This window comes from Oenanthe melanoleuca, chromosome 28 (genome assembly GCF_029582105.1).
Source record: "Oenanthe melanoleuca isolate GR-GAL-2019-014 chromosome 28, OMel1.0, whole genome shotgun sequence".
NCBI lineage: Eukaryota > Metazoa > Chordata > Aves > Passeriformes > Muscicapidae > Oenanthe > Oenanthe melanoleuca.
Window position 1 is genome coordinate 2,895,242 of NC_079361.1, and position 533,211 is coordinate 3,428,452.

At 58.5% G+C, this 533,211-nt stretch overlaps 42 protein-coding genes and 2 non-coding genes across 78 annotated transcripts in view; 26 read left to right on the plus strand and 18 right to left on the minus strand.

Annotated features, from left to right (window-relative positions):
• TLE5 (TLE family member 5, transcriptional modulator) overlaps nt 1–2,627 on the plus strand; it is an 8,768-nt gene extending 6,141 nt beyond the window's left edge. Inside the window, exons 6-7 of one of the 2 annotated variants that reach the window (XM_056512575.1) lie at nt 758–832; nt 1,420–2,627. In XM_056512575.1, the coding sequence (XP_056368550.1) occupies nt 758–832; nt 1,420–1,638 (294 nt within the window). In that variant the 3' untranslated portion in view covers nt 1,639–2,627. Of the gene's footprint in view, nt 1–757; nt 833–1,416 lie in introns of both variants that reach the window. The other variant, XM_056512574.1, reaches the window with a different exon arrangement.
• Nucleotides 2,628–8,049: 5,422 nt separating this feature from the next.
• TLE2 (TLE family member 2, transcriptional corepressor) lies at nt 8,050–21,928 on the plus strand. 5 transcript variants are annotated; one of them, XR_008842461.1, is made up of 20 exons: nt 8,050–8,242; nt 8,327–8,424; nt 8,837–8,900; nt 10,077–10,121; nt 11,920–11,982; nt 12,209–12,283; nt 12,742–12,928; nt 14,952–14,968; nt 15,955–16,047; nt 16,319–16,363; nt 17,458–17,577; nt 18,631–18,772; nt 19,165–19,325; nt 19,462–19,538; nt 19,950–20,199; nt 20,355–20,602; nt 20,717–20,860; nt 20,942–21,092; nt 21,224–21,300; nt 21,382–21,403. XR_008842461.1 is itself a non-coding variant. In XM_056512571.1 (20 exons), the coding sequence occupies exons 1-20, from the start codon at nt 8,219–8,221 to the stop codon at nt 21,384–21,386; spliced, it is 2,094 nt and encodes a 697-aa protein (XP_056368546.1). In that variant the 5' UTR covers nt 8,050–8,218; the 3' UTR covers nt 21,387–21,928. The 5 variants fall into 5 exon arrangements, 4 of the variants coding, with proteins under 4 accessions (XP_056368546.1, XP_056368544.1, XP_056368548.1 ...); XM_056512571.1 differs by having other exon boundaries at nt 20,713–20,860; nt 20,942–21,096; nt 21,382–21,928; XM_056512569.1 differs by having other exon boundaries at nt 20,942–21,096; nt 21,382–21,928.
• Nucleotides 21,929–22,547: 619 nt separating this feature from the next.
• LOC130264411 (transducin-like enhancer protein 1) lies at nt 22,548–34,085 on the minus strand. Its single transcript, XM_056512568.1, is given in 22 exon segments — nt 22,548–23,096; nt 23,271–23,347; nt 23,669–23,819; nt 23,901–24,048; nt 24,267–24,454; nt 24,456–24,515; nt 24,704–24,953; nt 25,200–25,276; nt 25,348–25,523; nt 25,610–25,736; nt 26,007–26,162; nt 26,469–26,513; nt 26,657–26,761; nt 26,919–26,941; nt 27,380–27,575; nt 28,078–28,152; nt 28,250–28,312; nt 31,598–31,642; nt 32,105–32,168; nt 32,826–32,974; nt 33,488–33,608; nt 33,935–34,085. Coding segments are annotated over 21 exon segments (2,307 nt in total). The 5' UTR covers nt 33,512–33,608; nt 33,935–34,085; the 3' UTR covers nt 22,548–22,988.
• A 5,964-nt stretch (nt 34,086–40,049) lies between these two features.
• On the minus strand, nt 40,050–44,550 carry PLPP2 (phospholipid phosphatase 2). Of its 2 annotated transcripts, none has more exons than XM_056512824.1 (6): nt 44,201–44,550; nt 42,264–42,415; nt 41,662–41,939; nt 41,442–41,499; nt 41,155–41,331; nt 40,050–41,060 (listed from the first exon to the last, which is right to left on the minus strand). In XM_056512824.1, exons 1-6 carry the CDS (start codon nt 44,349–44,351, stop codon nt 40,923–40,925), a joined length of 954 nt encoding a protein of 317 aa, XP_056368799.1. In that variant the 5' UTR covers nt 44,352–44,550; the 3' UTR covers nt 40,050–40,922. The 2 variants fall into 2 exon arrangements, with proteins under 2 accessions (XP_056368799.1, XP_056368800.1); XM_056512825.1 differs by having other exon boundaries at nt 44,300–44,532.
• Nucleotides 44,551–46,880: 2,330 nt separating this feature from the next.
• Nucleotides 46,881–61,589, minus strand: MIER2 (MIER family member 2). 8 transcript variants are annotated; one of them, XM_056512860.1, is made up of 13 exons: nt 61,557–61,589; nt 57,464–57,551; nt 56,811–56,959; nt 56,217–56,342; nt 55,449–55,572; nt 54,661–54,770; nt 53,971–54,040; nt 53,025–53,191; nt 52,502–52,583; nt 52,317–52,411; nt 51,406–51,533; nt 50,254–50,390; nt 46,881–49,608 (listed from the first exon to the last, which is right to left on the minus strand). In XM_056512860.1, exons 1-13 carry the CDS (start codon nt 61,563–61,565, stop codon nt 49,133–49,135), a joined length of 1,761 nt encoding a protein of 586 aa, XP_056368835.1. In that variant the 5' UTR covers nt 61,566–61,589; the 3' UTR covers nt 46,881–49,132. The 8 variants fall into 8 exon arrangements, with proteins under 8 accessions (XP_056368835.1, XP_056368832.1, XP_056368838.1 ...); XM_056512857.1 differs by having other exon boundaries at nt 51,301–51,533; XM_056512863.1 differs by having other exon boundaries at nt 51,430–51,533; nt 53,025–53,176; nt 61,557–61,585.
• A 14,339-nt stretch (nt 61,590–75,928) lies between these two features.
• Nucleotides 75,929–80,008, minus strand: C2CD4C (C2 calcium dependent domain containing 4C). Its single transcript, XM_056512947.1, has 2 exons — nt 79,900–80,008; nt 75,929–79,556 (listed from the first exon to the last, which is right to left on the minus strand). Exon 2 carries the CDS (start codon nt 79,535–79,537, stop codon nt 78,281–78,283), a length of 1,257 nt encoding a protein of 418 aa, XP_056368922.1. The 5' UTR covers nt 79,538–79,556; nt 79,900–80,008; the 3' UTR covers nt 75,929–78,280.
• A 1,881-nt stretch (nt 80,009–81,889) lies between these two features.
• SHC2 (SHC adaptor protein 2) lies at nt 81,890–87,269 on the minus strand. 2 transcript variants are annotated; one of them, XM_056512640.1, is made up of 13 exons: nt 86,752–87,269; nt 86,232–86,302; nt 85,797–85,857; nt 85,486–85,605; nt 85,338–85,391; nt 85,094–85,145; nt 84,830–84,956; nt 84,517–84,697; nt 84,367–84,433; nt 84,115–84,279; nt 83,592–83,893; nt 83,282–83,420; nt 81,890–83,122 (listed from the first exon to the last, which is right to left on the minus strand). In XM_056512640.1, exons 1-12 carry the CDS (start codon nt 87,223–87,225, stop codon nt 83,292–83,294), a joined length of 1,803 nt encoding a protein of 600 aa, XP_056368615.1. In that variant the 5' UTR covers nt 87,226–87,269; the 3' UTR covers nt 81,890–83,122; nt 83,282–83,291. The 2 variants fall into 2 exon arrangements, with proteins under 2 accessions (XP_056368615.1, XP_056368614.1); XM_056512639.1 differs by having other exon boundaries at nt 81,890–83,147.
• A 2,349-nt stretch (nt 87,270–89,618) lies between these two features.
• Nucleotides 89,619–99,503, plus strand: LOC130264471 (hippocampus abundant transcript 1 protein-like). Its single transcript, XM_056512677.1, has 12 exons — nt 89,619–89,939; nt 90,406–90,501; nt 90,991–91,053; nt 92,050–92,177; nt 92,579–92,693; nt 93,186–93,404; nt 93,612–93,725; nt 94,600–94,671; nt 94,909–95,021; nt 95,123–95,220; nt 95,746–95,912; nt 95,996–99,503. Exons 1-12 carry the CDS (start codon nt 89,856–89,858, stop codon nt 96,203–96,205), a joined length of 1,479 nt encoding a protein of 492 aa, XP_056368652.1. The 5' UTR covers nt 89,619–89,855; the 3' UTR covers nt 96,206–99,503.
• Nucleotides 99,504–99,605: 102 nt separating this feature from the next.
• MADCAM1 (mucosal vascular addressin cell adhesion molecule 1) lies at nt 99,606–104,633 on the plus strand. Its single transcript, XM_056512678.1, has 5 exons — nt 99,606–102,203; nt 102,437–102,703; nt 102,803–103,114; nt 103,412–103,975; nt 104,124–104,633. The coding sequence occupies exons 1-5, from the start codon at nt 102,152–102,154 to the stop codon at nt 104,234–104,236; spliced, it is 1,308 nt and encodes a 435-aa protein (XP_056368653.1). The 5' UTR covers nt 99,606–102,151; the 3' UTR covers nt 104,237–104,633.
• A 296-nt stretch (nt 104,634–104,929) lies between these two features.
• On the plus strand, nt 104,930–105,873 carry TPGS1 (tubulin polyglutamylase complex subunit 1). Of its 2 annotated transcripts, none has more exons than XM_056512867.1 (2): nt 104,930–105,260; nt 105,338–105,873. In XM_056512867.1, exons 1-2 carry the CDS (start codon nt 104,935–104,937, stop codon nt 105,864–105,866), a joined length of 855 nt encoding a protein of 284 aa, XP_056368842.1. In that variant the 5' UTR covers nt 104,930–104,934; the 3' UTR covers nt 105,867–105,873. The 2 variants fall into 2 exon arrangements, with proteins under 2 accessions (XP_056368842.1, XP_056368843.1); XM_056512868.1 differs by having other exon boundaries at nt 104,930–105,230.
• Nucleotides 105,874–106,138: 265 nt separating this feature from the next.
• Nucleotides 106,139–111,584, plus strand: CDC34 (cell division cycle 34, ubiqiutin conjugating enzyme). The gene is made up of 6 exons (XM_056512866.1): nt 106,139–106,229; nt 106,396–107,271; nt 109,485–109,571; nt 110,047–110,144; nt 110,469–110,603; nt 110,716–111,584. The coding sequence occupies exons 2-6, from the start codon at nt 106,693–106,695 to the stop codon at nt 110,924–110,926; spliced, it is 1,110 nt and encodes a 369-aa protein (XP_056368841.1). The 5' UTR covers nt 106,139–106,229; nt 106,396–106,692; the 3' UTR covers nt 110,927–111,584.
• Nucleotides 111,585–113,745: 2,161 nt separating this feature from the next.
• Nucleotides 113,746–125,180, plus strand: BSG (basigin (Ok blood group)). Its single transcript, XM_056512638.1, has 9 exons — nt 113,746–113,879; nt 117,669–118,016; nt 119,503–119,659; nt 120,870–120,958; nt 121,393–121,520; nt 121,663–121,936; nt 123,775–123,799; nt 124,125–124,194; nt 124,372–125,180. Exons 1-8 carry the CDS (start codon nt 113,798–113,800, stop codon nt 124,180–124,182), a joined length of 1,161 nt encoding a protein of 386 aa, XP_056368613.1. The 5' UTR covers nt 113,746–113,797; the 3' UTR covers nt 124,183–124,194; nt 124,372–125,180.
• Nucleotides 125,181–127,355: 2,175 nt separating this feature from the next.
• Nucleotides 127,356–138,295, plus strand: HCN2 (hyperpolarization activated cyclic nucleotide gated potassium and sodium channel 2). Its single transcript, XM_056512417.1, has 8 exons — nt 127,356–127,844; nt 133,053–133,476; nt 134,112–134,273; nt 134,911–135,129; nt 135,288–135,434; nt 135,710–135,950; nt 136,118–136,282; nt 136,417–138,295. The coding sequence occupies exons 1-8, from the start codon at nt 127,396–127,398 to the stop codon at nt 137,367–137,369; spliced, it is 2,760 nt and encodes a 919-aa protein (XP_056368392.1). The 5' UTR covers nt 127,356–127,395; the 3' UTR covers nt 137,370–138,295.
• A 634-nt stretch (nt 138,296–138,929) lies between these two features.
• On the minus strand, nt 138,930–153,138 carry POLRMT (RNA polymerase mitochondrial). The gene is made up of 21 exons (XM_056512418.1): nt 153,027–153,138; nt 152,391–152,486; nt 151,447–152,051; nt 150,777–150,907; nt 149,618–149,804; nt 149,053–149,202; nt 148,769–148,936; nt 148,274–148,444; nt 147,613–147,852; nt 146,599–147,378; nt 146,196–146,318; nt 144,397–144,519; nt 143,103–143,282; nt 142,927–143,013; nt 142,544–142,657; nt 141,969–142,018; nt 141,599–141,697; nt 141,202–141,274; nt 140,647–140,729; nt 140,209–140,288; nt 138,930–139,635 (listed from the first exon to the last, which is right to left on the minus strand). Exons 1-21 carry the CDS (start codon nt 153,082–153,084, stop codon nt 139,586–139,588), a joined length of 3,648 nt encoding a protein of 1,215 aa, XP_056368393.1. The 5' UTR covers nt 153,085–153,138; the 3' UTR covers nt 138,930–139,585.
• A 529-nt stretch (nt 153,139–153,667) lies between these two features.
• On the plus strand, nt 153,668–157,333 carry FGF22 (fibroblast growth factor 22). 2 transcript variants are annotated; one of them, XM_056512420.1, is made up of 3 exons: nt 153,668–153,974; nt 156,778–156,881; nt 157,089–157,333. In XM_056512420.1, exons 1-3 carry the CDS (start codon nt 153,698–153,700, stop codon nt 157,281–157,283), a joined length of 576 nt encoding a protein of 191 aa, XP_056368395.1. In that variant the 5' UTR covers nt 153,668–153,697; the 3' UTR covers nt 157,284–157,333. The 2 variants fall into 2 exon arrangements, with proteins under 2 accessions (XP_056368395.1, XP_056368396.1); XM_056512421.1 differs by having other exon boundaries at nt 157,092–157,333.
• Nucleotides 157,334–159,604: 2,271 nt separating this feature from the next.
• On the minus strand, nt 159,605–167,177 carry RNF126 (ring finger protein 126). Its single transcript, XM_056512419.1, has 9 exons — nt 167,021–167,177; nt 164,288–164,346; nt 162,971–163,034; nt 162,260–162,501; nt 161,663–161,731; nt 161,510–161,579; nt 161,201–161,294; nt 160,647–160,762; nt 159,605–160,422 (listed from the first exon to the last, which is right to left on the minus strand). The coding sequence occupies exons 1-9, from the start codon at nt 167,093–167,095 to the stop codon at nt 160,270–160,272; spliced, it is 942 nt and encodes a 313-aa protein (XP_056368394.1). The 5' UTR covers nt 167,096–167,177; the 3' UTR covers nt 159,605–160,269.
• A 7,619-nt stretch (nt 167,178–174,796) lies between these two features.
• FSTL3 (follistatin like 3) lies at nt 174,797–182,443 on the plus strand. Its single transcript, XM_056512944.1, has 5 exons — nt 174,797–174,939; nt 176,811–176,996; nt 179,758–179,973; nt 180,975–181,202; nt 181,293–182,443. The coding sequence occupies exons 1-5, from the start codon at nt 174,882–174,884 to the stop codon at nt 181,343–181,345; spliced, it is 741 nt and encodes a 246-aa protein (XP_056368919.1). The 5' UTR covers nt 174,797–174,881; the 3' UTR covers nt 181,346–182,443.
• A 1,635-nt stretch (nt 182,444–184,078) lies between these two features.
• Nucleotides 184,079–186,812, minus strand: PRSS57 (serine protease 57). The gene is made up of 5 exons (XM_056512778.1): nt 186,346–186,812; nt 186,087–186,240; nt 185,758–185,902; nt 184,598–184,858; nt 184,079–184,517 (listed from the first exon to the last, which is right to left on the minus strand). Exons 1-5 carry the CDS (start codon nt 186,413–186,415, stop codon nt 184,338–184,340), a joined length of 810 nt encoding a protein of 269 aa, XP_056368753.1. The 5' UTR covers nt 186,416–186,812; the 3' UTR covers nt 184,079–184,337.
• A 327-nt stretch (nt 186,813–187,139) lies between these two features.
• On the plus strand, nt 187,140–202,458 carry PALM (paralemmin). Its single transcript, XM_056512865.1, has 9 exons — nt 187,140–187,582; nt 194,282–194,330; nt 195,277–195,357; nt 195,449–195,579; nt 196,709–196,826; nt 196,951–196,972; nt 197,225–197,287; nt 198,286–198,417; nt 199,676–202,458. The coding sequence occupies exons 1-9, from the start codon at nt 187,578–187,580 to the stop codon at nt 200,242–200,244; spliced, it is 1,170 nt and encodes a 389-aa protein (XP_056368840.1). The 5' UTR covers nt 187,140–187,577; the 3' UTR covers nt 200,245–202,458.
• Nucleotides 202,459–202,894: 436 nt separating this feature from the next.
• On the plus strand, nt 202,895–209,924 carry MISP (mitotic spindle positioning). 2 transcript variants are annotated; one of them, XM_056512893.1, is made up of 5 exons: nt 202,895–202,988; nt 205,931–208,023; nt 208,416–208,627; nt 209,017–209,055; nt 209,284–209,924. In XM_056512893.1, exons 2-5 carry the CDS (start codon nt 206,049–206,051, stop codon nt 209,368–209,370), a joined length of 2,313 nt encoding a protein of 770 aa, XP_056368868.1. In that variant the 5' UTR covers nt 202,895–202,988; nt 205,931–206,048; the 3' UTR covers nt 209,371–209,924. The 2 variants fall into 2 exon arrangements, with proteins under 2 accessions (XP_056368868.1, XP_056368869.1); XM_056512894.1 differs by lacking the exon at nt 202,895–202,988 and adding an exon at nt 203,852–203,937.
• A 1,083-nt stretch (nt 209,925–211,007) lies between these two features.
• Nucleotides 211,008–230,240, minus strand: LOC130264331 (uncharacterized protein KIAA1958 homolog). 2 transcript variants are annotated; one of them, XM_056512413.1, is made up of 6 exons: nt 230,022–230,240; nt 221,950–222,030; nt 215,482–215,566; nt 214,403–215,290; nt 214,129–214,297; nt 211,008–212,558 (listed from the first exon to the last, which is right to left on the minus strand). In XM_056512413.1, the coding sequence occupies exons 3-6, from the start codon at nt 215,482–215,484 to the stop codon at nt 211,711–211,713; spliced, it is 1,908 nt and encodes a 635-aa protein (XP_056368388.1). In that variant the 5' UTR covers nt 215,485–215,566; nt 221,950–222,030; nt 230,022–230,240; the 3' UTR covers nt 211,008–211,710. The 2 variants fall into 2 exon arrangements, with proteins under 2 accessions (XP_056368388.1, XP_056368387.1); XM_056512412.1 differs by having other exon boundaries at nt 214,129–215,290.
• A 270-nt stretch (nt 230,241–230,510) lies between these two features.
• On the plus strand, nt 230,511–258,121 carry PTBP1 (polypyrimidine tract binding protein 1). 2 transcript variants are annotated; one of them, XM_056512415.1, is made up of 15 exons: nt 230,511–230,688; nt 234,492–234,522; nt 244,153–244,231; nt 244,726–244,898; nt 245,840–245,986; nt 246,893–247,063; nt 247,761–247,871; nt 248,162–248,336; nt 249,527–249,601; nt 250,882–251,027; nt 253,561–253,594; nt 254,121–254,213; nt 254,519–254,735; nt 254,972–255,049; nt 255,357–258,121. In XM_056512415.1, exons 1-15 carry the CDS (start codon nt 230,681–230,683, stop codon nt 255,487–255,489), a joined length of 1,671 nt encoding a protein of 556 aa, XP_056368390.1. In that variant the 5' UTR covers nt 230,511–230,680; the 3' UTR covers nt 255,490–258,121. The 2 variants fall into 2 exon arrangements, with proteins under 2 accessions (XP_056368390.1, XP_056368391.1); XM_056512416.1 differs by lacking the exon at nt 234,492–234,522 and having other exon boundaries at nt 230,566–230,688.
• A 2,663-nt stretch (nt 258,122–260,784) lies between these two features.
• PLPPR3 (phospholipid phosphatase related 3) lies at nt 260,785–264,993 on the minus strand. 2 transcript variants are annotated; one of them, XM_056512949.1, is made up of 8 exons: nt 264,844–264,993; nt 264,126–264,244; nt 263,768–263,953; nt 263,493–263,622; nt 263,094–263,289; nt 262,961–263,018; nt 262,580–262,753; nt 260,785–262,325 (listed from the first exon to the last, which is right to left on the minus strand). In XM_056512949.1, the coding sequence occupies exons 2-8, from the start codon at nt 264,198–264,200 to the stop codon at nt 261,063–261,065; spliced, it is 2,082 nt and encodes a 693-aa protein (XP_056368924.1). In that variant the 5' UTR covers nt 264,201–264,244; nt 264,844–264,993; the 3' UTR covers nt 260,785–261,062. The 2 variants fall into 2 exon arrangements, with proteins under 2 accessions (XP_056368924.1, XP_056368923.1); XM_056512948.1 differs by lacking the exon at nt 264,844–264,993 and adding an exon at nt 264,375–264,597.
• A 1,484-nt stretch (nt 264,994–266,477) lies between these two features.
• On the plus strand, nt 266,478–269,138 carry LOC130264627 (complement factor D-like). The gene is made up of 5 exons (XM_056512955.1): nt 266,478–267,123; nt 267,278–267,431; nt 267,680–267,824; nt 268,203–268,460; nt 268,656–269,138. The coding sequence occupies exons 1-5, from the start codon at nt 267,057–267,059 to the stop codon at nt 268,827–268,829; spliced, it is 798 nt and encodes a 265-aa protein (XP_056368930.1). The 5' UTR covers nt 266,478–267,056; the 3' UTR covers nt 268,830–269,138.
• A 1,335-nt stretch (nt 269,139–270,473) lies between these two features.
• On the minus strand, nt 270,474–280,004 carry MED16 (mediator complex subunit 16). 4 transcript variants are annotated; one of them, XM_056512953.1, is made up of 15 exons: nt 279,972–280,004; nt 279,580–279,762; nt 279,108–279,215; nt 278,814–278,983; nt 277,863–278,294; nt 277,491–277,596; nt 276,666–276,821; nt 275,378–275,589; nt 274,234–274,440; nt 273,621–273,831; nt 273,342–273,475; nt 272,792–272,984; nt 272,356–272,572; nt 271,919–272,002; nt 270,474–271,152 (listed from the first exon to the last, which is right to left on the minus strand). In XM_056512953.1, exons 2-15 carry the CDS (start codon nt 279,713–279,715, stop codon nt 271,026–271,028), a joined length of 2,493 nt encoding a protein of 830 aa, XP_056368928.1. In that variant the 5' UTR covers nt 279,716–279,762; nt 279,972–280,004; the 3' UTR covers nt 270,474–271,025. The 4 variants fall into 4 exon arrangements, with proteins under 4 accessions (XP_056368928.1, XP_056368925.1, XP_056368927.1 ...); XM_056512950.1 differs by having other exon boundaries at nt 279,824–279,992; XM_056512952.1 differs by having other exon boundaries at nt 279,820–279,992.
• Nucleotides 280,005–280,316: 312 nt separating this feature from the next.
• Nucleotides 280,317–280,423, plus strand: LOC130264641 (U6 spliceosomal RNA). The gene has a single exon (XR_008842498.1). It is a non-coding gene; the product is annotated as a U6 spliceosomal RNA (small nuclear RNA).
• A 101-nt stretch (nt 280,424–280,524) lies between these two features.
• On the minus strand, nt 280,525–287,876 carry R3HDM4 (R3H domain containing 4). The gene is made up of 8 exons (XM_056512604.1): nt 287,690–287,876; nt 285,410–285,564; nt 284,821–284,939; nt 284,232–284,355; nt 283,333–283,418; nt 282,346–282,431; nt 282,061–282,116; nt 280,525–281,411 (listed from the first exon to the last, which is right to left on the minus strand). The coding sequence occupies exons 1-8, from the start codon at nt 287,731–287,733 to the stop codon at nt 281,308–281,310; spliced, it is 774 nt and encodes a 257-aa protein (XP_056368579.1). The 5' UTR covers nt 287,734–287,876; the 3' UTR covers nt 280,525–281,307.
• A 522-nt stretch (nt 287,877–288,398) lies between these two features.
• ARID3A (AT-rich interaction domain 3A) lies at nt 288,399–309,131 on the plus strand. 2 transcript variants are annotated; one of them, XM_056512603.1, is made up of 9 exons: nt 288,399–288,520; nt 290,874–291,791; nt 292,304–292,619; nt 303,662–303,734; nt 304,735–304,918; nt 305,087–305,334; nt 305,639–305,935; nt 306,014–306,100; nt 306,923–309,131. In XM_056512603.1, exons 2-9 carry the CDS (start codon nt 291,379–291,381, stop codon nt 307,129–307,131), a joined length of 1,827 nt encoding a protein of 608 aa, XP_056368578.1. In that variant the 5' UTR covers nt 288,399–288,520; nt 290,874–291,378; the 3' UTR covers nt 307,132–309,131. The 2 variants fall into 2 exon arrangements, with proteins under 2 accessions (XP_056368578.1, XP_056368577.1); XM_056512602.1 differs by having other exon boundaries at nt 305,639–306,100.
• An 823-nt stretch (nt 309,132–309,954) lies between these two features.
• WDR18 (WD repeat domain 18) lies at nt 309,955–318,601 on the plus strand. The gene is made up of 10 exons (XM_056512912.1): nt 309,955–310,233; nt 310,675–310,785; nt 312,110–312,243; nt 312,613–312,754; nt 313,284–313,427; nt 313,636–313,700; nt 313,800–313,924; nt 316,652–316,818; nt 317,307–317,375; nt 317,645–318,601. The coding sequence occupies exons 1-10, from the start codon at nt 310,024–310,026 to the stop codon at nt 317,774–317,776; spliced, it is 1,299 nt and encodes a 432-aa protein (XP_056368887.1). The 5' UTR covers nt 309,955–310,023; the 3' UTR covers nt 317,777–318,601.
• A 1,593-nt stretch (nt 318,602–320,194) lies between these two features.
• GRIN3B (glutamate ionotropic receptor NMDA type subunit 3B) lies at nt 320,195–326,470 on the plus strand. The gene is made up of 10 exons (XM_056512430.1): nt 320,195–320,656; nt 321,430–322,028; nt 322,466–323,516; nt 323,903–324,048; nt 324,246–324,361; nt 324,522–324,673; nt 324,753–324,917; nt 325,127–325,194; nt 325,302–325,631; nt 326,013–326,470. Exons 1-10 carry the CDS (start codon nt 320,195–320,197, stop codon nt 326,047–326,049), a joined length of 3,126 nt encoding a protein of 1,041 aa, XP_056368405.1. The 3' UTR covers nt 326,050–326,470.
• A 60-nt stretch (nt 326,471–326,530) lies between these two features.
• TMEM259 (transmembrane protein 259) lies at nt 326,531–338,738 on the minus strand. 2 transcript variants are annotated; one of them, XM_056512433.1, is made up of 11 exons: nt 338,134–338,738; nt 336,036–336,302; nt 335,645–335,756; nt 333,362–333,472; nt 332,357–332,479; nt 331,936–332,036; nt 330,973–331,030; nt 330,560–330,643; nt 329,958–330,090; nt 329,558–329,657; nt 326,531–328,903 (listed from the first exon to the last, which is right to left on the minus strand). In XM_056512433.1, exons 1-11 carry the CDS (start codon nt 338,356–338,358, stop codon nt 328,097–328,099), a joined length of 2,121 nt encoding a protein of 706 aa, XP_056368408.1. In that variant the 5' UTR covers nt 338,359–338,738; the 3' UTR covers nt 326,531–328,096. The 2 variants fall into 2 exon arrangements, with proteins under 2 accessions (XP_056368408.1, XP_056368407.1); XM_056512432.1 differs by having other exon boundaries at nt 335,591–335,756.
• Nucleotides 338,739–339,041: 303 nt separating this feature from the next.
• On the plus strand, nt 339,042–339,148 carry LOC130264642 (U6 spliceosomal RNA). The gene has a single exon (XR_008842499.1). It is a non-coding gene; the product is annotated as a U6 spliceosomal RNA (small nuclear RNA).
• A 209-nt stretch (nt 339,149–339,357) lies between these two features.
• ABCA7 (ATP binding cassette subfamily A member 7) lies at nt 339,358–354,409 on the minus strand. The gene is given in 50 exon segments (XM_056512422.1): nt 339,358–339,827; nt 339,903–340,140; nt 340,223–340,315; nt 340,413–340,516; nt 340,588–340,722; nt 340,792–340,933; nt 341,160–341,266; nt 341,372–341,434; nt 341,541–341,661; nt 342,221–342,353; nt 342,442–342,565; nt 342,653–342,797; nt 342,953–343,068; nt 343,160–343,337; nt 343,404–343,573; nt 343,803–343,877; nt 343,956–344,061; nt 344,388–344,420; nt 344,606–344,700; nt 344,821–345,016; nt 345,200–345,298; nt 345,374–345,498; nt 345,584–345,738; nt 346,287–346,349; nt 346,562–346,610; nt 346,703–346,905; nt 347,141–347,213; nt 347,323–347,534; nt 347,626–347,763; nt 347,843–347,982; nt 348,076–348,207; nt 348,346–348,517; nt 348,671–348,787; nt 348,856–349,060; nt 349,168–349,389; nt 349,471–349,693; nt 349,869–350,045; nt 350,137–350,345; nt 350,422–350,601; nt 350,729–350,845; nt 350,920–350,999; nt 351,002–351,058; nt 351,144–351,369; nt 351,468–351,557; nt 351,655–351,849; nt 351,923–352,044; nt 352,109–352,236; nt 352,319–352,460; nt 352,661–352,754; nt 352,861–354,409. Coding segments are annotated over 50 exon segments (6,726 nt in total). The 5' UTR covers nt 352,927–354,409; the 3' UTR covers nt 339,358–339,686.
• Nucleotides 354,410–355,688: 1,279 nt separating this feature from the next.
• On the minus strand, nt 355,689–359,845 carry CNN2 (calponin 2). Its single transcript, XM_056512436.1, has 7 exons — nt 359,704–359,845; nt 357,503–357,624; nt 357,121–357,187; nt 356,886–357,023; nt 356,615–356,731; nt 356,185–356,331; nt 355,689–356,105 (listed from the first exon to the last, which is right to left on the minus strand). Exons 1-7 carry the CDS (start codon nt 359,764–359,766, stop codon nt 355,836–355,838), a joined length of 924 nt encoding a protein of 307 aa, XP_056368411.1. The 5' UTR covers nt 359,767–359,845; the 3' UTR covers nt 355,689–355,835.
• Nucleotides 359,846–360,920: 1,075 nt separating this feature from the next.
• Nucleotides 360,921–375,839, plus strand: ARHGAP45 (Rho GTPase activating protein 45). Of its 2 annotated transcripts, none has more exons than XM_056512429.1 (23): nt 360,921–361,379; nt 363,040–363,367; nt 364,384–364,527; nt 365,452–365,536; nt 365,622–365,694; nt 365,958–366,036; nt 366,192–366,329; nt 366,539–366,603; nt 366,864–366,974; nt 367,234–367,314; nt 367,479–367,658; nt 367,824–367,961; nt 368,154–368,344; nt 368,619–368,758; nt 369,109–369,186; nt 369,416–369,517; nt 369,796–369,959; nt 370,147–370,335; nt 370,663–370,800; nt 372,796–373,034; nt 373,249–373,480; nt 373,609–373,711; nt 373,871–375,839. In XM_056512429.1, the coding sequence occupies exons 1-23, from the start codon at nt 361,290–361,292 to the stop codon at nt 374,197–374,199; spliced, it is 3,417 nt and encodes a 1,138-aa protein (XP_056368404.1). In that variant the 5' UTR covers nt 360,921–361,289; the 3' UTR covers nt 374,200–375,839. The 2 variants fall into 2 exon arrangements, with proteins under 2 accessions (XP_056368404.1, XP_056368403.1); XM_056512428.1 differs by lacking the exon at nt 360,921–361,379 and adding an exon at nt 361,656–362,110.
• A 391-nt stretch (nt 375,840–376,230) lies between these two features.
• Nucleotides 376,231–378,844, minus strand: POLR2E (RNA polymerase II, I and III subunit E). Its single transcript, XM_056512437.1, has 8 exons — nt 378,487–378,844; nt 378,170–378,344; nt 377,932–378,047; nt 377,443–377,523; nt 377,225–377,283; nt 376,954–377,032; nt 376,767–376,840; nt 376,231–376,498 (listed from the first exon to the last, which is right to left on the minus strand). Exons 1-7 carry the CDS (start codon nt 378,541–378,543, stop codon nt 376,775–376,777), a joined length of 633 nt encoding a protein of 210 aa, XP_056368412.1. The 5' UTR covers nt 378,544–378,844; the 3' UTR covers nt 376,231–376,498; nt 376,767–376,774.
• A 135-nt stretch (nt 378,845–378,979) lies between these two features.
• GPX4 (glutathione peroxidase 4) lies at nt 378,980–380,684 on the plus strand. The gene is made up of 7 exons (XM_056512438.1): nt 378,980–379,097; nt 379,282–379,376; nt 379,487–379,631; nt 379,706–379,857; nt 379,982–380,006; nt 380,289–380,348; nt 380,423–380,684. Exons 1-7 carry the CDS (start codon nt 378,999–379,001, stop codon nt 380,453–380,455), a joined length of 609 nt encoding a protein of 202 aa, XP_056368413.1. The 5' UTR covers nt 378,980–378,998; the 3' UTR covers nt 380,456–380,684.
• Nucleotides 380,685–381,770: 1,086 nt separating this feature from the next.
• SBNO2 (strawberry notch homolog 2) lies at nt 381,771–429,068 on the minus strand. 4 transcript variants are annotated; one of them, XM_056512423.1, is made up of 32 exons: nt 428,962–429,068; nt 422,397–422,622; nt 421,044–421,123; nt 416,222–416,345; nt 405,265–405,429; nt 401,572–401,664; nt 401,010–401,106; nt 400,654–400,814; nt 400,135–400,268; nt 399,461–399,551; nt 398,258–398,401; nt 397,678–397,795; nt 397,182–397,287; nt 396,038–396,191; nt 395,498–395,674; nt 394,686–394,783; nt 392,592–392,674; nt 391,503–391,703; nt 390,943–391,115; nt 390,444–390,575; nt 390,082–390,217; nt 389,676–389,788; nt 389,125–389,196; nt 387,718–387,826; nt 387,414–387,488; nt 386,970–387,113; nt 386,724–386,818; nt 386,516–386,608; nt 386,220–386,351; nt 385,953–386,029; nt 385,391–385,581; nt 381,771–384,495 (listed from the first exon to the last, which is right to left on the minus strand). In XM_056512423.1, exons 2-32 carry the CDS (start codon nt 422,514–422,516, stop codon nt 383,936–383,938), a joined length of 4,248 nt encoding a protein of 1,415 aa, XP_056368398.1. In that variant the 5' UTR covers nt 422,517–422,622; nt 428,962–429,068; the 3' UTR covers nt 381,771–383,935. The 4 variants fall into 4 exon arrangements, with proteins under 4 accessions (XP_056368398.1, XP_056368399.1, XP_056368400.1 ...); XM_056512424.1 differs by lacking the exon at nt 428,962–429,068 and adding an exon at nt 425,094–425,614; XM_056512425.1 differs by lacking the exons at nt 422,397–422,622; nt 428,962–429,068 and adding an exon at nt 419,545–419,743 and having other exon boundaries at nt 421,044–421,105.
• A 4,526-nt stretch (nt 429,069–433,594) lies between these two features.
• STK11 (serine/threonine kinase 11) lies at nt 433,595–466,246 on the plus strand. The gene is made up of 10 exons (XM_056512434.1): nt 433,595–435,086; nt 440,116–440,199; nt 443,375–443,464; nt 444,174–444,306; nt 444,775–444,911; nt 445,383–445,510; nt 452,620–452,677; nt 459,730–459,923; nt 463,519–463,738; nt 464,893–466,246. Exons 1-9 carry the CDS (start codon nt 434,797–434,799, stop codon nt 463,725–463,727), a joined length of 1,323 nt encoding a protein of 440 aa, XP_056368409.1. The 5' UTR covers nt 433,595–434,796; the 3' UTR covers nt 463,728–463,738; nt 464,893–466,246.
• On the minus strand, nt 465,920–474,066 carry CBARP (CACN subunit beta associated regulatory protein). The gene is made up of 10 exons (XM_056512431.1): nt 473,377–474,066; nt 471,250–471,321; nt 470,558–470,703; nt 470,409–470,470; nt 469,939–470,104; nt 469,697–469,871; nt 469,364–469,516; nt 468,840–469,047; nt 468,541–468,724; nt 465,920–468,229 (listed from the first exon to the last, which is right to left on the minus strand). The coding sequence occupies exons 2-10, from the start codon at nt 471,295–471,297 to the stop codon at nt 467,050–467,052; spliced, it is 2,322 nt and encodes a 773-aa protein (XP_056368406.1). The 5' UTR covers nt 471,298–471,321; nt 473,377–474,066; the 3' UTR covers nt 465,920–467,049.
• A 57-nt stretch (nt 474,067–474,123) lies between these two features.
• Nucleotides 474,124–477,079, plus strand: ATP5F1D (ATP synthase F1 subunit delta). Its single transcript, XM_056512439.1, has 5 exons — nt 474,124–474,338; nt 475,044–475,197; nt 475,555–475,643; nt 476,084–476,212; nt 476,956–477,079. Exons 1-4 carry the CDS (start codon nt 474,204–474,206, stop codon nt 476,204–476,206), a joined length of 501 nt encoding a protein of 166 aa, XP_056368414.1. The 5' UTR covers nt 474,124–474,203; the 3' UTR covers nt 476,207–476,212; nt 476,956–477,079.
• An 11,613-nt stretch (nt 477,080–488,692) lies between these two features.
• Nucleotides 488,693–500,456, plus strand: MIDN (midnolin). The gene is given in 9 exon segments (XM_056512888.1): nt 488,693–488,906; nt 490,831–491,056; nt 492,058–492,145; nt 492,450–492,512; nt 497,077–497,353; nt 497,356–497,465; nt 497,928–498,060; nt 498,168–498,470; nt 499,510–500,456. Coding segments are annotated over 8 exon segments (1,455 nt in total). The 5' UTR covers nt 488,693–488,906; nt 490,831–490,838; the 3' UTR covers nt 499,773–500,456.
• An 18,251-nt stretch (nt 500,457–518,707) lies between these two features.
• CIRBP (cold inducible RNA binding protein) lies at nt 518,708–523,502 on the plus strand. Of its 4 annotated transcripts, none has more exons than XM_056512567.1 (8): nt 518,754–518,976; nt 519,658–519,766; nt 519,862–519,968; nt 520,400–520,538; nt 520,637–520,721; nt 520,827–520,891; nt 523,141–523,232; nt 523,363–523,502. In XM_056512567.1, exons 2-7 carry the CDS (start codon nt 519,664–519,666, stop codon nt 523,143–523,145), a joined length of 504 nt encoding a protein of 167 aa, XP_056368542.1. In that variant the 5' UTR covers nt 518,754–518,976; nt 519,658–519,663; the 3' UTR covers nt 523,146–523,232; nt 523,363–523,502. The 4 variants fall into 4 exon arrangements, with proteins under 4 accessions (XP_056368540.1, XP_056368542.1, XP_056368541.1 ...); XM_056512566.1 differs by having other exon boundaries at nt 518,796–518,976; nt 523,138–523,232; XM_056512565.1 differs by lacking the exons at nt 523,141–523,232; nt 523,363–523,502 and adding an exon at nt 521,245–522,005 and having other exon boundaries at nt 518,708–518,976.
• Nucleotides 523,503–525,231: 1,729 nt separating this feature from the next.
• Nucleotides 525,232–529,922, plus strand: FAM174C (family with sequence similarity 174 member C). Of its 3 annotated transcripts, none has more exons than XM_056512874.1 (3): nt 525,232–525,630; nt 526,176–526,292; nt 526,902–529,922. In XM_056512874.1, exons 1-3 carry the CDS (start codon nt 525,359–525,361, stop codon nt 526,903–526,905), a joined length of 393 nt encoding a protein of 130 aa, XP_056368849.1. In that variant the 5' UTR covers nt 525,232–525,358; the 3' UTR covers nt 526,906–529,922. The 3 variants fall into 3 exon arrangements, with proteins under 3 accessions (XP_056368849.1, XP_056368847.1, XP_056368848.1); XM_056512872.1 differs by having other exon boundaries at nt 525,279–525,630; nt 526,131–526,292; XM_056512873.1 differs by lacking the exon at nt 526,902–529,922 and having other exon boundaries at nt 525,283–525,630; nt 526,131–526,296.
• Nucleotides 529,923–533,211: the final 3,289 nt, after the last annotated feature.

Genomic DNA, 533,211 nt, shown 5'->3' on the forward strand with positions numbered 1-533,211 from the left:
GGCCCTTTGGGGGTTGGAGACTTCTTACTTGGAGTCGGTGCTGGGCTTGGGGCACAGGTTCTGTTTTTCCCACCCACCTGTTCTTAGGACAGACAAAGTCGCTTGCTGATCAGATCAGAGCTGCCTAATAACTAAGCCCCAGCTAAATCTTTTGCATCTTAATGCAATCCTTAACCCTGTCCTGGTGCCAAAATGAAAAGAAAAATCCCCTTGCTGAAGTGCAGTGGATGGCCTGGTGTTTCAAAGACTTTGTGCTCTGCAAGGAGCAAGTACAGTTCTCCTTTATTTTTTTTTAAAGTATATGATACAGATTTTTTGCCTGTGTTTGGAACACCCAGCTGCTGCTGCAGTTGTTATCCAAGATGTATCCCAAGGAGCTTCCCAAGAACTGCTGATTTTAGGGCTTGTTTTGTTTGTTAGAGGGTCTGTGTAGGTGAAGGGTGGCAGGATGAGAGACGCTGCCCACCTTGGAGTCTTCTGGCCAAGGATCTCTGGGTGTGTGGAGAGCAGGACAAGGAAGGGTGGGGGTATGAGGGGACCTGCTTAGCCCTGTGGTGAGGAAATGGATGAGACAGAGGTGCTTCCTTCCCTGCTCCTTGCTGCCCTAGGCCTGGGTGTGAGGCTCTTGTCTTGGGTGAAGTGTCTGCAGGTGTCTCCAGCTCTGGGGTAACCAGCCTGGTTGAGTGGGCTGGGTCCCTGTTCTGCTTCCCTGTGGCACTAGAAGTGACCCCAAATTCCTCTGTTTTCTCCATGCCAGCATCAGCAGCAAGTCCTGGGAGCCATTGAACGAGCCAAGCAGGTCACGGCGCCAGAACTGAACTCCATCATCCGTGTACGTGATGCACCTTTAGCTTGGGCTGGGAGGGGTGGGAATCCAGGCCCTTGGCCAGGACACAGAGCTGGGCTGTGGATGCTTGGCCTGGGGACATCAGGGGACCCCTGCAGTGGGATGAGGCTGCAAGGCTGGGCTGGCTGTGCTGGCACAGGGTTGGTTCCAGCCAGGCTTGCTGGGATGTTTGCAGGGATCCCTGCTCTGTGTCAGGGAGAGGAGCTTTGGTTTAGAGCAGGAGCTGCAGTAGGCACTGGGTATGAAAACACCAAGTGCTCTTGGTCGGAGTTGTGAGTGAAGGCTTTGACTGCAGCCTGGGGATGTGCCAGAGCCTGAGGCCAAGTGTCCTGTGGGGTAGAGGCTGTGACACTGTTGAGTCTTTGGGGGTTGTCACAGCAGCAGGGCTCTAGACCCTCTTTTCCCACCCCACCCTGAGGCTGCAATGCTCTCAAGCTCCCCGAGCTCCCTGGTTTAAGCTCGATTGCTGGCACACTCTGGCCAGTCCAGGCCCTCGGTGTGGGGTCCAAGTGCACTCAAAATGACAATACCCCCGTTGTGTCTCCATGTCTGTCCCTCATTCCCTACAGCAGCAGCTTCAAGCTCACCAGCTGTCGCAGCTCCAAGCCCTCGCTCTGCCTCTGACCCCGCTGCCCGTGGGGCTGCAGCCGCCGTCCCTCCCCGCCGTCAGCGCCGGCACCGGGCTCCTGTCGCTCTCGGCCCTGGGCTCGCAGGCTCACCTCTCCAAGGAGGACAAGAACGGCCACGACGGGGACGCCCACCAAGATGATGACGGGGAGAAATCGGATTAGAGCGACCGGGGGGCCGGGGAAGGGGCTGTCTGGGGGAGGGAGGGAGGGAGGGAGGGAGGGGGCGGGTTAGTGCAAAATGCAGTATCTCTGTTTGCTGTGCAGCAGGGCCGTGGTGACCTGTGCTCGGTGGCAGCTCGCCAGGCCTGTCCCCACGGGTGGCTGGCAGGGCCTGGGGGGTGTCCCCAGCGCCGTCCCCGGCTGCTGCACAGCAATGCAAGCGCCAGAGCATTACCCGTGTGGCCAATCGTGCTCTCCCTGTGCCCAGCCTGCCTCCCCTGTCCCTCCTCCCACTCACAGAGCCGAGCCTGACTCTGGCTTGGGCTGCTCTGGGGCCACTTTGCCCCCTGGCTGTCCCAGCTCCTCGGTGCCCTGTGGCCCCTCCCTCCACCTGCTGCTCCCCCCTCGGTATTTAAAGATTTGCCCCTTGATCCTAACGGTTCTGCACAACTCCCTGCTAGGATCCCTGGCCCAGAACAATCTCCTCCCTTCCCCAGGCGCTCTTGGTCTCGTTGCACCGCCCTGGCCCCATGTCCCCCACGCCCCTCCTGCACTAATACCAGGCTGTTCTGCATGTACCTGTTCTCAAGCAGCTCTGGCTGCCAGGGGCTTCACCCTGGGCTGGAGGGGGAGCCTGTGCCACCTGCTCCCCCTCAGCACAGCATCCAGCTCTGGGGGGCCCAGGTGGCTGGGCAGAGGGGGCAGGCAGACCGAGAGCCTTCCCCCTCCCTGTGCCCCTGCCCTGTGTAGAGGATACAGCAGCTTTCTCTGTTCTTATCTCCGTGCGCTAGCGTGTCTTCTTAAAAAACAAAAATGGAAAAAAAATAATAAATAATAATCTGGTGTTTGTATATAGTTCTTTAGAAAGATCTTGTTTTGCTTTTTGTGTTTAATCACTTGACCTATAATAAGAGGAACTGAAAATGCTGTATCAAGGACGTACAAGCTGTGCCTTTCAAATAAAGAAATAAGAAGGTTGGTTAAAACCGTGACTTGCTGCTGCTTTCTTGCTGCCTTTGGGATGACTTTAAAATACTTCTCTGTGTCTCCTGTCCATTCAATCAGCTGGGGAGAAGAGGGAGTTTTCCTGGTTCACCTGTGCTTGGGAGGTGTCTGGAGGTACAGCCCTCCTTCCTTCAGGTGGTAGCTTATCCCAGATTATTCTTTTCTTGTTGGATGTGCTGCTCTCCCTCTGGAGCTTTTTCTAGGAGCCAGGATGAGCAGGGTTAACATTCACACCTCTGGCTTCCCTCCCACTCTTTTAGGGGCTGGTGGAATGGGGCTGTCCCTGTGGCCTTTGTGGCTCTGGTAGGGGCTGTGCCACAGCTGAAATCTGCTGGAAACAGGGCCAAGAGGATGCCTGGGCAAAGCCAGAACAAACGAGCTCAAGGTGAAAGTGGTGGGTGGTGAAAAGAGAGCAGGAGACTCTGCAGAAGAAAAGCAAGGAGCGAAGTGCCCCCGAGGTCTATCAGCTCCGTGCTGGTTTGGTAACACATGTGGAGGTCCCTGCGGGCTGCCACAGGTCTGCTCTGTGTGTGCATAATTCATTTTTCCTGTGGGCACAGAGGATAAGCTACTTCTGTGGCTCTCAGGCCCCTCTGGAAAATCCGGCCTGCGTTGCCCTGGGGCTGAGATTGCTGTAATGGAATTGGCTCTCGATAATTAGAGCTGTCCTCTGGCTTCAGAGCCTGCTCCACCCTGATAACATCTTCCCCTCGGTATCTCTTAGGCCAGTTGGAGTGGGAAAATTTCCTTCCTCTGGGGAGGAAGCTGTGCTGGGGGAGCCCTGGTGCAGCCAGCACTGAGGTCTATGGGCAGCACCAGGGCTTGACAGTGCTCCTGTTACCTGCCTGGGCATGGCTGGGGCAGGGTGCAAGAGCCAGGGGTCTGGGCAGGAGTGGTGGCCACTGAACTCTGGCTGGTAGCTCAGGCTCTGCAGGGGGGTCTCAGCCCTGTCCCCCCCAAACCAAGCACGGGGGGCAGATCTGAGTGCAGAGCCCATGGGGAGAGCAGAGCAGCCGTGTGCCAGGAGCTTCCCCAGGGCTCTCACAGCCCAGATTCATCCCCGGGGGAATTGGGATGTTACCCCTGAGGGATATGCAAGGGAGGAGGATTTAGGAGAAATCATTCAGGGCTGCTTTCAGGAACAGAGGTGCCTCTTGTTGGAGCTCATCAGCGGCCTCGGTTCAGTGGGCAAGAGGGTTGGACAAACCACGAGGCCACTGGGGCCGGGGAGCTGCTCTGCCCTGGGCTCTGGGGATCTCCTTGCTCCCTGTGGGAGACTAACTCTCTGTTAGAGTACAAAGAGAGAACTTCTGGGCTTTCCAAGACCTCTGCACCTTCCAGCAGATGCTGGGCTAAGCCTTGCACTCACTCCTGCTTCCAATGATGTTCCATTCCCAAAGCATCTCTCTGCAGGTTGGGGGGCCACCCTGATATCCCATCCTACTGAGGAGCAGTGTTGTTCCCTGTGCTTCCAGCCTGGCTCTGTTTGCCACTCTCCAAAGGGAATAATTTCATAGGGCACCTTCCTAGATTTGGGCTCAAATCTTAACTGCACAATCTAACCCACACCAGGAAAGGGTTAAAAATACCTCCCTCGTGACTCTCCCAGTAGCTTCAGAGTTGAGGAAACAGCTTCTCTCCTTCCCAACAGGGCTTGTAACCTCTCAGAAGGCAGGAGCCCCTCTCAGGCCCTGCAGAACAGCTCAGCACTCACAAGGACACAGCTGACAGGGGGCCCCAAAGCTGCTCAGGGATGATTTGAGCCTGGCTCCTGGCAGAGGAGCCCTTTCTTCTCGTGTTCCAGAGGTCGTGGTGCCAGAGTGGGACAGGGATACAGGCTGATGGTCTGAGAACCAGCTCTGCTGCCCCAGGATCCTTGGGAAAACTCAGCAGAGCCGTGACTCATAAAGGGTGGGTAGAGAGAGATGCAGTGACAGCCACTGCCCTGCTGCCCACAGGGGCTGTGGTGGGCACAGGGGGCAGGGGCAGGACCCCATCTGGCAGTGCCCCATGTCCTGACAACCCAGCAGCACAGCACTGACCCGGGCTTGACTTGGATTCCTGCTCACAGCTGCCAGGGTTTTGACACAACTCTGCTGTCACCCATCTCCTCCCTCCCACCTGCCTGTCACTGGAGGGTCAAAACCCAACCTCCTTCCTCCTCCACGCAGTGAGCAGGTGGCAATTTTTCACTGGGTTTCACCTGTTTGGATCCATCCTCTTCGGATCCTTCCCACAGGACAGAACCCCCAGGCTCTCATTCCCTGTGCGAGTCGCCTCTGCCACATCCCCCTCCGGCTCCCACCCTGCTCATTTTACAGCTCTGCCTGGAACAATGGCACAGCCTGAGCGCCAGCAGCGGTGCCGGAGCAGGGCTTCCTTCCCAACCCACCGCTAATGCACCAACGCCGAGCTCTTCCTGGCTGCAGCGAGCACCAGATAAAAGCTAAAGGAGGCATCAATAATTAAAAACCACTCAGAGCTGGTAAGTGCAAACAGGAGCCAGCACACGGATCGAAGGCAGAGACCAGAGTCTGTCAGCTGCTGGGCTGCTCTGAGGGCTCCCACTCCTTTTTTGCAGTCCCTGGAACCGGGGACACCTGGAGGGGACACCTGTCCCCAAGGGCTCTGGGGATGTGTGGCTTTGGAGAGTGGACACCAGCACTGGAGGTTTGGGGATGAAAGTGTAGCTCAGGGAACTGGGGAACCTTGATTTCCAGTGCAGCTTTGGCTTAGATCTCGCTGGTTTGCTGCCAGATCCTTTCCTCAGTTCCCCTTCCCATCTCATGTTCATTCCAGGACTGACTCCAGCCAGGACGAGGTCCCTGTTTGTGCCAGCTGCCCTGGGAAATTCGCATTGTCTGAGGGTGCCAGCAACTCCTCTCTGCTGAGCTCATGCCTCCTCATTCAAGTAGGAAAGTGAGCAGCTGAAAATAGGATGGTTTGGTGAGCCACAGCCACCCTCAGTGTGCCTGCCCCTGACCATGCACTCTGGAGCTGTGCTGGACACAGGAGGCTGTGTGGGAACAACCAGCCCCACGGCGTGGAGCAGGACAGAGCCAGGGCTGCCCTTCCTGTCCTGTGCTCCCTGTCCCAGGCTGGCATTCAGGGAAGGAGCTGAGAGATAAAAATCCCTGGGGTAATTCCTGCTCTTTTGCTGGGATCCAGTTTCAAATGGAGCTCCTGGGTGTCCCAAAGTCCTGGGTTGGTTTGATTTCTCTGCTGCTGATAAACAAAGGGATGTTCCTCTTGATCCCAGCATGGATTTCAAACGCCCTGATCCTTTGGGGCTCTTCCAGACCCTGCCACCAGCAGGCACGAGCGTGTGGCTGCTGCAGGGGGTGGCTGAGCCTCCTGCGGTGGTGACAGCCAGGTCCCCATCCCCAGGGCAGCAACAGGACCATCTCCTCTTGCTGCTGGGGGTGCCAAGGGTTAACTGCCGTTGTTTTCTCCCATCCAAACACAAATTAATCGCTGGGTTACAGCCTGTGCTGCTCCAGGGCTCATGTCAATCACTGATGGAGGCTGATCAAGACACGAGTGACACCCATCACTCCAGAGCTGCCTGCTCCAGGTTTACCTGTGTCACTCTCCTGAGACGGGGGAGCACAGAAACTGCCTAAGGAAAAACTGGCAATTTTCAGAAAGGAGTTTTGAAAAATGCTGCAAAACATCTCCTCAGTCTATCCTTCCCTTGAAACACGATCTGAAATGTTTCCAGCCTTTGAAAATACACTTTCCTTGGAAAAAAATCCCAACTCTCCCAATGAGGCAACACACACACCCACACAAACACACAAAACCTTTAAAACTTTACATTTGGATTAAAATATGCAGATATATGTGCAGATATATGATGTACACACAGAGAACATTAATGTGCCTGCATAGAAGGGAAAGTTTTGGAGGGTTTGAAGCTGGTGTCCATCACTGCCTGCCCAGTGAACACCTGTGGCCAGGGAAAGGGGAAGGTTTTGGGGTTGGGTTGGCTCCTTGCTCGGGACTGAGAGGGTCTGGGGCCAGTCCTGGCAGGGGAGGAGAAGCAGGAACACCAGGGGATGGATGGAATGGAGGAAAGCAGAGGGAGAGCCTCCAGTGCACAGCACCTTGTCCCTGCGCTGGCCACTGCCAGCATGCAGCACGTAAATAACGCAATGAATAAAAGATCAGGATGAAATGTGAGGCATTAAATATTTAACCTCGTGCCTGCCTGTGCAGTGCCCAGGTACAGCTGGGTCCTGCAATATTTAAAGGTTGTTCCTCACTCGCTTTTACCGCCCCCGAGCGCGGTGACTCCGCAGCAGCCGCAGCCGGAGGGGTCGCGGGGGGCAGGGAAGGGACCCTCGGTGGGTTCCTCTCCACAGAACAGCCGAGCAGCCCCACAGAGCCCGAGCCCGGCGGCTCCGGGCCTCCCGCTTCAGCCGCGGCCGCTCCGCCGCCCCACGTTACTTTGAGTGGCAGCCGCCGGCAGCCGCAAGGCCTCGTGGGCCGCGCAGTCCGCCTGCCCGAGCTGCCCGCGGCGGGAGCCCCGCTGACCGCCGGCGCTGCGCCGGGCCCCGCGGCAGACCCGGGCCGGGCCGCTCTCAAGACCCGCGGCGGCGGCAGGGACGGGACAGACCGGCCCCGAGCGCCACCGCCGTGAGGGCGTAGCCAAGGGCTGACTACAACTCCCAGCGTGCCCCGCGCCCCCGCCCTGGGGGCTCGCACCGCCCGCTCATTTCTTATTGGCCGTTCCGCTCTCTGGCGTCACGAGCCCATGTGGGAACCGAGCGGGGCGATTGGCCGGCGCTCCCGCAGCCGCAGCCAATGGTCGGTGCGAGCGCCGCCGCTGCGGGCTGTGGGGACGGTTAAGGTGGAGCGGGCGGAGGGGACGGGATGGGGAAGCCCCGCTGTGCCTCACCTCTCCCGGCGGGGCTGCCCCGGGCACACCGAGGGCTGATCCCGACAGACCCCGGCCCGCCCGGTTCCCAGGCCCGATTGTGCTGCCCGTGGTGTCCCCGACCCGGTGGGCGCTTGTTAGTGATGTCCGCCCCCGCGCGCTGCCCCGCCGGGGGCAGGTGCCGCGTCCGCCCGCAGCGTCGGGGGCGGTGGCAGCGCCAGGCATCGCTCCCCGGGGACCGGGCTGCCCTGGGGACGGGGGAAGCTGCCGCAAGTGCGGCCGTGCTGGGAGACGCGCGCCTGGCGAGGGAAGCGCCCGGTGAGCTCCGGGCCGGGGCAGCGCTGCGGGCAGGCGCCTCCCGAGCGGTTCCGTTCGGGCCGGGAGCGGCGCCTTCCCCGCTCTCCGGCATCGCCGTGCGAGTGCGGGTCCGGCGCGGGAGCTCCGGTGCGGCGCTCGCCTTGTCCCGAGCCCCGCGGGGACGCGCCTCCTTAAGCGGGCGCGGGCGGCCGGGGCTCGCGGGGCCGGGCGGCCGCTCCCCCCCCGCACCGGGGCCGCCCCAGCCCCGCCCCGGCCCCGCCGGGGGCGAGCGGAGACCCCGGGAGCGCCACCCGGAGCCGCTCGGAGACACCCCGGATCCCCGCCGAGACCGGGCACCGCCGTGCCCTGGCGGGGGCAGCGGGCCCGGGCCGGTCGCTCAGGATGTTCCCGCAGGGACGGCACCCGGTAAGTGCCGCGGCGGCGGCGGGGCCGGGCCGGGCCGGGCCGGGGCGCCGAGCCGCAGCCTCCAGCCGGGCTGTCTCTCCGCAGCCCCCGCTCCAGCCCGGGCAGCCCTTCAAGTTGTCGGTGTTGGAAATCTGCGACCGCATCAAGGAGGAATTTCAGTTCCTGCAGGCGCAGTACCACAGGTGGGGCCGGGGACGGAGGTGTGGTGGGACAGGGGAGCGCTCGAGAAGGGGGAAAGGGGGGAAGGAGGAGTGGAGAAGGGAGCGCCTGTGGAGGAAAGAAAGGGAGGTTTGGGCTGGGGGGCAGCGTGAAACCCTCAGCTGGGGCGCCAGGTCTAGAGTGGGAGTCCCAAGGGAAGATGAGCCGCGTTTCCTCAAGCTGAGCGAGGTGCAGGGACAGGGAGGGGACCGAGCTCTGGGTGGGTGCCACAGGTGTGTGCACAGCACAGCAGGTGCCCCAGGGAGGGTGTGTGACACCCCTGCAGCCCCCTGAGCCCGCAGGGACAGGAGACGTGCTGAGCTGGCCGAAGTCCCGGGGATGGGGACGGGTGGGATGGGGCAGGAGCTGAATGGAAGCCCTGACTCCCCTCTGCAGCCTGAAGCTGGAATGCGAGAAGCTGGTGAGCGAGAAGACCGAGATGCAGAGACATTATGTCATGGTGAGTGTCCCCAGCGTGTCCCCCTGGCTCCCCTGAGGGGCTGTCCTCTGACACATCTGGGTGCTGGGGCTCCTCTCAGCCCCTCGCCCAAGGGAGCACTGCCCTGCCCTGTGCTGACCTTGGGGCTGGGGAGATGTGAGGCAGGAAGGAGTTAATCACCATTTCTAGCAGCTCTAGCTGGCTCTTTTGCTGCTGTCTTGCTGCTCAGTGCTGCTTGAGCCCGGGAATCCTGCCATAGGTTTTGTCTCTTGTTTTTTGGTTTTTTTTTTTTTATCTTTTTCTATCTGGCCTTGTAAGAGAGCTGCCCACTCCTCCCTCTCTCTCTCCCAAGGGGTGGGTATTTAAGAACTGATGCTCCAAGGCTCATGGTTTGGGTGGAAGGGGAAGGAGCAGGGCAGGAGCCCTCCACATTGCCAGTGAGGGGTTAACATGCCCCAAGACAGACTGACCTGGGCACCAGCCAGAGCCTGCCAGGAGCAGGGGAGCTGCTGGGAGGAAGGAAAGAGGATGGAGAGAGCAGAATAGCTCCTTCTTCTTCAGCATCTGACTTTACTGGCCCCTCTGGGGAAAGGGGGAACCATCCAAGAGGCAAAAAGATGAGAACTTGGGCAAACCCCGTGCCAGAGGTGAATACAGCCCAGTCTGTGATACTGTGTGTGGATACTGCAGGGCATGATCCTCTCACCCATCAGCTGGGATCCCTCCCCACATCCTGGAGGCTCAGGGATTTCCAGAAGGGGATTGCTACCTCTGGAATTGGCTTTGCTGGAGAAAAGCAGGTCCCCTGGTCTCCTTTTCTCTCCAGGTGTGAGAGATTGGGGTCAGCACCCCTGGCAGAGTCACTGGTGGCTGCTGGAGGGTGAAACCTGTTGTCATCTTTGCTCTGCACAGGCTGAGTGGCTGGGCAGCTGTGCCAGGGTGGGAAAACACGTTCCAAGTGGGGTGGGATGAGCTAGGACAGGATCTGGGGGGCAGCAGGACTGGCTTCCCCTGGCTTAAACAAGTGCAGAACCTGCAGGTGTTAACAGCCTGTGGCTGCTCCTTACCTTGTCCCAGGCTCCTGGCACAGCATCCCAGCCATTCCTCGTGGGCTGGAGCCAGCCAAACCCCAGGCTGATCCTGGGCCAGTTGCTCTGGACAGCTCCTAACCAGGCTGTGTTGTGGTTTTCCTCTCAGTACTACGAGATGTCCTACGGCCTGAACATTGAAATGCACAAGCAGGTAAGTGCAGTGGGGGCCAGGCCAGCAGCAGGGGAGGGTGGGGAAGGGGCCAGGGTTGGAGACTTTGTTGGAAAATTATCTCCCTTGAGCCCTAATGGTAGGTGTGACAGCTCTGTGCGAGGGACTGGCTTACAAAGGGATCCTGCAGTTGTCAGGATGTGTTATTGAGTTCCCCATCCCAAAGACAAACTGCTCAGAGCCCTGCTGTGAGCCCTGGTGCCTCCCTGCAGTGCTTCCCTGGGGCCCCACTTGAAGGAGGGATGTGGAGGAAACAGCAGGAGCTAGAGCCCAGAGGCAAATGGATTGTCTTTCTTTTCTTTTTTTCTTAATCCCCTTTTCCTTTCCCAAAGCCAGAGGAGTGTTTTCACCCTTCCCTGGTTCCCCTTTTGTTCCAGTGTTAATTTGCTTTCCCTCTTCAGATTTATCAATCTAGTCATCATGGGCTCTCTGCCAGGGAAATTAGTTTGGACCAATGCCTGACAAAGTGGCAAGTCAACTGCCATATCCCTCCAGCTGGCTCAGCCCCTCGGAGTTTGCTCCTTTTGTTAGCAGGGAGCGTGGTGGGGACCACGAGCACATTCCTGCCACCCTTACATGCTCCAAGATCCAGGGGGACTGGGAACCAGGGGTGGCCCAAGCCAAGTGGGGCCGGGGACTCTGCCCACGAGGTGACAGAGGTGGTGGCCAAGTGGCTGAGAAGTGGGAGCCTGGGCAGGAGAGGGCTGCAGGAGGGGGTCTCTGGCTCTGTGGGCACGGTGGCAGTGGCTGAGAGAGCAGCTGGGACCTGCAGGTGAGCACAGGGTGCTGGAGGGTGTGGGGCAGAGCAGCTCTGAGCACAGCAGGTGAATGTTCCCTTTGTTCTCCCTTGGCTCCCAGCCTGGTTTGACCTCTGCAACACCGGCAGGGATTGTCAGAAACCTGAGCTGATGAAACCCTTCAGAGCAGCCAGTCCCAGGGTGGATTTACAGCGGGGGAGGGAAATCCAGTTTTCCCCAGGAGATGTGGGTTTTCTCTTGGAGAGGCTGGCCTGAAGTCGCAGCCCCTTTCCTCGGAAGTGCCGCTTGCACTGGTGGGAACACAGCCCGGCTGTGGGTTTGTCTGCAACCACAGAGCCTCTCCTCAGAGGATGCACTGGGTTTTCTGCTTTCTCTTGTGGGCAGGGGCAGGGCTGGGAGTGCTTTGTGCCTCTGAAGGAGCAGGGGGAGCTGTCCCGGGGCTTGCTGGGGATGGGAGTGGAGTCCCTGCTCCGGGTCAGGGCAGGTACAACCAGCAGAGCCTCGGGGAATTCGCTGGTGCGATGCCAAGAGGGCTGAATCTGTGCAGTTCTGCGTGCTGGTTGGTCTGCCCTGGCTTGGAGTTGGATATTTGGGAAGGGAAGGCACAGGCAGGGCTCGCTGCCAGCGCCTGTGGCTCGGCTCCCCTCCGTCCCTGCCCGCAGAGCCAGCGTGGGTTTGGGCTGAGCAAAGCCAGCTGGGCTGCGAAAGGACCGACAGCTTGGAGCTCGCCTTGGCCCGGGGCCACGCAGGGATTTAGCCGTGGGTTCCCTCCCATGAGCCTGGCAGCCTGAGGGGGTCCAGCAGCCCCGGGCAGAGCCCTCCCTTGGCAGCAGCTCGGGAAATCCCAGCAGGGATGCAGAGGCAGCGGGAGAATTTCCGCCAAGAGGGCGTGGGTGGGGAGAGCTTAACTCCTCCGCCAAGGCTGAGTGTTTGCAGGATGCTTGGATGCTGCAGGGGGGCAGGATGGGGCTCAGAGCCCTCCGTCTCTGGTGATACCTGCTGATACCTGCTTCCTCTTCCAGGCAGAGATTGTCAAGAGGCTGAGTGCCATTTGTGCCCAGATTATTCCCTTTCTGACGCAGGAGGTGAGGAGGAGGTGTGGGGGGAGTGCATCAGATTGCTCTGGCTTCTTGGGAAGGGACGAATCAAAGTCCAGCCTGAACAGCAGGAGGTTTTGGGGAGGAAAACCTCCATGCCTGAGCTGGAGGAGTGGGAGAAGGGGCTGTGCAGGGGTGAGTGGGGCAGTGTGGAGCCAAGTTCTCCCTCCAGCCAGGAGCACAGTGTGACCAGCCCTGTGCTCTTCCTCCCCAGCACCAGCAGCAGGTCCTGCAGGCAGTGGAACGGGCCAAGCAGGTGACCATGGGGGAGCTCAACAGCATCGTCGGGGTGAGTTGCACTGCCTGGCTGTGGGCAAAGACTCTTTCCTGCCTGGGGGTTTGGGCCCTGCAGTGATGAGGGAAGTCAAGGTTTTTAATATTTTCCTACACTCATTGTGGTGAAGGGATTTGCCACGGTGTCCTGGGGGTGTTCTGGGAGGGCAGAGCAGAGCCTTGGCTGGGGCTCTGCCATGCGCTGGGGTCGTGTCTGCAGCAGGGTGGGTGAAAGGAGAAAAACAAAGTGCAGAGAGAGAATAAAGAGAATAAAAGAGGCTGTGCTGTGCTGAGCCCTCGGAGCCCGGGGGAAGGGGCAGGGGCAGGGCTGTGACCCAGCCTTGCAGCCCCCCCAGCTCCCTGCCCCCTCCTCGTCCCTGTCTCATCCCATCGAGCTTCGCACCGCAGCCCGCGGGGAGGGCATGGCTGCGCCGCCTCCTCCCCATCCAGGACCATTTGCTCTTTCTCTTTCAGCAGCAGCAGCTTCAGCACCTCTCCCACCACGCATCCCCCCTCCCGCTGGCCCCCCACCCCTCCAGCATGCAGCCCTCTAGCCTGAGCGGGGCCAGCGGCACCTCGGGGCTCCTGGCCCTCTCGGGGGCACTGATGGCTCAGCTGGCCACCAAGGAGGACAGAGTGGCCCAGGATGGGGAGAACAGAGGTAAGGGGGGGGAAGCACAGCTGGGTTAACCCTTTAAAGGGGCTGAGTTAGTGTGCAGGGATCCTGCTGCCTGCTCTGCCTCTTTCCCGAGGCTCCTGGCTGCTGCATCCCCGGGGATGGCAAATCCAGCTCATGAAATGCCTGCAGCCCCAGGAGGCTGGCTCTGTTTCAGACCTGGGAGCTGCTGCTCTGCAGTGATGCTGTGTGTGCAGCCCTGGCTCTGGGCAGGGGTTTGTGCAGCACACAGGTCTCCCTGCTCCCCTGGGTGTTTTCAGTTCATGAGGGTCCCCTGCTCCATTTGCTCCCACTGCAAAGAAATCCTCTCTTTTTACACCAAGTAAAGATCTGATGCTTAAAGATGAGACTTTTAGGGAAAATACTGTTGCAGAAACTGTGACAGCCACAGGCCTGGGGCAAGGAATTTAGAAAGCAGAGGCTCATTGCGTGTGTTGTGCCGTGTAAATTGCACTAATTCCTAGTCCATATGGGTGCCTCCTCCTGTCAGGATCACCGAGTGCCTTACAAACATCATCAATATTTAATCATCATTAAATCAGTGCTCTGAATGCTACTGGCAGGCCTGGGCCAAATTAGTAACACTGCCCAGCTTTGCTTGTGGCCTGTTGCTGCTGATGGGCTGCACAAAGGAGAAGCTGCTCTGAGCTCAAGTCTCCTTTTCAGAGCACAGGCATCGAGTGGTTGTGCTGAGAGGAGGCAGGGACAAGGAGAGAGGCTCTGGGCAGCTCTGTGGGCTGGAAACAAGCAGCCAAATTTAGCAGGAGTGATGTTTCCCTGCAGACTCCCCTGGGGAAGGTGCTGACTGAAATGCACTTGGGTCAGGACCCAAGAGCAGCAGCAGAGCCAGGCACTGGGTGGGGTTTGTCCCAGGTTCTCATGGTCTGGTTTGGGCTGTAAGATTTCAAGGTGGTGAAAGGAGCAGCAGGAAACTGTCGGTGGCAGCTCTGCCCCCCTGCACACAGCTGTCTGCAGTTCTGTCCATGTTTCTTTAAGGATGGCTTCCACAAAGGAGGAAAACAAAGTCCAGGGAGAGAATAAAAGCAGGCTGTGCTGTGCTGAGCCTGCTTAACCCTCAGAGCCCAGGCAGCCCGTGCCTCCAGCCAGAACTTCTCTCAGCCTGGGTGTTTGGCCGTGGTGAGGGCCATTCCTTATTAAAAAAAAAAAAAAAAAAAAAAAAAAAAGGTTGAAGTGCTCTATCTGTCCGGGGTTAATCCTCAGTGCTCTGCCACAGTTAGCCAGAGCTGTGTGAGTCAGGCTGAGCCAGGGGTGCAGGGCTGATGGCAGGCATCTGGTCCCACTCCAGACCACGGCCTTGGAGCTGTGCCTACAAGAATCCCTCAGCTTCCCATCCCTGCCTGCCTCTTTTTGCCAGCAGGGACCTGGACTCCAAATGCTGGTGGATCTTTAGGAACAAAAACGAGCCAGGGAAGGTTGCTGAACCCCAGCACACAATCCTGTGCTTGGGTTTGCAGTGAATGCCTGGGCACTTCTTCCCTGGGCTCAGGGAAGTGGTCCTGCTTTGCTGTGCATGTACAAAAGCCTCAGAGTTCCCAAGCAGGGCTTTTAGGCATGGCTTCCTAAGGAAATAGGATGGGTGTGATTCAGGGGATCTCAGCTGGCCGGCCAGCTCGTCCCCTCCTGGTGGCTTTGGACCTGTTGTCACATCTAGGGAAGGGATTCCAAAGCTGGGATAATTTCTTGGAAGGAGGTGGGTGGGTAGAGATTCCCCTGCTTTCCTGAGGGACAGCACAGTGCTGACCTCCCATTAGACAACAGAGAATCCATACTTCAGGTGGGCAAAGTGGGAATCAGGTGTGATTTTTTTTGTTTGTTTGTTTGTTTTCTAAACCTGTGTCTTGCTGTTTCCTGCCTTGCCTTGCTGTGCCCCTCTCTCCTTCCTGCCTGGGTATGTGGGGCACAGGCTTGGCATTAACAACCTCTTCCTGTCTTCCCCTCTGCTCTGACATGGACCTGGGACACTCTCCCTGCTGCTGCCTGGTTCCAGAACACACCCCAAGCCGGGTAAGTTGTGACAGGCAAGTGGCCTCAGCTGGCCCTGGTGGCATCTCCAGTGTGCTCCCAGCTGGCCACTGGCTCCTGGGAAGGGATGGGGCTGCTGGGTGAGCTTTGCTGGCCTGGGTGGGCTGTGTTTGCATCAGGGTTTTGTAACTGAATGTTCTGGGCCACCTCAATTCAGTCTTTACTGATGCAAGGAGCTAAAGATCAAGGGCTGCTCCCAAAATAACCAGATCTGTCCTTTTCAAGGAGTTTCCAGTTTAGGAATCACTCTGAACAGGTTTCAGAGCTCTCAGCCCCTCTGCAGTCCTTGCCTGCCCCCTCCCTTTTAGGATCCCCCCAGTCCCAGAGCTGTGACTCCCATCCCAGGCTCCACAGTAGCTCTGCAGAGTCCAGGGTACAAGCAGGGAAGGAAGGGTTAATGATCTCCATTGGGGAACTGTAGGCACTGATGCTGAGCTTGCAAGGTGGGAGAGGAGGAGGTGGAGGAGGATGTGTCTGTGATGCCCATGATGGCCTGGGGGCCAGGGATGGCCCTTCCTGCTGTGCCAGAGCTGCTGATCTGACTGTGCTGGGAGCAGTCAGCTGCAGGCAGCCCCGGGATGGGGCATCTCCATCCCTTTCTGGCTGCATTGTCACGAGTGTGGGGATGCCAGGGGGTGTGTGACACCCCTGCAGCTGCCAGCAGCATCTGGGGGAGGGCTGGGCTGTTCTTCCTGCTTGGCCCATTCTGCTTCCCAACCCTCAAGTCAGGGTTGAGGTGAAGTAAACACAGCTCCAGTGGGGATTTTCTGCTCCATCCTGTCTCTGCATGGGTGATCTCTCTGGTAGTGCTGGGGGTGTTCCTCACTTGGCTTTGGGGTTTTGGGGGTTTTGGGGTTGTTCCCAGCAGCCAGGGAGGTGCTCATGGAGCAGGGCCTGGCCCCACTGAGAGCTGGGGATGGCTGTCTGCCCTCAGGGTGGCTCACACACCTGCTGTCCCTCTGCCTCAGAGTGTTTCTTCCTCCCCTGCCGAGAGCCTGCAGGACGAGGAGCGGACGGGGCTGAAGAGGAAGCGGGAGGAGAAGGAGCTGCCTGGGCATTCTGTGAGTGCACCAAGGGCTGGGGAGGTGGCTGGGGAGCCCTGTTCCTGCCCTGCTGCACAGGGCTGGGGTGCTGGGAGCAAGAACAAACCAAGGGAGGAGCCCCAGGGAGGCTCCTCAGCCCAAGGTCGCTGCCAGCAGGACGTGGTTGGTGTTGGTCCATGGAGGGATGAACAGGAGAAAATGGGTCCCTCTGCTGCCTGGGGTCCTGGGGCAGAACACAGAGCCTGGTCCAGCATCTCCCTGTCCTGACTGAGCCCTTCTGAATTTGCAGGACAGCGATGGGGACAAGAGTGACTACAACCTGGTGGTGGATGAGGTAAGCCCTTGGAGCCTGGCAGGGTATCCTGCTCAAGCTGCAGTCATTAAGTTTAGGACTCTGGTTCCCCAGCTTTGGGGTTCTTTAGGCTCCAGCTCGCTGCTGCTGGGCAGCAATAGCCAGCCAGGACACGTGCCAGCCCTGCTCCAGTGCACTGTGCCAGCCAAGACTGATTCCACTCCCACTGCTCTGGGGAGGCTGTGCCAGCCTGGGCTCAGCTTTGCCAGCCACAGGCTTGGCTCTGCTTCACAATCCCCTTTCAGCCCCTCTGCTGCAGCATCCCATGTGGGGAGGCTGATAAGCTGGGATGAGAGCTCCATGGAGCTGGGCTTGCTGCTGGCAGCTCCTGTGGCTGGAGGTGGCAGGAGCCTCGTGGCACATCCTGGCCCTGCCAGCCCCAGACCTCCAGCCCACGTCCTGCCCTGCCTGGCCCTCGAGCAGCCTCTACCTTAACACACCCCATTGCAGGGGATTCACTGAATCTTTTGCAATGGAACTGCCACATGCTTCTGGTACAGCCTTTTCTGACTGAGGCACATGTGACTTGATCCCAGCCATCACTATTCTTGGTAAAGAGGATGCTTTTGGGGACATACTTGTTCCTTTCCTGGAAGACAGAGGGGAGAGAAAGACATAAAGTCCTTTTTACTTGTGCCACTTCTTAAGAAAACTCAAGCCCTGAAAGGAAGATCAGCAGGGATTTGTGCAGAAAATGACACTTATGAAAGCTACTCATTGTGGTGATAAAAAGTCACAGACCTGCTTGAATGGTTATAGGAGTGCAAGAGCTGAGGGCCGGCCTTGCCTCTGAAATGGCAGCCCTGCCTCAGCTCCTCATGTGTGCTGACCTCCATCCCTCCTTGTGAAGGCATCCGTGGCCACCAGTGTCCTTTGAACCTGCTGTCACCTCTCATTTTGCTCAAAGAGAAAAATCGAGGCCGTTTCTCATCCGGGGGAGCAGAACGGACTCCTCTGCGCGGACACTCCTCATTCGGGCTGAGGGGCTGATCCTGGGTGGCTCCCCGGGCTCCCTGCCGTGCCTGCCCCCCTACACGGAGGGGTCGCTGTTTCCCACAGAGCTGTTCTCCCCCCAGGACCCGCCCTCGGAGCCCGGCAGCCCTGGTCACTCGCCGGGTCGCCGCCGGGAGCTGCCGCAGAGCCCCGCGTCCCTCGGCTCCAGCGGGAGCCCCGCGCAGCCCAAGGAGCAGAGCCCGGTGAGGAGCCCCTGGGCAGCCCGGGCTGAGGTGGGGTGCGGGCTCTGAATTCCTCTGTCTGGTCAGTCTGCTGCAAAACGGGCTCGGAAATGCCCGTGGTTTGTAGCCACGGCCACCCCCCACCCTGGGGACAGAGGTCCATGCCCTCGGGGTGGGGTAAGTGCTGCTGGGCAGAGGACAAGCTCTGCAGTGTTCTCCACCCGCCTGCCTGCAGAATTCCCCAGAGCTGCTCATAGCAATTGATTTTTCCTTTTTTTTTTTTTTTTTTTTTTTTTTTTCCCCTCCTCCTTCTTCCTTGCCAAGCACCAGTCCAGTGCTCAGATTGAAACATCAGCATGTGGGAAGGGGGAGGAGGGATATTTCTGCCACTCTTTGGCCTCCCAGCCACCGCAGGGACCAAGTGATAGGTCCCCCCATCTGGGGTCAGGAGGCAGCTGGGGGCTGCGGGCAGCAGCGAGCAGCAGCTCCCCGGCACAATCGGATTAGAGCAGACAAAGCGCCCTGAGCAATCTGCCAGCACAGCACGTAGCTTTTCTCTGTTATTAATTTTTTTTTTTTTTTTCCCTTTGCTGGTGTCGACAAAATCCCCAGACAGAAAAAGCAGAAGAAATAGGAGAGGCGAGGGGGGAAAAAAAAAAAAAGCAAGGAATGAAATAGCTGTGGGGATTGGAGAGGCCAGTTCATGCCAGGCATCCTCTTGGTCCCAGGCTGGGGATGGGGGTGCCCCCCCCCATGCAGGAGGAGTTTTGCTTGAGGGAGCAGCAGATGTGTCCATGGAGTCTTGTGCTGGTGGGTGCTGCAGGTTGGGGCAGTTTGGGGTGACCCAAAGCTTGCATGGGGTATTTATACCTGTGGGGAGAGTGGGGACGTGCGAGGGGCAGTGGAGAGGAGAGGGGATCAGGCCCTGGATGGCCAGGCCTTGTCCAGCCCCATCCAGGAGCTCCTTCCACCCTGCGAGGTGTGGAGGCTGCTGGCCCAGCTGTGGGGCTGGGGAGGGCTGGCCTGGGCTCTGCTCCCACTGCTGAAGCTGCTCTTCTTTCCTCTGCTTCACAGACCGACTCTGTGGCCAGCGCTCCCACCTCCAAGCCCTCCTGTTCCTCTCCACCCCGTGACTCCCTCACGCCCGGCCCCGGGCCCAGCTCGGCCACCCCGCTCCGGCCACCCCCGGCCAAGGCCCCCAGCACCGACCCTGTCAGTGAGTGTCCAGGGACAGCACGGGGTCAGCTCTGCTGTGACAGCGCCCTGGGGCTGGGCTGGAGGGAGGCAGGACCCTGTCTGCCACCAGCAGAGCTGGCAGGGCCGTTCTGCTCCACAAAATCAGACCAATGAGCCGTGGCCAGCAGGAGCACCTCTGCCATCGCCACACTCCTGGTGGGCTCAGACCTGCTGGGGATGGTGCTCGGGGTATAGAGCAGGGCTTTTCTCTGAAGAGCTGTCATTTTGGTGGGGCTGCCTGAAGCTGGGTGTTTCAGGGCTCGGCAGCAGGGGCTGGAGGGGGTGGCTGTGCAGTCACCAGCTCCCCTCTGCCCCGGGTGACGCTCGCTCGCCCCTGGGCCAGGGCCAAGCCGCGGGTCTCTCCTCGTGCAGCTCTCCGCAGCCCCCTGAGCTCCTCCAGCCCCTACACGTCCTCCCTGGGGATGCTGCCCCACGCCACCCTCAGCGGGGAGCTCCCAGCCCCTGGGCTCTACATGGGCATCCACCTCTCACCCCAGGTCAGCAGCGCGGTGCTCTACGGCCGCTCGCCCATGGTAAGTCACCCAGGAAGGGCTGGGTGTGCCAGGGTATAGAGCCAGGCTGGCCTGGTCCCAGGGTGTGCAGGGAAAGGCCTGAGCCCAGCTTTGGTGTGCTCTGCTCTGCTCCTCACATGCCCTTTGCTCTGTGCAGGTGGCGTTTGAGTCACACCCTCACCTAAGAGCTGCCGCCCTCTCCTCGTCACTCTCCACCATCCCTGGAGGGAAGCCGTAAGTGGCTGCACACCTGGGGCTGCACGGAGGGTGGGGGCAAGGGGATGGCTGCTGGGAGCATCTCCCTCCCAAGAACTCACCCAGGGCAGGGCAGGGCTGAGGGGGAGCTGCTCTCCAATCCCACGTCCAGCACTGCCATTTCATTCCTGGCAGCTGGTGGTAACAAGGAGCTGGGTAATTAAAGCCCTCATTAGCAAGAGCACAACGGGCACCTTCCACCTTGGCTTGAGAGAGGTCACCACCTGCCCCCAGGCATCACACAGGGGCTGTTCAGGCCTCTCTTCTGCTCCCTTCTGCTGAGTTCTCCTTCCATTCTCTGACTCCAAACCCCGCTGATTGTCTCAGACCCACTGTGACCCTGCCAGGATTCTGTCCAGGCTCTGCTCTCACTGCTCTGCTCCCCTCCAGTGCCTACTCCTTCCACGTCAGCGCCGACGGGCAGATGCAGCCGGTGCCTTTCCCCCCCGACGCCCTCATCGGCTCCGGCATCCCCCGGCACGCGCGGCAGCTGCACACCCTGACCCACGGCGAGGTGGTCTGCGCCGTCACCATCAGCAACTCCACGCGACACGTCTACACCGGGGGCAAGGGCTGCGTCAAGGTGTGGGACGTGGGGCAGCCGGGCACCAAGACGGCCGTGGCTCAGCTGGACTGCCTGGTGAGCAGGAGGAGGAGGAGGAGGAGCAGAAAAGGCTTTGGGGTGGGGCTGGCAAAGGGGATGTGCCCCTGTTGCAGTGGGAGATGTGTCTCCTGCAAGCCCCATGTGCTCATCATCTCCTTCTTGCCTTGCCCTGTTGCTGTCCCCCCGTTCAGAACCGTGACAACTACATCCGTTCCTGCAAGCTGCTCCCCGACGGCCGCAGCCTGATCGTAGGGGGGGAGGCCAGCACCCTGTCCATCTGGGACCTGGCAGCCCCCACGCCCCGCATCAAGGCTGAGCTCACCTCCTCTGCCCCCGCCTGCTACGCCCTGGCCATCAGCCCTGATGCCAAAGTCTGCTTCTCCTGCTGCAGCGACGGCAACATCGTGGTGTGGGACCTGCAGAACCAGACGATGGTGAGGTCAGTCTGGGCAGGGGCTGTAGTGCAGGCACAGGGGGAGATGCTGGCTCGTGGGGAGCTGACTGCCCTAACAGCTGTGCCCTTGCCCTCTCCATCCCCCTCTTTCCCAGGCAGTTTCAAGGCCACACAGACGGTGCCAGCTGCATTGACATCTCTAACTATGGCACCAAGCTGTGGACAGGGGGGCTGGACAACACTGTGCGCTGCTGGGACCTGCGGGAGGGGCGGCAGCTGCAGCAGCACGACTTCAGCTCCCAGGTAGGGCTGGAGCCCCCTGGCAGCACCACAGGGCCAGGTGGCACCTGCTGGGCCACTGTGTGAGCCTGTCTGTCCCCTCAGATCTTCTCCCTGGGCTACTGCCCCATGGGAGAGTGGCTGGCAGTGGGGATGGAGAGCAGCAACGTGGAGATCCTGCACGTCACCAAACCCGACAAGTACCAGCTGCACCTCCACGAGAGCTGTGTCCTCTCTCTCAAATTCGCCTCCTGTGGTAGGCAAGGGACATTTTTTTCTTCCTGGGCTGTGAATAGCCTCAGATTTATCCCTTTGGTTTATTCCCCCTTGCTCAGCTGCACTGAATGGAGTCCCAAACATTGACACCCACTTTGTCTCCTGTCCCAGGGAAGTGGTTTGTGAGCACGGGGAAGGACAACCTGCTCAATGCCTGGAGAGCACCCTATGGAGCCAGCATCTTCCAGGTGGGTGAGGCATTTCTGCCAGGGGGATGATGGTGGCTCCAGCACCAGCCCTGCTCTCACCTCCTGCCTTCTCCCTCACAGTCTAAGGAGTCCTCATCAGTCCTGAGCTGTGACATCTCTGTCAATGACAAATTCATCGTTACGGGCTCTGGTGACAAGAAGGCCACGGTGTACGAGGTGGTTTACTGACTCCTGTCACCCTCCCTGCCCCATCAGGAAAGGGGACACTCCTTGCCCAAAGCCACCACGGCTCACAGAGACCTCCACTGCTGGACCTGCCCTCCTGCAGCTCTACTTTCCCTCCTCCTCCACTGCTTTCAGACACCAAACCAAGATCCCGGCCCCATTCTCCTGCCACTGTTCCTGTGCAAGGATGGAGGTGAGGGCTGGGTGTAGTCTGGCATCCCCTGAGGCTGGGCAAGGGCTAAGCCGGACATCCTGGGCCCTGTCTGTCCCTCAGGCCAGCTGCACAGGGAGCTGGACAAAGCCTGAGAGCGTGTGTCTCCTGAATTACTGCTACTGATTTAATGGCACCCACTTTCTGCTGCAGAAACAGCTGTAAATTATCGGTAAAGAAATGTATTTAACTATGTTTTCAATCCCTTACTAATAAAAAGAAACAAAAGAAGGGCTGGGCTGGTTCTGGGCAGGGATCATTGCCAGCCAGTGCTGCCAGCTGTGCCAAGGGCTGGGCTCTGAAGGGTGTCCTGGGGCGCTGCTTTTGGCCAGCAGCACAGGGGAGGACGCTCCCAGCGTGGCATTGGTGTGGCTGCTGGCCTGCCAAGGCAGCCCCAGCTCCAGCAGCTCTGTGGTGCCTGTGGTGAGCTGTGGCTGGGGGCAGGAGCCCAGAGCAGCTGCCACACCGCAGCCACCATCGCTCTTGGGAGTAGCCTTGCTTGCCCACGGCAGTGCTGGCAGGCAGCCAGACTGATAAGACGAGTGCTGAGTGCTCACATCTCATTTCCTTCTAAAACCACTTCCTCCAGCACAGCCTGGGGAGCCCGAGGCTGCTCCAGCGGTGGCACCACAGAGCCACCACCGAGCTCTGCTCTGGTCCTGGCTCCTGCTCCCCACTGCAGCCAGGGCCAGCAATGGGCTCTGCACACAGAGGAGCTGCCTCTGACCCACCTCAGCACAGGAAAGGAGCAGCAAGTTGTGACCAAAAGGAACAAGGCTGCTGTCATTGTCTCACCCCTTCTCACCTGGCCCCATCCCAACCCCACAGAGCATCAAGGCTACCACCCAGCTGCCGTTTTTTTCTTTGTTTTTATTATTAAATACACCCTGGGAGGCACAGAGGGAAGTAAGGCCAGAGCTCATCCACCCTGGCAGGCCCAGAGCCTTAAACAAATAAAAACCCCACAACAAAAAGGTTAAAAACAAAAATAAAAAAAGCACCCAAACAAAACCCCTAACAATGCCAGACCTTCCCCCCACCCCCATCTCCAACTCCCACAGTCTAGATTTAGAAAGAAACCCACGAAGAACAGAACAAGGAGAAAGTCCCCAGGAAATCCACCCCGAGCAGCAGCCTGCACGATGCCAGGGCCACCTCCACCTCGCTCCTCCAGCTGGGATGCCACAGCCACTGGCTGCATGTTCTTTGGGAAGTCAGCAGCAGGGCAGGAAGAGTCCACCTGTCCATCCACGTGGACACCTGCCTGTCCCGCAGTTGGCACCTCTGGGGCTCAGTAAATGATCTCGTAAACTGTCGCCTTCTTGTCCCCTGAGCCGGTGACGATGAACTGATCGTCCGTGGAGATGTCGCAGCTGAGGACGGACGAGGTTTCCTTCGACTGGAGAGAACAGGGGTAAGCACGAGAGGCAGCCCCAGAGCAAGGTCCCAGCCCTCACTCCTTGGGGAGGCTGCAGGGATGAGTTTGTGGGGCTGACACACAATTAGAGCTGTTGTAGTGGGCAGCTCCTGGCAGCCTCACCCCCAGGAGCCCCCAGCCCTGCTGGCTGCTCACCTGGAAGATGCTGGCTCCATAGGGTGTCCTCCAGGCGTTGAGCAGGTTGTCCTTCCCCGTGCTCACGAACCACTTCCCTGTGGAGGGACAAAGCAGCCTCAAGTCACCAAACCAGACCCAGCAGCTGGATCCCAGCAGCAGATCTGTGAAACACAGAGAGGCAGCCACATCTCTGCCAACCATGAGCCAAGGGAACACAGAGGGGAGTCTGGCTCCAGCAGCCAGCACTGATCCAAGAGGGATGGACACCCCTCCTCGACTGTCATCCTCCAGGGACAGGGCTGGCTACCAGGACAAATGCTTGCCCCCAGTGCAACGAGCTCTGTGACACATGGACAGAAGTAGAGGTGGCCTCCCTGAGGCTCCAGAGCAAGGGGGGCCAGGAGAGGCGTGCCTACCGCAGGAGGCGAATTTGAGAGAGAGGACACAGCTCTCGTGGAGGTGCAGCTGGTACTTGTCGGGTTTGGTGACGTGCAGGATCTCCACGTTGCTGCTCTCCATCCCCACTGCCAGCCACTCTCCCATGGGGCAGTAGCCCAGGGAGAAGATCTGAGGGGACAGACAGGCTCACACAGTGGCCCAGCAGGTGCCACCTGGCCCTGTGGTGCTGCCAGGGGCCTCCAGCCCTACCTGGGAGCTGAAGTCGTGCTGCTGCAGCTGCCGCCCCTCCCGCAGGTCCCAGCAGCGCACGGTGTTGTCCAGCCCCCCTGTCCACAGCTTGGTGCCATCGTTGGAGATGTCAATGCAGCTGGCACCGTCTGTGTGGCCTTGAAACTGCCTGGGAAAGAGGGGGATGGAGAGGGCAAGGGCACAGCTGTTAGGGCAGCCAGCACCTGCAGCAGGGCAGCAGCCAGCAATGAGGACCTGCAAGGACAGGCACTGTCCCATGGCCAGGACTAGGCAGGGAGGGGCAGGGACATGTTGCAGGGGACTGAGTGGTCCCTGGCCCGAGGAGCCCCAGCAATCCTGCCACGCTCCCCCCTGCCCCAGACTCACCTGACCAGTGTCTGGTTCTGCAGGTCCCACACCACGATGTTGCCGTCGCTGCAGCAGGAGAAGCAGACTTTGGCATCAGGGCTGATGGCCAGGGCGTAGCAGGCGGGGGCAGAGGAGGTGAGCTCAGCCTTGATGCGGGGCGTGGGGGCTGCCAGGTCCCAGATGGACAGGGTGCTGGCCTCCCCCCCCCACGATCAGGCTGCGGCCGTCGGGGAGCAGCTTGCAGGAACGGATGTAGTTGTCACGGTTCTGAACGGGGGGACAGCAACAGGGCAAGGCAAGAAGGAGATGATGAGCACATGGGGCTTGCAGGAGACACATCCCCTTCTCTCACGGCAAGTGAGAAAGGCTCCTCTGTCCCCTCCACTGCAACAGGGGCACATCCCCTTTGCCAGCCCCACCCCAAAGCCTTTTCTGCTCCTCCTCCTCCTGCTCACCAGGCAGTCCAGCTGAGCCACGGCCGTCTTGGTGCCCGGCTGCCCCACGTCCCACACCTTGACGCAGCCCTTGCCCCCGGTGTAGACGTGTCGCGTGGAGTTGCTGATGGTGACGGCGCAGACCACCTCGCCGTGGGTCAGGGTGTGCAGCTGCCGCGCGTGCCGGGGGATGCCGGAGCCGATGAGGGCGTCGGGGGGGAAAGGCACCGGCTGCATCTGCCCGTCGGCGCTGACGTGGAAGGAGTAGGCACTGGAGGGGAGCAGAGCAGTGAGAGCAGAGCAGAATCCTGCCTGGACAGTAGACAGTGTCACGCAGGTCCCAGCAGGGTTTGGAGTCGGAGCCATGAGCAGAACACACCTGATGATGCCAGCTGGGCACACAACCCTGGTTTTCCCCAGCCTGTGTTCCCCATCCCTGCTGCCCCCAGCCTGTCCACACAGCCCAGCTCCAGCCCCACAAGCCACCCCATGCCCTGCCCAGCCTTGCCCCACTTACGGCTTCCCCGAGGTCCCCACTTGCATTCCGGCCACCAGCCCTGGGACGCGCATGTGGGGGTGCGGGTCGTAGCCCACCTGGAGGGGACAGTGTGTGAGAGCAGCTCTCACTCCGTGGCCCCACGGCCCCAGGGGAGCAGGTCACGCACCAGGGGCGAGCGCCCGTAGCCGCCGGCTCCCGCAGCCCCGTTGAGCTGCGGGGACATGAGGTGCAGGCTGGCGTAGGCGCCGGTCCCAGCCACGTCCCCGTTGACCGCAGGGTGCGCCAAGCCAAAGGCAGCTGAGTAGGGGCTCTGCACTCCCAGCGGGTTCCTCAGGCCCAGGGCTGGTGGGGGAGAGGCAGAGTGAAGGGATGGGGCACTGGAGACAGAGCTTGGGGACCCACTCAGGTCCCAGCGGGGCCAAGCTCACCCAAGGGGTCCACAGGGACCTTGGCAGCGGCGGGGCGGAACTGCTGGGCGCTGCTGGAGCCTGGCAGGGTGTCACCCTGGGACGTGGGGGTGCTGGACTTCAGGCTGGGTGTCCCTGCCTTCTCCACCTGCCAGGAACAGAATGGGGAGGTGGCAACTGCAGCACACTGCTGCCAGGGGGTCCCTGTTAGCTCCCCCTCAATGACAGCCCAGCCCAGACAGTGCTGAAGGGTCTGTGGGAGGGGGTTTGAGATGAAATCTAACGGAGCAGGAGCCCCTCCCTGTCCTCCAGCACTTTGCCCCGAGGGTTTGGAGGTGGGGACCCAGGTCTGGCTGCTCTGTCAACCAAGCCTGGGCCACAAGGACACAAGCACAGATCCCAGGAGAGTCACACGTACCGTGGGTGCATCCTTGCTCCGAGAGGGGGACGTGCTGCTGGAGGAGGCCATGGAGGTCGGACTGAGGGGCATGGCCTCCTTCCTGCCCAGTGGGACCTTCTCCACCCCATTCTCCCGGGATGAGTAGGAGTGAACACTGTGCGGGGAAGAGGGGTCCTGGGGGAGGGAAGTAAATCAGCAGGGAGAAGAGAAGGCAGAAGAGCAGGGATGTCCCAGCTTATGGGGAGCTGGCAGCTCAAGCAAGGGCCAGGCTGCCAGCCTGGATCCTGGGGTTCATTGCTGCTGCTGGTGAGGGTCAGGGAGCACAACTCCCACTGACACCTCCCTGTGATGCCCACCTCTGCCTGGAGAAGCCTGTTAGCCCCACCTTCGAGGATGGACAGCACACACTGACCCCAGGCCCCTCCCAGTGTCCAAGGACACACTGACCCCAGACCCCTCCCAGTGTCCCAGCACACTGACCTCATCCACCACCAAGTTGTCTTCACTTTTATCTGCATCGCTGCCCTGAAACAGGAGCACGGTTGGAGCCAGAGGGGCTGGAGCCGCCCTCACTCCTGCCTGGAGCTGCACCAGAGGCACAGGCAGCTCCATTCATCACCCCACAGGAGAGGATGGGGCCCCCCCGAGCCCCCCAGCCCTGGGCTCACATAGTCTGTAACAAAGTCCTTCTCCTCCACCTTCCTCTTCTTGCTGCTGCTCAGGTACTCGGCGATGGCTCGCGCGCGCTCCCCGTTTGACAGTGCCAGGGAGCTCTGCCATGGGGGACGCAGTGTCAGCGGCTGGGGAGGCTCTGCCCAGCCCCTGGGACAGGCAGCACCAAGGCAGGGCTGACTCCAGCAGCATGGAGGGCCCCAGCCCAGCCCTGTGTGCTGACCACAGAATGGTGCAGGAGAAGAAAAAGGCACTTACGGGGCCGGGGTCTCGGTCTGTTGCTGTGGCAACGCAGAGGAGCAGCAGGAGGAGGAGGAGGAGGAGGAGGGAAAGGGGAACACGCTGTGTCACCGCCAAGAGCCCCCCAGGAAAGTCACCCACTTCACCCACGGCTCACAGCAGGGCCAGAGCAGCACGACAGCAGCAGGGTGTCCTAGCCCCCCCACCAGGGATGACCCCCCTCCCCAGCCCACCTCACCACCCTCCCACGAGGGTGCTGGTCAGTGGAGGATGCCCCCTACCCAAACCCCTTGCAGCTGCAAGCCCCCTGCCCCTCCAGCCCAGTTGGCAACCCTGAGGATGGACAAGTAGCCCCCACCCCAGGGAAGTGTCCAGGTAAGAAGGGCATGGGGAGCAGAGGGAGCCCCAGGGCCCAGCACCACCTGTTCCCAGCTTCACCCAGATCCAGCCACCCCAAGCTCTGCTCCCCCCACACTCACCCCTGGGCTCTGTGTCATGCACTCCTCGGTCATCCTTGGCGAGGAGCTGGGCCTGGGCCCCCAGTGCCCCCGAGAGTGCCAGCAACCCTGAGGCACTGCTGATGCCAGCCAGGCCAGTGGGCTGCATCCCAGAGGGGTGGGGGGTCAGCGGGATGGGGGGAGCGTGGTGGGAGAGGTGCTGGGTCTGCAGCTGGTGCTGGAGAGGAGAGGAGAGAGCAGAGTCGAAGGGCTGTGCCAGCACAGCTGCTGGGCAAGTGAGGGGCAAGAGGCAGCCCTGGGTCAGTCAGCAACAGGGTCTGGGTGTGGAGGGGCAGGGCATGCACCCAGGGTGTCCCCAGTAATGTTCTGTCCTTTTCACAGACCCCTCCCACCCTGGGCTGGATGGGGACCTGCTGCAGTCTCGAGGGAAAAACTGAGGGGGGATGGGGGTCACCCACAGGGCGTCAGGACACAGTGACACGTGCCAGCCACCACCCCCAGCTGCATCTCCTGCACCCCGAGTCCTGCTGGCAGCCCCCAGCCCAGCCTGGTTTGCCCCTCCCCTCCCCTCGGTTTAGCCACGAGTGGGAGAAGGCATGAGGGGCAGGGGCTGGAGGGGGCTCAGCCCAGGGACGGAAGCCTGGGAGGTGCCATCATGACAGAGCCCCTCAGCCCTGGCTCTGGAGTGGTGGGAAGTGCTGGGCAGAGGGTTGACGTACCCCGATGGCCGCGTTCAGGTCGGTCATAGTCACCTGCTTCGCTCGCTCCACAGCCTGGACCACCTGCTGCTGGTGCTGTGGGGAGAGAAGAGTGGGGCTGGGCAGGCTCCTTTCCTTCCCTGGGCCCCAGAGGAGCTCTGCACAGCTGGCTGGGGCCCGAGGGCTCACCCACCTCCTGCGACAGGAACGGGATGAGCTGGGCGCAGATGACGTTGAGGCGCTTGGCGATCTCCGTCTGGCAGGGGAGAGAGACAGAGCCCGTCAGGGCACGGGGCAGAGCAGAGGTCACAGGGGCCCCGATGCTGCCAGGAGAACCAGGAGAGCCCCCTCCCCATGGGTGCTTGGCCCGGGCAGTCTCAGACACTCAGCCCCAAGGGCTGCTGCTCAGCACTACAGAGCAGAAACACCCTGGGGGGACAATTCCTGCTCCTAACAACATCCCTTTGAAAACCCAGCATCCTCCATCCCCACTCTGAGAGCCCTGGGACGGCTTCCAGCTCTTCCCTGCCAGGGACATAAAGCCTCCCGCCCCTCGCCATAGAGGCCACCCCTAGCCCAGCAGCCACGGCCCCTGCAGGCTCCCCCTGCCCTCCTCGCAGCCTCCTGCCGGCACCACGCCCACTACTTGCCGCCCTCCTAGCCCACAGGAAGCCCTGGAGAGGTGCTCTCCTTCCAGCTGCTGTTTTTCTGCAACACTCGAGTGCCACTGGCAATCAAGAGTGCAGAGCGTGGGGAGGGAGAGCAGCATCGTGCTGTGCCGTGCCATGTTCCTATGGCACCCCCCTGCCAGCTTCCAGAGCCCCATGTTTCTATGGCACCCCCTTTCCAGCTTCCAGAGCCCCATGTTCCTATGGCACCCCCCTGCCAGCTTCCAGAGCCCCGTGTTCCTATGGCACCCCCTTTCCAGCTTCCAGAGCCCCATGTTCCTATGGCACCCCCTTTCTAGCTTCCAGAGCCCCAGTTTCTGTGGCACTCCCCTGCCATATTCCAGGGCCCCCACCAGCCTCATCTCACACAGCTCAGGCAAGAGGAGGGCACAGACACTCAGCACAGACATTCAGCACAGACATTCAGCCATCCCCGGCCTCACAGACACAAGAAGTCCCAAAGGCTGCCAGGGACAGGCTCCAGCCCCTGATGATGGGACCTGTCCCCCAGCACTGGAGAGGGGACAGAAATCAGCAGCTCTCCCTAAACCCAGGTAGGGGAGGGATCCCTCCACTCTTGGATGAGCAGGGGATGTCCTGGGCACAGGAGACCAGGTAAGATGCTGTCTCAAGCCCCAAGGAGCTCCCTGTCCACCTTGGTGGGGAGGAGGAAAACATTGTGGAGCCAGCACAGGGCTGAGAGGAGGGAGTTGAACCCAGACCCCCTTATCAACCCCCAGAGGAGACCAAAGGCTGAAGGGCCCCAGGGACAGAACTGCCCCCTGGATGTCCCTGCCAGGACCTTGGGCACATCTCCCATGCCCAGCTGGTGTGGGTGCTGCAGTGCCAGGGTGAGGGGCTGCAGCACTGCCCGGCTGCCGTGGGGACACAGACCCGGGGACACAGACCCAGGGACACTCAATGCTGCCCTCCAGAGCAGCTGCCGACCTGCTCTTGCCAGCCCCAGAGCACAGAAACAATCTGGCACCTGCCCTCACTTCCCCTTCTGATGGAGGAAAAAAGAGAAAGAAAAGAAAGGAAGAGGGGGGAGCGAGGAGATTTGGCAGCCGGCAGTTCTGGGAAGGATTTAGCTGTCTCCCGGGGCCGGCAGTGATGGATTCTCTTCCCTAATGCACTGATGGGCAGCAGCTCCTTGGGGAGAGCTGCCTCCAATTCACTCGCACTCGTTAATGTGCAATTTACTGGCACTTTAACGCTCTCAGCATGAAAAATGATCACGCTGTTTGCAGCCCCCCCAGCCACCAGCACCGTCGCCTCCCCTCTGGCTCGCTGTGAGCAAGTCCAAGGCCAGGCAGATTCGGGGAGGTGGTTTTACAGAAAGCTACAGGCCCCTTCCACGCCAAAAACAAAGCAACAATAAAAAAAATTAACGTCTCCTGCTCATTCCTGTCTTGATCCTCTCCTGCCAAGCCTGTGGCTGCCTGGAGAGCTGCACCACCACGGCGAGCCCCCAGCTCCATTTCCCTCCAAACAAACACAGAGCACCACAGCGAGCCCCCAGCCCCATTTCCCTCCAAACAAACCCAGAGCAGAACCCCACGCCTTGGTCCTCGCTGCTGCCAGCACTGCTGAGCACTTGGGGACACGGGGCACAGCAAGGACAGAGGCCACACCGCACTGCCCTGCCCAGCCTCTGTGCACGGCCATCGGGGGCTCAGGATCCCTGTGGCCATGAGCAGAGCAGGATTTGGGGGAAGGGGAGGAGGCACAGCTACCCAGTCCCCCCAGGGCAGCGATAACCCGCGGCTCCGCGCCGGCAGTTCCCGTTCCTCGCACAATGGCCGCTGGCTGTCAGAGCAGACTTACGGGCCCTTGTTAAAAGTGCCGACAGCTCACTGGCCGGCGGCCAGCGGCACCTGGGGCTGGCAGAAAACACAAGCCCGAGAGGGCTGGGAGAGAACCAGCAGCCAGGGGAGAGGAGCTCGCAGCCCTCCAGGGCTCCCTTGGCATCGTCCCGAACAAGGGCAGCTTCACACCTCAGCCCCAGCAGGGACAAGGAGGGCACCCCAGAGGGGCAGAACACCCTCCCAGCGGGCACAAAGCTGGCAGGGGTGGCTGACAGCCTGCCCTGCGCTGGGGGCAGGGGCCAGGACCGGCTCGGTGCCCACCCGAGCGGCACCCACGCAACAGTTGGCGGCGGGCGCGGGGCGGGAGGGAGGCGGCAGCGCCCCGCCAGGCTCCTCCGCAGCCTCTTTAAAAATAGATGAGAAGAAACCTTCTGTCTCAGAGCAGCTGGTGACCCGGAGCTCGGCACAGGGGAGGAAGGGAGGAAGGGAGGGAGTTGAGGAAGGGAGGGAGGGATGGGGAAGCAGCGAGGGAGGATGTGCAGCCAGGAGAGCCCACCCTGCACCCACACCTCAAAACCCTTCTTTCTCCTCAGAAAGCTCCTCAGCCCTGGTCCCTGGGCCAGTGGGCAGCAGGCAGTTGCAAAGGTGTCGAGCTAGAGCCCATCAACCCGCTTTAGGTCACCCTGCAGCCCACCTTGCCCTGAGGAAGCAGCCAGTCTCCTTCACAACAGTCACCCCATGGCCACTCACCGCCAGTGTGAGCAGCCATGCAAGCACAAGTCCCCCACCACTGCTCTCTGCCTGACACAACAAGAGCATCACAGCCCAGTCAGGGCATCCTGAACCCGAAACCAGAGCACAGACGTGCGTGTGGAGAGCTAAGGAGGCAGCCAAGGCCATGGCACAGAGAAACACAAAGCACAGGGAAGGGAACACATCCCCCACAAGCACTGGGCTACAGCAGGGAGCAACTTCCCATGTTGTCTGAAGAGCCCAGATGGCAAAGTGGGGCCAGGGAGCTGGGACCAAGGAGGTGGACAGAGCTCCCAACCCACCCAGACTCACCTGTTTGTGCATCTCGATGTTCAGCCCATAGGACATCTCGTAGTACTGTGAGGGAGAGAAGGCAGCATCAGCTCTGGAGACCAGGGGAACTCACAAGCAGAAAGTCCTCTGTGGTGCTGGCACACCAGGTCAGGCTGGCCACAAATAGTCATGGTGTGGCCAGGCCATGGGGGAAACACAATTCCCAGCTCCTCTCCCAGGAGCAGAGGTTTTTCAGGCACATGGCTGCAGCCCACAGGATGGACACAGCCCTCCCAGGACTCCTGCAGGAATGGGGACAACCCTCACAGGAGCAGATTTGCCACCACAAGCTGTGGCAGAAAGTCCTACTCCAACACCACAACACTTTTTGGGAGAAAACCAGACAGTAACAGCCACAGGAAACAAATCTCAGGGCCTGGCCACACATCCCAAAAGCAAGGGGAAGGCAAAGCATCCCTGCATGTCCTTTGATGGTTCAGAGGAGATCCCACACCACCCTTCTCCTTTCAGGTGGAGCTCACTAACCATGACATAATGACGCTGGATTTCTGTTTTTTCTGTTGCCAGCTTTTCACATTCTAACTTCAAGCTGTAAAAATAAAGAGAAGAGAGAAGGAGAAGGAGCAACCCCACTTGGTCCTTCCAAGTGACAGGAGGTCCCTGTCTGGACAGAGCAAGAGCCCTCCCTCCCTGTGTACCACACACTTCAGCCTCCTCTCAGCTTCAATCCCATCTCCCAGCACAAGCCAAGAAAACCACCTGAAAGAGGGTGGGAAGGGGCTGATAAAGAGGAGATGGACGGCAAAGGGATCTGGGCATCAGGGAGCAATTTGCACGGACTCTTAACCCCCTCCCCAGCATCTGCTTCCCAAATGGAGAGAGCTGCAAAGCTTAGCTGCATTTCAAACCTTGCTCTGCCCTGCACAGTGTGGGGAAGGGGAGGTGATCCTGGACAGCAGCCTCACAGATCAGAGGGACTCCAGGTCTAAATGATGGCTCTGGCTCAGCCTAGAGCTGGGTGCTGGAAGCCAGCACCTCCTCCTGGGGTTTTTGGCAGGCAAAGGCCGAGTTTCCCCCTCAAACAGTCATTTCAAGCTACCAGGGTGATGCTTGGCACAGCAATCCTCTGGAGGGACCAGTCCACCAGCCACACTGCACAGTGCTGCCCAAGAGGAGCCTGCTGCTGGCCAGCACCAGTGGAGTGCCCAGTTCACATGCTGGCATGTGAAGTCTGGCAGCTTCTCACCTGTGGTATTGGTTCTGCAGGAACTGGAATTCCTCCTTGATGCGATCCAAGGTCTCTGGGTAAGTCAGCTTGAGGGACTGGGGGGTGCTGGGGATGGCACTGGCAGCAACAGCGGCTCCCGAGGCAGCAGAGGGTGCCTGGAGATGGGCCTAGGCAGAGATGGGAGCTCCAGGGTCACTGCTGCTGCCAGCAAGGCTGGCACATCCCCCAGGGGGTTCCTGCACCCAGGGAAGAGGCTACAGGCACATCTGGGAGAGCAGCACATGCAGGAGGAGTTGTTGGAGAGGAAACTGGTCACAACCAGGCACCAAGTCACCCTTGTCAGCATCAGTTTGGCCACTGAGCCAGAGAGGATTTATGACTATGGGTGGCACTGGGCATGGCACAGACCTGGTGGCCTGTCCTCACCAAGCACCACAGAGCTGAGCTCCTGCCTGCCCATCACGGTCCCACCACCACACCCGGGTGAATCCCGCTCCCAGCACCTCGCAGAGCCCAGACCCGCAGCGCTGGGGCTCAGCACCGCTTTGGGAAGAGCCACAGCATCGCTCCCGAGCTGCACACACAGAAACAGCAGCCAGCTGTTAGTCAGCATCGAGCGGGGAGCTGGGGTTCGGGGGGGTGGCACTGCTGCGAGGGGACAGGGCCATGCATGGGCTCACCGGGGGCCTGTTCTGCGGGAACATCCTTGGCACCGGACGGGCCCGGGACCCTCCGGCCGCGCGGGCCCCGCCGCAGCCTCGGGACGGGGCCTGGAAACTGCTCCCAGCTCCGGATCAGGCCCTGCAGAAGAACCCGGGGGTCACCGCCCGGCGCTGCCCGGGGGCTTCGGGAGCCGCAGCGGAGCCGCGGAGCCCCGGCCCCGCCCGCAGCGCGCCCGTTCCCGCGGGGACCGAGGCCCCGGGGCTCCCCCGGGCTCGGCGGACCCGCCCAGCCCCGGCCCCCCGCGCCGCGCAGACAATGGCCCCGCCGCCGCCCGCCGCAGGTACGGCCGCGGGGCGGCACCGGCCGCGCCGCCGACCCAGCCCCAGGCGGGGCTGGACCTCGGCCGGCGGACACCGAGCCGAACCGAACCGGGACGGGACTGGACGGAACAAGACGGGACTCACCGCGCTGCGGGTCCCAGACCCGGCCCCGGCCCCAGGCGCGCGCCCCTGCGGCGGGGCGGGCCGGGCCGGGCCGAGCCGTGCCCGGTAGAACCGAGCCGAGCCGGGCCGGGCCGGGCCGAGCCGAGTGCAGCCGAGTGCAGCCGAGCCGGGCCGAGCCCCCGCCCCGCCCCGCCCCGCCCCGCCCCGCCCCGCCCCGCCCGCGCGGCCGCCGCTCTGCGGAGCGCGATCAATGAACGAGCGCGAGCGCCAGCTCCACGTGGGGCCTGGCCCGTGCGGGCGATCGCCCCCGCCGCCAGCCAATGGCAGCGCGAAGAGAGCGGCCGCCCCCACGTGGGGAGCGCGGAGCTGCCTTTCCATTGGCCAGTGAGGGCCCGGCCGGCGCGCGGGGTGTCAATCAAGGGAGGCCGAGCTGCGAACGAGGGGGCGGCGCCGCGGTTTAACCCTTGCGGGGCTGGGGGGATGGAGGGGACCGGGATGGGACCGAGACGGGACCGGGGATCGGCCGCTCCCGCCCCCCCACGCGGGATCCCGGGGCACGGCACGGCCCCTCCCAGCCCCGCGGCTTTCCCGCAAAACGGAGCCGGGAGGTTGTACCCCTGGCAGCAGCGGCTCAGCTTCGGGGCTTTTTGCTGGTAAACACAAGAAGTCGTCGTGTCCCGTTCCGTGTCCGCCCCTCTCTTTGTTGTGTTTTGTCTTTTTTAATTAAGAAAATAAACGAACTCCACACCACCCACACATCCCTTCCCGGGCTGCAGGTCCCGCCTCACCGGGAATTCCCTGCACCGTGTGATGGCGGGGAGCCGCAGCATCCCTCTGCCAGGCTGAGCTCCTGGGAAAGACTCCAGGGCCAGCTCTGTTTGTCAGCTCCAGGAAAGGGTCTGACAGCCCCCAGCTCCCTGCCGTCACCCCATGTCCCTTGGGATGGGCAGATACTTTAATGTCCCGGTCCCAGCAGCCCTACAACAGCCCCCGCATCCCCGCCAGCGCTGCCACCGTCCTCCCAGAGCTCCCCGTCCTTCCAGCCCGAAGGCCGAGGTGAACACAACCCCTTTTGGGTTTCCTGGTGGATTTTCTGGTGGTTTTACTCCTTTCAGGGAGATCGGTGGTTGCTCGACATTTTCTGCTGCTGCAGGTCAATCCAGGCTTACACTGAGCAGGAAATAAAACATTTGAGGAGCAGCAGCTGTGAGAAGTCTGTCTGCCTCTCCCCCTCTTTAACCTTAATCCAGGAGCAGGCCAGCAGCCCTTTCCTCCTCTCCAGAGCTTCATCCTCGTGGTCCTGTCGCCATCCAAAGCTCGGCTCACGGGACAGACCAGAGAGCTGGCAGGGTAAGGACTGGGAGAACCAGAGACCCTCAGCAATGGCAGCTTGCCTCCAGCCCCTGGAAGAAAAGAACAATAACAATCATAACCTCAAGAAACCCAGTGAAATAGAGCAGGACTGTGCAAGGGCCGCCCTGCTCCTGCCCAAAGGACTCAGCAGTCCTGGGGGTGATGGGCTGTGCTGGCCCCTCGGGCTGGGAGCAGGATTTTCCAGCTTTGAGCCAGGTTCTGCTGCCTCTCCTGAGCGCCTTTAGTCCCACTGTGGGAAGCCCTGCACGTTTAGCCCCATATTGCCCAGTTTGTTCTCTGGCAGCCCCGGGATTTTCTGAGAGCAGCTGCGATTTCAGATGGGAGATCTTCTGTTACTCCAGCTCTGCTGAGGGCAGACAAGGAGAAACCCCCCACTCTGGAGATGGGGATGCCCCTGTTCTCATTGCACCACTCCTGGCCCCACACCTGCAACCAGTGGGGTTTGTGCTCTGTAGAGAGAGAGGGGCTGCTGGGGAGAGCAGCACAAGAGCAGTCTCTCAACCCTTATTATATTTTAAAATGTAATAACAGCACGATGTCTATTTTCGTAGACAGAACAGATCATTTCTGGAAGAGGCCCATAAATCTCAAACAGAGGGGAAATAATTTGGCCAAGGTCATGTTAAGGCAAAATATTAAAATAGAAAAAAAGCAGTTTAGAGCTGGACTGAGGCACCATCTCTGTTCTAAATCTCTCTCCCTGGCCTGGGAACACCGTCCCCCCTGCCCTTCTGCTTTCCAGCATTACACCACGGGGCTGAGGGGGCCAAGACATGTGTGAGGGCCTGGCTGAGTGGAGAAGAAGAGAACAGGGAGCCCAGCAAGGGCCCTGGCAGGATCCTGCTGATCCCTTCTGCCCCAGGGACAGCCCCCTGCAGCAGCCCCAGCACACTGTGCTGAGCTCGGGGAGGCCTCAGCCATTCAGGATTTGGGACTAGGGACAGGCTGGGCTGTCCCCGCTGGCTGCAGGATCACCACGATGTTGGCAGGGGCAGGGAAACGCCATTCCAGCCCTGGAATGTGGCTGCCATCTCTCCTGTCCTCACCAGCAGTCCCTCTATCCCATCCCTGGTACCAGGCTCTGGCAGCGCCATCCATCACCACTGCACATCCTGGCACGGGAGGAGAGGCGCAGGTTTGGCAGGCACGACCTGGCTCACACCACACTGGGTGCGCTCAGAGAGCAGCTCCCAGCAGCAGGGTGATCCCCGCCGTGACCGGGGGACCTGCAGCCACGGGCGCCCGGCAGCGCAGCTCTGCTTCGGCGGAAATGCCGTGGCAGGAGCGCGGCAGGAAAGGACCCAGCCAGAACATCCCCCTCACCCGAAGGGTCAGAACTGCCCCTGAGCAGAGCCAGGGCCGGTGGGCAGCGCCAGGCACCCCGCAGGGCCCGGGGCTCCGCAGCCAAGCGCTTCCCGAGAGCACGTCCCTGGCAGCGCTGCAGCTCTGCGCGGACCCTGGCAAGCGGCAGAAAACAAAACTGCTGCTCGTACCCTCTGGCCGCTTCCCCGGGCTCGGCTGCCAGCTCCCCGCACGGCAGGGAGGCTCCAGCGGTGCCACCCAGCGCCTGCTCTGCCCAGGGACATCCCCGGCCCAGCGCAGGTGACCCGGGACAGGCACCGGCGAGGACAGGTTCTTTCTTGCCTGGTGCTCTAGTGAGAAAGAGGAGACATTTAACAACCTCCCCCGAGAGTGCTTTCGCTCTCGCCTTTCCTCCTTCTGCGCCGATTTAATTTCTTCTATAGCTCCCTTCTTCCCTTAGCGAGATCAAAGAAATCCGTGGAACCGGGCACATTTCAGCGGAAACGTCGATTAAAGGGAGTGGGGGAGGCAGCGCTGGCGGGATCAGAGGAGGAGGAGCAGGAGAAGGAGAAGAGAAGCTGGAGGAATCCTCTGGATCCGGGCAGCGTCCGGGCAGGACGGGCCGGGCCGGGCAGCGCGGGCGATACCGGAGCTTGGGGCTCCTCCGGCCGGGGCACCGGGGCTCCGCCGGGCTCCTGCTGCCCCCTGCCGCCCCGGCGGGACGGGACAGTGCCGCTCGCGGCCGATGCCCCCGGGGCAGCTCGGAGACCCGAGCCCGGACCCCGTCCCCGCGGTCCCCGCCGCGCCGGGCACCCCCAACTCCCCCGGCCAGCGCCGCCAGCTCCGCGTGTCCCGGTCCGGCACCACCGCCTCCCTGACCGCGCCACGCGGCGTGGGCTGCCCCCATCCCACCCGGGAGTGCGATGGCATCGGTGTCCCCCAGCACGTCCCCGAGCCGGGGCCACCTCAGGCCCCAGGGCCTCTGGCGCATCTGGCCGCAGCATCTCCCGTGGCTGCGGTCCAGGGAAGGGGATGTTTAGGGGATGAGTAACATCCTTCCTGGCAGGGCCGCTGCCCGCTCCTGGAAGCTGCTGCAGGCACAGAGGAGCTCAGCCCCTTCGCCCGCCTCTTGCCCCGCTCAGCCGGGGAAAGAGGCCAAGAGCGAGGAGAAACTCGGCGATGGGACCGGGACAATCCAAGCCCGTGGAACCGGCACGAGTCCCAGGTGCCAGGGAGAAGGGAGGGAGGATGCTGCGTGGCACGGTGGGAAGAAGCCAGGAGGCACAGGTTGGGGGAGGCAGCTCCGGGCCCCCTCTAGAGACGGGCTGGAAGCCAGATCCTGGCTGTGTGCTGCCAGAAGCAGCTTATTTTGGAAGGGAGGCGTGTTGGCAGAGTGCTTGGTGCGTGGAGCTGCTGACGCCGGGGAACAGGACGGCTCTCATCAGGTCCCAGCCATGCCTTGCAGGCCAACGCTGCTTGGCTTCAGCCCCCAGCAAAATCTGCCCCAGCACAACCAGGACTGGATCCCCAGCTCCTGAGTCACCCACTTAAAAGGGTGGACACTCCAGCCACAAGTCATCACACTGCCCAGAGCCACAACTCACCCTGAACACCAGAGGGGCTTCCTGGGACTCACCAAACAGGATGTTCAGAGCTCTTACCAGCTCTGGCCCATCCAGTGAGGTACAAGCTCAAGCCTTGAACCAAGAAACAGGCACACAGGATTCATCCCACCCCTGGACCCTGCTTCCCCTCTCATCAGCTCACAGAAGCAGTACCAGCCTGGCAGGAGGCCAACTCAGCCTCTCCAGTGGCTCAGACCCTCAAGGAAGCAGGGTCCAGCTGGAAGCTGCAGCAGCAGTCAGAGTGCTGTGGCATTCAGATTGAGGATGGATCCCAAACTTCACAGCATACAAGGGACTTGCTTTGCCTTCCCCAGGTGCTCTGCTCTGCTCTGGCAGCTCCTTGCCAGCATCCCTGTCCCTGGGATGTCCTGGGCCAGGGAGCACACCTGGAGCTGGCTGCTGTGCCTGGACACGGCTCAGGAGCTCCTGCAGCTTACATGTGGCTTGGCATGCCACGAGTTTGGTCAGGTCTCAGCCCATCCCGCACAGGGCACAGCTGTGAGCTGGGGGATGGAGCAGCCAAGCTCCCAACACGCAGCAGCCAGCCCTGCCCTTCAGAGCCGCACACTGCAGCATTGTGGCCCAGCTGGTTTTTCCAGAGACGCATCCAAGGGGCGCAATCAGATCTCAAGGGAAGGGAGCAGGCACGTTCCTGGCTACGCAGAGGAGCTGTCGAGGCAGTGCCAGGAACTGGGGCAGTTGCTGGGCACCGCAGCAGGCCAAAGGAAAATCAAGCAGGCAGCTCCCAAACCTGGGCTGTGCCTCACTGCCCAACTCCAGGAGCTGCTGAGCTTTTGCAGATCTCTGTTTGCAAACCCTGCGGCAGAGCTGCCCTGCCCTGGCATTTCCTCCAGCTTTGTTTTACACCAACAGATATTAAACAACCAGCCTGGAGGGCTGGGATGGGGGAAGGACCCTGCTGGGGGAGCAGGGAAGTATTTGTGGGAAGAAGGCTCTCAGAAGAAAACAGAAAAGTAGCGTCAGGGAAAGGGAGTTCCCTCCACACAGGGAGGTTGTTTTTGATCAGGGCTTGTCTAGACTGGAGTCACCCACACTGCACAAGCACATCAACACCACGCAGCCAGCCTGGGGCTTCCTGTTGTTCCCAGCAGGACAGAGGAGCTGCACTCACCGAGTGTGGGCAAGAGCTGATCCTGGGACTGCCCATCCCACCCCAAAGGGACTGGGGGGACCCTCAGGCTTCCAGGGTGCTGCCTCCCAGCCCCCATCACTTCATCCCAGCAGTCAGAAGGCCCTGTGCCCCCAGGCTCCCCAGCCTGGCCATGTCACCTGTCCCCAGCACAGCCCTTGGGGTCACAGTTCCAAGGCTCTCAGCTCCCTCCCTGCCTTCCCTCCGCTCCGGCTGCCGCAGCAGCCAAGGGAGCTGCAGGCACAAAGCGTCACTTTTTCCAAGAGCCTCTCCCTGCTTTCCCTCCTCCCTCACAGAGCAGGGCTGCGATGCTGGGGAGTGCAGGAGGCTCCTGGGTCAGGGCAAAGGCAGTGACAGGATGGACCTGGCTAGGATGGGTCTTGGAGTCCCACACCTTTTCTTCAGCTCAAAGTGCTGCCCAGCCAAAGCACAGCCCCTGTGAATGTGACACCTCACAGGCATCACAGGCAAGGAGCACCTGGCTCGAGGGTGCTGCTGCTCCCAACAGCCCTGGTCAAACCCACCTTGCAACTGGGAGAATGGCTTAGCAGCCCTGACAGCCCCCACCCACAGCTGAGGGGCTTCAGACATCTTTTCCTGGGAAAAGAAAACTCCAAACACTTAAGCCCATCCACTCCAAGGCCAGGAGCATCCACGAAAAAAGAGAACAGGCCTGACACAGACATTCTTTAAGGATGATCTAATTTAAAAACAACATCATAATGAAAATGCATGTATTTTAAAAAGAGACCCACAGCACTCCAGTGCTGGAGGCAGCCATGTGTCCGTGATAGGACTGCTCTGTACCCATTGCTCCCACATTCCCAGGACATTTGGACAGCTCCACATCCCCATTTATTTTCCTTTACCACAGAAAATATCTCCCTAGCCCCACCACACACCCTAAAGCATCAGCTGAAGCTGCAGGAGGGACAAAGGCTGGAGCATCCCTTTGCCCAAGCCAGGCATGAAGCAGGCAGGGAGCAAAAAGCTCTGGCTCCCAGCACTGCAGAATTGGGCACAGCCAGAGAAGAGCCTGCCCAGGCACCCTTTGCTCACAGCAGCTGCTGGCAGGCAGGACTGCTCTTAAAGGTAATCAATGGAGCAGAGAAGAGCTCTGGATTGCTTTAATCCTTTCCAAAAAAGTATAGCTAGCCCAGCAGCTGTCCTCCTCCCTCTGTGCCTGTGAGGATTTGTACTTGTATGGCTGGATAATTTGACAGGGACAACACACACTCGGCCCAGGCAATCTCAGACTTCCCAAGGAGTTTGCTCTTCACTCAGTGTGCTTTGCCAGCCCAATAAATCCACCCCCACGTGCCACCCTCCCCTCCCTCCCTCCCTTCCTCCGCACGGAGGGCTGGGACAGCAGCCTTGGGGTGAGGACATCCCCCTCCCACGGGCAGCACCGGGTACCAGCAGCACCACGGGCACGGGGAGCCAGGCAGGGCTGTCCCACTTGTGTCAGCCAGAGGCACCAGAGCCAATGGTTCATACAGAGCCAGTGTCCCTGCCCCAGAGCCAGGAGCACGGCCAGGGGCAGCTGTGCAGTCTGGGGTCACGGGGCACCCCGGTAGCTGTAGTGATTGTGGTCGGGGTCGCTCAGGGTGAGGGGCAGGCTGGGCTTGCGCTCAGGGTCCTTCTCCTCACACTGCCGAGGGGGACGGTGCTTGAAGAAGTCAGAGACGTAGTGGACCTGGAAAAGAGCAATGGGAAAGATGGTTTGGGGATGCCTGTGCCAGCCCAAGCAGGAGCTCAGCCGAGCAGCAGGCTGCACGGGGCACACTCACAATGAGGACGGCAATGAGAGCCCCCTGCAGCAGCCCCACCAGCACGTCGCTCCAGTGGTGCTTGTAGTCGGACACTCGGGTGTAGCCCACGTAGATGGCGAAGGCGATGAGGAAGAACTGGATGGTGGGACGCAGCAGCCGGGCCCACTTCCCCACCAGCCTGGCCTGCACGTAGAGCTGGGCAGCAAAGAAGGGAGGAATCACCCAGGGCAGGGGTCAGCAGCCAGCCCAGGGATGGGTGCTTGGGGCACAGGATCTGTGGGGGCTTCCTGGGGCATGGCACTTACCGCCAGGAACATCATGCAGTACATCCCAAAGGAAGAGTGTCCCGAGTAGAAGGACAGTCTGTGGGGCAAAAGGGATGGGTCAGCCCCCACCTGGTCCCCACAAGACCCCTACCCACTCCACAAGCTGTGCCCTGCAACAGGAGAACCCCAATACCCATCTGGGGCTGTCACTGTGAGCCCAGCAGGTGGAAGACACACATCCTGTGGCTCCATGGCTCACCTGGACTCGGTGATGTTCCTGCTCTCTCCCTGGCAGACATTCTCCAGCTGCACATAGATGGAGCAGTTCACCTTGGACCAGTCAGGATTGCAGACAGCCAGGAAGTTTGGCCGGAGACGGCCAATCATGTATTTGGCCAGGTCAGTCAGGGACTGGCTGATGGCTCCTCCGAAGAGAAAGGTCCCAACCACCTTGTAGAGGGCAGCCAGGTAGTTGTTGAATTCTGACTTGGAGTAGAGACGCTCAGTGTAGACCAGGTACGCCTCCCCTGATGAGATCTGCAGAGACCAGGGGGCAAGGGGTGAGGGCTGGGGGCTACTGAGCAGCTCCCAGGGGTGCAGGATGCTCTGTGGCAGAGGAACCCCTGGCACACACCTGCCACAGGAGCTCAGGAACCCTCTCCCCCTCCCTGCAGGGAACCAGTCCCATGGGATGTGGCTCTCGCCACTCCAGTGGGAGCTTCTGCCAAGCAGAGCAGGGCTCAAGCTGAGGGTGTTGCTGCCCTTCCAGGGCTCTGGAGGTGGCTGTTCTAGGCCCCAGCTACCAGATACAACATGTCAGTATGACCCTGTCCTGGAGGAAAAGAGGTGGCAGTTCCTTACAATGATAACAGTGCAGCTGATGGTGACCCCGGCCATGAGGCCGTGCGTGATGGTGTCTGCCTTGTAGGGGTAGCGGATGGAGTCATCGTTGCAGTAGAAGCCTCGCTTGTATGGTGAGTTCACCAGAGTCAGGATGATGAAGGGCAGAGATGCTGCAAGGCAGAGAGAGGTGAGGACTGGGGACAGCAGCCAGCAGGCTCCACACCAGCACAGAGGGGCACCCATCTCTCCTCCCTAAGTCTCTGGTCCCCAGTGCTAGGGAGGGATCCCCCCAGGGATGAAGTCCTGAGCCACCTGTACCAGGACAGAAGGACTGGAACCCACCAGTGCACTGCCCTGACAGCGATAGGGCCCTATTAGAGCTCACAGAGGCCTGCAGCACCCAGATACCACATGAGACAGCCACAAACGGGCACCCACAGAGCCTCTACGGCTGCCCCACTCCTCCCCAGGCACAACAGTGGCAAGGCCTGATCCTGTGCCCTCTCCTCACACTGCCCAGTCTTTCAGCCTAGGAAGACAGAGCTGATAAAGTTAATGAGCACAGGCATCTTGCAAACCTGTTTTACAACAGGGAAGAGCTCCCAGATGGTCCCAGCAGAGCCCTCACAGCAGCTCCAGGAGAGCCAGTGCTGGGAGATGCTGGTCCATGACCCAGCCCAGGCACGGGGGGACTCCAGTGCACTTGGCTTGCTCCCCTCATCCTCCCATAGCCCTTGTTCCTATCAGCCTCTCCTCTTCCCCGGCTCCTCGGGACTCTGGAGAGAGGCTGCGCTGGCTGGGTCAGCCCGGGCAAGGAATCTTTTCCACCCAGCACGCTGGAGCCCCGGCCATGGCGAGCTGTGAGCTCACCCGGGACAGAACCGTCCCGGAGATCCAGAGGGGATTTGGGGTCTCTGCGTCGCACAGCAGCCGTGCCAGCCCCCCGCTGGAATGTCCACCCTGCCCCTGCTCCATCCCTGCTCAGGAACAGCCACGGACGGATTCCAGGACACTCCCCAGGGAAGCGGCCCCCCCTCCCCGGAGGCCACCTTAGGCCGGGATCCTCTCCCAGTTCCGCCTTTCCCGGCGGTTTCCGCCTCCCCTTGTTCCTCCATCTCCCGGGATCCCGCACCTTTGTCCCCGCCCGCCCCCGCCCGGGGGTCCCGCCGCCTCCTGCCCGCACCGAGCGAGCGCAGGGATGAAGAACCGGGAGCTGCCCCGCCGCCCCCGCCGCGCTGCCGGGGGCAGGGAACCGTCCCAATCCCTCCGCCTCCTCCCCGCACACCTCAGACGTCCATTTTCAGCTCAAATTAGACACCAATTTTCTTTCTGGATAATTTCATCCTCCAAAAAAAGCTCCCCTAAAAATATAAAGCACCGGCCCACAGGAGGGAAACTCGCTCCGAGCGGCACCGGGACCCGGCCTCCCCCCGCCCCGCAGCCAGGGAAGCTCCAGCCGCGATCCCGATCGGGGCCTTTATTTTTAGTCCGTCTTAATTCGTTACTTCCTTGCGGCAGTTTTAGAAACATTTACCCGCACTAGGGGGGGCGAGGGGGTCCTAGAAGGGGTGCTCCGAACCCACCGGTCCGGAGCTGCGGAGCCCCCGGCCCCGCTCCGTGCGCCCGCGGAGCGCCGGGCTCGGCGGCGGGCAGGCGGCCAGGGCGGCGGCGGCGCAGAAACCGTCCCGGTACCGCCCGAGCCCCGGCACCCTCCCGCAGCGTCCCGGCCACGGACAGACCGGGCTCCCGACCCCCCGCGGGATCGTTCCCGGAAAAGGGAACAGCCCCGAGAACCGGGACCCCCGACGGAACGCGGTAGGGCTGAGGCAGGAGCCGGCGCCCTCCCGCCCGCCCCCGGCTCTCAGTAGAGGCCCTCAGCCCCGCACATCGGCCGGGCAGGTGCCGCCCACGCTGCCCCCGGCCCGGCGGCACCGGCCACGGTCCCTCCCTCGGACCTGGCCCCAGCCCAGGGCGCGGCCCCACCGAGGGCACCGGCGGGACGCGGAGCCGCTCCGGAGCCGCCCGCGGCTGGGGCGCCGGTGCGGAGCCCTCACCGACCGCCAGGCAGAGCACGTCGAGTGCCACGAAGACCTTCCTGCGCTCCATCCCGCAGCCGGTGCGGCCCCGCGGCCCGGCCCCGCGGCTCACATGGCCCGGAACGGCGCGGGCCCGGCCGGGAGGTAAAGTCCGGCGGGCGGGGCGGGGCGGAGCAGGAGCTGGTGCCCCCGCCCAGGGCCGGGGCGGGGCGGGAGCGGCGGGGACGGGGCAGGTGTGAGGTGCGGTGGGGCAGGGACCCCTCTGGACCCAGACCTCACTCGCCCCCCGCCGCTGCCTCGGGCCCCGCTCCGGCGTCCGCGGCTCCGGCCCTCCCGAGCCCCCCGGCGCCCGCCCCGCCTGGCCGCTCTCCCCGCCTCGGCTCGGTTCCCTCCCGTCGCTGCGCCAAGGGGAAGGGGGAGAAGAAAGCGAGCGAGGCCGCTTTGGGAGCCGCCCGAGTCCCACCCGCCTCGGGCCTGTGTCCCGAGGACAAAAAAAAAAAAAAAGGGGGACAAAAAGGAAAATTCTGCCCCTGAAGCGTGCTGGCTGCATTGGTGGGGGCTTGTGCAGAGCAGATGTGCTGCAGGCTCGGTGGTGAGATGGGTTCTTGAGGGGAAGCAGGGACGTCCAGGAGCCTGTGGATGCAGCAGACACCGGTGTGAGCACACAGGGTGAGACAGGAACTGATTTACCCGCTGAGACACTGGGCTGTGTTTCCTAAGCCTCAGACGTCCTGGGAGCAGAACAGACTCCTGATGCTTCCCGTTGAGTTTGGGGACATGCTGAAACCTAGAATGGGGACAGGAGCAAAGGCTGGTGCACAGGTCCCACAGCAATTCCCTGGTGGGAGCAGGGACAGCCGCATCCCGGCTGTTTGCTCCATGCCGGATGTCTGGGGAAGGAAATAAATAATAAAGAAACCACCCATGGCTGATAACTGCGGGTGATTGAAGTGCAGCATGAGTGGCCTGTGGAGAATGTCAAGGCTGTTTGTGGGAAGCCGAGAGAGCTGGAAACGCTCTCGGGCTGCCCTGGAGTTTCAGGAGAGGGGACAGAATCCTGATGTGCCCCGGTGCAGCTCCCTCCTGCCCTCCAGTGCCATGGGGACCCTGGCACACGACTGGGGCAGGATTTGCCCCACACATGCTGCATGCAGACCCCAACCAAACAACCGAGAGCCTCGAGGCAGGAGAGCTGTGGGGATGCCAGGCTGTGTCGTGGAGTAGATGTGAAGATTAAGACTCTGTCTCACTGCTGATAAATCCCCCCCTCCTCATCACAGCCTCCAGCAGAACCGAGGGTGGGAGGGCTCCGGGCCGGGCCGCCGTGGGGACACGGATGTGACAGTGTGGGGCTCCGAGGACACGGCACAGACCCTCGGGGAAGCGCCGCAGGACTATACCCCGCGGGGCCCGAGGCTGCGGGCGGTGCCGCCCGGGACCGGCCCGGCCCGGGGGTGTCGCGGGCGGAACGCGGAGATCCCGGGGCGGTTCCGGGGGCTCCGGGCGGGTCCCGGGCGCGGCGCGGTGTCGCCCTCTGCCGGTCCGGGAGCCGCAGCTGCAGCCGGGGCCGGGGGGCGGCGGAATCGGGAACCCGCGGGGTGCAGAGCTCGAACCGGAGCCTCGCCGGGAACCGGGGGGTGCAGAATCCGGCCCGGACCCCATTCCCGGGGGATGCAGAGCCCGGCCTGGACCCTCCCCGGGAACCCGCGGGGTGCAGAGCCCAGCCTGGACCCTCCCTGGGAACCGGGGGGTGCAGAGCCCGAACCGGAGCCTCCCCGGGAACCGGGGGGTGCAGAATCCGGGCCGGACCCCATTCCCGGGGGGTGCAGAGCCCGGCCTGGACCCTCCCCGGGAGCTCAGGGGGTGTGGAATCCAGCCTAGACCCCGCTCCCCCGCGGGTCTGCAGAGCCCGGAGGTTCCGCTCCTGCTGCTCTCAGCGCCTTGGAAACAGCGCTCGGGTCACACAGGGCCGAAACCAGCATTTTGTGTCAAAGGATGCAATGGAGGGGAGGGCCCGCGGTCCCAGCTGAAGGCTTTAAGCACAGCCACAGTTCCTGCTGTTCGTCAGGGCTGCGAGGAAGGGGGGAACTCGCTCCCGTCCCTCCTGCCCCGGGCTGTGCCCCCCCTCGTACCCAACACTGCAGGGCAGAGCTGGGGGGCTGCACAGCTGGAGCTCTCAGGGCCCGGGACAGGCAGCCAGAGCCACAAGCAGAAGAGAATTTAAGGAGTCTGTGATGGAACAGAGAGACTGTGGTGGGGAAAAACAAAGCAGTTGGAGCAGAAACACTGCTCTTGCCCTCAGGAGCTTTCTCTGGTTGAAGTTTGGATGCACCCCTGACTCTCAACATCCCAGACTTGGCACAGGCTGCCAGGCTGTGGACCTGGGGCACCTGTAAGAGGGAACAAACAGCTCCCTCCACCTGTAGAACTGGAAGGCAAAAGCTCTGGGATGGCATCCCTGGCACAGGGAATCCTGCCCTGCCTGGAAAAGAGCACGTGGGGAGGACAGAAGAGGATTAGGGACCCCTATTCTTGCTTCACCATCATTACACACTGGACTGTTGCAGCTTGGCCTTCAAAAAGAAGACAGACTTCTGGCTCACTTTCAAATTAGGTTTTTAATTAAATAAATAACGGTGAGAGGTCTTCAAGGCAGTGTCACTTCACAGTGTAGGGCTGGGGGGCAAGGGAGAAAAGAGTCCAGCATTGGGAGTGGCTCAAAGTGAATGTGCTTTGTAAGAAGGAAAAAAGAAAACCCCAACAAAAAAAAATCAGAACCAAACCTTCTCTCCCAGTGACTCCCCCCACCCCGTCCCAGCCTTCTTCACCCCTCTCCCTCAAAGTTATGTGGAAAAAGCGCTGCACTCATGTTGAAAGACCCCATGCAAATCTGTAAACAACACTGAAGGACATTAAGAGATTTCTGCCTCGGCCAGCTCCCCTCTCCTTTCACTAGGGCTTGAAATAAACCAAAAAGAAAAAATGGTTTCAGGAAAACTAAGAATGTTCTCAGCCGATGGAGGAGATGCCAAGGCCTGGCCCTCCCTGGGAGGGCTGCCTGTGCTCTCACCCTGCCTCCTCTTCTCCCTTCAGCCAAGGAGCTTCCTCTCACCCCCAGAAAAGGGGAATCACAGCCTGGGCAGTTCCACTATGGAGCGGGCATTCGTGTTTGCTTTCTGTTCCCAGCAGCCAGGAGCAACTGGAGGGAGGCCTCTGCCCAGCACATCTGGCTGACAAAGCCATGCCAGGTGAGGGCAGCTGCATGTGCTGGGGCTCAGCACCTCCCAGCACAGAGCTGGGGACCGAAGCAAATCCCTACTAAAGCACACAAACCAGATCTGGGGTTTAGGAGATGAGACAAGGTCTAATTCTGACATCCCATGGGCTGTTTGATGCAGCTGCAGGGCTGGGCACACCTTCCCAAGGCCAGGTAAAAGGAGGATGCAGGCTCATGGGTTTAGGTACCTGCCAAATGCACTGGCAGCAGAGCCAAGTGCACAACCACAGCCCCAAGGCCTCTACCAAAGCTAGCAAAAACCCTCAACCCAAGCCCCTTCCCAGCTGCAGAACACAGCTGGAAGAAAGGACTGTCTGCACCAGAGCCTTGCCCAGCAGGTGAGTGGAGAGCATTCCCTGCATGGAAAAAAGGGAATGAGAACACATTGAGCCAGTGGCCAATCCCAGACCTGGAACACACCTGGGAAGTGAAGCAGCTTTGGACTCCAGCACACCCAAGGAGAGGCTCCCATGGCTCTGCACAGCACTGGCACCTCCCTGAACATGGCAGAAAAGACACACTTCCCTCTCAGAACAGCCTGTTTTGTGACACAGGGAGGGGCAGGGATGCCCAGGGATGCTGTGCTCCCCTGCCTGGGACTGTGCTAGCACCCATATTCCAGGCTTCACACCCTGGGAGTTAAGCAACCTCCTCCCTCTGCTGACAAATTGGGAAATTACGGATATTTTCACCCACATTTTACCCTCTTGCATTGTGGATCAGGTCATCCCCTGGCAGCAGCAGCAGCAGCAGCACCACAGCTCTTTGGCCAGCATCACTGTGAGTCTAGAAACTCCTGTTACTCCCCACACAAGTTCTCCCTGGCCCAGCACTGCACAGGAAGGTGAGAAGGACTCGAGTGCACATGATGCTGCTGCACACACAGAATCCCTTTCCAAAACCTGACACTTCTGCCCAAGGGCTGGGCTGGGCCAGACCACATCCCACCTGCAGCTGGTGGAGAGTCAGGAACACGTGGCTGCTGGAGGGGGAAGCAGCTGTGTCAAGAAGCCTGCCTGTCTTGACCTGTGGCTGCTGGGAGAAGGACAGGGTGAGTGGCTCCTACTGCAACACACTGCCCATGGGAGAAAGGCCAAGACTCGTCAGCCTCCCTTGGCATTGTTGTGCCCACCTCTGCAGGAAACTGCCCTGCAGCCCTCCCAGGCTCTCAGACCACCAGCCAGCACCCTCACCATGATGGTGACACGTCCCTCTTCTGAAAGCACCTCTGCCCTCAGACTGTCCCACTGGGGCCAAGGGACACGTCCCCTGTCCTGAGGCAGGGACTCTCTGAGCGGACTGGCATCACCTGGGGTAACACATGGTCAGTGTAGGAGGGGGGTGATGGACCTCCCCACTCAGGAAAGCCAGCCACCACTTTGTACGACTGTGCCAGGATACACTGGAGCAGAAAGGTGTTTGGTTTCACTGTAGCCTTGGATCAAGGAGGATGGAAAGACGGATTCCGACCAACAGCTCCAAACTGTCCCTACAGGACAGTGGAAGTTCCAGAATTTCACTCAGTCAGGTCAAAGTCCTTGCTGGGTCTGTGACAAATTTGTGACTGGAGACTCTCACTGTGACAGAGGCTCTGACCGAGCCACAGGTGCTGGGCAAGCCTGATGAGCAGTCAGGAAAGTATTTACATCTCCGATGCCAATGAGACCGAAATCTGTGACCGATAAGGACACTTGAGCAGGGGCCACCACTGCCTCAGGGTCTCTGTCCAAATCCACAGCGCCAGCAATTAAAGGCAACCCCTCATTAATGTCTGCAGGGAGACTGAAGTCCATGGTTATTGTCTCACCAGAGTTCTGCAACGTCTCCTGCTTCTCTGCCAGTCCTGGTCCCGCGGGGGGCAAAGCAAAGAGCTCAGGCTCAGAGGGGGTGACAGTGTGGCGTGGGCAGGGCACAGGGACAGCGCCCGAGGGCGTCTCCTCCGAGGGGTCGAAGGAGCAGTTTGTCTCCGAGGGGGTGCTGCACTCGTAGCCCTGCCCCGACTCGCTGATGCTGCCCAGGCTGCAGGCTGTGCTCTCCACACTCAGGGGCTCTGCTCAGTGGGCAGGGGGAAGAGAGAGGGGGACACAACAAGGGAAAGAAAGCCACAGTGAGTCCACAATGCCCAAACACCCAGGTCAGTCCCACTTAATCCCAACAGTATCTGTTTGATGGCACAAGTGTTTCTTTATTACAGCAACCAAGATCCCCCACCAGCACTACCGAGGGAAGGCAAGATGCCCACAGCAGATGGGAGGCCATCAGTGTTTCTATGGAAATTAAAGGAAACCTCACAGACACGCTGCAAGATAAGCCAAAGCCCAAATCCTATCCCCTCGTGCCAACAACCCCTGGGAGCTGCCCACAAAAGCCTTCATCTGCAGTAGGACAGTGAGGGAATGAACCCATGTTGGGCTCCCTGCAGATCTTCTCACAGCCAGCTCTGCATGAAAGCAGCTTGCACCTCACTTCTGGGGCCTTAACCCAGCCTCTGGAGGAGATGCCTGTGTCAGTGCTTTGGAAGCACCTCACTCAGGTGCCCAGTGAATAATCCTTTTGTTTTGGGAGTGACCTAGACCACCCCTCCAAGCCCAACACAGGAACAACTGTTTTATAGTCACCTCTGGTCAACGCAGAGACTGACAAGACTCTTCTGCTGACACCAAAACTCCATAGCAGACGGACAAAAAAAAATTACCTGTGCTCTCAATTGCTATCTGATCTTGACCAAAGTGAGCATCCAGGCAGCCAGCTGCAGAGGGAATTGGTGGGGAGCTCCGAGAACGACTCGTGTTTTCCACTTCAACCCCATCCAGGTCATTGTCAGTGAAATCCCTGTGGGGAAAGAGAGAGAGAGCCTTGCCACCACCTGCCAAGCAGAGAGATGCAGGCAGGAGAAAGGGTGGCTGGGATTAAGACTCATCAACAAATAAAGCAAAGGGAATGTAGAGACATCACTAGAATGAAAGTCCATCCCTCCCTGCTCTGCAGAGCCTGGTTTAGACTCTGCCCTGAGGAGGTGATCTCAGTGTGGCCAAGACCAGCCCATGATAAACCAACATGGGTTCTCAGCTTCCTAGAGAGCACTGCCCTCAGTTCTGTGAGCCTCAGCCTGTTCCAAAGGGAAATAAATACATGGTCAAACACCCAGGGAACACCCAGTTTCATGGAATGGCTGTGGTGGGTCCTTAGTGTGCCAGCAAAGGGCAAATGATGAGAACATATTTTCTCACCCTGGGAAGATTTAAGATTTCAGGTATTTTCCTGTCTTGCATCAGAAATAGAAAAAAAATTAAAATCTAGGCCTTCGTCTGATGTTTTTAATTGATTCAGCTTCAATATTTCATTTTGACCTATTAACAGATTTCCGTTTCAACCTTTTTGAAAAGGTGTATTTTGAAAAGTACCTTCTGTAATTAGCATACATTTCAAAGGGAAGAATTTGCCTCAAAGGGAAATTAATTCAGGTTCCAAACCACCAGAAATAAGTGCATTTCTGAATTTAAAAAGCTCCCTTCCCAAAACCTCATCAAACTGAGTCCTTTCACTGAAGTCAGCTCTGAATCCCTGTCCCCAGTCTTTTGTGGATGTGTTTGTCTGAAACAAAACTACTTTCAACACACAGAAAAGGACAAGGAACTCCACATCCAAGCAAGCAGCTCTTTTATCCTGCCTCCCCACACCAACTTAGTGTTTGTGCTCTGAGAACACCCCGTGCATCCCTCCATCCTCCCACCCGAGAAACCTTCTGGAGAAGAAAGCGCAGTCTGTTAAGCGGAGGTGCTTTGCAGCAGGAATCTTCACTGGGAGGTTAATATTACTAATTTTAGTGTGAGAATATTCCACGCACGTGGCTCCAGGGTGGAGGACGTACTTCTTCCTTCCTAGACGAGTCTGCTGAGTGAAGTAGTCATAGCGCTCTGATTTTTTCCACATGTAGTAATACTCCACGCACTCGCCCACCGACCGGGTGCGGACCTGAGGAGAAACACCCCAGTCAGGACACCCACCCCCATCCAGGTGCACCTCCTGGAGCAAGGAGCTACTTTCCCATTTAACCAGCACAGAAAATTCAAAGTGCATTACAGTGATTTACATTGCTATGGACACATTGCTGCAGAACAGAAGCACGTACTGAGGTTTCCGAGGTGGCCAGAGAAAGAACTCCCCACAGCACACAGCTGTTGTCACAGACCCGTGTGGGCCACACACACTCGTGCAGGACTTTCCTGCATTTCCAGAAGCAGCACACTTAGCAGAGAGAGCAAACCTGCATCCATTGTCACTGGCCAGCGTCAACATGCCTACATTTAACCAGTGGTAGAACTGGACTCTCTGGTTCTGCCAACTCCCAGCACAGCAGCATGTCCCGGGGCCCAGCTCTCCCTACAACAGCATCTGCCATTCTAGAGGACCCCAGGGGACTTTACGAAACATCCACATGCTCAACTCACTCATTCACAGAAGTACTGCAAGGGCTGAGAGTTTGGAAAGAACTTTTGAGACTCCAGAAAGGGCTAATCAGTAATTAACTGACATCACTCATGCAGGTCAGTGGTGTTTGTGACTTCTCCCACCTGGAAAATAAGGCAGAGCAGGGCAGTGAACAGCCCATCACCTGCTGGCATGAGTCAACACAAAGCCTGGGATTGGAACTAGGCCATCCTGAACTCCCTGTGTCAGCTGAGGCCCAAAGCACACCTCTGGTGCCAGAGCACCTGCCTCCTTCCCCTGCTCCTGACCTGGGGGGAACAGCCTTACCTTGTTTGCTTGGATAAGGTGAAAGTTTTTTCCATGGACCCTAAAGCCATGTTCAAAATTTCTACATTCTTCCTCGCTCCAGGCACAAAGCTCATCTGTAGCAGAAAGAAACAGTTGGAGAAGATGTGCAGAATCTAGAAAGAGTTGCATGTGTCTTGATGAACCCAGATAAGGGGGGTCCTCACCTCTGATAACCTTCACATTGAACCGTAACCTCCGCAGTGCCTCTTCTGCATTGAAGTTGCATTTCACCAGCTCATACAAAGCCTGGGAAACAGAAGGAAATCCTCACAGCATGTACCTGAGCAACACACCACAAACCAGCCTGTTCATGACTCACATTTGTCTCATAAAACTTCTATTTCCCAGGAGCCACCTTGCTGCTAACCCCAGCTTGATCACCACCAGATTACCCCACTTTTTAAGTTTGGATTACAAACCCTGGGACTCAACAGATGCAGTTCCAGCAGAATCTAACCCAGCCAGCTTGAAGTAAACACAGCTGCTGTGAAATGGCTGATCTGCTGACTTTTCCAGTCTTCCCAATGGGAGGGTAACCAACCTCCGCAGACCGCAGCTGGGCACACACCCTCACTTATCCATGAGGATCACTGGAGTTTGACCTCATTCTGACCTCTGTAGGGAATGTGGCACTGTTGGGCCAGCACCACCTGGGCCTGTGTGGGCTGCAGGAAGCCCTGAGCTCACCTGCTCATTGTCCTTGACCACCTCTCCCTCTGGCAGGCTGCTGGCAGACAGCTCGTCCCACTGCCGCTTCACAGCACGGTACAGGAACTCTTCCACCTCTCTCTCAGGGAGGATGTTTGGGTCCCAAAGCAGCTGATCTTCATTCTCATAGGCTAACAGAAAAAGCACTGAAATAAGATAATCAAACAGAGAATTCTGCTGCTTTTTGAGAAGTGATCTGCACGGACATGCATGGGGGAAACAGGAGGGAGGAAATCTTTGCTTGGTATTCCAACTCAGCACGAGAGATGACAAACATCTCTCAAGGCATTGCATTTTCCCTCCTGATTTTGGAGGCAGATAAGCTCTTTATATCTCTTTTAGGGCCTTTGGCACGAGCTCAGCTTGCTTCCATTGTTTCAGAAAGGTTGGCTGACAAAACTTGCCTTATCATATTCTCAAAGATTGCTGTTTTGATTAATTAATCCTGGCAAATAAAGACCATTTCAGCTTTCTTGTCCAGAAGCTCAGCAAGCTGGCACTCATACTGCACTCATTATTGGACACAATCTGTGAATCAAGGCACCTCTGCCTACTCTGCAGACATCCCAAAATCAGAAACAGATCACCTCCAGGGAGCACTGAATGACACTAACTCACTGCTTAAGGAAGATGTCAGAGAGACAAAACCAGAGCATCCCCAGATGGGTGTTCCATCTCTTTGGCTACAGCTGAGACCCCCTCCTGCAAACCTGTCACACCAACCCAGTTCTGTGAGCTTCACCAATTCTGTACCTGTGTTCCCAGCCCTATTAACTCAGGCTCATTTCAGCCAGTAAATCCGAATGTCAGCACTGAAAGTTGCCAAGCCTGGAGATACAGAGCAGGACTGGTGATCCAGAGCTCATCAGATCCCCCTGCCAGCAGCCCTACACCCAAACCAGGCACAAAGAAGAGGCTCCCTTACCTTTTTGCCTGTGCCTGTTTAAGCGGAGGATGGGAACAGTGGCCTGGTACTGAGGTCCAACCATGATCTCCTGAAATCCCACAACAGAGAGGTGAGCAAATTGAAATGGGAAATGCTCCATGCAGGCTGTACTTCATGATTTAGGGACTAAACCACTACAAGGCTGATTTATTTACTGGTACCCCCTCTGCCACTATTATTCTAGTGAAGCCTGACTATTTTATAGGGTAACTAAGAAGATTTACTACCAACCAGATTATACTGTGGGCATCTTCAGCATTTACATAGTTTTAATGTAGAAGATCTATGGCAAGCAGCTAAGGTTAGAAATAAAGCAATGCAGAGTTCTTCTGCAACCTTCACAGCCAGGATGAATTTGGAAGCCTGCTCCTCTTTTTAGAAAGATGGTTGCCCCTCAGTAAATCCTGCTGGGAATCCTGCACAGCATTTCACCTTTATAAGGCTATGGGCTGCAGATTTAATTTACCAAGGCACAACAGACTTCCCTTATCTGAAGCAGAAGATAATTTTGAGCTTTTGTTAAAAATCCTTCTTGTAACCCACATTTGCCACTGCCATTCACAAAATGCAAGGCATCAAGATGCCATATGGGGAAATAACACAGTGCTTTGGTGTCATGCATTTTTCAAACTCAGGAGTCCCCCTTTCCAATGCACTTGGGTCATTTACCTTCTTACACTCGTTGGATGGGATGGAATCCACCTCTGAGTCCTCAGCCATGGAGGAAGCACATGGAGATGAACATGGCTCTTTGTCTTCATCAGCAAGGAAGTTGTTTGCTTTGTGGGAAAGGAAAAGATCTCTAGTTACGAATTTTTTATTCTATTTCTTTACGTTCCCTCTCCTTCCCTTCATTTTCTGTCCTAAAGTCCCTTTCAGCATGGTCTACAGCGACAACTTACCTGTATTTTAATTTTCTCACTTTAAGTAAAAGAATTTGGACACTTGCCACATGGATGGCCAACCTGGGGAGCTCAGACACCTTAATATTGCAAGACAGCAGAAGAATAACATCACTTCATGCTGAGTCCCTGTCACAAATAACACCACTTCATGCAGAGTCCCTGTCATGTGCTTTGGCTTCCCACATATTCCAATATTTAGGAACTGCCACAATACATCACCCTACTACTACTGAATTTATTCACTTCTAGAGATGTCAGATGAGGTACTGATCTTTCAGATTGCAATTACAGCAAGCAGCAAAACAATTCCCACTCTCTCAGTATTCTGAGTTACAGCTCAAGACAATTCTCCCCTCATCCCACTGCCCATCAACGCTCTGTCCTGTCCTACCCAAATCCCCGTAACGCCTCTGCCATGCAGACAGTCCCCAGCAGGAAAAGTGGAAAATCTGATGTCAGGAGACTGACAAAATGAAGAGAACCATTCTCACCCTCCCCTGCACATCATATGTAAAAGTGAACAGCAGCTACTTAGGAACTAGTGACACATACAGCCAGGCTGGTTTGGGAATAAGTCCGATGCATCGTGGGACGTGACGGATGGAGTCAGATCATCAGCTGAAGATTGTGTCTCCTCCTCTTCTTCCCCTGAAAGCAAATCCTTCGCTATTTGTTCCTTTTAACAACAACAAGAAAGTGAAAAATATATTTAAATTAAAAAAAATACACGAGGAGTAGTGAGGCCTAGAGTAAAAGCATTTCTGGCCAACAGTGGCCGCATCCACAGATCTCCTCACCCTCCCACAGCTTGTCCAAAGACAGATTTTCTCTCACACTCCCACAACACCCAGACTATTTTCCCTAGAAGCACTTTAACAAGTGTCATGAGTGGCTTCCTATGGAAGCTAGAGAGTATGAGCAAGCAATCCTTCCTGTAGAGCTCCACTCACAGCAAATATCTCAAAGATCCTGAAAGACGAAGAAAGGAAAAAAAAACCCAATCCCAAAACAAACCTCACAATGTACAGACTTTAGCTAGAACAGGAGGAGCCATGGCTTCACCTAGGAAGATACAAACTTTCCCTGTCTTTTTGCACACCCATATGGATATGCAAATACTTGTAAAAACTCTGTATGGATCTTTGGTTACATTTTGAAACAGGTATCCTTCCTCCCTTCTTCTCTAAACACTTTACACATGTTTCTGCACATCATGCTCCTCAGTGGGACACCAGAGCCAGGCAGACCCCTTCCAACCCCTCAGAAATGGGGGGAACCTCAACAACCTGTGCAGACACCTAGGCAGAGAGCTGCTCTCACCTTATCCAGAGTCATATCAGGGAGGTTGGGAGTGATGTCATTGCTCTCGCTGTCCTGCTCTGAGATGGGATCAGATGCCTCATAGCCATACAGTGCGAGCAGCTCCTCAAATGGCATTTCACTGCTCTGAGCAAGAGGAGGACAAAGCTGCATCAGGAAGAGAACAACCACAAGAGCACCACACCAGCTAGAACATGGACATCCAGAGGCTGTCAGGGCAACTCTGCCCCTCTGGGGGCTCTGAGCTGCCTCAGGTGACACTGCTGGGACCCACTGTAACCTGTCCCTCTCAAAGGTATGGAAAAGCCAGGAACTTTCACCCCAAAGCAATACAGTCTAGGGCATTCATAAAATACATTTATCTTTTATTTTGTATTTCAAACAGGTGAAAGATGCCAGACAGCACAACTGCATTTAAGCAGAGGAAGGGGAGGAGCAAATCCCTGTATCAGTCTTGTATCTGGCCCTGTCACCAAGAACAGTTTGTGTTCCACTGAGATCTCTGTGGGACCACCCACAGCGAAGTCAGGGCTTCACACAGCAACCAAGCAAATCCTCCAGGTAATTTCCCTTCCCCTCCCCTGCTGCCTTTACCTGAGAGGCACTGAAACTCTTCTCCAGCTCTTCTAAAGATTTCTGCTTCTCCTGAGTATCATCTTCCTCCCTTTCTTCCCTCACACCATAGTTCTGGGAAAGGATCTCTGCCAGGTTCAGTCGATGATCAGCTGAGCCCATTGACACAACTGCAGGGATCAGAAGAAGTTGGACACTAGCACCACCATGGACGAAATCTTGAGATGCAACAAAGCCAGGGATGATCCCTTCTTGTGTGTGTACAGACATTGTAAGCCAGAAGAAGAGATTAGGCAGAACAGAGGGGAACAGAGATCACAACTGGCAGCAGCCACTGCATCAGCACAAAGCCTAGTTCTATGCACATTTGAGTCCCACAACTGACTGGAAGTTGAATCTGAAGGTTTTTTGAGTATTTGTATCTCACTCCTCACTGGATCACAATGTGTCTACACACTGCAGTCACCTGGGGACATTTTTAGGGTAATCACCCCTTGCTCAAGAATGTGCAAATCAACACCTGCAGGAGCTTCAGCATCTTTAAGCCTTTCCTCCTCTATCAAACAGCATGGGAATCAACCAACAGGCAGGGGAGATGTTTCAAGGAGAAGGGAAACAGAAACTTTGTTTCCTCTGGAACCCAGAGCAGACAGAGGGATGGAGCCCGGCGGTACCTGCAGCGCTCTGAAGGGCCGGCTCTCCAGGACACAGGCCACGGGCTGGGTACGCGACCACCCTCGGGCTCTGCCGCCCAACAGAGGCCTTCAGGAAAAGAGAAAAACACGGCTGAGACAGCTCTCCTTAAAAACACAACACCCCTCCACCCAAGTCACCCCACCAGCAAATGCAATTTTGTTTAAGTTCAAAGCAAAAGTTGCCCAAACCCCCAGAGGGCAGTGTTAGGAGCTGTGCTGTCCAAAAGAGCTCATGGGGTGTACTGAACAGTTCTTCCTGGACTCCTCACCTTCCCCTCAGTCCATGTGTTTCCATTCCATCTATTTTACCTCCAGCACTCAATTCATTACCTATCCCCCCACCAGTTTGAGATCTCAGACCTTCATGGTTTACATCTTCACTTGAAAGAAGGAGCTGGATCTTCAGCTGTTATTCTAAACACACACACTGTGTCTGAGCACAGCATTTTTAGGGACTCATCCTTCAGAGAGCAGCCAGCCACAACACCCTGGCTTCTCCCTGATGCCTCCCTGCAGCCAGGAGCTCAGGGGCACGAGCAAAGGCACAGCTGAGCAGGCAGGGAAGGAGCCTGGTAGGAGCAGGAGAGGCACAGGCAAGGTGGGAGAGGCTGAGCCAGGCAGAGCTCGAGAACAGGCACCTGCAGGGTGGCATTTGGTGCTCGGTCACAAGTTCAGGCAGCAGCATGGGCTGGGGAAAACAACCCAGACAGAACATCTGCTGCTCCTCAGGCTGATGTGCATGGAAGTGCTGTTCATCAAGTTCAGCCTAGGCAGGGAGCAAGCAGGTAAACAACCAAAGCTTCTGGGTGACTGAGAGCACCTGATTGCAGAAGAAAAATCCCAGAGTCAGTACCCCAGACCCCAGTGACATCTCTGTAGGACACTCAGCCACCAACATCTCAGCTCTGCACCATCACTCCTCACTGGCTCAGTTGGAGCCAGGACATTTACAGCCTGCCATAAGAGCTTCTTACAATTTATTTAAGAAAACACAGTATAGCTTCACATTAAAATCTAACTTCTAACAAAAAAGCAAAGAATTCACTAAAAAAAGCCACCACAAACTGTGGGGTCTGTGATAGCCTTCAGCTATCAACATACAGACTAGAAATTCCATAATAATGAAGGAGATGCTTCCAGTCCACCATCTCCCAAGATAACACCCCCAGAGACCACCCTGGCTCCAGACAGAGCCCTGCAACCATGCACACAAAAAGAGAAGGGAGAAGTTATGGCATGATGAAAGGAGAAGGGGAATGACTCCATTTTGAGGATGGTCATACCAGGAAATGTCTCTGTATATTGGGAAATTATCAATGTGCCTTTGTTGGGCTTTGCTGGAATGTGACCAAACACAAAACCCTCTTGGATAAATCCTTCCAAGCAAACAGTGGCTTCATGGAAAGGGTGTGGTCCACCCTTACTCCCTCCAGGTCTTGGACAATCTGCAGAACTCACTTTGCCAGGCAATGATCTGTAGATCAATGGCACCTCCTTGCCTGCAGATCAATAAGGCCTCTGAAAACAAAGACTGAAGCTGTTGGCATGGATGGGCTGGCTTGAAAAGGTGTCAAGAATATTTCAGGGACAATGAGATCTCCTATTAATAACCATGTGCTGAAAGCAGGAGGATTGGCCACTACAACAGTGTGACGATTCCATAACTTATCAAGAGTTTAGTTCTCTGAAGCAGTAATTGAGCACCAGAACAAGTGGGAATGCTGGAGTCACCATGGAATAACCAGCACTGCTGGGGCTGAGGAAACAAGAAACAAGTGACAGAAAAGCAAATGGCCCATTCCATGCCCAAATTTAAACACATGTGGAATGGAACAATCAGTCAGATTATTCACAAATCCAGAAGACCCCAGAAACAAGAGTCAAAAGAATAGAAGAAAAAGCCAGGCCTGGCTTAAATATGCAACTGATTGACAGAATATTCCTGATTGCCCTAATTAGCAATGCCATAGGATGTAACTTGGTCTGAAGGTGAGGTAGGTGCAGCCTGACACTTCAAATCCAAACATCACACAGGAGGCAGAAATGCAAGAGCATGGCACGCACCAGAAACACAGAGAATGGTTCTGGGCCAGGGTGTCACTGCTCTTACTGCTGGTGAGAGATTCCATCACCACCAAAGGTCACAGCAGGGAACTCCACCTTCTCACAGTTCCAGTGATGCTAGAAACTGGCTCCTATGCCCATGGGACATTTAATCTTGGGGGGCAAAAAGGAAGATTAAATTACTTTAATCTCACTTTACCGTCCCCATCACTGCTTTCCTCCTGCCAGCTTCTGCTCAGGCATAAGAATAACTTTTCTCTCAGAAGTTACACTGAGGTTGGTCAACTACTCACTCTCATGTTTGTATTCCTGGGTGACTCCTGCACTCTCTCCTTAGATGTGGACTCAAGGTGTTGAGCACACAGAATGAAGTTCAGCCATCATTTAGGAAACACGGGCAGAGGTAGAGTCTGAGCTTTCTGCCCTGACAAAGTTGTTTTACAGTGTGAGGCCAATTATGTCTACCCTGAGAAAACCTTCCACGCTGAAAGAACTCTTGCAAAAAAAAGAAATCTCCCTTTCCAGTGTTATCCTTTAATAACTAACGCAGTTTCCTGAGCCAGTCTAACACACATTTCAGATTCAGCAAGAAGCATTCCTCCTTCCTCTGCCTTGTCCACACTCCTTGGCCATGGGGCCATTTTCCACAAACTCCAGCTGCAGCCAGAGGGAAGCAGCATGGATGGAAACAGATTTGTCCTGCAAGTTACGTCTCTGAAAGACCGAAGAACGAACAGATGACACAACACACAGACCACCTTCTGCACTGCTCAGGAAGGTCAGGGCCCCATCACACCTGTGCACTCTCACAGCAGAGATGTTCCACAGCCAAACCTCATCCAGAAGACAATCCTGGATGTCCCCTGGACAGACCTCTCTAAGCCACAGCCCTGCAGGGTGCCAAGACAACACTCTGGCCCAACAATGTGCCCAAATAACACTTTGGCACGAGTGAATGCAACAGCCTTGGTGCTCCACCAAAGGCCAAACCATGGTGGATGGGCAAACAGGCCAGGCAGCACTTTCCTCATGCAGAACGTTGAAATATCCTGGAAGAGAAGCCCTGCCCTTGGACAAGATGCTGTCACAGCCAAAGGAGATCTGAGATCTTGCCACAGAGTACCTCGAACTCTTCCCAGCACCTTTCCATGCTGTGGTCACCATGAGGGTCACATCACAGAAATGAAGTGTGCATGTGTCACAACAACTATTACAACAGGTCAAGGATATTTGGGGGACATGGGAAATGGCATCACCAGCTCAAAGTGTGAGGGAAAGATGGCAGAAACGCTTCAGCACAAGACACCAAGGCAAACACGATAAGGCAATCGGGGAGGCAGTGGGGAGTCCCATCCGGTCCCCCTTCCTTCTGGCCCCTAAACAAGGCAGCGAGAACCATCCTGGCCACCCAAACCAACCATTCCCGATACATTCCCCAGCCCTCTGCCATTCCCAGGATCCTGGCCTCCGTGCTGCCCCACTGCTCAGGCCGCCTCTCCTCTGCGAGCCCATTCCAACGGCTCCACATCCCCGACCCGGCTCCACAGCGCTCTCGGGCTCTGCTGGGCCATAGCCCCGGGGCTCCCAGCCCGTTCTTCCCCCGGGCCTTTCCGCCCGCCCTCTCCCCCGGCATCCCCGGCCCGCTGCCCCTTCCCGCCCCTCTCCGGGCCCCTCTACCGCGGCTCAGACCGCGGGGTCCCCGCGCCGGCGCCACCCGCCCCGGCTCTCCCGCCCAGCAGCCCCTTCCCCTGCCCGCTCCTCCCGGCGCCCCCCGCCCGGCCCCGGCGCCCCTCGGCCCCAGCCCGCCCCCGCCCCTCGGCCCGTTGCCGCCCAGGGCCTCGGCGTCCCTCGGCCCTTAGGCCCCCGCCCTGGTGGCCCGCGCCGGCCCATCACCCCGCTGCCGCAGGACGCCGGCCCCGGGCAGCCGTGGCTCGGGGGTGCCGGTGTCCCAGCGCGGCCGGGAGCGGCCCCGGGCCCGGCGCGACCCCGGCAGCGGCTCCGCGCTCACCTCCGCCATGGCCGAGCGCGAGCGGCAGGGGGCGCGGGCCCCGGATGCGGCGGCGGGCGCTGATTGGCTGCGGCGCGAGGGGGCGGGGCCGGCCCGGGGCCGCCTGAGGGGCTCCGGTTCGGGTCCCGGGGCCGGTACCGCTGCGGGTTCGGGGCCGGGGCCGGGTCTGCGCCGAGCTCCTGTCCCGCCCCGCCGGTAGCGCCCGGGGATGTCCCTGGGGAGCGGCACGGAGGGAGAGGAGTGGAGCTACCGGTGCTCGCAGCAGCTCTCCCCGAAGACCCGCCGGGCCGTTTTTGGTCGCTACCGGGGCCGCCGCTGTGAGGCCGCGCGGCTCCAGCCCCGCAAAGAAATGAATCCCTGAGGGCCGGGTCCCTTGGGCCGGGTCCCTTGGGCCGGGTCCCCAGCTCCTCCAGGCCACAGGGACACACCGGGGGCCACACAGGTCAGAGGAAAAGCCGTGTTGACAACCCCAGCCTCCAGCACGTATCACGAGCTTGAACCTCCAGGAAATAGTTTCAGGGATCCTCACTGATCACTCCCGTGATAAAAAGTCACTGCGTGTCATTTAGAGTTCACAGAAGAGGGAGATAAGGACTGGAGCCCAGAGAGAAGGGTCTGTGCCTCACAAGAACTGGGGTGTAGACACTATTTCATCGTTCCTCGCTGTGGCTGTGCTTCAAGAACCCCGGAGATGCACTTGTAGAAGCTACGTGGTGGGATTTTCCAGCTCTGTTTAACTGGTGATGACCACACGCTTTCAGAGAACAATCCTCCAGCACGAGGAAGGAACCCATCTGCAGGGATTCCTGCAGTGAATAGCCCTGCCAGGCTCCCCCCCATCCCCACAGCTCCTCGGGGACCCCCTGATCCCTCAAGGACTCATGGCTGAGCCAGCAAGGCAGCCCTTCCCTCGGGGTGTGCAGTGACACAGTGCACAGGGACATTTGTCCCCAGATCTCACCGTGTGATCAATCCTGTGGGCCATCATCCAGCTCACACCAGTGCCTGTGTCTGGATCTGCCTCTGGCTGTGCCCACGCTGGCCTCGTGCTCAGTCTCTGGGAGCAGCCTCTCCACCCTGGCTGTTGGCTCCATGCTGGGTTTTGCTCACGCTTCTGAGCTCAGGAAGCAAAGTGTTATCAAGTGCTTCTGAAGTGGTGGTGGCCCTCGAGCTGAGAACCAGAGCACTTCACCAGCTCTTTGTTCCCTTGCTGGGAGCTGTCTGGCTCTTCTCAAAGGACTAACAGTTTGCAGATGCTGTTTGTTCAATAAAAAGAGGAGTCTCATCTCCTGCTTCAGAAAAACGTCTGCTGAAACGGCTGCTTTCTGCCTTGCTCCCAGCAGTGCATCCTAGTGTTCTGTCGCCACAAAAAGCAGAAAGTGGGGGTTTGAGGTTTGGCTCAAGGTCTGGGATTTTGGGTTAAGGTCTGGGGAGAGCTCCACTCATCATTGAGGGTCTGTGCTGGAGCAGTGCCCCAGCCAACTTCTACTTCTCCATTTAGTGCTTGCACTGACAGCTGCACTTCCCTGAGGGAACAGTGAAACACCTCTCAGGAGACACCTCCTTTGCCTGGGACATTGATTTCTGTCCTCAGAATGACCAGGCAACACATCCTGCAGCCCTGCCAGGCTCTGAAGGCAGCACATCGCCCATCCCTGTGGCTGAAGCCATCATCCTAACTCAGAGATTTTAGTGCCTGACAATCAGTATTCTGAGATTTTTCAAAGGCATTTTAAAAAGCCTGAAGGGCAGTGGAATACTGGGTGGTTCAGACTCTCCAGGTTGGCAAGTGATTCGTCAGGACACTCTGACAGCAGCTCTTGTACAATTGCTGCTCTGTGGACGGAGACAGCAAATCCCAGCTGGGAGAAGTGGCTTTGGCTGAATCCAGGGTTGATCTGCCTGCAAAACCAGGGTGGCCTGACATCGTGTCCTGCTTTCTCTCCTCCACCTGTGCCCTGCCTGGTAAGCAATTCTGCTTCTTGAAAAAGCTTTGCAGCCCTGAGACAAAGAGCAAATTCTTTTTCTTTGATGGTGTTTAGCCACAATGGATTGTAGATTGGGAAAAAAAAAAAAAAAAAGTTTACATGGATGAAAAAAAGCAGTGTTGATAGGGAAAAAAAAAGGTGTCAGTATTGGTAAAGGAATGTGCCTGGGGAAGGGGAGGTTTGTGTGGGGCTGTGTCCTGCCGTGGGTGTGGGGTGGGCTCGATGCCGAGGAGGGCACAGACAAGCTCTGGACTATAAAAAACTCTGGGTTTCCGGTCGTTTGAGGCTGCTGACAGACAGAACAGCTCCAAAGCTTAACAAAGCAGCTGTGAATTAGGCTTTAGAGAAGCATCAGTTCTCACCAATGCTAGATGGAGCTCTGCTACTCCAAACACTGCACCCATGTAAGCTTTCAGACGAATGTTTGTACTTCTGAACTGTGCCGTGGCTGTCAGCTGCCCAACACAGCTTCCAGGGGCTCCTTCCAGGTTTTCTGAGGCAGAGAGGACAGGTGATAGGATGGCTGGGTCAAGGTGAGCATCATACCAATATAGTTCCCTTCTTGTCCTGTTCTCCTCCCAGCCTGCCTCCCTCTCTTCCTCCTTCCATTTCAAGTCGTTACAACCCACAAATGTAATTTATTTACAGTAAAACACTTATCATATCATGGTCTCTGCAGGACTCACAAAAATGGGTGCAATATCTACAGATGTAAATTCAGTGCAGGCTTGGGCTTGCACACTCAGGATGAGTCCTGCAGGTCAGATAACGCCCAGGCTGCCATCCCATGAGCTGAAATCCCAGCTGGCACTGCAGGGCACAGGCAGGAAGATGTGGTTTGACAGCAGTTCAAGTAGGCACGCCGAGGGTTTGCAGTTTTCACAGCCTTTGCTCCTCACAGCTGCCAAATAAACCACCCCTGGGATGGCCAATCCTTTCAGGATGTCAGCATTCCAAAAAGGCCAGCGCCGAGAGGACAGGGATGTCTTTTTCCTCTCCTGCTCTGCTGTGTGGTGACAGCCAGAGGGACAGCCCAGGGGACAGCAAAGCCACACAAAGCCTCTGCTGCCGAGGGACACAACTGCTGCTTGCTGGCCTATGGTGCAGTGTCCTCCTGACCTGCTGCTTCCCCACAGCTCCTTGGCTTCTGTGGGGTCAATCCTGCAGTTGGTGAAGCTCCTGCATCTGAAATATGTGCTGAGGGCAAGTGCTTCTTGCTGGTGTCAGTAATTAATAGCAGATGCTTAATGAGGGATGTGTGCAGGCCAGCCATGCCCACATTTGGGTCCCTGTGCCCCTCTGCCAGGGCAGGGTCTCCATGTTCCCGTGGCTCAGGGCATCCCAGGAACCCTCATCCACCCGGCTGGGCAGCTTGTCCCCTCCCAGCCCTGGGCCTGTCCCCACCAGCCCTTGGCCAGGGGTAGCACAGGTGTGTTTGTTTTCCTGTGCACATGTCCTGCACACTCACCCCTGCAAACAACCCCCCCCATTCCCTTCATGCTGTCTGGGGGCTGTGTAACCCCGAGGGACGGAGCTAAATGAGGGAGCACTGATGAGGAACTCATTAATTCTGGTGCCTGTCAGCCTCACAGGATGATGATAAAATGCTGCATCCTTCTGGAGCAGCAGGAGGTGGCGGCAGGACCGGGAGGGAGCGGCCTGGCCATCCCACACCCCTCCTTGCAGCCAGGCCCCCAATCCTGCACCCCTGTGTCCTGACATGGAGCTTGCATCCAGTCCCCCTCCTCCCCTGCATCACCCAGGAGGGGTGGGAGTGTTGTGAGGTGGGTAAAGGTGGGATTGTGCAGGCACCATGTCCACCACAGCTGCAACCCTGTGGCAGCAGGGATTGGAGGGGTGTGTGGGATTGGATGGCACCTGGAATGGGGATGATGCCCTCCTTTCCAGCCCCTGGAACAGAGATGATGCCCTCCTTTCCAGCCCTGTGCACACACAGGTGCTTTGGTGTGTGACCACGTGCCCGTGTGTGCCACTGCATTGGTGGCACCTTCACAGGGCACCAGCCTGAGTTGCTCTGCCTGCCTGGACACTGACAGAGGCTCTGGTGGTGCCTGGCAGCATTCCTAATGAATTCAGTGCTGCCCTTGGCATCAAACAGCCCCAGGAGAAGGCATTTCTCATCCCCCATCTTTATTCAATGCACCAAACATGCCACTCCCGGGCCTCACACTCACAACATCTTGTTCACAGCTGCAGCTTCAAAAGGACCAGGGGAGATGGAGGGGGAGATTGTGTGGGAGGCACGGAGCATGCTGGGGCTGCTTGTGGTCACCATGTCCCACCAGGGAGGAGCTGAGACCCCCTGAACACCAGTCCAGCTCTGCTCCCCCAGGCTGCTGGGACCTGGCTGTCCCCAGCCATCCTGCAAGGCCGTGTGAGGTGCCTTGGATGAGGTCTGGGGCTGGTCGAGCAGAGGAGCAGGAGGTAGATGGAGGGCAAGGGGGGTCTGTCCTACTCAGAGCTGCCTCTGCTCCACTCTCAGCCCAGCCCCATCCATCTTACAGGGCTGAAACCCAATTACCGTCCCAGGGAGGGGGTGGTGCAGCGGCAGAGATGTCCATTAGCCTCGGGGATGGAGATGGAGCGATAGGAGCTCTAATGGCCTCACCAGGACTCTGATGACTGCCTGGCTGCCCTGCCCACACTGGGGTGACACCAGAGCGGTTCAGTCCTGGTTTGCAGCCCGTGGCAGGGATCTCGATGCAGATTTGGAGCCCTGTGCATGCACACGTGTGCCTTGTGTGTGCTTGCATGACTTAAAGCCACTCCAACACCCACAGGAGCTGCCCCAGGGGCGGCCCAGCCATCTGACTGTAAAGCAGCCCAGAGCTGCTCCCTCCTCACCCTCACTCGTCCCACTGGAAGAAGGATATTTGGCGGTGGAGCCTGCTGTGCTCTGAAGTTTAATTAACCCCGTCTCCCCCCTGAACAGGCTTCCTTTCCTCTGCTCAAATGCCACAAATGATCCTTTGCAGATGCTAATCTGCAGAAGGAAAAAAAAAAAAGAAAAAAAAAAAGATTCCACATTTAATTGCAGAACATAAAGATATTACAGGGTCATTAAAACACCATGAATATGGAAATGAAATCCACAGGCATCCATGCAGATAATGGCAGGGAAAAGGGAATTGCAGGTGAAGCTGAAAGGTGGAAAGGTGGAAAGGTCAGCTCCATCTGGATACCTCATTAACCCCCTGTTCCAGGCAGTCTCCAATGGCCTGGGGGGTGTCTCGGGGGTCTCAGTTGTGCTGGCTTCACCCCGTGGGACCCACAGCAGGGGGAGGGTGGTGCTGCCCCGGGCAGAGGCCAGGTGGTGAAGGTTGGCCCTTGCTGTGGGGATTTTGGGGATCAGCCTCTGCCTGCAGCTGCAGGAGCCTGCAAAGATGGCTCAAATCCCCACCAAACCTGGTCTGTGACTTGAACTATGGGAGCCAACAGGTCAGGGAGGGATGCTGAGATGGTTTTGCTCTTCAGGGACTCCTTCCCATCCCCGGCCAGCTGTGGAGCCAGGCCCAGCCCCTGTGTGCCTCATTACTGGGTTGATCCCAACACTCTGTTTCCCCTCCGCCCCGGCTCCCTCCTGCTGCTCACACTGCCAGCTTGACACTGACGTGAGCTGCTAAGTGGAAAAAATTAATAGGGGCCTCGCTAATTGGAGCTGAGACACCAGAAAAGAGAGAGACACGGGCCAGGGTGGCTCTGACACCCGGCTGCAGACGGGTGATGGGTGCAGAGGTGTGGCAGGGGCCACTGCCACCTGGACTTGGGGGCTGTTTGCCATGCCAGGGTGCTGCCGTGCCTCTGTCCTTGCAGCTTTGGGATGTCCCCAAGGAGCTCCAGCCACTGGAATTCGGGTCCTGCCAGCTGCCGCTGCCTGATGGGAGGGCATGGGTGAGGAGGGCGTGGTGCTGCTGGGACACCTCCGGATCCTCGGGACCTTCCAGACCCCCAGCACAGCTCTGCAGTGCGGTTGTGCCGAGCTGCCAGAGCCCCCCCTGCTCTCCCAGCAGCAGCTTTTGCCTCCAGGGAGAGCATGAGGAGGAGAAAAGCAGATTAGAGTTATCGCCGCATCTCCTCGCTGAGCTGAGAGCTAAATGTCAGATCACATCTGACACAGCTCCGAAGGGGAGGGCGAGGAGCTCTGGCACACCCCTCATCTCGGGGGGCACCTCTGGGGGCACAGGCAGCGGGGCTGGCAGCTGGACAGGGAGCAGAGGGGGGATGGCTGCCTCGGGGTCCCGCTGCCTCGCCTGGCTGGCAGAATCCCAAGCGCAGCCCCAGAAACTTTCCTCCTCCGGTTCCCATGGAAACGAGGAATTTTCTTCTCCCCAAAGTTGAGCTGCCTTCCTGCGCTCTCTGCCCAAGTCGAGCCCCTTCACCAGAGCCCCGTGTGTCCGTGGTTTGGTGGGAGCTGCTGGTGCCTCGGTGTCTGTGGAGCCCGAGCCCTGCTCTGGAGCTGGGGCAGCACAGAGCCCTGCCCTGCTCGGGCTGTTCCTGTGCCAGACCAGGGTGTCCTGATGGGGGAAGAGGGGCCGAGGAGGAGGATGGTCACCTGCTCAGCACACCCTGTCATCTCCACAGCCCAAACAGAGAAAATGAGCAGCCTGCTGGGAAAACAGCCTGGCAGAGTGACCAGAGAGCCCTCGCTCCAGCCCCAGCCATGGTGCAGCGTGAGCCCCTGGGACTGATGGCCACACAGCAGGAGCCAGCCCCGCTGTGGGCTCCAGCTGGGAAGGACACTTGGGACTGATTTGAGACCATCCATTGGCAATCAGAGGGTTTCAGTGCTCTGCTCACCTCTGGCAGGAAGAGGACAGCCTGACTTCTGCTCTGATGAAAGGAAAAGCTTTCCCCATCCATCAGTCCTGTGGGCTGGCAGGAGCTGGCACCGGGCACCAGCCCTGGGGCCACTGAAATCCTGAGGGCTGAGCTGCAGGAGCTTTTCGTGGGATAAATGTGGAGGAGTCAGATTTAGACAACAATGACTAAAACTGAGCTTCAGTAAAAATTAACTCCAAAGAGGGGAATGTTCCAGGCACTGCCATTTGCTGTCAGTAAAAATAAACCTGCAGGTTAAACACAGCCTTTTCCTCTGAGGTGCTCACGTGCCAGGTCAGGGAGCTTCCTCCTGCTGAAATGGTTAAAAGCATGAAATCACTGAGGTGCAGCTCTGCCCTGCCCTGTTGAGCATCATCCCTGGGGCTGAGATGGGGTCCCCAGGGCCCCTTGGTACTCAGGGGTGCATTAGGACTGGGGTCACCTTGTTAGCACAGTGTTCAGGGTCAGCAAGCACCTACTCCACATCCAAGAGGGATGCTGGAAACATCAGGTGGTTTTTATGGCTCACTGGACACCTGGCAGGGCCCATCCCTGCACCAGCAGAACCTCCCAGCCACACAGCCCCCTCCCAGGGCTGGCTCCTTCCCCCCGCCTGCCATCCTCACTGGGGTTTTAATTAGTGCTCCTCTGTATATTCAGCAAGCAGGAGCCCGGAATGGAAATGTACAGGTGTCCCCTTGATCCAGTTTCCATGGTTGCCGCATCGAGGTGGGGGCTACATATTTTTTTTTTATATTTAATAATTTTATTACAGTGGCTTCAGTCCACTGGCGAAGAAGGGAAGGGGGGAGAATGTGGGGGAATAAAAAATGCTGGATGAAAAGGCCATGTTCCCGTGGCTGGGCTTATTTGCTGTCATTCTTTTTCTCTTATTAGCAAGCGCTGTTTTCCAAGATGCTCAGAGTCCAAGAGCTCACTAACGAGATCCCAGCTCTCACTGGTGTGGGGGAACAGCCCAGACAGCCATGCTGGAGCCGCACAAATGTCTGTGGGGCCACCCCAGAAGCCAAGGGAGAGCAGCAGGATGGTGCTGAGCAGGGTGGGCATCAGGAGCACCCCTGAGCTATGCCTCCTGTCCCCATCCCCATGTTGCTCACTCCCTGCCCCATCCAGCTTGCCTGTGGGATTGTCCCTGGCATCCCCCACCATGTCAGCAAAGCTTCCCTGGCCTCAGCCCACGAAGAGACCTCAGCCACCCCCAGGCAACTCTTGGGGACACTGGTCAGTGCCTCACTGCCGGGCTCTGTGCACAAGGAAAGCTCAGGGAGTCCTGGGCAGAGCCCTCCCAGGGAATTGGGCTCGTGTTCAGGGACTCCCAGCACCACAACCTCTCCACCCTGTCCCATCCTCACCCAGCGTGGTGGCACTCGGTGAAGGTGGTGGCTGCTCCGGGGCTCTGGGTGCCAGCACCAGAAACTCTCATCCTTTCCTCTCACCAAATCAGTCTCAATCTCCTCTGGTGCGACCAGTGCAGTGTGTGAACGTGCCCATCTGTCACCGTCGGATTATTTAGCCCCGACCCTGCCTGTGAAAGCAGGCAAAATCTTCTCTGTTTACCCGGAAATCAGGATGGGTTTCAGCTTTTGTGCAAAGGGCGTTAAAAATAACACAGAAACGGCATGGGCCCAGGAAAAATCCTCTCTCCTTGCACTGCACTGTGCGGCTCGGCTTGCCAAGTAGGAAGAAATCCCCTCTCCTCCTGGCAACGTCCCGCACTGTGGCAGGCAAACACACACGCCGAGCCACGGACCTATTAGTCACCAGTAAATGTTCTTTTCTCTCCTGATTTGTTTCCCTTTAAGCTTGATGTTTTCCTCTCCTGCTGCCCGGGCCTCGTTAGGCTGCAATTAAAGCCAGGAATCAAAGCGGCATGGTGCAATTAAAACTCGGGGCGGGACGCGGGATGCCCCGGGGAAGCCGGCAGCCGGCGCTGGGCTCTGCTCACGCACAGCCTGTCCCCTGCGCGGCCCCGGGGACTGGTGACACTGCGAGGAGGCACGACAGGCGCAGGCTGAGCCCAGCCGAGCTCCGCTCTAAGGATCTTCTGTCGTTTACAGCATCACCAGCTCTGGCACCTGGAGGATGAGCCGAGATGCATCCACTCTCGAAACAAGATGAATTTTCCTGGCTGTGAGAGTCGTAAACAAACGGAGCGGCTCACAATGAGGAAGAGACTGCTCACGGTGCCTCTACACTGAGATTAAATGTGCCAGGGGAGGGCTGTGCCCATCCCTGCACAGGATCCTCCCGTCCTCACGGCCTGGGGGCACACGCTGACCACTGCTCACTGCACCCACCCCCGTGGTTTTCCTTGGGGACAGTCCTGAGGATGCGGCTCCCCCGCCCAGAACCTGGAGCCATCCTGCTGGCTCATGTCCCTGTGGCAGGGAGCAACTCAGGGAACGGTCAGGCCATTGGTGTCCTGCTGCTGGCCAGGGGCGAGTGGGCTGGATGGAGCCCAGGACCAGAGCTCGGGGCACCGCCCAAGCAGGAGCATTGTCCGTGCCCTCTGAGCCGTGACGGTGGCTGTGAGCCAGCGGGCAGTGCCTGCACACAGCACGGCAGGGCTGGGTGCTGCTGTGGAAGGGTCACACCAGCAGCGTGCTGAGCCCCTTGGGCAGGGCAGGACAGCACCAACCAGCTCCACCATCACCTAAGCCACCGGCACAGCAGCTGGCCCAGCCGAGCGCCAGAGCTGGTGCCCACACGGGAAGTGCTGACGAGGGAGAATTGTTCACAGAACAGAAGTGAGACCACCAGAGAGAGATTTCCTGCACTCATCTGTGCCACAAACAGCAGCAACCCATCGTAGCTCGTCTCCCCACTGCTGGGGCCTGGCCCAGCAGCCGCCCCACGCAGAGGCTGCCCCAGCTTTGAAAATAGATAGTAACAAGTGAGCGCGGGCAGCAGAAGTAGCAAAGCATATGGTAGGTGTTGGAGTTTATTCCTGTCGGTGAGTGTCAGCAGCGACAGACGGCTGGGGGTGGCGAAGCGAGAGGTTGTGGTAGGCGCCCGTGCAACACCACCCCACGGACTCCACAGCTGCGGCGAGGGTGGGGACCCTGCCACCCCCTGCCTGTGCCACCGGCGGGGCAGCCTGCGCTGCGATGCTCTCCTGGCGCCCGGGAGCGCAACTCGGAGCTGTCTGAGCCCCCTCCCTGCGCCTCGGGGATGTTTGATACCCCTGAACTCCCCATAGAGCCAACGACGCGCTTGGCCACTTCCAGACAAGCCTGTGAGCCCCATTTGCCCCAGTTGAAGGTCACCCGCCTGTTTTGGAGGAACAGCTGGGAGAGTGAAGGGCTGCTCTCTGCTCCCAGCTGCCGCTCTGCAGCCACGGCTGGTCCCGGGGGCTGCCAGCACTGCCCGTTCAGCCCAGCCTGGCCCTGTGGCACTTGGGGGCTTCTATGGAGTTGCCCCGGTGGCCAGACCCGCTCTCGCCACCCGACGCCTCTGCCGGGAGCTGGGGTGGGCAGGTAGCCAGCGGCAGTGGGAGGGAACAGATTGTCCGCAAAAAAGCGCGTCAGTTCCCAGCCGGCAGCTCGGAGCCGGATCTCCTGCGGGTTTAAACCTTGTTTGTCTGAGCCCGCTCAGAGAGTCTGGGACCGCTCAAGGACTCCTTGCCGATGTCCTTGCAGCACGGTGATGTGGGCTGGGAAAGGTGAGCCCCCACCCCGGCAGAGGGTGCAGAGGCTGCCAGCAGGACTGTGGAGCTCCTGGGGCTCGGTGGCTTGGGCACTGCTGTGGCCTCGGTCGCCTTGAGGATCCCATCCTGCTCAGACTGGGCAAGGAACAGCCCTGGCAAGCACTGCAGCCAGCACACATCCTCCCCTGGCACAGGTGAAACAAACACTCGCCAAGCAGCAGCTCACCTGTGGCTCCTGCCCCTGCTAATTGCAGTGTTCTCACTTCACACCGATGTGCTTGATAAGATTAGCAATTACAGAAACCTCATACGACAATTGGTCTGGGTCAGGAGCAGTGTGAGGGAAATTGGACGGAAGTGCAAACGGGAATTAATTATAACCTGGCAGTGGACAGGTTGGAGGGTTTGAATCTTTATTTTTATGCATTTTTCAGTGCAACCTCAGGCTCTGCTGCAGGTGTGAAGAGTGCCAAGGGCATCACTACAGCAAAGATGTGCTCACTGCTGTCCAGCCCATTACAGAGCTCGGACAGGGGATGTCACAGGATGGGCTCTGGGCTGGGATCCCCTGGCTCGGGCGAGTGTGGCCGCGGCATTGCTGGAGATCCCTGCCCTTCCTGCTCTCCGCCTGGCAGCTGCCGTTGTTATCTCCATTGCCATGGCAATGCCAGCCCGGCTCCCACGGCGTGGCCGCCTGTGCCTCCACCAGCCGGGCTGGAGCCCCGCTCCCACCACAGCCCGCCCAGCAGAACGGCCACAGCACGGGCAGGGGGGTTAGCACAACCCCAAAACGCTGCGGGGGTGGAGATGGACATGTCCCCTCTCCCAAGAGGTGATGTCTGAGTGGGAATCACGGGGAAAAGGAGAGTCTGCACCTGGAACATCTCCCACGTGTGTCCAGCCAGGTGCCCTCCACCACAGCAGCACCTCTGTGCCCCCACAGCCACCCTGGGCTCAGCCATAGCCCCCCTGTGCTGGTACCAGCCCGTGGCCCCAAAAGCCAGATCGAGCAGCACCCGGCTGCACTGATATTAAAGTGTTTGCCAGCAGCTGCTGGCTTTTAACAAATCCTCCTGTCTGCTTATTTATGTTATTTTCCCCCCTCCCACCTGGGCCTTCTTGATGCTTTGGGAATTTTGCAAACGTTTTAAAGGCAGCATTTCAAAGTCCACCAGGCAGCTAGTGAGGAGCAGGTCACTGGAAAGGGTGAGGAGAGGAAAGAAAGATCCTCCACCCTGCAAGGCAGCCACTGCTCTCACCCCTATCCATCCTTGCATGCTCCCTGCACTCTCCCACTGCAGCTCCTCATGTACACCCACCCTGGCCCCAGCCCCAAGTCAAGGCTGGATCCAGGGGCTTAAATTAATGGTGAAAGGGAGTCCAAAGCAGTGCTTCCCTCCACTAGTTGCTTTTTCCTGGCTATGGAGGCAAGATCTGGGCCCAGGTGCGTGTTGGATTGCCAGCCTCAAAGCAGGAGAGCAAAGTGCAAATGGAAAAGGAGAACAGAGGGAGTGTGTGCTGGAGCTGAGAGTGCTGGGCAACTCTGCCTGTCCCAGGTGCACCCTGGCAGCTGCTGCATTTCAGCAGAGTGCCAAGTGCCATCGGGCTGACAAGGAGCTGGAGGTCATCTCTGCTCTCGGCGGGATTTTGGAACCCCAGCCCGGAGGTTTCCGTGTCCCCTGGAGGAGCCCAGACTGCTGGGTGCCGGGGGGCAGTACCAGGGTGTCACTCTCTACTGATGTGACTACAAGAGACTGTGGGATTCAATTAAGTTCTGTTTTCCTCCCAGTAACAGTGGGAGTCTCTCCTCTCCCCTTTAAGGCAGACACGCTGCCACGGAAGACAAATGCTCGCAATAAAGCGCTGGAGCGCGGTGCCGGGGGAGGCCGGTGCTCCCTGCAGCCGGCGCTGCCCGGATCGCGCCCGCCGCTCCCCTCTGCGCTCCCGCTCCCGCAGCACCCGCCCGGCCCAGGGGGCCACAGAACCGTGCGGCAGAGTCGCCACGGGCACCGCGCTGGCTCGGGCACAGGACCCGCAGGGCCACCCCCTTCCCCCGCCACCGGCCGAGCGTTGCCAGGCAACGGGAAGATGCTTTTCTGACCGAAACGGGAAATCGGCAGTTGGGCGTGGGGGCAGGGAAATGGCTGGGCTGGGGCTGCCCAGCCTCAGCTGCACCCAAAAAATCCGGAGGGGAGAAGCAGCCGATGCAGCTCTGCTCAGTCAAAATTGCCAAAGACCCCCGAGCCAAGGACAGCGCTCGGCAGTGGGACCCCCAGCCTGGCTGGAGGACGGGGCAGGGTGTCTGTCCCCCAGCAGGGACACGGTGTCACCCAGCAGGGACGGTCCCTCTGGCCTCCTCACTGCTGAGCCCTCCCGGGAGCCTTGGCCCTGCCGAACATCCCGGCTGGGACTGAACCCCTCATTTGCCCTCTCTCTCCCTCGCCAGCCATCTCGCCATGGATAAATGAGCTCCAGGCAATTTTCTCAGAAGTTGAGTCCTCCTGCTGCGGGAACACAGGGCTAAAAATAGCCCAGCCCTGCGTGTCCCTCTGGCCCAGGTGAGCCTCACTAGGGAGATCAGGGCTCCTCCACATCCAGCTGCCTCCCCTGCTCTGCCTCAGTTTCCTGCACAGACTGGGCCACCCAAATATGCACCACAGCTGTGGCAGCCTCGGGGCCCCTGGCCAGAGGAATCCCTGTGCAGGGGAAATCTCCCAGGGCTCAGACATCACTTGGTGTGCTCTGAGATGGGCAGAGCCACCCTTGGGCTTGGAATTTTACCTGGTTGCGCTTTACCTGGGCATCCCCTGACCCGAGGGTGTGTGTTGTGGAGTGGGGATGTATCATCCTCTCCCCCCACCAGCAGCTTCCAGCTCAGGCACTCCTCTCAGCATCACCAAGCCCTCCCAGGTCCAGTGAGGCAGATGCATTTCCTTCCCACGGTGACTCAATTACAAATTCAGAGTTAAATCTTCCCCCACAAGATACCCCTCTCCACCTCTCTGGCTGCTTCCAGCACTTTGAATGTTGAATGCTTTCCAGGGATTTTCGTGTGTTCAGGCTGACCCCATCCACTCTGGTTCAGACAAACTTAATCAGCCTCATTTTGTTACTAACTACTGCAGCTTTGGACCTTTAGAAAAAGCACAACTTAAATTATTAGCACCTACCAAGCTGCTTTCACCACCCCTGTGGGGGCCAGAGGTGAGAGAACAGATCTGTTCCCACCCAGCCTCTATAGCTACCAAACATGACAAATTATCAGAATTGTGGAAATTAGAAAAATGGCATTTAGGTAAGAGGCAAACACTCCTCTTTTCTTCAGCAGCATCTGGCTAGGAACAGATTTGGAAGTGGCAGGTGGGGAGAAAAGAAAGCAACCTGAATGCTGTCAGCTGGGCGGGGTGGCCCTGGGAGTGTTGAGAACAAAAACAATAACACTTTTCTTCATCAGTGCTGAGGAGGACTGCAGGGGTCAGGCTGGGGGAGCAGGTGAAGAGGAGGGACACCCACAGAGTGGGGGAAGGGGCTCTCCCTCACCACAGCCCTGGCTGTGAGCTGGCAATGCCATGGCTCAGCAAAGCCCAGAGTCCCCCCTCAAGCAGGAACAGCCCTTTCCCCATGTACTCACCTCTGCCCAGGAAATTCACTCCCACCTCACCCCACGGCTGGACAGCAGCACCAGGGGAAGAGCTTCAGAAGCACCTTGAGCCCCTGGAAGGCTGTTTGGAAAGGGGAGCAGCACCCAGAACAGCAGTGCTGCCCCGTGCCTGGACAGTGCTGAGGTTCCAGCTCTGCTCCCCTACACAGGGAGCCATCAAGAATAATGGCTGGAAATATCTTGGGAAAGCAGGAGCCAAGGCCACACCTGCATCTGTTTTAGAAATGACTTTATTGCACTAAAAAGAGGATATAATCTGTAAACAAACATTCCATTCAGGTATTAATATATTTTTCACTCCAAAAATACATCATTAAATCCAGCCACAGAAATATCAAAGCAGGAACAATAGAAAATAGCTCCAGCAGCAGAGAGACCCATCCAAGCAACATCCCTGGCTCCCACACCACCAGCCCAGCACAGAGCAGGGCTCACAGCAGCTCATCCTGGGTCTCACACACCCAGCTTCAGCAAGACAGCCCTGGGACAGGCTGGGGTGGGGCAGAACGAGAGCCCCAGGCCCTTGGGTCTCCCTCTGGGCTCAGCCTCAACCAAGGAGCAGCCCGGGCTCCTGCTCTCAGCATCCTCCTCCCCCAAACCCAAAGGGGCACAGCTCCTCTGCTGGGGATGTGTCACCCCTCAAACCTCTCAGAGCATCAAAATTTTCATCCAAGCTCCCATTCCCCCTCTTCTTGCAGCCTGTGCCCCCCACCCCAGCAGCACCCGGGTCCCCCCAGCCCCTCACAGGCGCAGCACCCCAGGGAGCTCAGGGTGCTGGTGGGGTGTGAGGGGCTGTCAGGCAGCAGCCAGCTGGGCAGGGTCCCCTTCCTGCCCCAGATCTCCTCAGGGGGCAGGATGCTCACCCAATACCCCTGGATGTGACACCTCTCACTATCCCCCCTCCCCAGAGCCCTCATCTGCCCCCAGGATGAGCCTGGGCACTTGAGGGCTGGGGACCATCCTTTCTGCTGGCTCCTGGGGGAGCACAGGGAAACCTCAGGTGTGAAACTCCCTGTGAAGGATGGACGTGTCAGCTCCTTATGTCCTGCATGGTTTGTTTTCAACCACAAGCTCGGCAAACAGCCACGATCACCCTGAATCCCCCCGACATGCAAACACGGCGCAATCAGAACTATGCCTTGTGTACCTGGAACATATTTACAGACAGAAGTAAAACGCTGCGAAAGATCAGCCTCGGATATAAATAGCCAACACTGAGATCTGCCATCTGCTGCAAAAGGACAAGGGAGGAACATCGACTGCCACCACAGAGGTTAACACAGAGGGGACACATGTGTGTCCAACAGGCGGGGACGGGAGCGCTGCAAATCCTGCTCCCTGCACAGAAACATGCAGAGCCCGACACAATGGGTGACACCACACCAAACAACAACGCAGCCTGTTTGTTTTATCCACCCTCAGAAACGCCCCGGCCGGCGCCCTCCCCGCTCCCACTGCCCCCAGGTAGTCAGCCGGGATGACAGGGTGGGATGGGAAGGGCTGGGAGCACCTCACTCCCTCCCTAAAGGAAAACTGAAAGCCAGGTCAGTCACTTTGAGAAACAAGATCCTGCTGGGCACAGCATCTTGGTGGCCCCACAGGACACATCTCTGCTGCCCAGTGGGTGCAGCCACTTGAAAGATCCTCTGCCCTCATAGACAAGGGAGGGCGGAGGGTTGTGGAGCCTCAGCCTGCCCCCTTGCCCAGCCTCACCTGGGATGGTCCCAGCACTCAGGGAGTGACTCCTGTCACCTCAGCTGGGACACTGCCTGGGACCATCCATGTGCCCAGGGCAAGGGGTGCCAGCCCCCAGCATCTCCCTCCCGTGGGCAGGGGAAAAGCACAGGCAATGTGCTTGGATTTGGGCAAACTAAAGCCCCCAAAGCTCCATGAACAGTTTCCCATCGGGGGTCAGCAGTGGGGGACAGTGCTGGGGTGGGCAGGGAGGCCAGTCCAGGAGGCTGCAGGTGTCAGACCAAGTTAACTCGTGCACCTGTACAGCCCCAAAGATCTGGGATCTCAAGAGCCACAAACCCGACTCATCCCCCAGGGTGACCACCCTTGACTCACTCTCAGGTCACCTCTGCAGTATTTTCTTTGCAGTTTCCAAGATCAGAAACTTGTCTTTTAAATTAAAGCTGTCACCTGACTACAGGTGCTGGGGCTTTGAGAGTTGGCTGTAAGTGTGCTACAGAGATTTACCCACCTCCAACCTGCTTGGCAGCAGCTGGAGACCACAGGCACAGGGAGGAAAGAGTCCAACAAGTGCTTCCATCCTTCCTGGTGGGGAATGGCTGGAGGCTCCCCACTTTCTGCTGGGCTCCAGGAGATGCAGCCCCGGGGCAGGAGCAGGGAGGGAGCAGGGGCAGAGCTGTGGCTGCCAGCTGGTGTTGGCAGAGCCCCACAGCAGCACCATTCCTGGAAACCCCCACACTCTGCCACGACCCCGGCCCCCCTCAGGGGCCCCTTCCAAACCCTCCTCCAGTGGGGCTGGGGGACAGAGCCGGCCTCTCTGCCTCGCCCCGGCCCCACGGGTGGGAGGGCTCTCTCCGGGGCTGGTAGCAGGTACCTACAGGCAGGACAGGAGGGCGGTGAGTGGCAGCTCCTTCTCCCCCAGCAGCGTGTCCCGCTTAAGGCTGCTGCCCTTGTTGACCACCTTGAGCTTCAGGGACATCTTCCTGGCGTGGCCGGGGCCCAGCCCATCGAAGAAGAAGTCCTCGTTGAAGACAGGGTTTCGGCTGTTCTTGACAATGGTGCTGCGCTGCTTCTGCAGCTTCCCGGGGTTGAGGCACAGCGAGACGCAGCAGTTGATGCTGCGCAGGTCGACGAGGGTATCGTAGACGTCCTCGGCGGACACGAGGCGCACACGCAGCCGGGCGTTGGAGGGGTCGTACTCGGCAGCCAGGCGCAGGCTGCCGCCCCGGCTCAGCCGCAGGCTGTGCTCCCGGTCACGGCCCGCGGGCAGGTCCAGGGGCAGCAGCGCGGTCGGGGGCTGCGTCCCGGCCGGGGCGCTCCTGGCGCGGCGCTGGGCGCTGGGGCTGGTGTCGGCCGAGCTGTCGTCAGTGGACAGCGAGCTGTTGCGGGCCACCGAGTGCTTTAGCTTGATGACCTTGGACTGGCTCTCCTGGCTGAAGAGCTTCAGCAGGGAGACGGAGCGGGAGAGCAGCGGGGAGCCGAACGGGGAGGACTCTGCCGAGGAGCACGTGTCGCTCTCGCCGCCGCTGAAGTAGCGCCCGGGGTGCATGAGGGCTGCGCCGAGGTCAACGGGTGTCCGGCGGCCGCTCTCGCCGTTGAGCTTGGCTTTGCGCTGGGCGCTGGGCGAGGTGACGGGCGAGGCGCAGAGGCTGCTGTGCTCGCTGTGGAAGAGCGATTCTTTGCGCCGGGTGTGGGGGCTCTCCATCAGCGTGGCGAAGCCGTAGGAGGTCTGCGCCTTGGGCACGTAGGGCAGTGACATGGCCGTCTGTGCCTGCGGGTCCACGTTGGTGCCGCAGCTCCCCTCGGTCCAGTCCTCAGCGGTCTCGATCTGGATGATGTGCCGCCCGGTGGTTCGGGAACGGGACCGGCTGGACGGGCGGGGGCTGCGGGGGGGCTTGCGCCTGGCCAGGTCCTGTTCTGACACTGAGGCACCCAGAGCGGCCGCCGCGGGGACCTCGGAGCCCTCAGCCTCGGCGGGTGCCGCGCTCAGCTTGGGCGGGATGAAAAAGTCGGGGATCTTGTCGGGGGTGAGGACGTTGCTGTAGCGGGACCCTCGCGAGGACTCGTCTGTCCCCGAGCCCCGGGACCCGCCGTTCTCCGCCACCCCGCGCAGCCGCTCCAGGAGCCACATGTTGCTGTCGGGAGTGGGGCTGGAAGAGACCCGAGGGGCAGCGCTATCACCGGGGGCAGGGTACCGGCAGAGGCGGGACGAAGCCGGAAGCCCCGGGAGCGACCAGCGGCGCAGAGAGACCCGGACCCGGGGTCCCCAAGGACGGGAGCGAACTGGACGCGCCGAGGGACACGGGGACCCGCCAGCCCGGGGAGGAGCGCGAAGGAACCGGCCGTGAGGAGCGAGGATCGCGGACCCCAGGGACGGATACCCAGCGGCGCTGAGGGATGCGATGGGACGGGGCAGACGCGACGCGACGCCGGGACCGACGGACCGACCGACCGGCGCCGCCGCGAGCGGGACGTTGCCGGGAGCCGCCGCACCTGGAGCGGAGCCGCCGCCGCCACCGCAGCCCGGGCGGGGCGGGCGCGGACGCGCTTTTATACGGCGGCGGCGGCGGCGGCGGCGCGAACCAGGAGCGGAGCCGCCGCCGTAATCCTCCGAGTGCGGCGCCCCCACATTTCTGCGCGCCGCGCTTGGCCGGACCGGGGCTGGAACCGAGACCGGGACCAGCACCGAGCTGGATCGGGACTGGGACCATGAAGCTCCGGGGTGCTGGTGCTCGGGAGGTGCAGGAACCCCATCCCGGGACACTCGGCCGTGTTCCCACGGGAGTGTCGGGTTTGGGATGGGGCCGAGAGTGGAATCGGGTCAGCAGCAGCCCCGTTCGGCCCCCGCCACCCGGTGCCCCCAGTTCGGAGCGCGGTCGTTCCCCTGTGGGAGCAGCCGCTCCCAACTCCCAGCTCTTGATCTCAAAGCACTGGATGAAGCCAGCAGCCTCTCGGGGCTGAGGAGTTGCCTCATCGAGTGGTTTAATATCGCTCTGGAGGAGCTGGGGGGGCAGAGCCACATGTCACACTTCCCCATATCACACAGCCCATCAAACCCTGGAGAGATAAGGTGGTAGATGGGGACAACAGGACAAAACCTCAGAAGGGTTCACGGAGCATCGCTGAAAGCCCCAGTGTTGAGGAGGGGGCTCGGGAGACAACCGAGTGATCGGACCCAGCCCCGGTCCCCCGGGGATTTACAGCCTCGGGGACAGGAGGCACTGAGAGGGACAGTGGCACTAAAGGGTCAAGCGGCTGTTCTTTCCTAGCTGCTGCCCTGTGGATGCCGTCAGGCTGCCGGGAAGCACCATCATTCCGCAGCAGTGCAGGGCTGGGAATGACGGCCAGGAAGAACAGCCTGGTGTGGTGGAGCGCCTTCCGCGGGGGCTGCTGCGGGAGGCCTCGGCTCCCTCTGCATTCGCACTTGGAGCTGGTAAAAAGAGGCGTCCGGCCGTGCCGAGCTAGATCGAGGGCTGGGATGTCTCAGGGACAGCAGTGGGGAGGGGATGGTGATGACCTGGCTGGACCCTGGGCTCTGAGCCGGGATGCTGAGCCGGGTTCCGCAGGGAGGAGAGGGCAGATGGAGCCCGGGGGAGGAGGACGAGGCTCATGGAAGGGGAAACTGGTGAACAAAAGGCCGATGTTTGCTTTTCCTCCGCCCTGCGAAACTGCGGGTAAACAAGGTGCAGAAATGGTTGAGTTCCCTTGAGATAACAAAGAGCGCTGGGGCCGGGCCAGCTCTGTCCGCGCGGCTCGGGCCGGTGCCTGCAGGGCACGGAGGGGAGCAGCGCGCTGGGAGCTGCCTGGCTGCGGACTGGCAGGGCTGGGGACGCTGGCAGGGGCTGGCAGGGCTGGGGACATAGCGGTGGAGCCGGCAGTGTGCTACCACCTGCTGGAAGCTGGGAAGGAGGGAGACTTGCTGTGGGAAACGGTTTGTGCAAGGACGCCCTGAATAACCGAACTGGGCGTGTCTGCTGTCCGTGCATTTGAGACAGGTGCAGGGATGGGTTGGTCAGCGAGATCGTCAAAACCCTGGGAGAGCAAAGAGGCCACGTCCTCTGCAGCTGCTCTTCTGTGTCTTCCAACCCTTCCCAAAACACCTCAACCTCCCTGTAACACTGCAGACTCCCCATCACAGGGGCTGAAGAAGCTGCAGCCCTTCAACCCAAGTTCAGGTTGAGGCACAGAGCCCCTGTGCCCATTGGCACCACGCCAGCCTCAACCAAAGTGGTTAAACCCCTAAAACAACGCCCCTGCCAGTGTTTCATCCCGGCAGGGCAGCATGCCCCGGGCTGCAGGGCCAGGCACTGCCAGTGGGTTCTCTGGCAGTGAAAAAAGAAAGTCAGGGCCCTCACTGCCTTTCCTTGCCTCTCTATTGAGGGAACAGTGCAATTATCTTTGCAGACGCATCACTCCATGACAAAAAATAGCAGCTGAGATGGAAGCACCATGTCCCCGCGGAATCCAGCTATCAATGGAAAATTACGCATTCATTACTGGGCTTTATTTAGGGGCTTATTTTATTCATTGGCTCAGCCGGCACTGGCCAGCCTGGACGCCTTGTCTGGCACAGGCCATCCCAAGCGAGGGGCTGAGGGTGCTGGGGTGACCCTGCTCCCCGAGGTGGGTGCTGGCAGCAGCACTGGGCACGCTGAGCAGAGCCAGGACAGGCCACCAGCAGCCAGGACCCTCCAGCTGGCTGCTGCCCACCTGTAGCACAGGAATCACAGCCAGACCCACCTGCAGCTCTGGCTCTGCTGGCTGGCACATTCACTAGTGGGTCACAGCTTGGCTTGTGCCACTCAGAGCCACCCCAGGAGGCCCAGGGGTGGGTGGCCATGTGCTGCTCCAGGTGGAGGCAGGAGGGGAGCCAGCAGCAGCAGCCAGCAGGGCAGGGAGCTGCCAGGTGTGAGCAGGAGAGGCTGTGCAGGGCCAGCCCTGGGTGCCAAAGGCCACTCTGAAGCCAGGGGGACACTGGGTGATCCATGGGAGACCAGGTGACCCAGAGGGGCAGAGACAAGTGTGACTGGACAGAACAGGTTGGCCAAGGTGAGATCAAGCAGGAACTGGTGGTGGTGGAGACCTGACCCAGCACCATGCCCAGAGGTGGCACGAACCACCTGTGCTCCTTGTTCATTTCCAGGTTTAGTTAGAAATGTATTCCAAACCACAAACCCGTGCCCAGCGCTAGACACAGGACAGGTAAAGGGGGCTGTGAGTGCCATAAAAACCTGCCAAAGCCCCGAGCTGGCCAGGGACCCCCATGGGCCAAGGGACACCTCGTGATGCAGTGCCAGGAGCTCAGCTCTGCCCTGCACCTCCTCACAGTAGCTCCATCCTGGCCCTGGCCTGGAGAGGGCTGCAGGGGCTTGGGGCCACAGGGAGCATCGTGTAGAAACCACTCCTGGAAAGAATCCATCTGAAAAGGGATGTTCCCAACAGGAACATCCAACAGCACCAGCGTCCAAGAGATGATTGTGCCTGGCCCCACAGGCAGAGCCAAGCCAGGGGCTACAGCAATGTCCACCAGCCCTCATTCCAGTGCTGGGGCAGCCCAGCCTGAGACGCCTTCAGGGTCCATTCCTGCTGCTGAGATCACCAAACAGTTCCCACCCCAACAGCATTTCACCTGTATGTGTGGAATTAAACGTCTTTGTGTCCAGCTGGGCAGGGTGCCCCATGCAGATGATGGAGGCAGGCAGCAGCCAGGAAGGACCTGCAGGGCCAGGAACAAGATCTCCCTGGGGAGGAAAATGGGGAGCCTGACCCCAGACTTCAGAGGCCAGGCATAACTGGAGAAGGGGAGCACAAAGCGACCCCAGTTGTGCTCTAGAGTGAGTCCAGAGCCAGGGGAGCAGGTCAGGGACTCACGTACCCCCTTGGCATCACTGCTTCCTCTGTACAACCTGGCGGAGGTGCAGCTCGCTCTCTGCCGCCACGATGGGCTGCTCGTTCTGCCGGTGGTGGCTGATGAGGTGGCTGATGCTCTCAAACAGCACGTCCTTGGTCCTCACCTGGGGCCAGGGCACAGTGGTCCTCAACTCAGGAGAGCTGCCTCTCATGCAGCATTCAGCTGCAACACCCTGCTCATGGCTGTGTCCCCATGACCCACCCCGTGCCCTGCCCCTACCCTGGTCCCAATTGCCCACCCCGTGCCCTGCCCTCGGCCCGTGCCCTGCCCTCACCACTCCCTCGGGATCCACCAGCAGCAGGTGCTTGGGCTGCCCGCTGTGCATGCCGGTCAGCACGTACTGCCCCGGGTTGGTGAGGCTGTCCCGCACCAGGAAATCCCCGTCCATCTGCAGGAGCCTCTCAGCATCCCGCCGGCTCATCTTGCCGTGGTACCAGGGCTCCCGCCGGAGCTGCTCCTCCGTGGGGGCGATGGGCGCCTTCCGTGTGGGGGGGCTTGGCCACTGGTCCTCGATGGGGGGACTGCTGCCACCCCCTGCAATGCACTCGTGGAGCTTCAAGGCATCCTCGAATGGCCCTGTGGGATCCAGGGGTTGTGGGGTGTTACACCTGGGGCATGAGGCAGGGCTGGGCTGTGGTGTGGACAGACCCCAGCCCCCAGTGCACTGCAGGGCATTGCTGTGGACTCGGCCAGTGCCAGCACCTCCAGGGCTGTGGCAGGTGACCCAGACAGCTGCTGGCACAGCTTGGCCAATCCACAGCAGGTTCTGCACCATTTTCCCCAGTGCAGTGCCTTACTCATGTCAAAGAGGTCCTTTTTGGGGCTCTCCTCCGCCGCCCCATGAGCCACCAGCTCTGGCTCCCAGGCCTCCAGGCTCTGCGTGTTCACGTACATGTGCTCCTCGTAGTCCTGTGGCCCCAGGGTGTGGCCATCTGCCTGCAGGTACCCGTCGCAGGGCTGGCCTGTGGGGATGGCCATCACCGCTGGCCAGGTCTGGGCAGGGTCACAGGGACCCCCCAGCTCATGGCTTCCCCCCCAGCAGTACCCACCCTGGCTCTCCAGCTCCCAGGGTGGCCCCAGATGGCTGCTCGGGTCTCGTCTGATTGCTAACCCGCCCTGGGAAAGGAGACAGGAAGGGTGCTGGGGGGCCCTGCCTGGGACCCCCATAGCAAGGCCAGCAGTGGTTCTGGGGGGCTCACCTGGCTGTGGGGGACAGAGCTGCAGGGCTGAGTGCGGACGTGGCCCAGGGCTGAGCTGTGGCGCAGCCGGGAGTCAACCAGGCCCCCCGGGGGGGGCTCCTTCCCTGGGATGCTGTTGTAGTAGTCGTGCTCAGCCGCCTCCTCATCCTCCCCCCAGGCTGAGTCCTCTGCAGCCAGCGCCCTGCAGCAGGGATGGCTGAGCTGGGGACACCTGCCTGGCCCAGACAATCCCCAGTGACAGGGGCTCCCAGAGCCAACCCCAGCCAGGGGACATGCCCAGGGCAGGGGTGCACAGGGCCCCCCACCCCCCTACCTCTCTGGGGGTACCACCACCTTGGGGGGGCTGTGCAGGTACTGCTTGAAGCGCAGCTCAAAGGCCTGTCCCACCGTGCTGATGACACTCTGCGCCAGCCCCTCGCAGCACTCCAGGATGTGGCAGGCTGTGGACAGACAGATGGACTGTTTGAGAGTTTCCCCCACGCCCCCATTGCTTCACCCTGAGCCACCCCTTGTGCTCCCCATGAGGGATCTCCTCCTCCAGCCTTCACCCCCCAGTGCATCCCTCCTCCAGTGTCACCTCTCTGGTTGATGGGGTCCTTGGCGACATAGGCGACATAGTCCGTGGTATCCTGCAGACAGAGGGGGAGGTCAGCACTCACGCCCTGACACTGTGTGGGGAGCAGAGCTGGAGGGGTCAGGGCGAGGGGACAGCTCAGTGCCAGCTCCACATCCTGACCCAGGCCAGGCTGCCCTGAGCTCAGCTCAGCCATAGGCAGCCCCTGTCCCCACCACGCTGGGGGACCGGGGTGTGCAAGACTCACCAAGTCCCCACCGGAGGCGAAGGAGATGGACTGCATGTGGTGGTTGGCGATGATCTGCATGGGGAACACGGCCCAGGAGGGCATTAGCAAAGGGGCCACCAGCTTGCAGGCTGGCAGGTAGCAGGACTGTGTGCTCAGGAACACTCACCTGGCGTGTGGTGGGGATCATGAGGTTCAGCCCATCAACAGAGATGTTGACAGCGATGCTCATGCCAGCGAAGTGCAGGTTACTCTTGCCCAGGATGGAGAATAAGGCTTTGTTGGGAGCCTGACAGGAGAGGGGATGGTGGGGGCAAGGAAGACCACCAGGACCATGCATCCTGGGGTGAACAAGGAAAGAGGGGGTTCCCCAAGAGGCCCCAAGCCCAGAAATTGGGCAGGCACCCCTATTACCCTGTCCCACAGCCTTGGCTTGTCCCAGGGACAGAATGAAATGGAAACAGCTGAATGGAAACTCACCTTCTTCTTCCAGATGCCCTTCACACCCGGCACTGCCTCATACAGTCTGTTGATGGCTTCCCTGCAATGGTCAGACCATGGCCTGGTCACTGCTCCAGACCTGCAGCCTTTCCCAGGTGCCTTCCCCCCGACACTGCTCTGTGGGGTCTGCTGGCTCAAGCCCCCACAGCCCCGGGCACCGCAGCCTCCCCGCAGCGCTGCCCCACGTCACGGCCCGTGGTACGTAATCCCAGCTGGGGCCACCTCCCTTCTCCTCTTTCCAGCCATTGATCTGCGGCAGTGCCCTTCGTCCATGTCCCTGCGTGCAGGGTGGGTTCTGCAGGGCATGGCTCCCCCTGACCCCTGTTCCCCTCTCTGCACAGAGAGCACCCAGGGCCACCACCGGGAGCTTGGGGTGGCACTGGTGTGAGGGAGAATGGGACTGCAGGGCCATACCTGGTGACCTGGGTCCGGGTGTTGAAGTCCAGGGACCTCATGGAGCGCAGCACCTCAATGCACCCCATGTACTGCGGGGGAAAGCAGTCCGAGCCGGCAGCACAACAGGGCAGGCAATGGAGGGGAGAGGCCGGTGTCAGGGAGAAGGGCCTTCCACCCCAGCTCCAGGCATCACACAGCAGCTTTCGCCCCCCACCCCAAAACACCCCATCATATGCCCAGACCCCTGCTGAGACCCCAGAAACTCATCTGTATGCTACAGCTTGTGATGCCTCGTAGGGGCTGACAGCGCTGGAGTCCCAAGGCGGGCTCCACGGCCCAGCAAGCCCCTGGCCCCCGGCCCCATCACGGAAGCTGCATGTGCCGGGGGCAGCTGCCGCGGTCCGGCCGTGCGGGGGGACTCGAGCGAGGGCTCTGCCCGCAGCCGTCGGGAGGAGCGGCCGGACCCGCCGAGCCCCGCACACGCCCGGGGCCGGGGTCTCCGCGCCCTCCCGAGTCTCCGGGCTCCGGCGGGACTTACCCGGACAATGTAGGAGACGCCGGGCCCCAGCACCCGCTCGTCGGGGTGCAGCCAGCCCTGCGCCGGTTTGCGGATGAAGCTGCCCTTGCGGCTCCACTCGTCCCCGCCGGGCCGGGCCCCCGCCGGCGCCGCCGCCGCCCCCCGCGCCCGCCCCGCCGTCCCCCGCGCCCTCCCGCCGCCCGGCAGCGCGCAGGGCGCGGCGCACAGCGGCTCGCAGGCGCCCAGGACGGCGGCCAGCCCCGAGGGGGACTCCGCCGCGGCGGGAGCATCCCGGGCGGCGCCGGCGGGGCCGCGGCCGAGGAAGCCGCTGGAGCCGGGGAACTTCCACTGCGGCATCCGCGGCAGCAGCGCGCAGAAGGTGGTGCCGTGCTCGGGCTCCTCGCCCGCCGCGGGGCACGGCGCGGGGGCCGGCGACGGCATGGGGGCGGTCAGCGGCTCGTCGCGGAAGCGGTCATACTTGGGCTCCGGGAGCATGCCCGGGGCCGCGCTCCGCTCCGCTCCGCTGCCGCCGCGCCGGCTCCCACCCCCCGCCCGCTCCCCCGGGGCCGCACCGCGCTGATGTCATGGTGCGAGCGCTCCGCCGCCCGCCCGGCCCCGCATCCTCCGCCCCCGGCTCCCCCCCGCCGCGCCGGACCCGCGGCCGCCAGAGCATCCCCGTCCCGCCCAGCATCCCCGCCCACCGGAGCATCCCCGCGCACAAACAGCGCCCACGCCACGCCTCGGCTGGGCGAGCACGGCCCGTGGGGGCCGGAGACACCCACGCTCTGCCCTCCGTCCTGCTCCAAACCCCTGGCATGGTATATGGCAGCGCTAAAGCCCGCGGGGCCGCCGAGTTTCCAGCTTTGCCGCAAGCGTCGGGAGCGAGGGGTTGGGGGTAGCAGACAGGGGAGGGTGACGGCCCCTCCCAGAGCCACAGGGCTGAGGCACGGGCTCTCGCCCGCTCGCTTTTTGTGTTAGCTGGAGCGAAAGCGGCCAGCAGCCTCCGGCACTGCCCTCGCCCACAGCAGAGACATTTTCTGCTCTTTCCACCTCTGCATTCCCGGAAAGCGCTTCACAAGCCCAGGGCTGGCCGGGGAGGCGGGGGAGGGCTTGGCCAGGCTTGGATGCACAAGCGGGCTGCCCTACTTCTGTGCCTCCCAGCCCACTGGTCTTTTTCCCTCTGATTTCATCTGCCTCCAAAGCCAGATCTGATTCCCGCTTTGTTTATATCTGTCTAGAAGCAGTAAAAAGGCACAAACATTTTCTTATTTTTCTGCTTGTAACTGCAGCAAGTAGGGGGGAAAAATTCCACAAAACCTTTAAAGGGACTTTCTGACCTCAATCGAGCAATTCGCCCTTGCTGCTGCCCCGGGGCTGCGGCGCTTTTCGAGCGGCTCAGAGATCTCCGGGCTGGCTGGGCCCAGAAGGGCGAGGAAGCCAAAGCAGACCCACAGCAGCTCTGCTGTGCTGGAGTCCCGGGGACCCTCACCTGTCCCAAGCCCTGCATCCCCTCCATCGCCAAAGTGGGGCTCCATCCCCGCAGCATCACAGGCTCTTCACAGCTTCCCGAGGAGCTTCCTTGGGCCGCTCTTCGATCCAACGTCCCCCAGCTCTCACGGCAACCGGCACAAACAAAACCGGAGCCTCCCCGGGGGCCGGCCATGCCCTGGACACTGCAGCAGCCTTTGTCTTTCCTCCTCACTGTCTCCTGCTCCCTGGCAGGTGATGGGGTGAGAGCCAGTAATTGCTCTAAGTGCGATCAATAAATCAAGGTAATAGAATTACATCTGCTGTTGCCATGTTGAGAACCGCTTCCCTGCTCTCTGATCTCTCTCCTTGGCTTTATTTTTAAGCCGCTGCAGAGCATTGGAACAAATCATGGAACAAACCATGCTCTTATAAGCGGCTCCAGGAGGGTCCAAGGGGCTGCGGGTCAGCCGAGGGAAGGCACCGTGTCCCGGCAGAGGTTACAGGCAACGTGCAGAGCACTCCGGGGACCAGGAGCACCCCGGGGCCTGGGGACAGCAGAGCCGGGCACGGCGCAGCAGCCCTGGGGAGATGGAGCTGCTCTCCACACCCAAACAAGTCCGGCGAAATCGGGGGATTATTTTCATCTTTCAGGTGGAGTTACCTGAGGGGATTTTCCCTCGTGTTTAATCATTACTGAAAGGAAAACCTTCATGGACAAAGGCTGGATCGCAGCCTCTAGCGCTCCGCGGGCGAGTAGGAGCCCTGACAGCCTCCGGCTGCCCCACGGTGAGACCCCTCCAGGGGTCTCCTCCCGGGACTGTCCCGTCGAGCGGGCGGGGTCGAGCAGAGCGGCACTGGAGAGCATAAAACTTGTGTAACCTTTTCCCAATTAACATCTCTGACCCTGCACCAATGTAATCAGCACCACGCGCTCTCCGTCTCGTGCAGGATTAATTAGGACGCGCCCCAAGCCCTGGCGGCACCGGGGCAGGAGCTGCTCCCCACCGGCAGCCCCGGACCCGGCTGCCCCTCTCCACCAGCATCGGGCTCGGGGGAAGGGATGGGATGGTCCTGGGGAGGCGCTTGGCTGTCACCACCCCGGGATGCCGGTGCTGCGAACGGAGCCACCAGCTCCGCACCGAGAGAGCCGCGATGGGGCAGACACGGCCCCGGGGAGGCCGCATGTCCCTGTTCAACCCGCCTGCCCCAGCCGGGAGCGGTGCCCGTGACGGAGCAGCAGCCGCTCCAAGGGCGCCCGGTGCTCTGAGTCGCTCCCGGTGCCACCGCCGGTCAGTGACGTAACGGCCACGCCCCAGCCAGCGGAAATGCCCGCCCTCCTTCCCCGTTCAGCCAATCACAGGCCAGGGCGGCCGATGAGGAAGAGGCGGAGCAGCCAGTGAGGTGCGGCGGAAGTGCCGGATCCCGGTCCGGGGGCGGGGCCAGCGGGCGGGGTCGCCCCCGCCGCTCCGCACCCCCGCCCTCAGCCCCGGGCCCGGCGCTCCCCGCCCGGTGCCGGTCCGGGTCCGGTGCCGGGTCCGGGCCCGGGCTCGGGCTCGGCCTCGGCGCAGCGCGGCCCGCTCCGGTTCGGCCCGGCCCGCCACAGGGAGGATGGGGCAGCCGCGGCGGCCGGCGATCGGCAGCGGCCCGGCGGCGCCATGACCGGCGAGAAGAAGAAGAAGAAGCGGCTCAACCGCAGCGTCCTGCTGGCCAAGAAGATCGTGATCCGGGACGGGGCCGGCGTGAGCGCGGGGCTGGGCTCTGTCGGGGGGATGGCGGGGCCGGGACTGGCGGGGCCCGGGCGGTGCCGGTGCCGGTGCCCGGTGCGAGTGAGGGCTCTCCCCGGTGGGCCGCACCCTCACACCGCCCCTGTGGGCGCCGCCGCCGCTGGCCCGGGGCGCGGACGGGACGGACCCGGCGGGTGCTGCAGCCCGAAGGATCCCGCGGATGGGCGCTGCACCTGCCGGCGTTGTGCCGCTTTCCCGGTGCGCTCTCGTTCCTGGGCAGCAAAACCACCGCGGGCCCGGACGGGCAATCCTCCACCGTCCTGCTGGGGTTGGATTTAAGCATCCTAGGTTGTCTGCAGCCTGTGAACGGAAAGAACGTTTCAGAACAGCATCTCTCGCCGCCTTCATTCGTGTTTCAAATTCCGCTCTGAAATGCAGGACGAGGCCGCTGAAAGGTTTGTGACTTTTCTCTGTTTTTCAGCGACAGGGGATCGGGGAGCCCAGCGTGTACCACGCCGTGGTTGTGATTTTCCTGGAGTTCTTTGCCTGGGGGCTGCTGACCACGCCGATGCTGACGGTGAGTGTGTCTCCATGGGAGCTCTCCTGGTGCTCTGGAGAATTAAGGTCTTAGCCCAGCCTTTCCTTGGGGAACTGTGGAACAGGAGTCTTTGGTTATGCAAAAACATTTCAACATATTAACCTGGTAATATAAAATGCAAATCAAACATACAGACATCATAAAGGGACCTGCAGAGAAATGGTGTGTTGACATAAAGTAAAACGAGAGAGGGTTCAGGTAATGGGGAAAGACATATTTGAGGCTCTCTGAGCCTCCTCCAAGCATGCTGGAAACATTTATAGACCTGCAAAATATTAAGGACAGTGGTTTCCCATACTGGAAATGGCAGGCAGAGCTCCTCACATGGAGGCATTGTTGGCTGGATATTTCCCCTTTTCCCTGGATTGTGCCCTTCCAGGCCTCTGGCTGGCAGATGCTTAGGGAAATTTTGAAAAAAAGTTGCTAGCTCTGACTTTTTAATTTGATTTTGTTTTGTCTTCCCTCCAGGTCTTACACCAGACTTTTCCTCAGCACACGTTCCTGATGAATGGCCTGATTCATGGAGTCAAAGTAAGGAATATTCCTTCCAGGATTTCCTTTAAATCTGCTATCAGTGCAAGAAGGACAAGCCATTATTATCTATATAATTTGCTGATGTTAGCCAATATTTGTCCAGTTTGAGGGAGCTCTGGCAAACCTGATGCAGAAGGAAGGACACAGCTTGTTCAGCTGATTTTACTGAGCAGGACAACAAGCTGCTTGTCAGTGTGGGGCTGGAGTAACAACAGCTATGTTTTTCAGGTGGAAATATTCTCATCAGCATGAGATCAGCCCTGTGCACATCCTCTGGAGCATAACAGAATGAAAAATCTGTGATATCTAAACTTATTAGTGATAGAAGTTGAAACCAAGTGGCCTCCGTGACCTCCACGTAGGAGGTGCTGTGGCACAGGGAGTGGGACTGGGGAGCTTCTTGCAGTAAACCAGCATTCCCAGAGCAGAATTGCAGGCAACAGTTGTGAAAAAGCAAAAGTCCTGTGTTCTGACTGGGGAATCAGACAACACAGATGCTTCTTGGCTGTCTCTGGGAAGAGGATCTTGGAAAACAGCCCCAGATGGGTTTGCTGGGCACTCCTGTCAGCACTGAAAGGCTCTGCTCTGCCTGACTTGGGCTTGGGAGACATGGGAAGGCATTAAGTAATTTTATTTGTGCTTAATGGGCCTGGCTTCTCATTGTGTCTGTCCTGTCTCCGCCTATAAGGGAAAGCTTTCCCCAGAACTGCAGCAGCTGTTGCCATGGTGGAGCTGTGCCAGCAGCTTTCCAGGTCCTGGCAGGGCTGCCTGGGTGCCCACAGCACTCTGCACGGAGCAGGAGTGCTCAGTGGGGCCTTGCTGGTAGAGGATTTGTTTTTCCCTCCCTAAAAGGTGGTGGGGAGTTTAATAAACTGCTCTGTTGTAACAGAATAGCTGCTGGTAGCAATCAGTGATGGGTTGTCTCCTCCTGATGTTGTTGAAAGCTCTCCCTGAGGAGTTTTCTCTGTCCTGTGGTCTGTCTGTCCATCCCAGGGTCTGCTCTCTTTCCTAAGTGCCCCGCTGATTGGTGCTCTCTCTGATGTCTGGGGCAGGAAATCCTTCCTCCTTCTCACTGTCTTCTTCACGTGTGCACCAATTCCCCTGATGAAGATCAGCCCGTGGTGAGTTCATTCAGTACAGCCCCAGGGTTCTGAAGAGGGGAAGGAGCACGAGGCTGAAGGAGGAGGGTTTGCAGGTGTTCATTTCAGGATGAGATGGAAAAGTGTCATCCATCTCAAGGATGGAAGAGGATGCTCAGCCTAGAGACTGACTTGTCTTGTTCTGCTGGAGGGTTCAGTTGGGAGTAAAGGGTTGGTCTGTCCTCTGTGCTTGTTCCCTCACTCAGTGCATTATTTCTGTTAGGGAAGATAAGTGGTAAAACTTCAGGGGTCTCCAGACCAAGACTCCATGTTCTTGTTCTGCTGCACTGGATGGACTGAAGGGAAAACAAGGGAGAGGCTCTGCTTCAGCAGCTATGGACCATGGTGTGGTTGCTCTCTAACTCTGCCTTGGGCTCTTGCAGGTGGTACTTTGCTGTCATTTCCATGTCTGGAGTGTTTGCTGTCACCTTTTCTGTGATTTTTGCCTACGTTGCTGATATCACACAGGAGCATGAGCGCAGCACGGCGTATGGCCTGGTAAGGAGCTGAGTCACTGTCCTGGCTCTTGAAAGGAATATCTGGGGCTTTGCAGGTAGGAGAGGTATAAAATTAGGGTGGGAGATTGATTGACTAATCACAGTGTGCCTGTCCTTCTGTTTGGGATTTAGCTTTGGGGGACAGGCTGATCTCTGCCCACTCTGAGTGCTGGCTGTGTTCTATAAACCAGCCTGACCCTTGAGCTTTTCCACACCAGGGAAGGGGGAGCCTGTGATGCTTGGTGTGATCCTGCCCTTCCTCTAGTTTTACTGACAGGTCCATATGGGAATTACTAGGACAGCTTTGATTTCCATTTGCTAGGACTTAGCCCAGGTGCACCAAGAGAATCCGTCATCTGTCTCTGCACAGGAGTCCCTGTGAATCCTTGTTTACCTTTCCATCAAAGATGCCAGGAGGAGTTTCCCTGGGTCACTGGGGAGGAGGAAATGGGCTCTAGGAAGAAGAGGCTGTAGGAATGTTTTGTGCTTCCAGGTGTCAGCCACGTTTGCTGCCAGTCTGGTCACCAGCCCGGCCATTGGCGCGTACCTCTCCCAAGCCTACGGTGACACCTTGGTGGTTGTGCTGGCTTCAGGGGTTGCTTTGCTGGATATTGGCTTCATCCTGCTGGCTGTGCCTGAGTCACTGCCTGAAGAGATGCGCCCAGTCTCCTGGGGAGCCCCAATCTCCTGGGAACAAGCTGACCCATTTGCTGTGAGTGAGCCTGCTGCTGTTCTCCTGTCTGCTGCTAATGCTTAATGTTTGCTTTAGTCCTGGTTTTTAAGGTGTTTAGGTGTTTTTAGTCCTGATTTTTAAGGTGTTGAGCCCTTGGTTTGGCTGTCTTTGTACCTGGAGGTTTTTCAGTGATACTAAGTCAAATTTAAAAACATTGTTTCTCGTTGCCCACCCCTCTCCCTGCAGTCCTTGCGGAAGGTGGGTCAGGACTCTACAGTGCTGCTCATCTGCATCACCGTCTTTCTCTCCTACCTTCCCGAGGCCGGCCAGTACTCCAGCTTCTTCCTCTACCTACGACAGGTCAGTCTCTGTCAAAGCTCTGGGTGCAGGAAATCCTGGCCTAAAAATACCATCAGAGTTGTGTCACCTGTCCCAAGGTGGTTTTTCTTGGCCAATAACTCAGTAAAGCTGAAGTTGTAAGGAATGGTGATTTGTTCCAGCTCTCCTGAAGAATGTGTGAGCCTTGTGACTGCTCTGTAGGCATTGCCAGGGGCAAGGCCTGGCTTGGCTCCTTGCTGGTGTCTGCCTGGCTGTCCTGGCTCTGCCACCTTCAGGCACTGGAAGGGGAGCTCAGTGATTTAAAACCAGCTCAGTGATTTCTTCAGTCAGAGAAAAATCTGTTTGATTCCTGTAGCACCCGAGTTGCTGTTAACATTCAGGTCCATGAGAAGCAAATTCAGTAAACATTGTTTCAGTAATAAGCAGATGGGACTCAGTTTCTTCATGCAGGAAAAGCCAACTCTTTATTCAAAAAGCTCATATTTATAGAAAATATCAGAATGCACTGTGTTAGACCTAATTGGCTAACAATACACTGACAGATTATTGGTCAGTAAATGGCCAGGGTGTATGTCTGTCAAAGCTCTCTATTTTTGGTTAGTTTACATATGTTGTTCACTGAGTCCCATGGGACAGATTTCCTGTTTATTACAGGTGCAAACTGCTTTTCTCTACAAGAATAGTTTGTTATGCTAACTGCTTCTCATTCCTCTCATTCTTCCTTATGGCAACTTACAGGCCAGCTGGTAATTCAGCAGAGCAAGACCTGATTTTATAAGGCCGTTCTTTTATAATATCTCTACCTGTATGCAACAAACACAAATGACATTGATGGAGTGGCTCCTGTCACCTGGTGCAGATCTGCCTGAAAAGTCCCTCTTTGATGTTTTCACAGGTCATTGGTTTTTCCTCAGAGACTGTAGCAGCCTTTATCGGTGTAGTTGGAATTCTCTCCATACTGGCTCAGGTGAGAAGCAATTTCTGTGTTGGCTTGAACAGTCTGCTGTAAGAATGTCCAAAATTTCTGATTTTGAGGCCCCTGCATTGTCAGAACTCCTGTGGCCACACAGACTTTTGAAACAGAGATCTTAAATTAGGAGGAACCCATAATGACCATCAAGGTCCCTCAGGTTCCTGTCCTCTTGTCTCCTGGTGTTGCCCTGGTTTTTTGCCCCTGCTTGAAAACACCTGTTTTTCTTTCCAGACAGTCGTGTTGGGAATTCTCATGCGTTCAATAGGAAATAAAAACACCATCCTCCTGGGACTAGGCTTCCAGATCCTGCAGCTTGCCTGGTATGGCTTTGGATCACAGCCTTGGTGAGGGTTTGCCCACGTTTCCCTCCCTCTGTGGCCGCTCCCACCCTGCAGCACAGGGTGAGGCTGTGGCTGTTCCTCACAGCTGCCTCCTCCCTCCCCAGGATGATGTGGGCAGCAGGAGCTGTGGCTGCCATGTCCAGCATTACCTTCCCAGCCATCAGTGCCATGGTGTCGAGGAACACAGATCCTGACCAGCAGGGTGAGTGCCTGGGGACCCAGCTGATGGGGGAGGTTCATCCCAGCAGGTGCTGAGCTGGCACAAGGGCAGTGGAGGGGCAGGCAGGAACATCTGTGCCAGCTGTGAAATGTCACTGTACTCACAGCAGTATTGACACTCATTTTGACCGTGGCTTTACAAGGCTTTACAAGGGAACTCCCAGGTCATGCAAGTGGGTGTTTGGTGTTGTCTGTCTGAGGCAGAGGAGGCTGCTGCGTTTTGCCTGCCTCACAGTACATCTCCATGTCCTCAATTAAATTCCAGTTCATTGTTGCTTGATGTGCCCATGCTTATTTCAGTCTGCAAAGCAGCAAGCCCAGCATTACTGATTTTTGTAGAACCTGGCACTGAGGGAAGCTGCTCATCTGCCATCTCCTCCCCCTGCACATCAGTCCAGATCCAAGTGCTTGATCCTCTCTCTAAATATCTCTAAATATGTATCCTCGAATAAAGCAAGTTTCTTTGGAAAGCTGGAGGCATTTCCCCCCTTCCTCACTGTGTCCCCAGGTGTGGTGCAGGGGATGATCACTGGAATTCGGGGTCTGTGTAATGGCCTGGGGCCAGCACTCTATGGTTTTGTCTTCTATCTCTTCCACGTGGAGTTGAACGAAATGGCTGAGGTGGAAACTTTGGGCAAGGCCTCCAAACCCAACATGGCCAACCCTACGGATGAGGTACCTATTCAGCTTCTCACTCTGTTTGCTGGGCTGTGTTTGCCCTCATGCTTTGAATCATTCCTGTGTCTCTCTCTCTACAGAGCAGCATCATCCCTGGGCCCCCCTTCCTGTTTGGGGCGTGCTCCGTGCTGCTGTCGCTGCTGGTGGCCCTGTTCATTCCAGAACACAACCTGGCACTGAGGTCAGGCAGCCACAAGAAGCACAGTACGGGGGCCCAGGCCCACCCCCACAGCCCACCAGCTGGGGGGTCTGATGGCAAGGAGCCCCTGCTGGAGGACAGCAGTGTGTGAGGTGGGACAGGGGAGCTGCCCCGTGGCTCGACTCCACATCAAGGACGGACTCAGGAGCTCGGGGAGGGGGAGAGAGGGACCCGAGGTAACAGACTGTGCCACTAACAGCTACTGAGGAGGGACGAGGTTTCCCTTCGAGCTAAATACACCCAGCTGGTGCAAAAATGGAATTGTATCACCTGGTGCTGATGGAAAGGGGAGATAAGGAACTGCTCCACTGGAGGGATAGTTCTGGAAAGCAAACGTGCCCTTGTGCGTGACCCCTGTGTGCCCTGCCAAACCCTCTGCTCGCCAGCGTGGGCTGTTTGCTGGGAGCTCACTGAGCTGCCCCTGGAATAAAAGATGGCATTTGTTCCATGCCCCATCCCTGATACAGCTGGTTCCTGCTGCTGGCCCCTGGCATCCCTGCACGCTGTGTGCTGAGGGGATGGGGTGTCTGTGTGAAGCACAGGGAGTGGAGCTCTGAGCTTCCTCTCTGCTGGAGGGCCTGAGGAATTTGCCCATTCTGCCCCAAGTGAAACTTAGACAAAAAAATATAAATCTACTGACTTAATGTTCTGATGAAGAGGATGAAAATGAAGAAGTTGCAGCTGACACAAGGGAGAATGGGTAGGTGAGAGAAGGGCAACTACATGAATTACAAATGCTTGGATGGCCACAGCAGCTGCAGTTCTGTTTGATTTTCTTTTTCTTGTCACTCTGAGGTGGCATTTGCCTGTTGCCTCCACAGGCAGTAGGTAGAAGGATTTTTTCAGAAATCTTTTTCTGGAGCTGTGAGGGTTGTTTTAAGAGATACAGTTCTCTGGCAGGTTGGAGAAACAACTTGGCTATGCTGGGCCCTTTAGACATGTGTGATTTCCTGAGAGAAAGGTCAGAGAAATGACTGTTTACCTTGTATAAATCACATTGGTTTGCCCCTGGGCTGCTGCCATCTAATGCTAAACCCAAAGAGTGTCCAATAGATCCTGATAGTGAAGGTTATGTTGATTTGGACTTAAGGGTTTGGATTCCATGTGGTATTTCTGAGCCTGCTGTGGAGGCTTTTGTTTATGGAACAGTGGAACTGCAACCTCTGCTGCAGGCTCAGCTGTGCTCAGAAAGAGCAGGAGGTGCTTGGAGCATTGTGAAAGGAGCTGAGGCAAACAGGGAATGTGTGGTTGTTTATAGAAATGTGGCAGAGGGCAGGAAACAATTGTTCTCATTTGAGTAGATAAGAAGTGGTGGCATTGAGCTGTTCTGGGAAGTAAGGACCAAACTGAGGACACTTCAGGAATCCTTTGTTAAAGGAATTGAGGGTGCAGCAGCCAAACCAGTCTTACCTTGGCTGTTCTCTGGCTGGGGTCCCCTCTCTGTGGGTTTGGGGAAGGTTACCCAGGGGAGAGCAGGCAAAAGGGAGGCAGTGCTGGCCCTTTACATCGTGGATCTTTGCAGACACACAGCAGCGACTGCAAATGCCATTTGGTTGTCAGAGGTGGGTGTTTAAGTGAAAGAATTGACTGTTTTGCATTGATCTGGCCTGGTGGCAGCTCCTGTGCTCAGAACTAGGAGCAGCTGGGACACAGAGGGATGCTGAGGTGGGTCTGGCTGCAGGTCTGGGGAGCAGAGCCAGCAGGAACTTCCCTGACCTGCCGTGACTCCATTTTTCCAAAGCTCCTTGTGGTGACACTCCCAATTCCCAAACATTAGTGGGATGGTCAGTACTGTGTGTGCATGACAAGCTTTTATCCTGAAGGAAATCCTGTCACTTGCACTTCCAGGCAGCAGTTCCCCCACCTCTATGTTCCTCACAAAAATGCCTTTTTTAGATGGGACTTTCACTGAGTCCCAGCAATCCGTTGATTTACAGTGGCTCAAAGTGAGCTGAAGTAGGTTTTTCCCTCACACACAGATGAAATAAAATATGGAATTGTTACCTCGCTCACACGGAGGCAGTCGGAGCTTCACGGGTACAATATAGCGACACGTTACAAAAGAATGAGCATAATTTATATGATATAAAGTATATAGAGATATATTTTTAAAAGTCCTCTCCCTTATTGCATAGTTTATTGAAACCAATGTGTTTCTGGTCCCATTCCCTCTCACCACTGCTGCTGCCTGTGGCCTCTCAGACCCCAGAACTGTACAGCAATCTTCCCTCCCCAGTCATGTCCCTCACGATGTGACCCCTGAGCTTCTGGTCATGCTGATTGTGCATCAGGGGCCTGGAGTGTGTTTTGGTCTCTTTGTCAGCCCCCAAACTCGGGGCCAGCAGGTGACTGCCAGGTCAGGGGCTGTGGCCTGGTTGGTGGCCAGCTGTGCTGTCAGTGGTGATGGCACTGGGCACCAGTGGGGTACAGCACTGGGAAGCTGGGGTGGGGATATGGCAGCGAGTGGATGGAGGGGGGCACAGCACCAGGCAGCAGCAGGACATCTACAGGTGCCATTACCAACAGAAAGGTGGCTTGTGCTGGTGTGCAGATCTGGGAACAGGGGCTCTCTGAGGCTGGGCCAAGCAGAGATTCCTTCCCAGCCAAGTGGGGTTCCTCTCACCTGGTTGGGTGGGGCCTTGGCCCGGTGCCTCCCCTTCCCTTGGCGCAGGGCTGTGACCCCTGCACTGCTCTGATGTGACAGAGCAGGAGCTGGGCCAGGCGGTGCTGGAGCCGCAGTTACCGGAGCCAAATGAAGAACGACTTGTTCTGAAGGGCCGGTGCTTCTGCAGCATCCCACGTGGAGGCTGGAAAGGCTGTGTGGAGCATTCAGCTAATTTTGCCAATTCTTGTTACTTTATATAAAAATGCAACTTTTTAAAAAGGAGTCTTTTCTTAAAATCCGCTTGATCTGCTGTGCAGTGCCTGAGCCTGGCTGTTTAACATTGGGATTCCCAGGAATTTGTCTGCAAGGACTTAAAATCTGGGATGGTAACAGCAATGCCCAAACACAAGGCAAAAATCATCTCAATAGCCTGTCAGCAGTCCTGGCAGGTCAAGTGAGTTTCAACTGATCTTGTTGCATTAAAAACCTGAGTTACACCATTGCTTTATCTTCTGCCATTAATTTTGCAAAGTAGTAACTTTTTACTTCCCTGTTTTTATTCTTTTTCTGCACTCCAAAGGCTGTTGACAGCTGTGGTATCTTTAAGCGTGGGCACTGGGCCCCACCTCTGCTCTCTCACAGTTCACCATCACGTGCATTTGTGTGTCTCTTTTTTAAGCTAATGATAAAATGTATTTATTTCAGTTCAAGTTGTGTTTGGAACTGGCTAATCTCTCCCTCTGATGGATTATTTATTAAACTGCTGCTTTCCTGTTGTGTCGAAGGTCTCTGTCCTTGTTCCTCTCCATCACCAGTGGTACCAGGAAGCTTTTACCCAGAATTGAAATGCTCCTTGAGAATATGTGAAAATCTGGGACAGGTTTGGGAGAGTTGGGTCGGGGCTGCCAGTCCCTGCCCCAGCCCAGGATGGGAAGCAGGTCCCTGGCTCCTGCCTGCCCCACTGGAGCCTCCTCCTGGACTGGTTTTTAGTAGCCCCGACTCTATTGTCTTAATTTTCAGCCAGGCCTAATTTAGATCTAATCTGACTCATTTAAACACTCTTTGTGATGGCTAAGGAAGGTCCTGGGTGACTAATATAATCCCAGAAAAAATAAACACATCCAAGTCAGCTCTGGGATGGGAACTGGTGCTTGATGGATGGTATCCTGGAAAAATGAGCCATTACACAGCCAGTTGCTTCTGTATGCATTTCCTCTGGACTGGAGCTAGCTTTTGTTTTGTTTCCATCTTTAATTGAGAGAAAACCTCCAACTTGTCTTGTGTGACGTCGCTGGAGAACAAAGGGCAGGTGTTGCAGTGCAGGATGTTGTTGACCACCCTTCCCCCCCGGTGTGGTGATTCCTGGGGCAGTGGCAAAGCCTTGTCCCTTCTGGTGGTGACAGCCTGGGGCTAGACCCCAACCCGAGGGGCTCTGGGGGTATCCTGTGCTGCAGCCAGCACTCGTCCCTTGGTGGTTTGTGTCTCCACACTGAGCTATTTTGTTTCCTGAGCAACATCTCTGGACAAAGTATTGCCCGGCACAAATCCCCGCGCCTGCCCTGCGGGAGAAAGCACAGCCGGCTTCCAGGAAAGGTGTTCAGGCCCCGAGTCTGGAAAACCATCATTCCCTTCTTTCCTTCAAAGGCTTCCTGTGGGGTGGAAAACACTCCCGAAGCTTGCTCCTTCTGCCCTGTGCACGCAAGCTGGTGATGTCCTGATGTTCCTGTGCTGTGCCCAGGGCAGCAGCAGCTCCTGTCTCCTCTGGGGTGGGGGAAGGTCAGAATCCATGGAGGAGAGGTCCCAAGCAGGCAGTGGAATAGGGGTTGAGGTGGGTCCACAGCTCTGAGCTGTATTGGGGGCTCTGCCACATCACTTTAAGCTGGGCCAAGTCTCCTGACCTGCCCCTGGCTCGGTGGCTGAGCCATTGGAACTGCAGGGTTGTCAGATTTCCATTACTTCACTTTCCTCTGCGTTGCTCCCTCTGTGGGAGGCTGGGGCAGCTCTGGGCACTTCCAAGCTCCAAAACAGAGGAAGTCCAGCACAGGGTGCTGGGTTTTCTGGTAACTGCTAATTTCTTGAGGTCCAGGAAGGTCTAGGGAAGACTCTTTTTAAGATGAGGTGGTTCCATAAATGCTCAGCTCTTATTCAGACACTGATTATGGGGTTTTCTCATCGCAGGGCCACAATCAGGGTTATGGGAGAGGAAGGTGAAACCCTGGCACCACATTTCTGTCCTCAAGGTTCCCAGACTCAATTCTGGGAAAAGCCTGACAGTGTGGGAGCAGCCCTGGCCATGGCTTGTCCCAGGGTTGGGCAGAGGGGCTCTGGTGGCTGCTGGAAAATCCGGGAAGTGGCTCTGTTAACACAGGATGGAAGGAACAAAAACCCCAGCATCATTAATCACCTGCTTCGGCTGAGTGTGCATATTTGGTGGGGAGTGTTTACAGAGCACTTTCCTTGCTCAGAGGCCTCTGGCACCCTCAGAGAATTAATGGCATGACCTCCTAAAAGGATGCGTGGCACGCCCAGTGCACAGAGTTGCATCTCAGAACAGTTCCCACATGAGAAATGTGCAGGTCTTGTGATGTCACTGGGTGCAGAGATGGGCACGTCCCTCCCTCAGCCCTTTTGGACCTTCCCTGGCCGTGGGTGCAGCCTGGAAGGAGGGGATGGGGCAGAACAGGACTCATCTCTCCACGGGGAGCTGATCAGGAGGGGGGTGTGATGCCAGACCCAGCATGGACCCAGGACAGATGCTGAGGGCCTTGAGGTTGGATAATGCAGGGTCTTCAACACCTTCTCTGTGGTAACAGTTTCTCCAACTTTACCACAAGACCAAACCTCATAGGAACAACTGTTTCCATCTCTGAAAAAAAGCCCTGTTTGAGGAATAAATGCACCCAGCACCAGGGCTGACCATGGACCCTGGCTCTGCTTTGGGCCCTTTTCACAACCGTGTGTCCCCAGCAGCTGTTGGGGTCATGGAAAAGCTGGTTTGCCAGGGGCTCTGGGGGAGTGATGTAGCCTGCAAAAAACAGGGGTAGAGCTGGATCTGAGCCACATCCCGGGGTGCAGATGTCTGTGCAGGGCTCCCCAGTGGGGTGATGGGGGCCCCTGCAGACACACGGGGACCCTTTGGGACAGGGGCTTTCCCGGGTTTGAGGGGGCAGCCGACTCGGCCGTCGGCTGGGCGTTGTGCAAGAGCCGAACTTGGAAGAAAATCAGAAACCTCCCTCTGGAAATACCCCTCGGACTGGAAGTTGTGGAGGTCCTGGGGCCGGTGCTTGCGGGGGCGGTTCCTTTAGGGCTTAAGAAGGGCTGAGGTTGGAGCCGGCGGCCAGAAGGAGACAGCCCCGGCCAGCGGCACCCGCTCCTGGAAGGGGGGAAGGAAGGAAAGGAGGGAAAACCAGCCCTGCTGCTGCCCTGTGGGTGATGGAGCTGGCTCCTGTCCTTCTCGTCCTCGGCTCGCTGTGGGGCTGCAGCGGTGAGTGCCACGGGGCCAAGAGCCACCCCAATCCCCCGACCCGCTGTGCTGCCCTGCTCTGCTGCTGCTGCTCCTCTCCTTGCTTCTCCTTACTGCCCCAGGACCTCCCTGTCACTGAGCCGTGACAGCCACCCTGTCCCCAGGTCGCTGCTGTAGCTCCTTGTCCCGGTGCTCAGAGCTGTGGGGTGCCGGTGGCTGTCCCCTCCCTGACCCCGCGCTCTCCTCCTGCCCAGGACGCCCTGCTGACAGGCTGGTGGTGACACCGCGGGAGCCGGTGGTGCCCTTTGGGGGCTCGACAGAGCTGAACTGCTCCTTGGCCTGCGCAGGGGGCAAGGTGGAGTGGAGAGGGCTGGACACCGCCCTGGGGACCATCTCCTCCTTCTCCACCCACAGCATCCTGCACATTAGACATGCCACCGTAGCCACGGAGGGCATGAAGATCTGCCAGGGCAGCTGCCAAGGGCAGCACTACCAGAAAACTGCCACGCTGAAGGTCTATGGTAAGTGCTCCCAAACCCTGGATCCCCAAGGTACCCCCTTTCTTCCTGAGCTATGCTGTGCTGCCAAAAATCACCCTTGACGCTGCCACTCCTTTCCAGCCCTCCCAGACACGCTGAGGCTGGAGGCAGCTCCCCACATCCTGCGCCCGGGGTACCCTGCCAGACTGAGCTGCTCAGCCACGCACCTGTACCCTATCGATGGGGTGGCCCTCACCTGGTACCGGGGGCACCAGGTGGTGAAAACAGACTTTGATGCTGACGACGACGATGAGGAGCTGTATAAAATTGTTTCCATCCTCTCTGTGGATGGGACAGAGGTGGAAGAAGGAGTGGAGTTCAGGTGTGAGGTGACACTGCATGTTGGGCAGAAGACCTTCACCAAGGTGGCATCTGTGGTGGCAAGTGCTGAGGGTGAGTGCCAGGAGGGGCTGGGGATCCCAACCCTCATGTACCCCATTCCCTGGAGCCAACCCCCACTGGCCTGTGATCCTTGGAATAGCTCTGCCAAGCTGGAGCAGCCCTGGATTCTGCACCACTCCTGAATCCCCCATCCCCATCCCTGTACCTGTCCCTCCTGGCAGTGCCCCTTTGCTCCTGCTCACTGTGCCCAGGGGTGGAGGAGGTTAGGGCTGTAGTGAGGTCACCTGAGACCAAGGCTGTTTTTTTTTTTTGGTGACCTGTGATCAAGGCTGCTGTGTGTGTTTACAGCTGTGACGGAGCAGCTGGCGGCCAAGGTCACCTCCACAGGGAGTCCCAGCACAGCCAGGCCTGTGGCCACCACAACACTTCCTCCAGGGCCGAGTGTCCCTACAGGTGATCTCACCACAGCACGGGAGCCCAACACTGGGACCACCCTGGATCTGGCTGCTGTCACCAACCCCCCCTCCACGGAGCCCTCTGTGCCCCAGGACCTCATCGCAGGCAGCCCCACGGCACGTGTGGCCACCAGCACCCTCCCTGGCTCTGGCACGGCGGGGACAGTGCCATCTGCGGGGACAATTCCTGCCTGCAGCCTGCAGATCTGGTCGCTGCCTCCCACCGGGACGCGGGGCAGGGCTCTGCGCATCGAGTGCCACGCTCGGTGCACCGGGAACGCCACGGTGGGCTGGCTCCGGACCCCCGCAGCCCTCTCGCAGTACCGGGAGGAGAACGCGGGCAGCAGCTCCGCGCTGCGGCTGGACAGCGCCCAGCCCTGGCACCAGGGCCACTACCAGTGTGTCCTGCTCGGCCACCGCAGCCAGATGGTCACCCTGGAGGTGATGGTCATGGATGGTGAGTGCTGGGGATCTGCGGAGCACTGCTCTCACTCCCTGGGTGGGGCTGCGGCTCCTCGTGTCGGTGCAGCAGTTGGTGTTGGGGGATTCGCTCACCCCTCGGCATTTGCTGCCCAGGCTGCAATAACAGCTCCTTGTGTTTGCAGATTCCTTCAGCTCGGGCCCTGCCATTGCTATGGGGACAGCGGGATCGCTCTTGGGGCTCATCGTGACCACTGCCGTGTCTCGACGCCTGTGGAAACGATTCAGATCTCGGTAGCAGCTGCCCTAGAAGTGGGAGCAGCCGGCTGTTGGCCCCAGCCCTCCAGCCGTGTCCCTGCTGTCCCCCTGTCTGTCGCTGGCCTCGCTCGGCCTCTGGACGGCAAGAAGGAGTGGGAGCAGGAGGGCGAGCAGCTGCCTGCGGCTGCCGCGGGAGACAAAGCCTGGCAGGGCAATGAGCACAGGCGACAAACGGACGCGTCCGGGGCTGGATCCCCGCGGGCTGGCACCGAACTCTGGGCTGGGCCCGGCGCCTGGGGCTCCCGGCACCTGCGGACGGGCGGCAGCACGAAGGCCGCTTGTCTGTCACAACAGAAGGTCCGAGGCAGCCCCGGGGGCAGCTTGGGCTCGGCAAGCGGGTGGGACTGATGCTCCAATAAAGAGTTGTTTCCTTTCGAGCCCTGAGCAAGTGTTCTTTGGGCCTTGGCGGTCCCGGTCCCGCGGCCCCTCACCGGCCCGGGGCACCGGCGGCATCCGCGGCGCCCGCCCGGTTGCCAAGGGAGGGGCATCTGCCCGTAGTAAACATGGCGCTCGCGGCGTTACCGTTGGTAACGCAGCTTCTTTGACCACACTCAAGATGGCGGCCGTAACCTCCCCCAATGGCGGCGTTCTGGCATTGCCTTCCTGCCCACCGATTGGCTGCCAGCGTGCAAGATGGCGGCACGGAAACTTCCGGCCCGGGCGGAAGCGCGTTCCAAGATGGCGGCGTACGAGAAGCGGCGAGCGGCCGCCGCCCCGGTGCCGACGGGGGGCAGCGGGCTGCCGGAGGCGGGGCGGGCAGCGCCGGGGGGCAGCGGGCTGCCGGAGGGCAGCGCGGCGGAGTTCCTGCTGCGAGCCGGAGTCACGGCCATGGTGCGGGAGGCGCTGCTCAAGGTGCTGGAGGCGCGGCCCGCCGAGCCCGTGTCCTTCCTAGCCGAGTACTTCGAGCGGCTGGTGCTGGCGGAGGCGGCGGCGGAGCCCCCGGGGCCGCCGCAGCGCCTGGCCCGGGCGCTGTGGTACGTGTGCTTGGCTCATCACTCGCACAGGTGCGGCGGGCGGCGGCGGGGGGCGGCGGGAGCGGGGGGCGAGGCCGCCTCTCTGTGTCTGTGCCCTGTCGCGACAGGACGGCCTTCGACAGCAACGCCGGCGCTGCCTACGAGGTGCTGGGCTGCGGCGGGCGGCGGCGGGCGGCGGGCGTGGACGGGCGGCTGTACAGCGAGCTGCTCCGGCTCATCTGCCAGCGCGGAGCGGCCCCGGCCGAGGCGGCGGCCGAGCTGCTGCGCCGCGTCCGCTGCCGCGACCACGAGGCCGTCCCGTTCGACGTGTTCCGCTACGGCGTGCTCACCTGCTGCGTGCTGCTGGAGTTCGCGGCCAAGGCCGACGCGCTGTTCGCCGTGCTGGGCGCTGGGGACTCGGCGGACACGCGGCTGTGCCAGGCTGTGCTGCGGGCGCTGGAGGATGCGCTGGGCACCGGGCACGGCTCGCGGCCCGGCCGCTACCTGGAGGCCGGCTCCAGGCTGGGCCCCGACAGGCTGGCGCTGGCCATGGACCAGGCGCTGCAGGAGAGGAAGCTCAGCTCCTCCATGAGCAGGGAGGAGTTCCTGAGGAAAGCCACCGCCCTGTTCATAGCGAAGGTGAAGCCCGTGGAGTGATGCCGGGTGGGAGCAGCGCTGGCTGCGGCCACTGCCGGCCCTGCGGGGCCCCCTCCAAGCTGGTGAGCATGGAGCCTTGGTTGGGCACTGGCTGGAGAGCCTTGGTCTGCCCAACAAGAGATTCCCAGTTTCCACGCTCCCTGCCCTGTTCTGATGGTGTCCAGCAGCTCCGTGTCCCTGCGTGCAGCCTTTCCCTGGCGTGGCTCCTCTAATCCAGCTGTGCTGGGAGATCCCTTTTAGGTGTTATCCAGGATTGACATGGAGGCTGTGGCCGCAGAGCTGCTTTGGGCAGTGAAATGACCCAGAAGGAACAAAATGTGGGGCTGGGCTGTGGCTGCACAGAGGCAGCTGGGAAGCACTAAGGTGATTTGGGATGTGGAGTGCAGGCTCTGGATGAGACACATCCCCTTCCCCCGGGACCAGCTGCGTGTCGGGCCGGGGTTATTTATTTAAACTTGTCTGATCATTATTTATACTGTTCAATTCCTGGTTTGCTGTAAGACATTAAAGCTTTTTTATTATTTTTTAGTGGCCAGTTTCTTAACCTCCTGGCAGCGTGAAGTGCCAGAATGAGCTGCAGCAGTGCCCATATCCCTGAGGCAAGCCCCGTGCTCAGGGGTTAGTGTTGGCAGCAGGTGCAGGACTGTGGAGCACCAGAGTGGAAGAGCTGGTGGGAGGATCCCCGCGGGCTCGGGATGTTGTGTTGGGCGGATGTTCTGCTCCCTGCAGGCAGGACGTGGTGCTGTTGTGGGTGAGGCTGCGGGTGGCGGCTCCTGACGCAGGCACAGCTGACGGGATGTGACACAAAAGGAGGTGCGAGCCGGGGATGCCAAAGGCATCATTCCGCTGCGGCCGTGCCAGGAGCAGCCTCCGCTCCCGTTCCAGGTGCTGTGAATTGTCACACAGGTATGGCACCTGCAGGCTGACCCGGGGCTGCGCTCCGGGCCGGGATTCTGTGTGCTGGGGAGCCCCGGGGCGGCTGCCGAGCATTGGATTCTCTCGGTGGGACGGCGCGACCGGGAGCGCTGCGGGCACCGGCGGGGCCGCCCCGCCCATCACCTGCCCCGCCCCGCGCTCTGATTGGCCAGCGGTGCCCGTAGGGGCGGCGCCCGCGGTGACCACGCCCCTCACGGGACTCCAGCCCCCGCCGCGCCCCGCGTGGCCCCGGTCCCGCCGCCCCCCCGCGCCCCGCAGCGGCTCTGCGCCCCCCGAGAGCCCCGGTACCGGCATGGCGCGGCCCCCCGTGCCCAGCTCGCAGAAAGCGCTGCTGCTGGAGCTGAAGGGGCTGCAGGAGGAGCCCGTGGAAGGATTCCGGGTCAGGCTGGTGGACGAAGGGGACCTGTACACCTGGGACGTGGCCATCTTCGGCCCCCCGGACACCCACTACGAGGGCGGGTACTTCAAGGTGAGCGGTGGGGGCAGCGGGGAAGGCTCGCGGTGTTGGGGGAGATGGGGCTGGGGGGGGGCCGAAGGCAGAGCAGGAGGTATCGGGGGATGTGCTGGGTGTTTTGGGGAGGGCTGAGACCCTGTTGGGGGGCTATGGGTGAGGGAGGGTGTCCCGGGTGGGTGTAGGGGTCGTTACAGAGCTGCTCCCGGGCTTGTGGGCGTGTTGACGGCCAGGGAGAGCTGGGTCTTTAACTGGACACCTGGGGGACCCCGGGGCTTCAGAGTGCTCCTGACAGGGAGCTGGAGCGCAGGTGGCTGCTACCAAACTACCGAGGGTCCCCTTCGTTGTGAGGAGCATTCGGCCCCTTTGGGGACTCTGCCTTAACCATCCCCCTGCCCCCCCGGTCTAAGGGTGCAGGACAGCGGGCTCCAGGTCGCTGATGTTCCCTCTCCTGGAGGGGATCCGAGGCACTGCCACCCGACCGGAGGGAAGAGAAAGGTCCCTCGAGTGCAGACAGAGACAGCCCAGGGTGGGAGCTGGGTTGGGGAGTGAGTGTCGTGGCTTGGTTTGGGGTTTGAGGTGGAAGAAGGTGTTTGGAGGCCCCCTCGGTAGGATGTGTGTGCGCTCTTCCCAGGTGTTGTGCAACCTGAGGTAGCTGTTTTCTTCCTCTTTCTCATCCTCCCTCCTCCACTGAGCTCTTGTGTTTTCATCCTGTTGCTGTCAGGGTGGGGATACACAGGGTGAGTCACTCAGGGTTAGCTGTGTTTGTTTTCCAGGGCTGGCAAAGCTGGTGCCTCAGAGCCAGATTTCATCTCTCCACTGAAGTGGAGTTTTTTTTCCCCATAACATCTTGGCATGAGACCCTCTGAACTCTCACCCTTTCGGCCACTTGTGCTCCTGTTGTGTGCTTGAGAGCTTCCAAACTCGGCACTGAGGGTGCTGGTGAGACTGTGCATAAGAGGAGAACAGAGGGGCTGAGTCTTCCCCAGCCTGTGGGGACATCAACCTGTTTGTACACAGCAGGGTGGGGTTGTTGCTGCCCAAGCCCCCTTTGCCATCGCTTTGCCTCAGCTGGTTTTGTTCTGATCCCCTCTGACACAACAAAAGGGATTATTCTGTGATGTTCAGCTGTTTGGCTAGAGCCCAGCATGGGGCCGAGTGTCACTGCCCTGCACTCCACACACACAACACAGCCCCCACTGCACTTTTCCCTCTTTCCACCCCCTGTCCTGTGCCATGGATCCAGTGTCTGGATTCTCTTGTACATGAACAGGGGGAGCAAGAAATGTTCAGGGAGTTTTCGTGTTGAGTCTTGATCTGGAAGTTTGCTCCCAGGGCCTGGAAACAGCTGAAAGCTGAATCAGTCACTGTGGGGTTGTGCAGCCACACAGGGAGAAGCTGCCCCCGTTCTCTTGGATTCCTGGTGCTGGTGGTTTGGGGAGCAGCTCTGAGGATTGTGGGGTGTTGCTGTAAGTCCCTGTGCCCCCTGAGGCTTCACTCAGAGATGGACAGTGAGCCCTCTTTGCCCAGTCTCAGCCCTGTGGGCTTGGCTGCTGTGGGAGGAGCTGGTGGTGGCTGAGTGTCCCTGCTGGAGCCCTAGGCTACAGCCTGAGCTTCATGTGATTTTATTTTTAGCCCCCAAGCTGTGCGCTGCGGCCAGTTTGGACTGTGTCTGTTCTCAGAAGTGACAGGCTATTTTTAGATTCGGTGTGTTCATCAGAGCACCAAACACCTGATGCTTCCTTCCTGTGAGTTCTGAAGGGTAAACAGACTTTCCTCCAGTGGCACAGCCATGGTCTGTCCCTGACAGCAGCTCTGGAGGGTGACCCAGACTCTCTGCCTGGCTCTGTGTGCTAATGTGGGGTTTGTGCTGGGTGCCAACATTGCAAGCTCCTGCTGGTTCCCCTGCATTGGAGAGCACTGAATTAGTACCCATTAGCCCTGCTGGACAGGAGGGTATGGGCAGGATGGAGTCAAGAAGCTGCTGCTAGTCACAGCCCCTTTGCTCACCCTACTCTGTGGTGAGAATGTGTCTCTGGGGCCAGCACCCATCCTGCCCCTGGGGCCAGTATTCTGCCCACAGAGCTGGCTGGTGCAGAGGCTCTGTCCCAGCAGGCGCCCAGCTGGGCTTGGCAGAGGTTCCTTTTTCCTGGAGTCGTCAGAAGCTCTGTGGTTTTTGTCCCTTCCTTCTCACAAGCTGGTGTTCACATCTCCTTATGGTTCCCTTGCAGGCTCGTCTCCGGTTTCCCATCGACTACCCCTACTCTCCTCCTGCCTTCAGGTTCCTAACCAAAATGTGGCACCCCAATATCTATGAGGTAGGTCCCCTGGCACCGCCAGGAGGCTCTTGGACAGTCAGTGGACACGTGTGCCTCTATTGTGATGGCACTGGATGCACATGCCAACCTTTGGCACTGGACACTCAGTGCCTGGCACAGGGAACACCGCTAACAAGCTCACGACAGCCCTTTGCTGTCCTACTTCCAGGTCAGCCAGGCTTTGCAGGCCTGATGGCTCCCACGCTTGGGGACATTGTGTCTATGCCAAGAGTGGCTGCAGGGCGGGTGACCTGCCTGGCCCTGGGGCCTGTGCCAGGGGCACAGCGTGCTGGGCATTGTGCAGCCTGACCTGTACAGTGCTGGCAGTCATGGGGTGCTTGTCCACTTTGTGTCCCTCCTATGGGACTGAAGGGACAGCTGGGGCTGCCTCACCTGGCTTCAGCCAAAGGGAAGAGTGAGTGAGGAGATCCTGGGGCAGCAGCTCCTGAGGATCCCATTTCTCCTGTGCTTTCAGACAGGTGATGTCTGCATCTCCATCCTCCACCCGCCCGTGGATGACCCGCAGAGCGGGGAGCTGCCATCGGAGCGCTGGAACCCCACCCAGAACGTGCGGTGAGGGCTGGGGGGGACTGCAGGCAGGAGGTTCATCCAAGGGCAGGGGTGGGAAGGTGGGAGGATGGGGACAAGAGGTGCCAGGGGCTGGTGAAGGTTCTTGGGCTGTTGAATTTTGCTGAAGAAAAGCCAGAGCTTGTGTGTGGATGAGTGCAAGCCCAACAGCCTGTGTGCTGCTGGCCCTGCCTGGCCTGCTCCCCTTTGCTGGGACCTCTCTGCTGTGCAAAGCACAGAGCTTTCCCACAGACAGAGTGAGGCTGCTGGCACTGCTGGGGTGCTGCTGACCCGACTCAGCTCTTACCTGCTCATGTTTATTGATGCCAGAACCATTCTGCTGAGTGTGATCTCACTGCTGAATGAGCCCAACACGTTTTCCCCAGCCAACGTGGACGCCTCTGTGATGTACCGCAAGTGGAAGGAGAGCAAAGGGAAGGACCGGGAGTACACAGACATCATCAGGTGTGTGCTGAGCCTGGGCCTGGCAGCACTGGCTCCACTGGGATCCTGTGGGACATGGGCTCTGGAGGGCTGTGGTGCAGAGCTCTGTTCTCACCCCCCACTTGTCCTCCAGGAAGCAAGTGCTGGGCACCAAGGTGGACGCTGAGCGGGACGGAGTGAAGGTCCCCACCACGCTGGCTGAGTACTGCGTGAAGACCAAGACTCCAGCCCCAGATGAGGGCTCAGACCTCTTTTATGATGACTATTATGAGGATGATGAGATGGAGGAAGAAGAAGAGAGCTGTTATGGTGATGAGGATGACTCCGGCAATGAGGAATCTTGATGGGCCTCTGGCATTGCAATACTTACTATAAACTGCTGAATTTTACCTCAACTAGAACAAACTGGTTTGAAGTTAGGATCTGTCAGCCCTGAAATTAACTCTCTACCTCGCAGGGAGACTGTTCTGCTGTTGCAAAGGAAATCCCATCGCCGTCTTTGTAGGAAAAAAATAAACCCCCTATTTTATAAACTTCCTGGGGGGTGGGTGAAGAGGGGGAAGCTGTGTTGGGGTGTTCACAAAGCCACAGAAACTGAGGTGCTGGTGGCTCTGCCTGGCTGAGGAGTGACAACCAGGCCTGGTGTTGCTGTCCCTCATTTGGGTATGTTCAGCTTCTTTTCAGCCTCATGGGGTAGGAGCTTGTGGGGCTTGTGGGGGGTGGTGAGTGGTTGCTTTGGTAGGGGGGCAGCATGTGAGTGCTGTCTTGGCTTTCAACACCTTTTGGGGTTCACCCTGCAGCCATCAGGACCCTTTTGCCTTCCCTGCCCAGGATGCTGGAGCTGTGTTCACAGGGAGGAGGACTTACCCAGCAGCCACCAGCACTGAGTGTGTGGGGATGGTCTGGTTGCGGTTTTTAACTAGCTGGGGAGATGGGGTCATGCTGAGTAATTCTGCTTCTGGGTTTTTTTTGGACACTATTTAATAAAGTTCTTCCAGGGAAGGGTTGTGATGCATGGGTGAGGCTCTGCCAGGTCTGTGCCCAGGCTACAAGGGATTTGTGTCTGGCATGGAGCTGTGGTTGGATGGGCTGACTGCTCTCCTAGGACGGCAGGGCAGCTGTGGGTCTCACAATAACCCTCTTTCCACCTTGTAGAGTGGTCAGGAGGGTCTGGGCAGGGTTGCCTCTGCTCTGGAGAGCATCTCTGCCCTTCCTGGGCAACATTCAGTGCCCCTGCCCTGGAGCTGCGGCCAACACTCAGTCTCTGCCTGGTCCAAACCCTCCAGTGCTGCACGGGGAAGGTGTTTGTCTTCTCCCTCCTCTGCAGGCAGCAGACCTGCCTGTGCTCAGTGGTAGCTGACGGTGCTCCAGGGATGCCCAGGGCTCTTGCAGCTGCTCTGATCCCAGCTGGGTGTGCCCATAGCCCACAGACCAGAGCCGGCTGGGACATGCGAGCTCCAGAGGCTGCGGGGAGCTCCCAGCCCGGGGCGCTGCCGGCGCCTTCTCCAGCTGGGATGGGGTGAGCAGCCTCGGAGGGAGCCAGGGCAGGGACGAGGCCCTGGCAAAGCGCCTGCCTGAGGCTCCTGCCCCTGCTGCACAAAGCTCGTCAGAGAGGTAATGAGCAAAACTTCCCTCGCTTGGAGTCGTGCAAATGGGATCAGGGCTTGAGTGACACCTGCGACTGCACGCGGCGCGGGCATGTGCTTTATTGCCTTAGGAAATGAGGCTAAAAGGTGAATAGGATTATTGTCGCTTTATTCAGGCCTGGCAAACGGCTTCCAAGGTCACCCGGCCGGCACAGAGCAGCAGCCCCGGCTGCTTGTTCACAGCCAGCCCCTCCTTCCTTTCCTGGGGGGCTGCTCTGTGCACCCCCAGCAGCCTCCCCCATCCCAGGGCATTGCCCATGTGCCCTCTGCCTTTGCTGGCTCTCTGTGGCCAGTTCCCTCCCCAGTGCTGGATGCTGGAAGCCACCCAGATCAGGACCAGCTCCTCAGCCTGCGGGTGCCACGGGCACCATACTCCACGAATTTCTGCACCACAGGAGCCGTATTTGCAAATCCCCCCAGTGCAAGGGGAGCCCGGCCGGTGGATGAGGGTGGGCGGGACATGGGGAAGAAACGCTCGGGGAGGAGCTGGCAGATCCCCGTGGAGAGCGTGGTGCGGGGATGGCGCCTATGGCCCCATTGTTGTGGCTTTTCCTGCCTCCCTGCCCAGTACCCCCGGCCGTGAGGGCTCCATGGCTGACTCAGTCAGGAGTTCACTCCTGGGATGGAGAAGAGTTGGACACAAATCTGCCGTCCTGCAGAGGCCTCTTTGCCGCAGCTGCCTTGTTGTTTTTGCCTGCCCAGCTCCTTGGGGTTATCAGGCAGGTCCAGCTGGGATGGAGCGGGGACTTGGCCCCCTGGCCCCACGGACGGCACTGAGAGCCCGGGGCTGATTGCGTTCCCTGCACCTCGGGGCAGCCCTGACCGGGCTGTGGGCGCTGTGCTGAGGGCCGGAGCGGGCTGTGGGGGGCAGGACCGGCTGTTTTGTCCTGGCAGCGGCCCCGCAGTGTCCGCAGGAGCCATTGTCCGTCTGTGCCGGACTCCCTGCGCTGAGGAAGCGCTGCCTGGTTTCCTTCCCACATATCCCGCTGTGCGGGGGACCCGCAGGTGGCCCCGGGAACCACCGCGTGCCTCCAGCACAGCCGGGACCCGCCTGCCCGAGCACTCGCTGGCTCCCCCGTGACTCTGCCCACGCTGCGCCCCGAGGAGCCACACGGCCTGGGGGGCGCTGGGTTCCGGTGCTCCCCCCGGTGCGTGCGTGCCCCGGCTCGGCAGGGCCGGACACGTGCAGACCTGTTTGCCCCCCCCACCCCCGTTCCTCCGCGGTCTCGGACCCGCCCGGGGCAGCGGCAGCACCGGGGCCTCCCCGGGGACCCTCAGCCCCGCCCCCAGCTCGCGTCCCCATTGGCTGCCCCGGCCGCTGGGCGTGGCCGCGCCGCGACCGGCCCGAACCGGCTCTGCCCGCGGGGCCAGCAGAGATGAGAAGGCGCTCGGTGTCATCTTTCATCTGATTGGCCGCGCCAGGCCGAGTGGGCGTGGCCTGAGGGGCGCAGCGCTGCGCGATTGGCTGACCCGGGGGCGAAGGGGCGGTGCCCGATATGGCCCCGCCTCCCCCGGTGCCCCCGGTCGCGGTTATAGCGCGCGCGCGGCGCGGCGGGGGCGCGTGCGGAGATGGCGGCGGGCGCGGCGGGAACGCGCGCGGTCCTGGCGCTGCTCGTCTTGTGCTCGATGGCCGCCGGCGCCGCGGGGACAAGTACGGACCGGGCCGGGCGGGCCGGGGTGGCTCCGGTCTGCAGGGCTCCATTCGGGCTGCCCGGGATGGCGGGGGGTTCGCCCACTGGGGGGCTCAGTGCGGGGTTGGACGGCGGGGTGTCCTGCGGGGGCTCCGAGGGGCCTTGGCGGGATCCCAGCCCCGCGGGTGGGCTCCGGGAACGGTGGGCGCGGGGGAGGAGCGGCGGCGCGGGCGCCTGCGGCGGGGCACGTCCGCGGCGGGCGGGGTCGGGGCCGGGGGAACGGAGGTGCCCTGGGGCTATGGGAGCACGGCCGGGCCTGGCTGGGCTCGGCGCTGCCGTCGGGCAGTCCCGGAGCTAGGGCGGAGGATGCCCCGGCGCACCGCGTGCCCGCTGATCCCTTTGACCGGAGGGGCGGCGGGGTCCGCCGGTGCTTTCAGCCGCGCCGGGTTGTTTCCTCCTTAGGAAAATCCGAGGAGTTTATTCCCCGCAGTCGCTTCCCCGGTTTCCGCGGCTGAGGAGCAGCAATGGGTCCCCGAGCTTTAAACCCTAAAGATGTTGCGGATAATCCGCGGGGCGGCGGCTCCGGCAGCCCCCGGTGGGCGCTTGCAGCTCTGCCCGCAGGGATGAGCGGGCTCTGCCCTGTGCCGGGCTCCACGTCTCACCTCCTCAGATCTTGGAGGAGCTCATGGCAAACCCGGCCGCGTTCTCCCCGCAGCCTCCGGACCAGCCTCGTGGAAGAGGCTCGGTTTGGTCGCCAGTGGCAAGCAGCTGGTCCTGGCTTTTTTAATACTTAAACAATTTGTATCCTGTTAACGCTTCAGCATAGTAGAAACCAAACCCTGAGACTGAAGGCGAAAGAGTGGGAGGATCCTGGAAAACCCGAGCGTGTGCTCCAATAGTTTCTTGCTACAGAATTGCATTTTAGTTCTGCAGGGCACATTCTCCGTCTGAACCCCACACTTATCACCTGGAGCCGCCCAGGTTGGCCGCATCCCGCTCCCTCTGTGGCTCTGAGGGTTTCCCCTCCTGCCTGTGGGACGTGGAGGAGCCAGTTCCTATCTTGGCTCTGAATAGCCCAGCTGCCCCATCAGTTGTGTAATGCCCATGTCCTGCCTGGGCTTGGTGTGGAGCCGTGCTGGTGCCTCGAGGGAGCAGAGTGGGGGCTGAAAATTGGGGTTTGGCCTCTCAGCAGTGTTTATGTTTGGCTTTATGGGGCAGACTGGGTCGCAGCTCACTCCATGGAGAATGGGTCGGTGTGTGTGCCTGGACTCTGTGCCCTCGAGGGGAGGGACCCTGACTTTGACCTGGCTGTGCAAAGCTTAATGGCAGATTTTATAGCTATTTTAAATGCAAAAAGTGTTAGATTTTCAACTATCCCCTTCCCAAACCGAGAAACAAAGGTCAGGCCGGGCAGGAACATGTGCCCTGTGGGACAGTGGGGCTCTGGCTGGGCTCAGCCACTTCCCACTGCTGCAAACACCCTGGGGACTCCTCCCTCTGCGGGGGGAGAGGTTGTTTTTAGTTTGAAGGTGACTCTGGAGAATGTTATCTGGTCTTTCTCCCTTCCCTGCTGTCCCTCTGGCTCAGATACCACGCTATGCCCGGGGAAGTATCCAGCTCAGCTCTGCGAGGAGCGTCTGGGCTTTGGGAACTGAGACCCACTTTCACCCTGTCACCCTCTGGGAAATGTGGCAGCAGCCCTGATCGATCCCAGTGGGTTGGTGCTGGCTGTGCTCCTGTGCCTTGGGCTCAGCAGGCGCCTTCCCCAGCACAGAGAGCTCACGGTGGGGATTTCCTGCTCTCAGCTTTCTGGTGGGGACAGGGAGAACGTTAATCCCATGGGAATGCAAATGGTACTCGCTGCTGCTGCTGCTTGCTGGAGCCTTTTAACCTGTTTGAACTGCACGAGGCACCCTCTAACTCGGAGCAAATAACCTTGCACAGCTTATTTTGTCAGCGTACAGTAATCACCTTGTAGCTGTAAAACCCTTGATCTTTACCAGCTCCCGCTTTAATTCGGGCTGCAGTTGGAGCAGACGGGCTCGTACAAGTGCTGTGGGCAGTTCCAGGGCTTGTCAGGGTTGGGAGTGTTTGACCACAGGCCTGTGGTGTGGAAAACTCCCTTCTGGCACACGGGTCAGTGGTTTTGGGATGACACCAAGCTGATACCCTCATCCCATAACATCTCTGGGCACCCCTGGACCTTCTGTTTGGTTAAAATTAGTGTCTGCCTCCTCCTAGGAGTGCCCCATGGGGGGTCCTTTCTCTTTCAGCCTTGCTTATTCTTCAAGACTTTCAAAGCTTTAGTAGGAAAAGCTAGTTTTTCCTTTGAAAAATGTGGAATTAGTTTCTTTAGGAGTCAAGCTTAGCCTACAGGCTAACTTGTGTCTTCCTTGAGTTTGAGCAAACTTGGGTTTGTGACACCGATTTGTTCCTATTCTCACAAAAACCAGCCTTAGGATTCCTCATTAAAACACCTTCAGGCTTTCAAAACCCCCCCAAAAACTTCTCCTAAGCCCACTTCCTCTGTGCCTGTACATCATGGTGCATCCATGGAGGGTTGTGTATAATCACGTAGTGCTTTTAACCAAGCAAATTAATTCCTGGAAGGTTCTTGGGGTGCGAGCTGCCTGTTAGTACAGGAAGGATGTGTCTCAAACTCAACTCCTCCTGCAACCTGGCTGGGGGTGAGTCACGTAGTGACCTCAACCTGTGCCTGATGGCTTTTCCCGAAGTGGAGCTGCTGAGCCTCCCTTCCTGCCTGCCCTGGGAAGGGCTCCTGGGGCTGTGGCTGCTGCCCCGTGCCCGCCCTGGAGGCTCAGGGCGTTTGGCAGCTCCATTCCCTGGCTCCCTGCAGCACAGGCACCGACCTTTGGACTGGCTGATTCCAACTGCACCCTCCGGCCTCTGGCTGCAAGGGCAGAGTGAAAAATATCCGAATTCCAGCCTGCAGCTGCTGCCTGTGCCCCTGGTCTGTGTTTTACCAATTCAGTTCTGCAGGCTGGTCTTGCCCGAGATGAAAAGTCGGATTTCACTGTTTGTATGACAACAGATTTACGCATTTCCTCGCCTGGATTGTGACATCTTGCAGACTGCAAGACTTTTCCTCCTCCCCCAAAGAAGTTCTTACCTTGGGGTTGTGCTCAGGAGTTCCTTGTGGGGCTGAGGGATGGAACAAGGGTGTGGGCAGGCGAGGGGCCAGTGTGTGTGGCCAGTACATGTGGCTGTGCCAGGCACAGCAAGGGGGGGCCTGGGCCCCTGCCAGCTCCGAATTACGGTCAGGCAGCCAGGGGGAACAGACACGATCCTCCTGGGGCCACAGGGGCACAGTGAAGCCCTTTTCCCATTGAGCCCTCTTCCCATTGCAGCTGTCTCAAATGGGCTGGGAGGGGGCTTGGTCAGGGTTCTGCTGCCTCACTGTCCCCAGCCTTCCATGGTGATGCAGCACCTTGCCAGAGCACAGCCTGGGGAATGTGGAGGCTGCATAAGCTCTTGAAGCACAAATGCAGTGTTTTCATCCTCAGCTGCCCCTCGCAGCAGGTGGGCGATGCCAGGGGTGTCCAGTTTGGATAGTGAGACAAACCACACTGAGTGCTGGTTTGTCTGTGCTGGTTTTGCAGCGGAGCTGCAGGAGATGCAAATGCAAGCAGGCAGGCAGAGTTCAGAGCGTGGAGGGGAGGGAGGGAAGAGTGTGCTGATCTGGAGATGATGTGCAGCCTCTTCTTAGTCGCCCAGAGTTACTTTTGCTTGTGGAAGGTGAATTCTTGCTTTGCACTAACACTTTGCACTAATACCTCTTCAACTCATAGCTGGTTTTATAAAGTCACCGCTGTCTCAAAAGAGACTGACTCAGGACAGCGTGGAGTTGTACTGCGAGGCGATTGGCAATCCCATCCCTGAGATCCAGTGGTGGTTTGAGGGCAACGACCCCAATGAGACCTATGCTCAGCTCTGGGATGGCGCACGGCAGGACCGTGTCAAAATCAACGCCACCTACAACCTGCACTCTACCAGCACCATCTCCATCGCCAACCTCACGGGCGACGACTCGGGCATGTACGAGTGCCGGGCCAGCAACGACCCCGACCGCAACCACTTGTCGAAGAGCCCCAAAGTCAAGTGGATCCGTTCCCAGGCGAACGTTTTTGTCATCGAACGTGAGTGGCCGCTCCGAGGCCTTGGCACTTGCTCGGACACTGGTGTCTTGAGTCTCCTGCCATGCTCACCCCTGCACCTGTGTCCTGTGGCTCCCGAAAGCTCCCCTCACCTTCCCACCCCAGCTGTAGAACTGAGAGACTCCCACCCTCTGTCAATCTCCCCACCACCTGTGACTTGACCCGGAATGGCCCTACTCAAAAAGGGTTGTGGCTTCCCAACCAATTCGCCCTCCGGCAAATCCCGCGCCTTTTCCGGAGCCAAAGAACCTGGAACCTGCTTATTCCCGAGAGCCTCCGAGCCCTGGCTGCAGAATTGAGCCTCGATTCTGTGGTCGACTCTGCCCTAACCACCACTGACCAGCGGCCCTGCCCTGCGGCTCGTACAGCTCCCGCTCCTTCCAGCAGCCCTGCTTTCAGCTCGCTTCCGTGCTGGTGGCCCCGACTGTTGGGGAAACAAATCTTGCTTTGAGGTCTGAGGTGCAACCATTTTTGAAATGGCCGTGTCTGCGTGACACTTGAGTGTGGTGTTGTTGCTTGTCCTGTGGACGTGGCCGGGTTCCCTCTTGCCAGAACCCCAGGCTGCTGCCAGTGGTAGGAACCTGGGAGGGAGATTAAAGCCCTGCTAAGGTCTCCCCGTGAATCCTGGAGTTAGGAGAGCTGCCTTTTCAGCAGAAATGTGCTATGGAGTACAGAACTCCAGCAGAACCCTTCTTCCAGTGGAATTTGGATAGGAGGAAAAGCAAAATGCCTGTCAGCCCTGCCTGTCATCCCCTCTGAGGGATGGAGGTGGGGTGGAAGGGTAGGGGCTGCAGTGGCACTGGGGCTGTGCAGTGGTGCTGCTGATGGCAGCTGCCTTCTCGGACAGCCTCCTACAAGTAGAAATGCCTGAGTCATCTTAGGTTGCATAATTTACTGCTGCCTGGCACATCGAGGCCCAGGACCTCTCAGAGTCACGGCTCTGTTCTCCCTGGAGTTGTTCTAGCTAAAGCCTTTGGGCTGCCTCAGGTGATGCACGTATTGCTGCCACATCTTGTCTGCTCCCCCTCATCACAGAGGGTCCTGGCTGCCCTCTGTCCTACCTGGAGGTGCCTGAAGCTGCTCAGGTGCTGGGAGGTGTTGACATATCAGTGCTGTGGTGGCTGACGGCAGCAGAGAGCCGTGCTCTGCCCTTCAGAGTGACCTTTTCCATTGCTTATTGAGCACTGGGCTCTGCCCCTGTGGTAGGGACAGAGATTGGAGCGATGCAGGACACAGATCCTGCTGGTGTAGGGAGCAGCTGCAGGGCCAGTGTGGCCACCCCAGGTCCACTCACCTGGCTCTGGGGACTCTGGTGCTGGCACAGTCAGGTCTGGTAGGGAACTGTGAAGGTAAGTGGAAGCTGGGAATAGAGACAAGGAGCTGTGGGGTTTGCATTGCAGGTTCATGGGCACCACATCAGCTCTGCCGTACCCTGGGTTAACTTGAATCCAATTCTTTGTGAATGCAGGTCCTGAAATTACTACTCATGTCATTGAGAGTTCTGACAAGCTGATCCTCAGCTGTAACATGTCTGCACCACACCTCACCATCACGGGCCACAAGTGGATTCACAGGGAGAAGATCCTGGAGCAGGATGAGAACCCCGGTACTTTTACCAGCTACACGTGAGTGTCAGGGCAAGGTCACAACCTCAGCACCAGCAGGTTTTTTTTCCCAGAAAGCAGCTGGTGTTTGCTGTCAGCTGGAGCCAGGGCTGAGTTCTTGCAGCCCTGATGATGGGGTGGGGCTTGGAGACTGTGGAGCATGAGTTTAACAGAGTTTTGGTAAGGCCCAGCACTCTCCTTTATGGGGAGGAGGAGAGAAAAAAGGAGGAGGAAGGGACATTTTTGTGCCACAAATATCCTCTTAAAAAGAGATTTCCTGATTTTAAGCAGGTGTTCAGCTGGACTCTGGTTATTCAATGTCCAGAGCTTTGAAGGAGTCCTGCTCTGGGCAGGCCACCAGCTTCCCTCTCCCTGTGTGTGGAGTGAGAGGCTCCGGTGCATGTTGTCTCTCCTTGGGGCTTTGTGTCCCTTCCCAGAGTCCAGCTGTTCTCCCAGAAGGAGCAGGGGAGCTGTGGCAGCCCGTGCTCCGTGCTGGCTGTGGGAATACCAGCCTTATTGTGGCAGTGCAGTGAGCTTTCCTTTCTGATTACAGTCAGGCCTGGCTGGCACTGACCCAGCAGCTGTGGAGGCATCATGTCCCTTTGTATGGCAGTGCCGACGTGCCTGTCTCCCCATAGCAACAGGGAGCTGAACAAGGATTAAAGTATTTATAACCCAGCCTCCCTCGCGTGACCTCAATTCCTCAGCTGAGTGGTTTTTTGGAAGTGGGAAGCGCTGTGCAGGGCAGGACTAACAAACAGCCCCTTGTCCCAGTGCAGCCATGGGACAAACTCTGTGGGCCCCTTCCCTCGAGTGGGTATTACTGGGCAGCAGAATGGGATGTTTGTTGCAGGGCTGCATAATCCACTAAATCTCATTGCAGCAGCTTTACAGGAAGGGGAATGTGAGGGTTTTTCTCAATGCAGGGATCAATTCAGAGCAGCCTGGCCTGGGTGATCTCTGCCACTGCTTTGCCCTGTGTTCCACTGGGCTGGAACACTGATCAGTGACTTGACAGACCCATGTCAGATGTGGTGCACATGAAACCCTCTTCTGCCACCCTCAGTGTGTGAGGAGAGTGGAGAGCTGGCTTGCTGTAGTGCAGCATAAGTATTCTGCTGGAAGGGGGAAAATTCTGCTGATGCTTGTGGGTGTCTGATTCCATGAGCCTGGAGGTCAGTATCTCTGGATAAGTTGTGCTGGGTGCTTACCTGAATCCTGTTTTTTGTAGAATTGATGGGAAGAAGGAGGAGCACTCTGGTGTCTACGAGTGCGTCTTCGAAGCAAACCCGCAGATAAAAGGACAAGTGAACATTTCTGGTAATTTCATCTGTTTGCTTCTGGGGTCTGAGGAGGGGCATGGGGAAGCTGTGACCTCCTGAACACTTTGCTGTGGTGTCTTTTCAGCTGGTTGAATAGCTGCTCCCTGTGGCTGCAGGGCAGTGTTGCTATCAGGCCATTCCAGTGGCTGCAGGGCCAGCCCTGAGATCCTGCATTAAGCCAGCCTTCTGTGGGCATGTTCCCACAGGAATAATGAATGGATAGAGGGATAATACCTGCTGGACAAATCTGTTTGAGCCTTTCCTGAAGCAGCTTGATGCACTTTCCTCTTTGAAAATGCCAATCTATGAGAAGAACAGCTTGGCTGAGGTTTAGGGTAGCTGATTCTGGTGAGGTAGACTGAGGGAAGTACAAATCTATGTGATTTCTATAATGAGATGAATGTGGTTTTTTTTTTTTTTCTTCTTGTCTAGTTGCCCCCCAGGTGACAGCATACAAGAAGTCTGAGCATGGCAATGAGGGGGACATGGGTGTGCTGACCTGCAAGAATCCCTCTTTCCCTGCTGTCACCTCTTGGTCCTGGCACAAAAGTGGTCATGGGGTAAGTGCTGTGGTTTGCTCCTTCTCCCCTCCCGCCTGCCCTGCTGCCTCTTGTGCCACCAGAATTGTTTCAAAGCTCAGCACTCCAGGAGGGATTTCTGTGGTGGTCAGTCAGCACTAAAATGAGATCCTCCTCCCTCCAGCTCCTGGAGAACGCCTCTGGCCGATACATCATCAAGTCCAGCGGCAACAAGACAGAGCTGCGCATCCTGAAGCTGGATATCGAGCAGGACACGGGTGATTACTCCTGCAATGCCACCAACCCCTACGGCACCGGGAACGCCCTGGTGAACCTGCGCGTGCGCAGCCGCCTGGCCGCGCTCTGGCCCTTCCTGGGCATCGTGGCAGAGGTCCTCGTGCTTGTCACCATCATCTTCATCTATGAGAAGAGGAGGAAGCCAGATGAGGTTCCTGACGGTAAGAGGCAGCTGGGTTTGAGTCTGTCTGGGAAGATAGGTGATTTGAGGCTTGCAGGATGGGCTGGTAGGGAGTTGTGAGGTCTCTGTCTCAGATTAGGGGTGGTTTGAGGGTGCTCAGGGCACTTTAGAAACCAGTCTGTACCATGCCACTTCAGCCATGAATCTGCCTGTAATTGCACTGTCTATGACAGTCCTGCAGTGAGATCTAGGGCAAGAAAGAATTCTGTGCAGGTCAGCCTGACCCTTTGTCTCACCAGTTCCTCTGCTCCTTGCTCAAGTGCTTCCCTAGAGTGTCTGCAGGGCTAGATTTGCTTTGGCAGCTCCCACTCTGGACAAGGTGGTTTGTAAATACTTACTGGAGCTTTTGTGGTGCTGCAGAACTGGGAGGGACTGTGTCAGTGGCTCTGAGAGACCGGGCTTAGCTTAATTTGTGTTCAGTTCAGGATGTTTTGGGTCATCAGATCCACACATCCTGGATCTCAAAGAGCCCTACTATCTTTAATCTGTTCTGGAAGCACCAGCTCCTCCCTTTCCTTATCGGTGAGGATCTGCATTGTGTCAGGCTCCTTTATCTGATGCAGTTAACAATGCAGTGTGAATGCTCTGCATCCTTCCTGCCTGGGATCCTGCAGGGCCCCTGGCCCCCTGCAGGAGCAGGCTCAGGAGAGGTGCAGCAGAGGGGCTTAAAGGTCAGATCCCTCCCCTGATTTCAGGGCTTGGAATTCCACTCGAGGCAGTTTCACAAGCAGGTGTTTTGCCCTCTGACACCCCTGGCTGGAAGGCAGGTGCTGTCTTAAAGGTGTTGTAGCTGCATCTCCCAGCACAAACCCTCTGTGATCTGGTTTGTGATGGCATCAGCCCAGGTCTGTGGGGTGCTGACCTGTCAGAGCTGTTAGCAGATGCTTCTGAATGTGCTGAAATGTCCTGATGCTCCTTGGCAAGAGGAGCTCAAGTTCCCAAATCCTCATGGATGAGGATACAGCATCACTCCCCTTTGGTAAACACATGGCTTTACACTTCCCTGGTATAAAGTGGTTCTTTCTACCCCAAAGTTTCTATAGCTTTGGCCCTCCCAAAAGGTGACAGTGAGGCCTGTCTGAGCCAGTTCCCCCCAGTACATTCTGTACACTGGACACTCCTGTCCCCTGGGATGGGGTGGGGACAGCCTGGCCTGTCTTTGGGCTGATATCCTTGCTGGTGTTACCTATCCACTCTTCCTTTCTCTGCTGCTGGTGCCACCTCACATGGTAAGTCCAAGGTAGTTCCAGCAGTGTGTCTGCCTCTGTCCTCTCACCAGCCCTGAGCAGATCCTGGTGCCCAGGGCAGCCCCAGTGGGACTCAGGGCTGCAGAAGAGGAGCAAAGGAGACAACTGGGAGCCTCCTCTTGGGAGGTGGCAGGTCTCAGGGAGCTGGTGAAAGGCCTCAGGGCTTGGCACGTGTTGGCAGAGGTGTTTCCTTAGCTGTGCTGCTCAGAACGTGGTGTGCAGTGTTTGTTTTGATATCACGACGTGTGGGGAGGGAGAAGGGCTTCCTGCTGCTGCTGCTTAAAGCCTCGTTCCTGAAACATCCTGTTTGGCTTCCCCTTTACCTGCTGTGAGTGTGCTGGGATCTGGGAGCCATCCCAAGTCCTGGTGCCATGGGGGTGAGCACAGGGGATGGATCAGGGCAGGGGATCTCGCCAGAGGAGCTCTACCCTCCCCAGCTTAAAGTGGTGGTGGAATGGCTGCTGGAATGCAGTTCCCACTGCTTTAAGGAGGGACAGAGGTCACTTTGTATGTCCTCTTCCCTGACTGTTTGTTTTTTGTTTTCTCTTTCTGTGCTGTCCTGAATGTGAAGATGATGATGGAGGCTCTGCACCACTGTGAGTACCTTGCCTCTTCCTATTTAGCCAGATTTGTACTGGTAGATCTCATCCAGCCAGGGAATCTGCTCCAAAGATAAAAGCTTTATGCAAAGATAAAAGCTGGCTGGTGTGGGATAATACTCAGTGGGAGGAGAGGTCACCCCATGGTTCATTTAATGTCCCCATGTGTAAACCACACATACCTGGGGTGGCACCAGTGTCTGTCCCTGCTCTGGGATCTGATCTGCACCCTCTGCTTGGACCTGAGTTACATTGATGGAGATGGGTGGTGGTGGGGGAACTTTCTGCTCTCCCTTTTCTCACACCCCTTCTCCCTTCCCAGGAAGAGCAATGCCACAAACCACAAGGACAAGAACGTCCGCCAGAGAAACGCAAACTGAGAGCAGGGCCAGGTGAGTGCCAGGGCAGAGCCTGGAGCAGGAGCTGCAGCTCTGAGGCTGCTGAGGGTCTCTGGGAGAAGCCAGAGGCTCTTCTGGCCCAGCATGGGCTCCACCAGCCCCTTCCAGCCCAGTGCTGCTGTACTGGTGCAACAGGATTTATCTAACTGGTTTTTCTTTCTCTCCTGCCAGGTGATGTGTAGATGAAGAACTCGTCTGGACAATTTTGTTTTCTTTTAATTTTTTTGGTAAAATAGCACCATGGAATATTCTAGTGCGTCCTTGCGATTCAGTTACTTCACTTTCTAAGGAAACTTAAGTTGTAGAATATAAAATACACTTTTTTTTTTTTTTTTTTTTTTTTTAAGAGTCGTGGGAGGGTTTTTCTACCTGTAAATGTAAATCCTTTGTTCCTGGTAGTGTAGGTCTCTGGCTGTCTCTGTCCTAGGTTATTTCATGTTGGTACAGAGTGGGGAGGGGGGTGGGAGTGCAGCTGTGTCCCACCTGCTTGTGGGGGTGAGGGAGGAGCTGCTTTGGTGGCTGTAGGGGAATGACCTGATCTGACCAGAGGGTTCAGGAAGGGGTTCTGTGTCTTTCCCAGTGCGTCACCAGGAGCAAGGCTGCACCTTTCCCTGACAAAGGGCTCGTTCCTGGCTTGTCCCTGTCGGGCAGATTCCCAGTCAGCTCCTGCTGAGATGTTCTTGGTTACTCTGAAACAGGCAGCCAGGAGCTGGATGCTGGATAATGATTGCTGTAACTTATTCCGTGGGTTGTTCATGTCTCTGCAGTGGGGAGGGGCAGGGTGAGCTGGGGCTGGGGGCAGTTTTTAAGGTTTAACAGTGTGTGCTTGTGCTTGAGCCAGCGCAGTGTGTGTGTGACGTGGGGGGCCTGTGAGCAGACAAGTGCTCAGGGGAGTCTAACACCTTTACTGCTGGGTAGCATTGAACTGTTCCATCTGTTAACACTTCACAAATAAAGATGATTCCTCTCTCTTTTTTCCACCTCTGGACTCTGGTCTCTTCCCTCGGGGCCGCCTGACCTGCTGGCTGCAGCCCACGATGCTGTGTCTGGGTTTGGTGCCAGCTCTGGCTGCCCTCTAATTGCTGAGGAGATGCAGCTCGACGGGTGTAAAAACCTTCCTGGAGGGAGGGGAGGGGTGTTCCCTGCTCTGCAGAGCCTGGAGGAGCCTGGGCCATGCTTGCCTGTATGGGACAGTCTCCCCTTGCTCTGCCCCACAGTTCCTCAACTCTTGTGGCTGTGGGGTCAAGGATCAGCCCAGCCTCAAGGAGCCCTCACAGGCTCTGCTTTTTGTGTGTCTCACACTTCTGTAAGCAGGTTTTCTAGGTTGGTTTGTTTGTTTTCCTGCCCTTTATGGTTGGAGAGAGCAAAGGTGTGATACCTTTGTGCACAGAGCAGGGCCCTGGGGCCAGGACAGGATTTGGGGTGGGGGGGGGAGTCCCTTCTCTGCTGGCAGCCCAGGGCTTATTCTGTCAGCATTCCTGGTCCTGGACTGAGGCAGCAGAGCCCATGGGCTGAAGAGAAGCTACCCTGTGCTCCCAGCTAGGTTAAGGTGCCTGCTTCATTCTGGGCATGTGACTGAACCATGGCCTTGCTCTGTAGCCAGATGCTTGTCCCTGCCTGGTGGGACAAAGGGGGACCATGGCTGTGGTGGTCACCCTGTGCCCAGAGAGGGTGGCTCTGGTGCCTGTGCCATCACAGTGAGGGCAGCATGGCTCTGTGCTGAGTAAATGGGTTATGCAAGGCTTCCACAGCCCCAGCCTTGCAGCATCCTGGTGAAAAATCAATGCCTGGTTTAATTTCCTTTATGAGGATTATAGGTCCTGTCTGACCCTGCTCTGGGCTGCAGCACAAAGCAGCACTTGTGCCTTTTTAGTTTGGCTGGGCAGGGAGAGGGGGCAGCAGCCCTGGGAGCTGGGCAGGGGCTGGAGCTGGCATCCTGCTGCCCTGGTGAGCTGTGGCACAGCCCTGCCATGGCCAGGGGCTGCCACATGGAGCCTTGGGCAGGGATGGCACAAACAGGCCCCTGGTGTGGTGCCCCATCGTGTTCCAGAGGGAGGGCAGGTGCTCCAAGCTCCTCGGGGACCCTGCTCAGCCCCTGCTTCCCAACAGCTTGGGGTGAGCCCTGAGCTGCTGCTTCACTTCTTGGCTCTGGCATCTCCAGCCTCCAGCTCGGGTTAAGCTGAATCAGTGTCTCCAGGGGTGAGGGGCAGCCGTGCTGTGCTCAGGAATGGTTTGGAGAAACGGGCTGCTCTTGGTGGCAGCTGTGCCAAGCCCGGGACGTGAAGTCACAGAACGAGGCCGCTGTGGTCTACGGGACGAATTTTGGGGTGTCTGCTGGCGCTGGCCTGGGGCTCAGTGCAGGGCCCGCGGCTGTTGGCGCCCGGCCCGGGCACGGCGCTGGCTCCGCTCCGGGTGCGGTTCTGTCCCGTGGCACCAGGTGGTGCCACCGCCGCGGCCGCGCTGCCCACGCGGCTCCGTGACCGGCGGGACTCGGCAGCTCCGGGCCCGTGTCCGGCTGCTCGGGGCGCACCCGGGCTGCGCCCTCCGGAGATCCCCGACACCTCGCAGCCCGGGGAGCCGCAGCCGGACGAGCCCGTTCCCGTAGAAGGGAGCAAGAGGCGCCGGTCCCGGTGTCCCGCTCTTCCAGAGCATCGGCTCCCTTGGGGTCCGGCATCCAACTTGGGGTGCTGGCGCTGTCCTGGAGCGCAGGTCCGGGGTCTCCATCCCCGGGTACACCTCGGGGGATTCCTCCTGACGCCAGCTGGGCTCAGAGGGGGCTCAGGGCTGGAGCGATGGGTCCTTGGTGGTGGTGGGAGGGCAAAGCTCCCGCAGCTGGAGCGGTGCTGGGGTCCATCCCTGCCCGGGGGGCACGCAGTGCTCCGCTCCCTCCGCGGCGAGTCGGATGGGCAGGCGGCAGCGGAGCCCGCGGGGAGAGCGACCAGCCCCGCACCACAGCGCACCGGGGACTGCCGGAGTCCTGGCACGTCGGGTCGGAAGGTGGGATGGCCCGTCCCAGTAGCCGGTCCCGGTAGCCGGTCCCACCGGCAAAAGCTGTGCCGGCGGGGGGAGCTGCGGAGCCGCCCGGCCCCCCGGCCCAGCCCCACCGCCCGCCCCCGGCCCGCCCCGGCCCGCCCCCGCCGCGGCGGCGGGCGCCACTCGGCCGCCGGTGGCCTCGGCGGCGGCAGCGGCGGCAGGATGCGGGCGGGCCGCGGCGCGGCGGGCGGGGAGGCAGCGGCCGAGGAGGAGGCGGCCGATGGGGCCAAGCGCGGCGGGGCGGCGGCCGCGGGGCGGGCGCGGGGCCGCGGCGGGAAGGGGTCCCCGAACGGCGAGTGCCGCCGCGGGGATCCCCCGCGCAGCCCCGGCCCGGAGCCGCCCCGCGAGCCCAAGGTCTCCTTCTCCTGCGGCGGCGGCGGCGCATCCCCCGGCGGGGCCAAGGCGGCCGAGGAGGGGGCGAGCGAGGATGCGGCCGAGGAGGTCCGCGGGAGCCAGGCCAGCTTCATGCAGCGGCAGTTCGGGGCGATGCTCCAGCCCGGCGTCAACAAGTTCTCGCTGCGGATGTTCGGCTCGCAGAAGGCGGTGGAGCGGGAGCAGGAGCGCGTCAAGTCGGCGGGGGCCTGGATCATCCATCCCTACAGCGACTTCAGGTGCGGGGGTACCCGCGGGGTTCGGCCGCATCCCGCATCCCGCGGGGCCGGGCGTCGGGCCGGGCAGCGGGGCCGCCGGTGCGGGCGGGCCGAGGGCACCTTGAGCCGCCGCCGGGCGCGGGAGGGGACGAGCCGGGCATCCCCCTCCCCAGCGCAGCAGCCGCCGCTCCCGAGATGCCGGGAGCCCTCGCGGTGCCTGGGCAAGGGCATCCCCTCGTCCCCTTGTCCTTCCCGGGGTCTCGGCAGGTTCGGCCCGGCTTGGCCCTCCTGAGCCCCGCCGGGCCTTGGCTCTGTCCCCGGAGCTCCCAGGGGTTCGGTGTCCCCCTCCCTGGGCAGGGCTGGGGCTGGGCAGGGGGCTGTGCTTGTGAAGGCAGAGCCTTGTGAAGGCTTCCCCCTCCCCCAAGGAGGCCTGATTCTGTCCCTGGGATTCAGCCGGTTTGAGGGGGATTCTTCTCGTTCCTGAGAGGACTCGAGTCCCCAAGATCCAGGCTGTGTGTCTGCCAGGAATGACAAACCGGGGAGAAAAGCTCTGCACCTCCATCTCCTTCCCATCCCCTGAGCCCTGGCGAGCTCCAGAGTGGCAAATGCTTCCCGAGTCGTGTGGAAGCTGCCGGGAGGGATGGCTGTGCTGTCTGGGGCAGGCAGCATGGCATCTTGCAGGGATGGGGATGCCCAGACCCTGCTGGCATTGCTGGTGAGCCAGCACTGGGAGGACCCTGGTCCAGAGACCTCAAAGGGGCTGGAAGAGCCTTTGACCAGAGCCTGGGGGAGCCAAGGGGCTCAGCCCCAAGTCGTTGTGCTGCTGTGCTGGTGAGAGGTTTGGGGTGGCTCGAGGGAGGGTTTGCTGGGTGCCTGAGTGGGGATCCCCTGGGACAGATCTCAGGTCCTGTTCACTGCTGACGCTGATGGGTCCCTGTGGGCTGGGGCTCCCTGAGGCAGGTGGAGGTGGCCGTGGGCTCAGGGCAGGGACCAGCACTTTCACCTCTTGGTTTCACCCTCGTGTGCTGCTCTGGCACCTTCCAGAGGAGCAATTGGATGCCTTTGGCCTCCCCTCAGGGCCGATCCTGCCATGGGAACCCAGTAGAGCCCCCTCCTCATCTCACTGCTTGCATTCAGCTGCAGATTTGGGGTGGGAAGTGGCCACACCACCTGGCCACTGCTGGTCCTGTGGCAGAGGGAGCTCCACTGTTCCTGCCGTGACAGAGCAGAGGTGGCAGTGCCAGGTGGATCCTGGGGCTGCTGAGCAGGAGGACTTGGCCCCTCCTCACTCCCTGTGCTCCTCCTCACCCTCAGCAGCTGTGGGATGTTGGGGGAGGCTGGGAGTGGGGTGACCAGGGGCAGAGCCTGCCTTGCTTCTCTGAGCTGGCAGAGCCATGGTGCTGGTGGCAGAGCCCATAGTGCTGCCAGGAGTGGGGATCTCCCTCCAGTGAGCCTGCAGCGGGCTTGAGGCCTCAGAGGATTCCCCAGAGTGCAGCAGCATCACTCCCTGGACTGGTGCTTGCAGCAGGCAGGTGGGTCTGGAGTGACCTTGGGGAGTCACCCTGGCTGTCCTGCCCTGCACGGGCTTCATCCTCCTGGAACCACTGTTGAGACTTGAAACCCATTGGGGCAGAGTGGCTGCCTGTGTTTTGATGCTGGAAGTGGCGTAGGAGAGTTCCCTGCCCAGTGGGGAGGAGCTGCAGGCAGAGCCATGGCATCCTCCAGCTCCACAACTGTGCACAGGAACAGGATCAGCCCACGCCAGGCTGGGCTGAGGAACCCGCGCTGTCCGTGCACGCTGGGACAGGAGTGCATCCCTCCCATGTTATCCTGCCTTAAAATAATCAAAAAAGCATTTATCCAGTAATTATAATGAAGTGTGACCTGTTCGTGTTTGCCCTGCAAAACCCATTTCCTATCTTAAGAGAAAATCATTACCCATCTGCATCTGTGACATCATTTCATAATCGGCATCATTTAGCAATCCTGGCTCCTCACCGCCATGGTGCTGCCATGGTTCACACACAATTCAGGGCAGATTTGCTCCAGGAACCAAAGTTGCTATTTACATAAATATTGAATGACGAGGAAGCAATCAGGGCGGCTGATGAGATCCTGAGCTGCAAAATTCTGATCAAAGAGACCTTGTAAGTGTGTGCTGGAGCAGGGCCACCTCCTTTTGGGTGCTGGGCAATGATTGTCACCGCCTTTGCCATTTCTGGTTTCTGGAGGAACAGCCAAGCCTGCACCAACTCCTTCATTGCTTCTTTTGGGGTTTCTGCACCAGCCCTGGGGCATCACTGGGAGCTGCAGGAGCTGCAGTGTTGGTTTGGAGGTGGTGGCAGTGCCCATCACCCTGTGACGACCAAGGGACTGCCCAGGGGTTACTCCAGCCTTCCACAAGGCTGGGCTGGGACTGGGGTTGGAGCCCAGCAGGAGGTTCTCATGATGATGATTTTCCCTTGCAAGAACCATTCCTACATCTGAATCAGGGGCAAAAATGCCTCCAGAGCATGTCCCTGGTGTCGCTTGGCTGGAGCCTTCCTCACCCAGGTTTAAATGCTTTCAGGGCCTTTCCCTCTGCCTGGATGGTGCCACCATAGAGGCTCCTGAGCAGAGCTGGGCTCTCCAGCTGCTGATGCTCCCGCCGGTGCCGGTGTTCCCGTTCCCTGGGGGGAGGGTGTTGGGGAGCTGGGCCCCTCCCTCTGCAGCGTCAGTTGCTGAAAGCCACCGCTCAAGGGGAGGACAGAGTGTGACCGACTTGGGGGATGCTGAAGGTTTGGGTCCTTGAGCGGTTTGCAAAGCCTTTATCCCCTCTTCCCCAGGGACCCCCGGGGGTAAAAGGCTTTTCCAGGGGAGACAGCACCAGTCATTCATCACAACTGACTGTACTGGGGTCTGGGGCTACAGACAGTGCATTGGCCACCGCTGCTCATCAGCTTGGGCAAACTTCTGCCATTGGCTCCACAGCCCATTTCTCACAGCAATCTCATTTTTAGAGTATGAGTATTTAGTGTGAGTTTGTAAAGTGTTGATCCTGCCCCAGTCCTGCTCCAATCCCACACTGATCTTTGACTGATCCCGTGCTGCTCCTGCCCACCAGGCAGCCTAGTTTGCATCTGGGCCCCATCAGAGCCAAAGGGCTCAGAGCCCAGGAGCAGAGGGGAGTCTAAATGAGCTCTATCAACCTGTCCCATGGGATCAGCACAGGTGGGAGTGGTTGGATCATCCCTGGCAATCCCTGGAGCTCTGAGTGCTGCCAGTGAAGTTAAGCAGGGACCACTCTGGCATATCGTGGCCATGCCCCACTCTAAGGTTTGGACCCTACTCTTAATCTTGCCCAGAACCTCAGACCAGCACCACTGTGCCAGACGATGGAGCAGAAGGTGGCAGCTGCTTCTCGCGGGGGCTTTGGGCATCTCCTGTCATCATCACTGTCGTACAATTGGGTCAGAAGCGAGGGAGGGGTGTCGAGGATCCTGATTAATTTGTTTTCAGATATTTTTAGCAGCCTGGATTGGATCTTTTTTCTATGCACATGAACCTTGTGAGGAAGAAAGCACTGGGATCGCACGCCGGTCCCCGGGGCGATCGCACAGGGTCAGTTGTGTGCAGTGGGGGATCAGGAGCAGTTTATCTTTCTCCACAGGCCGAATTCTGCCCTGGCTCAGCCAGATTGCAGAGGGATTGGAGCCAGAGGGGAGTTTTGCCCAGCTGGCGTGGTTATTTAATCTTTGTTCTTCACAGCTTTGCATGGCTAATGCCCCTGTGAGACCCATGCAGCACAGCAGGGTCAGTCTGAGCGGGAGCTGCCAGGGGGTTTAGGGACAAATCCAGCCCCACAGCAGCTCTGCTGATTTTGGCATCCCTGGGAGGTCATGCCGTGCGTGGGAGCCCAGGGGTCCAGCTGGGCCTGTTTGGTGCCACAGTTAGAGCTCGGTGTAGGGGCGCAGGGGGAGCACAGCTCCTCTGCCGAGGGTACCCTGGGGACCGCCCTGGTGTGAAGTCATCGTTTTGCAGCAGTGACATCACTCACGGTTGCCACGGCAATGTCTCACATGAGGAAGGTGTCATTGGAGAAAGGTCAGGAGCTGGGATGCTCAGCTCCTTCTGGTCCTGCGCTAGTCTGCGCAGCGGGGGGAGGTGGGGGGTGGGACACGGACGGACCTGGCCCATCGCCCCTTCCTGTGTGCGTGCCTGGGGGTCTCCTCCTCCTTCCCCCACCCCCGAGGGCACAGCGTGGCCATGGCACCCCCAGCCCATCTCCTCGCAGCTCCCAGGGTGGGCTGAGCAGGATGCGTGGGCGAGGGTCCCGCGTGGCCGCGCACGTGGCACTGAGGAGGATCCCCCCCACTCCTGCCCCCGAGGTGGCCTCCGCGTCATCCTGCCGTGACAGAGCTGCCGTGACCTTGCAGATGCTCGGAAAGGTCATCGGTGGCCCGGGAGAGGGGGACAAGGAGAATGGGGGAGAAGGATGGAGTGAGGCAGGAGGGAGCAGCGCAGCCCAGGCAGGGCCGGGGGCGGAGGCGGCCGCCCACCCCTCACCGCCCTCGCGTCTGGCCGGGGCTGCGGGCGCTGCCGCCGCCAGCTGCAGCCGTACGTGCTCCGCTGCACCGGAGCCGCGGCCGCTCCTTCCCCCGCGCCCGCGCTGCGGGCCGGACGCGCGGACCCCACCCCGGCATCCCCGAACCGCCACCCAGCCCGGCCGGGTGGCCCTGGCTGTCCTTGGGGACTGTCCCCTGTCATTGGGTCCCCACTCTGGGGGCTGCTCCCAGGGCTCTCGGGTACTGACTCCACCCGCGACCTTGAGCATTGCCGGTGGTTTGGGGGTCCTCAGCCCGCGGGATACGCTCGGGCAGCTCAGCTGGAGTGTGTCCCCCTCTGGTGCTTGGTGCCATCATTCTCCCCTCCCACAGGACCTGCTGCCACTGGCCAAATCAGAGCAGCAGAAGCCCTCAGCCCCATCCTCTGCCTCAATCAGGGGCTCTGCTGGCTGCAGGATCACCCTGGGGGCAGTCTGGAGAACAGGGAGCAAGATGTGGTGTCTGGGGAGACAAAGGGGTTCTTGTGGCATTAGAATGACAGTAACCCAGTGGCACAGGTCCCTTAGGGCATGGGGGGACTCCCAGGCAGTTTGAGGGGGATTCTTCTCTCATGGTGGCTGGGTCCCCTTGGAATGGGGGGCACTCTGGGCTGTAGGTGACATCCCCCAATCTTCTCGCTCCCCAGATTCTACTGGGACTTCACGATGCTGCTCTTCATGGTCGGCAACCTGATCATCATTCCCGTGGGCATCACCTTCTTCAAGGAGGAGACCACGGCCCCCTGGATCGTGTTCAACGTGGTCTCTGACACCTTCTTCCTGATGGACCTGGTGCTGAACTTCCGCACAGGGATTGTCATTGAGGACAACACAGAAATCATCCTGGACCCCGAGAAGATCAAGAAGAAGTACCTCAAGACCTGGTTTGTGGTGGACTTTGTCTCCTCCATCCCTGTGGACTACGTTTTCCTCATTGTGGAGAAGGGCATTGACTCGGAGGTCTATAAGACAGCCCGCGCCCTCCGCATCGTCCGGTTCACCAAGATCCTCAGCCTCCTGCGGCTCCTGCGCCTCTCCCGCCTCATCCGCTACATCCACCAGTGGGAGGAGGTGAGGACCTGCTGAGGGACCCTCTGGCAGCAGCTGGATGTTGGAGAAAGTGGGAGCCAGAGGGGCCCTGTGAGCGCAGTGGTTCGCTGACAAACTGGCAGGGTGGAGAGGATCTGTGGGGCTGCTGGTGGCTGTGACCCACCCTGGAGGGTTTGGGCATCCCTGAGCTGTGATACAGCACCCACCATGGGTGCCAGTAGGACTCTGTCCCCCTGCTCAGCTCAGTGCCTCCTGCCTCTCTCCCCTCTGGTTCCCTGCCCCACCAGGAGCTCAGGGAGCACTGGGGAGGACAGCAGGACCCCCAGCCCTTTGGGGACCCCAGCTTTGAGGGGACATGCTCAGCTTTGCTGCGTGGCTCTGGCCCAAACCCTGCACTCAGTGCCCTGGGAGCTGCCCTGCTCCCTCCTCAGTGCCCAGAGTATTTGTGTCTCCCTGATCCTTGTCAAGGCTCGCTGCCATTAGCGCTTCCCAGGCAGCACCCACTGGCTATAAATAGGCAGGTGGAGCACAGCCACCTTGGGGCCAGAGCCAGGCCAGCCATGGGAGCCTTTTCCAGCTAAAGCCGTGCAGGTCAATGCCCTGAGCAGAGCTGGACAGTCCCCAGGCTCATCTCCTGCCATCCCACCCTCCCACAGATCTTCCACATGACCTACGACCTGGCCAGTGCGGTGATGAGGATCATCAACCTCATTGGGATGATGCTGCTGCTCTGCCACTGGGATGGCTGCCTCCAGTTCCTGGTGCCCATGCTGCAGGATTTCCCCCAGAACTGCTGGGTCTCCATCAATGGGATGGTGGTGAGTTCCATCTGCCCCACACTGTGCTCCTGCCTGCTCCCTGGGGCTCCCACCCTTCTCCACGTCATCCATCCTCCATCCTCCAGCCCCAGGAGATGTCATCCCCCGTGGGTCAGAGCCCCATGGTGCATGGAGCACCTGGCCCCAGATCCTGCCTCTGGTGAGGTGTCACAGGACCTGGAACAGTGGATTGATCCGGGTGGGAGGAATATGCTGACATGGGGCTCTTGGTCCCATCCCCTGCCGCCTTCTTCTGCTCATTAGCCACAAAGCTGCTATTAATAAATAATGGCCCCTGTTTCTAATTGCTCCCTCTCAGCCTTGCAGCCTCCTGCAAATGGCCCTTTCCTCCTGTCTGTCTCATCCTGTTTCATCAAATTTCCATCTCTGCTTTGTTCCGCCTGGCTTCCTCCTCTTCCTCCCCTGCCTGTCTCACCCTTCTCCTTCCCTGCCTACTTCACCAGGGGAGTTTGGAAAGTTTGAAAAGTTTGCTTTCCAATAAATTCCTACTGCTGGGAGAGAACTGGGACTGTGGCCAGGCGTGAGCCAGGGCTCTGTGCCCTCGAGCGATGCTCACACACACACACACACAGACACAGACATGTGCATGGCTGAGCTGTTGTCCCTGTCACTGCAGAACGACTCCTGGAGTGAGCTGTACTCCTTCGCCCTCTTCAAGTCCATGAGCCACATGCTGTGCATCGGCTACGGGAAGCAGGCGCCCGAGAGCATGACGGACATCTGGCTGACCATGCTGAGCATGATCGTGGGGGCCACCTGCTACGCCATGTTCATTGGCCACGCCACCGCCCTCATCCAGTCGCTGGACTCCTCCCGGCGCCAGTACCAGGAGAAGGTAGGGCTGTGCTGGATGGGGATTGTCCCTTCCTGGAGCTGCAGCCATGTGGGGTGAGGGTTGCTGGTCAGGAGCAGGAGTGGGGCATGGAGTGGGACCAGCCCCATGGAGTGGGGATGGGGGTGGAGGGTCCCAGCTGACACCACCTCTCCCCACAGTACAAGCAGGTGGAGCAGTACATGTCCTTCCACAAGCTGCCCGCTGACTTCCGCCAGAAGATCCATGACTACTACGAGCATCGCTACCAGGGCAAGATGTTCGATGAGGACAGCATCCTGGGGGAGCTCAACGAGCCCCTGCGTGAGGTGAGGCTGGAGAGCTGCTGTGAGCATGGGGATTGTCCCCCCTTGATGGGGACTGTCCCCCCTTGCCAAGGGAAGGGGTCCCCTCCTCCTTTCTGTGGGTCCCACCGGCTCCTGCCATGCTTGGGGTCAAACACCTCTTGCTGCAGCTTTGCAGCTCCGTTGGGAGTGTGTCCATGCACAATCTGCATACCAGGGTGTCTGTGAGACTGTCTGGGGTGGGGAGCATCCCTGGGGAAGCATGTCCCAGCTTCTTGGGCTCACCCACCTCCCCATAGGAAATCGTGAACTTCAACTGCCGCAAGCTGGTGGCCTCCATGCCGCTGTTTGCCAACGCCGACCCCAACTTCGTCACGGCCATGCTCACCAAGCTGAAGTTTGAGGTGTTCCAGCCGGGTGACTACATCATCCGAGAGGGCACCATCGGCAAGAAGATGTACTTCATCCAGCACGGGGTGGTCAGCATCCTCACCAAGGGCAACAAGGAGATGAAACTCTCCGATGGTTCCTACTTTGGGGGTGAGCACTGGCAGGACTGAGCCCCTCGGGGTTGGCGAGAGACACTGGGACACCTGTGCTGTCCCAGGGCACCCACTGTGAGGTGGTTCTCACACCCTGCTCCTGGCCTGCCCTGTTTTGTCCTTGATGGTGGTGTTGTGACCTTGGCCCTGGCGTTTTTCCCCCAGAGATCTGCTTGCTGACCCGTGGCCGGCGCACGGCCAGCGTCCGTGCAGACACCTACTGCCGCCTCTACTCACTCTCAGTGGACAACTTCAACGAGGTGCTGGAGGAGTACCCCATGATGAGACGGGCCTTTGAGACTGTGGCCATCGACCGTCTCGACCGCATCGGTAGGACACAGAGAGGGGCCTGGAGGGCAACGGGGTGTCTTGGCAAAGGGGGCAGCTGTGGTTTCTGTGGGAGCCCAGCATAGCCCCAGTACAGGGTCTCACAGTGTTTCCTCTCCTGGCCTTTTCCCTTGTAGGGAAGAAGAACTCAATCCTGCTCCACAAAGTGCAGCACGACCTCAACTCAGGTGTCTTCAACAACCAGGAGAACGAGATCATCCAGGAGATCGTCAAGTACGACCGGGAGATGGTGCAGCAGGCGGAGCTGCAGCAGCACACGGCCATGTACAGCCCCGTCCAGCCCCAGGTCACCTCTGCCATCGCCACCCTCCAGCAAGCCGTCGCCATGAGCTTCTGCCCGCAGATGGCCAGCCCGCTGGTGGGCTCCATGGCGCTGGGCTCGCCCCGCATGATGCGCCGCTTGCAGTACGCCCAGGCCGTGCCCAGCCCCTTCGCCGTGTCCCCCGTGCTGCTGCAGCAGAGCCCCCCGCCGCAGCCGCAGCCCCCCGTGCCCCACGCCAACCCCTCGCCCTCGCAGGACCCGGCGCAGCCCACGGCCCTGCCCGCCTCCACCAGCGCCTTCGCCGCGGCCGCGGCCAGCCCGCCATCCCAAAGCCCGCTGGCCAGCCGGACGTTCGCCTACGCGGGTGCCCCCGGGCCGCTGGGCTCCCAGCTGTCCCTCAGCCAGCAGCCAGCGCCCAGCTCGCCCCAGCGCCTGGCCGCCCACAAGAGCACACAGGCGCTGCACACCAGCAGCCTCAGCCAGGATTCGCGGCCCCTCTCGGCCTCGCAGCCCTCGCTGCCCCACGGGCTGGCGGCCGGCAGCACCCAGAGCCCCCCGGCCTCCGCCCGCGAGTCCAGCACCTCCATCGCAGGGGGTCCGGCCGCCGCCTCGCCGGGTCCCGGCCCTCCGGCCGGGCTGCGCAGCCAGGCACCTTCTCGGGGGGCTCCAGCCCACCCGGCGCCCACGGGCTCGGGGCTGACACCGCCGCCCGCCCTGCCGCAGGACTCGGCGGCGCCCCGCAAGGATTCGGCGTCCAGCACGCCCGACACGGACCCGGCCAAGTCCAGGCTGTCTTCCAACTTGTGACCTCCGCGCCAGGCACGGGGAGGGCCGGCGGCAGGCGGTCCCACCTCACCCCGTGTCCGCCCTGCGCCGCCGGGTGAGGGCCACGGCCGCACCGCCGGCTGCCGCCCCCCGCCACGGCGCCAGCCCCGCTCCCCGCCCCTCCTGCCACCGCTGCACAGCGGGGCAGCTGCCGAGGGTGGGCCTGGGGCTGCTGCGCCCTCCCCCCACCGCGGGGTCACTGGGCTGAGCCCCCCGGGTGTGTCGTCTCCGACCAAAGTCTGACCCTGTCGCCCGCTCCCCGCGGCGAAGCCCCGCTGCCCCCTTGGCCTCCCCGGCTGCCCATAGAAGCCACAGCTGCATCCTCGCCATGACCAACTCTGTGTATGATATCTATGACCTGAACACATCCCTGTGTGTGACCCGCAGGACACCTCCCCGGGGCTGTCGGCGCAGCCCCGGCGCCGCGCGTGTCCCTGCGCCCCTCTCACAGACCCCAGGCGAGGGGCGATGGTCCAGGAGTGGAGGTAAGTTGGGAAGGGTCTGAGGGATGGTCGCCCTGAGGCTTGTAAGCACCCACAAACACACTGTCCCCCACTCCGGGGCTGGGGGTGAGCACGGCCCCACGTCCCCGTAGGCAGCGCTAGGACGGAGGCAGGCGCTGGAGCCCGAGCCCTGGGGCTGGGGCAGGCACCTGCCCGGTGTACCAGGTGCCTGTGTGTGTGCCGTGCGTGCGGGTGTGGGTGTGCGTGCAGGTGTGTGTGTGTGTGTGTGTGCACGTGTGCCTCGCTGCCTCGCACTCTGGAGCCTTCCACATTGAATGTACCGCGAGCGCGGGGCCCGCGCCAGCCCCGGCACCCTGCGGCCGAGCAGCCGCAGGGACAGGGCCCCACTCCAAGCGTCCACCTCCCCATCCAGCCCATCCTGTGCAATAAACGTCAGCAGCTGACAGAGCTACGCACGACTCCGGCTCTGCTTCTTCGCCACCGTCCCTCCCTGCCGCGCCGCCTGCTCCTCCTGCCCGGCCCCGGGAGCTGGAACATTGGGCACGGCCCCAGCTCGGGCTGCGGGATGCAGCTTTGTCCTTTGAAGAGCTGCCTGCCTTGCCAGGAAAGCCACAAGGTGAAAAGCCTCTGCCAGCAGCTTTCCCCTCCCTCCAGCAGCAGGAAGAAGCTGGGTGCAGGCTGACTGTGAGCCTGTGGTTATAGGACACAGCTGAGAACTGGGGCAAACACAGCTCCAGTTGCAAGGTGCCAACCATCCCCAAAACCAGCCCCGTGGAGAGGAGGTCTGGGAAGCCACAGTCGAGGGAGAATGGGAGGCTCCTAGCTGGAAAAGCTGCAGTTGGCCCCTGGAGAGTCCAGTTCCCACCGTAGCTGCACTGGCACAATTCCATGTTTCTGCTACAAAAGCATTTTCAGAATGTGACACCCCTGTGAGGCACCAAAGCCCAACCAGTCAGCAGAACAGAGCCAGGCTGGGACACAGCAATCCCAGCTCCCTGTGCCCCTGACAAGGTAAGGCAAGAGCCCAGGCATCCCACAGGCTACAGGCAAAGATCTCAAGGAAGATACAAGTCCCATCTTGTATTTCAAAAAACATTTTATTTACAATATTATACATGTTGACCCCCAAGTTAGTGGTTTTCCCTGCTTGAGCCCCAGTGAGTAGCAGCAAAACCCATCCCTGGAAATGAGAGTCAAGAGTTGCAGAGGCTGCACTATGGAGAGTGAGGACAGTGCCCAGAGCTGGAGCAGAGCACAGAGCAGCACCTGCCCTGTGGCCAAGAGCAGAGCTGGGGCTCCTGCTGTGGCCAGGTCGGTTGCCTGTCCCTCCAAGTCTGAGCTCTACTGGCAGAGAGAGGAGGAGAGGGACAGCACCCCAGCACAGGCAACAGCCAGGTAAAGGACAGTGCCCACAGCACTGGGGTGAGGGCTGAGGGGAGCCACCCTGTCTCCTGCCACCCCTTCACCCCCAGCCCAGAGCTGCACCCTCTGCAGGGCTTGGTGCCCTCTCCCTGTGCTGGGACAGGCAGTGACAGCAAACAGTGCAGAGCCTCTGTCCCCACCAGCTGCTCCAGCAGAATCTCAGCTTGCCCCAGCACCTCAGAGTGAGGCTCTCGCTGCGCTGGAAGCTACAACTCCTTCCCCATCAGATGTGGGACAGAAGAGCATTGCAGGCCAGTGCCCACCATGGCTGGAGGTCCAGAGGTATCCCAGGGCCCTGAGGGCTGCCAGGGCTCAGCTGAAGAAATATGTGGAATCCATCACTTGCTTCAGGTTGAATTCACCTGAGGGGAGTAAAGGAGAGGTCAGAGGAGAGCCAGGTGGGGATGGACAGGGGGAGAGAAGTGGCTTGAGTGTAGGAAGGATCCCTGCCCCTGGACTGTGCTGCCCATGGAGTGCTGGGCCACTCCACACAGGGGTCAGGCAGAGCCAGATGGCCTGGCAGACACAGGGCTGAGGGATTAGGAGGAGTTAAACTAATTGCCTTAATCCCATTGCATGTATATCATCTAGATCCTGGCAATTACCATGGCGAGTCCCTCACTCCCATCTCTGAGCAAATGCTCATGGTTGGAAACAGATGGGAGCGGAACAGGAGCAGGATGGGAAAAGCTGGGTCAGCCTGGGGGAAATCCCAGGGACTCAGCAAGGATGGCAGGGACCACTCACAGCAATGCTACAGGGGAATGTGGACATGCTGGACTGTTCTGCCTCATGGCTCTGCAGTCCAGCATAGGAGGGGAAAGCTGATCCTAGGAGACAGCTCTGGTTTTTCATATTTTGGGGACCACTCCATCTCATTTCCCTTGTCTCCAAAATGCTCCTGAGCACTGCATGTTCCTGTCCCATGCTCCTACCTGTCCTGGGAACATTTGACAGCTGCTCCATCAGTCTCTTCTGCCAATGGGCTATAGGCTCTGTGCTGGAGCTGGATGAACTAGAAGGAAGCAAATGGGTTATCTGGAACCAGGCACAGCCTCCTCTGCTCCCCACTGCAGCCCCTGACAACAGGATTCAGCTGTTCCAAAACACACCATGCACCCCAGAGTGAGAGCAGGAGCCCAGCCCCACCAACCCAGGGCAGGCCCTAAGGCTCCCAAACCCTCCCCTGCTTCTGCAGCAAGAGGGTGCAAAAAAACCTTGGTTTTTACTCAGCTGTTGAAGGTGATGTGGGTGTTAGGCAATAAGGAAGGACAGCTTCCCCCCAGAGCAACCCCCAGGCAGATGACACAACCTGTGAGCACATAGACACAACCTCTGGGAGGTAGGGGGGAAAACCAACAGGTCAGGAATACCTGCAATACTTCTCCAGCATGAACTCAGACAGATCCTGCAGAATCTTCTCACTGTGCAGAGCCACGAACTGCTGCCGACAGACCTGACCCAGGGAGACAATAGTGAGAGGAGACAACAGTGAAGTGCAGCTCAGCAGGTGTGTCACACCTTCCCCCAGTGACAGAGGTGAGGGGAAGGGGAAGCAGCAGGAATGGGAAGGGAGCTGCCAGACAAGGGTAAAGGGAATCAGCCTGGGGAGGTGTGAAGCAGAGGTTGACTCTCATTAGTACAAAAGCTGTTGGGAAGGACCCAGGGCAGGGCAGGGGCACTAGCTCTGCCAGGGCTGTGTTTAGTGCCTGTTTCCACAGATTCTCCCCCACAAGCTCCCTGCAGAGCTGGAGGAGATGGGGCACCAAGAAATCAGCTGCAACCACCAGCAAACATCCCAGGTTCACCTCAGCCGGGTGAATCAATCAGCCTATGGAGCAAAGCCCAGGGGAGGCGAGGCCTGGCATGGGCCCAGAGCACAGATCAGCAAGATCTTGCTCACAAGGGAGCCAGGAGGACACTTTTACCTGGTTCATGACATCCACGGTGAGCGCGTGAGTCCAGTAGCAATCGTGCACTGAGACGAAGGTCAGGCCCTTCCTGGGAGGAGGTGAAGGTGCCATGAAGCAGTGCTGAGACCCCTCTGTGTGATGGACCCACCCCACACAGAACCTCTGCTGGGGACAGGAGCAGGGACCACACAAGAGGGGGACTCCCTGCACAGCAGCTTTTCAGAGGGAGGTGGCCAATCCCAGAATCTCCCTGTCCCTGTCCTGCTGCCTCCTCTCCTTCTCTGCCAGGAACCCCAAATGCCCACCCAGCAGGGACTCCTCAGTCCCATGTGGTGCCTTGCCCCAGCAATGTTCTCCCAGAACACTCCTGAGCCAGGGAAGCCAGGTGAGAGCCCAGCTGCCCACTGCCTACCTGAGGCAGTGCAGTGCTGTGAGCATCATGTGTGTGGAGTCCAGAGAGTGGATGAAGTTGGGGGGAAAGGCATTCTTCTGCTTCACAGTGTCAGGTTTCCTGCAGGACAAAGCAGGGCACAGAGGAGCTGGGGCATTTCAGGACCAAAGATGACAGCACTGGCACAAAGGCAGTGCCACCCCAGCCTGGGGGTAAGGGAGCTGCCCTGGAGGGTCCCAAGGCTCTGCTGCTCTGTCCAGCTTTCTGCAGCTCAGGGGGAATAACAGGAGCTCTGGCACTCCTTGACAGCTTCCCTGATAGGAAGGCCTGGTCCCCAGAGCACAGGCTGGGGTCAGCAGGGGTGCAGTACAGGCCATGGTTTTGTACTTACTGGCTATTGTTGGAGTTTTTCACACTCAAACGCTGCATGCCACAATTCAGCTGTGGGGAGAGAGGGGACCCACTGTCACCCTGCACTGCCTGGCAGCACAGGGGGCTGGGCACTGCCCCACTTTTCTGCAGAGGGGCCTGTGCCTTTCCAGGGTATCTCAGTGACACCTTGCCCAGCAAGGTGTTTCCTGAGGGTGCTGGCAGGCATGTGAACCCCTTCACCCTCACAGGCCCGAGAAGGGCTGCTGGAGCCGGGCTGGGGGGCTGTGAGTCAGCACAGCAGCACGTGGGAGGTGACAGCAGCGAGACTGAGTCACAGGAGCCCTGAGGAGGCTCTCAGAGCGGGGAACGGCCCGTGCCCCAGCTGCCTGAGTGGGACGGAGCAGCAGAGCTTCCTCACCAGCCCACCCACACACTCCAGGCTCTGCAGGCAGCCATGAGGCTGGAGGATGTGCCTGTACACAGGGATCCTACCTGCTCTGCAGGCTCACCCACCAGTGATGCCAACCTGCCTTTTCCCTGCTCCCACCACGGCACGGGGAGGGCGTGCAACGAGATCTCACACTGGACACTCACCACAGTGGACCTGGAGCGATAGTAGGGCTGGATGATGGGGAGCCCCAGCGGTGTGACCCACTCCACTGTCCGGCCTGACTGGGCAATGAGCTTGGCACTCTCTGTCAGCCAGTTCTGCAGAAGAGGGGAGAAAGCAGCTGGAGTTAGTGTGGAGCTGGGAGAACCCATTCCCTCCCAGGCCACCCTCACTCCTGCCACAGACTGTATCACTCCAGTGCTTACTGGGGAGTTTGGTACAATCCCACATCTCTGGGCTGGGGCAGGATGCTCTCTGGGCTAGGATCCAGGAGAACCATCTCTCCCCAAGGATCATCCCATTGTCTATGTATGAATGGACCAGGGAAGAAGAAAAAAGTGGAGATGAGGGGTAACAGGCTCCTCACCTGGATATCTCGAGTCGCTGAGAACATCTCCTTGATGCTGTTGAACACCTGCTTCACCAGATAATGAGATGCTTCCCACAAGTACTCCTGGCACAGACCAGAGGCAGAGCCATGGGTCAGCCAAAGACAGAGGAAAGTGACAGGACCCAGGGAGGGGGGGCACACAGGAATGCTACCTCAGGGAAGTCGTCGATCTCCTTGAGGCGTTTCTCTATCTGCAGGCGGCCGCCGTAGCGAGTGACCCCGTACACCACCGTCATCACCGTCTGCTTCACCACCTTGCGGCTGATGAAGCCCTGCAGCACCTGGGCAATCTTCAACCCCCGCTCTGCATCCTTCTTCCGAAACTCCTCCACCTGAGCAGAGTGCCTGAGAGTCAGTGCTGCCATCAGCCACGCTGCCTCGAGCCCCCTCCATGGCTGGAGGTCTGTGGGACCTGCCCAGCTGTGAACTGCCTGGCTCAAGCTCTCATCAGAATCCCTGCAGCCCCTTTTCACCATCCTGGATATCAGCAGAGCCTTCCTAGGGATCCAGCATGGATAACCGTGCCTGCAGAGCCTTCCTAGGGATCCAGCATGGATAACCATGCCTGCAGAGCCTTCCTAGGGATCCAGCATGGATAACTGCGCTTGCAGAGCCTTCCTAGGGATCCAGCATGGATAACTGTACCTGCAGAGCCTTCCCTAGGGATCCAGCATGGATAACTGTGCCTGCAGAGCCTTCCTAGGGATCCAGCATGGATAACCATGCCTGCAGAGCCTTCCTAGGGATCCAGCATGGATAACCATGCCTGCAGAGCTTTCCCTGCTGCATCAGCACTGTCTCTTGGCAACCAGGTGGTGCCAGCTGGGACAAGGACACAGCTTGACTATGGTTGAGAACTTGGGTTCTCTTGCCTCTGTCCCCCAGTGATAACTGAGCAAGCCCTGCATCTCCATGAACTCTTCCTGCTCTCTGGTGTGGTGCTGCCTGAAGAAAATCTGCTGAGACCAAGATCCAGAGTTCAATGCCAGCTGAATGAGCCTCTCTGCATTCTCCCAGGGGAAAATTTCACATCATGTCTTGCCAAAGAAACCAAAGACTTTGTAGCAGGACCAAGGCTGAATCTCTACCCACTCCCTCCAACTCAGCTCAAGGAAGAAAATCTCATAACCCATGGGCCAGCCAGCTGTGACCAAGGGATGAGGAACACACTCTGCTCTCTTCCACCTGTCCAGCCTAGTTCTCCCAGGCTTCATTCAGGACTAGTGAGGACAGCAGAAATTCCATGGGATTTCCCACAGGCACCTCTGTGAGGAGAGGTCTCCAGTCAGATCCTACTTGGGGACACAGAGTCCCTCTTTCTGCCCAGCTCATGCCTCCCCAGCCCTCTGCACACTCATGCCCACCTTGCTCCCTGGGAGTGGGAGTCACCCTGTGCACACCAAGGCAGGTCCAAAAAGGACCCTGTGTGTCCCCACTGTGCCTCACCTGCTGGGCCACTGCACTGTAGACATCCTGAGGGAGCCCACAGGGCACCAGGTTGACAGAGGCAGCACCACTGAGGTCCCGGCCAAGCGCTGCATAGTGCTGCAGCCCATTGCAGGAGCCATCCTGCAGGAAGAGCATGGGGGAAACAAGGAGTTAGTGTGGAAGAGCATGGGGGAAACAAGGAGTTAGTGTGTGGACAGAGCCCTGCTCATCTGCCCCCTCCCCATGCACAGGTACCCTGGGCTTAGGTGGTCATTCTTTCCCCTCCCCTCTTCACAGAAGTGACCATCTCCCAGCAGTGATCATTTGCCTTCAGGCCAGGTTTCCTGCCTGGGTCTATTCCTAACTACTGTGACCTGTGAGGTTTAAAATCAGAAATCTCACATCACCACCTCTGTAAGTTTCCAGACATCAGAGCTTTGTGGAAACACGGAAAACCAGAAAATTTGGAATATACCGAATACATCTGGGATGCTAAAAGCAGCCCCAAGAACCAGCAGTCAAAACAACTTCAGCAGTGGGATCAGAGGCAGGAAAAGGCAGGCCAAGCCAAAGATCCCTCAGGAAGTCCCAGCTGGCTCTGCAGCTCCAGCCAGCTGCAGTGCCAGCAGATGAAAACATCCCTCTGACAGAAACCAGCTCCCACCCAGACTTCCCAAAGCTGCATCAGAGGCACAGTGAGTGTCTGCCACAGCAGCTGCCCTTGCTGCCCTCCTAGGAACCAAGCTGAGACAGACAGGACCTGAATGATGGTGCATGAAGATCTTGGTTCTCCCCAGACTGCACTGGCAGCAATGTCTCTCACAGATGTGCTGCCATTCCTGGCCCCCTGTGCTCAGGCTTTCCCTCACAAGGAGCCACAGACACCCCAGGACTGTCATGTTCCTCAAACAGGGCCCCCCTTCCTCCTGCACGCTCTCCCCACTCCCTGCAGTGCAGAAAGGCAGTGCCAGGACCTGACAGCTCTATTAACTGAGCTCTGATGACTCAGGCTGAATGAGACTCTGATACCGTCCAGAAGAAGTCCTTGCTGATATTTCATTAGCTGCACCCTCCACACACCCTCAGCTGCTCTCTTGATCTTTTGTTGTCATCAAAATATCAGTCCTGATTGTCTCATGCATATTCCAGTCCATCACTACTGGCAGAACTGCTGCCCTCCTCACTCAGTCACGGCCACTTGGTCTCCTCATAACAGAAGTGAGCAGCCACTCCTCACCCATGACCACTATCAGCCTTGTCCCTATGTAGCCAGGGAGGACAAGTGCCTTCAGGGAGCTGAGCAGGGACAGGGCACATGGTGACAGGCCATTGAAGGTGGGGGACAACCACCTCTGTCCCTGTGCCCTTCCTCAGTGTCCCAGAGCTCCCATATTCGCTCCTGCAAAGCTGCTTGGTTTCAGCCTAGGAGCAGGAATGGAGCAAAGGTCCCCAAAGCACAGCTCTGAGCATTCCAGCCAGCCAGGTGTTGTCCTGCTGGGCCGACTTCCAGTCCTGATCCTGTGGCTGCAGGAGGTGACACTGACCTGGCTCTCACCCTGCAGCAGCTGCCAGCGATCTCCCAGATGGGCTCTGCTCGTGCCAAGGGAAGAGAGGCAGCCCTTGGTTGTAAGGGCTCACAGATGGCTGCAGGCAGCAGCAAATCACCAGAGCTCACATGCCAAGATGCCCAACACTGCACTCCAACTCCTAAGAAAACCCAGGCACGTGGAACAGGGATTGCAGAGCTGGAGGCCTGGATTCTCCTTTCCTGCCCTGCTGAGCCTCACACAGGCTGTGCGGATCTGCCAGGCTCCTACCTGGTGAACTGGGAAGTGAGAGATGTAGGCTGCTGGATCTGGGGACCGCGAGGCTTTGGCGATTTCCATACAGCAGGCCAAGGCTTGCCAGGGCTCATCAGTGTCCATCCACCACTTCCTGCCCTGGGAATGAGAAAGCACAGGCTGGTGCTCCAGGAGCAGGCAGTGCTCCTGTGCCCCTCAAATCACAGACAGGAGCCCCTGAGCATCTGGGCACAGCACCTCCTCCCACCAGGCCTCCACTTCCCCAGTTTTCCTGTTTTCAGACAGGAATGGGTTATTTAGGAATCTCTGCATTGCTTTTTCCCTTTTTATCTCTCAAAAGTGTATCTTTTAGAATATTTTTGTTTCAAAATCGATTCTGATTTCCATTTCATTTCGCTTCCCAGAAGCTCCCACGTACCGTGAGCGGGTGGTCAGCCGAGTCCAGGATGTCCTCCATGATTTCATTGGCATACTCCAGCCGCTCCTGCAAGGCATTCTTCTTCTTCAGCCCTGTCAGGTTGATGAGGTGAATCTTCAGCCAGTCAAGTCCCCTGGGCCCCAGCGGCCTCCCCTCTGCAAACAGCAGGATGGCCCTGGTGACATCGTTGCCCAAGTGGTTGAAATAGGGCGGGCACGGGTAAGTCCTGCCTCGGAAATCCATGTTGTGGGGGAACCAGAACACTTTGTCCCTCACGTAGTTGGCGATGGAGAGCTTGTAGAGCGCGTCCATGCGCAGGCTGTGCATCTCTGCAGTCTTCTTCCTGCACAGGAACAGCTCGTGCTTGAGGGTCTTGCTCCAGGTGGAGGAATTGCCAGGAGCAGTGGGAGGCTTGGGAGCCTCAGAGAGGGGTGGTGGGATATCCAGCTTCTCATCCCCTTTGTCATTGAAAATGGAGATGATAATATCCAGCACTGGCTGGTTGATCTTCCAGGCACAGTTGCCCAGTTGGTTCAGGGCATCCAGCACAGGGTGGAGGTTCACCAGGGGACACTGCTCCAGGAGCAGCTGGTGGTGGGTGCTCTCATCCATGAAGCGCATCAGCTTGGTGTCACTGAGGACAAAGGCACCGAAACTGGGGGAGGTCCAGGGCACAGGGGGGCACAGCATGGGCATGGCAGAGGAGTTGAAGGTCAGTGTGGTCTCTGCAGCGTTCGACACAATCTGGGAGTAGATGGGATGGGGCTTTATCAGCCCAACCTGGAGAGGAGGATCAGCAGCACAGAATTAGGGCTGGAGTGTGGAGGAGCCTGTGGTCAGTCAGCCATTCCATAGGGATCATGCCAAGTAAGGAGAGCACCCACACAGAATCAGGGGCTCTTCAAAGCATGCCTGAGCAGGAATGGCAGCAAGGACAGCAAAGGGCCTTGCAAGGGTCTGATTTTGAGGAAGGGGTATCCTGCACAGCCCCAGAGCCCCCAGGATGAGGCTTACCTGCCAGTTACTGTAGAAGGAGTAGACATGGTAGAGGACAGGGATAGGCTTGGACTCCAGGCGATGATTGAGGATGTTCCTGGGCACCTTGACAGCCTTCACCAGGAGCTCCAGCATGTGCATGCCCAGGCGCATGAGGAGCACACAAGGCCAGCTGCAGCTCTTCAAGTTCAGGGAAGGCCCAAAGCCTGCTTCTGCCACCAGCTTCTCCCAGTATTCCCGTGGCAAGTACTGTTTGGGCTGGGAGGTGGAAGGAGAAAATGGAGTCAGCTGGAGGGGCTTTGCTGGATGGGATCTATCTGCCTGGGATGTGGCTCTGAGAAGGACTCTGCTACCTTTGTGCTCCCATAAGGTCCTCCCTGATAGAGGTGTTTGGGGAAGGAGGGCTGAGGAAGCTGGGGTGAGCCCAACAGCGAGAACAGGAACAGTGGCACTGCAAAATCCTTCCTCTTGCCACACCCCAGTGCTGACACCCTGTTCTCACAGCATCCTGCCCAGACTGCATACCTGCCTGCCCCCATGAGCACTCAGCTCTGAGAACAACCTGCTCACCTGGCCCTTGAGGTGCCCAGGGCAGTGGCCTTGGCCACTTTCTTCTCTCTTATCCTCTCCTGCCCTGCAAAACCCAGAGCATGGGTCATCTGGCTCCAAGGGAACCTACCTGGCTGTCCTTTGCCAGCAGCTCGATGTAGTTGTCATAGATCTTCTGCACCTTCTCCAGCTGGCAGCTGTGCAGCTTCCTCTGGATGATGTACCTGTCATAGACTTTGGAGCCCAGCTCCCTGGCCAGGACTGCCAGGGACTCACCTTGTGGAGACAGATCATTGAGGATCTGGGAAAGGGGAAGATAAAGAGGGTCTTAGGAAAGAGGAACAGAGAGACACAGCAGAGAGACAGAGCAGGAGTTAAAGCAGGAAGCACAGGAAGATGCTGATTTCCAAGATACTGAACAGATGGTGAGGAAGCAAAAACAACCAGGTCAGAGCATGGATTTCTCTGGCTGCTCTGCAGAGGGAGCAGACAGCCTGCACTAATAACCTGGTAAAACTCTCATGAAATTCCAATTCTGCTGGCTCAAGTGGGACATCAGTGCTGTGTGACAGCCCCATGGCTAACAGTCCAGCCCCACTCCTGTGAGGGCAGGGCAGGCTCTTACCTGCAGCATGATGTCCACATACTCCTCATCTGGCAGCAGGCACAGGTAGGGGTAGAGGACGCTGTACTTTGACAGTCTCTTGGGCCGGGCCATGCTGCGCTTGGAATTCTGCAGGGCCTGGAGGATGGCATCGTGCCACTGGGAGCGCAGGATGCCCAGCAGCTCACGCTGCAAGGAAAAGGAAGGAAGAGAGCAGGTCAGCATCAGCTGCTCCCTCTTTAGCTCATGGAGCCTCAGCTCTCACCCACAGGCCCTGAGGGCTGCCCCCACACCCTGAGCTTTACCGCTTTGACAGCCTGTGGGGTCAGGGGCTTGGCTGCCTCCACGGACTCGATGGTTATGGTGTTCTTCAGCTCCATCTCCAGCTGCTGCTGGAAGCGCTCCTGCAACTCCTTCATGGAGAAATCCAGCTTGGGGTATGACACCATTGTCTCCTGTAATGGGACAGAGGCAGTCAGGGCCAAAAGTGGGAGGAAGAGACACTGTGCTTGTTCTCCCAGCTTCTCTGCAGAGGTTTATGGTACAATTCTGGCTGAAAGAACCTTGCTGGGATCTCTGGGTCCAGAGGTCTCTGACAGGCAAACCCCAGAGGCTGCTCTGCTCCTGTGTTATGGCCAAGCACTTCCCCAAGCACCCCACCCTGTGCATGGAGGCCATCTGCAGGCCCCTGCTTTGCTGTTCCCCTTTAAGGCTGTTGGTAACATAATTCATTTGATGATTTGTGTAGGCTATTGAGTAGAGATCAGGTTAAAAGGTTCTTCCTTTTTAGCCCTCCCCTGGGCTGTACTTAAGAACTCCTGTACAAACCACCTGGCCAGTTTCAACACCTCCCTGAGTGCTGTGGCTTACTCTGGAATAGAAGTCCTGGAGCAGAGAAGACTTGGAAATGTCGGGGCTGGGTGGAGGAGGCAGCTGGTAGTTGGGCTGGACAGCCCTGATGGCCCAGAGCACCATCTCCTTCTCATCTCCCTCAAACAGGCACTTTTGGAAGAGCTCATCCACATGGAAGCCACTGCTGTTCATCTGCTGCAGATATCTGAGGAGGGGCAGACAGGACAAGCTCGATCTTCCCCAAGGGCCTGAGCATGGTGTACAGAAGCTGCCAGGGCAGGAGCTGCCTCAGCACAGCCCGTCCCACAAGGTCACCCTCCTCGAGTTACAGGAATCAGGTGTCCATCCCTCAGCCTGCACTGCTGCAGAGCTTCCCAGGCAGGGAGGCTAAGCTGTGGCCACAGCAGGACCAGGCAGCCCCACTGTCTGTGCTGCACTGACACAGCTTCCACACATCCAGCACAGCCACTGCCAGCCCCCTCTGAGCCAGCTGACTGAAGACATTCCCCTGAAGGCATCTAGAGCTTGTCAGCAGCCAAAGGACAGAGAAGCCAGTGATACATCCCTGAGGTTTAACACATCAGAAGCTTTCTCCATCCTCTGGAGAGGAGCTGGCTGTGCCTCCAGCCCCAGGCACTGCCCCTAGGCCCAGCCTGTGGGATCTTCCAGGGCTCTTTCAGTTGCCCACTTTAGTACTGACACTTTCCTGTCTGTTATGCTCCATTAAATCTACTTGAATCTCCTGACCAAGCTCCTCTGGAGAGCCCTGCAGGAACCAGCTATGTGACTGAGCCCGCCAAAAAGGGCAAACTCCACACAAGAGCCATAAAAACAGAGAAGCCAAGCCATTCCCACCAGGCAGCAATGGAGGGGCCAGAAAAAGCAAGATGCCTGGGATGGGTGTGGAACCAAGGAGTCCCTGACTGGAGAGGGCCTCTCCCAGCCCAGCTCTGGGGGGAACAGTGCCTGTTCTCATCTTCTACATCTCCTCCTTGTGCACAATCTCAAACTCCCCAGCAGCTAGGAGTGGCAAGGAGGGTGCTCCACCCACCCCAAAAATCTGGCCATGAGAAATGTGTCAGAGCATCCAGGTGAGCAAGCAGAAGGGGCAGCTCTTCCTGACCCCAACCCACGGCATTTCCCAGTTCTCCAAGCACAGGATGTGGGCAGGTGTTACCTCAAGATGGCTTTGGGAGGAGACTGGCTCCGGCCCATGCACTCCAGGGCCACTGCAAAGGAGTCCAAGTTGGGCTGGAGGTTGGTGGACTCCAGGATGGAAAACAAACGGTCAATGCGATTCAAGTTGCCCTGCAGGTGAGAAGGGAAGGAGGCTGTGGACACTGAGGAGGGAAGGAGGCTGTGGACACTGAGAAGGAGGCTGTGGACACTGAGAAGGAGGCTGTGGATACTGAGATGGGAAGGAGGCTGTGGATACCGAGGAAGGAAGGAGGCTGTGGATACTGAGGAAGGAAGGAGACTGTGGATACTGAGGAAGGAAGAAGGCTGTGGACACTGAAGAGGGAAGGAGGCTGTGGACACTGAGGAGGGAAGGAGGCTGTGGACACTGAGGAGGGAGGGAGGCTGTGGACACTGACACCAGTGCCCCCAAAGTCACAGCTCCACGCCCCTCTACTCCTGTTCAGATATAGTCACATCTACCCCACCCTTTCCCCACTCCCTCCTTCCTCTCAAAGCCACCTCCCACAGAGCAGTGGCCTCATGCCAGCTCAGCCCCCCTTACCAGAAGCAGTGTTTGAATGCTTGCTGAAGTGACAACCACAGGTAAAACCAGCTGGAGGCTCCTCCCCACGAGCCAGCCCCTCTCCCCCCCCAGAGCACCTCAGTACCTTCCTGGCCCAGCTGCGCATCACGATGTTGTAGGCACCAATGTCCAGCACCTTCCTCTTCACTGGAGAGCTCTGGCACAGCAGCAGGTAGCGCTCGGCCTCCTCGGGCTGCTGCAGGAACAGGAAGCACTCCAGGTTGCACTGGATTGTCTGCTGCAGGGTCTGCTGGTTACTCTTGTCCTTTGGCATCCTCTGAGGTTTCTTCAGCCCCGCACTTTCCTTCGCTTCCACCACCCTGGGCTTGCTGTGGGGGCTGCCAGAGCTCTGGTTCCAGGATATCTTTGGGCTCTTCATGGTTTTCGCTTTGGCTTTGGCCTCTGCTTTGACATCTAGCTTGGCCTGGTCCTCCAGAGCTAGCTGGGAGGCAGCACTGGGTAACTCCTGCTTCATCTTCAGCTGCTGGATGTACATCTCCTTCTGCAACTTTTTGGCCCAGCTGCTGGACCGGGCCAGGCCATCAGCCCGTGCCCTGGGCTGCTTCTCCTTGGGGCCAGGGTCTACAGCCTCCTGGTATTTGTCATTGTCCACTGCATCCAGTTCCACTTTGCTGACTGTCACCTGTGGGACGTTACTGCCTTGGAGCTGCTTTGCTCGAGCTTTGAGCACTAGTGGGAAACAGAGAGAGGTGATGGGAGACAAGGCACAGCACAAGGCTCTGTCCTGTCCTCACTCTGCAAGCACCAGGATTATGCGCAGAAAAAAGGGTTCACACAAGAACTTCATCCTTCCTTGGCCAGCCCCATTCCCAGACAGAGATACCAACCACTGTCCCTCTGAGATCCACCTGGAATCTGGGGCCCATCCCAGCATCCCAGGAACCCACCTCAGCATCCCAGGAATCAACTCCAGCATCCCAGGAACCCAGCAGTTCACTGACAGGTAAAAAGCAACAGCTCAGGCTGGTCTGACTGCTGTCTGCTCACTGCAGCTCACCCAGCACTCACCTTCCAGCAGCTCTGTTCTCTCACAGATGCCATTTCTGTTCGCTTTCTCCTTGGTGCTGGCAGAGGAGTAGCTCCTGAATATTCTCCACGCAATCCCTGCCATGGAAGAACGCAAAGGGGGTCAGAGGAAGCTTCATTCCCTCAAGCACTCCCTGTCCCCCACTCTGCCCCATGGCCTCAGCTGGACACTGTGTGGACAGAGTGAGTGAAGGATGTTTCTCAGCTCAGCTGCTCCAGCAGCAGCACAGGAGGGCAGGAGGGACAGGGACACCCCTCACTGCCCGAAACCAGAGGCTCAAAAGGAATATGACACCACAAACCCCAGCGCTGTGAACGGGGTGCCAGCACCCCAAGACCCCCAGAGCAGGGACAGGACCCAAAGCCCCTGTATCAGTCCTTTGGAGAGTAACAATATCCCAGCACTTCCACAGCCCCGACTCTATCCCTGGGGCGCTCACGACGCAAAAAGACCCTTCCATCGTTCAGGTGTATCCCAGAGAATGCTCAGGATCGTGGGACGTCCCGGCCCAGCTCTACTCGCACACTCGGGCCGTGTCCCGGTCTCCTCGTGTCCCCGCCGGTCCCCTCATGCCCCCCTGGTGCCTCGGTGTCCCCCCGGTCCCCGTTCCCGCTCACCGGGCCCTCTGAGCCCGCCCGGGCCCCTCAGCACCGCCCGCAGCCTCAGCAGCGACATCCCCGGGCCACGCGCGCCAGGCGCATGCGCTGTCCCGCCGCGCCAGCGCGGGGCACGCCGGGAGCGCGAGTCCCGCCGCGCTGGAATACAGCTCCCATGGTGCAGCGCGGCGGCGTCCTGCGCCCCCTGGCGGCCGTGGCGGCCCCGACGGGGTGGGTCGGGACGAGCGCGGCTCCTGGGACGCGGCGGAGGGTCCGGGAGGTGGCGGAGCCTGGGGAACACGATGGAGCCCGGCTGACCCGTGCCTCTCCGGCCCGAGCTTGGCGCCTCTCGGGTCGGGCATCAGACGGACACCACCGTTCCCATCTCCTGGGCCACGGCAGCCCCGCACCCTCCACCTCTCCCCACGCTCTGTGCCCGCGGCGCTCGTCCCTTGCCCGCCCATCGCGGCTGACGGCAGATACCGGAGCGTGCGGTGCCCAACCGGACTCCCCGCGGTCGTAGGTGAGTGACGGCGGCCGGTGACCCGGGACAGCCGTCGGGGCGCCGATTTATGAATGGGAGGCACCGCCCCAGCCCCCGCCCCGCCCATTCGCCGCCACTGCCCCGCCCCGGGCCGCCCATCCCTGGCCGATCGCGCCGTCGGGGCCGGTCGCCGGTCGCTGCCGTGGCCATGGCCCATCGCCCGTCGCCCGCCGCCCGCCCGCCGCCCGCCGCCATGAGGCGCGGGGGCCCCGCCGCTATCGCCGCTTGCCTCGCCGGGGCACTCGCCGTGCTGGCGGGGCCGGGGCCGGGCAGTGCCACCGGGACCGGCCGGCGGCCCCCCCGCAGCTACGGGCATCTGGAGGGCGACGTGCGCTGGCGGCGGCTCTTCTCCGCCACCCGCTTCTTCCTGCGCATCGACGGCGGCGGCGGCGTGGAGGGGACGCGCTGGAGGGAGCGGCCGGGCAGTGAGTGGGGACGGGACCGGGACGGGGACGGGGCACAGCCGGGATCTGAGGCCGCCCCCGCCCACGGCGGGCGAGAGCCCGATCCCGCCGGCTGCCGGGGCTGCGGCAGAGACGGGCGCTACCGGGGCTGGACCGGGGCGGAGGCTGGACGGAGGCGGCTCGGGTCGGCGGCAGGACCCCTCGTCCGGCCCGGAGAGAGCCCGCAGCTCTTCCCTCTGGGGAAATCTCAGCCAAAGTGCCAAGTCCTCCGGGGGCGCGAGAGCGGCGGGTCCCCACTGTCCCCACTGGCCGGGACACGCCGCTCCCGGAGCACAACCGGCGCCGGCTGCCCTCGCCACCGGCACTGCACGGTGGGAGCCACGGGAGAGGCGCGGACACTAGCGGGCACTGCCCAGGGACCCGGCGTTGCTTTCCTAGAGGCTGGGGTGTCCTAGGGGGTCCTTTGTCCCATCTCGTCCTGCCAGTTCACGATGCCTCCCTTCCCTGCCTTCCCCATGAACTGGGAGGATCTGATCGTTCCCCCACTAAGACACTGGGGGGGAGGAAAGGCTGCGGAGGAGGGGTGGTATAGGAAGTTTTGCCGTGATGCTGGTCCCAGAATGGGGCATCTGTCAGATGTGGGACAGCAGAACATTCCCATCAGAGGTGAGCATGGAGCAGCTGCTGCTTGCAGAGCAGGTTGGGACTCAACACAGAGACAGTTGGGTGGGCAGAGGGACAGAGTCGTGGCAGTCACTGCATGACTTCAGCAAGAGTGCCCGGGCATCAGCTGCCCATCGGGGTGCAGTGCTCCAGACCCTGGGACAGGGATGGGGACACCAGGCTAGTAGGACAGTAGCTGGACAAGGAGGAGGATATTGGAGGCCTTGGGAAAGGGGCTTGCATGAGCATCTCCCAGGTGCCCTGACAGGGTGTTGGGGTTTGGGGCAGGAGGTCTGCAGCACCCCCAGCCCACCTCCTGGTCCAGCAGGGGCTGCCCTATCTCCCGGCCAGCACAGGATTCCTCCCAGCAGCCACAGGACATGGGAGCCAAGCCCAGCCCAGGGAACCCTCCTGTGGTGTCGGAGGCTGTCGGGAGTCCCGACCAGGCACATTGCCAACACAAAGCACCCCAACACGTTCCCTCGATGGTGTGGCCATAGGACCTGGCAGGCAGAGCAGCTCCGGGCTGTACATGAGGCTCACTCTGCTTATCTGTGTGCGCCTGGGCTGGGCGCGGGCTCTGCTCCACAGCCCTCGCAGAAGCTGCTGGACCAGCCCCACTGGCAGCTCTAGGGTGGCGGGGGCTCTTCCAGGGACTCCTCCACCTCGTGCCCTGCATCTCCCCAGCCTCCTCGAGACCCCTCTGGGGCTGCGTCTGAGACTGGGGGCACTGGGAGCTTGCTCTGACCGGGTATTGGCCAGGCACCTGCGAACGAAGGGCGGCAGAGCCGGCCGGAGCGCTGGGAACAGAAGGAGGTTATTTTTAGAAAAGCGCAAGTCCTTATAAATAGCAGCAGCTTCAGACAGTGATCAAGTGGGATGGATTCACAGGCATTCGCTCAGCCCTTCCCTCCACAGCCCTCGTCAGTGGCTTCCCTGGGCCGAGCCCTGCTGGTCCCGGTGGCAGCACCGCAGCAACCGGGCTGAAAATCCCCGAGGATCCGAACGCTCGGGAGCCCTTCACGCTGCCCCAGTGCAGTTATCCACCCTGTCCGCTCCCAGCCTCCCGGAGGCAGGTGATGCCCGGGGAATGCCAGCAGCTCCGGAGATTGATGAAAGTCCTTGCCCTGGCGCTGCAGCCCCAGCTGTGTGTGCCGCCAGCAGCCAGAGCCTCTGCGTGTTCTCCCACCCCGTCCAGCCGGGGCAGCCCCTGCAGTGGTGTCCTTAGGCAGACCCTGCTGTGGCTCCAGCCCTCCCTGCTGCCCTTCCTACACTGCTCTCCCTGGACATTCCTCCTCCCCTTCCAGAGCGCGGTGTGCCTGGCGGGCGGCAGGGCGGGCAGCGGCACTCCGGGCTGGCCGGCGTGAGGCAGTGCAGGAATCCAGGGGCCCTGATGATGCTCTGGGTGTTTCCCGTGCCAGAGCCGCTGGTCTGACCACATGCCTTTCCCATTAGCGGCCGAGCCGGAGCTCGGCGGTCGGGGCACACACACGCCAGCTCAGCTGTGGCTTTACAGCCTGGCTGCAGCCGCCCCCCGGGCTCATCCTCACGTCCTGCAGTTCTTCTCCACCCGCCAGCCCGCAGTGCCGGGCACGGAGCTGCTTGTCCTCGCTTGTGCCACCAGGCAACCGGGCATCCACGGACAGCACTGTCCTGGCCCATTGCTGCCCCCGCAGACCTCTGCCCGCGTGCCTTTGTCCACCGTAACACGATGTGTGCTGTCGCTGCCACCCCCACGCACACTTTGCCCCTCCAAGAGCCATGCCAGCCTCAGTGCCCTGCGTGTGCCGGGGCCAGGCGCTGCGGGAGGCGGGTCAGGTCCCCGGGGCACTGCGGTCACGCTGGGGATGGATGCACGGGCAAAGCTGCCAATGAAGGGAGCACACACATGAGGTTGTGCTTGGCAGCGCTCCCGCGCAGCCCGACTCCTGGGAAGTGGCTGGACCCTGGGGAGGAGAGGAGTAAAGATCAAACCTTCCTTGGATCAGAGGTTCCCCCTCCCACTCCCAGCTTGGGCAGCAGCCCTTGCTCTTCTGGCTGCTCTGGCTGAGGATCAGCAACTCCCTCCCTCTGGAGGGACACTGTGGCCACAGACCCAGGGCTCTTGTGGGGAGGGTTGCCTGTCCCTGCCTGGCTCATGCCATGCTTCCCTGTCCCCCAGGCATCGTTGAGATCCGGTCGGTGCGTGTTGGCGTCGTGGCCATCCGGGCGGTGCACACCGGCTTCTACCTGGCCATGAACAAGCGGGGGAGGCTCTACGGGTCGGTAGGTCGGACGCTGCCTCCTGGGAGGGACTGCACCAGAGTCAGAGACTCAGGGCAGAGTCCTGGTTTCCCATGCCCAGCAGGGAACTGCACCCACCAAGCCCCTCTGCCCCTCAGGGACCAGGGAGGAGCCAGGGTGCTGCCCTGCCCCACTCTTGGGGTCCCAGCTGAGCACAGCCGCCCCTCACCCCCTTCCCTTTCCTGCCAGAAGGAGTTCAGCCCCAACTGCAAGTTCACGGAGCGCATTGAAGAGAACGGCTACAACACCTACGCGTCGCTGCGCTGGCGGCACCGCGGCCGCCCCATGTTCCTCTCGCTCAACAGCAAGGGCAGGCCCCAGCGAGGGGGCAAGACACGCCGGCAGCACCTCTCCACACACTTCCTCCCCATGCTCGTCAGCTGAACGCCGTGGGCAGCTCCGGATGGTTCTGTAGGGAAAAAGAAAAAAAAAAACCAAACGAAAAATGTTATTTTATTTATGTATATATCTATTTTTTTTTTATTTATTGCTGTATTTTTAATGCACGGCAGAGGATGGATGTATAAAGCAGATGCTCCAGACTCAGCTGCAGGGGGCTGTGGCTCTCTCCCATTGTTCCCCTGGTGCAGACCTGGTGTGGTGCAGCCGGGGAGCACAACCAGAGCAGGGGCCAGGATCTGCTAATGGGACGTACCAGCAGGTTGTCTGTGTCCGAGCACCCGTGGCAATTAAAGCTGTGTTCATGGTATGGAACAGGAGCAGGTCTTGGAGCTTTGATGGTGAACTTGGCTTGGGATGGGAGGGATTGGCTCCCATGTGGTTGTGGCTGCAGCCACCAGTGTCATCCCTGCTGCTGTTGGCAGGGAGCCCAGCTGGTCCTTTGCCACATCCAGCTTTTCATCGACCCCCACCCACCTTCAGGAAAACAGCAATGGTGGTTCAGAGGCACAAAAAAGGGAGCAGACAGCTCTGGGCTGCCCCTGGCCACAGCCAGTGCTGGTGAGTTCTGCAGCCCAGCTCTGCACCCTCATCCCCAACAAAAACAGGGCTGGGACAGTGGACAGTGGTGAAGACCAGTCCCTCACCTGGAGGGCAGCATGGCCAGGAATAGCACCTGCACCTCAGCCTCCTGGCCAAAGTACATCCCTGTGCCACCTCACGCCTGCTGTGGCCAGGCCCAGCATCCCGGTCACTGTCACGTCAGACAGAGCAATGGCCCCAGCAAAAACCACCAAACTCGTTCCATTTCTGACCCAACCAGCTCCAAACGAGTCTGAGAGGGAACAGCCACTGTATTAACCATGTGGTGACTGTGGTGAGCCCCTGCCAGATGGGCAGCAGCTGCCATGCACCCACCCAGGACTTTGCTCAGCCCACTTGAAACCCATCTGAGCACTGCTCACGCGTGAGAAATAATCCCCAAGAACCTGGGGGAGCCAGGAACCCCCCACCACAGCTGAAACACAGTGGGAGAGGGAAGGTTTTTCCAGGTCTCTTGCTTTGGTGACTGAACAGCAAAGCCTTCTCTCGGTGTCGGGTCAGCCGATGGACACGTGTGGGCTCAGCCAGGACCTTCTTGCTGCCGCCCACCTCACCAGCCCAGGCTTGTGGCTCAACCCCTGGCAGAGGATGAGCCATTAACCCCGACACACCAGTCCCGAGATAAACCTTCCTGGGAGATGAAAGGCGCCGCCTCGCTGCCCGGCCAAGCCAAGGAAGAAAAACAGTCCGGACAAGTCGCTCCCTGCCAGCCCCTGGCCCTGGCACAGCTGGTGACACTTTCTCCAACAAACCAGCTTCTCGTGTTTTGAAATGGCTCAAGAAAGGCCAAACCATGCTTCTCCCTCCTCTAGGAGGTTCAGCTCTTCTCAGGAAGCTCGTGCAAGGGCCAGGTCCTGGGGTGATGCTGCTTTAGAAGAGACCCAAGCTCTGCTGGAGCCAGCACCTTCCCCAGCAGCCCCAGCCCACGCCCAGGGCCCCAAAAGCCCCAGACTGCCCCAAAACCCCTCACCCACTTCCCTGGCAGGTTCTCCTTTATCTGCTCTGGCCTCTGCCACAGAGCAGTCTCAACAGGTGGCACCATCATGAGCCCCCTTTGGGGAAAGGGGGGTGGGGGTGACCCTTTAGGAAACCTCCTGACCACCCCAAGTCCCTGTGAGGGGAAGGGGCAGGGGCTCCCGGTGACTGGATGGTGAGAGCTCCTCCTCTCATGCCTCAGGGCCCAGGAAGCAGGGACATGGCAGGGAGTCACTGCCCGCTCGATCAGGTGACATTCTTGTCATTCTCTGAGCTCCAGCTCTGTCACAGAAACTGAGTCACAAACATACCTGGATATTTGTCTCTCTCTCCTTGTTTTAATCAGCTCTATTTTAAGAAGCTTTGCAATACATTTTTTTTTTTCTCCAAAATGTTGTTTTCCTGATAATTACTCGGTCACAACGAGATTTGCTGGTCCTCGTTCTGCTGCACACCCAGTCCTGTGTTGGCCCAGCAGAACAGCCTGCCCCAGCTGTGAGGGGGGGCAGGACTGTAAGGTGTAAAAAGTAGAAAACACCAGGCGAGGATGCTTCCAGCTGCGATCCTTGGCTACCTGTGCAGTGATCCAGAGGCTGGCAGTGGCTCCCACAGGAACTCCCAGCACGCAGGAGGGCTCAGAGAGGCCCAGCCTGCCTGGGGAAGGCAGGACAGCTTGGTGGCCTCAGAGCTTACCCTGTAGCTTTCCTCAAATCATGCATAACGGCTCGCAGAGCTGAAATGTCCATTTATTGACAACAGTAATAATTTAAGATTATAAAAACCCCTTTCAGTGTTGAGTATCAGCGGGCGAGGTTATAAAGAGAAATAAAAGGGACTCGAGATGGGACAGGGAAGGATCCTGGGGTCTACTTGAGAGTTCCTGTTTCAGTGACAGCTATTGATCCTCCCCAGATGGCAATCCTGGGGGGAGGCAGCATCCTTATGCTTCCATTTTAGCCTTCAATCTCCAAAGCAGTAAAGATAGTATCCAAGGGGAGGAGGAGCAAAAGAAATAAAAGAAAGGGATCTCAAATTCAAACCCATACAAACAACCTTTCCATTCGGGATTCAACCACTCGCTCAGCACCTCGGGGTTCCCAGCCGGGGAGCGCAGCAGCCTCGCACTGCAATGGGTAAAGTCCACGCAAAGAGGATGTTTTTATTGACAGACAGAGCTCTTTCCCCCCTTTTTCATCACAGAACTTGAGGCTTCTCATCTCTGAAGGACCCAGAGTCTCCGTGTCTTCAGAAATCAAAAGGAAATTCTGGGGGCATTGCTCCTGTCTTGTCCCCTCCCCTCGCTCTGCTCTGGAAGCCCCTTTGGCTGCTCGAGGTGGCCAGGGAGGGAGGGGGAACAGTGGAAGGGCCCCGGGGACAGAGGGTGCATTAAGATTCATGAGTTGTTCGATGAGTTTTCATTACTTGGTGAGCTGGAGGAAGAGGAGGAGGAGGAGGATGATGAGAAGTTCATCCCTGTGAGTCCTGGGGGGTTTGTGGCAGTGTTTTGTCCACTTAAACTTTTCCGGCAGACGGGACACGTGTCATGCTTTGGGGAGCAGACAAAAAACAAAACAAGAAATACGGGAAATGGGATTAGAAACACAATATGGGAGCAGCACTGGAGGAATGGGCTGGGATGACACTCCATCCTCTGACCACAGGCTGCTCGTGCTCAGGCCTCATCATGGAGGTAGGAAAATATTTACAGAAGAGAGCAGGACCAGACAAAGCCCCCAGTGCTGCACACCCCAGGCACTGCCCTGCACTCACCTGCTCCAGCCACGGGACGATGCAGCCGTCATGGAACAGGTGATTGCACGGTAGCTGCCGCACGCTCTCCCCCACTGTGTAGTCTTCCTTACACACAGGGCACTCCAACCCAGAATCTGCATCGCACAGGGAAAGCCAAACACAGCTGAGCCAAGGAGGAGAGAACGACGAGCAAAGCCTCCAACTCAGGACTCATCATCCCTCTCCCTTTCCCCATCACTGCTCCATGCCTGTCAGGAGGAAAGCTTGGTGTTCTGCAGTCCCCACACCATCACCCCATCTCTCCCTGTCCTGGGTATGCCTCATCCTTCCCTTCCCTTCAGCTTTTCCATCTCTAACCACACCAAACTTCTCACAACCTCCCCAGGGCAAATCCATCGAGCCTACACTGCTCTTTTTTTGTGTGAGCGTAACAGAGCCCCTTCAGCTCTCTGCCCACTTTGAAATTTTTATGCCTCAAAGGTACAAGCAAAAAAAAATTCAAGTCCCAAGAAAACATTACACAGAGCTTCCAGGGAGCACTCTGTGCACAACTCCACGGAGCAGACACATACCTACGTGCTCCTGTGTGATCTGTATGGTGGGGAGGGCCTGGATCTTCTCTTTGTCCGCTGGCGGCGGTCCAGTGTTTTCAAACTGATTCAGTAACTGGAAAAACAACCAGCCAGGCAGGCAGAAGAGAGAGGTGAGCTCAGCAGCACACAGAATCCACTTGTTTCCTGAACCAGGGCACTTGGACCCCACACTGTGGATCCTTTCCCATTCCAGTCCCTGCAGCCCCTCATTCCCTGCACCACCACAGGTGCTGCCCTTGCTGCAGCACCACACAGGAGGATGAACACTGTGGTGAATCCCAGTTTTACCTGTGTGATAATTGCATCCAGGCCATTGGCACCCCAGGCGTAGTCCATTGGATTTGAGTGCAGAACTCCCCTGAAGAGCAAGGACAGCAAGTGAGTTCATCCTGCAGGACCAACGAGACACTATCAGAGAGAGCAGCACATCCTCCAACTCACCAAGGGCCCAGACCTAGGTTTGGAATTGTGGTTGGTGCAATAATTCCATTGACCAGCTGCTGGATAATTCTGAAAGACAAGAAAACCAGGATTGTGTAAGAATTAAAGTTTGCTGGCTCCCAGCCCAGCACACCAGTGTGGAGGGAGAGGCTGAATAAGCTGAATACTGTCACATTGTTGGGAGCAATTAAAAATACCCTACAGCGATTGCAATGGCAGCTTATGGAGTGATCTAACACTGATAAAGATTCAGTATTTGATTAATAAGGGGACAATTCCTGACATGAAAGGGAGTGGCTCCAGGATGCACTCACACAAACACTGGTGTTCTCTTCTGTTTCCCCTCACAGCAAGTACAACATTTTTGCAACATCTGGCAATGACCAGGGAATATTTTCTACAGGACAAACTCCCAGCCACAGTCCATGTCACCGTTCAGCAGAAACAGCCCCAACAAACCCCAAGCAGGAGCTGCCAACAGGCTCAGGCGGGACACAGACGGCAGTGCTGGAGAGCTTTGGGATGCTCCCCCTGTAAGCCAGGAGAAAAGGTGAGGAAAAGTGGGGTTCCCTGCCCAGGTTGCAGAGTGGTTCTCACCCTTCCAGCGTGGGGACGCCCTCGTGCCTGCCCGAGGCTCGGCGCGTGGCCAGGCGGGCGCGGGGCTGCCTGGCGCCGTAGCGGTGCCGCGACTGGTGCTCGCGCTCCCGCCGGTTCTCCGAGTCCCGGTTGTCTTCCGGCTGCACGTTGGACCCGAAGGGAAACTCAAAGCTGTCGTCAAAGAACCCGAAAGCAAACTGGCCATAGCCCTGGGGCAGGGTGAACAAGTGCTGATCCACGTTCTGGGAGGGAGGGAATGCAGAGAACAGGCTGTGAGGAGGAACAGCCCTCGGCTCCCACAGCGAACCCGAGGCCTGGGGTGACACCAGGACCAGCGCCCTCAGCAGCAGCTCAGTGAGGAACAGACACTGGAACTGCACACGAAGGCAGAAATAATCACAGCTCCCTGGTTTCTCTTTGGTGTGTCACTGCTGCTTCTGAGCTGAGGCTACTGCATAGCAACACACCCAAATCCTGCTCTCCAAATCCTGCTGAGCCCCCTCACGACGGGAATCAGCTACAAGTGCTGGTCCTACGTAACGCAGCAAAAATATGGTATGTGGAGATTTCAGGAGCAGCATGTGGAGGATATTAATTCCTCCTTTTCAAATCCTGTCATGATCTGGGGAACATTTAAACAATGCACTATTGCAAAAATCCTCAATCCAACAGCAAAGCAGAAGGTGCTGGAAGAGAGAAAGGACTGCTCACCTCAAAAGGATGCCTGCTCTGATCAGTGGCTGACGTAGAGGAGCTGGTCTCGTTGTCAGCATTCCTATGGGAAATGAAGAGCAGTGGTAATCTTCTCACAGCAGCTTCCATGGCTTTTCTGCCCCTCTCCCATCCCAGGGCAGAGGCAGCTCAATAGAACCTGGTCCTTCCCCAGCTGCTGATTTTCTGACTGCCCACGTCAATTTTTCCTCCTCAAACCTTTCATTTTCCCACACTTCACCCATTTCTCCCTACTCTGTCAGATCTCATAAGGCTGCAGCTAAGTGCCTGAACCACGATGTCAAGTGAGGATTTCCCCACAATCCATCTCAAACACACCAGCTAATCCTCCAGAACACCAGGAAGACTTAAGGCACAAACGCTGATCCCTGTGACCCCAAGACACATAAGACTAATCTTGAATCAAAGAAACTTCTTTACTGCAGAGGCACGTAACCCAACGGCTCAGGATATTGGGAAAACTCTAGATGTTGTCAGACTTCTGCTTTCAGAGCTGCAGGAACATTTCCTCTCAGAACAAAGCTTTGTATTCACAGTACCGAAACCACAGAGATTCAGCAACTACATGACTCTCCCAGGATCACAGGGAATCACCAAAACAGTCAGGATCAGCCAGGATGGATTTTCAGGCTTCAGGGTTGGTGGTCAAACCAAATATCACCTGCTAAGTGCAGAAGCCCCAGGCCATACAGACCACCACAATCAGCAGGCAGCAACACCCACTGCCCCTGGCATGTCCTGGAGCCAGTCACAGCTGGGGCCTCACAAACATGACTGAAACATTTTAAGACATTCCTGCTGTTTCTGCCACCAGCGGCAGCAGAGCAGCACAGAAATGCAGATCTCACTGCTCCAGGGCAGAGTCCAAAGTCTCAGCCACAACATTTTGCTGTTCATCCCCAACACAGTCACTACTTAAACAGAGGTGTCCTGCACTCACCATTCCCAGAGCCCTCTCTCTGGGGTTATCTCTGCCCTGATGACTCAGATCAGGTCAGAGCTACCATACAGCACAGGGAAAGTCTCCACACCACTTCTTTATGTTTGTTTGAAACCAAATCATTCCTGCCCCGCCCCTCAGCAGAGATGTCAGATGCTCAGCATTGCCATGGAAGATTTGCTGTGGGTGCTAACTTTGCCAACAAAGCACTGCATTCCAAAAGTGAGGAAAGATGGGCCAAAGCTGGGGCAGAAGCAATAGAAATGGTGCATTTTTTATCAAACATTGCCTGTGAACTAGGAAGAGAGCAAAGCAACCTGGGCTCACTGGAGCACCAGCCCCTGGGGCAGCATTACCTCGGCTCCTCAGGAAGCTCTTCAATAAAACCAGACTCACACCGTGGGCAGATGTAGTCCTGCAGGAGAAGACACACCAGGTGAGAGAAGGAAGTGGTACCTCAGAGCTGCAGGGTGTGACAGGGTGGGAGGGTCTTGCAGTCTGCCATCCCCAGCACATGCCAAGAGCCAGAGAGACCCCAAATCCTGACATTTGCCTTCCTGAGCCAGTGAGGCCAGAGCTCAGCCTGAGCCTGTGGGAGCTCAGCTTAAGAATGATGATTAATCCCCAGTACAGACACAACATTAGCTAGCAGCTGATGCAGTTCCAGTGAAGTGAAAGTGAAACCCCCAACGCTCCCTGCGCAGCAGCTCTCAAACTTTGGCTCAGCTGGGTGTTTTGGGAAGCAGGAAAGAATGTGGGAAAGGCAGGGACTCAGCAAGGTTGTGGTGCTCAGGGAGGCTGAATGGTCTCTGTCACTAACACAGCCTGGGGTTCACAGCACACAGGGACACTCTGGGTCATTCTGCAGCCAGGACCTCACACTCCCACACCTAGAGCTCATTAGAGGAGTGACCTGTTACCACCCCAGTCCCCTGGGCACTGAGCATGCCAGGACAGACACACTGAGTGTGCAATGCCTGTGACAGCCACTTCCTCACGATTCCTGGGGTTAGTGAGGAATTCATTCTCTACAACCACCCTGTCCTGGGCAGCCCAGAAAGCTGGGGATCCTGAAAGGGAACTGTTTCCCTTTCCAGTGCTTGAGAAGCAGCACTGAGCCAACCCCAGACCCTGCCCCACAGTGGGCACACACCATCCCAAATCCCTGTGCTGGCAGAGCCAAGCTCAGCGCAGAAGGCATTTAAGAGCTTCTAAAAATAATGTCACTTCCTTTTGCTGCTGTGTTGGAATTGGCACAGCCCTTAGCCAGACTGAGGGATTCCCCCAAGGAGCTGAGGATGTTGATGAGGCCCTTGGGGTCACTCCTCTGGCCCCTGCAGCCAATCCCAATAAGGCCCCAGGGAAGGAGCACAGCTTGGAGCCACTGCATGTGCCCTGTGTGCCCAGGGAGAGATGGGAGCTCAGAGGCTCAGGAACAGACTGGGAGAGGTGACTGCTCCCTCTCCCACACAGGACTCCCCGTCTGCTGCTGTGGAACAACTGGCTCTGCACCACTGGCACCAAGTCTGAGCTCAGGGTCCCGAGCTCAGGGGCTCCTGTGTGAGCACAGGGAACCACAGAACATGAAACCCCTTCTGTGTTGCCTCCCACCAGCACCAACTGGTGGGGACACACGTGGCATGGGGGTGAATGACTGTGGCCTGAGCACACTGCTCCAGGGAGCTGCTGTGTGTTGTGTGTGTGTCCATGTGCTCACAGCCAGCTCCCAGCACAGGGATCAGCACATTCCTCTGCAGCTGGAACAGCGGAAATGTCAAAGTTTGTTGTTTCTCGGGCTGTTTGAGTCCCTCCTTTGGCAGCTCTGGTTACTGTGCCTGCAGATGGTGAGTGAAACCCGAGTAAAGCCTGAGTGAACCCAGATCCCCAGAACAACTTCATGAACTCACAGAGCTGAGCCCCCCAAACAGAGGACCCGCTCCTTGTCTGGCTCAGCCTGGCCAAGAGTGCCCAGCTGGCACAACCAGCTGTGCCCAGCCATGTGCACACAACCAGATGAGAGCATGGCCCAGCACGGGGTGTTTGAACAGAAATAAAGAAGAGATTTTCTGGGTTACCTCCTGCTCCTGCCCACAGCCCATGTGTGCTCAGCAGGAGCACGGTCAGGAGTTTGTCCTCACTCTTACACACGAGCTGGGAGCCCCAGCATTGCCCACCCTGGCCCAAACGAGAGGGCAAAAGGACAAATCACACGTCACAAACCAACCACCCCCGGCAGGGACAGCTCTGCTTGTCCTCAGAGGCTTTTCAAGTTGAGTGCCAGCAGCCAGCAGTGACTTTTGGGACAAGGTGCTGTGAAAAGCGTCAGGATAAAGAGACCAGCAGGACTCTCCAGATCACATTTAACATCTCCAGAAGCCAAGCAGGGGAGCAAGTGATCCACCAGATAGTCCCCAACAGCTCACACTCCTTTTCCACCCACACCAAGGACAAGCTGCACACACGCCAGATTTCAGTGTGTGACTAAAGCACCTGCCCAGGTGCCTACACAGCACTTCTACCTACGTATTACCGTGCACCTCCCTGCGCCCCAGCAGCCACCACCGCGGGGCTTTTGTGGTGAAAGACGACCGAGAAACCCCCCAGCACCTCGCGGCGCTTCACCTGGCAGCGGATGGGGTCAGGCTGCTCGGGCTGGGGGTGGCAGAGCTGGACTCTGGGGCTGCAGCCGGCCGGACTCCCGCCCCAGCCCGGCTCCGCGGCTTTCCCCGCGGGGCTGCTGGAAAGCTCGGACCGCCGCGGGCCATCCCGTCCGGGCCGAGAGCCCCTCCCGCCGCGGCTCGCCCAGCTGCTGCCCCTCGGCCAGGCTGGCCCGTTCCCTCCGCACACCCTCTCCCCTCGCCGCCGCAGCCCCGTCCCCTCGCTGCGGACACCATCCCCAGCCCCTCTCAACGCCCCCGAGCCGCGGTGCCACGGGCGGAGCCGCACAGGGCGCCCCCCCGCCTCCCCGCCGCTCAGGCCCCCTGGGCCCCTCAGGCCTCGCCCCCACGTGCCCGCCGCCTCGGGGCCCCCGCCCGGCCCTGCCCGCACTCCCGGCCCTCCCCGGAGACCCTCCCCGATCCCCCGCTCACGGGCAGGCGTGGGGCGATCTCGGCCGAGCAGCAGTGGCAGAAGAACCGGCCCGGCTGCGGCGACGCCTCCGCCATCTTCCCTACCCGCCGGCCCCGCCCCCCGCGCGCGCCGCGGCGCCGACGGCGGCCGAGGGGGGACAAGGGACAGCGCGCGGTGCAAACGCGGGGGGGGAAAAGGGCTGAGGGGGCGGGGGTTTGTCATATAAGGTGAGTGGGCGGAGATTTGACCATATTAGGCGATGGGGCGTGGCCAGAGAAGCGCGGGATTGTATCCCCTATTCCGGGAACACCCCCACATTCCGGGAACCCCCCTCATCTTTCCTTCTCCCCTCCACCCCCGGCTTCCTGACCCCTGTCTCAGCCCCGCCGGACCCCCGAGCTTTAAAAGGTCAAGAGCTGACTTATTTATTTGTTTAATTCTTAAAAGATGAGGAAAAAATGAGCTGCGGAGAGGCTGAGTCCCCCGAAAGGAGGAAAAAACGATATTCCCAGTCAAAATCTCGGGAGTTGCTTCAAGTTCCAATAGCCCCAAAGCAACTGGAATGTTCCATTTTGGCAGAACACTCTCAGGTTGGGTGTTTCCCAAAATCTTGCCCCTTGGATGCTGGAGGGTTCTGGGGAGGCTTTTATGGTTGGGAGGTGGAATCTCGTTTTTTGGGACTTGAGAATCCCACCTGCGGCTCGGTTGAGGGCCAGCGTTCTGCTCAGGCTGCAGCTTTTGAGAGAGCAGAGGCTCTGCCTGGCCCTCGCTGGGGTCCCAAGCCTCAGGGGCTGCTGTGTGGCACTGCCGAGCAAGGATTTTGGGGTGGTGGGAGATTTTGGGGTGAGGTTGTGAGGTTTCAGGGGAGGAGGATGGTGAGCAGGGGCAGGATTGGAATGGCAGAACTGTGAGATTTTAAGGGTTCTGCATAGTGGGACTGTGAGGTCTCGGGCTTCGAGCCCTGCTCCCAGCAGGTGGCATCTTCAGCCCAGGATTTGCTGCTCCAGCTTTGCCGGGTGATGGAGCCGGGAAGGGATTTGTGGAGCAGCTCAGGAGCCGTGGAAAGCTCGGCAGAGCTCCTCTCCCCGCGCTGCAGGGGGACAAGGACAAGGACATCGTAAGCTGGACAGCGGTGGCACACAGCGCTTGAGGGCTGGGTCACCGGTCAGCAGCTGGGAGGGCTCGGTGGCCGTGTGAGAATTGCAGCTGTGGAACAGACTGGCAGAGTCCAGTGGCTGATCGATGATCCCGGCCGCTGATAAGGCACGTTGGCTTTTATTTATTTACAGGTGATGAGGAAACTGCTGCTCCCGTAACCCTTTTATTCAGGAGGTGGGTCCAGACAGTGCGTCGAGCCGGGAGCCAGACAGAGCCCGGAGCTCAGCGCAGAGCCCGCGGCTGCGGATGGGGCATTTCACACCCCAAGGGAAGCTCCTTCCCCGCGGTTCCCCAGTGCCCTGTTTCATGGTCGGAGGACAAGTTGCCACTTGATCAAATGGGTGCCGGGTGCCTGTGGGATGGGGGGGAAGGATCCGGCTCCACTGACTTTGCCCTTCTGGAATTCCCTGACGCAGGAGCTGTGGAAGCTGAACGTGGCAACACTCGTTGGGATGCAAATGGCAGCGGATGTGGATGCACATGGAGATAAGGGCAGCAGAGCAGCTGCGGGCGCACAGCAGTGGGAAGGGTCCCCCAAAAAGCCCCTCACTCATCTGTTGGGGACAGCTTCCATGTCAGGACCACAGCCTCTGCCCATGAGTCCCCTGCCCATCCCACATTGCTGGTGCTGAGCATGGAGAGATCCCCCTTCTTTGGGGGGCTGAGGCTCCCAGACAACCCCACACCCTGACTTTGGCCCCAGCCATGATTCCTCCCCACACAGGGCATGAGCATCCCATGGAGACCCCGACTCTGATTCTGCTTGGGTGCCCCAAGTTTGGGGGTTCTGTGACTGGCTGTCCCCCTTCCTTCTGCAGCCTCCAAGGAAGCTGCATCTGGTTGGGAGAAAATTTGAGTCACCCTGGGAAGGATTTTCCCACGGTGCTGCAGAAAGGAAAACTGCACCCTCACCTGAGAGGGCTGACGAGGAGGTGACACCTCCCCAGGTAATATCGAGTCATCATTAGACAGAGCCCGCTCCCAAATCGGCCACCCTGCTTGGGAAGGGCAGCGGAAAATATCCCAGGGCTCCCACTGTCTGAGGGGTGGGACAGGGTGGGAGGCTCCTCCAGCAGCTCAGAGTCACCATCCCACCTGGGCTGAGCAGTGGAGGGGACACATGCCCCAGACAAGGGGTCAAGGGGTTCCTCCTGGCTTCTGGACCCTGTGTTCCTAAAGAAAGTGGTGGCTGGAGCTGAAGCCCCCACACTGCCCAGGTGTTGGAGGCACAGGGGCAACTCCAGGCATGGGCTCATCCCAGGCTCTGCCTTGAGCCCTGGGAAGCACAAGCACCTCCTGGAGCCAGAGCAGCTTCCAGAGCAATTCCTGCCAAGTGAGAATAACTGGTGCAGCTGGTCTCCCTGCTCCCCTCCACCCCACATCATATATAATTGCCTATTTTAATTAATAAATTGGAGGCCACTCAAAGGAAAGCGGCGAGATTCCTTACAGACACTGCAGGGATTGTCTACTCGCCTCGAGCCAGTCGTGTCACGGCGGATTTGAATCGGTCTCCTTTGAATTTGCTCAGACAGATCGGGAGATTTACATCCCCCACCTCATCTCCTGGAGCCTCACACCTCCAGGCTGTGGGTCTGGATCCCATCTGGCTGTGATCCGGCAGCTCAGGGCGACCCAGGAGCAGCGGTGCAGGCTGAGCCCCTTCCTCACCACACCAGGCTGAGAGGGCTGAGGGACACTGGTGGCCCCAGCCCCACACAGCTCTGATCCCTGGATCAGAAGGCCTGGTGGTATCTTGGTGGTCCTTCCCTGGCCCAGCTGTGCTGTCACAGTGGCCCATCTTCCCCTGGGAGCAGCCAAGGCAGAGGGGCTCAGGGGAAGTTCATGGTCCCAGGAGGCTGCTTTTGGGCTCCACCAAAAATTTTCCTTTCTCCTTTTTTTTCTTTTTGGATTCTTTCCTTTTTTATGCTTGGTTTAAACCATTGTTCTTCAAGGGAAATTTTAATGTGAAAAACATGCTTTTCTAACAACTGCCAGCCTGGGCCAAGCAACGAGGCTCTCTGGCTGACAGGGGCTGTGTGGCAGATGTGGGTTCCAGGGAGGATGTGACCTCTGGTGGCTCTGCTCTTGAGTGGCCCACAGGATGAGGCTCCTCCAGGGCCACCAGGCTGGGATGCTGGGATTGCAGTACCACTGGGGTCCATGTCCTCCCCGTGGCTGGTATAGGAGCAGGGCAGCCACCAGCCCATCTGTCCCACCCCAACAACCAGCACCTTGCACTGGGAGTGAAGATCAGCGGAGCAGCCGCTGCCCTTCCCGGTGCAGCCCTGCTTCCTTCAGCTGCGCCTCTCCCCAGCCTCCCCAAGCAGCCAGGAGACTTTAATGACCCGGGAGGTTTTCCCGACTCCCAGCTCTGCTGGACCCAGTTCAGCTCCACACGGTTGCCCGGCGTTCCGCGGCGCTGCCAGCTCTTCCCTCGAGGCTCGCTTTGCTCCTGCCCCTCACCGCGGCGGAGGCAGCGATCGCGCTGGGAGCCCGCACGGCCGCCGGCGCTGACTCACGGCTTGTTTACACTCACACACACACACAGACACACACACAGCCTGTGTCACGCGTGGCCGAGCCCGGCCAGGCCAACCCCACCAGGCTCAGCCATGCGGGCAACAGGATTGTTCCGAAAGGAGCTCGTTAGGGAGGCTGGAAATTGGGGTGTGTGGACAGGAGAGGGGGAACTGCAGCCGTGAGACAGCTGCTGAGAGGGACATGTGTGGTCAGAGGTGGCTTCTGCAGGCTGGGCTGCAGGGTGGGATGGGATGGGATGGGATGGGATGGGATGGGATGGGATGGGATGGGATGGGATGGGATGGGATGGGATGACATTGCTGGCTCTGGCCACTGCTTCCCCACATCCCAGGCTTCCCAGTCCCCACTCCATGTTGTTTGCACCTTGTGGCTCCAAGCACTGACATTTTCCCCAGCATGGACAGAGCCCAGAGCATCTCCCATCAGTTCAGGGCAGAGCTGGTGGCACTGTGACCAAAGATTCAAAAAGAAGAGGTGTTGGGCAAGTGCAGCTCTTGCTGGGGGCACCCAGAGCACTGAAGAGGAGGAGGACATTTCTGAGAAGAGGAGAGGGAGTGAATTCCCCCAAGGTGATGCTTCCTGTGGTGCTGGGGCCTGCAGGGTGCTGGGGATGCTGGTGCCAGCAGCAGGGAGGGGGTCTGGGTTTGGGCATCAGCAGGAGGGATCAGAATTTGATCAGGAATCAAACAGAATGGGTGATCAGATTTGGAGGGGCAGGTCTTGGGAATGTATGTCAGCCTCCCAGCCCTCCCTGCATGCTGGCACTCCCGCCCTGCCTTCCCTCATCCACAGAAGTGGAAGTGTCCCAGGAACATGAAACGATTACTTGGCGAGGAGAATCCAGCTCAGCACTTCTTGGCATTTGTTCACGGCTTTTCATCTTCAAAGCTCCTTGCAAACATTAGCAAACTAATCCCTGCAACCTTCCTGGGAGATAGCGCAGGATCAAGCAGAGGAGCATTATCTCGCCTCAGCAGATGGGGAAACTGAGGCACGGAGCGGTGACGCTGCCGCCCCGGGGCGCGGGGCGAAGCTCCGTGTCAGCGCTGGGGGTGGAGTGCGCCCATCAAGGTGCCGTCCTGACACTCCACTCTCTCCCCAAACAAGCACTGAGTCAATTCACTGGGCTGGAGCTGCGGGGATACAGGAGAAAATCCCGCCCCAGGGTTAAGGCTGGCAGCAGCAGCCTCAGGGCTGTGCCTTTGGCTCACGCCTTGCTCTGGCCACTCGCAACGTGCTCCAAGGGATGTGACCAAAGCTCCATCCCGTCCCCCTTTGCTAGGTGCACACTGAGCTCTAGTCCTGGCCCTGCTGTGCTGAGCCAGTCCCTGAGGGCTCCTGGAGTCCCAGGGATAAGCCTGAGCTGGGGCTGTGGAGCCCCCACCAGCAGCCCCTCTCCCCACTGCGGTGCTTGGCAGCGTTCTGCTTGCACGAGAGAAACTGGGGCATCCCACTGCGGTGAGGAGAGGAATGGGGCCAGGATCACCTTGCTCTGACAGGGAAATGGCAACATCCAGGGCCCCGGCCAACACCTGCCCACAGATCCACGCCGGCGGTATGAAACCTCTGCCCTGACCCTGGGCTCTTCTTCTCAATAGAGCCTCTTGTTGCAAATTGCAGCTCTAATTGGTTTAGCAGAGTTTAATTAGCCTGAACTGATGAGAGAGGCGAGATTCCCTCCTTAAAGGAGCCCAGCAGCAGCATGTAGCAGCTGGGGTTTGGGGGGAGAATGGTTGGGTCTGAACCTTGTCCCGAAATCCTGCTGCAGCCCTGACCCAGAGTGGCACCAGTGCCCAGAGGAAAGGTCAGATGTGAAGCCACCATTCACTGTGCTCCAAAGAACTCCTTTGTCCTGGCTCCAGTGCCTGCCACCGCCCCCAGCCCTGGCCCAGAGGTTCTGCTGTCTCCCTTTGGGTGCTGCAGGGCTGCTTTCCTGCAGATCCCAGGCCAGCTCCTCACCCCACTCACTCCGTGGGTGCTGCTGGGGCTCAGTCATGCCCTGGGGTGTCTCTGGGGTTCAGGGAGGCAGCATCACCCTCTGCATGGGACTGGCCTGTGGAATTTTGCTCCCAGCTTTGCTTGAGAACCAGCCTTGGCCCCCACCTGTGGTATCACCACAGGAAAGTTGCTTTAGCTGCAGCCAGGAGAGTGGCAAGCAGAGCCCCCAGCATGGTTTTCCTGGGAGCTGGGCAGCCTCATTAGGACTCTGAGCACCCTCTGTCTCAAGGACTCACTTCCCTCCTGGCCACCAGGCTCCTCCTGCCTTTACATCAGGAGCCTGGCTGCTCCCTTACAGATGCAGCAGCGCCTGCTGCTCCAAGCGAGGTCTGACCCCTTCCCTGCCAGAGACGGCGGTTGTGCAACCCCACTCGCAGCCAAGGAAAATCCCTTCCTGGCCTCTGCGAGCTCCTCTCGCATCCTGGAGCATGTGAGTGAGTGCATCACCACCCACTCGCTCACGGACATCCCGCTTGGAAGTTTGGCTCCCCAGCCCTCTGCCCTTACATGGGCAACCGCTCCGAGGCGGCCGAGCGAGCCTGGGTCACGCCAGCCAGGACAGGGCCGGGAGCAGCGCCAGGGCCAGGGCCAGCAGCACACTGGGAGCCTGTGGCCAGGGGCTGTGGCTCTGTCCTTCCCCCCAGGACGCTCCATTGTCCCACAGTCAGTGCTCCTGTCCCCACCACACACTGTCTGGAGGTGCCAGGCGCTGCGGGTGGCACCAATGCCACCTGGCCCTCCCCATTCCTGACCCCTCCCTAGGGCTGCAAAGGGGTGTAAGAGGAGAAGGGAGGGAAGATCTGCTTTGGTGAGAGCCAGCCTGCTGGCTGGAGGGATGGAGATGTGACAGTGCCTGTGACACTGCTCTCTGTCCGTGCTGGCACATGGCATTGCACCCGCTCCCCTTGTCATGGAACTCAGGCTGCTCCAAGTCCCACTGGACCAAAGCTGTGTCCAGCCCCATCCCACGCCAAACCAAGCTGCTCGTGCTGTGCTGGCACCACTCAGAGCCAGGAGGCTGCTGCTGGGCCGGAGGGGTGGTGCAGGGTCCCGTGGGCCTTGCGGCCAGGGCCCCTCTCTGAAAGAGCCTGGCTCAGCCCTGCCGAAAACATGACCTCAGCTGGGGCCAGTGCACGGGGTGAAATGTTCCTCAGCTGCGTGGCCAGGAGCCGGACAAGGCGCTTGGGGCTGGAGAGGGCCCTGGGCTGTGGCAGAGAGCCCTGTGTCCCCAGCGCTCTGCCTGCAGAGCAGGGAGACAGTCCCTGGGTATCCTGACCCCCCTTCAGACCCTTCAGACAAGTGGGTGATCTCTCTGTGGTGGCACCAAGCAAGGAGCAAGGCCAAACCTGACCTGCCTTGCCCTGGGTTCTCTGCTGCCCTCCCCTGTCCTGTAGGAGCCCCACAAAGCCTGGGAGCCCCTGAAAGCCTGGCAGCACGGGCCCAGCTGCAGGTCCCCAGCCCAGGGGAACTGTTCAGCCGCCAGATTAAGCAGTCCTCGTGGTGACAGGGACATCTGTGGAGGACAGGGACAGCACGGGCCACAGGGGTATGGCCCCACAATTCTTCTCCTTCCTCTCCTTGCCTGGCAAGGCTCGGGGTGTGCCTCAGTTTCCCTCTATGTGTTGGGGGTGATGTTGGGTACCAGCCGAGCTGTGGGAGTGTTTGGGGAGCAGAGGTGAAAGGAACCATAGATGAGACAGCCCACACCGTACCCCTGCTGCCAGCCAGGGAGGAGGCAGATTTGGGTTCATGCGAGGATGGGTGGGGAAGGCACAGCCGTGCGGGCAGCACGGGTCGGGCAGGGGAGCGCTCTGGACTCCCCCACGCCTCGGGGTCTGCCCAGATACCGCTCTGCTCCGCTCACGGAGGGCACCCCCAAACCTTCCCCGACCCACCTCAGTGCCGGGGTGCCGGTCCCCGCCCTCTCCTGGGGACGCACGGACACGACGCCCCCCGCCCACTCGGTGACGATCAGACCCTCATCGCCTCCCGCCGCCCCCCCGCGCTCATCCCCCTCGCTGCCCCCCGACTCTGCCCCCGCCCCGGCCCCCCCGCGCCGCCCCGCCCGGTGATTCACGCCGCCCCGCCGCTTTATAGCTCCGTCGGCCTCGCCGCCGCCTCACAGCAACAGGTCACCGGAGCGCCCCGGCCCGTCCCGGCCCGTCCCCGCCCGGCCCGGCCATGCCGCTGCGGCTGGCGCTCTGCCTGCTGGCGCTCTGCAGCCCCGCCGCCGCGCACGGTAAGAGCCACGGGGGTCCCGGTCCCGGCGGGGCTCCCGGCGCAGCCTGTCCGCCCGCTCCGCTCCGCCCCGGCCGCCGGTAACGCCGCTCCCGCCGGCAGGTGCTCGGGGCGGGGGCGGCCCGGCCCGGGGTCGCGTTGCCGTTATCGGGCGGCAGCCCCGGGCACCGCTGTCCCGTCCCGCCGGGGGGATGCCGGGCTCTCGGCGGTGCAAACCCGCTTTACCGGGCGGAGCGGCGGCTGCCGGGTGCGCGGCGGGGCCGCTCGGGTGTCCCGGTCCCCGTTGTCCCTCCGTCGGGCGGGTCCCGTGGCTCCGCGCGGGAGCGACCGCCCGGGTCCCGCCCGCTGCCGCTGCCCGGCCCCGGCATCCCGCAGCCGGTGTGTCCCGGGGGATCCCGGGCTGCGGGCGGCACAGTCGGCTCGGGACTGCGTGTCCCCGGTGGGACGGGCCGGGAGCGGGGCCGGTCCGTGACTGGGGTGTGGAGTTGGGAGCTTGGTTCTGCTGCCGGTGCTAGCGGCTTTCGCCGTGCCTGGGCGGTGTCGGGACAGTCTCGGCTATCCCAAGACCCCGGACCGGGGCTCTATCAGCCCTTCCCAGCGCCTCGGAGCCGTGCGGTGTCGCCTCTCCGGGAGTTTCCACCTTCCCCTCTCACGATGCTGGATGTTCCATGGGGAGTGGGGGCCACGCGGTGTTGTAACGGGAAATTGAGCTTGGAAGAGCAATTGGACAAATCCGTGGAGGGTAAACCCCGATGGCAGCCGCGTGCTGGAGCGGCTGGCGCTGCCCGAGGTGTCCCGGCGCTGGTTCCCGCAGCCCGAGGGTTTTGCTCCATCCACGGCTGCCCCGCGCGTGCAGCCGGGCTGGGAGCTCCGTGTGTTTGTGACCGAACCAGAATCGTGTGCATGGGGAAGGAGAGGGGCACAGAGGGTCTGGGGCGGGAGCGGGCTCCGCTTTGGAGCAGGGTGAATCCTGCTTAGGAGGGGAGCAACTCCCGCCTGGCAGCTCAAGACCCGTCCCTGCCCCCATCCCTCCCTTCCATCTTTCGCCGTTTAGCAAACCTCAAGCACAGCTAATGAGAGCACGAACCCAAATAAGCGTCACAAGAGGCTGGTTTGCAGAGGCGGAAATTGCAAAGAAATCACTCACAAAAAAAAAAAAAAAAAATTCATCTAACTGATTCGCTGGTGGGTCACGGAACAAACAGGCTTTTGAGTCAGAGGGATCGGGTGCCGCGGGTCTGGCCCGGACCCAAGGGCTGGGGCAAGTGCCCTGTGCTCCAGCAGCTGGCTCAGATGCTCCTTGCAGAGGCTGTGGGTGTCATGCTCCCGTGTCAGGGAACAGTTCCATCCCTCTGTGGGGCCACTGGCACATGCCAGGAGATCACAGCAGCCACCCACTGGCCCCACTCTGTCTGCTGCCCTGAGCTGGGACCCCCTCTCTGTGAAGCCAGGCAGGAACTGGGCAGAGATGCAGGCAGGGTAGGGCAAGAGAGAGGCAAGCTACAAGCTGAGATCCTGGCTGCAAGCTGGGCATCTCCCAGAGCATCACAGGGAGTGCTGGGATAACTGGTCCATCCCTGTGGTCCAAGTGCTGCATTTGGAGCATGATGGCAGAAAGGGCTGGCAGCAGTGTTGGGGTGGCCATGGGGGCACTGAGTTGCCACGCCAGGGACCCTTGGGGATGCCTGCCCTGGGACAGCTATTGTGCCACAGGAGCCAGCACAGAGCATCTCTGGGTTCCCCGACTTGTCCCAGCACTGGAGTGATCCCAGTGCCTCTGCCCCAAGGTTGTCCAGCCACAGCCGGGATCTCACTGCCCTTCACAGGGGTCCTGGCACAGCAGGGATCCCTCACCCTCTGCCCTCTCCACAGGTGGAATCTGCTGGCTGCAACAGGGGAAGGAGGCCAAGTGCACCATGATCCTGAAGACAGGCGTGACGTGGGAGGAATGCTGTGCCAACGGCAACGTGGACGTGGCCTGGTCTAACTACACCTACCCAGGCAACAAGATCAGCCTGCTGGGCTTCCTGGGGCTGGTGACCTGCCACCCCTGCAAAGGTGAGGAGGTTGGGGGGTGAGAGGCTGCTGTGGGGCTGAGCTCTGCCCATGGGGAATGTGTGGAACCGTGGGGAAAATACTCAGAGTCTGCAGCTCCGGGTGATGCAGCAGCACAGAGCTGGGCTGCCCCTCACCAGACAGGGCTGTCCTTGGTGGTCTGGGGCAGCACAGGGACCCCAGGGACTGCTGACTCCAAGCTCCTGCTGCTGCAGCTCCTGGATGGATGCTGCTGTGGATCAGGGCTGGCGGGACAGCCTGTGTCCCCCGGCTGCTCTCGTTTTGAGTGTATTTTAGTTGCTCTCCCAGTGGAGAGGGATGCATGACCCAGGTCTTGGCAGGGCAGCCAAGTGCAGGGAGAGGATCTGGGGCTGGCTGTTCCCAAGTTAACCCCTCTGCGCTGGGGCCTCCCTCCCCTGCCCTCACCACGGCTGCTCAGAAGGAAACTTCGTCAGGTTTTTCTAAGGAAAGAAGATCTATTTCTTCCCCTCCGCTGCCCCTCGCTCCTCCCAGCGCGTGTGTGAAATGGCTTTATGTAACGGGCAGTTCCAGAAGTGGAAACTCTCCAGCTGTGAGTTCCAGCCCCGCCAGATGTTTTGGCGTGTGCCGGAGCTGCGGATCCTCCAGCACTTTCGTGGCTGTGTGAGAACACGCTCAAGGACCTGCTGCCCGCAGGAGGCAGGAGCAGGGCTTTGGAAGGTCATGTTGTTATTTGCTTAAAGGGGAAAAGGTTTTTAACAAAACCACTTCCCTCAGCGCCCTGCACCCCAAAGCACAATGGCAGCTCCTCAAGCCTGTCCTGCTGCAGCTTGGGGCTGCACACCGTGCCAACAAAAAGCTGAGTGAGATCCTGGCCCTGGCCCCATCCCTGTCTGGAGGGAGGTGGGAGCACTGGGACCCTCTCCAGAGGGTTCCTCTGTGCTGGAGGCAAAGTGTAGTGGGGACAGGCAACCCTCAACCAGGCTCACCTCACTTAGCTCTTTTGGGAGGCTGGGGGACCTGGGGAGGGCTGATAGTGGCCACAGACCATGGTGGGGGCTGTGATTCCTGGGGTTTATTTATTGGTGTCTGGCAGCAAGATCATTGAGGAAATCACTGGAGAGCCTGGCCAGCACGTGCACCACAACCCCCCATCCTCAGCCAGCCCCTGCCTGTCCCATCCAGATGGAGCTGGTGCTGCTCCTCACCAGGCTCCAGAGGCCTTGGAAGAGGGTGGATAAGAGGAGCTGTGCTCCCACTCCCTGGGCTTGTGAGGCTGGGAGAGGTTACTCCAGGATAAAGTGGGCTGCAGCCGGGGCGGCCAGGGATGGTGCTGGCTGGACCCTGGGGGCTCTGCAAATGGGTCTCTGGGGGGAGGTGAAATTCCTGCCTCCAGCTGCTGGGGACACGGTGTCCCCCCCAAGGACCCAGTGCAGGGGGAAGCCAGGCTGCAGGGTTGGGGTCACGGGCGGATTCTCCAACTGCTCCAACTGTCCCTTGCTGATGATTGGACTCTGCACTGCTGGCAACATCTCAGAGTGAAGGGTGATAGGGTCTTGTTTGCTCTGGCAGCCTTGGGACATGGACCTATCCCCTTCTGTCCTGGGGTCCCCCAGTCTCAGCCTTCTCTCCCCTGGGACAGGCTCCAGCTATGGAAATAAGAGAGCAAGATGGGAAAGTGTTTCCCAGCAGGGAATTTCCCCCAGGGACAGCTGAGCCAAGCAGACAGGGAATTTCCCCTTCTTTCTTCTTCTTCTCCTCATCCTCCTCTTTCTCTTTCACCCCCTCCTCCTCCTCCTCCATGTCTCCTAAGGTGGCCCATCACCCACAGGGAAATCCCCCTCTGTGTGTCCCAGAACTCACAGCACACACCCTGTCTGCTGGGATCTTTCCTGCTGGGGGTGAATCCCCACCTTGGGAAGCCTTTTTGGTCCTGCCCTGCCTTCCTCTCCATGGGTGCTGCTGGGTCCTGGCAGTGCCTGTCCTGGGATCTGTGGGGGCATTTTTGGGGTGAGGGATGTGTGTGCTTTGGGAGGCAAAGCTGCCCCAGCCAGAGCCCCCCATCCCTGCTGCTGACCCTTTTGCCTGTCCCTGCAGAAGCACCAGTGTCTGGGCCCCTGGACACCAGGATGGGCCCCAGCTTGGAGCTGGCAGCCCCTCTCCATCCCCGCTGGCGTGGGCACGGTCCTGGGGCACTGGCAGGACCCCCTGAACCTGGCCCCCACGCTGGCCGGGAGGTGACCCGGGGGGACAAAGCATCTGCCTGTCTGGGGAGCGGCGCTGGCTGCTGCCTCCCTCTCTTGTGTTCCAGTCACGGAGCGAGACAGGGCCGGGCATTGTCTGCTGGGAGCAGCATTCCCCATCGCCCGGACAACTCCCGAAGCCCAGCTCCTTCTGGAGGAACTGGGGCCTTGTAGAGATAGATTTTTTTTTTTTTTTTTTTTTTTTTTCCATTGCACAAGAAAAAGAAACGTCTCCTTCCAAAGAATAAATAGATGGGAAGGAGTGAGCTGGTGCTGAGCAGAGCCGGGGCTCCGGCTGGGGTGAGCACTGGAGGATTGTGTGGAGTCGCAGCCAACGACCTGCTCCTCGGAGGAGCTGAGCAGATCCAGATGCTGCTGGGACAGCCCAGCGTCAGCACGCGTGCTGTGACCCAGGGGGCGTTTGGGACCACGAGGGCGATGCTGTCCCTGTCCCACTTGGTGTCACACTGCGGGGGATGGACCCTCCCCTGGTGGGAGCAGCCAGTGCTGCGCCCTCATGTGCTGCTGCCCTCTGTCCCCAGAGAGCTGCGAGGGGGTGGTGTGCGGCCCCGACAAGGTCTGCAAGATGAAGCACGGGCGTCCCCAGTGTGCCTGTGCCCCCGACTGCTCCAGCCTGCCCCGCAAGCTGCAGGTCTGTGGCTCCGATGGCTACACCTACCGGGACGAGTGTGACCTGCTGACGGCCAAGTGCAGAGACCACCCCGACCTCGAAGTCATGTACCAGGGCAAATGCAAAAGTAAGTGCAGTCGTGCCCCTACCCCACTGCATCCCATCCCCATCCTGTCACAGTCCTGTCCCCATTCCCTGTGGTACAAGGAGGGGAGGCCTGTCCTGGTACAGGGTCCTGCAAAACATGGGTCTCATTTCCCCTTGAGGGGACATTGCAGCTTGTTGGTGCAGTGGGGTTTGGTCTTGTCGCAGGCTGAGCAGTAACAGTCCCTAAAATGTCATTTACAAACGTCAAGCCCCTTTTTTTCCTCTTTTGTAAAGAGTGCAGCGATCCTCCCAGCCCTGCCAAGAGCTGTCAGAAGGATTATGGTTATTTTTCCAGCCCTCCTTTCTGGAAGGCTTTGCCTGTCGAGCTCTGGGCTGCGCAGGGAAAACGTGGGGCAAGAAATGGGAGTTGGGAGCTGCAGATGCCAAATCTTCCAATCCATCAGGGAAAGAGAGGAGGGTGGAGGGACGATGGGGGTGCACGAGCCTCCACCCACCCCAGCAGAGCGCTGTGCAGGGCCTGATCCTGCTGCGCAGGCTCCCTCCACCCCCGTGCGCCCTCGTTCCAGCGCTGGGTCTGGTCCAGGGTGACCCTGCCCTTCCCTCTCGCCGGGGCCAGCACGGCAGCTGCCAGCCTGGCCGCAGTGGCTGCTGCTTCCCTGCCAAGGCACCTGCGTGCGGCCGCTGGCCCAGCCAGGTCCCGCTGCGCCGAGCGGGCTCAGCCCTCGCTCTGCTGCTGCAGCTGGACCTTGGCTCCTCCCGCCTGGCAAAGCTCTGGCCAGGGCCGAGCCTGGGGACTCAAGGTCATGAGCTCCCTTGTGCTCAGGATGCCGGCCCTGCCAGCCCCTGCCCTTGGGAACATAGCTGATCAGGACACTCCAGCCTCTGGCTCTGCTCTGTCCCCTGGTAGCAGAAGGAGGGAGGGTTTCCCTGGGATGATGCCCAAAACCTGCCTGGGGTGAAGTAGCTGTGGGCAGGAGGTGGCCGTCCCTGGGGTCACTCCAACCCTGTGCTTCCCTGCAGAGTCCTGCTCCAGCGTGGTGTGTCCTGGCACCCACACCTGCGTGGTGGACCAGACAGGCAGCGCCCACTGCGTGATGTGCCGGACAGCCCCCTGCCCTGAGCCCACCAGCCTGGACCACGCCCTCTGCGGCAACAACAACGTCACCTACCCCTCGGCGTGCCACCTGCGGCGAGCCACCTGCCACCGCGGCCGCTCCATCGGCGTGCGCCACTACGGGAGCTGCTCAGGTGAGCAGGGCGGGGCGGGGGGCAGCGGGCACGGACTCCCAGCACCTGCTCACCCCTCACCCCTCTCTCACCACTCCTCTCTGTTTCCAGCTGCGGCCAAATTCTCCTCAGAGACGGACAGCGTGGAGGAGAACTACGTGTGAATCGTCCCTCGGCCGAGCCGGAGCTGGGAGACAGGGGCATTATGTGTATATTGTACAAACCATATACCTGATATTTATTAAGATAAAAAGATCCTTATTTATCCCTGTGTATGTTAAGCAGTCGCAGGGGGCTCGATTCCCATCCTGCCGGCCAGGGAGCAGGGGAGGGGGCTCATGGGATGCTCTGGTACCCACCTGGTGCCCGGCAGAGTGGCCAGTGCCCTTCCCCGCTGTCAGTGCGGTGTGGAGGGGTGTCCGTGGGCCCCCCCACACGTGTCCTTGGCCAGCAGCCCTGGGCCTATTTATTTTTGGATTAATTCTCGGTACTCTGCTGACGTTTCTGGCCAGGACCTCGAGGTCTAGAGGGAATCTGCGCTTTCGCCTTCCCTGAGGGGCTCGGCCCCAGCTGCCAGTGGCAGGAAAGGCAGTGCACGCTGCATCAGATTGGAGAGAGATAGATATATATTTTTCTATATATATATATTAAAAAAAATACATGTATGTTATTGTCTCCTAAAGTTTCAGCATGTGTGTGTTCAAATGGATTTCAGCTTAGGTTTTCCCAGGCCCGTTCAGACCAGGCTCCCACCATCTTTGGAGGTGATGCCGGTGCCCGGAGGGCTGGTGCAGTGACAGCCCTGGCTGGGGGCCACAGACTGTCCCCCTCCCCAGAGCCCATCGCCCAGGGCAGCTGCCCCCAGCCCCTCCTAATCCCTGCCTGCCAGAACAGCTTTGGGCACAGCCCGGGCTGCAGGGGGAGCTGGCCCTGTCTACCCCCCCAGGACCCCTCACTGCGGCTGCGTGGCCCCTGCACCCCCTGCTCTGCCCACACCTGTATTTATTTTTACTCCTTCTCTCATTTCTTCCATTGTCACCTGTGTAAATACCAGCTCAGCTCTGACACCAAAAAGCTCTTGACTTTATATAAATATCATATATATATTATATATAAAAATACCTTATTTTCTATTTTTGTATGATTGGGTTCTGACCCCCAAGGTAGAAGCTTTGGGAACATCCACATTCCCTATTCCATATTGTTGGGGCATTTTACGGCTGTGTTATTATTTGGATTACAATTAAAAACCAGAATAAACAGTGGTGCGTGTCAGGTTTTGTTGGTGGGTTCTGGGGTTGCAGGAAACGTTGTTCTCCTTGGGGCTGTGCATCCACACCAGGGTTTAGGGATGTGGGGAGCCCCCCGCAGCCATGAGGAGCCTCATCCCCTCTCCTCCAGCTCCATGTTGGGGTTTTGCAGCCCAGCCGAGGCAGCTCTGTGCGGTGGGAGGGAAGGGGAGAGCGGGGAAGAGCAACCCGCGACGCAGATAAATCTGTTCCCAATCTCGGGCCGTGCCATGAGGGTTTGGTATTTCACAAAACAATTCCTGCCGGTAATTGGGTCCCGATGTGGGATGTTTCCCGGGCAGCAGCTTGCGGCTTGGCGTGCTGAGCTCCACGGGAACTGCTGCCGGATCCCCCTCAGCCGCATCCCCTGCGCCGGGGGCCGGCGTGGCACAGCCCCTGACCCCTGCCCAGTCCCCTCAGAGCCACGACCAGCCCGGGAGCGCATCACAGAGAACCATGGAACCATTTAGGTTGGAAAAGACATCTCGGATAACCCGAAGCAGGCATGAGGTGTTCTCCTACAGCCCCCCTCTGCTCGCCCAGCTCAGCCAGCACTGTCCCCCTGCTTTTGGGGTGGGTGTCCAAGAGTTCTCCAAACACTGCCCATGCCTTTCTAAGCGCCACCACACGCTGTGGTGTGTGGCCTGGGTTCCTCCGCGGCCGCCCGCAGCTGCCGGTGCTGCCCGCCCCGCCGCGGGCTGTCCCCCGGAGCGGCTGGCGGGTGGCTCCGTGCCGAGCCCGCGGGCACGGGCTGCGGCGGCAACGGCAGCTCCTGTGATGAGCGGGAGATTTCAGCTTCCAAAACACGGCTGTGAGTCAGGCGCCGCCTTCCCACCGGTTTTTGGGTGGTCTGGGACAAGCCGGGACAGGCGCCGGCTCTCCAGGCTCTCTGCCAGCGCGGATGCCCTCGGGCTGGCAGAGCTGTCCCGGCGTTCCAGGGGGTCTCTGCCCCACGCTGTCACTGCCAGCACCCCGCTGGGGTTTGGGGCTTCTTTGGAGGCTGGCAGCCTGGCAGGGATCTGCTGGATGTCCCCAAGGCCACTGATGCCTGCGGCTTGCATCTCCTGACCCTGCGCAAGGCCCTGCAGAGGCCACGGCGTGCCAGCAATTTGCAGATAAAACAAACAGCCAGGAGCAGGGAATGTCTGGGTCTGTCCCCGGAGACACCGGGCAGAGCCACACGTGTCTCAGCTGAGACCCGGCAGCAGCTCGGCACACGTCTGCCGGCCACTGCGGGCACCGCGCTCCCGTCTAGCGCGGGGGAGGCGGGAGAGGCTCCCGACGGGATCCCGATCGCTGTGGGCTCCGCCAGCGCAGCTGGGAGCCCGCCTGCCCCCGGGGGGTGTCTGTGGTTCCCCTCTTTGGGGGGTCACGTCGCGCGGTGGGGAGGGTGCGGTGTGGGACGGGATGGAACAGGATGAGGCGGGATGGGATGAGACGGGGTGGGACGGGATGGGGAGCCGCACCCTGGCGGGAAGGCAGCTGGGGATGCTTCTGGGGTGGCAGCACCTGGATCTGCAGATCCTGGCTCCTCCTGCACCCCCTGCTCCATCCACACATGCCCAGGACAAGTCGGGGGGGACCAAACACAGAGGAGGAGCAGTGGGATGGGGACTGAGGGTTTATTGAGGAAGGTAAATGTTGCGACTGCGAGAGGATGTACAAGGTGTAGCCCAGGGGGTACATAACACCCCTTTCCAATAGGCCGAGGAGTGCTCCTGCCCTGACCTGGATCAAGGAGCCCTGAGCCTCAGCTCCCAGCCCCACCAGAGCTGGATGATGTGTTCTCTCTCCCTCTTCTCCCTTCCCATGAGATATCTCCATCCCTCTTCCCACAGCCAGCCGGCCCCCAGGACTCTGAGCCACACTAGGGCTTCACCCACCCCTTCCGATGGCGGAACCCTTTCACAACCTGATGGACCCAATCAATGTAGCTGGAGATCTTGGTGTAGATGTCAGGGAACCGGCGGTCCCCACATCTCTCCCCAGAGAAGGAGACGATTCCATAAACCTTGTCCTTGAAGACCAGGGGTCCCCCGGAGTCACCCTGCAAAAGGAGGGGATGAGAGGGAGTTCTGAGGGTCTCTCGGGGGGACAGTGTGGGGCAGGGGTCAGGGGTGCACTCACAGCACAGACGCCCTGCAGCGTGGTGTTGCGGCTGGCCCCGCACAGCATGTTGGCCGTGACCTTGCCCCTCCACAGCGTCCGGCACAGGCTCCGCTTCACGATGGTGGTGTTGGTCTCCATCAGCTCGGCGGGCTGGTCTCCAAAGTTGGAGGTGTCCCCCCAGCCCGCCACGTAGCAGACAGTGCCGGGCTTCAGGTCGATGTGCGGCGAGGGCAGGCGGATCCGCTTCACGTACTCGTTCAGCGTGGCTGACCTGTTCAGCTGGGCGGGCAGTGACGGCGTGGGTGGCTTTGCTGCTGGAGCAGAGCCCCCCAGCTGCCTCTGCCTGGTTCTCCCTCGCACCCCAGCTCACTGCTCCTGCTGAGCTCCCAGCCCTGCCCTTCCCTCTTCAGAGGCTGGGCCCCTCCCTGGCAGCCCCTCGCACTGGTCCCAGTCTGCTGCAGAGACTGGCTGCCCGGGAGCCGCTGACCCGCACAGGGTCGGGTGTCCTCAGTGCCTCCATCACACCCCACGGCGCGGTCCTGCTTCTCCGGAGAAGCACTGACATCTAGTGTCGGCTCGGCCCCTCGTGGGGCACCCCACCTCCTCCCGGTGGCCGGGGGCCGTGGACATCCCGGCTCCCTCCCATTGTCCCGGGGCCATGGGGCACCCCATTTCCTCCTGCGCCCCAGGACCGTGGGGCACCCCATCTCCCTCTCGCACCCCAGGGCTGTGGGGCTCCCCACCTCCCTCTCACACCCCAGGGCTGTGGGACACCCCACCTCCCTCTCACACCCCAGGGCTGTGGGGCTCCCCATCTCCCTCTCACACCCCAGGGCTGTGGGACACCCCACCTCCCTCCCTCTTGCACCCCAGGGCTGTAGGGCTCCCCGCTTCCCTCTCGCACCCCAGGGCTGTGGGATACCCACCTCCCTCTCGCACCCCAGGGCTGTGGGACACCCCACCTCCCTCCCTCTCGCACCCCAGGGCTGTGGGATACCCACCTCCCTCTCGCACCCCAGGGCTGTGGGGCTCCCCGCTTCCCTCTCACACCCCAGGGCTGTGGGATACCCCGCCTCCCTCACACACCCCACGGCTGTGGGATACCCCACCTCCCTCTCGCACCCCAGGGCTGTGGGATGCCCCACTGCCCGGCCGCTGGGTGCCCCGTGCAGACTCACCCGGAGCAGGCGGATGTCGTTGTCCACGGCACGGCGTTTGTACAGTGGGTGTGCGATGGACTCGTCCACGCTGAAGATCTGCTGGGATTCCTCGGGCTCCTGCAGCCGGTGGGCTCCCAGCACCACGCGCACTGAGGGGCTGCGCCTGTGGCCAAGGCGGGGCTGAGAGGGCGCTGCTGTGGCTGGTGGCCATCGGGGAGGGAGGGATGGCCAGGGGGGATTCAAGGGGGGCACAGGGGGGCAGCTTAACCCCTTGGGACGGGGTTGTTGGTTAGAAGGGGACAGACCATGTCCAGAGGGCACGCGTCCCGAGTGGGGACAAGGCTCACCTGGGAATGAGGCAGTGGGCAGCTGTCATCACCCACCTGGGCCACACCAGGAAGCCCCCGCAGTGGTGCTGCCCGTCCATCTGGATGGAGGCGATGAAGGGCCGGGAATGGGGTACTGCTGCCTTTCCCCCGATGATCTGGCTCCCCTGGGTGCCTGGTGGGTGCAGGTGATCACTGGCCTCTCCTGTGCCATAGGGGAGTCCAGAGCTCCTATGTCCCACCCCGGGGATCTGCCCTGGTACCCCAGTTCCCTCATTACCTGCCCTGGCCAGAGGTGGGAGCAGGAGGCAGCCTCCCAGGCTGAGGATGAAGAGCCCAGCTGTGACCATGGTGGCACAGAGTGGGCCACTGCCACCACCGCTGGGGCTGTTCAGAGTGGGGGTGCTTAAATCCCTCCAGGGGTTGAGCCTTGGGATGGGGGCGGGTATTTCCCTCCCGCTTCCTCCTCTCCGGGTCTTGCTGCTTTGTGCAATCCAGGGGGACAGGGGCCCTGGCAGCTCCGTGCAGCTTCCCCCAGAGTGGGAGATGGGGAGCAGAGCAGTTTTCAGCCCTGACTCCTCTTGTGCCTTGAGCTAACGGGGATGAAACCCCTCTCGGCAGGGAGGTGGCAGCAGCGGGGCCCCAGGACATCTGTCAGACTTGACAGGGTCCCCGGGACTGCTGTGGGTGACACAGGGACTGTGCTGTGCTCCCACCTGACGCCTCTTACAGCCCCTCCGGAGCCCAAGTGGCTCTGGGATGACGCTGTGGGCAAAGGGGCTGTTTCCTCCCTCTTGTTCTGCATCAACCTGGAATGCAAAAAGGGATGCAGAGGGTGGGGAGCATGGGGGTGGGTGGATATGTTGACCCTCACTGCAGAGCCAGGCTCGTTTTGGGGCCAAGTGCAGAAGTTCTTGCCCAGCAGCAGGCAGATTTCCCAACGCAGGGTGGCTTAGGGCTTCCTGTGGCAGTTTGCCCATTATGGCAGTTGAGTTGGGAAATGGGGGAGTGGAAAGGGGGAGCAAAGAGTCGGCGGTTCCTGGAGTGGGGCAGGACGGAGCGGCTGCATTCACAGGAGGGGGTTACACACTGACAGGGGCTGCGTTCATGGAGGGGCTGTGAATGCAGCCCCTCCAACCCGCCCCGCACCGGGCACTGCACAACCAGGACCCGCTTCGGGACCCCCAGCACCTGCCACAGCTCCGGGGACCCCCGAGGCCGGGTGACGGGTGGCAGCGGTGGCGGGCAGGGACCCACCTGGGACCCCCAGGAGCAGATGAAACCCCGGCGCGCCCCGGGGCCGGATGATGGGCGGCGGCAGTGGCGGGGCGCGCCCGGCAGACGGAGCTGTGCGGGAGGGAGGCGGGAGCACCGGCGCGGTCCCGACATCCCTGCGCATCCCGCAGCCCCGCCGGGGATGCCGCCGCCCGCCGGGCCCTGAGCGCCGGGACGCCGGCGGCCGCCGGCCCCGCTCCGCCGTCTCCCGCCCCCGCCGGAGCCGCCGCCGGGACCATGGAGTGAGTACCGGAGCCGCGCCGGGACCCCGGCACCGGGCCGCGGCGCCCCCGGGCCCCGCCGGCTGAGACCGCAGTACCGGGGAGGGGGGAGCGGGGAGCGGGGGCCGGGGCTCGGGACCCCCCCACCGGGGCTGCGAAAAGCTCGCTCCGCCGGCTCCCGGAGCTCGTACTGGGGGCTCGTACACCCCCGATGCCGGGGCTGGCGAGTCCGAACCTGGGGTTTCATATCCCCCTGCTCCTGGGCACTCAGCACCCCAAAACCGGAGGCTCGCATCCCCCTGATTCTGGGGATTCAGGACTCCGATCCTAGAGGTTTGTATCCCCCTATGCTGAGGCTTGGGACCCCAAAACCGGGAGTGGGGCTCGCATCCCCCCCCCTTCCTGGGCTTGTGACCCCAAAACTGGGGGCTCACATCTCTCCAGATGCTGGAGCTCAGGACCCCAATACTGGAGGCTCCCATTCCCTCGGTTCTGGGGCTCGAGACTCCGAATCCGGGGCCTCCTTCCCCCTGGTGCCGCTCAGCAGGTGCGGCCCCTCCCCGGTCCCTGCCCCGCCGTGGGGTGCTGGAGGGCGGCTCGGGGGGCAGCAGCAGAGCCCCCGGCGTGGGTGCGGGGGGTGCAGAGGGTGCGGGGGGTGCCGGGGCTGGCAGCGGTGCAGGAAGCGGGGGGGGATGGGGAGGGCGTTTATTTTTGTGTTTTGAACCTGTTGTTGCTGCTGCGTGTGGTGGGGTGAGTGGGTGGAAAGAGCTGCGGACCCCTCCCTGCACTGCACCCCCGGCCCCTGCCCAGAGAACCGGCTGTAGCCAGGGGATCCTCACGAAGCGGGTCCCACCGGAGAAGTCTGGGCTGACGGACACTCTCCGACCCCGGCCTCATCCTTTGTGTGCTGCGGTGGGGCCCTGGCCGGTCGCTGGGAGCTTGGAGCCGGGCGGGTGGGGGAAGGACGGAACAGGCAGGGGCCACTAGGGGCTTGTGGCCACGGTCTGTCCTACCCCTGTGCTGGTTTTGCCCCTTTAGGGACCAGCAGCTGGTGCCAGGAGGGTGCAGGGCTGGGGGGCTGCTCAAAGCCAGCACTGGCCCTGTCTCACCCAGGCCTTTCCTTCCCTCCCATGGCTCTGGTCCTGACGGTGGTGAGCACCCCAGCAGCTGCCTGGGTTTGGCACTGGGCATTCCTGGGGCAGGCATTGACCCAGGCAGCTTGGGGTCAGCCAGCCTGTGCTCCTGTGGGCACCTCACCTTGCACTGATCCACTTACCACCGGCTACTGAGACAACGGGTGCTCAACAGGTCCCTCTCAGCACTGCCTGTCTCCCACCTGGGAGCCCCAAGAGGCCGTGGGGCACTGGCAGGGGTGGGGGTGTCCTGGGGCCAGGGTGGGCTCTGGCTGATTTGGAGCTGGAACTGAGCAGGGGGCACCAGGGGGATGTTTTGGAGACTGGGGTGCAGCAGCTGCAGGACTGGGGAGGCAGAGTGGCTCCCCGTGCTGCTGGAGGGGCCAGAGGAAGGGCCAAGGTTTTGGAAGCTCCACGGCGCCACAGTCCCTGCAGGAAAGAGCCTCTTTGGGGAGGAAAACGTGCGTGATTTGCCAAAAGGCAGCAGCGAGGGGAAGGGCAGAGCCGAGGGGTGTGCCGTGCCCTGGGGAGGGGGTGAGGAGCTGCTGGGCTGGACTGGGGCTCTCCTGGGGCGGAGGCGTCTGGGGCTGGCGCTGAGGTGGGGGATGGTGCTGGACAGGATGGTGGCTCCTGCCCCTGGGCTCCACGTGCTGCTGTTCACCCTGCTCTGAACCCTCCCAGCAAGGGCCAAAGAGCCCATGGAGGGGTGCAGAGGGTGCTCCACACACCGGACCTGCCGATGTGTTTTTCTTTGGAGTGAAACTCCACGAGTGACCCCGGGTGGGGGACACAGCCACAAAGCAAAACAACACGACCCCTCCAGCCACTCAGCTCCAGAGTGTGGCCGTGGGGCTGGAGGATTAGGAGGGCCCCAGGGCAGCTGGGGACATGGCAAGATGCTGCCCTGCTGTTGGCCTGGCTCTGTGGCAGCCAACGGGTGTTGGGGCGGGCACTGCTGCCTTTGCCCTGGCTCTGCTTTGCCTTGGCACGGGCAGGAGCTGGAGGAGGGTCCTGGCTGACACAATCCACTGGTGCCCAGGGAGGTTTGGCAGGAACTTTCCAACTCTGGTAAAGGCTGTGCTGGTCCCAGTGGAGCTGCTCTTGTGCCCTCTGCTCCGGCTGCTATCGGTGCTCGTGAGCAGCTGGAGATCCTGCATCTCACATCTGGCTGCTCTGGTGGTTTGTCTCAGTTGCTGCTCTCCCCTTGGCTTTGAGGGTCTCCTTGGAGCAAAGGCTCTCCTAGTCCTGCCTTCCCAACCCTGATCTGAAGCTGACAGTTGCACTCAGGGGAAGGAGGAAGATTTCTGCCTGAGAAATAACTCGTGAGTCCTTTGGGAAGGGACTCAAGACCTTGCTCTCTGCTGGCATCCAGGGAGAAGTGAAACCCAATCCAGACCCTGCTGCCTCCTGGTCACATGCAGGGAACCCGAAGGGGTCAGGTCTGTCCTGTCCCTGTGTGCAGCTGGAGGAGCAGCACTGTCACCCTTCCCAGCTCTCCCAGAGGAGCCCATAAAGCTCCACCACAGAGGACCCCACAACAGCACCCAGCCCTGCTTGGGGCTGGCAGATCATGGGGTTCAGAGCTCAGCTGCATGACGGGGCCTCTCTGCCTTGCTGGGAGGAACTAGAGCAGGTTTCCTGGGAAGCTGCTGGTGTTGACATTCCTTCTTCCTGGCCAGAAACAGCCCCTTTCCCCAGGGGCTGGGGGTTCCTGTGGCTGTAGCTGTGCTGGGAGCTGTGCTGGGAGCTGAGCTGGGGCTCCAGCAGGAAAGATGAGGAGCTGCTGTGCCCTGGGACAGGGTTGAGCAGAGGCGCCAGGACTGGAGGCACAGCCCAGGTTCCTGAGTCTCTTTGCTCCATCCGGAGACAAGCAGCCCCCAGGTCCCAGACAGGAGCCACTGTCAGGGGCAAGGATGAGCCTGGAGGAGGGAGAGGAGCCGGGTGGATCCTGCCCCAGACAGGTGTTTCCTGATGGAGCCTGGCTGGACGTGGGTTGGGCCCAGCCTCTGGGCTTGGCACCGAGGACTGAGCTCCCCGTGGGTGTCAGGGCTCACAGGGGTGCCCCTGCCTGGATCCACATTCCTGCTGGCTCCTTGGAACATCCTCTGTGCCTGTGCTCATGGCATTGCTGTGGGAAAGCCACCCCACCACACAAGAACAGGAACCCAGGGATGGCTGGTGACAGGAGACAGGTGCCACATCCTGGCTGGTGACAGGAGGCAGGTGCCACATCCTGGCCAGTGCCAGGATTGCCTGTCCTGGCCAGCCAGTGCTTCTGGGGGTGGGGAGCAGCCGGCTCCACTCTCATTCATGAATTGTGGGGGGAGTTTCCTGGTGGAGCCTTGCTCCTCTAACTGGAAGGGAGCTGGAAACCCAAGGGTTTGGAGGGCACTTCAACCATTGTTTGAAAGATCTGTAATTTTCCAATCAAACTCCCTCCCCAAGCCTCCGTTCATCAAATATTCATGGGATCCATTTTCTCCTGGCACTCCCAGCCCACGTCTCAGCCCGAAGAATCAATCAGGCAGCTCTGCTTGCTCTAATGCATCTGCGTTTTCGGGAGCCTGGGGCTGCCATCTCCTCCCCCCGCCTCGCTCTGTCCCTGTCCCCTCCCCGGGCAGCGGCGATGGCTGTGGCTGCGCGGGGAAGGCAGCTGGGAGGAGTGGGATGCGCACTGGGGGGATGCAGCAGCAGCGGGGGGAGGCAGCCACACCGTGGGGCAGGGCAGGAGCAGCACCCCTGTACCAGGACCTGCGCAGGGTCCGGACCCTGTGCTGGGCACGGGGATTTCTGCCCGTCATTGCCCGAGCCGCTGCCGCTGATTCATTTGCCTTCATGGTCGATGCACGGCGGCCCCCGGGCGGCTGCAGCCCCCTCCCCTCCCTCCCCTCCCCTCCCGCGCTGCCATCGGGGGCGTTCGATGCCGGCCCCGCTGTTAATGGCTTTGTGACAGAGCTTTGCAGCCTCCCCACGGCCGCGCCACTCCGGCCAAGGGGCTCCTGGCATGGGAATGGTGCTGGAAATCGGCGCTGATCCCTCGATTGCTGCCTGTTCCACACACCCTCGGCCTGTACAGGGGTGGTGCCCATGCAGGGCGCTCTCCTGCGTTCCCCCAGCTTGGAGCTGAGTGGGTGGGGAGGGAGGGGAGGTCAGGGGACCAGAGGAGCGGCTTGAAACGGCTCTTCACACATTTGGATGAGCTAATGGGAAAAAACAGAGGAAGGCAAATAAACATTATTGTTTCATGTCAGGCGGGAGGAGACAAAAGGTCACGGGCTTCCCTTGTGATGGTGGGAAACGGCAGCATCAGCAAGGGCTGGAAAGAGCTGGAGAGCCAAGGGAGAGCACGGGCGAGCGCACGGGCGTGCGTGTGCTCACGCGTGTGTGGGGTCCAGCCTCGGGCTGGGGACTGCTGCTGGCAGCTCCCAGGGCATCATGTCCCTGCTCCTTCTCCCTGCTCCTTGTCTGGGCTGGTGGGTCCTGAGGAGCTCAGTGGCACCGGGATCACCTTCCCACCCTTCCTGGCACCCAGGATGGATGGGGAGCACCAGATTCCCTAAGGACGCCCCAGTGATGCCATGGTTTTGGCTGCTGAGGTGCCAGGCCTGGGGAGCCCTGTGGTCTCTCTGTATCCCCCCACATCCCCTTGAGCATCCCCCCCACATCCCCTTGGCACTCGCCCGTTGCCATAGCGCCGTTGCCATGGCACTGTTGCCAGGGAACCATTGCCAGGGAACCGCCTTCATCAGTCACAAGGGCCGGCAGCAGCGGGGCCCCATCTCAGCGACCCCAGACGGGGCATGGCAGGCAGGGTGGGGCTTTTGGGGAGCGTGGGACCCCCTGCCTCCCCCTCAGAGCCTGGGACTGGGGGGGCCAGGGTGGTCCCTGCTCAGCCCCCCTGGATGGATCAGAGCCCCCAGGGCAGGGTCTAAACAAGCTGAGAGAGATTGCAGCGAGGGGCATCCAGCCTGTTTTGTGTCTCTCCCTGGGCCAGGAAGATTCCTGGCGTCTGACCTGGGAATGTGGAGAGTGTAGCAAATAATGGAAAATAAAAGAGGATTGAGGAGGGAGGAAAAGCAGAACAGAATGTTTCAGGAATGCTGTAAAAGTTTGGATCCATCGAACAGGGCAAGATCCAGGAGAGAAACAGGGCCCAGTTCAACGCCCTGTGAGTGTGGGGTGCCAAGGGCTGGACTGAGCCGACCTGTGGCCCCAGACCAGGAGGGAACCCGTGAAGATGGGCAGCCCTGGATGTGTGGGGCTGGCGGGGGGCACACAGGACACACGGGTGTGAGAGCAGAGCCGTGCGCCTGCGCCCGTGAAACAGCCACAGCGTCGCTGCAAACAGCACGAAAATAACCAGCACGGAAGCGACACCTTCCCCGTTTGTTTTCCTGGCCTGGATTTTGCGCATCGCAGGGATCCCCAGGGTGTGGGGTGAGGGGAGGACGGCGGCTCTGAGCAGCTCCCAGCTAATTGCTGGCTTCGAGGAGGGAACAGACGGGCAGGGGCTCCTCTCTCCCTACAGAGTCGTGGGAAAGCCTGTGGGGAGCTGTGTGAGGGCACATACATGGCTGGCATGTGAGAGCCCAGGGTGTCCTGTGTGGGGCTCAGCACCCCGAGCCCACCCTGTGTAAAAAACCACCGTGGGCAAACTCCCTTCCTGGGAGCACCGAGTCCCCCTCTGTGTCCCTCGCTCTAGGAAGCGAGCGAAGATGATCCATCGCTTGACAATACCTCAGTGCCTCCCTCCCTAATTACTGCCACAGCTCAGCACTTCGTTAGCACCGTCTGGCCAGCAGCCAGCGGCTCCTATAGCGCTGGAGCATGCAGGTCCCAGCCGGCCCCGCCAGCCACCCTAGCCCCACTGAACCTGCACCTGGTGCTCTGTGGCGTGGGGGCTCTTGCCAGGCCCTGGGGGCTGTGCTGCTGGTTGGACTGGCCTGGGTCACCACACCATGGGGACACAGGAAGGCAGGTGGGTGGGCAGGTGGCTGAGGGGATGGGGGTAACCCCTCCTTGCAGCCCTCCAGTGCACCTGAGAGAGCTGTGCCAGGCTGCCACCAACAGCATCCCCAGCACGGCTGTGGCAGCCCGTGCTGCAGACCCTGAACACAGATGTCATCAGGAGCAGAGCCTGTTGTCATGTGTGTGTGTGTCTGAGCGTGTCAGTGTGTCTGTCTGTGCATCTGTGCACATGTGAGTGCGTGTGCCTGTGTGCGCAGCCCGGAAAGGTCACTGTCCGGGAAAGGTGTCAGCAGCCAAGAAACCGGCTTGGAATGGAAAGCCTGAGCCAGATTGGAACGCAGGGGCAGCCAGAGCGTCCTGCTCCAGCCCCTCCACGGTCACGGTTTCCATCTGCGCCACGGCAGGAGTGGGTCTGCATGAGATGAGTCCTCCAGGTGCTGGGCAAACTGCCTGTGCTGGGGGATTGGGCAGGACAGGGGCCAAGGGGTGCCTGACTCAGGGCAGTGAGGAGGAAACAGAAGGGAAGGGCTCAGCCTCTGTGTCTGGTTTGCTGGTTGCACACTGTCCCAGTCACCTGCCACTGGTGTCACTCCTCACAGGTGCTCTCTGCTCTCTGCAGGGTCGTGGAGGCCAGCACCCTTCAGCAGGAGAGGCTGCAGGCCATCGCGGTGAGTCCCTGCTCAGCCCAGTGTCCCCAAGTCCCCGTGTCCCCAGGTCATCACCTGCAGCACACAGGGCAGACACCAGCGGGGAGGAGGGTGCAGGTGCTCAGCCACAGACTGGGGGTGTCCAGCAGCTGAACAACGACTCAGAATGGCCCGTGCCAGTGTGTGTCCCTGTGGGAGCTCTTCCTGGGGTGTCAGAGCCAGAATAGCTTGGCTGCAAGGTTGAAACAGGGACAGAGCAAGCAACAGGCAGCTAGGAGGTTTAATTAACGAAGCAGTGCCTTGACGAGCCCCAAGTGAGGGAAATGAGTGATGATTCTCTCTCCCTCCCTTCCCCAGGAAGGACTGAGGATGGTGCTCTCCAGCCATGCCCATCATGGGCACTAGTAATTACATTAATTAGTGAGCAGCTGGGGGCCCCGCTGAACGACCCCTCCCAGCACAGAGCAGGGCACGGGGCTGCTTGAACCCACTGCTGCCCCACGGCAGCCCCACTGCCCAGCCCAGCCGGCAACCAGCCTATCTCTGCCGCACAAAGGGCAAATTGTTCTGGACCAGAGGAGAAAGCGCCGGGTGACGCGTCCGGGCTGGGTCTGACTCTGCTGAAATGATCTGGAGCAGCCCCAGGACGGGTGGCGGGGAGGGGGGACGAGGTAGAGGCCGCGGGGGCTGTTCCCCCCGCGCTGGCAGCTCGCTCAGTGGGGCCGGCCGAGGGGAAGGTGACATTTAGAGATGGTGAACAGAGCCCAGGCTCTGCCCCAATTTCGCTACACCCTCAATGCCTCAGTTTGTCCCGGAGGGTGGGGAGGCGATAGCAGGTTTGCCGTGGGGAGTTCCCAAGGCTGGTCCCACAAACCCCTGTCCCCTTGGCCCCGCTCCTCCCCGGGCGATGCCCGGCTTCCACCCCCTCCCCACGCCGACCCCGGCCCCGCCGCTCCCGTCCCGCCAGGAGAAGAGGAAGCGTCAGACGGAGATCGAGAACAAAAGGCGGCAGCTCGAGGATGACAGGCGGCAGCTGCAGCATCTCAAGGTGAGGATCCCCCGGGACCCCCGGGCTGCCTCTGCGCCGCGGAGCCCCCGGCTGGGGAGGGCAGGACCGTGACCCCCCTTCTGCTCCCCAGTCCAAGGCTCTGCGGGAGAGATGGCTCCTGGAAGGGGCCCCAGCTTCTGCCTCCGAGGAGGAAGAGGCCATGAAGAAACAGATGCAGGAGGATGAGGTGAAGACCAAGGAGCTGGAGGAAACCATCCAGAGGTAACGGGGCCAGTGTGGGGCTGGATGTTGGTGTGCAGTTAGAGAGCACTCACATCCCTCCAGAGACCCCTGGGCAGGCGGGTGCTGAGATTGAGCTGGATCCCATGGCTGGGCACAGGGCAGGGTAGGCTGAGCGAGGAGGTGCCCCCAGGGTGCTGCTGAAGCTCACCCTGAACCCTGGATGGGTTTTTGCCAGCTTTGGTCCAGGGGCTGCAGCCAGTCCCAGAGCCTGCCCAGCCCTCTGAGCATCCCCAGCTGTGCTTTGTCTGGTATCAGTGGGAGCCACAGGGTGGCTGGGACCCCCGGGGGCTGCTCGGAGCCCACCACCCTTGATGGCAAGGTGCTGGCTCCCACAGATTTCTGTCCTCATTGCGGTGGCCCAGCCCTTGGGAAGGGGCGGGCGGCGGGGGAGGCTGAGAAGGGAGATGGCTCAGCCCCTGTCCGGCCCCCTTGTCCCTGGGCAGCCGCGGGCGGGGGCTCGCAGCCCCGGCTCGGAGGTGTCCCGGCAGCGCAGCAGGAATGCAATCAGTCACGGTGGAGCCGCTAATTACCGAGCATCGGTGCAGAGAGGGGTCAGGCACGAAGGGGCCTTTGTGTCCGGCTAATGGCGCGGTGCATTCCTCGCCGGCGCCGTGTGAGGAGCCCGGGGGAGCTCTGCCGGGGGCGGCTGCCCCCGCAACAACCCGCGGGGACTCCTCGGACCTGTGCTACATCCCAGTGGGGCTGTGCTGCCAGACTGCTGGCTGAAAACAGGAGGTTGCCCTCGTGGGAAGCTCAACCGGGTTTCGAGGGACACCTGCAGGAGCAGAATGATGATGGAGCAGCCTCGCTGTGGCCACCAAGTGAGGGACCACAAGTGTGCAGGGGTCAGTCCCAGTGCCCACGGCAGGGTCTCTGCCATCTACTTGGTGCTGAGCCCACTCAAAGTGGGTGCTGAGCCCTGCAAAAAGTGACAGCCATGCCAAAGTCTCTCTGTCCCTGCACCTTGTGAGCCCAGGGGACGATTTGTGTCTCCCTTCTCCTCTGCACTGTGCTGCTGGCCTGTGTTCACAGCTCTGCTGTGGCTGCCTGCACCACAGTCACCTGCCCCACACTCCCCTTGGCCTCTCAGCCCTGACTCTCCCTGCAGGCTGGAGAAGGAGCTGGAGACGCTGGAGAACAGCAGCTCAGTGGCTTCGACCAAGGAGAACCTGGCAGAGGCAGCAGCCAAGGAGGAGAAGGCTGAGGCTGTCCCCAATGCACAGAAGGTGGGCACGGCTGCCATGCCAGCAGAGGGGTCGGGGTCTCCAGCCCGGGTGGGGATGGGTGGGTGTGCAGTGGGTCTTTGGCAGGTCCTAGAAGCTCCTATAACCTCTCCTTTCTGTTTTGCAGAGTCCCCTGGGCACAGTTAAGGGTAGGTGAATCCTGATTCCCCTCAGTCGTGGTTCAGCGCCAGCCATCCCCTCCTGCTGCCCTGAGGCTGGGGCCAGATGGGTGGGGAGAGCCAGACAAGAGCCCTGTCCCCGTGTCCTGGGCAGTGGTGCCCTGAGGTGGGGGAGCCCGTCCCAGGTGCCAGCCATGGGAGGACACGCTGCCCTCCCCGGGCCTGACCCACGGGCACTCCAGGCGATTGTTTGGGCTCAGGCGCTCATCTCTCCATCTCCAGCCGACAAGAGGGTCTCCAGCAGCCCCATGAAGGCAGTGGAAGGCAGTGACATGATGAAGGCGGGTAGGTGCCCACTGCCCTGGGAGGAGAGCTCCTTCCAGGCTGCTTCCCCCGCCCTGCGCTCCGCCCTCGGCTCGCTGCCGCCGCAGCCGCTCCCCGTCGCGCCGCTCGATGCCTTTCCAAGCCCAGGGCACAGAACATCCGTCATTGCAATCACAGGGTTTGGTCTTGCTTCCACCCCACGGTTGGTTCGTGGCTCGGGGCCCCTCCGCCTCAGCTCAGTTCCATGTCTCTGCTCCAGTTTCATCCTTCCTGCTCTGTTTGCAGCTTCTCTGCTCAGGGGCGAGGCAGCAGAGTGCCAGCCACAGGGAGCTGTGGGGCACACGGGGCCAGGCTGCCTGAGCTGGGGGGCTGCTGCCAGCTCTGCTGCTGGAGGGGCTCGCTCTGGTTTGGGGCAGTGGCTCAGACCAGACCATGGCACCAACATGGGGCAGAGCCTGTCTTGGGATCATCAGAGCTAAGCACCATGCACAGGGCTGAGGGGACCCCACTGCTAGCAGGGACTGGCCAGGAGTGGCAGGAGAGATGCCACGAATCACCCATCCCATGGGGGCAGAGGGGCTGTCCCAGCACCAGCACCCTCAGTGGGGGTTGCACCTCCTCGAGCATGAACTTGGCTGCCAGCCCAGGCCCCACAGCCAGCACTGCTGCCTGGCTGGACAGATGGACATGGCTCAGCCCAAGAACCACAGCAGCCACGGAGGTAAGGTGATGCCAGCAGCACCAGGATGGGCACGGTCCCATGGTTAGGAGGGATGTGCCAGGGATGTCACACCCGCCTCTGCCATTCACTGCTCCTCGCTGCTGCCTTGCTAACACTGCTGAGCCCTGCTGAGCACCACTGGGCCCTGCTGAGCATCACTGAATCCTGCTGAGCCCTGCTGAGCACCACTGAATCCCGCTGAGCACCGCAGTGCTGCCGCCACACGCCGCCAGCCGCAGAGCAAGGGACAGGGAGGGCCAGGGCCACCGTAACACGCGCTGTCCTCTTTGTGTCCCAGCCATGTACTCGGTGGAGATCACAGTGGAGAAGGACAGAGTCACTGGGGAGACCAAGGTCCTGTCCAGCACCACCATGCTCCCCCAGAACCACTGTCTGCAGGGGGTCAAGGTGTACGAGGATGAGCTGAAAGGTACGGGCCAGCCCACGCCGCTGGCCGGTGCAGGAGCCGAGGGCAGGGGACGAGGGAGAGGCCACCCAAACATCCCAGCGGGCACCCAGCAGGGTGAGGAAGTGCGGGGGCTGCTCCTGACAGCTTTACCAGCTCTGTGAGGGCAATCCCTCACCGACTCCAGTGGATCACAGGATCGTCGTGGCAGCACAGTGTGGATGGGCCAGCCCTTGTTTGCACATCGTGACCCTGCACTGCTGGAGAGCAGAGAAGAGGATCTGTTGTGTCCAAGACTCAGGAGCCTGTCCCAAGGGCAGGGAATGAGCACTAGCAGCACGTTGGCCTGTCCCACAGGCTGGCAGCGGGGAGCATGGCTGATGGGTGTGGTAGAAATGCAGCACTAGGGACTGGTCCCTGTCTGCAGCTCCTGCTTTTGGGAACATCTGGGAGCCTGCTCCAGAGGGCCTCGTGAAACCCAAAGGACAAGCTGTGGAAATGAGGTGTCTTACTGGGAACTGTGGTGGCTGAGTGCACCGACCTCCTCTTCAAGGAAAACACAGTGCAGTGCTCCCTCTGTGTGGCCGTGGCCATGTTGGCCCTGCCAGGCTGGCCACTGTCCCTCCCTCTCTGGCTGCCCACTGAGGCAGTCACACTGACCATCACGTCATGCCCCAGGTCAGGTGGAAAACTCAACACCCTGTGGCCACTCTGGCCACGGTGCCACCTCTGCCTCCAGTGCCACGAGCAGCCGGGGTGGGGGAGCCTCATCCCCGCCAGGCACGGGGCCACCAGGTGCAGTGGTCCTGGATGTGGCAGGAGGTGGTGGGAACGCTGCTGAGCATCGCTGGGGTCCCAGAGGTGGCAGTGGTGACCTGCTGCACGGTGTCACGTCAGCCCCGGCCGAGCCGGGCGCCAGCAGACGCTGTCCCGCCATGGGCAGCTTGGCCGGCTGTCGTGGCCTGGCAAACGGCCACGGCTCCCGCAGGCTCGCTGAGCCTGAGGCCTCGGGAACACCTCCTTCCACTGGGCTTTTATTTCGGTCTCCCTGGCTGCTGTTGGGCAGGAGCCAGGTGATGAGAGAGGGTCTGGAAGCAGCTCCGCTGAGGGGAGGGTTGGGATGATGTGAGAGTTCCAGCCTCAGTGACCTTTGGAGAGGGGAAGGGGCTGCTCGCTGACCACACAGGAGTGGGGCTGGGTGGGTCGTGCCAGCTGGAGCTCTCCCAGATCACCTTGTGCCCCCTTGCAGCCACCCTCACCCTCCCTCCTCTTTTCCCCACAGTGGTGCATGCGGTGGGTGCCGAGGACGGGGCCCTGCAGAACGGGGCTCACCCCCTCAGCTCCTCCGAGGTCGACGAGCTCCTGCACAAGGCGGACGAGGCCACCCTGAGCGAAGCTGCCGGGCGCCAGACCCCTGCCAAGGCTGCCAAAGGGGGTGGTGGCAGCGCCCCGGGCAGCCAGAAGCCAACGCCACGGCGGGAGATCACAGGGCTGCAAGCCAAGGTGCCACCGGGCGAGGGGACAGAGCCCAGCCAGGAGCAACCCGTCACCATGATCTTCATGGGCTACCAGAACGTGGAGGATGAGAACGAGACCAAGAAGGTGCTGGGGCTGGAGGGCACCATCAAGGCGGAGCTGGTGGTGATCGAGGATGCCGAGAGCAAGCCGGAGGCGGCACACAAGGACCACGCACCGCCCAACGGCACGGCGCTGGAGCCGGCGGCCGCCCAGCCGCTGGGCGAGGAGGGCGCGGGCGGGCAGAAGCCGGGCGCCAACGCCACGGATGCCAAGGAGGCCGAGCAGGAGGCAGACGTGAAGAAGCAGCGCTGCAAGTGCTGCACGGTGATGTGAGCCCCCCGCCGAGCCCCCTCCGCCCCGGCCCCTGCTCGCCAGCCCGGCTCACCGGGCTCCCCCCCCACCGGACACACAGACCCTCTTTCTGCAGAACCGGGGAGATCCAACACGGTGCCAACAGGGCCGCAGCGGGCAGCAGCAGCTCGCCCCATCTGCCCGATGCCAGCCCCGTGCCGCCCCCCACCAGTGCTGCCTGTGGTATTTATTAGTGACCCCCCTCGCCCCTCAGCGCGCCCACCCCGCCACAGCCCGGCCTCACCCCCCCTGCCACCGGCACCGGGGTCCTTCCCTCTGTCACCCACATCGTCCCAGCCGCCGTCGGAGGGTGGAGCTGCCGGGCAGGGGGTCGGAGGACGACACTGTGTCCGTAGATGACTCCCCAGGAGCCGCCACCAGCGGGACCACGGTGGGCACGGGACCCAGCCCTGTGCCAGCGCCTCCCTCTGTGCCTCCATCACCCACTTCTCCAGTGGGGAAAGGCCTGGGTCTGTTCCCCGCTGGCTGCCCATGGACATCTCTGCTCCGTGTGTCCTCATCCCTGCGGTCCCAGGCTCTCACACAGAGCGCGTCCAGGCAAGGGAAGGGCACTGAGGGCAGCGTCCCCTCCCTGATACTTGGCTGTGGTAATGGCCAGGGCCACCAGGGCTCCTGCAGGGTCAACCCAGCCTGGCCCCAGGCCTGCTCTGCTCCTCCTGGGCTCAGCTCCACATGTTGGAGCCCCCCACTCTGGTGCTGGCAGTGGCAGCCATTCCTCTGTCTCGCTGTTGGCCAGTGCCCCTGGGCTGTGGCCAGCGCTCATGTCCTCCTGGGGAAATGCCAGTGAGGGAAGGGGAACCTGGGGGGACCCAGCCTTGTGGGGCAGGAATGGGGTGGGGGTCCTGTGTTTCCTTGTGGCAGCAGGAGTGTGGCCCAGCATCCCATCCCCTTCCTGCCTCTGCCACCCAGCAGTACCAGCTTTGCAGAGCCACGTTCTGGGGTCCCAGGCTGCAGCACTGGGTCCCCCAGGGGAGTGGGGCAGTCCAGTGTGTCCCAGTACTGGCACTGGGAGGTGCCAGGGGTCTGGTGTCCCACAGAGGGCAGCCTCCCTGCTGCCCCACCTTGCACCCCAGCCCTTCAGTGGGGATTTCACCACCAGCACCAGCGTTTTCTCCCCACTGAGACCAGCTGGGGCAGGCGGGGGGGTGGGGGTCCCCTGGTTTTTTGTCTCCAGAGCCCACATCAGCTGCCCCTGAGCTGCAGCACCCAGGCTGGCAGTGCCCAGATACTTGTCCAGCTTTGGGCAGGGTGCAGCCACTAGCAAGGGATCCTTGTATGAGTGAGAGGGTTTCTTCTGCTGTGAGGCTGGGCAAGCCCCCAGGGATCCCCCAAAGCATGTGTGCAGCAGCATCCACGCTGCCCAGCCCACCAGGACACCGGTGGTCGAGCAGCCAGGGATGGGGCTCTGCTCCCCCCAAGGATGAGCCTTCCTTCCCCTACATTCCCCTTGTGTGAGCAGTGACACCCCCTGTCCTCCTGACATCCCAGTTGTCCCCCAGTTACCATCCAGGCTGCAGTTTTCCCCCCAGTAGAGTCATTGCAGGGCTGAGGGGGGAGGGCTCATGGTGCCACCCCAGTCCTGAGCCCCAGCCAGCACCCACAGCATCTGGGAGAGGCAGGGCTGGGGAAGGGGGGCTTTGGGAGGCACTGCCAGGGGAATCAGGGCCTCTCCCACCCCATCCACTGCTGGGCATTGCTGCAGAGCAGGGCATGGGCTGGGTGCCACAGGGCATCTGCCCCCATAGTCCTGGGGGGAACATCACCTCTTTCCACCCCACATCAGTGGCCAACACCACCCACCCCATCCCACCCTGGGCCCTGCAATCCCCCAGCACCAAGCTGGGGCTCCCTCCTGCCCTCGGCACCCCCTGCCCCTCGGTTGGCTTTGACCCTGAGCCCAACCCGGCCCCTGGGGCGGTGGGAGCAGGACCAGACCCCCGGGCCGGGGCTGGGGTGTGAGAGGAGTGGGGGGTGGGCCCGGCATCGTCCCCACCCGGCCCCACAGCCCCCCTGTCCCCTGCCCGGCTCTGCTGAAGTGCACTTCCCGTGCCCCTGAGCTTTTCACTTGTGCCGAAGCCGTTTGAATTCCTTTCCCTTCCCCTCCCTATCCCATCCCTCCCCACCCCGTTGTTTGTAAAACACCCAAACTGAGCAAATAAACTGTGTGAACAACCAGCCTGGAGCCACCGGTGGGTGGGAGGAGGCTGGGCTGGGGATCCTGGGAGGGTGGGGATGGAAGGTTTGGGATGGGGATGTTAGGGATGGGCTCTGCTGTTCCCTCATTGTATGGGCAGAGGATGAGGGGAGAAAGGGAATCTGACACCCAGGATGCTGGGAGGAAAGGGATGATGCTGCCCTGGTTTCCTGGATGCCCCAAGGTCCCATCACCACCTGGCCATGGGTCTCTGTCCATGCCCAGGCTGCTGCAGGTCCTGATTCTGCCCAGGGCCAGCATTCCAGGGCTCTCCCCTGGGGCAGTGGGGCCTCAACCCTTCCCGGTGCCAGCCCAGGTGCCAGCACACGCCCTGCGGCGGGCGTGGAGTGCTCCTGGCTCCTTGGCATCACCTGTGGACTTTGGCTCAGCCCCACGGTAAAACAGGCTCTGCTCACCTGCCCGGAAACGCAGAGCAGCCTGGCAGCCACAGCACAGCGGCGTCCCCAGTGCCACCCCCGGGCGGGAACGGGGCACAAGGGGCTCACACGGGGTAAGTGGGACCCCCAGCACCCACAGCTGGGGTCTGACTGACACCAGCGCCGTGCTGGGGCAGCAGAGGGGCTGGGAGGGGCTTCCTGGGTGGAGTGGGGGCAGAGAGGATGAGGACAGGGATGTCCCACCCCAGCTCAGCGCAGGGCTGAGCGTCCTGGCACAGCATTGCCAGCTTGGCTGTGCCACCCCGTGCCAGGAGGGAGGGCAGTTGTGGGCACTGGCAATGTCGCCCACTGCACTGGGATCCAGCCAGATCCAGGCGCCAAGGGCACCAAGGACACCGTGCCACAGTCCTGCCTTTATCCTGGCAGGTGCCAGAGGTCTCCAGGCCAGGTTCTGTGTGTTGTCCCAGGGAAGGAGGGAGCCGGGAGCAGCAGTGCCAGGGCTGCTGTGGCACCCCCTGGGCAAACACGGGGTTATCAGCACGGAGGCCTCGTGGTGTGACAGGACAGCCTGGGCTGCTCCCAGCACGTTCCCACAGGGCTCCTCTGGGGCTGACAGGGCGGGGGGGACAGCCAGACATCCAGGTTCTCACTGAAGCTTCAGGGCTCTCAGTGCTGTAGCTGCGTTCATGGAGGGGCAGAAAGCGCCTGGAGTGAGGTCTGTGGCTGCATGGCCACACTGCCGTGCTGTGTATTGAGACATGAGCACATGGGTGTGTTGGCACGTTGGTGCATCAGGCTGGGGCCAAGGGCAGCCCCCGGCCACAGGACTGGCTGCAGCAGGGTGACGGCAGCACAGCAATTTGGGGACAGGGCACTGAGCCCAACGTGGTTCTTGGAATTCCTCACAACTCCCTGGTGCTGAGCTTATCAGGGCCTCGCAGCCACCCCCCCCACACCCCATCGCTGCCACCCCGGCCACACCCCGGCGCTCACAGCTCAGCTGAGTGCCCCGTGTGGCCTCCCCGGAGCATGGGCACCCCTGCCCCGACAGAGCCCTGGACAGTAAGTGCAGCGTGGCCGGGGGCGAGGGCAGCACCGGGCACTGGGGGGACGCTGTGTCCCCCTGGCCCTGGGGGGGGACGGTGCCCACGAGGGGATGGTGGCACTGAGGGTGTGCAGTGAGGGTCTGGGGTGGGCACAGAGGGACACTGGACACGTGCTGGGATGTTTGTGTGCATCAGCCGGTCTGGGGGCAGCCCTTGGCTCAGGGTGGGTGCTCTGCAGCTCTGCAGCGCTATGCAGAACCCCCAAGATGGGGAGACCCTGAAAAGTGCCCCAGGTGCCTCCTTATGGTGGGGGTCCCAGGCCAGACTGGTGGCAATGTCACCAGCACCTCTTACGGTGCGTGGCTGGGCCGGGGGCAGCCCAGCATGGAGGAGACAAGCCCAGACCCCCGAGCCCCTGCAGTCCCGCAGCACCAGACGGAGCTGAGGGAGGTAAATGTTTTGGGTGCAGCTCTGGGAGGGGCCGTTCCGCTTGCGTGGAGCTGGCCGGGAGTGCTGATAACAGCTCAGCTGCCTTCTCTGTCCCTGCTCCCCTCCAGCGCTCCCGGCTGAGGGGGTCCCCTTTGAGCCGGCGCTTCTTCCCCCCCAAACATGGTAAGAGGCGTGGGCAGATGGTTTTCATTGTCCGGGTCAGTGGGGTAATAAAAGAGCAAGAGTGAATCACAGCAGGGGAATTAGCAGGTAAATTGAGCCGGGTACAGCTTCAGGCAGAGAGGCTGAGCCACCAGGGCTGGGCACAGGGCTGGGCAGCAGTTCCAGCGCCTGGGGCTGGCCAGGATGTCCCAGCTAATGGGACCCACGTGCTCCTGCCCCAGGAAAGGTTAAAAAGGCTCCTGGTTGGGGCCCAGCCCCGCTTGCTTTTGCTTTGTGGAGGGTGGTGCATCCCAGGAGGGCTGGAGGTGAGCAGGGGAAGCTCGGTCACCAGAATCGCTGCAGGAAGGAAGCACGGGCAGAGTGCTGGGGATGAGCCAGGATGCTCCGGATGCAGGGAACACCGGGCACCCGGGCGAGCCTCACCCTGAGCTGTGCTTGCCAGTACCGTGGCCCCCAGGCTCTGGGCTGCCCCTGCTATGATGGCCTTGCTCCGATTTTGCTGCATGCTCCCAGGAGTGCCTGGGAGCCGTGCCCAGCGGTGACACACCCTGACCTGCTGGGGCTCACAGGAGCCAGCCAGGAGCAGTGACAGGTGACAGCAAAGCCATGGCTAAGCCTCGGCAAATAGTGGCACAGGACGTGGTTCTGTTGGCTCCAGGCACACCCAGCTTGCCTGCAGGTGACGTGTGTCACCAGTTCTGGAGCCAGGGATGGCATCTGCGATGGGGTGGCAGCTGCTGTCTCATAGGGGACCCACCTGTGCTGCTCCTCCCTGTCTGGCACCTGCTGTTCCAGCCAGCTCTGGAGGATTGACCCCGAGCTTGGGGCCGTTCACTCCTGCCCTGTGTGCCGGGGGGGGTTAAAGTCCCCTCGTTTTATGAGCCATGAAACCATTTTTATGATCCCACGGTTTCTAGAGCTGGGCTATTTGGAGGCTCCTTTCTGTAAATGGCACAGGAAGATATTCCATGCAGGGGTGGCCCAGGTGCTGACACTTCCTCTCCCTGCCAGTGCTGCCCAGGACTGCAGGTCCCTCCCTGCCCTGTGCAGACTGTCCATGCCTGGAGTGGTGCCCAGCTGGATGTGGTGTCCCCAGGAGCTTGGGCTGAGGTCCTGCTGCCTTTGGTGGTGCAGGCAGCACTGAGTGCCTGTGGCAGGTTTGGCTGTGCTCACCCAGAACCCAGCCAGGCTGGGGATAGAGGTGGGGTGGGTTTCTGGGCTCTGGGGCAGTTGCCTCTGGGAATGGTGCTTTGTGCTCTGGCTGCTCCTGCCCCACACGGTGCAGGCTGGTGGGACAGTTTCTGTCCCACACTGAGGACAGTGGTACCAGGCTGGGAGAGGGGCTGCATCTCATCCTCTGCTTCTTTTTAATGGCTGTTATTCCCTCCTGCTTGCAGGGCCAGCCAGGTCCAGACCCTTGGCCTCTGCTGAACTGGGACTCTGAGGGTGACCTCGAAGCTGAGCAGTGGCTCCTGTCTGCACCAAGGTTGGCACAGGGGTGACTCTTCCCAGGAGATGGACAGAGTCACCAGGCACCTGGTGTTCCAGCTCCCCCAGGCCTCGCACAGGCACGACTCGCTGGCAGACCTGAGGGCCAGCAGCGATGATGATGTGTTTGGCTCTGCTCAGCACAGCACCCAGAGGGTGGAAAATGGCTACAGCTGGAAGAGAAGGTCCCAGTCACCCTCGTATTTCCTGGAGGGTGGAAGAGATGTCTGGACCCCGTCCCCAGACAGGGAGTCCAAGCTGGAGGTGGTGAGATCAGGAAGCCTGTACGACCTCCGGGCTTACAAGGGCGAGAGGAAACCCTCGAAGCTCTACGATGACGAGGAGCAAGACCTGTACAGGGTCCCTCCACCCAACATCTCACCTGAGAAAGCCAGGGAGCTCGAAGATGAGAGGAAAGAGGTCATCCGGAGCCAGGTGATGAGGAAGAGCTCCACCATTGCCGAGAGGTGGAGCTCGGTGGATGAGCTGAGCTCCATCAGCACCGGTGTGAGCAGCCAAGGTGAAGGCAGGCACACAGGCAGTGTCCCCACCAGCTTTGCTATCTGCTTTGACAAACCGTCCCCAGGCAGGGCTGCAACACCTGTTGACCCTGAGAATATTGACACAGAGCAGATCAACTTCTCTGCGGCTCGGCAGCAGTTCCTGATGCTGGAGAAGACCAACCCCGGCTCATTTTTCAGCCCAGGGCAGCAGGCCATGTCCCCAAGACCAGAGTCAGTGACAAAAGTGTCCAGGGAAGAGTGGTACAGCCCTGAGATGGCTACGAGAGGCTATGGCAGTGGCAGTGCATCAAGCCAGAGCAGGACAGACAAGAGTGTTTACCAGGTTTATGGTGTGTCCTCATACAAGACACCCGAGAAGGAGGAGGTTTATGCTCCCAGAAAGGCTCACACAGAAAGGTCACATCCCGTTGGGAAGACGTCTGTCCTGACCAAAGCATGGTCCAGAGAAGACCTGGACTCTGGCTTGGGTGAGATGTATAATGAAGCCACTGCAGGCTATGCCAGCGATGGAAGCACCTCCAACGAGACCTTCAGCGGCAGCAGGGAGCTGGGCAAGGAGACAAAGGTCAGCAACGAGACACCCATCGAGCGGGAGATCCGCATGGCGATGGAAAGGGAGGAGAACCTCTGGAAGGAGAGGGGGATCCAGCGGCTGACCTCCAGCAGCGAGCTGGTGGAGATCCAGACCAAGCCTGTCCTCAACATTCACACTTCTCCCGGCCCAGGCAGGAAAGGGAAGGACAGAGGCCGCGCTTCCCTTTACGTCCAGAGGGAAATTGAACAGGAAACAAAGCGTGAGGAAGATCTGAAAAGGCAGGGGAGGCTGCTGGGGGCGTATGACAGGGGGACGCAGCAGGAGCTGGAGGAGCGCAGGAGGGTGTTCGAGCAGGAGGAAGCCCCCCCGCAGAAGCCCCCTCCCCTGAAGCGGGCAGAGGAGAGGAGGAGCTGGGTGAAAGAGTTTGTGGTGGAGCAGCCCTCGAGCCCCAGCCCTGCAGAAGACACCGGGGCTGGGAGAAGCACTGCCAGCTACACAGCGAGCATCGCCCACTTCCAGCTGTCCCAGCCGCGCTTCGCCGCCAGCGAGAGGAGCCGGGAGCAGCCCTCGGTGTCCCGGCACGCTTCCGCCAGCGCCAGCAAATGGGGGAGCGAGGATTCCTGGGGAGGAAAGCTTCCCAGCTCCACCCAGAGCCCCACCAACACTGCTGTCCTGCCCAGAGAGTACTTGTCCCTCTCCTTCTGGAAGCCCAAGGTGTCCTTCGTGGAGGACATGGGGACGCAGAGCCCGCCGCGGAGGGAGGACGGCCGGGAGGAGCAGTACCGCCTGCGGACGTGGAAGCCCCAGACATCGGCGCTGATCGAGGAGGAGATCCGGAGCGACTTGCAGAGGGAAGAGGAGCTCCAGCAGCAGCGGAGGCGGCTGATGGACGCCTACAGCGATGGTGTTCACCAGGAGGGCTCCCGCTCTCGGCACAGCTCTGGTAAGGGACAGAGTGGCAGAGAAATGGTTTGGTGGGTGCCTGTAAGGATTCCTGTGTGCTGGTAGCAAGTTGTCCTTGGAGAACTTGATACCGGCACACAGGAGTCAGCAGGACTGCTGCTGAGGAGGGAAAGGCTCTGCAGGATTCCAGAGCTGCTCAGATCTCGCTGAGTTTGTGTCACGTTACAGCAGCAAACAGGGCTGGAAGGGCCCAGAAGGGCCCAGCTAATGCATTTTACTCCTTGTTCCTGCAGTCCCTGGCTGGGGCCCAGGCATGGGGTCCTGGCTATGACCAAACCTGCTGGACCTGCTATGGAGGCAGGTTTGGGGCAGGGGCCTGACACTCCTGTGGAACTGAGGTCACTGACTCCCCAAATGTTCTTTCTCTCAAAGCTGCCTCAGGTGCCAGTGGCAGCTACTCAGTGTCCGGGTCTCCTGCTTCTTCTCCTGCCTCACACCAGACGGGGGTCCTGGGGCTGATCTCATCCTTCACCCCACTGAGAGTGACCAGTTCCTCCCAGGGCAGTGCAGAGACCCTCACCCCTGACTCGTCGCGTTCCAGCCCCTTCGAGGAGCGGAGGAGGAGGGTGAAGGAGGAAGGAAAGGTGAACACGCTCACCCTGCTTGTGCCAAGTGTTTGGGGGACTTGAGCCTGGGGGAAGACTGGTGGCTCTCGGGCTGGAGGTGGCTGTTCCAGACTCCCACCTGGAGCTGGAGATCCAGCTGCTCAGCTTGGTGGGAGACCTGGTGGTGGTTGCATCAAGGGGTCAAGTGAGCCCCCCAGGCAGCACCTGCTGTTCAGAGGTGGGACTGGAGAGGAGCAGCAGCTTCCTTCTGTAGGGGATCCTGGCCTGGGCTGTTCCCCCAACCCCAGGCAGGGCTTGGCTGCATGTGCTGCTTTCTCTTGACTCTCCTGTGCCCCTGCTGGGAGCCAGATCTGGCTGCCTCCCCTGCCAGGCTGCCGTTATCTAATCACGTTTTCCTCTTTCCACAGTACGCAGGCATTGAACCGGTTGACAAGGTCAACACAGAGGTAAAGCCCTTCATGGACACGGGGACTCTGCTCAAGCTGCCCTGACACCTCCCACATTCCCCAGCTCCCCTCACTCCTGCAGGCTTGTGGGGTGGACAGGGATGGTCACTTGGGTGGGCACTGAGTCAGGCAGAGAGGGTTGAGGAGCTGGCAGGGGGGGCAGCTCTGCCCCAGATTGTTATGAAAGTCTCTTCTTTATAAAGATCCTGCACGTTCTGGTCTCTGCAGGTGGTGGAGAGCACCCGAGTGTTTCGCCACAAGAGCGTCATGGCCCAGCGCTGGGAGGCTGGAGAGTACGTCCGGGATGAGGACTGAGGGAGCCCGGGCTGGGGGCTGGCCCTGCTCACAACCAGCTGATGTGTGACCTAAATTCTCCATCAGTTCCACCCTTGGCCGTCGCAACAATCAGAGACGTGAACCCTGCAAATCAATCTGGTTTATTGTTAAACTGATAATCCTCCCATGCAATAGATCTGCTCCTTCCTCCTCCTCCCTGTGGGGTGAAGGAGCACTTTTTTTTCTTAAGAGGGAAAAAATTGGATCAGTATCTTTTTAATCACTTCTGCCTGGAGCCAGCCAGGTGAAATCACCCAGTAATTCACTTTGCCCCTCGGGAGCTGTGTCTCAGGCTTACGAAAAAGCTGTTTTATTTCTCAGTGGTTTTAGGTTTTTAAGTACTGCAAGGCTGAGCGTTGCCTTGTGGGGACCTGAACTAAGGCCTCTGGATCAGTGTTACCGTGGGACTTGGGAATCAACATTGGTTTAACTCCTGTGATCCATGGAGATGCAGCAATGGAATATAAATATATATACATATATATATATATATGCTGTTTATTTTGCTAATTTATTAAAGAGTTGTTGCTCTCTCTCGGTTTTCCTCGCCTGCTCCACTGGTTTTGCTCCGGTGTTTCAGAGGAGCCCTCACGGTTGGGGGGCTGGGGGAGCACCGGGGCCGGTGGGAGGGGTCGCTGCGCGGGGCGGGGGCGGCACCGGGAGGGATTTAAAGTCCCGGTCGACCCCTAGGGCGCTGCGGTCCGTGCCCGTCCGCCCGCCCCCGCTAGGGGGCTCCCGGGCAGCGCCCGCGCGGTCCGGTACCGACCCGCCGGGACCCCGGTACCGACCCCCTGTGCTGACTGGGGTCCCGGTATGGATCCCCCGAGGCTCCACTACCGACCCCCTCCGCAAGTGCTGACCGGGATCCGGTACAGATCCACTGAAACGTCTGTACCGACCCCGTCCGCAAGTGCTGGCCGGGTCCCGGTACGGATCCACTGAGACCCCGGTACCGACCCCACTCTGCAAGCGCTGACCGGGGTCCCAGTACCGACCCCTCTGAGACCCAGACCCTGCTCCGCCCGTGCCGAGGGGGGTCCCGGTGCGGACCCGGGGGTTCCCCCGGTGCAGCCCCAGCGAGCCGGGAGGTGCCCAGCGCTGTGACAGGTCAGAGCGGGCAGACGGTGCAACCCGTTCTTCCCATCAGCAGCAGCTCATTCCCAGCTGGAACCGGCCAGCAACGGGAAGAGCCCGACCCGGGGTGGTCTGGGGGCTGAGGGAAGCGGGGACAAGAGGTGTGACTGCAGCCGGGTCACCCGGGACCGGCGGGACCCTCGGGACAGCTGCTCTGTCGTGGTGTCATGGTGATGCCACCGGTGCTCCAAAGCACAGGAGGAGCCGGCAGACACCCTCCAGCACCTGAGGAGTTTGTCTGGTTTTATGTCTCTTCAAACGTCCTTAAGTTACTTCTTGATGTTCACTTGGTTGAATGGGACCAATTCTGGCAAAGAGCTTGATCCCCAAGGTGTTGTTTGACACTGTGGGGATGGCTCACAGGGCTTCAAAGGGCCCTTCTGTGCCACTGGGCTGGGAGCAGGGGAGACTGAGCACAACAGGGAACACACTAGTGTTCCAGGAAAGCATCACCTGCTATTCAGACACAGACAGACAGGACTGAATTAAAGGTTCTTTTATTTGGCTCTGTAAACAATGCAACCAAAAACCTGACTGAGCTGTAACAGGCACTAAACACTGCTGGGGCAGCTGAGCAGAGCTGAGCACACAGTGCCTTTGTGGAGTAGTGTTTTGCACTCCGGGGAAACCACTTACCATAAAACCTTTCAACATTGTCAGACACTTTAAGTAACTTCTTAAAACAGCCACAACTTCTTCAATCTATGAATCTTGCCCTAAGGGCAATGACCTAAACCTTTTCAGAAGCATTGCTTCGAGGTTGGGATCGTGCTCTCCTCATATTGCTCATCCTTCCCCGCAGGTCTGTGCCCCAGGCTGAGCTGTGTAGGGTGTCACCCCCAAAATTTGGGTGCAACTGATGCTCTTGGCCAGGCTCAGAACTCCCAGAGCCCCATCCATATCAGCACTGGTCGTTTTTAACAGCATTGACTGTGCAGTAGAACATTAACTTGTTTGGCAAATGTGAAACTGAAGATTCTCATTAACTCACTCAATTATCAATTCCAATAACAGAAACAACAACAAAGGAACTTCACTGAAAGCCAAGGCACTGCAGATCTGTAGGTATCTTCAGTGCCAAGGTGAAGCCCAGCAGAAAGATCTTTGTTCTCAACCTACACCAAATATTGTGAAAGGATTCTGTTTCAGAGCAGCCTTGGAGTGGGGTAAAGCTGAAGGACACTCCTATTTCCTGGTCTTCCTTATGGCTCCTTCGACTTCCTGCATAATAATTTTCAAGATTTTATCAGTTTTACCTTTTGTCAGTGCCTTTTTGCTGTACCACACATTGTCCCAGATGGAGCACAGTGACTTGGGAGACAGGTAAAGAGGGTGGTTGTCACTCAGCATGTCCAGAGGCCTCCTCCTGGCATACTCCTTGTAACTGGCCACTGGGCAGCTCTCTGGATTCTCAGGCTTGGCAAAGAGCCGTGGGTTTAGCTCCCCTTCGTTTTCCCCAGGGCTCAGATCATCCTTCCACTCCAAGTACTCCATCTCTCCTTTGGTCTTCCTCAGCACCACCTGTCCCCAGTACAGCTGGTGGGGCTGGTGGTGGGTGCTTGCCCCAAACCCTCTAATGAGGTTGGTCAGCACGAGGTGCAGCAAGCCATAAGGATGTGCCTTGCTTAAAATTCCCTTCTTAAGAAGGTTTTCCACATCTTCATCTGTCAGGTTCTCCACAACACTCCACTTTTCCTCCTTCCCCTTTTGGCATAGGCTCCTATGCTTTAATTTAAAGGCTTCCTGAGAGCCCCTGAACTCTGGCCCTCTCAATAGGTTGTACTGGTAGTCATGGGATCTGAGGTACTGGTTGATGTTGTGCTGGAAGACCTTTAAGGAAGTGGCAGAAAAATCCATGCCATTCTTTTTCTTGGCAGAGCTGAAGAACGAGACCAGGTAGCGGTCGAGGTCTGCAGGAGGCAGCGTGTGGATCTTGCGTGTCTCGGAGGGGTGGTGCAACTTCAGCCAGTCTTTGAACACTTTTATGTCTTCAGTGGTGTAGATTTTCTTTTTCTCCTGCTTCTTCAGCACATCTAAAAGACAAGACATAGCTTTGTGAACAGCAAGAACCCACAAAGATCAGTAAAACACAAGGATGTACAGGATAGTGTCCACCTGCCTTCTGGAAGCCATTCAGAGAGGACAGGACTCTCCCTTCCCCTACAACTGTGGGTCATATCTGTGTTCTCCCCAAGCCAGCATAACCCAACATGGATCTCCAGGGAAAGTTGGGCTCCTTCCTGCTCCCTTTCCTTGGCAGCTGGCCCTGCTCACTGCCATACAGGGAAATTTCCCTCTCACTATGAAATAACAGCACGAACCAAAGGTTGGGGTGGATGGTGAGGGAGAGCAAACAGGTGAGTAAAAGCGTACTATGATTTTGTTTAAAGGATTGCCAGGATTCCAGTTGGGCTCTCTCCCAAGTTGCCATGGCAATACCACAGCTACCTAGTTCGATGTAGCATGAGAAATGAATTCTTTGGATTGCTGGAAAGCTCCATCTGCTCGCCTGTGACTCGTCCAGGGCCGAGGACACGGTGATGGAAAAGGGCTTATGAGCCAACACCTAGAGATTCCCCTATTTGCACCAAGTTCTTTTTTACAGGCTTAGTTGTCCTCCTGAAAGATTGATGGCTGTCCCTCTGGTTTGGGGTTCTGGCCTGTTTTGTACTGACTGCTCCAGGTGCAGAGAGGAACAGCTCATGAACCAATAATGCTGAGGCCTCCTCTGAGCCATGAGCCAGTTACCTTGGCAGGAACAGCTACTACACAGACATTCCCAGAAGAATTCCCAGTCCCTTCAGATGACACCTGATGTCAGTTATGAAAACAGTAAAATTCTGCTCCCAAACCCCAGCTGTGGCAGTTTGTGTTGTTATGGCTCCACAAGGAACAACAACCCCTAAGCTTTTCAGGACCAGCACTGGTGCTGTAAGAACATCCCAGGAAGACCCCAAATGCTGCCTCAGCAACCTCTGTCCTTCTCAAGCACTGACCAGGTCCCTGTGCTGCAGGACAGCACATATGAAAACCTTTATTCTTGAAAGGACTAAAGCAATATGTGGAATCCTACATTTCCTGTGCAGGACTGATGCTCTGCTGCCACTGCCACTGCCACTGCCACTGCCATTGCCATTGCCAGTGCTGGGAGGTTTTGGCACTGCCTTTGGTGCAGCCAGAGCTTTGGCCACAATTTATCCGTGTTCCCTCCTCTTGTTTCTTTCTCTTGTTTCTTTTCTCCCTGCTCTGGCGTCAGTTTCCCACAGGGACTCTCTCAAGTATGGCCAACATACTGTGTGGGGGTACTGGGTAAAATGGAAAGCCAAAGTATTCAAACTGGGATGTTGGGGCTGGGGCACAGCCAAGAACACGTCTGGGTACCCCAGAGAAGGACATTCCCTACAGAAGTACCAATTCCTTTAGGAAGGAGCTTTGTAGTCCCCTTGAGCAGAAAGAGGAGTGCCCCAAATCCAAGAGATTTACTTAGATGCTGCAGTACAGATCTTGGCAGTGATGTGAACTCGCCCCTCTTGGATATTTTGGGAAAGTGATTAATGGAACACCCCCACACCCCTGCAGGCACAGAACTCCACACTGTCTTACCTCCACCTGAGGCTGCAGGTGGACATCTCTCTGGACTCTGGAAGCCTGAAGAACAAGGTGTCTGCCTGGATCCTGAGGTCTCACTGTCCTCACCCACATTCTCAGCACTGTCCCCACTGGAGCCTGCTCTTGGGGTGCCATACTCTGGAGGGCTCAGCTGGAGATGTTGCTGAAAAGCAGCAGTGGCTTGGAACTCAAAGAATATCACTGAGGGCTGTGATTCAAGTTGGGCCCTGGCTTCAGTGCTGGGGACAGGAAGGGGTTTCAAACATACCTTTGGTGCTGCTGATCCCAGGAGGCTCCTTGCTCTAGAAATTTCAGCCTTGGGCCCTGCAGCAGCAGCAGAACCCAGCCTCAGGATGTTCCTGCTTGGGTCCTTCGAGTTGCTGGCAGGAGCCTGCAGAATGTAGGCACGGGCTAGGGGTGGCTCTGCCCTGGGGGCAAAGGCAGCTCTTTGGGAGGCTGTTGGCTGGTCCATTGCTATCTTCTGGCAGTGGGGCAACTGCAGCTCCTCAGCAGATGGCTCTGACACATTATCCTGGCTGATTCTGTCTCCTTGGTTGTCTTCATCTGCCTCACACTGCTCCTCATCAGAGATGATCTGTAAGTCGTTGTCACTTTCGGACTTCGTGTCTTCTTCGCCAGCTTGGACTCTTCTACCAGACACTGAGAAGTGCTGCTCTGCTGCAGAGAATGATGTTATGGGTTTCCTGATGTTTCCTGATGTATTTTGACTCCCGCTGGGCTTGTTATTCCTTGTGTAGGCACTGTCAGCCTTCTCCTCAGCGACCCCCTGGGATCTGCCACATGATGCTGTGCTCCCAGAATCTGCCTGATCCATCTCAAGAGACGATGGGGTCAGCTTGGGCCTCTTGTCCTCAAAGCTGGATTCCCTTGCCAAAGACTCAGAAGACAGGACTCTCTTTCTCCTTCCTACAGCCTCATTCTCTTCTTCACCTCTGCTGTGTGAATTCCCACAGTGCCAGTGATAGGCATGTCCAACTTTGCACATCCACAGCACAGCGTTGTCATTGCTCATGTGACCCGTGTTCTGCATAAATTCCAGGGCTGGGATCTGGTTGCATATGGTCCCATGAGTGTGTGCCCAGATCACAAGGTTGGAGAGATCTGCTTGAAGGGAACTGTCACCGGCATTCTCTCCCTGTAAAGGTGTTGGAGAGAACATGAGTGATAGAAGTTGTGCAGACAAGAGCAGTCCTGGGGATGTTTGTGTCCCTCCCCAACAGTGCAACAATTGTAGACTGGCAATTTCATCTCAGGACTCCTTTTAAAACTCAATTTGTTCATTTTTTCTTGTCTATGCTATCATTTATGCCATAGCAGAACACTCACCATGTTGCTGCTTTCTGTCTCACTGAGCCTTCTCTCAGGTGGGGATCAGTAAGTGATGCTTTGAATGGCCTTTCTCTCTCAGAACCTGAAATGATCATCACATGTGTGTGCTATATACATGGATATGTGTATATGTATATATATATAAAACCCTGACCAGAAGATGCAACTGAATTTCTCCTTGCTCAGCCCACTGCAGGCCTGTGCCCTCCCTGGGCTGAGCTCCCACTGCACTCCCAGGAACTCTACACACAAAACCTGACTGGGGTAAATATTTGCAGGATCAGCCTCTGCAACACCAACGAAACGGAAACTACATATAAACACTGAAAATAGAATTTTACAAACTGAACTCTGCAAGCCATTCCTTCTGTGCTCTGGGGTTGGCAAGCTCTGTGTCTCCAAGCACTGAACTGCAGAGAGAAAACCAGGAACAGTGAGGCTGGTTCAGCCAGACATCCTCTGACTTTGCAAACAGTAATAAGTGGCAGTTTCCCATCTGAAGTTGCATATGCAACTCGTATTTATATTAGAGACTAAAGCTGAAGCTCTCCCATCTGCTTGGAAGGCTCCATGCCTGGAAGTCATCCCTGCTTCTGTGTCACAGGGAACATGTAACATGCCCTCAGCCCCATGGCAGCCTGAGAGCCTGTGCAGCCACAGCTGACACCACACACTTGCACCTCAGCCCATGATTAATTAAAAGCTTTGCAATCAGTGGTGGTAAAAGAGGCAAGGATGGAAACACTGGGCACAGGAACCTTGTCTGGCCTACACAGAACATGGCTCTTGGGGACAACACTGGTCAGTGAGAGTGAGAGCACACCTGAGCACACACAGGAGCTCCAGCCCCAGGGTTCCTGCTGTCCCAGAGAACTGGGGAACAAAAGAAGCCCTGGGGCAGTGCTGTGCTGCTCCCTCAATGCCCAATTCCCTGGGACAGTGCTGTGCTGCTTCCCCAGTGCCCAATTCCCTGGGACAGTGCTGTGCTGCTCCCTCAATGCCCAATTCCCTGGGACAGTGCTGTGCTGCTCCCTCAATGCCCAATTCCCTGGGGCAGTGCTGTGCTGCTCCCTCAATGCCCAATTCCCTGGGTGTCCAGTGCCTTTGGTGCCCATCCAGCACCAGCTCTCCTGTCCAGGTCACACCTCTTGCAGGTGCCAGGTGACCAGGAGGCACAGGAACTGCTCCCTTTGGGGTGAGCCTGCAGCACAACAGCACAGCTCCCTTCTGCACTTAGGCTCCATTAATCCATATGTTCCCTCCTAATGATAGCACAGATAATTTTAGCCCAAATGCTTGGCTGTTGCATGTGCCAGTGTGTGGAATGTGCAAAGGCGGGATTTACTGAGAATTTTTTACTGAAATCTGCTGCTGCTTTAACAAAACAATTAGACAATAAAAGCCCTTTTGGAAGCAGCAAATGCAATCTGAGCTCCTGATGTTAATCAAGGCCTTGTATGGGATCTACTGTTCCCGTGAGCTCATTCCTGATGAATCCCAGCAAACAGGGCAGGAAGTCACCTCCAGTGGCCATTTCAGCTGCCCTGACCCCTCACAGAAAACAGGCTCTGCCCAAGATTCCCCCCAGAGGTGTCTGACCTGCTCCCACCTCCCCAGGCCAGGGAGCTCACAGCCTGTTCCCACTGAGCCCCTAAAACATAAACATGGGGAAGAACCATTTTCCTTCCTGAAGTAAAAGAGAGTTTTATCTTTTAGTTCAGCCTATGGAATTCTCTGAATGGGCTGAGCCACTCAGACTCAAAGGAACTTCCATGCCAACAATGTGGTGCCTTCAGTCAGTGTGGGAAAAGGTAACAGGAACGGAAGCTCCACATGGTCATAGGGCCACAAAATCACTGACTTGGCAGATGAACATCTTGATCCCTATCACAGGCCTCTGCAAATGGAATGCTTTTATCTTTCCTTATCTCCAGGCACATGTCTTCCTCTTCCTGATCTCTTGGAAAGAAAAGCCTTTTTTTTGTCTTGCTATTTAGTTCCCAGCACAGGCTCTGGTGCACAGCTACAGACCCCTCAGGCTGCTGTGGCCCTCAGACTTCCAGCAGCTGAGATTCCCTCAAAGGAATGGCAAGTGGAATCAGTCTGGATTCACAGTCACAGCTGAGTGAGAAAAATGACCACTGTCCTTCCCCCAGAAGCTGAACTGGCATATGTGCTTTCCTTCTGAATAATAAAAATCCATCTTGATCGTTGCCACAGTTTTTACCTTCTTCCAGCAACCCTGGGATCCCTGTGGGGAAGGGTCTGGGCTTAGAGTTTGGGACTGAGGTTTGTTTTGGAGCCTTGTGCCTGATACAGTGTCTGTGTGGCTGGGAGTGATGTTGTGGGTTAATCCTCTTTCCAGGAGAGGCTCCCATCTGATAATGGACACTGTGTACAGGACCCACACCTTTCTGCAGGAAAACAGGACATTCCAGAGCTGTACAGTAAAGGATTTTAATTTTTTTTTTAACTCATAGGGAATTCAGTCTACTGCTAAAATCTACAGTTAGGTGAATTCAGACTCATTTGTGGGGAAAAAAAAAAAAAAAAAAAAAAAAAGAGCTATGGGTTTGTAGGTTTTTGTTTTCTTGGTTTGTTTTTTCTTTTAATCTACAAGGTTTGGCTTTCTCAGGCCATGCTCTGCACAGCTTTCAAGGCCTCAGTGCTGTGGGTGCTGATTTTACCTTTGTATTCCAGAAAATGTGGCCAGGAAATTTCACAGGGGTCTCCAGCACTTCAGGGGAGACTGAGCTTTGAGCTGACTGAAACATGGAAATGCTTTTTTGATTTTAAGACTTCATGTGTGTCCTTTTGAGACCTTGGTGGGAGGGAAAGCAAAATCAGCACATTCTGAGATTTATCCTCCTGTAAGGTCTTTCAGACACAGAGTCACCACTGGGATTTTTGTCTCTCCCCCTCCCAGGTGTGCTGAGTAAAACAGACACAGCCTTGTGCAAACAGGAGCACTACGTAAAGACACTAATTTCAAGGCACTAAAAGCCCTTTGTCCCCTCTGTCCTTGTCCCATTGCCCTGTGACAGCCCTGGCTGGTTGCTCTCACAGGCTCCCAATGCCTGTTTTGCAGATTAGAACATGCACAGAGCCAGAGAACTGGAGAGCTCTGCCTTCCCTGCTCCAGATAAGACAGTGCAGGAAACTGCAACAATCCTGGTAGGAAAACAACAGGATACAGAACAGCAGTGCTTAAACTTGACTCCTGCTCCCTTGGGAAACCCTCCCTGGATGTGAGGGGACCTGGGACAGCCCCCAAACACACGTGTGGGGCATTGCCAGAGCATGGGGACACTGCCAGGGCTGTGTCAGGGCAGGAAGGGCTGAAGCTGCACTCAAGCACATCTGGCTGCAGGATGGGAGCTGAGTGGAGCAGCTGCAGCTCATGTCTGCCAGAAATCATGGAGCTTGTCCCACCCTCCTTAGCAGGAGCCCGGGGGATGGATCCATCATCTCCCAGCACATTGGTTTTCCTGCTCTCTGCGTTGTTTGTTTCCCTCCTCATCTGCCTTGTACAAGAATCTTCTGAGCACCTCTTCACTCTCTTCCTGCTTCCCCACATCCTTCCACCAGCCCCTCCTGCCCTGCTTGCAGAAATACAATTCCCAGGATATATCCTGTACTTGCTACAGGGCACCATGCCTCCATTTTGAGAGGTGCTCCCAGAACATCCCACCCAGAGTGTCTGTGGAGGGCAGGATCTGACTGCAGGCACCAGCTCCAAGCAGGCACAGACCCTGCTGGCAAACACTGGCCTCCAGCACCACATTCCTTAAACAAGACTTTTTTTGTTCCAAGACTCCACACCACTTTTTCCCCGAGTTCTAATTATTTCTGCTCCTGAGGGGCTGCATTCCGGAGCCACTGGCCTGGGATGCAACTGTGAGCACTAAATCAAGGCCTCTGAAAAGTGCTAATAAAAGCCACGGGCAGCCTGGCACAGCACTGCCCGGGCCACCAAACAGGGACCAGCCACCAAACCAGCCTGAGTGAAAGAAAAAAATTCATTGGAAACCATGAACTTCTATTAATAGGAGCTCACGTTGCATTTCCCAGAAGGAAGTTGGAAAGCTGAAATCAGAGATGGCCAAATCCGTGACCTGAGCAGGAAATGCTGCAGCGTCACCGACACAGAGTCAAGGTGGAGTCTGGGGACACCTCACACCTGTGCCGGGGCCCTGGGGACAAGGACAAGCTGTGACAGAGCAGCACAGAGACGTTACCGTGGGGACTGACCGTGTCCTCCACCGCTGTGACAGTGACCTGTCCCCTCACTGCTGCTGGGGGAGGTGCAGGAGCATCGCTGAGCACTCGCTGCTCTCGGGGTTTGTCACCGAACGCCAGCACCGGGTGGCTCCGGTACCTCCCGCTGCACGAGCACCGTTGGCTCGCCCGGTTCTGCCGCGTTTGAGAGCGCCGGGCTCGTGAATCACCCGGGAACGACGTTAACGGGAACTCTTTTGTTCCTGCTCCCCGCGGCCGGAGCCGCCGGTACCGGCAGGGAGAGCTCAGATCCGGTACCGGCAGGGGGAGCTCAGATTCGGTACCAGCAGGGGGAGCTCAGATTCGGTACCGGCAGGGGGCGCTCGGCCCCGGTACCAGCAGGAGGCGCTTGGTCCCGGTACCGGCAGGGAGAGCTCAGATTCGGTATACCGGCAGGGGGCGCTTGGCCCCGGTACCGGCGAAGAGTGCTCGACCCCGGTACCGGCACGGGGCCACAAGGCTCTGGTACCGACAGGGGGAACTCGGCCCCGGTACCGGCAGGAGGCGCTCGGCCCCGGTACCGGCAGGGGGCGCTCGGCCCCGGTACCAGCAGGGGGAGCTCTGCCCCGGTGCTGGTGGAGGGCGCTCGGATCCGGTACCGGCAGGGGGAGCTCGGATCCGGTACCGGCAGGGAGCGCTCGGCCCCGGTACCGGCAGGGAGCGCTCGGATCCGGTACCGGCAGAGGGCGCTCGGATCCGGTACCGGCAGGGGGCGCTCGGCCCCGGTACCAGCAGGGGGAGCTCTGCCCCGGTGCTGGTGGAGGGCGCTCGGATCCGGTACCGGCAGAGAGAGCTCGGATCCGGTACCGGCAGGGAGCGCTCGGCCCCGGTACCGGCAGGGAGCGCTCGGATCCGGTACCGGCAGAGGGCGCTCGGATCCGGTACCGGCAGGGAGCGCTCGGCCCCGGTACCAGCAGGGAGCGCTCGGATCCGGTACCGGCAGGGAGCGCTCGGCCCCGGTACCGGCAGGGAGCGCTCGGATCCGGTACCGGCAGGGAGCGCTCGGCCCCGGTACCGGCAGGGAGCGCTCGGATCCGGTACCGGCAGAGGGCGCTCGGATCCGGTACCGGCGGAGAGAGCGCTGCCCCAGTACCGGCAGGGGGCGCTCGGCCCCGGTACCGGCGGAGAGTGCTCGGCCCCGGTACCGGCAGGGGGAGCTTGGCCCCCGGTGCTCGTCCCGGTCCCGCAGCACCGCAGGCAGGGAGTCCCCGGGCCGGGCTCGGTCGGTGCTGTTCCACCGGTACCGAACAGCCAAAGCGAACAGCTGGGGCTGGCGAGGGGAGGGCGCAAATCCTGTTTTGTTTTATTTCATTGTCAGGGCGTTTATTGCACTTTTTTACATTTCTGAGCAGCCTTTTAAAGTTTAACTAAAATCATCGTGTCAACCATCTGCTAAACTGAACCGAACAAACCCAACCCAAATGCACACGCCACTGCTGGGAACAGGGGACAGCACAGAGCATTTCACCCCAGTTTTGAGACCTTCAAAAAACCTCCTGCCTCTCCCTGAGCTGAGCCAGACTCTCTCCCTTCTTGTCCCACCTGCCCACAGACCAGAGCTCACGTGTTCCCCCAGCACGCTCTGGCTGGAGTGAGGCAGCAATTTGTTATTAAATAGTATTTGTGGTGAATCTGCGACCTGTAATTAGATGTAATTGTTCAAAATGGGACATGGTAACCTACTTCTTTTGCAATACAGATCATCGTTAGCGACTGACACCTCAGCTCCATCCTACCCCTGTCTAAAGCCCCTGAAGTTGAGGTGACTTAGCCTGGGGGTGCAGGACTCAGCCTCACCAGCACCAGGCAAACGCTCACGTTCACTTCTGCACCCCACCTGTTTACAGAGGTTTGCTGGGAGTGATAGGAAATGGCTTCTGGAGGCAGGAAAAAACACTGTTGGTAACAAAGTACTTTGCAGAGGAGAGGAAGCTCCCCAGCTGTGGGATGGCTTGTTCCAGCCCCTGCTGGATCTCTGGCATGGGGAGAACAAAAGGAGCCCCAAGTTCTTGTCCCTCACAAAACACCCCCGAGTGACACCATGGGATTTTGGCCACAGGCAAGTGCACTGGTTTATGCTCCCTGATGATGCCATCTGTGAGACTTGCAGGCTCCCACCTTTGCAGCCTTGGCTCCTGCTCAATTTTCTACTCTATCCTTGTTTTGACACGCCACTGTCTCCCTTACCTGCTCCAAGGTCAGGCAGACAGCCTCCCACAGAGCACAGCTCTGCCCAAGGACAGGATCTCACCCAGGGCACTGGGCAGCCTAGGAAAGAGGGGAGAGAGGTGTTTGTTAGGAAAGGGAACTCAGAGCAACTCACCAGTCCCTGGGGTGGGGTGGAAGCTAAGAGCAAAGCTCCCTGCCCTGAGAGCCCTCGGCTTTGTTGGGCTCTGAGTGGCCACCTGGAGCAGCAGCCAGGACTGGCAGGATCTGGAGAGTGGCCCCTCATTGCTGTCTCCCACTGCTGGAGAGCAGAGCTGAGAGCCTCAGGGATGAAAACCCCACAGCTGGATGACCTTTTGGATAAGAAACACACACTTGGCCTTGGATCTGGGAAAGCTGCAGCCGTAACACCCTGCCCAGAGAGTGAGGAGGAGCAAACCAGGCAACTCTGCTCAACAGATTCCAGAGAAACCAGAGCCAATGGGTGGTTTGGATATGGAGTTCTCAGCTGAAAGTGTCCCTGAGGGATGGATTCTGAGAACTGATTTCCACCTGCTGCAGAAGGAACTTGTCATCTTGCAGTTTGGAACCAAGTATTTTCTCAATAAATAAAGTATTGTCATGTATTTTTTGAGCCCTGACCTTCAAGTAAGAAAATGTAGCTGATGGTTCTGCACACAAGGATCCCCTGTGCCTGTGTTTTGGGGATGCTGGGGCCCCATGAGACACCCCTTGCACAGGCTCCTGTCATTGACTGCCACCCTCACTGCCCTGGTATCAGACAGCTCACCAATTAAATATTAAAACTGCTAAAGGATATTGAGTTTCTTTTGTTCCTTTGGCATTGCCAGCGTTCTCAGTTCTCCCTGACTTCACATGCTGCATGTTTCTGCCTTCATGTTCTTTTAATGCTTAATTTCATACTCCAGAGGGCTTCCTTCACCTCCTGTCTGCCACAGGGAGCACCTGCTGTACAATCCAGACCAGGAGACAGCATTTAGGGAGTAGGTTCCTCACCTAGACTTCAGTCAACCCACCAACTCCATGGTTCTGCACATAGGCCACTGTGTGTCTTCATACACTTCCAGTTTGATCCAGAGTGCTTTGGCTTTGAGTTTGGAGTCAGAATGTGATATTCCTGAACACTTTCACCATCTGAAGCATGAGCAAACCTTCACACCAGGAAAGCAAAAGCCTCTTAGCCATAGAGCAAGGCTTCCCTGAGCTGTTCCACTGCACAACATCCTTCAGGGACATACGGGCCAGCAACCACGAGGTGCCCACAGCATAACTACAGCACTGACAAACCAATTGAGCCTCAGCAGCTGCCTCTGGGAAGGTTCCATTCATCCCCAGCACTGCCTTTTAAACTTAAGTGCCACTGGAACAAGCACATCTTTGATCCAAGTAGGAAATAATTTGGAGCTTTGTGTTTAATAGAGCTGCAGCCCTGGGGAAATGATGTCGCTCTTGGCCGGGATGACAATGGGGCTCACGGCGGGCACAGAGCAGGGCTGTCCCCGTCCTCTCTGAGCCAGCTGTGCTTGGACATCTTTGTTCTTGACTCAGTGTGGAAACAAGCTGCACAGCCAAGGCTCCTGAGCTGCCATGTGTGGCACCAAAACACAGGATTTGGGGAGGGGGGCAGCAGGATTTGGGCAATCCCTCCTGTCCTCTTGCTCCTTCTGCCTTTGGAGTCTCTTGTGTCCCCTCAGCTCCAGGGGAACAGCACGGATTAGGGGCTGCAGACACAAACGTGGAGGAACACATGGGCAGTACTGGGCTGTACACACCTGTGTGATGCATGTGCCTGAGGTGGGGGCACACACACCTGGGTGATCTGTGTGCCCTCGGGGGGTACACCTCTTACAGATCTCTGTGCTTCCATGAGCTCTGGGGGGAGGACACACACACCCGTGTGATCTGTGTGCCCTGGGGTCACACACACCTCCCTTTTTACTGTGGACATCTCTTCAAATGTTGCTGCAATTTCTACCTGTAAAATCCTGTGTTCAGAGCAAGGAGCAAGCAGCAGGCAGGCTCCACACCCGAGGCAGCATCCCTAGATGCTCTGCAGCTGCCTGTCTCTCTTTTTCATTTAAATGACCTGTGCTCAGACAGTGACATTCTCCTGTCTGGAATCATCTGGCATCCGTGCCATATCCATTCGAATGGCAGATGCAACAGGAGACACCTGTGGACGGAGGGGCAGAGCTAAGGTTTCAGGAACAATCACAGAGCCTGGCAGGTGAGCGATGGAGACGCTGCAGCAATAATGCATGAGCTGCACCTGCCTCCCCTTGGCCCTGCTCGTCTGGGAGCTGCTGCTCCAGCTCCTTCTGAGCTCCACCACAGTGCACCCACACTGCACAACACAGCAGCTCAATAATGGACTGGGAACACCAGGTTATGGTGCTGGGACAGGAGCAGATTTGGGGGGATGAGTGCTCTCAAAGTCCTGCAGAGCCCCCAGGTTCCAGCTCTGGAAATAGTTGCTGAGCCAGCGAGCCCCCTCGAGAAGCTGATCAGGAAATTGGTGTTATCCTTCAGAAGATCACAAAATCAAATCATTGTAAGGAAGTGAAGGAGTTTCCCAGGCCATTGATGGGCACAGGGAAGCAACAGAATGGCACTCAGCTCTCCCTGCAAAACAAGCCCCTGACTAAAGCAAGAAGGAAATGCAGAGCTGGAGCTACGGACAGACAGACAAGAAATGGCGTTTACTTCCCTGCCCTGGGATAGCAGGAGATGTGCTTGGAAGGAGGGTTGTTTGTATAAATAAATGTTCATTCTTGGCAGTGGAATGCAAACTATGCTGAGGGGCTGGAACCAGGCACTCGGGAAAGCTGAGGCCAGAGCAAGGGAGAGACTGAGTGAGGCTGCAGGGAGGAAATTCACATTCATTTTTAGCAACTTGGAGAGGCTCTCAAGCCTGTTTGACATTTTTAATTATGCTGATGCAGAGCCTATTTCAAGGACAAAAAAAAGTCAGAATTGCAGATTAAACAATTAGGAAATTTCACACCAGCCAGTGAGGAGCAGTGCTGCCTGGGGGTCTGGAGACTCTCTGAAACACGGGATCATCTTTCAGCCTTTCTAGACAGACGGAATTTGAATGTCTTGCAGAATCCTCGCCCAGGTCAGGAACTCAGAGCATGGCCCTGTAAACCTCTCCTGATGGTATTTTCTGAGAGCACACAGGAGGCAGGAAAGATGAGCCTGAGCTGCTGCTCTCTTTGTCCAGGCTTTCCTGCAAGGCTTCTGGAAGGGCAGAAAAGCCTCCTGCAATGTGGCATTAACTGTTAGAATCTGTAACTTTACAGTGGGAAACACTGCAATTTCTGGTGGAGAGTGAGCTCAGCTCGATGGTGTCACATCACCAAGTCAGGGCCTGTTCTCCACGCTCAGAAAATGACCTTTTGTCATGCAATCATTGTGACCTCAGGGTCTCACTTTCCCTGTGTATCCGTGGAAAAGGGCTTTACCTGCTTGCTCACCCACAGTCCTTTCTGAAAAATGTGTAAGGACCTGTCCCTACATTTCAGTTTGGGTGTCAGGGGCCATGGCTGAAGGGCAGGAGCTGCCTGTTTGTGCTGAGCACAGATGTCAGCCCCCCTGCTCTGTGTCCAGCACAGGAGCTGGCACTGGGCTGGGGACATCAGAATGGAATTGGAACCCACCTTCTCTTTGAGATAATGGAAAGTCACAGGGAGGTATCCAGCTTTGGGCATGAATAAATCATTACAGGTATGAATTATTCAGGCCTCAGCCCTCCACATGTGCTCCATCCAGACTCCAGTAGCAGCATCCCTACTGTGCAGGGGCTCCTTCCTCAACATTCCAGGTCTATGGCAGGCTGATGAGTCCAAGTATTCAAATAAGATTGAAAGAATAATTAAAAATCCAGCAGTAAAAAGCTGCTCCAAAGTGCTGGCAGTCCTCAGGCTGGCATTCCAATGGCCAGGCAATGTCTGAGCTCCAAGAATTGTCCACAAGTCATGGGATGGGAAGAAGAAGTGGCTCAGGAAATTGGGAGCACAGGTTGGAAGAACTGAAATGATGGGCTCAGAATTAATACCAGCCTTCTGATTTCTTGTGTCTGTCACAAACACAATAATGATCTGGATTTCTCAAATGAGAATAAGCAACTTTGATAGCACTTAAATCAAAATTTCTGACTTTGAGCTGTGCTGTGAGACCAGTAGCTTTGCCCTGTGGTGCTTTTTAAAAATCTTGTTTATTATGAGCTGAAATGGGTTGAATGAAGAGAAGATCTGGTTTGCAGCGACTGGAAGGATGGCACTGTTAGAGCTGGTTAGAGTCATCACTGTTAGAGTGATGAATTTAATATCAGAGTCCAAATCACAGACCCTGGGGCCCAGGAGAGCAGGGGCAGCCACGAGCCCCAAGTGCTGCCAGCTGATTTCTGGGGAAGAACAGCAGCTCTGGGATGAGCTGCAGGGGGTATAATCAAACCATAGATTAATCAAACCACATATTTGTCAAACCATAACCTAATCTTCACCATTCCAACCCCAACTAGGAGGGAAAAAAGTCCTGTGTTGAAGAGCCAGGAAATGGCTGGTTTGTCCCGCACAGGAAATGAGTCACCCCAGAGCATCGGGAGGAGCCGTGGGGACAGGGAAGTGCTGAAATAACATGGACGGGCAACAGCAGAAACACAGACAAGTCTCTTGTGTCGTGGATTAAAAAGAAGGAAAGATGTAAAACGTGAGCTCTCGTGATTCTTCTTCCAATCTGAAGTTCATGCAGGTGCTCGCAGCTTGAAATTCCCGCAGCTGTGAAGGGGGACTCGGGGTGCAGTGGCAATACAAACCATGCCCAGTGCAGCTCTCCTGCCTTGCAGAGTGTTTCTCACCTGCTCAGCTCTGGCCCTGCACAGGAGGCCTCACGTTGCTGTGGTGGCAGAGCTATCACAGACACCCAGCTCAGGGAGCCCAAACACAGGTTAGGGATCACAGAATCCTCCTTGTCCAGGCTCTTGTAAAAAAATCAGTCTCCAAGAACACTTCTTTTTATTACTGACAGCACATTAAGGTCAATTCCAAACCCATTTATTTATCAACTACCACTCAGAGCACTCTTTGATAGTACTCCACACTGCCAAACTCCCGTGGATCAATGGAAGAAACAATCCCCTCATTCATGTTGTGTCCTGCTCAGAAAACCACGTGTGTGCAGGTATGAGCTGCACCTCTCCCAGATGCTGGAATTAACACAGCCAGCTCTCCCATCCCTCCTCCTCCAGCCACCCCAGCTGCAGAGGCACTTTGGGTCCCTCTCCTGGTCCCTTCTCTCAGGCAGGAGGAGGGGAGGCCGTGGGTCAGAGCCAGATGTGTGTGCTGGACTGACAAACCCTGCAGGGATCCTGCTCCTGCTCCGCCTCTGCCCCGCACTAACCATTCCCAGAGCGGTGATGTGGCACTGTGAAGGATGCACAGAAGAATGTTCTGGCACCGTGAGATGCTGCTGAAGCTGCCAATGCTTTGAAATAAAACCAGCTTTGCTGAGAGGGGTTGGAAATAAATAAAAGCCACAGAGAAAAGCAGAAGGATTGGAGACACCCCCTGTTCCCTGTTTTTTTCGGGATCCAGTGGCAGTACAGTTATCCATGAGAGTTCCCTGGTTTAGGGCCTTGCTGGGAATAATGGGGCAGGAGAGGAACTTCCAGGAAAACAACTGTCACAGGCAGCAGTATCCAGAATGCACCACTGTGCCCAGGGGTTTGGGTTCATGAACTGGGCCCCCATTTAGGAGGATTCTGGTTTTCAAACCGCTGGCAGAAACACTGGGTGGAAGAGGAAAGGAGAAGGGGAAGAGTTTTGCCAGTTTGCAAAGCACACAGTTGTAAAGAGAAGTGTCCATGACCCCACACGGGCTGTGGAGCTGTGTAACAATACAAAAGGAACAGGCAGGAAAGGGTCCGTTTTGTTTCAGAGTTTTTCCTCCCTGCTGGTGAATTAAATGCCAAGAGATAACACATGCAGGAAGGGCTCAAAAAGGGAATAAGATGGGTGTGCCCCAGAGCCCTTCCCAGCTAGAGGAACCAGAGCCAGAGCCAGGGTGGGATGTGGGACGCTGCTGTAGGATCATAGAAAAGAAGCTGATTTTTTTTTTCCCTTTGCCCTCCTCTTTTTTTTTTTTTTTTTTTTTTAATAGGATCATTTTCATCTGGGTTTGTTTTTCAAAACAAACACAAGGACACACAGGGGCTGGTCCTGCTCCCCGCTGTGTTTTCATATCAAGTGCAATCTTGTTCTTAAAAGCATTTTTCCCTTTGGCCCAGAGAAAACCACAATAGTGTTGCTGGTCACTTGTAATCCTACAGTACCTGAGCAGATGATGGGTAAAAAGTTCTGTTCCTATTGCAGGAAAATGGCTGATATAATGTTTCACAATCGTCATTTCTGCAAGAACTGTGGAAAATCAGGATGAGCTTGCACAAACCTTAAAGAGCCTTCCAAGTGAGACCACACCTGCTAAAGAAAAGCCTTTGGAAATCAGGAATCCTGTGATGGCATTTACCTGTTTGCTCTGCCAAAGATACCTGAAAAGTACCTGGAATACCTGCACATGCCACAAACTCATCTCAGCAGCTACTAGAAGATCAGACCCTGTCCTGGCCTGTGATCAGTGACGGGTGTTAATGAATATTTTGAGTCTTTGTAGGGTGTTCAGGGTACTCTTCCTTAGGGTACAGAAACACCCCATATTGATTAAAAAAAAAAGGGATTCTGTCACCCCTACAATCAAGGGATCCCTTACTTATGGAAGAAACACCTTCACGGGAAATACACCTCAAACCAGGCACAGTTCAAGGGAGAGCAGGGAGCTTGTGTTGGCAGCTAAATTCCTGCTCTCTTTGATCACATCTCTTTATCTCTCTGGCTCTCAGCTACAGTGGATCCATAATCCCACCGTTTTCCCCATTCTTTGCCTCACCAGAGTTGTAAATCTCTTATCTGAGGCAGCAGCTGAGCCTTTCATATGCAGGAGCCAGTAGTGGTTTTAGTTGCCTTCAGCAATATGTCGCTTTTCCTCGGTTTTAAACTCCACAGGGGCCAAAATTGAAGCCAAATTAACCCAAAGGTTTGGGAATCAGAGTTCCCTGTTCCTGGAAAGATCCAAGGAGAAGGGAAGCTCCTGCATTTCACAGAGGGTGACAAGAGTGAGGCAGGCAGGCCATGTCTGATCCTGGCCACTGAAACCCCTGTGCACATTTCAATGAGAAAGGAGGGCTCTGGCCAGAAAACCTGGCACAGCAACACGGGTTTGGGAGAAAACAGACCACTTCACTTCTAACTTTTTTCTATTCCCTACTCACGTGTCAAATGTGCACTTGAGAGACACGAGAACGCAAAATGCATGTCTGTACCTGCCAGAGTTACCTGACACAAAGCAGAAACACTGCCCAGGGTTAACACTCCCAATTTCATTTGCACTCTTATTTTTAAAATAATTTTCTGAGCCCTCACATACTCAACCATGGCACAGCCCAGGTGGTGTTTTACAGGTTATCAATGGCAGAGGTTCTTTGGCAGAACTGTCAAATGTATTCACAGAAAAGCCCTGGGTGGGAAATCTGGCAGGGCAGAGGAGCCTGGCTGAGGGCAGAACTAGAAATTAGCTAGAAACCTAGAGATTAGCTAGAAACGAACCAATTAATCCCCATGGGGGATGGCAAGTGAGGCTCAGAAAATGGACAACTGACACTGGAATTCCCAGACAGCAAATTCTGCATTTAAACAGTGCTGCATCCGTGGAAGCGGTGGCTCCATGGATCCAGCTGTGACCGAGGTCGGGGATGGGGACAGACCCAATATTTGTCCCGGTCACCCTGCAGGAGCCACAGAAGGATCTCACACGGTCGGCTGGAATTCACCAGAGGTGGCCCAGCACTTGCAAAGCATCAATCCCTGCAGAAGTGGGGCCTATGACCGACATTAAGAGTGAGATAAACTGATCTAATTCGGCACTGAAGTGCCTCTGATGGGGCCACAAAGCTGGGCCGGGCACCAAAGTGTCACAACGGTACCTGAGCCACAGACCGGCAGGTACGTTTAACGTCTTACCTCCCGAGATCTCTTTCTCTCTCACCCTCCGGTAATCTTTATCCTTAAGACCTTAACTGCGATTACACACACTCCGTCCTGTGCCTTAAGCGAGCCCCTCGCTGAGGGGCTCACCCGCACAGGTGAGCGCAGGCGGGCGCCCCTCACCCGGGATGGCGGCGGCACGTGGCTCCCCTGCCCGCCCCCAACATGGCGGCGGGGCCGAGCCGCCCCCGCGGCCCCGGCCCGCGCAACGTGCGCGCGGGAGACCCGCTTGCCCGTACCCAAGATGGCGCCCAACGCCGTGGTTGCCATGCCCTGCCCCCAATCAAGATGGCGGCTCCGGGTGTCATCCCGGCCTCCTTCCCGCTCTGAAGATGGCTCCTCCCCGCTGCCTCTCTCCGCCTACCGAATGGCGCCGCGCACTGGCGGCTCGCCCCGCCCCTCGCCCCGCGCGCGGCCAATCGGCTTCGCGCGGGGAGTCAGGGCGCCAACACCGAAAGGCGGGCGGTCCCCGCCCCCTCGTCAGTGTGACAGCTCCGCCGGCCAATGGAGCGCCGGCGCGGGCGAGGCGGGCCGGGCGGCGCCGCCATTTTGTGAGTCTATAACACGGAGCGGTCTCGCTCGTCCCGCTATTGCGGCGCCTCCACTCCGCTCCCGACGGGTCGTCTCCGTGTGCAATGGACGGGTGAGTCCCGCCCGGCGCCGCGCTGGGGCCGCGAGCGGCGCTGCCGGGCCCCTCCCGTGGTGCGACGGCGCCCGGGTCGAGGACCCGCGCCGGAGGCTGGGGCGATACCTGAGGGGGGCCCACGGGTGCGGCCGGGGCGGGCGGCCGGGGTCTCGTGTGGGGGCCGCCCCCCCCTTCACGTCCCCCTCCCCACGGGCGGCGGGGGAAGCGGGGGCGGGCCCGGTGCGCTGCCTCGTGCGAACCAGTCCCGCGTGCGCTACCACGGCACCGCGGGTCCCGACCGCGGAGAGCTCGGGGGTCCCGCCCGGAGGGGCTCCGTGGGTCCCGGCCGTGCGGAGCCCTGGGGCTGCCCGCCCGGGGGAGCTCACGGGGACGCGTCGGGGCCAGGCGGGGAGCGGCGGTCCGGGAGCGCCGCGGGGGCGGGTGGGGGGCTCGGGCGCGGCTCGGCGGGGGCGGAGCGGGCGGGGCGGGCGCACCTGGCGGGGCGGCGGGCGGTGATTCACGGCCGCGCTCCCTCCCATTGTCTGGCGCTTCCGCGAGTGGGGGCGGGGGGGGGGGGGGGGGCTCTCGCTGGGTTCCTTTTGTGACCGGTTTTCGCTCGCCCAAGTTTCGCAGGCGGGAGGAGGGCGGGCAGGGCTCCATCGCCGCCTCACCTGAGCGCCGCAGGTACAGCCGCGGGCCCGGCCCCGCTCCCGTTGTCCCGCGCAACTCCGGGAAAGAAAACTTCCCACCACGCGCTGGGACTCGGGGAGTTTCCAGAGCGCAACTTTTATCTTGGGCAGCGTCGATTCCTCTTTAACCACCGCCCGGCGGGGCCTCTCTGCGGCAGAGTTCGCTCAAAAGCGGGTGTTTTTATCAGGCGATCTCTCTCGAAAACGAGCTCTCCGTGCTTCTTTTCTCCTGTCTGGCTTGGGGTTTTTTTTTAGTGATGTGGTTTTTTGTATCTTCTCGCGCGCAGTAGTTAAAATATTTCTAAAGGCCTCCGAGTAAGAAGTTTGTTTTCTCATAGCCATAAGTACGGGAAGCCCAAATTAGTGCCTTCTCGCGTTCTGCCTCAGAACACTGGTCTGGGCGTAGTCACATGTCTGGGCTTTTTTACACGCTGAAAAGGTGGCGTCTCAGTTTTGTTTTCATCTTAAAACTCATAAAAACTCTGTATCTTACAATTTTTGCAGTCCAGGATCGATCTGCTGCTTTTAACCAGTTGCTCATCGTGTTGAATGATATTGTTAAAAAAAAAGACAAACCAAACAAATTCTCAGCACATGAGATCACACATTCTAGTGGCAAAAATCGGTTTGTTATCAGCTGTAGTTCCAGGGAAAGCGGATGTTCTGTGCATGTTGAAGTAGCTGCTATTTGAATGTCGAAGTTGTAGTGTAACACATGAGACTCAGTTACCCCCCATATCTTGGAGATCCCAGTGCAGGATCTGTTTTCCCTGTGAAAGTGTCTCCTGCTGAAACTTCCAAAGCTGCTTCGGAAAATGGTTTTAGGTTTAGGTTCTTGCCGAGCTGGCAGCGAGTGGCCCCTGGCTCAAGGCTGCTCCCATCTCCTCCATAAAATGATCCTGAGCTGTGCCCGAATGATCCCCTTTGAATAAGTTGCTTTGTTAAAACATGTGAGGAGTCCGTATGAGCAATCCTGCTTTGGAAAATGACCTGGAGGTTTTACTGGTGCTGCTTAATTTTTCCTCTTATTGCATAGGAATTATCCCATTTTTCTATGGGAAAATAATTTTTATCAAGGGCATTATTGCCTCTTCTTTTGGAACTGGGAAAAGTTTTAATCCCCTTGTGAAGGCTGATGTGCAGGGCAGGAGAAGGAAGCTTGGGATAATTTACTGAGGTGTGTGAACTGGGAATACGTTGCACGTTTCTTGAACAAAAATTGTGCTTGTTTCCTGTGAAATGTGTTATCAACTGGGCTACAACAATATCCCAGGAATCGATAGTTCTTGGCAAATAAAACGACTCTTCCTGTTGGATCCTTCAAAATGCCATCCCCTGCTAAGGCACTTTATGTAAAACATTTCCTGTGTGAGAGGCCCACAGGAGGAACAGGAAGTGGGAGAAACTGCTCTGGGGTAAGTTGGAGAGTTTGGGAAATGTGGGGCATTCCCTGTTCTTATTGTGCTTTGTTGGCAGTAGTTTTTTTTTTTTAAGGTTCTGGAAATGCCTGGATTAGTGTTTATGTGTTAGCTGTGGAATGTGCGCTGTGTTTAGGGATGCTGGTTCCTTGTGTTGCTCGGTGCAGATGTGTTTCATTAGTGTGTTAGTGACCCTCGAGTGCAGCCAGCCCATCTGCCCGGCGGGTGAGCAGCGCCGGGCCCAGGGAGCGGTGTCAGACACGGCCTTCGCCCAGGACTTCCCTGGAAAATCCGGAACTCTCGCGTGGCTTCCGAGCAGCCGTTGGACCGGGCTGCGGCTCCAGCTGCAGAGTGCTGGGTTATGATGACACGGCAGGTTGGGAGGAAGAGGAAGTGTGAGGAGCTGAGCTGGCTCTTGCTGGGGCTGCAGTTCGTTTGTGGAGCTGGGGACACTCGAGCGGCCTATGGACACCAAACAGGACTTTGGTGCAACTTATGAATTGTTGCAGTAGGGGAGGCAAGCAAGAACTAATAAATGCTGTTTTTTTCACATTAAATCATCATGTAGAGTTGTTCTTGGGTACTTCAGGTTTCTTATTGCTGGTTCAAGGACTGCCCTACCTGCTGTGTGTCCTCCTGCTCTGTGGAGCTGCTGCAGGTCATTCAGCTGGCCACTGCTGCATCCTGTGCTCTGGAATTACAGGCAGCTCTTTGAGAGGAGTTGAACCAGGCAGGACTGTGTCCATGACAGTCCAGAGGGGTTGTTTCTCCTCTCTTTTTTTTGTGTTGCTGCTTTACAGGGGGTTGGAATTTAATGCAAAACACAATCACCAGTGTAAGGGTGTAACTGAATTCTTGTGCTGTCTGGAGCACTCCCGTGAAACAGTAACATGAAGGTGATCTAAGGCTCTGGAAGATCGACTAGGTCCAGCATACCAGGCTGTGGGTGAGCTATTCTGACTGCATTGGTGGACATTGCTGTAAGGAGTTTGTGTTGTGGTGTAGACAGTTCAGTGCTGACGGGCTCTGGTGTGGGTCATTTAAAGTATAACTATTTGCTATTTTTCATCTTAGTAAATCAGAAAGTCTTCACTTTAGGAGGTTTAAGTGTCTAAGGTAGAGTTTAATAATTGCTTTTTTGTAGAATTGAGAGAGAAATATTATGTAGTGCATATCCCAAGCTGGGATTGCTTGTACCTCTGGGCACTCTGCTGCTGTGGCAGTGCTGCTGTGGTGTGAGGGCTGCTGTGAGCCCTGGCTGCTGCTCTGCTGGGACACAGCTGTGCTCTGTCCCTGTGACCACCAGAGCTCTGCAGCCGTGCTAGAGCCTGGCAGGGGCTCTGTGGGTGTCGGGGACAGGAACCTCAGAAGGGGATGTTGGTGACGGAGCTGACTCGTGATGCTTTTCCTCTCGGTGTGGTCAGAGTTGAGGTCACATCACTGGGCTCGGGGGGTTCACCCCCACCCCGTGTCCTTGCAGGAAGAGCAGGTGCTGCCATAGGGAGTGGGAGAGCTGCAGATTTCTGGCACTGCTGGGTCTTGGGTCTCCACCATCACCATCTAATAATTTTTCTTTGTATAAACTGTCCTTGGCTCACCTGCAAAGACAACTGTGCACTTTGACTTGCTTTTTTTCTTACTACTGTAAACTATGCTGGATTTTTGTGGCAAACCTATCTAACTTTTTTAATCCTTTTCTTTCTTTTTTCTACAGCATTGTCCAAGATATAACAGTTGGTACAAAGGTAGGCACTTCTCACTTTTTCTCTCTTTTTACACTGCTCAGCATCTGACCTAGTTTTAGCCTCACCAAATGTAGATCTTCAGCTGTAAAGGGTTATTTCTGGTACCCTGTAAATTGGCTTTCACCAGAAGGTAATTCAGTTTCATGTGCATTTAAAACTTATAATATGGCTCAGCATTTAGCTCTTGTCATTTAGGCATTGATGAACAACTTTATTGCATTTAGAAACAGCCCTTTCCCCTGCTAAATGTCAAGCTTGTTACTTGTGTGCTAGACAGTGCTTCTCCATGAAGAAACAGGTCCTTTTACTTTGGAGAACTCCATTTCCTTTGTTTGTGTGAATTCCTGCTCAGTTATATGTAAAAAAAAAAAAAAAAAAAAATCCTTGTGCCACAAAAGGGAGGGTTTAGCAGCTGATTTTTATCTCCTGTGAGTACAGTAAATATGACCTTTGCCCTCAGGTTTGGAAAGGGCAGCCTCAGCCCTAAACTCAAAGTGCTGACAGGAGGCTCCTTATCGGCCACGGGTGGCAACAGGCATCACGTTCACGGGATCGGTGCCGTGAAAACACCGAACTCAGATGTGCAGGACAGGGTGGGCTGAAGGGTTAGGGTTTGATTTGGTCAGTGTTGTAACTCTGGGTTCAGGACTGCAGTGAACTCAACCCTGTGTGTGTGTTGGCCACTGGTGATGTGGCTGAGTGGCACATGGGAGGCAGTGACCATGAACTGCCAGAGATCAAGAGCCATGAGTGGCCACTTGGAAGGGCCAGGGAAGTGATGCTGTGGGATGGGAGTGATGTGGAGCAGAGCTGGTGCACTGAGACCACCAGCAGCCCTGCAGAGTGGGGTAGGAGCATCACACAGAAAGTGTGGTTGGCTAGCAGAGCTTTGTGTGGAAGTACAGGCTGAGCTGTATTAAGCACAGACAGCCTGGTGGTGTTTTAGGGGTCTGAAGGGGCTCTAGCTGTGGGGAAAAGGTCACTCCTGTGTTTCCTCCTGTGGGAATCTGAAATTTGAATTAATGATAGTGTGTGGTTTGGGTTGAAATGCTGCCTGCTGCAAGGAGCTCAGTTTGCCATCGGATGCAAGGAGGAGAGGCTTGAGCCTGGACAATAAGGTTGGTCAATAGTTCATAGCCATTACCAAAGATGGACCAAAGCATCTCTAGAGCAGTTTGGTGTAGCGTCTGCTGGGAAGCTGGTTAATGCAGGTTAAGGTCCCCTGGTTTTTAACAACGTGTAATTTGTAACTTTTAAAAGTGATTCTACATAACTAAACTTAACCAAGAAGCTTCTGAAACTGTAATTGTAAACCTCAGTGAAGCTTGGAGTTTTGGGGTGTGTTATTGCCAGACTCATTGCTCCCATGTAGAGGGATTCCAGACCCTGGTTCCAGTGAGATGAGGTCTGGAAGCAATCCCCTCTGAGTGCCTTCACTTCTGGCATGGGACAGCGTTGTACCCATGGCTGTGCCAGTAGGACAGCAGGTAGGGAGTGGTAAGACTAAGCTGTGCAAGGAATGTGAGGTTTCTTCTCAAGTCAGATGAGGCAGTTTTAAAGAAAGTTGAATCTAAATTTAAAGAGTGGCAGAAGCAAGCAGGAAAGCTGAATCATCTTGCTAAAGGTAAGCTTTCAACTGATTTTTTGCTGTAGCCATGTTATCTGATTGTGTTCAAGTCATTGAATATGCAGGTGTAGCTTTTGTAATAGAATTCCCTTTGGTAGTGCTTGGGTGAAACGTGTCATGGATTTCTGTAGGTAAATTGGAGTCTGTGCATATCTGAGAGTGAAGCTTCTCCTGTGCTCCCTTCCTCTGCCTGGGTCAGCCACCTCAGACAGCTTCCTCTGCTCCTGGGATCCAGCACAGACTGAGGTGTCCATTCTGTCACCTGTGCTTGTAAGAATTTCCTGCCTGAACTACCAAATCACACATGGAGATCTGAGGTGGCAAGCTGCTTTTAATCTGAGGTGTAGATTTGCTTATTCCTGATGTGTGTGTGCACAGAAGGTAGAATTTGTTAGGGTGTTGGAATATGACAGTCCCCAAAATCTGTCAGCTCTTGCTGTGCTCAGTGACATGCTGCTGAGCCCCCAGTAACCTTGTTCATGATCTGATACTGTGACTGGAATGTCCCAAAGCTGGCTCAGACAAGTAGGAAAAGTGCCTGTGACTCAAACCACTGCTGAGCAATGTGTCACAGCAAACTCCCAGTGGCCTCTTGGTGTCTTCGTGCTGTGAGTGCTGAGCTTAACTTGGAAGTTGAGGGCTTAATGAATGTCAGTTTTTTTCAGTTTGCTAACATTATTGCTTTGAAAGGCAGGCTGTTGACTTTTTTTTTTTCAACATCTTTAATTTACATATCAAGAGTATTTATACCCACTTATTAATTTTAGAGGTTTTAATTAAATTTAGTTTCTTAAACTTAAGAAGCCCCCAGGTGTTCTAGTGGCTTACTCTTCTGATTACTGTACTGCCCAATGGTCTTGTTTTTAATCAAGTGTAATTGTAGTAGCCATCCCAGACTCTTCAGTTTAACGTGTGTGAATTTGTTTAGGAAGCTCATTGCCTTTCTGGTGTGGAGGTTCCTGATGCACAGCTTTCTGGAATGTCCTGCAGATCAGAAACACATGATCTAAGACTTACTTCTCCCCATAGTTTCACTGCTGTCTGAAAAGGAAGAGAGTATGGCCCTAAGATGGAGGCACGGTGTTTGAGCTCTGAGGTGCTCTTTGACCCTGCAGTTGCCTCTTGCAAGTAGTCTTATCAATGTCTCACTCTGTTGTCTCCTTGCCCTTTGTTTAATTTCCCTGCATATCACTGTTCCTTCACACTCTGAGCAAGATTAGAGAGAGGATGAACTGTGACACGTTGCTGTTCTTTAAGTGAAATTGCATTTTGGTGGTTGGAAGAGTCTCAGAATAGTTTAGGTGCTGAATAATCCCATAGTTTCTTGGCTAAGTCAAGCTCTGCTTGAAAGATTTCCCTTCCAGAAACCAAAAGTGCAGTTGTGTGGCATTTGAGAAGTTAATTTTTAAAACAGGCTTTGCTGGAGTGTGATACAGGCTGACTGCATAGAAGTGATTTGTGGTGAAGCCAGGATCTTTGCCATGGGAACAGTAATTATGGCTTCAGGCAGTGGGCCAAGAATGTTGTGAGGAAATTCCAGTCCCCTCCTATGGCTTTAGTTAGAGGCTGCAACAAGCTGGCTCTTGTGGCCTCCCCATCAGGCCTGAGCACACATGGGAACCACATGTTGGTGGCAGGAGACAGGGATGGCAGTGACTGTTGGGCAGCACCAGATCACTTGGGTGTGCCAAACAGCTCCATCTCACCTGAGAGCGCTGCATGCTGCTTTAAGCACCTGGGTCTTGAAGTCATAGATCTGTTAATAAAATGGTTTTAGAAAAGACTGGATTTCAGGCCTGCTTTGACCTCAATCTGTGATGATTTTTAAAAAAGGAGGAGAATATTTAATACATGTGAACTTACTCAACTGCACATTTTTAAGTTGTAAGGGTGGACTCTGCTCTCTGACATCTGCTTCAGGTACTATCAGGCTGGAAAACACAGGTGTGCTGGTGCCACATTTGTTGTCCAGCAAGAAGAGGAAGTGTTATTTAATTACACATTCCCTGTGACTCTGGTACAGCTCTTTCAAGCTTCCTGTAAGAACATATTGAATGCTGTGCTCAGCTGAGCAGTGTTTGAGCTATCCCGTTTGTGGTGCTGCCTCTGCACAGCCACAGTTCAGGTGCAGTTGTGCTGCCTGGAGAGTTGCTGCTAAACCCATGTGTTCCACTGGACCGCTGACATGTGGGGCAGAAATGTCCTTCCATGAGTTCTGTGTTCCTGGAGTGAGTCATCCAGTGCTATTTCTCCCTGATAGGATTTCAATTGAGCTTTGCCAAGGCCTCTCTGCTCCATGGCAATGACTTGAAAACTCAAGGTTGACAGAGTAGTTAAGTTTCAGCTTGGGAGCGGTGGATTGTAAAGCCTGGGCGTGTGCTACCCTACGGAGCCAGCATGACTGCATTGCTGCAGCACTTGGAGTTTAGGAATTTTGGGCTATTTAAACTGGCCACACCTTCTATTTGCTCAAAGGGCAGGTTTGTTTCGAAGGGTGTCTCCATAGTAGCAAAGACTGAGAAAGAAAGTTGGGGGGGTGATGGATGGTTGTATTGAGGATCTGGCTTTGCTGTGAGGCTGGTGTGTGCTTGAGCTCTATTACAGCTCATTGCCAAGGCACACAGGGTGAGCAGGTGCAGCACTAGAGGGTCTGGTGGCTTTTAGGAACTCCAGTGCCTGTCTGCAGCCTCTAGAAACGGTGCTGGCACTTGCAGCAGTACTGTGGGAGGAAACTGCCGTGCTCTGACCATCTCATCTGGCTTCAAAGGGACCGGGAGTGTGTGTGTGCCAGTGGGAATCCCAGTGGGGAGCTTGCCATTGGCTGCTTTGTAGGGGTATCAGCCTCAATCTTGTCCAGGCAAGAGGGAGGCTGTAACAGTTTTAAAAGCCTGAAGTGGCAGGTGACTGGTGTTGGCTGAGCAGAGGGTGGGTTGAAAATAAGTGTCCCCTGTGACTGCCAGATAGACTGATGCCTCTGCCACAGATCCACTGTGCCCATGGAATTTGTTGACTGCTGGGTTGGACTTAATTTGATTAATGGTATATGTGTTCCTGTGTTTGATTGGTACATCAGCCATGAGCAATTTGATGAACTAAATTGATCACAACTGCTTTGGTTCTGATCAAATGATAAACTGTGTGTCCAGTGCATAATGACATCAAAGTGGAAGCAGTGTCACACTGTGGAATCTTGAAGTTGCTTTGTGTTGGCCTTAACTTCCCAGCTTCCTGGAGACTGTTGGGGATGCAGGTGTCTATGTGTTCTTCAGAAGTATTTCACAAAAAAAGTTGACTCATGGTTTGTTTGTGACCCAAATTGGAATGTTTTTCACACTACTTTAAATGACTAAAGAGTGCTGGAGGCAGGAGAGGGGAATAGAGGGGAAACATAAGTGAGCTATGCTGGACATGAGTCTTTGGTGGAAGGCGAGGAAAACTGGCATCCTTCCTAGTAGTTTAAATTTAGTTCCATTCTTGAATCTTGAATCTCGAATCTCTCAGCAAAAAATGTTGGAATGTAACATGAGTGTGATGATGATGTCATCAGACTGGATTTCTCTTAATAGTTTCTTCACAGAGATTTGAGCTGTGAACTGAAGGATCAGAGCATTCCTGCGTCCCTCTGGGACTGACCTTGGACAGCCCCTGATGAGCCACTTGCTCCTCCTGTGCTCAGAGGCATTTTTTTGCCTCTTTGATCAGAGCAGAGGGTTTTTGTGAGCTCAGTGGTCTAAGTCCTTTTTTATTTTTTGATATTACAGTGGTCTTTTATTGGTTTTACAATATTTTTCCAAATGTAGGGAAAGTGAAAAGCAATGATGCCCATGTGCTCTGGCTTCTTGCAGGACAGATTTCCTTTGGTTTCTTTTCAGAGGGGTTTTCCAGGTGCTGCTGTTCTCTTCTTTGCTTTCTGTAAATGCCTGTTATCTGGTGGCCTGCTTGCCTCCAAAATCCACATTTTCCCTCTCAAAGTACTGCTGTCTAAAGTCTGTCAGAGCAGTGTAAGGTGCTCCACATCCACAGACAGTCCTGCTCTTCTGTAGGGTTTCCTCAGTCAGCCATGGAGAGAAACAGCTTTTTGTGCATCTTGAGCTTGACCAGCCTGTGGTTTCTGGCCTTTGGGGTCATTGTCCCTTTCCTTTCTATGTGCACTTTTTGCCTTTGCTTCACTTGTGCTTTCTGCCTGAAAGTTGATTAATATCATGTGTTTGACTTGAAATGAATATTTTTTTATTGTGGTTTAGTTCGTGTTTGTTTCTAGGCTTTTGCACAGGCAGGATGCAGTTGACTTACTGTAATCCATTTAAAGTAAGTGCTGGATCTTAAGTAGATAAAGGATTATATAGGGCAGCTGGGAATTTCTGTAGCAATTCTAGGTGTGCTGATAGAAGCTGAGACAATCTCTGGCCTCATTCCAAAGTATTGTAAGCCAGGTAAAATCTTGGCAGTGAGGCAGTATGTAATGCATGTGAATGAGCTGTTGCTTTTTAAGTTGTGAAAACCTGCACAGACTAAAAATTCTTGGCTTTACTTGTTAAAATTTTAAAGCAAGGCAAGGCTTAGATTTTGGGGTGTGGTCAAAAATACAGCTGGGGGAGATAGGAAATGTTAAATTGTACCTTGCAGCAACCTGCCTCTCCCTGAATGTGAAAAGAGAATGAGGGAATTGTTGGCAGCAGGGCTGCCTGGAGCATGGTGTGTGATTAAATTAGTGTAGCTTGGGCAAGGGGCCTTCTGTAGCCAGGAGCATCAGGCCAGAGGAGGCTGCTGGCATGGAAACCCATCCCAGCGGGGTTTCCCTGGTGCCAGTGTGCTGCTGACTGGGGATTTGGGTGGTGGAAACAGCCTACCCTGCTCTAGGTAAGATCTGTGTAACTCCAGAAGTGGTGGTTGTTTACAGTCATCAGGAAGAGGAGATTTGTTAGTTCAAATGAGGAATTTGATGTGCTTCAAGTGCACTGTGGCTTTTGTTAATCTCGTCGTAAAAATACCAGCTGTGAAAGAATGGCCGAGCAGAAATGTCAGTGTAATTAATGCCTCTGTGAGCAGGGATGGGAGCTGGGGGTTGGAGAATTGTCTTGAAATGCAGCTGGGCCTCCCTGAACTACTCAGAGAGTGCAACAGGGAGAGAAGCAGTGCTGTGGGTGGATATGGGTGAGCATTGAGCACCCCAACAGTCCTTGGCTGGGTTTGTTCATTTTAAACCTAAATTAAATTATATAAAACTTCAGAATGAGTAATTTTTCTACTGTCTTTCCCAGTATAATTCAAAATACCCAGTGGGTGCGTTGTTGGTGAGAAACTCTTCTAAACCTGTTCAACCAACCAGGCTCACTTTGGTTCCTCTGTCTCTACTGAATTTGTACCTGGTATGAAGCATTTGAATTTATACCATGGTTTTAAAGAAACTCTTTAGTGTTTCTAACGTGTACAGAAAGAATAGACATAAGAGTCTGGAAGGAGACTGGTGATCCCTGCAGTGTAAGGGCAGAGAGCTGATGGAGGCTGCTAAGTGCTCATTACTGTGGGCATGATCGTAGAGAACTGGGTTTCAGTTTGCCTCGAGTTTGGTCGTTCCAAAAAAGCAACTGTTTCCTGTGGTTATCTGATATCAGCTCTAACAAGAACGAAGGAAGAGCAGATGAAAAGTCATGGTTCATGCAGCCTCCTTGTGCTGGGGACTGGGCTGTGCAGCACAGGCATGGCAGCACAGGGTGACCACTGAGGAACCTTGGGGTCTGCTCCTCTCACACTTCAGCAGCCACTCCTGCACTGGGTGATGTGGGGAATGACTTTAGTGTGACTGCACAGTACTGCGTGTTCTGTCTGTGAACTTCCTTGTGTAGAGAAAAGACTTTGGAATAACTGCCCTTTTCCAACCATGGCAGTCTTCCCTCCTCGTTTGCATGTACTTCCAGCTGGGAAGCTTACAAATTGACTGCTGCTGCTTTTGATGTTGAACAATCATCCCCCCTCTGCCTCCCGGCTCTGGTCGCAGTGGGCAGCACAGGCTGTCTCCAAGATAAGAAGGGAGTGGATTGGAAATTGCTCTCCTTAAAGAGACATGGACCTGTGGAGCCTGGCTGCGGTGACATCCCTGTCGTCCCTGCCTGTGAGGAAGTTCTTAAATATGCAAGAAAATGTTTATTTTAAACAAGCCATTAGGAAAGCTGAATTCTTTCCATAATGGTATAAATGCTTGTTTTTCCAGTTTATAATTTCCTAGTGTTGCCTCTATGAGAGCCAAATATGTGGCTCATTCTCCCAGCATTTCCATGATGGATTGCAGTAGCTGCCCACTATGTTTGCACAGACACACTGATTTGTATTGGAAGAGCTGGAGTTCAAGATGTGCAGAACTTTACAAGTTATTATTTAAGAAGATGTTTTAAAAACATTCAAGTCCCGTTAAGGCCTGATGCAATGGCTTTCATGAAGCCAGAAACACCTGATTATGTGGGTAGGGCTGTACTTTGGTGCGTGGCTCTTGTCAGTAGCTGCCAGTGTATCCCAGGCCGTGGCACAGAAAACCATACCTGGAGTGGCAGCAGCAGTGGAGGCACAAGAGTGTTCTTACAGCAGACCAGAGGATTTTTTTTCTAGCCTTGGAATTATGCCTTAATTTGAGTCATCAAAGGATGGGATCACAGTCTAATAGCCTCCCAGCCCAGCTTGCCTCTTGCTGCACTCAGGAATCGAAGTGCTAATTAGAACAGCTGTTAAAAGGCCCATTCCTAATGACTGCGCCATGTGAGGAGGAGGCCGAGGCCAGAGCCTTGGTGGGAGCTGGTCAGCGCTTGCAGGTGACCAGCAGCAGCTCATGAACCACAGTTTGGAACCTGGCCTAATTCTCATCTTCGGGACATCAAAGTCCTTGAAGCCTCTTTGAAGAGCTGGCAGTGAGTAGTCAAACAAGAAATTCAAGATTTGAGGGGGAAAGAAAAAAAGCCGAACCGTGTGTCTGTAGCTGGGTGTTCTGGGGCTCTCAGTGACCTACTTTCCCAGCCTGTCTGCTGGGGGAGTGCACAGAGCTTTTGTTGTTGCACAGCTCCTGTTTCTGCAGGTGCCACCAGATACAGGGCGTGTGGAAGATAAGGGTTTCTGGTGCCATGGTGTGGAGCGGGGTACGTTTCCATTAAGATGGGTGGGAGCTGCCAGGGCAGGGATGAGCTCTTGAGTTTTTTTTTCTGTTGATGAAAGCCTTTTAGTGTGGCTCCTCTGTGGAAGAGTAGTGTAAAAAATGATGAGAAAGTGCTCTTGTGTGTTAGATCTGTGGTATCTTGTTTTTTCACAGTTTACAATGGAATTTGAAGTCTTCCATGTAATTTACTTGAAATTAAGCCATGCTGATTGTAAGATGTGTATGAAAGTATAGATTGTGCTAAGGAGTCATTCATAGGCGTGTTTGCTTTTGTCTTAGTAGTATTTTTTTGTACCTACTACTTGGGTTAGGCCAGTCCTGGTCAGTTAAGGTGGTTTAGGTGACTTTACAGGGGAATGCTGTATCAGAAAATACCTTCTGCCAGATCAGGGTGCTCCAAGCCCTGTCCATCCTGGGCATGAGCACTTCCAGGAATGGGGCACAAAATGCACAACTTTGATTCATAACTTCCAAGTCATTCCCAAACAGTTTTGGCAGCTTCAGAATGAAAATTCTGTGGGATGGGAGTAGTCAGAAACCTGTTTTGCCACGTATGACAGGAGAAGGTGCCTGTTGGTGCACTGCACTGCGTGTAGTGGCTTCACACAACGCAGCAACTCTCCAGCCCTGAGATCCCAAATGCTGAGCTGAAAAGAGATACTGGATAGTGCTGCTCTGTTACCAAACTGGATCTGACTGATATTTAATTCATGGAGGTGAGCTTCACTGCCCACTGGCAGTATGTTTTCACTTACACTTATGTTCAACTCCTCTCCAGCTTTCTCAGTTGTTCAGCTTTAGGAGTGCCTGGATAGAATTGAGTAAAATGCCGTCCATTTACCTGTCGTCTCTTCTCTTCCAGCGGGCAGCTGAGGAGCTTTTCTCTCCTTGTGTTACTACTAACGGACCCTTTATCATGAGCAGCAACTCTCCTTCTGCAGGTAATATTGCATGAAAACCAGCACAGCAATTCATAAGTGCTGCAAGGAGGCCTGGATTTTCCTTCTCAGTCATAATTTAAAAATCTCTTCATTTTTAGTACTTACTAGGCCTTTTGTGGGACGGTGCTGAATAATAAAAATAAACTTCTGCCAACAACATTAGGCCAGGTGGGAAGGAGTAAAGCACCAATCTGGGGTTAGTGGCTCAGACCTGCACTAAAAATATGGGTGGGTAGGTGTGTGCTTTACACAAACTAGAAAATGGCCACTGAAGAATCAATTCCATTGCAGTGGCATTTGGCTGTGTCACTGCCATCATGTCATTTGGGGAAAAAAGAAGAGTAAAACCATGTGTCTTCAGACTCAAGTTAACTTTAGACTGTGGAATTTCTCTGTAATAGTGGCTGGGGAGCAGAGTCTATATGTCAGCAGTGGGAAATGTGTGTTTCTTCTTCCAGAGCCTTCTCAGCAGCAGTAACTCTTGCTTCTTACAGCTAATGGAAACGACAGCAAAAAATTCAAAGGTGATAACAGAAGTGCCGGCATCCCATCCCGAGTGATCCACGTCCGCAAGCTCCCCAGTGACGTCACGGAGGCAGAGGTCATTTCTTTGGGCTTACCCTTTGGCAAGGTCACCAATCTTCTGATGTTGAAAGGAAAAAACCAGGTATTGTCTCCATTACTGAAAGCATGGGTTGTGTCAAAGGCTCGATAAGTTTGTCATCAGGAAACCAGCTCCAAGTTGTTTAAACAAGTGCTTTGTGTTACAAGTCAATAACTTCTGCATATTCTTACTTTACTTTTCTGTGATTATCCCATGAGCTGTAGAAAATACCATTTTCAGGCTGCAGAAGGAGCTCAGTCCATAATTACAGGTTGTCACTTATAATTAGCGTTAGGCCTGGTTTGGAAATTGCAGGCCAGGGATTATTTGAACAGCAGTGCCATGAGTTGGCCTTTTTCATTCAGGTTTGCTTGACAGCTGAGTTACCATGGTGTAACATGGCATATTGAGGACACCTTTACAGATCTAGTAAATGAGCTGGGTATGGCTGAAATACTCTTGGGTAATGCAGGAGGTGTGCATTAATTTGGTAACTAAAATTGTCTTGCAAATTAAGGAGTAAAAAAGCAAGCCAACTGTAATCATTGCTTAAAATAATGTCTTTAATCTTAATTATGAAAAGGTGCCTCTGATATATTGCATGGTGTGATTATAGGCAAGTGCTTACTGCAGTGACTTACTACAATCCTTTACATTTCTCTTCTGAGGGAGAGAAGCCCCTAAGGGAGTGGAGCACTGAGGGGGTTCCTGCCAGTGAAGAGTCTGGATTGTTGCTCTATTTTTGTGTTCTTTGAGACACTTAAATCTAAGTACACACAGCATGGAGACCTTAGGGTGAGATTGAAGCATCACATTAAATCAGTCTGGAGAGGGAAGATCCTGATTTGTTCTACTTATAGTTGGGTGTTTAAAGAGTTCTGTGTTCAAAAACACATTTATAAATGCAGTTGTGCAAACCCAGTCCTGTTACGGCTCAGCCAGAGGATCGGGGTGAGCTGGTGCTGTCCTGGTGTGATGTGTCCGTGTTGGCTTTCCCTTCCCAGGCTTTCATAGAGATGAACACGGAGGAGACAGCCAACACCATGGTGAACTACTACACCACAGTCACTCCGGTGCTCCGGAGCCAGCCCATCTACATCCAGTTCTCCAACCACAAGGAGCTGAAGACAGACAGCTCTCCAAACCAAGCAGTCAGTTTGTTCTCTGCATTGTCATCCCAGGGAGGGGGGACACAGCCAGATCTCTGCTGCTGGCTTGAGATCCATGGGTTTGTGTAACATCTGGTGCTTTAGGATGTGTTCTAATGCTTAAAAGATTTGTATCAAGTGAAGTCCTGATGGGGCAGAGCTCACCTGTGGTAGAGCACAGCCTGGTGCTGGTAGGTGCAGCTTTGAACCCAGCAGGTCCCAAGGCTCTGAGCCCTCAAGGGTCTCTGCACCACACGCTCTGTGGAGGGGAAGAAGTTCCTACTTTCAGCTCAGCCCCTTTTGGCAACCTTTTAGGACAGGAGCACTGGAAAGAAGTTCAAGTGTTGTGGCTCTTTGTCAGGGTTGGCTGCCAGTACATCCCCTTTGTCTGCTCTCACTTTTTGAGCTGGCTCCGATCAGGATAAGAGCACCCAGTGCTGTGGAGATGAGATGCTGCTGTTGGGTGCCTCTCAGAGCTGGAACACGAGTGTTCTGTGTGTTAGGGAGCTCTGCAAAACCCCCAGGCACTTCTCACTTCTGGATCTCTGTGGCAAATGTACATCAATCTTTCAGTCTTGTAAGCTTGTCTAGAATTCTGGAAATGGATTCAGAAGAGCTCTGTTTTTCCCTTTTTCTAAACAATGGGATAATTGTGCTACATGAGTTTATGCCAAGCAAGGTTTTGCTGTAGCATAGGTACTGAATAGTTGATTTAATTTGTATTTTTGCCTTGCCCTTACTGCTTGGGGTGGTCTTTATTGGCCCTGTTTAAAATGTGCCCCAACCCTTGGAGCAGCATGTTCTGCTCACTGCTGAGTCCAGCAGGCTGTTTGCTGAGAGGGAGCTCAAGAAGAGCTGAGTTTTTTGGAAGCAGGAGTGTGGGTCTAACAGCTTTTTTTGCTTCTGCAGCGTGCCCAAGCAGCTCTGCAAGCTGTGACCCAGGTGCAGGCCGGGGCTGTGGCGCTGGCCGCCACGGCTGCGGCCGTCGATGCGGGGATGGCGATGGCTGGCCAGAGCCCTGTCCTGAGGATCATCGTGGAGAATCTCTTCTACCCTGTCACTCTAGATGTTCTGCACCAGGTAAAACACTTTGCCACAACTGCTTGAAGATTGTCCTGGAGGAAGGGGAAGCAGCAGCTGGTGTGTTGCTGTAGTTGCAAAGTCTGGTTTGTGTTTGTGCAATGCAAGTTCTGAACAGAGCTGTCAGACTGCTCTGGAGGAGATGCTGCTAGTTTTGGTCTCCTACCCTTCATGATTTTAATTTCCACAGATTTGAGTCCTGGTCCACTTTATTTGATCGATTACAGTTCTTCAGGTTTTAGCAAAAGTAGCTGCTCCTTATCCTTGTGCTGGGGCCTGGGAAGCACATGCAGTGTCCAGGAGCTATTTAGGCAGTGGCCATTCTGGAAAGTTCCCTCTGTCTGCTGTGGTTGCTTAATGTTATCTTCATGTTTAAAATGCAAGCTTGACTGCATTTAAGAATTACTGAAATTCCTGGAAGAGGTCAAGTTCATGAAGCTGTTTGTGAATATTCCTGTTTAATAACCCAGAATAAGCAAACTGTGCTTAGGGAGCCATTCAGTCACTCTGGTGTATTCTAGGCTGATGCCATGATGCCAGTCAAGCAATGCCTGCATTGTGGTTTAAAACCTTCAGTGCTGCAATTGAAAGCTGACAGGCTGAAGGGATGACTTTTGTTTTTGCTTGTAGTAAGAGATAAATATGAAATTATACTACTGGAAATGTGGTAACAAGATATGCAAATGTTATCTTTCAGATCTTTTCCAAATTTGGTGCAGTCTTGAAAATCATCACATTCACAAAGAACCACCAGTTTCAGGCCCTGTTGCAATATGGTGACCCCATGAGTGCTCAGCATGCCAAACTGGTGAGTGCTGCATACCTGAATTTACTCTCACTTGGGTTTGCCTTGTTTAATCCAAGCTCAGGGTGGGCTGACACCAGCATTACCCCAAGGACAGAGCATGAGTGGGAGGGAATTGCTCCCATATGTGACTTGGAGGCTGCCAAGGGGGTTGAATAAAGCAGAACTGTCTCCACATCAAATACCTGCTCATAGCTGGAGCCATGGGGTGGCCTTACACCTTCTCTCCAGACAGCAATTGCTGTGAGCTTGGTCTGAATGCATTTGGGTGAGGGCTGGTTTTGTTTCCTCAGTCTCTGGATGGACAGAACATCTACAACGCCTGCTGCACGCTGCGCATCGACTTCTCCAAGCTCACCAGTCTCAATGTAAAGTACAATAACGACAAGAGCAGAGACTACACCCGCCCAGACCTGCCCTCTGGGGACAGCCAGCCCACCCTGGACCAGACCATGGCAGCTGCTTTTGGTGAGTGTTCAGGAAGTGGGAACAGGACAAAGCCAACTGATGTGTGTGTGTCATGGTGACCTGCACCTGCACCCCACTTCTTTTCATTCTGCACTGTGCTCTGAGAAGTGCTTTTTAGGCTTGTCCTTGCAAACACCACCTGGGCTCAGCTCTTTCTGAGGGACATTTTTCTGACTGTTTCTGTCTGTGTGCAGAACCTTTGCATCTATATAGAAAATCTGGAAGGTAGGTCAAGTTATAATTTAGGCTAAATGCTCTTAAGTGTTATTTCTCTGTTAGATTGTTAAGGTTAAGCTCTAAATTTGGGTAGAAGTCAAGTTAAAGTACTGTAAAGTTTAAGAGTTGTTAAGCTTTAGGCCACATTCCTTTTCATTCTTGTTTACACTGGTTTTACATGCACACATACCTAGGTAAACTTGAATTCATTTCTGTTTGGATTGCCTGGATTTTGTTTGATTTTATTATTGCTTGCTAGCCTATGTTGTGCCTTAGTTATCCTTTGTAAGTAGAGAGTGAATCTTGCCAATTGTTGTGCTTTGTAGTTTAATATTAAATTTGACTTTTGCTTATACCCTTGGTGATGTTTTGAGCAATCTCAAGCACAGTTGAGGACTGTGTCATGAGAAGGGAAGGGGATGTCCTCCTGTTGTGTTTGGCCAACATTTTGGAATAGAGTGTAACTAAGGTTGAACATTTGATTGAGGATCAGAATAGTGCTAAATCCCCTGTCAGTCTCAGTGGTCAGTGCCTATGGTGCCACCTGGTGTTTGCCCAGGAATTATTTTGGTGATTTCTGGAAGTCTGTTGTTATGTGAAAGGCATTTTTGAATTGCTGGTTGTGTTTTAGGGTTTGGCTTCCAACTAAATGCTTCTATTGAAGGAGAGATCAAGACATTTTAGCTAGGTTTAAGCTAGATATTAGGAAAAAGTTCCTTCACCCAGAGGGTGGCTGAACATTGAACAGGCTTCCCAGGGCAGTGGTCACAACACCAAGCCTGACAGAGTTGGAGAAGCATTTGGACAACACTTCAAAGCATGTGGTGGAGTTGTTTGGTCTTCTGTGTAGGGCCAAGAGCTGAACTTGATAATCCTTGTTGGTCTCTTCCAATCTCAGAATATTACATAGTTCTGTGAAGTGTAGAGTTTTCCTGCTGTTGGGTATCTTTTTTTAATGTGTATGTCTTTCCCAGGTGCCCCAGGAATAATCTCTCCTCCATATGCTGGAGCTGGCTTTCCTCCTACTTTTGCCATTCCTCAGGCTACAGGTACTGTATTTCGTAAGTTGAAATATTATGTAGGGTTTCTTTTGCTGAAGCATTTTCATGTTTTAAAGCAAAGTAGTGATGTTTTTGTTTGGGTTAGCCATGTAAATTCTAAATGCTGGCATTTGGACATGAAATGGACTGGTGATCCAGGATATAACCTCAGCTAGGAATGCTGTGTGCAGCTGCAGCACCTCTGGGCAATGTCCTGGTGATGGGAAGAAAATATGTAAAGCAGGATGGGAGAAGACAGTAAAGGCAAACTTTGAAATAATACGGAGAGGTAGTGAGGCAATATAAATTCTTTTGCTTTAAATTTCCTCATGTCATTATAGAGGTTGGGACCTCTATTTGACAGCTGTAAATGTGGTCAGAAGCAAGGAATCTGACAATTTTTTTTCTTAAATAATTTGAGAAAGCTGGTATTTAATCATGCCACTGATTCCATGTGCTGGGACATTTGCACTTTGAAGTTCACAGCTCATGCTGTAGGTAACAGATCATTGCTGCTTCCAGAAGTAGCCATGGGTCTGAAAAGTGGAGTTGCTAAACATGCTTGCAGGAGTGCCAGCCTAAACAAACCTTGCTGGGGTTTTAAGCATTCCAAGCCATGTTGACTTTCTGGAAACATGATGGAATTTCCTTGCATATGACAAACAAGCACAGAGTGGGCTGTTGAGGTGTTGCTGTTTTGGTAACATCCAGCCCTGCTGAGGAAACAAGCAGGGCTGCTTTGGGGAGTAATCCATAGAATTGACCACTAGCAGTTGTTTCTTGAGCTCTAGAGCTCTTGCCCTTGAAGGGCTGGTACAGGAGGTGCCAGGTGGTACTGGGAGCTGTCTAGGAATGCCTGTAAATCCAGCTGCAGTGGTTCCCTCTCAGGAGAGCAGGGTGATGGTGGCACAGGGTACCTGGTGGTTGCATGAGTGGTGAGAACACGTTGTGCATGCCCTGGTTGGACCCTCCCCATGCCCTGTGTGTGTTACCTGCCCTGCACAGCAGAGCTGAGGCTTTGTGCTCATCCGCTGCTTGTGAAACATGCACGAGAGTGCTGAGGCACCTGCTCAGCACCAGGCACTGCAAGAGCAAAATCCTGTTAGAAACCACAACATTTCCTGCAGCACCAGAAGTGGAGGCTCCTGTTGCCCTTAGGATTACACGGGCACTGTTGGGAACGATGACATGCATGGTTCAGAGGGTGTGCTGTTCTCCCTTCTGGTGCAGCAAATACACTAGAGTACATGCTGTTAATTCTTTACTGGTTAATATTCTTTAATTTCCAGGCCTGACAGTTCCAAGTGTTCCTGGAGCACTAGCTCCTCTGGCTATTCCAGCAGCAGCTGCGGCGGCTGCAGCAGGACGGATTGCCATTCCCGGCCTGTCTGGGACAGGGCACTCCGTGCTGCTGGTTAGCAATCTGATCCCAGAGGTTAGTGCAGTCCTAACTTTACTTTTTTATTTTTTTTTCCTCTTTCCTGTTATTTCTGCTTTCACTTTCTGAGCACAGATTGGGCTGAAATTCATTGAAAGTGAAATCCTGCTGTATCCACTAGAGCAGCCGCTGCCGTGCTCTGACAGCCCCAGGTGCAGGGCAGAGCAGTACTCTAGTTGCTGAAGGGAAATGAGAAAGTCCATCTCAGATTGAAATTGCTCTTCCTTGGTTCAAATCCAAGGATGCTTGCCTGCTCTTGTCCCCCAGAAACTACAATGCCTGTCCCTTCCTCCCTCTTCTGTGTGGAGTCTCCCCACCATTCCCATGGAATAGTGTCATTTGGGTCACACAGAATAGCCATGTCCATTCCTTTTCCTTGGCATGTTGTAGTTTTTAATACATTAATTCAGAACTGCAGAGAGGCTTCATGCTGACCTTTGCTCTTTCTATGTAGTGTCTGGATCCCTGCTAGCTTGACCTTGTACCTGTGCAGTATTTCCTCTGCCATGTGCTTGCACATTTCCCCCTTCCAGGATTCCTGGAAGTTTTTCCTTAGCTAAACTCCTTAACAGCTCACAGTTTACATTTTCAATTCTACTTAACAGAATGAGTTGAAATATTTGGGTTTTTCTAAAAGTAAAGCAAGTAATATTTGAACAAAAGCCTTGTTTAATGAAAGCACCATAAGGGAATTGGATATGGGGGGGCTTGGATTTTCCTTCAGTCAGCCCCTGGATCTGGTTGGATTGAAAGTGTAGAACCTCTGGTGTTCAGCAGAGTGATGAGGCTCTGCTGAGGAGCTTTAACTGGTGGGACTGTGCACACACGTTAATAGCACTTTGCAAAGCTGTAAAACTTACCAGTGATGGCAGAGTCACCACAAAACCTCTTTGGATCAAAGGGGAAGCATGGATGTGATGAATGATCAAAATGTTTAGCTCTTTAATAAGATGAACCAATTGGATCATGTTTCAGACTGCTCTTACCTGTTATTGCTGTTCTCTCCAGGGCATGAAATAATAGCAGGGACTGTGGAACAGTTTTGGGATTTGCTGCTCATGCTGCCTGGAAACTGCTCTGCCATTCCAGGGACTCTCATCTCTGGCTTGTTCACCATAAGTCCTGACAATTGCTGGCATCATTAATCCTGACCAGTGTGATGCTTCCAAGTGTGTGCTCCCAGGAGGCTGTTGGGTGCCTGGATGGCAGTGGCAGGACAAGGAGCTGTGCTGCACCTCTCAGATTTCTCACAGCTCTGTTTAGGCAGGAGCAAGCAGTTATTTCATGCCCTGTGATTTTGTTGTTTTGGTTTTTTTTTTGAGGAGCTCTTCACTCTCCATCCAGCTTGTCTTTGGGCTAGAGAGACTTTGGGACTTGAACTGAAGCTGTGAACTAACAGACATGAAACTTTTTCCACTGCCTGTATAATCAGTGTTGTAGAAACTTACCTGTGCCACAACCAGTTAGTAAAGAGACAGTATTGCCTGGAGTGACTGCTCTGCCATAGGTTTTTCCTGAGTGGGATACATGGAAGCTGAAATTACTCCATTTTTTCTTCCACAAGAATGGGAGCAGTCCACACATCTCAGCTTGTGGTGACCCAGTACTTTGGGTTTCTGCACAGTCAGGTCAGGCCACAGAGCAGGAAGGGAACAGTCCTCTACAAACAAGGTACCAGCTACTTTACTGAGTGCTTCCAGCAGACCTTGGGAGTGGGATTTGTGGCAGTACAGCTGCTCATCACATGATCTCTTTGATTAAAGCAGTGGTTGGTATCCGAGGTGGATGTTCCTTGTTCCTTTCCAGCCAAGTATTATGGCATGGATTGTTTCCTGCAGTTTCTGACCCCAAAGCAGCAAATGAAGCTGTGACTTGGTCCATAAAGTCATTAATTATAAACAGAGAAAATATTTTTCGTGAAATTTTAGGGAATGCCATTGCAGTTGAATTGGTTATTGCAGCCTGTGGAAGTCACTCTGGGGGGATACTGTCTCTTACTCCTTTGTATATCTGAAGTAAAAATGCCTTTTCTTTATCATTGTGTTCCACTAGGTAAAACCTATTAACTGTTTCTGTAAGCAAGTTATTGTATGTAGAATTCTATAAATCTGACTGATGGAACACTACATATTCCTTATGTATTTACTGACCTGTGTTTTTTGCTACTTTTTTCTTTTCTCCCCATCCCTGAATTTTTTTTCTTCCCCCGATCCGGAATTTCTTTGCCAACTGACTGCACGGTACTTCTGCTTCCTGTTGTTGCTTGAAAAAAAAAATAAAAACATTCCCCTTCCAAAAAAAAAAATACAAAAAATAAAAAAAAAAATAAAACAAACCCTGCTCTTCGGAAACCAACCTGCCCTTCAATATTAACCATCTTGAAAACTTCATCATCCATCAACCAATTTCGCCATTTCCTGCGGGGACTCTGCCCTTCCTCGTTGTGGACGATTTGTGCAACCTCGCTCTCCCCTTCGATTCCTTACCTCTTCCCTGTCCCTCCGCTGCCTTGCTCTGCTGTTCTCTAAAGAGAGTTACACCCCAATGCCTCTTTATTCTTTTCGGTATGTTATTATTCACACTTTTTATTACCTTGTTTTTTCATTTATTTGAGATTACTTTTTGATACTTCAGAAATGTACAGTTTGCAGTTTGCCTTTTTTAATTTCTTTTTTTTTTTTTTTTTTTTTTTTTTTGAATGCATAATTTTGGTTTTACATTGTTTACTTTAGTTTGCTGTTTAATTTAGTTTGCCTTTGGTTTTGGTTCAGTTCTGCATGGGTTATTGCTTTGCATGTCTTTAGTAAGAGTTTTAAATTGTGAGAGCATGCGAAATTGTCCAGTCTTCTGGCAGTAAGATTTTGGCTTTTTGCTGAAACCCAATGTCTTTTCTTTAATGTATTGTTCCATTATTATTCTGCTATATAAGAATTCCCTTAATTAGAGCAGAATATGTAGCCATGGTTGGAATGAGATCAGTTCTGGTTGGGAATGGATGTTTTTGCTGTTGGATTGATTAGCTAATGTTAAGTTGAATTAGAAATTTTGTTTCCCTACCTAAGACTGTTCTTGTTTCCTCCCTCTTTGAAGGAGTCTATGGTGATGTGCAGAGGGTGAAGATTTTATTTAAAAAGAAAGATAATGCCCTGGTCCAGATGGCTGATGGGAATCAGGCCCAGCTTGGTAAGCTTGGCAGGGTCAGACTCTGAGCAGTTAGGGACAAAATGGGTGGTTAAAACTTTATTATTGGCCGTTTCTTCTCTTCCAGCAGAAGACCCACATGTGTCCATGCTGTGTGGGGTGTGGCTGTGTGGCAGCTTTGGGGCTGGGGTGGCTCATGGGGGTGAGAGAGAAGCAGGCAAAGAACACAGTGAGGCAGAGGGACCCTGCAGGGTGTGGTGTCTGCGAGGGCAGTGGAATTCTGGCCTTGAATTCACGTCTGGACAAAACTGAAGTTCCCTGCAGTCAGGTGTGTCCTCCCCTTGCAGCCATGAGCCACTTGAATGGGCAGAAGCTCCATGGGAAGCCGATCCGGATCACGCTGTCCAAGCACCAGACAGTGCAGCTGCCCCGCGAGAACCAGGAGGACCATGGCCTGACCAAGGACTATGGCACTTCTCCTCTACATCGTTTCAAGAAACCAGGCTCCAAAAATTTCCAGAACATCTTTCCCCCTTCTGCCACTCTTCATCTGTCCAATATTCCGTGAGTATCCTCAGGGAGAGTTCCTGTTTGGCTGAGTGTTGGAGTTGTTTGCAGCCTTGGTGTGAGGGCAGCTCTGTGTTGCTGTCAGGAGAGCTCACCCAGCTCACTGTTGCATTGTCTTGCCATGCCAAGGGGCTGCTGGTAGGGAATTTGGAAGAGTCTCTGATGAAAATTAGTTTTTTGAGACTACCTTGATCTGTCAACATCTGTTTGACTGGGAAAATGTTTTGTTTCAGACCTTCAGTAACTGAAGAAGACCTTAAGTTGTTATTTTCAAGCAATGGTGGGATAGTCAAAGGATTCAAATTCTTCCAGTAAGTGTTTTATGTCCTCTCCTTACTCTGGGTTTTTCATATGGGATGGGTGGAAGTATTGGTTCAAGTCAAGCAGAATCCTTACTAACAGTGTTTGACCCTGGAATAAAGAATTCCTGAGTAACCTTGGGTTGAGCACTGAGTAAGCTGTAGGGCTGCATGTGCTTGCCACAGAGATACTCCTCTAAAGAGTGAATGTGCTGCAGGTACCTGGGGGGTTAATTCTCTGCTGGATGGGAGAGCTTGGATCAAGTTGGGGAATCTCCTGCAATGGAACTGAACATGCCTGAAACTTCTGTCTTGTCAGGAAGGACCGTAAAATGGCTCTGATCCAGATGAGCTCTGTGGAAGAAGCCATTCAGTCCCTCATTGACCTCCACAATCATGACCTGGGGGAGAACCATCACCTGCGTGTTTCCTTTTCCAAGTCCACCATTTAGAGCTTGGGAAGGCCTGACTTAAAATGGACTTGACTTAAAACCTCTGGGGTTCAGCCTTGACCTTATAAGGCTGGACACCAGGGTTTCAACTTCCATCATTCCAGAAAAAAAAAAAAGCCACTTTAAAAATGCAGCTGAAGTGACCTTAAAAGACCAGAGATTTTATTTTTTTAAAGAGAAATCAGTTTACCGGTTTTTAAAAAAAAAAAGAAAATTAATTCCTCTTGCTAACCTTGCGGTGATGGGTAACAATCTTGACTGTTCCAATAAAAATCACAAGTTCAAGTTTACACTATGGAACCTGCTCTGGGAAATTCCCCTCCCCTCCTGCTCCTTCTCCCCCCAAAAAGCAGAACCCAACAAGTTTTATCAGGTTTCACATTGATGCCTTTTTTAATTTCCTTACCCATCCATGCCTTGAAAGACCTAAAACCACTGTGTGAATTCACTGTAGCGCCTTGGAGTCAGGATTGTGGTGACCAGGAGCTCCCAACCCGCCCAGCACAACACTCGGTTGCATTGATCCCACCTTACCTGTGCACCTGCTATCCTGTGCCTTAAACCTTCTACTTCTTTGGGGAAAACATCCGAGCTGCAGGGAGGGGATGGGCAGAGCTGAGGGGGGGAGTGGCTCTGGCTGACGATCAGCTGGGGGAGCTGGCAGAGTGGATAAAGGAAATTTTGGGCTGTGACTCGGGCCAGTCGTTTGTGTCTATATCTCCACGTGTGCCCTGTGCCACTTCCCAGTCTGCTCGTGGGTCATTGCCACCTGCAAACTCAGGTGGGAGTTACCTGAGAGCCTTTGTGGCTGAGCAAAGCTCTGGGTGGGGGAGTGTTCCCAAGGCCAAATCACATTCCAGTGTCAGGAGCGAGCCCGCAGGCTCTCCCTCGCAGAGCATTGGCGAGGGACAAAAGAGCCGCTGTGGGACACTTGTGAGATGAATCAGAGTTTGTTGAAATTGTGTGTGTATATACCTAAATGCTTGGCTAGGATTTGGAGAATCCTTGGATACCCCACAATTAGAAAGGTGCCTGCGAGAGGTACCTTTGTGCCCCTAATTGGAGATTAACGAGGCTGCTGTAGCTCCGCCGTCGTTCTTAGAGCATGTCTTCAGCATTTGAGCTTTTGTTTGAATCCTTGTATTATACTTTGATGCCGTTGCTGTCCTCTGTGCCTAGCAATATTTCCAGTTGACCAAATATTCTAATCTCTTTATATGCAAAAAAAATAGTTTAAGTACCTTTTATAGAATGATAAGATGGTATAAACGTAATCTAAATTTACTCCTTTGTGGTATTACCCGTGTATACTGTACTTTATTTTCTTTGTTTTGTAATTGAAGCTGTAGGGCAGGAGTAGTTTCCAGGCTGAGGTCGTGGCTGAGGATGAGCAGAGCCAAGGGTGTGAGAGAATGAGCACAAACAGCTCGGAAATGGAAGGAAAAGGACCCAGGCTAAAGATTTTTTTACCTTTTGAACCTATAAGCCCAGATGTTGTTCTAGGAAGGGAATTTATTAAAAGTAGAATGCAGCAGTTTTTCCCAATGATACAACCTTTTTTTTTTCTGGCTTACAACTCTTTCCCGGGCCATTCTGCCTTCTATTCCGTGTGATCCGATGTTGCCTTACATTTCCCTCTAACCTGCAACCTGTTCGGATGCAAAATAACAAGAATCTTGTACTTTTTTTCAGGGTTTTTCTGCAAATTGTGGACCAAAGTTTGTTTTTTAATTGTCTTAGTGTTGCAAGTTCTGATTTCCTTGCTTGGTGTGGGAGCTCTTGACTTGCCTAGCACTGAGTGTTTGGAAAAGTCTTAACTTTCTGTAGTTCCTCCCTGGACTCTCAAGGATATGAATTATGCTGGAGAAGCATGTGAGGTCCGAGTGAGGGTCCGGCTGGGGCTGTGGTGTGCTGGGTACCCCCGAGGAGGGCGAGACCCCTGGTGACAGCATCACCCCAGCTGCTTTTGGGTACCTCTAAATCCTGGGTGAGCTGTGCTGGAGCCAGGGATCTGCCCCTGCAAAGCTCCCTGAGGCCCTTCCAGCATCCTGCAGGAGGGCATAGCTGGGGGGTCTAGTGAAACACCCAGCCCTCCCAGCACAGCAGCACTGGGGTAACTGGTCAGTGCCCCTCATCACCCTCCCCAGTGCTGGGGAGGCTCCCGGGGCCGGGCCCCGGCCGGGACACTCTGGGTGTCCTGTGCAAATCAAGGATGGATTTGGGGCAACCAGACCCCCCAGCACAGCGGGTGCTCCCTTCGGATCCTGTGTTTGCATGTAAAGAATGTGAGTAACTAAGGGTGTACATATTTATAATTTTTTTATACCTGTTGTAAGACATGAGGGGCAGCAAAACCCAGTTTTTTATGGTGACCAGATGTATTGTATATTTTGATAACAGCAATTCCAGGTTCAGTATTGTGGAAGGTGGGTGGGGAGGGGAAGTGTACACACCATCAGAATTCCATTGCCTCTTTCAAAGAATGTTTGTAATGCAAAAAGAAATGAAATTAAAACTATTTTATAACAACCTTTGTACCTTTCTGTAGCTCCATTATTTCCTGTTGAGATTGTAGAAGCAGTTGGTGCCCAGTCTGTACTTGTGCTTTCAATAAATTCTTCTGTATCCTTCACTCCTGATCTTCCTCCTCTTTATTGTGCCTGTTTTGCTTCTGATTTTCCCTTCTCATGTAATTCCAGCTGCCTCATTTTATTTAACTTTGACTTTCCACACACTCTGGGCTGGCAGTGCGTGTCCCTGTCTCCGTGGAGCCATGGGATGGGGTCTGGCCCTCCGGCCCCTGGGTGCCAGGCCGGAACTGATGCCCTGCCTGTGTCACACTCCAGCACTTTGTTACTTCATGTTCCTAAACTTTCCATATGTTCTGGCTAATATCCATGAAAAATAACCCACTTTGAGTCAAACCCTCCTCTCTGTAGTCCTGTGCTGTAGCTGTGGGGCTGGATGTGGCATTGTCCATCCCGTGGGAGGAGGTGCAATCCCCATCTCTCCACGACCTCCCTCAGGAGCAAAGTGCTTCCTTAGGGATTGGTTCTTACCTGTATACTCAGCTCTGCTCAAACTCCTGTCCAAGGGTCACCCTGTCCTGAGGGGAGGCACAATCCCCACTTGGAGCTGCTGTGGCTCTGCTGGCCCCGTTCCTCTGGGCTGAGCTGGCATTAGGCTCCAGCGTATTCCACAGGCGTCTGCAGAGCCCTCTGGCTCCAGGGTTACCGAGGGGGTCCTGCCGGAGCCGGGGGCTGCTGAAAGGGACCACTGTTGTTCCTTGAAAGGCTAACGGGATTTGTAACAGCTGCCTGTGCCTGTGAAAGCTGCGCCGAGGGCGATGCGTTGCTTGCCCCGCAGGAGCGAGCAGGGTCATCGCTCCGGGGTTGTTCCCTGAGTTCTCTGGGGCCCAGCCCGGGCTGTGCATCTCTGTGCCCTTCCCTGGCCCCTCGGACGCTGAAAGATCCGATCGGGGTGGCAGCGATGGACGTGATCCCCATGGGAACCGCGGTCGCTTCGGGGGATCGCGTCCTTCCCCAGCTCCGCTCTCCCATCCCACCCCTTCCCACGGCAGGAGCCCAGCCTGGCTCCTGGCCCCAGACACAGCACAGCCCGTGCCGGGGCTGCCCGGGCCGCGGAGAAAACTGCCCTGAAACTGCGTTTAACGGGAAAACGCAGGCGTGAGAAGGTGGGGGCTCCGCACCAAAGGGTTCTTCCAGCTCTGGAAGATGCTGCCTGCGGAGTGAGCACCCTAAAACCTGGCCTTCTGCACGCCCTTAACCGCCACCGGGTGCAGAAAGGGAATTAGCTGCCAGCGGGAACCCCAAAGCAGGAACCCCAAATGGCAAAGCGAGCCCCGGGAGCGGGGCTGTGTCACAAAGCCAGGCCCGGCCCCTGGGGCTCACCGGGGGGGATACGGGGACGTGCCGGGATTCCTGGCAGAGGAAGAGGGGACAGGACAAATGGCGAGGCTGGAGCTGACAGCCCCTCCTGCTGCAACCCTGTGTGGGGCCGGGGGAAGGATGAGGATGAGGATGAGGATGGGGATGGGGATGATTCCGCTCCCTCCCGCCCCCGCGGGTCCCCAAGCGATGCAGCAGCGGCTGAAGGGGCTGGGGGCTGCCCGGGGCGGGTGGAGGATGCGGGATCGGGTGCGGGGCTGGGGGGGCTGCCCGGGGCGGGTGGAGGATGCGGGAGCGGGTGCGGGGCTGGGGGTTCCCGAGCCTGTGAGAGCGATGCGGGGCTGGCAGTTGCCATGGAAACCGCTGGGTCAGAGGCGGCGGGAAGCGGCGTGTGACGCCATCGGCACCGCAATGAGCCGTGAGCGCGGGGGCGACGCGGGGCTGCGGGGCTGGGAGCCCCCACATGGCCCCGACCCCCGCCAGGGACCGCCGGAGTTCGGCGTCGATCGCGGTGACCTTCGCCAGCGGCTCCGGGTCACCTCCCCGGGTCCATCCAGTGGAGCAGCCCCACAGCGCTTGTGATGGTCGGGGTTGGACCCCGTCGTCTCCCGCCCCCAGGGCCCCCCACAGCCCCCCACTCCACGGGCTGCTGCCACAATCCTCCCGCTAATCCCGGGTGGCTTTTCCAGCACCGAGTCAGGGTTATGTGGATAATCCATATGTTTGCAAGGCGAAGGCTTTGGGATATCCACTGTTAATCCAATTGGCAGTGGCAGTTTGGTGCCATCGGCACAGTGTCCTGTAGGGGGGGGGACGCGGCTGCCCCAGCCGCTGCTCCCCGGGCTTGGGAACTCCCGCGGAGCCCTGGTCCTACCCCCCTCCAGCCGTGAGACTCAGCTGCCCCCCACCCTGCCAAAATAACCCAGCCAGGGAACATCCACGTCTTTATTTGCTTTCCAAACCACAGCTGCTCCAGCTGTTCCCCGACATATTCGCAGCCTGGAGATCCCCTCCCTGCTCCCCACAAATCTCAGCTGCAGCCCAGGGCTGCTCCTCCTGGGGCAGAGCTCAGCCCCCACCGCACCCCCACCCCAAAACCCCCTCTCCTCCAGTCCCTGCAGTATTTACACCCTCTGCACACCCAGAGCCATAGCGCTGGGCAGACCCCCCCTCCCAGTCTGCCCACCCTCAGTCTCCCTCACACAGATCGTGCAGGATGGGGGAGTGTCACGGGACCCCCAGCACCCACCAACCCCAATGAGCTAGGGCTGCTGCCCCACAGCAGCCTCTTTCCCCTGTTAAACCCCTTAATCTAGTCCCCCCAAAGCCCTTCAACACCACTTGTCCCTCCCCACCCCCTACAGACATCCACTTCCAGAGCCGGAATAAAATAACCCCTCGGAAATGTCAGCACCAGTGTTAGAGAGAAAAAGTCCAAAGTGCTTGGAGCTGCCCAGCCCCACATCCTGTGGGGGAGCAGAGCCCCATCAGCTGCCAGAGCAGAGTCCCATGCTGGGAGTCCCACAGACATCTCAGCTGGCTCAGGACCACAGTGGCCGTGCTGCAAAGCCAGCCCTGTCCTTCCACCCTTTGCAGAGGGGCCCCGGCATCGCAGAGCCCCCCAAAGCAGGGCAGGGGCGTGGGGCCCCGGCAAGGCACCGGGGCTCAGTCCTTAAACCTGCGGCCCGCCTGCATCTTCTTGTAGTACAGGTCCACCTCGCTGTCCGCCGCCCCGTCCCTCTCGGCCGGCTTCCTCCGCAGCGTGGAGTCACGGCTGGCTGTGGCCAGCAGCCCCTCGGGAGGGGCCTCCACCCGCTCCCCACCACCCCCTGCTGCCCCCGGGATGGCGGCCAGGCTGCCGTAGCGTGGCTCATCCTGCTCCATGTCGCTGACAGACGAGCCAGGGGAGACACCGGCGCTCTTGGCTGGGCGAAAGCCGTGGAAATCCTTCCCCACCTCACCCAGCTCGTAGGTGTCTGGCCCATCTGGCCCCTTCGGCCCCGACTTCCACTCCCAGGGCCCGTTGCCAGCAGAGAGGTGGACAACAGGGTGGTGAGGGGCGTGAGCGTCGATGGTGATGATGCTGGAGCTGTCCCGCTCGGAGGGCGAGCGGTACTGCGAGGAGTCAGAGCTGGTGGAGGACGAGGACGTCTCTGAGTGCTTGGGGGTGACAGAGACGAGGCTCTGCTGCTTGGACATGGCGATGACCTGCATCAGGCGCGGGGGGTTGGCCACTCGCTGCGCTCCCCCCTTCTCCGCCACCATCACCCACTTGGCTCTCACGGCCGCCCCGCCGCCGGCCGCGGCCCCAGCGCCCGCCTGGCTCTCCTCGGGGATGTGCACCAGCTGCGAGGCGCCCGGCCGGGGCTGGATGAGCACACGGGGCCCCATGGCCGCCCGCTCGGCCGAGCGCGCCTGCACCGTGGGGTACAGCGAGGGGGGCACCTCCTCGCCGGGCTCCCCCACGCCCCGGCCCTGCGCCGCTTCCTCCGCCAGCGTCATGCTCCGGCCCTCCAGAGACTTCTGCTTCCACTCCGTGATGAGCTGCTTCGAGCGGGAGGCGTCCACGGGGACGTGGATGGTCATGTGGCGCCGCGCGGGGTCATCCATGGACGGCGTGTTGACGCGGGGCAGGGTGTTGCTGAAGGTCACCATGTTCTCCTTGCCCATCGGGCTGCGGGGGGCCAGCAGGTCCACGTCCACACTGGCCCGCTTCAGGCTGCCCAGCGAGTTCTTCTCCCGCGGCACCGGCCGTGCCGCCTCCTCCAGCCGCGCCTGGGGGTTCAGCTCGTCGGTGCTCACCGACTTGTTCTGGTGGTACACGGAGTCGTGGCCCCGCTGTGTCAGCGCCCGCAGCGCGTCCTTGGCCGGTGCCTGCGTTGGGACCCGCTCCGTGGGGGCACGGAAGTTGCCAACAGCATGGAAAGCCTGTGGGAAGGGGAACCAGAGAATCCTAGAATGCTTTGTGTTGGAAAGGACTTTTAAAGGTCATCTAGTCCAATGCCCCTGCCACAGGCAGGGACAGCTTCCACTAGACCAGGGTGCCCCAAGCACTGTCCAGCCTGGCCTTGAACACTTCCAGGGATGGGGTAGCCACAGCTGCCATGGAGAGTGAGGAGTCAAACGGCCCCACCAGCATCCCCCAGCCCCCTCCCTGGGCCAAGGGCAGCACCAGCACCCACCAGGTAGGCGGCAATGCCAGCGCCGATCAGGAAACCCACGTAGACATCGGCGGGGTGGCTGCGGTACTGGGTGATCTGGGTCAGGCCACAGATGCCAGCAGCAATGGCGAAGGCAAAGACCAGGATGGGCTTGAGGAGCTTGGTGCTGTCCGAGATGATGGAGTTGAAATACATCTGGGGCAGGAACAGGCTGTTAGTCATGGCCTGGCCATGAGCTGTTGGGTGCATGTGGGACTGCAGGTGCCTGCACACACACCCAGCACAGGCACAGGAATATTGGGCAGAGCTTGTCTGTGCCAACAGGAGAGGGACAGAGCTGTCCATGGCATGGGACTCGTGCTGCCCCAAGCTGGCACGTGCCAGACAGTGCTGGGAACTCACCGACACATAGACAGCAGCGAAAGCTGAGAGTGTAGCGTGCTGGGATGGGAAGGTCTTCCTGCAGGGAGAAGGGACATGGTTGGGACAGAGCAGGAGGGCTGGCAGTGTGGCACAGGGCTCCCCTGGCACCTACCTGGCAGAGAGGATGGCGTGCTTGTCGGTGCCTGAGCAGATGTCCTGAGTGATGTAGGGGTTGGCGTCGCAGGGAGTGCCCAAAAGTGTGTAGTTGGGCTTGCAGACGGTCAGGAAGAAGGGAGCGTGGTAGCCAGTAGCCAGCTGGATGACGTCTGTCACCAGGGCTGTGGCACAGAGCCCGAACACGTGGACACCTGGGGATGGCAGGAATGGGACAGTGGGTCACCCCCATCCCATGTGGGGCAGCCAGGGCTCACCCAGCCCCGGAGCTCCCACTGGAATGGGTCCAGTGCAGTGTCCAGGGTCTGGGTAGGGGTCATGCTCCAGCTATCACAGCCAGGGTGGCCCCATGTCCCCTCCAGCGCCCAGGTCCTGTTCAGGCTGTGGCACAACGTACCCACAAACCTGACGGTGCGGCGCAGGAAGGAGTTGAAGTTGCAGCCACCGGCGTTGATGCTGCCCTCGGCACCAGCACGGCCCTTCAGCCGGGACTGCAGGCAGTACACCATGCCCTCCCCGACCATGATCTGGGAAGGAACCACTGGCTCAGGTGGGACTGGGGGGAGCTGGGCTGTTGGCAGAGCCCCTGATGGATGCTGGACTCTGCCAGGCTCCGGGACCCCAATCCCCGGCTCTGTCCCGACCCCCACGGCGGGACAAGCCCGGACGCACCGAGGCAGCAGGTGCAGCAAAGGCCAGGCTGAGCAGCATCAGCAGCGGGATGAGCTCCTCGTTGGTCTCCACGTAGGGCATGGAGAGAGCCCTGTCATGGCACTGGAAGCCCACCTTGGCTGGCTTGAAGAGGTCTGTCAGCTCCAGGAAATAGAGCGTCACAACGGAGGAGGCCACGATGGGCAGCTGTGGGGGAGAGAGTGGGGACCAACGAGGCCCTGGAGTGATGGCACCGCACAGCCCCACCAGAACCGGGCACAGAACCCAGCTCGTTGTGCCAGGACCTGGGACACAGCCCCCTGCACAGCCCCCACCCCCTGCACAGCCCCCACCCTGTACCCACCCACCCCACACCCACCTCCACGAAGTAGAAGCAGGGCAGGAGTGTCATGCTGTCCTTGGGGGCGCGGGCTTTCTCCTTGGCGGGGATCATGGTCCTGGGCAGGCACAGGGGTCCCAGCTGGCTGTGCCTCCACCCTGTGGGGGCACGAGTGTCACCACATGGCAGGGGATGGGTAGCCCTGGCCACCCTTGGTCACCCCTCCAGTCTCTGAGCACCCCACGCCACTCCTGGTCACCCCCAGGTCACACCACTGCCCCCGCTCACCAGAGAGACACAGCCGAAACGGGGGGTGCCCAGCCGAGCCAGGGGCTGTGACAACAGGTAGGGCAGAGGCTCGTCTGTCGCGACAGGCGGTCACTATCGCGACAGGCGGCGAGGCTGCTGCGGAGGGAGTGCAGAGGGGGTGTGCCGCCCGCAGAGCAGGGCCGGGGATGGGGTTCCCCGAGCCCCCCGGCCCAGCCCCACGAGATTGCACCGAGCCCGGACTGCGAAATGAGGGGGGGAGAAAAACGGGGATGGAGCAACGAGGGGCAAGGACGAGGGGCAAGGAAAGGGGGGAATTAACGGGGGATTAGGCGGGGGTATAACCGGGAGGGCGGAGGGCGCAGCGGGGGAACCTCCCCTTGGCAGGGACCGTGCCGCAGCCGCGGGCGGGGGTCGGGCCGAGGGATGGGGAGGGGGTGTCGGGGCAGGGAGGAGCGGCCCTTTGTGCCGGTCCGTGCGCCCCACTCACCTCAGCGGCGGCCCCGGGGCGCAGCGGGGCGGGGGGCGGCGGGAGCGGCGGAGATGGGGGGATGTCCCCGGGATCCGGGATGCTCCTGCTCGGCGGAGCGCGGGGAGCGGCGGCTTCCTCCGCCCCCGCCGCCTCCTCCTCCTCCTCCTTCTCCTCCTCCCTCGCCCGCCGCCCCCCGCTCCGCCCCGCCGCCCCCGGCCCCTCCCGGGGCGCCGAGCCCCTGCCGAGCCCCCATCGAGCCCCCGCCGGTGCGGGGATGGGGATCTGGGGGGGTCGGGGGGGGGTCGGGAGGTCGAGGGGGGGGGAAAAGGCGAGACAAAGAGCCGGGCGGGGCCGAGGACAGCCGTGGGACCGACCTCCCTCCGCTCCGCTCCGCACCCTGACCGTGCCCAGGCACCGAGGGGGTCCCGGGGGGTCCCGGGGCCGCCCCCAACCCAGACTGTCTCCATCCCCGGCCCCCCGACCCACCCTTGTGCTGCAGGGGGTGCCCCCTCCCCAAAGCCCCTCCTGCCCTGCAGAACCCCCTCCCTTGCCCTGGGCCTGTGGGGACCCGAGGGGTCCCCAAACGGGGGTGCCACATCACGGGGGGACCCCCAAACTCACCGCCCCAGAGCTCTGCCAGCCCCTCCTGGGCTCTGCCCTGCCCGTGGCATCCCAGGGCTTCGGGGAGGGGCTCGGGGGGAGTCCTGGACCCAATCACGGGTAGCCCCAAACACAGGACCACCCTCAGCGGGAGCCTCGTGCCCAGAGCTCCTCAAGCAGGTGCCTTGTGTCTCCCAAATTTGGGGCTGGGGAGGTGGGTGCAGCTCCCTTTTGCTTTCTAGAGGCTCCCAGCGTCCTGGCAGAGGCAGCAGAACCCCAGCCCCATCTGCCCTGGCTCTGCAGAGGATCCCCACTGTGCCCTACCCAAAATCCCACCCTGTACCCCATTCCCTGAACCCCACACTCACTTGCTCCCCCCAACCACCCACTGCCCACCCTCTCTCGGTCCTGTCCGGGCTCTGAGCTGCCCGGGCTCCACATGGTGCCCTTGTTCCATTTTTGGCCCTAAGTGGGCAGAAATCTCCCGGCGTATTTAACATCTAAATCCCGAATCCCTGGAAGCTGCGATTAAGCTTCTCCCCCTGAGCAAAATCCTGGTTTGAGCCCAGACTCGGCCGCCTCCCCTAACGCCAGCACCCTGCGTGCTCCGACCCCTGCCCACCATGTGCCACCAGCACCTGGGGACAGCAGGGAGGCGAAGCCACGGCTGCAGAGGGGAGCCCGAGTCCCCGGGGACCCCCAGCGCCCGGACCCCTCCCCGCCCGTGTGTCCGGGACCCGCTGACCACGGGCCACTGGCTTGGGGGGGCCGGAGGGTCAGACCCCGAGGCGCAGCCGGACAAAGGGAATGCGGCAGCTCGGAGCTGTAAAAGCTCCTGGAGCAGGGAAAGGAGAGGGTGGGCTGCTCCTGCACCTTGCGGGGTGTCCCCGGAGCCCTGTCGGGAGCGCGGCCGGACCCAGCTGTGGGTAGCCACGGTGGCCATCCCGGCAAAGGGCGCGGTGAGAGGCTCCGGGGACGAGCCCGGGAGGGGCTCGGGGCGGCTCCGGGACCGGGAGGGAGCCGAGGCGGTGGCTCCGCTTAGTGGCACCGGGGAGAAAGGCAGAGGGGACCGGGCTGCCACGGCCACCGGCATCCCGGACACCGCCCCTGTCGCTGCCATCACCGCTCCCGTCACCGCCGCCCCCAGCCCTGCAGGAACCCCCCGGTGACGGGACGGGTTTGTGTCGCTGGGCACCCCCGAGCTGGCACCCAGCACCCACCAGGGACCGGCCCCTGCCCCTTCTCCTGGGAGGCGGGGATAGAATTTGCCGGAGCCTTCTTCTGCCAAGAGCCTGAACTTTTTCGGCCTTAAAAACCCCGGCGCAGAAATCCCCGGCGGCGGGTGCCAGGGCCGGCAGCTGGGCCGGGCTGTTTCCTCCTCCCGCACTGTTTGTGCTGGGAACTCTTGACCCCTTTTATAAGCTGAATATTTCAAAACATTCAGCCCACGCTGCGGAAACCCCCCCAACTCCCTCCGCCCCCCCTTTTCCTGCCCCCCCGCTGCCCCAAACTGGACATAAAAGCGAGTCCCAGTCCCAGCTCCGGGTGAGCAGCGTCAGCCCCCAGCCCCTGTGCACCCCAAAACCCCGCACAACCCCCAGCCGGCCCGAGGATCGCCGGGCTCTGCAGCCATGGGGCCAAGTCCTGCTCCCGTCCTTGTCCTCGCTCTGCTGCTGCTGCTCTGGGCCCCAGTGAATGGTGAGTGCCCCCCCGCACCCCAGGGCAGTGACAGGGCACGGGGTGCCTGCCCAGCTCCCCAATTCCTGCCTCCACCCGCAGCCCACAAGGAGGGGTCCAGGGGCCCCGGGAAGGGGCCAGGGGAGTGACACTGCCCCGTGCCCCTCTCCCGCAGGGCAGCCCCGGGGACGGATCCTGAGGGGCTCCGAAGCCAGGCCCCACCTGAAGCCCTACATGGCCTCGCTGCAGCTGGACGGGCAGCACGTCTGTGGGGGCTTCCTCATCGCCGAGCAGTGGGTGCTGAGCGCTGCCCACTGCACTGAGGAGACGTGAGTGTGTGGGGGGGTCAGTGCATGGCTGGGGGGGCTGCTGGAGTCTGGCCAAATCCCACTCTGGAGCCTCAGCCCCAGGGTCAGAGCGTGGGACTCGGCTCCCACCTGCAGAGGGGACTGGGCAGTGGCTGTAGGATCCCCCAGAGCTCCCTGGTGGGCTCTCCAACCCCCCACAGCACCCCATTTCCGTGGCTGGGTGCGGTGACACCCCCAGCTGTTTGTCCCACGGTCTGATTCTCTTCCAGGGATGGCAAACTCTTCCAGGTGCTGCTGGGTGCCCACTCGCTGACGGAACCAGAGCCCCACAAACGCCTGTACCAAGTGCGTGCCCAGTTCCCCCACCCCGGCAGCAACATCCACAACAACAAGGATGACCTTCTCCTCCTCCAGGTGGGCTGATGGAACCCTCCTCCCCACCAGGCACAGCCCTGTTCCTGCAAATCCTGCTGTCCTTTGGGACCTGCAGGGTCACTGACTGGCCAGAGGAAATCCTCGTGGTCAGACTGGGCCTGGCTCCCCTGTCCATCCCTCCCTGTCCCATGGGAACATCCTTTCTTCCCCCACCTTTGAGCTGTGTCCAAGTGCCTCCATCTTCCTCATAGCTCCAGCTCTGGGGTCTGGCTGCATCCTGGGGCTCAAATCAGGAGGCAAAGCTCTGAGTGTGGCTGAGGCCAGGGTGGTCTCGGTACCAGGGCTGGGGTCCCTGTACCCTGCTGAGTCCACGGCTGCCCCTGTGACCCGAGTCCCCTCTGGCTTTTTTTGTGGCAGCTGGAGGAGAAAGCGGAGCTGAACTCGGACGTGCGGGTGCTGCCCTTGCAGCGGGAGGACAGGGACGTGGCTGCTGACACGATGTGCGAGGTGGCGGGGTGGGGCACCATCGACCACAGCGGGCGGCGGCCGGACAAGCTGCAGCAGGTGCAGCGGCCGGTGATCAGCCGCGACGTCTGCAACCACCGCACGCGCCACGACGGCACCATCACCCACAGCATGATGTGCACCGACTCCCGCAGGAAGGACACCTGCAAGGTACCTCACACCCACCGCGGGTCCACGGAGGGCTGGGTGGGGGCAATGCACAGAGTTGGGAGAGGCGAGGGGCTGCGACGATGTCCCCGGGGTGAGTGTCTCCTGTGCTGGCTGCTGCGGAGCAGCTCACAGGAGCCTGGAGGCAGAGATGGGCTGGCAAACCCTTGGCCGTACTGATGAGGTCTGGTCCTGCAGGGAGACTCCGGTGGCCTCCTGGTCTGTGACGGGGTGGCCGAGGGGGTGGTCACAGCCGGCTCCCGCGTCTGCGGCAACTACAAGAAACCGGCGATCTACACGCGCATCGCCCCGTACGCCGCCTGGATCGACAGCGTCATGGCCTCTGCCGATGGGGAGGGGGACACTCGCTGAGGGCACCCCAGGGACCTGCTCCATGCCACGGCTTGCTGCTGCCAGCATGGCCAGAGCGCCCACAGTGCTGCCCCACTGCGTGCCACGGGCTCCCACTGCTGCCCACCCCGCTGCCAAAGCGTCCCCACAAGGAGGGCTGGGCCAGGGGACTGGCGAGGAACCAAGGAAGGGGGTCCCTGGCCCCCCACTCACAAAGCACAGGGCCCAGGTGGGGGAGTATTGGGGGTCACAGCCCTCAACAGGCTTTGCTGAAGGTGCCCAGAATGCTGCCCGCGACTGCTGCAATAAAGTGATGATGATTCCTGCAGAGCTGCTGGGCTGGACGAGTGGGTGAAGGAGGGAGCTGGGGGGGTTCTGCACAGGAGCCCCTGCCCAGGGAGGAGCTGGGTATGGGGTGGGAGGTGCTCAGGTTGCATCCTTGGGGACAGTGTGGCCTTGGGTGGGAGCAGAGGACACATCCTGCAGTGTGGCCACAATATGATTGAAATCTGGGACCTCCCGCAGGGCCATTATGTGAGTATTTGGTAAAGCAGAATGTGCCTGTTGCTGATATGGCAGTGGCAGCTCTGGCTCCCACGGTGGGATCTGTGCTGGAGCCCAGCAGGATTCTCATGGGACCCTCTTGTCTCAGGAGCCGAGGGGCAGGGCAGGACAGAGCCCCCACCACAACCCTGGTCACCCCCAGACCCCTGCTCTCCCACTGCCCTGTCTTTGGAGGAAACAAGAGATGGGAGCAGGGCAGCAGCACAGCCCAGGGCACTGCCAGACCCTTCCAACCCCATCCCAGGAACTCCAAGGTCAGCAGGGGCCTGAGTGGGACAAAAATGTGTCTCCATTCCCCTGCTGTTCCCTGTTCCCAATCAAACATTAAATAACCCCAAACCTGTTCTATAAGGAGCTCACAGAGGGCCCAGTTTGAGTTTTACTTACAGGCGAAAAGAGCATTAATAAGATGCAGCTTCCTAATTAGCTATTTGATTGTCCCTAATTACCAGCAGAGCAGAGAGGGGGAGAGGTCTGTACAGCTCTTACAGCTCTGTGCAGCAAAACATTCGCTGGAGTCAAGGGATGAACTCTGTCACCAGCTCCAGCTCTCAAGAATAATGAAATCATGGTTCCAGAGGGAAAGGAATGTACAAAGAGTGGCTCACTCCCTCTCTTTAAACGGTCTGTGGGGACCTGAATTGCTGGCTGGGATGCAGCAGCAGAAGGCTCCAGGCTGTTCTCCCTAAGAGCTGAAGGACCTGTGGGAGGGGATCAGCCCCAGATCACCCCAAGGGGCTGGGGCTCCACAGGCACAGCCACGCTGGCTCCAGGAGATGGTGATTTCCTGCCCGGGGCAGCAGCAGCTGAGGGCAAGGGAGGGCAAAAGTCTGAAAGTTCAGATTTTTGGCTGCACTAGGAATGCTCCTCCTCTGGCATGCTCAAGTGTCCAGCCTTGCTGAAGCTGCAGGCTTACACAACTCCAGGGATCTGATGCTTTTTCCTCGAGTGTCCATAAGGCAAGCTTGAAAACATCAATTTCCCCTTTTTCCAACTATGGTGGTTCCTTTCCTGACAGATGCTCTGGCAGCCCTCCCGTGGCTCTGCTGCCCCGGCCCCATGCTGGGCAGCCACGTCACACCACAGGAACAAAACACATGGTTCTGTACAAAATCAGGAGAATTTTTATTTACAACAGCAAGAGGCAAAGGGAGGGCTCACTCCAGGCAGCAGCACTCATGTTCCTGCTCCCATCCAACACTGATGGGCACAAAGGAACCAACTCGTGTTTGCTGAGAGACCAGGAGTGCCCAGCCCATGTGGCACTTCCCAAGCAGCCAGAGGCACAGGATGGATGTAAGGTACCAGCTGTGCTCCCCTCAGACTTTGTTCCTCACCAGCTGCCCCATCACCACTCTCTGCCCAGGCCAGGGCAGCTGGATGTTGCTGCTCTGCTGGCACAGCCCCAAAACACAGCCAGGCTCCCCCGTCCTGGGCCCCAAATGATGGGGAAACCTCTGGCATTCCTTTCCAGCTCTTCCCTGGTAAAAGAGGCAGAGCTCCCTCAGCTCTGTTTTCCAGCACAGCTCAGCTGAGGACGAGCAGCAGCAGCTTTTCCAGCATGAGGGAGAGGAGCTGCCACTCCCTGGTCCCAAAACCTCCATGAAGGGAGCCCTGTGCAGCTCTTGGCCCCCACTGCACCCCAAGAAAGGCTCAGGAGTAGCTGAGGGGCATCTTCCTCCACAGCCCCCCACACAGGCAGTTCTTGATCCAGCGCTGCTCCCACTGCTTCACTGCTGTCACCTTGTTGGGTGATTTCAGCATGGTGACACAGCCACACCTGGGGGGACATGGAGGGTGCAGCCAGCCCAGGGAGCAGTGCAGAGTGCACTGCTGGGGTGCTGCATGCATCACACAGGGATCTGGGTATCCGTGGGGGAAACCAGCTCCTGTCATCTGCAGGTGACACTCACAGCACCAAAACCAGCTGAAACCAGCGAGCAACAGTCCCGCTGAGGGCTCTGCTGGAGCTGGAGCCTGGCAAGGAACAGCCCCAGCTGCTGTTTATACATGAAACAACTGACAGTCATCTCACAAAAATGATCTGCTACAGAGGCTTTCTATTAAAATCAGTAATTAAAGCTAATTCAATCACATGACTTAGATGGATGTTTGTTCCCTGAGCCATTATCCTGAAATCCAGGCTCTCCCATGAGGGTGGGTGAGTAGGGCAGCATGAAATGCAAGCCTGGTGGAAACAGGAGAAAGGACAGTTGGGTGATTCCTCCCTCCAGCCCTGCTATGACCACATGGGTGCTTTAATGACCAGACCCACAGAACTGTCCCATGGGTCAGTGGGTCCTTTATGTCCCAACATAAAGAAGCTGCTGTAGGGTCTCCTCCAGGCTAGATTACTTTAGGAGCTCTATCTAATCTGTTTGACTTTTAATCCAAGGGCCAGGCTGCAACAGTGCCACTCTCTGACAATGACATGGGTACCCCCAGGTTGGAGACACTTAACCACAGGCCCAACCAGCCTCAGATTGCTCCTGAAGGACACAGGACAGTCCAAGTCCTGCCCAAGCTCCACTGCAGGTGTCACTTACCTGGTACAGGACTTGCATTCCTCTGTTGGGTATGCACCCAGGTGCAGCCGCCTCAGGTGGTCAATTTTGGGCTGTCCAGGGGCCCTGGGGAAGGAGAACAGGACTTTCATAGAGGGTCACTTTCCATGAGCTGCTCCCAGGACAGGGAGCTGCATCTCATTGACCAACATGGCAGAGGCACTGCACACTTGCCCACTCAGTGCCACGAGATAAGTTGTCACAATGACACAATTAATCACATTAATTAATGGGGTTTTTCCCCCCATTTGCTATCACTTTTCAGCACTTAAAATTCTCAGCCCATCACAAGCTGAGAAACGGATTTGAGCAGAGAGGACAAACTGCTCTTGGGTCACAGCAGCAAGGAGACAAGCCAAACCTCAGAGCTGCCAAGATTCCTTCTCACCAGGGCACTGACTCGTTCCAGGGGTTTGTACCTGACAAAGGCATCGAACTGGGAAGAGACAGTGTGGCCAATGAGCCCAGGAGCCTTCCCAAACTGCAGCCGGACCAGCTGCTTGTTCTGCAGCTTGCTGATGATGCCATCGTTGATGGGCAGCCAGTCAATGTTGGGAATGAGCAGCTGGCTGGGCAGGAGGCAGCACTCATCAATCAGGGCATCATCGGGCTCTGTGATGTGATTTTCCTCACGACCTGCGTGGGAAATGAAGGAAAAGAACCCTGTGACCTTTACATTTCTCCCTGAGAACTCCAGAGAGCTGCGTGCAGCCTCCTCCTCCACTGCCAACTCAGCCTGGAAAACAATAACCTTGGCAGCTGCACTTGCCCTTTCTCAATGTGCCAGACCCCCTCGGAGTCACGTCCCACCCCAGTGCTGCAGGAATTACTGCTCAGGGAAGCAGCCACACTCACAGCACAGCCAGAGCTTGGTCAGGAGCCGGAAGAGCAGGGACATGCTGTCCTGGGTGTCTGAGGTTGCTGTGTACACGGGCAGGCAGCTGGGCTTCAGCAGCCCCCAGATGCGGATGACCACCATGAGCTCGCGGAACATGCCGAGGGACGCGCCGTCGCGCAGGAAGCTGTGGCCAGGGCGAACTGGGGAGCCCTGTGGGGGACAGGGGGGTGGGTAGGGGTCACACCAGCCTGGGTGGGGGCCCACACCACCCCCAGCCATCACACTGTATCCAAACAGCTCCTGCTTCCAGCAGCACACACCCTTATGGAACCCGCTGAAGGTGACACCTCTGCAGAGCTGCAAGAGGAGTGTTCCCAAATCCCCCAGGTACCACACTGGTCACCAGATTCAGACAGGCATGGGAAGGGCCATTCTCTTAATTCTGCTGTTCCTTACTCCTCCCCAGTGCCTGTGATGACAGGGCCCTCTGTACCCTGGCTTAAGCTCCCCAGCACTGCCCACGTGTGTTTGTGCCCCCTCAGTGTGCTCCTGGCACTCAGGTCTCACCTGGTTGGGAAGGCTGGCCAGCAGGTAGAGCACAAAATCCCCCACCCACTGGATGAGCTGCTGCAGGGACTGCAACGTTGTCATCTCCAGGACAAACTCTTCTGTCTTCAGGTTAATCATGACCTTGTCAATGTCTGGAAGAGAAGGAATACATTGCCTGGCTCAGGAAGATGGATCCAAACCCTCCCTGTGGAGGCCACCCCTCCTCAAACCCAGGAGTTTGTGACACCATAGGGAGCAGTCCAACCCCAACCCCAGGATGCTGTGAGCAGTCAGTACCTACATCCGTGATCTTGGAGCAGATCTCGGTGAGCCGGTCCCCGGGGCTCTTGTCAGGGGTGTTGAGGAAGTGTGGACGCAGCAGCGACTTCAGGGTGCAGCTGATGGCAATGAGGAAGAGCTTGGCGTGGTAGTCACACACTCGGGCAATGGTGCTGGAGGAGAGCTTGCACAGCGACGCCTTCATGGCAACAATGCGTGTGGAGAGCACCTGAGCCACGGGGAAACGCAGCAAAAGGCACAAGGAGAGGCAGGAATTAGCATAAGCTCATTAAAGCTGCTGCTGCTGCTTTATTCTCTGCTCTCCCTTTCTGCTGCAGGAGTGACAGGAGCAGTGATTGCTGTGCACGTGAGTGCTGTGCTGGGCACGTGCTGCTGCTCCCAGAATCTGCCAAAAATAGACTTCACCATCTCACCTCAAGTTTCCAACAGGTAGAGACCCTGCTGGTATCAGTGAAAGTGAATGCTGTTGGCACTGCAGCTCTTCCCAGCTCCACCACTGCCTGAGCTGGGCACTCAGAGAGTGCCAGTGTCCTCACTGGCACTGGCTGCTCCCCACCCCAAGTCCCTGAGTGTCCCCAAGCCCACCTGGGAGTGAGCCCAGAGCTCCCACCTGCTGCAGGGCCGCATTCTGACGCATGTACTCCTCATGCAGCTTCTCCACCAGGTTCTGCACCATGCTGGGCTGGACGTGGAGCAGGATGTCCCACCAGTCATAGCCTGTCACCATGCAGTACTCCAACAGGAACAGCAAGTGCCGCAGGGACATGTTCATGTCCAGCACGTGGCCCATGGAGGGGGAGATGCGCAGCATGCTCAGCTTGAAGGGAGGAACCAAAGTGAAACTGGCTTCAGGGGTGGGCTTGAAATTGTCCCACAAAGCTACAACACAACATGGGGCTCAAGGAAGCTCAGTCCTGACCTAGTCACAGTTTCTGCACTGACAGGATACAACCCTTTCAAATATGGATCTCACAGCTGGAATTCTCAGTGTTTTCTGAGCAACCCATCTGTGTTGGGTTGATGTGGCCAGAAATGTGTATTCAGAAATGTGAAGGCAGGTGGGGTAGTGATTCCTTATTTCCGTGGCACATACCATCTGCTAATGGTCCATCTTTAAGACAAGATGGGGCAAACATCTTTATCTTTTCCACAACCCATCCTCCCTCCAGGAAGATATCATCTGCTGCTGGCCCATTAAGTCCCACTGTATGACTGATAAAATTACACGATCCCATTGGAAGATGCTCCAGCCAGGGGGATGAACTAAGCCTTTCCTACCTAGACAAAAATGGAGCTTTTGGACAGCAAGTTATTCCATCTTTCCACTGGATTCCAGAGGAGAAGACAAACTTTTCTACATCATCCCTGGACTTCCTACTGTTCTACAGGAGCACTGCTTCAGCTGAACTAAATCTGCCACTGCAGGGGGACTGTAGCCACCATTTGATTGGACTGCTACCAACACCCTGACTGACTGACGGGTTGTCAGCTTGGATTCTGACTCTGTCAGGGTTGGGTTTTTTTTTTGTAATACTGCATTTCTATTTTAATTTTCCTATTAATGAACTGTTATTCCTAATTCCCATATCTTTGCCTGAGACCCCCTTAATTTCAAATTCATAATAATTTGGAGGGAGGGGGGTTTACATTCTCCATTTCAAAGAGAATCTTCTCCCTTTATTGGCAGACCCCTGTCCTTAAAACATCATCACCCCTCAGAGAGCCTGGCTGAGAAATCACATGAGAGCACCAACCTTGCCGTGGCTGTCCACGCCAGCCAGAGCCAGCGACGTCCAGGAGAGCTGCATGGCCTTGAAGTGCACCAGGGGCCCGGCGGTGCGCGGGCGCTTCAGGGCCGGCTCGTCCACGGGGCGCTGCGAGGAGGAGCCGTAGAACACGGCCATCATCTGCAGGGACAGCCTGTGCACGATGTGCACGCTGCCGTCGTGGAAAGCCAAGGCCAGGCCTGGGGACAGCAGGAGAGACATAAGCATGATGTCAGATTCAGCTCCGTTTTCACGGTTCTTGTATGTGAAGCTAAAGGTGTTCGTTTTCTGCACTCTCGTTAAAAATATCTATTTCATGTCATAATGCATCTGAATAGTCTAGGCCCTAACCTGTGCTGGATGCACCAGCCAAACTGTATTTAGCTGCTTTTCTGCATATTTTGCTGTTTTTCACATGCCTAGCTGCATATTTCTTAGTTTAGACCAATGTTTATAACAGGTCCATTAAATGAGCCATTTTTAATTGTTTTTCTGCAGCCTGTCTAACTTGTTAAAACTCTTCAAAACTACAAAAACATAAATTGTGCTAAATCAAAAGAAAAAATACTAAAAAAACAAAATACCAAGATTAAAAAATCCAAAATAAAAGTAATGGACAACAGCCAATTATTGCACATGAAAAGCTTGTGCAAGGCAAGTGAACAACATAAAGACACCAATCAAAAAATACATAATTGTGTAAACAGTAGTCTTAAAATGTATAACTAAGACTAAAAATAAACAATAAATAGATTTATACATAATCATATTAAATTGTAATCAAAAAGTCCTTTGTTCCTGAAATTTTATGCTGAAATTCTTAAAATAATGGAGGTACAAAGCATTTTATATCTGATTTGAATAGACACAACTTATATTTAGCAATTTGTTATAACTGAAATATCAGTGGACGCTTATTCAAATACCAAGTTTTAAGTTTCCTATAGTTGTTTCAAAAACAGCTTCTAAGTCTTTGCAATGCCCTCATTATGATTTAATAAGTTTTGAATCAGCTCCTCCCAGTGTGGCAGAGCCCTTGCCCAAAGCAGTGGCCACCACTGAAGCCCATGGAGAAACCAAAGGGCTGGGAGCTCACAGCCCTGCCATCAGCATTTCACAGCCTCTTCCCACAATGAGAAACCAGCTGGGAAGAGAAGACATCCCATTTGAAAGTTTTCCTTCAGCACTCCACATGCTTTACTCCAGCTACAGCTCAGGAGGTGAAATTTCAGGCAAAAGCCACATGTTTAGGACCAAGACAACAGGAGCTCCTTACCCAGGCCAGGGAAGAACTTGGTGTCGTTTGCCACCTTCAGATCAGTGTTGGTCAGGGAGATTGGCAGCTTCGGCAGCGCCACGGCCGACACCCGGTCCAGGTCGTTGGTGGCAGACAGGATCCGCCACTTCAGGATCATGGGCTGCTTGTCTCCCACTTAGGAAAATAAGGAAACAAGTGAGAATTTTGTCCCAGAGAGATCAGAAAATCCACCCCTCATTTCTGCCCACTCCCCCAAACAGGAGCACAGATCAGGCACGGGTATATTTCCCATACATTTCCATATGTTTTCCCATATATTTCCCATATATTTCCAGTATGTTTCCCTCAAATTTCCCTATTTTTCTCCTGAATTATACAGACAACATGTTTTGCTAAATCTCTTTTGATGGGAAGCTCTGCTGCGGGTGATTAAGATCCTTATATACAATAATCCTTTATATTTCACCAAACAAACTGCCCTGATTATTTCTGTTCTATCTGAGATCAGGTGCAGCCCAGGCAGCCAGGACAGGGGATTAACCCAGCTCTGCTGCTCAATCCTGGTCCTTTGGGAACCTTTGCTCCACCAGCAGCAGGAAGGGCGGCTGTGCAGCAACACAGAGAAAATGTCTTTTATGAAATGAAAGCAACAACCAAACCCCTTCCTGGAAACAGCAAATTGCTGCCTATGAATACAAACAGACAGAATGGACTGAGAACACCTGAAAACAAACATGAGATTCTAAATAATTCCATATATGGGATAATGAATGTGAAAAGCTGTGCTGCTTTTTATCTCAGACCAAGCTCCTGCTCTTCAGAGTCCCCAGGGCAGACACTTACCCACAGGAGAGATCTGCTGGAAGATGTTGTTGACAGGCAGGCCCTCCTTCCTGAGGGACCAGCACTCCACAAAGCTGTTGTTTTGGTTGGAAGCACAAAGCAGCACCTGCAGAACAGAGCCCCCCCACCACAAACATCACAACAGGGAGGACACTGCCCTGGTCATCCCCACCCTCCATTTCCAGGGTCCTGCTCCCACTCAGGTCATGCTCCACCAGCAAAAAAGCAGAGTATCAAATCAGTGGGAGGTGATGGTGAGGTCCCTAATTCCCCCCAGAAGCGCAACTGGGAATGCCAAGGGTATTGCAGGAGATGCTGGCCACCTCCAGCCCCTCAGAGGAAAGCCAGGTGGAGCAAAGAGCAGCTGCCCACCTGCTCTGACATGTCCCGAGCCAGGAACTTGAGGTGGGTGATGGCCGGGTACTTGTCCTTGCGCGCGGGGTCGGTGGTGCAGCGCATGAAGAGCGACGGCAGGATCTCGGTGTCGATCTTGCACTTCTCGTTCACCACGCTGACACACACCTTGTAGAACTGCACGGGGGACGTGCTGCTGCCATCAGACGTGGCCACCACGATGTTGCCCCCGCCCGTGAAGGCGACGTCGGCCAAGGCCACGCGGCAGCGGAGGCGGCACAGGCTCTCGGTGGCCGTCAGCACCTGCCCGTTGGGCTTGAGCAGGGACACGGTGACCAGCCCACTGATGGTGACAGCAATCCAGCCCTCCATGGGCTTCCCACCAAACAGCGTCAGCGACGGAGAGAATTTCACCCGGGAAAACTTCTCGCCAAAGTTCGACGCTCCGGACTGGAACAAAGGTCAACAGAACTTACTTAGGTGTTTGCACCCAAAATTTGTGCCTGTGGAGCTCTTCTCGTGGGAGAGGGGCAGGATTTATGTTTATTTTAAAAACACAAGGAGGGAACTTGTGTTTGGCAGCTTTGGGATTTCAGAGTCTGCAGAATCACACACGTTTCCAAACAAGGAGCTCATCTCTGTGTCCAAATCCCTGGATCAAACCTCAGCACCACAAATGCATTTCCTCTGAATTCCCACTGATAAGGAAAGAACTGCTCTATCTCCATGTCCCTGCCTAGAACTGAGGTACCAGACTAAGGTTGAAACACCAAGAGAAACAAGGCTCCAACCCCACTTGGAATTCAGCAGGAATCAGGAATCTGACTTCTCACTGACTGGAAAAACTCCCCATGGCCACAAGAGAGCCCAGAGAACACAGAACACAGAGAACACAGGCAGGATCCTGAGTTCTTGGCCAAGACCTGAGCCAGAGTTGCAGCCCAGATCCCTGACAAAGATGAGACAAACCTTCTCCACGTGCAGAGCCAGCTTGACGCCGTTGTGCAGCCAGGACAGGGCCACCACCGGGTCCCCCTCCACCACGCTGCCCACCGTGTTCTCCCAGCTGTTGGCCAGGTGATCTGTCATGCTCCAGCACTTGATGTGGCCATCAGCATCTGCTGAGAGCAGCCTGGAGCCTGTGACAATGACACTGCATGAGAACAGGGGGAACAGTTAAATCCCCACAGGAATTGCATCCCATTGCTTTGGGACACGCCCAGCATGGGTGGGACACAGCGACAATGAGGGATCCCAGCCCACCTGACTGATCCCACTCCAAACACGTGATGACCTCAGTGTGGCCCGAGTTGACAGAGTAGACATCCCAGGGGTGCTCGGTGTCGATGATATGGACCATGTGGGTGAGATCTGCATGGACAGAGAAGTGACTCCCTGCCCCCTGTCACTGTTTCTGAGCCTCAGAGCCTCAGCTAACACAGGGAAAACATAAAATATTTTATAGAAATTATCTGGGGTAGCGTAGCAACTGTGCTGGGAACTCAGTGATGGGCCAGACACCGATGTGGGCCTGGTCCTGGCTTAGGGGAACCAAACCCACTCCCTGGGAACAAACTTGTGTTAGACACTGCCAGAGGCTGAGGGAGGGAAGGAAAAGGAGGAGCAGCAGCCAGGAGCTGTCAGGGGCAGGGCAGATCTCCGGCCCAGCGGATCCTGGACTTCCCTAAGAGCAGCGGGAGCTTGCAGGAGAGATTTGCCAAGGGGCACGCGGTACCTTTCTCCTCCTCATTGCGGAGGTCGGTGGTGAAGGCGATGAGGTTGCGGCAGGACCAGGCGCACACCAGGGGGATGGAAGGGCAGTGGTTGCTCTTGGGCTTCTTCTCCCACTCGCACACGTACGCTAGGTCCATCCCGCCGGCCCGGCCCCGGAGGGGACACGGGACAGCCTCGCTCCTGCCTGGGGGCGACACAAGGCCGGTCCCGGGGGGAGGCGGAGGGAGCGGGCCGCGGGTACCGACCCTACGACGGGGGGGGAGTGTGGGGCGGGGCGGACACGGGGAGGACACGGGGAGGTGCCGGAGGTTGCCGGGGCTGGCGGGAAGGTCGCGGGAGGGGCTCGGCGCTGCCACAAGAGGCTCCCGGGAATCCCGGCCCGGCCGCACTCACCGGCGCCCGCCGCCTCCCGCCGCTCCCAGGACCCCGCCGCCTCCGCCGGCTGCCCGTCCCGCGCCTGCGCCACGCGCTCAGGCATCGCCGCGGACACCCTCAGAGAGCCAGCCAGTGGCTCTAATTAGCATAACAAACTACCCAGAACCCACCGCGTATACATAGCAAATATAATCGTCAGATTTCCACATTTTGGGGAAAATCTTAGAAGAATAAGGAACCGAAAAACTGAGAAAATCTTGGGAACTCATTATAGATTCAATGTCGGGCCACTATCTAATCACCCTATTGTAACTATTTTGTCTTTCCAAGCCTTTAAATAGCTTTGTGGGTACATCGCAATTCGTGCTCGCTTCGGCAGCACATATACTAAAATTGGAACGATACAGAGAAGATTAGCATGGCCCCTGCGCAAGGATGACACGCAAATTCGTGAAGCGTTCCATATTTTTCGCACCTCCCCACACACAATTTTTGCAGCCCCCGCCGAACCGGCCGCCCCGCGACCCCTCCCAGCCTCTTCCCCACGCAGAGACAGAGAGACAGAGCCGGAGCAGGGGAGCACCGTCTTTATTGTTCCTGAACGCGCCCGTACCCGAGTCACACCAGCAAAGGAGGTGCGAGGGGCTCCCCTGGGTCTGGGGGTCCCCACGGTTAATGGCAGTCGGTGTCATCATGGGATAGAGCAACCAGAAAAAGATTCCTCCAGGGCACAACCCTTGGCACATGCCAGGGACACGGGGGGAGCACACGGAGGTACCTCCAAAATGCCCCATCTGCCCCCATGGTAGCTGTAGACAAAGCAGAGAGAACCCCGAAAGGGGCTGCACCCCTCCAGCAGCACGCACACACACACACACACACACACACACTCATGTAAATATACACACACGTGATAAAAAAAACCCACAAGCTATATTACACTTAAAAACAGCCCCGTCGTGCGGGCAGGGCACAGGGTGCGGGGGGCAGAAGTACCCGGAGCTCCCCACACCGAGTCCCCCCGGACAGCCCGCGGCGCGGGGCTGCGGGTGCGGGAACGCGGCAGCCCCCGGGCTCTTCCGCCGGCTCAGCGATTGCTCAGCAGCCGCCAGGAGCTGTTTCACCGCAGAAAAATCTGGACCGAAATCACCCCACGAGCGTCAGCGCCAGAGGGGAGGGGGGGTTGGCCCCGCCTGATTATTTTTAAAAAACACCTGGGTTATATAAATAGACACACAAAGAGTTCCAGGAGGGCTGTAAACCCCCGGCTCTTCCCCCGGAGCAGGGGAAGGGCCGAGGGTCCAAGGGCTGCACAAGGGCCGGACACAGGAGGGGCTGGGCAGCTCGGGGGGCATCAGCTCATCTGCCCCAGGTAGTCTGAGAGCAGCAGCTCGGGGGGCAGGAACACGCGGTGTTTGTTGCTCACTTTCATCTGACGTTTCCCTTCGATGTCCGAACCTGCGGGTGGGACGGGGCGGTCAGCACATCCCTGTTTCCCCCTCCCAGCACCTCGGGGGTCTCCAACAGGGCGCTCCCAGCCCAGCCACCGCCCTCCCCTTCTCCCTGGGGCTCCCCTGTGCTCTGTCCCCTCTGTCCCCAGCCGAGTCCCTGCTGGCACCACGGGCTCGCTCCCCTTCATTATCGCTCTCTTGTTTGCACAAGCGGCTCCTAATGAAACGCTCGGCACCGCAGCCTCCTCTGGAGGGATGGAGCCTTCCCTGACGTGGCAACAAAACCTTCTGGGGACGCCCGGGGCAGTGCGAGAGCACGGCTGCTCCTCGGGAGGAGGAAGCAGCTGCAGGAGAGGGAACTCTACGAGCAGATTCTTGTTTTGGACCAGCCAAATTTCCCATCAGAGCTGCGTCCGGCCGAGCCCCGGGTGTGTGGCTGCGCTGGTGACCACGGCCGGGGCTGCCGAGGGAGCTGCGGTGGGGAGGAAGCAGGCAGGGGTGGGACCGCGGGGTTATCTGTGAGCCCCAGGGCGAGGTGGGGCCGGGAGGAGGAAGGGAGGAAAAGGCTGAGCTGGAGAGGAGAGATAGTGATGGAGGGAAGGGGAAAAAAACAAAAACAAAATCAAAATCCAAACTAAAAACAAGCAGACTCTTACTGGCAGAGACGAGATCCATGTACTGGCAGAGTGCGTGGAGCAGGAGCCGCTCAAAGCTGGGGGAGAGGGGACAGGGTTAGAGCCCAGGGTGTCCCACAGGCTGCTCTGCCCTCCATCCTCCCACACCCACAGAGCAGATGGGGGGCACAAAGGGATGCCCAGGTGCATCCCTCCCCCAGGGGCTCCACGGGGACCAGGCCAGGTGGGTGTCCCCAGGAGGAGACCCAGGCCCAGCCCTGGGGCACAGGGAACCCCCAGCCCATCTCCCCCAAGATGGGGAAATACCTGTTGTCCATCAGTGCTGTGTAGACAGAGTGGGGGGTGACAGAGAAGAAGGCCAGCAGCTCCTCCTCCAGCCCCTCCAGCGTTCCCTGTGAGGAGAAGCAGGGGCTCAGACAGGAAGGGGCAGTTTTGGGCACAGCCCTGGCACAACTGACTCCCCAGGACTCACTGCCAGCAGCTCCTGGGCAAGTTATCTGGATGGGAGACAGCAGGGAGAGGAGACATCTCCCACCCCCAGCCCCCGAGGTGGGGAAGGAGCTCCTGCCAGCTCCACGCTGTGTGTGCCAAGGGCTGGCACCATCCCTCATGCTCACAGCAGCCAGGGGAGCCTCGTGCCTCCTGACAGCCAAAGCTCAGAGCTCTGCTGCTCTCCAGAGCACTGTGACCCCAGAGACGAGCAGCACACGCGTCTCATTTGAAGACAAACAAGCAGTGGGCAGGAGGAGTCCCAGGCTGCATTTAAAGGCTCTAATTAGCACCAGGAAAACAAACAGAGCCCCACAGAGCAGAGGGAGCAGGGAGCCAGCATCCCGAGGGCTGGTAGGGCAACTGTCTGGGCAGGCAGTGCAGAGCTGCACTCACCTCTCTCCTTCCTGCTCAGCACTTGGTGCACTTTTATCCCCTTCTAAAATATATTGGAGTTTTCCCAAATAGCCTGTGAACGTGGCCCAAATGCTCCACTGCTGTCCCCACGCACAAAAACGCCTGGTTTCACCTGTCACCTGCTGCTCACTGCACAGAGACTGGAAACAACCACTACAAAAAAAAAAGCCCTCTAACTGCCAGAAAAATCTGAACTGAGCCAGGAAAACCCATCTGCTAGGAGCTGGTGTGCAACCGGCCACCACTGCGGGGTCACACACGAGCACCAGAGAATGCTCCCAGGAGCTCCTGTGGAATTTGGCACTGCCCTGCACAGGGTCAGGGCACAGGTGGCTGTGGAGTGACCCCTGCCAGCCCCAGCCCTGCTGTCCCAGACCCCCAGCTCACCATGGGGATCCGGCCCCGCTTCAGGGTGGCGCGCAGGCGGCGGCTGATGCGCTGGAAGCACTCCTGGGGTGTGTAGGCTGGGAGCTCTGCAGAAGGGGAATATATAATGATATATATCATTTATATATCATTATATATCATTCATATACCATTACATATCATTTTTATATCATATTTTGATGATTATAATGATATATTTAAGATGAGCTGAGTGTTTAGGTAGATCGATAGACATAGGGGGGAAATATATTTAAAGAAGACAAATAAGAGTATGGAATTTATAATGACATATTTAAAGTAAGTTAAGTGTTGTAGTGAGTCTATAGAGATGGGGAAAAGTGTATTTGAGGAGCAAAAATATATGTATGATTATTATTTAGAATCTTTAATAAGGAGCACAGTTTTAGTGTTCCATATAAAAAGTTAAAAAACTGTTAATACATGTTAGAAAGAATTTTCCAAATGTAGATCACGATTCTGTTTTAAGTGAAACTTTCTGGGATCCTTTCTGGGAAAAGGGAGAAGGGAATTCAGGCACAGCTCACAGCTCCAGAGGCTGCAGTGTCACCTTTCAGGAAGGACACAGTGTCCCCTCAGCTGCCCTGCAGGGTCACCCTGGCCACCTCTTTCACAACAACACCCTCCCCAGCACAGGAGTTTTGGGCGTGTGACACTGGGGGATGACTGTCACCCCAGCCACTTCTGGCTCCCAAAAGCCCTCCCTGGTCCATGGTAGAGGCATAACCCCCCCACTGCCACACCCATGGGATGCTCAGGCATCCCCTGGCCCCACCATCAACAGGGAGTGGGTGCAGCACTCAAGGAAGGTCACCCTTCCCAGAATGTACACAAGGAAGGAAAGGGAGAGGCTGTCCCCACCCTGCTTCCCCTCCCAGCACCTTTCCACTTGTCTTCATTCTTGACAGGCAGCTTCCTCCTCTGCTTCTTCCTGGCCTCCTCCTCCAGGTAGAGCAGCACCCGCTCCTGCTCCTCTCCCGACCGGTTCATGAAGTCGTTCCAGATCTGCACAGAAGCCACCAAGCTCCACTACAGAGGTCTGTGGGGAGCACCTGGCAGTGCACAGCACTCCCCACACCCCATGAGCCCCCTCCTCACCCATTTGTCCCCAGGGATGGCCCCGAGCACCGCAGCAGGGAGAGGCCACGTTTCAAAACACCCGGTTACAGGGTGAGCGTGAGGAAACAGGGGTTTGGCAAGGGGCTTGTGCCAGAGGAAGTGCTGCAGCTCACCAGGCACCTGCTGCTCTGCAGGCACAGCTCTCCATGAGAGGATCTGCCTGGAGATTCCCCCATCCATGTACCAGGGGCCCCAGGACCCATCACCCCCCAGCACACAGCAGATCCCACAGTTCCCAGCCTGACACCAGACCAGGCAGAACCTCAGGCAGCTCAGGGAGGCAGAGGGATGGAGAATGAAGCACAAGCATGCCAGGGCCCCCCAGTGAGCCCCAAGCCTGGCTGCACCCACCTCCACATAGGTCTCATTGTTACAGGCCTCGGTGAAGATGCTGGGGGGAGCCGAGTGGGTGAGCTCTCCCTCGTCACTCCCACAGTCATCCTGCTCCAGAAGGGTCATCAGGTAGCGAGCTGGGGGGAAGAGCAAAGTCTGAGAAGGGAGGAAGCCCCTCCAGAAAGGCCCTGTGCCTCTTGCAGGAAACAAGGCACCATGATTATGATAACTAAAACGTACAAACCCATTTTTAAAAGCCTTTTCACCCATGATGTTAAATCCAATCCATCAAACAGATCATCTAACCAAGTTCCATCATCAATTCTAACCTTTGCTACACCCTCCTTGAGCTGCTGCATGCTTTTGTGGATGGATTCTGCGTGATCAGATAAATTCACACAACACATTCCTTCAAAATCTTCACATGTGCTAATAAAAGGGAATCAACTGCAGCCCTGCTCTCCGAAGTTGCATGTCTATTACTGTTAGCATGTCACTTAATGCAAAGCAAGCAGAACTGGTCTCCTTACAGGCTCCCTTGCCCAGTACATCCCCACTTGCCAAGGCTGTGCATTGCCCTGGGGAAGAGACCCTGGCAGGTCCTTACTGTTCTCCAGCCTCTGGAGGCTCTTGCGGCCCTTGGCCCTGGGGATGAGGTCGGAGTTGCGGATGGCCTTGTTGATGTAATACTGCTTCCTCTTGGACGGGGAGAACCGCTTGGACGGGGAGTCCTCCAGCAGGGGCAGGCAGTCCTCGATCCTCCTGCAGGGACACAGAGGGAGGGATGAGCCACCTGAGGGGCCTGGGGCAGCTACAGCAGCGTGAGGATGAGGGGAGATGGGGCATCAGCGCATCAGTGCTGTTGTTAATGCAGCTGGCACCGCATCCTCCCACGGGGACTGTCCCCTCGGGTCACCGCCACCTCCGAGGGCTGGCTCGGCTCAAAGCAGCTGTGTGTCAGCACTGGAAGGGCCAGGTAATTAACCTGGGTAATTAATGATGCAGAACAATGGATCCATTCCTGCTGGGTCCCTGCTGCACCTCACACTCACAATCATCCTGAGCAGACTGGCAGCAGCCCTGCCATTCCTTATTCCACTGCCCCAGCCATGGCACTGCCAGCTCCTGGGAGAACCCAAAGGTTGCTGGCCTCTGTTCACAACATGGACAGGGTGTTGCTTAACCAGTTCACAACTTAGGAATGACCATAAAACTGAGGCATTTTATGGGAAAATGAAGCCACACGACGAGCGAGCAGCTCACTGGGTACCGAACGCAACTGCTTGGGTTTCAAAGTTTACTAAACACCAAAGACAGGAAGTTTCACTGCCTTCACTTGTGAAGGAGCTTCCCCTCAGGGTTGTGTTGGTTTCCTTTAGCGCAGCAGAAGGTGGGGGAGAAAGTCAGCACCCCCAAAACAACCCCAACGACTGTCCATCCAGGATAAGGAGCTGCAGAGTGACCACTGCTCCCACTGCCACAATACCACCACAGCCTTGCTCCATCCACACTGTCCCCTTCTTTCCAGCATTCTGGGGCTCGTGGGAGCCCCAGTCCTGCAATCAGGCTCTGACAGAGCTGATCTGGGCACAGGGCACAGCAGGCTGTGCTGTCCGATTGCAGCCTGGGAAAACAGCCAGCTCCTTGCCCTCACCAAAACCTTGATTTTTTTTTTCCCTTTGCCTGCATGGTGGCAGTGATACACTCTTGGCTTCTGGGAGGGGGTAAATAAACAACCACCCCCTTCCAGGCTGGAGAGAAAACCGTGACAAAGGTGGGCTTGGAAAGAATAAAAGAGACTCAGGTATCAAGGCAATGCCCAGAGGATGGGTGGGGAGCAGTAACCCAACCTGCCACAGCGAGCAACCAGGGCTGGTGGATCAAGTTGTGATACAAAGATGGTTACAAAAACCTGAATAAACAGAAGGAGTCACCTTACGCTGGCCCCAGCTCGGGGGTTTGAGTACACAGCTGTGAGCCCGGCACTCCCTGGAGCCAACACGGCCCCAGAAAGGGATGTCAAAAACCAGTGTCAGCAGGGTGGGAGCACCCCCGGGACCCCACTGGTACCCCCCAAGACCCGTGGCTGGGAGGGGAACAGGCCTGAGCCACACTCAACTCTCTTCCTGAAGCCTCCAGGACTGTTTGTGGCTGCCCTGGCAGCCGGCACTGCCACGTCTGCCCTGGCATTGCCACCTCCACCCAGTGCCAACCTGGAGGTTCACAGGGGACAGTGACCTCGGGCCACTGCCCCCAGAGGGAGTGACCTGTATCGGACAAGCATCGCCAGCCTCTGAGTCAGGGTCCTGCGACCAGCTGGGTCAGGCTGAGAAGGGACCCCAGGAAAGGTCATTCCTGGGGAACCACAGCAAACCATAACCCCAGGGCAATGGGCCCGGCAGCTCCGGGGACACCGGAGTACGGACAGATTCGTGGCTTCTCCTCCACATCCCATTTCCAGGCAGACAACACGCCTGGAAGAGGAACTTGTTCTCTGCCGGGGGATTTCTGACCTATTCCTGTCATTTGCCCTTTGGCAGCAGAACAGCAAGGACCTGCAGAGCAAAGTCAGGGACAGCTCCGTCCCGCAGGGTCCCGAGTCCCCGGTACACCCGTGCAGGAGCGGGGGGCTCCAGCCCAGCCCCGCCACCACGAGAGACCCCGGCCCGGGTCGGCAGCCCCGGTGACCGGGAGCACCGTGACCTCGAGGGGATAAACACTAATTATAAGGCTCATTATCGCGGTGCCGGGCTCCGCTCTGACACCGCCGCGGGGCCGGGGAGCTGGGGCCGGGCTGTCCCGGGAGGCGCCGCCGCTCCCCGCCCGCACTGACAGCCCGGGGGGCTCCGGCCCGGCCCCACCGCCCCGCGGCCCGCCCGACACTCACGGGAACGGCTCCTCCGGGCCCGCGCCGCCCCGCAGCACCACCATGGCCCGCCGCTGCTGGGATGGGGACCGGGACCAGAACCAGAACCGGGACCGGCACCGGCACCGCCTTCCGCCTCCTCCACCCCCGGCCCGCACCGGCGGCACCGGGCCCGGCACCGCCCGCGGGAAGTGACGTCACGGGGGCGGGAGCACGGGAGCCCCACCCCGGGCGTCGCGGGAGGTGGGGCACCGGGGGTGCTTCGGGGAGCCCCTGGAACCGGGGTTCGGCGGCTGCCGGACCCCATTAACCCCGCGTGAATCCCCGTTGTCCCGTCCTTACCTCCCCCGTTAATCCTCGTGAACCTCCAGTTAACCCCCGTTAAAGCCCCATTAACCTCCATTAACCCCGTTAAACCCGTCGTTGACCCCCGTTAACCGCCCCCCCTGCGCGGCTCTACCGGGGCCCGCTCCCCGCACGGCGCCGTTCCCCCGCCCGTCCGCGAGGCGGCGCTGCGGCCACGCCCCCGCCCGGCCCCGCGGCCCCGCGGCGCGCAGCATTTGCATGCCGACCAATGGCGGCGGGGGGCGGGGCGCTCCGGGAGCGGCGGGCCAATGGCAGAGCGGGGCGGAGAGGGGTGTGGCGCGCCGGGAGCGGCGGGCCAATGGCAGCGCGGGGCGGGGCGGAGAGGGGCGGGGCCGGGTCCCGCCGCCCGCCCGCCGCCCGCCCGCCCGCGGGGAGAGCAGCGCCGCGGGCCCCGCGCGCACCGGCCCCGCCGAGCCCGGCCCCGCCGAGCCCGACCCCGGGCGGCCGCGGCTGCTATGCGGCTTCGCGGCGCACGGCCTGCACCGGGTAAGGGGGACGCGCCGCCGCACCGGTTCCACGGATGGGATCGGCACCGAGAACGGGACCTCAGCCGCCGCCGTGGCCGGGACCGGGAGTCGGGGGCTGGGTGGGACCGGGGCTAGGGACCGGAGACCAGGACCGGCCGCCTCTCTGAGGTGGGCTGGGCCCTCCGCTGCCGGTGCTGGGCAGGAGCGCAGCGCCCCCTCCCCCAGCGGCCGGTTACCGGCCGCCTCCCCCACGCGGGACTGGGGTTCCTCCCCCGCGGCCGTTCCCGGCCTTGACTCTCCGTTCTCCCCGGGCGCTGCTGTCCGGGCCGGACAGAGCCCCGTGGCCCCGCCCTGTGCCCCCCCCAGGCCCGCGGTCTCCCGGGGTCCGGACGGCGGAGGGGCCAGGCCGGCCCGACCCAGGCTCGCCTCTCCATGCTGGGGGCGGCCGTTCCCCCCCGTTCAGCGGGACCAGGGCCCATTTGGGCCCCGCCGCCTCCATGCCCGGTCCTTTCTGAGGGCCGCCGGTGCCACGTGCCGCCGGGAGCGGGGCCGGGCTCAGTTTCGGGGACGGGACTCCTGTCCTCCTGCGGGTCCCCAGCCCCGTCCGTCCCCGAGGACAGCACCCACCGGACCCGTCCTCCCTGTCCTTCCCCTCTTCTTCCTCACTCAGCCTCCACGCCACCCCCGGAGCTCTTCCCGGCAGTGCCGGCAGCCAGCCTGGGGGTGTCCGGCCGCGGCCAGCCCAGCCCCGGTGTCGGTGGCACAAAGGCCCGTCCGTCACACCCCCGCTGCCTATTTTTAGCCGCTGTCGCTCTCGAGCACCTGCCCCGGGTGACGCCGCCCCGAATCCCTCGCGGGACCCCGGTCACCGCCCCACGGCGGGGACGCACCGGGCCCCGTGGCCCCGAGCAGCCGGAGGGACAAAGGGGCACGGCTCAAGGTCACCGTGGCCGCCGGGCCGGGGTGCTACGGGGCCCTGGCTGTGGCCTCACCGCTCCGGCTTCTCCGTGGAGAAGCGGCGGCGTGGCTCCGGCGCGGCCACGGCCCGCTGTGCTGGAGGAGGCAGCTCCACACCTGGCGCTGGCACCGAGTCACTCGGGGAGTCGTGGCCCGGCAGAGCCACAGCGGCGGCGAGCAGCACGTGCCCGGGCCGGTCTCGCTCCGGTTCGCTCGTGGATGGCGCCGGGGACGGGGTTCGGGTGCGGTGCGGGGCAGGAGCGCGGTGAGCGGCTGGTGAGCGGCTGCTCCTGGGCGGGGAATGTCCCCGCCGCGACCTCTGGTCCGTGGGGGCGAGACGGCGATGATCAGAGGAGAGAGAGGAAACTGAGGCACGGGCAATGCTGGCCCGCTTGTGCCGCGCCTCTGCTGGCTCCCGGTGGAGGCGGTGGCGACGTGTCCGTCCGTAGCGTGAGCCGAGCCCGGCCGGGCCGGGAGCGGATGCAGCCGCTGCCGCGGTGAGGCGCGGGGGAAGCGGCTCCCGCCCGATCGTCCGCGGCCCCGGCCCGCACTGGCAGCAGGTTCCTCTTTCCAGAATGAGCGGGATCGTGGCGTAGCTGCCGGTAGCTGTCCCGGCCCCCGCAGCCCCTGGGTCCGGCCCCATGGTCAGTCCCCGGGAGGGTCCGGCCGTGTGTGCAGCTCAAACGGGGCTCGCCCGTACACGGCACCGCGGTGCTGCGGTGAATGCCCTCCCTGCCCTCAGCGCGGGCCGGGTCACAACTGGGAAGTGGGGCTGCTGGCCACACCAGGGCTTGGGAGTTCAGTGCTAGAAGGGGTCCAGACCAGGCTGCTGGGCTGTGGGGGTTCTGCAAGGCCCAGCTGTAATGTGCTGATCCCCTCAGTGTTTTCCAGGGGGCAAAGCAGAGATGAGCTGCTTGCAGCTGTTTCCTCAGAGGGCCCCCAGCCCCCAGGGAAGGGAAGGAAAGGGGCTCTGAGGGCGGTTGGCAGAGCCTGTTTGCCGGGGTTTCAAGGCTCTGCCTGTCCATCCCCTGGGATCTGCCCCGGGGTGTTTTGGGGCCCCTCCACTGTGCAGTGCAGACCCCAGTGCTGCCCATTCCCCAGTGCCATCACGATGAGCCCAGTGCTCCCCACGCTGTGTGTCCCTGGTGGGGATGTGTCTTGTGCCCTGTGGGGGACCCGGTGGACATCTCTCCCAGTGCCTGTTATCTGCGGGCGCGGGTCCCCCGGTATCCGCTGCCTGCAGGGCCGGGCAGGGCTATCGGGTCCGGCAGGCCCCTTCCCCCTCCAGCAGCAGGCCCAGCCGCCCTATCTCATTAGCTCGAGATTAATGAGGCTCCTGCGCTGTCTTTAACTCCTTCCTGCTCGCCAGCTCCTGCCCACAGCTCCACTGACCTTCTGCTCTACTTTTCCCACAGGTTTGCGCTGACGCCTCCCGGACACCGACCCGGCTGAGGATTAGGGATACCAGCCGTGTGCAGGGGACCCTGAGGCACCAGAAAAGTGCCAGGTCTGCAAGGGAAGGGGTAATGCGCCGTGCTGCAGCTGCTGCCTGCTGAGCCTGAGGAGGAGTTTTAGAACCTGCCTGGGACAAGAGCAGCACCCCAGTCCCAACGAGCAGCACTGAGCCTGCGAGACGGCGTAGCCCTCAAGCCAAGGAGACATTGGGCCAAGCCTGAGAGGGGTCACGGGGCACGTCCTCCTTTGCTGACCCGGTGTCAATTCCTGCCCTGACACCCCGACGGCACTGCCCTCACCCCCCGGCAGCCCCCTCCAGGGCTGCCCCCCACCCCGGCGCTGCCCAGCCTTGGCCCCCCAGCCCCGCTGGAGCGCGGCAGCCTGCCGGGCGCTGCCCCCCGGGCACTGCCCCCCGGGTGCATCGCCCCCCGCCCCCCCGGGGACCCCCCGCCCGCCGGCAGAGCCATGAAGCTGCAGGCGGTGATGGAGAACCTGCAGCGGCAGCAGCGCGCGCGGCTGCAGCAGGCGCTGGAAGCGCGGCAGCAGGAGCAGCAGCCGCCGCCGCGCTCCACGTCCCCCGTGGCGCAGCCCCCGGGGCAGCCCCCTGCCAGCACCCCGGCCCGGGGCCGCGGGCAGGATCCAGCCCCGGCGCCCTCGGAGGAGGGAGCGGAGCCTGAGAGCGCGCACATCCAGCGGGCACAGATGGCCGCCCTGGCTGCCATGCGGGCGGCCGCCGCCGGCCTCAGCCACTCGCCCAGCCCGGGGCTGTCGGATGAGAGCCAGGCCTCTGAGGAGGAGGAAGAGGAGGAGCGCGGCGAGGAGGAGGAAGATGGCAGCGGGTACCAGCAGGAGATGGGCTCTGAGGAGGAGGAGGAGCTGTGAGTGTACTTGCGAAGTTCTTGGGGGTTTGGGGAAGGGGCAGGAAAGTGGCACAAACACCGGTGGGTTTGGGCACAGCATGCTGAGGAGGCTGTGGGGATCCTGTGGCTTGGGGCAGGTGGTGGATTAGAGCTGTTGGGATATTTCAGAGCAGCAGCCCAGCTCTGTGGCCATGATTCTTTGTGCTGGGTTGGCACGACATCCCATCTCTAGACCCCAGGCTGGCGTTAAATTATGCAGGACCCTCGGCTGCCTCCAGCGTGCATCCTCTCAGGGCAGGGCCAGGCCAGGAGCCATCTGGCAGAGCTCCGTGACAGAGCTGCTCCTGGGATGCCGAGGGCTGGTTGTGCCCCGCAGAGCTGCCCTTGCCAATGGGCTGTACTGGACTCTACTGTGTGCTGGGTGGGTGGTCCCAGCCCCACAGCTGGGGAGGGCTGTGGGGCAGGCAGGAGAGAGGGGTAGAGCTTGAGAACCAGCATGGGACCAAACCTCTCCTCTCCCTCTGTTCCAGAAAGGGCAAATGGGATGAAGATGACTTTGAAGAGGACCTGGGCGAGGAGGAAGAGGAAGAAGAGGAGGAGGAGGAAGAGGAAGACTATGAGGAAGAAGAAGACATGGGAGAGGAAGGGCTCAGCTCAGCAGAGGCGGTGCGGGCGGGCGCGGGATCCCTGCTGCTCCGCAAGCCCCCGGCACCCCAGCACTACCGGGGGGAGCCACCACGGCTGCCAGGGGGACAGGAGCGGCTGCCCCCCGGCCTGGGCCACGCTCAGCCCCCGCCACCAGCACCTGACCACGGCGACTGGACCTACGAGGAGCAGTTCAAGCAGGTGTGTGCCCGCCGAGACGCGCGTGTCCCTGCCGTGCCATCCCTCTCCCTGCTCCTGCGCGCCCCTGTGTCCTCGCGAGCGTGGGGAGATGCCTCCGGCAGTGCCGCCTCCAGCAGTGTTCTCCTCAGATCCAGCTGCTGTTGTCGTTAGAAATGCGTGGGATTTCTCCGGGGTTTTAGTGCTGGGCTCAGCCTCTCCCAGTCCCTGGTTGGGTGACTCCAAGTGGATACTGTGTCCACGTTCTGGCAGAGGCAGAGAGTGTGATTTGGTTTGCTGCAGGGATCTGGGAGGATTCTTGCTGAAAATTACGAAAAAATCACCCAGACTTGCAAATCTGGTGGGTCTCTTGGATTTCCTCTTCTCCACTCTGCCCAAGCCATTTTCCATGGGGACCTGTAATTCTTCCATCACCATCACTACAGAGGTGATGCCTGGCAGGGCAACTCAGGCCCCACAGATGCTTGCTGGGGGGGCAGAGCTGCCCCCCTGCCGCTGCCAAAATGCCACGAAAGAGTGAAACCAGTGAGAAATCACCTGGCTGCCCGCTTCATTGCCTTCCCCAGGCAACGAGGCCAGCATGTTCCCACTCTTCCCGGCGCCAGAGTTGCCTGCACTCCAGTCTCACTGATGGAAGAAAACGTGCTGCAGCCGGGGCTCCCCGGGGGCCGCCCGGCACCTTTGATGTGTGTTTAAATACATTGGGGTTTGGGGCTGGGGGAAGGGGCAGGACCAGCAGCAGCAGATGGGACCCAGATGGAGCAGCCAGAGCAGGGTGGCCTTTCAGGAGGGATGCGACCACTTCTGCCCCTTCACCTTCAAAAGGCTGTCGCATCCCTTGCAAAATGGGGGAAGGGGCTTGCCAGGGTTTGCCAGCACATCTGGATGTGGGCAGGCTCAGAACAGGGCTGACGGAGGGAGCACCAGCAAGCAGGGGGCATGTGGCCATCCTCCTGGCACTGCCCAGCTGTGGGGGTGGAGGGGTGCTCTTGTCCAGCTGTGGGGATGGAAGGATGCTCCTGTCCAGCTGTGGGGATGGAAGGATGCTCCTGTCCAGCTGTGGTGGTGGAGGGATTCTCCTGCCCTGTGCATCCCTTGTGCCGTTGCACCCAAGCCACCTTCTCTTCTTGTGGTTTCTCTCTCTTGTGCTTCCTGCCGCCGGGGAGCGAGGGGCCAGGGCCGTGAACTCGTAGCTGTGAAAAGGCTTTTCAATACCGCAGCTCTGATCTTCCTGTTTGTCAGCGTGTCGGTGCCTTGGTCCAGACCGTAGCCTCTGCCAGGTCCCCTCTCACAGCCACGGCACTTGGGAACACCAGCCCCATTCCCAGCGCTTCCCCTGCCCCCCAGGCTGTGCCCCTCTCCCTGAGCACCCCTTCTTTCCCGGGGTCACTGGGAAGAGCCTGGCTCGGCGTTGAATCGTGGAAGCAGCCGGAGGGGGTTGGAAAGGCTCCGTGGGCGGGCGGAGGAGCGGAGGCGACGCGCAGGGCTCGGAGAGGCTTTCCCCGGCACGTCAGCCCGCGCCACCGCGCTTGGATCGCGGCCCCTGGACCGGGGCCAGGGGGTTGCTGGCGCAGCCGGTGCTGGCCGGGAGCTCCTGCTGGCTGGCCTCCAGCGCGTGCCGCCGGGCTCCATCCCAGCCCAGCTGGCGCGGCCTGGGAAGGAGCAGCAGGAATGTAAACAGCGAGGGCAGCGCGGGGCAGGGGATGCCGTACCCCATCGCCGCTCCTCGCTGGGGAGGAGGCGCCTTAGCGGGGAGCCCCGGCAGCTCTGGGATGCTGGACATCAGCAGAGTCCCTGCTCGGGTGGTGCTGTGCGAGGCTGTGCCAGCGTTCTGCCTGCTGTGTGAGGCATGGGCTCTTTTGGGGATCCTTTTTATTTTTGCCAAAGAGTTCCTCAGCACCAGCAGCACCCCTGCTCTTCCACCAGCCTTGATGCTTTCCCAGCTGTCCAGCTCTCCTTGCTGGGGGTTCAGATCCAGTTTGGATTCAGCTCTGGTTGTGCTGGTGCCACCAGCACCCTTGGCCCGTGGCTCTCTGTGCTTGAGAACACCAACCTCACCGGGCAGTGCCATCCAAGCCCCCGTGCCTGTCTCCACACCCAAACCCTGGCAGCCAGAGGCTTGCCCCCATCCTCCACTACCAGCCAGGTTTTATTGACCCATCTGGGACAGATTCCTGTGAACTGGTGCTCGGCCGAGGTGTGGGGGGCCAGAGGGAGGAGGAGGGGGCCCAGTTCAAGGGAGGAGGAAGGGGAGGGCGTGAGGAAGAGTTATGGAGGTGAGGGAGGTTAGGGAGCCGGCGCGTGGCACCTCCCCGTCCCCAGGGACGGCTACTGCACAGGCAGAGGTCAGCTCGGCCTGACCCGGGCGCTGCCGGCGCGGGCAGCAGAACAAAGGAGCCCCAGCACAACGGGGAATTCGGGGGCAGCGGTTGCCGAGGGCATCGGGGTCGGGGGGAAAGGGGACATTTTCTGGGTGGGAAGAGTCTCGCCCTGGGAAATGGCTAAAATATCCAGCAAGCTTCTGCCAGCAAGGGGCTGCTGGGGTAAAAGTGCTCTGAGTTCTGTACCCCAGCACTGTGGGGGCTCTGCTGCTGCTGCCCCCCAAGATCCCTCCTCTGATGTTTCTGTTGCATTATTGCTATTACTGCTCTCCACTAATACTAGGAGTGGGAGCCCTTGGTGCAGTGGCAGCCGCTGGAGCTGGAGTTTCCAGCCTCTGCCTCTCTTGGAGTTTCCTGTGCTGCTGGTGCTCGTGTGCACGCCAGTACACTGTCTGACATCGCAGGGCTCAAGGAATCCATCTCCCTCTGTTCATCTGGCTGCAGCAGCCACCACTCTCCCTCTGGGCTTCTCCATTTTGGGTGCTCCCTTTTGGGGTGTCCTGCAGTGGCTTCCTCAGGCTGATCCTCTATTTCTGCTTCAGGAAGAATTTAAAAAGTCACCACAGTCCAGTGGGAGACTTTGCCCGTCGGGGAGGTTTTGGAGGGTATTAGTGGGGCAAGAGGTTTCTTGTGCTGGGGACATCTGAGCCGTGCCGGTGGCACACGGGCGCAAAAACCTCAGCCCTTATCTCTCGCGGTGCAGCGCACCCCGAGATACGACGTTTCAAAGTGCAGTGGTGGGGGAAAAATAAACCGAAAGCAACTCAGCGACCTCGGCAGGGCTGCGGGGGTGGGTGAAACCGGACCCCCCTCCGCCCAGACCAGCCCTGCGCACATGGCTGCTGGAGCTGGGATTTTCCAGGAGGGTCTGGAGGAGTAGAGAGCCCATACCTCCTCTGAATTCCCAGGTTCAGGCGTGGGGGGATCCCCTCTGAACCCCTTTCTCCCGTGGATTATTCTCCTTTTCAAAGCCCAAAGCCAGCTGGGGGCGTGGGGCCTGAGCAGGGGCCCCGTGGCCTCTTAACGAGGGCGGGAGGGTCCATTTACTTTCTTTAAAATATTGATTAGAGCTTTATTGCATTAGCCAGCCGAGCGGATGAGCCGCCCCCGGGGAGGGCGAGGGGCCCCCTGCGCGGGGAAGGGGGACCCGAGTGTCATCACACAGCCAGGGGCCACTGACCCCCACCCAGAGGCAATTTGGCTCCCAGATAAGGGGGAGTGCCCTGGGGCCCCCAGTTGGGCGCTGCTGTGCCGGGGAGGTGATTGTGGTGCCTGGCCAGGCCAGCAGCAGATAACGCAGGCAAGCAGGGACCTGAGCAAGACAGGACTTTGGGGGCAGTGGGGGAGTTACCAGTGCAAAGGGATGCGTCCTCCCCCATCACCCCACACTCAGCCATCGCCCCTCTCACCCTGCACCACTGCCCAGCCTGCCAAGGGGTGCTCCCAGCCGGGGATCCGGCGCAGTAATTGGCTCATAGTGCTCAGGGAGCATTCCCGGGGCTGTAATCCCACCAGATCCCTGGCCAGAGGTCAGGGACTTCTCGGCGAGAGCGGCTTAGCCTCTGAGTGCCTCCCCCAGCCAGACGCCTGGGTGCTCACAGGTGCTGCTCCCGGCATCTGGGCACCCCTGAAGCCATTTCTCCAAACCAGACCCAGGATGATTAACGACCTTGAGGAACAGGGGACACATCCTTCCTGCTCCAGGTGCCCAGTGCCTTCATCCAGCTGGACAGTGCCCCCAACACCCTTTGTCTTGGGAGCTGGGCTGGCAGCCTGGGCATCACCCGCTTGTGTCCCCCCAAAGCCCCTTTTCCCCATGCCTCCACCCTCCCAGAACCTCATTTCCCCCCACCCCTGGCCCCCCCAGAGCCCTGTTCCTCCACGCCCCAGCCCCCTGGGCTGACTCAAGGGCTGCGGAGGTGGCGGCCGCCTCCCCTCTCGGCACAGCTGAACTAACAGGGTTTATTTAAAAGAGAAAAAAAAAAAGGAAAGAGCGGCGCAGGGAGCAGGGCCTTTGTCAGCAGAGCCCCCCGCCCCCACCCTAGCGTTGGGCAAGGGCAGCATTGCTCCATCACCCTATTTCTGGCCCAAACCGCAGGAGAAATGGCAGCTGGTCCCAGGGCCCGGCCGGACGTGCTGCAATCGGGGGCCAGGGCAGGGGGTGGTTTGGGGATAGGGGGGCCCCCTGCTCTGAGCCCCTGGGGCAGCCAGACTGGGGGCTCAGGGTGCAGCTCCTGACCTGTTCCCTGACCCTTCCCATCGGTCACTTAATCTGCCTGTGCCTGGGTTCCTGCTCTGGCTGGAGTTCGGGATAATCCACCCCGTGCTGGGGGTGCTGGAGGCTGGGGCTCACCCCTGAGGAGAGTCCCCTGCTCCCCATGAGTCCCACGGGGAGGGTGTGGCCGTGTCACTTCTGTGGCAACAGTCCTTTGGGAAAGGGCTTCCCTGTCCCCCCACAGCAGCTGGCTTGGGGTCTCAGCCTGCTACAGGTGGCAGTGGGATCACCCAGGCAGGTACCAGCCCTAAACCCCTTCAGCAAAGGGTTTCACCTCCTGCCTCCATTTCCCCACCTGCCCACAGCCACTGTGGAGCCTCCAACTTGGGCACCAGTGCCTGATTTTGGAGATTCCAGCTCCTGGGACATGCTGTCCCACACTGCCACCTGCTCAGGTGCCCCCAGTGGGATGGGGTCTGTCACTTGATGCCATCACAGTGCCCACCACCACCCCCTCTCAGTGCGAGGAAGCCGTGAGGTTTCAGCGGTGCTGGAGCAGCTCAGTGGTGATGGTTCCCGGGGTTGACAGCCCACAGCTGGCTCCTGTCAACCCCATCTGCGGCTGCTGGACCCCTTCCAGCTCCTCCAGCAGCTCCACGCTGGGGTTCCCAGGCGTTCGGTGCACCCTGGCCCGGCCCACGGGACCCCCGGGACCCCCACCGCAGTGCTGACGGAGGGCAGAGGTGCAGGACCTCGCATTTCAGGAACAGATTTGCAATTAGCCAAATCCCAGCGGGCGGTGGAAGCCCCGGTGACTCATCTGCCGGGGCTTACCGCGATCCCCTTCTAAGACGATCATTTACATATGGTGGAATTTAAACCCCCGTCTTGGCTTCCCGGCCTCGCTGCTGCCGCTGCTGCTGCCACCACCGCACCCGGGTCAGGTCCTGAGTGAGGGTCTTGGCACTCCAGCCCTCAGGGGCTTCACCCCGGGAGGCTCGGGAGTCACACAGGAGGGACAGCCCAAGTTGGGGGCTCACCAGACGCCCCAAGAGTTTGAGTTGGCTGCTCTGGCCACGTTTCCCCAGCTCAGTGCTGCATAACTCGTTCTCCCTGGGATTTGCCTGGTGGCAGGAGCTAGCCTGGTGTCCTTCCTCGGACAAGCTTTCTCAACAGCGCCTGACTCGGCTGGTTTAATATTTGTACAAGGTCCGGTGTGATAGCAAGCATGTGTCAAGGGCATGCACCAGCACGCACACGGCAAGGGCCGGCAGAGCTGCCGCTGCCGGGCTGGCTCCCATCCAGCCAGCGGCTTGGCCCGGCCGGGGAAACACCCCCAGCACCCCAGTTCCCCCTCGGTGACCCTTCACCAGCCTGTGCCACACGTCCGCACTCAGACACGGAACCGGTTTTGATTCCAGCCAGCCAGAGCCTGGCACGCTGCCGCCCAGCATTGGGAACGCCACGGCAGCAGGAATCGCTTCCTCCTCTGCGGGAAGGGAGCGAGCAGCAGTCCCGGGAGCGAGCAGCAGTCCCGGGAGCCGGTGTCGGTCCGCAGTGCCGGGATCCTGGGAGCTGCCGGCTGGCCCGTGCCGTGGCGGGGAGGGCAGCCGACAGCGCACGGACAATGGGGGGGTCAGGGAGGTTAAACGGTGACTAATTCGCTCATTCAGCGTCCCCTCCGCCGCTCGGGGACACCCGCCGTGCCCTGACACCGCCCGCGTACCCCCAGGGTCACCCACACGACGCCTGTACGGGGAGGAGGTGGGCGCCGGGGACCCGGGTGGTCTCGGGGACCCCCAGACTCGTGTGCCGATGGCGGGGGATCAGGACTGGGTTTGTCGCTGAGCTGCCAGGAGAGCACCGATGGATCCTTTGCCCACCGGGTCCCCCCGGCCCGAGGAGGAGGAGGAGGAGGCAGGCAGTGGTGCAAAGAGGCACCTGCGGTCGGGGCCGTGTCCCCCCGCGGAGGGGACAATGCTGGGAACCGGTGTGAACAATGGTGCTGACGGGAAGCTCCCGGGCCCCCTCCCCAGCTGCCCCCGCGGAAGCGGCCCCCCAGCCCAGCCGTGCTCCGGCGGCAGGAATCCCGCCGGGCCGGTCAGTGGAGTCACCGCCAGCCCTGGCCATGCGGGCGAGGCTCCCGACAGCACATCCCCCACCAGCAAGGTGTTGGGAGATTTTGGGGAGGGGGCACACGCCACCTCCCTGCCCCCAGCAGCCCCTTCCCACGGTGGAGGGGGGCTGTGTCCTGGGGGCTCGCAGGGGATTAGGGATGGGGACAGCCAGGGGTGAGCTGTACCTAAGCCGAGCGCTTTATCTGCGCAGGAATCTGCTGCGGGGCTGGACGCTCCCTTTGCCCTTCACCGGGAGGGATTGGCCCCAGCAAACCCTTCACCCCACGGCGGGGGGGGGGCCGTGCCTGGAGACCTCGGGCACCCCCAGCCCTGAGTCAGCCGTGGCCTTACAGGAAATCACGTCCCCAGCGCCTCGGAAATGCCGCGGCCCGGGGCCCTCGACAATCCTTGGCTCTGGTTCTTACAAATGACTTTTCTTTTTCTGAATAAGTGCCCTCTCCGACCCCACTGCGGGTCCCGGCGTGCCAGAGGCAGGGGGCTGTGTATGGGTTGGGAGTGGGACGGGAAACGCGCCATAAATGTGTTTATTCTTGGTTAAAGAACTCGTTAGTGTGCGCGGGCGCTTCCCCAGCCCAGCGTGGCCCCTCGGCTGTCCGCGGGACAAAGGGATGCATCCCCGGGGGCTGCCAGAGGAAGGAAGGGAAGAAAAGGAGAGAAGTAGCCCCTCAGTCTGTCACTGCTGGTCCTGCTACCTGCCGAGACAGGGTGGGCTCTCCCCGCCGCTGCCTGCCGTGTGTTTTTCCCTAAAAAACAGGAATTTGGGGGAGTTTAGCGCCTAGAAGGTGGAGGCTGCCACCAGCCCCCATCCCTGCTGCAGTGGCGCTCGGGTCTGTCCCCAGTCCCGGCTCACGTCACGGTGTGCACGTCCCAAACCGGTTTTGGAGAGAAGGAGGAAAACCGAGAGTGTTGCCACTTCCTGGCGATGGAAAAGAAACTTGAAAATTAATCCCCGAGGTCTGAAAACCCGGAACCGAGCGGGGCGGGGGGAAGGGGAGGTGTTTTTAACTCGGACGCGGGATGCAGGGACACGGACTCCTCAAGGGGCTGACAAGGGACTCCTGGCGAAGGGGGGATTTTCCTGGCACCAGCACGACCCCCGGCATTCTCGGAGCCTTGTGAAAAGGCGTTTCCCCTCCTGCTTGTAATTGCCCCCCTTGGCCCAGCTCGGGGGGGAGGTCGGACCCCCGGCACGAACCGCGCCCGTGCCGAGGGCTCTCCCGCATTCCTGGCATTGCCAAGGGGCCGCCTCCCGCCTGCCCTTTGAAAGCCAGCGGGTTGGGATTTTCCTGTAATCTGGTTTGAAACATTAATCCGGTCATCCACACCAAACGCCGGGCCGGCATCCTGCCGGGGCGCTGGGGCTGGGGTCAGGGCCACCCGCCCACCGCCTGCCTAATTCCTCCTCCACTTAATTATAGATCTGCTGGCAACGGCCATCTGGCTCCGTGTCCTCAGCCGGCCGGGGGCCAGGGCCGAGGGGGCTGCACTGTGGCCAGGTGGGCTGGACACTGTGGCCAGAGCCAGCCGTGCTGCTGGCATCAAGCATTCACCCTGGAGTGGGTCAGCACTGGGAGCACTGGTGCGTGGAGTCAGATCCCGCAGCCTGGGGGACTGTCGGGGATGGGGGGCATCTCCTGCTCCCCCTAGCCAGGCTGGAGTGGCTGTGCCGCAGCATCCCCTGGCACCGCACCCTGCCATGGGGACCCCACGGTAAGAGGATATTCCTGGGGCAGCTGCGTTATGGATTAAGTCGTTTCCACCTCCCTAATTACGAAACATAAATGTATTGACTCAGCGGCACAGCACGGCCTTGCCTGCAGCTCCTGCCCTCCAGTACCTTTGCACTGAGCACTGAGTGCAGCGAGGAGCTGCCTTTGAGCTGAGCAGAAACCAGGGCTGAGAGCAGGAGGCAGGGCACGGGCAGGGATGAGCACCACGCAGGCACACGACTCAACACCTGCTGATTTCGGTGCAGCAGTGCCAGCAGCCGCCAGCCTGTGCCAAGCTCAGCTGCGCGCTGGGTTTCGCACGCTGCCGAAACCAGAGCGTTTCTGTTCCTCAATTTGCATTCTGAGCCCCGCTGTCCCAGCTGTCCTGCGCTGCCGTTGGGGCTCACGGGGCGCTGCCTGCTTTGCCGTTGGCTGCGGATGGCGTCAAAGCAAGGAAATCCTGTGAGGGGCTGTCGGGAGTCACTCATCCCTGTCCCCTTCCGTGTCCTGCCTGTGCGAGGGGGAACAGGGGTGGTAAGGGAGGAAAAGAGCAGCTTGGCAAATGCCACTGTGTCACACACCACAGTGCACACCCGGCACGTCCTGGCCGTGGCTGGGCATGTCCTCGCACCACTGTGCTGCCGGATGAGCACCTTGGGCAGGTGCCTATCACTGGCAGTTGGTTCTGCTGGCAGTGGCAGAGCTAAACCGGGGTTTGGGGGGTCCCAAGGGGAGCCTGTTTCTCTGCTTGGCACAGCAATGGTCAGTGAGCAGCTGCCAAGTGCAGCGAAGCTGTCGAAGTCTCGTCGCTAACCGCCAGCAGCAGCTTGTGCAACACCCTTTGCCCAGCAGCCGTGGCGGGTGTGCTGGAGGGGCTCTGAGGTCACCAGGCAAGAACAGGGATCCCTCTGCCTGCCATCCCTGGAGGCCCCCATGGCTTCATCCCAGTTGGGCAGGGGTGAGAGTGGCTGCAAGCAGCTGAGCTTGGCATGGGACCACCGGGGCTGGTGGAAGGCCGGCACACAGGGCAGCCACCCGCCACAGCCGCTAATCCCCCTGTCCTGGCCGGCCACGCTCTCCTCAGCTGACAGTTAATTTTCTTTCATCCTCTTAAACGCGTCCATTACCCTCGGGGCTGAGGCCGGGGGGGGTGGGGATCATGACCCCAAGGGTCTTGGCAGTGGATGAAGCAGCGTGTTTGGCACTTCCCCAGGATGGCTCTGCACCCTGCAGGATCGGGCGCTGGGGAAGCCCTTTCTTTGTGTGTGGCTTTTGGAGCTGCCCGAGGAAACGGGGGAGGCTGGATTGGCGCCAGCCCAACTTCCCTTCAGCTGGCACAAGTAGCCTGGTAGAGCTCAGCCCCAAAAATCACGGCGGTGCTGCTGTGCAGTGGCTCATCTCCCCACACCACTCCCACTTGCTGCAGTTCTGGGGTGGGAGAGGGGCTTTGAGGGTCTCTGCCAGTCGTGCTGGTGGCTCCTGCCCTTGCCCTGGGGTTGTGCAAGGAGCTGCTTGAGCCTGCCAAGTTTCCCAGGGGAGCTAGGGGGGGTTTATGGCCCCGCTTATCATGCGGCCCCATTGATCCCTTTGATCGGTGCCGGCGGTCGAGTCTGGCCCTGTGGGATCCGGATCCTCCCTGCGGGGCTGCACAAGGAGGGGGCTCAAGCCCCTCCTTACAGCCAGGATGATGCCCACCCATCCACCTGCCCACAGCCCTGGTGCCACAGGGAGTGGGCACATGGGTGACCCAGTGACCCACAGTGCATGCCTGGCGTGTTATGGGGGGTATTTATAGGCCCCCTCCCTGCCCCACTGGCAGTTGTTCAGAGTTGTCATTGAGAAAAGCGGAGCTGTGGCAGCCACCTCTTTTGGCGTCTGCCCCTATAGCCTCTGCTCCAGCACCCTTCCTGGGATGGGGGGGATTATCCACCAGCCTCCAGGCACAGTCAGCACTGGGCTTCGGGAGAGACCTCGTGGCGTGGCGTGGTGTGAGCCTCCGGCGTGCCGGGCGCTCCAACCGGCCAGTCCTGCGCCGTAAATCAGGCAGGAATGTGCCGGGCTGGCGGGGTGGGGGGTCCCGGCTGAAGATGCCCCAAGCAGAGCTGGTGATTGAGGTGTGCAGCGTGTCAGAGCCTGGCCCAGCTCTGCCTTCCCCAGTGCAGGACATGTCCCTGCAGGGCCATGGCATACAAGCTCGTGCCAAGGCACAGGTGGCTCCCACCACTGGCTCCTGGCCGTGGCTCTCTGTGGCACCCCGAGCGTGGAGGGACCATGCTGAAGCATTGCTGTGCTGAGCAGGCAATGGATGCTAAAAACAACTGGGATCAGCGTTCCTCCCGGGAGGAGCCAGGGCTGAGCACGGTGTTGGCAGCCTGGGAGCCACTCCGGCCGTGATCCCAGCACCAGCATCCCAGAGCTGAGCTGCGAGCGGGGCGGGCAGGGAATGGCACAGTGAGACACAGGCAAAGGTCAGCCCAAGCTGCAGGAACCCCCTGGACCCATGCAGGGACCCCTGAGCCGCTTGGTGTCCTTTGAGCCACACAGCTGGTGGGGGGACACATGGTGTAAGGGGGTTTCTGAGCACCTTTCTTTTTTTACACAGCTGTACGAGCTGGATGGTGACCCCAGGAGGAAGGAGTTCCTGGACGACCTCTTCAGCTTCATGCAGAAGCGAGGTGAGTCCCCCAGCTGCATGCCCACCCTGTGCCCCTGTGCCCACTCTGGCCCACCCTGCTCCACCACACCCACCTTGCTCCCCCCACATCCCCCCCAAGGCCGGGGGCTCATTTCCTTGCCTCTCATTAGTGCCCCGAGGTCACGGCTCCGGCTGAGCTGCTGGTTAATCTTTAACCCCTCAGCACAGCAGGGTCAAACCTGCTGGACTGGATCCAGTGCCTGCGGCCCCCCCTCGCCCCCCTCCCTTCACCCATCACACCCAGACCTGCAGCCCCTCCCCACACATCACCCCTGGCTGTGCGCCCCCTCTGCCCATTCCCTGGGGTATTGCAGGGGGCAAAGCCCCTCGCTGTGCCCTCTCTCTACCCGGAGAGAGCCCACGGGGGGGAACGAGGGGTAGGAAGGGCTGAAATCCAAGTTTGAGGGTCTGGTTCCTGCGTGGAAAACAGTACTGGAAGTGCTGACACAGGGCTGGCTCCGGCCCTTTGTCAGACAGCACTGGGAAGGCACGTGTGCCTGCATAGGGGGGCTGGAGCTGCTGGCTGGGTCCCCCAGGGTTCCCCTTCCTGTGTCCCCTGTGTCCCTCCTGCATTCCCTGGGGCTCCCAGTGCTCCCTCACCACAGGGCTGGGAGGGGAGGGACCCCAATGAGGGAGGAGGTGCTGCCAGCCCCCTCCTCATGCTCGAGGGATGAGCTCCCCAGCTCACAGGAGACCCTCACAGCCAGATTGTGCCACCCCCGTTATAAATAACTTGCGTTGCAGCGTGCTGGTTCAGCCCGAGGAACCGGCTCGGCCACGGCAGGGCTGTGGCTGGAAACTGCGAGTTTCTGTTTTCTTTGTTGGGGCTGATCTCAGTGGGAGGGCCCAGGGGGAAGGGGAGGGAGGAGCAGGAGCCCCCCAGCCCCTCCACTGCCCCCCAGGGGTCTCGGCAGCTGCGCCCCAACTTGGGGTGAGAAAGCAGCACCCCAGACCTGCTCTCTCCTCCCGCCGCTCCCCAGGCACCCCCGTGAACCGGATCCCCATCATGGCCAAGCAGGTGCTGGACCTGTACATGCTGTACACGCTGGTGACCGAGAAGGGAGGTCTGGTGGAGGTCATCAACAAGAAGCTGTGGCGGGAGATCACCAAGGGGCTGAGCCTGCCCACCTCCATCACCAGCGCGGCCTTCACCCTGCGCACCCAGTGAGCTCAGAGGGGAGGGGAGAGGGGCGAGTCCTTGGGGGTCCCCCTGCCCTGTGCAGGGGACGGGGGCTCAGCAGTGGGGAGGGAGAAATGGGGTGGCACAAGGGAAGGGGTGCCCAGCCACCGTGTCACCCTCACCAACCCCACCCGTGTCCCGTCCGGCCACAGGTACATGAAGTACCTGTACCCCTACGAGTGTGAGAAGCGTGGGCTAAGCAACCCCAACGAGCTGCAGGCGGCCATCGACAGCAACCGGCGGGAGGGCCGGCGGCAGGGCTTTGGTGGCTCCCTCTTTGCCTACTCACCCGGCGGCACGCACGGCCTCCTCTCCTCGCCCAAGCTGCCAGTGCCGGCGCTGGGGCTGGCATCTGCCACCAACGGCGGGGCCATCACGCCCGGCCAGAAGATCAAGAAAGGTAATGATTGTTTGGGGTGTGCCTGCTCCGGGGTTTGGCTGCTGTGGGGTATGGTTGCAAGCTGAGCCCTCTCCTGGCCCCAGGAATAATGGGGAGAACTGGGTGAAGTGGGCAGGGGGGTGATGGTCCTCTCCCTTCCTTGGGCTCCAGGGCTCAGCCCTGGGATCCTGATTCCAATCACCCATCTCTGACCTTTAAAGGGACAGCAGGGCACCAAATTACTGTGCCAGGGCCAGGGACACCCTGGGGTGGTGGCACCCACCTACGCCTGTGCCCCCATCCCTGACACCTGCTCCCCCGGCAGAGGAGGACTCTCCCATCCCCATCTCCATGCCCAGCCGGCTCCCGGTCTCCCTGGCCGGGCACCCCGTGGTGGCCGCGCAGGCGGCCGCGGTGCAGGTGGCAGCGGCCGCCCAGGCTGCAGCGCTGGAGCAGCTGCGGGAGAAGCTGGAGTCGGGAGAGCCCCCGGAGAAGAAGCTGGCGCTGGTGACAGACGAGCAGCAGCGGCTGATGCAGCGGGCACTGCAGCAGAACCTCCTGGCCATGACGGCCCAGCTGCCCATGAGCATCCGCATCAACAGCCAGGGCACGCGCTCGCCAGGTCAGTGCCGGCCCCGGCCGCCCGCCCCGGCCGAGCCCCCGGCCCCGGCGGGCTCCGTAACGCGGCTCTCCCCGGCAGAGAACCGCCCGGACGCCGCTGCCGCCAGCAGCAACGGCACCAACAGCATCAGCATGTCCGTGGAGATCAACGGCATCGTCTACACAGGTGAGGGGCCCCCCGGGGCACTGAGCTGAGCCACGCTCCCACCGCCCTCCACCCCATTCCATGTGTCCTGGTTTGAAGGACAGGTGTCTGCCACTAAGGCAGGAGGTTCTCTTTGAAATGGAGAGTGTAAACCCCCTCCCTCCAAATTATTATTATAATTTCAAAATTAAGGGGCTCTCAGGCAAAGATAGGGGAATTAGGAATAACAGTTCTTTAGTAGGAAAATTAAAATAGAAATGCAGTATTACAAAGAACAATCCCAACACTGCCAGAGTCAGAATACAACCTGACACCCTGTCAGTCCGGGTGTTCGTAGCAGTCCAATTAAATGGTGGCTACAGTCCTCCTGCAGTGGCAGATGTGGTTTAGCTGAAGCAGTGCTCCTCTAGAAAGGTGCAGTTTTCCTCTGAAGGTCCAGAGATGATGTGGAAAGGTCTGGTGTTCCGCTGGAATCCAGTGGAAAGACGGATAACTTGCTGTCCAAAATCTCAGTTTTTATCTGGGTAGGAAAGGCTTGGCTCCTCCCCCTGGCTGGAGCATCTCCCAGTGGGATGATGGAATTTTATCAGTCATACAGTGGGACTTAATGGGCCAGCAGCAGATGATATCTTCCTGGAGGGAGGATGGCTGTGGAAAAGATAAAGATGATTGCCTCACCCTGTCCCAAAGATGGCCCATTAGCAGATAGTATGTTTCACGGAGATAAGAAATCACTGCCCCACCCAGCCCCAACAGATGGTGATAGAATACACACCTCTGGCCACATCAACCCAACACACCATGGCACGGCCGTGCTGCAGCTCAGCTTTGCTCTCTCCCCAGGTGTGCTGTTTGCCCAGACGCCCGGCCCTTCCTCCTCCTCTTCCTCCTCCTCCTCCTCTGCCTACAGCAAAGGCAACGGCGGCAGCAGCCGGAGCAGCGGCAGCAGCAGCGGGGTGGGGAGTGGCAGTGGTGGCACTGGGAACGTGCCCCCCGCCCCAGCCAGCCTGGCCGTGCCCCCCAGCTCTACCTCCAACAGCGCTTCGCCTTAACGCCCCAGAGCCTCGGGCCCCTGGTGGCACCGGCGGCCGCGGGGGGACGGGGCGGCACCGGGGCTCACCGGGGATCCCAACAGGATTTCACCGGGATCTCACCAGGGTTTCACTGAGGTCTCACCGGGGTCTCATCTCGCCCGAGTTTCTCCGGGGTCTCATCCGGGTCTCGACGGACTCTGCCCTTTGTTCTCGTGTTGTTGGGTTTTCCTTTTCCAGGCAGAAAAGCTTTAGCCCGGGGGGTTTTGCCGGAGCCGCCGGCTGTCCGGCTGCGCCGCTCCGGGACCGTTTACCTCACTCACATCACACTTTGCACTGTACATTTATTATTATTATTATTATAATTATTATTATTTTTTAACTCGTGTTACCTCCAGACAGACGCACGGACGCCTGCTGACGCGAGCTCTAGCGAAACCCCCCCGGAATTCTAAAGGAAAAAAAAAACCAAAAATCCTAAAAAAATCGGAAGTAGGGAGATATTATTCATTTCCATCCTATTCCCTCCTTTGTTTTGGGAACTCCACTCTCTGCAGGATTTTAAGAGGTTGTTTTTGATTGTTTTGTTGTAAATAGCTTCTATTTTATTCTCTTAAAAAAAAAAAAAAAAAGAATCAAACTTTTAACATGCAAATGATATATATTAGTCTTCATCAGGGAAAATGGGAGCTTGGAAAAAAGTTGGAATCTCCTTTCTCCTCTCCTTATCGGTGGTTGGGTCCAGCTCTGCTCATTCCCCCACCGACAAATCCTAATTTTTATTCCTCCCCCTGCATAAAACTACTGTTTAAAGCCAGTTTGGGCTTATTTCCTCCAAAAAACAAGCAGGATCCAGAGGATGGGGATGCTCGGAGCTGCAGGACGCTCCGGAGCTCACGGGGAAGCCGAAGGACCTGAGGATTTATTTTAAGCCTCACAATCTCAATTTTTTTTTTTTTTTTTTTTTTTTTTTTTTTACGATTTCCCCTTCCTCCTCCTCCCACCCCCAAAAAATAAATTTCACCCACATCTGCGTGAGACACAATCCAACCTGATACCGAAACCCCCTCACCCCCCTCGGTATCTCCGTTCTCAGGTTCCCACCTGGAGCACAGGGTTTTTCCCCCTTCCCCAGGTGCCCCCCGGGGTGGGAGGGGGTCCAGGCTGGTGGGACCTCCCCCCCCCCCCCCCAGTACCTTTATTTTTAATTTCACTCGGGGAAGTGGCGATCTCAGGGGATTTGGGGTTTTTTTTCCAGCTGTTTTTTTTTGTTGTTGTTGTTTTCAGCAGGTTGTTTTTTTTTCTGTTTTCTTCTGTGCTGGAATCCCCTTGGTGGCTCCGTGGGGAGGGGTCTTGGTGGCTCCATGGACCCTTTTTTGGGGGGGCCTGGGAGGGTCCGTCCAGCTCCTGCTGCTGTTGGGGTCCAGCCCAGCTCTCCTTAAGGAAAAATTCCAAGGGGGAATTTTCATGCCCAGGGCAGGCTTAGATTTTCTTAGTGATTTTTTTGCATTGTACAGTCACTATTTTGGGTTGTTTTGGGTTTTTTTTTCAATTATTTTCCCTCCCCTCCTTTTCCCTGCCCCCCCCCCCCCCCCCCACCCTTTTATTTTTGTTTTTGAGAGCGGGTGACTTTCCACTTTATTTTTCTTTTTTGCATATCGATTTAAAAATAATAAAAAAGAGCCTAAATCAGTTTTTTTGGGGGGGGTTTGGAAAGAAAACTAAACTAAAGGAGCGGCCCCAGCTGCAGCCGCCCCCCTCCCCCCAGCGTTGCATATCTTAACTCAGGTAAAAAAGGAAAATGAGAAAAGAAAAAAACCACAAAAGACAAAAAAAAAGAAAAAAAAGGAATAAAAAAATAAACCACATTCTACCTCTGAGCGCGGTGGCCTCGGGCGCACCCGGGGCCCCGGTGAAAGATTTCAGTTTTGCAAAACATTCAGGTATTGAGACTTTTTGATTATTATTAAAAAAAAATTTAAAAAATTAAAAAAAAAAAAAGAGAAAATAAACTTAAAAAACACTGAAAGTTTACATTTTATAATAACATTATTATACAGATTGTATTTAAACGTCAGAATATTTAAGACAATTGTAACCCTGTAAAGTGAAGAAGTATTAAAAAAAAAAAAAAAAAAATTGTTTTGCTTGGGGTTTCTGGTCTGGGGGGACCCAGGGGTGCACACAGGGCTGTGGGGTGTCCACAGGATTTTCTTTGTGGATTTGGGGTATCCCTGTGGGAGTGTGGGGTGTCAACGGATTTATGGGGTGATGACAGGATTATGGGATGTGCGTGGGGTCCCCATAGGGCTGTGGGATGCTCATAGGGTTCCTCACAAAGGTATGGGATTATGGAGTGCCTGTAGGATTGTGGGGTGTTGGTGGGGTCCCTATTGGGCTGTGGGGTGTCCATAGGATTGGGAGGTGTCAAAGTTTTGTGGGGTGCTCATGGGGTTCTCACAAAGCTGTGGGTTACCTATAGGATTGTGGGGAGTCCATAGGGTCCCCATGTGCATAGTGTTATGGGGTACCCACAGGGTCCCTATATGGATGTGGGGTGTCCATAGCGTTATGGGGTACCCACAGAGTCCCTATAAGGATGTGGGGAGGTGCATTGGGCTATGGGGTACCCACAGGGTCCTATAAGGATGTGGGGGGTCCATAGCGTTATGGGGTACCCACAGAGTCCCTATAAGCATGATGGCGTGTCCATAGTGTCCCCATGTGCACACGCGGTGTCCCGGGTCACCCATCCAGCGCCGACCGGGGCGGGCCCTGCTGAGCTTCCTGCCGCGTGCGCAAGTCCCGCCCCGCGCGGCCGCGGGGGCGCCGCTGCTGATTGGCCAGCGCAGGGCGGAGAGGCGGCGCTCTGGGCCGCGGCCGCGCTCTCTGTGGCCCTGGCGGACCGCGAAGATGGCGGCGCCCATGGAGGTGGCGCTGGTGTCGGACGCGGCGGGGCCGCTCTGCAACTGCTCAGTCTGGGAGCTGCACTCGGGCTCTGCCCTGCCCGGCTACCGTGGCGGCAACAGCGGCCCGCGCGGGCTGGCGCTGCTGGGCGGCGAGCACCTGCTGGGGGCCCAGCTCGGCAAGAGCTACATCAACGTCTGGGAGCTCCAGAGGAAGGTACCGGCGCGGCGGGCGGGCCCGGGCGGCCTCGGCTCGGGGGGCGCCCCCGGGCCTCGCGGGGGGACTCTGGGCCCTGTGGGGGTTGTGATGGGGCCACTCTCCCTGCAGATCTCCCTGCCCTGTGAGGAGGAGCCACTCCGCCCACAGAACCCCCTCAGATCCATAGTCAGACCCCCCCAAGGCCTCTCCACAAAGACCCCACATGGCCCCTCCCTTCATGGAGATTCCCTCTGTGCTCAGACACCCAATTCTCTGCGGAGACCCCCATGGCCCTTCTCTCCACAGAGAATCCCCCTGTCCCGGGTTAGACCCTCAGCCCCCCTCCCTCCATTCCGACCCCCATCCCTGTCTTGCAGAGACCCCCCAGAGCTCCCCCTGAGCCCCCATGTTTCGGGGTTTGCAGCCCCTTCCCCTCTCTGAGCCCTCTCTCTGCCCCAGGACCAGCTGCAGCAGAAGATCATCTGTCCCGGGCCTGTGACCTGCCTGACAGCCTCTCCCAACGGGCTCTACGTCCTGGCGGGGGTCGCCGAGAGCATCTACCTGTGGGAGGTACGGAGGGGCTGGGGAGCTCAGGGCCACGCAGACTCACACCCTGGATGGTCAGGGAGTGTCTCCATCCCTGAAGTGTCTGTAAATCCTGGTCCTCCTGGGGTGCCTGCAGCCCATGGGGCAGCTCACCCAAGTAGGAGTGGGAGGAATTCTGAGAGAGGCTTCACTCTGCCTCCTTCTCCTCTTCCAAGCATCTCCAGTGCTTTAGGGATCAGACATTGCTCCCATGAGGCAGCAGCACAGGACTTCGTGTTCCTTCAGCACTTCTCCCACGTTTCAGCTGCATATTGGTGTGTGCCCAAGGTGCCAGCAGCCCCTGCTGTGCTCTGGTCATTGTCCTGCTGGTTAATTACTGCTGGATTACTTGGGATTACACTGCAATCCCAGCACACCACTGAGCATATAAAAGCAGTATCTTGTCCTGAGCCTGGGATTAAACCCCAGGATGCCTCGCCTGGAGCTCCTCATGCCAGGGGAGGTTTGAGCCTCATGGTGTGGGTGGTTCTACCTGAACCCGTCAGGATTTGTTTGTACGACTGTGCTTGTAGCATCTGGAATGAAATTCCTGCAGTGGGAGCTGCTGCCTGTGATGCTCCAAGCTGTGCTCTGCTCCAGCTCCTGAAACCCTCAGATGTGTTCCAGAGTATGGCACTGTCCCTCTGGCTCATTGGAGAAGCTCCATGGAAACCATCATGGAGCTGGAACCAGCCCCTAGAGCCCTGATTTTGTGCTGTCTATGAAACTCCTTGAATTGAGGTTTGGTTTGATTTTTTGGTGTAATTCAGACCATGGGAAGAAGTAGACTCTTATTTTATTTGAGGCTTTTTCTCTTCTTGCTTCCCTCCCCATCTGCAGTGCTGCCTTTTAGTAAGAAATGCTCTGGCTTTGGGGAATTCCTTGTCCACCCTAAAGCCTCTGCTGGCCCAGGACCACGAGGCACCCCTGGGGTGTCCTGCAGCTCTTATAACCCCACTGGGACCTGTGGAGGAGGGAAGAAGCCACCAAAGTAATATGAATATTAAGAGTGAGCAAGAAATCTTTATTGCACACTTGTGACTTGACCAGAGGAACAGCTCTGGCATCACTGGGTCACTGGGTTCCAGAGTTAATGCTCCTCTCCCACTGCTGTGTGCTGAATTTCCCTGTGGTCCTGAAGCAGGCTGTTGTTCCAGCTGTACCTCAGTGGTGTCAGTCACTGTCCTGAGGTGCCAACAGGCTCACGTGGGTGACAGAACCCACCCTTCCCCCCTCACTGCACCAAGGGCAGGGCACCACGTTATCCCAAAACATCCTTGACACCCTCCTGCCTTTCTCCTCCCTGCAGGTGTCCAACGGGAACCTCCTCGCCATCCTGAACCGACACTACCAGGACCTCACGTGCCTCTGCTTCACTGATGACAGCAGCCACTTCCTCTCAGGGGCCAAGGACTGCCTGGCCCTGGTGTGGAACCTCTACAGGTAAGGGGGGCTGGGGGGCACAGGGATTTTGGAGCAGGAGATCCCTCTAAGCCCCCAGATGGCTCTGTGCCTGCCATGTGGGCAGGGAGCCTTTCACTGGGGTCCCACCTGGGCTTCTTGGGAACAGGCGTATGGCTCTGACTTCTTTCCCTGGGTGACAGAGAGGGGATTGAGCTCTTTACTGAAAGTCTTTGTCCCTTTGGGATAGGGATCTCAGCCTCAGTATCCGTGTGCCACGGCTGCCAGCAGCTCCTGTGTCCCGCTTGGTCCCTGCAGCCAAAAGAGCTGTTCCCAGTGGGGGCAGAGCCTGGCCCAGCTCCCCATGGGGCTGTGTCCTGGCTGACCCACCTGTCTCTGCTCTCCTCACAGCGTGTTGCAGGCAGAGCCCTCCCAGATCCCCGACCCCCGGCACGTCTGGTCCCGGCACAGCCTCCCCATCACCGACCTGTGCTGCGGCTTTGGAGGGCCCCTGGCACGGGCTGCCACCGCCTCCCTCGACCAGACAGCCAAGGTGAGGCTCATTTCAGAGGTGCCAGATCCTGCAGGGTCAAAGCCAGGCTCCTGCCAGGTGGCAGGAAGCTGTCCCTGTCCCCAAGCTGTCCCAAAGCTTTGTCGGGTTGCAGTGGCTTTAATTTCTTGGCTGTCTCTGCAATGACTCAGAGCTGCCAGACCTGAGCTCTGCCTCTCCAACAACAGCAGTTTCTCTGCACCTGCCCCCAGGCTGGACTGCTGCAGTCCCTGTTGTCCTGGGAATAGGGTCAGCTTCTGTGTTTGCCATTGCTAATGTCCACAGGGAGAGGAGCAGGCTGGAGCCTGTGGGGCAGGGGATGCCCTGGGGGCAGGATGACCACAGACAGGGTTCAAAGCTGTTTTGAAGCTACCTGAGAAACTTCTCTCCTGCTCACAGAGAGGCTGATCCTGGGTTCTGCCTTGGACTCAGCTTCCCAGCCACAGCAGTGTGGGATGCCAGGATGTCAGTGTTGCTCCAATCCTGCCATTGACATTCTCACCCCTGATTCTCCTGCCCCCTCTCACTGCAGCTTTGGGAAATCTCATCTGGGGAGCTCCTGCTTTCCGTTCTCTTCGACGTGGGGATCATGGCTGTGACTCTGGACCTCTCTGAGTACCACATGTTCTGTGGGGGCATGGATGGGTCCATCTTCCAGGTCGATCTCTGCGCCTGGGTGAGTGTGTGGGGCTGCAGGTGTGCCCTGTCACCCCGAGCCACTGTCACCTCCCCACTGCAACTGCTGTGACCTGCCAGAGCACAGGAGGACCTGGTTCCCCTGTGTCTCCTCTGCCCCCTCCAGACATGGTGATGAACTTGCTGGATTCAGCCTTGCTGATTGTTAACCCCTCTCCCTTCCTTTTTTCCTTCCTTCATTTCTGCAGCCGGTACAGAGAGACCGGACCTTCCAGACAGAGCGGGAGAACGGGAAGGTATTTAAAGGGCACAGGTGAGGAACCAGACATACCTGCCAGCCACCATCTGCCCACCTCAGCTTCTGGCATTCCTGGGGTCATCCTGAGTTTAAACATCCTCTTCCCCATTCCAGGAACCAGGTGACATGTCTGTCAGTCTCCACAGACGGCAGCCTCCTGCTCTCGGGCTCTCACGACGAAACTGTCCGGCTGTGGGACATCCAGAGCAAGCAGTGCCTCAAGACGATGAATCACAAAGGTAGGAATGTCCTTATCACCAGGATCCTCACTGCCAGAGGCTGCTGCTGTCTCACCTGTGCTGCCCTGGGCACTGCAGGTGTGTTTCTGCCCCTTGGTTCACACCCTGGGAAGGGCAGAGGCGTTGGAGGGAGCCTCGGCTGTCTGGAGTGGTGCCGTGACCTTGCCTCATGTGTTAACAACCCCCTGTGCACTGTCAGGAGTGAGTCACGGATTTCACCCTGTCGCTGAGGCCACACAGGATCCTCCTCCTTGTTTTCCCAAGGCAGCAGTCACCCCACATACACCCCAGTTGTGTCTGGAGGGGAGAGAGCTCTGTGACCCCGGCAGTAAGTGCCCGTGAGCTCATGGGGCCTGAAGTGAATCCCGTATGAGCAGCCGTCTGGGATTTCGGTTGATGGCTCCAGTAAATTGCAGGAGCAGCAGTTGGGTACCTCAGCTACCTCAGAGCAATGGGGGACTTACCCCTCCTGTTGCTGTGTTCCTCCCCTCCCCCAGCTGTGGTGATTTCTGGTCCCTGGTGCCGCAGTGACCAGTGGGGCTGCCTTGGGCATGGCCCAAACCCCTCCCAAAGGTGGTGGGGAAAGCCAAACTCTGTTCCTCTGTGGTAGTTGAGCTGCTGCCTCAGGGCAGTCTCTGGAAGCCAGGCTGCCTGCAGACCCTTTTCCTCTTTCCTTTGGCTGCCAAGGACCATCCCTAATTGGGACCCACTGCAGCGTCCATCCAGCCTGGCGCCGCTGGCACTAGAGGGTGAAAACAGACCAAATGGAGCTGTGAGTCATCCAGAGAGGGGGGGCCAGGCTTTGGCTGTGAGCCGGGCACTGGAGTCCTCCTGAGGCTGCAGGGAGGAATGGATGCACCAGGCTCTTCCCAGGAGGAGCAGGACCAGGCTGACCCCGAGCTGTGGGTGCTCTGCAGCCTCTGCTGGGGCAGGGATTTGGTTTCCCTGGCAGCCTTGGCACTGGCATGACTGCACTGTGCTGTGTGTGCTCAGCACCCCAAGCTGTGCCCTGGGTCTGGACTCCCCACGGGGCCCTGCAGCCTCCCAGGGTGGGGGAATCTGCTGCCCCAACCCAGCCCCCTCTTCTGAGCAGTGACGTGAGCCCCCCAGCAAGGTCTGTCCCAGCTGCCCCTGCAGTGTGTCCTGCTCCCTCCCCAGGGCAGAGGTGGCAGGGCTCTGACGTGGTGATGTGACAGCAGCCCCTGGCCCAGTGTCCTCAGGACAGCATGGTCCCTCTGCTTGTTGGGGGTACACAGGACCCACTGCCCTCCCCTCAACACTGCTGCAAATAAATCCAAGGAGCTGGAGTGTTGCTCAGGGCCAGGCAGGCAGGTCAGGAACAGGGGGCTGTGCCACCAAGGGTGGCTTGTCCTTGGTGGGGGCAGAGCAGGTGGACTTTGAGAAGTCAGGCTGCTGCTCCTGGGTAATGAGCTGTGGCAGTGCTGGCAAGGCAGGGCTGATCCTCGTCACTCTGTGTGGCTGGCACCACTCAGGGGGAAGCAGGAGACCTGTGGGATGAGGCTGGGAGCCAGCACAGCCCCCAAATCCCTCCAGGCCTCAATTCTCATCCTGTCACACGAGCTTTGTCCTTGTTTCTGCAAACACAGCGTGGCACAGAGCATCCCCAAGGGCTCGGTCCTGCAGGGCCTTCTCGGGATGCTCTGGCTGATGTGTGCTGCTGGCAGCTCTGCCTTGGAAGCTGGGTTATTTGTTTCCCCCCAGCTAAGCCTTGTCCCCATGCCCAGGCTGGCCCAGGGTCACACACTGCCTGCTGCCCCAGGCCTTGGGGCAAGCTGATCTGGTACTGGATTTCCATCTGCACTGGGGCCCCAGAGTGGCTATGGCTGGGTGGTGACCAGGTTTGGGGAGCTCTGGGTTCATTCCCAACATTTTCTCCTCTCCACCTTTCCTATTGAACTGCTCCATGAGCTGCCAGTGCAGTGGGAATCTCACTGGTGGGCACTTGCCTCAGGAGTACAAACGTCTGATCTTTAAGGAGGGAGTGAAGCCATCAGAGCTGGCAGGAACAGCTCTGGGGCCAGGCACTCAGCAGAGCTGCTGCTCTGCTGGTGGGACCCAATGCTGGATTCTGGGAGGAACAGATTTAGGAGCAGACTCTGGAGGAGTAAATGGTGGTGACAGGGCCCTCGTCCATGTCAGAGCTGCTTGCGCCTGTCTGCTCTGCAGAGACCAAAATCCTCCAGCAGCTCCAGACCTCCCTAGGCCTCACCACGTCCCCTCCCTCATCCCACACCCTTCTCCACAGCACTGGCAGCCCCTTCTCAGGTGCATGGGGACCATCTTCACCTTTGCCTTTGGCCAGGGCAAATGGATAGCTGGGCTGTGGTAGCGGTGGCCAAGCTGGAGGGGGCCTGGGGGCTGCTGTGCCTGGCAGGGCGTGGGGGACAGTGGTGGGAGCTCCCAGCGAGCAGGAGCTGGGAGGGGGCGGCAGCAGCCGCGGGTAAATGCAGTAATTAACGTGCTAATCAGCTCTGCCATTGAGAGTGTGATGGATCGTGGCAGCACCGAGCTGCTGATGGATGGCAGCTCAGGGTGAGGGGAGCTCCCCCGGGCCAGGAGAGCTGCAGCCCCAGGCAGGGAGAGCTGCTGGGGAGGGTGGAGAATCCTGTCCCCTGCCTGTGCCAGGGTCATGCTCGCTGTTCTCAGGGCCCTGCCTCTCAAACCCACCAGGGTGCAGCCTGACCTGTCCCCTCTGTCCCACCACAGGTCCAGTGACAAACGCCTTCATCGTGCTGGCGCCTGCCAACATGTTCAACCCCGATGGGAAGCCCAGCGTGCCCCTGCCCAAGTTCAGCAGGCACCTGCACGGCACCGAGAGCAGCGACGAGCCGGGCACCGAGGGGGTGACGCTGCGCCTGGCGCTGCACCAGCAGGTACTGGGGGCCACTGGGCCCTGGGCAGGGGGGGCAGACATCCAGGAGGGGTTGTGCCAGAGCAAAGCTTCTCCTCCAGCTGGTGAAACCCGTTCCTGCTTCCTCCCCATCCTGGCTGCTGCAGTCATTTGTCCTCCCAGCCCCGTGCTGCAGCGTGGGCTGGCTCTGCTGTCCCACCATTTCCTCGGTTGTCCCCAGGCAGGGAGGGTCACACACCATCAATGTCCTGCCCATCCCAGCCTCTCTGCCAGTGGTCCCAGAGCTGCTCCTCTCTGCCAGTGTCTGCCTGTGGGCGAGTGACAGTGACAGTCCTGCCAGAGCTGATGGATAAGCTCCCTGTTGGCTTTGTGGCAGCAGGCCAAGGGACTGTTTGCATGGCAGAGGGGACAGCAGGATCTCCCAGGGTCCCTGCCATGGGGAACCCAGTCCAGGGGCATGGAAGAGGGTCTATCTCTGCTCTGCCAACCCTTCTGTTCTGGTCCCTGCAGGAGCCTGGGCAGAGCTACCTGGAGAAGGCAGAGAAGATGTACTCGCAGATGTACTCCACGAGGGAAAAGGTGAGATGCTCCCATGCTGGGAATTGGGTACAGACCCAATGAGGGGGATCCTTGTCAGCTGACCTGATTCATGAGGCCCCAAGTAACTTGGGAGTGGGGAAAAGAGCCCTGAAATCTGCTGGGGACATGGGGAGGAGGGGCTGCACTTTGAGGAGGAGGAGGAGGGAGGGGACCGAAGGGTTTGAGGTTTACTGCTGGGGACGGAGCAGCAGCCTGTGCCTGTCAGAGCTGAGGCCCTGACACTTGTTTGTTGTGTTTTCCTGTCACAGAACCTGGTGGGAGACCAGGAGCACCTGACAATCCAGGTGAGCGAGCTGGAGGAGGAGGTGAGCAACCTCCGGAAAATCAACAAGGACCTCTTTGACTTCTCCACTCGCATCATCACCAAACCAGCCAAGTGAAGAGGCTGCCCCCGCCCTCGCACCCCTCCGCCTCTCCCTGTCCGGCTCCTGGGGAAGAGCCCGCCCGCCCTCGGGCACCGCCCAGCCGGCTGCGAGCACCCGGCTCACCTTCCCCTGACCCGGCACACGCCGCCGCCTCCGCCTGCTCCTGACACGGGACTGAGACCGGCGAGGGGGCAGCACAGGGACCGTGTTCACCCCGGTTCGGGCCGGGGGGCTCTCGGGCGGCCGCTGCAGGAGGAGCTCAGGCTCCTGGGAGGGCTCAGGATGCAGCTCCTGCTCATTTCCTGTCTCTTCCCCCTGCCCCTTTTTTTGTTTCTTTTCGTTACCTGACCCTGCAGTGCAGACAGAAAAGTGTTTTCCTCTCAATACCGATTTGAAATTGGATTTTGGAGACCCCCTTCTGCCCACCCTGTCCTGGGGATTGCTGCTCAGTGCCACTGGACCCTGTGCTCTGGACAGCAGGGGCTGAGCAGCTCAGGTGCAACCTGAGGGGGGCTGCTGTGACAGGTGGGGGGTCCCAGGCTACCAGGGCTTAGATTTGGGCTCCTGCTCCACTGGGCATGCAGGGCCTGGGGTTTCTCTGGACTTAGAGCACAGGTGGTGGTTTTGGGGCACAGGGTCACTCTGGGGAGGGGTGGGGGGGCCAGCAAGGTGCTATTTCCAATCTCATCAGTCAACAATTTATATATATTTGGATCTACCGACTCTGTTTTCACGGTGTTTGGGGACTTGGCCTTTTGTATTGTCACAGCATGGCAGCGGGGGTTGTGGGTTTTGTTTAGGTTTATTTTTTACATAAAAGATTTGTTTTTTATAGTGAAAGATGCCCACGTTGGTTTCTTTAACAACCCTTGCATGGCCACAGACATTGACCACCTATCACTGCATCCCTGGGGCTGCCCACTGGGAGTGGGAAAGTGCTTCCTTATCCCCAAACTGCCCAGTTGCCTTCACCCCAGGGGTCCCTCCCTGTCCCTACGGGGTGTCCCCTGTCCCTCCCTCTGTGTCATCTCCCACCCCATTCAATACACCAAGTGCAGATGATTTAAAGTGCATTTTAAAACCGGAGCATCCGAGCATCCCCAGCTCCCGCCAGTTCCCAAGAAGATGCTTTTAGCTTAATCAGTGGAGTCTGTTCCTTTCCCTTCCTCTCCTGCTCCTCCTCTTCCTCCCATTGCTTTGGATCAACAGTCATCAGCTGCAGCAGGGACTGTTGCCCGGAGCCAGGGGCTGCGGTGAGGCAAGAGGTGGGAGAACATCCCTGCTGCAGGGGAGCAGGGTGCCCTCTGAGACCCCCAGGGGATCCTGACCCCAGCACTCCCTCCCAGTCCTCCCACACTTCCCCAGTCCTCCCAGTAGGGTTCCTGTTGGGGTATTGCACTTCCCAGAGAGCCTCCCCTGAATTGTGCCTGGTGTTTGGGGGGGACTTTTCATTCCAAGATCCTGCCCCTTCTGCATGAACAGAAGGCTGTCCTGTGTTTATCCCTGTGAGAACGAGCTGCCAGGGGCCCTGTGGTCAGGGGGAGAGCAGCACCCCATGACCCTCCGTGCTCTGGCAGGATTTGTGCTGCCCTCCCTGCAGGTCCGGCTCAGCAGGGGAATTCATTAGCTGTGACTCATTACATTTATCGATATTACACGAATCAATACTTTTTGCCAGATGGATTTTGGCTCCATCCTTCGTTTTTCCTTATTAATTTAGTGTGGCTCCAGCTCTGGTTGCTGGTGTTTATGTGCCAGTGGCGGGGACCCTTGGGCTGGGTTGAGCCTCAGTTTCCCCGGTGAGGATGAGGAGGGTGACCCCACATCCCCTCCCTCAGCAGAGGAAGGCTGCACTGCTGCTTCCCTTCACCCATTCCCCCATGCAGCAGGAGGAATCTCTCGGCCGTGGAACCATCCAACCTCGGGACCCCCTGATATTGAAGCTGCGCCTCAGATTGTGGAGGGACAGAGATCGGGGTGGGGGCCTTTACCGGGATGGAGGCGGCAGTTCCCGGCTCGGGGACCGACCCGAGGGGGCTTTCGTTGGGGGCCGGAGGAGGAGGAGGAAGAGGAGGAACATCTCAGTGGTCCAGAGGTAGCCGGGACGACCCTGGGATCAGCGGGCACCGCTGTGCCGGGGGACCCGAGGGTCGCAGCCCTCGGACGGCAGCACCGCGCGGGTGGGGTGGGGGCCCCTTTGCTGCGGGGTGCGGGGAGGGGGGGACCCGCGCCGTGCGTGGGCGTGGACGGGGCGGCTGCGGGCGGGTCCGGCGCTGCGTGGGCCGGGTCCGGCTGACCCACCGCGCACCGGGGGCTGCGGGGCCTCGGCGCTACCCGGGGAGGGGGGACTCCGGCGGGACCCGGCCGGTGGTGCCTGCCCGTAGCCGGCGGAGCGCAGAGCGGCGGGGCCGGTGCGGGGCCGGTGCGGGGTGCATGGCGGGGCTGCGGGCGCTCTGGCTGCTGGCGGCGGCGCTGGGGGCGGCGAGGGGACACCCGCATCCCTGCCGCGTCCCGGTCCCCCCCGGCCCCGGCCCCGGCCCCGGCTCCGGACCCACCGTGCGCCTCGGGGCGCTGCTGCCGCCCGCGCCCGCCCGCGCCCGGCTCCGCGCCGCGCTGGCCCGAGCCGCCGGTGGCGGCCCCGGAGGGAGCCCCGGGGAGGTGACGCTGCCCCACAACCTCAGCCTGGAGGTGGTGGGGGGCGGCCCGGCGGCGCGGGACCCCGGCTCGCTGGCGCGGTGGCTGTGCGGGGCGCTGGCGGGGCGCGGCGTAGCCGCCGTCCTGGCGCTGCCCCGCTCCCGCCGGGAGCTGCTCCAGCTCGACTTCCTCGCCGCCGCCTTCCAGGTCCCCTTCGTCAGCATCCTGGACACCCGCTGGCCGCTGCCTTTCCGAGCGCAGGTGAGACCCGCAGCGCCGGCGCTGCACGGGGACGCGGCCCCCGTCCCCCGCTCCCGTCCCGGCTCCGTCCGTGCTCCTGCCCTGATCCCCGCCCCGGATCCCTAGCAGCTCTATCCCGATCCCCCTCTCGACTCCATACCGGCTCTGTTCCGCGGGTCTTCCTCCCGGCTCGGACCTGCCTTCGATCCCGATCCCGATCCCGATCCCGATCCCGGCTCCGATTTCAGCTCCAATACCGAATCCCAACCACTCATCCTTGCTGCATCTCGACTTCCTTCGGGCTCCATCCCGGCTCTGTTCTCCCTCTGTCTTCTCTCCCACCCCGGCCCCATCCCATCCTCACTCCCGCCTCCATCCTGCCTCTAGCCCAGCCTCATCCTGGGCCCCATCCTGGCTGTCTGACTCCCATCGCAGCTCTATTCCAGCCCCCTCTTGGCCCTTATTCCAGTCCTATCCTGGCTCTATCCCAGCTCCCATCTCAGCCCTCTCCTGGCCCCTTGCCCAGCTATATTTCAGACCCAATTCCAGCTTTCACTCCAAGGTAAGTTCCCTGGTTCCTCTGGAAGCTCTGCAGCCCTCAACCCCAGTCCCCACTCCATTCTATCTCCAGAAGGGCCACGGGATGTGTCCTGGCAGTGGATCCCAGACAGGAACTGGGCAGGGGATGGGCTGGGAGAGTGGGATGACCTCAGGACAAGTGGGTCCATATCTGGTGCTGCCTCTGGGTTCTTCCCACGGGCAGAGGCACAGCCACAACCCTTGTGTGTTGGCAGAGCCCCTTCCACTTCCACATGGACCGGCAGAGCTCACCAGAGACGCTGGTGGATGTGCTGGTGAGTGTCCTGCAGGCCAACGACTGGCAGGAGACCAGCCTGGTGCTCTGCCACCCCTGGGACATCGACGGCTTCCTCGACCTCTGGGCCCAACGTTCCCAGCTCTTCCTCCGCACTGTGCTGGACCTGGGCTACCCGGATGAGCCCAGGGCCACCCGCTACCTGCGGCAGCACGGAGACCGTGTCAGGAGCCTCTCCAGCCCAGTGCTGATGCTGGGCTGTGACCTGCACCGTGCTCGACTCGTCTTCCAGGCAGCCGAGGAGCTGGGGCTGCCACCTCAGGAATTCCACTGGATGCTGGGCTTCCCTCTCAGTGCCAGCGAGCTGCAGACCGAGGGCCTGCCCCCAGGGCTGCTGGCCTTTGGGGAGGTCAGCCGGCCGCCGCTGGAGCTCTTCGTGCAGGACATGGTGGGACTGGTGTCCCAGGCCATTGCCCACGCTGCCCGTGGCCGCCCCGACCCCGCACAGCTGCAGACCACGGGCAACTGCAACGAGAGGCACCTGGCAGGCGGCGAGTCCCCAGGGCTCTCCCTTGCCCGGTAAGGGGGTGCTGGGGGCTCCTCTTTTCCCCCATCCTGGCTCTGTGGTATTGGGGTGCATGGGAGGGTTCTGCCCCAGACCTGGGATGGGGTAAGGGCAGAGCCAGGGGAGCCCTGGCTCAGTGCAGTGCTGTCCCCAGCGTGTGCAGCCACCACCATGGGTCTCAGGCCCCAGGACATGGTTAGCACTGCACAGGGGGACGTGTCACTTCAGATCTCCTTAACACTGCCCGAGCACGGTCTCTCTATAAATATTAATAACATTTGGCCCTGGCAGCACAGCGAGCTGCAGGGCAGCACAGACAGGCCGGATCCTGCTGCTCCTCTGTGACCTTGTCCCTGCCCGGGTCGGGCATGTCCCGCTCCCAGCTCCCAGCCTCATCCCTTGGTCCCAGCTGACGCAGAACACTGCAGCAGTGAAACCCTTTCCTTGGCAGGTTCCTGGCCAACACGTCCTTCCACGGCCAGACGGGGCTGGTGCACGTGGAGAACACAGCCCTGGTGAGGCCGGAGCAGCAGTTCCGCATCTGGAGCCTGCGTAGAGACTCCCAGGGGGTCCCCACCTGGATGACAGTGGGCACCTGGAGCCACGGCAAGCTGGAGCTGGAGGAGGGCGTGTGGCAGAGCCAGCAGCAGCACAGGAGCCCCGGCGAGGCGGCCGAGGGGGCCCGAGCTCGGCTGCGGGTGGTGACCTTGGTGGAGCATCCCTTTGTCTTCACCAGGGAGGTGGATGAGGAGGGGAACTGCCCGGCCGGGCAGCTCTGCCTGGACCCCGGCACAAACGACTCGGCCGTGCTGGACGCCCTCTTTGAGCAGATTGGCAATGGCAACGGCTCAGTGCCACGGGAGTACAAGAAATGCTGCTATGGGTACTGCATTGACCTGCTGGAGAAGCTGGCTGAGGACATGGCCTTTGATTTTGAGCTGTACATCGTAGGCGATGGGAAATACGGGGCATGGAAGAACGGGCGCTGGACGGGACTGGTGGGGGACCTGCTCAGTGGCACGGCCCACATGGCTGTCACCTCCTTCAGCATCAACTCGGCGCGGAGCAAAGTCATCGACTTCACCAGCCCCTTCTTCTCCACCAGCCTGGGCATCCTGGTGAGGACCAAGGACACGGCATCGCCCATCGGGGCCTTCATGTGGCCCCTGCACTGGACCATGTGGGTGGGAATCTTCGTGGCCCTGCACATGACCGCGCTCTTCCTCACCCTCTACGAGTGGAAGAGCCCCTATGGAATGACCCCCCACGGCCGCAACCGCATGAAGATCTTCTCCTACTCCTCAGCCCTCAACCTGTGCTACGCCATCCTCTTTGGGCGCACGGTCTCCAGCAAGACGCCGAAGTGCTGCACCGGCCGCTTCCTCATGAACCTCTGGGCCATCTTCTGCCTCCTGGTGCTCTCCAGCTACACGGCCAACCTGGCAGCTGTCATGGTGGGGGACAAGACCTTCGAGGAGCTCTCGGGCATCCACGACCCAAAGGTGAGCGAGTGTCCAGCTGCTTCACATGGACTGGGAGTGGGCTGAAGGGGCTGAGGGAGGGTCCTGTTCTTCCTTCTGCACCTTCCTGCTTCTCTCCAGCCCCAGTTCTGCATTTCTAAGAGTGGGGGCGTCTTTGAGACCTGCAGAAAGCTTTGTATGTTTAATCCCAGCCTCAGCTGCAGGGCAGGGGGAAGTGGGCTGAACTCCTGCTGAGTTCCCACTGAGACTGACCTTGGGGAAGCTCTTTCCCAGACACCCCAAGAGCTGCTGCACCTCTGGGGCTGCCCAGACACCCTGCCTGGGACTCAGGGCTGGGGACACATTCCCAGGGAGTGGGGACACATTCCTGGGGCCAGGGGTGCTGATGCTGTGGTGCCTCCTTCCAGCTCCATCACCCCTCACAGGGCTTCCGCTTCGGCACAGTGTGGGAGAGCAGTGCTGAGGAGTACATCAAGAAGAGCTTCCCCGAGATGCACGAGTACATGCGGCGCTACAACGTCCCCACCACCCCCGACGGCGTCACCATGCTCAAGTGAGGGGCAGGGAGAGCATGAGGGGGTCCCCAGCACCTTTTACCCCTTCTAAGGCGTCTTTTGTCCCAGCCCTGTAGCCTTGCACCCCCCACTCCACAAACACGAGCCCCCCACTCTGGGAGGGGTGTCAGGCTTGGGGGGACGCTAGGCAAGGGGGGAGCAGCTCCTCCCTGAGCATCCCCCCGTGCTGGTACAGGACAGAACCCGCCAAGCTCAACGCCTTCATCATGGACAAGTCGCTGCTGGATTATGAGGTGTCCATCGACTCCGACTGCAAACTGCTCACTGTGGGCAAACCCTTCGCCATCGAAGGTTTGGGGGCGCTGTGGTGGGAAGGGGGTTCTGCTGTGTGTGCGTGATCGGGCTGGGGTCGTGCCCACGACGGCGGGGAGGTGTCCCCTCCATGGTGGGCACTGGGGGCTGCACCCCCCGTCCCAGCACTGCCCCTCTCCTCCCCCCACACCGGGGCCAGGCTACGGCATCGGCCTCCCGCAGAACTCGCCGCTGACCTCCAACGTCTCCGAGTTCATCAGCCGCTACAAGTCCTCGGGCTTCATCGACCTCCTGCACGACAAGTGGTACAAGATGGTGCCCTGCGGCAAACGCGTCTTCGCCGTCACTGAGGTGCGGCGGCTCCTCGGCCGGGCGGGCTCCGGGGTCCGGCACCCCCCGCAGCCCAGCCCACACCCCCTGCTGCCCGCAGACCCTGCAGATGGGCATCTACCACTTCTCGGGGCTGTTCGTGCTGCTGTGCATCGGGCTGAGCGGCTCCCTGCTCACCTCGTTGGGCGAGCACGTCTTCTACCGCCTGGTCCTGCCCCGCATCCGGCGCAAGAAGAAGTTCAATTACTGGCTGCACACGAGCCAGGTGGGGCCAGGAGAAGGGGCTCACACAGACCCCCAAAGACCCCTAACCCCATGTCGCTGCTCCCTCATAAATCGCACCGCCTCTGCCCTTCTCCAGCCCCAGACCACCAACCCCTCTTTAACCCCTGAACCATCACCCTCCAATTAATCCCTGGCCTGTTAACCTCCAGACCATCACTCCCCAACTCACTCTTCCCTTGTTCCCCACAGAAAATCCATCGGGCTCTGAATATGGGCACGGAGGATCGGAAGAGCCAGCAGCTGAAGTTGGAGCAGAGGTACAGCTGGCACTGCTGAGCCTGCCCTGCCCTCCTCCTCCTCTGGGAGGAGAGTTCTGGGGGGCTGCAGAGGGACCCCACACCCCAATTCAGCTCTCCCCACGCAGGTGCGAACCCCAGCCGGGGTCGGCACCGGCGGCACAGCCCTGGAGCGCCCTGCGGAAGGAGGCACGGCGGGTCCGCTTCCAGCTGGACAGAGCCCCCCCCGAGGCCGAGGGGTCCCCGCAGCACCCCGGGAACGGGCGGCCCCCGCAGCCCCTGGACAGAGCGGCCGGTGAGAACGAGCTCCGGGAGCTGGAGGAGAAGATCCAGGAGATACGGGACCAGCTGCGAGCGGCGCTGCTGAGGAAGAGCGAGCTGGTGTCCGTGCTGGGCCCCACCAAGGGCGGCCGGACACTGCCCGCCCCGCTGACCAGCGAGGAAGAGCGGGAGGAGAGGTGAGCTGGGGGGCAGGGACCCCCAAAACATGCCAGGGACAGGGCAGGGCAGGCCACCTGCTCCCCCGGCTCAGAGACGGAGTGGAAGGAAAAAGGGAGGGGGCAGGTCTTGGGCTGCCCCAGCTGTGGGGCCTTTGTCTCTTCCCCCCGTCCCTTCTGCTGGCAGTGGGGGTTTGAAGGGCCGGGAGGTTTTTTTGGGGGGGTTGAGTTGGGGTGAGAGGTCCCCGCAGTGCCCGGACAAAGCTCAGCCCCGCGCCCCCGCTCTGTTTTTACACCACATAAATAAAGATGATGAGAAGACGAAGTCTGCTTTTCCTCTTCCCCAAATGCAGCCAGGGCTGGCTGAGAGCAACCCTAACCCTTCCCCTCCTTCCTCCGCAGGCCCAGCTCAGCCCCGCCGCAGGACGGCCGCGATTAGGAGGAGGAGGAGGCAGAGGAAGCTCCCGCATGGACGGGGCAGGAGGACAGACCGAGACCGGACCCTCCCTCTGGAGAAGCAGCTCCAGGGCGGCAAAACCGGGCGGGTCCCAGAGCCACCGAAAGCAGAACCGGAGCCTTCCTGGGGCGGAGGGTGAGGGATGGAGACGCTGCACGGAGAGAGGGACAGGCTGCGCCCCTGAGGATAAGGAACAGCTCCCCATCCCACTACAGGCCACTGTGGAAGGAGCCGGAGCCCTGCAGCCCCTCCCCTGGCACGGAGGCTGCCCAGGGACAGGGTCGGTGCCCAGCTCTCTGCCCTGCCACCGCCCCTGCACACTGCAAGGGGACAGATGGTGACACTCCAGGACAGCAGGAGGAGGCACCCCCAGGACTGAGCCTTCACCTCGCTGCACCCCCAGGACTCCCACACGTCAGCCCAGCACAGCCGTGGGCAGGACATGGGGCAGCACTGCAGGAGCTGTTAAGAGATAATATTTATTATTATATACAAACACATTTTGTACATTAATTAAATAGAATGAACTCTACTCTTCATTCATCAAATCATTTGGTTTGGTGTCCCCCCTTCCCCTCCCACCCACTCCTCTGAAAAGCCTACGGTCATTCCTGGCGCTCCAGGAGGAGCCAGTTGGCCACAAGGCCCCTTCTCAGGAGTGCTGGCAGCAGCAAGATTTGACCTGCTGGTCACAGCAGGATCCCCCCTGCCCTGGAGCAGCACCACGGCTGCTCCAGGTAAAAAGGTGAAACAAAAAGGGGGCACCCAGGTGGGAAAGGCAGAGGGGTGAGGAGGGGGCTCTGAGCCCCCTGTGTTGACAAGGTAACACTGAAACGCACGGAGCCCTCGAGGGAGATGGACTCCAAACACTGCTCAGCCTTAGGGGGACAACACTGAACTTGGGGACACCTGTGCAGGGACCCAGACAACCCCAAGAGCTAATGTCACCTCCTGTCCCTGCCCTGTCCCACCATGGTTCTCCCAGAGCTTCATCCCACCTCACTCTGCTCCACCCCCCTGCACAAACCCTCCTTCCAGCACATCCTGGCATGGATCTGGCCCCTCTGCAAGGCTCCACAGGCAGCCCCCAGCTCAGCCAGCCTCCACTCCACTGCCAGGGAAATATGGGAAAACCAGCTGAAATGTCTTGGCTTTTAGTGTTTTGGTTTTTTTTTTTTGCTAAACCAGCTCATGCAAACAATTCAGGCACGAGGAGCCACTCTCCTCTAGGATGGGGCTGATCCTAAACACAGACGTGTCCCACAGGAGGGACAAGGCACTGGAAAGCAGCTGCCTCACCCAGAGCAGAGCTGTGCAGGACAGAGCCTCTCCAGACACCCACAGCAGCATGGCTCCCTCCAAGCATCACTCCTGGCTCCTGGGATGGCAGCTCCCACCTGGACACAGCACCTTCCACCTCCCAACCCACCCACCAAGGGAAGCTTAAGGACAGAAAAAAGGGGGCTGAAGAACTGCAGCTTCCTGCTTTGGTTGTGCCCTGGCCTGGGCAAACTTTGTGCCTGGGGAAGATAAAAGCTCCTCCTCCCCTCAGGAGCAGGAAAGGTGACCAGGAATCACCTCTGTGGCTCTCCCACAGGGGCTGGACATTCTGCCTGCTCTATCTGCTCCTCCTATAACCCCAGAGCTGCCAAGCCTGTGGCCTGTCCAAGGTCAGCTCCCATCTGGGATCAGCACCTGAACTGCAAACACAGCTGCAGGGGCAAAGCTGGGGACTGGGGACAAGAAAAAGCCAGGGCACAAGCGAGGCAGGGTGGGAACAGGTGGCTGGCTCACCTGTGGCCTCAGAGGAGCCCTGGAGCCGTGTGGGCCAGGGGACCAAACCCCCCCATCCTTCCCACAGCCCCCTGTGCCTTTCCTAGGGGAGGGAGGTCACAGCAGCCCTGCTCTGCCCCAGCTGCTCCGGCTCTGCTCAGAGGGATCCATGGGTTAAGGATGATGGTGAAGTGAGAAATAGTAACAAACAAAATCCAAATGCCTTCCTGGCAGTCCAGAGTGACAGCAACAGGGCTCAGGAGAGGTTCCTGGAGCTTGGCTCTGAGCTGGGTGTTCTCTCTGCTGGTGTTGGGCAAGGGCTGCTCTCCCCCCGGTCCTCCAAACCTCTGTCCTGGTCACTGTCCCCTCCCGAGGCTGGCAGGGGCTCTGCCATGCTGCTGCTGCTGCCCGTGCAGTTTTTGCCACTGGGTTTTGCTCGGCTGTCTGAACCCTCGAGAGCCTCAGTCTGCTTGGGAAGGGAGGGGCTGGGGACCGTCCCCTCCTGCAGTGGGGCAGGGGGTGCAGCCCCAGCAGCGGGGGGAGCATCTGCTGCAGCCACCACAGACGTTGAGGTGACCTCGATGGTGATGGAGCCCACGGCCGTCTCCGGGTGCTCGCTGCTGACCCTGATGCGGGCGACCAACCCCGAGGCCGCGGCCGCCTCCTGCGGGGTCCCGTTGGCCACGGCCTCGTGCACCACGGTGGGCTCCAGGAGGGAGGTGCTCAGGTCAGACAGAAACGAGGCCTCTGTCACGATGGCGGCCGTCTCGGCCACCCAGTTGAGGTCGGTGGCCACGGAGGCGGCGGCGGCGATGACGCTGGAGGCCTCGCCGGGGCTCAGGGCGGCCGCAGCGCTGCCCTCCCCGGGGGGGCCGCTGGCCAGCGGGGCTCGGCGGCCCCCGGCCTCCACTGGGGCAGCCGTGGTGTTGTTGTTGAGGTTGTCCTGCAGCGTGGTCTGGGTGCCCTGCCCGACCTGCTGGTTCTGCAGCAGCATCTCCTGGATGCGGATCTGCTGCAGGATGGCTGGCAGCTCGTAGTGGTGGAAGAAGTAAATCATTGAGTGCTGGTGGAGGAAAGGGAAAGGTGTCACCCTGGGCCTGGGTCACAGGTCAACACATCCCAAGAAACCAAACTACTCCTGAAAATTCAGCTGCTCTGACACCCAGATCAGCAGCAAGTTTGCAAAGATTTATCCCTTCCACTGTGACTACTGCAAGCTGCTTTATAGTTTCACTCTGAAGACAGGCAACAGAGTACAACCCCTCTTCACTTTCACAGGCTGGGAAAAGAAGGATGACAGCATTCCTCCAGCCCATCCCCTATTCCCTCTCCCCACCCTGAAGCAGTTCAACAACCAAAAACACCCAAAAGATCTGCTCGATCCAGGATATCAGACATCAGCTTGGAGCTGGTCCTGCCAGCATCCTCATTGCACAGACCTGAACAGCTCCTCTGCAAGGCAGACCCTCCCTAGGATTTATTCCAGAAGGACAGGACAGAAATCCTTCCCAACACCTATGTGGCATCAGGTTATTGTCAGCTCCACGGCTGGACTGGAGGCAGCAATGCAAACATCCCCTCTTCCACAGCCTCATTCTGCTGCTCCATTTCCAAACCAGGCTTAATCCCATCTCTTACAGAAATAAGGATCCCTCCTCCAACCCAGCTTGAGAGAAGTTTGACAGAGCCCTCCTGCAGCAGCCCTGCAGGGACTCACCTGGATGAAGAGCCAGGAGGTGACAAGTGCCAGGCTGCTGTACTGCCCGTTGAAGCGGTAGTGGTAGGCATAGAAGGCAAAGTGGTACAAGTAGAAGAATCTGGACAAGAAGGCAAGAAAAATCAGGAAAAATGTGAGCTCCCTTCTCCCAACACCAGCCTGAGCAGGGGCACTTTGCATGGGGTGACACAGACTCCTTAACAGATAATTAGAGTTGCCTATCTATGAACAGATCAAGGTGATTCCAAGATCCAGGCCCAAACCCAAAATGGACTCTGATGTGTGGGGCAGCTCCCAAGCAGCCACATAGATAACACCCTTAGGAGTGGAGGCTGCTGTGCCTGGGGGTGCTGGGAAGGACCCAGAGGCAGAGGGAATTGTGGCCACAGCCAGCCCTTACCTGAGCCAGTGCCTCTTGCTGGTGTTGGTGTGGCAGCAGATGGCGTCGTACTGGTCCGCCAGCCACACGATGAGGATGATGTAGAATGCAGTTGTGGTGTCATTGAAGAACTCAGACATTATGGCCTCCATACCTGGGGGACAGAGGGGACATCAGCACCTGGCAGGGCATGGGAAGGGGTTCTCTGTCACCTCAGAGCAGGGCTGTGACTGCACAGAGCCCTGCTTATGGCAGCAGCTACAGCCAAGAATGTTCTGCCTGCCACGTCCCACGGGTCAGCTGCATCCTGCAGTGCACATTTCGGGAGGTTTTGTTGCTTTTTAAATTAAATTGTACAAATGCAACGTGGCCACAGAGTGTGAGTCTGCAACGAGCTCCAGGGACAGACAAAGCTTTGGGTTCTGGGATTTCCCAACAAACTGCTGCTTTTCCAGGGGACACCCAGAAGGACAATGGAGCTCACTGTGCCATCAAATTCCAGAGCCTTCTGCCTTGTGATGAGCAGCCACAGAAACCACCTGCCAGCTTGGAACAGGGAATTAGACTTCCCACAGATCCCAGAGGGATGTGCTGCAGACACGAGCAGTGAGGCAAGTCCTTACCGACCAGAGCCAGGATGACAGTGAGGAGTGGAGCAGCAGGGAATGCAATGGTCATGTTCATCTCCAGCATCTGCAACAGGTCAACTGAAAAAGGGAAAACACACTGAGGCATGGGGAGGATGGAGGGCCACAGAATCCTCTATCTTTACAGTACTGCCTGCTCAGTGCAGCCACATCCTTTGCCCCCAGTCAATAATTCTCAGGACAGAGAACAGCTCTGGCAACTGCAGTGACTGGGAGCAGGAGCACAGCAGGAATACCCTTGTGCAGCTACAGAGTCCTGTGCAGGTCCCTTCTAAACTGCAACTAATGATCCTCAAGGATCCAACCCAAACTTGCTGTGACTCTACAACACCCTGTGCTGGAGTAGGCACAGTGCCCAGCACAACCCAAGCCCCTCAGGCAGTCCTTACCGATGAAGACAAAGATCTGATGGTGTGAGTAGCGCAGCAGCATGGAGACAGAGAGAGTCTGGAAGAGGAGAGAGAAGGGGAGGCAGATTAGAGCCCATGGCTCAGGGAGTCATTTGGAATCGCAGTGCGGCAGAGGCACGGGCGAGCCTGGGCTTGCACATCCCACATTCATTAGCTAGAGCTGTGCAGAGCCATTTCCCAAAGAGTAATTAGAGCTTCACAAACAGCAATTAATCTCTGTGCTGCTGCAGGGGAACAGACAGTAAGGGATTTGTTTGTAAAGGGACCAATCCTGAATGTTTGCACTGGGGCCACACCAACCCACAGAGCTGGGAGCAGGGATTCTCCTGTCCTCCAGCCTGCTCCTCCTGCAGCTCCCAGCACCTCCCTGCACTCAGTTCCTCCTCAGTGCCCACAGTGTGACCGTGCACAGACCTGCCCCATGGGTGGGACAGCCACACACAAAGAGACAGTCACCCACAGCCACCCAAAACAACAAACACGGGGTAGTTACAGCTTGGGATCTTGTCTGATGTGTATCTGAGAACACCTCACACATCATCACTTGGTTTATCTTGATCACTACTGGCAAATCAGTCTGGGCTGTTCTTAAAAGTCTCAGAGGACAAATGTCTGCACCCTGTACTGACAGCTAGAGTGTTTTAAGGACACTTAAAAATTAACAATTTCTAAAAATTTAGAAATTAACATTAGAAATTAACAATAGAAGTTAACAATAGAAATTGACAAAAATGCTGCATTTTAGGTCAGCTCTTCCGTTCATTTGACTGGTGGACTTCAGGAACTTTAAAAAAAACCACAAACTAACAAGACCATGCCCCCGAGTAGGGCCTCATCCTCCACCAACTGCACTTTAAAGCAGAAGAGAGCTCTGCTGTAGCACCAACCACTCCCTGCCCAGCACCAGGCTGAGTCCAGCCTGCCCAGCTCACAGGGACTTACGAAGATGACCATGATGACGAAGGCTGCCAGGTAGGATGTCCTGGCCATCCACATGCTGACAAAGCGATAATGCTCCCCAGACACAACGTTGCGAAGGAAACCTGGAGTAAAAGCACAAACACCAGCTCAGTGTGATTAAGCCACAGACTAAGAACCAAGCTCCAGTGCCTGGTAAAGAAACAGGATTTGGAGCAAATCCTCAGGGCAGCACTCATTGTCATGCAGGGCAGTGAGGCGGGAGGAAATCACGTTTCCAGACACCTCTCCCCTCCTGCCTCTCTCGTTTTGTCCTTGACAATAACACAGAGAGCTGTTCCCTGCATTACAGATTAATCAATAGTCAGAAGATGATAGTCAGGCATTCACAGAACAAACACCCACTGCTCCAAGCAGCCACTGCTGAGACTCCTCCAGGCCTTACCTTTGTTTTCCTCATTTTCAGCTAAAGCTTTGACACTCGACATCAGGATGTCATCGTAGCCCAGGAACTCGTCCAGCAGCAGGCGGCTGAACCTGTCCCCAAAGCACTGATCCCTGGTAGGATCTAGAGAGAACACAAAATTCCTTTCACACTGTTCACATGTGGAGCTACAAAGGCATAAGGTGAGGGATACTTGTGCCAGCAAAGCTGCAACTGCATGTGGACCTGGGGCAGTAGAACCAAACTTGGGAGGACTTGGGAGGGAAAATCTCACCCCCTGACAGATGCAGCCATACTAAAGGCCAAATGGCAATCGGGCCTTAAGGATTGTCAGGGATGTTGCACTCTGCCCTGGCACAGATACAAAGGGAATTTTCCCTCTAGGCTTGGCCTATCTCCAGGGCTCATTCTGACTACCCATTACTGCACAGAAAAGCTGCCATCCAGCTCTGCTTCAGCTTGAGTGGGAGGAAGTGACAAGCTCCTCTCTGATTGCTGCAGTAACAGATACAGAGGTTCACAGGCACCAGAAGGTCTGAGGCTGTGTTCCTGACTTGGACAGGTTTTAATGGAGGAAATGCCAGGAGAAAAGACTGTTCAGGGAAATGACCTGCTGGTGCTCACAGGGGCACAGCACCACACAGTGTGACAGATCTGTGAGCACCATCCCCAGCATCTGCACAGTTTATCTGGCCACCAGGCTCTAACCCTGCTGCTCCACACTGAGCCCAGAGCTTCAGTGCCTCCAGCCAGGGAGAGAGCTCTTCCCTGCTCCACGTGAGAAAACTGTGCTGGGCATGACATCAGGGCTCACTGAACCAGGCTGCACCATTTCAGACAGCTCCTCCTGAAAAGCTGTGACCTACTAAAGGCACACAGGCACACAGCAGCTCTCCTGTGTGGGAAGTGAGCACTGCCAGCTTCAGCAGAGTTCCCAGAGATGGTGTGGAGGTCTCTGCACTGCAGGTACCCACCCCTGAGCCCCCTGCCCTGCCCCCCACTCACCCAGGGTCACCACCATGACGGGGATGCTGAGGCGCTGCCGGGTGCTCTGGGACAGGCGCAGGAAGCCGTATTCCAGAGAGTATTCCACAATGTACTCCTCCTGTGGCCACACTGGGAGAGACACACAGGGACACTCAACACCCACAGCTGCAAACAGGCAGCACAAAGAAACAGCCCCTTTGGGTTCCCTTCCCTCCCATCATGTTCTTGAAAAGGGGCTCCAGGCTTCCCTCAACAAATTAAACATAAATCAATACAAACTCTTTGGAATTACAGCCCATTCCCATGACATTAGTACTTAATGTGGGACTTCTGGGAAAGCTTCAGGGCAGCAGCTCCAAGCTCTGCCCAGAACCTGTCCACATCTTTGCCTGGCAAGCCCAGAGCCACTTGCTCTTGCTCTGTTCAATTTCTGCTTCCCATGTTGTTTGGGAATCAGCAGGTAGATCCACTTTACACCTGCTGAACACCAAGTAAATGCTCCAGAGGCAAGAGCCCTGCACTTCCCAGGGGACTGAGGTCACTGCTGCAATTACATGTCAGAACTGAAGGCAGCAGCAATTACAGCTTTCCCAAAAACTGGTGGGGCCTGAAGTTTCCCTGGCCTGTTTTTTTTTTTTTTTTTTTTTTTTTTTTTTTTGTCCAAGAAAGGTTCCAAAGAGATGCTTTTTTGCTACATCATCTCTGAAAGGACAAAACCTCCCGCTAAGCCAGAGCCAAGCAATTTAATCCCTGCTCTTTCAGACTGCCAGGGTGTATCTCCAGGAGGGGGGAGGCAGCTGTCAGGCAGCTCCTGGCACCACAGTGACAGTTAAAGGGACACAAGAACTGAACAGAGACACACCTGCCCCAGTACTGACAGAGATCCCCTGATACCCTTATTGGGCAGCAAACACAAGCTGGGCTGTTGGGTTTGTCTTTTGTTTCCATTATAAACAGTTTTAAGCTCAAAAGGAAATCAAGAGTTTAAATATCAACAAATAATTACTTCCTTTGTATAATAAAGTATTTTTTAGTGATAAAATATTCTGACTAAACATAAAATTTGGTGCACTGGGAAGACAGAAAACCTGGGAAAATAATAATAAAGTCGAGTATTTGGGACTGAATTAAAGATGTGAATTTTGTAACTAATCTGGGAAACAGTCTGTTCTCTTCCTCTACTCTTCTGGATTGTTTCCAACCAGGCATTCAGCAAAACAAGGGACTTCCCACCAGTGCCCCAGCCCAGCACAACGTGACTCTTCTCAGAACCCGGGCACCAGCAATAAAGGTCCTGGACCAAAGACATTTACTGCTCTCTGGTCTTAATGACCTTTAATTCAGGACTAATGAGCTCTGGATGAGCATCAAGCAAATCCACTGCAAGACCAAGGAACAGAACAGTGTCCAGTCCCATCCTGCTCCACAGCCACAACCCCACTGTGTCCGCAGAGTAAAGAATTCCAGTCTTCACAGGGACAACAGTGTAGTGAAAGAGACCAACTTCTTACAAATTTTGTGGAAAAACCCCCAAAGAATCCAAGTCCACATCTTTATTTCAAGATAAATATTCCTTAGAAAATTTCCTACCTTAACCACTAGAAAGTGAAGTTTTTCCACAGTGGAATTCCATTTTAAATACTACAAAGCCACTAAATCTCCCTCTGGAGTTTCCAAGACCTGAGCAGCTTAGGTCAGGCAGGAAAAGGGTGGGATAAGGCCAGGGAACATCTGAGTGGAACAGCAGTGCTGTATTGCAATCCACCAAAACCCGCTGAGTGGCTTTTGGGATTAATTAATTGTAGCAAATTGGCTGCTCCAAGTGCTGGTGTTGGCTCAGCACCCAGAACACAGCCCAAACCCTGCTCATGTTAGAAGGAATGTCGCTGTCAGGAGATCCCTGTGGATTGCAGAGGATACTGAATGGACCAGAAGAGGGGGTTCAGGCTCCTCTGAGATACCTGACACTGATCACCACAGGAACCTGCCAGGCCAAGAGCTTTCATTCACTGTGGTTGATCTGAAGCCTCTTGGCCTGGCAAATTTTCAAACCCAGCCTCCCCCCAGCCTCAGGGCAGAGCTTGCTGTGGGTCTGCTGTTAGCACTGACAGGTTTATCCCCAGGCAAACACATCGGGAAGACATTTAAGGTCACCGTGCAGCTGCCCCAAGGAGCCAGGACAGGATGTGTGGGGAGGATGATGATGGGAGGAAGGAGGAGCACAGGTAGCAGTGAAGGTGTGATTACCTGCTCGGGCTAGCATCTCAAACTCGGACACAGTCTCCCGCAGAGGCTGCATACCTTTAGTGGCTGCGTCACTAAACGAGAACTCCTGGCTGTCGTTGTGGGGCAGCTCAGTGCTGCTCACCCGGGATGGCTTGAGGAACACCTTGGGCTCGATATCCAGCTCAAACTGTTGGAAAACCAGAGAAGGGAAAGCCTCATCAGCAGCCTCTTCACCTCTTGCTATCCACACAAAGGCCTCCCCCCACTCCCAAAAGGACATTTTCTCTAGCTTTCCTTTCTGTGTAAACCATCAGAGGCCAATGTAGAGACACAGGAGCAGCCAAGGAACAGGTTTTGTTTCCAGGAGACCAAGGGATCACACAGGGCCTTTACTTCCAATCAAGACTTCTTCCCAGCCCATCACCCAGGCTCCCCTCTCCAACGTACACAGGGAGCACATCCTTACCTTGATGGAGCTGTTTTCAAACATATCCACAGTCATTTCTTCCTCTTCCTCCTCCTCTTCCTCAGTCGTGGACTCAACCACCATTCCTGGGAACTTCTCGACCCCGCAGAACTGCAGGAAGATGGGGGCCCGGCTGGAGTTGCGCTGGATTTCCACCCTCAAGATGCCGTCGCGGGGCCACTTATCCCGCACGTGCTCCAGGCAGTTGATGGGAGAGCGGGAGAAGGCGATGTGGATGTAGGCCAGGATGAAGAGCACAAAGAGAGCCTAGAGGACAGGAGACAAAGCAGGCACTGTGAGACCCCCCTAGTTCTCACCAGCTCTTCTCTGCCTGTGAAACACCAGAACAATTTGGGTGAGTGGACTGGCAAGCGGACAAGAGTTTTGATGCTTCCCTGCATCAACAACGCAGCAGCCAGACCTTGGCAGTTCCAGCAGGGAACGCACCAAAGGCATCAGGAACCAACTGCTCCTGCTCAGGAGAGCAGGCAGTGACAGCCTTCTGAAAGAACAGGTCCTGCATCAAACAGCATCCCCAAAACTGACCACACACAGCGCCAGTGTGGGATGAGGCCACAAGGCACACTGAAGGACATGGAAACACATCAGTGCCTTCCAGCCCTTCCCTCCTCAGCACAAAGTGTTTCCTGCTGAAACCTAGAGAAGCCAGCTTTGTAGAGGCAGAATAAAACAAACTCTAAGCAAAGCAAACCCACCCCTGGGCAGGATGATCCAAACCCACGTCAGATCCGCTGTCCCAAAGAACAGGTCCTGCCTCGGGGGAGATTGAACTGGCCCCCAAGCACCACAGCTCCCTGCCCCGCCTTCATTCCATGAACAGCCATAAACCACAGCAAAGCAGGGTGGACTAAAAAAGCCTTGTTCCTTGGAGTGAAGAGAGACGTCCAAAGTGCAGAGCTCTGAGCACAGCTGGCACAGAGAGTGGCACTGCTGAGCTCAGATCTCCCTTCCCAGCCACCCTGCGCTGCTCTGTCCTCGTCAGCCCCGCCGCCCTGACCTATTTGTGACGAACAAACAGCCTGGTAAACATCACTCTGCAGAGCAGCTGCACAGGGAGATGTGAGGGAAGGAAAAGCAGAGCCACCTCCCTAGCTGCAGGAGCCACAGAAAAGCCAGGGGCAATTCCAGGGCTCAGGATGGGAATGTGGGCTCCTACTTCCCTCCTGCCAGCAGCTGGAAAAGAGCTGGGAGCAGGCTGCTGACCCCTGACCCTGCAGGCTGCTCGCCTCAGAGCCCTGAGAAGTCTTTCCTTCTCTGGGAGGAGCTGTGATCAGAGGCAGAAGCAACACAAACAGCTCCCAACCACCCTGCCCGACCACTGAACCGTTAGCACTATCCCTGTCCCAGCCGGTTTGCTGGGATGCAGGTGTACAACTAGGAGTGGGAACAGGGATGTGAAAAACCCAAATGTTTTCAGTTTTCAACCCTGTGAGGGTAGAAAACGTGTCTGTGCAGCATGAGACAAGCTGTGCTGAATGTTTTCTTGCTGAATTGTAGAAACCTAGAGAAGTGTGCTGCCGTTGCCTGGCAAGCTGCTCTCCTCTTCTCACTTCTCTAATTTCCCATCCTGGGTTTTACCTAAGGGCAGTCATCTCTGGACACTGACAGGCCCCTCTGGGAGGGTCCCCATCACCCAGCAGGAAGGTGAGGTCACACAGTGACACATTCCTGGCACTGCTGAAAGAAACTGGGTTAGAACGGGGCTGTGCCTTAACTGCTTCCAGAAAAGACAAGACTCCAAAAGAACTCCAACAATCCAGTAAGTCGTGTGGGAAATGTATCCAAAAAGTGTGATTGCTAGGAAACAGAAACTGAAACCTCTCTTGCCTCGCGCCAGCCTGGCTGCCCAGAAAGCTGGCTCAGCAACTGCTTTTTGATTTACAGATCTGGATGAGCTCCAAAGTACAGAGAACACCAGGACCACCATGGTCTTTCTCACAGGAGGGGCCCACAGGAGCTCCGGGTACAGCTCGGAGTGCGTGGTCCAAACACAGGCTGGAGGCACGGCTTTTTGTGTTTGTAATGAAATTCCTGCCCTCAGCCCGGCCGCGGGCTGGCAGGAGGAGCTGCCCCTCACCTTGAGAAGAACGAAGAACTCGAAGATGCGGCGGAAGGAGGGAGGGAAGAGGCGCGCGTAGGTCACTGCCATCTTGAAGAACAGCGCATGGAAGAGGCGGTCGCGCACGTTGATCAGGGGGTTCTGGTTGAGGTTGGGGTTGCGGACGCCCCGGTTGTTGCCGCCGGCAGCCCCGGCGTTGTTGGCCGGGTGGTGGTTGTTGGCGTTGGGCTGGTTCTCGGACATCCTGGCGGCGGGGCTGCTGAGGGCTGGGCCTCAAAACGCTGCTGCTCCTCCGCGGGCCGGGCTGGGGCCGGGCGGGCGCTGCCTCCGTCCCCCTCCCCGGCCCCTGCCCGGCGCAGACGCCTCGGGACGGCGGCGGGTCAGGCCCAACGGGTCAGGCCTGGGCGCTCAGCGGGGCCCGGCAGCTACGCGGCCGGAGCAGACGCATCAGGGACGCGGCTGCCGGGATGTCCCCGTGGCCATGGGGGTCTCTCGGCGGGGCGGTGCGGCGCGGCGCGGCCCGGGCGCGGCGAGCGGCTCAGCTGTCCCGGCGCGGTCCCGTCCCGTCCCTCAGCGCTCCGCCGCCATTTTCCTCCGCCGGCCACGGCGGCTCACGCGCGTGCGCGCGCACGCGCGCCCGGGGCACGACGGGACGGTGGAGGACACGCTCCGGGTCTCGCCCCGCCTCCATGCAAATGAGGAGATCTCCCGCCATGCATCGCGCGCAACAGGCACTTTCGAGCGGCCGTGCGAAAACGCAAAAATTTCCACAAAGCGGAAAATTTAGAACGCAAAAATCAAGATGAATCAACTAAGAGAGTGATCATATGAAGAAAGGCGTGAGAGCCTGGAAAATCATTCTGGCACTGACGTAAAAATTATCAACTAGAAGGGGTTTAAATACCACTGCCGGGGAAGCAGAATTCGTGCTCGCTTCGGCAGCACATATACTAAAATTGGAACGATACAGAGAAGATTAGCATGGCCCCTGCGCAAGGATGACACGCAAATTCGTGAAGCGTTCCATATTTTTTTTTTTCCGGGCAAGGTCTCAAAGCCTGTCCCCGGGAAGATCCTTTTGTCACCCCGAGAAGCGGCGCGGGGTGTTCCAGCCCCCGCGAGGTCCGGGGAGCCACGGGCACGGCCCTGGGATTTGATGTTCGCCGGTGTCACGGCAGCTCTGCTGCCCCTGTCCCGCTGTGCCCCCGCGGTCGCGTTGTGGCGAGGGCAATCGAGCCCCCCGGCAGTACCGCGGGTTTTTATTGAATTGTTCTGTTACAGCAAGCTCGGCTCCGGTGGGGAGCAGCGGGGTCCCAAGGCCTGCCCCAGACCCCCCATCCAGCTCAGCTCCCCGCAGGGCATCAGCCCCAGCGCGGGGAGCCGGGGCCAGCCCTGTCCTGGCACTCTGACCCTCCCCAGAACCCGCTGTCCCATAGGATGGTGACACCATCTGTGACCTCTTCTCTGCAGTTCTGGGGGTCTGCAGTACCCCAAAGCCCTGTGACCCTGGCTCGTGCTGCGGTGACAACCGGGGAGGGGTCTTTGGGGGTCCATGGGACACCATGGCCCACTCAGACAGCGCTCTCCTGGTAGCTGTCATCCTCCAGGAACGTGCTCAGCCTCCTCCCGGGGCTGGGGGTCGCATCCTGCCCTGGGGCTGTGACATCCCCGGCGTCCCCATCGCTCTGCTCCTGGGCAAAGTGCATGAAAACCTGCAGGAATGTCATGATGAGAGACAGCACCATGGCACGGGGCCACCCTGCCCTCACCCCTGCCTCCCCTGTCACCTGGTCCAGTGTGGTCTGGGACACAGAGTAGTCCTCTATGTGGCAGGGGCCACGGTGGGTGGCCAGAAGGCTGAAGACGGTGGCCAGGGAGGTGGCACGGGCAGGCAGGTGGTACTGCAGCAGCCCCCCGTGCTGCTCCCGCAGCACAATGCCGGGGAAGTGCTGCTGCAGCAGGGTCTGCACCGCGGCTGGGCCAGGACCCCCCACCCGCACCACCACCGTGTACCCGTCCCCAAACCTGCGGGGAGAGGGGACACTGCTGTGAGGACTGGCCATGGCCACCACCCTCAGGACACTCCCTTAGCCCCCCAGTCCATTACCTGTTCTTGAGGTGCTGGACGCTGCCCAGGCAGCGGAACCGGCCGTTGACCATGATGGCCATCCTGGTGCAGAGCGCCTCGCACTCCTCCATGCTGGGGTGGGGGGACACATGTGAGCCCCCAGAGCAGAGGGACACGGCTCTGGGGGGCTCCCACAGGCAGGGAGGTGCTCCCCTTTGTGGGCTCTCACCTGTGGGAGGTGAGCACCACGGACCGGCCATCCCGGATCACGCCGAGGATGCGCTCCCACAGGAACCGCCGGGCTTGTGGATCCATCCCCGTCGTGGGCTCGTCCTGCAATGGTCCCAGGGTCAGCCAGGGCAGGACCCTGCTGCTGCCGTGGGGCCTCCCAACGCCCCCCTCACCAGGAAGACGACGGGGGGGCAGCCGAGGAGGGCGATGGCCGTGGAGAGCTTGCGCTTGTTGCCGCCGCTGTACTTGCCCGCCGGCCGGTCCGCGTGCGGGCCCAGCCCCAGAGCTGTGATGCCCCACTGAGCCACCTGTGAGAGACAGGGGGGGTGAGTGTGGGGGCTCCCCAAGGGCTGGGGAGGACAGGGTACCCCCTTTACCCTGGGGGTCTCCTCCTCTGGGATCCCTCGCAGGCGGCTGTAGAACTCCAGGTGCTCCCGCCCCGTCAGCAGGTCCGTGATGGCGTCAAACTGGGGACAGTAACCCATGTGCTGGTGGACAGACTGGAGGTCGGTGAGCACACTGCAGGATGGGGACAGGTGAGCATGGGACAGAGAGAGGTGAGCACGCTGTGGGATGGGGACATGTGCCAGGGATACTGTGGGAAGAGGGATAAAAAGCTGCAGGGATGAGGATGAGGATGAAGAAGGCTGCAGGGCAAAGGGCACAGTGGGGACAGAGATGATGGTATAGGTGCTGTGGGGACGTGGAGAGGGATCTGAGCCGTGGAGTCCCTGCATTCACCCACCTGTGCCCCTTTAACCAGGCCTCTCCTAGTGTCACCTCTGTGTCCCCCGTCAGCATCTTGAAAGTGGAGGTTTTCCCAGCACCGTTCACCCCCAGGAGGCCAAAGCACTGTGGGGGCAGAGCAGGGTCACTGGCAGGTCTGCCCCTGCCCACAGAGCTGTCTGTCTGTCCATCTGCCCCTCAGAGCTGTCTGTCTGTCCCTCTGCCCCTCACCTCCCCAGGGGGAATGGCCACGCAGAGCCGGTCCACGGCCGGAGCCTTCCTGCGCCGGTACACCTGCACGGAGGAGAGGTGGCACTGGGGGCTCCTCCTGTCCTGCCAGCGGGGCCAGGGGTTCTGGGTGGGCTGGAGCTCACAGCAGGGTCCAGCTGCACACACCCACCTTGGTCAGGTCCTTCAGCAGCAGGAGGTGGCCGTGCAGGGGGACGCTGCCCACCCTCGCCCGCTCCCTGGCCACGTCCTGGTCCTCATCCCCCAGCGAGGGCAGCTCCAGAGCCCGTGGCCTGTGGAAACAGTGGCAAGGGCACATCCAGGGCTGTCCACTCCCTTGAGCACCCCCAGGGTACTGTGACTAGTTCTGGGCCCCTCAGTTTAGGAAGGATGTTGAGATGCTTGAGCGCATCCAGAGGAGGGGCTTGGAACACAAGCCCTGTGAGGAACAACTGAGAGAGCTGTGGTTGTTTATCCTGGAGAAAAGGAGACTCAGAGGTGACCTTATCACTCTCTACAACTCCCTGAAAGGTGGTTGTAGTCAGGTGAGGGTTGGTCACTTTCCAGCCAACAAGTGACAGAACCAGAGCACACAGTCTCAAGCTGTGCCAAGGGAAATTCAGGTTGGATATTAGGAAAAAGTTTTATACTGGAAGAGTGGTAAAGTACTGGAATCATCTGCCTGGGGAGGTAGTGGAGTCACCATCCCTGGATGTGTTTAAAAAAATACTGGATGTGGCACTCAGTGCCATGATTTAGTTGAGGTGTTAGGGCATGAGTTGGACTTGGTGATCTTAAAAGTCTCTTCCAACCTGGTGATTCTGTGACTCTGTACCCCCGGCCAGTGCTCACCCCAGGCGCAGGAAGAAGCGGTGGTACTGCAGCAGGAGGGTGAAGAGGAAGAAGACGATGCCCTCGATGGCCATGGCAAACATGTTCTTCCCTGCCAGGTCCCAGGAGAGGGGGGACACGAAGCGCTTGTCCCCTGCAAGCAGCGAGAGGGACTGTAGGAACAGGGGACCCCTGTGCTGGGCTTTGGGGAGGGTGGGCAGCTCTGACACCCCCAGACTCACCGAATCTCTCAAAGGCATCAGCCATTGCCTGGTTCTTCACCATGTCAATGAGGCCTCGGCCCAAGCAGAAGTGGGGGAAGATGAGGAAAACCTTCTTCAGGACGCGGTTGATGTCATTGAGGTTCTGACGGAGCAGCAAGGAGAGGGGTGGGGGAGCTGGCACTGGCCCTGCAGGGAAGGGATGGGGGCTCCAGGGCATCCCAAGGCTCACCTGGTCCACAAAGAGCTCCAGCACAAAAGTGGCCACGCTGCCGTTGATGCCGATGAAGAGGTTGATGCAGGTCAGGGCCACGTAGGCAGTGCTGGGGATGCTGAAGAGGAAGGAGGCTGGGTACATCAGAGGGGTGATGGACCATCTGCAGAGGGGAGAGGCAGGGGCTGGCTGAGGTGCACCTCCTGACCTGGGGGGCTTGAGACAGCACCCACCCTCCCCAGCACCACAACCCCCTCACCCCGGCTGCCCCCAGTCCCACAACCCCCTCGCCCCTGCTGGGCTCTGCTGCCCCGTCACCCGTAGAGCAGCAGCAGCAGCACCAGGGAGGGCAGGTTGGCCGAGGACACGTAGGATTCCTGCTGGAAGCAGAGGAAGATGAGGATGACCAGCAGCGCGGGGACCAGGTAGTTGCACTGTGGGGATGGAAAAGGCAGGAAAGGGGTCAGGGGTGGGACCAGACCCCTTGGAACCGGCCACTGTCCCCATCCCCATCCCCATCCCCACCATGTCCCAGGCGAAGTTGCCCAGCCAGTAGGTGATGGGCTTCATCCCGCTGACAAACTGAAGGTGCTTGGCCTTGCTGACCCGCTCCTCGATGAGGAAGACGACGAAGCTGGCCGGGACGAAGGACATGGCGAAGATCACGCAGATGGAGACCAGCACGTCCACAGAGGTGGCCATCCTGCCCGAGAAGGGAGAGCTCAGCAGGGGCCAGAGGGGGCTGCAGGACCCCCATCCCAGCACTCACAGGGCGGCCTCGGAGAGCTGCTCCTTGGTGAGGTTCAGGGGGTGGTTGGTGGCCGTGATGCCGAAACGCGCGGGGTCGGTGCCGGGGGGCAGCCGGGCTCGCAGCAGCCCATTGCTGGCCACGTTGAGGAAGGAGACCATGGCGTGCCAGCCCTTGTTGTTGAACCAGACCTGCAGCATGGGGAAGGCCAGGCAGCTCAGAGCACCCCACCTAACCCGGCACTGCCTTTGGCATGCTCCACCAGGAGCATTCCCCACTCCCCACCCAGCTCCTGCTCCCCTCCAGCCCCAGCCACTCTCAGTCCTTCTTGGACTGCTCCACCCCTTGAGGGGACTCAACTCTCACATCCCTGCTGCCCCCCAGCTCTCACCCCCAAGGGACCCCCATATCTGGGCACACCTTGATATTCCTGCGGGCATCCAAACCCTCGATGAAGTGGCTGAGGTTGGCCAGGAGCCGGTCTGAAGGGCTGCCCTGGAGGAAGACAGGGTGAGGAGGGGTCTCCCAGCACTGGGACACCAGAGCTGAGCCAGGGGCTGTGTCCAGCTGTACCGGGGTGATGTTGAGCAGCACCCGGAGCTCCAGCACAGCCTGATCCACCTCTGCTGCCGAGGGCAGGGCCTGGGAGCTGCCGGCGCCCAGGGAGAAGCCGCCATACCTGCAGGAGAAATGTGGCTCCCAAAACTTGCTGGAGAGACTCCCACTGCCAGCATGCCAGGATCTGGGTTTGAGGGTCCACGTGGGTCCCTTCCACCCCAGGAGATTGTACAATTCCACAATCCTGTGAAACCTGACACCCATTCCCCACTGCCACCCTCGTGCAAACTCAACCCTCCACTCGCCCAGATGCCAGAGTAAGGGACACACAGAGGAAGGGTGAAAGCACCTGAATGATGGCTCTGCCCAGGGACCCCAAACCCACCAGGGATTTCCTGTTTCCCTCCATCCCTGGCTGTGCCAGGCCCCAGCCCCTGCCCAGCTCACCTCTGCTCATTCACCCACTTCTTGTTCCTCAACCTGAAAGAAATGAGGTAGGGGGAGACAGGAGAGAGAAACCCCCAAGGGGATATTAGGGCAGCAGCTGGCCACCCAGCCTCATGTCCCCAACACTGTTCCCTTCCCCCAGATGTCCCTGGGGTGTTCCTTTGGTGTCCCCACAGTGCCTCTGCAGAGTCCCCAGTGTTCCCAGCCCCAGCACTCACTCCTGACGGATGATCTGGGGATAGGTCTTCACCAGGTAGTCAGAGATGTTCCTGCCTGTCAGGTTCTGAAGGATGTCCCCTGTGCCCCTCTGCACCTGTGGGATGGACAGACGGGCTGGATGGACACCCAGCCCTGTGGCACCCCCAGAGCATCACCTGTCCCCACAGCCAGCAGTGATGGAGCCCTGGGGCTGCCCCAGCTAGGCTGGAGTTACCTGGGGTGGTGGGAGCCCCCCAGCCCCCTCAGGACACTCAGGCAGCATCCTCTGTGCCCCTGGCCCACTGCACTGGCACGGGGGGGACGGCTCAGCCTGTGTCCAGTTCCCACGCCGCAGCACTTCCAGCAGGGATGGGGGGGCTGGGGGGACTGAGAAGCCGTCGGGGTGGGAAGCTGGTGGGCACAGCCCTGCCCTGGGCACCCGGGGAGAGAGAGAGAGAGAATCCTGTTACCAGCCTGGTGTGAGCCAGGGGCACCACGGGGATGTGGTGGTTGGGTGGTTGGGGTCCCACAGCACCACAGCAGGTGGCAGAGCTGCTCCGTGGGCAGGTGGGCACTGAGCTGCCCCCTCCAGCCCCCGTCCGGCGGACACTCACGCCTTCCCCTCCTCCTTCATGCACTTGGTGCCGAAGCCGGGCTCGGCCAGGAGCGCGTCCAGCAGCCGCGCTGTGTCCCGGTCCCCGGGGGCATCATTGCTGCCGGGAGGCACAGGAGTGAGCTGGTGGCAGTGAGGGACGAGGGACACGGCCGGCAGAGGCCTGGGGACACACCTGAAAAAGGTGAACTGCTGCCCGTACATCCAGGGCTGGAGCTGCAGGGGCGGGTACTTCCCAAAGGGCGGCACGATGAGGCTGAAGAGCAGCGCGATGCAGACGAAGACGGCGGGGAGGACGATCTGAGGAGGCCGGGGGGGATCAGGGCTGGCTCTGCCCCATACCCCCTGCCCCGTGCCCTGCCCCATCCCCTCCCCGCGGCCCCACCTGCGCCAGGAAGCCGCGGGTGCTGCGCCGGGCGTGGAGCATCCTCTTGGTGAAGAGGGCGCGGAGCTGGCGGCAGGTGAGCGCCCAGCCCCGCACCCTGCCGCAGCCCCGCCCCGCCGGGCCCCGCAGCAGATCCGTCTCCCGGGGCTCCTCTGCTGCCGGGACAGGGAGGGTCTGGCAAGGGGCAGGTGCCAGGGGATCCCCCCCACCCCAGCAGGGATGGGATGCTGCATGCAGGAGCCCCCAGCCCCCCCCCCCCAAACAGCCCCCAGCTCCTACCTCGCCGGGGTCCTTTGGCTCAATGTAAAGGAGAGGAGAGAGGGGTTACAGCTGTGAGGGGGTCAGCACCCACCCAGGGCAGAGCTGGTGACCCAAACCATCACAGCCCCTCCCCAGACTCCCCACACCAGTTCTCCTTCCAGGATAAGGGGGCTGGATATGCCCCCTGGGATTTCATACCCCATCCCAGCTCCTGCACAGGGTTGAGCTCCCCCAAACCCATCCTCATCCTAGATCTTAGCTCTGGGGACACCCCAAAACTGGGAGGAGGTAGCTATGCTGCACAAGGGTCCCTGAGTGAGCCCTGCTTGAAGGGACACAGGCCTGAAGGGATGGACAGCTGCCCAGATGGACATGTGGCATCGCCCCAGCCCAGGGGGTGGAAGTGGGGAGCACTCAGCAGTCCCACCTCCCCCATCCTTACCCATCTCTCCATCGGCCACATCCCCATCTCCCATCTCGCCAGAGACTGCTCCTTTCATGGTGCCTGACAAAATGAGAACAAGGTGTCAGGGCAGGACCAAGGCCACAGGCTGTGACACCTCTCTGCATGCACAGGTGCTCCCAGCAGGGCCCCCATCCCTGGCAGGGACACACAGGGTTCTGGGGACACCCCACCCCTCTGCTCTGGGCTGCTGAGCACCTCCCCAGCCCCACTGCACCCCAGAGCCCAGCTCCAGCCAGGACTGAGGGTTTTACCTGTGGTGTCAGTGTCCAGTGCTGTGTCCTCGGCCACCTTCAGGAAGATCTGGGGGTGTGGGAGGGCTGGTGTTAAACAGCCCAGTGAGGGAAACCCCCTGGCTCCCCCAGCAGCCCCTTGACTACAACTCCTCTGGGTACCTCTTCCAGGGTGGTGTCAGAGATGCCGTAGCTGGAGACCCCCAGTTCCCCCAGGTGTGCATCCAGCTCACGGAACAGCTCCCCAAAGGCCCCGTCCCTGGCCCCACTGTAGGGCAGGACAAAGAGCACCTCGTGCCCGATGTCCTCCACCAGCCGGGAGCCAGGGACCAGCTTCTGGATCAGCGCCGACAGCTGGGCCACATCTGGAAGGATGGGGAGGGCTGGAAACCCGTGGCAGGAGCTGCTGGCTGGCACAGCTGGCCACAGCTCCATGTGCCTGGCATCCCAGCTTGAGGGTCTCCAGGGGAGATGGAGGGGACAGAGATCCCCTTCTGCACCTCCAGTGAATGGAGGGTTGTGCACCCCCAGTGTCCCTGGGAGATGGGGGATGTAAGGGGAGCAGCTGGGGGTGATACTGTGAGGGGACAAAAGGCTCACCCATGGCACTGGCGTCACTGCCCCGCTCGCTGCCCAGGCCAGTGTCACTGCTGTGCTCCGAGTCACTGCCATCCTGCAGGAAAGGGTGGCTGGAGCTGGCACCCCACAGCGGGGCCCAGCGCCCCCCAGTACCTGGGATGGAGACATGGCTGCCCTGTGAGGGATGATCATCGGGGACTCACCTTTTTGGTGACACCGGGGACAGTGCCAGTGCTGCCGCCTGTCCCGCTCCTCTCCCGCTTCACCAGGGTGAGGTGATACCCGGTGCCAAGCCTGGCCTTGAGGAAGAGGGGGGACCCACAGCAGCAGAGCCGGCCCTGAGAGATGATGGCAGTGCGGTCCCCCAGCAGCTCCGCCTCGTCCATGTAGTGGGTGGACAGGATGATGGTGCGGCCTGGGGACCACGAACGGGCTTGACCGCCGACCCTCCCATTGCCCATCAGCTGGGGGGCTCAGAGGGTGAAGTGGGGACCCCCAGCCCTGACCTTTGCGGTACTTGAGCAGCAGCTCCCAGATGCTGCGGCGGGAGAAGGGGTCGACACCGGCCGTGGGCTCGTCCAGGATGACCACCCGGGAGCCACCCACGAAGGCGATGGCCACCGAGAGCTTCCTCTGCATCCCACCTGCACAGGGACAGTGTTGGGGGGCTCAGAGCACTGAGCCCCGCTCAGGCACCTAGCCTGAGCTCCCCCACACACACACCTGAGAGGTTCCTGGTCTGCTCCCGGCGCTTATGGGGCAGCCCCGTGTCCTGCAGCAGCTGCTCCATCTCCTCCTGCACCTGCTGCTCCGAGAGCCCCTTCAGCCTCCCGTAGAACCAGACGTGCTCCTCCACTGTCAGGCTGTGGGGACAGGAGGAAAGGCAGGGTGAGGGGCACAGGGATGGAGGGGGACAGCCCTGCACCCAGCCTAGCAGCCTCCCCAGCCCTGCCTACATGTCGAAGAGCACGTTGTGCTGGGGACACATCCCCATGGATTTGCGGATGCTGTCGATATCGGAGCGGATGTCCCTGCCCAGGATATAGGCAGTGCCCGAGGTGGGGGGCAGGAGGCCAGTCAGGATGGACCTGGAAGTGATGAGGAAAGCGGGTTATGGAGCACAGGAGCAGCAGGGCTTGGGGCCAGGGTACCCTGTCCTGTGTGGGGACAGGGTCAGGCTCAGCTCCTGTCCCCAGCCATGGCCACGCAGCCCCTCTGTGGCTCACATGGTGGTGGTCTTTCCAGCACCGTTGTGGCCCAGGAAGGACGTGATCTGCCCCTCGTAGAAGTCCAGGCTCAGCCCATTGACAGCTGCACGGCCACTGCTGCCATAGATCTTCACCAGGTTGCGGATGGAGACACCAGGCTGGAGTTCCACAGGCGGCTCCTCCACCAGCACTGGAGGCCACCAAGAGGTCACATCCCCAGCCAGGACCCCTTGCTGGGGGCAGGACCCCTCACCATGGGGGGCAGGGCCCGGCTGGAGGGCTCCAGCCCTGCTCCATGGCCACTGCTCTCAGCCACACAGCTCCAGGGTGGGCAGGGACTCACCTTGGGGTGCAGGGTGGGGGCTGGTGTGGTACAGGGAGTGCCTAGATGAGGATGACTCTCCAAACCAGTAGCTCTTGAGGAAGGGGAAATTCCAGGGCTTGGGAATCCCGTACTGACCTGCAGCAGAAGGGACTGAGTGGGGCCAGGTCTGAGTGGCAGCTGGGAGTCAGGGGAGCTGCACTCACCTGGGAAGACACCCTCGAGGTACCAGGTGGCCAGACCATAGAGGACAGCATCCAGCAGCAGCAGCCCCATGGCCACAGCGAAGCTGTACGGGTCTCCTGGCACGGGGCTGGCAGCCAGGTTGTGCCACTGGATGCCCACCCCCTGCTCCTCGTAGAGGGAGAAATAATCACAGCCAAAGCCGAAGGCCACGGGGGACAGCAGGCTCTGAGGATGGTGAGAACAGCAGGCTAAGATTGGCCTGGGGGGTGCAGCCCAAAGCCCCCCACTCAGAGCACCAGGGGCATTGCAGAGGGGCAGCTCCAGGTGCTCACCACAAGGACACGGATTGGGAAGGTGATGTAGTCGCGCCAGGCGACGCACAGCACGTAGGGCAGGTACAGCGAGAAGTAAATGATGCCACCGCACGCCGAGGCCAGGTTGGCACGGGGGAAGAAGGTGCTGATGAGGAAGCACTGGCTGATGGTGGCCACAGAGAAGGTGCCAAGGAAGAGGAAGATGACTGCTGGGTTGCTGTAGGGCAGGATGTTTCCCAGCTGTGGATAGAGGCAGGTTGGAGCCTGGCTCTCGGATGTTCCCTGTGTCACCCACACTGTCCCCTGAGACCTGCAACCTGCCTTGAGGATGAGGACAAGCAGGGCAGAGCTGAGGAGGAAGGGGATGAAGCTGCTGAGGAACCAGCTGAGCCAGAGGATCCCACTGCTCAGCCCCATGGTCTTCATGGTCTCCTTGAGACGTGTCTCCTTCTCGTGCACCACCCCCTTGATGATCATGGCCACTGAATAGATCCATGCCAGCGTCATGAAGAGGGGCAGCGAGCGGTTCAGGACCCTCAAGAACCTGGGGAGATACCACCAGACATTCCACCCTTAGCTCATCACTCCTGGAGCACTGTAGGGACAGGGACACCAGGGCATGACCAGCCCTGTGTCACCTCCCCGGGGCAGGGATGCTGCAGGATGCTTGGGGGGTCACTCAGCAGTCCCTGGGTCTGGGGCTCTCCCTGCCCACTCACACATCATCCACATAGCAGGGGTAGGGCATCTGCTGGACGTAGACCCCTGTGCGTGGGGCAGCCCCAGTCTGCACCTGCACCACCGCCTGCTCCACCAGGTCCTGAATGTAGATGAAGCCCCCCCAGACGTAGCGCAGGTCACTGAAGGGGTCAGCTGCAGGGCCGGGGTCCCAAAACCTGGGGGCAGAGCACAGTGCTGGGACCAGGGATGCCCTGGCAACGAGCACAGGCTGCTTGGCTGGCCATGGAGACAGACAGGGTGGGCAACCTGTCCTTGATCTTGTTGGTCCTCGTGACGTCGTCAATGTCCATGCGGATCTTGTAGCGGACGTGGGGTGGCAGCCTGGGGGCTGTGGCATTGATGGGGGGCTGGAACACCACTGCTGCCCAAAACTGCTGCTCCTCCAGCAGCTCCAGGGCCCGGGCTACCAGCTGCTCCTCGGTGGCCACTGCCTCGATCTTGTCCAGGCAGACACACTGTGGGAGGCAGGTAGGGCTCAGAGGGCACGGGTAGTGCAAGGGGGCAGCTCGCCCACAGCAGGGTGACACACACCTCCATGAACTGTGACAGCGTGCTCAGGACTGCATCAACATCAGCGTACACCTGGTGCCAGGTGAGGTTTGGTCCCCCTGCTGGCCCCACCAGGAATGTGGCCAGCTCTGGCAGCTTCCAGGTGGTGCCATTGAGGAACCCGTCCAGGAGCTGGGCTGTGCTCGGGGCCAGCAGCAGGTCCTGCAAAGCACCAGGTTGTGAGAGGCCATGCAGCCCACCCTGCTCCTGGCCAGTTGCATCCAGCACACCCCACCTTGCACCCCACAGCAACCCTGTTCCCAATGGGCAGAGCCTGGGGGTCACACACCTGGAGCACCTGCACCTCCAGGCTGCTGTTGAGGAGGGTGTAGATTCGGGGTCCCAGCTCCTGCCAGGCACCCCCCAGCTCCCCCAGCACCGCCAGCTCCCGGAAGGTCCGATTCACCTGTGTGAGGGAGGTGAGGCAGGTCTGGGATGAGACCCCCCAACCCCTCCAAGCCCCCCACAAACCCCACTCACCTCAGCCATGACACTGTCAGGGCCGGGCCCAGGTGGTGTGTACAGGATCTTCCCCACAAAGAGGGGCTTGATCCCCCGCCGAAGATCTGTGAGAGGGGGCTGGACTCCAGGCTGTGGAGCAGCTCCCGGCAGAAGGGACCTGGGGGTGCAGAGCTGAGCCCTCACCACCAGCCCCCACTGCCCCCCACAGCCCCTGGCTGAGCCTCCCCCAGCCCCCGACTCACTGGTGCTGCCTGAGGCCACAGGTCTCTGCTCTGAGCTGTTACGGTCCAGGAAGGCTTTGACATCATTGTCCTCGTACCAGTTGAGGGAGGGGATCCTGAGCCCCCCGCCCTCGGGGTGTCCACAGGCGATGCGTGACAGGGCTGTGAAGGCACCCCTGCTGGTGTTGAGGGCCCTCAGCTCCATAAGCTCCTGACGCAGTTTGGCCAGGCTGGTCATGGAGGAGACCTGGGGAGAGTGGGATGAGAGTGGAGAGGGGGGCTGGGGGACAGGGGGACCCAGGGACACGGTGGGGTGGGTAGGGGGCAGGGGAGTGAGGAGTGTACCTCCTCCATCAGGGATGCTGCATCCCGCAGGAAGCTGCCCAAAGCTTCCACGGTGCCGGTGATCCCGCCCAAGTCTGAGCTCAGCTGCTCCTACAAGGGGGCATGAGAAGGGGGTCACAGCCCTGCTGGAGAAGCCAGAGGTCTCTGCCTCGGTGCCTTGCAGCACCCGACCGCGCTGCGGGCTCACCGTCAAGAGTCGTGGGAAATCCATCTGGGAGAGGAAGGAGCCCTCCATGGCACGGAGCTGGGAGCTGGGCAGCGCGCACAGTTCTTGCTGCAGGCTCTGGGTGGAATCGGCGTCGCCGCCCACCAGGAAGCCCCCCAGGACCGAGGCGTTGCAGACCAGGGCCTTCAGCGGGAGGCGAATGCTCGCCAGGGAGAACTGGAAGGAGAGGGCAGTCATGATGCGGTCCCCGGGAGTGTGCGCCGGGAGCGGGCGCCGCGCCGACACTCACGATGCGGGGGCTGAGCCGAGCCCCCATCAGCTCATCCACCAGTGCCGGGGGCAGGGATGTGTTGGTCCGCAAGAACCGGGAGAAGGTCTCGTCCTCTCTCAAGTATTCCCTCACCGGCAGAGCTGTGGGAGCAGGGGTCAGACAAGGGGTCTCGCTGCCCCGGCAGCCCCCGCCCCCGGTGCTCACCCCTCCGCTGGTTGCCGCGGTCCCGCAGCCGGCGCAGGGCGGGCAGGAGCCGGGCGAAGCTGCGCAGGAGCCGCTGCCCGTGGCCGCGGAGCAGGACCTGCCGGGCTTCGCTCAGGAGGCGGGAGAGGCTGCGACACGGGACATGGGGTGGGCAATGAGACCCCGGCCCTGCCCCGCTCTGCCCCGCAGCTCCCCAGCCCTGCCGCTCACATGGAGCCGTCGAAGTTGCCCACCACGCCCGGGGCCTCTCCCGCCGTGGGGTGACGGAAGCAGGGATTGTTCAAGTTGCAGATGATGCCCTGCAGCCAGGGCAGGGTCCCCGCAGAGGGCAGCGCCTTGTTGGGAAAGTGGCCTGAGGGAGAGGGAGGCAAGTTCAGGGCGGCAGTGCAGGACCCCCGGGACCCCACACACACCTGAGCAGGGAGATACCAGTGAGCCCCCACTATGACCACGTCCTGTGTTTGTCCCCCCGGTGTCACCCCAAAGGGCTCCCCTACAGGGGCACACAGAGGGGTCTAAGCCAGCTCAGGGGGTCCTGCAGGGGACACTCACACTCATGCTGCTTGAAGGGCGGGTGGGATCGCCGCACTGAGATCAAGATAAGGAAGAGGAAGAGGGGCCACAGGATCTCGATAGCCAGCTGGATCTGGGGGAGATGCAAGGTTGGTGAGGGTTCCGGTCTCCATCAGCGTCCACAGCCCCGTGCCAGGAAGCAGCGGCTCTGGGTAGCCCCACCCCAATCGCCCACTCACCCGCTGCCGCCGGCGGTAGGTGAAGTTCTTCCAGAGCAGCAGCCCCAGCTGGGTGCCCACGGCCATCGCGGGGATCGCGGGCCCCGCTCGGCTTCAGCTGTGGGTGAAAGCAGGGGGGGCAGCTCCAAGCTGAGGGCGACGGCTGGGCTCTCACTTCCTTCTGCTTCGGGGCTTATCACACCCCGGGCACAGTGCCGGGCACGGGGCTGAGCTCCGGGGCCGGCAGGAGCCGGTCGGCATTCCTGCAGCAAAGCTCCTTTCCGGAGCTAAAGGCTCAAATCACATTCTTTCCTAAAGCACAAGCACCAGAATTGGGCACGAGCTCTGTCCAGGGGCCAGGAGCACGATTCAGTGCCCACGCCAGGCTCAGGGAGCAGTTCGGCACCCCGGGAGTAGCTCCAGGCGAGCTGGGCAGCCCGGGGGAGGCTGAGACCTGCCCGTGCCTCAGTTTCCCCGTGAGAGGGATGTGGGTGGGGCTCTCATCAGCCCAAGAGCCGAATTGTTCCGGTTCGGTGTACTCGAGGCGCGAATTCCGACACCCAGATCCCGCGGGTAGCAGCCGAGTTCTGGGAACTCACCCACCCCTGGAGCGGGGCCAGCAGCTCCGGGGCCCGGCAGAAAAGCTCCGCCAAGGCTGCTCAGGGATGAGCCCGGTGGCAGCGGCGGCACGACCCCAACCCGCAGCGTCCCGCCCGGTGCCCCCACCCCGCGCCCCGGGAGAACCGAGCTCGGGGGCGGCTCCCCGGTCACCGTGAGCCTGGGACACCTCCACCCCGGTTTGCCCCTCGTTTTTTCCCGGAACTGACACTCACCGCCGCTCCGCGCTCGCCGCCACCCGCCCGCGCCCGGGGCTAAGCCGGGTCCTGGGCGCAGGCGGGATAAACGGGCACGGGGCAGCGGGATTAGGATCCCGGCTGGGAAATCCTCCTAATCCGCCTGCGGGGCCGGACACGAGTGGGTCCGGGGGCAGGATTCCTCCGGGGATGCACCGGGGTCAGACGGGGTGACACGGAGAGAAAGAAGCAGCTGCCGGGGTGGGGGTGACACGGGGAGACAGAGGTGTCTGAGTGTCCCCATCCGCTGGAACCGGAGAGCGCTGCGGAATTGCCGGTCCAGGGGAGCCCCAGCCCCGAGGGGGAGGCGGCTCTTTTCGGGACAAAACAACCACACGTCCTCCCGTGGGACTTGCGTGGGAATCTGCACTCTCATCTCACGAGGACAAACACGCTGCATCACTGCAACCGGGAGCTCGATGGACCCCGCGACCCCGGCAACCACCGGACCGGCAGCTCCCGACCCCGGCGCCCTCCGAGCCGGTTCGGCCGCACGGAGCCCCGCTCTGAGCAGGGTGCGGAGTCACCGGGGGACGGACGGGCCGGGAAGACGTGGGGACAGCCCAGGGGAGACACGGACAACCCAGGGGGGGGCCATGGGGACAGCTCGAAGGGACGATGATGACAATCCAGAGGGGACAGGGGGACAGTTTGGGGCTGCGATGGGGACACGGGATAACCCCGGGTGGGGGCGGGGAGGCACTAAGAGCCTCGGGGGGATGCTGGGCGGCCGCATATGAGAGCAGACGCCGGGACACAGCCCCCCCTCTCCCCGCTCCAGCCCCCGGCCCGGGACCCCCGTTACCTGGTGCCGCTGTCTCTTTAACAGACCCCGCCCTCCCCGCGCTACAAAGTAGCCGTGGGCGTGACGTCATGGGAACCGGCTCTTAAAGGGGCCGGTGTAGGAGTAGGAGCCCCGCCCCCGCCCCGCCCTGCCCCACCCAACCCCACCCTAGGAAACCCCCGCCTCGCCCACCCCACCCTTGGGTGCCCCACGGAGCAGCGCAGCTCTTGGAAACGCAGCGTTTTGCCCAAAAAAGGTGGATCCCTTCCCGGACAGGCAGGTCCTGTCCTGTCCGGTTGGCACTGTTAATTACTCATCTATCAACCGCGCATCTATTAATTAGCCCCGCAGCTCGTTTCCGGCTCCCACTCCTCCCTCTGGGACACGCATCCCGCCCCACCACCCTGGAACTCCGGGGGTCTCACCCTGGTCTGCAGCAGCTCGCAGCCCCCCAGGCACAGAGAGACCCGCCTGAGCTCTGACGCCTGCAGCAGAGAACAGCTCCTGTTTATGTTGAAAGGGGTTTTTTTTTTGTTTTTTTTTTTTTTTTTTTTTTGTTTGTTTTTTTGTTTTAATAAAAGGTTTCAGTCTGAGAGTATATGCATTAAAAACCACACGGGAGGGGAGACGTTGATGGGCATAGGCTGCACTCTGCCACTTGGACACACCCTGGTGTAGGATGCGGCTGCTAGAGTCAGCCTTGGCTCCAGCCTTGGCTCCAGCCTTGGCTCCAGCCTGCTGCAGTGCTGGGTGTGCCAGGTGTGCCGACTGTGCCAGGTGTGCCAGCTCCCGGCCCAGCCCTGCAGCCATCATCATGGCCTTGGTCCCTACGAGTTCTGCAGAAAGGGCATTTCCAGCATTTAGAGATCACAGCAGAGTGCAAACCTGTGCACACACACATTCACTTACACAAATACACACTCACAATCTCGAGGCCACGCAGTCTCTCCCAGATGTTCCCCCATGTCCCACTGACCCCAGTCCCTCTCCTCCACAGGGCTGAGGAGGGTTCTGCAGCACAGGGATGAGCAGCAGCACCAAGGGCAGCCACTCCTGCTCCTTGCTGAGGGATCCAGGGGCATCACAGGGGTGTGTGGTGGGCACTGGGTGCATGAGAGGTGACACTGTCCACTCCCAGGTGCTGGAACATCTCCCACCTTCCTGCTGCCCCAGGGTCCTGGGGGCTCCTGGGGGAACCAGCTGGGCCCCTCTCTAGAAACAGGGTCTTTATTTCCTTGCTCAGAAAAATAGATTCATTTCCAAAGTTAAAAAAGAGTTTTAAAAGAGGGAATGATGGAAGTGCAGGCTGGAATGTGGGGCTGTACATGAGATGGCGCGGGTGGGCTGAGCCATCCCGCTCAGTAGCTCTCCTCCTCCTCCTCACGGTAGTAGTGGTACCCGGGGGGGTCCCCACTCTGGTCCCCAGCAGCATTGGCCACCTCGCCCTGGCTGCCCTGTGGGCAGTACTTGGGGTCGTAGATCTGGCGGCCGAGGCCAAAGACCTGCCCGCTCTGGTTGGCGCCCTGGTTGGAGCCCATCTGCAGCGACATGGAGGAGTTGTCACACTTCTCCGTCCCCGTCTTGGCATCATAGATGTGTCTCCTGGTGCCGGGAGCCGTCATGCCCACCTGGAAGGAAGGACAGCATGGAGCAGGGCTCAGCTGTGGTGGTCCCCCCATCCCTCCCCAGCCCGGTGTGGGGGCTCACCTGACTGGCACACTTGTTGGTGCCCATCTGGAGGCTGATGGTGGAGTGGTCCATGGGTGGCAGGATCTGGTTTTTGGGGTCGTAGAGGTGCCTCCGGGTGCCATAGGCTGTCATGCCAGACTGGCTGGCGCACTTGTTTGTGCCCATCTGACAAAGGGGTTTGGTGAGGAGTGTGTGCTGCCCCACATGTGCCCCTTCTCCCCCTGTCCCTGTCCCCCCCAGCCCGGGAGGCACAGCCAGTGCTCCCTAACCCATCTCAGGCTCCCAGCCATCGAGAGCCAAAATAGTCCCAGATCCCAAGGACACTTGAGGCACCTCATGCCTCAGGTCCCTCCAGTAACGCTTGGAGCTGTGACAGTGCCAAGAATTCACCAGAACTGGGTACTCTTTGCCCAGCCCCCCACCCATGGGACCCTGTGGGGCAGCCCACCTGCAGCCCGATCACACACTGCCCAGCCTTCATCTTGGCCTCATCGAAATTCCTCTGCTGCTTCTCCGAGTACTTCACGCCGATGTCCACCCCGCTCTGCAGCCCCTTCGTCTTGGCCTGACAGAAATAACTGTGAGGAAGGACAGGAGTCCCAAACCCCCCACCTGCTCCTTGTGCAGGGGGAGCTGTGGGGTTCCACAGGCACCACCCCAAACTGGGGGTCCCCATGGGGCTGCAGCCCCTCCCAAGCTGCTCCCACCCCCCTGCTCACCATTCCTGCCAGAGCCAGCAGCGACACCTGCACCTGCGTCAGGTTCCCGCTCTCAAAAAGGTCGTTGGCTTCAAACAGGTCCACGGGGTTCATGCCATAGCTGGCCATGGCCTTGATGAAGTTGGAGAGGTTCTCAAGCTGTGGAGAGGTAGAGGGGTGAGTCCTGGTGGATGAGGAACACCGGGTGGTGCTCCTCAGAGGATCAGCAGGTGGGTGGCAGCAGAGCTGCTCCTACCTGGTGCCAGTTCTGAGCTGAGCGGTTGATCTTCCTCACCGAGTTGGGCTGCAGCTTGTTCATGAGCCTGGAGGGAGGCAGGGGGATGTGAGGCTGTGGCAGGGAAATCTCAAGGGGCTGCAGGGCATAGGCTCCACTTGGGAAGGTCCAGCCCAGGCCTCCCCCATGTGAGGCAAATTCCCTCCAGGTCCCTGTTTGTCCTCAGGGCTCTCCCAGACACAGAAGCCTCGGGGGCGACTCTGGCAGGTCCCATTGGCACGGATCCAGCCCACCCTTCCCACCACAAGGTCTGGTGAGGGTCTCTTGGAGGTTTGGTGTCCCCCATCTCCACCCAGCTGGAGCAGGAGCTGGGGGTCATGCTCAGGACTGCCCCAGGACTCACTCGCAGAGGATCACCCCATCCTTCAGCCCCTTCTGGAAGTCAGGTCCGATCTCTTTTCCTGTGACGCTCTCGATCCACGTCCGCAGCTCGGCCTCCTTCTGTGGGTCATACTTCTGGGCAAGCTGGGGGGGCAGTGGGGGGACAGCTCAGCCAGGGCCCCAGTGTGCACCCCAAACCCCTCAGGGGGACAATTCTCCCTCCCTGCAACGGGAACAGGGACAGGAGCATGTGGATGATGCTGCCAGCAGACACAGCAGCTTCTGAATGATTCCAAAAGTGTGAGAAGGAACTCAGAGGGGAAGTGCCCCCCTGGATGTGTCCCTCCCTGTCCCCTGCAGCCCATGGGAGCTCTGCTCTGAGCCCCGGGGGTCCTGGCCACGAGATGCTCTCCCTTTCCCTTCCGGCGAGGCCCAACCTCCGCCACAGATTCCTCGGTCACCGCGGCTATGCCAGGAATGCGGCCGCCTCCTCCCAAATGGAGACCAGCTGCCAGGGCCGCCAGCATCTCCAGCAGCGTGTCTCAGCCCCAGCCCACGAGGGAAGGGAAAGTTCTCCTGGCCTGGGGAGAGAAGGGCTTGGAAACCCCGAGTGCTGTCCTGCCCCAGCACCTCTGATGCTCAGCTGGAACCTGGGGTGGCCCCAGGGCAGCCACCAACCTCTCGCCCATCCTGTCCCTGTTATGTGCTGAGGCCATGAGTCCTTCAGGATCCTGGACACAGGGAAACACTGGGGTGGGCACAGTCCAGCCCTGCTAAGTGGTAGGGACACACTCCAGTCCCAAATGGAAACTCGACCAATGCAGGACACAGATCACCCTCATGACAGCGCATGTTCTGGCTGGGGACAGGACACACAGTCCCACCAGCTGATTTTCTGGAGCACAAGCAGCTGAAGCCGCTTCCTCTTCCCTCTCCACGGACTGCTTGAGGATTTCCCAGCCACGGGGGGTGCACAGTGGACCAGCTCCAGAAAGATCCCACCACAGCCCAGTCTGCAAGGGCTTGCAGACTGAGAGCGGGTCACTGGTTTAACTGGTTCCCAGTCGGTGATGTCACCTCCATCAGACACACCTGGGCTGTCGGACTGGCTCGTGTCTTGCTGAATCAACACGAAGCACCGAGAGCACGCGGCGGCTCGTGTCACCCGCTCAGCTGGGGCAGCCCAGCCCCAGGCAGGCCGGGGCCCGTCCGCTCCCCGTTACGAAATGCAAATCCCCAGGTAAGGAGCGCCCTGCCACGGCCACCACATCCCACTGCCACGTGCCCGTCACCACTTGTCCCTTCTGCCTGCCCTGGCCCCGTCCAGGTGTCCCTGGGCAGAGCACACTCAAACCACTGCCAACAGCCCCGGGGTGACCACGGCTCAATCTCTGCTCGCCTGGGGCCGGGCACAGCCCCGACCTGGGGCTGCTGTGTCCCCTGCGCCCCCCGGCTCGGCAGGACCCCCGTGCGCTGTCGAGGGGGCGGGAGGGTGATGCCAGCGGCTCCCGGATCCCTCCTAGGGGTGCAAACAGCTCAGCCGGAGGCTCCTACCCCTCTTTCCCCTTCCGGCCCCGCGGCACTTCGGCGGGAGAGTCACCGGGGCCAAAAGCCGCATCCCCAGAGACGGCCGCGGGGACGCTGCCAGGCCGGAGCATCCCGCAGAGCGAGGTGGAGCTGAGGGGAAGCAGAAAGTGGAGAAGCTTCGTGGAGCTGCTCCGGAGCCGCGGAGGACCGAGGCGACCGCCCCCAGCCCCGGGTGGGACAGGAAGGGTGCCCCGCGGTTTGCCAGGGGCAGCGGAACCACAGCGGCCACCGCACGGGAGACAGCCAGCCCCGGCCCCCAAAGACACCTCCCCGGGACCGTCTGGGCAGGCTCAGGGCACCCCGAGGCTGGGACCCCAGCTTCGGTATCCCCAGCCCTCAGAGACCGCGGCACACTGGGTCCTTCAGTTCCGCATCCTCCCGGGAAGCCCCGGATTTCCATCTTCCCGGAATCCCCCAACTTCTCCACTCTTGGCTGGCTCTGCATTCCTGGGGCATACCGGAAAAACCCTCGGCTCTCCAGAACCCGGGATGCAACCGGGACGCCCGAGCAGCACCGGGATGCTCGGCTCTCCCGAGCCTCCAGGAGCACCGGCAGCCAGAGCGCCCGGTGGTCCCGGTATCCCCCAACCCCCGCTTCACCCCAGTCCGGTGGTCCCGGCCCCCGCCGCGGCTCACCCGGTTCCTGACTTCGGCGGAGAGGCCGTAGGACGGGCCCTTGTTGAACTGGGAGCTGCTCATGGCGGGGAGCAGAGCCGGTACCGGAGCGGGCAGCGGGCAACGGGGCCGGTACCGGAGCGGGCTCGGGCGGGGCGGGGGCGGGGTCGGGCCCGGCCCCCCTGCCTTGATTGGCCGGGGAGAAATTCCCAAATAAGGGCAGGAGCGGCCCGATCGAGGGGAGGGTCCCGAACCCCGACATTGGGACTCGGGGAGCACCGGGAGGCACCGGGAGGCACCGGGAGTCGGGGGAGCCCGGGGACGGGACTGGAGCCGTCACGGGCACACAGGCACAGGGCACACACACGCCCACGGGCACACGCGTGTGCATCCCTGTTCATAGATGTGAACACAAACAGCCACCCAAAAAACACACACCACACATCACACACATAACACACACACACAACATACACACCACACATCACACACACACACAACATACACACCACACATCTCACACACACACAACATACACATCACACATCACACACACACACAACATACACACCACACATCACACACACACACAACATACACATCACACACACACGCACCCCCCGACCCACGGGCGCTGCCCTGCACACGCACACCCTCGGACATTCACACTCACCTGCCTGCGCTCACCCACGGTCACGCACACACGCAGGGCACCCGTGCACCTTCCCTCGTCCTCGCACCTCACCCACCCCCGACCCCGTTCCGCACCCGGCTGAGCCCGTGTCCCCACGGGGCCGGCATAAATTCCATGTCAGACGGCCCGACCCGGCCCTGTGGGGAGGTCTCGGGACGAAGCGGGGGTGACACCATCGCCCCCCGACCGCCCGCGGGGCTGGCAGCGGGCCCGAGCAGCCCCTGGGCAGCGGCCGGGGGTCCCCACGCAGCACTGGAGGGTCCGCAGGGGTTTATCCAACGTCCACCCCCCCCCCCCCCGCAATACTCCCGTTGTGAGATCGCCATGCCCCCGTGGGTGCGAGTCACGGGTGGGACTGTGGGTGCGCAGAGCCCGGTGGGGACAGGGGACAGGGCTGTGATCCCAGAGGGTCACCGACACCGAGCCGAAGGAAGGGCAGAGGCGGGAGCATCCCACGAGTGGGAACGCAGAGCCCCCCATCCCACTCACCCACACACACGGGGCTCCAGAGGGATGGAGCTTGTCCTCCCTGAACCCCAAACAGGGTGAACTCCCCCGAGGGCGGGAGTCCTACGGGGGCCAACACCGATCACACAGAGCGGGGTTCAGCCCCCCAGCCCTCTGTAAGCCCTGGTCTGCAGCACGGAAACCCTCTCAAACATCCCAGAAGTGCCGGGGTCCCGCTGCCCCCTGTGACCCCGCAGGGCAGCCAGGGTGCCCCTGGCCCCGGCCTCGCTCCTTGGTGCGAGTTCGGCTTTTCCTGTTTCAGGTCGGGCTGCGAAGCCGATGAGGAAACGAGGCGGCGTCACACGCGCCCTCCTGACACTGCGCCCCGCGAATGTGACCGGCGCCGTGAGGAACCGGCACGGGCCGAGCGAGGGGCTGAGGGCAGCGGCTCGGCCCCCCGGCAACGATGTTCTCCCGGAAGAAGCGGGAGCTGATAAAAACCCCCTCCATCTCCAAGAAGAGCCGGGCGGGAAGCCCCGTCCCACAGACCCTGCCGGTGAGTGTCCCCCCCGCAGCCCTGGCACGGTGGGGGTTGTAGGGGCAGCAGCACCCACGGAACTGCTGGGTAGAGCCGCAGGTTGGGGACCTGGATACGTCCAGGAGGTCTGTGAAGAGGACGGAAACGAGACAGAATTCTACTCACGGGGCTGGGGTGGGGGGAATTTTGCCCCAGATGAAGGTGACGGAGCAGCCGCCGAAGGAGGCGGGAGGGCAGGAAGGGACAGGGAGGAAACGGGGGGGCTGTGGCCGAGGGTTTGGCAAGGGCAGAGAGACTCACAAATATCCGTGGGGACCGGGATGGGAGCGGGGCGACCGCAGGCTCGGCCAGCCCCGCTGCCTCGGCTCTGCCAGATATTTATTTATTGACGTGTGGACCCCCTCGGTGCCGGAGGGGCCGGGAGGAAACGCTACCGGGCCGGGGCTCCCCGCGCACCCCGCACTGCCCGCCCCGCGCCTGCGCCCCACTCCCGGTGCGTGGGGCGACACCGGGCTGGCACGATGTGCCCGACGGCGACCCGGAGCCCACCCGCGGCTCCTTAGCACGGGACACCCGTCCCCATCCCCGTCCCGACTCCCCGGGAGAGGGGCCTATGGGTGGCGGCCAGCGGGATGCTCGGCCGGGCTGCGGGCAAGAAAAGCTACAGCCCCTCGGCGGCGGCGGGCAGAGCCCACCCGCCCCAGCGCTCCCTGGACTCGCTGCCCCGCACGCCCGCCGTGAGGCTGACGGTACGGCCGGGGCACCCCGGGGCGCCAGAGGGAGGGACGGGGGGCGCCGGGGCCGCTGTGACCCGGGAGGACCGGGACACAGGGCTGGGGTGGCCCCAAAAGCGTTTTGGGGCTGCATCCTTGCAGCCCTATGGTGGTCTGGCCCCCCCCGGGGATGGGCTCCCCCGTTCGCCCTCGCCCGCGGAAGCCTCGTGGTCTCGGAGCTCCGTGTCTGCCCCGCCGGTGCCAAAAACACTTCCGGCAGCGCCCGGCCGGGGATGCTCAGACCCCGCGCGTCCGTGTCACACCGGGTGCCGGGGGTCACTGGTGGGAGCTGCTGCGGGGGCTGAGGGGCTGCAGGGTCCCCTCCCCATGCCCGGGGACTCTCACTGGATGTGTGGCTCTCAAGCCACGCATGGCTCTGAACAGTGCCGGTACCAGCTCTTCCCTCAGTCCAATTTTACGCCTAGAAATTTGGGGCTTCCTCCATCTGTAAAATACCTGCAAAGCGCCCAACAACAGCCTGGGAGGTGTCCCTGTCTCTGCCTCCTCCCCCAGCATGGGAGCAACTGAAAAAGAGGAAGAGATTTGCGGGCCGGATCCTGCTGCCATTTTGCTGTCCCCAACACCCTGGTGCTGGGGTGGACAAGCAGTGTCACCCACACCGTCACTGTGTGCCCCTCATGACAAACACGGACCCCGAGGAGCTGGCAGGGATTGGTGGGGGCAGCCAGGCAAATACCCAGACCCCTCCCCACTCTCCCAAGATGGTCCTCGAAGGGACCATAGCAGGGGAAACTGAGGCACGACACAGCTGCAGGGTCTGGCAACAAGGCAGGGGAGCAACAACTTCAAGGCAACAGCTTGTTCCCCAGGATGGTGGCGTGGGGGGTCCTGGGGTGTTTCTCTCCCTGGATGCTGGCTGTGCCCTCACACTCCTTGCTCCCCAGGACCTGTCCCGCAAGGATTGCCTGGAGGCTCCGGGCTGCGGCGTGGGGGAGCTGCCCCCGGGCAGTGCCAAGCTCAGCAGCAGCCCCAGCGCCGTGGGCACCCTGAAGCGCCCCACCAGCCTGAGCCGCCATGCCAGCGCCGCCGGCTTCTCCCTGCCCGCTGCCCCCCGTAATGTGCCCAAGGGCCACAAGACCCCCACGTCCTACAGCCCCATGGAGGGCGGGGACGGTCCCTTCATCGACCCCGAGGACATCTCCCAGCTGCTGGCGGACGTCGCCCGCTTCGCCGATGCCCTGGAGAAGCTGCGGGATGTGGTTCTGCGCGATGGTGAGTGCCAAACGCCTGCATCGACACCCTGGGGCAGACCCACCCGTGGGTGGGGGTCTCAGCCGCGGCCAGAGGGCACCGGGACCCCGCAGTCAGGGGTGGTGGGTGAGTGGAGCTCGGAGCCAGGATAGCGCGGCTTCCTGCCGCGAGCTATTTTCATCCGCCCGTTTTCCTGTTTACAGCGCTGCGGTGCCAGCCGCCTGCCAGGGCCCCCCGACCCCCACGGGGTGCCGGGCACGGCCCCCCAGCCCACCAGGGAGGCCAGCAGGAGGGGCTGGGTGGTCTGCAGGCACCTCCTTGCCTGAGGGGCACAGGGAATGCATCGATCCTGTGCTCTGGGGGCTTATGACAGACACCACGTTGTCAGTGCTGGTTTTGCAGAGACCCCTTCCCAACCCTGAGCTGGGGGCTGGGATGGGGAGTGGGCTTTGTCTGGTTGGGCAGTGGGTGCTGATCCCCCATTCCAGTGCTTCTCTGAGAGAGGTTCCTCACTTCCTAACCAGGATTTCAGCCCCCAGCCCTAGCCCTGCACTGGGGGGTCCTGGCCGGACCCCTGGGCTGGCAACTGGAGCCCACAGAAGGGGGGGATCCTGGGGGGGACCTGTGGGATGCAGCAAGCCTGGCTGGACCAGGCCCATCCCTCCTGGCTGGGAGCGTCCATCCGGCAGGAGGGAGGGAAGGAAATGGAGGAAATTCCCAAACTGCTTTCAAGGGAAAAAGTTACTATGGAGGAAAAAATGCCTCAAAGGTCAGACTGCCCCCCAGGCAACACCAAGCTGGGCAGGAGAGACACGGCCATGGCTGTGGGAAGGTCTGGACAAGCAGGATGTGGCCATGGCAATCCTGGGAAACCCTGAGGAAAGAGGGATTACTGCAGGGTCCCTGCCTGGGATGTGGCTGGGAGGTAAACGGGGGGGATACAGGACAGGGATGCAGAGCAGAGCAGGATGCAGGACAAGGATGCAGGGCAGGGGCATGGGACAAGGATGCAGCATCTCAGCCCCCCTCTCTTGCAGACCCCACGGAGCCCCAGCGGCCGCTGGCCCATGAGTGCCTGGGTGAAACCCTGCGCATCCTGCGCCAGGTCATCAACAAGTACCCCCTGCTCAACACCCTGGAGATCCTGACGGCCGCTGGCACCCTCATCTCCAAAGTCAAGGGTGAGACAGCGGGGCTGGGAGCTCTGTTCTGCTCCCCTGCTGCCCCACAGTGGGATGGGGGGAGCTGGGGAGCCCGTGGAGGGGCTGCCCCATGGGCTGGTGGAGAGGGCGAAAGCATCGTCTGCCTCTCGCTGTGCTTCAGCTTTAAGGATGATGTAGTGTCAGAAATGACAGATCCTGCCTGGGGGTTTCCAGGCACAGCCGCAGGAAAAACACTGAAATACTCATATCCTGCTCCTGGCAGCCTCTTGTGTTTATGGAGAGGGGTCTGGGAGGTCAGATCCCAGCTGGGCAGCACCTCCCGCCGCTGTCACCCGCGGGGAGGGGGCGGCTGCACCTACCACAGGCACAGCACAACCTTCTGAGTCACCGTGGCTTCCTGGACACCCCACAGCAAACACGGGGCAGGATGGCAGGGGGCCTGGTCCCACACAGGGATGGGAGGGAGCAGACCCCTCCCCACCCCAAGGGGCTGACCCAGGGTCTGCCCAGGAGCTGCTGGTGTGCCATGGTGTGGGAGCCTGCCAAGTGCTTTTGGCCCCAGTTCCTGCTGCTGGTGGTGGTTCCTCATTTGACTGCAAGCAGGAGCCCTCCTGGAGGAGTTCATTCTGCTTGGAGAGAGATCTGGAGGAGCCATGAGGCAGGGCAGGCAGTGGAACAGGTCCAGTAGCACTTTTCCAGCAACGGGAATAAACAGAAACATGAGCCAAGGGATGCTCTCAGGGACGTCAGTCCTGGGAAGAAGGAGGGAAAACTACTGCACTGGAAAAATCCATCATCCATAGGGATGATCCTTCCCACTGCTCCCTTAATTCACCCCAGCCCCAAAGCCCCCTGTGATACCAGCATGAACTGGCAGGTCTTTCTGCTGAGACAAGGACAGCTGCTTGTGGCAACAGGGCTCCTACATTTCCCCATCTCCAGGTTTCCACTACGAATCCAACAATGAGGCAGACAAGTGGGAGTTCGAGAAGGCCGTGGAGATCATCGCCGTGTCCTTCAGCAGCACGTAAGGGAGGCTGGGCAGCCATCCCCTGCAGGCAGCCCCTGCCACTGGCCCTGTGCTGACCCCTGCCATGCTCCTCTCCCCACAGGGTGTCTGAGTTCCTCATGGGGGAGGTGGACAGCAGCACCATCCTCTCCATCCCACCCAGTGACCAGAACCAGGTGAGTGATGCCTGGATGCTCCCACCTCGTGGGGCTCAGGATCACACAGGGCTCTGGCTGCTCTCCTCAGCTCTGGTGTGAGCCCAGAGCAGGGTGCTGCTCCAGTGACAGTTCCATTAGCTCCTGGGCACAGCCTGGGCACAGCTGACTTCCAGCAGTGGCCAAAAGGCTCCAGCTGCTCCAGCTTCCATCCATTGCCAGCCCCTCCAGCTGCTCCCTATCCTCTTGGCTGACCAGTTCCTCTTCTTTCCCAATTCCCAAAGACCATGGAGAGCCTCTATGGGGGGATTCCTGGGCCTAGAGGAGATGGAGTGCCCTCAGGAATGGACAGCTATGACACAGGTAAGCAGGATGAGTCTGGGTGCAGGGTTTGGGTCTGTCATCACTGCCACATGTGACTCCTCAGCTGGGTGAAGGCAGCAGAGCTGGTGGCACTGGGGCTGGCACAGAGCTGGGGGGTTGCACTGGAAGCTCACAGGGTGTCTGTGCCTCCACAGCCCGTCCTCCAGCCGAGGAGGTGGACGTGATGCTGCAGCGCTGTGAGGGGGGCGTGGACGCTGCCCTGCAGTACACCAAAACCATCTCCAAGTACATGAAGGACCTGATCGGGTACATGGAGAAAAGGACCGTACTGGGTGAGTGGGAGGACAGCAGGTGGGTCCCTTCTGGAGCAGGGCTGAGCCATGGGACAGGTTGAGGTTCCTGCTGGAGGAGGCTGATGCTGCCAGGGCAGTGGGAACCTCACTGCTCAAGTTCCTCATTAATTTTGCAAAAGGAGATTGGGTTCCACCAGGGAAATCCCGGTGTCTCGTGTGTCTTTTCACTTTCAACCTTTTCCTTCCAGAGATGGAGTTTGCCAAAGGGCTCCAGAAGATGGCAAACAGCTGCAAGCAAACCATCAGTCAAGAGGTAAGTTCCCAAGTCCCTGAAGCCATCAGTGCCAGGCTGGACTGGGAGCCAGCAGCCCTGGAGAGCCCATTCCATGTGCCCCAGCTCAGGAGGACATGGGGGCAGCTCTCCAGAGCTCTGCCTGGAGAAATTCAGGATGGGGCTTTTACCAGCTGTCGCCATCCTTACCTTGCCTCTGGCTCTCCCTCCCTGAAGGATGCATCTCCTTGGGCTCATGCTGGGTGCTGAGGCTCAGGGAGATGTGTTTTCCCTCTCCCCAGACCAACATGCCTTTCCTGTCCATCTATCTGCTGGCCCTGGAGCAGGACATGGAGCACGGGACCTCAGTTCTGCAGGCAGCCAACACCCTGCAGCAGCAAACCTTCCTCATGGTGAGGGGACAGAAGGTCCTTCCTGGGGCTGGAGCCCCAGGTGTGTCAGAGGTGGCTCTTCCTTAGCTCAGTCCAGAGAGAACCAGCATTTCCCAGGCTGTGGATTTTCATCCCTGGCACAAACCAGTGCCTGTGACCTGTCCTGGGAGTGGCAGTGACCACCACAGGGCACTTCTCCATGCAGAGTCTTGGTGGGGGCAGAGCAGGAGTGCTCAGCTCAGGTCATCATGGGGCTGTCCCTCCCTCCCTCCCCTTGCAGCCACTGATGGTGAGACGCCTGGACCATGAGAAACGCAGGAAGGAGATCAAGGAGCAGTGGCACCGGGCACAGAGGAAGCTGGTGAGTGACTGGGTTTGTGTTCCCAAAAACTCAGTGACTCTGAGGGCCCTGGGCAGCCTGCCCCTCTCCAGCAGTGTTGGGTGGCTCTGCTGTGCTGGGGGCTCCCAGCAGGAGCTGCTCACCCCCTTGCTGGGCTCTGTCCTCACCCTGGCTCTCCCTGGCAGCAAGAGGCGGAGGGGAACCTGCGCAAGGCCAAGCAGACGTACATGCAGCGCAGCGAGGAGCACGACAAGGCCAAGTACATGGCGGTGAAAGCAGAGGAGGAGCAGCAAAACACCACCAGCAGCATCACCACCAAAACCCTGGACAAGAAGAGGCGGCTGGAAGAGGAAGCCAAGAACAAGGTAGGGGGTGGTGACAGCTCTGGAGGGGCCTCCCTGCTCCTGCTGTCCCCTGAGCCAGGTGGGGTGATCCTCAGGAATGCCTGGGTGAACAGGGTCCAAGGAAGGGGCTGCTCTTCTTCTCTTCACCTCTGAGCTGTTGCCATCCCTTGCTGTCCCAACTCCCAGGCAGAAGAGGCCATGGCCACGTACCGCACCTGTGTGGCCGACGCAAACACGCAGAAGCAGGAGCTGGAGGACACCAAGGTGAACTCCCTGCGGCAGATCCATGAAGTGATCAAACAGACTGACCAGGTCATCAAGTCGGTGAGTCCCCAGGGCAGGAGGTGGCTGTGCCCTGCTCTGGAGAGCTCAGAGCTGCCCCTATTCCAGAGGGCATTGGGGTGGATGCAGAGCTCCCCTCTCCCTCATGCTCAGAAAAGCGCCGCTTTACGCTCAGGATCTCCTCACACACCAGCCCACCAAGCTCACATCCATCCCTCTCCACGTCACTTTCAGGCCACCATCTCCTTCTACCAGACCATGCACATGCAGACAGCACCGCTGCCCGTGAATTTCCAGACCCTGTGTGAGAGCAGCAAGCTGTACGACCCGGGCCAGCAGTACGCGTCCCACGTGCGGCAGCTGCAGCGCGGCGACGAGCCCGACGTCCAGTACGACTTCGAGCCCTACGTGTCCCACAACGCCTGGTGAGGGAGGAGAGGGTTCATTCCTGGGTGATGCTCTCCTTATCTTCTGCCACCCACGCTCTCCTGCAGGAGGCAATTTTCAGCATTCCTGAATGCAGCTCCTGCTGGGAGTGCTGGGGCTGGACCAGCTGGGAATTGCCGTCTCATCCTTCAATGGATGAGGCAGGCTGTTGAGTATTTAAGAGGCTGTGATTCCTGAGACTGGTGGATGGCAGCCATGGATGAAGTTTCCAAGTGTCCTTCTTCCCCATCCACATTCCCTTTTCCCCTCCAGGTCTCCCTTTACTCGGCCACGGAAGGGCAGCTTCAATACCAGCGAGTTCTCCTCGAGTGCAGAGGGGGCTGGGGCTGGCTCAGAGGGAGCAGCAGGAGCCAAGGAGGCACCAAGTGGGGCTGGAGCAGCCGAGAGAAGAGGTGAGTCTGGAGCCCCAGAGTTGTGCATCACCTGCCCCATGTCCCCCCAGGCAGGAGCAGAGTGGGACCCCCAGGGTATGAGGGGCTTTGCTTGCAGCAGGATGGGCTGGGAGTCTCCCAAACTGGATTTCCTGAAGGACAGTAAATCAGATCTATGGCATTTTGCTCCCTAACAAACCATTGCCCATCTTCCCATCTCTCCTTTCCTTGCTGGGTGTCACTGGAGGCACCAAACCCCACCAGCAGCTTCCCCCAGTCATCCCAGTTTCTCCCAGCATCCAGGCTGCTTTCCAGCCATTCCCTCCCAAACACAGGCAGCAATCCCAATGGACTGTGTGTTCTCTCTGCAGGTGGGAGGGGACACCAGGTCCATAAATCCTGGCCAACCTCTGTCGCTGAGGCTGACAGCAGCCTGGATTCCAGTGCAGGTAGATATGGGAACAGCCCAGGAGCCCCTCCCAGCACAGCCAGTCTAAACCCAGAGCTTCCCAGTTAGGCAGGACCGTGCCCTGCTTCACCTGCCTTGTGAGAACAGTGTTGTAAATGCTGATCCCAGTCTCCAGAGGGATAGGGTGGGATTTGATGGCATGGGGTGAGCTCTCAGAAGAGAAGCAGCTTTGCAGGTGATTCACTGCTCTGTGGGTTTTCCCTGGGCAGGTGAATTCAGCCACAAGCTCCAGCGGCTGTCATCCAACGGCACTGCATCCTCCAGTGAGGAGCTGGAGGAGAAGGACGGGACCAGCACTCCCTTTGAGCAGAGTAGGTGACAGGGTGGGAGGTGGCAGGGTGGGAGGTGACAGGGTGGGAGGTGGCAGGGTGGGAGGTGACAGGGCTGCTGCCACACCCCCCACCACAGCAGAGCTCCCTGAGGGCTGCTTTTCCCCAAATTCAGTATTTCTGCAGGTTTTTTTTGCTGCATTTTTCCCAAATTCAGTATTTGCTGCAGATTCCTGATGGTGTCCCCAGCAGCCCTGCCTTTCCTGGCTGGTGACAGTGACAGTCCTGCTGTGTCTGACCTCACATTTCCCTTTCCCTAGGCATCAACGGGATCACCCCTGAGCTGGCAGCTCCCACAGGGCCCTTCAGGAATGTTGGTTTGTCCAAAGCTGCCCAGACCCATCGGCTCAGGAAGCTCCGTGCCCCTTCCAAATGTCGGGAGTGCAACAGCTACGTCTACTTCCAGGGAGCTGAGTGTGAGGAGGTGAGCTGGGAGAGCTGGGGGTGGAAGCCAGCTCTGACCATGGTCAGGGGACATTCCTGCTGTGGGGAGGGTTCCATGGTGCTTTCCCTTGGTGCTGGAGCATCCCCAAGGCATTTTTCGTGCTCTGAGCAGTGCCTGGTGTCTCTGTGGCTGCCCACACCTCCAAGTGTTCTCTTCTCTCTTCCAGTGCTGCCTAGCCTGCCACAAGAAGTGCCTGGAGACCTTGGCCATCCAGTGTGGGCACAAGAAGCTCCAAGGGAAGCTGCAGCTCTTTGGGCAGGACTTCACAAAGGCATCTCAGGGCAGCCCGGATGGGATCCCCTTCATTGTCAAGAAATGCATTTCAGAGATCGAGAAGAGGGCCCTGAAAACAAAGGTGAGTGACACTCCCCTCTCCTCCTCCTCAGCTGGCTGAGCCACAGGCCCTTGGAAGGATCCTCTGGAAAATCAACAGGCTTGGTTTCAGATTTCCACAGGGATGGGCTTGGCCCAGATACCCCAAACTCTGCCTTTGGAAAATCACCTCTCCTGCCTCCTGCTTTACTATCGAGCAGGAATGACTGAGCTGGAAGGGGACATCCCAAAATGACTTCCCAAAGGGATTTCCCACTCCAAAAGGAGAGGCTGGGAGCACACAGCTCACTGTCCCATGCAAACATGAAGAGGTACCTCCCCCCTCACTTCACTTTTCTCTCTTTCACAGGGCATCTACCGAGTTAACGGTGTCAAGACCCGTGTGGAGAAGCTTTGCCAGGCCTTTGAGAATGGGAAGGAGCTGGTGGAGCTGTCCCAGGCCTCCCCCCACGACATCAGCAACGTCCTGAAGCTCTACCTGAGACAGGTGAGGTGCTGGTGCTGCAGGGGAAGGAGGGGAGCTGGCCAGAGGAACCAGAGGAATTCTACACAAATTTGGCTCAGTTTGGGGGGGTGGGGAGGGATGGGTTTTTCCTGAGGGGGGAGGGTGGGTTGGCCTTGGAGCTGGGGCCACAGTGACCCCCCTGTGATCCCCCACGGCGTCACTGCGGTCACAGCGACGTGCCCCACCCCTTCCAATTGGGGAACTGGCTACCCAAAAAGGGAAGGGGCCAGCAAAGATCACCCTGCAGGGGCTGAGTCACGTCCCCATGGGGTGGACTCTGCTCCTGGAGTCATCGTGGGGTGGGCTCAGGGGGGGGGGTCTCTGCCCTTGAGGTCACCTTGAGGGGGGTTCAGCAGGGTCTCTGCCCCTGGGATCACCCTGGGGTGGGTTTAGCAGGGTCTCTGCCCCTGGGATCACCTTGGAGTGGGTTCAGGGGGGTCTCTGCCCCTGGGATCACCATGGGGTGGGCTCAGCAGGGTCTCTACCCCTGGGATCACCCTGGGGTGGGCTCAGCAGGGTCTCTGCCCCTGGGATCACCCTGGGGTGGGCTCAGCAGGGTCTCTGCCCCTGGGATCACACCAGGGTGGGCTCAGCAGGGTCTTTGCCCCTGGGGTCACCCTGGGGTGGGCTCAGCAGGATCTCTGCCCCTTGGATCACCCTGGGGTGGGCTCAGCAGGGTCTCTGCCCCTCGAGCCACCCCAGGGTGTGCTCATCCCCAGCACCCTCCACCCCGTACCCAAACTGTCACTGCAAGCAGCGTCACCCACATCCTCCAACAGCCACCACCACAAGGCAGGAGTGCAGCAGCACAGCGGAAGCTGCTTCTCCCCCGCAGGCAGCCCTGGGTTAACCCTTTGTGCTGCCTTTTTCTGACACCCCCAGAAGGGCAGCTCCTTGTTACCTCACAGGGAAAGCCTGCACATCAGGAGCACATCTGAGTGGCCTCCATGGTTTCTCCAAAGAGAAGCAAAGTGGAAAGAGAGGGGGAAATCAGTGCTGAACCCCAACCTGACCCCTTGCTGCAGAGAAATGGGTTAAAGTCCTTCTATGAAGGGGTGGATGGAGGGAACCCACTCTGCTGTGAGACAGCCTGTCCCCAAAACATCCGCTGAGGCTGCTCTGAAAACATCCCCAGCCATGTGGAACACTCAGCAGTCAACACCAGCTTCACACAAACTTCAAAGCAGAGCTTCCCCTGCCCCAGCCCCACCTCTGCTGCAGGTTGTGCCCTGCACATCCTGTGCCCTTCACATCCTGCCTCCTCCACCCAGAACAACCCACCCCTCTCCTCTTCCCAGCCACCCCTTGTCCGCTGGGGAACCTGCAGCTGGGCCCACCCAGACAGGGATTTTCCAGGAAAAAAAAGGGAATCCCTGCACCTCAACCCAGCAGGAAGCACCCACGGGTGGATCAAACACTGCTTTTGGCTTGAACTTCACAAGAGCCGAGAGCTAATGAGGCTGGATTGACATGCTCCAGGAGATGGATAAATAAATATCACCTCTGGGGAGAGGTTTGCAGCACTGCAGGTCACAAACCCATGGAATTCTGAAATGGATGTTAAAAGTGCTCCAAGCCCTCTTCAAGCTGGCCTGGAGCACTTCCAGGGATGTTTCCTCACTGTAGAAATGCCCCAGGTGTCACCAGCTCAGCACAGGTGCAGGTCTGATGGAAGTGGGAGCTGCTCCCAGGACTGGCATAATCTCTTCTCTTCTCTTCTCTTCTCTTCTCTTCTCTTCTCTTCTCTTCTCTTCTCTTCTCTTCTCTTCTCTTCTCTTCTCTTCTCTTCTCTTCTCTTCTCTTCTCTTCTCTTCTCTTCTCTTCTCTCCTCTCCTCTCCTCTCCTCTCCTCTCCTCTCCCTCTCCCTCTCCCTCTCCCTCTCCCTCTCCCTCTCCCTCTCCCTCTCCCTCTCCCTCTCCCTCTCCCTCTCCCTCTCCCTCTCCCTCTCCCTCTCCCTCTCCCTCTCCCCCGCCGCAGCTGCCGGAGCCCCTGATGCCGTTCAGGCTGTACAACGAGCTGATGGGGCTGGCCAAGGAGAGCCTGCAGGGCGGGGAGGCCAAGGGCCGCAGCGGGAAGGGCGGCCCCGAGCTGGTGGACAGAGGAGCTGACACCGACCAGGTGGTGCTGAGCCTGGTGCTGAAGCTGAGGGAGCTGCTGAAGGAGCTCCCCTGCGAGAACCTGGCCACGCTGCAGTACCTCCTGCAGCACCTGAGGAGGTGAGAGGGGCATGGCCAGAGCCTGTGTGGCTGCTGGGCACCTTCCCTTTCTGTCCTGGGGTGGGGAGGCGAGTGCAGCCTCCTCACTGGAGTCAGGAGCTGCTTCTCTCCCCATCCTGAGGCTCAATTGCTCCAGCCCAGCATCTCCCCAGCCCTGCCCATCCACCCCTCTCCCTCCTTGCTCTCACAAGCTGTTCCTCCCCCTCCCACCCAGGATCATGGAAGTGGAACAGGACAACAAGATGACTTCAGGCAACCTGGGCATCGTCTTTGGGCCAACGCTGATGCGCCCCAGGCCCACAGATGCCACCATTTCCTTGTCCTCTCTGGTGGATTATCCACACCAAGCTCGGATCATTGAGGCACTCATCATCTTCTACCCCACCATCTTCGAGCACAAGGACCTGGCACCAGCCAGCAGACGCGGCTCAGGCGCCACGGAGGAGGTGCCAGTGGTGCTGAGCGGGTGGGAGTCCCCAGGGAGGGGGGATGTTCCATAAACCTGCTCTGGAGTCAGCTCCCAGGGAGTGAGCACTCTCCTCCATGCCCTCACTCCATCCCTGTTCCCTCCCAGGCCCACTCAGGCTCCCAGCCTGTGGCTCCTCTTGGCACCAGCCCCTACCTGGAGCTGCCGTCGGACAAGGGCGATTTGGCTTTCAGCGCTGACTCACTCACAGGTCAGTGAGGGGCACAGGGGGCTCCTGGCGGGCACGGGTCCCTTGGGAGGCACAGAGGGCACACAGACCCATCCCCTGCCCCAGGGACCCCGCGTTTGCTGCATGAAGCTCCTGTTGGTGCTGGGCTGGAGGGTGGCACAGAACTCCTCTGTCCCTCAGAGTCTGGTGACCGCTCCGTGGACTCTGACTCGGAGCTGGAGGACAGCGCGGAGCCACGGACACACCTGAGCAAGCAGGGCAGCGAGACCAGCACGGAGGAAGTTCATTTCTGTGATGAGGGGAGCGAGGGGCTGCGGAGCCGCAGTTGCAGCGTGGGCCAGTCCGATGCAGAGGGCTCCGCTCCCCGCTGCTGCAGCCCTGGGGACGAGCAAAGCGATGGGGAGGAACAGCCCGAGAGCCGCAGCCCTGCCACGCCCAGGGATGCCACAAACCAGCCCGGCACCCCTCGGGGCCACGGCAGCCACGAGCTGCAGCCCCGGTTCACCTAAGGCACCGGATGGACAACGGGGCAAATCCCAGAGGCTGCCCAGACAGTGGACACTGGAATGTGGAGGGGTGGGAGGGACATGTGGCAGCCCGGGGGGGTTTGGTGTGTCAGCTGCAGGCGAGTCCTGGCTGGAGCTTTCACACAAAACCCCTGAGCCCCTCGCTGCCTGGCTGGGGAGTGGGGTCACAGCATGCTGGGACCCCTGGCTCAGCCAAGGCCATGAAGGACTTTGCCTGGGAGGGAGCTGAGTCTTGTTCAGGATTGGGAAGGAACCCAGGGCTGTGCCTGTGCCAGGTGTTTTATTTTTGCTGTGCTCCTGAATTCCACACCTGTGCTGCAAGATCAAAGTTGGATGAGTCAAAGAACCTGGTCATCCCTGATGGCTGAGGCTGGAAAGGAGCCAAGGGTGACATGGGGACAACAATCACTCAAGATGGGCAGGAGAGTGGCACCACAGGGACAGATGGAACTGGAGGCAGCTCACTGGGACAGGGACACGGCTGGAGCAGCATTGGGGTGAAGCCCCTGCACCATCTCACCCTGAGCCAGGCTTGGCTTTGGGGCTGTGCCATCTGCCAGGATCTCAGGATGTCCCTCACTAACACCTGACTGGAGCTCAGGGTGGATTTCCTGCCCCAAAACCTCAGCACTGTGTGGTCCTGGCCCAGCTGATGGCATCTGCATTGCTGCTTGGACTGACAGGCATTTCCCTCCTTGGCAGGAGCCATGTGGACAGCCTCAGGGCAGATTTGCCTGGCTGCAGGGTCCTGAGCCCTGCTGAGCTCTCAGGGTTTGGTTGTACAGTAATTTCATCTCCAAAAAGCTGCACTGCAAGTCCAGGACTAACTGCCTCTGCTCTTGGAAAAGGGCAAGGGGCAGCTCCCTGTGGGGAAGCGCCTCTTCCTCCTCCTCAGGGCCACCAGAGCCCGGATCCAGCCTAGCCCCAGCCAGTATAATCTTGAGCTTCCTTTTCTGTAAAGACATCACTCAACCCTTCAACGTGATGCCACTACCTCTGCTGGCAAAGGGACTAAAGCCAAAGTGTTTTTGGTTTGTTTTTTTTTTTTTAAGCTGAGACTTTCCTGCACTGAGGCACGGAAAAACAAGTAGAGTTTTAGCTTGGAATGAGCTGAGAGCCTTTTCCTTTGTTCTCCTGCTTGTGGGAGCCAGCCCAGGTGGTGTTGGGGGAGTCTCAGACACCTTGGTACTGCAGAACCAGGCACTGGATGGGAGGTTTGAGCTCTCTGAAGTCGAAGGAGAACCCATCTCAACAAAGGTACATAAACCCAGGTTAACTCATGGGTTTGGAACTGAGCCAGGGGAGAGCTGGAGACCCCCAGGATTTGTTGTGCTCTCCAGTTGTTCCACAGGACAGTTGGATTTTTCCAGGGCAGCAGGAGGATGTGGGAGCGCTGCTGCCACGGCGGTACCGTGTGTGTGAGAGGGTGGGTGAGGATGATGAGGGTGAGTGTGAGTGAGAGAAGGGGCTAAAGCTGCACTTGAGCTTCCCACAGCAGCAGCTCCCTCCTGGTTGTGTCAGTTCTGTGTTTGTCCTGACAGGCTGTGCTGCTGCACGACGCTGCCTTGCTGTGTTCTCATTGACAAGCTTCCCAAACAATCAATAAAACCAGTGTGTTCTGACCTGTGTTTGTCCTGGTGATCAGGGTCTTCCAGGCTCCCTCAGCTGCAGGAGGCCAAACCCAAGTGTTTCTGGTACAAGAAGTGAAGTTTAAAGCCCCCCAGAGTCCTGGGATGGATTGGAATGAGTGCAGCTGAGGGTGATGAGCAGTTCTCCATTGCAGTGTCTGAACACCAGGGTCCAAAACCAAGGGACAGGGCAGGAGATTAAAGAAGGAATGAGGTAAGTCTGAACTGCAGCTTCCAAACTGCCCAGGGCAGCTGGTAAAGGCTTCTGCAGGGCTCAGCCATGATGCAGTGTCCCAGCAGGAAGAGATTCCAAATGTCATGAAAAACTGGGAACTTGCAGTCTCGAGGGTTTGCCACAGGGAGAGGCTGAGCAACAGCACAGCACTGAGGGTACAAACCTTTATTTCAAACAAGAGCCCATAAAACAGGGGAGCAAAAACCTTTGCCACTCATTTCCTCCAATTGCTTCAGGTATCCATGGCTGAGTCCTGGATGGGACTGAGGGGTCAGCACAAAGTCCAAGCTGGAAGACAGGAAATGAGGCCCAGGGACAGGGCTGCAGAGAGGCAACATGGGAAGAGGATTTCCTTGGCCATCTCTGAAGTGCAGGAATCTCTGAGTGCCTGTGCACTGAGCCACCCAGCTCCTCACACCTGGAAGAGGAGGAGGGATGGGAATCACATCCTGCCCCTGACCTGCTGCTGCTCCAGGTCCCTCTGAACACCCCAAATCCCAATGGGCACAGCCTGAGCAGAGGCACAGGTGACAGAGGAGCCTCACCTTGCTCTCCCCAACAGCTCCCTCCATGAGCCATTTAAAACTCTGAGGCCCTTCCCTGGAAGCAGCTGCTTCATACTGACCTTGGAACATCCCCTGGCACTGCCCAGAGCCCCCCCAGGCAGGGGGTCCCCTCATCCTTACCCACTGTGTCACTGCACCAGTCTGTAGGTGATGTACCTGCCCGCTGTCTCACTGGGCCTGATGATCTTCACTACCTGCAAGGCAGAGACAGAGCTCAGCAGGAGGAGGAGATACTTTTCCTGCTCCAAAATGCCCTCAAGGATCTTCCCCTCCCTGCCCTGCCACAGGGAGCTGCTGCTCCCCTCACCTGGCCACGCTTTATCCCGAAGTACCGAGCCACAGGGTCCCCAGCCTGGATCCTGGGGAGCTGGTTCTCCCTCAGTTTGCTGTGCTGGGAGTCAAGGAGAAGCTCTAGACGTGCCATGGGCTGTTGGCAGCTCATGAAAAAGAGAAATGAAGCATGGCAGGAGGAGGGGTTTTCAGCCCAAATTTCACTGCACCCAGGCAGGAGGGAGGGACACTGAAAGGGAACCAAAGAGATACTCAAAGGGACACTCAAAGGGACACTCAAAGGATACTATCGGGCTAGCAGCTCTGTTACTTCCTCCTTTGTCATCACCACGTGCTCTGGCACCAGCTGTAAACACAAGAGAGGCTGAGATGAGGCAACAATTGGAGACAACGTGTTTGGGAGGGGAAAAGGACAACTGTGTCCCTCAGCCCAGCCAGGAGAAGGACTCTGGGAGCAGCAGGAACACAGCCAGCACAAGGGAGGGACCATCCTGCCCCTGCTCACCTCATGCTCTGTGATGTTGATGAGAAGCTCCTGCTGCAGGAACTGCTCCAGGATGTATTTGGGAGCCATGTCAACCAGGGACTGGAAGGAAAAGGCCATCAGAGGTGGCTGGGGCAGCCCTGGCAGTGCTCAGAGCTGCTCCTCAGTAAGGCCCTGGGCTCACACAGCCACAGGCAGGCTGGGAATGAGCACAAGGATCTCCTGGAATAAGGAAACAACTCTTTTTCCCTCCTCCATCTCCTGAGTGCTCATGGGCCCTCAGCTGTGCTACTGCCACCAGGACCAGCTGCTCTGGTTAAACACATTTGAGTGCTAAAAAACAGCTTGTGCTAAGGTACAACAGGCTCCAGCAAAAGCTTTTACCTGGAGGGAAATTCGGGGTTTTTATTTACCCATTTCTTATTTACAGCAACGCTAAGAAACAGACAGGGAAAACCTCATGGTCCCTCCAAGAGCCCCAGAGTGGAACACAGCCCTGTCCCCACAGACCTGCTTGGCCGAGGGGGTCATTCCCTGCTGCACCACGATCAGTGCCCGGGTGATGTTCTCCTCCTGCATGCGCTGGCAGTACATCTTGATCGTCTTGATCCCCACCTTGGGCTCCTCTGAGGAAAGAGCCAAACCCCGGGTCACCGAGAGCCCCCCGAGGGCTCAGCTGAAAGTCCCGTGTGCTCCGAATCCCCCCAGAGCCCACAGGCTCTGCAGCCGCCCGGGCGGCGCTGCTCACCGGGGAAGAACACGAACATCTGGTCGGTGGGATCGTCGTTGTGAGCCACCAGCACGGTCAGGTCGGTGCGACGGGGGCGGCCCTCGCTGGGCTTGTCCCCAAACTGCGCCTTGAACTCCTCCAGCGTCTGGTCCAGCTCGTCCTGGGTCACCAGGTACCCGCGGTCGTGGCACAGCTGAGGGAGCAGCAGCGGCCTCAGGAGCGCGCCCGCACCGGGAACGGACGGACCGGCCTCCACGTACCCCCACCTCCACCCCGAGCCTCCGGAACTCCCCGCACAGCAGGCCCGGCCCTCCCGGTCCCTCCGTCCCCCGGACCTGCATGATGGTCTTGCGGATTTTCCACAGCCGGTACGTCTCCTCCTCGTCGTCCATCTTTCCCGCTGAGGCCCCCGCGGACTGCCCGCGCTGCCGCCTGCACCTCGCGCACACACAGGCGGCGCCGCAGCGCACACGGGGGCCTCAGCCGCGGTGCCTCCCGGGAGATGTAGTCCGCCGCGAGCTGCCCCCTATCGCTGGCTCAGGAGAGAACAGGGATCTCTCTGCTGCCGCCGGGGTGAGTCTCTAGGTGGCTGCGGCTCTGCTCGGAAGCCGCGGCTGCTCGGGAGGGAATCGCCGCCCGGGGGCTCCCGTCCGCAGCACCTGACTCACACCCCGCCCTTTGGTCTGTCCCTGCCCCCCGCCCTCGTGGTCTCTCTCGATAAACACCCCTGCGGTCACCCCGCCCACCCTGCCATTCTATTGGTCAGACTCCCATCCATAATCCCGCCGAGGCCGCCTCTCTGCGCGCTGATTGGCTGATCAGCCCGGGGGGGCGGGGTTAGCGCGCGATGGGCTGGGCGGGCGCGCTGCGGGGCGCGCTGCGGTGCCGGTGGGCGGCGGCGCGGGCAGCGCGGTCGGGACCAGGGCGGAGCGCGGCGCGGAGCATGGTGAGTGCGGGGCCGCTCCCAGAGCACGGCTCGGCCCGCTCCGCGCCGGCACCGCTCCGCGCGGCGGGGGTCGGGCCTGGGGCCGGCCCCGCGTATCTCCCGCGGGGTGCCCGGGGCGGGCAGCGGGGGCTCAGGCCTGGCGGGGGAGCGGAGGGGGCGCCCCGCTGACACTCCCGCCCCTCAGTGTGCCCAGGCGGACGACTGGCGCTCGGCTAAGGCCATCTACGATTTTCACGCCCTCGACATCGATGGCAACGACGTGTCCCTGGAGAAGTACCGGTAGGACGGAGGGGCCGGGCGAGGTTGAGCCACAGCGGCTCTTGCGTAACCCTGGCGCCTCGGGAGGGTGAGGGGCTGCGGGGAACGGAGCTCACCCACCCCCTCCGCAGGGGCGACGTCTGTATCATCACCAACGTGGCCTCCAAGTGAGGGAAAACCGCGGTAAACTATACTCAGCTTGTCGACATGCACGCCCGATACGCTGAGAGGGGTTTACGCATCCTGGGCTTTCCCTGCAACCAGTTTGGGAAGCAGGTAGGTGGGGTGGGGGGCTGGGGTTCCCCGGGAGTGTTAGGATGGCTCCTCACGGTCCCGGTGTGGCCCCTCAGGAGCCCGGGGACAACGCTCAAATCAAGGCATTTGCTGAGAACTACGGGGTGAAGTTCGACATGTACAGCAAGATCGATGTCAACGGGGATGATGCTCACCCCCTCTGGAAGTGGATGAAGGAGCAGCCCAAAGGGAGAGGGACCCTGGGCAAGTGAGTGTGGGAGCCCTGGGGACCCCCAGCCCTGCAGCCAGCAGGGAGGGCTTGGCTCAGGTCCTGGCTGGGGGTGAGGAAGGGCTTTTCTGCTCTGAACTCACTCCTGTTTTTTCTCTTCTAGTGCAATAAAATGGAACTTCACCAAGGTAGGACACAGTTGTCTCCTCTGGGCTGCACCTCCCTCTGGGGAGCTGGGGGGTCCCTGAGGCAGAAGGGAGCCTCACACTGGGCTCTGCTCTGTGCTGTTACCCCACATGTCAGGGCAGGAGCATCCCAAGGGGTTCCTGTGTCTGGAGACCCTTGGGAACCCCTGCCCTGCCCAAGCACAGCTGAGGGGGCAGCGAGTCTGTGGGGGCTCCAGCTGCCACACCCCAGTGGCTCCCTGGGAGCCCTGGGCTCGCTCACCAGGGATTGCTTCACTCCCACAGTTCCTCATTAACCGGGAAGGTCAAGTGGTGAAGAGGTACAGCCCGATGGAAGATCCCTATGTAAGTGCTGCTGCTGGGGAGGAGGGGAAGGCAGGGGATGTTCTCGGGGTACAACTCTCCCCTCTTGCCCGCAGGTGATCGAGAAGGACTTGCCTGCCTACCTGTAGCTCTGCTCTGCTGTCCCCCTGCCTGTCCCAACCCTGCTGCCCCTGGAGCCTCCTCCAGCCCCATGAAGGGCTGCCTCCAATCCAGCTGCTGGTGGGGCAGCCCTGACCCCTGGCGTGCACCTGCTGGACGGAGGCTCTGGGGGCCGTGGCCGCTGCAGGCAGGAGCAGCCAGAGCCCCCTCACAGTAACCAGTCCCCTTGCAATAAAGGAATAGAGGTGTTAGGAATGAGCTGCTGTGTTCAGTGTGGGATGGAGCAGGGATGGGGCTGCTGTGCTGTTCCTGCTGAGAACCTGGAGTTTGCTGGGAAGCCAAAATCTTATGCAACTCCTGAGCCAAGCAGGGATAATCCTGTGCTTAGGAGGAAGTGCAAATCCGGCATGATCCGTGCTCTCCAGGGGCTCCCTGGGCAAAGGCAGAGCTGGGGAAGGTTTGTCCCCTCTGGGATCCCTCCTGTCCCCTCCTTTCTCCAGGAATCCTCCTGGCAGGGCAGGGCAGCAGAGGGGATGGGTCCAGCAGTGGTGCAAGCCCTGGCCAGGAGAAATTCCTGCAAAACAGAAGCCAGGCGTGTTGGGACACGTTAAAATATCCCCTGCAGCCAGGGATGTGTCTGACCACAGCAAGCAGGATCATCCTCCTCCTCCTCAGGGCAGCGTCTGGGCGATTATGAAGGCACAGCCGTGCCCAGCCAAGCCCATGGGGGCTGGTGTCCCATCCTGGGCAGGGACAGCTCAGGCTCTGCCATGCAGGAATGCTGCTGCACCTCTTCCCAGGGCCTGGCAAGGTCTGGGTCTCCCTGCCACACCCACAGCCCCCTGGGGAAGTCTGTCCCCAGGAAAAATCCCCCAGGTCTGAATCTCCTGCAGAGCTTCCAGAGCATAATAGGGATGCTGGGAGGATCCTGCTCACATGTAGGGATCACTCACTGGGAAAGGATCAGCCCATTCCTCCTCTCACAGGATAACAGGGCCAGCAGTGCCTGGATGAGACATCCTGGAGCTGTGGCAGCTCCTGCTGGGGGAACACACTGGGACAGAGGCTCCTTTATCTGTGTTTTTCCAGCCAAGCCACGAGGGAGCTGCCTCATCCCAAGGCCAGTGCCCAGGCTGGATCCAGCCAGGATCCTCCTCTGCACCAGCAGTGGCTTCTCCCAGGGAGAGGGACAGGCTTGGGACAACAACCCTAAATGCCACAGAGTTGGTGACACAAGAGATACAAAGTCCAGCTGCCAGCAGGATGCTGGCCCAGGGACTCCTGATCCAAGTCCCAGTTGGGCTCGTGGGGCAGGTTGGACAGACTGATAGACAGAGACAGAGCTGGGAGTTACAGAAATCTCACATGTGACTTCTGTTCCATTTTTACTGAGCAGAATGAAAAATTATTTTTTTCAAGGCAAGTAGAAAATTCAGAAATTATTAGTCCAAGGCACATATTCTAAAAAAATCTCTTTACATATGTACAACTTAATTATAAATATACATAGAAACAAAAGGTAAACGACAAGCAGATTAAAAAGTGCCAACACAAAGGTGTCAGGGAAGAAAACAGGGACTCATTAAAAATACAATCAGTAGGACAACGGCAGAATAATTTAGTTAAAAGATAACATTACATATTATTAACCCTGACAAAACACAGGATCGGGGCAGGGAAGGGATTTCTTGAAGGTGCTCTGTCTTTGCAGAGACTAGGGAGGGAGGATTGCATATATTTTAAAATTAAGGTCAAAGCCACCAGGTAAGGCTCTGGTGACAGCAGAGGGTGCCCAGCAGGGAATTCCCCCTCACTATTCCTGAGTTTAAACCTCTTTGAGCTGGGTTTTCCCGGCGTCCTTTTCCCTCATTGCTGAGAATTCAGCCCCAAGCGAGCAGTGCTTTAAATAGGGGAGGGTGTGGAGAAGGGGGAGCCTGGCTCTGCCTGGGCCTGGGGGAGGCTGCTGGGGTTGAGAGGAGCAGAGCTGGGGGACAGCAGCAGGGCTTTGGGGGGCACAGGGGGCTCCCCCATCTTTGGTGATCACTTTGAGGTAAGGAGGTGAAATGTGCCCCCAGTTTCAGGGATTGAGCCTGGCCTGGTGCTCAGAGGCAGGTGCCAGCTGGGGAGGGGGGGTAAGGACAGGCCCCCAAAACGAAATTCAGGGACCAGAGTGGTCTCAAACTGAGCCCACTTGTGTGGCACCAGGGCAGGTGTGACCTGAGGTGTCAGGGGTCAGCTCCTGCCACAGCCAGAGCACAAAGCTCCACAGACCCAGAGTGATTCCCAACACCAAACAGGGCACTGGGCCAGTCCCTGAGCCCTGGGGGACATGGGGGTGACACCACCAGGCACTGTGAAGCTCCAGCCCCCTCAAGACTGCCCTGTTAGGGCACAGAGGGGCTCTCTGAGCAAGGGCCACGTCAGCCAGGGATGGTCCCTGCCATTTTTAGGGAACGGCTGGATGCCCTCTGTCTGGGGAGGAGGCTGCAGGGGGTGGGGCAGTGCTTTGCAAAGCAGCCTTTGTTCTTTGGTATCAGTTTGCAGCAGAACAGCCAAACTGCAAATCCTGGGTGGTGACAGTGACACTGCACACCCTAAACAGTGACAATGACACTGCACAGCTTGGCTGGGCTGCCCTGACCCAGACCCTTGGACTGGGGTCCATGGCCTGGCCAAGGACAGTGGCAGGACCAGCGGGATGTCCAGGTGAAGGGACAACATGTGACAGCAGGAAACTGGCCAAAGCACGTCTGGTCACGGCGACCTGGTGAGGTTAAAGTGCAGGACAGGGGACATGTGTCCCTTCTGCTCTGGGGAATCCTGCTGGTCCTGGGTGGCTGAGCTCTGACAGACTCAAGCTCTGTCACCGTGGGGGTGCAGCCAGCTCTCACCCCTGCCACGGAGCTCAGGCAGCCCAAGGTCCCTTCCTGGGAAGGGCAGCACAGACAGTTTTGGATCTCTCACTACACCTGCTCAGACCTGCCAGAGGACACCTGAGCTCAGCATCTCCCAGCTCCTCTGGGACAACATTCCCTTCCCTTTCACCCCAGCCTGCCAGCACAGCCTCAGGGTCTGCAGCAGTGCTGGGGCAGCCCAAGCTGGGGGCTGGGCTCCCACCCTTCCCTAACTGACCAGCACGTGGTCAGTGGGTCATTCCAGAGCCTGGCCGTGGCCCTGCTGGGCTGGAGGGCCAGGGAAGGCTTGGACACTCAGTAGTCTGCAGGGGTGGGCAGAGGAGGGGTCTCCCTTCAATCCCACCTGGGCACTGACCTGTGAGCAGGACTCGCCCCAGCAGGACCCGCTCAGCTCCCCTGGGCACGTTCCATACAAACCTGTACATGCCTGACTGAATATCATATATAAATAAAATTCCCTTTAAGGAACTGCAGGCTTTTTCTTCCCTCAAAACCAGAGCGGGGTCAGTGGAAACCAGGAGAAAAGTCAGGGCTCCTCAACTCTCACCTCTGCACCAGAGGACACGGATCCACAGCAGCATTCCCAGCTGGCACTCAGAAGTCTGGGAAAGGCCCACTGAACTGGATCACACTCTGGCGTTCTGGGGGGAGCAGGTTCTCCTGGGAGGGCCCATTGAATGTCCTCAGCATGTCCTCCAGGATCTCTCTAAAATTGATATTCCCGTCTTGCTGGAGAAAATCCTCCTGTGGCTGCTGCAGGGGGGGCAGGGCAGGGGGCTCGTGCAGCGAGGGGCCAGGGGCTGTGCTGCCCTCCAGGCCAGGAGCAAGGCCAAAGCCACAGGGCAACCTGGGCTGGGGCTGGGGCTGGGGCTGCAGGGAGGGCTCTGAGGAGAAGCAGAGTGCTCTGGTCTCAGGGTTCAACACCACATCAGGAATGCTGTTGCTGGGAGGGCTGTAGGTCAAGTCCAGGATCTCGTCCTGGCACAGGGAGGGCAGGGGCAGCCCAGGCCCTGGCAGCATGTGCAGTGGCAGGGAGAAGGGTGAGCTCTGCTCCTGGGCCTGCTGCAGCCTGCTGTGCTTCCTCTTCACATCCTCGTCCATCTGCTTCAGCTCCTCCCTCACCCTGTGCACGCAGCTCTCCGGGATCTTTATCCCTGGGGGAGGAACAGACATCAGTGAAAGGCAGGACCTTTCACCCCGATCCAACAACACCTTATCTCCCCATTACACGTGCCTAAGTCAGACCAGAACTGTCATGTGATTAATTACCTCTGTCTTATTTATTAATTATTCTACCTCTGCCTTAGTTATTAAGTATTGTTGGCTAAAGAGCAGAAAACCTCCTTAGCCAACAATAAGCATTTGTCTTGATGTGAGAAAGGAAAATTAGTGACTGCTGAACACGTGCATTTTTACAACTATAAAAGAGCACTGTGACTTTCATGAAATCAGAAACCTCTTATACACTCTTTGAGTGTGTGGAGAATTCTCCTCTAGTTCTTCCTCAAATTACTTGCCCTAGGGATTGAGAGAAATTAAGGAGATTCTCTGCAAAATGCTGTAATTTGTTAGTAAGTGACACTGAGCCCTAATTTATATTATTTCCTTGCCAGCTGTAACATAGGCACCTTTACCTACCACTAGTGTTTCTTTTGTTTATCCTGTGTAATAAGTAAATCTCTTTATGTCTGTTTTCCTAGGCCTAATCAAATAAATAATTCACAGCCTGATCAGTCATTATTAAGAACTTGCAAGTGAGAGTGGGTTTTGGGGTGCTGTCTACTGCCAGAAACCTGTCAAAGGCAGGGACTGGTCTAAGCTCTCCCCTCTCCATTCATAACATCCCCACAGCTCTGTGGGAAGGGATGAGGCACTGTGGGGACAGAGGGAAAGGGCAGCAGCACTGCTGGGTCTGGCTCATCCAACTCCTTCCCACCAGCAGTGCTGAACTGTGTGCTGAACTTTTAGGAAGGGAATCCTGATGCTGGGCAGCTGGATCCCTCCCCCCTGCTCCCTTCATCCTGCTCCCCTTCCCAGCACTTCACCCACCAACTTGTTTCTTCTTCTCCTTGGTCTTGAGGCGCACGATCTGCAGGTAGCTGCTGCTGGTGATGTCTGCCATGACTCCAGCAATCCTGCTCCACACGCGCAGCAGGGCCCCACACAGCATGTAATAGTGCCTCAGGCGCATGCCCTGGAAGCATTCCTTCCCCTCCTGGATCAGCTTGCAGCTCTTGTTCCTTCAGGGACCATGGGACAAAACCACTGGAATTAGCACAGGTTCCCCACAGCCTCCCTCACTGCCACAGCTGGGGACCCCCAGAGTGGGAGGATGTGGCTTAATGGCTTTAAGCTGAAAGTGAGATTTAAATTGGATATTGGGAAGGAATTCCTCCCTGTGAAGGTGGTGAGGGCCTGGCACAGGCTGCCCAGAGAAGGTGTGGCTGCCCCATCCCCATTCCTTGGAAGTGCTCAAGGCCAGGCTGGATGAAGCAAACTTCAGGTGTCCCTGCCCATCCCTGCCGTGGAACTGGATGGGCTTCATTTAAGGTCCCTTCCAACCCAAACCATCCAGAGATTCTGTGGCAGGCTGTGGATGCAGCTGCCTTACCACACAGCATGGTTACAGTTCTTCAAGGAGAAGTGGTAGCTGCTCTCCCAGTGCTCCTTGGCTTCCTCGGGCAGCACCTGCAGCAGAACACTCAGCATTAGGAATTTTCCACTGTCCAGGATGAAGAGATGTGAAATCCAGGGCTGGGAGTCAGGACACCTAGTGCTACCACCAGCCACAACAGAGCCAGGAGGAGCTGTGACAGGGTTACAGTGTCCCTTCCAGCCTCCCCCAGCTCCCACACTGCAGGCTGCAGGTGCCACCTACCCGCCTGTATTTCTTCTGCAGGCTGTCCAGGCTCTCAGGCTGGCTTTGCTTCCCAATATTTGGCTTGTAGAGGATGAAGTTCTTCCCACGGCACTGCTCTGCCAGCAGACAGGTGTATTTGCTGCCTCGCACCTGTGGGGTGCAGCTGATGGGCACAGGCACAGCCTCCCTCCCCAGATTTCTCTAAACTAACCCCTTCCTGCCAGGGTGGAGGTCCTTGGAGGCATTTCCCAGCCCTGGTACAACCATGGCAGATTTCCTGCTGGAATCACCCCTGGCAAAGCCCAGGGACGTACCTTGTAGGAGAGGTAGAACCCATCGAGGGCTCCTGTCAGTTTGAGTGACTTCTCATAGGCTTCCTCCCACTTCAAGCCTCTGTCAACGCTGATCTGAACAGGGACACACAGGGGGATTTGTAACTCCAGGGGCAGGATAAGTGCCTCGGTGTCTGCCCACAAATCTCCCCTCAGAACAGCCTAGAACCAGGCAGAGACAGGTGCTCACCTTGTAGAACACAACCTGCCCATCCTGTGGGTGCCCTGGGGTCAGGAAAACCTCCTTGCTCTCCTCGTAGATCTCATCCACTCCTGGGGCTAAATCTGTGGAAGAACAGGCTGTTGTGAAGAACATCCTCCCAAAAGCACCTCCTTGGGGCTCAGGATCTCTGCTGGGTGGGGACTCTGCACTGGGAGGAACTGGAACCCCAGGGGGGCAGGAGGCAGAGCTGTGGCCACCCCTCCTTCTCCATACCAAGGATGCCCATGTCGTATTTGCCCTCCTTCTTGTCCTTCTCAATCAGGTAGTCAAAGGTGTCAGAAAAATACTGGAAGAGCATGTTCTGCTTGTCCACCTCCAGGCCCAGGATGCGGTTCAGGAATTTGGTGATGGAGCAGTCTGCAAGAGCACAGCAGGTCAGGGGATGTGGTGTAGCTGGGCATGGAACCCACCAGCCCCTCCCAAAGAGCCCCCCCAGCAGCCCCACCACGCTCCCTCTGAGAGGCCCAGTCCAAGGAAGCTCTTGTGAGGCAGCTGGGGGACCACAGGATCTGCAGGGCAATGGGATCTTCCCACAGGACCTTCCCCCCAAGGCAAACATCCTGCCCAGGGGCCCAGCAAACCCCACAGGCTCAGGGTGGCCATGACACCCCCATCTCTTCCATCTGCCCCTGCCCTGGGCAGGAGCCCCACACATACCCTTCTCCACGGAGACAGTGCCATACTTCATCTGGCTGCAGCAGATCCCCACGGAGATGAGCCCTTGCTTCATTTCTGGGATGGCAGAAGACATCTTTCAGATTTTGGGGTTAAGCCTCCCATCAGCATTCCTGCAGGACGGCTTCCCCTCCAGGAACTCAGCCCCTCCCCACGCCTGGCAGGGTGACATGTAAGCCAGCAACGCTTTCCCCTTTGTTTTCTCCCTCTGACCTCCTGCTTGGTTCTTGCAGCATCCCAAACCTGACACCAACCCACCCAGCAGGAACCCTGGTAACATTCTTACCACGGAAGAAGGCGTCCTCCCCTCTCTCGTAGCTCCTGGGCACAGGAACCCTGTTCTCCGTGTGGCTGAGGATGGTGGACAGGACCCTGTCCAGGGCTTTGGCCCCGTACTGTGGGAGGAGAGCAGGGTCACACAGTGGAGGAGAGCAGGGTCACACAGTGGGGAGAGCAGGGTCACACAGGGGAGGAGAGCAGGGTCACACAGTGGGGAGAGCAGGGTCACACAGTGGGGAGAGCAGGGTCACACAGGGGAGGAGAGCAGGGTCACACAGGGGGGAGAGCAGAGTCACACAGTGGGGAGAGCAGGGTCACACAGTGGGGAGAGCAGAGTCACACAGGGAGGAGAGCAGGGTCACACAGGGGAGGAGAGCAGGGTCACACAGGGGAGGAGAGTGGGGTCACACAGAGGAGGAGAGCAGAGTCACACAGTGGGGAGAGCAGGGTCACACAGGGGAGGAGAGCAGGGTCACACAGTGGGGAGAGCAGGGTCACACAGGGGAGGAGAGCAGGGTCACACAGGGGAGGAGAGCAGGGTCACACAGTGGGGAGAGCAGGGTCACACAGGGGAGGAGAGCAGGGTCACACAGGGGAGGAGAGCAGGGTCACACAGTGGGGAGAGCAGGGTCACACAGTGGGGAGAGTGGGGTCACACAGGGGAGGAGAGCAGGGTCACACAGGGGAGGAGAGTGGGGTCACACAGGGGAGGAGAGCAGGGTCACACAGGGGAGGAGAGCAGGGTCACACAGGGGAGGAGAGCAGGGTCACACAGGGGAGGAGAGCAGGGTCACACAGGGGAGGAGAGCAGGGTCACACAGTGGGGAGAGCAGGGTCACACAGGGGCGGAGAGTGGGGTCACACAGGGGAGGAGAGCGGGGTCACACAGAGGGGAGGGGGAGGAGAGTGGGGTCACACAGGGGGGAGGAGAGCAGAGTCACACAGTGGGGAGAGCAGGGTCACACAGTGGGGAGAGTGGGGTCACACAGGGGGGAGAGCAGGGTCACACAGGGGAGGAGAGTGGGGTCACACAGGGGAGGAGAGTGGGGTCACACAGAGGGGGAACAGACATGGGCACGGAGCTGGGGGGACACACACTGCTGAGTGTCACACACTGATGAGGGTGCCACACACTGCTGAGGGGACACTGCTGAGGGTGACACTGCTGAGGAGACACTGCCCCTCAGGCCACTCCCTGGGGACAGAGGACTGGCTGCCCTTCCCAGCCTCCCTCCCCATCTCCTCAGTGTGACCATGGCTCTGAGCCCGCAGCAGCTGGGAGCCAGGAGCTGGGTGCCAGGCTGGGCCCTGCCTGCAGATGCCAGCAATGATCCATCCTCCTGCCTCTGCCTCTGGGTCCCCCTCCAGCTCCTCCCACCCCTCTCACCACGCTGCCCCAGCCCAGCCCTGTCACCTTGTTCTCAAAGTTGTACTTGCTGAGGTCCCGGGACTCGGTGGCCCGTCGGTCCCCGTGAGTTAAGGCACCCTGGAAGGCAGAGGGAGCAAAAGGTTCTCACTCTGAGCTGCTGCAAAACAGCAGGGAAGGATGGCCAAAGGCATGTCCAGGAATGTGCCATGGGGAGGCAGTGTTCCACTGGAATACTGAGACTTCACCACTTGGGGATTTATCAGAAGTGAAGAAAATGAAACAGAGGCAAACTAAGTATTCTGTTAAGTATTTCGTCAGCTTTTTGGGAATAATATGGGTGTATGCTCCAGTAATAGTGGGAAAATTTCAGCATCTGGAAGTGGGTTCTTGCTTCCCTGAAATTCCTCCCAATGCCTTGGTTACATATTCTTGCTCACATCCTTTCCCAGATCCCAGGATGCTAAAACGCAGTCATTCCATGACATCCAGGGGTTACACAATCCCCCCAGTGCCAGTGGGAGCTCTGACCCAGAATCTCCCCAGAGGGAGTCAGAGCTGTGTTGGGATCACAGCTGATCTCTGCTGTGGGCACTCACCAGGCTCTCCAGGCGTTTTGCCACGATGGATGCAAACCTCCTCTCCCCTGCCAGCTCTGAGATGAGGAACACGTACTCGGGGGCAGAGACCTGGTTGGATCGGTGCGTTCGGCCTGTGGGGACAGGGATGGAAGGGGAGGTTGGGATGGCCTGTCTGGAATGGGAATGTAACCAGAAAAGCCACATAATGCCCACCCTTCTCACCCTGGGGAGCCCATCCAGGGCTGTGAACCCAGCTCTGCCAAGTCTCAGCAGCACCAGTGACTGTGCCTCTGTTCTTTTCCCCACAGAGATATCTCCTAAATGCACCTTGGGTCACCACCACACCTGACCCTCCCAGGGCTCATCCCACAGCCAGACCCATGCTCAGGGGAGGTGACAGTGCCCAGGGACACCCAGCCCTCACCAAACTGCTGGATGGCCCTGTCTGCACTCCAGGGCAGCTCCAGGGTCATGTGCACCCGGCGCTTCTGGTTCTTCACCCGTCTGTCTGCTTGGAGAGAGATCCCTGAGCTGGAGGCCTCTGAGATTATCGCTACGAGCTACGGGAGAGACAAGTGAGAGCAGAGTGAGGCTCCTAGACACGTGTTAAACAGCTCCAAGAAACAGCCCCAGGCACTACAGCAGCCCACAAAGGGATATGGGAGGCTTTGTCACCTTCGAGCAGGTGGAACCCACAGAGAGCTGCTGGCCTGGCAGGGCACAGCGAGGCACAGACACCCTCCCTGCCCTCCCCTCTCAGCACACTCAGTCCCAAGCCCAGCTCACCTTCTCCCCCTGCATGAAACGCTCCTTCTCCTTCAGGTTGACGTGGTCAATGGAGAGCCCCTGCTCGGCGCGGGACTCGAACTGGACGGAGCCGTCGCGCCGGCGCACCACGCGCCCCTTCCTGCCCGTCATCTGCACGAGGACAGGCTGCTGCAGCCTGGGCACCCACACAGCCCAGCAAGGCCATCCAGGCATTCCCAACAGCGTTTTCACGTTGCCAGAGAGAGGGAACCCACTGCCAGCAAGAACTTTCTTTTTTTCTCTCTATAGGCACAGGGTGCCCAGAGCAGCTATGGCTGCCCTACCCCTGGAAGTGTCCAAGGCCAGGCTGGATGGAGCTTGGAGCAACCTGGGACAGTGGAAGGTGTCCCTGCCCAGGGAGAGGGGTGGAATGAGATGATCTTTAAGGTCCCTTCCCACCCAAACCATTCCATGATTCTTTGCTGGCCCCTTTCCCTGTCACCCAGTGCCACCAAAATACTCTGACATTGGGAAGTACCTCAGCCACCTTCTCCGGGCCCCCAAAATAATCAATCAGCTCATCCAGGGTGTTGAGAGGTAGCTCTTTGCCCAGTGCTTTCACTTTTGCTAGGAGGTCCTGTTTCATCTTTTCGACCTTCAGCTCTCTCAGGCCGTGCAGCTCTTTCTGGGAAGGCAGCATGTGGAAACTACCTGCAATGTGAAAGGCAGGAGTTTAGATTCCCCTGGTAAGTGGACATGAGAGAGGGGGAAAAAGTTGTCCTAGAGGGTTTCTGGGGGCACTGTTGCTGGACAAAGGCACTATGACCTGCAGTAAATGCTGAGCATGAGCATCAATGAGTGAATTCCCTCTGAGTTTCCCCTTTCTGCTGGGGGAAAGAGCACACAGGGCAGATCCCTCCTGCTCCCTGATCTCAGCAGGTGAATGTGGATCCACCTCACAAGCCCAGGTGTGACCCCAAGGATAAAACCCAGCCAGGATCACAAGGCTGTCCCAAGCCTGCAGGGGCTCCTGCAGGACCCAGTGGCCCCTCCCCTGTGTCACTGTGTCACTGTGTCACTGTGTCACTCCCTGCTCACCCCTGTCCTCGCCAGTGCAGCCACTAAAGGTGTGATCCACGAAGATGACATCGTCTGTCTCCAGCAGGGACTCTGGGGAGGAGGTGAGGTCGCTGTCCAGCCCCATGTCCGAGTCAGTGCTGCTGTCATCGCTGATCTTGATGACGACCCCCGGGTCACAGGGGCCCCGCAGAGCCTTGGGGCAGCGTCCCCTCGGCCTCCCTGAGCCAGAGAGAGAGCCTGTCACAGCAGGGACCAGTGCAGGACACACAGAAACTGCTCAGAGAGAGGAGGAATCCCAAAAGAGCTGAGCCTGCCCCAAATGACAGTCTGACCTCAGAAACACACCTCTCTGGGCTGGGGGTGGCAGTCAGGGAGGGAGGCAGAGCAGGAAAGAGAAAGGAAGAGAGAGAAAGGAAGAGCAAGGCACTCCTGAGCAGGGCTGAAGTTGGCTGCACACATCAGGATGGGCACATGGCTGGCTCTAAGCAGTGCCAGCTCCTCAGGGAAGGAATCTCAGGGGATTGCCCCCAGAGGAGTGTGCAGGACACAGGGAAGCACTGGTGTTTTGGGACACTGCTTCCAAGCACAGCACAATGTGCCCCCTGTGCACAAGAGGGTTCATGGATCAGCTCTCACAGGCTGCTGCACCATCTGCCAGTGCTGCTGCCCCCTCTTCCCCCTGTTCCACTGGAGGAGAAATCCCAATACTCTTCTTACCTGCAGCCACAACAAATAATTCAGCAAGGAAATTATTTTTTACCTCAGGACAGCTGCTATGCTCTAAGTAAGGAGTTGTGGAGGCCCCTCCTTGCTGCAGGAGGGGTTCAGACACCAGCCAGGCCTTGTGCCATCTGCCCCCAGTGTGGGTTGAGGGGAAGGGTCAGGGCAGGGGCAGTGGGGCAGAGGGAGGAAAGGAGGAGATGACCCAGAGCTGCTGTCCTCTGGATGAGGGAGCAATGGGAGATGTGCAGGAGTGCAAACCAAAACCAGGGAGAGCAGCAAAAAGCATGAAGAGGGGAGAATGGCAAAAGGCAGAGAAGCTGAGTGGCTGTGGGGGAGCAGCAGGGCAAGAGGCAGGGGCTGGGCTGGGAGTGAGGGAGCTCTTACGTTTTCTTTTAATGCCAGTTCCTTTTTCTCTCTTTCTTTTGGTTGAAGGAAAGTGCTTCTGAATTAGTGATAGAAAGACGCCTCTGAAAGTAAGATGTAAAATTTATTCCAGCTACCAGCAACACGTGCTGGTTATCACATCCCAATGTGTGTTTGGGATAACCCCACATTCCATGGAGGAGAGGACAATCCACCCCATCCATGGCCACCACCTTGGGCTCACCAGCCTTGGTACAAGGTGGCTCTTGGACCTGCAGGTCCTTTATATAGCAAGCAAAAAGGAGTTTTAAATGGGAATCACTACACTGGGAAGCTGTTCCACCAAAAATCCAGTCAGTCCCAGTGTCCCAGCCCCTCTCTATGCCCTGAGAGCACAGACCACTATCAGGTCATCCAAAAAATGTGCTCCACCAAAGTCCTCCCACTCCCTGGCTGTGGGCCTGCTTCCCACAAAACCAAGGGACAGAACATGGATCTGTAGTGGTTCCAAGTGAATGGAAGGAAAAAAAAAAAAGTCAGAAAAGGTGAAAATCAAAGGTTTCTGTGGACAGTTCTGCAAATCAAAGAGCAAATGTTTAAATGCTGACTGTGTGGATGAACCCCTTAGGGCAATGGGGTGGTACTGATGGAGTTCTGCTTGGAAAAAAAAAATGACAAAACCCCAAAACCAGTTGCAAGCAACAGGTGAGAGGATGGACATGACAACTCCCTCGGGTGAGAAAAGGGAGATTTGGGAACTGGGGAGGGAGCTCCAGGACCCTTGGTGAGAGGGGCTGAAGGGGACAGTGACCACACTGCTCCCCAGAGGGACAGAGCTCTGTGAGTGCAGTTATGTGACACCAGGAATGACTCCTTGTCCTTGGGTGTGCTGGGGTGACCCAATGACCACTCACCCTGGAGCCTCCCAGCTGTGAAATTCCACTCATTTCCCGTACTCACCCTCCCCATCTCCCTGAAAACAGAGCCCTGGCCTGGAATCCACTCACAGGACCATGTTTATTTTTAACCCCATTTCTCGGCATCTTTAAACTGCTCCTTCCCAGCACACTCCCCTCCAGAAATCCCCCAAAGTGCTGGAACATCAGGACACACATTTGGCAGCTGAGCAGATGCCAGGAGACACTCAGTGATCTGGCCAGGGCTGTGGAACACAGAGCTCCTGCCCCTGGGAGTGGGGACAATTCACACAGAGTGGGACCCCTGACAGACCCCTCCTCCTGAACACTCAGCCAGGGCCACGCTGTCCCCTAGACTGGAGCTCTGTGACATGGAAACCAATCCAAGGGGCCAAATCACCCAAGGAGCTGCCAGACCTGCCCTGTCCACTATCACCAAACTGCATTTGGTTTTCAGAAATGGGCTGAGGAGGACCCAGATCAACCCAAACCCCGACCAACAAGGGAGGAAAGCTCAGCCTAACCCAGCCTCATGCTGCCTTGGGCATCTCTCACTGCTCCCACCTGCAGAGAAGTCACTTGGAAGAAAACAGCTCTGTAGAACAGAGGAAACCCAACCCACATCCCAGGTTTCTGTCCCCTGTCATGCAGGAACAGCCACATCCAGGGATGGGCTGGGGTTTGGAAGCTGCAGGAAGGAGAGGGAGCAGGAGCCTCACTCTCTGCTGAACGGGTAGCACAAGTCCTGCTGCTGGCTCACTCCTGGCTCTCCTGTTAGCTGGGAACAATGGCCACACAGCCAGGACACTGTGAGTTAAAATCCAACACTGGTGGATCTAAACTCCTCAGATCACTCCTCTCTCCCTCTGCTCCACTGGCACCACCTCACAGCATCATCCCAGTGTCTGCCATCACAGTAAACTCTCTTGCTCACTTCTGCCTCTCTTTCTGCCAATTCTTTTATGTGAGTATGGAATGGGATCAAGCTTTTCCTTTAAGTCTGTGAGAGACTTCAAAATCCAGGATGTAGCTCATAGAGTCCCACTGAGGATACAGTGCCTCAAGAACCCACCTCAGTGTCCCCTCTGTGGTGACATCAAACTGCATTTGAAGACCTGCCAGTGATCTTTGCCCCAGGGCAGAGCTTCCCTCCAGCCTCCCACGCACCCCACAAAAGAAAACAGGGATTTTAACTCACTCTGCAGCAGAGACAAAGCAGTTGAGGTGCCCATCGTTCTCATCCAGAACCTCCCTGGTGCGAGCCTCCCCCGTGGACTGCAGGCCGATGACAATGCACTGTGGGGACACCAGGGATGGGGACATGAGGGATGGCACAGGGAGGTGCCAGGGCAGCTGCACTGCCACAGGCTCGAGGCATTTCCCAGGCTCAGGTACCTCCCCTTGGCCCCTGTTCCAGGCAAATCCATAGCAGGGCTCCTGAGCAAGAATCATTTCCCAAATCTTTCAGCATCAGCTGTGCTGACCCCACAGAGGGGGACCCTGAGCACAGAACCTCACTGACTGTGCTAGGAATTTCTGGTTAAAATCTTCAAGGTACACCCAGACAGAAGAAAGGACAGAGCTGTACTTGAGGTGAAGGGTTTGGTTCCTCTTCTAGAATTGCAGATTTACAGATTGGTTTGGGTTGGAAGGACTTAAAGATCATCTCACTCCAACCCAGGGACAACTTCACTAGACCAGGCTGCTCCAAGCCCCATCCAACCAGGCCCTCAACACTTCCAGCTTGGACACAACTCAGAATCCTCTCCCAGCCCAGCCACACAAACAACAGGCAACACCTCAGGAGACCAGACCACCTTAACTCCCCAGCACCATTCACTGGGAATATTCTCAGAAATATTCTCAGAAACCCAGACGCTGCCCTTCACTCTGGAGAGAAATCCAGCCTTAAAGAGGTTTGGACTGGCTGCCAAGCCGAGCAATGATTAACTCCCTTTGGTTGCAGACTGCACAAAAGCTCAGGTGGGGCTGTGGGTGCTGCTGCCATACCTTGTCCCTGTCCAGCTCCTCCTGGGCCAGCTGCACGAGGCGCCGCACCTTGGCGGCGATGCAGAGGTACTTGAAGAAGCGCTGGTGAGCCGACCAGAACTGACCCCACAGCGACTTCCGAGACTCCAGCCCGATGCAGTCAGCTGCCTGCTGGAACACCATCAGGGCCTCTGCCCACTGCAGGGAATGCCAGGAATGAGTTAATGTAATTCCTACTGTCATTCCTGCCGTGCAGGAGGTGATCAGAACAGTCTGAGCGCTGATAATCTGATTTAGAATCAGTCTGCATTGGGCTGAATGAACACTGGTCATCCTCTCCATCAGCACGATGCAGGTTTGATTTGCAAATATGAGAGTTCCAAATAGAAGCAAAAAAGTCTTAAGTTCTTTTATTACCACCGCTGAGCATTGTGTACTTCTCTTCCTTCCTACATTTGAGGTCATGGCCACATTCAGGGGCCTCACACCCTCCCACACACCAGTGGCTGTGCCCAAAGCATGGTCAGACCTCAGCCGCCCACTACGAGGGGCCCAGCTCACCAGCTTGGCTGCCTTGTCGTAGACAGCCTTGTACTTCTCGTCCAGAGGGATCTCCTCAATCCTGAAGGTCACCCCAGTGAAGCTGAGCTGCCGAGCAATGTACATCCCACTGACCTTCATGTCCATGGCCACGATCTCCATGGCGCCGACTCCCCTGGCAGAGAACGACAGTTGTGGGACCCACCTCAGAACCCCAGCTGTGAACCCCAGTCATGAACCTCAGCTCAGATCCCAGCTGTGAACCCCAGTCATGAACCTCAGCTCTGAACCCCAGCTGTGAAATCCCAGCTGTGAACCCCAATCATGAACCTCAGCTCTGAACCCCAGCTGTGAACCCCAGTCATGAACCCCAGCTCTGAACCCCAGCTGTGAAATCCCAGCTGTGGAACCCCAGCTGTGAACCCCAGCTTTGGAATCCCAGCTCTGAGCCCTAGCAGTGGAACCCCAGTTTTGAATCCCAGTTTTGAACCCCAGCTGTGAAACCTAGCGCTGAGACCCAGCTGTGAAATCCCAGCTGTGGAACCCCAGTTGTTAACCTCAGCTCTGAACCCCAGCTGTGGAACCCCAGCTATGAGCCCCAGTTCTGACCTCCAACTGTGGAACCATAGTTATGAACCTCATCTCTGAGCCCCAGCTGTGGGTCCAGGTTTGGAACTCCAGTTTTGACTCCCAGCTGTGAAATCCCAGCTGTGGAATCCCAGTTGCTAACCTCAGCTCTGAACCCCAGCTATGAGCCTCAGCTCTGACCCCCAGCTTTGAACACCAGCTGTGGAACCTCAGTTTTGAACCCCAGCTCTGAACTCCAGCTCTGACCCCCAGCTGTGAAATCCCAGCTGTAGAACCCCAGTTGTGAACCTCAGTTTTGAACCCCAGCTCTGAACTCCAGCTGTGAAATCCCAGCTGTAGAACCCCAGTTTTGAACCCCAGCTCTGAACTCCAGCTGTGAAATCCCAGCTGTGGAGCCCCAGTTGTGAACCTCAGCTCTGAGCCCCAGCTGTGGGACCCTCCCTCTACCCTGGAGCAGCACAGGGCAGGTGCCTCTGCAGAAGCAGCCCCACCCCAGCTCCTGCTGCCCACCCCATCCTCAGGCACTGCAGCATTCCCACACCTGGCCCCCACCTGCACAGGGCTGCCCAGCACTCACCTCTTCTCAATGGCGTGCAGGAACTCATCGAAGGCTCGGAACGGGGTTCCCTCCCCCCAGATCCCCAGGCGGCTCATGTAAATCATGTTTTTTGGCTCTGAGGCACCTGTTGGGACAGGAATCACTGTCAGCAAACCCCCAGCACTTGGGAATAGTTGTGACTCAAGTGAAGAGAACTCTGAAGAGGGTGTCGTTTGCCATTGTGCCTTTGGAGATCTTTACAAACATTGCCCTCCCCACATTCACCAAGCAGCTGGAACAGCTGGCCAGGAACAAGTTAAACTGGAGAGAAATTAATCTGACCTGCCAAAAAGTCACAAGTAACATCAGTGATGGGGCTTGGGGCAGATCTCAGCACCCTGAGCTCCTCTCTAGCCCTGCAGCAGCACTGGCCTCTCCTTACAGGATCTCACACACACTCACACCTCAGGGTGCCCCTTGGGTCAGAGGGGAGCTGTGCCACTCTCAAACCCACACTGTGGGCAGAGCAGCTCACCTGTGGCACTGGCATAGACAACCCTGGCTCGAGGCAGCTTGTTCTGCAGGTCCAGCACTGCTTTGCCCATTTTGGTAGAGCTGGCGTTTTTGGCTTTGTGGCATTCATCAAACACAATCTGGAGGGGAGTGTCAGTTAAGGAAAAAGGATCTATTTTCAACCTGAGGATGGGAACAGACAGAAAGCAGAGCCCAGACTCCTCCAAGCAACTGAACAATCTGTCCCAGTATCCACAGGATTGACTCATGGTCACACATGGAATCTGCTGGGTTTGCCCAGCCCTGTGCTCTTCAGACCCAAAGTCATCCACCCCTCCCTCTCCCTTCACCTCCAAGGTGTGTCCTGTAATACTGAGGGAGAGGAATGCTGAAAAGGTTAATCCCAGCTGCTTCTTCCACCCCTCCTCTTAACTGCATCCTGGGAGGAGGAGATCTGAGTGTGGGGGATTCCTGTCTCCTGCAGGCACTGGGCTGCTCCCCATGACTTCACATGGCCTCAAGCTCTTTGTTCCCTGCTGAAGCACAGTCACAAGCAGCAGTTCCTCTCTCTGTTTTTTGTCTCTTGCTTTTTTTAAGGATACAACTCCCTCAAAGTTTTCCCTGCACCACTCCAAAATCTGTTTTAAGCGTGTCCTGTGCTGTCCCCCGGCCTGGCTTTCACCGATCAGCGCCGAGTAGGTGGCAAAGAGGACTCCTTCTGAGGTAGCTGTGTCACCGTATTTAATCTGCAGGAAGAAGAGCAGGAGCACACACACACACACTGGGATTGTCTCCCAGCAGGTCACACCCATCCCTGCCCACATTCCGTGTGCAGCAGCCGTGCAGGACACACATTCCTGCTCGAAGAACAAATCCCAGCCCGAGCTCAGAACAGGCAAAAAGCTGTTGGTAGCTGATGTGCTCAGCATTTGTGTTTGACACTGAAATGTGGTGATGACAGGGACTGTAAATGCCTGGAGAAGTGCCCCAGCCAATGTGTCAGCACATCTGGAAGCCTGCAGTGGACTGTGAGGACACAGATTTTCTGGCAAAAAAAGTGCTTCCTCTTTTGTAAGCAACAGTTTAGAGTCTTTAATTGCTTTGTCCCTTCCTGTCTGTTTTAATTCCTTCTAGAAAATCATTCTCTCTTTGACCATGTGAGATTGTTGCCTGTCTTGTTGCCATGGGTCTCACATGTAATGAAATACAAGGTAGGGGGAAAAACCCTGGTCCCAAGCTGAAGAAAGTTCAATTTGAAGTCTTTTGGGGCTGAAAACAAATTTCATTTCAATCTTTTAGTGGAGTACATTCAGAGGTGTCAAACACCTGTGGTTTCTATGGACTTTGTAAGAGCTGGTTGTTCAATACCATTAAAACCAGAGGAGAGGATTTGAGTGAACTGGGAGACACTGGGCAGAGCCACAACCACAGGCCACAAGAGACACCAGTCTGGGCATCTCTGAGAAGAGATTTCATGAACCAGCACTGGGAAAGGCTGGCCCAGGACAGGAGAACATATCTCACAGAGCTGTTCTCTCCACAGGATTCCTTAATAATGGTGAAGAAGTTCCAGCTCTGCTGTATTTGCTGTTGCCTGCTGACACTTCCCACTCCCTGCAGGGAACAGCTCTGTGCTCCCTGTGCAGCTCCACAATAAAAATAGCTGGAGCCCCGAGTGGGAAGAGCTGGCTGGGAGGAGGGAACAGAGGCTCTGCTGCTGCCTGAGCCTTGTCCTGCTTGTTTGTGCTCCCAGAGCCCCCAACTGCTCCCTGGGTCCCAGAGCAGCAGTGCAGCTCCTCTCCTACCTTGTTCAGAGCATGCACAGGAATGTGGGAGGCCTCGATGTCCTTCAGGTCTCTCTCAGCATCGTACTTGAGATCGTTGGAGACGCTGAACCTGTGAGGGAGATGTGCAGGGGTTATCTCCTCCTCCTCCTGGGGCTGGTTATCTCCCCCTGCAGCTGGGGCTGGCTATGTCCCCGGGGAGTCAGAGCACATGGTGATTAACAGCTCTGGTGATTAACAGCTCTGAATAAAGCAGGAGGAGCTGTGCAAAGTTCTCACATCTCCCACTGCACACACACCCCAATGTGAGAGCTGACAGCCTGTCTGCCCCTTGGCACAGGCTGTGATCTGCAGCAATGCCCCATATTCCTGCCTCTGCACCCAGGAAGCCCAGGAGCAATCCAGGGACTCCTCCACAAGTGCAGGGAGAGCAGGGCCAGGCTTGGCATCTCACCCCAAGGAGCACAAAACCTGCTATTTCACAGTGACTCATTCTCCATCCCTGCTGCAGGGGGAATATTCCCATTTCACAGGCAGCAGTCAGGCACTAAGAGGTGGAAACGACTTACCCAAGGCCACAGCATGACTCAACTCTAAAGCCAACATCAGCACTAAAGAATTCCTTACTTCCAGATCCAAACTAACTCCAAGGTCTTACGGGAAACGAGGAAAAAAAAAAAAAACCAACAGCTTACCACAGAGCTTTTTTCCTCCCTTTAAGATAATTTTCAAAGATGATGCCTGCAACAGTCCTGCCCTTCCCGACTCCAGCACCATCCCCGATCAGGAACCCAGCTCGCTGCCCACTGGGCAGTAAAACTTCATGTTGCTGCAAAATCCAGAACAGAAATGAAGATTAAACAAGATTTGCCTTTGCTAAGAGCTTGGATGTGAGCATCACTTAACCCTTTCATACATCCCACGGATGCACGTGCACAGCTCAGCCAAAACATGGCAGGAAAGGTCAGGGGTCATGATCAAGCTCACAAGTTCATGGAAAAGCCCCCCCCAAATGTAAAACTCTCTGCAAGAAAAGTCCAGGGTTCTTGCATCTTTGGGAAACAGACCCCAGCTTCAAATAATCCTTCAAAAGGCATTTAAAATGCCAAAGGAGTTTCATAACCCAAATTACAGATATTTTAACACATGTGGACACCTGTCCCTGCAAGAGACATTTTCCTCCAGGTGTGGGACACCTGAGGTGCAGGAGGTACCTGGCAGGCATAGATGATGGCTTCCAGCTGCAGGGCAGACAGGGAGCCTTTGTCAGCCACGGAGTGGGGCAGGGAAAGCTCGTAGGTGATGTCAGGTGGGGGGACGCTGGACAGGGTGCTTGTCTCAACCACCAGGTCAGGATGGTGCTTCCCAATCTTGGCTAAATGACAAGAGAACACAGGTCAGTCAAGGTCTTTACTCCCAGGGGCACCTCAGAGCTCATCATGCAGCTGGAGCTCAGGGCACTGTAGAGCTCTCCTAGAAACCACAAGCCTGGGAGGTGCCACAGCAAACACACAATTAAATTAGGTTGGTCCACAATGGAGTGAACAGCAATTCCCAAGGCAACACTCACACTTTGAAGGGATATATTCTGCATAGGTCTCTGTCTGCCCCAACTCTTCTGTTTCTTCCTCCTCACCTTCATCTTCCTCCTCTGCAGGAGCCTGAGACTGAAGAAAACAGGATTGATCCAACATTAATGTTCTTGCTGAGCTACAACTGCCACTGAAACCATCCCCCAAAGCCACAACCCCCCTAAACACAATCCATCTCTTTAAGGAAAGCCATCAGTGCGAGCCCCCAGAGGCTGTAAGAGCTGCCCAGTGCCTGCTTCCCATCAAACTGGGGAAAGATGTTTGCACCAGTTCTGGCATGGGCTGTGGGGTCATGTGAACCCTGCCCAACCTGCCCTGAGCAGGCAGCTGGCCCAGCTTTACAGCCAGCACTGTGCCCACAGCAGAGAGCAAAGTCCTGGGAGCCCAAAGTGTCCCCAAAGTTTCCTTCTGGGAAATGCAACACACTGTGCCTGTCTGAGTTACTTGTCTCACTCCCTCTGAAGGGAAAAGGTCAGAACTGCTTTCCAGAGTAGTGGGATGTCACCAGGAGCATCCCACTGAGGCCAGTGTGGCTCTCACCTGGTAGCTGATGAGGAGAGGGGTGTTGGGGACAGCAGGAACGTGGTCACTGGAGCTGTTCAGGCCAGGGAATGGTGTGCTGGGTGAGAACAGCTGCAACACAGAGAGTGCAGGTGAGGAAAGGCAAACAGGGAGATGCACCAACAAAGATCCCTGCACACTGTGATCCCTGGACCAGGAGAGAGCTCTCAAGACACTCCACAAGGAGAGAGAGCTCCCAAAATACTCCATGCTGAGGAGATCCTTCATCTGCTCCCACACAAACAAATTCACCCTGGAATTTCCCGACAGACAGCAAGGTCAGGCCAGCAGCTCATGGCATCCAAGGCACTCAGCAGCTCCAGGAGCAGCACTACTCCAAGTTTTCTGTGCAGAGTGCCAGCTCAATGACAGACCCATGCTCCACCAGCAGCAGAGATGGGAAGTTCTTAGGCATAAACACTCCTATTTTTAAAAAAAATTTAAGAAAAATAAAAAGAAGAAGAAAGAAAAAACCCACCCTCCATTCCTGGAAGCCTGAGTCAGAATTACCAGAAGGAAGCTGGACAGAAGAACTGTTTTCAGTGCCAGCAAATCTGGAGAGCAGGTGAAACATCCCCACCTACAAATCCAAGCTCAGTTTGGTCTTGGACAGGAGAAAGGCCAGGAGCTGCTGGAAGGGCAGGATGTGTTCTTGCAGCTCCAGCAGCAGGAAGGGAATGCAAGGCTGAGTTTGCATCACAAAAATCCCCAAAGTACAAACCTCTGCTATCCTGACCCAGCTTTGGCACTCAGCATTCCACCTTGGGAATTGCAGAGGAAACAACAGGAGCCTTGGCTGTTCAGAGCATTTGAAAACCACCCACACAGGTGAGAATGTGCTGTGAGGGCCAGAGCAGGTGGGAGCAGGAGCTGCAGTGGGAGATGGATCATTCACCTGCACAATTCCTGCCTTTCCTACCCTCCCTCACCTCCTGGTTTGATTTTCTCCTCCCTCTGTGCTAAGGACATCCAGAGAAGAGGAACTCAGATCCGTGAGAGCACAGGGCTGGAAGGAGAGAGACTGACAATTGCACAATCACAGCCTTGCCCTCACTCCACTTTTTTCCTCTCTGCATTATTCTCCATTTTGTCCCACCTTGCTGTGACTTCCCTGGGAAGGGAATCAGTCCCACGTGGCTGCCAAGCCAACCTCCCTCTGTGTAAATCCCTCTCCTGGGTTCTGAGCTGGGAGAAGGCTGCTTCACATACTGGGAATGAGCAACCAAAAAACTGCATCAGCAGCTCACAAATTCCAGTCACAGCCTTCCAAGGCTGGGCTGTTCTTCCCAGCCTTAAAAACACTGGGAATGTGTGAGATGGATGACAGAAAACACAATGTATGACAGGGACTATTTTTAAAAGGTTATTTCACAACTCCATTACAATCAAAGCTGTTTTGTCTGCTGCTCCTGCAAATATTTCACAGGGTGGCAGCTCTTCCCTCTCTGCCCATTCCTGAGTGATAAACAGAGCCAGCAAATTGGATACAGCTCCTTTCCTTGGGATAGCAGCTCTCTCCACAGGCACAGGGAGGCAGTTCTATGTCCAGCCCTTTCCACTCTGACCCCAAACCACCTCCAGCTTCAGCACTGGGCACCTCAATCCAGGGATTCTCAGCAAGAATGTTTATTTTTAAAGAGCACAAAGCTGTTCCTGTACCTGGGATCTTTCCCCCAGCTTGTCCCATGCATCAGATCTGTGAGAAACTGATGCTCCTGCTCTGTCTGGGTCTGTGAGACAAAAATTCTGGAAAAACTACACTCCTGATAACCCAGCAGCAGGCTGTGGGTCAGAGCTGGCTGCACAGCCACAGCTGAGGGATGTCCTGGATCACAGGAATCAGGATGTAATGTGACTGATGTTCCACCACTGTTGCTTAGTGACTGCTCTGGCTGCTCAAAAGCCAAAATTCCTGCAATTCTATGGAAAACTACAGTGGTTTGGTGATGTGGGGAGGGACAAGATAATCTAAGCTGCTGATAGCCCACACCAATGTGCAGAAGCCAGTGGTGAGTCAATCTGACAGTTCTTTCACCCTGTGCCCCAGCACATGGTTCCACTTCCATGCAAAAATGAAACCAAAATGTCCTGTCCAGGATTCACCCCACTGACACCACCTCAGCAAACGTTACAAATGTTTGCTAAAAAATAGCCCAAAAAAGCAGCAACCCCTCCCCAACTGCCTCAGCAAACACAAGTGAGATAACATTTAAAATTAGCTGGAGATTCCTTTCCAAAGGAAGTCGTTTATAAATGAAATTCCAAGGAGTTAATTGGGCTTATCTGAGCCCAAGAGCTCAGCAGGACACAAGGGGCGAGGGCAGGATGTGAGGAGCAGCATGGGACACAAGGGACAGGGACAAGGAACTGCACAGGGACAAGGGCTCTGCTGGAGATCCTGCTGTGCTCACACGAGTCAGTCTCACACAGAACATTTATTTCTCCTTTGTTTCCTTCATGCTGGATTTAGAACAGCATTTCCCAGTAAGTTTTTGTTGTGCACTCCACAGACACAGAACTCCAGGATTTTCTAGGCATTGAATGTCTCAACCAGAGTTCCCATGTTTGGAAAGAGGCCACCACAGAATCATTTCTGCAGGAATTTGGGCTTCTACATAAAAACCCAACAATAATATGAGAACAGGAGCAATGTGGCACGTGGCTCCTCTCTCCTGGGGGATGCATCTGCTCTCCAGCATTTTTAACCATCCAATCTGCAAGCCTGGGATGTCTGCAGCCATTTCTTGTGTTCCAATAGCTCAGCTCTCTTCCTGCTGCCTCAAACTGCAAGTTCCAACTGGTCCAAGGCTTGCACAGGGAAGCACAGTTAGAGACACTGAGCACAGCAGAGCCTCAAAATGCAGCAGTGACTCCCCTAGTTGCCTCCTGGGGTAGTCACTTGGGGTGTTTTTCCCTCATTCTTCCTAAGAGAGTGACCTCCAGTGGAAATGTGAGGCACAAATGGACAGCATTTGTGCTGCCAATTGTGCCACAAATGGCACTGCAAGAGCTGAGACCCAGACCCAGGGGATGTGGATGATGTGGCTCCAGCAGCCTCCAGAGCCAGCTGGTGCCTGTGGTGCCCATGTCAGTCCCCAGCAGAGGCAGAGCAGAGAGCAGAAGGCTGGTGAAAATGCCCAAAAATCAATCAGGTGATGGGGAAGGACTGCAGGGAGCTGCCACACCCCAGAAAACTCTGTGATGTAAAAGCTTGCAGGGACTTGGACTCACAAAGTAAACACAAACGGTGAGTCTGAAGTTGAGACAGTTATTTAGTCATTGTTACTGAACTATTTGCCCTGGTGAGCAAACAAAAGGTGCTGCTGCAGGGGGGAGTTAATGATCCGTGTCAGGATGGTTTTTCTGGAGTCCATCCCTTCACCACTCCTGAGCAGCCTGGACCTGCTGAATATTTTAGGGATAGATCCTCCTCAGCTGCCAGGAGAAAGAGCTACTGCCTGCTCTGCACTCTGGAAGAATCCCTCTGAGAGGGGATTCCTCCTGCTCCCAGCAGACTGAACACTCCATCCATTCCCTCCTCCATAACATCACCACACCTCAAACTCCACTGAAGGAACTGGGTTGGTTTCTTAATTCCTCGGTAAAACCCCCACGGGATGGAGCCTGAGGTAGCTCCAGCCTGCTGGGAGGATGGGAAAGGAGCAGCCCTACCTCGATCTGGCTCTGCTGCGGGGTGCTGACATCCCAGAGTGTTGGCACGTGGCTCAGGCTGTCGGCGGGCAGGAAATCCTTGGGGTCCGCGATGTCCGAGAGCGAATCCGCGGGGGACGAGAACAGGGAGTTGTTCTTGGAGAGCTCATCGAGGTAAGAAGAATCCTGGAACAGAAGCACAGCCGTGGTTGGAGGAGGCAAGATGAGATCAGAGAGCTCCATCCTCACTCAGCCAGCAGGTTCTGATTTCTTGCTGCTCAATGAGCAGCTGTGCTACTCTGCACTCCACAGATCCCAGAACTGAGGACATGCTCTGTGCTGCTGTTTGAAAATGTTTCTTGAGAAAGGAGGAAAAGCCCTGGCCAGGAGTGTGGGCACACAGTCAAAGCTGACTTGGGCTGTGCACATCCCTGCACCACAGACTGGAAGAGAGAGGAGCATTCGAGGACGCATCGCTCAACTTCACTTTGAGCTTGATTAAAAACAGGCTGGTGAGGGGTGCAAAGGCTTCAGCTTGACCAAAAAGGTCTCAAGGATTTCATTCAAGTGCAGGGGCCCCCAGAGACACAGCTACATCCAATCACAGCTATTTCACTGCAATTTCCTACCTGGAGCCTGTGGGAAACATCCCTCTCCTCCTGGCAGATTCTGCACACGAGGCTGCCAGGAGCAGGGGAAAGAGTGCTGGTGTCACCTGGATTTGAATCTAGGTAAATCCAGGCAGATCTACCAATCCTCTTCCCAAGGGCCAGCCCCAGCCTGGACAAGGAACATGCTTCAGCAGCAAGGATTAAGCTCTGCCCTTGCTCTTTTTCTGGTGACTGGGCTGGACAGTTTACAACTGTTTTTTTGGGTGCCAGCCCAGTGATGCTGTTAGTTTGAGCCACACAGGCTCTGGCTCAGAAAGAGCCATCGATCCCCTCCCTAACATCAAACCCCAGTCTGGTTTCCCTATCTCAGCTGGTAAGAACCAAGAGCTGATAAGCACTTCTTGCCCTGGCACAGACCCTGCCCCTTCCCTGGCTCCATCCCATCACCTCAGCCCTCCCCCAACACCAAACAGCGTTTTCAAATTTTGTCAAAGCAGAAAAATTTGCTGTTAATTAAGAGCAATGTACTTCCAGCAGAAAACTCCAGCTTTTGGATCTGGCCAGAAATGAGCCTCTGTTCCTGAGGGAAGGACAAACAGACCAACAGGTCTGTCTTGGTGGCCCCACAGATGCTGCCAGCAGGGGTGGGTCTGTGGTTCCTCACAGCTGTGCCAGCACAGCCCAGCCTGAGCACCAGGGTAACCCACCAGATCCAGGGGCTGCTACAGGAGGAATCACTGCTCACTTCCAGTAAAGGGCCAATTTCCCACCACAGGCAGAAAGGCAGCCAAAGACTCTTAAAAGTCACTTAGCCCTGCCTGACATAAACCCACGAGCAGCTGAGCCTGGCACTGCTGTTCCCAAGGGCTTCAGGCCAAGAGCTGGGTCAGACCCTCCTCGATTGCTATCAAAAGTTATGGGCTTGTGGTGCTTAAACCTCTGGGACACATTCCCTTCCCCTTCTTCCCAGGGGTGTCTTGTTTGGCCAGCATGTGCCCTGAAGCCATCAGTGCAGGTGCTGGAAGCACTCCAGCAATGGCAGGTGTGATGTGGGGAGTTTGGATTCCTCAGTTACCAACTGGTGAACATAAAGACTCAGGGAGTGAGGGCAGCACTTCCTGGGCTGCTCCTCTCCTGATATTTCTGTGGCTATTTTAGGATTACCCAGAAATCAAGGCATCCAGAGACTGAACAGGCACCCAGATTTATCACCTTGGAATTAAGGATCTCTGGTGTTCCCTTCACACTCAAGAAAGCAGAAGAACATTGGGTGGGTCTGTGCAGGAGCCAGATGGTCCCAGATCCCACCCAGTCCCATTGCTGAGACACTTCCAAGCAGGGTTTGTTCACCTGCAAAGGGCACTGACAGAGGCTGGGGAAGGAGGAAACATCTGCACACCCATGTCACGCCAGGGGAGGCTGTGGGGCAGCACAGTGGCCATTGAGGTCCCAACAATAGGCAAGGGCTGGGCTGGAATAGCAACAGGATATGGGAAAGCCTCATGACCCAACCCAAGACATTCCAGCAAATGTCACCCAGCCCCTTGCATCCCCAGGCAAGACTCCAGCCCCACCACTGGGCTGAAGTGGGGAGAGGAAACCAGCCCCAAGGCAGGGGCAGGACAATACTCCTCCTGGAAGTGATGCAGTGATCCCATCCTCTCCCAGACTTACGTGGCATTAGTCACAAACTTCCAGAATCTCTCATTTGTCTTAACTAATTGCATTATCTAAAGAGCACTGAAGTTAACCACCTGCCAGCTTCCCTGCCCCAAGAACTTCCACCACCTCATTTATCAAACCCAGGGTAATTATTTAACACAAGGGCATGGATAACCACAACCAGTACAAACCATGCCTGGACTGATCACACCACTGGTTTATCTGCTGCAAATGGAAGCAGCTACCTTGGTGACCTCAGGGAAAAGGAAGGATCATCACCTCAACCAAAAGCCCATGGTCAGGGTCAGCTCAGGCACTGAGGTTTGAAACATGTAATTTTGTCCCTGTTTCAGATGGATTAATCAGAATTTTAACTTTTTCTCATAAGAAACCTGAGGTTCTACAGTAACAGCACTTCTGTTTTAGTGGAAGTTGAATTTCTGCACCAGATGGAAGTTGTCCTGACAAGCAGGATCTTTATTTCAGATACTTTTCTGCAACTGTTTTTCACATAGATCTTATTCCTGGAATTCAGCATCTCTGTGGCATCCTCTGGACTGGCCCCAGCAGGTCCAGGCCTCTCCTGGGCCAAGCACCCAGAGCTGCAGGTGGATCTCAGAGCAGAGGGCGACCTGATGCTACTGTGGCACATGGCACTCCTGTCATTATCCCAAAACTGAGATTATCAGACAATTATTTTCCTAGAAAAGATCAGAAAAAAATCAGGGTACCCCAGCCCAGACACTTGATCTTTCTCGAAGCCCCTGGGAATAGCTCAGCTCCCTCAGTCAAAACAAAGTGTTAAAAATAATAAAAGAACAGGTGAAGTCTAAATACAGACAGAACAAGCATCCTAAAAATATTTTTTTTTCCATCAAGCCATCAATAGAAATGGTTTGTTTTCTCACAATCCAGACACTGAGGAAACAGTGTCTGCAGAGCAGCTCTGGATGACTGCTCTGCAGAGCACCCAGGTGAAAAGGTGGTTTTATTAAAAACCCAAAACCGTATCTATATACCCAAATACACACCCACAACCACAGCCACACTGCCAGCCAAGAGAGATTTAGCACCTCAAAACAGATTAAGCAAATTATTACTCAAGAGTGACCGAATAAGCAGCTGCAGATGATCCCTGTAAAATCTTTTAGCTGCCAAACCCCAAAATCTGTCTAAATTTGGGGCAATAAACTGGCAGTGTGGAGGGTTTAGCTCTGGCTGGATGGTGCTCCCCTCGCTTCCTGCACATCAACTTTGGGAATAAAACCCCTCAAAGCCATCACACCTACACAAACACACAGATCAATCCTCAGACAGCTGCTTCCCTCCAAATCCCACACTCAGAGCCCGAGTTCTGACTGACAGAACAGCGTCCAGGAATGCAGGTTCCAGCAAAACACAAATCACATCTTTGGGACAAAAAAAGAAAAAAAAAAAAAAATAAAAATAAAAATCTATTCCCGGTACCCAACGTGGAGAGAGGCGTCACTCCCAAAACTCCACAACCACTGGGGAACAACTGCCCTGGCGACCAAAAACACAGGAGGAATTCCACGGAGGAGGAGGAAAAACCCAGGAAAAATGAGGCTTTACCTTGTAGAGAGACGGGAACTTCAGCCAGAACTGCATTTGGGACATTTTAGAGCAGCATTCGGGGGGCTGTCGGCGCGGGAGGCAGCAGCAGGGGGAGGGTGCTCAGCGCAGAGTGCAGAAAGGTCCATTCACAGCCAGGGCTCATCGGGGGCTTTAAAAGCCAACATGCAGCAGCCAGAGCAGGGAAAATGGAGACTCAGGGCCCGGCAGAGCCGTCCTGTGCCCGGAGATTTGCATAGAGTGTTTAGTCACGACCAGAGGGCTCTTACTTCCTCTAAGTCCAGGGCTGACTTTCAGGAAATGATGCCTGCTTGGTAAGTCAGTGAAATTACTGGCAGTGCGAGGAGAATTACTGTACGTGGTGTAATCCAACCACAGAGCACAGTAAACAGCCGGGCTCTGCAGAGCCACAGGGCTCCCTCTGCTCCCCTCCCCGGCCTCCCAAAGCCAGGCTTTGTCCCCCTGGCTCTCCTGGGCTGGGGGTTCTGCCCTCCTGACCCCCCTTCCCCGATTTCAGGGCTCAGGTGAAGTGGTTTAAGTGACAAAGCTCATGGGGAGTATTCTCACGTTGGTGTCCCCCCAAGAGCCATGTGCTTTCTTTGTCTTTGGAGTCTGCCCCACCCCAAATTGTGCCTTTAGAAATCCAAAGGAGTGGCTCATTCTCTTCCCTTTCCTCCCCGGATCGCTGTTATTTCCCAGGGACCGTTGCCTTCTCTTTTCAAGGCTTTCCTTTTTAATTTTAAGTTTTTGGTAACAGAAATAAGCAAAATTTCTGGAAGGCACAAAAAGGGTCACGTGAAAGGGATGTAAACATAATGAAGGTCTCCTCCAAGGCACTGCAGATTAAAGGAATGATCCAAAGAATCCCCCACCCTCTGGAAAATCCCTGGGAACTATCATGTTTGCTTTGGGTGCAAGAGGCTCCTGTTTGCTCTTCCCTGGCAGGGCTGGTGGCAGCCCCAGAGCCGCGGGGTCAGGTCCAGTTTGCCCAGCAAACCCAGCAGTGCACGTGCTGGGAATGGGGAGGGAGAGCAGCCCTGAGTGCTCTCAGTCTCTCCATCCCTGCTCCCCGTCCCATGGCACGGCTTTGGGGGAGCACAGCTCATCCCTGTTCCACGTTTGAGGCAGGATTTGGTGCCTGTGCTGTCACTGCTGAGGCAGCTCCTCTCTGAGCCTTGTGCTGGGAGCAGCTGGGAAATCCCGTGTTTATCAGGCATTTCTCAAAAAAACAGAGCTTTGGAGTGAAGGAAGGCACAAAGTCCCAGCAGCGCCGTGAGAGAGGAGCAGACAAAGCCCTCCAGGGAGAGCTGAGAGAAGGAATTCTGCTTGATGCCATCAGATGAGGAAGGAGGATGGGTCTCTCCAAGGAAAACCCGCCAGGTACTGAGGCTGGAAAACCACCCACAGGGCAAAAATCTGCAGCAGGGCTCCACAGGGACTGAGACATCAACTCACACCGAGTCCAGGAGGTTTTCTCAAGAAGCAAACGGGAAAGAAGAACGCCCTGGCACAGCTGCAGCTATGGCAGGGTCTGCAGTCACGGATGGGGCTCCCAGGAGGAGCTGGAGCATCTGCTGGGCTCTGCCTGTTCCCAGGACCCATCTCACCTCCCAGTGGAGGCTGCAAGCAGCACTGCCCTGAGAGCCAGAGCTTCCCTGGGAGCCAGAGCTTCCCTGGGAGCCGGCAGAACGTCCTGCAGGGACTACAGTGACAACAGAATTTGGTTTGTGTGGGCAGCAGGATCAGGGTGGAGAAAGGCTGAGGGTTCTCAAGGCTGCTTTTCTCTGAATTTGCTGTATTTAAGGGCAGGTGCTTTAATGACAGGTTTGGAGCAAAGAGGCCGAATTAGCTTCTGAAATGTCTTAATTAGCAACTTGCTGTGTGACCTTAACTGAACCACTGTGCAATTTGTGCAACCTTTGGAAGAGCAGGTGGATTATTTCCTCTTCCTTTTCTGTCAGTGGGGCAAAATGCAGACAAGGGAGACCTGTGGTGCTGAAGGAAGTGGGAGCACAGTGCAGACACCCGGGGCTGCTGCATTGATCTGGCAAGACCACAGCAGTGTAATCACCACGGGGAAGACAAACCACTGTGGAACCTCCACCTGGAATGTTCCCAGCCTCTCCAAGGGGAGAGGCAATCCTCCTCCCCACAGCTCACCCAGAACACGTGTGCTGACAGACAGGGATGAGGAAAACAGGATTATTCCAGCACTCACATCTGATTTTTCCCCTTCCAGCCAAGCCCTGGGAGTTGCTGTGATGGGGAACCTTCTGCACCCCCTGAGTCAGATCAACTCTGCTTTAAATTAAAGCATCTATTTTCAACCATGGTCTGCTATTGGATTCTATTAGCAGCACTTTTAAGAGCACTGAGAGTTTCAGACTGGCTTTTCCCGATTTTGTTGGCCTTGGGAAGAGAGGAGGCAGGGAATGGTGCCTGCCAAGAACCTCAGAAGGCAAATCTCCATCCCTCCTGCCCGGAGTGGACATTGCTGCTTGGAGGCAGCAACACAGATGAAAATACCAAGAATGGAATGGGGGGGGATCTCTGAGCCCTCCAAGCTCTTTTACCCCTTTCCCCAGGGCCACAGGCATCTGAGGGGGATCCTGCAATCCACTGACAACAAATTATACCTCAAAAGCCAAATTATACCTCCCTCCCTCCTGGAAACCAGCTCAATTAGAGCACCCCAAGCCTTTGGTCAGTGTACAGTGAGTTGTTATAACCACAGCTTTCACTTTCCTTACCCCAGGCCTGCAGGAAGTGTCAGGTATCTCACCCAGAGGGGTTATAAAGCATTATTACATCAGCCCAAACCCCAAACCTGCAGTGCAGAAACAAAGACACGAGCATGCAGAGCCACTTGTTCACCCAAGGCCAAGAGCCAGGTAACTGCCTGCAAATGGATTTTAATGTCTGTGTTCCCTGTAGACATAACTCCAAGACAACAACAGAAGTTCCAGGACGTTTCTTATTCCAGGAAACTCTTTGTTTCAGCCACAACCAAGTGTTCCATGTAATTTAATAACTGCTGCATTGATTTCTCCTAAATCACCCCAGCTCTGTGCACTGCAGCACTTCTAAAAATTAATACTTTTTTTAAGAGCAGGTTAATTTCTTCTCCTGCTTTAACAAGGAAGATTAACAGGAGATTGCAAGGGGCTGGTGGTGAGGAGAGGGCTGGTTTATGATTAACACGTGTGGTCAGGAGCCCCCATCACACAGCAGATCAAACAAGGCTGGAACTGCATCTTTACTGAAGGTGACTCTGCCTGGGAGCAGCCAGCTCCTCCTGGCCCACAGGATAAATCCATCCAGCCTCACCTCCTCCCTCCAGCCCCAGCACAAACCACGTTTTAAGAAGGGGACCAGAGTTCCTCCCAAAGCATTTACACCCAGAGCTGCTTCACTGAGGGGAGAAAAAGAATCTGCAGAGTCCCTGAACACTCACCATGTCCCCAGCTCCACCTTCCCCTGGAGCTGCTCCCCCTCCCAGGTTTATTTCTCAGTGGACCTCAGGACACAGAGAAGGAGCCGTGTGGGGTTTTTTGACTTTGCTGTCTGCTCAGCAAAGTCTTGTTCTGGAGCCACAAGTCACACAAAATTAGGCAAAGGAACACAGACTGTCAGCAAAAGCCATCAGAGATAACAGTGAGCTCAGAGGAATCAGGCAGAGTCTGTTTCAACTAATTTTAAACTGGCCAGGGCAGTGAAGTAAAGAAAAACCTGTGGTGGCCAAGAGCAGCAGGTATTACATGGCAGGGATGCTCTCCTAGAGGCTCTGGGGACAGACACAGCTCACAGGGACAACTCACAGACACAGCTACAGGCCAGAGGAAAAGTTAAACCCTCCTGGATTCAATGTTTTTTTATAGCAATTAACAGCTCTCACCATCAGTGTCACAAGACAGCACCACCATGGCCACAGTGGCTTTGCAGAACTGCTGCTCATGAGTGCCAGGTCCCAACTCAGCAGCACCTGGGACTGCAGGAATAACCAGCAGGAAGGGAGGGAAGCAACAGAAACCAAACCCTGCTCCTCTCAGCACTGTGATTTGTAAGGACACGTGGGCAGCCTGTAGACTTTTCCATAAGGAGATGGCACCATGTGGTTGGGATGAGACTTTGGCAGAAGACAACAGTTCCCAAGACCAGAAACACTGTCAGACCCAACGTGGCCTCCCAGAACTATTTTCTGAACCTCTGCTCAAGCCACTTGTTTATATAAAAAATGCCAACAGATCGGCAAGGATGAATCACCCAGGAGCAAGCCAGAACACAAGAATACTGTGGAGGAAATAAGTTCAAGTTCACATCAGGCTGTTCTGGCCATGCAGAGAGGCACCTTCCCTGCTCAGCAAGGTGAATGGTTCAACTACAGAGAAACTCCCAGAGGCATTAGAAAATGGGGCAATTCCCACTCTCAGCATCCCCAGGGCAGCAAAGCCTTTTGCACTCTGCAGGAGCAGGACTCCCAAAACAAAATATGGAAGGATGAGGAGGGGAAATGCCAATTCCAGAGGAAAAAGCACCAGAACTCCCACTCTCCAAACCCCACGGCACGTGGACAATCACTGCCACCAACAGAAAGGGTTTGCTACACAAAATGCCTCAATCATTTCCTCTTTAGATCTTTCAAATCCTTCTTCCTCAAAATTCTGGCTTCTGCTATGAGAGCAAAGCCAAGAGAACAGCCTCCATCCATGTGTGGAGGCAACACAAGTCCTCACACAAGCACCTGATCCATTTTGCCTGCCCAAGGACCACAGACTGGATCAGGAATCTCTTACCAGCATCTGCAGCAGACTCCTCATGTTGCCCCTTGGGCTCCACTGCCCTGTCTGGCACTGTTGGACCAGCCCTTGCCAGTCCTACCATGGCAGCAGGGAAGTTTGGAAAAGACAGGTACTTTCCTGCACAGCCACCTGGAAAGATGGAACCACCCAGCTGCTCCCACCCCTCCTGGATGGCACGTTTCAGCTCCCCAAGACAAATGTTAATATTTAACAATTTGGCGTCTGGGACAATGAGAAATCAGTAGAGTGGAAAATATTGCTGAAGAAAGGGCTGGAAAAGCTCCAGACACACCCAGATGGCTCCAGACTGATGCCACTGTCTCCAGTTCAGGGCCTGCTGCTCTAGCAGAGCCAGGCTCCAACTCTGGCTCCTGTGAGCAGAGCTGCAGCTTTCCTCTGGATGAGCAATGCTGGATGGCTCAGAGACCCCTGAGGGTTATCCATGACTTCCATGTCAGTGCTTAGTGCATCCAAATCCGAGTGAGCACCAGGAGAGATTGTGCAGGGGGCTCAGAAGTCCAAAGCTGAGTGTTCAAGAAGGCTGACCTGGCTCCATGCTGCAGAATGAGCTGTTAGAAGATTCCTCTTCCAGAGACAGCCCCAGAGGGGAAATAACTGAGCACTGTCCCTTGGCTCTGGGGAGCTCCAGACACACCATGGAACAGGACAGGAAAGCACCATAAAGCTGCTCTGCTCCTCATGGGAGCACATGGCACTGCCTGGTGGTACAACAGCCCAGTGAAGGAACTGGTTTGGCTGTGTTAGGTTCAGGGGACACTTTGCTGTGTCCATACTGGGGGCAGAACAGCTGCAGGCACTGCAATAGGTGCAGTCTCACTACAGAAAGGAAGAATCCAAACAAAAGCCCATTTGCCCAAAATCACCTCACTCCCACACACGGCTTCCTCTCCCAAAGGGTAAGAGCAGCACAATAATTATTTCTTGCTCTGGGAATCATTTGAGGTCATTCACACCTGCTTTGCCTCAGAACCTCCTGCTGTTTTCTCACCCAGCCAACACAAAGCATCTCCTTTCACAAAGGACCCCAAAAAATCTGCTCCTCCAAGCTGGCTGAGATCAATTTCTGTGATGCAGCAGGGAAGGAAGCTGACTGACCACTGAGATACTAGAATATACATAAGTTAAAGAAATAATTAAGCCCTTTTCCCGTTGAACCCATCAACCAAACCCCACCAGACTTGGAGGTGAGACCTATGGGCAGGGACCCCTCTCCCCTTCCCACTGCAGCCCAGTAAATGGTCTCACAAGTTGATGAGATCACCTTTCTGCCTCATTCCTCCCACAATTAATTCTGCAGAAGGCAGAGATCAATGCTTCTGTGATTCAATTATTTATCTGGTTTAATCCAGCCCAGAAAACCCTGACCAGCAGCTGCCCACTGGCTGCCCAGGTGGGTCCCTGACATGAGGCATGGGGAGATGGATGGGGGGGGGGAACACACCAGTGGCAAAATGCACAAAACCCCAGCACCTGCACATCCACACCTGCAGAAATCAGAGCCCTAAGGAGGGACAAAACCACTCTTTAACCACACCAAGAAACCAAACACAACAAAGGGGGAATTAATACATACACCAGCAGACACAAATGTCTGTATTAATTCCTAGAAAGGATATAGCCCATCCCTTCTTTATTCCAAAGTCAGCTCTGTCATATCAACTACTTGCAGTTTTTTTCTGACTAATCTTACCATAAAATGTTGCCAAAAGTGCAACATTCCAAAACCTCCAGGGAAAGAGCTCCTTCCCACCCAGAGAGATCCCCGAGGTGAGGGAGCTCTGGGTCCCCAGAGACACAGAGTGACTCGGGGTCACTGCTCACTCCTCCCACACTTCAATTCTGCAACAACTGACCTGGCTCCACTCTTGGAATGCTGGGCACTGAGTTGATGTAATCCCTAAATATTCACTATTCAGGAATCCACCACTTGTAACCAGTGAGGAAGAATGTGCAGCACAAGAGTATTTTGAGAGGGAAATAAGAGTCTGTTCAATTCACACTCTGGGACCCTCCTGCAGCCAGGACCATCCCCAGCACTGCCAGTGTTTATGCCAAACACCCCTTTAAAATACAGAAGCAGTTTTACCACAGAGAAGCTCCTTCCAAACCATGGACACCTTTCTAATTCCTGGTGTCAGAGCACTGATCCCAACTGCACACAATTCCTCTCTGGGACTGGACAAATTTATCACCCATCTCTTCATTTTCCCTCAATAATGCAACACTGAAAAATAACCCCCAGCACTCCAAAGCCCCATTTTTCCCCAAAGACATCAGGAACTCTGCACTTACCTGAGGAAAATCCCCATTTTTTGGTAAGAAGTCAGTGGGGTCCACAGTTGCATAGTTTGTATCCAAGAAATGTGGTCTGCTGATGGAATCCATATAAAAGTCCTGAGGGGGGTTAAAATATTGCCTGTAAGGAAATGGGAGAAGCAGTTATTCCCTGTCAGTCCCCAGCACTTCTCAGGTCACTTCAGCCTCTGGCAGCAGTGAAACTGAAACTTCAGGATGTCACATAGAGGAGAGGGGTATTATTGGATATTATCCAGAAGAGAGATGGCAAAATAATATCTCAACCAGTTCTGTCCCACTTCCCAAACTCAGCAGTGTAAGAAGACTGAATTAAGAATATAATTCTGAGCAATTTGTGTAAAGCAGGAAGGATTTAATAGATAACAATGGTTTGCAGTACCCAATATTTCAGCCCTGATGACAAAGTAGAATGAAGCCCTGGGACGTCCCAGAGTGATGGGTGTGGTGGATCTGCCAGTCACACCACGTAAGGACACAAGGTGCAGGGAAACATCACACCTGAAAGCCAGTTTGGGGGTCACAAAAGCCCCAAAACAGCCCCACAAGCAGCTCTGACAGGGGGTTAACCCACCTGGGCAGGGGGTTCACCACTCACAGACCCCAAAGGCAGGTCAGAATGGAGACTGGGAAGCACAGGGAGAACTGTTACCCAGAGAGAGGAACTGGGGATGTGACTGCTGTGAGTTGAAAGGCAAGATCTCTGCTCAGCCAACAAGGGAGCAAAGCAGAGATCCTGCCTGCTGCTCCTGGGCAGGGCCATGCCAGCTTCCTCCTGTTCCCTGTGCCAAGCATCCGCTTCCTCCGGGCAGCCAGGGGCAAAAAACTGCACGAGAGCAGCCCAGTTTCCTTCCTCCTGCCCAGGAGCAGCTGCTGGCCTCTGCTCCACGCCACCTCCTGGTTTGCACAAGCCTTTTCCCTCTCCTGCAGGAGCAAGGAATGTGCTTGGTAATCCTTCCTGTAAGGGGCTGTGCTCCTGCTTGGGCAATTGCCACCTCGTGCTGGAGCCACGGGACATCCACCCTGCCTGGGTGGTTTCCTCTTGTGGGGAGCTGGACCTGGATGTTCTTCCCCCCATGCCCAAAGAACCCACAGCCAGAAATCTGAATGGGGGTGCTGGAGGAGGGAAAAGCAGAGTTTGAACTGAACTCCTGCCCAGGAGCTGGGAATGCCAAGCTGCCAAAGGATTATTAAGTAATTAAGGTGCCATGTGTGGCCAGCAGCTCGTTAACACACCCGGTGAACATTTACATGTGGATTTATGTGCAAACACAGTTATCTCCTCTGATAAATGCATTTTTCCTGCTGGTTTCCCATCATTAAAGATAATATCCTCAAAAATGAACAGCTCCTGCTAGTTTCCCATCACTAAAGATAAAATCATCAAAAAACAAACAGCTCCTTCCTCCTTTAATTTCTTTTCCTTTTTTTCTGTGCTGCCATGGCTTTACCTGCTGCAGAGACACCTGAGACCCTGTGTGAACACACCTGCACATCCCAGCTCCCACTGGAGCCCTGACTGTCAGCTCTTTGTAATCCATCCAAGGAAATTAAAATCTGGGCATAAATTCTGGGAATGGATGTATTTCCACACAGGAAAAGGCTGGTTTAAAAGGCTTTCAAGTCGAGGCTGCTGTGGTCTCGCCATCTCTCACACGAGGACACAGCTTGGCCAGTGCCAAGGAACTAACCAAGGAATAGGAAAACTATTTTTACTGGAAAAGTGAACACCCCCTCCTGTTTCCCTGGCACTCTGTGGCCTGGACAGGGGTCAGTCAAGGTAATGAGAAGGAGAACAAGAGAGCTCCAGCCTCCCTGGCCTGCTGTGGAATGATCAGCTCTGCTTGGTATTTTGTTACCCTTAATCTTGGTCTTCCAATCTGTCCATGTGAGATGCACTTGGCTCCTGCAGTTTGCAGGGAGAGCCCACAGCAGTTCCAGGCATCACTCTGAGATCCCCTTGGAAAGCCCCCAAATCCCTTCAGTACCTTTGGAGCTGGGCTTTACCTGCCCTTGAGTCAGAATTCAAAGCTGTTCCCCCTCATTTGCAGGGCTGGCACAGAGCCATTGACAAGTTTGCTTGAATTAAACTGGGACAAAAATGCTTTAACTGGAAGAATCAGGTCAGTGACCCTGTCACAGCCAAGGTGTGAACACAGCCCACAGCAAACTGCCCTGTCCCCACCTGCTCAGCCTCCCCAGGGTTTAGCTCCTGGCAAACTGTGGGTCAGCAGCTTTCCTCAGAGGCTGAGGGGGTTCACTGGACAACCCAAAAACATTCCAGAAAGGAAATTTATGCTGGTTTCATCACACCAGCCACATGAAGAGGAATGCTCCGTTGCAATTCTGCTGCATTCCAGCTGCTCATCCGTGACCCAATGCATCCAAAACTCTTCTGGGCCTACAGTGCCACTTCTCTGAGACCTCTCATGTGTGTTTTGGCCAGGCTCCATCCTCTGTCCTCCACTCAGAGGCACAAACTTCACATCTCAAGCCACTGGAAGGTCAGGGAGAGCTGAGAGTCCACAGGCTGTCTCAGCACCAGCCCAGTGCTTGCCTTCCTCATCAGACAGCAATCCATGCTTTTCAGAACCTGCTTTACTATTTCAGCAAGCAATGCTCCATGCAGAGGTGGAATGGGGCATAAAAGCAGCAAAAAAATGGGTCATGTGTTTTGGAAACTGGGGACAAAGCCTTGCTGCAGCTTTGTGATACCTCATCCAACAGCACAACTGGGCTGCCCCAGATCCCCCCCCAGCCAGGAACGTGCTGAGCCTCCAGCAGCAAGGGAAGCTGAGCTCTGCAGGGATAATTTCCTCAGAAAAGAGCTGAGCTGCTGCTTCTCAAAGCCCTGAACCTCCCCGGCTCTTTCAGGGAGGTTTTAATACACTGTTGACATTTGTCAGGTTAAGAAAATCTAAACCCAAGAGGCCACGTTTGGGGTCTTCTAAAGAAATTCCCTAGCATGAAAGTGAACTCCTGAAAGGAAACAGGAAAAACCTGCTTCAGGATAAAGGTGTTGCTATGAGAATAAGCCCTGTCCAAACACAGCCACTTGCAAATGAGATTTCTTTGCAAGGATTCTGAAGAAAAACGTGCACACCTCTAATGCCAGCTGCATTTTCCTGTGTTACAGCATGGGCTACAATTACAACTGCCTTTAAAATCCCACTTTTCAATGTTTCCATTCCTTGAGGATTCCTACCTGTAACCCCCTCAAAAACAGAGTCAGTGCCATTTTCAAATACAAAAAGCACAGACTTTTTTTTTTTAATGTGAAATGCAGATAAGGAAAATCTCACCTGAAAGGTGATTTTTACAGCTTCTGGGGTATGAAGAACAGGAAGCTAAAGGTGCAGCCTTGGCTAAATCATTCCCTAGCAAATCATTACTACAATGGGCCTCATTTCCAGAAGTAACTCCAGCAAAGGCAGCAAGTCCAGGTTTGTGTCAGACACAGGCATGTCCTTGCAGGATTGGGCTGCAATGTTCCCGTCAGTGCTGATACCAGCGGCACCAAACAGGAAGAGAATGAGGGGCAAAACCAGAACAAATGGTCAAGGAAAAAAAAAAAAACAAAAAGCTCCAATGCAATAGATAAACACAATCTAATCTTGTGGTTCAATGCAGCAAAACAGAAATTCTGTTATAGCTCTCTGGAGGATTCACAACGTGTAATTTACAGGAATCCTGCTCAAAAAGCACAGCCCCTTCCAATCAGCCAGGCTGGCCAAGAGCAAAGGGCCTGAATGCATCTGAGAAGTCTCCTGTTCTCCTGTGGGGAGGAGCTGGCACATCCCAGCTCCCTCAGCACCTGTGGGGCAGCTTCTGCTACCCTCTCATGGGGAACTGCCCTGTCCATCCACTCCTGCTGGCCAGAGGGGACTGGAGCCACCAGGGCAGCAGAACCAACACAGGGACATTATTCCTCTCACCCCTGACAGAGCTGATCCTCACTGCTCCCATCTGCCTGCAACTCTCACCCTCACAGGGAGGGATCTCACCATGAAGATGCCAAAATCCCTTTAGGAGGGAGGTTACATTAAACCCCCAGTTTAATTCCAGGCACCTGGAACATAGTTGTTAGTTCAGGATGTTGAATTCTGCTTCTTTCAATTCTCCTTCCTCCCACCTCTGACCTAGATAAGGAACACATCCTGTGAATCTGTGCCACTCCCTGGATTCACAGAGACCAAAGAAGCCATGGATCAGCCTCCAAACCCCCAGCCCCACCAGAGTCCCCATCCAAGCCACTCAGTGATGGCACAAGGCCACTTTATGTTGTCCAAACATTTGCCATATCCCACTTTGTGATTCAGGATGGAGGTTCATTGAAAAGAGGGAAAATGGAAAACAACGTTTTTCAGTACAGACATGACATGGCTGTTAGTGTCAGTCACTTCCAGTGGCAAAGGATTTTAACTTCACCCAAAACCTGACACCTGGTACAGGTAACACCTTCCTCCACATCTGTGCAGACACTGCCCAGTGTTTGCTCAGTCAGATCTGTTAAGAATTCCATTAGTGTTACATATCCAGCCTAAACCAAGGCTGCTCCTCCCTTATTGCAGCCTCCAGGTTTACCAGAAAACAAGGTTTTATCTCATTTTTAAAAACAAAAAGCTGTTTGCTGCTGTTTCCAAGCTGCATCAGTGTCTGAAACGCCACCAGATCAGTGAATGATGCAATTATTTCCCCATCAGATCGTGAAATAAAGTAAACATGGAAAGTAGTAAAGAAACAGTTGAATCATGGGGTGTGCAAGAGCAGAGGGGATTAGACAATGGAGAACAGCACTCACTGGTTTTCACTTGGGAAAGATGAGGTTGGGAAAGAGACTGGGTAGCAGCTACTCCACGAGTCGGCGGCCAGCATGGAATTCTGCAAGCAGAAGGCACAGAGTTAGAGCAGAGGCCTGGAACCATTCCCTGGGGCTGCAGATCCCATGGCTTCCCTCCCTCAGTGCTTCCCAGAGGCTTTCCTCCTTGTCTCTCGAGCACAACCCCAGTTTCAGCTTTGGGACCTGCTCCACTGTCCCCAGATGGTCACCAGGGTCAATCCCCTGCCCCAGCCCTTTCACAGGACACTCTGAGGGGACTGGAGGAAATGGCATCAAGCTGTGCCAAGAGGTGTTCAGGTTTGACATCAGGAGGAATATCTTTGTGGAAAGGATGGTCAGGCATTGGCAGGGGCTGCTCAGGGAGGTGGTGCAGTCCCCATCCCTGGAGGTGTCCAAGGAAGGACTGATGTGGCACTCAATGCTCTGGGCTGGTGACAAGGTGGGGATCAGTCACAGATTGAACTTGATGACCTTGAAGGTCTTTTCCAACCTCAGTGATTCCATGAGTCCATGATTCAGCCTCTGTGGGATGTCTGCAGCAACCCAATAACCTGAAATTGGCCGGCAGAGGTCACGCTCAAAAATGTCCTTCTGTGCCTTTTGTCTTCCCACTTCTCTGAACAGTCTCCAATTAACGGGAAGCTCTTAGCTCAGCCCACACCAATAAAATCAAGGAGAGAACACAGTATCTCCTTAGCTCCACAGCAGCCTTTAATCTGTTCTTTCTGTGCCCAAAGCAATGAAACCTTGTATGTGAAGCAACAGGAACTTGGGCCTCACTTGAACCTGCATCCCTGCATGTGACACATTCCAGAGTTTGAAACAGAAAGAGAAAACTCCAGGAACACATCAGCTATTTTGGGACAGGGTTTGCTTTTTGCCCTGTTGGACAAATGCATCAGGGACCTGGCCTGATTTTAGCAGCTATATCAGGACAAATAAAACTTATTTATCTCTGCTGCTTTGGAAACAGGAACAGCTGGACCTGGGCACAGATTCACACGTCTGGTAGAGATGTGCTGGGGTAGGAACAAGGTCTGCAATCCTGGACAGATTCTCTCAGTCATTTCAGTCCTTCCTCAAGGAGCTGGCACCCAGCAGCTTTCAGAGAGGTTTTGTTTTAATCACAGCCCTGCTTTTCCCTCCTCACTTCAACCTCAACCCCGCCGATCGATCCTGCACAGCTGCCTGGGAAGTCTAGAAATCGCTGCTGTAAACACAGACCAGGACTCCCAGGATCTACCAGACCAGACTGCTCTGCCCAAACCCCTCCTGGGCACAGCCTCCCCCTCCCCAGGATGTGCAGGGCCTCACCTCCACGTCTGGCACGGCGAGCTGGGAGCGGAGGCCGGGGATGCCGTGGATGGCATCGCCCGGCTGCTGGTGCTGTGGGAAGCTGTTCCCCCCATCCATGGCGGGGTGAGCTGAGGGCATCAGCCCGTGTCCTGCCTCATGGAGTCCTCTGGAGGGTGGCACAGGCTGTGGAGTGAGTGCTGGGAGCGTCTTTATCTGTGCTTTTCACCCTGCACCATGTCCTGGCCTGGGAAAGAAAGGCGCGTTTAGGTTTTGTGAAAGGGGAGGTGGGGATAAAAAAACAACACTTGTGAGCTTAAACATAGCTGAGAGATGAGCAAACAGCCACCAGCCTGAAAAGCTGCTGCCTGTACAGAAAGGAGAGGGCTTTATGGGAAACAGAGCTCTCCATTACCAGCACACCTGGAATTCACCCAGGCTGGAACTGGAACACACCTCTCCTGCCTTTCACACCCCAGCAGCCCCCCAGGTCCCACGATCATCACCTGGGGGCTGCACACACAGCTGGGCTCTGCCTCAGGAGTTCCCTTATCCAATGTACAAGAAGACTCTGCACCTGTGTGTAAACTCATGGTAATCAACTCCCTTACATCACTTGTTTTCCTGAAAATATGCTCTGGAGGTGGGACACTGCTGAGCCAGCAGTGAACCCTCATCTCCCACCCCATGACACACTGGGGTCTCCCCAGTTCCAAGGAAGATGTTGCTGTGCACCAAGACCTTTCACACATCAGTCAAACCCAACAATACCTTGTTACTCATTTGAAATTAATAGTATTAAAGCTACAAATTCCTGAATTTATCAGCTTCTGACACTTTGCCTTTTGCCAGTAAAAGGGTATCCAATGCAGGAGCATTGTCCTGGCAGGATTAACCCCACAGTAAGAACCTGCCTCCAGTGCAGCTTCTCAGTGAAAACCTCCAAACTGATTAATTTTCTTCTAAATTCTCCATAATCCCACAGGAAACCAATTTCCAACTGGATTTAATGGGTTAAAATAAAAATGAGAAGGTGAAAGCAACCTTTACAACCAGAGGAGCAGAGAAAAGTATCCACAATGTCTTTACTTCCACTGAATCTTTTTTTGCCCCTTCCTGCCTTGCCTGACCCTCCCTGGAAGCTGAGTAAATCAAAATGGCCAAAACCTTTGGATGGAGCAATCCAGCCACACACAACACCTACAGAGCACAGACCAAAGCTGTAATTTAAAAGAGCCACCTGTGATCATTCAGGAGTCACTATTTGCTACAAAGAATATTTTTGAAAAGCCATTTCTGACTCTGAAAACCTTTAAAAATAAGTGACCTTGCGGTGGACAAAATGACTGCAGCGTTTATAATGGAAAGTGAAATTAAAGTGACTGTTTCTGCCTTCCTGTGGTGCCAGCAGTGCCCTCTGGGCGGGGCTTGTGGAGGGCTGCAGGGACCACAGGGACCAGCCAGAACACCAATCCCATGGTGGAGTCACAGGCAAAAAATGTGTCAAGCACCTTCTGTGTGAAAAGCAGAGTTCAACATTCACATCCCACCTATGGAATGCTGTGTAGAGCTCCCAAAGGAGGGTTTTGGTTTTTTGGTAGGGAGAAAGTCTCCCTTTTCTATTTTGCAGAGATTCTCTTCAATTCCTGCTTGGCTGTACCCAAGCAGGGCTGAGGTTTGCTGATCTCAGAGCCAATGTCACCAATTGCTCTGCTGTCTATAAAACCCTGACTCTTCCTTATACCAGACTTCAGGGGTTTTGCTGCTTTTCTTTTTTTTTTTTTTTTTTTTTTTTTCTTTCCCCAACTTGCAACAGCTTTTGAGAGGAAATCAACAGCAGAGATTCCCGTAAGACCATAGCAAATATTCAGCTTTACTTACATATCCAAAGGAACTTAGGAAGGGTAAAATCAATATCAGCATCCCTCCGTGCCTGCTCTGCATTAGCTCACCACCAGATCTCACAGGTGGACCCTGCAGAGCAGAGGCTGCTTCTAAAACAACACCAGTTCCCTAGGAAAACTGCACAACAGATCACACCCCACTGGCAAAACGAAAGAAAAGTGCTTAGCAAAAAAGCTGGAATGGTCTGGGCTGGTCCATGGGGGGCTGTAGTGCAAGTACAAAATACATCCAAGCATTGAGAACAGGGGGGGAAAGAGGCACCCAAGAGACCACTCTACAGATGGCACCATTGCAGCCATGCCTCAATCCTGCAGGATGCTGAGGGAACTCCTTACCCCAGGAGAACGGCACCAGCACTTGCTGGACACCCCAAAATCCAACCTGCACCTGCCAAATCTTTGTGCTGCAGAACGAGCTCCTGGTGATGAACGTGAAGACTGGCCCAGCTCTCACTCTGAGCTCATGCTGAAGTGCCAGGGGCTGCTGTCCAGCTTACACTCCCAAATTCCAAGAAAAAACTAAATTAAAAACTCACTAAATCCAGAGTCAGAGACTTGCATGAGCCTGAGAACAGCAGGATAACACCCGGCTCGAGAACAGAGAAGTGGGAACAGCCCTTAGTTTGTGCCCATCCCGCCATCCTCCCGGCAGCCACATCACAGAAAACCGTAAAAATCAGCAACTTCCAAAGTGCTTCCACTTCCACATCCCATCCTGCTGCTGGGCCGGTAAACACTGATAACACAGAGGCCCACACATGTGAGGGAACAGCTACAGCAAACTTTTAAAGTGTTTTTCCACCACTTCTCTTACCAAACATGCTCCGACCAAGCAGCAGCTTCCGCTGTTACGGCAAATCCCCGGAGACGAGGCTCCCGGTCCCAGCACTGGTGCTGGGAGAGGGCTGAGAGAGGAAAGCTCAGCACACAGAGCCTGTTCCCACCTTCAACCACTTCAGCCACGTTTTCTTGGAGCAGCACTATGGAACAGCAGCGATCCCCCAGATCCACAGGGAGGGCACAACGCTGAAAATCCTGAATTTCTTCCTGGCCAGGCAGCCCAGGTTTGAAAGTGAAAGCAGCTCCCTGCACAGGATGACGAAGCCCCTGCGAGATTTCATCCTATCACTGAGCTCCAGAATGGTTTCAATATTCCGAACAGTTTGCTTAAAGGTTTGCTGTCAGCACAAGGGCTGTGGGGCAGCTCCAGTCTGGAATTCCTCTGGAATTCATCATGTCTAGAGGTTACAAAGAACTACTTTTGGCTTTTAACAGCTTGAGCTTTTTAGGCATTTCTCAGATCAGTGCTCCAGCAGGAAATTTCCAATTGGGAATACACAAAGAAGTGCTGTGCTGTAACCAGGATGGACAGAGCAGGGGGTGAGGATCACTGATAACTGCGACCAGGAGAGGTGAAAACAACCCAGTAAACGCAGCCAGCACTTCCTCCTGTTGTGTTCCAGCCTTTGTTGGTGTATTTTAAATTGCCTCTGTTAAAGGAAGACAGCCAGAAACCCACAGACATGCCCGGAGCAGCCGGAGCTAAACCTGCCGATCATGAATTACCACGCGCTGGGAACAATAAAAACACCTTGGGAATGTGATCCTGTTCTTCCTCCTGCTCAGGGATCAGTTCCCCTCACCCTGCCCACCCTCACAGAGCAGAAGTGGAGCCCCAAAGTGTCCCCAGCCTGCTGCACCCACTCATGGCCCCCAGCACAGGCACCCACCGGAGCTGCAGCTGGAGGGAATTCTGTGGGAATTCTACAGTCAGGATGTAACAGCCCCAAAGAAATGGGAACTCAACACTACGGAACTCTGAACAGCCAGTTTTACATCTCAAGCACCCAGGCACCTCCAAGTTCCTCTTTCATGCTTCTCCTTGACGTATTTTTGGGAAGTTTAGACCAAACAAGAAGATGGGAATAGGACTCAGTCCCGTCACCAACGCAGAGAACACCAGAGAGGAAAACACGTATTGTGGGTGATGAAAACTGAATCCCTTCAGGGCATCCTAAGCCAGCACTTTGAACCACCCTGATCTCCTGAATGCTTTGAGCATGGAAAAGGCTCCTGGGACACAAGCATTGCAGCCCTGGAGCTGGGCATGGCACTGCCAGGCTCCAGGGCAAATCCTGGCATCACCTGGGCACCACAAATCAATGCAGAGCTGCAGTGTGGAACAATACATGCAAGCAATTAACTGTGGGAATTAATCTGGAAGGAAAGGGAAGAAAAATCTGGGTAATTCCAGAGATTCTTGCAAGAGCTGTGGCAGTGCAGGCAAAAGAACAAACCTGCCCTCCATGGACAGCAGAGTTTCAACAGGGAAAAGGAAGAGCTTGATCCTTGCTGCTCCTCGTCTGACACTCAGCCCATACAGGGGAAAACCAATCAAATACAGCTTTTTGGAAGGAAAAGTCCCCTTTAGGAGAAAATTTTAACTGCCCCCCACAGGAAGATTTCACCTGTCCCTGCTTTTCCACCTGGGAGAACACACAGGACTATTTCTGGACAGGGCAAAAACTCCTCCCCAGACATCACCCATACACTGCCAAGGAACTCAGCACGTTCCTGTGTAAATTCACCCACATTCCCAAACCACAAACACATCCCTGCAAGGCAGAGCTAGGGCTGAGGCTGTGGCTCAGACAACAGGTACGTGGAATATTCCCAAAAACAGGGGTTTGGACACTCCCCACCATGGGGCAGAGGCTGAGCAGGGCACTGGGAGCACTGGGGCTGCTCTCCTTCCACAAAGAACTTGGCTAAGCAAGGTCAGAAGCCAAGAAAATGCAGGTCCCAAATTCTTTACACTTTTTTTCCTTAGTTTCTCCCCCAAGAGACACTTGGGAGAAACCCTCTGGACCTGAGCAGGTCCCAACGTTCTGTTTCACACGCAGCCACTCACGGTGGAAAAACCACTTCAGGACATCAAAGCAAACTTCCCTAGGGATCAGGGCAGCCTCAAGGCAGACTCAACACACACCTGCTCCATGAGAGGCGTGTGGTCACCTTGATCACACCCACACTCGTACAGACCTCGATCATGTAACCACAAAAGACTTAAGAGAATTAAGTTTTAAGCAGAAAAATGTTTCAGGAGAGTAGAAACCTCCCAGTCAGGCATGGAAGGCTTTCCTGAAGGATCCCTGAGGGATCCAGACACTCATGGTGACAAGTGACAGCGTGGTTTGCTCCTGTGCAGAGACCTCCCAGCAAGGTTTGAATGAGAGAGGTATTGGCTTATTTTAGGAAAATGAGGGTGTAAACATCCAACAAACAGACCCCCATCAAGTAAAGAGCTTTTAGCAGAAATAACAGAGCTCAGGCTTACAAATGCTCCAGCTGGCAGCTTATGGAGCTCTGCAAAACCTGGCAGTGCTGCACAGGACACACAGCACTCCCAACCCCACAGCAACAGTATTAGCACATCATTTTCCACTTAAATATTCCCACCACCAGCTGCTCTCGGTTCAGCCATTCCCACATGGCTCAGGACAAGCTCAATGCTCTGATGACATGAGGACATGCAGCAGGAACAGCCCCAAAGAGGCACAGCTGGCCACAGCCAACACCTTCCTGTGCTCCAGATTAATCCCAGAGCCAGTGCACAGACTAGAAAACCCTCTGGGGGTTTGGATCCCAGCTTTGGGATGCCAGTGCCGAACCTGCAGGACCTGCCCTGCCCAGCCCATCTCATTTTTACTGTAAATTGAGCCTGCTAAGGGGGAGCCACAGTCCTTACACTGAATTTACAGTTACTCTGAGGAGTTTTAGACCTGGCACTAGTATTTATAAGGTGAAGCCTCCAGTACCAGCCCAGTTAACGGCCTGACAGCACTGGTTCCATATTGCAGAGGCTCTGAATTGGATCAGTACAGGCTGCACCACAGCAGGAGCTTGGTGCATGATGGATTCATGGATCCACATTGACAGAGAGGAAGTTTGGATCAGATATTAGGAAATCCTCTCCTGTAAGGATGGTGAGGTTCCTGCACAGGTTGCCCAGAGAAGCTGTGGCTGCCCCATCCCTGGAAGTGCCCAAGGCCAGGTTGGACAGGGCTTGGAGCAGCCTGGAATAGTGGAAGGTGTCCCAGCCCAGGGCAGGGGGTGGAAATTAATTAGCTCTGAGGTCCTTCCACCCCAAGGAATTCTGTATGACTCTGTGCAGTTTCCACAGCGCTCAGTGGGAAAGCAGCTGAGGAAGGAATCAGAAACACGAGGGTTCGCTGGCTGTGGCTGTGCCGCGGCAATTCCCTGTCCGGACCCGGCTCGGACAGCGTTGGAGGGTTTGGGCTTTGCCGGGATCGCGGTCACAGAGGCTCCGCAGCATCTCCGGCTCTCTCCGAGGCAGACGCGCTGCCGGGGCCGGCACAGCCCCGAGCGGTCCGGCCGAGCCCCCGGCCCCGCTCCACACGCGGGACACGCGTGGGGAACACGGGCGGCTGAGCGCAGGGGGAGCGGGGCCGGCGCTGCCGTCTCCAGAGGCTGCTCCGGGCCCGGCCCGAGCTCCGCAGCCCCCGGGCTCCCCGCGGCACCGACCGACCGCTCCCGGGACAGGCCCGGCCGGGGGCCGCGTCCCCACCGAACCCCCCGGCCCGGCCCGGCCCCCGCCCACGGAGGGATCGGGCCGGGGGGGAGGAAGCCCCAAACCCCGGGGGAACGAGCGGGGCCCTCACCTGTGTCCGGGGGTCGCGGGGGTGCCGGGGGTCCCGGCGGCTCCGGGGCTCAGGCTCCCGCCCGGCCGCCGCCGCCTGGCGCCGCTTCCGGGTCCGCCATTGGTGTGAGCGCCTCAGCGCTTCCGGGGAAAGGGGCGGCGGCAACCGGCGGGGAACGGGAGCGGGCCGCGGGGGGGAACGGAGAACCGGCACTGGGCAGAGTGGGGGAACGGGAGAACCGGGACTGAGCAGAGTGGGGGAACAGGAGAACCGGGACTGGGGAAACGGGAGAACGAGAGAACCGGGACTGGGCAGAGTGGGGGAACGGGAGAACCGGGACTGGGCAGAGTGGGGGAACGGGAGAACCGGGACTGGGCAGAGTGGGGGAACGGGAGAACCGGGACTGGGGAAACGGGAGAACCGGCACTGGGGAGAGTGGGGGAACGGGAGAACCGGGACTGAGGAAACGGGAGAACGGGAGAACCGGGACTGGGAAGAGTGGAGAAACGGGAGAACCGGGACTGGGGAAACGGGAGAACGAGAGAACCGGGACTGGGCAGAGTGGGGGAACGGGAGAACCGGGACTGGGGAAACGGGAGAACGGGAGAACCGGGACTGAGGAGAGTCGGGGAACGGGAGAACCGGGACTGAGGAGAGTCGGGGAACGGGAGAACCGGGACTGGGCAGAGTGGGGAAACGGGAGAACCGGGCCCGGGGTAGAGGGGCAATGGGAGAACCGAGAGTGGGGGGAACGGGAGAACGGGACAGGGGGATCAGGAGAACGGAGAACCGGGCCTGCGGGGAGTGGGCAGCGGAGGGACGAGAGCACCGGACCCAGGGGCAGCGAGAGATCCGGGAGTGGGCAACAGGGGAACGGGAGAACCGGGAGTGGGCAGCGGAGGAACGGGAGAACCGGGTCCGGGGCAACCGGGCCAGGCCGCGGAGCGGGAAGCAGGAGAGGCAGGGCTCGGAACCCGGTCTCGCTGGGAGGTGCCAGGGCGACCCCGGGTGATGAACGGGCAGCGAGGCCCGCGGCTCCGGTGACCGGCAAAGACCCGGGGCTGAAGGAACCCCCGGGACAGACGGAGCCTCCGGGGCCGCCTCTGCCCCGCCCGGCCCCTCGCCCCGGTTCAGGAGCGGCGATCCTCGCCCACACCCAGTCCGGGGGGCTCCTCTGGGTGCCGGCACAGCCCGTTCCTGCAGGCTTTGTACCGGTGTAGATCCGGAGTGCTCGCCTTGCATCCCACATCCATCCATCCATCCATCCATCCATCCATCCATCCATCCATCCATCCATCCCGGGATGGGATGGAAATGGGAGGCAAACCAAAGTCCCTGGAGCAGCCTTGGCTGTGCACACTGTCAGCACCTGCCCGCAGCCTGAGCGGAGTCTGTCCAGTCCTTTTCCTCTCCAAAGGAAAGGAAATTCCTCACTTTTCCTCCCTGCAGGACCAGGGCTGCAGTTCCACCCACAGAGGACACATGAGAGCTGGAAATACTCAAACCCTGAGCAGCTTCCCATGCCACAAGTCCTGCTGTAGGAATTAAATGAGAAAGACTTGCTCTGGCCATCCTGGGCTCCTCACTTGTTTTCCCCACACCAGGCCTTTTAGTATTTTTAATTTCCCGTTGCTTGCATTGGATTCATGCCATCTTTGCAGTCCCAGGTAGGAACAAAATCCCAAGGGGTCTCACAGAAAGCCTCCCAGATGGGTCTGTTTTTACACCAGAGGGAATCGATTTATTCTTGAGAAGGGAAATGCTGGCAGATGGGAGCCACGTTAACACCAGGTCCTTGGGAATACTGGGTATGCACCAGAGGTAAAGGGGGAACCAGGAAGGTCTGTGACAGTCCCTTTCTCCTCCTGCTAATCCCGCTGCTCCCAGGCTTCATTCATTTGCACACAGTAATTAATCAAGGCAATTTTGTCACACTTTCCAACATATCCTTCTTACAGGGATACTTCTTTTATTTGGTGTTACACAAATACAAATAAATAAATAAATACAGTGGGAGAACACACAGGGATCCATCCAGCACCGAATCAGCCTCCTCTCAGAACCACCAAACCTGGATTTCCCTCACCAGGATTTCTTCCTCCTCTCATCCCAGCCTGAATCCCGATTCACACAGGAAACCCCAAAGTGGGGATGAAGGAGAAGTGATGCTGGGCTGGGCTGGGAGCACTGGGGCTGTGCCTGCACTGGTGGGAGGTGTGGGGACATGGCTGAGTTGTGTCCTGGTCTGTTTGCCCCTGTACAGAAGTAATGTCCCTGGAAAACAGCCTAGCTTCTCCTGGAACAGCCCTTCCCAGGCTGCTGGTCACTCTGAGACACAGTCTTAGGGAATGGGGACAAAGACGGGAGTTTTGGGTCCCTGATCCCATGGGCTCTGCTGCAGAGCAGCTCCATTTCGGGGTGTGCCTCGCTGCTGTCACTCGCTGCCAGTTCCTGTTTTTTCCCAGAGCCTGGAAATCCCCTGACTTTCCGTGGGGTGAGGGCTGCAGAGCCATGGCGCCAGCTGGCCCTGTGCCCCTGGAGCTGCAGGAACAGACAGCCAGGGGACAGACCTGCCCCAGGCAGGATCCTGGCAGTGCAGCAGAGGGGCTCCCTGGGCTGGGGCCGTGCAGGGGGCAGGGATGGGGCCATGCTGGGGTGCCAGGGTCCCACAAAACCATCCCATGTCCGGATAGACCCTTCTGTGCTCCCCCAGCCAGGTTGTGGGGCTGTAGAGGGTGAGGGGACAGTGAGGGCTGTCAGTGCCCCATGTGCTATGAGCTTGGCAGGTCTCAGCCAGTTCCCTCAGCTTGTGACTTCCCCACTGGAGGGGAAGATGCTGGTGCAAATATTTGGGAAAGCCCAAGAGCCTCTGGCTTTGCCTGATGCACCCACAGCCCAAATGGGAGACAGGGCTGGGCTGCTCCTGGGGACACCCCATATGAGTCCTTGCTTGCCCTGCTCCAGTGGCCCATTCCTGGAGAGTCGAGCAGGATTCTGCCTTTCAGAGGGGATTGTTCTGCCACCCTTGAGGGAAAGGGAGCAGAACAGGCAGTGAGATGGGAAGGGAGCAGAGTGTGGAGTGCCAGGAGCTGCTCCAGCCAATCCTGCCCTCCCACTGCTGGGAACACCTCGGGAAGGGGATGCACAGCACTTACCAGAATTTCGGGGATGGGTTCCAGCACTTTGGACTCGGTGCCAAGACTGGAGTAAATCACTCGGGGCCAGGCACTGTCGTGACAGAAGCCGTTGAGGGAGGAGGGAAAGGCGGTGCTAGCAGGAGTGGAAAGCTCGGCAGCTCCCCTCCTTTGCACCCCCTCTTCAGAGCCCTTGGAACCTCCTCCCAACCCTCCACAGGCTCAAATTCTTTGCTCAAACCAGCCCTGGAGCATTGCTGTGCTCTGAGCCTTTGGGTCTGACCCTGCTCAGGCCCCCAAAAACGTGCTCAGGGCTCTCCCACCTGTGCTTGGGGATCCGTGCAGTGCCAGCAGCTCTAGTGGAGAGGAAGAACTTACTGATTTGTCCTGCCCTCCCTCAAAATAACTGCTCAGCTCTCGGAGCTGCTGCTCCACGTTGCAATCCCAGCCGAGTCTGGCTCCACTCCCTTTGCTAAGGGGTTTGACCCTCCGGCACGGTGGGGCTGCAGGTGGCCGCAGGGGCATCGTGGAGCTGTCACACCGCAACTCCCCGGGCTGGGCAGGGGCTCTGGTGTCCGGTGAACCGGGAGGAGACCCTTATAGCGGAGCAGTGCGACCCAACCCTTATGAGCCAGCGGAGGATCCCCGCAGGAGAAGCGTCTCTGCCGGGGCCGGGGCCGTGAAGGGGAGGCAGCGCCGAGAGGAGCCCGGGCCGTGCCGGTTTTTGGAGATACCCCCGTTATTTTGGGGATGCTCCGTTATTTTGGGGATGCTCTCGCAGCTGCTTGGCTGGACTTACACGGCCACGCTGTGGAGGAGGGCACGGCCGGAGCCGAGTGCAACCGCGCGGGCTGGGGACACCGCGAGGGGAGCGAGTTCACCCCAAACCCGAAGCGGCTGCAGCGCGGCGGGTGGACCGCGAGGGCGGCGGGGCAGGGACGGCTCCGGGCCGGGCCCCGTCTCCATGACACCCGCGTGCCCTTTGCCCTTCTGCCCTTCACCTCCTGCCGCCCCGCCCCTGAGGCGTGACGGACAGCTCTCGTAGCCTATCGCAGCGCCCTGCTGCCGCCAGCACCGCCCTCAGTCGCGACGGACATTTCCTACTACCTATCACATCTGAATTTCACCTCAAACCCCGCCTCTAGCTATAACGGACAGCTCCATTACTCTATCATTGAGCCCCGCCGCCGGCCCCAGGGGGTGGGCCGGCTGCTCGTAACGGACCAACCGGAACCCGACGTGGTGCGGTCGCAGCCAATCAGCGCTCGAGCGCTCGAAGACGGGGCCGGCGGAGCGGCCAATGGGGGCGCGCGCCGGGGCGGCGCGAGGCGCGGAGCGGGGGGAGCACGGAACGGCGGGGGCGGGCGGGGACAAGATGGCGGCAGCGGCGTCGGCGGCGCGCGCGCGGCGGGGCGGGCGGTAACGGGGCGGCGCGACCGGGACAAGGAACGGGAGCGGGGGCCGGGAGAGCGCCGGGGGGCAGCGGCAGAGGGGCGGCCCCTGAACTTGGGGGGACGCGGGAGGCGGCGGCTCGGCGGGGCGGAGCGCGGCGCCGGGGCCCGGCCCGGCTCCCCCGCCCGGCGGCGGGGAGGGGGGACTCGGCCGCCCGCCCCCCTCCCCCAGTTCACCGTTGGGGCCGGCGAGAGCGGCCGGAGCTGCCTGCGGGGAAAGACCCATCTCGAGCCGGGAAGGGCCCGGAGGTCACCGAACCCCCCCGGAGTTCGTCCCGTCCCGTCCCGGCTCCGGCGCTGATTTTGTCGCACCAAAAGTGTCCTGTCCCCTGTCACCCCTCCCTGCCCCACCGCTGTACCCTCCCAGCCCCGGTGACACCTGTGGGAGGGACCGTCCGGGCCGGGTGGGCATCCCTGACCCCTCTCCGTGAGGGGCCGGACACCGGGTAAAAAACCCCCCCGACCCCCCGGGAGGAGCCGGGGGTTGGGTCACCGGGCAGAGGGTCCCCTGACCCCCCCGGGGTCGGGGTGGGTTGTGTTGTCCTGCACCGCTGACACCCGGAGCAGAGGTGGTGACACATCATGTGCCAGGCGGAATCCCGGTGGATGAAGGATGCCCCCGGGAGCTCTCGGTAGGCACCAAAGGCCTCAAACTTTTGTAGGCGAAAGCGAAGACGCGAGAATTGTTTCGGAAAACTCCTTCAAGGAAACTTGGTTCCAGCTCCCCAACGGCTGAACCCCCCGCTCCGGCCCGTGCTCCCGGGAGGCCGGCGGGAGCACACCTTCCCACCCCGGCTGGCAACCATGAGCTCCTAGGCATGGAAAGTCACGAGAGGGACTGGGAGCTGCTCTGGTTCCACGGGGTGGCCTGACGGCCCGGAGATGACCTAACTCTGCAGGATCAAACTGGGCCCAGTCAAGGCCAATTGACTGGGAAGAGCCCCCGGCAGCGGGACCGGGTTGGAAGCAAAGTCCCAAACTGAGTGTGTCCCGTCACAAATTTATGTTCTTTTTCAAAGACTTTCTGGAGCCAGACCGGGATCTTTTGGCATCCAAGTGATCTGGAAGCAGCTCTTAGGTTTGGTTTTCTTTTTTTTTTTTTCCCTCTTCTATTTTTTGGTTGTTTTTTATTATTATTATTATTCATGTTTGTACAATCTTCTGGATATTTTTTTTCCGAGAAGGAGTAAAAGGGAGTGTTGGAAACTAACAAACAGGATTAAAAGCCCTGAGCGCTTAAGGAAAAAACAGGTTAAGGAACTTAATCCAGGATGGATCTGCAGGAGCCCCAGCAGCTGGGAATGTTTGCGGAGAGCGAGCTGATGTCGGTGGGGATGGACACGTTCATCCACCGCATCGACTCCACCGAGGTCATTTACCAGCCCCGCCGCAAACGGGCCAAGCTCATCGGCAAGTACCTCATGGGAGACCTGCTGGGAGAGGGCTCCTACGGCAAAGTCAAGGAGATGCTGGACTCAGAGACCCTGTGCAGGAGAGCTGTGAAGATCCTGAAGAAGAAGAAGCTGCGCCGGATCCCGAACGGGGAGGCCAACGTGAAAAAGTGAGTAAAGAGTTGTGGGAGCTGAGAGGGTGAACTTGGTCCTTGTTTACCAGCTGAGCTCCTGTGTTGTTTTAGCTGACAGCATGGCTCTGCTGGGAAGTGCTTCCTAATCCACAGGTATTTAGGAATCTCTTCCCTCTGAACAGCAGCCAGCGCTCAGGGTGAGGCTGGGCACAGGTTCCCAAGGACTGGGGCAGTCTGGAATACACCACTTTGGTGTCATTTAATGGGTAAACTAGTGTTTCTTAAAGCAATTCTTCTGTAAGGTCTCACCTTGCCCAGGTGCTGCTGGCTGGGAAAGGTGAGGGGACACAAACACACCTGGTGTCCTCACAGTCGGGGTTATTCCTGTACCTGCCCAGGTGTGTCCCAAAGGCCCTGGAGCTCTCTGTGGTGGCAATTCCTTCTCCCACCCGTGTGGAAGGTGCCTGGAACAAAGATCCAATATATGGGGCACCACATGGGCACAAGAAATTTTGGGTTTTTTCCTTGGCTTCATTTCTAAGATCCTTGGGAGATAACTCAGGGCTCTCCCTGGCTGATTTCTGTGGCTGTAAAATGAGGCCAAGGGTTGTTGGCTGTCTGTGCCTCTGACACACCTGGTTACTCAGGGCACAAAGCCTTCATGGAAGTGAACCCCAGGAGAAGCTGGGTGCAGGGCTGGATCTGTGGGGCTGCTGTGAGAACTTTCCCTTCCCTGGACCTCGCAGCTGCTGCATCCCAGCCCTGCCAGGAGCTGCTTATCAGCTGTGCAGGAGCCTCTGCAGCCCAAACAACCCATGAGGGTTTATCTAGGCTGGGAGGGAGAGCTCTGAGAGGTCGAGGAGACTCCTGTGGTGTTCTGCTGTGAGTGAGCCCTGACCTGCAGGGTCCTGTTTCTGTCCCTCAGTTTGATTTCCCAGTTTAGCTGTGAGATATTTCACATCCTGTCCCAGCATTGCTGTCAGGGAGCTCTCTCACTTTGCCTTCCAACCTTTCTTGACAGCCTTGGCTGTGGAACAGTCACATCCCAAGGCTGGGACCTCCCTGTCTCTCCCTTGCTGGCTCAGGTTCAGAATGGAGCAAACTTGGTTAATGTGTAATAAAATGTTTCTTGTTTTTCTGGTGGAGGCTGAGTGCCCCGTCCCTGAGTCCCACCACGGGCACATCCAGAGCTGCCACTGGGGAACCTGGAGAGAGTTTCCTCCTTAGGGAAGCTTTTCATGTAAATTAGGTAAAAAGAGCTTGCCCACATCAGGAGAATTCCCTGCTCTCAGAGCCATGGGAATGCTCCTGTGTCCTGACATGAACTCCGTGGAAGTTTTATTCATGCCTGGAGTGGGGCTGTGAGTATCAGATGGGTCATTAAGGGAGTTATTAAAAGGGGTTTCCTGGCTCAGCCCCACCTGCTCCAAAACAGCAAGGCAGATTTTAGGTCTTGCCTTGTACCCAGGAGTTTACTTTAGTTCAAGTTCCTATTTCTGTTCCCTCATCCTTTTCCCTCTGCCCACCTATCCATGTGCTTTGTCTGCTGCTTCAGTGGGGAATTTTAAGGCAAACTGTTGTATTTTGTGGTCCCTTGGCAGTCTGAGCTTATCAGAACCCTTCAACATTGCTTGCTGAAGGGAGTGAAAGCTGTGTCTGCTCTGAGTGTGGAGATATGTGACCAAACCCAGGTATCTGAATGGTCAGTGTGGGAGGAACAAACTGCTGTGGGGTCTCCAGGTAGTGCTGGACAGGACACTGACACAGTGTTTAATATCAGTGTGGCCACACTGCACTGGAATCTCACTTGGGGCAGCTGTGTTGGAGCAGCTTTGAGGAGTTTATGCCCAAAAACTGCTCCTGTGCACAGAACAGCAGGAAATCAGTTTGTGGGCTGGATCACAGCGTCAGGTTCTGCTTTCTCTCTTGGACTCTGATCACTGAAGTGGTTTCCTACCACACAGGGAAAAGCTGAGGCTTGGGTTGTTGGGCAGAGGTGATGGAGTTACTGTGGTGAGCTCCTGCCTCTGCCCCCTCACAGGGCACCCAGCTGTGCTGATAGCTGTCACCCAAGGAATTCCCTGGAAAACAGTTCCTAGATTGTGGCCCTTGGGTAATTCCACAAGCAGTAATACACAGGGAGTAATGAGAGTGCAGTAATGAGCTGTGGAGGATCATACAGGTCTGAGCTGGGCCTTGGGCACCTGGAGATGCTGGGCTGGAAATGGGATGTTAATGTCATCCTTGGGTCCCTCCTTGCTGATAACCCAGGACACAGCCTCATCCCAGCCCTGTGTCTTGTGTTGTGGAGACCTAGAAATTGCAACTAAAATGCATTTGGGAATTACATAAAATCAGATTGTTTTTCTCTGCCCCAAAATACTCCACTTCTGCCCCAGGAAAATGAGCCCTGAAGGGCTCTCTGAGTCCTGGAGAGCATGCTGAGCTTAAACTTGTAAAACACAGTTTCCTTAAATCCATTGGGAGAATCTACATTTCTCTTTAGAGCAGGTAGAGGTGGCTCAATCAGGCAGACACTGCTGGATCTCATCCCTGCAAAAAAAAAAAAAAAAGGAAAAGGAGTTTAGTGGGATTGCCAAAAAGAGGCAGGAAAACCTGGCAGCCTGTGGCTGCAGCAGCAGAGGTTTAATAACGCTGTGTGCTAATAGCCTGACACGTTAATTAAGTGTTTGGGGCTCTGTGGGATCCCAAGTGCCCTGTGCTGTACTTACCACCTTGAATTGCTCAGGTTGGAATTTCTGCTCCTTGGAATTCCTCGGAGGGTTAACCTGGGTTATGGGGCTGTGCTGTGACAGTTTGTTCCTGAGGTCTGCAAGTCCCAAGCTAGAATCTCCAAAGAGGGACAGCTCTGCTGGGGAAGGACTTGCTGGAAGCCCTGGAGGTGTGGGCTCAGCTGGGAATGGGCTGATCCCATCTCCCCAGACACGTGTTCCCCGTGGAGCTGCGTGGCTCAAGGACTTCCTCTGCTGAGCTGGATGTTTGCTTGGCTTGAGAGGTGGAATGCTGGGACCTGTACTCCATGGAAGAGCACAGGTTGTGATGGATGTAGAACTTGGAATGCCAGACATCCCTGCAGGGGCAGGATGTGCATGGTCCCTTGGGACTAGGAAAGAGAAAAAGCAACACCAAGATCTTCCTGGTACTTCCAGCTCTTGGCTCACACAGTCCTGGAGCAGGTGCTGCACTTCCTAAGCTTTCAGGATGTTGGTGGAAAAGCCTTGTGAACCAAAGGAAGGCACCGAATCTTTTGGCTGCATTGCTGGGTTTTGTTTAGGCTGGGAACAAGCTGTAGGAAGAACACTGGATCTCAGAGTGTCCAGGAAGGAGAGTCTGCTTTCCAGGCTGCCTTTGGCATCTTCCAAAATGGTGTGGCACATGGAATAAGGGGGCAGCTTTGCTATTTACAGTTCTGAGCAGCCACACCTCCTGTTATTTGGCAGAGCAGGTACCTTGCAGGGGATAAGTCTTAATCCAGCAGGATGAGCTTAATGGATCTGACAGAGCTTGAGTTAGAAAGTCTTTTCTCTCCTTGTCTCCCTCCAGAAGGTTGTACTTGGAAGCAGGCCTTGCCCTCTGGCAGTCTGTCTGGTCACACACTTGCATTGGGCTGTGGTGGGGTTTTGTTGTTAGTTTTGGAAGAAAAAAAAATCAAATTTAGGCCTGTTCTGAGGAGGTGAGACCGATGTTCTCCTACCAGAGGGGTTTGCAAAGCGAACGGATCGGAGGTGACTGGGCTGGCTGTCCCTGCTCCTCAGGCATTCCAGAGCAAAAGAGGGGCTAAAAATAGAAGTAATCTTTCCTCTGGGAAAAGGGCAGCTTGGCCTCTGCCCCAGGGGTGGGGGCACTGCCCTGGCATTTCGGATTGGTTCGCCAAGTCCTCCTGAGGGGGGAATCATTACAGAAATATGAGATATTTATTAGTCGGTGTAAGGTGGGAGGAATTAGTGTTTGTGCTTCCCAGCTGTATTATAGGGAATGAGCTGCTGGGATCAGGATTTCCCAATATTTGGGCTCTAAAGCAGTTGTGTTTGAGTGTGTTTGCTCCTCTCTGGCAGCCCTGATTGGAGCCCTCAGCCCTCTCCCTCCATGCTGCAGGATCTCCTCAGCCCCACACTGACACTGGCTGCAGTTCCTGTGCTAATTTAATCCACTTCAGCCCTTTGGTCATTCCTATAATTAGACTTGTCTGCCATGTCCACAGAACACTTGGGAGCTTTCTGTGGTATCCTCAATCTCTACTCAGTTCCTGGTGGCTTCTTCTAAATCCAGAGCTGAGAAAAGAGTGTCTGGCCTTAACTTTGGTAGTGAAATAATTCATACTGCTCAGGCATCCTTAAAAGATCAGTAAGGATTCTCCTGCACTCTTGCATCAGAGAAGCCTTTCCAAGGAGCAGTTCCTGGTTGTTGTTCAGTCTTTGTGCTGGCCCCAGCTCATTACTGGAGCTGCTAATTGTGCCCGTGAGGGGCTCTGAGCTGGCTTTGGGCAGGGGCTCTCACTTCCAAAGCTGTGCTCAGAATTCCTTGTAATGCTGCTTCCCAGAGGCTGAGCTGATGAAGTGTGACCACACTGCTTAAAGCACTAGCCAAATCGCTCTGGAAAGGAGCTGGGAAGGAGAATTTGGGAGCTCAGCACAGCCCAGGATGGAGCAGCAGCAGAACAAAGAGAGAAGCAGGACCTGCACTGCCAGGCACCAACAGAACCACCCTGACCTGACTGTCCTGCTCTGCCTGTTTCTCCACAGCTGGCATCCAGTGGGATTTTGCAGGATGAGTTTAATGCAGAAGAGACTAAACTGTGGTTTGGGACAAGTGCAAAATCTCTGGAGACCAAGATCAGAACCGCTGACAGAAAGGGACAGTCAAGGGGCTGTTCCCCGAGCCAAGGGAAGGTGGCTCCTCACTGCTTTACCTTATTTATTCCCCACAAACACAGGATTCAGTTCAGGTCTCTGAGCCATTCAGCCAAGCTTGGGTGTAATTTTGGAAGAAATGGAGTTGGGAATGAGCTTTTTAAACATAACTTTTTCCTTGTCTCTGCCTGCAGGGAAATCCAGCTCCTGCGGCGATTACGGCACAAAAACGTCATCCAGCTGGTAGATGTGTTGTACAACGAGGAGAAGCAGAAAATATATCCTTTTACACAGGGCTGTTAATCAGGTTTGAGCTCCCACTGTTCCCTGCTGTAGTTGTGCTTTTGGGAAGGCCCTTTTGGATGTTTCTTAAGCTTAAATTTTTGCAGCTAAATTGCTTTGGCTGCTGTTAACCATGCTGCCCACCTGGCAGACTTTCCACACAAACACAAATTCACACAGACACTGATCAGGGCAATTTTATCCTCACTTTGCTGAATTTTATGTGACTCTGCTACACTGAGAGCACTTTGCTTGGAACCAGCATGAAAGTTCCTGGAGCTGATCCCTTGTAGCATGTGTTATAAATGCTACAGGGGATGCTTTTATTTTTGACAATGTTTTCTAACTACTGTCTACTTATTACAGTACTCCAGAAAAGGAGTAATTTAATTGTGTGCGTTAATTAGATCAAACACTCTGCCACCAGATCATTAGGATAAAGCAGTGTGACAACTTCTGCTTGAGCTGTGGCCTCGACAGAGCAGGGGGACTGTGAGTCAATTACTGATAGAGAGATCCTGTTTAATTAGGTAGAAGGGAGGAGGCAGCGTGGGGAAAAGGAGCCCGAGAGAGACATCGTGTGTTGGTACCAGGTGATGACAGCCCAAAACCATCTCTGGGAAATGGGATCTCTCCAAGGATGCTCCTTGCTGGGCTTTCTGAGCAGTGCTGGTTCAGAGTTGGTTTTCAGTGCTTTTCCCTTGCAAGGACAGGTTGATTTTGTTATTTTTATCTTTATCTGCTCCAACACTCTCACCAAGTTTGTTTCTCCCTGTGCTGATTCTGGCAATAACTGGGGGAATTTGTTTTCACTGGAACTGAGAGTAGGAATTCATCCATGATTTTGTTCAAACCCTTCCCCAGCTCCTGGCTGGCACTGCCTGTGCTGCATGTGACAGAGCAGACCCTGAGCAGCCACATGGGGAGCAGGTTTGGGAAGGCTCCAGCAGAAAAGGGACTGTTTCCCTGAGGCTGCCCTGGAGGCACAGCCCTTAGTCATGCACAGAGCTGTGTTGGTTCCTTGCAGGAGGCAGAGCTGGGGTTTAGGGGGAGATGTCAACTTTCCCCTTGGTGATTAAAAAAAAAAATCCTCATTTCCAGACCAAGCATTGTGGGATTGGAAATTGGGGCTGTACAAGGAAGAATTCTGTTCCCACCTGAGTGTTCTGTTGCTGGTGGAAGTGCACTGCAGGCTTGAGCTGTTTGTCACAGGGTTACAGAATGGCTTGGGTTGAAAGGACCCATCCCATTCCACCCCCTGCCATGGACAGGGACACCTTCCACTATCCCAGGTTGCTCCAAGCCCATCCAACCTGGCTTTGGACACTTCCAGGGATCCAGGGGCAGCCACAGCTTCTCGGGGAAATGTGTGCCAGGCTCTCACCATCCTCACTGGGAAGATTTTTTTAATAATCTCCCATCTAACCCTTCTTTCTGTCAGTGTGAAGCAGTTTCTCCTTGTCCTGTCACTGCCTGCTCTTGTAAAAAATCCCTCTCCATCTTCCTTGTAGGCTCCCTTCAGGTTAAAGACAGCGTTTGAGCAGCTCACCTAGTAAAAACCTTCAGTGATTTTCTGTGGGAAAGGGAAAGCTGTGGTGACTGGATTAAGAATATCAACGACTTCTGGTGTTTAAGGGCTGTTTGCTGGCCTGCTGTGGCTGGGTGTGTGGAACTGGAGGTGAATGAAGAGCTCATCCAGGCAGAAAATGAACCCAGTTCCATGAGCAGCATCCCAGGGACTCTGTTACCAGTGTGTACAGCTGAGTGTGGGAGCAGAACCCCTTGAGGGGGAGAACTGAGAGCTTGGGGCACCTGTAATAGATCTGCTCCAGCTTGGAAATCTGTTTTTTAATCTGGTTGATCAACCTGAAGTGGATCAATGATCAGGGAGGGGTGAGGAGCAGCCTGGCTGTTAATGACACCCAGCCAGGCTGTCCTTGAGCCTCTTTTCTCCCCACAAGCTGATATGTAATATCTGCCATCACTGTTATTCTGACAGTGGGAGAGTTGATGTCTTCCACATCTCTCTGATAGAAGTAATTCACATTTCTTCCAGAGTAAGAAAGGGTAGAAATGAATTTTGGGAGCTCTTTCTTCTGCTCTTGCTTTTATTGATTTACTGAGTGTCTTTGTGCCCATCATAAAATCTTGTTTGCAGTATATTTAGAGTATTTTAGGGTCTCTGTGAAGAGCAGCTCATGGGGAATGGAGCAGGAATTTAATGAGTTTTCAGTGTTTGGAGCTGCTAGATGGATCATGCTGGAAAGGGGCAGCAGAGTCTTCAGCCCAGATCCCACCCAGGGCAGGAGTCTCCTTTCTTGCCTCTTCTACCTCAGGTAGCTTCTTGGGGCAAAAGTAACTTATTTTGGGCTTAGGTTAAGAAGGCACCTGCCTGGAGGAATAACTGACCATGCTTGGGATTGCAGGGGAGCCCTGGCAGCCTCTGCTCTGTCAGGACACTCCCCAATGTCCCTCTGTTCTCCTTGGCCCCTCCAAGCCAGACTTTGCCTTCAAAAGCCCAGGGAGAGGAGGAAACAGACAATTACAGCATCAAGCAGTCTGGTTCCCGTTTTTTGGCCCCAACATCAAAGCTTACAGAGATAAAAACTGGAATATGCTGCAAGGGAGCAAATTCTGCAAAGTGCCACCAGCTCTTGGCATTCTGTTGTGACTGTTTTTATCCACATGGTTCCCAAAAGCTTCCCAGCTCTCCAAGGATCCTCTTTCCTGCTCCTGGAATGCTCCTGTGGAGCTGGGGGTAAGCAGCAGCTGTTCCACACAACTGGGTTGTTTGGGATGGGGAATGAGGAGTAACCAGCTTTGGGGAGGATGGTGGGAGCTCACTGTCATCTCAGTGCAGAACACCCAGCTCTTCTGCCAGGGAGTTCCCAACTTTCTGTGCCTATTTCAGTATTTCCCTGTTCTCTGTCATGCCTGTGACATCTCCAGCTTATTTTCTGTGAAGTTCCCATCCTGTTCCAGGTCTGATCATGGAACAGCAGGTGCTCATTTGACAGAAGGGTTTTCCTGGGAGCTGGAGGAACATCCCTCAGTACCTGGAGGGTGCAGCCATTCCCTCTGGGATGAGGGAATTCCTCTGCTGAGGAATGTTTAAAGCTGAGGAGAATGTTAACACTGTTAACCCTGGAGCTTCCTTAACTCTGCCCTCACGTATATGGTGATGGAGTACTGTGTGTGTGGGATGCAGGAAATGCTGGACAGTGTCCCAGAAAAGAGGTTTCCAGTGTTTCAGGCTCATGGGTAAGTTCTGTTCCCCTCCCCACTGTGCTCTCTGCTCTGCTCAGGCTGGCTTTGTACAATAATTTCATATTTTACACCCATGCAGAAAGGTGAAAAGCTCTTGAAGTGGCCAGCAGGGATTGCCCTTAGATTCTGGGACCAAAACCATCCTTCTATTGATTTTTATGTTCTTTTTTTTGGTTTTTTTGGTTTTTTTTTTTTTTTTTTTTGCTCCTGCCATCCCAAGGAGTGTGAGGGGGGAATCTCCTGCCTAAATGGAGGTCAAGCCACAGTTCAGCATCAGAAAAGACATTAAAGGCCTTGGGGTGGATTAGGGATTGGCAATATCCAGCATGATCTGGTAGCTGGGGTAGTTAGCTGGGATAAGCTGGAGCCCCTTTTACTCCTAAAGGGAAGAAACTTGAGAATTCTGGGAATAGACACAAAAACATTGTCAGGATCAAATCAGGGCAGAGCAGCGAATCTGTGACAACTACATAATTTTATGGTCATATTTTCATTTTATTTTAAGAGATCTCTGAGATTACAGACAGTGAAATTCAGGCACATTAATATTATTTCTGGATATTATGAGATGAAACACTTGCCTCTACAACTGCCAGGCTACATGTGGGTTATAATGATGGCCCAGAATCTCTGACCACAGCAAAAAGCTCCTTTCTTCTGGCTAAAAGTGTTTGATTTTTTTCACCTCTGCCTCTCTCTGCAGGTACTTTTGTCAGCTTATAGATGGCTTAGAATACTTGCACAGCCAAGGGATTGTCCACAAGGATATAAAACCGGGGAACCTCCTGCTAACAACTAATGGGACACTAAAAATATCTGATTTGGGCGTAGCAGAGGTATGTGAGAAGCACAGCAAAGTCAGAATGGGACATTCTAGATTGAGGTCACCTCTGTGGTGTCATTGATTTATTGTGCATTTAGGCTTTTGTGCTGTTGCACTTGCAGAGTGCTCTGAGGGACTCAGAATATTTATTGCAATTGGCAAAGCACTTCTTTTGGTAGCAGCATGAAACCTCCACTCAGGAGGAACAGAGGAAGAAGATGTCAAACTTGGATGAGCCCAGAAGTGGGGGGAAATGGGGATAAGCTCCATAACCTTATCCTTATTTTTATATAGAGACTGTCTTAGGTAGGAGAGGTGCCAGACTTGTCACTGTGGTGTGTGGCTGCTGTAGTGGCTGATCTCATCATCTGTAGATGTTCAGTAGAGGGGTTTCCCCTGTTGTTTCCCAGGTGGAACTTTTCCAAGAGTCACAGTTTGTTTTCTTTGGAAGCCTGACACTGTTTGGTCTCTCCTGTTGCAGGCATTGCATCCGTTTGCAGAGGATGACACGTGCAGGACGAGCCAAGGGTCGCCAGCATTCCAGCCCCCAGAAATTGCCAATGGCCTTGACACCTTTTCAGGCTTTAAAGTCGACATCTGGTCTGCAGGGGTGACACTGTGAGTGCCCAGGAGCCCCCAGGAACTTCATAACTAATGACACCCTCAGATAGCTCAGCCCTGGCCCAGCTCTGTCATCACTGCTCTTGTGTGGTGGGGGGAGCTGAGGGGGGCTTTATGCTCCCCAAAATACCTGTGATTCTGCACAAGGGGATCTTTGCTCTCCATGAGTGATTCTGCAGCTGTTGCTCAGCTCCCAGAGGCACAGCCAGGGCAGTAACAGAAACCACAAGTATCTCCAGTATTTATTTTTAAGTTTTTGCTATCCCAGATTGTCAGGGAGATGTCCTGGTGGTTTTGACCCCTGTGAATGAAAAGCTGTGAGGAGGGCAGGCTAAGCTTAAAGAGGTTTTGGACATACTGCCAAATATTCCTCTTTTGGTTTCTGCTTGGCTGCTTTTGGCTTATGTAGTCAGGTAAGAACTGAGTACCTGTGTTCTGCTTCTCATCCTGCTTCTCCTGCTTTCACAGATACAATATCACAACGGGTCTGTACCCTTTTGAAGGGGATAATATCTATAAATTATTTGAAAACATCGGGAAAGGCGACTACACAATTCCAGAGGATTGTGGTCCTCCACTCTCAGACTTATTGAGAGGTGAGTCTTCCCAGCTGCTTCCAAAAGGGTAGCATTTATAGATGCAACAGCTTGCACAGTGCCAGAGCTTCCTTCCAAGTGTCCTGTGGGGATATGGGGTCCTGTTAGTCAGGGAGGTTGTACTTACAGCCTTACAAGACTGGCAGGTCTTCAGCACTGGTGTTTTCCTGAGATCCACTAACCCCCTGCACAGCTCACAGCCACTACTGTGTAGATTTGGTTCTTGCATTGTTTCCTGTGCTCTGAGAAGCTTCAGCATCTAAAAATAAAGCCCACAAGAGTTAAATTTAAAAGAACATAATAGCATTGGTGCAGGTTTGGACAGTGAAAGTGCTCAGATGCTGTGTCCAGGCTTTCCCTGATGTCACATACTGAGTACTCAGGGTCTGCTGTCCCTCCTCATCCCTCTGCTCTGGACTTACTTGTCTCAGTCCCATTTGTCTCCTTCTCCCCAAATTCAGAGCTTCAGGATACTGGAGCAGTGACAGTTTCACAGCAGGGCTTGGATAGGACCAAAAGTGGCATTTTCTGGGGAGAAAGCTTTGGGGCTTTTTGGGTTTTTTATTCCCATCACTTACTGCAGCAGTTTGAGGTTTAGTGCTGAACAGTCTCTACCTGTGGAATCTGGTGGCAGCCTGGTGAGCCCCTTTGGCAGGAGCTGGGATGTGATTCCAGGCTGTGGGAGAGCCTGACCAGCATTCCCAGTGCCTGACCAGCATTCCCAGTGCCTGCCCAGCAGCAGGACAGCCAGGTGCAGCCGTGCTCCCCAGCCCTCAGCACTGGCTCATCCTCTCCTTTCTCCTCAACTCTTTGTGAGGAATCAGCCCCCAAATGTGGGATGTTTGTCTTGTTTTACGGTGGTTTTCCTGGCCCATGTGCTCTGTGGGGTTGGTGAGGGGCTGTGCCCCCCTGCTGGCAGCGTGTCAGCTCTGCAGGCCTGGGCTCAATGCAGGGACACAGCTCTGAGCTCAGTGCAGGGACATGGGCTCAGTGCAGGGACACAGCTCTGAGCTCAGTGTAGGGAATGGGCTCAGTGCAGGGACACAGCTCTGAGCTCAGTGTAGGGAATGGGCTCAGTGCAGGGACACAGCTCTGAGCTCAGTGTAGGGAATGGGCTCAGTGCAGGGACACAGCTCTGAGCTCAGTGCAGGGACATGAACTCAGTGCATGGACGCAGCTCTGAACTCAGTAGGGAATGGGCTCAGTGCAGGGACACAGCTCTGAGCTCAGTGCAGGGACACAGCTCTGAGCTCAGTGCAGGGACACAGCTCTGAGCTCAGTGCAGGGCCCTGGCTCCTGGTGCAGGGGCATAGCTCTGGGCTTGGAGCAGAGCCCTGGCTCCGAGCTCGTAGCAGGGACACAGGCTCAGTGCAGGGACACAGCTCCAGGCTCGGAGCAGCCCCTGGCTCAGTGCAGGGAGACAGCTCCAGGCTCAGAGCAGCCCCTGGCTCCAGGCTCGGTGCAGGGACACAGGCCTGGAGCAGGGACACAGCTCTGAACTCAGTGCAGGGACACAGCTCCAGGCTTGGTGCAGGGACACAGGCTCAGTGCAGGGACACAGCTCCAGGCTTGGAGCAGCCCCTGGCTCCTGGCTCAGTGCAGGGACACAGCTCCAGCTCGGAGCAGCCCCTGGCTCAGTGCAGGGACACAGCTCCAGGCTTGGTGCAGGGACACAGGCTCAGTGCAGGGACACAGCTCCAGGCTTGGTGCAGGGACACAGGCTCAGTGCAGGGACACAGCTCCAGCTCGGAGCAGCCCCTGGCTCAGTGCAGGGACACAGCTCCAGCTCGGAGCAGCCCCTGGCTCCTGGCTCAGTGCAGGGAGACAGCTCCAGCTCGGAGCAGCCCCTGGCTCCTGGCTCCTGGCCCAGTGCCGGCCGTGCTGGCGGCAGGTGGTGCTGTCAGTCCGAGCTCTTCCGCTGCCGCCGCCCGGGGCTCCCCCGGCCCCTCGGAGCTGCCAGACCTCCGCAGCCCCCCTCGGAGGCTATTTCAGCTTCCCTGGCCCCACGCCAATGATGAAATCAGTTGTTTCCATGTGTTTCCAAAAGCATCAGCCAGCTTTAGCAGCTTTCCGAAGGCGTTACATAAGGCAGCGCTTCCAATGGCGCTCGGCACAGCCGGGATCCGGCTGCTCCGCTGAGCCCGACACGGTGGCTGCTCCTGCCCTGATGTGCTTCACATTGCACCTGCCAGCCCCAGGGAACAGTGGCCTGAGCTCTGTGTGCTATTTGGCTTGTGACTGCTGACTCCAAACTTGGCCTTTTAATGAGCTGGGAATTGCCCAAATGGAGCAAACCCTGCAGTCCTGTTGGTCCGGCAGCAGCTCTCCTAAAGCAACCAGCAGAACTCCTTGGAGGTTTGTGATCAGCCTCTCAGCTGCACTTAGTGATTCCCCCAGGGAAAAGGAGTGTGGCAGTTTTCTCTTTTCCTGTGCTGAGGATATTGACAGCTTAAAATCTTGTGCTTCATTAGCACAATAACTCCTCTCCTAGTTCTCTTCCCACCCCTGCGTGAGATCTGGAGCCAGAATTACCTACTCTTCCCTCTGCCTGATTTTACATGGAGGAGCCTTGAATCTGATATCCTTTGTCCATCTCTTACAGCCCGAGTCTCCTCTTGCATCCTCACTGATGTCAGTTTGTCTGTCTGATCCCTTCTGTGCTTTTGCATCACAGGTGGGAGTTGAGTGGGTTTGGTGAGGAGAGGAGCTTGTCTGGGAGGAGGTGGCTACACCCCTTTCTTTCAGGGCAGTGGGAAGCCCTAAGGATCCCTTTTCCTGTCCCCTCTCCCACCTGAGAACAGTCTCCCACCCCTCATCTTGCTGTGTACAAGCTGCTACATTGCAAAAGCTGGCAAAACCTGATATTCCCCTTGCTTGATGTGAGACATATTTTCCAGTGGTCAGCATGCCAGGTGGCCTCGAGGGGGATGAATTTTGGGGTGGGATTGCCCCAGCTCTGCCTGCTCTGGAGGCCTGTGCAGCTCCCCAGCATCTGCTGAGGCCCAGGGCTGAGCTGTGCAGCGGTGGCACCACGTAGCTATGGTGACAAACCTGGATGCTTTATTTAGTTCCTGCTTTTCCTCCAGAACATCTGCATTTCCTGGTTGGTGCCTGCTCCTGCAGCAGGCTGGAGCTGAATCCATTGCCTGTGGATCAGATACTGTAAATGGCTGTGTTTGTGTGAGCAGCACAGACACCCCCAGCTCAGCTCTGTCGGTCTGGTGGTTTTGTCTCATCTTTGTGCTGCTTTGAAAGGCTCTAAAAGCCCTTGCAGGGCTGTGAGTGCCTGGTCTGGGTTTGAGTGAGGCAGAATTCAGTGCAGCAAAGTGCTCATTTCCTCTGTCTGCCAGGGCTGTGCTGACCACAGGCCCCACAGCCAGGCTGTGAAGAAAACACAAACACACTTTGTAAGGCTTTTTTGTTCTTCTGTTGACTACTTTTGTAGTGCTCTTTACTTTTTCTTCCCCTTGAGCTTGTTCTTATCTTTGTTCCCCTTTCCCAGAACAGCAGAATTTAGAGGACTTAAAGCTTCAGTGGTATTTGGCTTGTAAAGAGACTCTCATGACAGTATATCCTCCAGATTAGTTGGGATGCTGCTCCTTGTTTTGTCTCCCTAATCAGGGATGAAGCTTTATTTATACTCTTCAGGGATGGAAAGAAGAAGGGCTGGTGCTGTTTTGTGCAGCCAGGAGGGATGTGTCAGAGTGGAAGAGTTTATAAATAGCTTTAAGGTTCTTCTGGCAGCATCTGCCCATAGCTTATCAACTCCTGTGCACTTTGCTTCTGGATCAGAAAAATGCACAAGGTCAGCTTTCCTCCTCCTGGTTTAATAGACTTTTACTGGAAGAGGAAGCTCTGAGGCTGCAGCTCTGCATTAATCAGCATCTGGATTGATTTCCAGGCCCTGTGACATGGTGTTTGGATCCTCAGCAGTTTGTTTTCTCACTTCCATGACCTTTCCTTGCTTGGACAGTGAGAGGATGTGTCCTGGTGACTCTGGGGTGCTTTAATTCTGCTGTGGCAGGAGTCCCCAGGGCTGTCTGTGAGGCCTGGGCTGGATCACAGGCTCAAGGTTTGCCTGCAGAGGGAGTTTGTGGCCAGAACAGCCAGCTGAGTGCAGGGAGAGGGAGAAGGTCCTGCCTCATTTACAGATTTGCCTCACACTGCTTTTACAGTGGTTGTTAAATGTTGATCCAAGTTGGAGACTGAAGTGGAATCCAGGCTGAGTTCATTAACCTTGCTGTTGGATTTCTTCCTGTTTCTGCAGTCCCACACCTGAGTCTGTCCTGTGTTCTGAGCTCTGGAATTCTGCCCTGGAGCTGTGCCTGTCCAGGATCACTGAGTGTGTGGGCTGGGGGTTGTGAGGAGCTCAGGGCAAATCCATGATCTCCAGTTTCTGGGCTGTCACTTGATGTGATTTGAAAGGGTTTTGAAACTGTTGATGTGCTGCAGAGGACACGAGATCTCCCTGTGTGGGCAGGACTGTGTGGTGACAGTTCTTATCAATATAATACCTGATAATTCTCAATGAGAGGACTTAATATTTTAGGAATAATTTCCTCATGGAAAGGATTGTCAGGCACTGGATGGGGCTGCCCAGTGAGTTTTGGAGCAAGGTCTCCAAGGAACACCTGGACATGACACCGTGCTCTGCTCCAGGTGACAAACTGGGGGTCAGCCACAGCTTGGACTCTGATTTTGTGACACCCCTGTATGGACACAGGGAATAGTGGGGAGCAGAGGCTGGAGCTGGGCCTCCTGAACATTCCCTGGCACAGCCTGGCCCATCCCTGCTGGCAGATAAACTCCAGGGAAGTCTTTACCCTAAATGGCCGCAGCAGACGCTCGGGGATGACTTGCCTGGTGAATAGAACATGATGTTTTGTCTTGCTGAAGCCTCTCTTCAGTGCAGGGCTTGAGCCACAGAGCTGCCACCAGTGACTCAGAGCTGAATGTATGAATGTACATTTTCAGTGAGGACATTTTTCCGCTTTCTTTCAGATGTTGCCCCAAATGTGGTCATTTTTCATTGAAGTAAAAATTCATTTAGCTGGATTATTTTTCTTCTGCCTTTTTAATGACTTGAGAGCAGCAGTTCCCTGTGCCCTGGCTGTTTGTGACTACTGCTCTTGGGCCTCTTTTAATCATTTACCTTAAACTTCTCCTGCTTGTACTGGTTTCATCTGGTAAATGCCTTAAATTTCAAAAACACCTTGAAGTGTGGTGGGTAAATAAATCAATAGGGGGAGTGGGTGGTGTCCTGACTTCTCTGTTTCTCACAAGATTAATAAGAGAACCCAGTACTTGCTCCTGTTCCCTAAACTTTGTGTGACAGCTCTTTGCAGCCCTATTTCTTAAAAAGGAAAAAAAAAAAAAAAGAAACCCAACTCATTTGGGCAGTTCAGCTGTGAAACTGTCTGATCATCTTATTAATAGGTTCTTTAATTAGGTGTGGGATTTTTTTTTTCCTCTGAACTTATTTCATTTTCTGTAAGGTGAGGAGAAATTCCATCTGTACGTGAGAAAACTCCTTTACTGTCAGGGTTGAGCTCTGGAACAGGCTGCACTGGGTGGGGGGGGTTTGTAGAGTTTCTATCCTCAGACACCTTCAAAACTCAGTCCAAACAATCCAAAAGTTGGAGGAATTGGGCTCTGAGGACTCGAGTTCCTGAGCCAGGAACCTGACCTGTGACCTGGATTGCTTTAACCTACTTCATGTGATGTCATGTGGATCAGTAGTGATTCCATCTGCCTCAAAGCTCTTAATGCTGTCACCAGCATGGATAAACCTTCCCAAATTGCCAGGGCAAAGTGTACTTTGGGTTCTGGTGACAAAATAATTTCAGTCTTTCCCCACTGTGCTGTCCTGTCCTGCCTCTTTGCCCATATCTGATGTGAAATGAACAGACTGACAGGGAGGATGTTCTGGAGCAGTTTAGGTATCACATGTGCTGTGATTTATCTCTTCCATGACCTTTGAACTGCAGGATCTCACCTGCAAAGCCCCTGTAGCTTCCTGCTTTTACTAGGAAATGTCTTTCCAGCCCTCATTTCCCAAGTGTCCACCCAGATGTATCCCCCACCCCTGTGTTCTCAATGTGTTCTTGTCCTGGCTCTCCCCAGCACTCTGCACTGTTTGCTCCTGTCCTGACTTTCTGAATTCCTGTTTGACAGTGATTGCTGCTTCCCAGACTTTTCTGGTTGCTGGAGATGAGTTCCTCCTGTTCCAACCCTTCTCCAAACCCTCATTCTTCATGCAATCTCTGCAAGACTTGACAGTACAGTGCTTCAAGGGATCATCCAGTAAACACAAAACTCCTTGTAGTGTTCAGCCATGAGGCCTTGTTAATGTTCATTAGGTGAATATATTCCTGGAACCTTTATTGGAGAATATCTTGAATGCTGCTGGATGAAACTCTCAGGGTTCCATTGGCTCATTTCTGAGGAATATGGCAAAATTTGCTCCTTTCCTTCTGTTAAGTTGTGAAGCTTCTGAAAGGCAGTGGAGCAGAGTGGGCATCCCAGGAAGCTGTTTAAGGAATCCACCTCCTTCTCTCCCAGGGAGAATAGGGATGAGCTGCTTTTCCTCTCCCCACTCTGCTCACCACCCACCTCAGCTACCTCAGCAGATGATCCCAGAAATCCAAGTCCTAGCCAGGGCACAGGGATGGGCAGTAGGATGGTTTTTTTGTTAGTTCTCCCCAGCAGCACCTCAGAATAGAATTCCACTAGACCAGAGGATCTGGGACACGGAGCAAGAGGATTCCATGGAAATGCAAAGTCTTGATTTTCCTCACCTGGAGACTTTCTTGGAGCTGTGATGGAGGGCTGGACAAGCCTCAGTCCCTGCCTGGGAGGGAGGGAAGGGCTGTACCTGTTTTACTGGTGGGAAGCTGAGGAACAGACTGGAACAGGTCTGCAATGGGATTGGGATTTTATGCTGAGTTTCCTGTGGCCAGTGGAGCAAATCCTGCCTGGAGCTGCCAGGACTGGACACAGCATGGCTGTCAGGGAGGGAGGGGGAGGGAAGGACAGAGCTTTGTGCTTCCTGGCTTTAACTCAGCTGAGAGTGACTGTGATCACACCTGGACTTTTTTCCTTCTTTTCAGGGATGCTTGAATACGACCCAGCCAAGAGGTTCTCAATACAGCAGATAAGGCAGCACAAGTGAGTGTTCCCAGTCCTTCTCTTCCTGCTCCTCCTGTACCTGTGCTCCTGCTCTCACCTCCTGTTTCCTTCTGACAGCAGACACATGGAAGTCACTAGATCTCCTTCCTCCAGCTCTGCTGGGGCTCTGGCAGCCTCCACTTGGCTTTTTTCCTCCTATTAGAGCATCCGGTGAAGCACTGGAGTTGCTAACCAGTAAATAAGGAATATGTTGGACGTCTGTTTGTGGCGTGCCTGCTTCTGGATAATTAAGGGTTCTGGATAATTTTTTCCAGAGGCCAGCAAGTACTAATGGAGCAGAACAGGAGGTCCTGAAGGCTGTGTTATTGAAGCAGGACTGTCAGTAACGTGTGTTAGTTCTGGCCAGTCTGGGGACAGAAATATCCCCTGGTATTTGCTCCATATGGAGTCAGTATGTGGAAAAGCGTTCCAGGACAATAGGAAATTTTTTTTTCTTTCTCTTTAATATCACAGTCCTCCCTCCCCCATATCCTCCCCCATTTTCCATGCCATAGTCAGGGGGGGAAATGCCCCGTTATCACTGAGGGGTTTTTTTGAAGGATCTGTTTGAACACTCTGGCTCTGAGCAGAGATTTCCTGGGCGGATAAAAGTACAAGAACAAAAAGCATCATGAGGCTGCTTCACTGCAGAGGCTGCATTAGCTTATCTCCTCTTGAAATGGGAAGTGCTTCTGAGGACAGGCAGAGCTGCCTCTGGACTGCAGCTGCTTGGCCTGTGAGCCTGCCCAGATCCTTTTGGGAGCTGTAAAAGCAAGGATGTGATCCAGGGTGGTGCTGAGCCTGCTCCATGCTGCAGGAGCAGTGCTGCTTTCCTCTTGTGTCTTTGGAAAAGCCATGTGCTGTCAGGTGATGGTCCCTGGGAGGTGCCCAAGGAGCCACAGCCAGAACCTGAAATGCATTGGGGCTCTGCAGGGAGCAAATGGGACCAGCTCCAACAGGGATTGGAGGGACCAGGGTGCAAGCAGGGCTGGGGGGGCAGGGTTTATGGAGCTGCCCAGGTGATTCATTAAGTGTCAGGATGACAAGCCCCATGCCTAGCTTTGCAGGGGCTCTGGGCACTGAAAGGCACAGGCATCTTCCATTTGAGGCTGCCTTTCCCTGCACACACCTCCCAGCACCAGTGGCCACAACCAGAGGGGATCAGCCATGCTTTGTCAGGAAGCACTGCAAAGAAACAGGAATTAAGTCTATGGAGTCATCAGTAGGTGTTGAGAAAAGCACTAAAAGTGCTTCCTTTCCTGTGGCTGCAGTGGCCACCCTGGGCTCTCATGGGTCACTGCCAGGTGATTGAGCTGGTTCCCCAGTTCCAGATGCTCCATTTTACCCTCCTCCCACGTGGCAGTGATTTTTTTGTGTCAGCATTGCCCTGCTGGAAGCACAGAGGGGTCTCCAGGGATGCTGCCTGTAGTTAGAAAGCCAGAGAAACTGGAGCAAGCCTCTGGCACGGGGTAGCCACTGAGCTCCTCAGCTGCTGTGCCCAGGATTTTCATCCCACAGCACCAAGAGGGGCTGGGGAAAGGCTCTACCTGCAAACCCAGGAGCATTTCCAAGGCTTAGGCTCTATTAGTTTTGTGTGAGCTTAGCCAGTGCTTCTTAACAGGCTTTTCTCCCCTATTAGTAATTGCCTCCTTCCTCCTGCTGTGGCATCTAGTAATTACATCAAGCACAGCAGAGCTTGCAGCCTGGGCCTTGGATGTGTCTGTCCAGCTTCTTTTTGTGCTAAAGAATCCAGAGCTTCATTCTCCTGGCTTTTCTTTAAATAGAAACTTAGCCCTGATGCTTAACCTGACCCTGTTTTTCTTTTTTTTTTTTTTTTTTTTTGTAAATGGAACACAGCAGTCAGGACAGCAGGCAGCCATTTGGGTATTGGCAGAGGGGTTTGGGAAAGCACTTTAGTATGAAGAGGTTTGATTTCTGGAAGCCTTAGATTTCATGTATTGGCAGGAGTAAATCATTAATGATTGTGGGTTTCTCTACACTCCTCCCCCCAAAAGCATGTGCTAAGGACAGGAACTCAACCAGAGAAACATCAAGCAACTTCCCCAGGCTGCCCTGCTGGGATGGCTCCTGTCTCAAACCAGAATCACCCTGTGCCTTTTCATGCTGCTGGAAGTCTCCTTTTATGTCTTTGAGCTGCTGTTGCCAGGGACTCACTCATATGGACAGTCAGGATCATCAAAGTGCTCTGAAATCAGCAGGAGCAGCCCCTGGGCCCCAGGCAGCAGTTTTGCACTCAGGCTGCTGGACCAGGCTCGTGTCAGGATGGTGGGAAGGGGCAGTGTTCCCCTGCCCTGTGGGAAGGGTGATCCCAAAGTGTCCTGCAGCCACAGAGTTGGGGCTCAGGATCCATCCTTCCCCACTTCACCTGCCATAAGGTGTGAAGGCCCTTGCAGTGGGATCAGGGATAAAATCAGTGGCTCAGGGGCACTGAGGAAGAACCAAGGGAGCACAGAGTGCTATTCCATAGGGAGCAGAGCTGCAGGAGGCAGGGAAGGCATCCAGGCAGCCCAGCAATGGTAATCCAGCCATTCCTCCCATTATTCCTGTCAGCTATTCCAAATGCTTTTGCCCTGCAGCAGCAGAGGAATGCTGGAGGAAGAGTCTGCTGAGTTTCATCCCTACCAGCTGCCTTCCTCACTCCTGCAGCTGAACTGCATCAAACTCCTGTCTCTGCACTTTTACTGGAGTGGGACAAAACAAAATGCTGCTCTGTTCAACCCCATGCAGAGCAGACCTGGAGCTGGAAATGGAAATGACTTAAACTTCTCCCAGCCTGTCATCTCAGGGCTTAGCAACTGCCAGAAGCTGACCCCTGAATAGCAGTGGAAGAGCCTGAAAACCTGCTTTCCCTGGAAGGATCCAAGTGGGATGATTTTAAGTGGAAAACCAGTGCTCATAGCTCAACTCTGTGAATATTTGGTGCTCCTGGGATGGGGATTTTTGGGCAGGGAGGAAAAGCTGCCAAGAGCCAGGGAGTTCCAACCTCCTCCCTGTGGATTATCCACCACCTCCCCTCTGCCCCGTGCTTTTGCTGAAGGGCTTCCTGCTTGTACACTGCATTTTGTTACTAATTCACTGACCTGCTGCAGCACTTAGAGTGATGAAGTGGATGCAGAATTCTACCTCTGTCCCTTGTTTCCAAGGCAACCATCTTCCCTTCCCTCTCCACAAGTATCACACTTAATTTGTTCAGGCGCAGAGCCGATTGCAGGAGTTCGTAGCACGAGAGGAGAGGCACTTCCACTTTTTGTTAGTGGAGGTGCAAATTAACCTGCAGGGCTGGGCTCTCCTCCTGCCCTCCTGGAGCTGCTCTGCTGCCTTCCCCAGCACCTGGGGGTTTGGAGTGAGGCTCTAGGATGATGTGCTGTTCAAAACTTGGGTACCAAACCCTTTGGAAATGTGTGTGGTGCTGCTGAGAGCTCTTTTGCAGAGCTGGCTGTGCCCCTGAGCTGTGTCTGAGGGAGGGAGAGGGGCTTCTCTGAGCCTCTGCTGCTGCCTTGTGGGCTTTCCCCATCCCTTCTCTGTAGTGCCAGGCAGTGATCTCCCCTCAGCAGAACACAAAGAAGCATTTCTCTTCCTTCCTGAGGCACCTGGCTCAGTCTTCCCTCTGGCAGCACCTGGAAGGGATCTTTTCTTCTTTTACCCACATTCTGCAAATCAGTTTTGTAACATGGTGTGTTAAAGGACTGACTCTCCAGAACTCCTTGTAGGAGTCTGAGCCATCCCTGCCACCTTTGGTCCTGCCACCAGCTGGGAGAAACTGCTGTTTTTATGCTTTTGTTTGTTCTGAACCTGACTGAAGAGCTTGGACATCTCTTGATCCAACAAGAGCTGGAGTGATGATTGCAGAGACACTGCTGGCGTGTGCTGCCTTTCCCTGGGACATTGTGTGCCTTCCACAATTGCATGTGAGGGAGCTGAGCTAAACTGGAGCCCTGCTCACTGCTGCTTGTGGTGACAGTGACCTTCCAGGGAGCTCGAGGCCCTTACATGGCATCACAGGAGGTGGAGAATCACTCGTCCTGACCCTGGCTGGCAGGGCAGGGATCTGCAGCTTGGCATCTGCTCTCAGAGAAAGCCATCCCTCTGCAAACCAAGCCAACTGCAATGTTTGTGACCCAAATGGGAAGTGAATAGCTGGGAGTGTTGGAAAGCTGCAGCTGTGCTTACAAGATTCTTATTTTAACCTTGCTTATACCAGGGCTTGAAAAGAGCAGAGGGAGGACTTGTGATGGGAGATCTGAGCTTGGGAGCTGCAAACCAAATGGGCTCATTAAGCATTGGGCAACCCAGATTCCTCTTTTCCTTCAGTCCTTGACCCTTGCTGTCTTATCTCCCTGTGGCTGACAGCAGCTGTCTGGGCACCACTTCTGCCTGGCAGGATCACAATTAACACTTGTGCTGCTGCTGGCTGGGGGTTCTGAGCTTTGCAGGCACCTCAATGAGCTTGTGGAATAGGAAGAAATAATCCCTTACTACTGCTGCCTTCACTCTGAAGCGTTTCTAAGCCACTCCCAGCCCTTTGAAACAGAGACCAGAGAGGAATCTGCCTCTTGCAGAGGGATGGTTTGCACAAGGGGCGCTTCTGAGATATCCAGAATCTTTTCTTCGCCCTCAGGGTTAAAGCAGCTGCCACAAGCACCAGGTAACTGTGTGTGTGCCAGTGCAGTTGGCTCAGAAAACATCCCTGAAACTGGGAATAACTGGTGAAACAGGGCACTCACCAGCAGGGCTCTGACCCAGCCCCTGTTTTGGGTGGTGGTGAGGGCAGGGCTGAGGAGGGGCTTTACCTCATAGCCATCACTGACCAGGAGGTGCTGCTTTCTGGCTCAGGCAGTGGCTTCCTGAGGCAGATGAGGGTGCTCCAAGAGCCAGTGGTTCTCAGCTGAAGAGCAAATCTTCAGTGACAACCTCCAGCACCAGCACAGAAAGCGGAATGTCTGTCCCTGCTGGAAAATCCTTGCCAGGAAATACTCCACTACTCTGTACAGAATTGCTCGAGGCTCCTTCCAAGAGGTCTTTGATTTTTCTTAGAACTTCAATGGATTTCTCTTCTCACTCTCTATCCTCATTACCATATATGCATATGCAAGTGTTTGAAATCACCTCCCGGAGGATGGAAGCATAATGACTGGAGTACAGTGATTCAGGTTTCTGCTGCTAATAAAAACCTATTTTTACTCTCCTGGTAAGTAGGACAGGAGGGAAGAGTGAAGCAGAGCTGAAATACAGCAAAATAAAAACACCAGTTGCTGTAGACTTCCAGGCTTTTTCCCTTTAAAATTCTCCTTTTAACAGCAGTCACTCTGATCTCATTTGTCCTGCATACTCCCTTCTCCCAAGGGCTCTGGTGTTGAGTTTGCATCCCTCAAGCCCCAGTGCCCCTGGCAAAACCAGCTGGTGGCTGGTGGCTCCTCTGCCCCTGTGCTGCTGATCCTGCCAGGCTGGATGAGCCCAGGCTGGATTTGCTGTCTTGGCAGTCACTTCCCCCCTGAGCACAGTCTCCAAGGAAGGGAAATGGATGGATGGGATTAGGAGAGCAGTGTGCCATGCACGTCACCAAGGAAGCCATCCAAGGAAGCCATCCATGGCATCTGTGCAGAGCCCTGGGCCAGCACTGAGTTATGCTGGTCCTGCTCCCTTCCTGCTGGTCCAGCAGCTGGGATGGGCTTTGCTTAACTCCTGTAGTGCCCCTTCAGGGACCAGAGGTGACAATTGCCAGCTGAGATCTGCAGCAGTTCTGTACCTCTCCCCAAACAACACCTTCCTCCCTGCAGACAAGGAGCCTGGCTCCAAAACTTGATTGCTGCAGAAAAAACAGTTTAAAGATGCTGATGGTGAAGTAGTTTCTGGATGAGAGCTCACCCCTCCCTTGAATCCTGCCTGATTTGTCCCAGTAGCTGCATTTCCATTTGTTTATCTCCTCACTCCTCGCTTTTCCTGATAGTTTTGTTAGAATCCCACTTTTTTTTAGGCCGACTGTCAAAGCAGTGTAAGACTAGAACAAAATGATAATTACAGCTCTGCGCAGGAGGTGCCTTCAGCCTTCCTTCCTGAAAGGAATTTGGAACTGGGGTGATAAAAACCAGATGGCTCAGGTTGGTGAGAGTTCTTGGGCTGGCTCAGGCCCTCCTCCATGGTTGGAGGCCAGGAGTTACTGGATGCCAACTGCAGGATGGGAAGCACTTGTGTCCCATCAGGCTTGTGTGGGCTGGAAAGGTGTGTTAGAGGTACCTGTGTCTGGAGAAACCTCTGCTCCCACCCACATTTAGGGGGTCACTGGGAGTGTGGAGGCTCCAGCAGCACTTCCAGGAAACTTTGGGTGCCCACATGCAGCACTGGGAGATGTCCCAGACAGTCTGGAGTCAGAGCTCTGCTATGGGAGTACGATGAAAACCTAAGAGGTTTATCCCATCTGGCTCTGGGATGCTGCTGGGAAGCAGCCTGCTGGATTCCTGATCTGATTAAGAACAGCTTTCAGAGCTGATATCCTTTCCTGGCCAGATGGCAGCACAGGGTTTAGTGGTGATAGGAGTCCCTCGAGACAGGGAGGGATAAAAAGATAAAGTAGAAGTGTTTCTGCTGTGGCCTTGGTGCAAACTGGCTTTTAGAGGAAACTGCTGCAGTAACTGCCCCTCTCAGGCTGGAGTCCTACAAACTTGAGTCTGTTTGGCTGGATCAGCCTCAGCTTTGGGATAGGGGAAATTCCTTGTTTGGATAATAAAACTCAGGAGCTGTGGCAGTTCTGCTGATGTGTTTTAACTTATAGGTAGTTTGGGCTGCAGTTGGTGATGGAGAGGATGGTCCTGAGCTGCATGTCCAGGCCCTGAGCTGCCTTCTGTGTCTGTCCCTCTGCTCCTGTTCTGTTCTCTACTCCAGTACCAACACCTGGCCAGACTTTTTGTTTCCTCCTGACCTGCCGTGGGTGGAGCTCCCAGCTCAGAATACTGTGGTGGGCTGGGGCCATCCTCATGGGAGGACTCCTGCATGCCTTGTGCACTGACCCAGCTCTGCCCTTGGGCTCTCTGCAGCTGGTTTAGGAAGAAACACGCTCAGGCAGAGGCACTGGTGCCCATCCCTCCCAGCCCTGAGACCAAGGACAGGTGGAGGAGCATGACGGCGGTGCCTTACCTGGAAGATCTGCATGGCTACAATGAGGAAGAGGATGATGACTTGTATGACATTGAAGATGATATCATCTACACTCAGGACTTCACAGTACCAGGTAGGGGAGAAGTGGTTGTGGGGGATTTTTTGTGTTTAAATTTTTTTTAGGAAAGGCTTTGAGGTCTGAATAATCCTTTCAGCAGAGGAGGAGATTCTTGGTTGTGGAAGGTGTGAGTGAGCCATGATGCTCCAGATTCCTTAGTTTTTGATTTGATTTGATTTGATCAACCAGGATGCCCCTCCTAGTGTTACTCCTGTGCCAGCTTCTTCTCTCCTCCCAGGAACAGCTGCTGCTGGACTCTGCTGTTCAGCACAGTTAATTCTTTGGACCCATTTTGCTAGAATGAATTAGTTGTGAGCAGAGCTCTGAAATGGCTCTGTCTTCAGGGTATGTGACACATCTGGAGGATCCCCTGCATGCTGGGAGATTGGTCCCAGCCTGGCCCTTGCCTTCCTCAGCTTCATGTCCATCCCAGCCTGGCCACTGCCAGTGCTCCCTAGTCCCCCATGTCCATCCCAGGTGAGCAGGGTGAGCCCCATGCAGGCAGGTGTCTGAGGTTAAGGATCACACTGGGAGCAGTGACACCAGGAATTTCACCCTCCTCATACAAACAGCAGCGTTTAAACCCAAATCAGAGCTGTCATGGCAGATGACAGGCAGATTACTGGCAGATCTTCCATGTTCTCTATGTAATTTGTGCTGTTTCAGAGGGATTAGAGACCTAAAGGATGAGAGGGACTGATGAGGTGGGATGTGCAATATTTGTGGTGGGCAGGAATCCCCTCAACACTGGGAACATGCTCGTGGGAGGAGCAGGATGAGGAGGGTCCCAGCACAGAACCTTGGTGGGTTTGTGAGGCATTGCAGAGGTGGGGGCAGCTGCAGAGGGAATAAATGTGAATTTTTTCACCAGAGTCTTCCTGCAGCATCCCTTTGAACCTGCCTAGTGCTGCATTTCTAGCAGTGATCCCACATTAAAATATAAATTAAAAGCCCCCTTGTACATGGGGGATCAGTTCATTTGTGGCTCTGCTGGGCAGCCAGAGCAGGAGTGTGAGTGACTCATGGGTGGGGGTGGGTGTTGGGTTTGAGGGGGGAAAGAGGAAACCTCATTAAATCCTGTGTTCTTCAGAGGAAGAAGGGGCTTTGAGGAAGTGCTTTCATTTTTAAAGGGTTATTTAAAGATTCATGCAGCTCTGTGGGGAGATGTAAATGTTCCAAGCCCCTGGTTCAATCGGTGTTAAACTTCCCATCCAGGGAAGTGCTAGGAGAGGATGGCTGTGGCCTGGAGGCAGAATCCTCTCCCCACTCTTCCACTGAAAGGATGTGATCGTGCTTTTGTGCTGCCTCTGGTCTAGAGGTTGAGCTCTGCTCTTTCCTGTCCTACATTAACCCCTCCTCTGCTGCAGCCCCATCCTGCAGCATCTGCTCTTGGGCTTTTCAGTCTGAGGCTGGAAAATACAGCCAGGACTGGAGCTTCTGAGCCAAGGCTGGTGCTCAGGAAGGTGCATTCCTGCTGCTCACAGTGCCTGTGTGCTCAGTCTGACAAACAGCAATTCAAAAGCTCTTTGCAGTGTTGTTTTGAAACCTTTTTTGGTGCCTGAATGAGCTGGATGCGGAGCCATTAAGAATGTGAGGGGTAGCAGGGATGAGCAGCCACGTTCCTGGTTCCTCTCTCAGCCCTCCCTTTATTTATTTTAATTTTAGCCCTGCTGGTGGTGAGGGTGAGGTGGGCAGGAGCTGCTCGGGCAGACACAGCGCTGGGTCAGCGGTTCCGCGGGGGCAGCAGTTGCCAAGACTTCAGCCCGTGCTGAATTTTTATTTTCATTAATTTGAACGTCAGCAACTGTCATTGGTGAAGGAGGTAAAATTAGCTCACGATTCACCTCCCTCCTTGGTATCCATAATAGACTCCCGGGACTGTGCTTTTGAAGCAAGGAAGGAGGGGAGGAGGGAAGAGTCGCACAAAAGACAAATGAGCTGTTTGGATAGATTCTTTTTTCCCTCCCCAGTCAGAAATGTTAATTGACTTGGCCCGAGTTCAGCCGAGGGAGGGGAAGGAGAAATGCTCAGCTTTGCTCTGAATGGGGTTGTTTCAGGCTCTGCAGTCGTGCTGGTGGGATGGAGGGATGGGAGATAAAACCTGGAGCTCTGGGGGGCTGCAGCCAGGCTGTGCTGGGCTGGGGCTGCAGCCTGACCCTTGTGAGCCCCTGAGGGAGCCCCATGCCTGGGGGCTCTGGGGCCAGTGTGTCCCTCTCTTCTAGAACTTGGACCCCTGAGCCCTTTCTAGCCAGGGGTCAGGCACTGGAGCAATCCATAGCTTTGTGCTCCTGAGCTCCTGCTGTGCCAGTCACTGCCAGTGCCAGGGGCACAGCACCCCCATCACTAGGATCCCTTGTGGTGAGCTGGGCCAGGAGCTGTGCTGCTCCAGCCTGGTGGACACTGCAGGTGCCAGCAGCAGTGTCAGGGCTGGGTGCCCAGAACCAGGAGCTGTCCCTGGTCAGTCAGTCCCTGTGTTTTTGTGGCAGGAGTGCTCAGGTAAGCAGCCACAAGCCAGTGACTGGGAGCTGTTGGGAGGGATACAGGGGGACATCCAGGAGGGAATCATTGCAGTGTAACCCAGGACACACCCACCCCTCTGACAGTGGCCAGGCACGATGTGGCAAGGCACAGGGGTCTGATGTAGGACCCCCACTGTGCTCCCCCAGGGGAGAAGCAGCTCTGCCACCAGCCCTGCGTGTCCCCCCCAGCTCCAGCCGTGGGGTGATGTTGGCGCAAGCGGAGCTGACGTCCCGCCCGGCCTTGGCGGAGAAAGGATTGAGCATCCTTTAAAGAAAATTATACATAATCGTCTTACAGCCTTTGCTTCCACTCAAACCTCTGAGTCATAACTGAAGGGCCCTGGAGCGTGACGTTCCTGCTGGAAGGAAATTGCCTCGGCTGGATCCGGTGGGGGCGAGCCAGGGGCCTGATGCAGCCTCTCCTCAGCCCTGCGCTGGGCTGGGGGCTGTGCCTGTTCCCAAGGCAGCACCCCGGGGTGCAGCCACATCCCTGTGTCACTGCCTGAGTGAGAGGATGTGACCAAAGCCCCTTGTGGCTGTGGCAGCAGGAGATGTCTCTGGAAATGGCTCTTCACCTGCTCTGCTGAGTCACAGGGAGCTGAGGAGGGAGAGGGGTTGATGACACCCATCAGGGTGTTCCCTCAGGGGACAGTGACACACCTGAACCCCAGCCCTGCCACCAGAGGCTGTGCTGCCTCATTCTGCCAACACACCCAGCCCCTGGGTACCCCAGACTTGGTACCTGGGGCTGGGACCTGCAGAGAAGGCAGGAGGAAGAGGAGGGACTTCATCCATTGCTCTCCAGAGGAGCCAAGCTGCTGCCTGGGGTCCCAGACAGTCCAGGGAGGAGGGGACACTGTGTGTGTGCTGGGGGAACAGGGGCCAAACCAGTCCTGGAGGGCAGTGGGGAGGGAGGTGCACTCGGGCTACAGCCTTGCACATCCCAGGCTGGGGATCCCTCCCTTGCGCTCCTCGCAGGCACAAGAACAGGTTCAGATTTCCTGCGGGAGCAGGATCCGTGCCGGGCACTGGGAAGGGGATGCTCCCTGGGGATGTGCTGCCACACCCTGACCGCGGCCGTTGCCTTGCAGGACAGGTGCCTGAGGAGGAGGCGGGGCAGAACGGGCAGAGCCGCGGCAGGGGGCTGCCCAAGGCCGTGTGCATGAACGGCACGGAGCCGGGGCAGCTGAGCACCAGGGCCAAGGGCGAGCGCCGGGCCAGCGCCTCCTCCAACCCCTCCCGCAAGGCCTGCTCTGCCAGCAGCAAGATCCGCAAGCTCTCCACCTGCAAGCAGCAGTGAGCCCTGCCCAGGTACTGCTGGGGCTCCCTGGGGTCTGCCCCAGGCGCTGGGGGGACACCTGAGCCTGCCCCAGCCACGGGCAGGGGGAGGGAGTTGAGGGGTGGTTTGTAGTCTGGGTCCTGAGCATCCCTCTGCAGAGTCCCTGGTACCCAAGCCTGGATCTCCTGTGGTGCTGGGGGGTGCAGAGCCCAGGGGACCCTGCATGCTCTGCTCTGCTCACCTGGCTCTGCTCTATTCTGTAGTGATCCCTGTCCCCTCCTGGGCTGTGGCCAGGCTGTGCCATGACCCCCCCTTTCCCTGGCACCTCTGCCCTGCTCCCAGCCTCACCACACACCTGGATTTGAGGAGCACAGAGGGATGCTGAGCTCCCGGGTGTCCCCATGGGAGCTGCCCCTGGCCCAGGAGGTGGCCCTGGCACCCATGGCCAGGTCACTGCCATGCCCAAACCGCTTCCAGGGGAAGCTGAGCCCACTCCCTGCTTCCCCCCCCTCCTTCCAGCTCCTTCCTCCCCAGCTCCAAGCGCTGTCCCCTCCTTCCCACCCCTCATTCATAACAGAGCCAGCAGTGACTCATGTTCAGCCTCATCCGCCCCCGGCCTCATGCTCGTCACGGCGCTGCTGGGGCTGAGCTCTGTTATCTCCTGGATCACGACCAGCTTTGTGGTGTGAAAAAAGCCCGAAATAAAAGCCGGATCCTCCCCCTGCAGCTGTCAGAGGCCCGTGGCAGCTCCATCTTTAATTCATGGGGGCAGTGAGTCACCTGCGGGGAGTCAGTGCAGCCGGAGCCTGGGATGGGGCTCCCCGGACCTGCTGCTCCTCCTGCCCCTTCCTGCTCAGATACCTGGAAGGAGAAGCTCCACCAGGGCTGGGTCACTCCCCCCCCTTAGCCTAGAAACCTTTGGAAGGAAGGCAGTGCTTCCCTCCTTGGCATACATGACATTCCTTGGCACCGTTTTCTCCTCGGGGTTTTGCTTTGGGCAGGTCTGGGCTCACCTGGCTGAGGGACCATGTTCTGTGGGAGCCCCCAAAACCTTCCAGGGACAGCACAGGGATGCCAGGGTGTCAGAGGGAGCTCCAGAGCAGGGTGCAGGGCAGGAGCAGAGCCAGTAGCCCAAACTGGGCACCCCCTGCCTTCCCTAACCCCCTTCTCTCTGTTCTCCCCACAGCATCCCCAGGCCTGGGCCAGCCTGCGTCCCCCTCCTCACCCCAGCTCTGCCTCTCTCCTGGGACTGGACTGTGCTTGCAATCCAAAAGGAAACCAGAGGAAACCAACCAAGGAGCCCCCCTTCCCTCCCTGCACCCCCTGCTCCGGCCAGCGCCAGGACACCGAGCTGCAGCGGCCGGACCTTCCCCGCCGGACACCTGGAATCTGAACTCTGCAGCTGCCAGGACGCTGCCCCCCTCCCCCCAATCACTCTTTGCCAATCAAGACACTGATTCTGTTTTCAATTTTGCGATGGGAAGGGTGGGATGGGGGGTCAGGGGGGATGGGACCTTCCCCCTCCCCCCTGCCGGGCCCCCCCGGCCATGTAGAGTCGTGCAAAGCCATTGCCGTGCACTTTATGTTTTAGACTACTGTTATATATTATATATTTTCCTCTTCTTCTTTTTTTTTTTTTTTTTTTTTTTTTTTTTTTTTTTTTTTTTTTTTGGGTTTTGTTTATATTTGCGGTATATTTAGAGATTCCTACACATCGTGATGTGTTAAAATAAACCAGATGAGGAAAAAAAAAAAAAAAAACAAAACAGGTATTAAGACAAAGCAGAACTCTATTACACCTGCATGCTGCACGGGGGCTCGGAGGGGCTCGGAAGGGAACAGGGCCCAGGAAGGGCTCAGAGCTTGGGAAGAATCTGGGCTCTGAAGGGATCGGGGCACTGGCAGCCAACTTGGCTTTTTTTGGCTTTTTTTTTTTTTTCTTTTTTTCCCCTTTTTCTTTTCTTTTTTTTTTTTTTTCCTTTTTTAAAGAAAAATAAAGTGAAAACAGCAGGTGGGTTTCATGTGCTTCCTCCTGCAGCTGGCAGGGTCGGGGATACGACCAGCCCCTCCTCTTCCTTTTCCTTTCGGAGGTTTGTCCCCTGGGCAAACCCTACACTTGTGGGGCAATGCCAGGCCCAGACCCCCCACTCCACAGCAGGCACCGTCCCGGGGGGGCAGAAGGTAAGAAAAGAGCTCAGAGACATCACAGTTAGTTGGTTTTGGTTTTTCTTCTTTGTTTATAGACTTAAAAACGCAGAGGTGATGGAGGGAGGGCTTTGGGCAGAGCCTGCGCAGAGGGAAGGGGCAACCCGGCCTCTACTCGCATGCAATGGGGGTTTGGGGGGGCCCTGCCTGTTCCCCCCCCGGCTGCCGAGTCCCAGGTGCCACAGCCACGGCTGGGCTGGGGCAGTTTCTTTTATTTTTTTTTCTCTTTTTCACCCATCCTTTGAAACACAAATAAAAACCCAATAAAAAGCGAACACCCCACCCCCGCCCCCCGCGGAGCAGCAGCCGCCTCTGTAAAAATCAATAAATATCCTTGAGCTCCGGGGGTGGTGGGGGGCTCTGGGGACCACCCACAGCCCACGCTGGGGATGCCCCGCTCTGCTCCCACCCTGAACCCTGGGCCGGGGGGCAGCACCAGGGGCACGCACCGGGCAGCCCCCACCCCTCCGGGGGGCATTTTTGGGGTCCCCGGGGCCGATCCTGCCCCCCCAGCCCTTAGGCTGCCACTCTGGGGCTCCCCAGGAGGTGCTTAAGCCCCTCAAGAATCCCCCCTGGCCCAGGCCTCCTGCTTCCAGTTTAGATCCCAGGCTCCCTGCAGATCTTTGGGGGGAGGTTTGGCATTGAGGAGGTGACTCCCCCCTCCCCAAATTACCCCCTGGCCAGGGTGGCACCGCAGCATCCCCCGGAGCGGGGACACCCAGCTCCGGCCCCTTCCTGGCGGGGACATTCCCGGCCGGACGAGAGGCTTATTGCTTGTAAAACCACGGAGAGAGGGGAGGGCGGAGGTGCCACGGGGGCTCAGCGGGGTGGGGGCTTCAGCAAAGTCCCTCAGCGCTGACCCCCGGCCAAAGCTCGGCTTCTCCTCCGCGCCCCGACCCTCGGGGCTCCCCCAGCCCGGGCCCTCGCTCCCGGGAGCCGGGGGGCTCGGCCACCCCACGCTACCGGACCCCCCCCGTTGTGGGGGTACAGTCAGGGGCCCCCACGTGCCCTCCTGGTCTGGGTCGGGACCCCCTTCCCGCACCGGGCACCCCGCGCCGGCAGCAGGAGGGGATGGAGCCCCGAACCCTGGTGGGGGCCGAGCCCCCCTGTGCCGGGGTCTCTCCCCGTCACACCGGCCCTAGACCGTGCCGTGGTCGGGGGGGGCATCACTGGCCGCCACGGCCACCGCGCACTCGGGGGTCTCTCTCTCCGCCGCTTTCCTCAGGTGCCCATAGAGCCGCTCCTCCAGCCCGCCGGCGATCTTGTCCATCAGCTCCGAGCCGGAGCCCAGCCCCAAGCACCTCCCGGGGCCGGGGCAGTCATCGTCCTCAGGGGGCTCGGAGCCAGCCCTGGGCTCGGGAGCTGCCTCTCCGGGCTCCTCCACGATCACCTGGATCTCGGGGTCGGGCAGCGCCGGGGCAGGCGGGACCCCCTCGGCCGCCTCGGCCGCCTCCTCGTCGCCGGCGCTGACGATGCGGGGCAGGGGGCTGTGGAACCGGGAGTCCAGCGGGTAGTTGGCGCTGTCGCCGCGGCGCAGGGGCGTCCGGTGCCGCTCCAGCGCCGGGTACCGCACGCCGGGGTCGCTGAACTGCTTCGTGTGCTGCCACTGCTTGCGCAGGTGGGTGCGGGAGCGGTGCTTGCCCCGCAGCGGGGACTCGTCGAACTGGGGGTCGTGGCGCACGAAGGCGTTGAACAGCGCGTCCGTCTTCTCGTCGATGCTGTAGTCCCGCCGGGGCAGCCCCTCCCGCCCCGGGAACATCTGCCCGTACGGGGACCAGGCCAGGGGGCTGTGGGGACGGAGGTGTCCCCCACCCGCTGCGCCCAGGGTCGTGCTCCCCCCCTCCTCCTCGTCCTCATCTTCATCCTCCTCCTCCGGCTCCCGGCCCTCGAAGCTCTCGAAGATGGTTCCTTTCCGTCCGGCGCTGGTGAAGCAAATGCGCTTCTCGGAGGCCGTCTGGTCCTTGGGGGGACCCTCCTCGCCCCCCCGGCTGGGCGCCTCGATGGAGGCGTAGCCACTGTCCATCTGCAGCAGCTTGCGTGTGCCGGACTCCGACTCCTCCGCCTTGGGCCGACCCCAGAACTTCTCCTCGGGGCCTTCAGCCTCGTCCAGGGAAGGGGAGGGGCAGGGGGGCACGCCGCTGGCGGAGGAGACGCTGTCGCCGCCGTCGCTGCGCACCGAGTCCTGGTCGTTGCTGCGCTCGGAGGCCGCGTACAGCTCCAGCGAGGCGCGCAGGCTCCAGATGTCGTGGTAGGCGCTGGGCTGCTCGGGCACGCCGGGCTCGCCGGGGCTGCCCGCGCCCCCCTCGCCTGGCTCTAGCCTGCGGGCAGCACCCCGGTGTCACGTCAGGGAGCGGCCAGAGCCCGCGGGCAGCGCGCTGGGATGTGCAGCCTGGCCGCTGCGGGTCCACAGCAGTGCCATGGTGCCACCCGCTCCTCCATGCTGTCCCCACCACCGTGCCCATGCCCCAAGCCAACCTCCCCATCGCCAGACCCTTCGTCCCAGACCCGGTTGCCCCACCAGAGGCGCAGAGGTGGGAGCCCCCCATGCCCAGGGCAGCGCGGGGTCCCTCGGTGCCGTCCCGGTGCCCGGCTCACCCATCCCCGTCCCCTCTTATCTACTGAAAAATACCTGCCGAGAGAGGGTGGGGGGCTGGCGGGGGAGGGCAGGAAGGGGCCCCCCGCGGGGTGGAAGGACACGTCGTCCGTGTGGGCAATGTACTGGATGATGTCGGTCTGGTGGGGGTCCCGGTCCTCCTGGTCCATGCTCTCGCTGGCCGCCCGCTGCCTCTGGAACTGCCGACGCTTGGGGGACCCTGGGGGGCGCAGGGCAGGGCTGGGGGAACAAACCCAACGGGCACCCCCAGCCCCCCACCCACACATGTCCAGCACCCTGCGCGGCCCCGCGGGGCCCCTCGCTGACCCCCCCACCTCTGGTGTCCAGGCTGGACGCCCGCTGGGTGCTCTCCAGCTTCCACTTCTTGATCCTGAAGTAGGGGCTGGCCCCGTCCAGGCTGGCGTGGCGACGCAGGCGGGTGAAGAACTGCAGGACGGTGCCCTGGGGGGGGGTCGGGGGGGGCTCCCCGGGGCCGGCACTGCCCGTCCCAGCCGCCTTCCCACTCCTGGGTGCTGCTGTGAACTGGGGGTCCGGGGGGGCCGTGAGTGCTCGCTCGGACCCAAGCATGCCCCCCCAGCCCCCCCGCATCCCTCTCGGCTCCTTTGTCCGCTCAGCAGAGCCGGGCTGCAGCAGATGCACAAAAGTCCCCCGGGGCAGGGACGAGGCGGGGGGGCAGAGCCTGTTTCTAGCTGGATGCCCGCATCTCTCCCTGAGCCCTGGCACGGAGCAGGGGGGCTGGGATGGGATCTGGGCGAGGAGGGAGGAAGCAGGACAGGACCCTTGGGGCTGTGCAGGCTGGGAGCCCCTTCCCCGGCCCAGTCCCTGCCCCTGCACTCACCGAGGGCCCCTCCCCGGAGTCGGAGGAGGCAGACGGGCTGGCCTCTGTGAAGCTGGTGTCCACCGTGGAGTTGTAGGTGTCCCCGGGCAGGGCAGAGCTGGGGCCCACGGCATGGCTGGGGAGCACTGGCCGGGGCAGGGCCCCCGCGGGGGGCTGCAAGGCAGAGCACGCTCAGGGGGTCTGCACAAGGGTGGGGACCAGGAGGGGCCCCTACACCCCAGGACCTCCTGTCTCTACTTCCAGCAATGCCCTCAACTCCGGCCCTGGGCCCAGCGGTGCCTCCCTGCGGTGCTGCAGGATGTCCCACCTGCCCCTCGGGCGCTGGGGGCTCACCTGGAAGATGGCGAGACCAGGCTTGGGCGGGGGCAGGCGGGGGGTCATGGCCAGGCTGTTCTCGCTGGACTCGCACTCGTGGATGGTGACGATCTTGAGGGCAGGAGGCGGGAGGTGCAGGTGGGTCAGGCGGGCGTTCTTCAGGTGGTGGAAGTCCCCCTCTGTCAGTGTGTACCTGTGGGACAGCTGGGTCAGGAGCGGCAGCCCCAACCCCCTTCCCCCCGCTCAGCCCAGAGCTTCACCTCCTCCCCTTCTCCTGGGTCTTCTTGCCCTGTTCAAAGAGCGCTGCCTCGTTGAAGGAGACGCGCCGGGCAGTGGAGGAGCTGGAGGACAGGAAGCGCTCGCTCTCCGCATCCCGGTAGCTGGAGGACGACAGGCACTCGGGGTCCTCTGCTTTGCCGGTGATATCTGCAGAGAAGGGGGTCAGCAACCAGCTCCCCCCACCGTGGTGCGCCCCAGCTTCCCCAGCTGAGGCTTGGCAAACTTGATGCACTCATGGCCTCAATGCCAGCCCGGAATTCCCTGCTCCCGGCAGCCAGTCCCGCTCCACAGCCAGGGATGGACAACGGAGGGCACAGGGGGTGTGTGGTGGTCACTGCAGCGGGGCCGGGGGCTGCACCTTGGCAGGGGAGGGCCCAGGATCTGCCCCAACCCCTCCCTGGAACCTGGGATGCAGCTGGGGGTGGGTCAGCGCAGCACTCGGGTCACTCACCCTGCGCCTGCTGCGAGTCATCCAGGTAAGTGGTGTTGGTTTTCTCGGGGTCATCGCTGGCTCTGCGGGGGGAGCAGGGTCAGAGGCGCCCCCCGACCCTCCTCGCGGTGCCACACACCCCGGGCACAGCGACGTCACCCCTTGCCCACCTGGAGTGCCGGCGGTCGGCCTCGCAGCAGCGGCGGCAGATGATCAGGATGCCCGAGAGCAGGACCAGAGTGCCCCCGATGAAGATGGAGAGCAGGGCGAGGAGCAGCACGTACCCATCCTGAGGGGACACCTCGCCGGGCACCGCCTGCCCGGGGCCGAGGAGCTGAGCCGCGGGGACGCGCTGGGGGAGACCCTGGCCCACCCCAAACCTGCCCCCGCCGCGCTGACGCCAGCGCTGCTCCCCAGAGCCGCCGCGCCCCCCCACCCCCCGCCGCCCCCGGGCCCTGCCTGCACCAAGGCAACGGCAGCCGGGGGGGCTGAGCCGCCCGCAGCCCCCGCGCCGAGCAGGAGAGGGAAAGGGGTTGGGGATGGGGACAGCGACAGGACCCCCAACCCTGCCCCCCGCGGGGGTCGGTGCTGGTTCCCCTGCCCGGGGGAGAGAGGCTGATCCGGCAGCAGCCCCCAGGCCCCTGGACCCCCAGCGCCCAGAGCATCCCAGGGCACTGAGAGCTGTCACCCAGCACTGGCAGAGCAGGGGGTGACAGCGGGGCTGCTGCCGTCCCCAGCCGAGCGGAGACCGCAAACCCCACGGCAGCCACGAGAACCCCACGGCTCCCAACATGCATCCCCCTCCCGCGGGACCCCGAGGCTGGCGGCGTGGGGAGGGGCGGCAGAGACAGGCAGGACTCACCGTGGCGCTCTCGGTCGCGTTGTCCCAGGGTGTTGGGTCATCGCTCATGGTCTGTCCCGGCCCGAGCGTGTCCTGGGGCGGGGGGAGACAGAGGGAGGCACCGGCCGGGACGGCGGGGCCGGGCCGGGGGGAGCGGCGGCGGCGGCTCCTGCCCGGCCCCTGCCCGGCACCGCGGTGCGGAGCTGCCGGGAGGGACCGGGAGGGAGGGACCGGGATGGAGAGATGGAGGGAGGGACCGGGATGGAGGGATGAAGGGAGGGTGTGCTCAGGGGAAGGATGAAGGGATGGAGGGTGTGGTCAGGAGCGAAGCAGGGATGGACGGATGGAGGGATGGAGAGGAGGGGGCAGAACCGCCGCCCCTCCCCAGGGAGCCCCTCACCCCCGCCGGGCACAGCCGCCCCCCGCGGCCAGCCCCAAGACTCGCGTGGGCACAGCCCCCACGGTCCCCACACGCGGCTGGGGCCGGAGCCCCCAAACGGTGGCTGGTGCTGGTGGCCAGAGCCGGCCCGGAGGATGAAGTCCCTGCTCCGGGTCCGGGGTGACACCGCGCTGCCGTCCCCGGGGGCCGAACGCAGCCCCAGCCCCGCCGCCGGGGGACCCCCCTGCCCGCGGAAGCTCGGGGGGAGCCGCGCCGGGGGCTCCCGGCAGGGACGGGGGGCAGGTGGCCGCCCCGCAGCTCGTGGCGTGGGTGTCGCCGGAGCACGACGGGTGACGCTCGTGAGTCATCCCGAGAGCGGCTCCGTCACCGGGCTGTCCGCGCGGGGGGGACACCGGGGGGGCCGGGCCGGGCTCCGGAGCGCCCAGAGCCGCCGGGGCAGGGGTCCCACTCCCCTCCGCGCTGCCGGCCCTGCGGCCTTTGGGGACCCGGCGGGGACCTCGTCGCCCTCCCGCTTATCCGGCCCTTCCCGGGGGCTGCCGAGCTCCAGCTCCCGTGTGTCCCCTCCGTGTGTCCCCTCCGTGTGTCCCCAGGCTGCTGAAGGGGCTGAGCCTGAGCTGGGTGGGTGATGCTGTGTCGGGGACCCCCGGAGCGGGCAGGGGTGGGCACTTGGAAGCCGCTCAAAATTAGGTCAGTGAAAAATGTGAATGGAGCCCGTGAAGGGGTGGGGACTGTCACTCGTGGGGACAGCGCAGGGGTGGCCGTGTCGCAGCTGAGGGACGGTGGTGGCTGAGGGCAGCACTGTCACAGGTCGGGGTACCAACCCCTTGGAAGGACATTGGGGTGTTGGGGGCATCCTGAGGAGGAGAACCCGCTGCCCACACCGGCCCTCGGGCATCTCCAAGCTGGTGGGATGCAGCACGAGATGAGGAGACCAATCCTGCGACCCCCAAGAAAGGGTAAGGGGGTGTGGGCGGCCCCGCTTCCGACCACATGGGGGGACTCCGGGCGAGGGGATGGGGCGCCCCACGGGCGGGATCCCTGTGGGGCACCCTCAGGCCCGAGCCGGGGGGAGCGGGGGGCCGGGGGGAGCAGGAAGAATGTCCCTCCTGTTCCCCATCATGGAGGAATCCCGTCTCCATGGCGACCCGACAGGAACAGGACGGCCATTGTCTGGAGGAGGGGGCCGGTCCCCGGGCTGTCCCCCCCGAGGGGGACACGGGGCGGGACCCTGGGTCGCCGCCAGTGCCCGGGGCGGGGGCTCGGGGGACCCCGCTGGTGCCGCGCCTCCGCACGTGGGAAGGGGTGCGGGGGGCGGGCCGGGGCTGCGCCCCACGCGTGTGTGAGATCCACGGGGTCCGGCTGGACCGCGGCTGGGCTGGGGGCGTGGGGGGGACCCGCTCTGGCCCCTGTGACTGCAGCCCCGCGCCCGGTGACGGGGATGCAGTCAGGGATGTGGGGCGGGGATGGGATGGAGGCAGGGATGCGGGATGCAGGCAGGGATGCGGGATGCAGGCAGGAATGTGGGGCAGGGATGGAGACACGGGTGTAGGATGCGCGATGAGGGATGCGGGCAGGGATGTGGGTCACGGATAAGGGATGCAGGCAGAGCTGATGACAGGGCTGGTGACAGCGAGGCAGGAGCCACCGGGACCTCCACGCGCGGCAGGGCGTGATGGTCTCCCCTCGGCCGGGCCGGCTCCCTGTGTCGCGATAGGGGCTGTCGCGAGGCGGCGGAGCCAGACACTCACCTACAACCGAGACCGGGGCTCCATCGCCGCCGCTGCGCTCGGTGCGGCGGGGCGGCCCCGGGATTTATGAATGAACCGGAGCCGCCCCCGCGCGGCGCGGGCGTCACGTGGGGACAGGGGCTGCCCCAGCCCCAGCCCTGCCTGCACCAGCCCTGCCTGTCCCGCCCGGACCCCCTGCTCCCCTGCCTGCCCCACAGTCCTGCCCCTAACTCCTGCCTTCGCTCTCCCCGTGCCCCTGCCTGCACCTCTGCCTGTACCTCTGTTTTTATTCCTGTCTGCCCAGCCCTGACTGCACCTGTCTGCCCAGCCGTGACTACAGCGCTGCCTGCTCCAGCCCTGACTGCACTCCTGCTTGCATCCCTGCCTGCATCCCTGCCTGCACCAGCCCTGCCTCCATCCCTGCCCTCACACCTGCCTGCACCAGTCCTGCCTGCATCACCCTTACCTGCATCCCTGCCTGCACCAGTGCTTCTTGCATATCCCTGCCTGCATCCCTGTCTGCATCCCTGCCTGCTCCACCCCTGCCTGTGCCCCTGCCTGCATCCCTGTCTCACCTCCCTGTCTCCATCCCTGCCCCGCAGCCCCCGAGCCGCCGGGGCACGGCCGGACCGGGGGCCGGAGGTGCGGCGGTTCCCCGGTGCGGAGGCGGAGCGGAGCCCCCCCGCCCAGCGCCACGGCGCTCGGCAGCTCGGCGGGAGAGACTACAACTCCCATAAGGCCAGGCGGTGCGCCGTGACGCTTTTCCTGCGCGGGGCGGCGCGTGGGGCGCGCCGGGAGCTGTGGTCCTGTGCCGTCCCGGCCTGCACCGCGCCGCCGCCGCCGCCGCCATGGCCGCGATGTTCTGCGCCCGCCGCCTCCTCCGCCTCGCCCGTCCCGCGCTGCCGCCGCCCCCCGCCCGCGGCTATGCCGATCCCGCCGGCGGCCCCGTTGCCATGGCCTTCACCTTCGCCTCACCCACCCAGGTACGCCCGCCCCGGCCCCAGTCCCTGCGCCCCCGCATCCGCCCCGCCCGGTGTCTGTCCTGAGGGCCGGGGGCGGGCGGGACGCGGCCGGTGCTGCCGGCCCCGCGGGGCTGCCCGTTCCCGGGGGCTCTGCGCTTCCCGGGGCTGTCACAGCGCTGTCACCGGGCTGACCTTGGCCCTGACCTCGGGCCTTGCCCGCCTGCCCCAGCCGCTCGCTCCCCGTCGCGGGTGCCGGGCCGTGCCTGAGGCCGGTCCAGCGCTCCCGGCCCCGCTGTGCCCGCCAGGCCCGCAGCGGGACACGGCCCGTCCGCCCCCAGCGGGGCCGCCGCTGGCCCCGGGGCAGGGCGGGCTGGCGCTGGCGACAGGGACAGCCCGGCAGCGTGGGCCGCGGCGGGGACGGCAGCTCAGGGCTCCCCACGCGCTTCCCAGGCTGTGCCGGCGCCTCTCGCCCACTCCCGACTCTGTGTCTCCATGTGCCGCCTCCCTGCCGTGCCCCTGGGAGCTGGGAACGCTTCCCCGCTGCCTCTGCCAGGAGCTCTGCTCTGGAGCTCCCACCCTGTGCAGGTGCAGCCTGTCCTGGGCACAGCTGGGCGTGCTGAACCTGCCAGGAGCTGGGAGCTGGGCTGCTCCCTCGGGACGGGCTCTTCCCTGGGCTCTCCATGCCTCCATCCATGGTGACTTTGCCCCTTTGCCCTCTTCATCCAGGTGTTTTATGACGGTGCCAATGTGAAGCAGGTGGATGTGCCCACGCTGACCGGCTCCTTTGGCATCCTGGCATCCCACGTCCCCACGCTGCAGGTGCTGCGGCCGGGCGTTGTCACAGTCCACGCCGAGGATGGCACGGCCACCAAGTACTTTGGTGAGCGAGGCAGGAGGAGTTGGGGAGGAAAGGTGTGCGTGGGGATGGTGTTCTTGGCACTTTCACAAGGCTCTGCCCATCCAGGTGTGGCCTGGTGCACTTCCAGGGATTTCAGCTTTCCCAGCCTGCTGGAAGCTGCTCTGGGTGCCATGGGCTGGGTCAGGTCTTGGTTCTGCCCAGGCTCTGTAGGAGCAGCTGCTGCTGCTCCAGCTTGCTTTGGGGTGGCAGCTGAATCCCTGAATGCTGGAAATGTGACAGGAGGGGGCTGAGGGTTTGTTTTGGGAAAGGATGGTGGGGATGCCAGGGCTGAGCCACTCTGGCAGCCCTGGCTGACCCAGCCCACGTTGTGCCTCGCAGTGAGCAGCGGCTCTGTCACTGTCCACGCCGACTCCTCGGTGCAGGTGCTGGCAGAGGAGGCAGTGACCATGGACATGCTGGACCTGGCTGTGAGTACCCAGAGATTTCACAGCCCTGGGCTCCCTCCCTGGTGGGGATTTGCCCCCGTTCTCTGCTCTGGGGTCCTTGTCTTTGGAGCTTCCTGTGCCCAGAACCCAGCGTTGTGCCTGCACCCCCACTACATTTTGGGATTAGAGGTTTGGGGCTTCTCTTTGGAGAGAGGGAGCTCTGCAGTCGTAAATCTCCGTACTGTTTCCCACTCCTTGGACAGACACTGACCTTGTCCTCACCTCCAGAACAGCTTTTCCCTGCTGATAAGGTGTCTGGGGCCAGCACAGCTGTGTCTGTAGCTCTGTGGGGCTCCCAAGTCAGTGGGTCCTTGGCATCCATATGAAGGACCAATGGCTGCAGGGGAGGGAGGGAGGGAAGGACAGTCTCCTCTCCTGCAGTGTCTCCCAATGACACACATTCTTTGTGCCCTCCTGTCCAGACTGCTAAATCCAACCTGGAGAAAGCTGTGTCAGAGATGGCAGCAGCGTCCGATGAAGCTGCTAAAGCAGAAGCTCAGATTAAAGTAGAAGCTAATGAAGCCCTGGTAAAGGCTCTGGAGTAAATCCAGGTGAGGTTCACCTGCTGAGAATCCAGACCTGCTCTATGGCCTGCTGGGGTGGGCAAGGGGATCTGCCTTGCATTTGGGGAGCAGTGACCACAGCTGTCCCTTGCCAGGGTCAGGCTTCAGCTCTGGGGGGCTCCTGGGGGTCCTCAGCTCAGAGCCAACCTGGGGCTGGGCTGTAGCACTCTGGGGTCCAACCCTGACACTCTGGGGTCCAGCCCAGCTGTGACACTGGAGTTCAGCCCTGACAAGGGTAGTGCTGGGACAGACTGGGAGCTGTGGTTACTGCTGGGGCCTCGCTGGCCCTACTGGGACTGGCCATACCTGGGGTCAACTCAGGGGCAGAGGGGAGATGCTGGGCCCCACAGGGAGAGCAGCATGTGATCTCTGCCCCATGTGCTCCCACTAAAGACAAACAGCTTCAGCCTCAGGGGAGGTGAGGCCAGGCTCTTACCTTGTGGCCTCTTTTTGCTCTGCCCTGCACAGACTGTGCCTTATCCCTTCCCTTCCCACGTGCTGGCAGCTGGGAACTGCAGCAGCGTGTGCTGTGCAGGGCTGTGAGTCACTGACAGCCTCCAAAGGCTCAGCCCCTGATCTCTGGTCCGGGTGCTCTTTGGTCCTAGAGAGCTGGTGGCTCATGTTTATTCTCAGCAGTTGAGCAGCTAGAGTGGGGCCAAGCCTTGGGCTTGGGATCCTTGGCCCAGCCGAGCCCACCCCATGCTAACCCAACTCCACTTTGTGTTTTGCAGGAATCCCACAGTGGATGCAGAACTCCCAGCCTGTCCCTGTTCTGCTCCCCAGGATGTACAGATGGAACGGGACAAATGGAGGTGGAGAAATGGTTCTGATCAATTAAAAGGAAATGTGACCCCCTCTTGTGGCACCTTGCCTTCTTCCCAGGCAGCAATTGCAGCTGGAGCCAGGAGCAATTCCCAGCTCCTGCCCCAAGGCAGAGTCACCCTGGGAATGGGTCACCAGCACTGCCCTGGGGTTTGGCTGGGCATGCCCAGGGAACACTCACCCCTGGGAGGTTTATAATCCCCTCCCTGTGCTCCAGCCACCTCCATCTCCAGTAACCACTTGGACAGCAGGATTTCAGCAGCACAGGAGGAGCACAGCTCTGTTCCAGAGCTGTCCTGTGCCAGCTCCCTGCCCCAGCACTGGCTCTTCCTCAGCCTCCTGGCTACAGCCTGCAGGAATCCACGCTGGCACAGCACCGTGCTTCCCACAGCTGGACAGCAGCTGCTGGGCTCTGCCCCACCCTGCTGCTGCCAGTGGCACTTCCCCTGCTCCTGCAGATGGGCTTGGTGTGGAGAGGGAAGCAGATGCTGTGCATGGTGGGAATCTTTCCTGCTTCTGTTCATTCTGAGGATGGCTGGAGCTGCTCTGCTGAGCTTGGTCCTTGCTGGGTGCACCCCTCTCTGAGAACACCTGGGGTTCCTCAGGGCTCCTCACAGCCCAGGGAAGCAGGAAGGGCTCTCTGGGAAGGGGCAGGTCTGGGCGAGGGACGGCTCTGCCTGTGCCAGGCACCCGGGCTGTGTGTCCTGCAGCACCAGCTGCTGCCGGGCCCCTCGCTCCGTGCCACCCTCCTACGCCTTCCCAGAGGGATTTCGGGTTTCCACTGCTGTGCAGAGCTTCCATCCCTTCCTCTGCGTGGCTCTAATCCCCTTTTCCCTGCAGTGTTCCAGCCGGGGAAGGTGCGTTGGCTGCCTGTGAGGTCAGCGCTGGCCTCCCGCGGGCCCCGCGCGGCTCCCGGAGCAGGGCACGGCTATTTTCAGCGCTGCCACCCAGGATGTAATCTTGGCTGCCTCCTCTTCTCACCGCCACCTCCTCCCCCTCCTCTCGCTCACTCTGTCTTTCTCTCCCCCCCCTTCACAAGTGATCAAAAATAGAGCCCGTGGTGTTAAATTTCTCACTCTGTGGCTTATTAAAAGCCTCCGAGTGCCTGACGCGGAGCCTATTTGAAGCTCAGCCGACTTCCAGCTCCTGAGCTTGCTCCAGTGCCTTTTCCCCTTCCCCTCTCATTCCTTTTTTTTTTTTTTTTTTTTTTTTTTTTTTTTTTTTTTCCCTTAAAGGTCACACTTTGCACCGAGCATGAGCAAAGCTTCAGAGTCAGAGCTGTGCTAATTAAAACATCTTGGGAATTACTGGGGCCGGCCGGCTCCCTTCCCTCTCCCGCTGCCCCTCTGTGTCCCCAGCTGCTATTTCGGCTGCGTGAGCCTCCCCCGGCACACGCAGCCGCGCTGACGGAAGGTGGCTGCCTTGGGTTTTTCATCTAATGGAAGAGCGTTGGCGAGGCAGGGAAGCTGGGGAAACGGCCAGCTGCTATTTTTAGGATGGGAAAAAAGTGTCTCCGTCAGCGTCCTCTCACCAGCTCTTCCCACTGCCTCCCGCCAGCGCCGGGGGAGCTGGGGGGGGTGAGGGATCCGGTCCTGCCCCCCTCACAGGGTGCCCTTGGCCCGGTGCTCCGCAGCCTGACGCCTGCTGGGACTTGTAGGCTGTGTTTGGGGGAGCAGTGAGGGACCCTTCCATGGCCAGAGACCCTGGGGATGGGGCCTCATGGATGTGAGGACAAGGTTTTGTCCTGAGCCAGGATGGGAGCAGCAGTGGGCAGGGATTGTAGGGTGCCTGGCTGGTGGCCTCATAGCCCTGCTCACCCTGAGCTGCACTTTTGGGGGTGCAGGACCTGTGTGCGTGATTCCCTGTGTTCCTCCACACTCCCAGCCCAGCCTGCTCCCTGCAGCCTCGGCTCTGAGCCCCTCACCTCTGCCTCCAGCCCTTCCCCTCCCTGCTCGTTATCAGGCTCTGCAGAGTTCTCCTCCTCCCTCGGCTCCCACTGCCCATGCCAGAGCCACCATCAGTCACGTCCTGCTGCGTGCCATGAAAATGGCCTGACTCGGTGCAGGGGATGTGTGGCTGCAGCTGCTCCAGAGGCAAAGCCTTTCCTGCCCCCGGCTCCCTGTGCAGGTGCTGCAGGGATGAGTCCGGCAGGGAGGTGGGGGCAGCCCTGCTGTGGGTCATGATGTGATTCAGCAGGTGAACTCTCCCTCCTCTCCCCCCACCCCACATCCTCCCGGACTGTGACTCCAGTGTGGCACTTTCCTGTCCCTGGAGTGCTGGCCTTGGGGCACGGCAGCCTCCATCCGTGGTTTCTGCCTCTTTTTGGGGTGGTGGGTGCCGAGGTGCCCCTGCCTTTGGGTCCCTGCCGCTGCTGGGGCCATGCAGGACCGGGAGCATCGGCAGTGTGGTGGAGCCATTCCCGTGAGCCTGGGACCTGTTTGTCTCCGGCTTCGGGCTGGGGCGTGGTGGGTGTGAGAGGGGAAGGGCTGCCCGGAACGTGGTGCGAGAGGGGGGAGGGCTGGTGTTGCCCCCTCCCCTCCCCCCTTTCCACCCAGGGCTCTCGCCCATGACTCGCATCCTCTGCTGCCAGATGGAGGGTGGGGAGCGGGGCCGGGAGCGCTCGGAAAGTGAAGCATCACGGATTCTGCCGGCGGCGTCGCTTCTCCGGGGGATGATTTCCGAGACGGGCCGGGTCCTGCCAGGCCAAATCTCCCGGTGCTGGCGGCCCTCCCTGCGTTTGGCCGCGTGGCATTTCCCCGTCCCACCCAGTCCAGAATGCAGGCGAAAGGTTCCAGCTCTCTTCTCCCTGCAGGAAAAACAACCCCAAACCCCACCGCAGCCCCAGGAAGCCCCGCTCCCGCCGGGCTGACTCATCCGGCTGAGCCGCCCCTTTCCCTGCCCAAACCCTGGCGCGCTGGGGATCCTGCCTGCCCCAGCTGCTGCCCCGCACCATCGGTGCCCACCCTGCAGCATCAGGGTGGGGGTACAGAGGCTGCCCCCGCCCCTCGCACTGCCAGGGGATAGCAGGATGCGGCAGCAGCTCCCTCGTTGTGCCGGGCAGCTCCCTGCCTGTCCCCAAGGCTCCGCAGTGCCTGGGTGCAGACCTGGCCCCCTCCCACCCCCAAGCCCGCGGGTGCTGCCGCTGGCCCTGGCGTGGGAAGGTCAGCGGAGGCTCCACACGCTGCCAGCACAGCCCGGAGTGTCCTTGGGCCACGCCGCCCTTGGGCAGCTTGAAGGCCGAACCCTCACAGCTTCCTTAGGATGGAGGGGGGGCTGCTGTAATGATTAACCCGCCCGCGTTAATCGTTCCGGCCGGCAGCCTTTTTCCTCTGGGTTTCCAGCTCTGGAAAATGCTCCTTTTCCGACGCCCTCCCACGCACGTGGCCCCGCAGAGGGAGCATGGCACAGCTCAGGGAAAACCCTGTGGGGAGGAGCGGGACGGGTCTGGCACCGGGATCTGTCCTGGTGGGGCCCCTCGGTCCCGGTTCCGGGGGTGCTTTGCCTGCAGATGGCGGCGAAGCCGTCGGGAGCGTCGCCCCAGCGGCCTCACCCCCAAAATCTGGGCACAAGAGCGAGCGCCGGCGGGCGTTGAGGAGGGCGGGTGTTGCAGCCAGCACGACAGAGCTTGTCATGCTGCTCCCGGGCCAGCAGCCCCGGAGCGCCGCGCCGGCCACGCGGCAAACCTTGGCCCGGGGCGCGTTCTCCCGTGGGGAAACTGAGGCACGGATGGGGAAAGCCACTGGAAGGCGCTGGGGAGAGTGGGAACGGGACATGGGAATCTCAGACCGTGCTGCTGTGCTTGACGATTCCACCCCTGTGTCGGAGCCCCCCGGGAGCTGCCGGAGCCAGGCAGGGGCAGCGCGCTGCCCTGGGGGTCCCAGGTGCCTTGGCAGGGGCTCGGTGCCCCGTGGCCATGGGCACGGCCCTCGCTCAGGGCGGCCTTGGAGGCCACTCGGCTCTGCTGGAGGTGGCCCAAAGCCGTGGGGGGCCAGAGGGGGTGCGTGGCCCCGTGCGGGGGGTTCCAGCAAAGCCCCCTCCCACCGCCTCCCACCCGGGGCCGTGACCCGCGCGGGGCAGGGGGAGCCCGGGGAGGAAGCGGCTGCCGGCTGGGCTCAACGCCGGCTACAAAGGCGGCCCAGAGAGCCCAGCGGAATGAGGTGGCACCCGTCCAGGTTCCCACGGCGGCCCTGGTGCAGAAAATACACCCGGAGCTGGTGGCGGTTGCCACAGCGATGGGCTGGGTGCCACGCCGTGGAGGGGGGCACGACCCCGGACCCAGGTGTGCCGGCACGGGACCCCGGTGCAGGGCGGTGGGAGCTCCGTGGGGTGGTGGAGCCGGGCGCTGGCAGGGACCAAAGGCTCCTGCCCCGGCTCCCGCTGCCTCCGCCCGCCTTTGATGTGCCGGGACTTCGCCCTTGGTAAAGCTGGGAGGTTCCCAAGGAGTTCCCAGCTGGATCCTGGCATCCAGCACCCAAGTGCCCGGTGCGAGCCCCCCGCGAGCCCTGGGGCTCCATCCGCCGCTCGGTTCTTTTTGCCCCGCTGCAGCCGGGGGCTTGAAGCCCCCGCAAGCTCCTCAGTTCCTGGCGGGGCCGGGAGGAAGCGGCTGCATCTGGTCGCGGCGCTGGGGCTCTTCCTGGCGGGGCTGGCGCCGGGCTAGGGCGTGGGGTGGGGAGGGCAAGCCGGGGGGGGCCGGGGCCGCTGCCCTCCAGGATGCCCCGCATGCGGCAGGGAGGGGTCGGCAGCGCTTCCATCCCCACTCCCTCAAAGGCCACCCCTCCGCCGGGTATAAATAGCAGGATTGAGGCCTGGCGTGACTCTGGAGTCACTTCTGCCACCACCACCTTCGGTATCCCCCCCGCCCCGCGGGACCTCAATGGGGTCATTGTGCGCTGCGGACCCGCAGGGCACGTCCTGAGCAGCTGCTGAGCCTGACCCCGCTGCCTCCCCCACGCGTCGGGGGCAGGGATGGGTCGCGGGGGTGCCCCCGCAGGGTCCCACGCAGGGAGTGGGGCACGAACCCCCTGCTCGCCTTTTCCGCGGCAAGCGAGGCCGGGCGCGGGTGGGCGATGGCTTCGCACCGTCCCCGTCCCCACCTGGCCGTGCCGGCCCTGCCGTCCCCTCCCTGCCCGGGCAGCGCCGGCAGCTGCTGTGGGGTAATGACGGGGTGTGCCCGCCCGCCCCGGGCTGCGAGCGGCGCGGGAGGCTCCTGCCACCCAGCAAGACGGGGCCAGCCGGGCGCGGAGCTTTGCTGCCGCAGCCGGCGCGGCCACACCTGTGTGGGCTGAGCGGACCCCGCTCCCACCCGACACCTGCCCGGCCCAACCAGCTCCTGCGCGTCCCGGCCGCCCGCGGACAGGCCGCTGCAGGCAGGGCCCCCCGGGCCAGGCAGGTGCAGGAGGAGGGAGCACACGGAGAGCTGGGGGCGCGCAGGGGACCTGGAGGAGTCGGAGCTCCGCGTTCCCGGGAGCTCTGGGGACTGGAGGGGCTGTGAGCCCACTTGTGCCGACGGGATGTCCCCGTCCCTGCTGTCCCCTTCTCACTTCCCCACATTGTGTCCCCCGTCCGGCCCCATATCCTGTCTTGGCAGATGGGCCGCGGCCGCGACCCCGGCCGGCTGCAGCCCCAGGTACGGCACCCCAAAGGTGCAGGGTCCTGTGGGGGGGCTGCAAAGGAGCTCCCCAGCTCCTGCAAGCTCCTGGGGGGGTGGGCGTGGGAGAGGCAGCATCTCCTGTGGGCAGGAACCCTGTGACAGGGACAGATGTGAGGTGCTGCAGCCGCCTGCGGATGTGAGTGGGTGGGTTCTGGGCAGGGCTGCCTCCCGCGGGCCGGCACCGGCCCAGGTGGCCACGGGCTCTGATGGAGCTGGAGGCTCTTGGGGCAGCCCAAGGTTTAATGAGGGGCTGTCGGGCTCCCTCTGATCCTTCCGCCCATTATCTAATCGGAGCAGTGCATTTAAAGGCCACAGTGCAGGTGAGTCACTTCCCCAGCCGCTGCCTCAGTTTCCCCACAGGTCGGCTGCTGGGATGAGCTGAGCCCGGCTCCTCTCAGCGTGGCTCGGCGCTGGGGAATGCGGCACAGTGGGTCCGGCCCAGGGCTGGACTCCTCCCTCGGCTCTTTGTGGCACACCTGGACCCCGGGCACGGAACCTCCCTTGAGCCCCCAGCTGGGCATGGGACCCGCTCCAGGCGGAGAGCCCGGCGGTGCTGGGACACCCCAACAGCGGAGTGCCGGGCAGGGACACCCACACTCCACTCACAGCAGCCTCGTGGCCCACGCCGATGCCACACGGGGTCCAGCTCATTCCCTGTCAGGATTTCCTGCTGCCGTTCCCAGAACGGGCCGTGCACCCGTGGGGTGATCCCGCGCAGCCGGGAACGCATCAGCGCCGGTGCCAGGCACGGGCGAGGCAGCAGCACCAGCGATGCCCCGGTCGCCCCCCCCGGTGTCGGGAGGGCAGGGCCGGCGGCTCCATCACCGTAAACAGGAACTGCGGCCGCGGGGGAGCGCGGGGGGCCGGGAAGGGAGGGGGTGCCTGCGCCCATGGCCGGGGTGTGGAGCGTGGGTGTGGGAGCGTGGGTGGGGGTGCAGCACCCACCGGGGCCGAGCGGGAGTGTGTGCACACGAGGAGCTCGTGTGCCGGTGTCTGTGTGCGCGGTGAGCACGCGTGGCTGTGCACACGCGTGTGCCCCCTCGGGGGGAAGGGGTTGCACTTGTGTGTGAAGCGACAAGGCCAGGAGGAAGTGCCTCCTCCCGTCCCCATCCCGCCCGAGTCGGGGTTTCCTGGGGCACATCCTGCCCGCATGAATCTTGTTCCTCCTTCCCTGTTTTGGGGGTCAAGGGGTGCCAGCCTTGCAGGGGGGGGCAGGGATGGCATCGGGCCCACGCTAGGTCTGTGTGTGCCCCATCCCGTGCTGGGCTGAGGGGCTACCAGCCCTCCGCTGGCCCCCCAAGCGGGGGAGGGTGGAGAAGTGCCCGCGGCCCCGCGCTGGCACCGCGCTCCCCGCCCGGGTGAGGTTCCCGCATTCCTGGGGCGGCTCCAAGGGGAGCCGGGGGCAGGCGCGGGGCGGGAATGCCGCGGCGCTGAGTATGCGCCCGTGTGTCAGAGCGGGGACACCCGCCCCACGCCCCCCCTGCTCCCCTGGACACCGGCATCCCCTGCTGGCATCACCCCCGGCTCTGGGCACGGGCTCGGGATCCGTCCCACACGGTTCTGCCACCCTGTGAGCGAGCATTCCCAGGATTGGGGATGACGCCTCGCGGGGTGAGACCACGGTGAGATCAGAGGGCTGGAGTGCGATGGGATGGGTTGGGAAGGGATTGGATACTGTGGAATAGGGAGTTACTTTCCCTCGGGTTTACAAGGCTGGGTCACCCCAGGAACAAGGTTCCGTGTGCATCCACAGAGGCTCCCGAAATCCTGAGTCCTTCTCCTCCCCAAGGCTGGCAACTCGCTTAAGCATTTAAAATAATAATAATGATAATAACAACAATAATAACACCACCACCAACAGCTGAGCTGTCGGCTGACTCCTGGAGCTGGGATTTAAAACAAACCAAGAAATGCAGCAGCGTCTGGGAAACAGCCGCCGGCGCTGAGGGAGGGGTCGGGTGGGGGTCAGGGGGCACAGGAGATTTGGGGGATCAGGGCTCTGGTGCCTCTTGGCCACAGTGGGCAGGGGGTCTGTGCCCTGGGTGCCCCTTCTCACCCTGACAGTGTTTGCAGGGCTCCCCAGGCACAGGAGCTGAGTCCTGCCCTATGGGGGGGTCTCAGCCCCTGGCCGTGCCCACGGGAGGGTCCCACTGGTGGGCACAAGCTGGCAGCCTGTGCCCGTGGTACTGAAGGAGCCACCAGGACCTCTCCTGACCCGAATTTGGCCATTGCCAAAGTTGCCACACCAGCACGCAGCTGGGGACAGGATGGGGCTTGGGGGACACCAGGACCGTGGGGGGAAGAGGGACAGAGGCAGAGCTGGGGCACAGAGCAGGACAGGAGGTGGCCAGAGAAGGGGCCCGTGGTTCCCCCTGCTCATCCCATCACAGCTCCAGGCTGAAGCAGGGCTGCTTCCCAAAGCTGTGGGGACCACAAGCAGGGAGGCCGAGGGCTGGGAGCCACTGGGATGGGAGCAGGGACTGGAGTTCAGTGTCCTGAAGGGGCCCGTGAGCTCAGGGAGCCCAGAATAGCCCTGGCCTCACCGTGGCAGCACGGCCAAGTATGGCTCCACACCTGGGCGCTGCTAAATCCAGAGGGATTCGCCATCCTTCCCGGGGCCAGGGCCAGGTGGGTGGGGGCCTCTGGTCACTGCCCCCTGCCCCAGCCCCCCACAAGAGCTGACTCACCCTGGGGTCTGACCAGAGCCATCCAGCCTGTGCTGGGCTCCCCCTGCTCAGCGTGTGCCCAGCCCCCCGAGGGGTCTGCCTGAATCACTCTGGGGGTGACTTCATCCCTGGGGCTCTCCGGGCCCGAGGCCAGGGTGGGGGGCAAAGCCCCAAGGGGTGTAGGGTGCCCCAGAGCCGGGGCATGGCGAGGGAGGCCAGGCAGGGCCACCGGCTCCGGCTGCATCAGGCTGGCAGCTGGAGTGTCCCCAGGCTGTGACGCCCGGACACTCTGCCAAAGGCCACCAGGACACGTCCCCGAGAGCTGGGAACACACAGAGCCGGTTGTGTGTTTCTAAGGACACGCCTGGGTGTTTACAGCCCCGCCAGCGTCACCGGCTCAGGCACCGCCGTCCTGCCCAAGGACATCTGCGCCCTCCACGAGGCCACCCCGAGCCTGCAGGGTTGGGGGGCTCCCGGGGGGCTCCGTGCCGGGCGCTGTGCCGGGAGGGTGGGATCAGCAGCTCCTTACTCACGGCAGCAGCGGTGGCTCACCTGAGCACGCCGGGCCACTGAGTCACCGCTGCCACCGTGACTAAAGCTGAGCCGCTCGGCCCCGCGGGGCTCGGGGGATGGGGAGGGGGCGCCGGGACCCCCAGCCCAGCCCCGCTCCCACCGCGGCGGTGCCCTGGTGGGCTGGGCAGGGCGGGTGGAGGTGCAGCGGTTCGGCTGCACCCTCCTGCCGGGGTGTGCCCCGCATGATCCCGGCCGCTGGCCCCGCGCCCGTGGGAACGCTCCCACTCGCTGCGGCGGCTCCGTGCGAGGCCCCAGCTGGGCACCGCGGGGCTGGGAGCCCCTTGGAAGCCACGGGGGATCGCTCCCCTCCCCAGGCTGAGGGCGGAAAAGGATCCCCGTCCCACCTGGATGCCCCCCAGGCTGCTGCCCGGCGTCTTTTGCAGCCACAGGAGCGAGAAACGCCCCCTCTTCCCTCCTCTCCTGCTCTGGAGTCGGAGTCAGCTCTGCCCTAATCCCATGACCCCGCGCCTGCGAGTGGAATGCAGAGACTTGCGATAAAATCCCCAGTTTGCCAAAGCTGTGGAATCAGCCAAGAATTCAGTCCTAAAGGGGAGGTGGGGGGGGTGGAGTGGAAAGAGAGACAAGAGAGAAAAGCTGCTACCCGGGGCTGGTGGGGGATTTCTCCGAAGAAGGAGGGCTGGGAATTCCCTTCCTTCGAGGGAGAGGACTTCGAAGAACCAGCCTCCAAAAGATTCGGGGCTCCCAGCTGGAGCTGGGGCCGGCAGGACACAGAGGAGCCTGCCGTGACACCGGGACGTGCCCGGTGGCCAGGCCCCGTGGGAAGTGTCCCGGCAGGACCCGGGTAAACCCCTCTGCTCCAGCCCGCGCCCGCGCCGCCCTCCCGGCTGCGTGAGCCTCGGCGGGGGCTAATCCCAGCGCCCAGGTTAGCTAAGCGGATTGCGGGAGCTGCGTGTGGCCTGCAGCGGGATTTGTGTAGGTATTTGCTCATCGGATCGTCTCTCCCCGAGCTGCTCAGCCGTGCGGGGTTTGGAGAACGCTCCCTCTGGAGACGCAGGAGCCTCGGATGCCGCGTAGCAATTATGCCCAAGTCTGCCTGTAATCTTTAACGATTTATTCCCAGGGCAACACAATAAACTAAACACACAAAATCCAGGCTGCTGGGAATCCTGGGATCTCCCAGCTTGTGTCTCTGGAGGTTCCAGATACCTTCAACCATACTGAAATCTGCACACACTTCCTAAAGCACCAGCTCCTGGAGTCATGGGATTGCCAGAGGAGATGAGCTTCCTCCCAGGAAGGAGATGGAGCCGTGTGACGAGGGTGGCGACTGGGAAAGGGGCTCTCCAGGGCTGCCAGGATGTGGGGAGATGCCCTGCCCTTGGGGCATGGCTGCACTGCCAAAGAGCCCAAGCAGGCCACACTCCCAGCCACGGCCACAATGTCCCCTTGTCCCTCCCCACAGAGCGGGGCTGGGAGCTGGCGGCCAGACCCTGCTCCCTGTGGGAGTGGCTCTGGTGTGACACCTTGCCCCCACCGTGGCCCCTCCTGGTGCACAAGCCTGAGCTGTGGCAGGGCCAAACCTGTGGCTGTCCCCTCTCCTCGCTGCTCCAGGGCCTCACCCCGCACAGCCAGCTGGGGATGTGGCCCCCCAAAGGGGCGGCTTCGCAGGCCCGGGGCTCCGCAGCTCCCGGGGAGAACAATGGCGCATCCCTGCCCCGGCCCCTCTCCCAGGGACAACAATGGCAGGAGCCGGAGTCGGAGCCGCCTGAGCTCATCTCCCCCCCGAGAGCTTGGAGGGGGCTGGGGCGGGCGGGGGGCCGTGGGCAGAGCGACAAAGGCTCCCTCCCAGCCCGGCTCTCTGCCTTGCACGAGTGGCCTCGCTCCCACCCAGCCATCTGCACCCACCCCCGGGGGAGGGAGGGACACAGCGGCAGCATTTTGGGGATTCAGAGAGCCCCTCTTGGCTCCTGCTGCCTCACGGGTCGGGTCTCCCCGCTGCAGACTGGCCGCCACATCCCCTCTCCAGCTGCTTTGTGTCTCGGTGTGCCAGGGCATTGTCTGCGAGGGAGAGACCCGGCGAGGCAGCCCGAGGTCACGAGCATCTCCCCAGCACCCTCCCTGTGTGCACGGGGCGGCTGCTGGCCCGGGAGGAAGCAGTTTCTGCCCCGAGGGAAGGGACCCGGGGCATCGTGCCCCGAAACTGGTGCCCACCAGCCCGCTTCTACCTTGTTCTAAAAACCCTGTGGGGCTAAGTCTGTGTCCTTGCTGGGAAGTGCGTGGTTGGGCAGAGGGAATCCCTGGGGGAGGAATGGCCCAACCTTGTTATTAGACATCAGAGAGTCTCGGTATTAGACATCACTGAGTCTCCACGGGCAGCAGCAGCAGCTTTGTCGCTTGGCTCCCAAGGAGAGCTCAGCCCATCCGCTCCCTGCCCACGGACTGACTTTGACCCCGCTGACGGGGCACGCGGAGGGGGAGAGGTGTCCGGTCTGTCCCTCCCCACGGTCCGTGGAGGACAGGTCGCCCCTGCCCTGCCTGGAGCGGCGGCAGAGCCGGGACCCCGGCAGAGACTGAGACGCCCCCGGTGGGCTGATACCGAGATCAGAGGACGGCGAGTCGGGATCCCGGAAGCAGGATCCGAAACGAGGGCTGGGACCCCTGGTACGGGACTGAGACCGGGGAGCAAGGACCGAGACCCCCCGCGGGAGCAGGTGCGGGTACCGCCGGGCCAGGGGCCGTGGCCGTTGCCGGGGCCGTTGCCGGGGCCAGACCGGTCCCTGCCCGGTCCCTGCCCCCGCCAGGCTCCACCCCGGGCGGTGCGGGATAAAACTTGGGGCACCTCCCCGGCAGCTCCGCGTCAGGGCTGCGCTCGGACCGGCTGCAGCGCTCAGGAGGTGACACCGCACCGACCACCACCTCCCCCCGGGACGTTTCTGGGGTCTCTCTCCCTTTTCCTGCCACCGGAGGCAGCTGAGCTCCCGCCGCGCCGGGATCCGCGGGGCCGTGCTCGGTGAGTAGAGCCGCGCCGGGCTGGTGGGGGCCCGGGTCGGGCTGCGGGGGGATCCGCGGACCGGGACCGCGCTCTCTCGGTTGCTTTTCCCGGAGCGGGAGGGGTGGCCCCGCTTCCCCGGGGCTCCCGGGGGACGCACGGCAGAGCCCCTCTTAGGTGTTTCGGGAGCTCTGCTCACTCTCAGAGACCCTCCGTGTCCTCGGTCACCTGGAGCTTTGCCTGCCTCCGGGGAACGGGAGCTGGATCGGTTCCCCCCGCTCCAGCTGTCGGGACCCCGGTGCGCCCGCTCGGCTCCGCCGCGTCCCGGGGAGCGGCTCCTCGTTCCCGAGACCCGGCGTTCCGGAGGGGGGGCTTTCCGGGCAGGGGTTCTCCAACCCGCTGGGCGAGCAGTGGCTCCGGGGCGCACCGCGGCCGGGCTCCCCGGTGTCTCGGTAAGGGCTCCCCGGTGCGCCGCCGGTGCGGCCCCCGCGGCCCCCCCGGGCGCAGGAGGCGCAGCGGGGCCGGCAGAGGGCGCCCGCGCTTTGCTGACTCATAGCCCCCCCCGGTGCGGGTGCCGGGACGGGGCCCCGGGGCTGCGGGGTGTCCGTTCCACCCCCCGGGCAGCGGCAGGCGGGGCTGGGGCCGCTGGGGTGGAGGTTTCAGCTGGGGGACTGGGGGGAGGGCAAGAGCGTGCTGGGGGGGGTACAGGGGGCTCAACCCCTCATCGGGACAGTTCCCCGTAGCTGTAACGGCGTCACCGGGAGGGTGACCGGGCGGGTGCGTGTGACCGGGCGGGTGTGACCGGCCGCGGGTGACTGTACGTGTCCCCCCCGCCCTTTCCGCCTCTGTGCCCCGGCGTCACTCGGCTCCAGGGGCTCCGGCTCCCGCCCGGCCCTGCGGGCAGTCACCTCCCGCCGCGGCCTCCTCCGGTGCGGGGGCCGCTTACCGCCCCCGCCGCGGCGCTCCGGGCCGGCGCCTGCCCTTGTCCCGCGTTCACCCCTCCGAGGCGCCCGTGCCTCGCACGCCAACGCTTTCGGCCGCCCGGCTCGGGGCGGCCCGGCGGGTGCCCGGCGCTACCGGAGCCGGGCCGGACCCCCGAGCCCCCCGCGCCCCTTTGTTGTGCGCCGGGATTATGAATGGCTCCAGGCGCGGCGCGAGGGCGCGCGGGGGGCGGGGCCGGGGGCGGGGCCGAGAGGCCGCGTGGGCGGGAGGAATCCGGCCGGACCGCCCCGCCCACCGGGGCCACGTGGGGAAGGTGCGCCCGCCTCCCATTGGCCGCCGCCGCGGATGTCTGGGCGCTCGGCGCGCTCCCATTGGCCGCGGCCGCCGGAGGAGCCGGAGTGAATGAGGGCGAGGCCCCGCCCGCGGGACGTTGCTACATTGTAACTTCCCTCCCCCCCCGGTGCTCCCACGGCAGCGCGAGCGGCGGCCGGTTCGGCGGGTCCGGCCCCAGAGAAGGGGGAGCGAGGCGGCCTCCCCGCCCCTCGCCGCGGCCTCGGGCCTCACCCCGCCCCCAGACACCCCGCACCGAGAGCACAGAGCGGCGGCGAGGAGAAAGAAAGGAGGCGGCAGGCAGGGGCAGGCAGCGCCGCTTCCACCCCGCCCCCCCACCTCCCCGTTCCCGCGGCAGCCACCGGAGCGGGGCGAGAACGGGAGATTTTTATATTTTTTATTTTTATATATATATATATATATATTTTATTTTTTCCGCCCGGGCCGCAGAAGGCACGGCCGGTGCAGCCCTGCTTGGGGACCCCCCTTCTTAGCCGCCCCCTGCCTCCTCCCGGCCCCCGCCCGAGGCCTCGCCGCGCAGCCGGAGCTCCCGTGGGTCCCGCCGGGCGTGTGGCGGAGCGGGGCCCGCTCCCTCCTTTGTCCGCTCCTGCCGCTCCCCCCTCCGCCGCGTCCCGCCGCTGCACCCCGACACCGACCGCCGCTGCCCCCGCAGGTCGGCGGATGGACCCGCAGCCCGGCGCCAGGAGCTGCAGCCGCGGGGCTCCCGCCTGCGAGGTGGGGCCACCCGAACCCCCCATGAACCTCTACATCCACACCACCACCGGCACCCGCTATGAGCTCTCGGTGCCCGCCGAGGAGACGGTGGAGGGGCTGAAGCGGCGGCTGTCCCAGCGCCTCAAGGTGCCCAAGGAGCGTCTGGCGCTGCTGCACAAAGAGAGGTACGGCACGGCTCGGTACGGGGGGGCTCGGCGCGGCTCGGGAGGCCCGGGGTCCCTAGCCCCCGACAGCGGGGCTGGGCGCGGGGGCGGCCCCCTCGCACCGGGCTCGGCACCGCACAAAGGCTCCCGCCCCCTCCCCCTTCCCGGCCCCATTCCTGTGCGGGGCGGGGGGGGGGGGGGGGGCAGCCCGGGGGGCCGCGGCGGGGGCGAGCGGGGGCCGGGCCGGAGGGAGGGAAGGAGGGAGGGGGGGCTCCGGGGCGGAGGGAGGGAGGGGAGGGGGGCGCCGGGCCGGGCCGGGAGCGCGGCCGCCGCCCCCTCGCCCGGCCCTGCCGGGGCTCCTTTGTGGGCGGCGGGGCCCGGCCGTGCCCCGGCCCTTTGTTCTGGGCTCAGCCCCGGCGGCGGCGCGGCCCGGCCCCCCCTGAGCCCCCAGCGCCGGGGGCGGTGGGGGAGCCTTTGTCTGCCGGGGGCCCGGGCCGAGGGGCTGCGCACTCCCCGCGTGGAGCGGGGCTCGCGTGGGGCAGGGCCGGGAGTAACTTGGAGAGTCTTTCCCGGATCAGAGAGGAAGGGGGGGGACACACGGGGACACCACATCCATCTGCCGGCACCCGCGGGGATGGGGGAGCGCGTTCCCGGTGCTGCCTCCCCCACCTACACTGGTCCCAACTTCTCTCTGACCGCCCCCCCAGTGGGCAGGTTTCCTGTGCCACACACCCTGTGCTCCCACCCCACCTACAGCCAGGCTCTTCTCTGCCTCCCTCAGCTCTGCTCCATGCCCAGGGCAGGGGTGCCCCACACCGTGAGTTCCCCTGTCTGAGCAGTGGGGTGCCAGGGTTCCCTCCTGTTTGTGCAGACTGGGTATTTCTTGAGGTAGGGGGTGCTTGGGGGGGCTGTTGGTCCCCTGGGAGCAGTCAGACATGCAGCTGGTGTCCCCCTCTCATGTGTAGCCTCGGGGGGGGCTGCCCGACCTGCACTGACCTTGCTTTTGGCATCTCCTCCCACAGCCGCCTCAGCTCTGGCAAACTGCAGGACCTGGGGGTCGTGGAAGGCAGCAAGCTGACACTGGTGCCCACCGTGGAGGCCGGCTTGATGGTGAGTGGCCTTTTCCTGCTGCTCCCTCCATCCCACCCACTCGTCCCCGTCTATTATTAAAGCCCCGGGCAAGGATGAGGATGAGGATGTGATGTGCTGGCAGCCCTGCGGCTCTGCTGCCCCAGCTCTTGCTGAGGAGGCAGCGCTGGGTTGGGCACGGCAGCAGGTTTAGTATTTCACTCCTTTCTCAGGGCTTGTGTAGAAATAGTGGAAGTGACATGTCATCCCTCCCTCCTGCTGCGGACGCCCCCTCCTTCGCTGCATTTGTAACGTTAATCCCCCCCCCTCCTCCTTTTTTTTCCAGTCCCAGGCGTCCAGGCCAGAACAGTCGGTGATGCAAGCTCTGGAAAGCTTAACTGAAACTCAGGTGAGGGGCTGGATGCCGGGGCAGGATGGAGACAAAGGCGGAGGGTGGGAGGCGGGGGGAGGAAGGACAGCTGCGGCCTCACTTTGCTTCCCCTCCCAAAAGCTTTGGCGTTGGTGCCTCGCTGAGGTTTCACCTTCAGCAGGGCTGGGAGCGCTGAGGGTGGTGCCCGGGGCGGGCACCGTCACCCTGTGCAGCGCCGGGCTCAGGGAGGTCCCACAAGCAGCCCAAACAAGCCGGGAGCCGGCGAGGTGAAGTGACTCACTCAAGGTCACACCGCAGGTCGGTGGCAGAGCTGGGTGGCTCAGGGCCCTGCCCGGGGCTGCGGGGCTGCAGCCCCCACCCCATCTGCCCACCCTGGGGTGCAGGGATAGGGCTGCCCATCTGCCCCACAGCTGTGATGGATGTTAGGGAGGTTGGCAGGGCCACGCTGGGGACTCGTGGGGCTGCAGGTTCTTCCCCCTTTCCTTGGAGCCGTCCTTGGTGGGTGCAGCTTGGCCATGCTGGGCTGTTCTGACCCTCTCCTTGTCCCCTTTCGGTGCCCTTGTGCTGGGTGCCAAGGAAGAGGTGCAGAAAGGGCCAAGAGGGAGGCGTTGGCGGGGCCGTGGTTGAATCGCTGGGGAGTTTTGAAGGAGTGGAAGTGGGCGGGCAGGGGGGTCCTCAGTGCTGGGGGGTCTCAGCTGTGGGGTGGAAGCGTTCCCAGGGTGGGAGAGCCGTGGGTGAGCCGTGGGTGCGCGCGCAGCCGCCGGCTCCTGCCGCGAAGGTGGAATTTACCCCCAGCCGTGCAGGCCCCGCTCCTTTGTTTTCTGTCTCTGTTAGTGCTGTGAAACTCTTTCCTTCCTTTTTCTGGCCGATGCTGCAGCTTCGGTTTTTTAAGGGTTGGGTTTTTGAGGGTTTTTATAACCTGCCTTGCTGAATTCTGGGAAGGGGCTGAACCCCAGACGGTGCCAGGGCTCAGAGAAGGGGTTGGCAGGGCACTGCTGTGCCCTCCCCCGCGGGGATGTGGTGAGGGCCAGGCTGCCCTGCCCGCAGGGACTGACCCGCAGTGCCCTCGGCTGCCCGGGGTGACCTTGACTTTTGAGAGCTGGTTTAACCCCATGGGGGCTGGAGGAGTGAGCTTGGACTGGAGCCCCTGTGGCTCCCCAGTGCCAGAAGCTGCTGGTGTCCCATGGAGGGGCTGCAAAGCTGCTGCCCATCCCAGCTGGGGTGCAGAGCTGTGGGAGGGGGCCGGTTCTGGCTTGGGGGTCACAGTGCACGTCCTGGCCTCGGGGCTGCAGATATTTCTGATGGGGCTGCACAGCTCTGCTCTGGTGTGGGCAGCGAGGTGGGGTGGACTGGGGAGCCAGGAGCCCGTGGAGCTCAGGGTGCCCCCCTGCACAGAGCTGTGCCTCCCCCCAGACCAAGCACAGCGGGCGGAGGAGGGTGGGTGGGCTACGGTCTGGCACCGGCTGCGGGAAGCGGCTCCGCACCTCCCTGCCCACCGCAGGTTCCTCCGGTTGGTGATTCAGGAAGCCAGGGCTGAGCAGGAGGAACCGCCAGCACCTGGGGGGCGGCGGGGGGGCAGGAAACCACTCCTCCCATTCATGCTTTGCTGGGCTCTGCCTGCGTCACGCAGCCTCCGGAGCACGGGGAGAGCTGAGCCGCTTCCTCTGGGGGCGGCGGGGGGGCCGGGGCGCTGCCATCCCCTCCCCAGCCTTTGGGGAAGCGGCTGCCGGGCACGGGGGCTTCCTGGAAATGCTCCTGCACTTCCTTCCTCCCCACATGGCTGCCCCCGCTTTCCAGGGATGGCAGGCGTGCGGTCCCACTGCCTCGGCTCTTCCTTCCCCCCCCAGTCCCTCTGCCCAGGAGCGCTGAGGGGGAGGAACAGGGGAGGGGGATGACACATCCTGCTCTTCCAGGGCTGCAGGAATGTGGCCGGGGGGCTCTGTCCCTCTGCCCCACCTTGGCACAGACAAACCCCTGGGCACCGACACAGGTGGCTGGATGGGGGGCCCAGCTGTGCCCAGCTGGAGACCCCGCAGGGGCTTTGGGGGGACATTTCCTGCTCCCCCTCCTCATCCTTGCCCTGGCCTTGCCTTTGCCATCTGGATCTCCCAGGATGGTTTCCTTGTGCGTGTTTGGGGGTGCTGCTCTCCCCATCCGGGGGGCAGGGGCTCCTTGGGGGCAGCTCCTGCTCTCTGCCAGCCCGGAGTTGGGGGCCCGGGGGTATCTGGGGCTGGGGGCCGGGGTGACGCGGGGCCAGGCGTTGGAGCGAGGCGGGAATGCGGCGTTCTCTGAGTCATCGGCGTTTCTGAGAAGCAGCTGGGAGACACTTGCCCCATCCCTGCAGGCCCTGAGCCCGGTACGGTGCAGCCGAGCCCTCCGGCGCTTGGCAGGGTCTCAGGGGACCCCGAGGTGTGGGGATTTTAGGGGGGCTCAGTGGTCCCAGCCCCCTCGGCGAGGCTGTCCCGGCCCCCGCGGCGGAGCCGGCTGGGAGGGACGGGGTCCTCCCGGCGTGGGCGGCCGAGCGGGCGGCTGGGTGGGACGTGTTTGCATTGGAGCGGGCTGGTTTCGCCGGGGGGGGAGAGGCTGGCAGCGGCGTGGGGGCGGGTGCTGGGAGCCCCGGGGCTGGGGCGCCGCGGGGACCGGGCCGGCTCCGTGCCACGGCCCAGCCCCGGGGGTGCTGCGGGGAGCTGTGGGACCCCCGTGCTGGGGATGGAGGGGGATGGTTCTGGGTGCTGCTGGGAAGTGCTCTGGCAGCGCTGGCCTGGCCGGGTTGGGGTGCTCTGGTTTCTCCCGGCGCTGGCGAGGGGTCAGGCAGGGCAGGGGTGAGTCAGAGGGAGCGGGAGGCGGCCGCGGGGCCGGCTGACGTCAGGGGGCCCCGGGGAGCTGCGCGGGGCTCCCCCGGCACACCTGGGTGCAGAGCCGGGCCTGGAGGAGGGCGGCAGGGATTGGGATGGGGCTGTGGAAGAGCTGGCTTAGCAGCCCAGTGGGAGCAGGACCCAGCTGGATCCCCTTCCCATGCTTTGGTGGATGATGCTTGGACCTGGTGCTGGGGTCTGTGTGAAATGTACCCTCTTCAGTGGCTCAGAGAGCAGCAGCGGAGCTGGGGTGGCCCTGCAGGGGCTGGAGAGCTGGGATGGGGCCAAGCAGTGTGGATGGGGCTGCCAGCCTGGCACGAAGCCATCCAGGCTGCTATGGGAAGGGAAACTGAGGCAGGCCGGGGGCCGGGGTGGCGCTTCCCCGCAGCCAGGCGCCGTGTGCGCGCACACGCGTGTGCACACGTGTGCCCGTGCGCACGCCCGCCGTCCTCTGCCGCCCCCTTGCCCCGTAACCTCCGTGTCCAGAGCTGCAGCGTCTCCTTCCCGCCCACCCCTTCCTCTGCAGCCTCCGCCTGACACGCTCGGGGCTTTGCTGCTGGTATTTTTAAAGCTGCTTTTCCCACGGCTTCTCAGAACCGGCCTCCGCGGCAGCGGGGCGTGGGGGAGCGGGGCCGGGGCTGGGGGGCCCCGCTCTGCAGCGCTGGGGACAGGGGGGTGCTGGCCCCACTGGGGACCCCTCGATGGCTGCACCCCGAAGGTGCCGTGGGGTGGGGAGGGGTGATACTGAGCTGCACATGACATGCCCTGCAATAGTGAGGCAGGTGTAGGGTGGAAAGGGGTTAATTCCCATTAACCCGTCTGGGCTGGCAGGGGTGAGAGGCACAGCCCCCCTGCAGCACACATGAGGGTGAGGGGGGCTCAAGGCTTTCCCAGCCCCCCCCTAGAATGTGGGGCAATGCTTGGGGGGCTCCCCTGTTCCCTGGCACAGCTGCTAAGTGATTTATGCGACCGGAGGGAGGCTGGGGGGTGGCAGGTGTTGGGCATTGGGGACCCGCCACAGCTGCAGCCTGGGGAGGGTCAGGCCCTGGCTCTTGTCTCCGTGCTGCAGCTGCTCCATCACCTGCCGAGCTGGAGCCTCCGGGCTGGGCAGGGCCTGTCCCCCACCCCCAGCTGCCTTGAGAGGGGGGAGGAGGGCAAGTGGGCTGCACTGCCTGAGTCACGGTGGTGGGCACGCAGGGGCCTGGCATGTCCTCACCTGCCCCCTCCTCTTCTCCCTGTGCCAGCAGGGACCTCCTGGAGCTGGGGGGGGACGCCCCTCCCGCTGGCCAGAGCAGCAGCAGCGCTGGCCCTCGGCCAGGCCTGTGGCTCTGGGCAGTCCCAGCTGCGGCCCCTGCCCGTCCCTGCCCGCTGGGATCAGCGCTGGGGAGGGCGGCCAGGCAGGCACGGCCACTCAGTGCTGGGGAATAAAGGGCAGGAAGGGCAGAAGGAAGAAAAATACCCCCCGGCACCGTCAGCTGACAGAGCTGGCACCGGGCTGGGGTCGCGTGGGGACGGCAGCTGGGCTCTTCTGCCAGCCTGGCACGGGTGAGGGCCTGGGAAGGGCTTTGGGAGGGGACCACCCCTTCTCTGCCCCAGTGACCCATCCCTATGGCAGAGGGAAAGCTGTAGGGGCACCCACCATCCCCTGCTCAGCACCAGGGGAGCAACCACCACCCTGCTGCTTGTGCCACGCCTGATGAGGGTCCCTTCTCTCTCTCTCTCCCCAGGTCAATGACTTCTTGTCGGGCCGGTCCCCGCTGACCCTGGCCCTGCGCGTGGGCGACCACATGATGTTCGTGCAGCTGCAGCTGGCGGCTCAGCAGAGCACCGGGCAGCTCCAGCACCGGCACCTCATCGCCAGCCGGGGCGAGGCGGGGGCCAGCGCCAGCCCCCACTGCCGGACGCTGCACGGGGCCGGCGGCTCCGGCTTCGCCCGCATCCCCGTGGTGCCCACGTGCCAGCAGAGCCCGGCCCCCAGCCCCACGCCCCCCGCGCCGGCCCCCCCCCCATGTACTGTAACGCCCCTCACGCCGCTCCCGTCACCGCCGGCATGTTCCGGTCGCACGGGGCCAGCACGCAGACGGTGAACAGCAGCGTGGTCTCCTCCTGCTCAGAGGTGAGTCTGGGGGTGTCCTGGGGCTTCTTTGGGAAAGGGGGGTGGAGCTGTGATTTTTCCCAGCTTGGCTGTGGTCATGACCAGCCCTGCCTTGGTTTCCTCACGTGTGGAAATGGGTTGTCCCCAGTCTGGTCTCCAGAATGTCCCCAGGTCCCAGGGAGGGGTTCAAGGACAGGGTGTAACCCAAGCTCTTGCCCTGCCTGTCCTCACAGCCTGCCTGTCCCCATGGGTGGGCAGGACCTGCTGCTGTTGCTGTTGCTTCCCTTTCCCCCTCACACAGCACGGCAGGGCAGGGGGGCTGTTGGGACCCCAGGAATAACTGGGATTGGTGCCTGCTGCACCTGCTCCCTGTCTGGGCTCTCCTGACCTGGCTCTTTGCAGGGTGGCAGAAGGTCAGGAGCAGGGTTATGTGCCCCACCACACCCCTTCCCCGAGGCTGATGCCATGTTTCTCCCCTCCCAGGTGGACTGTGGTTCCCGCAGCAGCAGCTCCCCGGGCAGCAGCCCGGCCCCCTCGGCCCGATCCCGCAAGCCCGGGGCGGTCATCGAGAGCTTCGTCAACCACGCGCCTGGGGTCTTCTCAGGGACCTTCTCCGGTACGTGCTGCTGAATCTGGGGGGCTCTGGGGGGGTGTTGGGGGCAGTGGGGCTGTGGATCTGGAGGGGCTGCTTGTCTCACACCCACCTCTTTCCCCTCCCTCCAGGCACTTTGCACCCCAACTGCCAGGACAGCAGCGGGCGGCCGCGGCGGGACATCGGCACCATCCTGCAGATCCTCAACGACCTCCTCAGCGCCACCAGACACTACCAGGGCATGCCCCAGTCCCTGACACAGCTCCGCTGCCAGACGCAGTTCTCCTCTTCCTCCTCCTCCTCCTCCTCCTCGCCGCCTGCCTCTCCGGACCTCGCCACCAAAACTACCTCAGAGCCGCTGCCGGCGGCCGCCACCCCCACCCTGCACCCCGTCGTCCAGTGCCAAAGCCAGATCCGGATGTGCAAGCCCAGTGGTGAGTCTGACTGCCCCTGCCTGGAGAGGGGTTGGGGTTTGGGGTTGGTTCCTCTTGGGGGTCCTTGGTTCATGGTTGGGATGAGCAGAGAGGGACTGGGAACTGGATGATTGACAGGTGTCAGTCAGGAGGGTTGTGTGTTTGGGGATAATCAGCACCCCTGGGGACTCAGGGAGGTCACCCCACTTGCCCTGCATTCTCATCTCTGCCAAATCCTGTGGGGACAAAGCGTCCCTGTGTGGGTGGGGTGTGGGGGAGTGGCAGGTGGCTGCGGTGCCTGTGCTGCCCCAGGAGCTCAGGGCCTGTCCCTGTTGTGTGGGCAGAGGTTTTGGGGTCACCCAGGCTCTGGCTCCCCCTTTCCAAACTCATCTCCTCACACTGGGGGTGAAGGTGGGCCTGGCCAGGGCATTTTTGGGTGCACATCTGTGAGCCCTGGGGCAGGAAGGTGTCACAGGCACCCGCACTGGACCCCCTGTGATTTGCTTAGAGGAAAGAAGTGAAACCACCAGTGCTGGCTCAGCCACCTCTTCCTTCTCTCCTAGCCAGGGGTGGTCCAGCTCCCCACAGGGGGTGGCTCCGTGCTGGCTCCAGCCCCTGCTGGTGTGGCCAGGTCTGCCAGGACCCCCCCCCATCGATCCAGGGGGATAGTGGTGGGGACCCTGCACCCCAAAAAAGGGCTGCAGGCCACTGAGGATCAGCCTGGTGCTGCAGTGGCCACCTTGTTTTTGGGATATCAAAGGAACCATACCAAGGGGGACTCTGTGATCCTCCAGGATGTGGGTCAGACCACCCTCCCATAACCACTGTGCCCTTTTCCTTTTGGAGGGCACCTGCTACGGGGGGGGGTAACCCATTGCTGTATCCCCCCAGCCATAAATCAGGGCAACCCCACCATGACCCATCCTTCTCCATCACCGGGCTCACCCTGCCTGTTTCAGGGACATCCCCGTGGCAGGGCTGGCTGGGGGCTGGCATGTCCCCACCGTGGCATTGCATTGCATGGCATGACCCCCCCCTTTTTCCCCGTTTCCCCTCGCAGGGGACCGGCTGCGGCAGACAGAGAACCGGGCGACGCGCTGCAAGGTGGAGCGGCTGCAGCTGCTGCTGCAGCAGAAGCGCCTGCGGCGGAAGGCGCGGCGGGACGCGCGGGCCCCGTACCACTGGGTGCCCAACCGCAAGGCCGGCCGCACCAACAGCAACAGCAGCGTCTCCAGCGAGGGCAGCCTGGACCTGGACTTCGAGGACTCGGTCTGGAAGCCGGAGGTCAAGGCCGAGATGAAATCCGAGTTTGTCGTAGCATAGAGAGCCGGGGGGACTGTGCCGGGGGGGTCCCGCTCGCCGCCCCCGCCCCGGGGAGGCTGCGCTGGTGCCACGGGCCGGGGCTCCTCAAGATTTGCTGAGATTTGCTGTCTCCTGCGACCACACGAACCTGCGTGGCAGGGGGAGCCCCCACCCCTCTGCTCAGTTGGGTTTGGGGCGATGGATGGGAGGGGGAGCAGCAGGAGCTGCCCCCTCCCTGCAGCCTCCCCAGCTGGGGGGGGGTCCTGGCACCTGGGGGGGCCCTGGGGCGTATCGAAGCTGCTGCTTTGCTGTGAAGAGGGGCACAGCCAGGTGGGGGGCACTGCCCCACCTTGTGCCACCACCACCCCCCCCCCGGTGCAGGCAGGAGGAGATGAAGTCTCTCTCGGAGGTGCTGGAGCCCCCCCAGTTTGGGGGCCGTTTGTTTTCCTTCCCTTCTATATGTAGCATTGCTCGGCTGTGGGGCTGGGCCCCCCCAGGGGGACACGTGTGCCTGGGCCCCACCGCCGCAGCCTGGGGAGGGGGGACGGGGGTGGGAGGGCTTTGTTTTTTTGGGGGGGGGTGTTAATTTTGTTTGGGGGAGGGAGAAGCCGAGGCGCCTTCCCTCCGCGGCCGAGCCCAACTTCCGAGTCGCTGGACTCCTTCCCACCCAACGCTTGGGTGGTTGGATTTTTTTTTTTTCTTTTTTAACTTAAAAAAAAAGAAAAAAAAAAGAAAAAAAAAAAGAAAAAAAAAACCTGAATAAATAACCCCAAACTCGGTCCTGGCCACGGGGCCGGTATTTATAGACATTAATGACCCGACTGAGCCAATACTGACATAGTCTTCATAGGCCGTAGGATCCTTTTTCTCGTCCGACTTGGATTTTTTTCCGTCAGGATCTGTGCAAATAGAGCCCCCACGTGACGTGTTTTTTGTCTGTAAAAGTCTTTTTTTTTTTTTTTTTTTTTTTTTTGTGTGTGTTTTGGGGAAAGGGGGGGCGGGGGGGAGAGCAAGGCTTTTTCGGTCTTTAATATTTTATTTTTTATTTTTGAAATAAATTTTGGGCAGTCTGGATGCAATCGTGTCTGGTGTCAGCGTGGGGAGGCAGGGGCTGCTTGGGCACAGCATTGGTGTCAGGGGGGTGATGGAGCTGCCCCATCCTCCCTAGTAAAGGAACAGCTCTGGGGTCTCTTTGAGGTGTTTCCAACCCTCCCTGGGTGCCAGACCCCAACCCGTGGGTGCTCATCTGACTGGGTGCTCCCAGTCTCATCCCACTGGCCACTGCCCGGAGGAGCTGGGCCGGTTGCACCAGCCGGGCTGGCCGTGGGTGCCAGCTCCCTGCCAGCTCCCTCCCTCCTGCGTCACGGCGGGGTGGCCGCGGGCCGGGGCGGGGGGGGTTGGTGGCTGTGAATGTGGCCGTGCCTCAGTTTCCCCACCTGTACTTGCCGCGGGGAAGGTGATGGAGTGAGGGTGGCCCTGGGGATATGCCAGCACCATCCCACCCATGCAACTCTCTTCCTGCGGCCCCCAGCATCCCTGGGAGGAAGCTGGAGGCCGGGGGGGGCTCGGGGTGACAGTGGCTGTGCGGGGACACTGTGCTGGGACAGCCCCGGCGCTGTGCTGTGACACTGCCGCGGTGACACTGTCACCTCCAGGCACACTTGGGGCGGGGTGAATCCTCATTGGGTGTGGAGCTGTTATTTGGGGAGGGGGGCGGGAGCGGCTGCCCGTGTCCCCTCTGCCATGTCCCAGCCTTGTCCCCACACCCCGGGGTTGGGGACAGAGAACAATGCAGCGCTCCATGGGGCACTCAGCACCTCACACACACAGCACGGGAAACGAGTGGTTCTTCCCACGGGGAACACCCGGGGGGCCCAGCGTGGGGCTGGGGGGGCCTGGCCGGACCCTGAACCCCCAGGAGCAGCCGAGCTGCGGAGGAAACCGGGCGGGGAGCGGAAGCAGCGCAGGTTCCTGCGGTGACTTGTGCCGCACCGGGCACCCCGCGCCCCGCTTTGACGTCATTTCGGGTAGAGCAGACCTCGGGCTCCCCCCCTGCAGCCCCCGGCCCCCCCCCGCACCCCCGGCCCGTGCCAAATTTGGCAACGGGAAGAGCCAGCGGCCGCGGCAGGAGCAAAGCGGCGGCCTTGTAAGGCAATGGCTGGCGGGAGGGCACACGGGGGACACGCACACGCGTGTGCGCGCAGGGATGAGCGCCAGCAGCCGCGCACGGGGGGGACACGCGAACAGTCCCGCTGTGGGTGCTCCCCTAGGGACCCCCACAGCCCATCCTTGGGGGGTCCCATCAGCTGCTGCCTCCCCGTGGGTTTGTGAGGCGCTGGGGGTGCTGCAGGGTGTGAGCTGGGACAGGGCTGGCCCGCAGCCGTGGCGTGGCTGCGTGGCACAGGACGGAGCGGGCGCCCGCAGGAGGTGTCTGTGGCACGGCAGAGACAAGCCAGGACACGGGGCGCCGCATCGAGCCGCGCCACAGGGTGACATCACCGCGCCCAGGGTCCCCAGATGCTGCTGATAAAAGGGGGGCGGTGCGAGGCTGGGCAGAGACCCCACACCGCCCAGCCCAGCTACTGGGGTGGTTCACACCCCCTGCACCCCATCCTGGCTCCTCTCCCCACTGCCCCCAGCCCTGCCCAGCAGCCGGCACCGCTGTGCTCATCATCCCAGTGCTCCCAGTATGGAGCAATCCGCCACACCAGCGCGCTGCCCAACATGGGTGTCACCTGGCAGGTGTGTCCACGCACCCACGGGGCCGGTGGGTGGGGGCAGCTGGACCGGGTGCCCCCCCCCCCCCCCACCCGTCCCCCTTGTCCTTCTGCCCAGCCCTTGCCGCAGAGGGTGCGCCAGGAAACACCCACAGCTCCCAGGGCTGCCGGCACACCCGTGGGCCCCGCGCACGCCCACGGCGCCGGCCACGCCGCGGCCCCGCGGTGCTGGGCACACCCCGGCGCAGGCATGCTTGGGGTTGCACGTCAGTCCTTGCACGCCCAGCCCTTGCACACCCACCCGCTGCACCCTGCGCCCCACAAACGCGCAGCGCCTGCCCGCGCTCCCCAGCTCGCAGACACGCGTGGGAACCCCGTGTGTGCCCGTGAACCCCACGGCCGAGCGCGGTGCCTGTGCCTTGTGTGCCGACCCCCCCCCGTCCCATGGGACCCCCAGGGCCGCCCCCAGCTCCCTCGGGGCGTGGGGTACATCACGAAGCCGCAGCCCCACAGCCCCCCGGAATCCCTGCGGCTGCACCCGGCGCTGGCTGCGGGCGAGAGACGGGGCTGGCGCGGCGATGCCAGACGCCGGGTGGGCGACGCGCTGCCGCGTGTCCCTGGCACGAGTTGGGAACACGGCGTCTGCCGCAGCGGGGTCCCGAGTGGGGGCGAGCCCAGGCCCCCGCGTGGGGCTGCAGACGGGCCCCGCAGCACCCGGCTGTGGGGCACCCGCCAAGGCTGCGGCACCCGTGGGTGCACTCTGAGTGTCCTTTGAGGGTGCCCGAAAGGCTGAGCCCCCACACCGGGCCCCGGTGCTGCTGTGGGGCCGGGCTGTGGGCTGGCGGTCCCGGTGTGGGGTGCAGAGGCGGCCGCGGGGGGGGGCCGGGAGCTGTCGGCGCAGGGATGGATCCTGGAATTAAAAACATTCCAGGAACTGACTTTGAACCAGATAAAATAACAAGCGCCGTGAGGAATGTCTCACCCCGCCCGCCGGCCGCGGCCCCACGGCGCTCCCCACAGCTTCCCACTGCCCCACACGCGTCCACGGGCCCTTGATGAGCTCGCAGCCGATGTGCACGCGTGGGCAGCACCGCCCCGCTGCGGGGGCAGCCCCGGCGTGCCCAGGCTGCTGAGGGGTCTGGGGGGGGGTCTCCAAAAATTAATCCCTAAACACCCCGGGTGCTGCGAGGGGCTGCAGCATCCCTGGGCTGGGCTGTGCGGGTGCACACTCGTGGAAGGCAGCCGGACACGCGTGGTTGTTGTGTGCGCAGCAGCCCCCCGGCCCCCGCTCCCTCCCAGCCCATGGTGGGGTCAGAGGATCCCCCCGTGTCCTCGCCAGCCCCGGGGCCTCCCCGGCTCCCCCAGCCTGGCCGGCAGCCGCGGCCAGTGAAGCCCGGCGTGCATGGGCGGTGACATCACGGGGACGGCGGGGTCGGGGGCGCGGCGCCAGCCCATCCCCCCGGACCCCCACCCGCCGGGGCTGAGGTCGCAGCGGGCTCGGAGCAGCAGCAGGAGCTGCGCTGGGAACCGGTCCTGGTCACATGAGGCGGCCCAGCCTGGCTGGCTGCCCTTGACAGCAGCAAAACCCCAAATCTGCCTTCTCCCCTCCTTTTGGAGAATCTCCCAAAAGCATCTCTCAGCTGAGGTGTTGTGGGAGGGGGCACCGGCTCAGTCCCCCCCCTCCAGGTGGCATCCACAGGGGATGGAGCTTGCATGGCCCCGGTGACACTGGCATGGCTGAGGGGTCACCCCTGCGTGCTGTGTGCCGTGGGGGTCTCGTCCCCACACCATGGCCCGGGCCAGGGCAAACACGGGGCTAGTGGGGACACGGGGCCAGAGGGCAGCGCCGGCGCGTCACCGTGTTTACGAGGACCTCGAGGAGCTCTCGTGACGTCCACGCTGGCCCTGCCAGCCCAGGCCCTGCCAGGTGGCACAGTGCCACCGCCGCCGCGCTACCCCCCGGTCACCGCTCAGATTTTCGGGGCTGGCATGAAGCCACTTGGCCCCTGGGCCCCGGTGGCACGGAGGGCACGGAGCGGGATGTTCCCCCCCCGTCACAAAGCACCGTGCGAGCGGCAGATGGGGCGTGCGCGGGGCTATTTATAGCAGCGGGACCCACAGGTAGCGACGGTGCGTCAGAGCGGTGACGCAGCCCCGGCGACGCTCGGCCGCACGCCCCCGCAACCGGCTCCCGGGGCCCCCCCCGGAGCCCCCCGGCCTCCATCGCCCAGGAACGGGGTGCTGCGGGAGGTCCCCGCGTGTGCTGGTCACAGCTGGAGGATGCTCAGCCCTCGGCTGTGCCGTGCGGGGGAGGCTGAGAGGGGCACGTGCCTGCACCGCCCCCAAATCCATATGTGCGCGCACATGTGTGTGTGTGCATGTCTGAGAGTGGATGCTGTGTGTGTCACTGCATGTTCCCATACATGTCACCGCGTGTGCCCGCTCGTGTGTCCCCCCCAGGTGCGTGGATCTGCGCACTCACGTCGTCGCGTGTGTCCCCGTGTGCTCTGCTCCGTGCACACGCTGCGTGTGTGTGGCCGCGAAGTGTCTCTGCGTGGCCGCGGTGGCCGGGGGTGACTCAGCCCCCAGGCAGCCCAGGAATGCCCCCTCCCCACCCCCTCCCCGCCCCTGGCCTGTGCTGGGAACGGGCTGTCCTGGGGGACGGTGACACCCAGCGCTGACCCAGACCCTGCTGGGAAGATGAGGCGGTGCCCCCACCCCGCCCTGCTCCCCTCATCCTGCCCCCCCCGCCTCCATCCTGCCCCCCCTCCCATCCTGCCTTCTGGGAACCGCTTACAGGGGCGGAGGTGAGGGGTCAGGGGGAGCTGGGAAGGGCTGGGGCCCTGCAGCTCGCAGGGAGGGGGCCCGGAGGAGCCGAGGCTCCCCCGCGCTCTGGCCCTGGGTACCCCAGAGCCCAGAAGGGCAGCCCTGGGGCTGGGGTTCCCTCGGTAGTCCCAGCAGCAGCCTTGGGAATGCCCAGGCTAGGGGTGCACGAAGTGGGGTCCAGCTTTGGAGCCTCTCGGCCACCGGGACGTCGAGGTCTGGGGGTGTCCTGGGCCGGGGGCACAGTCAGGTCCTGCCCCGTTCCTCTCCGTCCGTGGAATCCAGGCCGGGTGTTCCCCCCGCCCCGCCGGACCCCTGCCCGCCGCGGCGGCAAAGCCCGGCCCGGATCCGCAGGCACGGAGCGGGGCAGCACCGGGCACCCCGCGAGTTCCGGCCCCGGTTCCTGGCACAGCTCAGGCCGCAGCTCGGAGGGGTTCGGGACGGGCGGGGGCTTCCCGGGGATCGGCGGTGACGGCCGGAAGGCGGGGCTGGGCCCCAAGCTCCGCTCCGTGCTCCCGGATCCATCCCGTGCTTTCCGCGCTCCCGGCCCCGCTCGTTCATTCATAGATCGCGCGCGCTCCCGGCCCATTCATCCCGGCGCGCGGGGAGCTCCGTTACCATGACAACCGCCCCCCCCGTTCCCAGCGCTCAGCCGGGGGGGCCGGGGACCAGCGCGGGGTCCGTGCGCTCTGTGTGTGTGAGGGGGGTCCCGGCGACACGAGCCCGGGGGGCTGCGCCCGGGGGTCCCTTCGTTCGTACGGCTGCGGGTGGGGGGTGGTCTCGCCGGCTCAGCCCCGCCGAGGTTCGGGCAGCGGCTGCCACGTCGGCGGGGGCGGCCCCCCCTTGGCTCCCCCGGGCTGGGGCAGGAGCCCGGCCCCGGAGGTTTCCATCGTGGGCCGGGCTTGGCGCTGCAAAACCTTGACCATCCCTCCCCACCCCCCAACTCCCACCCCACCCCCGTCTCTGTGGTCGTGGCACTGAGCTCCGGCTCTGCAGAGTGCGATTTCCCCACCCCCTCTAAAGTGGTGGGGACCCCCCCCAGAGGGGCGGGGTGCAGCGAGTGCCAGCGGGGAGCGGTGGGTGTGAACTGCCAGGTGGCAAAGTGGGGGTGTCCCAGTGCGGCATGTGAGGGTGGGTGCAGGTCACACGTGTGCACCCACGGCTGCGTGTGTGGGGGGGGTTGTGCAGACCGTGCAGTCCTCCTTCCGCGCACCCCAGGTCCAGCTGTGTGGGGAGGACAGATGTGGTGCTGTGGGCACCTATTGCACAGGGCTCTGCGTGGGTGGTGTGCAGCAGGGGCACGGCAGGGATCTGCAGCTGGATAAAGTTTCCCCACGTCTTCTTCTTCCTCTCCAGGGTATCGGGGGTGAGGAGCCACAGCCTCAGGTGCAGGAGAAACTGCGGCTGCAGCCCTACAGGTGAGCCCCAGCCGCACAGGTGGGCTCCAGATGTACAAACGTGACAGGTCAGAGTGGGGCCGAGCATGGATCCTCGCACAGCTACATTCGTGTGCCTTGCACAGACGTGTTCAAGACCCCATGTGTGTGCCCAGGTTTGTTGGTGTTTGTGCTCTCGGTCACATCTGTGTGTGTTCGCACCGATCCCACGGACGGGGCGGGCGTGCAGGGCCCCCCTACACGCGGGGGTTGCCCTCACATGCAGCCGTGTGCGCGTCGCGGGCTCCGCACGCCGGACCCGGGCGCCTGGCGCTGCCGGGATGACTCACGGGCTCGCAGAGGAAGCCGTGACTCAGTGCTGGATTCCTGCCGCTCCCCACCCCCCGGCCGCTCCGGCCATCGCGGCCACGTGGAGCCCGCGGGAGCTGCGGCCGGCCCGGCGGGACGCGGGTGGCGGTGCTGGTCTCCGTGGGGCTGCTCGGAGCCGTGCTGGGTGCGCTGTCCCTCGGCCACCGAGGGTCCCGGCGAACCGGTGCCTCCGGGCGTGCAGGAGGAGGATGCCCCAGGCTTGGGGTGGCACCGTGCACACCCCGGCTGGGCGTGGGGTTCCGAACCGGGCGCGTTTCCCGGGTGTCTCGGGCGGCTCCGGCTGTGCCACCCCCGGGCAGTGGTGCCAGGCGCTGCGCCTAGCCCCAGCCTGGGGGCTGCTCTCTGCGTGGGGGGCTAGGGCTGCTCCACCTGCCCTGGGTTTGCCGTGGATCTGGGCTGTGGCTGCAGCTCCACCTGCCCCTGGCGCTCAGCCACCGCTGGCACCGGGCTCTGCAGCTGCTCTGGCTGTCAGCCCAGTGCTGGGCAAGGGTCTGGGGTGCCACAGTGCAGAGGGTGCACAGTGCACAGGGAGATGATCAGTGGTGCCGTGTGATGCCCAGAGTGCCGTGCCAGGAGCCAGCAGTGCCTCAGGTGCGCCGGGGGTCAGTGGCACTGCGCTGTGCCCAGGTGCCACGCAGTACCCAAGGTGCGGTGCCACAGCACAGGCAGCCTCGGTGAGTCACAGCAAGGTGCAGCAGCTGCCCCCTCCCCACCCGCCCGTTCCCAGGCCCTGCTCACCAGATTCACTTTCACAATGACTGGTGCAGCCACCCCGGCTGTGCCTGAGCCCTGACCCACTCTGCCCACGCTGCCTGTGGCCTTCTGCCCCCACGTCACCGCCCGTGACCCGGCACGGTGCTGCTGCAGCTGCTGCCTCGGCCAAGCCCCTTAACCCTGGCCCTCGCCAGCTCCAGCCCCAGGGGCTGCTGAGCACAGCAGTGTTTGCCTTCCTGAGAGACCCCCGCGTGTTCCTGAGGGGCTGCAGCCCCCTCGGTGGGGCTGGCGGCCGCTGGGTGGCAATGAGGGGGTCATGGCCAGCGGTGAGTCAGCACAGGCAGGTGTGGATGGGGACATGGGGACACAGGGACGCCTTGATCGGGGACACCATGATCGGGGAATGACTCATGTGTTAAACAAACAAACAGGCGAGTCCGTGTGAAGCTGCGCTGGCAGCTTCCTCCGCGCCCCAGCACCAGGGAGCTGCTGGTGCACCCCAGTCATTGATCTGCCACAGTGGTCACATCATCGGGAAGAGTCACAGAACTGCTGTGTGCACACAGGTGCACAGGGCACTCCTGCCCTGCAGCCAGCAGGACAGACCCAGCGTCCCAAATGTGGGGCAGGGGGTGACGGGCACTGCTGATTCGGGGATCTCCAAACATCTCCAAACACTGCAGGAGCTGCAGTGGCCAGGGCCAGGCGGGCACCTGGCTCTGGCAGCCGGGGATTTCCAAGGTCCAAACTCACCTGGGCTGGGGCTGTGCAGCCTCTCCCTGGACCGGCAGGTGTAAAACCCAACTGCAGGCAACTGCCCATGGCCGGCCTGCCCGGGCATCCTGTGGCTCAGCCACGTGCCCACTGGGCTGGGAGTGAGTTCTGGGGTGGCAGCTGGCTGCCCAGCTCTGGCTTGTCCTGGTCCTGCAGCCCCTGACCTGGAGGTGCCATCACTGGGCCAGTTCTGTCTGTTCTCAGACCAAAAGTGCTTCTCCCAGGCAGGGCAGAGCCAGCGTGTGGCTGTGAGTGATGCTGTGCCCCAGCACAGGGTCCATCATGTCCCCAGTCCTCGGTGGGGCTGTGCCACCACCACCAGCACCGTGTGACCTGGGACCTTGTGCACACACGCACTCAGAACGTCAGGAATGTTTTGTGGTGAGGCTGGAAAACGGTCAGTCGCTTACTGGATTTTTTTTCCACCCCTTCTGCTGTGGGTTTGGCCGGGTGCCCGGGGCGGGCGCGGGGGGGTGGGTGTGAGCAGGCATGTGATGAGCCGGGTGTGACGGGGCTGGCGAGAGCTGTGAAAGTGCTGAGCTGGTGTGAACCTGCCATGCCATCCCCATCTCCTCCTCTCCAGCCCTTCCTGGAAGAACTGCAGGGAAGGTCCCTGCTGTGTGCAGGGTGTGGGCAGCTGTGCCCATCCCCACGGCATCCGGGGGCCTCATACAGGAGGGAGAGCCTGTGAGGCTGAAGGCTGCAGGGCTGGGGGTCAGTGCCCTGGGTGCTCCTGCCTCGCTGAGGGGGGACAGGGCAAGGACCCCACACTGGCTGAGGACATTGCTGCTCTGGGAGTCCCTGAGCTGCTTCCTCTTCCCCTTGGGGCTGGCAAGAGCGTGTCCTGCCTGGAGCCACACGCTGAGTCAGGGACAGGACAGGAATAGAGTCGGGTGCCTGAGTCACAGCCCACGTGTGAAACCAGCAGCACTTACCCAGGAAAGGGGAACCCCGCAGCCCTGACAACCCCTGGTACATGTTGGCCACTTCCCTGGGATCAGAGTTCTCCTCTCCTGGATCAGCCCTGGCCGCTTTTGGAGCTGGGAGCTGCTGGCTCTGTCGCTCGCTGCTGTCAGCGGCCACAAGGACAGATCAGGCAGGAATGCAGGCAGGGAATGGCTGCCTCACCTCAGGACCCTCTCCCTGTGCCCACACGGGGCACAGACCCCCACGCCAGCCCCCAGAGCTGGGAAAACCTTGGGGAAGAGCCAGAGTACTCAGCCACCCTCGTTCGCAGCTCCCCTCACACCCGTGTGTGCACAGTGCTCCCCCACACATGCGTGTGCATCACTCTGCAAGTGCGACAGCCCGTCCTGCGCCCCAGCCCCCCCAGCCATCCGTCTGTCCGTCTGTCCCCCGGCAGCTCCCACAGAACACCCCTCCCTCCCTCCCGCCTCCCCCAGAGCGTTTCCGCAGTGTCTCCATTGATAAATCTGGAGCGTTGCCACGGCGACGCTGCAATGGGGCGCAGCGGGTGCGGGGCTGCCGAGGGGCCCAGGAACACGGGGTGGGGGCGAGGGGGGTCCCTGGATCCACGCCTGAGATTGTGCACATGTGACTTCCCAGGTGTGTGGGATTTGCCAGGTGTGTGGGATTTGCCAGGTGTGTGTTTGCACACGTGTGTGCACGGTGCAGATGGTGCACGCGTGTCTGGGTGTGCGCACATGCAATAACTGATGTGTGCTCTGCGTGTGCGGGGATGTGGGCGCTCGGGGACCCCACTCTGGGGCCCTGTGCACTGTCTGGTTCTTCCTGCAGAAGCGCCGGGAGGGAAACTGAGGCACTGGCAGCGTGGGATTCACCCTGTCACAGACGGTCACCTGGGGACAGGGGCAGCTCGGGGACAGGGGGACCTCACACTGCCACCGCCTCTGACCCTTCCTGCAGTGCTGGGTCCGGACAGCACCGTCACAGCCTGGCTGTGGTCACACACGCGTGGGGCTCTGCGGGCAGGTGACCCCACACACACCCAGCAGCAGCCCCCGTGTTGGGATTGGGGTGCAGGTACCCGGTGCTGGGATTGGGGTGCAGGTACCCGGTGCTGGATTGGGGTTGCAGGTACCCGGTGTTGGGATTGGGGTGCAGGTACCCGGTGCTGGGATTGGGGGTGCAGGTACCCGGTGCTGGGATTGGGGTGCAGGTACCCGGTGCTGGATTGGGGTTGCAGGTACCCGGTGTTGGGATTGGGGTGCAGGTACCCCGTGCTGGGATTGGGGTGCAGGTACCCGGTGCTGGGATTTGGATGCAGGTACCAGGTGCTGGGATTGGGGTGCAGGTACCCCGTGCTGGGATTGGGGTTGCAGGTACCCGGTGTTGGGATGGGGGTGCAGGTACCCCGTGCTGGGATTGGGGTTGCAGGTACCCGGTGCTGGGATTGGGGTGCAGGTACCCCGTGCTGGGATTGGGGTGCAGATACCCGGTGCTGGGATTGGAGTGCAGGTACCAGGTGATGGGATTTGGGGTGCAGGTACCCGGTGTTGGGATGGGGGTGCAGGTACCCCGTGCTGGGATTGGGGTTGCAGGTACCCGGTGTTGGGATGGGGGTGCAGTACCTGTGTGTGAGTTCCTGCACACGTTTGTTCCGTGTCTGTGTGTCCACACGTGTGACTGCACCACACAGGCAGTGGGACCCCACTGGGGGGGCTGCAGGAGGTCTGGTGTGTGGGGGGGGGGCTCTGGTGCACGAGGGGAGCGCGGGATGGGGGCCAGAACTGGGCCATGAGCCAGGGAAGCCCTGGGACCACCCAGCACCTCCGGAGCCCGGGATGAGCGCTGTGACCAGCTCTGCGTGAGGCTGGGGGGCCCGGGCAGGCAGTGCCTGTCCCCAGGCAGCTCCTGCTGTGCCCTGCACCCTCTGCCAGCCCACCCACGGCCGCTGCACTTGGGGGTCCACGTGGGGAGCCCACATCTGCCGCGGCCACACGTGTTCAACCCCGCGGACGTGGGCACAGCCTGATGCTCCGTGCTGGGATTGTGGGGTGCAGAGGGGGCGCTGGGCGCCAGCATCAGCCCCGTGTGCAGCCAGGAGCTGGGGGGACACGGGCAGGACCCCAGGGCACGGGGTGACACGGGGTGACACGGGGTGGCTGGTGAGCGCAGCGCTGCCGTGGCACACGCGTGGGCTGTGCGGTGCCGCGTGGGCAGGATCGGTGCGTGTAGCGTGGCTGCCCTCTGCTGCCACGGCCACGGCAGCGCTCAGCACCCCGGCACCCCTGGGACGCTGCCGGGGGGGCCGCGGCTGGGACCCCCCCGGGTGCTGAACAATGGCAGCTCTCTCTGCCAGCCCCCGGCCCACACCAGAACCCCCCGGGCTGGGGCGAGGGACTGCCAGTGTGAGGCAGCAGGGCAGGGGGCTCGGAGATGCTGTTAAAGATTAAATCCCCCTCCACCCTGCGCCTCCCCCCAGCTGGGATGGGGTCATGCAGCAGCCAGGAGGGAATGAAGTATTTTCTAGGTTTTAGAGCCATGGGGAAGGGGCTCAGCCGGGGGAGGGCTGGTGTGAGCTCTCGGTGGCTCCTGCTGCTCTCGGGGCGTGGGGCTGGCACGGATCCTGCAGCTCCCTCCCATCCTCCATCCCGCTGCGTTGGGAAGCAGGTCACGTCCAGCTCCCGGCACGGCAGCGATGCCGGGGGAGCTCAGCTTTCTGGGGCAGCTCCGGGCTGCTGGGAGCAGCCAGCTGCCGCTTCCAGCGCTTTTGGGGACTGTGGGAGGAGGATTTCCAGCGATGCGGGGCTACGTGGCACTGCCATCCCGGGGAGCTCAGCCCCCGCTCCCCGCTCCCCTTCAGCTCATCCCGATGGGCGCTGGGGGTCTTTGCTGCTCCGGCAGGAGCATTGCTAAGCTCCCCGCAAAAACCTCCAGGAGTTGTTCCCCTGTCTCAGAGCAGCTGCGCTGGGTGGCACCAGCCTGTGCAGTGCCAGGATCCGGCCTTTCCCTGTGGAACGCCCGGCTCCCAGGGCAGGTGTGGTGCTGCTGGAGGCAGAGACGCTGCCTCTACCTGCCTCCGTTCGGATCAGCGCGGGGGGGAGAGCGGGGGAACTTTCCCGACTCGTTTCCCCACCTTAAGGGAAAAAAAAAACAAACCCAAAAACAAGTCGCATGACTTAGAGCTTCCCGAGAGGCAGAGCGGGGAGAGAGAGTGACCCAGGGAGCCAAGAATCTGCTCGGCTGTCGTGTCTCATTCCTGCTCTGCGGCGCGGGGCTGGGAGAGGTTGGGTTACGGGAGGCGCGGAAAGGGGACGGTGCAGGATGAGCTCATGCGAGGGCGCGGGAACCTTCTGGGCAGGAAAAAACGTTGATGCTGCAGTTCAGGGATTTCTGCAATCGCGGCTGTTCCCGCAGATCCCGGCTCGCTCCGCCGGGCTGGCCCTCGTGCCGATGGCAATAAAATCGCTCGGGGAGGGCTGTGGGCTCAAGGTGATTCACGTGCCCTTGCAGGGAAACAGCAGCACGCAGCGACCTGCTGAGGAGCAGAGGGAGTGACGGGGGACATCAGGGTCGAGGGGGGACACCGGGGTCTTGGGGGGATACCGGGTTTCTGGGGAGCCCCGGGACCCTTGTGCAGAGAGCTGTACCAAAAACCACCCTGTATGAGATTGTAGCGGGTGTGAGACCACCGGCCCCACCGCAAATCCTGGCGGCAAGCCGCGGTGTGAGGCAGTGCCTGAGGAAGTGTACGGAGGAGCCCAAGGGGTCTGGAAAAGCTCCAGCTTCAATCAACACCTGGGCTGGCCCCCCTCGGTGTGTACTTTACCCCTTGCTGGGGAGGGATACGATGTTCCCGATTCTTGGCAGCTTTTCCCCTGCAGACTGTGATAAATCCTTCCTGCGTCCCCAGCCCTCTGTCCCTCAAGGTCACCCGGTGTCAGGCGGTCAGAGGCTGCTTGTCCTGCCCTTGGGTAGCATCTCCTGCCCTTAAGAACTCAATGCTGCAAATACTCTTAGACGATGATTAATGAGCGCTTATATAACTGAACTGAGTCCTTAATGCAGCCGCGAGGGTGACAGGAGGGAAGGTGGGAGCAAGAAACCGCACGTTGCTGCTGCTGCTGCTTCTCCCACACCGGAGCAGCCGCGTTCCGTGCCGGGGGACCCTGGCAGATGTGGGAAAGCAGCTGGGGCAGCCCCCATCGGGGTTTTCCAGGCAGTTTTGGACCCTGTGGGAGTGAGCAGCCAGTGGTGCTGCCCTGAATCACGTTTCTCATGGCATGGCCAAGCTCTTCGGTGTGGCACAGCTGGGAGGGGAAGGGTTTGTGCTGGAAAAGCATCCATGTGTGACAGTGGTTGGAATGTTGTGCTGGTGAGCTGGGAGTGATGGAGGAAAAAGGCAAAAATCCCACAGTGACACCCTGGTGTGGCCTGTGAGGGGTGATGAGGCCACTGCTGGAGATGCTGGGTGCAGTTGTTTCTAAATTTGGCCGTGTTTGGGCAGGTAGGGACGGTCTGACACACATGATTTGGTTTTCCACAATCTGGCTGGGAAGCACCAGCCCTGATAAAGCTGCTGCTCAGCGCCAAGGCTGTTACATGGTCGCCGTGGTTACCACATGCTTATTTTCACCATCTTCCTCACCTCAGCCGGGGTGCACCGGCATTCCCAACCCTGAATCCCCCCTGACCTCAATCGGGGTGCGCTGGCATTCCCAGCTCCAAATTCCCCCCGACTCCAGCTGGATGCACTGGTATCCCAAATTCTGAATCCCCCCTGACCTCAGCTCATTTCCCAATACTCCAGTTTGGGTATCCCGACAATGCTGTGACCCCCCAACCCCTGTCACCTCAGGGCACCTTGTGTCAGCCCTGATCTCGTTGTTGTGGGTCCAATCCCTTTGCTCTCTGTGGATCCAATCCTTCTGCTCCCTGTGGATCCAATCCTTCTGCTCCTTATGGATCCAATCCCTTTGCTCTCTGTGGATCCAATCATTCTGCTCTCTGTGAATCCCTTTGCTCCCTGTGGATCCCTTTGCTCCCTGTGGATCCAACCCTGCTGCTCTCTGTGGATCAAATCCTTCTGCTCATTGTGGATTTGGTCCCTTTGCTCTCGGTGCATCCCTTTGCTCTCTGTGAATCCAATCCTTCTGCTCTCTGTGGATCCCTTTGCTCCCTGTGGATCCAATCCCTTTGCTCCCTGTGGATCCAATCCTTCTGCTCTCTGTGGATCTGTTCCCCCCTCTCGCTACGGATCTGTTCCCCTTGGATCCTGTCCCCCCGCTCCCCGTGGCTTTGTCCTACACCCCGGTAAATCCCGGTCACAGGGAAGCGCAGCGGCCGCGCTCCTCACCATGGCGACGGCGGGATTGCGTCAGGGCTTTTCTTTCCAACTGCAAAGCTGGATGAGCAACTCCCTCGGGGACAGTAGTAAGGGAGAAGGGAATATTCTTTTCCCTGGGGCGCTTTAGGACTGCCGGTTCCCTAATGCAGCCCTGGCTTGGTGTTTTGCTGCTGGGTCCAGACACGGTGGGAACAGCGAGGGCTCCCATGCTAGGGACACCGAGGGGTCCTTGTCCCCTTGTGTTGGGGACAGTGAAGGTTCCCGTGCTGGGAAAACTCCGAGTGCCTTCCCTGTGGCACCTCCCTGCTCCTGCTATAAGCTGATCTTGCAGGAAAACCAGGAAGGAGCCAGAGGTTTGGTGATGGATGGGATGGAGGCCCAGGGATGAGCCCTTCTTCAGTCCAGCCTCACATTCCCTCCTTTCCTGCAATCCCAGCAAAAAACAAAGGCAGAGGGGGCGGCTCTTGCGCCGTGCAGGATGCGTGGGGCGTGCGGGGAGGGTGGTCCCAGCGGCAGGAACGCGGTGCCTGAGCCCGGAGCGGGCGGGGGGGCTGCCTGCAGAGCTTTGTTCCCTCCCAGCCCCGGGCAAGGCACAGCCCCAGAGGACGAGACGTGGCACCCACTGCCCCGTCCTCCCCCTCCGGGAGCTCCCGGCCCCAGCCCTGCCCCGGAGGAGCTGCTGGGGGATTTGGGAACCGCATCAGAGCAGTGCCCGGGGCGGGGGCTGCCCTTGACTCCCCAGCAGGTGCCGGGGCTGCCGAGCAGGTTTGGGCTCAGCTGCTGCACGGCTCTGGGTAATCCCGTGTGCAATTCCCTGGGACTGGGAAAGGTCCCTACGAACCCCCCAGCCAGGTGGGGACCCCCAGAGAAGCAGCCGGTGCTGTGGAAGGTGTGGGATGTGCTGGAGGCAGGAGAGAGTTCGTGTCGGTGTGGGAATGGCACGGGGTGAAGGCAGGAGGGCAGCACAGCTCCTCCTGTCACTGCTCCCCCACCGCATTTCCATGTGGCACTGCCCCTGCTGTGCTGCTGGATGGGCGGAACTTCCAGGAAATCACATTAACAGGATGTTTGGTCCTACAACCTCTGCCCTTGGAAGCTTTAAAAAGTAGGTGATAAAAACATCAGTCACGTGTGGGGGGATTGCTTGAATCGGCTCCAGGTGATCCCTGAGGTCCCTCCAGCCTCTGGTGATTCATGATTTCCCGTGGCTGCACCTGTACACACACAGAGCTCCACTTCAGAGCGGATATTTGCACTCCCTAAGGAAGTGCTGGCACTTACTGGGTCACTGCTGCTCACAGCCAGAGCCAGGTGACCAAAATTAGGGCTCAGGCAAGGAAAACACCCATGGGTGCTCAGGTCTGGGACTCACACAGAAGTGAACTCTGCTTCTCCTGCGTGGTGTTGCCTGGGACCCCAGCTCCTTCTGCTGCAGGAGCTTTTCTCTAAGGACGTGAATCCTGGGCTGTTTCAGAGCTTAATTAACTGCCCTAATGACTGCCACAACCTGCCAGGTGAGCTGTCTGCCTGGTTGCTCCCAGTGCTGCTTCCAGCCAGAGGGACATTCAGAGATGTCCCCGAGCCCCTTGGGCTGGTGACATGGGGCTGCTGCAGCCCCTGTGTGCAGCCTGATCATGGAATATCCACGAGGATCATCAAATCCACAGCTGATGCCCTGGGTCAGGAATGATCTGGGGCACTGCACCCTCCTGGCAACAGCAGCACACAGTGTCCATTTGGCCCAGCTCTCCTGTCCCTGGTGACTCTCACTGCCAAAGCAAAGGCATCAACACACTCCAGGGAGACAGCAATCCCACTTTTGGGACACATCCAAGCAGGGCTGTGCTCACCATTCCCTGTCACAGGAGCTCCTCTGCTCCCAGCAGCCCTTCATCCTGCTGGGATTCAAATTCCCCTGAAGCAGCAAAGATTCTTGGTGTTGTTTTCACAACACCCGACCTGCCTGGCACTGTGTGGAGTCAAATCCCAGCGAATCCTGGTGTTTGTCCCTCGAGGTTTGCAGCAGGGTTGGTGTTGGCTGTCCAGCATTCCAGGCTGGAAAATGGCTCTGTGCATCAAGGTCACTTTATCTGCCCTCATCATGGACCAGAAATGCTCACGTTAATGGGTCTCTAATTTAATCAAAATGCTGTGCCTGTGATTGCAGGGCTGGGATCTTTTCCTCTCTTGAAGGGCAAAAATCAATTTGCAGTAACAGCAGATGTGTCTCTTTGCTCCTCAAGGCCTAGGAAAGTGAGTAAATTTTTTCATGGCAGAAAAATAATAATATTGGCTTGGTCTATCATCAATATTGGAGTTTTTTAATGTGTTTTTGAGCACTTTGGTGACAGTATTCTGTCCCTGTGGCCCTGTGAACTCAGAAAAACCACAGATGTGGTACTCCTGGGTTTTGCAATTACTGTATAATCTATGTACAAACTGTCCTTTTCCTGCAGATCCCAAAGGGATCACAACAAATCAGGGCGGAAAAGCCTGATTTCCACACTCTGGTAGGCAGGGAATGGGTGACCTCTGCTCCACAGTGCAATCACAGTTTCTTTGCATTCTCCATGGTTTGTTTTTCCTCTGTCCCTGTGCCTGGTTTGGAAATCACCAAAGAGCAGTGATTTCTGAACTCCAGTTGTTTTCTTCTGTGCAGCCTGGCTCTGACTGGGAATACTGGGAGGGAAGGGTGGAAGGAAGGAGGGTGGCTGCAAACTGCAAGGTGAATTACAAGGAGTTTCTGGAAGCAGAGCAAACGTGACACCTTTGGCTTTGCCAGTTTCCTCTTTCAATACAGAAGTTTTTACAGAAAGCGTTCTCACCTCCAACCTCAGGATGGACTTTTAAATATTTCAATCTTTGGGAAAACGGGTTGAGCAAAGATTTTTTATTTCTGAAGAAAACTTTGTTGCTGTGGCTACTGTAGGACAACACTGCAAGGAGGGCTGAAGGGATCAATCTGTGATAATTGATAAATGATTCGTGTTAATCACAGAAGTTTTAGAGTTTGTATAAACCAGAGTACTTAAAATAAGAAAATAACATGGACCTAGATAAAGGGAAATATATGATTAAACCCACTCTGTTTAAATCCCCCTGTTATGAATATTGTGCATACCAGTTTGTAAAAGAAAAAGAAAAAAAAAAAAAAAAAAAAAAAAGAGGGTTTTCCGTAGTCTGAAAGGTTTTTTTGCAGAATCAGATTTCCTGCCTTTGTGTAATCAATCGCAAACTCTCTGCTAAAGATCAGACTTCTCACTTCTGTTTTTATCTACAAGGAGCAGATGGTTCCATGACCAATTGTCCCAAGAGCTGTCCCACGGAAGTTTGCAAGTTTCTTTAACCACCACTGCTTACCTTGCAGAATTACTACAACGAAACAATAACAATTACTGATTACTACAAGGAAAACTATACTGTAAAAAGGGAGCTGCAACCCAACTTCAGTGGAAGTGTGGTGTGGGGGGGGTAACCCCTCACGTTTTCCCCAGCGCGCTGCTTGCTCTGTCTATATAAAATGAAGCCATCTAAATTTTGCTGAATATCGAGACTTTTGTTTCTCATTTCTAACAGTTCTCCGCGGGGCAGGAAGGGCTCCCCGAGCGGGGCGGTGACGGGAGGAGCCGCCGGGGGCAGCACTCGGAGCCCAAGATGGCGGCGGCCCCTGAGGCGGCCCTTTGTCTACGGCCAGCGCCGCAGTGCGAGAAGGGCGCGAAACTGGGCCAGCGTGGGCACGCCCCCTTCGCATGGGGGCGTGGCTATCTCTCCTCTCAGCCAATCAGCGCCCTCCACTTCCTTCCCTCTCACAGGGGCGCTCCCGCCCGCCTCCGCGCGCGCAGCCAATGGGCGCAGACCGACGCGCCCCGCCCCCACGTGGGTGGAGGGGGCGGGGCCACGCTGCTGTTTTGTTTGCGCGCCCCTACCGTCGGCCCCCGCCGCTGCTCATTAATATTAATGAAATCCCGCCCAATCGGGAGGTGCAGCGGCGGCAGCGCTTTGGTGACGTGTCGCCCCGCCTTGCAGCGGGGTTCATCTGCATATTCATGAGATAGGCGGGATGAGGCGCGGGCGTTTATAAGGCGCCGCCCCGCCAGGCTCGCCGTACATTCTGCTGAGGCTTTGAAGTGTTCTCTGGACCTCGCGCCGTCCGGGCATCGGTGAGCGCAGTCGCACGGGGCGGCCGCGACCGCAGCGGGCCGGGTGGGCCCCGGCGAGCTGAGTGTCCCAGGGGTGGAGGGCCGGGTCCCGCGGGAGGCTGGGCCGCGGCTCCCGACCCACCGATCGGTGCTCGCTGCGGGCACGGGGGATGCGGCGGAGCGGGCCCAGCTGGGCCGTGTGCGGGAAGGGGCCGCGGCGGGGGGAAAACGCGCGCGCGGAAACAAAATGGCGACGGGCCTCGGCCGTGCAAAATGGCGGCGGGCGGGAGGGAGGGGGCGGCGCTGTGAGGGGAAGACCGGTAGGGGGCGCGGCGGGGCGCGCATGCGCGCTGGGCCCGGAGCGGCGGGAACTGGGACCGGGACCGGGGTCCCACCGGGGGCTGGCGGGACCCGGCCCGGCCGCCGGTTCTGCCGGGGTTTGGCCGTGGTGCTGCTCCCCTGCTCTTGGCCCTGAGCCTCGCGGGGCCCAGGTGTGCCCTCACTCCCGGCCACCCTGAGGGAGACTCCTCATATAGCTGACAGACCACATAAGGCGTGGGCTCAGAGGCGCTTAAGGCGTTCGGGAGTGTGAGATCGCTTCGGTGTTGCGATAGGCGGTGTTAGAAGGATTTAATGTTTCAGACCTCACGGGGGATTATGTGGGTATTTTGAGTCGCTGACTCGGTTCTGTTGGTTTGGCAGGTCAGAATGGCATCAGATGAGGGAAAGCTGTTTGTCGGCGGGCTCAGTTTCGACACCAATGAGCAGTCATTGGAACAAGTCTTCTCTAAATACGGACAGATTTCTGAAGGTGAGACTGTCGAGCCAAGATGGAATAGTTTCCCTTAGTCTCAAAAATTCCCATGGTGCTGATGGGTTTTTACTTCCTGCCTCTCCTTTTCACAGTCGTGGTGGTGAAAGACAGAGAGACTCAGAGATCCAGAGGTTTTGGCTTTGTTACTTTTGAAAATATCGATGATGCAAAAGACGCTATGATGGCCATGAATGGAAAGGTGAGGGGGCTCTGGAGTTGGTTCTTTATTTCTAATAATGGAGGAAGAGGATCAGAGGTGTGCTGCTTTTCAGGCTGTGTAGATAAACAGATAAATAAATGTCAATGTCTTACATGAAATGATACGGATGTAAGAAGTTTGGCTATATGAATTTATATGGAAAAACGCATATATATAAATTGATAAATTAACACTACTGAATTTGGATGACTGAGGTAGTGCCTTTATAGGTATTTCTGTAAATACAATTAATATATCAGTTTCTTTGCCTGCTTGGCTTAATTGTTGCATGAAGCACACGTTTATTTTGTGAGGAGCAGTAAGTCCTGGCACTGCTCAGCCAGCTGGGAAGATGTGCAGTTCGTTCTACATGTGCTTTGCTATTTCAGTATTTCGGTATTTCAGTTTGGCTAACTGTGGATGTGTTTTAGTCTGTAGATGGGCGTCAGATCCGAGTTGACCAGGCTGGCAAATCCTCCGAGAACAGATCCCGTGGCTACAGAGGGGGGTCCGCGGGGGGCCGGGGCTTCTTCCGCGGGGGCCGAGGCCGGGGCCGTGGCTTCTCCAGAGGTGAGTGCCTGGGGGTCACTCATAAACTGGATTTGGGGAGGAGGGTATGTGTTGCTTGTCAGACTGGTTAAAAAACCTCATTTCTGTGTATTTCCAAGGAGGTGGAGACAGAGGCTATGGCGGCAGCAGATTTGATTCCAGAAGTGGAGGCTATAACGGCTCCAGAGACTACTATAATAGCAGGTAAGGGCTCTGCCAGCATTGGGGGCGGTGGGGAAGCTGTGGTGGAGCTCAGACCAGCAGAGAAGCAGTTGAGCAGCTGTAAATCAGGTGCTGTTTGTCCCACAGGAGTCAAGGTGGCTATGGAGACAGGAACTCAGGAGGCTCCTACAGAGACAGCTACGACAGTTACGGTAAGTCCCGCTTCAACCGGGAGCGCTGAGTCCGTGTGCTGTAGGAGCTCTGAAGCTGCTGAGCCTGAGCCTGGAGCTGGCTCAGGCTGTGGACGTGGTGGTGCAGGGAGAGTCTAATTTAATGCATGTGCAGGAGTTGCTCGGATCTAAGGCAAAGCAAGTGTTTAAAAAAAAAAAAAACCAAAACAGGTGTTCCTGGAGCCCAAACTCTGGCTGCCCTAACGCACTGACCCGCGGGTGGGGGATCTCAGTAGCCAAGTAGCCGTAGCCTCGGAATAATGCAAAGGGAGTAAAATGCTGGAACTTGTCTTTGCTTCAGTGCCTTTACAATTGTGCCTGCTTCTTGTCCTCAGCTACACACAACGAGTAAAAATCCTTCCTGACTCAAGATCGTCCTTCCAATGGCTGTATTTATAAAGATTTTTGGAGCTTCGCTGAAATGGTTATTGTGTAGTACATCTACTTGTATTTTCACTTTTGTAGTATTATCAGTTCTGATCTTGTCATACACAGCCTGGCAGCTTCTGAGACAAGACTGTCTGATTAGACTGTCTTGGAGAAAGCTCTGCTTTCAAGTGGTTTTAATCTTTTTTGAAAGCACTTCAGATTTTATTTTATCCTCCATGAATGAGCCAAGGTGTTCGTTTCTGTTTTTTTTTTTTTTAAGATGGGGCCCCAATTCAGTTTCTTTTGAGCTAGAAAGGACCTTGTACCGATGTTCACTGGAAGCTGAACAAGCTGTGGACTTTTTTTTCTTTTTTTTTCCAAGTGCATTACCTTCTTTTGTCTTTTGTAACATTCCTTTAGTGTAGCAAGGTAGGAATGCAGCCTGGGTTCCGTTGGAAGGCAAACCACCTTGATATATCTAAAGAGAAACGTGCTTGTATGTTCAACCCGCATAACGGTATTTTTACTGTTGTAATGATGTAAATGACCCAGAACTAGACTTGCAAACTTACCATTAAGAGGTTCTTGAAAATGTTTATTTATATTGTCCTTTTTTACTGGAAGAAATATGCATATTCCATTGCTGTTGTATTTGAAGTGGTAAAGGATTCCTGTATACAGTTTTCTTTGGCTTTACGAAGCCTATTAAAAGACCGTCTGAAATGAACTCTGCTCCTGACATTTACATTTCATTGCACAACACAACCCTTGGAGATGAAGAACAGTCTTGGGAGCGAGAGGAGATTAGGGACAGTGGCAGAGCCAGCCGGACGATTGCCCGGGCACTGGAATTTTAATCCTAAAATCAGTCTTGGCATCTGAATTGGCCGATCAATTTCACATTAAATAGTCAAAACTTGTCTGTAGAGGCTGGAAGTACAAACCTGAGGGTGTGCTAGGAGCGAAGTGCAGTTGGAATGTTAGGAAGGATAATGGATGTTTCCTCCAAAGCTGCTGTAGCCTACACTGGGAAGCTGTAGAGAAGAGCCAAGTGCTGCAGTCCCTGGGCTGTTCCCTGCGTGCCGAGCGCGTGTGCGATGTAGGGGAATGCCGGGCTTAGCTTAGCTGTGTCATTGCTTACAAGTTCTAAGAATTCTTTGCTAGCAAATGGAAACTGCAGTGTCCTTGGAGAAAAGAAGTGTTGTGCCTCCAACAGAAACCTCTGAGACGAGAGCTGCTCTCTTGGCTAGTTCATATGTGGAAATAGTCCTGTAATTCGAGGTAACTCCTTTTGCTCATGTCCGCATCCTTCCTCTTGTTGAGAGCTCATTTGAAAGTCTAATGTACCTGTGAAATATTCCTTTTGACAATTTTGGTCAGCTGCTGGAAAAACGTTAACCCATGCCGTATGCAACCTTTGGCTTGTGGCACACCTTGAGTTCCACAGATCAGAGTTGGGCATGCAGCCGTGTCTTGCTGTAGGTACGGAAGCAAGATTGGAACGAACTCCCTGACTCGATATGTGTTCATCTATTGAGACTCTTCCTAGACTTCATTAAGTTGCTCACTTTAATTGTAGCTTTCTTTGCCATCCTACTTGTTGCCATTAACTTTTTCCCATGGCCCACACTTCCTAAGCAGCCATGTCCAAGTGTTAACTCTCTGCTTAGGGGATCCAAACCATGGGCTGGCTGAGCACGGGCAGCAGCCGGCCCGGAACAGTTTTCCCAGACTGTGCTTTGTGGTGTGATGGGTTCAGCGATGGCTTGTGAGACCCTCATGCGCTGTGAGCTGTGTGGGGAGGTTGGGGGCGAGAGCAGCCTCTGCCCAGGGCTCCTGTTAATGCCTCTCTGCTTTAGCAGGCTGAAGGGACCCGGCGCGCGCCTCGGAGGGCCAGCGGATCCTGAGCGACCAGAGCTGCGTTCCAGGGATGCTGGAGCAAGTTTGCCATCAGGTAACATCCCTTTCTTCTTTAGCTGTGTCTCTTTTCTGTAGCCTTGAGCTCTAAATGCTGCAGTAGTAACCCTGTTCTATACCTGTAGCTTTATCCACCTTCCAATTCTCTTGTCTCTGTTCCATTTCAGCACTGAGACACGTCAGAGAAGACAGAAGGACAGACACTGGAGTGGGGAGATGAAGAGCTCAGAGCAGTGGTGGTGCTCGTTTTCACATGAACCAAGTCAATCAAGCCAGAATAAAACACTGAAATACAGAAAAAAACAAATCTCTTTGGTACTTTTTGTGGGAAGTAGAATATTTTTGGCAAATTTTTTTGTCTGGTGCACAGCCCAGTTCAGAGCACAGAACAGATCACCACCGTGGTAGTGCTTGGAGGTGGACACACTCTGCTGCAAACAGATTGATGTGTGATCCTCATGGAAAATGAGGTCTTGTTGCTGTTTAAATCCTAAAATTGTGGCAGCTCAATGAGGAGGATTTGTCTTGGGAGAGGCTGACACTCTGAACATGTTTCTGGCAGGAGATTGCAGGGTGAGAGCAGTGAGTTTTTGATTATCTCAGCTGCTCCTGCCCTTTTTTTTTTTTTTTTTTCTGTTAAATAAGAGTTGATTTCTTTATCCCTGCCCTTTTCTCCCCATTTTTTAAGCTGATAAACTCAGAATTTGGTGATGGGCTCACTCAGGAGCCCTGAGGACTTGCTGCCCAAGAGCCATCAGTTCCCCATTTTCCACTGATAAGAATCCCCAGACATTCCTGCCTGCAGGAGGGGATTATTGAGCTCACTTCACAAAACCTACTTTTCCTCCTTTAACCTTTTTCAAATTATCTAAGTGAGCAGCATTTAAAAAAAGCAATCAGCCATGACACACTTCTGGGGGTTGTATTGAGCAATTCACCAGTGAGAATTTTTGCATGTTAATGCAAGAGGATATTAAATATAATGAAGGCTGAGGAGTGTGTGAAGTCTTTGCTGATAAAAATGCAGTCAGGTGAGGCTTAAATGAATTCAGGCTGAAAATACTTACAAATAATGCTTTGTAAAACCTCCCTAAATAGGATGCTTAGACACAGGCAGAAATAATGAACAGGTGCAAAAATAGAGCCTGGTTGGAGGTGCTTTTTGGAGGTTATTTTTGGCATTGCTAATTATGGCAGGGAGTTAATGATGTCTTGCTGGGATGGGTGAGGGAATGGCTGGATCCAGGGGCTGGATGTGGAACCCAGTGGCGTCACCGGGAAGATGTTTGGGTGCTGTGGGTTTGACGTGAGCTCGTGTGACCCAGTTTTAGGCAGAATGCCCTTTTTTAAAAATTAATCCCTGTGTATCCAGGCAGCTGGAGCTGTTCCTGAGGAAAAATGGGGAAGTGGAGCAGGGCTGAAGGGCGGTGACTGAGCCCTGCTCAGCCGGGGGTGTCTGCAGAGGAAGAGGGTGCGGGATAGAAATTCTTGAAATGCTCAAAATGCTCCTGTTTGCAGCTGTCTTCGCCATGGGGCGGGAATGGCAGGCGTGAAAGGAAAGGGATTACCCTGAGGGGGAAATGGCGGCTCTGGGGGAGAAGGTGCAGCTATGAGAGAGAAATGATGACCCTCAGGGGGAAATGGTGGCCTTGGGGGAAGAAAGACAACCCTGAGGGGGAAATGGCGATTCTGAGGGAGGAAGGAGAGTCCTCAAACTTTGAGGGCAATGGCGGTTCTGAGGGAGAAAGGAGAGTCCTCAAACTCTGAGGGCAATGGCGCCCTGAGGGAGAAAGGAGAGTCCTCAAACTCTGAGGGCAATGGCGGCTCTGAGGGAGGAACGAGAGTCCTCAAACTCTGAGGCAATGGCGGCCCTGAGGGAGGAAGGATGACCCTGAGCGGAAAATGGCGTCTGTGACGGACGGGGTGTTGCAGTGAGGGAGAAATGGCGGCCCCGCATCCCGCGAGGGTACAACAACAACAACAACAACAACCCTGAGGGCAAAATGTCGGAGCCCCGCGGCGGCTCCGTGAGCGGGTCACGGCCGGGCCGGAACGGCGCAGCCCCGGAACCCGCGAGCGGCTCCGCGGGCGCGGGCGGTGCCTGTGCCGCACGCACCTTCCTGCGGCCGCCGCTCCGCTGCGCTGCCCCGGCCCGGCCCGGCCATGCCGCGCCTCCTCCTCCTCCTCCTTTTCCTCCTTTCCCTCCTCATCCCGCACCTCGGCCGCGCCGCCGCCCCCAGCCCGGCCAACAGCACGGCGAACAGCACGGAGCTGCCGCGGACGACCGCACGGAACGAGACGCAGCCGGGGTCGGAGCAGGAGTCCGGGCCGAGGCTGTCGCTGGGCTCGGGGCTGCCGGTGCTGAGGCGGGCGGTTTATGTGCTCAGCGCTCTGTCGGCCTTGGCCGCGCTCTACTTCGTGCTGCGGGCGTTCCGGTGAGTGCGGGAGGGGACGGGCACGTATCCGTGTTCTGCTGCTCCCGCTTGTCCCCATCGTGGTGTCCCCTGAGCCGGGGCTGTTATCCCGGGCTGTGTCCCAGGCTGTCCCGGTTTCGGTGTTCTCTGACCCTGGTCGGGGATGTCACCCTGATTGTCCTGGTCCTGGACTTGCAGCAATGTCCCTGCTTGTCCCTGTCCCTGACCCTGCCAGTCCCAGTTTTGCTCTGGGTCCCCTGAATTCTGTCACGGTGTCCCCTGTCCCTCACCTGCCCTAATCCCGCTCCTAATCCCCTAATGTTTGTGCTCATTTTCCCTGAATCCCCCTCCTTCTGCCAGCCGGGGCTCTGCTTCCCCGCGCATCCCTTTTGGCAGCGAGTCCAAACCGTAGCTGTAAATCGCCAGCACTGTTAATTACCCGAGGTAATTAGCGCTAAAGCTGCTCCAGTCCCGCTGGGTGGGGACAGCAGCTCACTCACTGTGCTCTCCCTGTCCCTCAGCCCCAGGTCCGAGGGCCCCAGAAACGAGCCCAAAACTCATTTCAGGTTGAAGAAGCCCCAGAGGAAGAAGTACGGGCTGCTGTCGAGCCAGGACGACACCATCGAGCTGGGCTCCCTGGACAGTGACGAGGACACCGTGTTTGAGAGCCGGAGCCTGAGGCGGTGAGGGAGGGTTCTGTGTGCTTTGTGTGCTGCTCTTTTCCTCACAAGGGGCTGAGGCTCCTTTCCCAAAGCCGTGGGAGCTCTGGCACAGCTCCTACAACCAGATCTGCATAAATTAAAACGTCTGTGTGTGGTCTCTGTGTTGGCACACGGATTTATCTCACTTTTCCTCGTTTTCTGGCCCAGGGAAGTCTCACTGACAGGGTTATTTGGACACTGCTGTGGGGTCACAGAGCTGTTGTGAGTGCCCAGTCTGGGCCTCCCTGTGTTAGACAGGAAAACAAAAACTCCTGGATTTTTATTTTTTTTTCCCCTTCACCTTAGGAATTGCTTTCAACTCATATCACAATTCAAACTCCCAGTCCTATCAGGACATGCATTCCTGTTTTCCCAGCAAAATTCCTGGCTTGTTTTGTTGGGTTTTTTTTTTTTCATTTTGGGAATTGCCTCCAAGTCTCATCACAGTTCAAACTCCCAGTCTCATGGGGATATCCATTCCTGCTTTCCCAGCCCTGTGTTTACATCCCACAAGTTCGATTTCTGGGGAGGTTGTTTGAATGTCACCTCAGCTCCCCCTGATTTTGGGTGTCTCTTTTTTTTTTTTTCCAGATGACTCGTGACCAGCAGCACTGGCTGCCCTGAATGATGGAGGGTCCAATCCCAGTGGAATCTCCAGTGCTCAAGTTTTCTATCTGCTTACAGTGACTTAATTAACAGTTCCAGCCCTTCCATAGCTGAGGGCAGGGGAGAGGGGACCAAACCTGTTTTCTTCACGTGCATTCTTGGGGACATTTCTGGGGAAAGATGAGAGCTGTTCACTGCATGGGGGAAGGCTGAGGTAAGGGAGATGCTCCTGGATTTTCAGCACCTGAAATCTGATCTTGAGAGCTGCCCCTGTGCCTCATACCCCTCTCTCCTTGCCCTGGAAGCATCAGATTCTTTTTCCAGGCTCATCCTCTTTCCTTCATGCAATATCAAGTTACTTCTTTGGGAAGTGTCTCTGTAATCAGCTCCTGGGAGGAGCTGGGAGAGCTCTGGGTGTCTTTTACACAAAAGAGGGTGGGAGGGTGGTAGTTCAGACAGAGCAGCTTTGGGAATGAGTTAAAAGAGTTAAATTTTGCAGGTTTGGCAGGATAATCCGGGTCATTCATGGGTTTACAGATGTGTTTACAAACCTAAGGAATATTTATCCAAAAGAGCCACCAAAAGGGCTGGGAATGCCTGGACTCTGCCCAGCCCCAGCTGTGAGCTCACCAGGGACACATGTGACATCTGCCAAACTCTGGATTTTGTGATACTGAGAAGAGCCAGGTATGAGCCAGGGAGTGTCCTGGAGCATCTGATAACTGGAAAAGGGGGACCCCAACCCCTCCTGACTGAGTTTCAGGGCAGCCCTGGCTGAGCTAGCTCCTCTCAAGGACCCTGAAGTTTCACTCTCTTGGCTGGTACTCAGGCAGATTCTTTCCTCAGCCCTTTGTTATGTGGATATTTGGGGTCTGATTGTATAGGACCAAAGGTGAATGTGTCAGGAGGTGGTTTTTGGACGGATCTGCTGCTAAAACAGTGAAAACTGCTTTGCCAATTTGCCAACTGCTCCTGTCCATGGAAACTGGCAGCACATCCTTAAATCCCATTCCCCAAGCTGGTAGTGCCTTTGTTTGGAGAACCCGAGGGATTTGCCCTGCGGGCAGGGAGAGTCCCTGTGACACCTTTAGGGTGGATATTTTGGAATGTCTTTGGCTCCTTTCCTTTGGCTTGCAAACCCCCTGTGGATCAGGGGCGGGGATGACACCGGGAGAAGGGGATGTGCTGATCAGGGAGAGGCTGGGGGCTCCCGGGGCAGCTGTGAGAGCTGTGATCTGTATAAGCAGCCACCTTTGTTTGTTCAGGTGAGGTTTCCTGGAGAAATCCCACCCCCATGGCAGCTCTGTCTCACACGTGCACAGTTTTAAAATACATATATATATTTTTAATAACCCTGCCGTGTGCACACAGTGCTTGGATGTGTGGCCTGTTTTCCTGTTTGGATTGTTCCACACCTGTTTTGGGCGTTTCCTGCTTGTTGTAGCTGCTGCAGATGGGAGCAGGCAGAGGTTCCATGAGGGAATTGCTGGGATGGTTCCACCCAGCTGCAGCTTCCCTGGGGATGGTCAGAGCTCTGTGATCCCTGGTCAAGGATCTCTGGATCCTGCAGAGCTGCATGTGCTGGCAATTCCTTGGCTCTTTTATTATTTTTTCCTCTGGAAAGTTGTTCTTTGTGCTGTTGAAGCCAGATGAGCCTGACTGTCCAATCCACTGCCATGTTCAGTGTTTGACTAACACATTCCTCATCCTTCCTTTACCTGGAGTGATGAACCTGAGCATTCCTTAGGCTCCCCTTTTGTTGGACAGATGGGGTTTGCAATTCTCAAGTTTCCTCACCTTGCAGGAGTGGAGCATTTGTTTAATGTTAAATGATTTGGATCAGAGGGAACCTCAAGCAGTAAGTCCTGCCCTGAAAATAATTCTGCTGGAATTAATTTTGGCTGGAACAGATGTTTGTGTTTGAGCAGGGAAAGGTGTGGAGCAGGTAATGAGGTGCCTGGGTTGTGCTGTGTAGGTACCAGGGAAGGGAATTGAGGTGCCAGCCTGGAATTTCTGCACCACTTCCATGTTTTCAGAGTTCTGCTGACAACCTTTAGAGGGTACAGGGTACTAAGGTGCTTGTGGGGCTGTCACTTGTCCTGATCTTGGGCTGTAATCAGGGACCCTGTGAAGCTGCTTCCATTTCCATCTGCCCCTGGGCAGCAGTTGGCATCTGGATTTGCCCTTTGCAGGCCATGACATTCCATCCCTGTTCTGCTCTGAGTCCTTGGAGTCTTTTCCAAGAGGAGAAAACCAAGTAACAGATCAGAGACTCCTGGGGTGCTCAACATGATCCCATTTCCCTGGGAAGAATCAGCTGGAGCTGTCACTTCCGCAGTGTGAGCAGTGCCAGGCCAGGGAAGTGTTTTTGGGGTGAATCTTGCAAATAACAACAGCTTGAACCCCTCACATGACATTTCCACAAAGGAGCAGTTCAGGTGTTCCTTCCATTACTCTTCCAGTTCCTCCACATGCATTTCATACCCTTGTTTTAGGTCTCTTTGCACCAGTTGGATCTTCCAGTAGCTTTCCAGTTTAAGTTTTTCAGGCTAAACACAGGAATGCAGACAGACCCACCTGTCCTGGCCCTGGGCAGGCTGATGCCTCACCAGCCACTGCTGCACTTTTCTTTCTCCTGGATGTTGCTGGAGGCTCCATGTGCCTGTTCTGCAGGATTCCTGCTCATCCCAGCCAGGAGGAGCCAATGGACCTGTTACAGTCACCACCTGTGTTCATCACAACTGGCTACAACAGTCTGCTCTGAGTTAAGCCAAAGCCAATTTTCCAAAGTTTACATAATCCCTCTGTTGTCTTGGAGGCTTTCTGGGATGCTCTGCTGCTGACACCAGGCTGCCCAAACCCACTGGGCCATCTGCAGGGTTAATGGGATCCACGGGAGCAGGGTCAGGTCAGCTCTGTGGGTTTGGTTCTGTGCCTGGGGTGGGTCCTGCAGCTGAGTGCTGGGAGAGGGGCCAGTGGTGGGAGTCAATAAACAGCATTTGAGCACGTTGTTGTCTGAGCTCCCCAAGGAGCAGCTTGTGTTTTACCCTCCTGGAACTGCTGATCTGTCTTTAAACAGCCACCAGCCCATCCATCCATGGTTTCCTTGTCATTGCAGCATCCCCTCCCCTGTACCTGGAACCCCTGGAATAAACATTCCAGCCCACCCATCCCTCCCTGCTGTCTGCAGGGCTGCTGTGGTGGGCTCAGGGATTTATGGAGTCCTTTGGGTTTTCCCCCTGCCTTGCTCCTGCTCACAGGACAGTGACACTGTGCTGCCAGGGCTGCTGCTCACCTTGTGTCCCATCTGGAAGTGTCCAAGCCCAGGCTGGATTGAGCTTGGAGCAGCCTGGTCCTTGGGAGGTGTCTGTGCCCATGGCAGGGGGTGGAATGAGGTGAGCTTCAAGGTCCTTTTCAAACCACTCAGTGACTCCATGGTTCTCCAGTCATCTCTGGGCTGGTTTCAGTTTTCTGAAGTCTCTTCCTTTCTCCATGTTCTCACATTAATCCTTTTCCTTGTACAGAAGACCAAATAAGGTCCCTGTGAGGCCAATTCTGGCCTCTCCACAGCAGCAGAACCAAATTTCATTTTACTTATTTGGGAGTGAGGAAGGAGAGGCTGTTCCCTGGATCACAGAATCATGGAATCTCCTGAGCTGGAGGAGTTCCACAAAGATCATCCAGTCCAGCCCCTGTTCCTGCACAGACCCCCCAACAATCCCACCCTGAGCATCCCTGAGAGCAGTGTCCAATCATCCCTGCAGCTCTGGCAGCCTTGGGGCTTCCCTGGGGAGCCTGGGCAGTGCCAGCACCCTCGGGGGAAAGAACCTTTTCCTCATATCCAGCCCTAAACCTCCCATACACAGTTCCAGCCCCTCGGGAGTCTCCCCTGAGTCCCCTCCAGGCTGAAATGGGAATGTCCCAGCTCCTCCCTGCAAGGAATTAGTTCCAGAACAAAACCAAGGGCGTTCCCTGACCCTCACATCTGCTTCTCATCCTCCTCATTCCGGTTGTGTGGATCTGTTCCCCTGTCCCCCTCTGCCACCCTGCCCGTGTCCCCGTGTCCTGGCTGCTCAGGTCCTGGGGCAGCCGAGGAGGGGAGAGGGTTTTGTTTGCTCCACGATTTACCCTCGTTGCTGGTGAGGTTTTGGGGGCAGTGGGGTCGGGACACACCAGGAGCTGGGGCACAGGGGATCCCTGTAGGTGGCACTCACAGACCAGACTTGGCAGCTGCCGGGGCACTGCCGGCACCTGGGGAAGCTGCAAAGAAATCTTGGTGACTTGAAAGGCAAATCTGCTTCTTCCAGCAGCTGGGATGAGCTGGAAGTGCCCTTTGGGGGCTGTGCTCTCTTGGTGTCAGGGAGCAGCAGGTTTTGGGGAGCTGTTGGGGGATCTCTCTCAGGGCAGAGTCTCTCTCAAGGGAGTGTCTCTCTCAGGTTAGGCTCCACCTAAGCCAGGTTCCACCTGGCCCTGTCAGGACTTGTTTGGGAAAGGTTTTTATGATTCTGGGCCTGACAAGGTTTGGGGACGCCCTGGTTTGATGGGGTGATGCTCCAGCACAGACACGAACACCCAGCCCTGGCACAGCAGCACCCTGAGGGCACCCTGGCTTTCCTGGGCCAAATTAACTGTGGTGCTAATGAACTAACAGAGAGCATTCCCTGTGCAGCAGCCTGGACAGGACAGCATCACCCTGTCTGGTTAGACTGGAAATTAAAGGAAATTCCTTCCCCTAAAGGAGGGGATCCAGCCTGGCACAGGCTGCCTGGGGCAGAGGTGGTGTCACCATCCCTCGAAGTGCTCAGAGAAACCCCTGGATGTGGCACCTGGGGACATGGTTTAACATTGGCCTTGGCAGAGCTGGGGGAATGGTTGGACTTCATGATCTTGGGGATCTTTTCCAAAATTCAAAAATTCAGTGATTCTGTGCTTTCAGTCTGTGTGCGGTGCTGGGAGCTGCCACAGGATGTGAACCAAGTGCTTGTTCCTTTTCAGGCTCAGGGGGCTGTTACCCCAATTAGCACTAATTGCCGTGGCCCGTGGTGCTGGACCAGCTGCAGCTGTGCTGTCCCCCCCTCATCCCTGTTCCCTGCTCTGTGCCATCCCCTCTTCCCAAGCTCTCACTGGGGACAGGCTGGCTGGGATTCCAGTCACAAACACAAGCTGGCGGCATGGATCTGCTCAGAATTTATTTTCAACTCGAGGTAAAGTGCTCTTGATGCTTTGGATGCAAATTTCCTTCCCTGGAATGGGAGCTGTGGAGTGCCAGGGAGCTCTTTTGATTCCGGAGCCCGTTTGCTGCTGCTGCTCGCTCCGTGGAGTGCGAAATCACCTCTGCGGCACAGCCCGGGGAGGGAGCACTGCTGCCACACACAGCTCCTCTCACTTGCTGTCCCCTGGTTGTAATGAGGGTTTGTGTCTAAAGTTGTGATTTTTTTAGTTTTTTTGGTTTTTTTTTTTAATTTTGTTTTTTGTGTGTGGCAGTGGTCTACATGTGATTTTTCTGGTTGCTTTATGGGAGAGGAGATGGTCCAAGTCCCTCCAGCCCCCAAGGAGGGAAAAGAGAAAAATATAGAATGGGTAAAGCATTCTCCATTCATGGATTTTGTCACTGGATTCCTGCAGTACCAAGTGAACCATGGGGTTTTTTTTAGGTGGCACTAACCAAGGCTGGGTTGGATGGGGTTTGAAACAAGCTGGTCTAGTGAAAAGCGTCCCTGCCCATGGCAGGAGGTGGAAGTGGATGAGTTTTAAGGCCCTTCCAACCCAAACTACCCTGGGATTGTCCCCATGGGCAGCTCTTTGGGTCACAGATTGTCCCTTGGGGCCAAGCCCTGCATGGGTGAGGAGATGAGCGTGGTCAGGGGAAAGGTGTCACAAGTTTTGTCCCATTTATTGCTCATACACTCACTGGGTGCCTCTGGGTACTTTGGGGTGACTTTGGGTGGCTCTTGGAATTTCCCCATAAATGTTTTCAGCTGCACTCACAGTTCTGCTGTGGCTGTGTCCCTCTGGGGCTCATTGTGGGCAGGGGCTGGGTGGTCTTCCTCACCTTCATTCCATGGACACTGGCATTCCAAAATGTGTCTCTGGGTTGGTGTGGAAAAGGGTGACACACTGGGAAGGAAGCTGGGAATGTTTGAAAACCTGCTGCAGAGTCTCTGATGTCTCTTCTGTTCCACTCAACAAAGCACCTCCACACAACTGAGCAGATTTTCCTGTATCAGAAATTACCTTTACTTAGTTGGCTTTTTGTCTAAATCCTCCTTCTGATCTTTATTTTTTTCCTTTCTAT

What these genes read in the sequence shown, in the direction of transcription:
- GRIN3B (XM_056512430.1), top strand. Translation starts at nt 320,195, where the DNA reads ATGGCGGGGCTGCGGGCGCTCTGGCTGCTGGCGGCGGCGCTGGGGGCG. An exon ending in CGCTGCCTTTCCGAGCGCAG is followed by an intron (nt 320,657 to 321,429) that starts GTGAGACCCGCA and finishes GTGTGTTGGCAG; the next exon opens with AGCCCCTTCCACTTCCACAT. An exon ending in GCGTCTTCGCCGTCACTGAG is followed by an intron (nt 324,674 to 324,752) that starts GTGCGGCGGCTC and finishes TGCTGCCCGCAG; the next exon opens with ACCCTGCAGATGGGCATCTA.
- MADCAM1 (XM_056512678.1), top strand. Translation starts at nt 102,152, where the DNA reads ATGGAGCTGGCTCCTGTCCTTCTCGTCCTCGGCTCGCTGTGGGGCTGC. An exon ending in CTCGCTGTGGGGCTGCAGCG is followed by an intron (nt 102,204 to 102,436) that starts GTGAGTGCCACG and finishes CCTCCTGCCCAG; the next exon opens with GACGCCCTGCTGACAGGCTG. An exon ending in TGCCACGCTGAAGGTCTATG is followed by an intron (nt 102,704 to 102,802) that starts GTAAGTGCTCCC and finishes ACTCCTTTCCAG; the next exon opens with CCCTCCCAGACACGCTGAGG.
- LOC130264471 (XM_056512677.1), top strand. Translation starts at nt 89,856, where the DNA reads ATGACCGGCGAGAAGAAGAAGAAGAAGCGGCTCAACCGCAGCGTCCTG. An exon ending in TGACCACGCCGATGCTGACG is followed by an intron (nt 90,502 to 90,990) that starts GTGAGTGTGTCT and finishes TCTTCCCTCCAG; the next exon opens with GTCTTACACCAGACTTTTCC. An exon ending in TTCTCTCCATACTGGCTCAG is followed by an intron (nt 94,672 to 94,908) that starts GTGAGAAGCAAT and finishes TTTTCTTTCCAG; the next exon opens with ACAGTCGTGTTGGGAATTCT.
- LOC130264331 (XM_056512412.1), bottom strand. An exon ending in ACCTGCAGCCTCAGGTGGAG is followed by an intron (nt 212,559 to 214,128) that starts GTAAGACAGTGT and finishes CTTGTCTTTTAG; the next exon opens with ATGTGCTGAAGAAGCAGGAG.
- PLPPR3 (XM_056512949.1), bottom strand. Translation starts at nt 264,200, where the DNA reads ATGATCCCCGCCAAGGAGAAAGCCCGCGCCCCCAAGGACAGCATGACA. An exon ending in TTGCTGCACCTGCTGCCTCG is followed by an intron (nt 263,623 to 263,767) that starts GTGCGTCCGGGC and finishes GTTCCTTCCCAG; the next exon opens with ATCATGGTCGGGGAGGGCAT. An exon ending in CCGCACCGTCAGGTTTGTGG is followed by an intron (nt 263,290 to 263,492) that starts GTACGTTGTGCC and finishes TGCCATCCCCAG; the next exon opens with GTGTCCACGTGTTCGGGCTC.
- PALM (XM_056512865.1), top strand. An exon ending in AGAGGCTGCAGGCCATCGCG is followed by an intron (nt 194,331 to 195,276) that starts GTGAGTCCCTGC and finishes CCGTCCCGCCAG; the next exon opens with GAGAAGAGGAAGCGTCAGAC. An exon ending in CAGTGACATGATGAAGGCGG is followed by an intron (nt 197,288 to 198,285) that starts GTAGGTGCCCAC and finishes TTTGTGTCCCAG; the next exon opens with CCATGTACTCGGTGGAGATC.
- LOC130264627 (XM_056512955.1), top strand. Translation starts at nt 267,057, where the DNA reads ATGGGGCCAAGTCCTGCTCCCGTCCTTGTCCTCGCTCTGCTGCTGCTG. An exon ending in GCCCACTGCACTGAGGAGAC is followed by an intron (nt 267,432 to 267,679) that starts GTGAGTGTGTGG and finishes ATTCTCTTCCAG; the next exon opens with GGATGGCAAACTCTTCCAGG. An exon ending in ATGACCTTCTCCTCCTCCAG is followed by an intron (nt 267,825 to 268,202) that starts GTGGGCTGATGG and finishes TTTTTGTGGCAG; the next exon opens with CTGGAGGAGAAAGCGGAGCT.
- POLR2E (XM_056512437.1), bottom strand. Translation starts at nt 378,543, where the DNA reads ATGGACGACGAGGAGGAGACGTACCGGCTGTGGAAAATCCGCAAGACC. An exon ending in TCAACATCACAGAGCATGAG is followed by an intron (nt 377,284 to 377,442) that starts GTGAGCAGGGGC and finishes TTGTGTTTACAG; the next exon opens with CTGGTGCCAGAGCACGTGGT. An exon ending in TCGGGATAAAGCGTGGCCAG is followed by an intron (nt 376,841 to 376,953) that starts GTGAGGGGAGCA and finishes TCTGCCTTGCAG; the next exon opens with GTAGTGAAGATCATCAGGCC.
- WDR18 (XM_056512912.1), top strand. Translation starts at nt 310,024, where the DNA reads ATGGCGGCGCCCATGGAGGTGGCGCTGGTGTCGGACGCGGCGGGGCCG. An exon ending in AGGTCGATCTCTGCGCCTGG is followed by an intron (nt 313,428 to 313,635) that starts GTGAGTGTGTGG and finishes TCATTTCTGCAG; the next exon opens with CCGGTACAGAGAGACCGGAC. An exon ending in TGTACTCCACGAGGGAAAAG is followed by an intron (nt 317,376 to 317,644) that starts GTGAGATGCTCC and finishes TTCCTGTCACAG; the next exon opens with AACCTGGTGGGAGACCAGGA.
- TPGS1 (XM_056512867.1), top strand. Translation starts at nt 104,935, where the DNA reads ATGGCGGCGTACGAGAAGCGGCGAGCGGCCGCCGCCCCGGTGCCGACG. An exon ending in TTGGCTCATCACTCGCACAG is followed by an intron (nt 105,261 to 105,337) that starts GTGCGGCGGGCG and finishes CTGTCGCGACAG; the next exon opens with GACGGCCTTCGACAGCAACG.
- FAM174C (XM_056512872.1), top strand. Translation starts at nt 525,359, where the DNA reads ATGCCGCGCCTCCTCCTCCTCCTCCTTTTCCTCCTTTCCCTCCTCATC. An exon ending in TTCGTGCTGCGGGCGTTCCG is followed by an intron (nt 525,631 to 526,130) that starts GTGAGTGCGGGA and finishes CCTGTCCCTCAG; the next exon opens with CCCCAGGTCCGAGGGCCCCA.
- SHC2 (XM_056512640.1), bottom strand. Translation starts at nt 87,225, where the DNA reads ATGCTCCCGGAGCCCAAGTATGACCGCTTCCGCGACGAGCCGCTGACC. An exon ending in ACCCGGACCCAGGTCACCAG is followed by an intron (nt 85,858 to 86,231) that starts GTATGGCCCTGC and finishes TGACCATTGCAG; the next exon opens with GGAAGCCATCAACAGACTGT. An exon ending in TCGCCTCCGGTGGGGACTTG is followed by an intron (nt 85,146 to 85,337) that starts GTGAGTCTTGCA and finishes CTCTGTCTGCAG; the next exon opens with GATACCACGGACTATGTCGC.
- FGF22 (XM_056512420.1), top strand. Translation starts at nt 153,698, where the DNA reads ATGGCCCATCGCCCGTCGCCCGCCGCCCGCCCGCCGCCCGCCGCCATG. An exon ending in CTGGAGGGAGCGGCCGGGCA is followed by an intron (nt 153,975 to 156,777) that starts GTGAGTGGGGAC and finishes CCTGTCCCCCAG; the next exon opens with GCATCGTTGAGATCCGGTCG. An exon ending in GGGGGAGGCTCTACGGGTCG is followed by an intron (nt 156,882 to 157,088) that starts GTAGGTCGGACG and finishes CTTTCCTGCCAG; the next exon opens with AAGGAGTTCAGCCCCAACTG.
- CIRBP (XM_056512564.1), top strand. Translation starts at nt 519,664, where the DNA reads ATGGCATCAGATGAGGGAAAGCTGTTTGTCGGCGGGCTCAGTTTCGAC. An exon ending in TGATGGCCATGAATGGAAAG is followed by an intron (nt 519,969 to 520,399) that starts GTGAGGGGGCTC and finishes GATGTGTTTTAG; the next exon opens with TCTGTAGATGGGCGTCAGAT. An exon ending in AGAGACTACTATAATAGCAG is followed by an intron (nt 520,722 to 520,826) that starts GTAAGGGCTCTG and finishes TTTGTCCCACAG; the next exon opens with GAGTCAAGGTGGCTATGGAG.
- R3HDM4 (XM_056512604.1), bottom strand. Translation starts at nt 287,733, where the DNA reads ATGGTGGTGCTGCGGGGCGGCGCGGGCCCGGAGGAGCCGTTCCC. An exon ending in GAATGAAGACAAGTGGAAAG is followed by an intron (nt 283,419 to 284,231) that starts GTGCTGGGAGGG and finishes CCCCTTCTGCAG; the next exon opens with AGCTCCCAGCCTACACACCC. An exon ending in AGCGGGGCCGGATCCCCATG is followed by an intron (nt 282,432 to 283,332) that starts GTGAGCTGGGGG and finishes TTCTCCTCACAG; the next exon opens with GGAACGCTGGAGGGGCTGGA.
- ARHGAP45 (XM_056512428.1), top strand. Translation starts at nt 361,994, where the DNA reads ATGCTCGGCCGGGCTGCGGGCAAGAAAAGCTACAGCCCCTCGGCGGCG. An exon ending in AGCAAACCATCAGTCAAGAG is followed by an intron (nt 366,604 to 366,863) that starts GTAAGTTCCCAA and finishes CCCTCTCCCCAG; the next exon opens with ACCAACATGCCTTTCCTGTC. An exon ending in TGAAGCTCTACCTGAGACAG is followed by an intron (nt 370,801 to 372,795) that starts GTGAGGTGCTGG and finishes CCCCCGCCGCAG; the next exon opens with CTGCCGGAGCCCCTGATGCC.
- MISP (XM_056512893.1), top strand. Translation starts at nt 206,049, where the DNA reads ATGGACAGAGTCACCAGGCACCTGGTGTTCCAGCTCCCCCAGGCCTCG. An exon ending in GGGTGAAGGAGGAAGGAAAG is followed by an intron (nt 208,628 to 209,016) that starts GTGAACACGCTC and finishes CTCTTTCCACAG; the next exon opens with TACGCAGGCATTGAACCGGT. An exon ending in TTGACAAGGTCAACACAGAG is followed by an intron (nt 209,056 to 209,283) that starts GTAAAGCCCTTC and finishes TGGTCTCTGCAG; the next exon opens with GTGGTGGAGAGCACCCGAGT.
- STK11 (XM_056512434.1), top strand. Translation starts at nt 434,797, where the DNA reads ATGGATCTGCAGGAGCCCCAGCAGCTGGGAATGTTTGCGGAGAGCGAG. An exon ending in CAGCAGATAAGGCAGCACAA is followed by an intron (nt 452,678 to 459,729) that starts GTGAGTGTTCCC and finishes GGCTCTCTGCAG; the next exon opens with CTGGTTTAGGAAGAAACACG. An exon ending in TCAGGACTTCACAGTACCAG is followed by an intron (nt 459,924 to 463,518) that starts GTAGGGGAGAAG and finishes GTTGCCTTGCAG; the next exon opens with GACAGGTGCCTGAGGAGGAG.
- RNF126 (XM_056512419.1), bottom strand. Translation starts at nt 167,095, where the DNA reads ATGGCGGAGGCGTCGCCGCAGCCGGGCCGGTTCTTCTGCCACTGCTGC. An exon ending in AGATCGCCCCACGCCTGCCC is followed by an intron (nt 164,347 to 167,020) that starts GTGAGCGGGGGA and finishes CTTCTCCTGCAG; the next exon opens with GACTACATCTGCCCACGGTG. An exon ending in GAGCTTCCTGAGGAGCCGAG is followed by an intron (nt 163,035 to 164,287) that starts GTAATGCTGCCC and finishes CATTTCCCATAG; the next exon opens with GAATGCTGACAACGAGACCA.
- FSTL3 (XM_056512944.1), top strand. Translation starts at nt 174,882, where the DNA reads ATGCCGCTGCGGCTGGCGCTCTGCCTGCTGGCGCTCTGCAGCCCCGCC. An exon ending in CAGCCCCGCCGCCGCGCACG is followed by an intron (nt 174,940 to 176,810) that starts GTAAGAGCCACG and finishes CCCTCTCCACAG; the next exon opens with GTGGAATCTGCTGGCTGCAA. An exon ending in GTACCAGGGCAAATGCAAAA is followed by an intron (nt 179,974 to 180,974) that starts GTAAGTGCAGTC and finishes GCTTCCCTGCAG; the next exon opens with AGTCCTGCTCCAGCGTGGTG.
- POLRMT (XM_056512418.1), bottom strand. Translation starts at nt 153,084, where the DNA reads ATGTCGCTGCTGAGGCTGCGGGCGGTGCTGAGGGGCCCGGGCGGGCTC. An exon ending in TGCTGGCAAAGGACAGCCAG is followed by an intron (nt 147,853 to 148,273) that starts GTAGGTTCCCTT and finishes TCCACCTCCCAG; the next exon opens with CCCAAACAGTACTTGCCACG. An exon ending in CCTTCTACAGTAACTGGCAG is followed by an intron (nt 147,379 to 147,612) that starts GTAAGCCTCATC and finishes CCTCCTCTCCAG; the next exon opens with GTTGGGCTGATAAAGCCCCA.
- BSG (XM_056512638.1), top strand. Translation starts at nt 113,798, where the DNA reads ATGGCGGCGGGCGCGGCGGGAACGCGCGCGGTCCTGGCGCTGCTCGTC. An exon ending in AGGACAAGTGAACATTTCTG is followed by an intron (nt 120,959 to 121,392) that starts GTAATTTCATCT and finishes CTTCTTGTCTAG; the next exon opens with TTGCCCCCCAGGTGACAGCA. An exon ending in GGCACAAAAGTGGTCATGGG is followed by an intron (nt 121,521 to 121,662) that starts GTAAGTGCTGTG and finishes TCCTCCCTCCAG; the next exon opens with CTCCTGGAGAACGCCTCTGG.
- HCN2 (XM_056512417.1), top strand. Translation starts at nt 127,396, where the DNA reads ATGCGGGCGGGCCGCGGCGCGGCGGGCGGGGAGGCAGCGGCCGAGGAG. An exon ending in TCTCCATCAATGGGATGGTG is followed by an intron (nt 134,274 to 134,910) that starts GTGAGTTCCATC and finishes CTGTCACTGCAG; the next exon opens with AACGACTCCTGGAGTGAGCT. An exon ending in GGCGCCAGTACCAGGAGAAG is followed by an intron (nt 135,130 to 135,287) that starts GTAGGGCTGTGC and finishes CTCTCCCCACAG; the next exon opens with TACAAGCAGGTGGAGCAGTA.
- TLE2 (XM_056512569.1), top strand. Translation starts at nt 8,219, where the DNA reads ATGTTCCCGCAGGGACGGCACCCG. An exon ending in TCTACGGCCGCTCGCCCATG is followed by an intron (nt 19,326 to 19,461) that starts GTAAGTCACCCA and finishes TGCTCTGTGCAG; the next exon opens with GTGGCGTTTGAGTCACACCC. An exon ending in CAGAACCAGACGATGGTGAG is followed by an intron (nt 20,603 to 20,716) that starts GTCAGTCTGGGC and finishes TTTCCCAGGCAG; the next exon opens with TTTCAAGGCCACACAGACGG.
- MIER2 (XM_056512857.1), bottom strand. An exon ending in ATTCCCAAACCAGCCTGGCT is followed by an intron (nt 54,771 to 55,448) that starts GTATGTGTCACT and finishes TTTCCCACAAAG; the next exon opens with CAAACAACTTCCTTGCTGAT. An exon ending in AAACAGGCACAGGCAAAAAG is followed by an intron (nt 53,192 to 53,970) that starts GTAAGGGAGCCT and finishes ATCTTATTTCAG; the next exon opens with TGCTTTTTCTGTTAGCCTAT.
- ARID3A (XM_056512602.1), top strand. Translation starts at nt 291,379, where the DNA reads ATGAAGCTGCAGGCGGTGATGGAGAACCTGCAGCGGCAGCAGCGCGCG. An exon ending in GCCTTCACCCTGCGCACCCA is followed by an intron (nt 304,919 to 305,086) that starts GTGAGCTCAGAG and finishes GTCCGGCCACAG; the next exon opens with GTACATGAAGTACCTGTACC. An exon ending in CGGCCAGAAGATCAAGAAAG is followed by an intron (nt 305,335 to 305,638) that starts GTAATGATTGTT and finishes CTCCCCCGGCAG; the next exon opens with AGGAGGACTCTCCCATCCCC.
- SBNO2 (XM_056512423.1), bottom strand. Translation starts at nt 422,516, where the DNA reads ATGCCCTCAGCTCACCCCGCCATGGATGGGGGGAACAGCTTCCCACAG. An exon ending in CAAAACGCCTGGAGAGCCTG is followed by an intron (nt 389,197 to 389,675) that starts GTGAGTGCCCAC and finishes TCTGCCTTCCAG; the next exon opens with GGTGCCTTAACTCACGGGGA. An exon ending in ATACGACATGGGCATCCTTG is followed by an intron (nt 386,819 to 386,969) that starts GTATGGAGAAGG and finishes GTTCTTCCACAG; the next exon opens with ATTTAGCCCCAGGAGTGGAT.
- CDC34 (XM_056512866.1), top strand. Translation starts at nt 106,693, where the DNA reads ATGCCAAAGGCATCATTCCGCTGCGGCCGTGCCAGGAGCAGCCTCCGC. An exon ending in ACGAGGGCGGGTACTTCAAG is followed by an intron (nt 107,272 to 109,484) that starts GTGAGCGGTGGG and finishes GTTCCCTTGCAG; the next exon opens with GCTCGTCTCCGGTTTCCCAT. An exon ending in GGCACCCCAATATCTATGAG is followed by an intron (nt 109,572 to 110,046) that starts GTAGGTCCCCTG and finishes CTGTGCTTTCAG; the next exon opens with ACAGGTGATGTCTGCATCTC.
- PRSS57 (XM_056512778.1), bottom strand. Translation starts at nt 186,415, where the DNA reads ATGGTCACAGCTGGGCTCTTCATCCTCAGCCTGGGAGGCTGCCTCCTG. An exon ending in GCCCACTGCCTCATTCCCAG is followed by an intron (nt 185,903 to 186,086) that starts GTGAGCCTTGTC and finishes CCTTGGCCACAG; the next exon opens with GCGCAGCCCCTCAGTGCGCG. An exon ending in ACGACATCCGCCTGCTCCGG is followed by an intron (nt 184,859 to 185,757) that starts GTGAGTCTGCAC and finishes CTGCCCGCCCAG; the next exon opens with CTGAACAGGTCAGCCACGCT.
- PLPP2 (XM_056512824.1), bottom strand. Translation starts at nt 44,351, where the DNA reads ATGGAGCGCAGGAAGGTCTTCGTGGCACTCGACGTGCTCTGCCTGGCG. An exon ending in GCGCCCTGGGCTGGGGCCAG is followed by an intron (nt 42,416 to 44,200) that starts GTCCGAGGGAGG and finishes TCTGCCTTGCAG; the next exon opens with CATCTCTGCCCTTCATCATC. An exon ending in AGGAACATCACCGAGTCCAG is followed by an intron (nt 41,500 to 41,661) that starts GTGAGCCATGGA and finishes TTTGCCCCACAG; the next exon opens with ACTGTCCTTCTACTCGGGAC.
- CBARP (XM_056512431.1), bottom strand. Translation starts at nt 471,297, where the DNA reads ATGAGCGATGACCCAACACCCTGGGACAACGCGACCGAGAGCGCCACG. An exon ending in GCCGACCGCCGGCACTCCAG is followed by an intron (nt 470,471 to 470,557) that starts GTGGGCAAGGGG and finishes CTCCCCCCGCAG; the next exon opens with AGCCAGCGATGACCCCGAGA. An exon ending in ACCCAGGAGAAGGGGAGGAG is followed by an intron (nt 469,872 to 469,938) that starts GTGAAGCTCTGG and finishes GCTGTCCCACAG; the next exon opens with GTACACACTGACAGAGGGGG.
- C2CD4C (XM_056512947.1), bottom strand. Translation starts at nt 79,537, where the DNA reads ATGTGGCTCCTGGAGCGGCTGCGCGGGGTGGCGGAGAACGGCGGGTCC.
- PTBP1 (XM_056512415.1), top strand. An exon ending in ACAGCTCTCCAAACCAAGCA is followed by an intron (nt 245,987 to 246,892) that starts GTCAGTTTGTTC and finishes TTGCTTCTGCAG; the next exon opens with CGTGCCCAAGCAGCTCTGCA. An exon ending in ATGCCTCTTTATTCTTTTCG is followed by an intron (nt 253,595 to 254,120) that starts GTATGTTATTAT and finishes CCCTCTTTGAAG; the next exon opens with GAGTCTATGGTGATGTGCAG.
- CNN2 (XM_056512436.1), bottom strand. Translation starts at nt 359,766, where the DNA reads ATGAGCAGCTCCCAGTTCAACAAGGGCCCGTCCTACGGCCTCTCCGCC. An exon ending in GATGGGGTGATCCTCTGCGA is followed by an intron (nt 357,188 to 357,502) that starts GTGAGTCCTGGG and finishes GCCTCCCTCCAG; the next exon opens with GCTCATGAACAAGCTGCAGC. An exon ending in TGCTGGCTCTGGCAGGAATG is followed by an intron (nt 356,732 to 356,885) that starts GTGAGCAGGGGG and finishes TATTTCTGTCAG; the next exon opens with GCCAAGACGAAGGGGCTGCA.
- MED16 (XM_056512953.1), bottom strand. Translation starts at nt 279,715, where the DNA reads ATGGACCTAGCGTACGTGTGCGAGTGGGAGAAGAAGCCCAAGAGCAAC. An exon ending in CAAGTTCTTCCCTGGCCTGG is followed by an intron (nt 275,590 to 276,665) that starts GTAAGGAGCTCC and finishes TGCTGTCCCCAG; the next exon opens with GCCTGGCCTTGGCTTTCCAC. An exon ending in AGAATGCGGCCCTGCAGCAG is followed by an intron (nt 273,832 to 274,233) that starts GTGGGAGCTCTG and finishes CCCGTGGCTCAG; the next exon opens with GTGCTCTCCACACGCATTGT.
- TMEM259 (XM_056512432.1), bottom strand. Translation starts at nt 338,358, where the DNA reads ATGTCCGAGAACCAGCCCAACGCCAACAACCACCACCCGGCCAACAAC. An exon ending in CGTCATGGTGGTGACCCTGG is followed by an intron (nt 332,480 to 333,361) that starts GTGAGTGGGGGG and finishes TGTTCTCTCTAG; the next exon opens with ATCCTACCAGGGATCAGTGC. An exon ending in TGTCATCCTGGCTCTGGTCG is followed by an intron (nt 330,091 to 330,559) that starts GTAAGGACTTGC and finishes TCTGTCCCCCAG; the next exon opens with GTATGGAGGCCATAATGTCT.
- ATP5F1D (XM_056512439.1), top strand. Translation starts at nt 474,204, where the DNA reads ATGGCCGCGATGTTCTGCGCCCGCCGCCTCCTCCGCCTCGCCCGTCCC. An exon ending in CCTTCGCCTCACCCACCCAG is followed by an intron (nt 474,339 to 475,043) that starts GTACGCCCGCCC and finishes CTCTTCATCCAG; the next exon opens with GTGTTTTATGACGGTGCCAA. An exon ending in TGGACATGCTGGACCTGGCT is followed by an intron (nt 475,644 to 476,083) that starts GTGAGTACCCAG and finishes CCTCCTGTCCAG; the next exon opens with ACTGCTAAATCCAACCTGGA.